Source organism: Diorhabda carinulata, chromosome 1 (assembly GCF_026250575.1).
Source record: "Diorhabda carinulata isolate Delta chromosome 1, icDioCari1.1, whole genome shotgun sequence".
NCBI lineage: Eukaryota > Metazoa > Arthropoda > Insecta > Coleoptera > Chrysomelidae > Diorhabda > Diorhabda carinulata.
The window spans coordinates 19,869,021-20,331,711 of NC_079460.1; the positions used below are offsets into that span (position 1 = coordinate 19,869,021).

Below are 462,691 nucleotides of genomic sequence, written 5' to 3' on the forward strand. Positions count from 1 at the left end.
TTTTTTTGAAGATTGAGTATAATTTCTTCTCTATTTCCTATAAATGGAAGATTTTCTATGAAATCTGAAGAAAATCCTAACTCCACTAACCTCTCTTGAAATTCATTATCACTACTTTGCAAAAATGTTTTTAATAATATTATATAAATCCCCAAGACTTCATAGATATCTTCTCTAGCAATTCCAGTATCTCTTGAGAAATTATCAATAGATTTTGAGCGATCTTGGGTTGTAGGAAGATATGTAGAAAATGCCACTAGAAGGAACAATCACCAATAAACCATATTAAGGAATAATAGTGACATACCTACATTTCAAAATTCTATTTCTATACTCATTTGGAAATTCAGTAGCTAGACTTGTATTCAATTTAGTCAACTCCTGTATGCTCATCTTGATTGAAAATGACAATAATTTTTAAAAAAATATTTTTTTATCATAAAAATATTTTATGTTGACAAAAACATAACCTGCAATATTAACGTCAAATATTAAGGGGTACGTTCCACAACCGATTACAAGACTTTTTCGTAAATTATGATTTTGACTTAATCGTGATCGAAATGTTACGATCCAGATTATATTCACCGTATATCATATATAAAGATTATATATGATATAAACTGCACTGAAGCAGTTGACAACAAAAATGCTGCTTATTGCAAATAGCGCTGAAATCCTAGTGCCAAAAATCGTGTAATGTTTGTTGTCTTGAGTAATACTTGCAAGCACACCATACATGCTTGTAAGGAACCAATCAATTGGTAACCAATTTTAGATCGCTGTAACTGGTATGCTTGCTTATACACCCATTCAGAACTTGAAAATTACGCATGTGATTGCTCCCTTAAATTATTTGAAATCAGATCTGCGAACAAAGCAATTAATTCCTCTTTCAATGTATATTATTAAGCACTCACAACCACGCTATTTCCCATTCCACTTACATTTGATTGTAAACTTTCCGGTCTAAATAACTGGATCATTAGCTTCATACTATTTATTTCAGCTTAGGTTATATGATTTTAGTTCATGGTTTTATTCTATTATATGAAAATCCTCACGTTTATTATGCACAGATCTCTAGATTCCTATTTGCAAATAATTTACTACACATTCATGGGGAAGGAAGGATCATCTGTTAATCAACTCTTCGAGGCATTACTTGATTATTTATTTTTGAGCATAGTGCCATACTAGCAGCAGAATCTGTAGAATATGACCTAGAGCTGAGCTAAGAGCCACAGAACAACAGCATACCTGATATAAGTAATTTGATGACTTCTTCACTCGAACTTTCAATCTTACAGAATTAAAAAAAATAAAGGTTGTAGAAGCTTTAAAAGATCATTGTTAATGGGAAAAGGAGCGAAAAGGAAAATATGGCGACCACAGAAAAAATGGATAGAAGCAGGTAGAGAAGATTTAGAAAGAATAGGAATAGAGAACTGGCGTGAAGCAGCCATGAACAAAAATAAATGGAGGAAAGCAGTAGAGCGACTCCAAGCCTTGAGCCTATAAGGCCTGTGTTGAGTTGTTTATATATATATATACAACTGTAATGAAGAAACTGAAGTAAACCGAAACCTAGTCGATTATAGCAGTAATAATTTCTTCAATTTTGTGCAAGAGAAATTGAATATTATAATTATTTATACATGTATAGAGTCTATTAATGTCTCCACAGGTTTGCAATTTCAGTGTAGATTTTTGTGGTTTTAGTAAACAAAATCAGCCTTATCTTGTACTTATTTATTGAGTTAAAATATATTATGTAACCTATAAGTTTTGTACAAATAAATTAACCTTAAATCTTCAATAGTAAACAGTAAGAAGATAAACACATAATTTGTCTAACTTTAACCTGAGCTTCATAAATTTTGTAAACAGTTCAGATGAAAATACCTTTATTAATATGCAAGATAGTCCAAACTTAATACATAAATTTACGTAACTGACAGTAGTTATAGTATGTCCAAAATAAAGGTTTTTTTTTATGTGAACTTACTAAAACTGGAAAGTTAGGAGTGAATTGGGAAATTACATTTTTATCTGAAATAAATATTTTGGCATTTATTATAAGACATAAGGATAATTAACTTCATCACACTATCTACTGGAGAGTAAACGCGTTGCATCACATTGTAGATTACAGTAAAGTATATGTTTACCTGCGAGTTTAAATACATTAAAAAGGTGTTAAATATTGAATCATGTCAAGAGTATGTGATGCTCTTCAAAACTCTAAATCAGTCATGTCAAAGATACGGCCGGCGCCTGGGCCGTATCAATAAGGCCCGTGATCGCAATGTGTCACAGAAAAAAGAATCATGTTTTTTAGAGCTTGTAGACTTCGATTCGATTACTCTATGGATGTTTTCAATACTTGTACTCTCAAGTCTACGGATGTTTATAAGTAATTTCAAGGGCAGAAAGACAGTATCACAATCTCTCAGTAGCAAGCAAGTTGTAATAAATCAGTTAATTTTTTTTATTTTCAATCTGGTCCACCTACCAATTCAAAATTTAATATATAGCTCTCGCAAAATTGAATTTGACACCTCTGTTCTAAATATAAATTGTACAATTAAATATGTTTGGCAAATCTTTGAAGAAAAAGGCTATAAATTCACTCTTATAAAGATTTTCATTTCCCTCATCATTAATTTGTAGAAAAAAGTGTACAAGCGTGGTCTAATATAGACGTGAGCAAAATCCCATCACGAGGTTTCCTTTTCTTTAGTTTCTAAAATCTATTTAATAAATTTGGCTTACCAAACATGCTTTGATACGACATGCCCACTTATGGTAGTGAAAAAATATGTATGAGGGGTGGGAGATTATTAAAAAGCATATAGATTGGAGAAAAGGTTTTAATTTATAACTTGAGTGATTTAATTTTTTACAAAAGTAATGTTTTTTGGCTTCTTACTTCATTAAAGCCCTCTAATAAAAATTTGTAAAATCTGCTTCGAACGAAAGTATTGCTAAACCAGATAGTCGGTTCTGCTTCATATTGTTTCATAAGTAGTTTTCAATAATTTTTAACTTGGAAAAACTTCTTTCTGTGGAAACTGTACTTACAGGCATAGTCAACATAATTCTAATGGCAATCTAAACATTAGGATAGATATTTTTCAGTTTATTTGTAATAATGTATTGAATCATCTGATTGGCGTTTTTAATGGAGTTTGGTGAATAAGGAACTAAAAGTTCATAAGATTGTGCTTCAGAAGCTCGATATTTGTGTATAATATTCAGTGAGTGCAGAAAATTTTGTGTTGTCTTGTATCACGGCGTCAACCTTGGTAATAAAAAAATCTACAGCTCTACATAATTAAACCTTTTTTTGTGAAGCCTTTTCTCCTTACGAGTCATTGGAATCTTACAACTGCTATTTTTTACGAATTCGTAGGGTTTTGTAGTGCATTCATTAAAGGCTGTTTCCAGAAATTTGTGCATCCAATTTCGCAAATTGGCAATAGCGATTTTAATGGCATCGCATTTAAAGAGGTCTCGCAGGGCCCTTTTTAAGTGCGATATTGCTGGCGAAGGCACGCTACGCCACTGCAAGAAGGAACATTGTTTTTGGACATACTATTAACTTTAGAACTCAATATAGATGATTCTGAACCACCCATATAATGGGACATATTAAAACAAACTTATAAATTGTTGATAATACTTATCTTGGTGGTTTTGTATATTTGCTATATATTTAGTATTAAATATAAATTATATAAATATGCATGAACAGAATAATAATTATATAAAGTTCAGGTAACAATTTCTAGTTATATGACCGATTTATTTTGTTTTTAGATTCTGACATGTCTAGAGTCCCCAGTAAATTGTCAATCAAAGTAAATTGGAATAAATTAAAATATTTTTTCAATGATAATAGTGACAACTTTGGTTTTATTTTTGAACTAATTTCACACTGTATACTATACAGATTTTTTGATATAGTAGCGGTCCATACAATATAAATTGAATGAAAATGATAGATAATAGTATTTCTGTCTCAATTTCTATAAAAATGTATATTTGAAATGATATTGAACACATTATATGCAAACCGGTTTTAAACAAAAATTTCAATACTAATATAGTATTTTTATAACATTATAGAAGACATCATATCAAAGTCGTTGTTAAATAGATTTCAAGAGATTTTACCAATTTGCATTCAATAGCTCTATAACACTAAATTCATAATTAGAAATTGAAAGTGTCATATAATGTGTTGGAAAAAATCTATGGAAATCCTCTGTACCATTATCTTTGTATGAAGTCTTTTGCGACATTAATTTGCAAATAATGTTAACACAAAATTAAATAAATATTTTAGTTAATTCATTCACACTTAATATAAGTTATTTTTAAACACCAATATACATTATAGAATATTCAAATATAAAAATATACTTTTCCAAAGCAGAACGCTGTGTTTGGTAAATCTTATACACAAAAACAATGTCGAATGTTAATCTGATGTCTGTCAAATATAGGGGCACTTATAATAATCTTATACAATAAATTAGGTTTTTAATTAAATATGTAAAATTTATTTTATGATGGGATAATCCTTTTTGTATTAAATTTTAGGGGATTACACAACTGTCATTATTCTCCAGTATGTAAATAAGGTAATAGACTAATCTATATATGTAATACTCCTATATGGACAGTGGAGGTATGGAAAAAAAACGTCCCTACGTCACGGTGTCGACAATAGTCATTTTCTCTCTCGTTCGAGACACTTTATCTGTACTGCGCATGCATGAGAATGCGCAAAACTGAGCTGGAACTTCGGAGGATAGAGAAATCGTTGCTATTCTGTCTTCCTTAGTCGGAACACTTATAGAAACTGTACATGTAGAAGTATTACATATATGAGTTCAACACAATTTTTTGATGATTGGTAACACTGTCATGTTGTATGGACTTAATATATATATATATATATATATATATATATATATATATATATATAATTTGTTTTGGATTTCTAAATGTCAGACGTTTTTTCACATAATTTTCACAAACATTTAACATTAATTTAGAATTACAACTTAGCTTCGTTCGCGGTATATAATGTGAACACATTCCGAATGTATTCTTCATATCTTTTGAACGTGTCAAATGCGCATGCTTTGTTCAGAAATAGTTCTGAACATACATTCCTCCACGAACGATTTATAAACATCTAAAATTATAATTTGAATTCAAAACTAGCTAGGAAAATAAAATGTATATAATTAACAGGCCGAAGGTTTATTTTTGATATTTGTACATAAGCCTTACCCATGTACGAGGATGCACTGGACGTATTCAGAACACGTTCGGAATTAGAAATATGTGCTCCACGAACACAGAATGTGTTTTATTAGCACCGCGAACGCACAATTTCGATCCATGCCAAAGCATGTTCAGGATATCTACCGCGAACAAAACTACAACTTGATCAGAAATTCTGAATAATTATTAGAGTGTTCAAAAACTAACCCACTGTTGCCGATGGAAATAAAAAAATTTTACTCGAGAATGATGGCAACGTTGATAAGACACTACTACAAAAAATATTTGCATTACTAGTAGAGTAAAATCAAAATGAAAGTTCATACGAAAATGGACGGACTAACTTCATTTATACCAAATGTTAAATACTGGCAATTGAAATTTCGACAAAGAATTTTCAATTGGATTTTTATTGCTCTTATTATTTTCAATTATTGATAAAATTAAAAGAATTAACTTAAATTTTTGCTCTATTGGATATTTAACAATTCATTGACGAAACAATATATGAACATTGATTTTGACTCATTTCAAAATATATTTTCCAATAATTAAATACCAATTAATGTGTCAAACTCTCAAGATATTTAGAGCCATTGCCTCAGCCTATTAGTTTCAATTTAATCCACACATATTAGTTAATTCACCATTAAAAAGTAAATTAATGTCAAAATAAATTTTGGTCCAAGCGAATCAAATTATAATGATTTTGCAATCGAAAGATACTACAGTGACTAATCCACACTTCAAAACACTGTTCAAGTGCCTTTTCAGAGGTTTCCTCAAGTATTCGTCTCAAATTTTCTTTGTTTCTTCACCAAACTGTAAACTTTTGACTTTTACTATATATTCTTTTAAATGATTATGTTATGTGGAGACTGGATAATTTCACAAGCGACCTGGAACAGGCAGAAGGCGATTTACAACCGCTCGTGACGATCGCTTTATTGTGTCAACAACATTAAGAAATAGTCAATTGTCACGACAGTTCCGTGTGATACGAGGAGTGACTATTAGTCAGTGGACAGACAGTAAGACGAAGATTGCAGAAAAAGAACCTGATCCCTAAAACACCTGAGATTGGTCCAAAACTGCGTTTTACAAAGGTTCATCTGAATTGGATGTTGGAACAATGAGGATCTGTGCTGTTCTCAGATGTGACCAGAATATGCCTCCATGGTAACCAATGAAGAAGAAAAGTTTATCGAAGACCAAAAGACCAATTTACAGATTGCTGCTTTGAAGAGTGGAGTGCTTACGAAGGTGGTTGCTGTTTGATCTCGGATACAATTTCTATAGGAGCACTAACCGACCCTGTGTTCATTCATAGGGGCGACTGTGTTCACGGAAGAAGGCTGATAGATATCTCGAGGAGATTTTAGCAATTCACATTCACACAAAAATTTTTTATTTATACGTAACTAATAAATAAAAACTGTATTATAACAGTACACCCATTGCTGGCAAAGATAACCTCATGATAATCAAGCAGATAACTGCTCAATGTTTTTATTAAACCTAAGATATCAAAACTGAAAACCAATGAGAAAATTTTTGGAATTTCAATTGAATATTTAGATCTTACTTTTTTACTTTTGATTAAATACTTTACTTTCTGACATTATTTCATATCAAGACCTTTTAAGATAAACAAAGAAATAAATACTTTTTAAAAAATTCAAGTACCTATTAAAAAATATACTAATAGAACTTTAACTACTGAGGCAGTAAGAGTTACTAGTTATTCAAAATTATTTATTAATAATAAGTTTATTATTTAGATGGAATTATCAATATTATTGGTATGTTTTCTTCCAATCATCTGGAACGATTTTTGAATCTAATAAAAATAATTAACTCATTGATACAATATATCAACTTAAATATACCCTTGTAAAAATTTGTCAATTTTCTGTTTAATATTTTTTTTTTAGGAAAACGACCATAAAATAGTAAAATACAAAGACATTATTATAGTTTCTTCTACTAATGTGAGGCCCAACAATATTTGATATTATTTCGAAGAAGCTTTTCCTTACCTAATGATTATTTATTACATACAAAAGTATGATAGTCATTTGCATGTAAATATACGATATATACACTTTTAACCTATCTGCAACTTCATAAATTATTCAGTTCCAGGTAAATGTAGATTCACTACAACGAAGAAAATGTTCAATGTGCTACTTAAATCGCGTTTTTTATATATTTAAGGAGATTGTCAGCTACATAGTACATTGCTCAAGTTTGTGCTGTTCGACAAGAGAAACAATTGGTACAATCAAAAATTAAAATATTTCCAAATTTTTTGGAGCAGTAACTCTAAGTAGTAAGTTTTTCTACAAAGAACTAATCCAACAAACTAAATCCTTTTACGAGATTTTTCAATTTATTTTATCATCATTTTAAAACTTCAAAGAAATTTATCGAATCGAATTTCATTAATATTTTTTAATCTGTTTAAATATCTATTGGGATCTCTAGCACTCAGGTGCGCCATCTAGTGGAGATATTTAATACCAGAGTAGGTAGGTCGAACCAATAACAGCTGATTGCGAGTATACAAATATTTATGTGGAAATAATTATATTTTTAATTTTATTGCTTGATTGTATATTATTTAAAGTGATAATTATTAACAATTAGTATCTAAAAATTGAAAAAGTGTTGTTATAGAATTGCCAGCAAAAAAAAAAATAAAAATGTGTTGATGTGTACTTGGTTGTAAAAGCAAAGCTTGCCGTTTCCACATTCTAATAAACATTTTGTCTAAAGAATAAACAAATTTGGTGAGAAAGAAATTATTGATATACGTATAGCTTGGATAAGAGCGGTGCAAATTGGAAAAATGTAACTCCCAGTATGAAAGTCTGTTCGCTCCATTTTGTAAGTATGATTTTTTACAATCACATAAGTATTTTCAACAATTATTTTTTCTGGTAATTATGAATTGTTCGTTCAATCAATAAATTTATTTATTACATATGTAGTTTTTATCAGTACAAGTGATCATTTGCAAGCATTGAAATCATTTTTTTGAACATAAAAACCACTGATAGTAAATAAACTGTTGGAGTAAATCACAATAGGTTATGCAAGTGACAAAAAACATCTAACCGGTTATAATAGAGCAGTAATTCACTACCACTGGTTCGCGAACCCCTGGGAGTTCGCAGTGTTTGCAGAGACGGTTTGCGAAAATAAATATTGTAATGGTGGATTTTTCAAAACGCAGAAAAAACAAAACAAAAACTAAATAGCACACCAACTGTAAAATAGATTGTTCGATGCCTGTTTGTAAAGAAATCTATAATTATTTAATATTTTTATTTCTATTTTCCTTATTTGTTTTTCAAAATTAATTTATCGATATCAAATTATGTATTTCTTTAATTTCTTATTTCTTAGACCTCTTGATATGATTATGTTTCTAAATTTTCTTGATTTTAGGTGTCTTCTGTTTTAAAATTAGTTTTTTTTTAATAATTTTTAAAAGAAAGATAAATTTTGACATTTCGACTAATTTTAAGTCTTTCTCAAAATATTTTGATAATTTATTCCTCTTATTCAAGTAATCAAATACTATTCTCTTTTTATTACAAACATTTATTTATGTTCTGTTTTATATTTAAATCATTGCAGCAGTTTTTCCTTCTAGGTAATATTAATGTTACAATAAATATTAAATTAAGGCCGTTTACTACAGATTTTATCACTTATAAAGCTTGAGTGATAGTGATACTGTGATTGTCAAATATTAATTCAATTATTATTATCATATTTTTGCCGCTGGGGGATTTTTTTAAGCCACGCTTCTGCCAGAGATACCAATATTAATATATTCAATTATAAAACTAATGTGAATTATATGGGGTTAAATCGTGTTTTGAATTAGAAAGTAAACATAGAAAATTGGAAAATATTTGGATAGAACATTCCTGATTAAATGCTAATATTGTTAGGAACTGTGAAATATAAGAAAATTGTTGAACTATGACGTCCAAAAAAGATTATCAAATCTTCAAAATTATCAAGTAAAATACAGTAGTTTAAATCTCATTACACTAAACTTGAATATTTTCCACCACATATTACAGAAAAGAGTCTCAAGTCTGTTGTATTTTTCTCTTTTGTAGTTAATGACTAACTATAAGTATAAAAAGAACAAATTTTTTTATAAATAAAAGTGTGTCAGGAAAATTATTTCATCTTTTTAGGGTATGTATTGAAAAACTATCATAATAGGAGCTTACGTTTGTCAATATTTGATTTGTTAGTATAATTTCTTCTATCCCTTCAGAAATCTATTTAAACATATACGAAAACATTCGTAAAATTTGTTTGGGCGCTTTAACAGATTTTGAAGTAACATGAGTTCCACCTTTCATTAATTAAAGTGTTTTAATTTGTTCGTTAAATATGGTAGATATTTATGAAAATACAACACAAACACTCACGATTACATTGTCCGGTGCGTGTTTCGATAACTTGGTATCGAAACACGCGTGAGTGTCGATGTAAATAGTGTGTTCAGTATGAATACCATCAACGGTTCTAACTTAACACATTTACATGTACAAAAATTGTGCTGTCAGTCATGTCGTATATTTAAAATTGAGAAATAAAGCAGAGAACAACATTTATATGGAAGAGCCACTATTGCAAACTATAGAGAATACATTTTGAATCCTTTAAAAACAATTATTTTTTGTTTTATTATAAATGTCAAAGATATATGATTATGTTTCAATATTAGAGTAAGGTTAAACTGATTTCGTAGGTATTTCCATACAAAATTGTGAATTTGTGGAATCAATAATTTTCTAAATTTTCAAGTTCAAAAGTTCAACAGATTTCTTATAGCACCATAATAATTTCCAAAACTGAATAATGCTATAACTATTCAATCTACCACTCTGAAAGTTTTTGCAATGACATTTGTTAATTACATAATACCAGTAATAGTCATGTAAGTTTTTTGATATTTTAATGAGGTAGTCTTATAAATAATATAAAAATATAGTCCATATTATAATTTTTAAGCATAAGGAATTAAATTAAATATCGATAATATAAGAAACAGATGACAAGTGGGTAGTGAAAATTTGGTGTCATTTTTCAAAAGTAAAAACCATTCATCAAATTATTAATCATGTTATACTTCAACGAAATATGAAAAGAATTAATAATTTCATAATTATTTGGGAAATTAATATTTCATATTTCTCGTTATAATAGAAAATTCTCAACTTTGTACTGTAGCCAATCTAAAATAAGATTTAATGAATGATTTTAACCCCTCAATTGACACGTGGGGTTCAGTGGACCCCATACTATATACAATCTTATGTATTTAAATGATCCCTAAAAATATGGTTTGTCGCGCCCTCTACCTTTAGTTCAGATGTTAGACCACCTGTTACTTTTAAGGAGTCAGTTGTACGCAGCATTAGCTCAAAGCAGTGTCGAAATTGAGGTGGGGTCCATTGTACCAGCATGTGTAAACTATTTTTGAGTTCAAAATTTAAAAAAAATGGTTGTAATATTCAATTTTTTGGATGTTTATACTAAGCTATATGTTTTTTATTTTCAATTTAATTTGGATGATTTTTAGACGGCGTATAATTTGCGACCACGAGCTGTTCGAGAGATGCTCTTTGCTGAGGATGACAATGTCGAGCCAATTGGCCAAGCGTCTTCCGACGAGGAAGATCATGTCTCCGAAGATGACAATTCTTCTTCGAAAGACAACATCTCTGGCGAAAGTTCCATGGAAGTGGAGGAAGATGAAGAAAACGACCTCCGTCTATTAGACGCTAGAGAGCGTACCCGACGTCGTGGCACGTGGCTCGTTACAAATGGTCAACACAATATCAATTCTAAAGAACACTTAACAAGCAGAGATTGCCAACAAAAATTAGCAAGGTACTTAATTAAACCATTCTTGGAAAATCGGCACAAGAACCTAACCTTGTGTGCAGACCTTAGACTGGGCATTGTAGGTATTTTAAGTATACAAGCAGAGTCTATTAGAGAGGAGGAGGATTAGCATAGAGATGCGCGTTATGCAAATGGTCAGATGATTGCAAAACAAATTGCAATGCCCGTTGTGCGTGAGGCATATGCGCCATTTGCATCGTACATATATATGCACTTATTGTGCTGGTGATGATTAGAATTTTATTTTTGTTTATGTTTATTTGTTGCTAATAGTTACGTGTTTTTGTAACACATTTTTTTATGTAAAAAATTTATTTCACACTTTATATTGCAAAATAAATACCTTTGTACTATACCTCGAAACTTTTTTTTTAAATATTAAAAATTGTAAAAATGCGGCTCATTTTTGTGAAAAATTTTTCACTTTTTCGGATACTTTATTTTTTTCAGCACTTAAAAATTGAAATTCAAACATTACTATGCATTCGATCTCTAAATAATACATTGAAATATCTTAAAAAATGTTTTAAATGAAAATATTAAAAACTTTAGGAATAATAAACTTTTTTCGGCGTGGGGTTTAATAGATCCCATGTGGCAATAAGTGTGTAAAGTAAGGGTTGAAAGGCATTACTAATAACGTTAAAATTCATGTTTAGGCTTACATAAGAAAAATAAAATGAAAGGCAAAGAGAAAATGGGATTATACAGAAGCACTTAAGTAAAATCAAGTCAAAGCGAGTATATCTTGGCATTAACAATTGACTGTTTGATATGGAAATGTAGCAAGGCATATCCAAGGAAGCTTCGCCCTTCATGACATGTAGCCAATACAATGTAAGAATGAAAACCTCCACATAGTTTGATGCAAAATAAATTTAAAAAATATTCCACGGTTTTTTTAATGACCAAAATGAGAAGTTTATATTGTCTTCATATAATGTTTTTATCTCATTTTAATGAGTTACGTGATTTGTACAAGTAGACGCACTTTATAAAACGTTACTCTCGACATCACTAGATGGGACCCTTAATAAATACTTGTAATAACAATATTATGAAGAGCATAAAACAAATCATAAAATTAAATTGTCCGATAAATACACACAACAATGTTTAAAATAAATCAATTTTATGAAACATTAACTCACTGAATGGAAAAAATTTAGAACTAATAACATGTAAAATTGAAAATAACTCATATACTTTCAATCAATAACATTATTAAGTGATGTACTGAATTGGATACAGATTTTATAGCTATAATTTGGTTCATTCTGTGTAACCAATAACTGTATAAAAGAGATCAAGCATCCGGTGATGCCTTCCCATTTCCACCACTGCAAGGCACATTAGGAGAAGAGCTTCTATCCCGACTATCTTGGTCTTCTAGAAACCTGTCCATGAAATCAGTTAGTCCTGGATGAAGCGCATATTTTTTCTTTTCTAACCTAGCTTTGTTTGCGAAAATGTCATGTCTTTCTGACTTTTTCCAGAGGTAGTAGAATTGAACAAGCTCTCCTACAGACCTTGTTCGCACCTGCAAGTTATGTGAAAAAAATCATACAGTGTTATAAGTGCAGTTTAAATTTTATAAAAAAAAAAATAAGTGAAATTCAATACAAAATGTTTTTGGATGGAATTTCATTATTATTTATAAAAGCATTTTGTTTGTTATTATCTAAGTGACTATACCAAACATATCTTATACTGCCACTACATTAATATCAGACGGAAGTTAAATAGTGGTAGATATTGTGATCAAAAATCAATTATCGAACTGGGTTTAAAGCCCGTAAGAATTTTTATCCACTGGAAGTGAAATGCTGTGAAATCCAACTATACAAACATGTGCCTCAGTTGAGGACCTCATCAAAAGTGTCAAACTGATCAATTTTTTTAACTTGTCTATTGCGAATACAGACAAATACTGAGGCACTGTATGTTTTTCTATGAATGTTAATATGAACTTTAGTTTTGTAGTTCAAAACTATCTGGTCCTGATGAACGAGAGTCTTTAGTACTGTTATAGTAATAGTGTAAAATGTAGTCCGTGTATATTATCATCGATAATTCGAGAACTTGCAACAAATTACTATGTTAATTACGTGTTTAATGATACAATATACAAGCAATTATATTATTTGTTGAGTAACATTTTCAATTTTTATCAAAGTTTATCAATAAAACTTTTTATGCTACAATGTGATTCATAAATACTCACGGATTTATATTATACTGTTAACCAAGTATTTTTTTCCAATATGCCCAAAGTACTGTTTAAAGAAAAACGAGACTACAAGTAATTCCATTTCTTCACAATTTTTTATTTTTTCAATAAGTTGCTTTTGTCAGAATTTCTTGATAAAAAGAGTTAGTAGAACATGCACTGAATTGTTAAATTACTCAACCAAATTATTAGTTCCTATTTTACCATGCTATTTTAAATCAAAATTAAATAAAACTGAAATTATTACTCTTGTTGTTGTCGGTATTTTAATTTTCGATTAATTCTTTACACCCTACTTCAGAACCTCTCAAAAATTTTTAATTAACATTAATTTTACTATCGTTTTTTAATAAAAGCCAATGGTAAATTTAACCTTAATTTAAAATACCGACTCATATTTAGAGTTATTTAATGTGATAAACTACACTTACACCACCCCAAAGCAAAATAATTCAAAGCGACACAAGGTAAAGGAGAGAGGCTTGTTAATAATACAAAGGTTTTACAGTTATGGGATTTTGATACAAGGTTTGATTTAAACAGTATCGATACCATTAAAAACAAATAACTTATGCTGTATTAATTTGAGGAACTTTTGGAAAGTTTCAAGCAAATGTGAATAGTTATCGATATGTCCACCTCTTGAACATATTAATTAATATGGTAGTCTTCTTCAAGAAAATTTTAGAGTTATACCAGTTCATGGTACCGCTACTGTGTTTATTAAAGCCTATAATCAATTCTTAATAACAAAGGAATTAATAAAAATTGAAGATAAAAATAGATGAACACAACAATTAACTTAAATGTTAACTGTGATCAGACAATCAAGCATTTAAGAATTTTTTACCTCAAACAAACACAAGTTATATACAGAATTGTAGTTGTTTAATATTAACTTTGAGCTCAAGTGCAAACTTTGTGCCATTACCCACTATCTTCAATTTATTACATTTAAATAATTATAAACACTAGCGTTATAAATAATCAATTACTATTAGAGTGTAGCTCAATTTACAAAATTCTAAAACATATTAAATCAATTTTTTTCAATATTATAAATGTATCATATTGAAATACACCACTCCAAAAGAAATTGTCATTAACTAGAAACAAATAACTCCCTATGCAGGTTGATATGGAGCAAGATAACCTGAAAGGTCAAAATATTGCATGATGAATCTTCCAAGTTGTTCAACACTATACAAGGTACTTGCCAAGTCTGCCACTTACTAAACCTAACCCTTCTCTTCTGCTATTTACTTTCTGCAGAGGTATACATCCCTGGCCACAATAAAAGAAAACAAAAGAAAAAGTTAATAGTAAATGTCGATAAACTTGTGTCTCAATCAAAAGCACTTATAGATAAAGCTCAGCAAGTCGTCAGAAAAAGTAAGCAGCAACTATTAACCAAATAATCTATAGAAAAGGGATAGTTTTGGTTAATATCAGCCATAACTCAATGAAACCTTGCACAATGTCAAAAAATGTGAAAGATTCATTGTATGCAATTTTTTGATCTTGCATGGGGTTTCTTGCAGGTTCTCTTACTTCTTATCAAGTCTTCATTATGTAGCATACATATAATAAAAATAGCCATAGAAACCTAACGGATTTGAAAGTTAAAAATGTACTTTTGTAGTTCAACATGGAGGTAGCACAAAACTAGCCTTGTTTTTAAAGACTTTTAGTAAAAGTTGTGGAAGACATTACAAAAACTAGTGCTATGAAAACATAATTATATGACACTAGATAGCAAATATATTGAAAAATCAGCTATAATTAGATAAAAGCACGTTTATGGGAGACATTTATTATTTATGCTCAGAAGACATATTTATAAAGCAATGACAAATTGCCATAAAACGTGTAAAGATGAGATAATTTTGAATTGATGTAGAGCAAACATATTTTATAGTAGCATAAATGATTAATGACAGCCATTTTGTTTAAATGAATATTTGAATAAAAAGCAAAGCTTATTAACAAGTGTTTTTAATATGCCCCAAATAAGAACTCCATCATTGAATACAAATACATTTAAGAACAAACATTTTTCAAGCCCTTCCAATAAAATTATTTCACAACCTGCAATACATGCAAAATTTTTAACAGTGAAAACATTTTATTTCTCACAATTTGAGTCATTCACCTTATCTTGTTGTATTTTATGGAAGTTTTTTCCATAACATCTTATACCGGATTCAAAATTTCGACATTCTTCTTCAGACCAAAGACTTTCATTCATAGTCTCTGCTGAATTAGCAGGTATTGTCATTCTCAACCTACGCAATGCTTCATCGATGTTGTGACCACATTGTTGTAACATATATAAAGCTTGCTCGTCATCTCTCAACTGTGTACCTAAAATATTTATTATATAATAATGGATATGTAGTGAGAAATATGGTCAATTTTATAGTAATGAATAATGTCCTTATAGCACAAAAAACAATTTCACAGTGAATTAGAATACTTAGAAAATAGATGATGTCTACTGACTTTGAAAATAAATAAACTCTCCAGCAATATAACACAGAATATCGATTTTTTAATGTTAAAAAAAGTGCAATGAATTTGAGTAAAAATTACTATATGGAAGAAGAATTAACACTTAATATGTTTTCTAATTTTAATCACATAAATACAGATTAAACAAATGTACAAAATCTTTAAAAAACGATGAAAGGATCTATATTAATAGCTTGATAGCATTTGGACATGCTCCAATTCTCATTTGGATCAAAAGCATTCTATACAATCAATTACATGGCAAAGAGGTAATTAGCTGGCTATATCAATGCTTGTATTTTGATCTCTTCTAGGTAATTTATCTGAATCTGAATACTTATGTATGCGGCATTATGCTAACCCTTGGAATACGATGATCACTGTCATATAGACAAAATCTGAAATAAACTGGAAGTATTGCATTCAAGCACTGATGATGCTCTTTCTAATCTAATTGTCTCTAATAAACTGTAGTTGATCTTATTCATCACATTATTGTATCATTAGTAATTTCTTTTAATAGGACCACAAAAATCTTGGTACTTGAAGTAGAAAAAAATCAATACTGATTTGCATCAGCCCTGACTATTGTTGTTTTCCCGACTCTTCAAACTTCCTTAGTTCACTATACATTGACCATTCATATGGTTTTCTATAGACGATAAGATTAATTAAAGATTATTAAGAACAAAATGGACCCTATTTGTTTACAATTTATACAATTGTCAATCATAATATATGTCGAAAGTGCTATGTAAAATCAGATGTGATTTAAACAATCAGAAATCTATAGAATTGTCAACTCAAATTGAAATCAGTCCTAATTTAAAAACAGGGTATAGTTTATAGTTCATTATTTCAATATTTTAAATTTTGAACATTTTTCGGCATTTTTTTAAATCAAAATGAGAAATACGAATTCAGTTTAAAATATCAACCATCATCATAATTCCAAAATTGGAAGCAAAGTGAAATTATTGATAATTTGAAACTTTTGATAGTGCATTCTACTAAGCCTTCAAAGCATCTAAAATACTCTTTTGGGCCACTACGATAGTTGTGGTCGCACATCATAACTAACGTTCACGGCCACCCTTGTCAAGCGGTGGGTCAAAGTAAGCGTTGCAAAAATTAGCGAAATTTTAAAAACTCAAGCAACACAGATTGAAACTTTGAGAATCGATTTCATTATGTGATGCGGTATGGGACATTATAAGTACTTTTGAAGCATTCTTGTGACTTACAATCAAATATTTTACTATCACTGCAAGAGATATTTTAATTTTTTTTAATGTAAATCAGTTAAGTACTCCGCTATATTGGTTTTTTGTTATTTTATTTTGGGTTCCATTCTATTTTATACAACTCACACTATTTTTGTATTTAATAACATATTTGATTTTTCTACTCTAAAAAGGCGGTTACTTGTCTCCTTTTTTTAGACTATTATCTCTATTCTCAACACACTAAAAAATTCAATAGCTAACAAATTATAAGATAACCTTTTGAAGCTTTGCTATATTTTTTCTGTTTTGCCATTTGTTAAATATTTATCTCAACGTTCAAAACGCCCCATAAGCCATTCCACTTGGGTTTATGATTACAATGCTTTGGACTAAGTGGAACAGGAAATACCGTGGTAATGAACATGATTGTCGTGAGTGCTTAGTGGAATGCACCTAAGACAATAATTATTTTGCTCATTAACAAACATAGTCCATATATTCTCTCCAAATTTGTTTGAGTAAGATGTACATAATTAATTATACTAATTTTTGAAAAACAATAATTACTTTGATTAGAAAAAAGATACCTTTTGGTTTTTTATTACCTAAGGGTATGGGAGGTTTAGTTATGGCAGACGCTTTCATCAAAAACTCTTCTACATCAATTCCAGGTACAGAAGGGTCCCAAATTAACTTATCTTCATTTTCATATGGAAGGGCATCATCATAATGGCACAAACCTTCGGGAATTTGTGCTTGATAATCACTACCAACCATAATAGTCTGAAAATAATTGTGAAAACAATTAAATAGAAATTTGCAGTAGTGTCATCCTACAAATGTAACCTAATAATTAATTAAATAATTATTAAGTTACATTAATTATAAATAATTAACATGAATTAATAGCTATGTTATGGTATATTTAATCATACTAAAAGACAATAGCATTGAAATGATGAATGGAAAAGACAATAGCATTAAATTAATAATTGAAGAATTCTCTTCACAGAAGTGGAAATTAACATGAAGGTACTGAAAGCCACAATGTATAAAGTGAAATGGTTTTCAAATATTAAAAATTAGCTAAGAACATGCAAACAAATATGAATGATGAAAATTGTAATAACCTTATTAACCTTTCGCCAATCTTCTTCATCTGGGCTATAATCATAGTCCTCTTCTTCTTCTTCACTCACTCTAGACACAGCTAAAATAAAATCAAAAGTAGAATTATATATTTCTCATCCTGGGTGGGTATTTATTGATTAATTAAATATTGTGTGTACTTACAGCGTAACAAACGTGACTCATCATGGTCATTCTCAGGTATAGGTTCATAAAGTTCTTTCAATCTTGAAGGTTCCTCTGGAGGAGAAGGTAAACTCTCTTGTTCATCCATTTGGCGTGACGTTCCAGGGCTACAATCATTGGGTTCGTCCTCTTCTTTTTCCTCTACAGGACTTTCGTTTTCCTGATTTTCACCTCTATAACCATACAAAGCTAATAATTCTTCAAGGGGCATATTACTCTCCTACAAAAAATCCTTATTACAAGCATATAATGAAAAATAGTATTCTTCCACTTCAAACTGCATTCTCAGCTATATTTGCTTACACAAATCCCCCATTAGTTAAAGTAATTTTTTATATTAGTTAGTGCAAACAGATACAGCGAACTGCGCCAATTATACAATTTGCTATAATAATAGGGTTTTAAACTATTGAAATGTCTAGTCAGCATAAAAATAAAATATTGTGTCCTAAAAGAGAGGTTGGCCATAAATAGAATATGTGTACAAAAGGGAATATATGCCAAAGAAGCATTAATATTGCATGGTAGTTAAACATGTAAAAGAAGAAATAAGAATATTCACACTCTAAGGTAGAATATGAAAAATAGTATGTACGATAAGAAGAAACATTCACCTTTTGTAAACTAGACAATTCAGCATCTGGATCTTGAAACTCTCCAGCAGCTAAAGCTTCTTCCTCTTCTAATGTACGTTCATCATCAAAATCATTCACTAGCATATCAATTGAAGGGTCAAATATTTTATCTTTTGTTGGGGAATCGATGTCTTTTCCATTTCTCTGCGAAGAAATAAATTGTTCCATGTTATTAAACTGCTTTCACGTATTTGTCTGACTAACTCAGTTCAAATATATACTATAGCACTGCCACTGCATTTAATCACTATTGTCATAAAACAATAATAACGCGAAAATATTTACAAACAGTTAATGATCAAAACACTGGCTGATTGAGGTTAGGAATCACTGGAAAATAGGCGCGCATCACATATTGATGTCTCATATCAATTTCCCATGAAAGTTTCATCGTAAGTTTATGATTTACAGCTATCAAATATGATATAGTAAGAAATATTTTTTGTTTTAAAGATATTCATTAGTTTTTTTTACAAAATCGAACGAAATTAAATGCTGTCAAATAAACAACATGGAGGAATTTCATCACAAAGACCAATATTTGTCAAATGTGCACAAATTTCTCCATATAATTGTATAACCCGTTTTAACACCATGTTCTATTTAAATTAAAATTAATACCAAGAAAAAATGAAATTACTTTTAAGACTAAATTGTTTTGCTTCAACTTGTAATTTGTAATGTCAACGTCAAACTTATTTCTAACTTTAGGTGCGTTAAACGTTGTATCCAATTAGTGCAAAATATTAGAAAATGTTTGATATATGTCGATGAAAAAGTGCCTTGAAGAAGCATATCAAGGCCCGAATTAACAAAGAGGCTCGTCGATTTTAACACCAAAGTTGTATTCTATTATTATAAATGTAACTGTTGAATTTGTACAGCCTGAATACACAAAAACATTAATACATTTGGAATATATCTTCGGCTTATTTATAATTCCTCATAAATTTATTGTATATTCCAAATAAAATTTTTTGATAGCTTGAGGTATTTTTATGCACAAATGTTCACATTGCACCAATCGAAAACGATAAACAAAAAGTATCTATTTAAGTACAAACAATTTATTGAAATAGTCGTTTCGATCTACAATAACGACCAGTGTTGAGCGGTTTCCACAAATCTAATGCGATTCCGTATAATATTTTTAATATAAACCTGATATAATTTCATATATTATTTTTGTACGTATTTATATCCAATTAAGCAAGATATTTCATTACATTTAGAAACATTCTATTCAAAGCTATTAAATTCTTGAGCAATTATTATTTCTATGGTAATTTATAAACTCCCATTTGTTATCAACTTTGTCTATGTTAAACACAACTAACCTAAAATAATTAATCAAATTAAATGAGATTAACTATCTTTTTGAAAGTAATAAAATGATATATAAAATTACACGATTTGGATAATAAATTTTATCTTTTTATTTCCCTACATGAATAATTGTTATATTCCGAACATAAACAAATGTAAACATAAACCATGCTATCTATCGAGTAAAAGATGAAGTAATAGTATGAAGTTAACTGTATACAGATATTTAAAGTGTGTCTTTTATCTTTTTTTTGGTTGGTAAAAATTTTTCATAGAATGCGCTGTTGAAAAAGCGACGTCGAGCGTCGAAGTAAGCGACGCTGGCGGAGACACCGACAATGAGCTCCAGAGCAAAGTTCCACAAAAATACAGGCCGATAACATCCTATTGATTTTTCAAAACGTTCGTTGAACCAATCAGAGAGATAGAACTATTTTTAAAGGGTGAGGTTGTTGTTAGCTTTTTTACAAAGTTAGTGCGGAAATAAACGTATAATGTGTGTGTAGTTAGAATATTTGGAACGAGCGCGAGCTCGTTTAATATCCTCTAATGCAGGTGGCAACTCTTTTTCGCGAGTCCTCCACGTTATTGGGAGCGACAATGGAATCGGGCGGAAGCAGTGGTGGCCAGGATTCAGGTGTTTCTAGCCTTGTTCCTGGACCATTGTCCTACGATTCCTATAACCATCCGGTGACCTTCTCGAATAAGTACAAGCTGTAAGTAGTTTCCGCGACCCTGTATGCTTGGCTTATTTCCCGCACGCGCCGCATGTAAACATTTTTATTTACTCCTTCATCAATGATTATTGTGTACCTTCAGTACTTGTTTAATATATTTTTTTTCAAAATTTTAGTCAAAATTATTGCTGGTCATACTATTATTTCCAAACTTTTTTTTTCTAATTTGACTGTCACTGTTAGACATAACGATTTATTTTACGCTCGATATATTCTCTCAACAGCCTTGTAACTATTTTCGTTTTATTTTATGTTTAGTTAACAGTTTGATGACCACTGTATTATGTTTACACAACACCAGTTTGCCTTCAGTGTTTACGTGTTGCCTAATTTCTAAAAAAAGAGTACATAGCAGAATACATCCCTTCAGGCCTTGAATCCATCCTGCCTCCTGTACAGTCTGCCTGCATGATGTTTTCACAATTCATTTGAAACACGCCCTCAAAAGTACGTAAGTTCAAATTGCAAAGTGATACTTCTGAAAACGTTCATATCATGTTAATTTATCATTACCTCCTTTTTATTTAGAAATATGAAACTCGAACCCCATGATGATGGTTATGAAACTAGTGCTGATTTGATGTTAAATCCCAGCAGTGTTACACATAATCATGAAGTTAAATGTGAAAAATTGGAGGACCCATATAGTTTCATTGATGATGATCCTATTCCAATGCTTCCTGCGGCTCCAGGGCCCCCTCATCTCATGCATCCAATGCCCCCAGTTAATAACCAACTTATTCCTGGACCAAAAAAGAGAGGAAGGAAAAAGAAAATTAAACCTGAGTGAGTAGTTTTATACAAATTTCAAATATGTTTCACATATTATTTCCTAACCTCAATATCAATTACAGTACATGAAATTGGCTTTTAAATTGCTAAATCATTCAAGTCCTTGGTACAATTTTATATATTCTTTAGAACTCATGTTGAAACACAACCCTATCCAATAGAATGATTCCAAATCATATACTATTTAAGTATTGTCTATGTTAGTTTCTAATTAGATTACTCTGAAATAATTTTTTGCTGTTATGGTTATGAAGATATATCAATGTAATTTAAATATTCTTGTTATAATTTTGTTTACCAAATAATAAGATGTGATCCAGAATCATGTCATTATCAAAATAAAGTAGGTAATATTTCATTATACCATATGAAATAATAAAGTAGACAGACATAATTCCATTCAAGCCAATAAAAGATTCAAATACAGGTATTTATTCTAAACTGAAAGTGTAGTAATTGTGAAGATTGTAGTTATTAGACAATTATCTTAAAATAATGAACTTGAAATCCAAACAGGTTCAATGTTAAATTGTATATATGCTATTTATTTTATAAAAGTCACTTCCGAGGGGCTAATTATCAACATTTCCCTTATTTTGAAAGTATAAGAACAAGAGAAGATCAAATAGTTACATATGCACACAGCATAGTCATAATTGTAAAACAAAGAATTTTGTAGTGATATACTTGATAAAAAGGAAATAACAATGGGTGTGAAGAAAAAATTGAATATTATGTTATTAGTTAGCTAATAAATATAGAATTATACAAATGAAATCAGGAGTCAAAATACAAGGAAGGTGCAATAGAAAAGAAAGCAGAGTATAGAGCAATGTAAAGAATAAGAGGGGAGTATGTAAAAATGTACAAAGTTGATTCCATAAAAATTGTTAAGAAGCAGTATGTGACAAAATATCTATTGATTTTCTGAATAAAAAGTGTAAATGTTCATTTTTAGCATGATTGAGAAGCTAGTGATCTCTAATTTCAATTCGGAAATGATTAACTAATATAAGCTGATAATTAAAAAAAACAGTATTTCAACCATTCAGTATTTGAAATTCATTAAAATATAACTGAGTTGGAGTTTTATTTTTAGTATGATTAAAAAGCTAGAGTTCTCTAATTTCAATTTGGAAATGATTAACTAAAATCAGCTGTTGATTAAAAAAAAACAGAATTTGAACCATTACGTGTTTAAAATTCACTGAAACATAACTGAGTTGAACTTTCATTTCTAACATGATTAAAAAGCTAGCATTCTCTAATTTCAAATTTGAAATGATTAACTAAAATTAGCTGTTGGTAAAAAGAATCAGAATTTGAACCATTCCGTGTTTAAAATTCACTGAAACATAACTGAGTTGAACTTTCATTTCTAACATGATTAAAAAGCTAGCATTCTCTAATTTCAATTTTGAAATGATTAACTAAAATTAGCTGTTGGTAAAAAGAAACAGAATTTGAACCATTCAGTGTTTAACATTCACTGAAACATAACTTGAGTTGGAGTTTCATTTTTAGCATGATTAAAAAGCTAGGGTTATCTAATTCCAATTTGGAAATGATGCTAAAATTAGCTGTTGATGAAAAACAGAATTTTGAATTTGAAAAAGGAGATATGGTAGACCTTTTGAATATCATCTGTTAAAAAGTTAAAGAAGTTTGAATGTACAAATTTTCATAAAAAAAGAACCATAATTTTTTTATAAGTGTTTTAAGGGTATATAAATTTAGAGAAACGAGATGGACCTCATAATAGTTTAAAGTGCTGATCAATAGGTTTCAATCTGCACACCAGGGACTAAAGTAGGTGATCTGAGGCGCGCCTGTGATTAGTTCTTTACAGTAACTTAATTGAAGTTGATTTTTTATGGCCTCAAAAATATATTGATATTAAAATCTATTTATCATTTTATTGTTTCATTCCACCTTACCTTCTTTTAAAACTTGTTTCAACGAAAATTACGACTAACATTCAAGTAATAATATGTATTTTCAATCTATTTTCCTCCCAAAATCAATTTTATACGTTTTATCTTTGTTACATTTACAATAAGAAAGGCATTTAGAATCTTTACATGTGCAGTATTTTGTATTACATTTCATGCAATAAAAATTCGATAGTGATTCATGAGCTGGTGGGTACAGAGAAGCTGCTTTTTTTGGAACTAAAATAGTTTCATCTATCTCAAATCCAAAATCTTTTGGGCTTAATTTATTACGTTGTAATTTTAAAATATTAATTTGCTCGTAAGTAGCATAGAAAGCTTTGGTATGGTATCTAATAGAATTTGAAGTAGGTGGCAATTCCATATAGTTTTACTTTCAAAAAATTATTGCTAACGTTTACAATTGGAAATATTTCAACATTTTACTCAGTATAAGAATTAATATATTTCATAATATAAAGATTATATGTAAAAATCAAGTTGTAAATTAAAATATATCATTATCTAAAATAATACTCGCAAGAATTATTCTGATACAACAAACAATTAAAATTATTAAATTTATTAGCTTGTTCATAAATTAAAAAATAGATATTTGTGAAGTGCAATGAAACAATGAAATGACAAATATATTTTAATATTAATTTATTTTTAATACCATAAAAAATTAACTTCAATTGAGTTACTGTAAAAAACTAATCGCAGACGCACCACAGATCAATATAATTAGAAGTGATTAAAATGTTGGTATTTATAAACACTTTAATCTACTATAAGGTGCATCTTTTTTTTTTAATTTATATACCATTAAACACTTATAAACAAATTACGGTTATTTTTTTCATGAAAATTTGTACATTCAAACATACAAAAAATATTGTAACGTTTTAGCAGACACTATATAAAAGTTCTACCACATCTCATTTTGAAGCTTAAACTTTAATGTTTAAAATGAGCTGTTTTAAATATTTGTACATCATGTAGGACCAAGTAATGACTGTTAAAGTGAGAAAGACGTCAATCTTGCAATAATTATGCATTATATTGACGAAAACTTTTTAAATATGGATTTTTTTCAAAAAACTTTTTTGTAGATATTTTTAAAACACTTTAAAGCACTTTTGGAAAAATGTTTCTACAGATTAAAAAATGCTCTAAAACTGCCTTACTTACACTCATATCAAAAATCTTGATAGTTCCATTATAGATATAAGTTTAATTGATAGATAAGATGCAAAAAAGAATTCAGTATTGTTTTTATTTAGATAATATATTTTTGACGAGTCAATAATTTAATTGTAAATATTATGAATAATAATATATGTGCCATAGTCACATTTTTTTACATATAAGGTTCATTCAATATATTTCCGATCTGACAAGATCCAAAATAATTACACGTAAAAAATTTTGTTTTCCTTTGCTTACGAAAAAATTATTTCAATTTAATTATTACTAGGAATATTAAAAAATAATAATTATTAGTTCTATAACACATTGGTTTTCATAGTTTGCTACAATAAATGTTATTCTATGAATTGTTAACTATTTAATATTATTTTGATTAAATCCCAATTAGTTTTTTAAAAATTAGATTACATTTTTAGCACAAAGTACCTGAAAGAAAAAAAGAATTTTTGGATAAATATTATTTGATAGTACTGAAACTCGTATTCTAATAATAGACAAGTAATTATTTGTATTAATTGTACTGAAATAATGAGAAATTGACAAACAACCTTTAAAATAATATTTTAAATATTTCTATTGGATATGAAATAAACAAAAAATATTTAATTCACTTATTGTGTTCTATTTGTAACCTTTTTTCAACTTTTATTATTAATAAATATGAACTAAATAGAAGAAGAAATAAAATCAACCTGGTACATACATGTATATCTGCAAATTATGAAAGAATTCAATATCATCTTTTCAAATAATAGAGGTAGAGAAAAAGATTAGGTATATACTTTAAAAGTGAATTTTCAACTATTATATTTCAAGTTCCATTATTAGTGTCGAAACCTCTTTTAGGCAAAAATACTTGCAATTGAAAGTTACTTGGAGGGGAAAGTATAAAGAAACTATCAGAAATGTAACACGTCTGATCATTCTTGTAGTCAGTTATTAAAGCATTAAGCTTCCATTCAATAGATTCACAGTTGATATGGGATAGCCAAAGAAAACTTGACGAACTGAGAAAGAATAAGAGAGTCTCTCTAGTCACACAGGAATTGAAGGAAATGGAGAGGCTAATACATTTATCAGATAAAGAGCAAGCCGTTCTGCTTCGAAGTACTACCTCATAAGAATAAGTCTAGCCTAAACTGACGACTGCAGATTCTCTGGGGTGGAGAAAGAAACTCCAGATCACCTGTATATAGAATGAATTGCCATTGCGATCCGAAACAAACAACTCCTAGGACAAGTAACTTTTGGGGGTTGTAGATATACTTCTTTGAAGCTATCAAAGTTACTAGAGTTTTTATAACTCTGATACTGTATGTACGTCCAAAGGATCTATTCTGTCCCCCTTTCTTCTTGCGATATTGGGGAACCCAATGTTTACAGCTGATCCATTAATCCCACTCCTTTTAGTAAATCTGTAGCTGCCGTCTTCTATTTCACACGCTCCTAGGTGTAGTGCTCTGGAGTTTCTTAGTGTTCCATACTTCGAGAGAATATGGATATAGGTTTCGTCCTCTGTGTAACAAAACCTGCACGCCATATTATCAGCTAAGTCTAGCATTTTTAGTTGAGTCTATTTAGACGACAGTGCCCCGATAGAACTCCCATTAGTATTCGTGGATTGTTCTTACCTAGGTTGATACATTCAGCAGATCTTCTCTGGTTATAGCTTCCCATAAAAGTCTTTGCCTGTCACAACTCTTGTAGGTTGTCCCAATCAAGGGTTTTGCTTCTATTTATCTTCTTTTCCAATACTTTTCTATTTTTCAGTTCAGATCCCATAAAGGGTTCGTCTGCTCCAGCTGTTTCATTGCCATTCATTCCAATGAGTCCTGGAATCCATTGTACGAAATGAGTTATCAATTTATAATATCGGAGCTTAAAACTCTAATGGCTGCTTGGCTATGGGACAGGATGGTGATGGTTGCAATAGTTCCTTTTTAGATTGAATAGGACACATTTTTCAATCGCAAATTGTTTGAATTTCTACTTGGAAAATGCTTGGTGTGTTGCCCAGGCTTTCAGAGTGTTTGGTTTTAGACCCGTACACTCTTAATCCAGTTTTTCCCGTCTGCCGCGTTAGATCCGTCCATTTCAATAACCAAGTTATCGTCTTCAGAGGCTGAAGTAAACTCAGTTCCTTCAGTGTCTGAAGACGATAACTTAGTTATCGAAACGCACGTCAGACAGTGTAATTGTGTGTTAGTGTAATGGTGGTTTAAACAGTGTGTTCGGTATGCACATCGCTAACGGTTCCAAAAATTCCAAATTAATTGATGGTTATTAATTTTTTGTATGCATTAAATTCGTTGATGGATTTTTTTATAAAAATATTTGAATGAAACTTTTTGAGAAACTTGATTTTATTTACAATAATTTTAGGGTAACTTTTGATTGTATTTTTGGTATAATTGGATTATATTTTAAAATTACAAAGAAATGTTTGTTTTAAATAATTATTCGATTATCCAAAAATATATTTAAAATAACTTCGTAAGAAAAAAATTGTTCCAATTTAATAATTGAAATTTTTGAAGATTTTCGAAATTTAATGTTGATTAAATGATATAAAATACACTTACTTTTTTTATGCAAAGCCACTTTTTTTTATCTGATTCCTCTTCATCGGATGATGATGTACGATCTAACGACGTGGTTTTTTCGGACCACATTTTTTATTTTGAAATTGAAAAAAAAACCGAAAAACCAACTTTTTTCACCGAACTATACACCAGTAACGTTAAACTGATTGAAGAATAAACCAACCGCAGGAGTCATTCGGTATCTTCCGTTGTAATAATGTTCCCTACGATCCATTACCGAATGATTACAAATTGAATTCCTTTGCAATTGTATTGGTATTGATTTTTTTAGCTATGAAGTGATTAAAATCCTACCTATATCTTATATAATTTAAATCAAAACTTATTAGAAAACTTGAAGAAAAATAATTTTATGCCGGGGACGGTAATAGTTAATTGACGATTTTTATATTTGATCATTTTTTTTAATTGATAAAATCACAAATCTGTATTCAATCGGGCCGTTTTAGGTATTTTCAGACCCATTAAAATAAGATAACATCTCTTTTTAATTAAAAATTGTTAAATAAATCAAACCGTTCAATATATTTAACTATTTCAAATATAGGTGTCATAAAATGATAATAAAAATCAAGAGCGGTTCGAGGTTTTTCAATTCCCAGTTGCAAAATTAAAATTAGTTGCCCCTCAATAACTAGAAAAAATCTACCCGGAACCAAAAAATGGTGAATATTTGTGTCTAGTAGGCTTTAAAAACTGAAAATATATAATTTTAAAGTGAACTTTCAAAAACGCAGTTGGACGTTATGGGGTTTGAGGTGACGTCACATAACCTTTCACATGACAATATTTTTATCAAGTTTTGCTATCAAATTAACGTATAGTTTGTCCAATTTCAATTACAGATTATAAAAACCCTTGCCGACAATTTGGTTTGATCTACCATAGGCGTAGATAACTCATTCTATAAATTTATTATTATTAGAAATACTTTAAAAAAATGTATATTTCATGCGAGAAAGGTTTTGTTAAAAGGCAATCGAATCATTATAAATTGAATGGCATTATACGCTGTCATTTAGACATATGAACTTAATTGTAGTCCTACTTGGAACTTAGAAAAAAGTTATTATTAACTTGATACAACTGAATATTATAAAACGTAAATAGACGAGTAAAATGTACTTGTACGGGAGGTTTAAACAGGATACCAGACGTGAACTATACCACTTTTTGTACCCCATTCGTCTATTAGAACTTCGGTCGTCTTTTATCTGACGCAAATAATCTTTTCGCCATCGAATTATCCTTGACGATTCGGTTATTGCCATCCGTTTATGTTTAAAACCACATGCTAACAAAAATTGACGCAATGTTTCTAAGCTGGTTTATTTTTATTCTGGATATTTGCTACCTTTTGCTGTATTATTTCTAAAGTCGCAACTCTGTTTATTACTAAATTCATAACTGTCTTTATTCTCATTACACTGTGCAATTTCATTGTATATGAATAAAATAAATCTCACCAAGTCACTCCACTGCTTATCGCAGACTGTCTAGCAAGAATATTTCAAAGAAATGGTGTATATATGCCCTCCGACAGCTTCGGCCAATAGAAATGTATTTATGTTTACGATTCGATGTTTTCATTGGTAAACTGTGGAGATGATGAGTCCACGTGGACTGACGGTTTGTTAGATTTTTACCGAATTTTATACGGGGAGTAAACATTATTTTTCATTCCTTAATTTGGTATGAATTCCGTGCGTATCTATGAAATATTGATTGTTCCTCGCATAACTGTCTTCTGCAATCGATATTGGAAGAGGTATACATGTTTTCAGTTTTCCTTTTATGTTGATAGGTTCGTTCTTTCAATTCTCATTGTATGGACATTTATAACGTTCTTCAACGCTCATTATGTCCTAGAGAAAACGTTCTTCTAGTCCTTGTGAATACGCTCCCTTGTTTTTTTTTCTTTATCTAAATGAGTATGCAGAGTAAGTATTTTAATGATATTCTGCAGATTATGGCCTTGACGTATTTTTAGCATATCCTTTAAAACTATTCCAACTCGCTTTTTGAGCACGATTCAGCAACGCTGGAAATTTTTTATCGGCGAAAATCTGTCTAATTTGTGGACGAACAAAGATTACAGCTTTTATTTTTTTCCGTTTTAAAAATTTCACGTTTTGTTTTAAGACCCAGATTTCTGTTCTTACAGACTATGAACGTTGAATAAAGTGCTTGGCATTTGCTCTACTATACTAGAAGCATAGAAAACGCGCATACTTTTTATATCTACTAGGATATATTGAAATATTCTTAGCCTACTATAGAACCAAACAAAATTTCGGTGTCAAAAAATTTTATTACTCAACATTTTCTCCTCTTAATTGGATACATTTATTATAGCAAACCTGCAACGTCTCTAGACCTTTCAAAAAAAATGTTTCTTCTTGCTCTGCAAACTAGACCTCCACACCTTTTGTTACTTCCTCGCAGGAAGAAAATTTGCGACCTTTTTAACTTTTTTTCAGTTAAGGAAAGAGATGATAGTCGGATGGAGCCAAATCTAGTGAATAAGGGGGGTGCTCTAGTTCAAACCCTAAATCACGAATTTTTTGAATGGCAACATGAGATTTGTGTGCAGGGTCGTTGTCCTGTAAAAACAAAACACCTTTGGATAGCTTTCCGCGTATTTTCTCTTCAATTTTTTCCCGTAGAGTGGTCAGTAATGTCGAATAGTAATCTCCAGTTATTGTTCTACCCTTATCCAAAAAATCGATCATGATTACTCCGAGGTAATCCCAAAAAACTGAAGCAAGAACTTTTCCAGCAGATTTTTGGACACGAAACTTCTTGGGTCTTGGAGAACCAGAGTATCGGAATTTCATCGATTGTTGCTTTGCTTCTGGATCGTAGAAATGTACCCAAGTCTCATCCATAGTAACAATTCGGTTTAAGAAGTCGTTTTCAAATCGAGCACAGATCGAACGCGATGCTTCTACCCTTGCACGCTTTTGGTCAACATTCAAATATTTGGGGATCCATTTTGCAGCAATTTTTCTCATATCCAAAATGACGTGAACTATACGATGAACCTCTTCGGTCGGTTAACATGTTCAATGGAAAATTTAACTCTTTTGAAGCTTAAAGTCCAATTTTTCACGGTCGCATACGAAGGACATTGATCACCAAAGGTATTAAGCATATCTTAGTAAATCTGCTTACCTCTTAATCCTTTTAAATACAGGCACTTGATGATGGCTCGATACTCCAATTTTTCGATTTTCACAATTTCGGTGGACATCTTTTTCTTTTAATTATTGCGTAACTGTAATTTACTTTTTTGACGTTAAACTTTACACTGACACTTCTAATAAGTTATTGTTCGTTGCTATGGTAACGTAATATTTTGTTTATTTATGTAACTGGTATAGGCTAACTAGATATTAATACATCCTTGTATGGTCCCATTAAAAATCATTTTTAAAATCTCTCATCAGCTGCTAGTTATACTCGCGATACTCCACAAATTTAAGCAAGATTTTAATAGTACCATGGTTTTCTTTAAAATGTACTTAGTGAGTGAAAGGAAGAGGTAGAATTTATTTCCGTTGTGTAATAAAACAGCTTTTAAGCTTTTTGATGAGATATCAAAGAATAAACGCCATTCGCTAGAACTCATTTTCTTCGAACATACCTTTTATGTCATTGCAAAAACAAAGCTCATCTTCTTTTGAAAATCCTTGAGAATGTTTTATACCTAGTCCGCTAACAACAAACAAATTCCAACAACCTTAAAGCTTTGCTTTTATTTTTAGTAAATTTAAATAAATCTCTTATAAGATGTTGTGTTGATTGGTCTGATAGATCAGGCACTGGTTGCTTGCATTCCAAAGATATTTTGCAATAATTACAAGCTACAAGTAGAGCCAATGGCTTGTTTTGATGCTGAACAAGTCAGTTAAAATATGCTTCAGAGGCTTCACTTAGAAGGTGACATGTCTTTCGTTGTTATTTTACATCTAAATCTTTACTATATTAATATCAGAATCATATTTACATTTTAGTGACGATATTTAGTTTTTCTAAACTTATACAAAAAAAACCTAATCGTTGTTTAGCACTTGAATGCCAACTAACGACATTATGTGAACGTTAAAACTCCCAATCTGATCGCGAGGTATTTTTGAATGTATTATAATTAAATGGAATGGATGATTTGAGCGTTGAGGATTGGCATTTTGGTCTTAAAGAGGGTTCCAAGTTCCCCGCTCCAGAATTTTTTCAAGATCGGTACTGATTGTGGTGATCTGTTTGAACAACACCAGTGTGCTATCGTCGGCAAAGCTATAGATCGAGTAGATCGTTGATGTACAGGAGATAGAGAATAGGTAACGCATGGGGAACACCTCTTGATTCTCTCTTGATCTCAAACCTTTCTGAGTTATATCCATCGATAGCGATCTGGATGGATCGATCTTTGAGAAAGCTACTAAGCCCATCGATAAGTGAAGACGATCTTATTTAGATGATTGGCATGCTAAACTCTGCCAAAAGCGCGATTGCTCAGGATTTTCTATATTTCTCCATAGCTTCAGTCCATACGTTAATGACATAGGCCAGGAGATTCCCGGTTGAACTATGTTTATGATAGCAGTTAATCATGTTTGCAGGCTCAAGATTACTGGTAAGCGACTTTCTCCATGGCCTTGGCAATGACTGGGACTAAAGCAATCGAACGGAACCATCTTTTTTTCTTTGTTTTTCTGGTATGGGTTGAACCCGAGCAAATTTCTACTACCTAGAGACAATTCTTTGACAAAAGAATACAAACGGCTGCCATCTATGATAATATAATAGAAAAAGAACAACCAGATGTTATATCACCATAGTTTCTGGTTGGACGGAGATGGCAGAAGATAGCGATTTAGTGGCTAGGCTACGGACGTCCCTCATCAGCACTCCTGGTGGAATCCGGTACCTGAAAAACTTGAAATTATTAAAAAAATTTAAAATATACTTAAGAACTCGATTATAAAGAATCACAAAGTAATCGATCATAATACAGAGTGAGTTTTATGTATGGATCGCATCAATTAACTCGGAAACGGCTTGTACGATTTTTATAAACTTTTGTGCGCAAGGGTCTGAAAAGAGAGAGAGATTCGTTGGTTAAAGTTTGGTAGGATAAGGAGGATTTTGTAAGGAATGTGGTTTGATTGAGTAGGCCCTGATATAGGAATAGCTCCTCTGCAGGGCTGGGGTTGTGGTGGTTTCGTTGGGATTGCAAGTTAAAATAGCCCTTCACGACTTGTTTTTTTTATTTTTGGATTTTTTAAAATTTTTTTGTTTTTCTTGTTTATTTTAATTTAATTTGGGGTGGGCGGGTACAGCTGCGGCTGTATTATTCCCTATCTTCGGCCATTTGGCTGGAGAACCGGTTCACCAGGTTGCAGGGGCGCAAGGATGTTGTGATACGGCCGGTATTATGGTGGTATCTACATTGTTGTCAGATCTTTCCTTTTTCCATAGATCTCGATTATTGAATATTTAAGAATAGAACATGGTACATAATTAATTCAACTTTTTAAATTGAAGATTGAAATTATATTCTAATTTAATTTATAGAACTATTTTATTATTTTATGAATACCTGAATGAATATCTTTCTAATGCATTTTGACCTAAATCAAATAATCTATCGAGCATGAAGTGACGCTAGGGATCGACGAAGATTTTATTTTTTTTATCCGCGGAGCTCTAATGCCTTGCGCCCCTAGCTCGTACTTTGTATAATTCATATGCAGCAAGTTGCTCAAATAATCGGTATCAACCATGAAGTGATTCGAAATAGAAATATAATTAAAAATTCTGATAGAACACGAATTATTTGACAAATTTTTGTTTGAATAGCATCTACTCATATAAATTTATAAAGTTTGTGTGATGTATTAGGACCCTATTAATGGAGTTACTATAATAAGTTATGAGCATTTTTTTGATTTTTCATTATCGGATTCAAATTTTGATGTTCATTGTACTATGTAGGTGAGTTCCTAAGGGATAACAGCAGTTGACTACGCGTGGACCAAAATTCGTCGACCAAAATACTAAAATTGTGATTCTAAAATACCATTAAAGGCATTTTGAACAAGAATAAATTTGAATTTGTTTGAAAAACTTTGAAAAATACAGTAAATAAACAAGTGGATAACAAAATTTTCATTTTATTGGGTCCCGTAATTTCATCTTCAACTACAGTTGCGTTGCTAACTGCCAATAACTACATATTATGACATACAAGGAAGTTACTAGATCGTTTAAAGTGTTAACGTTAGAATATGTGTAAAATTCAAAATGACAGTGCATTTATTTCCCTAAGGTATTTAGAAATTTACAACGTTGGAAAATGTGCTCAGATTATAGATATTGTTATTTTATAATTAAGGAAACTTACCTTTAAATATTGTCTTCAATACAGTGTAGCTCGTTTTGGTACGACTTCGCATCTAACAAATAACTGTATTAGTTTAATGGCCGATTCATGAACTTGACTTTCCGTTTGTAAAATTAAAAAATTGAAATCCATAAGACCATTCATAGTTGCCGTTAGATGTCGCTGATGCTGATCATCGGTCTGTATTTTATCTTTTCACGTCGTTTGAGTTGTCATTTTTGTCCCAATATAAGAAACTCTTCCATGATATCGTCCATAAATAGTGGATTACAAACAAAAACACAAAAATATGACGGAAACAAAAAATAGTACATACGCCAAAAAGAATTACAAAATATTTAGGCAGCAACGTCAAGTTTATGAATAGGGTGTAGAATTTGCTACAAACTGCAAACGTCACCAGCAAATGCAAACGGAAAGTCAAGTAATAACCTAAGGACATTGATTAGATTGCGATGAGTCTTCTCGTCCCGTGATCTTTCAGAACTTTCATCATCTTTTTTTCTATTGATTGAATCAGTTGAGTTGGAAATCTATAAACATCGAAAGCATTTATCAACTTTCGTAATGATAGAAAGTAACAATTGGATGGAAATCGGACAGCAGAAGAATTGGCGGTGATTTAAAAGGATTGGGTTGTAAACATGAAAAGAAAATATGGAACATAGTTTAAAGAAACTACGGCGAAAACTATGTGGAACCTCACAAGTAATCTGTTACAAAAAAAATATTGTAAAGAAATGAAAGATATTATTGACCCATTCAAAAGTGTTGTATTTCAACAAGCGCAAGTTGTCTGCATTTCTATATGACGAAAATTGCAATCAGATCCCTGTAAAAAGAAACAAAGAATAACGAAAATGATAAATTTATTATATTCTATTTGGAAAGAGCGTGGAGTAATGAATGCTCGTCATAAAGGCAAAACCCCAAAATTTTTTATACGGTACTTTACGTAACTGGACAGAGATATATTTTCCCCATAATTGACCGTACTAAAATGTAAGCGGTTACCTGGATGATCCGAATGGCCATACTTTATTTCTCTCTCTATTTTAATACTTTCACACCAACCTCTGAATCTCCCCAAAAGTAAGAAGATCCTTACCATCATAGTCGTTGCAATGAGTTTTTCGTAATTCATAAAATATTATTATTGGTTTTTAATATATGCAGTTTTCAAATTGACCTGTCTGTTATAGGTATATACTATAAAGGGCGTGAAATATTTACCTGTCAACATCATTCCTTTCTTAAAATACCCCAAAGGAATTGTTTTGGCCGATAAGTAAACATTGATGGAAATTTGAACTTGATGCAATAAATTTCTTAGAAAATAAGTGTTGGATTCATTTGCTAAGGTTTGATAAAATAATAAATTGTTCTTAAATGTGACTACGGCTATGGTGGCCAGGAGAAGGATTGATTTATTACTCTACACTCTTTTCGAATGGAAAATACCCCTGAAGAACTGCAACGGAAATTCTATCACATAGAAGCGATAGAATTAGCTTGGAGATGTGGGGAACCTACTGCTTGCCTGAGTCACTTTTTTTGTATCGAATCAAACAACGATGGCTCTGTAACAAATAGAGTTGAATATAATCCTGTATCCCAAGTGTACTGAAAGCAAATTTTCAATAGAAAACAACAACAGCAACGTTTGTCCTATCAGATTATTTAAAAAACTTGATGTCAAAAAGCGGCCCAATTATTAAAATCAACAGATTATTCTTCTCTAATTGCTCTTTTGTTATTTACACCTTTAAATAAATTGATTTTGCCTTTATTTGTTTTATAATTAACAAAACATTTTCTATCCGAGTAACCCTTGAACATTGCTAAATGCTCAAAAATTTTACAACAGATTTCGGAAGCTTGTTGCTTGGAAACAGATCAACAGAGACGCTCAACGAGTAAAGCGAAACAAATTGTATTAGAATAACAGACAACAATTACAGAGATGTAGAAAAATCACATGAACGCGAGATCAATATTGAAATGCTGTTTATAGATTTCCAACTCAATTGATTCAATCAATAGGAAAAAAGATGATGAAGGCTCTGAAAGATCATGGCTGGAAGAAGTTGCACTATTTGTAATCTATCGCTAGACCACGTACTAGGAAATATAAATAAAGAAAACTTAATAAACGGCGGTGGTCAAGTAGTAGCATACGCAGACGATGTAGTGTACAAAAAAGAAAAACATAGTGGAAAGTATGTTGAAGAAAGAAAATTTTGAGGTATGGTAAGCAATTCATAAAGGCAAGAATAAAAATAGGAGATTATGCATTTGAAAAAGTTACAAAACTTCAATTATCTGGAATAATGATTAACAGTAATGGAGAAGGAAGATGAGAAATATAATTAGCAACTAATAGAGCTAATCATGCAAGTAAGAATATGTTTAAAATCATAATACTAACTAAGAAGTCCAAAATTAATATCAACAATACATTGACAAACCGATATTATGTACGGCACAGAAACAATGACATAAAGAAAAAAAGAAGGGTTGAGAATAGCTGGAAGAAAGATAATAAGACCAATCTTAGGACCAATCAAGATAATTAAACACGGATACAGATAACGTTTGAATTATGAAATAAAGGATGAAATTTAGGGCGAAGTTATTGTTAAAATAATGGAAACCAAAAAGTAATATAGCTAGGACATCTGTAGAGAGCAAGCAAAGACACAATAACTTTGTCAATGGGATTCTGGAGGTAGAAAAAGGGGGAATGTCTAGATTAAAGAGGTTAAAAGAAGTAGAAGAGGACTTGAGTAGAATGAGAATCAAGTGATGTAAAGTCAAAACTTATATATTTTGATAGAACATTTAGATGCATTAATATATCAAAAGGTCTAAGAAATAAGAAATTAAAGAAATTTATATATTTATATAGGGGGTGTTTTCTTATTGGGAATGTGGCAATGAAACACCAAAGTAGACTATCTTTAATATACGAAGATGTATTGATATCTAGTTAGCCTAGACCAGTTCCATGCATAAACAAAATATTGCGTTACCATAACAACGAACAATAACTTATTAGAAGTGTCAGTGTAAAGTTTGACGTCAAAAAAGTAAACCAGAGTTACACAATAAATTTAAAGAAAAAAGATGTCCACCGAAATTGTGAAAATCGAAAAATTGGAGTATCGAGCCATCATCAAGTGCCTGTATTTAAAAGGGTAAAGAGGTAAGCAGATTTACGAAGAAATGCTTAATACTCTTGGTGATCAATTTCCTTCGTATGCGACCGTGAAAAATTGGACTTTAAGCTTCAAAAGAGTTAAATTTTCCATTGAACATGTTAACCGATCGGGAAAGCCAGTTTTTGTGTCAGTCCCCAAAAATATCGATGCAGTTCATGACATGATTGTATCAGACCGTCGAATTGGGCTAAAACGGATCTGGTCTGAAGCACTGAATATTTCATAGAAACGCGTTCATCATATAGTTCACGTCAATGTGGACATGAGAAAAATTGCTGCAAAATGGATCCCCAAATATTTGAATGTTGACCAAAAGCGTGCAAGGGTAGAAGCATCGCGTTCGATCTGTGCTCGATTTGAAAACGATGTAGACTTCTTAAACCGAATTGTTACTATGGATGAGAGTTGGGTATATTTGTACGATCCAGAAACAAAGCAACAATCGATGAAATGCCGATACTCTGGTTCTCCAAGACCCAAGAAGTTTCGTGTCCAAAAATCTGCTGGAAAAGTTCTTGCTTCAGTTTTTTGGGATTTCCACGGAGTAGTCATGATCGATTTTTTGGATAAGGGTAGAACAATAACTGGATATAACTATTCGACATTACTGACCACTCTACGGGAAAAAATTAAAGAAAAAAGATGCGGAAAGCTATCCAAAGGTATTTTGTTTTTCCAGGACAACGCCCCTGCACACATATCTCATGTTGCCATGTGAAAAATTCGTGATTTAGGGTTTGAATTACTAGAACACCCCCCTTATTCACCAGATTTGGCTCCGTCCGTCCAACTCTCATCTCTTTCCTCAACTGAAAAAAAGTTGATAAGGTCGTAGATTTTCTTCCAACAAGGAGGTAATAAAAGCTGTGGAGGTCTGGTTTGCAGAGCATGAAGAAACATTTTTTTTGAAAGGTCTAGAGACGTTGCAGGTTCACTATAATAAAGGTATCTAATTAAGAGGAGAATATGTTGAGTAATAAAATATTTTGACACCGAAATTTTGTTTGGTTCTATAGTAGGCTAAGAATTTTTCAAGATATCCTAGTATATTCCGAGCTTTTGTATTTTGTATTATGTATAAATTTATAAATAAAATTTACATACAATAATTAATTATTTAGATTGGCGGTGGTTTTAAATTTTGTTAATTCTTGTAAAAATCTTTGTTTCAAAATATATTTATGCTTCTAAATGTTCTTGATTTCAGCTCTCTTCTGATTTAAAATTATTTTCTGTTATAATTTTTAAAAGACACATCAAAATATTTTGATAAAGACTAAAAGAAGTCTAACGGAGAGACGTAATCAAGCACATTTAGAAGCATAAACTTATCAGAGGAAATATACATATCACAAAAATTATCGCATCACTGGTATTTTAGGATATTTTTAATTCTTAATTTTAGTTTTTTGAGACAATCTGTATATGTATCAACTTAAAACATAATTCTGGTTTCTTATCATCGGCAAAAAAATATCACAATTTCTTCCAAATTTTTTTGAAAGCAAAAATGCTCGAGTAAATAATTTCTGTCTTGGAGAATGCATTGAGGTCGAGAACTTTTTAAGCAGATTGTGTTATTGTATAGTGAACATTTAAATTTATTTTGTTAATAATGGATGTACCTCAACGTTTAACAAGACATGTGACGAATGAAGAAGCCGCTAGAATCATCGCGCTCATACAAGATGGCCAAAGTCAAAGATACGTCGCCGGGGTAATTTGAGTTCAACAAAGCACCATATCCAGAGTTTTTATTCGCTTCCAAGAAACAGGGCAGCTAACCAGAAGACCCGGACAAGGCCATGGAAGGGTAACGATAGTAGATGATCGTTATTTGAGGTTAACGGCGTTAAGAATTAGGCATACCACCGCTCGAAGGCTGCAAACAGATATGTTGGCCTCTTGTAATGTCCGAATAAGTCTACAAGCAGTTCCAAATAGGTTGAGAGAAGCAGGTATACGAGCCATAGTGCCAGCTAGAGGTCCACATATTACCAAATTGGAATATTCAAGATTGGCCCAATATTTTATTCACGGATGAATCAAGATTATGTCTGTACACATTAGATAAGCGTGTACCAGTATATAGGCGACGAGGTGAACGGCACGGCAGGATCAGGTTAATTTTTGTCAAACTGAAAGCTTTGGTGTTAGTTCTATCATGGTTTGGGGAGGAATTTCTTTCAAGGATCGCACAGAGTTAGTACCAGTGAATGATGGAAGACTTAATGCTGACAGGTACATAACCAATATCCTAGAACCCCATGTAATGCCCTATATACCTCATATCGGTGACAACTCTGTGCTAATGCACGATAATGCTCATCCGCACGCTGCTAGAGATCGAGATACCCACCCTGAATTGGCCTGCACGTAGCCCGGACCTTAACCCAATAGAGCATGTCTGGAACCATCTAGGATGGCAAATTTAGCAACAGCCGGCACCAATAAGAACACTAGATGGTCTCCAAAATGTTCGTTTTAAATTCTGGAACAACATGCCGCAAGGATACGTCCAGAACCTGTTTAGAAGCCTTCCAAGACGAATGGAAGCTGTAATTAGAGCGAGGGGCGGCAACACACGCTATTAGAAATTCATTGGTTGCTTTTAGTTTAAGCACCGTTCATTTTTTTGTATAGATGTTTTGTACAATTTTCTTGATGTTTTGATAAATCAAACTTTTTGTCCTCTGTAGATTAAACTGATATAAAATAAATGTTGCAAAAGACGTATCTATTCGTAATAATACATTTAAAATATTTAAAAAATAATGAGTAATGCGATAATTTTTGTGGGGTGTATATATGAACATAGCTGATGCTGAACGTCTGGCATTCTTATTTACTAATCCAGAATGGGTTACTAAAAAATACGAACCCCTTTACTTTCGCGACATAGTTAATGCTAATAAGATCATGGCCACAGTATTTCGTGAATCCAATAATTACTGAATATTTAGAAAGACAAAAAACAATAACTGGCTAATATTATGCTGATTTACGAACACTTTTTGACCCGAAATGTAAAAAATACTGCATTTATTAAAAAAAAAAATAATTTTGTTCATAACAAGTAACAAAAATTAGCCGAATCGCAATAATACTTATTTCCTCAACTGCCATATTCACCTTAAATGGCTCCCTCCGATTACTTTATGTTGCCAAACTTTAAAAAATGGCTGGCGGAATGCGATTTTAAACAAATGGAGAGGAAATGGCAGAGACAAATGCGTATTTTAGCAGAGATGCTTTGAAAAAATTGGAAACTCATTGGAGAGTTAAAAGGAGGCAAGGAGGCTATGTTGAAAAATAAGATATTTTTTCACAGTTTAGTAGCTTTTTCATTAAGTCGCCCGTCCGTCAAACCGCCCCAGTATCATTCCGGTTACATTGACTGACCGTTTTTAAAGGCGGAATGTTATATAAAATTGTTCGGTTACATCGACAAGCATTGACGTAGATAATAACACGTGCACCTCCCTTATTTGGACGTCTAATTGCAGGTGATGAGTATGTTTACAAATACAAAATATCACAATATCCGCAATGAAGAAAAATAAATAAAGCATAGAACCTTTGCTTAATGCGAATGCTTTAGGATCTAGGCCCAGAAGGGTGTCATCTCAACAACAAATTGTTAACTTTACCAAAAGTTTATGCTGCTACGAAATCGGGGTATGCCCATAATTTGGTATTCTTCAATATCATTTTTTTTTAAATTTTTGTAGAAAACTTTCTCAATTTTGACTATTCGGGGATTAAAGACTTAATATAGTTTCCGGAAACACTGTAAACTTGAACAGAGAGCTGCGATCGAATGATAAATCTAATTTACGTCCAAAATTTGTAAATTCGAATATTGTTTGAAACGTATCTGACTTTATCCTGAAGATGTCAGCACCTATCAATCTAAGCTGGAAAATATATTTAGAGGAGTTAGACACTGTGTAAAATTTTGAGCAGCGGAATTCAACTTGACTGACGACGCGCATTCAGAAAGACCGTCAGATTAACATCACAGAGATAGAAGAGGTTATCGACATATCAGAAGAAGGCACTTGCCATATACCGTATGCGCAAGCTATCCTCGCGTTGGGTACCGTATTTCTTCATTTTGAACCATGAGGAGGATAATAAGGCCTTAGTATTGCAGTTTACTCAATTCATAACTGTAAACGAAACCAGGATCCACCAATACACTCCTGGAACAACCACCAGGGGTCCACAGGAGACTCGACGGGGTTCTACGTTGGGGTCCACAATAGTAAGCGGAAGCCATGAAATTCATTTGGTTTCAGTAGTTAAGAACTAAAACGTTGACTTGACTTCTCCTTTTAATATAGGCAGTTAAGAAGCTCAACGACTGTTACTTGTAAAAACTTGCATATTCCATATTCAGCACAACGCGTCCAGACTTGCTGGTTGCTGCGCTAACCGCCCTCCCGTCCGCAACTTTTGTTCAGACGTGCAAATTAATACGACTTGTGGTGTATGTGCTTGTAATCTTGCATAAACTTGTTTGATTCTTCACAAATATAAATAAGAATGTCAAGGATAAACGTCACTTATTTGTTTTCGGAATTTCATAATGAAATGTACGATCAAAGAAGATCCGACATGTATCTATCAAGCGTTTGAGGCAACTCTCAACATTTGTAATTAACAGACCAACGTACATTTACAGCAAACTGGCACACCACAAAATGTTTACCTGCAGCTTTTGAGTCAGTCAATATTTGATGCAAGTTAATGTTGCATCATGATAATGCATCGTCACAAACTGCAAGCAGTTGAATTTTTACGTGAGAATAATGTAACTCACTAAACATCCGCCCTATTCGCATGATTTGTCCATGTGTGATTTCTAGTTATTCTCTAACTCAAAAAAAATTATATGGTCGATGTTTCACGACGTAGGATGAGATAGTTAAAGGAATTTATTAATTTTTTGAAAGCATTCCAAATGATGGGCTTTAAGCTTCTAAGTTTGTCGATTACAAATTGTTATAAGATTAATGATGAAACTATTATTTGAACCTAGAGTTGACATAACTGCACTTAATATTAATTTGGAGTTTAGACGTCCGTAATTTATTGTGTTCTCATTGAATGACTCATTTTGTCAGTTCAGTTTAAATGTGTTTCACAAAAAATAAAAATTATCGAACACAGTTACAATTTTAACGAAAATATGCGGTATATCATTGGTAAAAATTCTTTAAAATTGATTGAGATGTTGTGGACGATATGATACGATCTTGCCGGCCATCAACGTCTTCAAATAAACAAATAATCGAAGTTTAGGTATAGATCTGTTTTTTGCATCTCTTTTTATTTGCTAACCTCTAATTACCATTTCGAGACATTTCTTTCAGTTGATAGAATTCACGAAAGAGAATTCGCGATTAGTACTGAAGTTGTTTTTCCTAGAATGTTTTGAAAAAAATTTCTGATGAACCAACAAGTGTATTGATAATATACAATGAATAACTATGTATAATACTTCGAGGATGGTCCTAGAAGTACTTAACCCGAGATGGCGGTATTTGCTAGAAAAATATGAAAAGTACACTATCTATACAGCATATATTTCAATTTTGAAGACGCCATGTTGCTTAGCATTTCTTTGGCAGCCATCAATAGTAAACGTTCATATTGAATTGTAAACATGTAAAAAATTGGTCATCGTTATATGATACAATACTTTTATTTGGAAAGCCTTCGCCCAACCAATATAAAAGCTGAACTAGATTCTACTCTAAGTGAGACTGATCTAAATTATTGGGTAGCAGAGTTTAATCGATGCCGAACGACTTGCAAAGACCAGCATCACAGTAGTTGACCAAATGAAGTAACAACTACTACAGAAATGTTGAAGAAAACCCACAAAACCGTACTGGATGATCGTCGACTGAAAGTGCGCGAGCTAGCAGACGTAGTAGACAATTCAAAAATTGCGGTGCATCGCATATTAACTGAAAATTTAAACATGAGAAAGCTGTGAAGATGTTTCCGTCGAGTGTTAGGCATAACTATTGATGAAACATAGGACCATCACTTCACATTCAAAACAAATGAACAATCAGAACATTGGATTGAAAAGGGAGAACCGGCTCCAAAGAAGGGAAAGACCATTCCATCTGCAGGCAAGGTCGTGGCGTCGTTTTTTTCGGATGGAGTATTATGCGAACTTATTGCAACGTTAGAGCGAAGAAATTAAGCAAAAACGACCGCAATTGGTTAAGAAGAAAGAGTACAACTACATCCTCAATAAAGGTCCTTTCCTCATTGCATCTCTCGATGTAGTATCTAAAAATAGTAACTATTCATTATTTTCCACTTGGTGACATTTATAGATGGATATTTTGAATTCAATTCCGAAATGGCTTTTTCGTGTTGAATATGGCGAAAATATCATCCACATATCTGTACCATAATCTGGGAAAATACTGACTAGTTTGCTTTTCAAAATGACTAAAGCACAGTTCAACCATAAACTGTAATAAGCAGTTGACCATTGCTGTTCCTTCGTCTTGTTTGTAGAATTCATTTGCTCCATACATATTTTTGTTAACTGTGAATATTCTTCGATTACATCAGATCCCAAACTATTAAATCTCAGAAGTCCTCTAAGTACTCCAAGGTCTGCAGAATCGGTATGCTGTGTATTATTGAACTTACATCAAAGGATATTAAAATTTCACCACCTTCAATTTCTGTGGTTTTCACTTTGTGAAAATAGTTGTAGTATAAACAGTGTGTTCAGTATGAATATCACCGACGGTTCCAGAAATTCCAACTTAAACTCTCCAGTGTGGGCTATTACCGATTAGACGTGCATCTGGTTTCATCGAAATATTGAATATGATGTTATGTAGCACGCTAACGCTCTTAACCTATTCACTGCTAGTAAGACTTTATCGATCATTTCTGAAATCCATTAGAATGGGTTTACGGGACTATTTTAATCAGTTGTTGAAAATCTCGCGCCCGACTTTAGGGATGGTCCGCAAGCACAGAATATTCGTCTGGACCTACTAAAATGGGGCAAAGCAGGGAAAAAACTTCACTAGCCCGACTATAGAAGGGCGTCGCAGTGAAAAGGTTAAAGGTCACGATCATTAAAAAATTCTACATTGAAATGTTGAAAAGATTTTGACTATTTCATGTCGGACTTTGTGCAGCAAGATTTAACACAACACTAAGTTTTGGAGCTTGGCTCTTCCCCAGATTATGCTACACAAAAAACATCGAATCGATGATAAAGAGGCGGTTTGATCAGGAGTCGAATGAACTAATCTCTAGGACCGCTTCAGGAAGTGGAACCATCGTTGGGTACGCATTATTTGATCAATTTAAAGAAAAGCAGATACAAAAATATCAAGAAACTTCAAGTTTTCTCCAAGTTATATCTAAAAGAAGAATCAGTGAAGGAGAATATTTAGAATGTTAGTATTTAGTTATAATACAGTTGTTTATTCATTGTAGAATCTTTAATTAATTTGAAATCAAGTAATGTTTTATGCGAGTTCGATTTCGTTCGAAAAGATTCTAGAAAACAACAAAAAAGGATTCACCAATAATCTTCAACTCATAAAAATCTACAGATGAAATTTGTTGTCATTTATTTGGAATAAAATGTATTGATGTGATTTTAATTTAGTTTGAATAACAATTAGAAAATAAAAAAAATTAATCATTAATATTTTCTCTATTTAAAAATAAATCTACTGAAACAAAATTTGGTTCGAAGTATCAATTCAAAATGAAATATTCTGATTATAAATTTTGTTGTCGAGTTATTTTATTACATCTCAATTAAAATGTTAGCGATAGTCAGTATAACTACATAGTCGCCAAATTTTTATTGAATTATTTAATCGTGTAATTCTTGTTTTATAATCGGGAAGTTTGAGTAAATATGAAATTATATAATAAATTTAATTGAGTGTTATCTCTCGATAATTTTGCGTATTTTTATCTTATACAAAACCGGACATTCAAGAAATTAATTACTGTCATTTGAATATTATACATGATAGTGAAGTTAAAGTTGGCTCCTTATTGAGAGGTATGTCAATATTTATTCATTAAAATTTGATAATATACTCGAAATATTGATGAAGAATACATAATACTTTTATGTTGGCTGGTATTTTCAATTTCGATTAATTTCCAAAACCTAACAGGCCTAGTATAATTGTTTGAGTATGAGAAAGAGTACGAGTATGAAAAATCTGTAAAAATGAGCTAATTTTCAGTAAAATGCTAACCTCAAATAACCATTTCGAGAAATTCATTTTCAGTTGATAGAATTCATGAAAGAAAATTCGCGATTAGTACTAAAGTTAGTTTTCCTGGAATGTTTTTGAAAAAATGTCAAGTAGAGTACAAAACATACCTTGAAACTTCTGGAAATTCCGTAGACAAAGCAGTAATGGTGAATTTGCGGTTGTCTTCAACCATTCTATCAACTCGTTGAACCAGGTCATCAGAAATGACAAATTTGCATCCTTAGCCCCCTTCATCATGCACATCATTACGGCCATCTTTAAACTTTCGACACCATATACACATGAAGTTTTCTCCATACACACGACTCATTCTCCGATGAATTTCTGCAGCACTATGGCATTCAACCTGTAGAAAACGAATCACATTTCGCAATTCACACTTGGCGGAAGCATCAATAACGACGGACATGTTTACGTGGCTGTAGCACAACGCCGATTGACGCCTGAATGTCAATAAAGGCGGAGTATATAGTGCGAGAGCTTCGCAGTCTCCTACAGCGTATGGCCGCTTTTTTCTGCCCGCGTAGCGTCGGCACGGAGCGATCGGAGTTTGAAAAAAAAAGGCACTCGTATTGGGTTTAAACGAGGCCGTACGACCTGCGAAGACCAGCATTGCAGAGGTCGACTAAATGAGGTGACTATTCATTGGAGAAATGTTGACAAAAATCCACGATTTACTGGATGATCGTCAACTGAAAGTGCGGGAGCCAGCAGATATCGTAGGCATTTCAAAAAGTGCGATACATCGCATATTAACTTCTATGTTGGCTAGTATTTCCAATTTCGATTAATTTCCAAAACCTTTTTTGATAAAGATCCATCTAGTGCGGCTCATGAGTTCAATATATTTCCGTTTTATTTCCACATACTTCTCAGAATGTATGACTAAAGTTACTTCTATGTCACTTTAAAAAATAATACATCTCTATATATCTCTAATGGGACCAGATCAGCATAATATGATGGGTGCTCAATTTCTGTGCAGCCACATTCATGTACAGTAGCTTTGGGAAGCGAAGCAGTATGGACTGGAGCAACTGCACATCTCGCCAAGCCTTGCTCGATATTTTTTCATACAACTGTTATAGTAAATCAGGATAATGTACCGCATTTATAGAAGTATGCTATTTCTCATAGTCAATCAAAAGGATGCCCTCTTAGTCCCAAAATATTATAGCCATTACTTTTTTGTGGTGCTTTTCGTGACCTATGGCTCTCCTTTCTGATACCACTCCATGGAATCTATTTTGGATGTCAGATTATAGTAGAGGCCATAGTTTCATCACCTGTTTTTTCGGATTATACTTTCTTGGTACTTGCGGCAAATTTTAGGAGAAAAATAAAAATTTTGGGTGAGGAAATTTTGTTAGAGGAAAGATCCATCTTAATTAATTACGAGCAATCATCTCCTGAATTTGGTCGTATGAATTTAGGAACACCCTGTATATTAGTTTTTATATCTTGACTAATTAATAACTTAAAGACAGATACATCTTATGATCCTCATATGAATAACTAGGTCCACCTACAGTCGATCGTATTTTCATCTACAACATTTTCTGTTTCGTATGATAAACTTCTTAACGTGATCTGTGTACTTTTCTTTATTTTCAAAGGTCAAGGAATCATTGCATAATCATATTCCTCTGTTGTCATATTTGATTTTATATTTGTGTTTATCTAAATATTTTTACCAATTTCATTAATTTAGATATATCGCTAGTAGTTTAGGGATAAAATTAAAACCTATTTGTTATTATGAATGTTAGTCAGTATATTTTAAAATTTTCTAATTACTAATCTAAATTCAATTAAAAAAAAACAAAAGAAGTCAGAATACAATGCAATGTGTAAAGTTCTTTGATATTTTCTGATATATCTAAAAGAAATTTGAAATTAGAGTCTTATATACATAGAAATATGAAATAAACACAAACCAATTAAAAACCTTAGAAAAGGTTAAAGTTAATCTCGGGAAGTTTAAAGTGGAAACGTTTAAAACATAACTTTCCTTATCAAATACATGGACAAAATGTCAAACATTAATACAAATTAACTAAATTTTAAAATACGGTTTGGACAAAATTCACAGAACAATATAAACACTTACCTTGAATCTCCCTCAAATCTTATTCCACTCTTTACGTACCCCACTTATTAGAATCGAAGACGATAGGTATCAAAACAAAAGCTGGAAGATATACGTCAAATCCAAAAGAATACATATCTTTTCTCACAGAACTAGATGGAATTTAATATTCTTTGAATTTAGCCGATTCTGTAAATATTTTCTTAACCACTTGTTTTCATGCGATTTTTCTCGAGTGTTGACTTGCATTATCCATTACTATGTTTGCTCCTTTCTTCTTCGCCACGCAAAAGCTTGAAAATACGAAGCAATAGCTGGTTGCCAAATGCCTTCCTCCGTCGTTTCTTATTTATCACCTCACGTAGTTTTCGGGCATCCCAAAATACGGTTAGCATGGCTATTTACACTCACGATACCATCCTATTAGTATGTCACTGCAGATTTCTCTAATGTATCCTATATCTTTGTAAATTTGCGTTGAGGTCAATTATTTTGAACGCAATTGATTAATCACGACACGATGCTCGACACGATCCATGCTCAGTGGCGAAACAGTGCGAACAGCTCTCATAATTAGATGAAATGTCTGGGTAAGTAGGACGAGAAGAAATGTAATTAATACGATTCAATAGCGAGACCTTATTCAGAAATCTTAGCAAATTTAATAGCAAAAATATTGAGAAATTCAGAAATAATTTTTGACGTATGACATTCCAAGTATAATACTAAATTATTAGATTATCAACGACATAAGAACTACTGTATAGAAGAAAAAAAAGTTTTAATAATGTTCAAATTTTACGAATTGTAAATCAAGCAACTTACTTTTTTTGTAGGCCGTTTTAATGATTATTTTCGTTTGAATCTAACCTAACCTGTTTCAGGGTAAACCTATTGTACTTAAATAGTATGTAAAATTCCAAATAAATAAACAAACAAACTTTCTGAATACCTCTGGTATTTGTTTACTGATGAGTAATGGGTTGAAATTAATAAATGCAGAGTATAAACTAGAATTTGGCTAAAAATAAAAACAGGATCAGAAAATTGAAATCAGATGGGAGTAATAATGAATGAATAAGGGGTCAAAATGGATAAATGAGATGTGAAAATAAATGAAGATGAGTAAAATAAATAAATGCGGCATAAAAATGAGAATTCTGCTAAAATAAATGAACAAGAAATAGATGAAAGAGAATCAAAACGAATCAATAAAGAGTGAAGATTAATAATAAATATGGGGTAAAATAAATGAATAAAAGATATAAATTAAAAATTGAATAGAAATTTAGAAAAATGATCGGAAAAGTATAATGAGACGGGAGTAAAAATGAATGATGAAGGGGAAAAAATATATAAATGAGTTAAGAAAATGGATGAATAAGGATAAAATAATGAATTGTGACATAAAAATGAAGAAATGTGACGTAGAAATGAATTAAATCAACAATAAGTTGAGATGAATCAATAGACTGTTGTAATAAAGGAAAGAAAATCAATAAAAGGTGAACATTGATAAATAAGGGGTTAAAATGAATGAATAAAGATATCTTAATTAGAAAATTGGCTGATTATAAAAAAATTACAGGAAAATTGAAATGAGAAGGGAGAAAAAATGAATGGGCGAGGGGTAAAAATATAAAAATGAGTTGAGAAAATTAATTAATAAGGATAAAATCAATAAATGTGGCATAAAAATGAAAAATCGGATAAAATGAATAAACACAATTTCAAAATGAGAAGTAGAATTAATCAATGAGATGTTGAAATAAAGAAAAGAGAATCAAAAATGAATCAATAAAGGGTTAAAATGAATGAATAGAGAATATAAATTAGAAATTGGCTAAAAATAGAAAAGATCTGAAAATTCTAATGAGAAGTAAGTAAAAATTATTGAATAGGGGGTCAAAATATATAAATGAGAAGTCGGCTAAAATAAATGAACAAGATTTTAAAGAGAGGAAAAAGAATCAAAACGAATCAATAGAGTGAAGTTGAATAAATATGGGGTTAAAAATGAGTGAATAAAATATATAAATTAGAAATTGAACAAAGATTTTAAAAAATGATCGGAAAACTATAATGAGAAGGGAGTAAATACGAGTGAATAAGGGGTAAAAATATATAAATGAGTTGAGAAAATGAATGAATAAGGGTTAAATATAGAAATGTGGCATAAAAATGAAAAATCGGCTAGAATAAATGAACAAGATGTTGAAATAGAGAAATAAGAATTAGAATGAATCAATAGGATGTTAAAATAAAGGATACAATCAAAAATGAATCAATAAGGGGTGAATATTGCTAAATAAGGGGTTAGAATGAATGAATAAAGGATATGATAAGGAAATTGGCTAAAAATGAGAAATGATATATTATTCAGTAAAATTTCATACCCAAAACGTGGTTTATGGCTGGCTATAATTACCACTTCTACAATTATTCGTCGTGGTCATATAAAAGACCTCTAGCTACTTATATGATGTTGCAGGAATTGTATATTCATAAAAACATTATTATTATTTTTGTGATCACATTCAATAAGTTATTACCAGTATCCGTATATAAAATTAAATATACTTCTATTAAGTTCAAGTATTAAAATCTAAGATATTAATTACCTAATCTCACTAAACATTTATTACGAATGCATCTAATCAGATGGAATAAAGTTCTGTAAATATTTGTATCTTGATACTATTAAATCCTTCGTACTACGTAATGAAGACTTAGATAGATCCGAAGGATTATTCTTTTCATTTTCTTCAATCCGCATGTCAATATAATAACTCGTCAAAATTTGAGAATTGAAAGAGTTTTTATCATTGATAAGATCGTGTATCATGTTAGTTATCACGTTGATAAGACTGATAACACAACATCATTCACCGGAATCGCTTCATGAAGTAAAATATGATATCTACAAAATTAGACCCCTAATAAATGGGTCATAATTCATATCATAAATTATAATGTAGTCTCTTAAAATGTGATGTGATTTTTTCATTATGTAACATTTTTTAAATAACTTGATGAAAAGTTACTATTTTAATTTTATTTATGATTTTTTGATTAAATTCTTGTTAATATTTCATTACTTTTATTTAAATATCGTGTGTTGTTTTTAAGTTTTGTTAGTTGTGTTTATATTTACAGCTTTAGTGAATTTATAAAAAAATATGAATTTTAATAGGCCTGAATTTACCCAAGATATGAACGGGGGAGTACCACGGCCTATAAAAGAACGAAAAAAACATGATCGTTTTAATGGAATGCCAGAGGAAGAAGTATCCAAAAGGACATTACCAGATCATCTAACTGAAAATTTAGATATAATTATAGTAAGTATTATTTATTTACTGTCGTCATTTCGTAAACTGTTTAAATTTGAAAAGTAACTCAATTATTTTACTAACTTTTGTGTATATAACTCATTCAAATTTACAATAAATTCTCCTCCTAGTTCACAAAGGCTTAATATTTAACACGTTCGAGTATAAACAACCAAACTATCTTTAGACAAGTAGCCCCCCTTTATTCTATTGTTAAAAAGAAATTTGGGAATAGTTTCAGTAATTGCCGCGACTTTTTTTCTCATTTGAAGAAATATTTATATCATTTCCAAATTTATTATTTTGTAACACCAGTAAATAGTATAATGAACCTATAGCTCGAATATACGAAGATGGTCCTAGAAGTACCTAGCCCAACAAAGAAAAACCGAAAAATTTTGGAAAAAAATATATATTTTTCAGTGTAATCTCATTTTAGCTTAATACACTTTTCCCAGCGATGCACAATAAGTTCGATACACATTTTATTATAAGAATCGTCAAGTTCATCAAAATAACCATTAATTGCCGACATCACCTCTTCATTGTTGGAAAATCTTTGTCCACCGAGCCATTTTTTCAAGTTTGTATACAGAAAAAAATCCGAGGGTGGTAAATTTAGCGAGTGCATGAGGTAGCAATTCAAACTTTAATTCATTAATTTTGGCTATTGCAATAACGGATGTGTCAGCTAGTGCATTATCACTTTCTCCTTAGCCGAAATTATCCCACGTGCATCTCAAAAAACTGACGACATGACCTGCAGATGGAACGGTCTTTGGTCTCCCTTTTTAGTTATCCCGTTATATTGGTCATCATTTTTAATTCCAATGTTTTGAATTCAAAGAAACTCTTATTTTTCACTGAAAATTCATTTTTATAATATAAATTTTCATTTTTAGATTGGGATAAATCCTGGACTTTTTGCGGCCTATAAAGGTCACCACTATGCTGGACCAGGCAACCATTTTTGGAAATGTTTGTACCTCTCTGGTTTAACACCTCAACAAATGTCTGCAGATGAAGACTATAAGTTACTTCAAGTAGGCATAGGTTTCACAAATATGGTACAACGTGCCACAAAGGGTAGTGCTGATCTAACTCGTAAAGAAATTAAAGAGGGTAGTCAAATTTTGTTAGAAAAATTAAAAAAGTTTAGACCTAAGATAGCTGTATTTAATGGAAAACTTATTTATGAAGTGTTTTCGGGGAAAAAGGATTTCAAGTTTGGAAGGCAGCCGGATCTAGTTGAAGGTACCACTACGGTAAGTAACATTACGTCAATGCAATTTTGGATTGTGAAATAAAGGGATGGCAAAATAGTACTCAAAAAATAACTTCCTTGTCAATTATTTAACTATATTACTGCATTTCCTTGATTAATTTTATAGCAGTATATTATTCCTAGTACATTATTTACTATTAAATATCCGTTTTTCTCATTTATTATGTTTAAATCTAGTATTGGTATATTATAAACCGTTAATTTACACGTACATATATGTCTCTCTATCTTAATTGGTACAAATATATTCCTTATAATAAAGATATAATTAATTAATAGCCACGAACAATCCTAGCCTTTTATTGGTTTTCTTTAAAGTTCATCTCCAAATAAGTTTATGATCTTAGATTACCAGCAGTAATTAAGATGACCAAATTTTTTTATTTCAAATCCGTGACGGGAACTTGTAGCGGGAGGGAAGAAATTATTTTTTTAATAAAAATTATACATAACAAATACTATTTAAAGATATAATAAAAATCAGATTTTTTTTTTTTAATCAGAATTACTGAGTACAAAACTTTTTCACTAGATCTTTGTATATAAAATTCTGTACAATTTTCTTCATAATTAACTTTAGTAAGTGATATCGCTTTTAGTGTATCTATTTCAAATCGAGTCTTGTCACTTATCCAAAAGCAATTCATTAAAAAAATATTCTTTTCGTAGAAGCATTTGTGCTAGGCAGGTAGAAAAAGAACTCTGCTAATTTTCGTAAATTTGAAAATGGAAGTTTACGATTATTAAAGTGAGAGACAATTTCAACCCACCTTTGGTTGGATGGGACAAAAAGCCAGAATCCAGGATAAATATTGCTTCTAGAAAAATCTGGAACCTATAGTCACCAAAGCAGTAATACTATATATAAAACAACAAAGCAGTCCTTATGGCTTGAAGTCTCTCTACTGCTTTTCTTCAACTCCTTTTATTGACGGCGGCATTGTGTCAGTTCGCTATCCCTAAGTCTTCCTTATACGCATCTAGCTATTTCCCAAATGGACGTCCCCTTCTTATTTTTCCGCCTTCTCCACTTGTTAAGGCTCTTTCACTCACCTGTTTTCTTCCATTCTTGTTATATGCCCCAACCAAAGCAATCTTTTTGCACTTACTATATAGCCGATCTCTGCCTGACCATATAACCTTTCAATCTCTGCATTCGTTTTTGTTCTCCATTCATCTTCTTTCACTCGTATCCCTACAAAAATTTTTCTCAACACTCCTATTTCCCATGCATTTAGCCTGTTTTCCTCTTTCTCATTCTCATTTACTATCTTATAACACCTTAGGTTGTATAACTGCCCTGTAAATTCTTAGCTTCGCTACCCTCGAAATATCTTTGGACCTTGATAGGTTTCCTAGAGCTACAACTGTATTATTGCCTTTTGTCAATCTTTCTTCGATTTCTTCAATTTCGTCTCATTCATTTGTTACAGTTACTCCCAGGTATTCAAACTTCAAACCGGAACTCTTTGTTTTGCTCTGTTGTGATCTTTAATTGGTTGTCACTTCAAAAGTCGTTGCCCACTTCCATATACTTGGTCTTGTTCGTTGACACGTAGGCCATATCTTTTTGCTATCTTTTCAAATAGTAAAAACATTTTCTGTAGTTCCTGTTTTGTTCTGGTTATGAGCACTGCGTCATTTTCATATGCCAGGACTTGCCTTTTTTAATATTATCAATTTCCGTTATAATTTCTGGTAAAATTATGTGATGGCACTTCCAGGGTTATGTTGTCATGTTTAAAATTTATTTAAAATCTATTGGAGGAATTACTAAATGTAGAAGTGCAGAATAATTGATGTTAATAGTAGATAATAACAGTCTGAGTTCGTCGAGTTATCCCTTATGTAGAAAATATATTGAGCAATATGATTGAGAAAAAACTATTAATTCTCTCGAAATACCGTTAAAATACCTACAATAAAGTTTAATTATTACTAACTATTATGTTAATCAAAGCTAGTTCACTGATACAAATTATTCTAGTTCAATAATTATGGTAACTTCAATTTTTTTTCAAATAAAATGCTTTCATTTGATGTAATTAGAGTAAATATTTTTACAGCACATGTGGGTGATGCCATCTTCAAGTGCAAGGTGTGCCCAACTGCCAAGAGCTGCTGACAAGGTTCCTTTTTATGCGGCATTGAAAAAATTCCGTGATTATTTGAACGGTTTGATAACGGAAATCGATGAAAACGAAATGGTATTTTCTGAACCAAGTTTAAAGTCGTGCTACGAAGCAGAACCAAAGCCAGATCCATTTTCTCCAGAGCTCACTGACATAAGTAATGCTGTGATCCAAAATGAAGATGGTACAATTATACCGTGTAAAAAGAAGAGAGGTAGACCGAAAAAAATAAAAGTAGAAGGTGAAGAATCTCCTCCAAAACCAGTAGTTCGGAAACCTCCCTCTACTCAGAATAATAACTGTGATTTTCCAAAGAAAAAAAGAGGCCGGCCTAAAAAGGTTAAGGTTGAAAATATGGACTTAAATCCACCAGATAATACATCGACCAATTTATCTCAGTGTTATTCAAACCCATCTCCAATCCAGTCTCCCAACAATTTCTATCAAATGGGCCCAGCTATGACTCCACCCAATGGGTCTGGAAACCTTTATGCTCCTCAACCCCCACAAGCATACACTCAATCGCCCCGACCTCCTTATAGTCAGTCACCTAGACCTCCCTATACAAATTCTCCAAGACCACAATATAGTCAGTCTCCTAGACCTCAGTATAGTCAGTCACCACGACCACAATATAGTCAGTCCCCCAGACCACAGTATAGTCAGTCTCCTCGTCCCACATATAGCCAGTCCCCTCGACCCCCTTACAGTCAATCCCCAAGACCTCATTCCCAACCCTTCACTCATTCTGACTTAAGCTCAGAAATAAGTGCGGCAATTAGTTCTGAACAATTGGGATCGCCCGCTTCCCCTATTGGTCCTCCAGATTTTGAACCTCCTACAAGCATGGCAGAAGAAGCTGAATGTCGTTTGGGGAGTCCAGCTCCTTCGACAAATAGTGAGCAAGCTCATTATCATTACCAATCGTATAATATGGATCCCCCTCATCAACCAGAACAATATCCATCTCCAAGACAAACACAAGATATTGCTACTAAAAGTTTATCGGGTTTGGAATCTTTAGTAGATCAAATACCAAGTATAACTGAAGGTGATGCTCCATTAAGTGAAGCACCTGACCAATATGCCGGCCAGTTCAATAATTATAATGTATCATCCTCATCTAGGGCTAGTCCTATTCCATATAATTATCCCCCAAGTTCAGGGTACCCCCTGTATCCTACTCCAACGTGGAGTGGTCACTATGAACCAATGCCCATTGGTTACCCACAAATACCGTATGCTCAGAGCTATGCACCAGGTTTGCATGTTCCAAGTCCAAACTATCCATATTATAGTTACCCCCAAGCTACACCGACTCATCCGCCAGGCTACCCACCCTATTTGGGAGGATTCTGATTGGTTTACGTCAGTGTGTTTTCATGTTGTGTACCTGTACCATATGTTCAGCTAGTACCTAGCAAGTCTGTCCGCTTGAGTACAGTTGGTCACTTGCATTTGACAACAACAGAGACTTGCACAGGGTAAATGGTGATATTTTTTTGTCATAAGTATTTTTCTCTAAACTTTGAATGTTAGATAGGCCAACAAGGGTTTTGTGCATTATTCTACATTCAGATCTCGGTCTCGATTGAGTGTGTGTGTCAATCTGAGTGTGAGGTTCATCGTTATAGTTGTAGCCCATGTCATTCATTTAAAATAAACATTTGTTATAGCTCTTCAGGTCGTCTTTTCTTGTCCCTTGCCCTTATTCCCACATATCACTGCATTCAAAATGGGTCATCACTAAACAATCTGTAGGTGTTGACTCAAAGAAAAAATAAAAAAAAAAAGAAAAATACTTTTATATAGTAACAGAACTGATATTATTTATTTAATAATTATTACCTATTCAATGTGTTATTACAAAAAAGTGACTTTTTTTATATCTAATGTTATATTTAATACTCGTACTAGTTTCACATTTTTAAGAAACTTCTATCCTCAATTTTTGTACTTTAAGCAGTATTAGAATTTACGAAAAAAAAATGATCAAATAAATTTTGTTTAGTTCTTCTATTGTATTTTATTTGAAAAACATTATTTATACAATAAACATATATATCCATTAAAATCATAGATCTTCTCCTTTCTATTCCATAAGTGCTGACGGTTATATAGGTAAGCAAGAGTCGTGAGTCAATTAGTTATCACATACCTTGATTGATCATTAGTTATGCAAAACTGTATCCTTTTATCAACCCTTTGAGTACATTTGACGAGTGAGACTCGTCATCCGTTTACTTGGGTGAAGTTATGGTGGACGAGTCTGACTTGTCATCTGAATTAGAGAAGCAGGCGTTGATTTTTTTTAAGTACTCCAACCATTTGGCGTTGATCGCAAACAATTTCCTGTCGTTGGTTTTTGACATTTTACAGTTGCAAATAAAGTTAATTCCACTTATTATTATTTTATCCCTGTTTTTTTTATACTAACGATAACTGAAAATATACCAGTACGTCAAAAACGTACGCTGCTTTAATCGAGCGATAGTGAATCATCTATCGAACAATTGCAAGAACAATGGATTTGGGACGAAAAAGAAAATCTTGCTGAAATAAAATAATTTCAAGAAATAGCTAGAATCAATGTTTTGTACCTGCGTAGATTAGGTGATAATCCTACACCATTGAAAGGGTTCGACCAAGTTATTTTTTTGGAAAATGACAGTAGAAGAAACGAATAGATATATCAGACAAATAATTGTGAAACAATGTGCAAATAAACGAAACCTAAAGTAGTTTCCAGTAATGAAAGGATATATTGCATTATGTATTCTTATATATCAAATAAAAAAATCTAAATTGAGTTCATATTGGTCGAAAAGAACTATAATAAATACTCCAATTTTTCTCAGCCACTATGCCAGAGGATACGTTTTTCGATATCATACGATTCCTTTACAGACAAGGAAAAGTTGAGTAAAAATGATCATAACAGAAATTTAGTTGATTATCTGAAAACTACATACGACAATTTTTATACTTTAGAAAGCGCAGAATCTCTTAGATGAATCTCTTGTCAAATTCAAAGGACGTTTGAGTTCTATTCAGTCCAATCAATTGAAACGAGCGCGATTTGGAATAAAAATTTATAAACTTTGCGAGTCTTTATCAGATTATTGTATTCGTTTTAAAATCTATGTTGGCACAGACAAAATACCGGCAACTGATATACCGGCGCCTGAGAGTGTTGTCCTAGAAGTGGCACAACCAATTTTTAAGAAAAAAAACATAATACAGGTATGGAAGGCGTTTATAAACAGGACCAATTGCTAATGTGCTTTCCTTTTTATGAGAAAATTCACATGATCTACATAATAAAGTCAATAGTGGAACCAAAACAGACCTTGTCCAATTTCGTTTAAAAATCGCTGAAGAATTATTGGCGCAAGTGGTCCTGCCAAATTATAATACCCGTGGGCGTTCTTCAAGTATCGATGCGCCAAAAATTGGGTAAATTTTCCGGCAACAGAATAAAAGAAACACCCTACAAAACGGTGCCGCGTATATTATAAACATAGAATAAGAAAAGAAACCACTTGGCAGTGCAAACAGTACCATATACCTCTGTATTTACCGACAGCTAGTTCTTGTTCTTTATAAATATTTTTATTTTGTGCCATTTATACACTTATTCCACATTTTGTTATTGGAATGTTTTTTGAAAAATATATTTATATCACCAATATAAGTATTTATTATCATTAAATCCGTTATATATGCATGAAAGTCTTCAAATAATTCAGTACTCAAAGGATTAGAAAAAACCAAAAGGAGAAACGATTTAATATGTGCCAAATAATTTATACTTTTAATAAATATTACCGTAGTGGTGTGGTGCTTACTAGTCTGGACGATGAACGGAAGTTATTTAAAAAATCCAAAATTATATGACATCTCGAAATATATAAGGCACTATAAAAATGTTTGATTTTTGGATTGAAAACAGTATATGTGGTTTATAGTACTTCATGAATAAATATCTTGAACTGGAAACGTTTTCAATTCCTTATATCACGATCATAATAGATGTTTATAGTAAAACTCATTTCGAAATTCCAATAATCTACTTCATTTCATTTTTGGACTATTTTCTTCAAAAAATTTTATTCCAAAGTTATTCAATATCGAGAATAGCATGACGTTTTTCATAAAACAATTTTCAAATCGTGTATTTCCGAATGATTATTATCGTAGTATATTTATATAATACGAGTTCTGGCAAAAGACCTAGTAACAAAGAGACAAATTCAACTATACTTTTATACAAAATAATGCTAATTTAATCAATTTTAGCAGCATACATTAGGTGAGGCACAAATTGGGATACGTATAACACGTGTGAGGTAGCGTGACACGAGAGACAGGACTCGTACATGCTACACGTGCTGCGTGGTGATCCTCATATTGAGACATGCGTTTTCAAATAGGAAACGAAGGGGTTTGGATTTGATTGGTAGTTCGCGACTAGCAGGCATCAAAAGATGTCTGACATTTTTGACAATCGAATAAACAATTGCTGTTATTGTACTTAAGTTCTGAATCAGAATCGGATAATGCTGAGGAGGAAATGTTGTTTTATTCCTTCATTAAGAAGAAATTTATTCTATCGAAGAGAAAAACCAGTGGACAATTTACAATTACAACTAAAATGAGTGATATTGATTGCGCAAATTGGGATACGTATAGCACGTGTCAGTTAGCGTGACAAGACTCGTGCTGTGCTGCGTCACCTCACACGTGTCCCAATTTGCTCCTTGTCTAGAATTGTATAATTTTAATCTGCCAATATTGCAATAAAAACATCAGTCATTCAATAATTAAAAAATGTGAGTGATCAAATAAGCTTCATTGAAATATAAATATCTCGTCAAGTGAAAACGATTATATATTATCACTGAAATCCGAACAGAGGCCCCAAATAAACCTTTTTAATGAAGTAGATAACGACACGTAACAAGAGTTGCAAATTACGCACTTGGTGGTTTCTCTCTTTATTTTTTCCACTCTAACTGCTTATAACTATTTTTACCAAATATACTATTATTGGATGTGCTGTGTGACATAATATACATAAAAGTATTTTTATAACAACCTAAAAAACGTATTACTTTTCTTGCAATTTCAAAAAGACTGATCAAATATTACCTATCGACAATCAATCTATTATATCTGCATAGGTACATTATAAGGATAATATTATTGATATATTCAAAATTATTATATAATATTGAATATTATGTCAAATTTACTATACAGTTTGAACTGGCTGGAACCCGTCACCCAAGCATTCTTTGTGGAAGAATCCTTGCACAGAACATATACTACGATTTGGAGTCCCTGCCCGTCACCATCTTATTAGGAACATAAAGATCAGTTCAATGTTTATGTCGACTGAATTCTATGGTTCACAAACAACAGTGCATTCCACTAAGCACTCACAACAATCACGTTCACGACCACGATCTTTCTCGTTCGCCTTAGTCCAGTATAATCGTAAACTCAAGTGAAATGGCTTAAGAGGTGTTTTAAGTATTGAGATAAATATTAACGATTGGCAAAACAGAAAAAATAAAGCATAAGTTTTAAGAATGCTTCAAAAGTACTTCGGATATTCGATAACGCATCAAATAATGAGATAGATTCTCATGGTTGCAATTTGCGTTGCTCGAATTTTGAAAATTCCACTAATTCTTGCAACGCTAACTTCGACCTATCTCTTGACGAGAGTCGTCGTTAACGTTATTCATTACGTCATGAATGACGTTTTAGCTGCGACCACAACGATCGTAGTCGCAATGTGGAGCGCTCTAAAGAGTATTTCAGGCTAAGATTATATACTCGATGATTTCAAGTGTGAATGTTGATAGTGGAATGCACCATTAGTATCTTTTTATCAAATTGAGTTTTAACTCATGAAATTTTTAACTCCTGCAAACGATTTGTTTTGTTTCTTTGAGAGAAATGTTCATAAGGATCGTGCTTTATCAATGTTCAAAACGTAAATTAATCAATCCATTAAATCTTTTGTACATTATATATGTAAGTTAGTAATTATGTCGGATTCTGAAGATGATTATATGTCGTTTAAAGTTTTGGTGGATAGGTAAGCTATGAAGATAAAACAATATAAATTTTTTACATTCTAATTTCAGCAAAGATGACGTACGTCCAAGTCTTTTATTTAATAGAGAAAAACGTAAAATGGATGTGTTTAAAAAGAAAATTGAAGCCTCAAATAAACGACAAAAATCCTTAGTAGAACTTGAAAGAGAAAACCGAGAAATGGGCTTAAATACTGCCATATCTGACGAAAATAAAGGATTCAAATTACTGGAAAAAATGGGTTTTAAACATGGAGAAAGTCTTGGAAAAAATAAAAGTGGCATAAAGGAACCTATTGATATTGTTATAAAACAAGGAACATCAGGTATTGGTCGTGAATCTCATCTAAAGGAAGTGTTAAATAAAAAACAGCAAAGGAAAATAAGTTATTTAAGGCATTATGAAACTCAGTTCCACTTAGCCAATAAAGAAAGAAAGAACTTAGCACAAATGAGAAAAGATTTCTTTAAAGCACAGAAAATATGTGAAGAATTAGATTTTCGAGCTGTAAGTATACATCTATTTTTAATAACCAACTGCAGTATAGGATTATGAAATCAAATCGGTTTTGAATTATTGTGTATTGTTGAGGAATATTTAATACAATTAACACATTGAAAGATAGAATTATTAATTTAAATTAGTTTGAAGTTAATCAACATCAGGAGTCAAATTGTACTCAGTTGAAATTGACAAAAACTTTTCGTATAACTTATATTTGAAGTTAATTATCTTCGCTCCTTTTCTTTGATACTTTTTTACTGTTAAAATTGCCTCAGCAACATTTCTAGTCATCACAAAATATACAAATTTATTAAAACTGAAACAGTGGAAAGGATACTGTATTTTATTTTTTAAATGTGGCTATAAATACATTCAAATATTTTTATGTATTTATTACATTACCTTTATAATTTTTATTTTATATATTTGTCTGATAAATTGAGGATAATGAATTTACATTATAGATACTTGCATATTTTATTAAAAATATAATTCTACACAAGACAGTAAGGAAATTGTTTGAAAAAAACTATGGTGATATAAATACATATCTCCATACATATGCCATTTCTTTGTATAAATTTGATACAAACATTGTTTTCAGAAAGTCAAAGATCCTATTGAAGATTTCTTTTGGACTAGAGACACTATCAAAAAAAGAAAGAAATTGGAGAGAGATGAGATTTATGAAGATACAGACAGTAGTAGTGACGATGAGGAATTTGAGACAAATATCAGTGAAGAGAATTTGTTCACATTAATAGACTATCTCAGAAAGAAACACTTATACTGTATTTATTGTGTAATTACGGGTATTGATATCAAAGACCTCGAGGAAAATTGTCCTGGTCCCTACAGAATTGATCATGATGATGAGTAATATACAGAAACATTATTAGATTGTTTTTATTTTAACTTTTTTCAAGAGACTTATAGTTATTTATTTGTAACTGTTATTATATAAATTGAGATTTTGAGTTTTGTTTTTTCTTTTATTCTTAATAAAGAAGTAACTTCTTTTTTTGTAAAGTCATAAAAATACATAAGAGTGCATAGCAAAATATCAACTTTTAATGGTTGGAATTTAAATTCAAATTTACATCAATATTATTTTACTGAAATATCAATTCATTGGTACCATTCTTTTATGGTAATTTAATGCGATACTCCTGTTGTTGACTTGAACAAAGTACATTCTTTGAAATTTCTTACTTTTTGAAACACTAGATTTAACTTCATTTCCTGGAAGTCAACATAAACACAAGCAGTAATAACTTGAATAATTTTGTGCTAACTTCATATTTTAAAATTTTTTTAAATAAAAACACATGTTATGGAAAGAATTTAATAATAAACAAAATAAATATAATCCAAAAAGAACCTGTAACAAAATTTTTTTAAATTTTAAAGTAATTAGTCTTTTTATTAACCAATAAGAACTATACAAATAAAAATAATCATGTTGGAGAGAACTTAATGTTTCATTTAATGAAAAAGGCCATTTATATTGTTATAAATCTACTATGCCAACTGGCATGTTCAAAAGCACTTTACAAGAAATACTTAACAGCTATGTTAGACATTAGACTACTGAGAACCAGTTGATAATAATGCCAACAATGCTGATGTGATTCCAATGGAAAGAGTGTAATTTACAGCTGGAGTGAATGACTGAAGTAAGTAGAAACTAGCCAGAATCACAATAGCCAAAAATAATGCATTGTTATAGAAGATGGAGAAAGTGGTCGCTTCAAAGTCTGCTACTTCATTCTTCTTCCATAGTATTCTTTCGTCTTTCTCTTTTTTGCTCATTTTCTTATCATCTGCTAGCTTTTTGGTCAAATCTCTAGTAACGGCTTCTTCTCTTTTAACGGCAATTTTATGTTTTAAAGTAAATTTTGTGTTTCTGTAAGCCATCGCTAATAAATATGTGGATATTGCTGTGACCATAGCAAATACTATTAATGATGAATACAAATCAATCATATGTATCCTCCAAAATAACCATATTGGAACCGCAGATACAATTAGGGCATTGCCGTAAAACAATGCTGAAGATTTTGTTGAAACATTTCTACTGAAATCTTGTAATAATAATTCTTCTTCTTTCGTGAAGCCTTTATTTTGTGATTTGGACATATTTGTAATTCGCTTCTGTTACACTTTAGCACAAATAATTATTTTTATAACGAACACTTCACTCTACAGAATACAATTTGTGAATGTGGTGATTTGGTTAGATGAAGTGACAAGTGTTCTATTTCATTTTCATAACACGTCTTATCGCCACGCAACGTCATTCCACGTTGTTTCTAGCCATATTTTCGCAACCAACTTCTTCGATTTTAGGAATGACGTCAAAATAAATTAGAATGTAGACTACCTTCTTGTGTGAGCATGACTAAATGTCATAAAGTTAACTACCAAAGAATGATTTGGTATTTTCCAGACATAAACAACATGTTGGATATATATTTTCTCATTATGGTGAGAACTTGACGTTTCATTTATCTATGGCCGCTATTGACATAATTCATAGCATCATCCATAAAGTTGAATACTGACAAACATTTACTTTTTTCATTTATTTTATTGGATATTTTATCAATAAAAAACTAATTTACACCAATAAAAAATTGAAAAATAACACAAACCCAAAAGAGTATTAATATACTTTATTCAATCCAAATCGATACTTCAAGATCGAATAACTAGAATCGAAACACCATGTAACAATTTTTCCATATTTTTCCATCAAATTAGTAAACAATATGTGGAACTAGGAAGTGAGATGCCAGAAAGTTTTGTTGTTTTATTCTTGTTATTAGTTAGTGGCATATTTGATTATAAATAAATTTCTTATGTTTATGGTTTTTCTATGGCGATGCAGAAAGATCACATATCCGTCAAATAATCGAATGAAATAGAGATTGTTAATCGAGTTCGAGTGGAAGGAGACCACTCGATGTTTTATTGTTGTCAGCCTATCTATTTGTAATACGCTCAGAGCGGAGGCAAGAGAAACACTGTGTACAAATAGCGCAGGATTACCGGGTCCGTTCCATCTCACTCGTGGTGACAGTTCCCGCGTCCCCCAAATCTCGGGGATAAGCGGTCGGGCGAAGCAACAGGCCAAAAACAATTAGTCCCAGCATAATCGTTGTCGCGGATTCACGGTAGAAATTTTGAAAGTTAGAAGGTAGTGTTTTGTAGTGGTGTTTTATGTCAGTGAGAACTGGGTGATTTTTTCAAATAAACACTGTGTTCAGTGGCCAAGTAGTGCCTTATTATAACAATGGCACTAAATCAAGACGAAGCTAAACAAGTTGTAAGAGTTGATCAAGACTCTGAAACGGACTTACAAGCACTATTTGACAGCGTTTTAAAACCAGATTCAAAAAGACCTTTACAGGTGCCATGGAGTATGCGAAAACTCCCGGATTCGTTTTTTAACCCGCCATCCACGGGATCAAAATCTATAAATCACTCTCGCGAAAATTCAGTGGATTCCGCATTTGGAGGTGGCGCTACAGGTGCCACCTCCGTGAATTCCGTACCATTACAAACTGCACATCATAGGGCACATAGTTCTCCAGCATCTCTTCAACAAACGTATGCCGTAGGGCAGCAACAGGCACCCGTTCATCATATAAAACAAAGATCTTACGACGTGGCTAGTAAAACAGAAGATAATACCCCCTTGCCTCCCGGATGGGAACAAGCTCGCACCCCAGAAGGACAGGTGTATTATTTAAAGTGAGTAGGTACCTGTTAAAGAATCTAGTACAGGTTATCCAGGTCAAATTGGCCGCTCCAGGGACGGCCTTGCTATATAGTGCTTATTGAAAACGTGAACAAAACTCATTTTTATATATTTTTTGATGATTTGTCGAAGTTTATGTAAAAAACAACGCGCAAGGAAGGTCTGCCAGCTATTGTATGTACACAATTTAGAAGTAGGTATTTTATTTCTATCAACATAACCTCCTTAACTATCAAGTAGGATGTTTGTGAAATTCAGTAGTTATTTTAAAAAGCTTGGTTCAGTAGGTATTACATATTCATTTTTATATGTAAACAACATTGTTGACAAGTATTACAGAGTGGTTTTCATTACTAATCGTTTTTATATCAGTTTGCATTATTTAAAAGATAGTTTTAATTGTTTCAGTATATCCTCCAATAATTAGTTCTTTTACTTATTGAACCACACCTACCTCTAAAATGTAGATTTTTGTTATATATACCTGTAAATATTTATTGCAGTTCAGCTATTGGACAATTAGTGAAAATTAGTAAAAATCTCTTTAAATTTTTGATAGTTAATCAATTTTTGATACGTCATTATTTTATTAAGGTCTTGTTTATAATAGTTTTTTAGATTTAATGCAGGTATAATTAGGAAATTACTTTATTTTGTTTTTTATATGTTTTAGTTTCAGTAATGTTTTATCATTCTCTTAAGTAGATAATGTTATTTAATTACATATTAATGTGTATTTGTCTTATGTAAAAAGAAGTATGTTTACGTTAGTTATTGTTGTTTTTCTACCATTTTGTTCTACTGTTGTCCTAAAAACCTACCTGACCAAACTTTTTAACCTTCAAAAATTACAATAAATAAACAATGACAGTTATTTAACTGTATATCTACTTTTTTTCATTTTAAGCTAGGTATAAATAAACTGACAGGCTATTATTAAATAATTATTAAACTACTAATCACAAAATGTAGTGCAAATGTCATTAATTCGACAATTTTTGTAAAATTTTCTTGATGTTTAAGTATGTCCACAACATTTTTTGTGGAAATACAAATATAGTTCTTGTAATTTATAGTGTTTCATAAAAAGCTGGTTGGGTCTATCAATTTTCCAAAAACTTGCAGCATATTTATCCAAGTAGACTATGGGATCCCAACGAATTGTTTATTTTGGTGGCATCTTAAGATATCCAATTTCTAATTGGAGAGAATCCAATTTTGTATTAATTGATATCTATTTTTAACATATTAAGATTGTTGACCCAGTATTCATATGAGAATATAAGAAATTATGTGTAGGTGATCATAATAAAAATCTGATATTTTAACGCTTTTAAAAATGTTTTTCCTATAATTATTAATTTCATGTGGCTACACGTAGCAGTCATTTTGTATATAAGGGCCCATACAACAACAACGGTTGTTTCAACTTGAAATTTCTCTTGAAAGTTATCTTTTTATTAAATATACCTTTTTCAATAAAAAAAATATTTGATATAATTGAACTGTGTAAAACAAACAATACATTGGGTTGTAAAATCGGTACCAAAATTTTAGAATCTATTTTTTTAAATTCAAAGAATATAAAAATCATATAGTATTTCGTTTTTTTTTTAATTTCATATTTTGATTGCATCAAATTAACCATACTGTTTATGTTTATTGCTTTACATTTGTATTAGAAAGCAGCCTCCAGTTAATCCTTAAAAAGTAAGTAAAATGAGGTATTTTTTTGAAACCGAAATAATTTCAACATTTTAAAAACACTTTCCAATGCTGTTTAAACGTTGAAAGAGTTCAACAAAATTAAAAAACTGGCATGTAAATTAACACAGTTTAATTTGGAGTAAAATATAGCAAGGCCGGACCTGTTTTCGGGTGTCTCTTAACCTTTCGTGATGGCGAAGAAACTCAATGCCCTTGCTTTTCTGCTATTGGAATATAAAACATTCCAAGTTCTCAGACCTGTTGAGATGTATTTTAAAAATAAAAATTAGAAATGGATGTAGGTTGTTTTTACGAGCGAATTCGGGTGTTGAATTCCACCTACCTTCTTTACACAATAAATTACGTTGATTAGAATTTAATTAGTAATTACAATTATGGTATTTATAATTAGTTATTTTATTTGGCTTCATGGAAAACATTACCGAAAAATTAGCTGAGAAAAAAAACATAGCTTAGAGTATTATAATGTACCATTCCGTGTAGATACAGAATATGCTTCTTAAAATATAGGGGATAAATTTCAAAAAATTTATTTTTTAATTATTCTAAGGTTTGGTTTGTGTGCGAGGGAAAAAATTATGGTTGAAAATAATTGATTATTTCGAATGAGCTGAATGGCCATTTATGAACTATAATATAAATTTTTTCTAGCTGTATTGTTTTTACTATATTTATTCAATGCTGAGCTCTGCAGGAATTCCATTATTTGTAATAAATCATATTTTTCACAAATTCGTGACTATTGAATAAAAATTGATAAACGCATATGTCAGATCAATTTAAATACTTGGCGATAACGTTAATGTATTTAAAACATCACGAGGAGAGAGAATTTTCAATTTCATCATCAAAATAGTTTTCATATGAAGTACTATTTTCACGTATAACGATATTATGTACACGACTTATTATTCACAAAATAATTGCTGAGCAAATATTTGACCATACGTTGATGACAATGAGTCTAATAAATAACTTTTTGAAATTAAATATGGTTTCTGTTATGCAGACTTGAGCGCGAAAGCCAAATATTTCTGTTCAATCACAAAATCATTTTCTCCTTTTCTACTTATAAATTTTGTAACCTTTTTTAGTGAACACGTGTCTTCAGATTACCCAATATACATAAAATAATATTTTCAAGTTAATTAGGTAGTTTTACTGTTATAAATTTCACATTTGAAAACTTATGTTTGTTTGTCTTTCATTTCTGAAAATAAATTTTTATGTTTTTATGTACTTAATTTCGAAATGATATATTAATTAATTAATATTAAAGTTTAGAACCAAAACACTGAAATGGAGAACATATTATTCAATAAAAACTAAAAGGCATAAGATAATGCTAAAATTAAAGCTTAAGTGTACATCTAACACTTTCTAAATTTAGTAAAGATTGGGATAAAGAAATAATTCTAGAAAAATAAAAAACAGCTTCAATATTTGAAAATGAGATTGGAACTAACACCATCTGGCTCTTATAGATTTAGAAAAATATTGATAGAAAAAAAAACTGTTCTTTCGTCTTATTAGATGGATAAGGGCAAGTGTCGGCTGAATTATACAATGTGGATGTCGAGATTGCCTGCAGGGCGGAGTATTGTCTCCAACTCTGTGGTATTTAGTTGTTGACGACTTGATTGCTAATCTAAATAAGGCAGGTTTGTATATATAGACTTACGCTGATGATTAAGTTATTTGTGGCCTGCGGTTGGTGAAAAGGTGGTGCCAGTCCGAAAGGCCAAAGATTAACCCAAGGAAAACGGAGCTCTTCATTTTCACTAGGAGGTGCAACATGGAACGTTCCCAAATATAACGTAGAGACTTTCACGTACTCTAGAACTGTAAAATATCTGGGAGTAACTCTGGGTACAAAACTGCTCTAGTACGAACACGTGGATAACAAAATAAAAAATGCCAACTGCGGCTTCTGGGTATGCAGAAGGTTGTACATGGCACGCTATGAATTGTTTGTGGCAGTTTTATTTCATTTCAAGAGATGTTGAAACAAGCGAATTGTGTTATCATGATGACAATTTTCGCTCTAATTCAGAACCTAATCTTGAACGACACAGTATTCATATTTATATTAAATACGAATGCAAAGTAGTTTCCAGGGAACTATTTATTGAGACTAGCAGTAGAAAATTTTCTTACTGCAATGGCCAAAATAACGCTAGAAAAAATTTTACTAAGTTATTTTTGAAGATTTGATTTGAATAATTTTGTCAGACACTTTTATTGAAATCATTGAGAATACGCAATTAAATGAGTTGGGTTTCTCGTTAATTTACTCTTATGTACTTTAGCAAATGATATAATTACTTTATTTAACAGATAGTTGACAGATTTTATGGAAACATGTTGATTTAATTTCTAGTTTTTAGGACGAACACGTGTGAACCATTAAATCAGATACATTTTACTACAAGTCAATTAGGTTTCCCACGAATTTTTTGTACGCCATTGCAAATTAAAATGATGTTCTTAGAAATATTTCCAAAAATAAAATTAATATTATTATCTAGAATTATTATTGTTCATAGAAATTTATGTAAAACAATTTTTAAACGCCACTAAAAAATCACATTCCTCACTTTCTAGGTGTTAGACATTAGTAAAACTTTGATTAGTCCCTTCTCTAAGTAATAGAGGTCACCACAAATCACATTGAAATAGTAACGTTGAAACGATAGCTGTCAAATTTCGAGCTTACTCATATCAATAGTTTGTTGGAATTATGGCGACTCTTCTTAAGAATAATCAACCATTATTCGCTGAACACCAAAGATGCTCAACGATCAGGACGACCAAAAAGTCCTGAAAATCGTTATGGAAAACCGCAAAGACGTCACGAAATTTCTAAAAGGATTTTATTACAAAAACAACTAATCGATGATTCAAAGCGTTGTTTAGAAAGGTTTTTGATATCGATCTCTGAACATTTAAGAAACTTGGATTCACTACTATCAGAAATACGAAGCGACTAAAAACCGCAATAATCGGCTAACAAGGTTATGGTGTCTGTATTTAGAGATACACACGGTACATCGTTCATTGATTATTTGAAACAAAAATAAATGTGACTATTATTAGACGGATTGAACAACGAAATCAAAAAGATACGGCCCCATGTGCATAAAAAAGTCTATTTCTCCATGACAGTATATCATGTCAAAAATCGTTACAAACCATGACCAACTTCAACGTCTATCCTATTTTCCAGATCTGGTTATCAGCGACTACTGGTTGTTTTTAGATTTGAGACAATGCTCCTACAAGAAAGTTTATTTCCATTAATTGAAGAAATAACCAACCAAATTTTATAAGTAGCTTTCTGACCAAGCAGACTTTGTACTGCTTCAATCGATAAATGAAAGACCTAAACTTTTGTATAAAATAAACTTAAAACAAACAAAAAAATCCTTTTTTAAATTGATACAGTCTGTTAATCAATTTGAAGTTTTCTGATAGACTATAATTTTTTTTTGTTTTGTAAATTGTAAACGTTTAAAATCGAATGGTGAATCCGTTATTAATCACTTTTCTCAAAGCCAGTCTTGTTCCATTGCACAGTTAAGGTTGATGAATGTTACGCAGCATGATGACAACTGATCCTACTTTTAACTGCAAATTATGAGGTGGTAATCCAGACAATTCCAGTGAATTTACAAACTCCGTGGTTTAATTGACTACATCCTGGTTCATAACGGTGTCGACTGATTTGAAGGAAACCAAATGTCCCGGAAGAAAATTCTGAATGTTCGTATTGAGATCCTCGACATCTTCATTTTTCGCCGCCAATATTGCTCGTTCACCCAGCCAATTATGGTTATTATGAATGAATTATGAACTGTTGCGCTAAATTTGGGAAAACACGCTGAATAAGCTTCTCTTTTGAGTCTGTGTTGTGACAGAAATCTGTGGGTAATGTGATGAATCCAGTTGAGGTGTCCACTGCGACTTTATTATTCCCAAAGTTTCATCTTGTTGCAAAAATACTCACATGTTAGCAGTAAAGTGTCACTATCACAAAAAATCAATAAAAAAGAGCACATAACTTGAAATGTCACCAACACAAATTATCACCGAAGTTAACAAAGTTCTAGCGCACGTAGCGTCATAGAAGTATGCACTCTTTGTCTGAGGTATCGATCGACATAGAGGATGGATCGACATATTAGTTGGTTGTCAAACGTCAAATATTATGGTTGCGTTCAGAAATTTAATTTGTAACAAAACATCAAGGAATTACAAAACTGTTGTTTTTATTTAATTTCGAACATTTTCATATTTATTTACCAGAGGTGTCAAACTCAATTTTGCAGAGGGCCATATATAAAATGTTGAATTCCTAGGTGGGCCAGATTAAAAATAAAGAAAATGAACTGAATTATTATAACGTTTTATTTATTAAATTATATAAGTGTATAATATACGCTTGTTAAAAATCATATTAAAGTTATAAAAGATGGTAGGTAATTATGTTGAGCTCGAGGATCCAGAAACCTGACTTCTCTTGTTTTTGACAAGTTCATTGATGTCAAGTATCATATTCGTTGTAGTTATTTTAAGAATTTATTGGAGGTGTTCATTCGTAAGTCTTGTGCGATGTTTGTTCTTATTGACGAAAAACATCTGCTCATATAAATAGGTGCTACCAAACATGCAGAGAATGCGTGCTGCATGCTTTTTTAATTCCGGGTAATTATCCAAAATCTTGGAATATTGTGTATAAAATGTAAGAGCGTTAATATCATTCAATTTTTCTTTCGAAATACTTCCGATTGAAGATCTATCGACTCCAGTTGCAAATGAACCGGTGCATGTGAAGCTTCAAAATGGATTGTTGAAAATTGGGAATTCCATTTTGTGAAAGTTTTCAAAACCATTGCTGAATTCCGTAATCAAATTTTGCAGAAGTTGAAAATAATCATCCAATTTTTTTGGTTCACTGTGCCAAATGATTTTAAATGAGGGAAATGGTCCAAAGTTTGATTTTTTACCTGATTTTCCCTCAACTCAACTCAACTTTGTTCCAAAGGCTGGAATATTTGAATACATTTGAGCGACAATCAGATTTTACCCTGTAACTTTATATTCAGATCAATCAAGTGTTTATTCATGTCTACCAAAAAGGCACAATCAATCCATCAGTCATTGCAATAATCAATTGGTTTGCCTTTTTCTAACATGAAAGCTTGAATAGGGTCACCTAATGCAAACAATCTTTCTAAAACTACTCCTTCACTGAGCCAACGAACTTTGGTGAAATAAAATGAGAAGGTGAGAAAAAATATATGCGGTTTCCCATTTATACTGAAAAACTCTGCACTCACTATGGGGCCGTTCATAAAATACGTCACGCTAAATTCAGTTTTTTCTGACCCCCTCTCCCCATTGTCACGCTTTCTGTGACCCCCCTATAAATATCGTCACAAACTAACTAACCCCCCCCCCCTGGTAAATTTCAATTGATAGTACACAACTTTTGAAAATTTAAATATTTATTTAGTTTTTATAATAAAATATAATAAATATCTTTCATAACAAATAAATAATTAATATTTTTATTAATCAGAAGTCCAAGGGCTCTGTAAATGCGCCGAAATATCTATAATCGGTATTGCAGCATCTTCTTCTTCTTCATTTATTTCAAAACTATCCTCCACTTCATCGTCATCTATCCATTCTGCATTTTCCGTGCCATTTTTTTCATCGCCTAATACGCATAATAGTTCTAGAGCTCGTCGAGCTGCGATGCGAGTTGGTTGTATGCGTCGAACTACTTCATCTTTTCTTTTTCGTTTTGGGTGTAAATTTTTTAAATGCTGTAGTATAGTTTTATTAGATGTGTGATATAAACTACATTCTTTGCATGTTCTGCTTGCTAATTTATCGTAAATTGACGGACAAAACCAATCGTAAGGAATTTGTTGAAAATCTTCAGCTTCAGGCTGAAGTTTCACTGCAAGACGAGCAAATAAATTAAGATATTTACCATCTTCAGAATTCACTTGCGATACCTTTAATCCGTTTAGAGTTTGTTGTAATTTAATTGGTGGAGGCAAAAATTCGTTTGGAAGTAAACTTCTCAAACTACTTCTAGTTTGGCCACAGCAGTCTTTGTCTGAACATTTCAAAATTTGTAATAAGTATTGTATCATTAATTAATATTTGTGCATCATCACTATTATCTTCTTTTGGTGCAATATACTCTGCATCTACATCATAACTATCGATTTTTAATGACTAGCTAAAGTTGTCCCTGCATATTCAAAGTTTTTTTTCTCCAAATCATTAGTCTACAGTTTTACTGTAAGTATCTAAATGCGACCCATAATGCTCGTAAGGCAAAATCAAGCCAGCGAGCTCATGACTTAATGGAGCCATTCTCCTTTCCACACGATTGTAAGCACTCCTGCCTGGTGCATTTGTAACAACAAATAAAGCATCTAAATTAAAATCACGAAAATGCTGGATAGCATAGAATATTACTTTTTCATAGCGAGGATTTTCGTCAGGACCCCCATCAGCAGAAATGATTACTACAGGTTTTGGCGATCCAATGTTGTTATAGGCCAAACTTTTAAATGACTCCAGTTCAAAATTTTTTTTTAAATCATTAGCATGTGTCTTGGCTGTCGAACTAGAATGTTTGCCACTTCGAATAGCTATAAATGTTGGTCCTGAATAAGTTTCTTTTGAAGAATTTCCAAAACCATTCGGTTCAATAACAATACCCTCGTATACAGATGGTATCAATTTATGTACAGCAGCCACTACCCAGTCATGGTCTGGAAGAGAAACCCTATATTGCATATGCATCAATAATGGTGCTTGCTTTGAAGCTGCTGTAAGTCCGATCGGAACTCGGGCTTTATCATCCTGAGAAAAAAAAATACTTCATTAGGTCCAAGAAAAGAAGCAAGACTCTCTAAATATCTAATTGAAGCTGTGGCAAACTCGGTGTCAATATGTATTTCTTCAAGTCATTTTGAGCACGAATTAATTTCACAGGAACCGTAGAGACATGTCTCTTTCCTTGACGAGAAATTGAATTTCGTGGTAAAAGTCGTAAGTACGTAGCACTTCTACTCACTTGAAAACCTAAAGTTTTTAATTGTTCGTGTAACTGATCTAAATTTTTACAGCTTCTTACTGTCTCAGTTCTACGTCTTTCGTCAGCAGAGCTACCAAAGATGGCAATTTTCATGATCGTTTGCGCAATAAAGCTGGTTGATCCTCTCCTAAGCTCGGCCGAACTGGATTGCTTCTTATTTTTAATTTTTTAAGAGACAAGACAAACATCCTCAAGCTTTCTTTTTTTTTATTGCACGGGATTTCGATGATCTTTGTTGAGCTAATTGTTCACGCTTGAGAGATTTTTTTTCAGTTTATATTTTGTCTTTTAGTTTTTTTATTTCTTTATCAAGTCCAGCTGTAGACAATCCAGAATCTCTTTGCAAAAGTAATGAATTTAAACTTCTATAACTGAAATTTTTTTTTGCTCTCATCTTGGGCGGGTGTAACTGTTTTTGAACTGCACATTTGTTCTTGACAAGTCAAGATATTTTCAGAAGAGACTGTTTTTTGTGATGGAAGATCTTATTTACTCGTTGACGCTTGAGGTCCATCTTTGACTGTATTTTGTGGCTAAAGAAACAAAAATTGATTATAAATATGGATTAATAAAATTGATTAAATAAAATAGAGGTTTTTACATGCTAGTTTACACTATAAATTTACATATATAGAAATTATTCAGGATAATGAAATAATATATATCGCGAATAATATTGATATAACCCCGATAACAGTAAATATATAAACTAGGTACAAAAAAAAGTTTTTGACTTACCTCAAGATTTGTGAAAAATCTTTATCTTTTGATTTAAAGATTCAATGATATTTTGAATATTCACTTCAAATTGCTTGCCATCACTTTTGTATTCTTGTTTCAGATCATTCCAAATCTTCTTAACATTTTCTTGAACGATCAATGATTTTTTATCCGCTTTTTATAAGTGTTAAATAATTTTTGATAAAGTTCACTTCTTTCGATGTCATTTTTTTTTCTAATATATATACATATATATAAATATTTCGACCATTGAATTCAAGAGTTATAAATTTTGGAAAAGTAGTTCACGTAATAAAAAGTATTAAATTGAGAAATATAAAAAAAGCGTACGAATTAGTTCACCACTAAATGACGAATGTAGAAATTATATAATAATAAAACCATGAGAAACAGTATTTTCATTTGTTACTACGGTGAGAGCGCAGAGTGCGTGGAAACGTTACTCTTACAAGTATCGGAAAAACAAAGAAACCAATTGTGACCGATCGCAATGCCGCTAGAGCCAAGTCAAAAGGCTAAACCCGCGCCACAGAGCCAGCTCTCATGTCGAAAAATAAACAAAAATAAATATATTAAGTTACAATTTATAATAATAAAACTGGATACGTTTGAAAGTCGATATATTTACTATAAAATAGAAAATAAATGACTTTTTGTCATGATTAAAATTTAAAAATAAAAACAGTCAAAAAAAATACTTATTGAAAATATTTTAATGAACAGCGAACGTCACATTGTCATACACCCCCCGTCCCTCCTTGTTACTTTTTGTCACACTCAGCAAGAGCCCTCCCCCCCCTTAAGTGCGAACGTATTTTATGAACGGCCCCTATCAACTTTACGTTTTTGTGACATTATGTCAAAATCGTAACAATTATGAAACTCGACACAACAATTATGGATATCGCACGTGCACGACACAAACAAATGCACAATACCTTCACAATCTCTACTTAGCAGTACAATTAAAATCCTTCTCTATATCGCTCGATTACTCTACTCAACTGACTCACGTCGCGCCGGCGCACTCGTTTTATACGGTTAAGGAAGGTTTTAGTCTAGACTTGAAGAGCATGGAAGATTCTATCATTCTCTACAAAAATAATAGGATATTTCCGCTTGCTGCGGTGGTGATACTGTCTTCCTCTCTCGCTTGACTATGCACGCGCTGCCCTTGAAATTATAACAATCCGTAGATTTGAGTATTTAAAACCGATGAGAAATCGAATGAAATCTGAAAGCTCTAAAAAACATAATTCTTCTGTTTGTGACACATTACGATCATGGGCCGTATCTTTGACATGACATTGTTTTAAACCTTCTCTGGGCTTCCACAAATAATTCAAGATCAAAATTAACCACATTGGTCCAGCCGTTCTCGAGTTTTAGCAAGACTAACGAACAGCAATTCATTTTCATGTTATATAGATAAAGTATTTCTAAAACTAGACGTGACAGACAGAATTCTTTTTGGCGTATTACGTAAATAAACAATAATTGATAACTTCCAGTTTGGATATAAAAACCGTGTAAACTATTATAATAATGAGTTCAGGGTTTGTTAATTAAGAATTTCGGAGACCGACAATAAAACGTTTACTTCTAGAAAAACAAAAAATTCCTTCTCTATGAATTATACAATCAATCATAAGTGAATTTAGGTAATACTTCTTGCGTAGTCCATCTGTGAATACTTAGGGTCATCTCTTTCAATTTAATACATATAAAAACATTCAGTCGTAGAAGTCATTGAAAAATTTTATTATGGCTCTATACGAGATTCGAATCTCTTACGTCTTGTGTTTACTTTCTATTCAGGAAATGGCCTTCCTTTATCTTCTGCATTACATATAGATACATTTATAAATAAAAGTAACATTCTCTGTTACTATGTGAAGGCAGTAATGTTGAAACGCTTGTTTTTTTAACTTGTTTATTGAATTTAAATTGTACCTAGATATACTTCGGAAAAGTTTTAAATGGAAACAGTTTACAATCGCTTATTGCTATCTATAAGCCGACAAGAAATTTATTTGAGGATTAATAACATGTCAAATCACTCAGCACATCCGATTAATTTTTTTAATTATCTCATATTACTTTTGCATACTAATATGTTTTCTTGTACTATAAGAGGTTATAATTGCAAAATAATTGATATTGTATTTAATAATAATTGTAAGTAGAATGAGTATATAATTTTAATCGATGCAAGCAAATCTGGTATACTTTATACGTTCTTACTTAGGGAGGATTTAACAAGATGAATGAACGCAGACAATCAAGATGAAGGCTATACATTTTATTAAGAAGCCTCTCAAAATGAGCTTTTTTGACCCTGTATTTTTGTGAATAGTCAGCACAAATTTTATCCCTATTTAAATAAAGCTTATCATATATTTTTGAAGTATCGATTATTGTTCTCCATTTCTTTTTGTCCTGCGTCTGTTAGTTCCAGTCATGTACTCTGTATATCTTGTACAATTTGATCTTCCTATCTATGGTTTGGTCTACCAGGCAACCTTTTCTGGTTCGATCTCCATGGAATTTTCCTTGTACCTTACCGTTTTTCCATTATCTTAATGTGTACAAGATCCATTTTGCAGCAATTTTTCTCATGTCCAAATTGACGTAAACTATATGATGAACGCGTTCGTATGAAATATTCAGTGCTTCAGATATCAGTTTTAGCCCAATTTGATGGTCTGATAAAATCATTTCATGAACTGCATCGATATTTTCGGGGACTGACACAGAAACTGGCCTTCCCGATTGGTCATCATCTTTAATGGAAAGCTTACCTCTTTTGAATCTTGCAGTCCAATTTTTTACGGTCGCATACGAAGGACATTGATCACCAAGGGTATTAAGCATATCTTCGTAAATATGCTTACCTCTTAACCCTTTTAAATACAGGTACTTGATGTTGGCTCGATTTTCACAATTTCGGCGGACATCTTTTTTCTTTTAATTTATTGCGTAACTCTGGTTTACTTTTTTGACGTCAAACTTTACACTGACACTTCTTCAATAAGTTATTGTTCGTTGCTATGGTAACGCAATATTTTGTTTATGCATGGAACTAGTCTAGGCTAACTAGATATCAATACATCCTCGTATATACTCTTAATTTGGTTGTTCGGCTTTTTTTCTTGCTCTGCATTATAATTTTGTAACTTATATTCCGCAAGCATTCTTTGTCTTCTCTTATTTTTGGCGCTTGTCATTGTTCCTAAGTACTTAAAGATGTCCACTGAGGTCATTTTTCTTTACTATTTCTTGTTTGTGAACTTCCTTCTTTCTTTTAACTTCCATATATTTTGTTTTTTCCTAATTTATTTTCAATCTTGTTTTTCCTACCTCTTTTACAATTTTTTCCTAATGTGCTCTCAAGACTTTTTCGGTCCCTTGCTAATAGAGTTAAATCATCAGCATATGCTATTACTTGAATTGATTTATTAATTATACTTTCATCGATATTACATTCCTTTATTATGCCTTCAACTGCAATGTTAGACAATACCGCTGAGAGCCCGTCACCCTGCCTTACTCCAGCATTTATTTCAAATTCCTCCCAAAATATACCCTACAATTTAGCATAGTCATTTTCACCAATCGTATGAACTTTTGGGGTACTTCTAGTTTTCCCATGCCCTTTATAATTATCCTCCTTTTGAAGATATTGTCTTTATACCTTCAAATGTGCGCTCGATGCACCCTCTTATATAATCTGTGCGCTCGATGCACGCATTCTTCTTTTTAGACTGTCGAATGCTTGTTTGAAATCGATTAAAAGCATTTGCTTATTAATTTTTTACTCATAGCTTTTTTCGATCACTTATTTTATAGTATATATAGCACCTACTTTTGATTTTCCTTGTCTAAAACCTTTTTGATATTCCCCTATTTTTGTTTCCATTACTATTTTCAGTCTTTCATTTATTAATGTTGCTAGTATTGTGTATACAGTATTAACCAAAATAATACCTCTATAATTGCTACATATATTGGGATTTCCTCCCTTCATACTTTGTATAATCCAGTAGATCACTCTCTCAGCATTGCTTCTGTTTCCTACAGTCTTTCTTCATTTTCTTAGGAGTGCCGTATCAAGTCCCCTTGACGTTGGCGATCAGCATGGCAAAACTCTCTCTATTGACCAGATTGTAATATCCTAAATGTCTGTATGAGTGATTAATTTGAAAAAAAAACTTAATAAATTAGTCACGATTCATTACTGAGAACGTCTTCGATTCTTTTTTGTATCTTCTGTAAATCGTGCGTAATTAAAAATCGAATTAATTACATTGGCTATACCAGTACATCTTTAGTAGCCGCCGTGGTAACGGAATCAAGTTCTGTGTACTTCCAGAGGCAATCCGAGATCAAACCCAAATACAGATAACATTCAAATATGAAAATTCGACCCGTCACTTGTCGGAAGACACTGGGAAACTATTGATATTATTTTTTTTTATAGGGCTTTAAGACGTTGACTGTAGAAGTGAGGCATTATTAGATAAACGACAGATGAGAAGAGATATCTTCAATATAAGAATTTTTTCAATTTTTTAATTACTATTACAAGATCGGAAAAAGACAAAAAAAATTGGTATTGAACTCAACATAATTGAAATCAATGGCTGTTAACTGCAAAATTAATGAAGTTGTCAGTAATTTGACAGATTTATATAAACGGCAATAATTTTTTACGATTTAAAAGACGAGTACTATAAACACTTAATTACAACGGCCAAGTAACATGAAGAAAACAAATAATCGTTTGGTTTCTATAATTACCGAATATAATCGAATTTATTGCTTTATTTTGAAAACTTTTGCAATTATTGTGCTTCAAAACATAAAATACTTGAATTTATGACAGGTACATCTTCTGCCGTTTACAACCTTACAATAAAACCGAAAAGTCATCTGGTTCGTCGGGCAATTATAACAAATTTTATCGAAAACGATAAATTTAAATTTTTTTTGTTATAAACTTTATTAAAAAACCAATTCAAAACGAGATTTACGTCATCCCTTGCCATTCCTTTCTCATCCTCGAATAAAGAAAAAACCAATATTTAATAAATCTTTTTAAATCTAAATGCAGTCAATAATTAAACAATATTGTCTACCATCTTTAACTAGCGTCTGCACAGAAGAAGAAGAAAAAAAATGCAATCCTCTAACCTCTAAATTCCATATTCCCTGATGACAAACAATCAGCTATACTCACATATTTTTCATTAGACAAATATATCCCTTACATCCTATTATCCAGGATAATAGCGACTCCGTTGACCGTCTTGCAAACTCTGGTTTTGGAGCTACGTTAATTTGAGGGCCATCTTACTCCGAAACACTTGGGAAGGAACTTCGACAGCTAACCTCTACAACGATACATGACAATGACCTAAATTGGTCACGTCACACATTGTGATGCTAGCAAAATGACCTGTTTGGTCTTGATTCTTATGTGGATAGTATCTTCTAACCATTCCATTGCTAGCAGCAATGTAACTGTCTCTTCGGAATCCTCTTGCCTCATTCCACTTTTTGCAAGTCTATCTTCGTTATAGTTCCATAGTTATAGTTCATAGTGTCCAGGTAACCGGCAGAGACGAATCTAGGAGAGTGCATTGCGACAACTCATTACCACTTTGTACGAGGGCCGTTTTTTTTCAACCTCCGATAGGCTATAAATAAAAGACAAGATATATAAAACAATAATTTTATTACCAAAAGATTGGTACAGTACAGTCACTGTTATTTTTCGACATATTCACCGAAGAGATTGAGATATTTGTCATATCTGTGGACAAGCTTTTCAAAGAGAGTACAAAACAGATCTTGAAAATTCTGGAAATTCCGTAGACAAATCAGTAATGGTGAATCTGTGACAGATTTGCGTCTTTAGCCTTCTTCATCATGCACATCATTACGGCCATCTTTAAACTTTTGACACCATTCACGCACAACACCATCACTCATGAAGTTTTCCCCATACATACGACTCATTCTGCGATTTCTGCAGCGCTATGGTCTTCAGCCTGTAGAAAACGAATCACACTTCGCAATTCACACTTGGCGGGAGCATCAATAATGGCGGACATGTTTACTTGGCTGTAGCACAACGCCGACTGACGCATGAATGGCAACAATTGCGAAGCGTGTAGTGCGAGAGCTTCGCAGTCGCCTACATCGCTTTATTCTGCCCGCGTAGCGTTTGTGCGGAGCGATCGGAGATTGAAAAAAAACGGCCCGCTTATTTTGTTGTTTTGATGCTATCATTTTTAAGGCTTCCTCTCTATCTATATAGATTGTAGTGTTTCTGCTTTATTCACCACTTTACTTTAACAGTCTTGTGTAAATTTCTATGTCTACTTGAGGGATATTACATCCATTTTTCGTACGACTCCTGTTTTTGTTACTGAGCCATCTGTAAATATTCAAATATCTTGTTTCTTTATGATGAATTCCTCTTTTTATTCTTCTCTTGTAATAAAATCTCTTTCGCAAGCTCTATATAATTACAATCAAATCAATGGTTGTCTCTAAACCCTTGTTCGATGTAATAGGAAAATGTAGGCAAACATCACTGTCCCATAATGACCCAACTACTATAGTTGAAAAAAAATGTATCATTCTTATTTTTATATGTATTTATTGGGATGAATTGAAAGATAAGAAACAAAATTTTATTTTTTAACATTGTTTAAAAAGTTGACGAGACTCCTTAAGCCGTTTGCGTACATTTTCAAAAACTTTTTGAGAAGTGGTCGAGGAATATCCTGATCTTCAATATCGTTTCTTGAATATGTCAAATTTCGTGATTATTCTCGTAGACCAAGCTCTCAATATAACTTCACAAGAAAAAATTACGTGGGGTCAAGTCCGAGCTCCAAGGTGGTCATTCAATATCACCTGTTCGTGAAATCACCTTTTCTGGGAACAACTCGTGCAATACAGCTAAAGAGTAGTTACTGGTGTGCGATGTGGCCCCATCCTGTTGAAACCATGTCAGCCCGTTTTAATGCTTACGTTGATGCAGGTGAATCTCGAAAAAATTACGTTGCATGTTAACATAGCGTGCAGAAGTAACAGTCACTGCATTTCTCTGCTAACTTCATAAAAGTCTTTCTTCTTTCTTCTCCTCAAAAAAGACAATTTTAGCGATTTACGTATTAATCCAAATGAAAATGTGCCTCTTCGCAGAAGAACATGTTGAAATTGTTAAATCTCTCTAACACTGCATTCACAAAATTCAATCTTATAACGTAATCATGTAGAGCTTACACAATCTGAATTTTATAGGCCTTTAGGTGTAAATCAGATCGCATTAAGCGGTGAATTGTCTCTCTTGATAATCCCAGTTGAGACGCTTCCTGATGCTGAGTCGACGCTGTCGGCTTACAGAATCTGCTACTGACTGAATGTTTCCAGGAGTTCTTCCTGTCCTTGGGCGGCCGTAATGAATTTCGCCAATAGTGTTTCCAGTAGTATTGAATCTCTGGATCCACGCTGAAATTGTTGCATCGCTTGGAGCATCCGCAATGTTGGGCACTCGGTAATGTAACCGATACAACCGTCGAACTCGAATAAGTGATCGATTGTTTTCGAAATACGAGCGCACGCATAACGGGCGTTGCTCTCCCGTGTACTACATGATGGCAACTAAACGCGCTAGTAAATGACCACCACGCCGCCCCTCCCCTTCGCCTTATTTGCTTCTCACTCACTCCTGAAATAGTTAGATCGTTTCTAGATACCCTGTATAAAACTTAAAAGAAATAGTTGAATTGGTATGGACGTATAATGAGAATTATGGGGTTAGGTAAATGAAACTACGTACCAGAGACAAAAAATTACGAATATGTGGAAGAGAACACCTAAAATGACATAAGGATGTAAATGAAGATTTAAGTTTTTGATAAACTCAATCATCCCCTGGAATTTGATGTCGTTTTCTTCTACTCCTTGCATTTTTACATGAAGCAATATTTGAATAAAGCCATGAAAATTAACCTGTTTTTTAAAATTTTCCTAAATATACTTGTCGATGAATAACTAACAGTATATTTGATTCTTTATTAGATTAAATTTAAAGTTTTGTTGTGTTTTCATAAATTATTGCATAGATATTTTGGTTTTTAGATAAGGAATACGTGTAGGTAGATAAAGTCATAAAATTTTAATAAATTCCGTATATCGATGTATTCTATATATTAAGTGGTATTTTACAAACATTTTAAACACCACATATTTAATCGTAGATCCTCATTTAATAGAGATATAAAAACATGTGAAGATAACCTTCGTTAAATATTTCTTATAACTGTAAAACATGATGCGAAAATCATTTACTTTCTATATCGTTAAACGTATTGGATTCCATAAAAAACTTGTCCACAGATGCAAAGAAAAAAATATTCTTAATATTCAAGTCCATTTTATTTCTCTTTTCGTGTGTATTATCGTAATACATTGAGGTTCAATAATTTATTGAGAAATCAAGGCTACAACGGAGATTAAGGATTGTAAAATTTCATACTTGGATGGTATTTATTTATAGTTATTAATAATCCCAGTGCAATTATATCTCATATTATATACTTTCCTTGACTTTTCCGGCAATAAATTTAATGAGGCAACTTCAGCAGCTTCTCTAATTTCTAGTGGTGTTTAAGAAAAGTCACTTCCATTTTCTATATCCATTTTCAGTTGGTTTTTCAACACACAATTTAACTCAAAATATCAAAACACTGACAAATCTACTCATACAAACAATAATATTGATAGGATGATTTCAAAACTATCTACAGCTCCCAAAAAGTAGGCTTAAATATAAACATTGCCAAGACCCAATTTATAACAAATTTGATGCCCAGTCGTAACCTAATGCAAACAAATCGAGTACGTAACACCCTACATATATCTGGGACTGTAGATCTGAATAGACAGTGACAATAAAACCTGCGAAATAAACAGAAGGATATGACTGACATGGGCTGCATTTGGCAAGCTAAAACATGTAATCAAGTCAGATATACCGACAATTTTCAAACGAAAGGTGTTTGACCAAGGCTCGGAAACACTAACATTGTCAATGAGACATGAAGAAGTCCACGTTAGGAGTGATATTGCTATTGAAAGAGTCACACATTTGAAAAGAAACATGTCACCAAATTGTCAGATAGTAGATGGACGAAAAGAATACTAGAATGGGTCCCAGGGATGAAGCATACAGAAATAGTTGACGAAAACCAACGCGATGGACGGAAGATTTGAAAAGGATATCTTCCAACTGGATCCAAGATGCCCAAGATAGATCAAAATGGTCTTGGTTAAAAGACGCTTACGTCCAGCAGTAGACGAAATATGCTTCTAAATTATGAAGATGATGTATCTACTTCGAGAGTTCAAAGCTTCAATGACATGAAATTCAAACTGGTTTGGGAGTACGTGGATAGGCTAAATGAGCTTGGCAAGAAGAATAAAGTTATCCTCCGATGAATTTTGGAACACATTGTGTTGAAGGGAAACGAAATATCTGACAGACTTGCTAAAGTAGGGGCGAACAAACCTTTCACAGGAACTTAATCCTTTTGTGGTATCACTTATATAACAATAGAGGAAGCATTGTAAAAGAAGGTAGATAGGAGTGGAACAAATTACTAGAACAATCTACAGGGGTTGAGACAAACTTTATCCACTAAGATCTGTTAAATGTATGAGATGTCTTGTCCTCTTACTGTCACCTCAATAGACATATGAAGATGCTGAGGTTACCAAAGAGTGCAACGTGCAGATGTTGTCACGTAGAGGAAGAAATCTCTATCCAAATTTTCACGAAATGTGAGTGACTAAAGTACTCTAGACCAAATTTTCACGAAATGTGAGTGACTAAAGTACTCTAGAGCTTGACGCCTTGGAGCGTATGAATTAGAAGTTGAAAATCTCTGGTACTCTGGAATTTCTAAGGGGAATGGAATTTATAGATCAGTTGTAAACCCTTCGCGGAAAAATGAGCACTTTCCGGGTTATATGCCGCCCCCTGTTTACCTATAAATTCCTATACTCATAATATAATTCGAAGTGAAATATTTGTAACGTTTCGTATTGATTGTATAAGTTGTCAACATTATCTAAAAAATAATGTTTTTCATGATTTAATTCATGTATTTATTTTTAGTTTGATTTGATAGTTTGATATTCGAAATCGAATCGTTACTTTTGAAATTAACTTATTATAAATACCACACATTCAATTATGACAGAATCATATTAACATCGAAAATATAAGCAAAAACAATCCCGAAAGCCAATTTAAATACAAAGTCATCTGTATTTATTAAGTTGTTTCTTCACAACGCAAACAAATTTTCCGAATAATGAAACGAATTCCAGGTATTTTAATTATAATCTACAATCGCTGTATCGGGCGGGGAGTCGAATTTTTATGTAAATCGATACAGTTATACGACCAAAATTACGTCGAAAATAATTTACAAACTCTTTATAAAAAAAGCGTGTGTTCGATAGAAAAGCTGGATTTAAAATATGTGAAAGGGAATTAAAGTTTTCTACAAATTAATTCCAATTCATGTGATGAAAATCTACCGGAAGTATCTGGTGAAGTAATCTAATGCCATATGGTTTCGATTCCCATTAATAACATTTAACAGAAAATTTAATTATTTTATGTTTTCAAACAATGAACCGAATACATGATCCGCGATATCGTTCAATGTAATTTTATAATGTGTTAATTGCTGCTCTAGCTTCTTGATTTTATAATGATTTTTAGTATGATTTAACAGTATCGTCATCTTTATTCTGGTTAACCATGTCAATGATTTCGGCGTCAGTTAATGTACCAATAGTAGCTAGACTGTCATCACCAGTAACATAATCTTCAAATTCAAGTTTATTTCAGTCAGTTTCTAAACCCGTGATTCCCAAAGTGGTCCAGAAAAACCACCAGGGAGACTCGATCGTAACTCGAAATTTTATTTGGTTTCGATAGTAAAGAACTAAAATGATGTCTTGACTTCTCCTATCAATATACCCAGCGACTGTTACTTGTAGAAACTTGCATGTTTAATACAACGCGTCGAGACTTGGTTGTGCCGTCCTGTCCGCAACGCTTGTTTAGACGTGCAACTTAATACGACTTGTGGTGCATGTGCGTTAACTTGTTTGATTCTTCACAAGATATTCTGTCGATAGAAATACCACCATGAATCATGAATCTATTAGATGAAACAAAAGTGGAGCTAAGCACTAATAAGGAGCTGATAGTGATATTTAAAAGAGGGTATCAAAAATTTTGGATGCCGGTAGAAATAGCCATAAATATCCTGAACTGTGGGAAACTGTGCAAAAGTTTCTGATCGTGTTTCCTTCTTCATATCTTGTAGAAAAAAGCTTTAATGCCATTTCAAACTTATTTACAATAAAAACAGCAGATTGAATATCACACAACGGGGAGATTTGTGGATATTCCTTACAAAACTCAAGCCAACTATTGACAATTTGCCGTCAATCCATCAAGTACATCCCTCTCATTAAAATTATATTTTTTTTGTTATTACCATTGTAGAAGTAATCATTTATATATTTGAATAAATACCTACAACACAAAAACATATCCTTTATTGCTTTCTACTATTTCGAATTATAAATTTTCTAAATAAAATTTGTGAGAATTGATTGGCTGTAGATTTCAAAAAAGAAAAATTGGATGGAGTCGCTTTTTCGATTGGTCTACCTTGCTTTTTTGATATTCACTCACAGCACAATCAATTAAAATTCAATCGAAAATTTGTTTAGTTGATTTTATTATCAAATAATTAACCCTATCAAGCAATCAATTCTAACTTTTTTTTTTTCGAAAACTGTTAATTCGTCGTTGAAACTGAACCAAAACACAAGTTTCCCTGGATAGATCTAATCTTCACTCTGATTTCGTAGTTGGTGGTAATGATGGGGGTCCACTGGATCCAGCCAAATTTTGAAAGTGGTGGTCTATGAAACAATAGTTGAAACAATATTGAAACAAAAGTTTGGGAACCAATGCTCTAAACCCTTGTTTTGGGCAAGAGGTTTTTTCGATGGTTCTTCCTGTTACTTCGAATATTTGATGTTGTACTTGTAGGTACGGTTCTCCAAGCCCTGTCTCTCATCTTAATTGCATTGATGCATTGAATTATGAAGCAGACTGTTACTGTAGAAGGATTTGAAGTTTTTTATTATTCCTCCATATGTAGCTTAGATGTTGTATTGGATAGAAGAGATTTGGTTTTTACAGCTTTCAATAGCGGAATAACGTACAGTTGTCAATGAAAAGCAATTTTTTTATTTCTTTGAATATTTTGGCCGTTATCTTGGCTTTCTTATATTCAAGTGACCTGACCCAATGTAGAGTGCCAAGTAATAAAGATAATAAGCTAGAACCTTCGTAGTGTAATGGCCGAACCTCACCATTCAAAGTTGGCACCAAAATGAAAGGAAAAATCATCAGATTGGGGATAGAGAGGAAAACAATATTTTTTATACAGATGTTCACAAAAATGAAACAAATTTATCTCTAATTATATTTGATGTGAAGCCCCTTTGGAATTGAATTGGAATACTTCCGGCAGATTTTAAGTTCTCGTATGACATTTTTTATCGAATATATAGAGGGTGTCTCATAAATCGGTTTCCAATGTTCACTTATTTATTAAATAAACATACAAAAAGAGAACCTTAGTATTTGAAGTATGGCCAATCGTATTTTATTGTTTTAACCCAACGTGCAGCAAGCTCTTAATACCACTAAGTTGTTCGATCTTAATCCGCTTAACCTGGATATTTTTCTGATAAAACCTTATACATTCGCATCAGCTATCCGCTATATACCTCGCCATCGGAAGCTCGACCATCTGGAACGATTTTGAAGTACACTAAAACTTCATAATTCCACCAGACACAGAAAAAGATTTTTCTTCGAGACGAGTTCTGGTAATTGTCCTTCATCTAACCACTATTTTTCCATGTTTCCATTCCATTTTCCAAATCTATTTTTTGGGCTAGGCAAGACGCTGTTTCCAAATTTCTACTCGATGTTTCGCTTAAATATTGGTTAATTCGTATGTCACTATTAGACAGTTTTTATAAATCTTACGTAATGATTTTAAATGGCCCTAGGGAGTTCGGTCTTTTTACTAAGATGTTATCGAAACATTTTCTATTTCCTTCATATGGCTTTCAAATTGCCGGTTCTCGGACTGTTTTAATTATTGGCACACCGGTAATTTATGACGTTTTTATATTTCTTACTTGTGCTTTAGGGATAACTAAAATATTCAGTTCAAAATAATTTGACCTACTTTATACCGCAGAAAACTGAAGTTGTTTGATTTACAAAGCAAATTGCTGAAAAACGTGTAGGTAAGAAATAAATCGAAATTCCCCATGTATCACTTTACATAATTCATTGCAGCGCCCAGTCTCTTTAACGACAAAGAACAAAATTTCCATGCAGTACAATATATGGAAAATAACAATACAAACAAAAATAACTGAGTCATAAAGTTCATTGATTGAGTTGATCGCGTGTATAGTATCGTTATTACAATACTGGGGTTAAAAACCCTGTAAATTGGGGCAGAAAATTACTTCCTAATGGTTTTAGGCACACAATTTCACCCTCTACATAAAATATGACATTAAAATCGTACTTTTTTCGATAAGAAGAAAAGACGTTAGTATGAATTTCAAAAATATTGAAACAATTGGAATTATTTATTTATATTGTACTTTGGTAATTAATTTTCATTGAATTTAAACAGTTTCCATTGATTATTATCATTAATAAATAAAATCTTATATTGAGAATACAAACATGCTGGTCAAAGATTTAAAATTATCAATATAATAATGGGAAATTGGAAACCGTCGGTAATATTATCACAATACGAGGGTTATCTGAAAATTTTCTATATTTCAACATACTATAACGTTTATACACTTTTCCAGCAATGCTTCAATCTTTTTAACCCTTTTAGATAATAATTGCTAACTTTCTTATCAGATAAGGTGTTTACGTTTGCAACAATGTTCTTGTCTGATAAAAATATTTCTTCCGCAAGCTGAGGACCAGATCTGGTGAATATGGTGTGAGGTCAAGCAATTCAAAGTGCAATGAAACTATAAAAACATATTTGTCTTAGCTTAAACTGTGTCAGAAGGCCTGGGAAATGTTCATTCGAATGCGCTTTTGTTTTCTATCTCTCTAACCTTAATCTGATGGTCGTCCAGTACCATTTGGTGAATTTTTCGATGGTTATCGCAGTTTTTAGCTGTACCGGCTACGTTTGATTTTTTAAGCTCGTAAATGATGGTGAAGAGTCTTCGGACACAGCGTTTTCCTTTTTCATTAGCGTAGGCGTATTGCCTTCTAAGAACTAATATTCACAACGACTTATTATACGATTATCAAACAGAATCTAAATGTGCAAAATGGCTGAGTACCTCTCAACGGACGCACACTGGGACAAAAAGGTCCTGTATCTGGCAATAAATCAGGAACTCTATTACTTATTACTACAAATAAAACACATAGCTAACATTTTGAATTTAATTTTAATTCAAAAAGACATTATCGTAAGATATGAATATTTTCTTCTAGTTATTTATTTACGTGATTACATATCCATACAAAAAAATGTACAGCTATTACATTCCATCATCTTGAGAATCAAAAGATCTATTCTTGTAATCGCTTTCACTATCATCGTTGGCGTCATTAATGTTGTCAAAACCACAGTGTTCCAGAAGTCCCGGTTTTAATAAATCCCTTGTTTGTTTAGGAAGGCACTCAATTTTTTTTTTAATTTTTTACTGATTATTAAGGGGTAGGAACTCAGTAAAAATTAATTAAAACTATCCTCGTTTGTCCAGTAGCTCTTACACTCATTTGAGTGGCATGATTTAGTACATTTATTGATGTAGACTTTCTCAACTGTTTTGTTTTTTTTTGTAGTCTCGTTTGCTCGGAACTAGATTCAAATGGACCTTTTTCCTTTTAGGAGTCTCTACATCTTCTCTTATTGTAAATGATGTTACAAGCCACTCAGCATTTTTTTTTTGAGAAACCTTTTTTCTATCCTGAACGTTTTCATCCAGCGCCATTTAAACTGTGATTTGAAATATGATAAAGTTTTATTTAAGCGCTTTAAAAGCTCTTCACATTCACATTTCGTTCGCTTCATTATTTCATCTTTTAAATAATCAAATTGTTCATCAATTTCATTTTTATTCGAAATTCTGAGAATATTAAAAAGTTCTCTCTTTGAAATAAACATGGTGTTTGATTTCGTTCCTGAAATAAAATAATGATAAAATTAAAACATTATTCTTACACTACCTCATTTCAACAGTGCACAGACAAAAATTTTTTTTTAAAGAAAAGTGCAAATAAGTGCAAGAAAACTAAACAATCTTGATAAGCTAAAATAATAACAATTATAAAAAAAATTATTTGAAAACTTGTACTATATTGGAACCCAACTAAAAGCTTACATATATTTTGGAAAATGTTAAAATAATATTGTTTTATTTTAAATAATATTAACTATATATATAAACTTTTCTGATGATATAATTTTATTAAAATGTTGTTACATACCTGAAGTCGAAGGTTCAATGTTGAAATTCAAATAGAAACTGTGAAAATAAAGCTTTAAATCCACAAAAAAATTCAAAATTCAAATCTACATCAGTACACGTACACTATCCGTAGAAAACTGACTTTATTACAGGGATGGGTAGTAAACGCTTGGGATTAATGATAACATTTACCTGTGTTATAATGAAGGAGATATTGTTTTTTCAAAAAATTATGAAAAGTAGGCTTTCTTTGCTAATTACTTTTTCGATTTATTGACAGGTATAGGACCTTTCTGCCCCAGGTGGGACGCGCAAATTATCTCCCAATTTATAAGTTGTGGCCGGTTGAATGCAGGTTGAAGATGGAAATTTTCAGAAAACTCTCGTATACTTACACTTTTTCTTTATTTCTAAGCTTTGTTCACGCGTGTCAACAGTCGTAGCTGGTACCATTGATAAATAGAACGCCGTAAAGTAAACAGTGTTTACTCTACGACTAAACGTAGAGTAAACATTGTTTAATCTACGTTTAGTCGCTTAGCGTAAAATTTTGATTGCACAAATCGTGAAATGGTGCATGATATATTTAAATGTACGTCATTGGAGGCACAATTTCGTGTTAATTACTTTCGCAAAAATTTTCGAAAGAGGGAAGTTGCATCATTGAATACCAAACATAATAAATGTAAAAAGTTGAAAAAGTAAATATTGATGATGGCGCTTTGCAAAAAAATATTCAAAATTAGTATGTGCAAGCAAAAAACCGCGTGTACTTTTAGACGCTTACAGCAAAATGTTGAGACTGGGTGAGAAGGCTTGATTGCAATCTTTAAGCATTCTCAGATACACATGTCAATCAATATTTCAAGATCCTACATTTAATAAAATCATGTGTAGATCAGTTTCTTTATTACAGATGAAAATTATATGCTTTACGGTCACTTACAGTGTGGTCTCAATACTTTGTTTGCGCATCTGACAGTCGAAATAAAATTGGAGAAGTTGTATGTCTTTCCAATGTAGTCATGAGCGAGACTAGTCTTGGTCTTAGTCTTGCAAAAAATGCAAGAGCAAGAGCAGCAAAGGCTTGCAAGATCAAGACCGAGTTGTGCATGATTCTTGCAGTCTTGCTTTTTTTCATTTATTCAATAACATTCCAAATTAATTCTTAAAAAATGTGTGTTTTTAGATCATGAAAGATGAATAAATTTTGAATAAGTATAGCTAATTTAAATAAAAATATGTTTGTTGAACAAATTATTTCACTTACAATATTACCTGTGATATTACGTGCTAAAACAAGGATCTTGTATACCCACTTAAAATGAAAGGTTGCCGTTTGATTGATGGGGGGAATGAAATTAAATAATTTGTTTACGTCTTCTCTTTCAATATATCTTTTTATTTTTCATATTTCTATTTTCCAAGTTTATGCTTTATACTACGACATGGTTTTTGGTTAATAAAAAATTGTCGCGTTGTGTTTTTTTTTAATATCTACCTAGTTATGTCGATAACAGGATTTTGTGGTATGTCATAAAAAATTAAAATATGGTAACTACAAGGTAAATTTTATTATCGTAGTGTATTTATGGGACAGAAATACGAACAGACGTCATTTTTTCAAATGGATAAACGGAACTTTCTGAATATTTGATTTTATTATATTAAAGATACCTACATTACAGATTTACTACAAAATAGCTAACTAGTAGAACTTAACTTAATTGTTTGAACAATGGTTAATACCTATTATTTTCAATAATAAATCAGAAACTAATTTGACCATAGATTTCATCGAGATTTGACCATGAATAAAAATCGTTTGATTTTCATTTCAACAACAATTTTTATTTTAAGAAAAATCGGTTATCCACCATGCCAAAAATACACATTCCACATCCCGTACTGGACCCCATTGGTGTAGAAAATATTTTCTCATTCTTAGATTTTGATATACTTCAAATTGCTTTCATGCGATGGTTTAGTACACTTATACTCTTTAGGATCATTCGTAAAATGCAAGAAATGTAAGACTTTTGCAGCAAGACCAAGACCACGCATGTAAGACCAAGACTCAGCCGGTCTGATCGGATTTGTTTTTACAGATTTCATTTTAACCAACGGCTGCAGAACTCAAACGATTTTGATCCATAATTAGTCATACAAATTGTTTTAACCTTTATTTCATTTTATTTATTACTGTAACAAGCATATTTTTATATTATTAAGGTGAAAAACCTTGCATCTCAAGAAATTATTTAGCTTACAATTGAAGTGGTTGCGTTTTTTAGTTTCCAAAAGAAACATAGAAAAGCCGTTTGCCGTTGCCGATCGCGGCGGTTCTACAGCCTACAACTTGAAGTTGCTGCCGTTAACCTAAAAATTTTGTTATTGTTTTTGACGTATGTACTGCTTTTTGTTTTCGGAATATTTTTGTGCAAAACAAGCAAAGCCAGCAAACAAAAAGAGAAATAACCCCAGCATCACGCTCTAAAGTCATACGTCAAAATCACGAGACAAACGCAAACGGATGTGATTTATAAATGTTAATTTAAGTGAGTATTGAAACTTTGAGATGCTTTTATTAGTGCATTATGATAATTTTCAATAGAGTTAATATTGTCGGTGCTATTTTCAAGAAAGTCATATTTTATGTTTTCACTACTGTCCATCAAGAATTCCTGAAAGAGATCGGAAACTAAACATACTGCTAGTGTCCATCTTGGTGAGAGGAAGAAGATGCGGCCTAACATTCTTTTCTATTGAGTGCAGAGAGTGTATTCTCACATAAAAGGGTGGGATTTACCCTTGATATAATTATCAGATAGGTGAAAAAGGAGATCTGACCTTCCTGATCGTATTCAAAGAGAAGAAAGTCGACAGAAAATGGAAAGGAAAAGATTAGTTAGTTGTGAAGACAATGTTGTGAAACAAAACTCAACAAAGAAGTCTATGAAACAAGAACACAACTAAAGTAAAATAGCGAGGAAAGAAAAAGGTCTGTCCAGAATTAATACTTGAATAGATGTTCCGGGTGGCTTCCAATGACTAAATGAGGCTAGGATTTCAGTTGGTAGGCCTAGTATTATAGTATGCATCAGCTTAATACTATTGTGAGTGACACTTACCAGTTTGTGAGCAATTCCTTCTAAGAGTAATAATATATGGAAAAACCACCTATAAGCGCAATGTTGCCGTTGCTGTTAGCTAGGGCTAGTAGCAAAAAGGACGATTAAAGAAAAAAAAATTTTCGTATTTTACAGTTTGTGTGCAGATTTTGAATTGAGTTCGATTGTGATCCAGGTGATAATATAATTCGTAAATGATATGATCACTTTGAAAATAAAGTTTAATTGTAAAGAGTACGGAAAAATGCAAAAAACTTTGAGCGATTACGAGAGTCATTCACTAGTTGATGAAGAAACCCGTTCGGAAAGACTAGTAGTGAATTATCAATTTCTGAAACGACTGTTACAATTACACAATAGTGGACATGTGAACACTAATAATGTGGCATTCATCTTCAAAGCTTTTCCGATGGGCTTTTCTATGTGGTGAAGCACTTATAACTGGTACTTTTTATATTCAATATAATAACTTTAGTGTGAAGGCGATGAAGCAGTTCTTAACGATAGCATTATGAAGTACTCCATTGCCTGTAAGGGACCTTCCATGATCACCTTATATGATACCGTTTGATTTCTATCTATGTGGATTTATAAAAGATCGTTTGTATGTGCCCGAATAAAAAAAATATCATTAAGCAATTGTTGCAACCATTAATCAAGATACACTGATCAGAGCTTTTGGGAAGAACAAGCATTTCATCTTGACGTGTGCTCTTTCGTTCGATATACTATTTATAGCAGTCCATGTAGTGTTTGACGGAATAAATAATTCTACACTACTATCTGAAGGCCAGGGGTGGCTCATGCCCAATGGTTAGAAATCCGTAACTTTTACTTTCAATTTTTTCCTGAATCATAAATTTTATCGAGATAAACAAAGAGTATATTTTTGTTAAAACATCTATTGAAAAATTCATTTTTGCTATCTTTAGAGTGTACATGTTGTCCCTGTTAAAGTTACGCATTGTTAATAATTGGGATTGACCCACCCCTGGCTCAGAAACGAGGGGTTCTATGAGAAATTTTTTTTATGTCATAACATTATTTTCACGTCATCTACTCACTCCCGAATTTTTGCATAAAGTGCCGGAACAGCCTGTATATTATGAAGCATTGAAACCTGGCTACTCATTTTAGTTCTTGTTATATAGGTATAATTGAAGTTATTGAAATGTGGTTTTTACCGTATTTATACTTGAAACGACCTAATTATTTGATTTATAAGTGTTGATTTTACACAAATCAAATTTTTCCGTTACTTTCGGTTAAAGTTATATTCACTAGTCTAATAAAACATATTCTTGGACTATTTTTGTCACAAAATTCGGTTAAATTCAAGTTACCTCGTATATTCAAATATATTCCAGTAATTATCTAACTAGACTAGTTTCTAAAGAACACTCGTCCAGCTTCAAACCTTGAGTTACAAATAATATATTTTGGCAGTAAGGCCTTCTATTCCGTTTAACTTGTAATTAGTCGACGAGACTGTGTATTTTTAGATTTTAAAATTCTAGGCGCCTAAGTCGGACATCGAACCTTTTGCCGAATACACAAACGCAAAATAATGTACTTATTTACATGCTTACGGCCTTATTTATATGTTTTATTGCTTTAGTACAGTTTGTCTCAAATTCCCTTACAGATAAGAGGACTTATACCTTGAATAATCATTTTCAAAATCTCAGTTTTGGTTGTATGATGAAGTTGATCATCAACAATGATATATTTTTATTGCGAATACGCAGTCACAGGTTGGTAAACTATTAAATTGACAATTTCGTGAAAGAGAACAAACTCCAGTCTGCAAATCAATTGAATATTCCTAAATAACATTAGTCAACTAGTTTTCTTCCAAAATCTGTACATCTTTTATTATGACTTTCACTTTCAGTTGACCCATGTTTAATCTAACTTTTACTGATCAACTGAATTTTTTGTGCAAGTCCAAGAATATCCAATAGCAATTCAAACTTTAATTAATTTTGTCCATTGCATAATATATGTGTGAGCTGGTGCATTATCTTGAAACAACACTTTCTTCTTAGTCAAATGCGTCCGTTTTAGCTGGATTCGCTAACGCGACTCTCATGTCCAATTTTTCAGTTAATATGTGATGTACCGCATTTTTTGAAATGCCTACTATGTCTAACAGTCTCACCCAGAGTAGAATCTAGTTCAGCATTTATATTGGTTGGGTTAAGGCCTTTCAAACTGAAAACGTTCACTATTGATGCTGCCAAACAAATACTAAACAACGTGGAGTCTTCATACTTGAAACATATGCTGTATATATACTTTCTAATACAGTGGTATTTTTGAAGCAACTACTGCCATCTCTAGGTCAGGCCAGGTACTTCTGGGACCATCCTCATATCAGACTTTCGTTAGCAAAACAATAGACTAAAGGCTCGTTCAGACAATCACATTTTATGTCGTGGCACCTAATGCCGTGACGTGAATGCCGCAACAACGTATTGTCTGAACAGTTGAATGTCTCGACGTCAAGGTGTCGTGACGCTAGTGCCGCATATCAAAAATTTTTGATATACGACATCGCGACAACGGCGATGTCGCGACAGTGACATCAAATGTTTCGCTTGTTTCATCGTTTGAACATCGGCAACGGTAACAGTACTGAGAGTGCGATACTACAATACCTATTTTTTGACGCGATTCTGCTGTTTCTCATTCGATCATGTATTCGTACTTACATTTCTGGAATGTTACCAGCAATGCATTTGTCTATGGGATAAGTCAATTTCAACATTTAAGGATAGAAATAAACGGGATGAAGCGGAAGAAGCGCTTTTGAACATTATTAAATTAAAAAATGTGACAGCATTGAGGGCAAAAATTATATCAATTCGAGGAACATACAACAAAAAATTTCGAAAGGTGAAAAAAATCAATGACAACTGGTTCTGGTATTGATGAAATTTATAAGTCCCACTGGTATAATTTTGTTCACGCCTTTTTTTCCAACAACGAAGAATTTGGACTGCAAATTGCAAAAAGACTTGGGATCCTCTAATTGCATTTCCCTAAGCAGTGTTCTTGATGCACCTAATGTGTTCCTACGTCTAATCCACTTTCTCACCCACACTCGTCTTTTTATTTTTTGCCTCAACTTGGAATTAATTTGTTCCTCTAATACATCCGCTACTGCAGTTACGAGTTCCGCCATTTCTGATAATAGTATGTCGCAACACAAATTTCAATTTATAGAAGAAGTATGACGCTTGTAAAAACATTCTACCAACTGAAATTGTTCACTAATTTTGTCCTTAACATATATGACTTCTTTAATTAACTAATTTTGGTTAGAAACCTAAAATTTCCTCTTTAGATATAGTTGACAATGTACAGCACTAGATAGTATTGGAAGATCTTCTTAATGTGGCACTGCTTTCCTAACAAACGATATATCTTTATATTTAACTGTTTTCTTCAAAATTCATATTAGAGACCCAAAAGTAGCATTTTTTGGCCTTCCAAACAATACCGTCATTTTGTACAACTGGTGAGATAATAGATAAGTTTTAGATAACATTTCACAATCATTGTTGTAATCATGTTTTTTAACTTTTTTGTGTGTAACAAAACCTGGCACAAACTTATTCAATCTTTAAGATAACCCACCGATATTAGGTTTTGTCGTCGCTTGGAAGCATAAAGTAAAGGGTAGATGATATCACTAAAAATGTATTTGTATTTATAAAGAATTTTTCTCATTCCCCATAAATAAAATAATCAAGAAAGTATGAGATTATATTTTTTACCATGAATATACACACGATATATATTTATATTTGGGAAAAGATTGGGTAGTCATTACTAAACTTAAATGACAAGGAGTTCCTTCCAAAATAAGTCTGGAAAATTTATGATCAATTGTTCAAAGCAATATAAAATGTTAATTAAAATTTTTACACAATTTGCAAGTATACAGCTCAACACTAATGACATATGATTCAACTGGCATTAATGTAGGTTTTATGAAATAATAGTGGGATGTTATTGGTTGATTTCCAAGAAAACAACTAAAGTGAAAAAGTAATTTTTAGCATCAATCCCGCTATTCTATAGTTACACTTCGTAAATTTGTTTATTTCCATTTTACCGTACGACTTTGACCTTTTTCTTATAATCGATATTTAAAATTTTAGATTCGTATCAATAATTTCATAATTTACTTATAAATTAATTTATTAATAATCTATTTTAATTTGAAAATTGATATCTAATCAGATTATCAAATCATTAAAAAAACATGAATATATTGTACTTTTTTATTCACCTGATATACACACTATTCAAATTCGATAGATCTAAAGGATAAATATATTTAAGATAACAACCCTTACTATTCTCCGCTATTGAACTCTTTTTTTTTATTTTTTAGACATTCTCTTGAGGTGTCAATTTTTTTCCATTGATATTTTATTGTTTAGTGACAGTACATTCAAAAGTTTAAATTTTGTATTGATAGATAGTATTTTTTGAATAATGTGCTATATTTGGACTGAATCAAATCAAAATGAGAAATAAAAAAATATATATTTTATTACTATCAACTCTATTTTAGGTATATTTCATAACACATTCTATGTACACTCCAGTTGATAATCATTACATTTCTCCAAGGGAATTTCTACACAAAGCACTTCTGGAAAATGTTTTTCGCGGTAGCAGCATTCTAAATATTAACAAACAATTTTATTATAAACTTCTAATGTATTGGGTAATGTGGTAGATGTTGCACGAAGTATTTTCAAAGAGTACACTGAAAAAATAGTTAAATATTTTCTTTACTCAGAAAATTGAATGAAAAACAGAAATTATAATATTTATAAATACCGCATATTCATAAGAAATACAGGGAAATACTTGATAATTGGGAAACCTAGTGAGGTAGATCATTATTATACAGGATTATTTATTACTATTGAGATATAGGCCAAGGGGAAATTACTGCGACCAAAATATGATTATAGAACCAAATATTTTTTGATACAATCCACACAGAAGCATAGCTCTATACAATCCATTTTCAATGTAATAATTCACATTTTGGCCCAGGAGATGTGTATGATTCCCGATGATGAATTTAGGTGCCAGCTTTTTTCACGAAAATTTTTAGTGATTTTTATACACAGAAAAACATAATTTAACAGTTAATAGAGAATAGAAATAACGTTAAATTTCTATTCTAAAACGATAAAGCAGATAGTGATGAGTAAATGTAAAATTAAAACAAAGATCAGGTTAGTCTTGGCCTGGATCTTGCATATGTGGTCTAGGTCTTGCACCAAGACTCTTGCAAGTCTTTCACTTCTATAGTAGTTTTTCATTGGAAGCAATTTTTTTTTAAATTTGAAAATGAATAGTTTTTCAAGTGATTCGAAGTAATAAAGGATTGAGAAATAGAGAATCTATTTTATTATAAAAAGTTTAGAAATGTAAAGTACCTTAAAGGCAGATGCAAATAAACTCCTTCATATACGATTCTAGAGGTTTTTTTTGAATCTGTGAAAATATTTTCGGTCACTTTTCTATAGATTTTAGAAATTTTTAACAGTAGATAGTGAATAATTCAAGTGTTATAGGGTTATTTGTAAGCTTTCAAATGAACTTTTCGAATTACATTATCTTTCATTAGGTCTCTGTAAAGAGGAGAAAACTACTCTTAGAGTACTCAATTTGACAACCTGATGAAAATTTTTAAAACGGGAGCCTTAAGTCCAAAAACCTTTTTAGGTACATATTTTGATGATTAAAAACGAAACTAGTTCAATTGGACAAGATAAGGGTGATTGTTGAACTCTTCACTATTTTATAGGTACAAACAAAATTTGATGATTATATAAACCGTTACGAGTCTGTAACTTAACAAAAGTTCAGTAATTCAAACAACACTAAATGGGTAAGGTGAGGAGTCAATAAGAAAGAAGCGGCGATTAACGTCGCTTCAAGTCGTTAAAATGCTCAATACATATTTCATACAACACAATTTATCCTGAAAAAATTGTAAATTACTTATTCAAGAAAAGAATAAAGAGAAACTGAAGATTAAAACGTAAAACATTATTTCTTACCGTATGTACAAGGACTTCTAACAACTATCGAATTATTTAAATAAAGATACTATTAGTATAAGTCATAAAAGACACAAAACATTATTTAAATTAAAATCTAAAACATCCATATCAAATAAGTACATTGTAATGATTGTGACAATGTTTACATAGGAAAGACATCTCAGTATTTAGAAAATAGACTAAAACGTCATCAATACCTTGAAAAAAATAAATGTAACAACTGAAGAAACATTTTTCTGGTTAAAAAACACATTATTTTGATATTCATGTAGTAAGTGATCTATTTATTAATATAATGCAAATTGTCAATGTGGAGTCCTACTTTGATAAAGACCGAAATAGGTTGAAATGTCTATTTTTACCTGTTATTTTAAACTGATAAGACACCTAAAATATCTATTTGATTATAGGTCTATATTAATAAGTAACTTATTTTTTATAGAAAAAGTTTTGTTGAATTTTCTATACGTCAAAAAACATCTATTAAAATATCTTTATTAATGTAGTTTTAAAAACAATATCATTCATTCTTTGAAATATATATAAAATCGTCTGAGAATTGAGAAATTGGAGAAATTTATATAGATTTATTTTATATTTTCGTTGGAAGTAATGAAATTTTAATTCAAACGGATACATTTATTCAATGACTAAAACGATTTACAACATCACAAATTTTTGGCCCAAATATTAAGTGGAAATATAGCATCTTCCGAAATATCATACTTTATCAATTAATCTGAAAATTCACCTGATTTTGAATCATTTGGCATCTCATCAAATATCTTCAAAGCAAAACAATCACCCATTTCGTGGGACTGAGAGTCGTTCTCATCATTTTCGGGTTTCATTTTTTTTTGTTGACATTTTTCACTAAATCCGTTGAAATTTACGTATACACTGAGGTTGATGTTACTCTTTAAATATCCTTTTAAATACGTTAAATATATTTCTCATAAATTAAATACTTTCAATGCATTAATACTGCAAAGACAGTAGTTGGCCAAAATGTGTATTTTCTGATTGAAATTATTTTTTTAAGCAAACAATATGGCACTTAATTAGCACTCAGTTTTGAGCTTATTGTTCTGCTCTGCTCTGCTCTGCTCTCTTTAGTGACATTAAATAGAGAACGTACCCGGACGCGTAGAAAGTATGATTGTACCAGAGGCTGCGGCACTAAATATCAGCAATAATTTTTTAATTTCTGTGTTGATCTTACGAAAAATGTTGTTTTTAAAATCCTAATAATAATTTTTTATAAATTAAATTTACATGATCTGTAACCGATTATTCCTCCAGCGAAACTAAACTAAATAGAAAAATCTGAGTCTTGTCTAAATAATTTGACCACCTACTTTAATATGTGCTTGGATCTTTTTTTTTTAGCTTAACATAATTAGGTGCTTTTTTAAAATGTATATATTCCTGTGGAAAATACAAGTCAATCAATCATGTCCATTTTGGGCTAAAATTGAATTCAGGTGCTATTTCCATTAAATGAAGGTTGGCGACAATTTCGGCATACTTATTTCGGTCCTGAGTGGTGCGAATTAAAATGATGTGTTCATACCAGTCCAATCGCGTTTGTTTTTCAACCATGAATGTTGTCTGCGACCAGGTCCATGCATTCCTTCGATTTTTCCTTCTATTATTAATTTCAATATATCATACTTGTTGTTACAGTATATGTGACCCAGATAATCGGCCTTTCTTCTCTTTCCTTTCCCATACATCTAAGCACTTTATCGTTAGGTATATGTTGAGTCCATGATATTTTTAGTAGTCTACGGAAGATCCATATTTTAAAAGCCTCGAGTCTGTTCATGGTACCCACTTTTAATGTCCATGCTTCTGCTCCATACAAAAGAACTGTGTGTAGGTACGCCTTTACAAAACGTTATCTTAAGCTTAAGATTAAGGTTGCGTTACGTAATAGGTTTTTCACCTTTAGGAATACGGCTCTAGCTTGTTCTATACGTGATTTTACTTCGACGTCAGGGTCTACATTTGTTGTTCGCAGCTGACAAGATATTTGAATGTCTCTATTGCGGTGTCATAGATGTTTATGTTCAGTTGTCGAAGTCTTATTATGGCCATTACTTTTTGTTACATTAATTTTCATGCCTACAACTTTGTTGATTAGGCGTTGAAGGGCTTTTGAATGGTCAGCAATGATAACCGTGTCGTTTGTATGTTGTTTAAATGTTTTTTGTTTAAATTGAAATAGTCTTATTAAACTGTTGGTGATGGATAGAGCGATTAAATATTTTTCTAGTTTCAATACTTAATAAAAATGTAGGCTCAGTTGAAATGAAAAATTTTTGTAGTGGACTCAAGAACCAAACTTTTCACTTGAAAAAACTGGAAACTGGTTTACCAGAGACTCCAAAAATAAGTGTCTGCCCGCAAAAATGTGTATCTATATCAACAAAATTAGTTTTTGTGAATATTATACAAACATTTGTGACTAGCCAACGATGTGAATGACGTTGAACTGTGTCGATGAAAAAAAATTTTAGAAAATTTCGTTTTACCTTTTATTTCATACTTGTTTATAATTTTTTAAAGTATCAAAATAAATGTAAATATTTAGTAGAATGAGCTTACACAATCCCTGTAGAAACATACACAAAAATTTAAAAAATCATGCTGCTAAATTATGTTTTAAGTTTAGTTTTTTGGATATATGAGATGTTTCGCAAATGACGGATTCAAGTTATTTACCTAACAGATTTTCTCAGTGTAGTGTAAATTTTTACACATACTATAGGTACGTTTATTAGTAACATCTGGTATTATAAAGATAATTAGTAAATAGGCATGCTTAAGATGCACATCAGTAGCGTGCTTAGATTTTTAAATTAGAAATAACGGGTCAAGTAAGGGTAATTGGACGATGTCTGAATAGTTAATTCGATGTGTTGTTATTCAAAATGAGTGAATGAATTTTACTAGAAAATATAGACATTCAAGTATCCGCTCTCACACTTATTGCGGTAAGACACAGAATGAGTAATAAATGTAAATTGCTTCATTTGTATTTTTTTATTTAATGTGAAAAGCAAGCATAAAAGGAATTACGCTAGATAGCTCGGAAAAGCATCCGCCGTTGTACTCGTAGTACAACAGCGACCGTTCTAAGCTTATAAGTGAAATTGCTATCTTATGTATTAAGCCAAGCTCCAAATATGCGAGCAATACTCCAAAGATTGACGAATCTGAGCTATTATGGAGTATATAGCTTTTTGGTCTTAAAGAGTTTTTGTGAGGCTGCCTTAGCTAATTTCGCCACGTGACGATGACAGGAAATATTGCTCCCAACCTCAACATTCAAAAAGCAAATTTGGGTGATGATGATATTTTATGTCCAGACAGAACCAAATCCTGATCCTCGGTGCCAGCATTTTTTGTAAAAACAGCAACTTGGATATTTACTGTAGCAAACTCAATTAGATTGCTTTCACCACACTCCAGAATATTTTCAAGATCGGTATTTATGGAGGTGATATGTTGCTGCCAACGGATTTTTCTATAACTTCAGTCTATACGCTGGTGACATAGACCAGGAGATCCTCGGTTGATCTATGTTTACGAAAGTCGTATTGATGGTCGCTGATATCCCAAGATTGCTGGTTAATGACTTTTTCCATGACATTATCAATAGCTGGGACTGAAGTAATCGGACCTCTTTTATATTATAGAGAAAAGAATATAGAGGACTTGTTAGTTCAGTTGCGAATTTCTTCAATAGGATTGGTGGTAGTCCATCTGGGCCAATAGCTCTATTGATGTCCAAGCCTTTGAGAAGTTTTACCACATCTCGATATCGAAATTCTATTTCTGGTATCGATTAACCAATTCCAGGCAGGCTCGGTGGTAGTTTTCCTCGAGAATCATGAGTTGAATTTTTAGCAAACATGCAACCCAACAAGTCCGCCTTCTCTTTTCATTGTTGAAAAATCTTTGACCCCCAAGCCATTTTTCCAAATTTCCAAACAGAAAATAATCAGAGGGAGCTAAATCTGGTAAATAGGATGCATGAGGTAGCAATTCAAACTTTAATTCATTAATTTCGGCCATTACAATAATTAATGTGTAAGCTGGAGCATTGACTTGATGAAACAATACTTTTTGTGGCCTTTTCTCTTGGCTCAAACGTTGCAATGATTTCGCATAATACTCGCCGTTGATAATTTTTCCTTTTTCAAGATAGTCAATGAAAATTATCCCACTCGCATCCCAAAAAATCGACGGTCTTTGCCTTATTTAAAACCAGTTCTCCCTTTTCAATCCATTGTTTTGATTGTTTCATCCATGGTTATAAAACGGCGCAAAATTTGGCTTTATTTCTGTGAAATATTTCCAAACACTCGATGGAAGCATCTTCAAGACGCTGTTTTTATTCCATTGTGAGCAAACGCGATACTCACAGCTTTCTCATTTCAAATTTTCAGTTAATATACGATGAACCGCAGTTATTGAAATGTCTACTATGTCTACTAGCTCGCACACTTTCAGTCGACGATCATCCAGATCTTCAACATCACCTCGTCACCTCAATGTTCACAAATTCATTGAAGATGTTCACTATTGATGGCTGCCATACAAATACTAAACAACGTGGCGTCATCATACTTGAAACATATGCTGTATATATTGTGTACTTTTTAAGCACACACATTTTTAAATGCTGTTTCAAATTGTCTGGGTAGAGTTATAAAAGGAGTATTGTCTCTTCAAGAAGCAGTTATAAATAGAACAAACTACATTTCGAATTAAGAATGAAACATAAAAAACAAGACAATTCGTTCAATTAATTACAATATGTCGTTAATTTTTAACTACTATGCCGGGTGTAATGAGTCACTACACTTACATAAGAATGTTTTCTGGGATAAAAATAACTTATCCCAATTCAAGAGTTCATAAATATACTTTTAAGTCGTACATGGTAGTACTATTAAACAATAGAGAGGAGTTCGATAAATTATAGTTAAATTATATATGTTGAAAAATATGACCTTTCATAAAATGCTTAGTCAACAGTGATTACTTATATAATAGATACTAGACTACACTTAATAAAATGTTTACTTATTGTATCCACGACTGTTGTATAATGTACCCATTGTATGTTTGCTGGATCGACCTTAATAATACCCAATAATCACAGCACTGATTAATGGATCATTAATCACTGCTGTCAGATGCTTTCTGGATTTACTATGATACACTACTAAATATTTTCTACTTAGTACTGTACACATGAAAAAATGTCCCTATGCCAAATTCGAACCTGGTACCTGCAGTTTAAAGGCACGGAGTATTAACACTGAGCTATGAGCGGCATTGAATGTGTTTGTCGTATATCCGTTTTTCAACGTACAAAACAATTTTTAAATTGCAGTACCTTTTGAAACAATTTGAATTTGACTCAATTATGTTTAAAAAACAACTAAAAAGAATATAGAAAATGAAATTGACTTTTTTTAACGCCACCAGAAATTAGAGAAGCTGCTGAAGTTGCCTCATTAACTTTAATGCCGGAAAAGTCAAGGAAATTATATAATAAGACATGAATTTTAAACTGGCAAAAAGGATTTTTAATAACTGCAAATAAATACCATCCTTTCGTAACATTAGATATCCAGTATAATGAATAATATATTATACGTAACAAAAAAACTTCCACATAAATATTTTGTAGCCTTGGATGAAGTATAGTATTCTACTCGCGTATAATGAGTTATTATTCAATCGGTAATTTATACCTCTCGCTAGCGCTCGTGGCAGTAAACTTCACCTCGTGAATAGAAACCTTCATTACACACTCGTGAATAATATATGATTATAGCGTATAATATCTTATTAGATTATCTTGCATAGTTCAACTAAAATAAAACCAACACATCATGTAGATATTTTTAAAATTTTTCATCACTTTCAATGGAAATTTGTTCCTATATTTATCACTGCATATTTTTTAAATCATCATATTTATTAATTTTTTTATTTGATGCCACGTCAGGGTTAACAATTAATGCTTTGAATACAATACCCCCAGGTTTTTCTGTGCCCATGATATATCAATTAGAAGTAGCAATAAAATTTTATTGTGGTAATAACATGAAATCTTTAATAATTGGTTGATAATCACCTATATTTATGTTTTTTAAAGATAAAAGTCAGAAAAAAGCAAGTTAGCATAATTTGATATTCAGAAATGATAAATTTGAAATTCGTGTGTTGTTAACACATTATTAGCAACAAAAGTGGTAGAAAATTTAACTCTCGAATATCGTTGGCGCTCAGGTAGTCTACCTGCGTGGGATATTGAGGTTACAAGACAAGCAGTAGAAAACCAATTTAGTACCAGCACTCGTCGATTATCGGAATCCCTTGGACCTTCTAAAAATATCATTCATCCCCATTTAAAAGCATTAGGTAAGATCTGTAAAAGTTGTCCTTGACGGGGTATACCGAATTAAGTCAGTCCACATGAGAGTTCGTCTACTACTAAGATCCACATATGTGGGGATGCGACTCCCCCATGTGGACATCCCCTGTTTGCAATAATTTAAATGGTGTCTGTCTGCCCTTATTCCATTTCTGCTAGACGCATTGTTCCTTGTGATGAAAAATGTATTTATTTAACCAATCTGACATGGAAAATCAGTCATAGGACAATAATCAGAACCTATCGTGAAAAGAAAAACTCTATAAGATGTTTGGTGGGATAATGAAGGTTTAATGTACTTCGAAACCATTTCAGAGGGTCGAGCTATCAATGCTGAGGTATATAGTGGACAGCTAATGCGAATGTATGAATTTTCATAGGAAAAATATCCAGGTTTGTTTAACCAGAAGCGAGTTTCTTACTACAAGCAAGATAATTGTAAACCACTTACTCCAAAGTTACGCGAAATAAATCGGAGAACTTGGTGGTATTGAACTCCTACCACATCCAGCATTTAGTCTGGATCTTGCAGCGTCAAATTAATATTTATCTAGATCTATGGGGAAAACTTTGAATCCAAAAGAGATGTTGAAAATGCAGCGCGGTCTAAGTCCAATGAATGGTTTTAGTTAGATCTCACGTTGGATTATTTGGCGATCCTGTAGCTGAACACATTCTTGTGTTCTAATAGGCATCGACAAAAGGAGGTAGTCGATTTCTTCGTGGGTTAACTGCTCCAAATTCTGTGGAGTTAGAAAGTTGCCTCTCCATTATACCCTACATATATTCGATAATATTTTGATACAATAATTGGAGAAACATACTTCTACGTTTAATCTGTCCAATTGTAGCGAACATTTTAAATTTGAATATAGAAAAAACGGGCATCGTGAGTACCTATGTTCACATTGTCATGGCTGTATGCCGACTGGAATACCACGCACGCAGGCACCAAATTATAGGTGATTAACGTATACTTAGCGGCGTGAAGGAGACGTTCATTACTTTCTGAATAGCCCTTGTATATGTTAATACAAAATAAGATCGCACTTGATAAGATTATGTTCTACTCATTGTAATATAATAAATTAATCTTTCTTTTTTTTTTATATTTATCAATGAAATGTTTTGACTTCAATTTATATGTCTCCAAATAACCCAGTTGTACAAAAAATTATTTCGGCTCTCGTTATTAATTGTTATCTTTCAAAATAATTCTAAACACCCAGTTTAATAAAGAGGTCGTTTTATTTACTAAAAATACAACTTCAATAAAAACATCCATTTATCCTAAGAAGTTTCATTAATATGGTTTATATGGAAAACACTGAAAATATATTTAAATAAATGCAACGGACCGAACCCTAATAATAACTTATTGTGAAAACCGATTAAAACAGAACTGAAGAGACGTTTGCATCTTTGTAGAGAATCATCGCTGCATTTTTATTTATAACCTTAAGCTGTAGACAGTCTCCAGAGTTATACCAAAATAGACAGTCTAGTGTTTGCTTTTCAATGTGTGGCATATCACATTTGACAATCATAACAAATAAAAGATGATTTTTATCAAGTTTTTTATTTTAATACTAATAGTCCAAGATAATGAATCCCCAAATGCTAATTCATAAATTTTCAATATAATTTGCTTTGAAGTGTCAGAACCAGATTTCTCAAAAATTTTTTGGAAAAATGGTAACAGCAGGAAAACAAAGGTTCTGATCAAATTTGTAGATCTTTCAATTTCACAAAAAAATGATCTCTCGCTGTTACTGATATTTATCAAGTTGAAATTACCAGAGCCTTAAGTTATGATAATTATAGCTGCAAAAAATCATAACTAGATAAAAATCCGTATTTTTTCAAAGATTTTAGAGAAATTGTCTATCACAAAATTTTCTTTTTAACCACCGCCCAATAAAATTTTTCTATTTTCTGAATTGAGCAGCTGAATGTTTAAAAGTACATGAAAAATTTTCTTTCCATTTATCGTAGTGGCTCAAATTTTATTATATTTTGTTATAAACAATTAGAAAAAAAATTATAGTATATAGTTTTTTAAGTATGTTCGAACTTTGTTAAAAAAATTTTCAAACCTGTAATTATCATTTCGTATGCTTTTTCACCCCTACCCTGAAAAAAGTCTTGACAAATCTATTTCGGATACTTCGAAGAGACTCATACTGAAAATTTAGAACATGAGGGGCCGAATCTATTTTCAAGGGGGGCAATTGGAAAATTGAGTCGAAACGAGTTTACCTCTTTCGCTTCGGGTCATTTAAATGCAATGCTAGATTTCGGTGCCAAATTTAATCATTAGGTATAATCGGACTTGACGAGACCAAAATATCAACTAGGTGTCTGGCGTCGTCAAGTAAATTTCTCGCTATAGTATTTCTCAGCTTACAGTTGGTGTGAAATGAAAATAAGTGTCCGTAAAAACTTTATTCATTAAATATATACACTGTATTGATATAGTTTGTACTTGATTTTATTTCTTTGTCTTTAAAAAAATAAATATATTAAATCTAGGAACAAATAAAACTCTTGTCGATGCCAAAGCAAAAATATTTGGTTTCATCTCCTTGAGACTGAAGCTAACCAACTTGGAAACTAATATAACAATTACCTAATGATTTCTTCCTAGAACCTAATTAAATTTATGTATCCTTAGTAAACAATTAAATTCTGTATGTTTGTTAAATAGGAGGGGCATTTGCATTTGAGAACTCACTGTCTTGTTCTATACATGTATTCAAAATTAAAAAAATCTTGTCATTTAAAGGTTTTACAGCAATGAAAAATTATTAAAAAGTGATAAGGTATTGCTAAATGTGAGGAATAATGAAACTTGACATAAATTTCATTAGTTTGAATCACTTTTGATAAAAACGTGAAGCATGAAGTGTTAAAATTATCTATCAAAAAATATAGAAGTTCTCATCTAGAACTGGAGCCGATGAACTTATGTCGGTGGCAGAAAGTTCAAAAAATCGCTGCCCACAACACGCTCTTGTGATTGTAACATTTATTGAATACAAAGATTTCGAAGAACTTATCCAACCCGGTTGCCGGCTGTAGACTCTTCCTTAGGAAGTGGCTTTTTTACTGATACTAATAAAGTGAAAAAATAATATTAAATTGGACACATTAATCTGAATACCATTCATATACAAGGATTGTCCCTGGCATGACCGATAGATGGCGGTAGTTGCTTAAAAAATACCACAGTATTAGAAAGTACACAATCTATACATCATATATTGTAAGTTTGAAGACGCCACGTTGTTTAGTATTTATTTAGCAGCCATCAATAGTGAACGTTTTCAGTGAATTTGTAAACAAGGAAAATATGCAAACATTTGGAAGGCATTAATTAGCACAACCAATATAAAAGCTGAACTAATCTCTGGGTGAGACTGCTTCGTTATCAACAATAAAATATTGGGTAGCGGAGTTTAAACGAGACCGAACGACCTGCAAAGATCAGCATCGCAGTGGTCGACCAAACGAGGTGACGACTCCAGAAATATTGAAGAAAATTGACAAAGCGGTATTGGATGATCGTCGACTAAAAGTGCGCGAGCTAGCAGATTTAGTAGGCATTTAAAAAAGTGCGGTAGATCTCATATTAACTGAAACTTTGGACATGAGAGAGCTGTGAGCAAGATAGGTGTCGCGTTTGCTCACAATGGAACAAAAACAGCGACGTGAAGATGTTTTCATCGAGTGCTTGGAAATAAAGCTGAATTTTTACGCCGTTTTGTAACCATGGTTGAAAAGTGGTTCCATCACTTCACACTCAAAACAAAAAAACAATCAATGTAATGAAAAGGGAGAATCGGCTCCAAAGAAGGCAAATACCGTTCCATCTGCAGGCGTCGGTTTTTTGGGATCAACTTTGGATAATTTTCATTGACCATCTTGAAAAAGGAAAAACTATCAGCAGCTAGTATTATGCAAACTTATTGCAACGTTTAAGCGAAGAAATCAAGCAAAAACTGCCACAGAAAGTGTTATTTCATCAAGACAATGCTCCAGCTTACACATCCGTTATTGCAGTGGCCAAAATTAATGAATTAAAGTTTGAATTGCTACCTCATGCACTCTATTCGCCAGATTTAACTCTCTCGCAATATTTTCTGTTCCGAGATTTGGAAAAATGGCTTGTGGTGGTCAAAGACCTTGACGATTCTAATTCTAAAAAGGGTTTCGAACTTGATGAACATTGCTGGGAAAGGAAAAATTTCCTGCGGAAAAGTTACCAGACGGTTACAAATTTCAGGCCCATTTTTCATAACTATATTCTTAGGTGATATTCTATAATATATTTTAGAACATGGAAATGTCATTTTACACAATAAAGATGAAACCTAAGTCAGTAAAATTAATCGCTATAAATATAGATAGAAATGTTGCCGCTAACAATTAAAACTTGAAACGGATTGTTTGTGACAAAAATTTGAAAGACATTTCCACAGGTGGAAATTATGATATCGTCACGAATTATTAAATTGTAAATCAAAGAAAAAACATTCTGCGAAGTTCAGAGACGCAGATACATTAATGAGCACAAAAATTCTTGAATTCGAATGTTTTATATGCCGATAATAAAGCTGATAATTTCATGTTTAGTTAGAAACTATGTATTCCAAAACAAACCCCAAGAACAGTTATTTGTTTATAATTAAATTACATAAGAAAATGCTGTAATGAACATATACCACCAATTTTGTGGGTAATTTCCTCATGATTTAAAGCCAAGAATATTATCCGTTTTGAAAAAATGTCTCGTGAGACTACAAACATAAATTTGTTTTAAGTTATTTTCGAAATAATTGTTTCACCATTTTTTCAACTTTGGCCATAACGTAGTTTCTTCATCAATAATTGGCATTTCTTGGCAGTGCCTTACCAAATGCGAGATTGGGTATTGAATTACACAGACTAAGTCTAAGATATATTTGTGGGAACGAAACTCGATAAGTGATCCGTTTGTACGTGACTTTGTTACCGAAGATTACTTTTTTGTCCTGGGAAATAAAGAAAAGTGCAAACAAGCATAAAATGTAATTTTATTTTCAATTATAATATATTCTTTAATAATAAAAGACACAAGTGTAAATCACTTTGCTGACATCTGTTTAAAGTCAAAGATTTTACATTTATCACGTTTATATACCTACAATGCGTGGTAATGAAGTTCTGGGAGTTTATCAAGAAAAAACAAGAAAACGAAATTTCATTTAAAAATTCTTTTATCTTATCTATCGTCACAGTAGTCGCCTTTTAAATCCACACAACGAAGGGGGGGTCATTATTGTTAGGACGAGTCCTCCCCTAAAGGCATGGTATTTTAAGCCTTTTAAGCCTTTCACCCACAAAATATAAGTTAATAACGTTGTTTCTGACAGCATAATGACGAATTTTACGCAATTTTGACTTTAAACCTCAATTCCTCATCGACTGTAACAAAAAACCAAGTTAATTAATCAGGATTTGGGAGGGGTGTCATGACCCCCATGACCCCCCTCTGGATCCGCGCTTGTTCCAACTGTTATCAGTCCATTAAAATGTTAGAATTTTAGTACCCTTACCTTGCGTTTTTCTGAAGACGCAATTTTATTTTACCAAATTGTGGGGGGGGGGGCTCAAGGAAAACTTAACTACAAGTTTTTGGGGTTCTAGCCCTTATCCCTCGACCGCCATCTTAAATAAAGGGGTGGGAAGCTATTTTTGATGATATCTTGCGAACTATTGTCTCTACAAAAAATTCGTGAAGACATAAATTGTGGCAAATCGCCTTGCCTAAAATTTTGTCTATGGCACTTTTATGAGCAAAAATGTGCAACAAGTCAACAATTTCTTTTTTCGCTCAATAACTTTTTATTTTTTGATTTTTCAATAAAATTACCTAAGAACAATCTTTTAGATTGTTCTTTGAGAATTAATTTTATATGTGAGTTTATTGAATTACACTAATTCTTGTGGCTCATAGCCACATTGTGCCAAAAACAAAATATAATATATATATATATATATATATATATATATATATATATATATTTGGACAATGAACTCTTCTTACAAAATGTTTCTGAAGTTACTGTACATACTCCGTGTTACCATTAGGCTGGATCCACACTATAAGGTCGATTACGGTTCGTTCGCGGTCCGATCTTGGTCTGGTGAAATATTATTAGATGCAAAACAATGTTTACATTCATTATATCCGTAAAAGTCAAGTTCCAGTCGAATCCAGTTCCAATCGCGATCAGAAATTTTGTCTGAGCGACATCGAACTTGTCACATTGCGTTGATATTATTTTTTTCATCAAGATTAAAAGATATATCACCTAATATTTCAATAGAAATGTTCAATGATATTCTTCGGCCGCGTATATCAAATACTTTAAGTTCTTATTTCTTATACCTTTTGATATATTATTGCTTCTAAATGTTCTTGGTTTTAGGTCTCTTCTTTATTAAAATTAGTTTTTTCTAATAACTTTTGAGAGATTCATAAAAAATATTAAGAAAAACTAATTCTAAAACAGAAGAGACCTAAAACCAAGAACATTTTGAAGCATTAATGATTATTGACGGTTCAAAACTAAATCGTGAAGTCGAATTGTCGAATGTGACTGGAATTCACCAGACCGAGATCGGATCGCGAACGAACTGTAATCGACCATATAGTGTGGATCCAGCCTTATTATTGCGATAGTCGAACGGATCATACTGTGCGTCGTCTCAGCATTAGTAGCGTCGTCGCCAGTGTCTGGAATTTCTTTTTGATTTTTCAAGCAATTGCTTCATTTGCGGCAAAGCATTCCAAGATCAAAGTCATTTGCGTCAAAGCCTATACAGGATTATATGTGAAGTACTTCTAGAAGGAACGAGAAGAAATATTTTGAACTTGGTTTTAAAACGTTCTGACGATAAAGCAAAGGCCATTGTTATCATTGGTATCATAAAGATTGCAGTAAATAATTGTACTCTATAAAATGATGGGGAGAACAGAAAACTAGTGAATGTAAAAATAATATCGACAATGCTATGATAGAGCTTTACGTGCTGTTTGAAACTCGCCACATTTCTCTTTGATAATTCTGTAAATCGTAGATTTCCCAACACCAAGCGTACTACTAACTAATTTCATTGCATCATCAACATTTTTTATGTAAACGGTCGATGATTTAAAACAATTTAATATTCTTTCTTGTGAGCAACACAACGTAAACTTCCTACGTCTCAGTTCAGGGTAATCCTTATCATTTTGAATCGTGACAAGAACTTCGTCTACTGTCGGAAAGTTTTTTCTAAAGAAGACCGCATGTACTGTCCTTCCCAGGCTTATTTTCAAATAATTTTCCGTTCGAAACTTTGGTTTTCCTAGAGCTACACGGTGCTATTTGAAACTCGCCACATTTCCCAACACCAACTACAAACTAATCCCACTGCGTCTTCAACATTTTTAAATAAACAGTTGTCGGTAAATGATTTAAAACAATTTATTATTCATTGATATATTATATCCTCAATTAATCCTTAAAAAATATTAATATTCATCGATAAAGTTTAATGTAAGTATTAAACGTTTAAAAAGATAAGCTTGCCTTAAGATAGGTATCCCCAAATTGTACCTCCTATCTTCACAGAATCTAACGGTTAGGTAGCGGTATCTAATTGTTGATATTTCATCTATTGCTCTTCGATATTTTATAAATTCATTCAGTATATTTTATTTACTCTATTCCCCATAATGTTGTCTATTACAGTTTATTTGAATAAGAGTTACTTTCTAAATATCTGCATTTTTTTCAAAAGTGCCTTCCCACGGCATTCAAAAGTTGATGATTCACTGAAACAATAAATACATTTCCAAATGATTTACAATTAATATTGGTAGATTTAGTTTGATATCTTATTTTAAATCGTACCAGGCAACTCTATATTTTGTACAATTTTCCAGGATTTATTATTTTTTAGTTGTTTGGCAAATGGCATCAACAAATCATTTATTTTTAGGATGTTTAATGAACCTTATATTTTAAGAAAAATCAAACAATTCATGATATTTTTGTTCATAAATAACATACGTTGTTTCCTACGATATAATACAGTTGAAAAAAGGAAATAAAACTTATTTTAATTACACATATGTACAGGGCTTTTCCACATGTCTACAATTTCTACCAAAGAGATTTCTAAAAACACTTTTTCTACCACACTTTTATTAAACTAATTTTGTTAGCTTTTCTGTCCAATATTTAAATTCAATTGAAAATCTTGGTGTTGTAAATATAATGTTCCAAAAGTATCGTCCATACGCAGTTATTCTTGTGGGTACTTACATATTAGAAGAATCAAAAAAAGAGCAGGTCAAAAGTTTTAAATATATCTTGACATAAAATTAAGATAAAATGAAAAATACAAACGAAATGACCGAAATATTATTCAACGCAATCAAGCCACCGTTTCCAGCCAAGAAAGGAATAGCAAAACAAACAAACAAATAAAAATAGAAATATATAAAAAAGTAGCCATACCCATATTTTGGATTTTGAAAATTTATATCAGAAACGTGGAGACTTACACGAAACCAAAAAGCAAAATGCACAATACAAGAAAAATAAAGACAGAATACGACAAAATAATGAGTAACATCATAAAAATAATGTGATTTTGAACAAATTCAAAACAAAATCGCGAAAGTACAACTAATTTGCTTTGCTTTGCTTTAAGAATGGAAGAAAAATGATTGATATGGAAGATATATGGAGAACGAACTTACAAAAACAAGAAAGGAAGACCAAGGAGGAGCTGGACAGAAGAAAGATAACAGAAAAAGAACGAGGAATAAGATAATGAAAATAGAACAAAAGCTACAAGTTAGGAAAAATTGGGAACAGATGTGGAAAAAGGAGTCCATGCAATGAGTTAACTCCAACAAGCGTTCCACCTAAAAAGATAGAAAGGAATCAGAATTAAGCTAAGCTGCATACCCCATGCGGGTTTTCGAGTTGCTGTACACATTGTATTGCACTCCGCCCCAAAAAATTTGCTAGAGTAGTATTCCATGTTCTTGAGAAAACAGCTTTTAATATTACTCCATAGTCAGTAATCTTTATGGACGACGCATTGTATCATTCGGTAACTTCTTAATATACTAAATAGTAATTAAAAAAATCGGGGTACAAAAGTGTACAAAAAGGGCTCAGTTCGCGTCTGGTGCCCTTTTTAGATAGAACACCCTTGCATCGTAATTTATTGGCAGTTCTGTTTTAGTTTACATAGAAGGTCTTTGACTTTGTCCAGCAATATTGCTTGTTAAATTATAGAGTGTTGCTGTTTGAATCCAAATTGATGTGATGGTATTAATTTCTTGTTTTCTAGTAGAGTTTGCTGATTATCAACTTCTTGAAAACCTTGGATACCAAAACTAATGGGTCAATAGGAATTTACGATTTCAGGTGCATATAAAATTCTTTTCATAATGCGGGACTGTTTTTTATTCAAATCATAAAAAATGTAGATATATAATTTTATACCTAAACTATCCATAAAGGAAACTAAATACATCATAGGTTAATGCAATCTACATTATGTTTTTTCCAATTTACTTGAATTTAATTACATAGTAATGGTCTAAACTTAATGTATTTCAAGACAAAAGCGAAAATTGGCTATACGAAATAAATTTGAATTTAATTGTTTTGTTATGAAAAATGATTTAATAATGTCTTGGATTTAACTGTTTTCTGGCTAGAAAAACGATTTCTCTCTTTTTTCAAATATTTTTCATTGATTTTATAAAGTATATGTAATATTTTAAAACCCAATACATCGTTATTTGTTGTTAATCCATTTTTTCAATTACGCGTTAGCTTCTCTGCTATGTTCAATCGAAACATCTTCCTTTATGTTAAGTGTAACATGCCACCAAGTTTCAACTTCATTCATTTGAAGTACATGTTCTTTCTTAAACATATTGAATAAGTAGATCGTTCCGAAAAATCTGATTATTAGTATTTTTTTCCTTCTAACCTGCAATTCCTAAAAGAAATGTCTCCTCTACTAATCTCTTGGTTTAACTTGAATATTGGAAAACGAGGAAGATACACTACATCCATATTTTCAATATCCTAATTATTCTTCTGAGTACGAAAACAACGAAAAGTATTGTACATATTTACTAGACACTGTTTTCATTCGAATTTCATGTTTCTTTGTCTCATTCTTCCACATTGTAAATGTCTTGCATGGATTGAAGCAAGGATTCCCAAAGTGGTCAATACTACTGAATTGTTATAATTGATTTAAATTTTCATGCTTTATTAATTCTTTGTCATTAATAACCAGCTTTCGTAGATCCACTGCATGTTTCCAGTCTGGTTTTTATTGAAATTCTTCTCAATTCTGTTTTAAAAATCCGACAATTTTATCTCTTCAATAAAATTATGGTTGTTTCTTTCTCTGTATATTCTATATAAGTAACACTGGATGATCCATTCTTTTTTAAAGTTTCTAATCTTCTCTCAACGTTTCTAAAACTAAAGTTTTATCATATCAAAATACATTTCAGCCTTTTTTATTAAATAACACTACCATTGAAGTCGTTGAATCTGTAAAATTCTTAGAGCTTGTTGTGGACAACTTGAAATGAGTTGTTAAATATTTACTCGGACTAAACAGCAGGGCTCACAGCAGGGACATCTTAAAAATCCTGTTCCTCCATTCCTTATTCACATTTGAATCCGTTTGTCTAATTGGTAAGCACGCTTTTCTAATTTTAGGAAGATCTTTGTACGGTTATCCACTTAGGAACGCGTAGATCGACCTTTTCCTACCTACTTCACGTTCAGAATTAGTTATGGGGTTAATATTTTACAATGCAAAAAAAATACACAATCACTCGCCAATTGAAATCAAATCGATATCATATTTTCCGGCATTCCGCAATAATTTGAGGGCATATTCACTGGAAAGAGCCTTCTACTCTGTAAACGACTTCAATTCTAATAATAATATTTAATGGACTTATATACTAATTATTGTGGAACTGGCAAGAAAAAACGAAAGATAGACGAGCCTGGCAGGATATGTGCCACAAGATATAAACAGAAGAGAATGGGGACTGATCTACCCCGAAACAAAAAAAAAAAAGATCTAGAAAGCTCGTAAGAGCGGCGTTACCCCATCTGGGGTGTTTAGCGCCACCATATATATATATATATATATATATATATATATATATATATATATATATATATATATATATATATACTAATTATTACCTATTACTATAATCTACAATTTTGTTACTCATTGTGGTTTTCTTCTGTATATTAAAATTTTATTTTATTTGTATCTTTATTTAATGTTTGTATTTTAGTTTTTACAAGCTTTTGTCTACAAATTGTAACCATTTTTTTGTAAAAAAGCATTTCTCTCTTTCATTAATTTTGGAAAGACAGTTTCTTGCCCATTATATTTTGGGGATACCTGTTATATGCTAAAATCCAATCTTGATGTCTTTGTCTTCATTTGAACTATGTACAAAGACACTTTAATTGTTTGACTTTTCGTCATATTGCTTATGTCATCACCTCTTAAAATTTTATGATATGAGTATTTTGTGGAACTGGATATAAGAGTGTTTTCAACTTTGAGTATATTTTTTCATTGAAAAGTTATTCTCCAGTCCAAACGCCTTCGTATACGTCGATCCAGAAACTTCTTATTTTTATTTTTGATGAAGAAGTTTAACAGTGTAAACACGTAGAATATTTATTGGTCTTCTAAATATGTCAACGTTGTCTGGTCTATAATTTCAAGCTATAAATAGAGCGAGTGTAGTATCCCAATAAAATTAGAACATTTCCACATTTACTGACGGTGAAGTTTTAATGAATAAAACGTATCGTGCAAAACACATATGCGTAGAAATAGTAATCCTATAATGTGAATTATGAATCTATATTTGGAAGCATTCATAGTTTACCATCAATTGTAGAATGAGACACAACCAAAAATAAGTTAAATGGAAAATTTATTTTTAATCATGTGAAGATTGTTAATTCTGTTTTCTTTATGTCGAGGAATATTTCATTCAATAGAATGAATCATGAAAATACTTGATATTTTCAGTACAACTTAAACGACTTCTTTCATCTATTTTGTAATACATACGATTTTCGTTTGAAAAACTAGTCTCTTGAGCAGCTTGAGTTAAGATATCTGTAACGTTAATTTTATTTTTAATAACTTTTTAAAAGTTGTGTACGAAATTTTTCATCTAACACCTTTTGTAGTTTGAGTAGTTACCTAGAGCTTGAAATTATTAGATTTCGTTAATTTCATCGAAATTAAAAATAAAAAGCCACTATGAACATATCTAGTTTACCGAGTAATTTGCATAATCATCTAACATTTATTTTTAGAACTTATTTTCACACAAACGAAATAAAAATAATAATTAGAAGATAATTTTTGAGGTGCTAATAATTTATTTGCTGTCATCCTGTCGTAAATTTATATTGATGAGACAGTTTTTGAAAATAGCAAAGTCATATTTCAAAATATTGGTAATAACTTATCGTCTAATTTCTAAAGTAAACTTGAAATGCTAATTACATTTAATTAACAACATTTGAATATCTTAATTCATCTTTAGTGAAATTTAAATACCACAATATATTTTTTTTCAGTTCCTCGACAGCGCTGGTCATTGGCACACAAAAACAATCATATGACCCATAAGTTAAAAAAGGGCTGTTACAAAATCAATTACATAAATACATATATTAATAATATTTTCTCATACATCTTGGTGGCTTTAAGAAAGTCTTCATATCTGTCGGGCAGTTGAGTGTCTCCTTGTTGTTGGTTTTCATATCAAACTACTGGTATGCGGTATAGTATTCTCTGCAGTCAGTGCGGATGTGCTTAACAGACACAGGAACTTGACAACTTTGGCAGACAGGACGACTTTCTGACGACATCAAATAGCCGTGACTAAGTTTTGTGTGGTTGATGCGGAGTCTTCTTATTGTCACAGCTTCTCTCCTATTCAAAAAGTTTAGGGAAATGTGACAAGTAGCTGGGTGGATGTTATGTAATGCTGTAGTACTCTTGCTCCATATATCGCGCCAAGATCTTTGAAAAAGGTTTTTGAAGTTAGTTTTCAGATCATTGGTAAGCTAAACTGGAATTTCGGGATGATTCTTTGTGGCCTATTTGGCATGGCGATCTGCAGATTCGTTTCCAGCGATTCCAGTGTGCGATGGAAGCCAGATGTGTTATATCAAGAGCAATAAGAGTTTGGTAGATGTCGTGAATGTTTTGGACTATTTGACTATTGGATGGTCGGTGAATATAGTTGTAATAAACTGTATGGATGAAAGTACCAGTATTACCAGTACAATGCGCAACAAACCGATAAAATCTAGATCTCCCACTACACTCCTGAAACTAAAAAACAGTCAAAAGGCAAACCTGCTTCGAAAAAGACGGTTTCAGCGGCCGGAAAAGTGATGGCGACCGATTTGTGGGATAGTCATGGGATTGTGCTCATTGACCATCAATAGAACCACATCATGTGGTATTGAAAATGATTAAGAAGAGAGAAAGTACTGACCGAAGCATTGAAATGTCTATTTTTGTTTGTTTGCAGAATAAATCTTGGCACTCAATTGATCAATTGACATGATGGATAATTACCTCAGATTTCAATGAAATTTTAGTATATTATAGAGAAAATCATACTAAAAAATTTGATATATATAGGGCGCGGAAATCATCCCTTCACATAGTTTTTCAACTTCAAATAATTTATACATCATAGTTTAGCTTCATTTCCTACTGATGGTATCTTGTATCATAAAATTTGCAGAGAATTTAGTATAGTTTGTTTACATACGACTATCGTTAGTTATATATATATATATATATATATATATATATATATATATATATATATATATATGCATAATTTTCTCTATAACATACTGAAATTTTAACGAAATCGAAGGGGTGTAACCTAATCTAGATAATTACGAAATGATGATTTTATCATAAATAATTTTATAAATTAAATAAAATTGTGGGTTGAGAATAATTTCCTAATGATTTTTCTTGAATTTTAATTATTATACGAGTTATCTTATTAATTACCTTTTTTGGAAAGTGAATTTGTTAATAAAAGCGTGGCTCCATGCTTCATTAAATACACCGACGAATTTTTAATTTAATTAAGTTATTCACTAGAGCAATGGATAAATTAATAAATTATTATATAGATTATTACTTTAAACACTAATTGATTATGCTCTATTTATTTATTTTTTTTCTTTTGAAATTTTTAATACCGTTGGAAAATCAAAGAAATCATATCAACCTGGTGCAGGCTCTTCAACATGAGGCCCGTTCTGTTAATTGTATAAAATATATATATACGAAATAATATAAAAGGCCGTAGCCTCAAATAAACGAGATTCTAGACCGGTGTTTCCCAACGTGGAACCCACCCACACGGGGGGGAGCTGTGATTGTAAAGAAGGGCAATTCGAAAATGGGCTCGACATGAGTTTAACGCTTTTGCTCTGGGCCATTTAAATGCGATGCTATGCCAAAATTTAAGGAATATGCAAATTTTGATATATTTCGTTTGACTAGACCAAAATATCAACCAGGCTTTTGAAGTTGTCAATTTAACTTCACTGCGGCAGACTCCTAGTGGAACCCTAGTCACTTTAAAATCTCACTAAACAACGCAGTTGTTCGTATATAATCGAAGCAGTAGGTAAACTGAGGCGATTCGTAAAGAATCTGTGGTCCGATGATGCCTATAAAAAGAGAAGATCGTAGGGACGTGCAGCCAATATTAGTGGATTTGTCTGATATACAAATATGCGGTATCAAGAAGAACTCGCAGAAATGCAAAATGAAGGGTCAGTTAAAACTTTATTCAATATAAAATGAGGCTTTTTGAGGAACTATACAATGCGGACAATATATATGGAATAAATTCAATTTTAACGTTGTTATGTGAAAAAAACCTAATTGATAATTTACAGTATGACGGACTTCTAGAGATTGAGGAAAATCCTCATAAGACAACTCGAAAACTTGCCGCTGACAATGATGTAAGTAAATCATCTGTTTTGAGAGTTTTGCACAAAGAAAAATAGCACCCTTACAAAGTTCAGTTGGTTAAGGAGTTAAATTAAAATGATCCTGATAGAAGGTAAGAATTCTGTGAATTGATGATGGATAGAATGAACGCAGATTTGCAGTTCATGAACAAAATAGTTTTTCTGATGAGGCAACGTTTCATTCAAACGGAATGGTTAACAAATAGAAATGTAGATATTTGAGCATAGAAAATCCTCACTGAATGTGTGAGACTCACACTCAATATCCTGATAAAGTGAACTATTGACCATTAACAATAAAATTATTGGTCGTTATTTATTTAAGGATACAGTTAATGGTGATGTTTATCTAGATTTTTTTATCAACTTCTTAGTGTCTACATTACAAAGACTTTTTCCTGATGTTTATCATCCAAATGAGATAGATCGATCTATTTACTACCAATAAGACGGAGCTCCTCCGCATTTGGCACGTACAGTTAGAAATTTTTTAAACGAGGCTTTTCCCAATAGGTGGATTGGAAGACGTGGAACGATCGAATGACCGGCTAGATTTGACTCTTCTATGGGGGTTACTTAAAATCTGAAGTATATTTTAATAGACCAGTCAATATTGCTGATTGAAAAGTTAGGGTAACGGAAGAAATTAACAAAATAACCCCTGAGGTCATACAAATCATTTCCAAAATCGCCTCGGTTATTGTCAAGAAGTGAATGGTGGTCATTTTGAACATTTAATTGTAAAGTACATTGAAAAATACATTTTAAATATTATGTGACGTTATTATCTTCATTCTACGTCAAGTTTTGTGATAAAAATTGTCATGTAAGTGTTACTAATGAGAGCATAAGAATTTTAGAAGGGCTTGGGCAATACTGTTCTAGATGTATGTAAATGAGAAGGTTAAATAAAGCTCGTTCGGGAAAAGTTAGCTAATAATTTTGGATATTTACCAATTGTGAAGCATTTTTAAGTGAAAAAAAATATATAACGGCCTTTAGGAATCGATCTATCAGTCTTAAACAACAATGACATACTTCAGTACATGGTTTTTGTAAAAGTTCTATCGTTTCCGAAAGAATACAATCGACATCACAGTAAGTTACTCAAGAATCCGTTTCAGCAATAAACATGTATCAATGAAGGCTATAATTACGGATTATGAGAAAAAACTAAAACATCAGCATTTTCTTAAAAACCTGACACTGAAGTGCAGTATTGCGGCTTCTTATGGAGCTAATTTCTCAAGAATATTTAATTATTATTAACATACTACATAATTGGATTTCTAATATTTATTTCTTTTGTTACAGGTATGTATGGAGAGTTTTTACACCGGCTAGAAATTCTTTAGTGAGTTTTTAACCGCTTAATGTGGTAAAATTTTCAGTTATATTGGATTGTGAGAGGTAAAATTAACCAATAATAAGGTTTAAGTTTTACTCTACATCGTAAAGTAACCACAAAACAATTAATTTTCAGATTACATATTTTTTAAAAATAACTTCAAATCTTTTGTATGATTTAATAACCATGACATAGTAACAAACAGATAAACCGAATAGAAATCCGTACAAATTGTCACTTCCGGTACATAAGGAACTGCGTTTGAAATCTAACAAATGAATTTTATCAGTTTCTGTTACTCTTTTATAATGTGAGTATTGATGGAACAAAATCTATGTTTAGTGTTTTCAAGTCATAAGAATCAATTTCCTTTTAAGTAAAATGACATTGCCTTCACTAAGACCGCTTGACAACGTACATTGCAAAGCAAGACAAAATATTCCTTGATGAAAAGTATACGCAGATGAAGTTCAGCTGATTGTTTCATGCAAGATCTCGCACTTAGAACATTATCGGTTTGGTGCCATTTTTATTGCGTGCAAGTTGTAATTCTATAGCTGAATTTATGTTTTCCCTTATTTTATTTGACCAGGGCTTAGCCCACCATCGCCTAGGTGTTCTTTTCTGCCCATTAGATTCCAAAAGCAAGGCTGCAGCCTATAAACTTACCACAAAGTATAAAATGAAAGTTGCGGTTAGGAAATTGTTTACTTTTTCCCATGGAATTTTGATTAGTGGCATCCTTGATACCATGGGAAGAGACTTGCGTACTGTTAAGCAGCGTGCAATATTCGTTAATGCAATATTTTCATTTTCCAAGAAATTACATGCAATTTTCTGTGTCTAATGTCATTCTCATATACTGCCAATAGCGTTGCTCATCTTGCTTCAAAGTCGAGAAGAGATGATGATATTTTCCATATACTGCTCGGTTTTGATTCACTGGATGTATTTTTATGCCTGCCTCTTTGTATTCGTAACTACACATTTTCCAGTAGCACAAACTCTTCATCTGACGATGAACTCGACATCCTGACTTCATGAAATCTCACTGGTAGGCAATCAGAGTATTTTGTGCTTGCACCAGCAGAAATCCTGCGCCGGTTTTCAGCTCCTACAGTAGGCGCTGGATAATCTGCTTTTTTGTGTACGACCTAGGTTAAGAAAAGCCCTCTTACCCTCCTAACTTTCATGGCAAATCTATTTGTTTTTAGTATTACATAATTGTAATCTAATCAATTATAATTATCTGTTAACCTCATTGTGATATTTTTCTTACATAAATGACAATTATTTTCCACGATAAAAATATGAATACTATAAAAACCTTTATTGTTGAAATAGAAATGAGTAAAACAATACAATGCAGGAACAATGGGGTGCAATAATTACCGAATAGAATCGAATTTATAACTCTATTTTGTAAATTATTGCAACTCTAGCGTGTTAAAAAATAATAATAAAATATAATAAGCGTAAAATACATTTATGATACTTCAGCCACATGCTTTTATACTCATGGAGTCAAAATGAAAACAGTTTGTTTTACAATCGTACAAATCTTCACAATTTTTAGAATTTTCTTCACTTAATGATTAATTAATAAAAATCTAATTATTATATTCTATTCAATATATATTTATATATAGTAAATCATGATGATATGATAAATCGAATAAGCAAATATTGAGTAGAGCAAAGATTGCGTACAGTTTGAGGCAGCGAAATGTCGCAGGCAAAGAAAGCGTAAACCACCAAGCACCTCACCGAGGTATTTTGCTTTATGTTAGTCTTTTTGGACTGTTTTTATACTACATAACCTAAAAATCATTGATTCTAATATCTGTTTTTTTTTTCATGTTATTTACTATTTCATCCATAGCAAATATATGAAAGTGAAAGACTTTTATTATGCACAGCGCGCTTATTCACATCCCACTCACATCTCCTCCATGTGAAACTTATGATCCAACCGCGTAACCTCATGTTTTACTTTTTCAAACAAGGAAGGTTTAAGTCTATTCAACTTTTTTATTTGATCCATAATCCATTTATAACAATAATACTTGAGAAAATGCCTATGATTTTTAAAAGAAAACAAGGTTCCAGTCATGGTGATTGGGCGGATGAGCAGCTTAAAGATGTCGTAATTGAAGTTCAGAATAGAATGAGCGACAAAGCACCCTCAAAAGAGTTTGGTGTTCCATGGTCAACGCTGAAAAGAAGAAACGGATGCTCAACAAAAAAGCTTCAGGTAGACTGCCTGTTTTAACACAAAAATGAGACAAGAAGATGATAGATAGCTGAACAGATAGCTGAATGCCACAAAGAACGACTCCATAACCGTATACACAATGAAATGTTGGAATTTCTCAATATTTAGGACATAGTCCACAGGTTCAAAGGCAGCAAGTCTTGAGGGGCATTGTTTCTGTCATATAAATTCCCTTAGATGAATCTACCAACCTTTATTTCTAGTATGATGCTTATGTGGGGTGTCTAGGAGCCTTGAAAACCAGTAAAGATGGGAATTTCGCAGAGCCGGGAAAAATCGAAGATTTCACGAGAATTTCGAGTGAACCAACCAGACATAGCAAGTTGGTGTTGCTATAACTCAAAACCCTTCCGACTGATCTCGAAAATCGTATCATCCAATCGAAACAACAAGGTGAACATCCCTCGTAACCGCACTCTTACGGGCTTACGTACCTAGGATTGCCTAACTTGAGAGCATGTTATAATTTATTCAAAGACAGTCCTTCCAGTCTAGGAATGTTCTTATCCATGTTGTTGCTCTGAGTTCCCTCCGAATTTCTATGCAGTACGATAGCCAGAAAACATACCTGTTTCTCAAAAAAATCGGTGCCTATATCCGCTATATCCACTTGAAAAAATTCATATTTTCTCTGCAAAGCACGAATTACAAACCATCATGTGAAAGTTGTAAAATCATGGAAAAGTTTTTGGATAATTAATTACTATTGGCGCAACCAGCATTCTTCAGTCTTATCCAAAGGATTAGAACCATTCCTTAGTGATTGGCCTGATTAGCACCCAACTCTTGTTTATGAAGATCTGATTTCGATAACTTAATGAGGCGGTGATAGGGTGCAGCACCTAATTGTTTGAGTCAATAACTTCATATACAAAGAACACTAAGATCTTTGAACGTTTGTTGCAATGTTGCAATAGAATCATTATCAAACACTTCAATAATATACTTTTCCAATGGCCGAATCGTCCAATTTCATGATGTGCTCGAGAATTCGTTCCACCATTTTGTGAGAAGCAACCCAGACAAATTTTTACAAAACTTTGATAGAGAATTATTGATCGGATGAGACTGAAAAATATATTTATGGATAGAGCACATCATGCTGAAGAAATTTGTTGTTCCAGGATTACCACAAGCGCTGCAATGTAATCAGTCTCATTTACTTAATTGTCAGATGTCGTATCATTACTCATCAAATTTAATTTAACTCTTTTTAAGTAAGCCCCGAATTAATACCCACAACTGGAAAATTACACAGCAGTTGAGGAATTTTTAAAATTCGTCCAAGTAGGATTTAGGGATTATGTTTTTCTAAGTGTATTATTTGTACGTCTGTTTTCTTTCTCTAAATTACCTTATGTTTAAACCTCACATATTGCCACATGTCATTATTTATTCAGATCAACTTCTATAGGGTTTGTCTTAACTTACAGCTATAAAAATTACACAATTAAAATACCAAGTCTCTCAATAAACTGTGATATTATTCAGGTTAATTGAATTCAAGTAAAATTAATTTTACGTTCATTTGTTCACAGATTGCATTCGTACATTCTATGTATGATTGAACAGAGGTAATTTATTAATCTTGAAAGAGGCGATGAAAACGTAACAAAATATTTATTCCTACAAGTTAACAGGTCAATTTTTTAGTTAAATAAATCGTAGACCTTGTTGGCAGTCGTGGGAATGTATTTATTTTCGTAAAAAGGGTGATTCATTAAGAATTCTCGATCTCTGAACTGTATAAGCTAGAACCCAAAATTTTATGATCTAGCTCAACATTCCTTATACAAATATTGTGAAGTTCTGAGATACTGGGTGTTTAAAGTTTAGATACACATTTTAATATTCGCAATAACTCTTTTATCTTCCACAATTTTTATTGGCAAATTGACAATTATACGTTTTTTTAATACGAGAACCGCCAAATTAGCGTGGCTAATAGAGGTCACTAGTTACTCTTAAACGGGCTTAATAAATAAATTTCTTTCGACTGAACTATGAGTGAAATACCGATGTCAAAAGTTACTGTTCTTTGATATATATGTAACTTGATTAGTTATCGAATTATTTGCTTATGAAACATTTCACTATACATCCCTACACTGCTCACTTCCTGACAGTAAGAGCTTTCAATAAACCTCACTACCTTTCTGATCCATTATTTGATCCGGCCTAAATGTGTAGTAGCCTTTTCCTATGGACAACTCTACAATTGCAAAGCAAACATTCTTCTCAAATGTATCTTTCTAAGTCTCTGTAAATGTACACTACTCGTCCTAACCAATTATTGGCAATCCTCTATCACCGCTAATCGAATCAATCATAATGTTAAAACAGATTCGTGGATCTATTAACCAAATTAAAGACTGGAAGAGTATAATTGTAATTAAAAAGCAAATATGCGTGTCAAGGTATGTATATTTGCGGAAAAAACATCACTCAGATATTCAGAGAAGGAATCAATAAGGATAAATTGTCCTCAAAAAATAATCAAATGTAGAATACGTCTCAGGACTAAATATCGAAAAAGTTTAGCTTTGAGAAAAAATTTACCTCAAAAATAAGCTGAAGAAGCAAATAGATCAAAGCAGCATACAAGAAATGAATAGAAATACCATCAAATGGTATACAGCTCCAAAATGCAATTGAAAAATGTGTCCTGTTCAATCTATATAGGAACTATCCCAAACAGAAGATCATCATCCTGTCCGATAGTCAAGAAGCCATTAGAGCTCTAATATCATAGAATATAAACCAGCTAGTGAATGCCTGGACAAGATAAATGAGTTAGGTTAAAAGAATAAAGTAACCCTTCAAGGGTTTCCGGGACACGAAAGGTAAAAATGATAGGAAATAGTCACAATCGATTAAGGACTAAGAAAATATACCTAGGATCGTGTGCAAGCGTGGAACACGTGAATCAAAAATTCTGTCAAAAAAGGCCTACCTAACCTGACCGAATCGATAGTATTAGTAATAGTATAGTAATATAGTAATAGTATAGTAATAGTAATAATAAACAATAGTAATAAATGAAAAGCAATTTTATTCCACAAAAATTTTCACTTTCCTCATCCTCTTCCATTGGAGGTCGATCATCCTTTCCAGGATACAAAAATTTTATATCTACAATGATTGATCGAATGGATCCACATTTTTTCGCCGGACTCGCCGTCTCCAGAGAAATTCACAAAGATGCAGGTCCAAGTTACTTCTAATTCCCCCCTCGATATTCTTCTTCTCATGTGCCTCCAGCTGGATTCAATATTTTGGTTGTAGGCCCCCGAAGTGCCCTTGATGGTTGGATATTTCTGCTCCTACTTACCTGCGCACGAAATGACCGCGATTTTCGACCTTGCGAGTTCGCGGAATTTCAAAAATATCGTCGTCACCTGTAAAATTTCATTGGAGTTGTTAAGAAGTTCGGAAGATTTAATTTGCAGTTTCGTATGGAAATAAATTTAGCGAATATTAAAAATTCTAATTATTTTGACAATCAAAGGTGTGAGCATTTGACGTTCATTGGAACATTACGATTTCATAACTGTTACATAACAACATATTTTCTGTAAGCACCCCAGATAAGAATATTACATACTGCGTCGCTGGTGGTCAATTATTCCAAGTACTTCACGGCGCACATCAAAGTATCGGCCATGACGGACGAGACCGAATGTCGAGGAGCATTATATACGATATAAGAATATAACTCGCCACAATGGTCGCATTCAGCGGACGAAACCATTCAGCAACAGTTATAAAACTCTATTGTAATCATTGGGTGGCACATGCGTTAAAAATCAACACGTTCTGAAGCAGACGCCATGTTTCGAAGCGCTTTTAATTTGTGCTAGGTAGCGATAGCGGAAGTGAAACGTGAACAAAAACTGGGACAGAACCAGAGCAGAAATTTGTCAAGTTAACTGTGTTCTATGATCAGTTAAGTAGTCGCTTTACTTAGAAGAAAAATGATCGATTTCGTTTATGAGGATGAAGAAAGTTAATTGGAGTAACTTCCATAATTATAATTACGTTTTAGAAAAATAATTTCATTTGTATAAACTGGACAAAACAAAAAGTAACCAAAAGAAGTCTACATTAAGAATACTCCTGTCAAAAACTAACAATTTATTGAAAACAAAAACAACTTGAAAGCGAACTTTCACCACGTTTCTGATGACTATTGGTATCGTTATATCTGCAACTTTCCGAACTATGTTAATCAATACTTTAAGTTATAATTGTAATTATGATTTAATACATCGCAAAAAGTAGGTCTAGTATTTAAGAGAATTAGAGCAATTTTTAGCAGTCCACCTGTAAGACTAGATACAACAGCCTACATAATTTTCCAATCTTTTTCCAAAATAGATCGATTCATATCAGCAATCAATTTTCAATCATTTATATTTGTCTTAAAAATTATACAACACTATAACTTCCCGACTTTGGCAATTTTTTAAAATTACGAAAGCGTTTTATTTTGGCGGCTTCACAAGTTTTTTCTTATCAAGCGTGATGGTTTCGTCAAATTAAACTAATTATTTAAAACATGTATCGAAACATTAATAAAAAGAAGTACAAAATAAATTTATTCAATGTCACCGTCATTATCGTCCCAGGTGTCACCCTCAACAAAGTTAATAATATTTTTATTTCAAGGCCAGGACATTTTTAATACAGATCCGAGGTTTTTTACGTGTTCAATGTAGTTTTGAACAAAGATTTCTGTTTTTCCATACCTGCCAAAGATTTATAAAAAAAATGAACCAAAATTGATGAGTAGTGTCGATTCTCGTTTATGTAAATTATTACACTTTAATTTAAAAAGATCGTAACCTGTTGAGACTAATCCCTAATTATTTGAATAGTAGATTTGCCTCATTTTTTTTTTTTAATAATTATCTCTGTGTTTATCGCCGCCGCAGTACGTTTTTATAATAAATAGTATTGAGTGTGATAAATACGAAATACATATAATGTTAAGGCATTAATGGAAACCTAAGTTTAGATCAGCCGTGGCAGCAAAGAAAATATGTGAAATGGAAGACATAGTTAATGAGCGACCAGCGAAGCTTTGGAATAATCGCTTCAATAGTGGAAATTTGATGCTTGAAGATCGTTCGCGCTTAAGTCGTCCACCTGCGAGGTATATTGTGGTTTCATCGGACTCTCTTAGACCTTCTAAAGATTTAATAGATCCCCATTTATAATCATTAGGTAATATGTATAAAAGTTATCGAATAGCGAGATTCAAGCGAAACGTCGAATAGAATGTGGAAACAGCTCCTTGCTCTGCTTAAAGGTGATCGTTGTATTAGACTCATTGTTACTTGCGATGAGAAATGGATTTATCCAAATAATCCGCACATGAAAAATCAGTGGTTAGAGAAAGGACAATTACTAGAACTCGTCGAAACGAGAAGCCGATTCGATCGGAAAGTCTTGTTGTATGTCGGGTGGAATAATGAAGCTTTCAGTTATAGAAAGTATAAAATTGCCTTAAAGTGCCAAGTATTTACATGGTACTTCAATTATGGTTAAAAATGAAACTTGAAAAGGGGTACTTAAAGATGAGCGCCAAATAATTAAGGCAAAAACAATGTTTGATAAAATATCGTTAAGCAAAATATAAAAAAATTACTTCAGTTGAAAAGTGATGGCGAGAAAATTTTACGAAAAAAATGTTATTAAACAATTTTTCGTAGGAAAAATATTTTCCAAGCTAGCGCTACACTACACAGTTTTGAAAAATAATAATTATATCTGTTAGCGTACTTTTGATTGCTTATGGCGATAAATTTTTTGTATCCAACTTGCTGGTTTATATTAATACTATTATAATTCTAAGTATAATAATTAACAAAGCTACTAAAATTGAATAAATAAATAAAATACAATTTTTTCTTGTAAACATGTAAAATATAGACGCTATAAGTGATGAAATTCTTGTGTATGACATAATTTTAATAAAAAAATAAGTAAAGTTCTCAAAGAGGTTGCCTAACGTTGAGTTAAAACCTTAGAATACGATCGTTTGAATGCAAAAACAAGGAATATTCACTGTTTCAACAAGACAACACACCGATTCACAAGTCGATGGTAACTATGATTAAATTGAACGAATCACACTTTAAATTGCTTCCTTATCCACCGTGTAGATAAGATCTGGCCTACAGTGACTACTGGCTATTCGTTGATCTTAAAAAATACTCCATGGTAAGAAATTTAGCTCAAATGAAGAAGCAATTGCTGTAACTGAAGCCTATTTTGAGGCAAAAGACAAATCCTTGTACAAGCACGGCACCAAGAAGTTATGAAGAAAAATGATTGTATTGCTCTTGAAGAGATTATAGAGATGAATAAAATCGATTTTTGGCAAACATATGTTTTCCTTAGTAGTCACACGACTTATCGAGTGATGTTATATGTACTTAATATTAATATAAAGATGCAAAATAATTTATCACGTTAAAACATTCCATGCGAGTGTGGCACATACATACTAAGGTTATATATTAAATCTAGACTTGTCTTGAGTCTATATTTCAACTTGCAGCTGGGAATGTATAAAATTTACACTTTTGTGACTGTAATTTTGCAATTTACAACTCAACAACTATAATTATTTTATTTGTTAAATGTTTACTTAGTTATATGTTATATGACAATGATTTCATTAGATTTTCTCCACAACGAGCGCAGATTTAATCGTCTCTATATATTTCGCTTCCGACGAAATTAAGTGATAATAGAAATTTGACATTTTGTAAATTTCGTGCAATCGCGAAGGTCCAAACATCGTCATTTTATTAACTTTTCTGATATATGATAAGGTGATGAAATCAAGTCTTGCTTATTTATTATCAAAATTGAAAATTCCACTTATCACCTCGTATACCTCACAAGAGAGTGGACTGAAGAAGTACCAATCATAATGTTATACGAAAATACCCTGTCTATATAAGAACGGTTATTATTGATAAAGATTAACCTTATTTTCATTGCTTTCACTTAGGTAAAATAACAATCTCTTAGTATATCAACAGAATCTTGTCTTTTGATTGAAACATCAGCTTAATTCAATAATTGACTTACTGTCGCAATATCCACTATCATCCCGTACTTTCTAGATCTGTCACAATTGGTGATGTCGTTGCTCCCTACATATTTTTGGTGAATTCTTTTCTATTTCAGTATAGTGATATATTTCCCTCAGAATATCCCAAAATAAATTATGTTGTTTTCTACTACGTTGACTTTTTACAACAATAAATGCATTTCGTTGGCTAAATCTGACTATTGCAACGTTGGAGTTTTGAAATATAAAAATAATTCAAAAAAAGAACAAATAAACACGACGAATAGTTTGGTGTTAAAAAGTTTCAACTGAATATATCCTGTACAAAAATTATTGTGCATGACACAAGATTGTACGTGTGAGGGATGTTTTTGATTTTACAATAAATCTTTTGACCATGCATCAATCTCAAATTTGTGGTCTATTGTCCTATTTCTAGAAAACTCTCACGTGTACTAATACTGCTTATGCTCAACTTTCCTATTGTTGTTCATCTACCTGTTCTCTTATCTGTGGAATTTGTTGTTCCCTTCATTTCCGGCAATAAGAATATGTCTCGTCGCTAGAAAATCGTTTGTTATACAGCTTCAAGTCTCTTATATGAAGACATTTTTTATATTCTTGTCTTGTTTGTTTATGAGTGAATCCTCCATCTCGAGACACAATGTTGAGTTAATTGAACGCATCGAATCTTTTCAAACTTAAAATACCTGATTAAATCGATTTATTTTTAGTTCCTATTTTATTTTTATTAGAAAAACTCACTCTAGCCACAATAATTAATTAAAATAGTCTGATGTAGCTACCAGATGACTTTGGCTAGAGTGAGCCGTCTGTATTTGCCAGACCCTCGTTTGCCACACTCTCTTGTTCATAAAACTCCAAGGTCTACTACTGTGCGAATAAAAACCTGACAAACAAAAGGATGGCCTCGCAGTCCCAAAATACGAGGATATATTGAAAAATTCTTAGCCTATTATAGAACCAAACAAAATTTCAATGTCAAAATATTTTATTACTCAACATATTCTCCTCAAAATTGGATACATTCATTACAGCGAACCTGCAACGTGTCTAGACCTTTCAAAAAAATGTTTTTTCTTGCTCTGCAACCAGACCTCCACAGCTTTTATTACCTCCTCGCTGGAAAAAAATTTACGACCTTTTAAACTTTTTTTCAGTTGAGGAAAGAATAGTCAGATGGAGCCAAATCTGTTGTCCTGCAAAAACAAAACACCTTTGGATAGCTTTCCGCGTCTTTTCTCTTTAATTTTTTCCCGTAGAGTGGTCAGTAACGTCAATTAATAATCTCGTTATTGTTCTACCCTTATCCAAAAAATCGATCATGATTACTCCGAGGTAATACCAAAAAACTGAAGCAAGAACTTTTCCAGCAGATTTTTGAACACGAAACTTCTTAGGTCTTGGAGAAACAGAGTGGCGCCATTCCATCGATTGTTACTTTGTTTCTATGTCGTACAATGTATCCAAGTCTCATCCATAGTAACAATTCGGTTTAAGAAGTTTACATCGTTTTCAAATCGAGCACTGATCGAACGCGATGCTTCTATCCTTGCACGCTTTTGGTCAACATTCAAACATTTGGGGATCCATTTTGCAGCAATTTTTCTCATATCCAAAATGACGTGAACTATACGATGAACCTCTTCGTATGAAATATTCAGTGCTTCAGATCAGATCCGTTTTAGCCCAATTCGACGGTCTGATTAAATCATGTCATGAATTGCATCGATATTTTCGGGGACTGACACAGAAACTGGCCTTCCCGATCGGTCCTCATCTTCAATGGAAAATTTACCTCTTTTGAAGCTTGCAATCCAATTTTTCATGGTCGCATACGAAGGATATTGATACTTTTTCGATTTTCACAATGTTTAACTCTGGTTTACTTTTTTGACGTCAATCTTTACACTGACATATAAGTTATTGTTCGTTGCTTTGGTGACGCAATATTTTGTTTATGCATGGAACTGGTCTAGACTAACTAGATATCAATACATCCTCGTATTGTAGATATAAGTTTTTTATCGTTTGCTAACACACTGTATCTACTATATTAGGCCATGAACTCATGGACAATTTGAATGTCCAAAATATTTTTCGTACGAGCAAAAATTAAATCGTATGAGTCTCAAATCTTAGGTGCCATAAGGTGTGCAAGCTTCAGAGAATTTATCGAAAAATACTGGAAAATGATTGGAAGTCGTTTTATTTGCAATTAGGGACCTATGATTCCATCTCTGAAAAAATTGATGAGGTTCACTTTTCGACCTTAGTTTCCTGGACTATTTACTTCTTGTTCTATATGTTAAAGACATTTTACTTTAGAACTCATTTGTATAAGAGCTGGGTGGATACTTTATATGTGTTTTAAAGATTTTATAGAAGTTGAGGAATCCTTCTATCAATAGCCAGAGAGATGAATCTTCACTATTGATCTTAACATTTTCATTGAAGTAGAGTGTGATATATGTACATATATTCAGTAATACAAGAACATTCCGATAGTTTCTCCTCTTCAACATAATTATTTTCCACTTTTAAATCACTCATACCACATATAAACCGTCTTTAAGTCATTACGTTATCATTACCGTTGGCGATATTCATACTGAAGACTGAAGGTTAATAGTCTGTGATCACGATGATTTGGTGTAATCGTAGTGTTAGTGTAGTGGTGGTATAAAAAGTGTATCCAGTCTCGACCAACTGTAGGCACAAGTCTAGAATGATATTCTGGATCCAAGTTTTGTGTCGACTCCAAGCCATATTTCGTTGTAAGTATTGGGAAATTGTTTGCTGTCAACAACAGAACTATTTAATTGTTACAAATTAGTCATGCGTGATAATCGATTGTTTGTAGACTTTATACTAGACGATTTTTTCCATCACTTTTAAGATTAAGGACAAACTATTATATCAATGGATTCCTGAAGCTCTCTATTTATCTGTTTCCAATAACTGTGTCACTACATTTAATGTTACCTAACACATTTAGTTTATGTAAAGCCATGCAACGCAGTTTATCATTCAAGAGTGTTCTGGTTCTCACTTCACAATTGTGTGACTTGACGTTGCATCATCTAGACGTTCATTATTATTTTCATTCTCAACCACATCCCTTAGATAGCCAATTCTAGTTTCCGTTTCAGCGTCATCTCTTTGTTCAGTAGTAGCATTAGTAAACGTATATGGTAATAACAGTTTCCTTTTTGTTTTTGGTGGCACGATCGTTTGGTTGATGCAACTCGATGGACGAAACAAAAAAATTGAGACAAACGAAACATTTTAATTACATTATAAGAAAAGACAAAATAAATACATGTTTAGATTTCATTTGATGCCATGTGTGGTGCTCTGGAGTTTCATAGTGTCTCACACTTTGAGAGAGTGTGGATAGAGATTTCTTTCTCTGTACAAAAGAATCTACAGGTTGCATTATCTGCTGAGTCTCCAACAACAACACCCTTTACTAACAATAAACCTTCATCATCTTTATTTTAAACACAAAGGGCTGAGATATTTTTTCCATAAAACATAAGTACAACTCTAATATAAATAATCAATTCAATATAATATAGAAATATAGAAAATATCACTACGTTTTAAATATCTGATCACAATTTGACACATAACTATTTTCCACATCCATTTCAGCTATGAAAATATCTCTGTACGGGGATAAAATGAAAACACTGTACGACTGAACACGTGCTAAAATGAGATTATCAAGTTGTTGTTGTTAGGCATCCACCCCAGATCAACTGCGCATTCACTATTTTATGTCAATGCTATTCTGTGAATGGGTTCACATCATAGCCTCTATTATTATCTACCGTCAAATCTATAAACGTATTAGTTGTGCTATTGAACCAACAGAGTGAGCTATGTTTCATTTTCCCCTTCCGTACTAGCGAGTTTCCATACCCTGGGCTCCACAATTACTGCGTTATTCAATATCCATGTTTCACAATAGAAATTGCAAAGACAATCTGTCTTAAAACGTTTATAGACCGAAATAGCGGAACAGTTGTTTGACTTGTCATATGAGAATATGAAAAATTCTAGTTAAAGTAGATGTGATTGCTTTTTAAAAAATTAATTTATTGTATTTTAGATCAAACCTCTTATATTTTATCAGTTGGAATTATTTGATCTGGTTATGTACATATGTTAACTTTCGCGGTGAAGGTATGTTAAATACGGAAATATTATACAATACAAAATTGACTTTCCAAGGATTCTACTTTGATAGATAATTTTAAAAACATTCGAAATTCAACACATATGTCCGTAGATAATATATTATCCAGTCATTCTTTCTTGATATCTATTAAATCTTTCACGTACTGTATAATTTAAATATATTAGTATTGTTAATGTAACATTGTTTTTAAAAACCACTCCTAAAGGATTTCTTTAATATCTTCTCTGCAATCACAATTCATGGGTGGGTAAGTAATATTCATTTAATAATAAATGATCTTTAGTAGATACAGTTTGATTTATTATTCTCTAAATAATTTCGATAGTCTATTTAATCTCATTTATTGCGGAAGTCATTTTTGATTCAATAGTTTTTGTAGTAGTTTCATTATCTTTCCATCATTCAATTTTCCATATATTTATATTTTATTAGTACCGTGTTTATTGCTGATTTTTGGCAAGTTCTTTCACCTCAACTTCAACCTTCGAATTCACAAAAATGAGAATTTTTAGCGATATTGAAATAAGACTCCTAGTGAGAAAAGAAGCGTTAGGAAAATAAAATTCAAATAATATAAATTTTCTTTAATTTATTATTATACCATAGTTAATGAAATTCCTTGTTGAAAGAGGTCACTCAGCAATCGGATAACCTCTCACAAAAGTGACAGCAAATTGTACTCCGAGAGATGCTCGCTTGCTTCACAGGTTTTCTATGTTGATCATTCTATGGATTATGAATCTGCCTAAGTTTTGACAACTGAAAACAAGTACATAAACGCCTTTGTTTGGAAACAACATACATTGGTCAAAATGATAAGTGTATTAATAAAAAAAACTGATTTCAATAAACTTAGTGTAATCTATGCATATATTTTATATTTTGAGAAAACTAATTATATAAAAAATTCAATGTCATTAGTAACCAATTAACCTCACTTAATATATAAAATTCAACTTCCTTCATAATGATCTAACCTAATCAATAAATATTTAATGTCATTCATAATCTAACCTATGAGGATTCAATTTCATTGATGGTTTAACCAATGAAGATTCACTCTCATTCATAGCAACGGGAATCAACAAAACTCCATATTTATGTAACGTGTCAATTTGAATATTAAGCTTTGTTGATTCCCTTTGCTATGAATGAGAGTGAATCTTCGTTGGTTAAACCATCAATGAAATTGAATCCTCATAGGTTAGATTATGAATGACATTAAATATTTATTGATAATATTTGATAGTTTTTAAAAGAGAAGTTTTCAGAACCCCACGATTCGCTATCAATTAATGTAAAAAAAATTGATACCCTTATACTTATACTATACGGAATACATATAAAAAAAATCTTTGCTGTTTGATTTGCTATATCCCACAACTGAAAAGTTTATAAACTAGGCGGCAAAGACTCCGTTCCAATATATAATATTTGGAATATTTTATCGCCATATATGCATTCATCAGTATTATTTTGGATATTTCAAATTTTATTCTCGATGTTTTTCGTTTATTTTTGGATAAAAAATGAAATTAGATTAAAGCATTTGTTATTTTTTGTCAATAAAATTCATTATTTAACAGTATCCCTCGTATACACAAATACAGTACAGTATTTTTAGTTTGAGTGATATAATATTTGCGTTTTAAAAACTTAGACATCATTATCTGCAGTTTACATTTACATGCATACTTATCTCATCAGGATCTTACCTTGTTCTAATTTTGACTTTTGGATTAGTCACTTTGTTTTTCTCTTGGGAGTGTATTTTCCTCCTAACTACCTGGATCGTTCGTGGTATATTAAGGCTGGTTATTCAACTCGCCATAACACCAACGTTAATGAGTGAATGAATAACGAATCTTTATTTGCCAGATACATTCAAAACAATTTATTTTTAATCTTTTAAGTAGTGACACCAAACTTAGTAGGACTAGTCATATAATTTCGTCAAATATGAAAAAAACATACGTTAATACATAAATGCTGTTTTTCCAAAATACACTGTTCATATAAATTTTTCGGTTCTGGCATTTTGCTCTTCATTTTTCTATATTGAGTACTCCTCCTCTATTTTTCTCTAACTTTTTATCGGCCTGCTCCTTCTCCTTGGCCACAATGAGATCCATTGCGTTATTCTTTTGATCATTTCAATTGGTTTTCTTCTCATTATGTGTCCGGCCCAGTTTAGCCTTTGTGCTTTTATGATTAGTGGACACCGGTGGATATATAATTCAACTAGTACGGTGGGTGGAAATCCAACATCGTTGCGGAGGGTTACGTAGACGACTCAATAAAAAACAAAATTAATTTCGCAGTGAAAATTTTAACGAGAACAACTAGTTCGACTCCAAGTAAACATTCACGATCCTACCAACAATCCAATAAGTGCTAATACAAATAATATAGACGATGTTATTTCTTTGAACTCGTTAAATGTTGCCAATTCAAACACCAATAGTAATGTAACTTCTTCACTTAAAATTAATAATGCTCACAGTTATACTTCCAATATTACTATTACAAAATAAAAATTGATAGAAAGTTTTGTCGAATTTTTCAAAGTCTACGGAGGTAGAAAAAATTTCATATGAAACTCGCGAGTAAAGTAAACTTTTTTCACTCGCAGGAAACAGTCAAATCGTCCTAATTTTGAAAAAAAAGTATTACTTTACTTACTTGTTGCATAAATAACTATTAAAGAATTGAAATCTAGTATTGAAATACCAAGTTTGTAATTTTTCTATATATCCTAATCATTTTTAAGATGTATCAGTACACTAGGCCTCAAATTATAAACCGTGAGAAGCTAGGGAATTTAACAAAAAAGCCACAACTTTGTTGTGCAATAACCTTGTATCAAATGTCCTTAAGGGAGCGTTCTCAACGGAGAAAGTAATATTTAGTGATGTATTGGCGTCCGTGGGATTGCATAATAACATTGGCGTAGGTATTCAGACTTTCTAACAAGCATTATATTAATATTAATATAATAGAATTTTAAATAACGGTTGAAGATTGACAACTAAAATAGACGTAATGTTGGAAGCGAATAAAACAAATGATGTTATTTGAATAATATCGGAATTACAAATAATCTTCTTCAATTGTATTTTTTTTTTATTTTTTATTTATTTATTTAATGTGGCATCAACTACAAGGTTATTAGCGACATGTCAGTTGTTCACAATTTATGATACAGTTGAGTGTCTTTTAGATATTTGATTAAGTCTGCAGTATTACAATTATTGTTTAGCAGAGCGACCATGGTGTTTGGGAAGTTGTTAGTTAGTCTTTCGTTTTTGTACCTTTGACAGTTCAACAATAAGTGTTTCACGTTTAGATTCTCGTTACAAGTTTCACGTATTGGTGGGTGGTCTCGTTTAAATAAATAGGAGTGTGTCACCTTGGTGTGTCCCAACCTTAAACGATCGATTTTTAAAGTCCGTACGATTTTTGAAGTTGTTTTTCCATGGTTGGACGGATGGTTTTATTTTGATTGTCCCTTTATAGTCGTTTGCTATCATTTCCCGTAGAATTGATGCTTCGTTGTTATCTGCTGCTTCTTTGGCACATTTGTCCGCTTTTTCGTTTCCTGGGAAGCCTGTGTTTGATGGGACCCAAATTATTGATAATTGGTTTGGTGGATAAGGTGTAATTGGGTTTTAATAAGGATACCTATAGGGTGTTTCGGAAAGAGTTGTTGAATGGTTTTTATCGAGCTTATGGAGTATGTAATTATGGCTATTCTATTGTATTGATTTCTTCTAGCGATGATTAGTGTCTGTAATATGGCATTTCTCTATTACTACTGCAGCTCCTAGGCCATTAGGTGTTTTGGAAACGTCGGTGTACAGAAAATAGTATTCTTTGAAGCTTTTATCCTTAAGAGTAAATTGTAAATTCGTTTAGCAATAATTACAGGTTACAAACCGAATATTAGTACATATTGATCATATAAAGAGCTCGTATAAAAATAAACATTAGAGACAAGAATAAACCTTTAACACAATTGCGAACGTATGTAATATTTTGGTTACATATGAAAAAGCTACCTGCAACGTAGCACATTCGCAAATTTTTACATATTTTCAATCAGAATCCAAGTTAATTTATTAGATATTCCATAGGAGATGAAAATTTTTACTAGAACCAGGTTATGTTGGAAAACAAATTATTTTCTTGAACAATAAAGTACTTTTGACGGCCCACGTAAAGAATAAGTTTTCTTTTAGACATTATTTATTTTGAATTAGTCAGTCGGTTACGACCGTACTCTTAACGATACGAAATCTTCCATTTTATTATATCGAAAAACTCTTCTGAGGATTTGACAAGTTAAAAAACTCAAATTTGAAATAACACTACAGGAAATCAAAATCAATTATTATGAAAAACTAGGAAAAAGAGGAATCAACGACGAAAACATAATCAAATAGAACAAAATCTGAAGATGGAATGATGAACGAAAAAAATTGTTTGCATAGGACTATATACTGTATAAAAATATGTTTGTTTGTATGTATGAAAAGAAATAGAAGAAATTAACCAGAACAAAACAAAGAAGGAAACTTGTAACTGAACACGCCTAGAAGAAAGAACTCGAAAAGGTCAATCGAGGCCACTTACAAGAATGATAAAACTGATAAAAGTAACACGAACATCTGAAACATATGAGAATAAAAAAGAAGATTCAGAATAATAATATTTGATGATTCATTAATGAGGAGACATAATCAGGTAAAAAACTGCATCAAATATTCTACACCTACATGAGTACAGGATTCAGTAAATCTACCAAAAGGTTTTTCTCAATAATATAATTGGTATTAATGTATGAAGTTTTTTTTGTATAAAAAATAAAATAATCTATAAGACTTTGTTATTAATTGATCTACCACTGATTCATATACAAAGCCCACGTTTCACGTTATAGCTGATCTGTTCTTGTCGTTTCACCTATGTTCTCATAATAAATCATTTTCGTTCCAATAAACAAATCCGAATGCCGGTAAATTGTTTGATCGGTCTGTTGTGTACCAAGAATCTATCGGATTATACAATAAGTATCCTAAGTAACTGGTTTCATTTTCAGGAAGTTAAATACTAGAAAAATAATATAGGCGTTGTGGTTGCAGATTCACGCAATAAATGAAAAAGGTAGTTGCAATCGAAACCTAACATTTGTTACGTATTTTTTTGCTGAAGGGCATCGTCCAATTAGCCATTAGCCACCGCAATGTTAAAAGTATCACCTGTTGTCACTATCACATTGGATGGGTTAAGGCTATATGTTTCACACCCAGGGGTCGTTCAGGGTGAATAATGATATTTAATGATAGGTAGACCACAGTGCAGGTGGGAACAGGTCTCTTTGGTTGAGTAACAGAGGAGACCAAACTAAGTAGGCTATAATTTTAACTTGCAATCTCTAATAAATGTTAATAGAATACGCAATATCGCAAAATTTGGAATCTACTATATTTATTTTATAAAGGTGTAACTCATACTTATGCCAGTATTGACTGGGAATTTCTGGACGTAAGTGTTTATCTTTCTATCCATGTTTCGTAATCAAATTATTGAGAATAAATTTAAACAAATATAATGCGTCTCAGGAGAGAAAAAATGGACTGTCCAAATATAACTTCTGGTATTAAAGCGAGTGTTAGCTAATAAAATAGATAGAATCAATGCCTAATCTGTAAATGAGAATTCGAGAAATCATAAAAAAGAATACGACTTACCGATGATGCGGGTTTCCCGTTTTAATACGTTGTGCCCCGGTTCATAGGCCCGCAACTGAACTCTCCCCACAGCCCAGAGCGGCGGTCCTCTGGACCGCACGACGTATTTTATTCCAAACGTACTCCACGGCCCAAGGGACCGTATTTAAATGTTTTTTACAGTTTGATTAGATCGTCCTGGGTCCTTGAAACTTTATCCTGTACTTGGTCCATTTGATTTTGTTTTTCATGATCTTCAACTCCATTGTAAAATAGAAAACCTTACTTTTCACATTTTGTTTTGGTTTCCTCAACATAATTCAAGTAATATTTGATTACAATTTTTGATTTGCGCTATCTTTACAGTACCTTCCTTGATTTCATTTGATATTTTTCAAAACACAATATAGTACATTTTTGTACACTTCACATAAAAGTATAAATCATCGTTGAAAGTATAAAAAAGCAAAGAAAATTTTCTTTTTCCATTCTGCAAGTAGGGTATATCTTCAAAACAATATATTGAAAAAATTTATTTTGAATAAAAAGTGCAGAAATGATTTTCTGTTGACCTCCCTGGCCCTGGACGAAGTTTTAGCGCTAAACTTTACCTCTGGTCCAGAGGGACCTTATGGACCGTTAGTTACACAATGGACTGTACACAAAGAACATCATTTTCTTTCAACTGATTTTTTCCTTGGATCCACACCCCATATGAAGTGTAAAAACACAAACACATTTTTGGGCCCAGGGGAAAGTTTCTCAATTTTAGTTGGGGCTCAACGTGTTAAAGGGTCCCTTTTTGAGTAACGTATTCACGTTCGTTTATGGCACAATTAACACAAAAAGATTGTAACCACTACTTCATTGTTTGAAAACCCAATTGCGTAAATATACCAGTGACAAAGATTTGGCCAAAAATACAAGGTTTTTTAATAAAACAATAGCGAATTACAGCTGTTAAAAAAATTTCTTGATGCAATATTAGTACCAAAAGTGCTTCCAACCTTCTCTCAACTTAATCTTTGTTTGATTTATACCTTCTTCCACTTGGTTCGGTTCACCATAGGCAGATGAAACATAATCTACAAAAGGCTATTGAAAAAGTAATAAGACTATTGAGAGGGAGGGGAGGAACATTATATGAACATTTTTTATAAAGAATCGTGTGAACCGATGTGGGAAAACAAGGCATCTCTCACTTTTACGAGTATGATGGAAAATTTTCATAATTAACATAATTAATCTATTTCATATCTAATTTGGAGATCTCAGAGTGGGCCTTCTCCATAAACAAGGAATCATCTAAGAAAAACTAGTCAAGTCCATTAAAATATTATATTTTTCTTTTGACCTGACTTCCTCTTATATAAATTTGCTTGAAGGTAAATGTGATGAAGAGCAATTCCATCAATTTTGATAGAATACTTTGAAAGATATTTCATTTCTGTACTTTCTAAATTGACTTATACATTTTTTTGCCAAAAATCGATTTTATTTATCTCTATAATCTCTTGTAGTAGGATTTGTTTTTTGCCTCAAAGTAGGCTTCAGTTTCAGCAATTGCTTCTTCATTTGACCTGAATTTCTTCCGGTCCGGAGAGAATTTTTTTTAGATCAAGGAATAGCCAGTAGACATTCGATGCTAGATTTTATCTATACGGTGAATGAGGAAGCAATTCAAATTGTATTTAACCATCGTTGCCATCAACTTGTGAATCGGTGCATTGTCTTGTTGAAACAGTAAATATTCCTTGATTTTTGCACTCAAACGATTCAACAACTCTATGTTCTATTCGGTATTGATTCTCTCTCCCTTTTGTAGAGAGTTTATGAACAATAATCCATGCGTATCCCAAAATACTGAAGCCACAACCTGCCCAGCTGACTGTTGTGCATTTGGAACCTTCGTACGTGGTTCATCGGCTGCAGTCTACTGAGATTTTTTTGAATCCGGAGTGAAGTGATGGATCCATTGTCCCATTTTTACGTGTAAACATGGCCAAACACTGCTCTAAATCATCAACACGTTGTTTTTGATCAACTGTGAATAAACGCGGCACCCACTTTGAAAAAAGCTTTCTCATCGTCAAATGTTCATGCATAACTGTGAATACACTGCCTTCTGATATCTTTACGACCTTAGTTATCTCACGGAATTCCAATTTAAGATTAGATATAACCACTTTGTGTACTATTTTGATGTTTTATGAAGTAATCACCTCAATTGGACCATCATCGGTTCTTTTCCATTGAGCAGAGTCCGGATAACACTTTTGAGGTCATTGCTGAGCTTGTACAGTATTTTTTCACCAATAAGCAATGATAGATTTACACACGAAATTGTGGTTGTCATTTTTTTCTGAATAATCGAAATGTTTTTTGAAAGTTGGTACTATGGATTTGACACTGGCTGCGCCATTTGTGTGTTAATCACAAAACTTATTGAGTGATGTAATATAACAAGTAAGATTTGAATATTTAATATTTTATTATATACTTACTCATCCGTAGCCTCTTCTACCAAAGCTGGACAGATAATATTTCTTCTCTATTTGACTTTATCCCTTGCTTTGTATTCAACCCGTCTCCAGTTCAGTCCTTTTTTCCCAGGTTCTCTGCTATTTACATTTTACATTTCTTTCTTGGTCTGTATATTCCCTTTTTTTGTTTTTTTCGGCTTCCCATATCAGCTTAACTGATTTCGGAAATTTCAAAGTAACTTCTGTTAAAAATTCCGATACTCCTGAATTCGCATTTGACGACCCATTTTATCGTACCAATAAGTAATAGCTCTCCAATTCATTACCCTAACAGTCCATCAAATCAAACGTTGAGAGGGTAATCTCCAAACCATTGTTCAGCTATTTAACTCTGATATTAGGGCTTTCTTTAGCAGATTTCTTCAGAAAAAATTAGGAAATTTGTTTTTATGAATATGGTAAAAAATAACGTCACGAAATTATTCCTTCTGGGTATGAATGCCACTGAGTATATATAAATAAAAACGGTTATTAACATGTTGATTAACCAAAGCGGATATCATATTTATGAAGTATATTTCTATCACATTTATAAATATTTATAAATATTATTTACCGCTTACTGAATATTCAGTTTCTCAAAAAGTATTTTTTGTGATATAAAATCATCTATGCACCTGCTAGAAATAAATATGAAATTTATAACTTTAATTTGTAATCAAAATTAACATAACTTCCAGATCAAACTGTGTGCTAGAACCAACAATATATTACATATATTTTTGATACATCCCTTGATAAACTATGGAGAAGTCTATGTTATATTTTTCTACTTGAAAGAACTATTGTGTCCCCACTTTCTTAAAGCTCGAGTGGTCACGGTTTTGGAAATCTACGTCCTCCATTTTCGATCCAGGTTAATCCAAATACATGTGGTCTGCTGTAAAAAGTGCGTGCGGCTGTGTACCCCTGATCTTTACAAAACTGCAGTCGCTTGTTTTTTTCATTTGTATTCTCTCAAGTGTTCATTTAAATGACAGTGCCAGTATTTATTAGATCTTTCGCGGTCATAGTCTCGAGTATCTAAAATCCTATTCGAGTACTCGATTGTGATATTTTATTTAGTACTGATTTTAAGTTGCTTCTCAACGGAAAACAGAACGGCTCTGGTCTGGTAAGAGGAGTCTCGTGGACTATCCGCGTCTTCGTTTCTATGTATACCTCTGTTTTGGACACCCAACATTTTTTCCTAAGCCTAGGTCATCCGTGATTAACTTGGTTTGATTATTTGTGAATCAATCGCTTTTATAGCTACTCGACTATCGGAGAGGATATCTATATCTATTTTCCGGTAGTTCTTGTCCAAGTGGAATTGTGCATACCTTCTAATGGCTAGAACTTTCACTTGGAATGTGCTAGAATGGGTTCTTATTGATTCGGAATATATTGTTAGTGTGTTAGTGTTTCATTCCTTCTTTTCAATCAACAATTCCTAAAACTCCTCGAAATCTGTGATATAGACACACGCCAGTCTATTTACCTTGTTAAGATACCGCCTCGTCGACTGTTGCTCATGGTATACATCTAATGCAGTATGCGGACGCTACATTCCCGCCGTTTGTCTTATCATGATGGTCGTTGTAGCTTTCTTGCTGATTTATTTTATCTAAGAGCATATAGATTGAGTTATCAACCAGATGAAGTGGCGTAATAAAGAGGCTCAATGGAAACTGGGTGTTAGCTTCGGTAAAAGCATAATTTAGAGAGGCTTTTATCAACATTTTATGAAATTATGATAATTAAGGGGGCCATATCTATTATCATTTCTGTTAAAGCTGGTTAATATCATGGAAAAATGCGTTCTGGATTCCATATTTATTATTTTTCTGTTTTAGTCACTTTGGAGGTGTCGTGTTTTTAAGTTTCTTTCCACAAAGAACCACTTTGAGATAGAATAAGAGAATAAATAGTTCTAATATGACAATAAGTATTGTCATAGAGGAGTCAATATGTGAGATAGTGAATTATTTACCTATTTAGATTGTAGATATAAGAAATAAGTAAAAAAATAGCGGTAGGTTTGAATGAACATTAATATAATTGAACCTTTTAAATTTTATAACAAGATATAAGAACACTATCTTGTCTGTAAACCAGAAGTACCTGGCCCAATAAAGAAAACACAAAAATTTTGGTAAAAAGATGTTTATTTTTTTTTTTCATCGTAATCTCTTTTTAGCTCCACACACTTTTCCCAACGATGTTCAATAAGTTTGATATTCTATTTATAATAAGTATCGTCAAGGTCCTCAAAATAGCCATTAACTGTTGATATCACCTCTTCATTCTAGGAAAATCTTCAACCACAGAGCTATGTTTTCAAGTTTGGGAACAGAAAATAATCCGAAGGCGTTAAAACTGGCGAATACGGTGCATGGGGTAGCAACCCAAACTTTAATTCATTAATTTTGGCCACTGCAATAACGGATGTGTGAGCTGGTGTATTGTCTTGATGAAACAACACTCTTAGCCAAATGCTTATTTTCTGATAAATAAAAAAAATATCTGGATACTTGATACAATTGATCGAAAAGGTTTGTCAGGTTAGGGCCAGATTTTTTCGGGGGTATAATATTATGAATGAATTGCTTTGCACTTGTTGGTGAAAAAAAACGAAATCGTAGTGTCCTTTTTATTTTTTGTTGTTAGTTAGATTTTTATTGTTCATTCTTTGATTCAGTTTCAGAATTATTAGTAACATTACAAATTCTTTCCATTTTTTTTTCATTCTGTAGACTGTTTCTGTATTGGATATTGTATAAAATATTTGATTTTATTTTCTTCGGGCATTGCAATCAACCTTTCACGTAAATTTTCTTTGACATTGATGACTTTCAGAAGTTATAAACTATCCAACTGGTCTTTAATATCGTTTCCATTTTTCTCTTAATTTTTATCAACGTTTTTATATTTTTTCTTATACGGTCCTGTTTCAAGCTTTCACTGTTCTTAATGTCCTTTCTAGAGGTTTACAGTAGATCCTGTATGTTACACACTTAGTATCGTTTCACACAATAACAAGTTTTCACAATTGGTAACTGAAGTTTTAGTTTAAACATTGTTTCATTCACAAAAAAAATAGATTGATTCAGAGAGTTTCCTGCATATATTTTTCCATGTACATAAATATTATTCACCTGCTCTGTTTCTCCACTACAAGCTAGATAAATATTTTTTATTGATTCATTTTATCTTTTTTTTTTCGATATCAGGCATGACTTTTCGACTCTTATCTTCACGTTTAGTGTTGTCATAACTTATCTTGTTTTGTTTTCAAAGTTTCATAGTTGAACTGAACCTTATTTATAGAAATATGTCGAATTGAAGTTAAATAATCACAAAGTTTAAAGTTTAATAGTTCTTCTAATATCAATTGCAGAAGACAGTTATGCGAGGAACAATCAATATTTCATAAATACGCACGGCACTCTAACAAACCGTCAGTCCACGTGGAAAACATCGAATCGTAAACATAAATGCATTTCTATTGGCTGAAGCTTCGGAAGGCGTATGTACACAATTTCTTTGAAATATTCCTGCTAGACAGTCTGCGATAAACAGTGGCGTGGCTCGGCTAGATTTATTTAATTCATAAATTTTTTTAAATAAATAGAAATATGGCCTTCTTGAAATTGCACAGTGTAGTGAGAATAAAGACAGGTATGAGTTTAATAATAAAGATATAGATATACAAACACAGCAAGTTATTTTAAATATATTCGAAAGGAAAATATTCAGCAATCTGATGATGCAATCATAATAAGAATTGATGAATTAATTAGAGTAAATAAATTTTCCATATATCGAGTAGTCACGAAAGGGGTTGCTGTGGATCATTCACAGAACCGAAAAACATGTAAAGAAAAACTGAAATCAGTTGACAAAGCTACTCAATGTTTTATACGTAAGACAATTTATAGTTTATATAAGAAGAACAGGGCTGCGACATTAGAAGTAATGTAGCAAAAGGTAGCAAAGTATCAGATAAGAGATTACTGAAGTTCTAATAGACGGAATGGGGTACAAAAAGGACCCAGTTCACGTCCGGTACCCTGTTTAAACCAAATTGCCTTACATGCAGGTACATTTTACTCGTCTATTTACGTTTTATAATTTAATATTCAGTGGTAGCAAGTTAATGAGGTTTATTAATGATTTTTTCCAAATTCCGAGTATGACTACAATTAAGTGCATCTGTCTAAATGACAGCGTATAATGCCATCCAATTAACAATGATTCGATAGCCTTTTAACGAAACCTTTCTCGCATGAAATATACATTTTTTCAAAAGTATTTATCAAAATAATAAATTTATAAAATGAGGTATCTACGCCTATGGTAGATTAAATAAACTTGACAGCAAGGGTTTTAATAATCTGCAATTGATATTGATAAAACTATACCAGGTAATTTTGAGTTGCTACGTTATGAAATACGTTCTAATTTTATTTAATGTGTAATTTTTGAATATTTCAGGAAATTGAAAACGTTACTTCGATCAGTGTATACAAGTAACTCACTTGTTTATATAAAATTATAACTATACATACACAATAACATTTTTATATACACAATAAACTTGATTTATAGACATTTTTTATGTTTTAATTGTCTTTTGTTATTTTTTCTTGATTTACGTCTATGTATTTTTGCATTGTTGTTCGTAAACAAAAAAAATAGTTATACAATTAATGCTTTAACCTTAGTGGTCAAAAATTATTATTGCTATAAAAACAGAAAATTCTCCCACCAAATGCCATACGGATTAATACATGGAAGTGAAACGACTGTAAAATACGATACTATTCCAGAATACGGAGCATCCAATATGAAAAAAATCAATTTAAAATAAATAAAACAAAATTAGAGAAATGAAGAATCAACTTTACCACTGAAAATTTAAACATTCATCCACTACCCCAAAATTTTGGTGGCTTATCTTTTATTACTACCATTTTATAGAGTCTCTTTCTTCTTCGTCTTTCAATAGGACCAGGTTCCGTCCTGAACATTTGGTCTTCTTCCTGGATCTTCCTGAGAAGCTGAACTACAGCTCTCGTACCACCTCTTTGGTGGTCTGCGTGTGTTCGGTCTCTGAGTTTTAGCCCACTTTGCCCATCTGTCTTCTGGCATTCTTTATACGTGTTTCCTCCAGAATCTTTTTGGTGCCCTGACCCATCTCACCACATCCTGTACGCCCAATTCTTTTCTTATGTCATCACACCTTATTCGGTCCCTGAGGGTGACTCCCTTAATGGTTCGCAGTATTTTCATCTCTGTGGCTCTCATTATTCTTTTTGTTGTTGATGTCTCGGCTCTGGTTTCTGAGGCATATGTGAGAATAAGTCTCATACAAGATTTATAGATTATATCTCTCAGACAGCCGCTGACTTTTGATGCTTTCATCGCTTATGTTCGTGCCTCCTCTGTCAGGTTTCTTTCACTAGATATATTCAATCCCAGGTAATTGAATCTTGATACCTGTTGTATTATTCCGCTATCGACTGCCAATTTGCATCTAATAGAATTTTTCGATTTTTTTTTCTTTTACAGAGTCTTATGAGTAATGTCTTATAAGTAATATCGCCTCAATGTAAACTAACTTGTTAAGACTAGTCTCCAATTCTATGAAAAGTACAATTACTTTACATTTTTCAATCATTTTCTTTTTGTTTATTGATGACGCGTAGAATTATGTATTCAAACAAATACACTACAGGGACATACGTAATCATTGAGAAATTTTTTTTATGTCACAGCATTATTTTCACGTTATCTACTCACTTTCGAATATTTTGCATAAATTCCCGGAGCGCTCTGTATAGTATGATGTCAGCAACCTTGAATTATTTTGGAAAACAGTTTCTAGGGACCCTAGAAGTACCAAAATCCGTAGTCAGGAACCATTGTTTCATTTCCTCTTTGTTGAATTCTACTTTCATTGTTATTTGTCAAAAATTATAGAACGCTAATTATACCTAAATATCTGAATAAAAACTTCGATGATTTAATAATAATGAAATTTTATTAGCAAGACATATGTCTATACAAGAATGAGAAATTAGATTATTTATTATTTTAGAAAGTTATCAGATAGTAATCGTACCAGGTACATTCTACTATATAACGAGAAATGCTACATGATTTGCACAAAGCCAGTAGTTTTATGTAAGACGTTATTAAAAAAAATAACTACTTGCCTACCCACACACGTTAAAAATGACACTTAAGAAATCAGATTAACTGCTTGTTTAAATTATGACATTCTACAATAAAATGTGTTAACAACCAAAAACACTTTATCCGTACCGTGAAATAAAATCGTGAGAAGTGCCACTTAAATCAAAAATATTGCTATTTTCATGGATCAATTAAGATAAACAACCAAATATTTGAGATTATTCTATTTGTATCGACATCAATAATCTATTTAGTTTATAAATTTTTCAGTGTTTATTTCTAACTTGCTTGTTTAAACAAAATTTACTTGACATGAAAAGTCTGTTTTTGCGCAGAAGCTTTAATACAAGCCTTAGGAGGTTTTCAGAAATTACATTCGGTTTAACCATCTTGTTGATTAAAAAATAAAAGAGTATGATATGGTATCAATTGGTCGCAGTGGAAGATATTTTCTCAAAATTCACCTGAAACGATAAACAATGAAAATGTCTTATTTTGACGACAGTTAGATTGTCAAAATAATTTTATTTATAATTCTCGACTTGATAATTAGTAATTCATATTATTGACTTAATCATATGCTAATTTGAACAAATCTGGTTCGCTTTTAGTCAAAATTCAGCAATTTTCGAAATACCGACAAAAATGTAGTTGGCCAATAAACTGTTTACATTTCAAAATTCTATGACGTACTAACATAGACAAGAAAATACCTTTTTTTTGACCACAATAATAATCAATATCAAAATAACTAATGGTGTAAAATCTTACATGAAACACCGAACAAAGAAGCACACCCCAGGTCGCACTGGATGTGCTGCTGAATCTGAAACCACTGGATCTGCACGGACGGGTGACGACCATCCGAAGGATCGTAGCAGTGATTACCAGTCACTGCACAGTAGGTTCTAGACTCAGGAAAATGAGTATCCGAACCGACGATCTCTGTGCAGAATGCAGTGAAGAGACAATAGAACACCTAATGTGTCACTGCACAGCATTGGCGTCGAAACGACTACAATGCTGTCTGGAAGAAGCAGCGGAGCTGGGTGTTAAGGATGAAAAAACGTGCCGTTCATCATTGTGAATCACCTTATTAACAAAAAGAAAGCTAAACAAAGGAGACGTTGTTTGATGAAGAATCAATATGTAAATAGTAATTAATATGGTGGAAACCATTTACTAAATACGAGGATATATTGAAAAATTCTTAGCCTAATATAGAACCAAACAAAATTTCAATGTCAAAATGTTTTATTACTCAACATATTCTCCTCTTAATTGGATACATTTACTACAGCGAACCTGCAACGTCTCTAGACCTTATAAAAAAAATGTTTTTTCTTGCTCTGCAAACCAGACCTCCACAGCTTTTATTACCTCCTCGTTGGAAGAAAATCTACGACTTTTTCAACTTTTTTTCAGTTGAGGAAAGAGACAAATCTGGTGAATAAGGGGGTGTTCTAGGAATTCAAACCCTAAATCACGATTTTGTTGCATGGCAACATGAGATTTGTATGCAGGGTCGTTATTGTTCTACCCTTATCCAAAAAATCAAACATGATTACTCCATGGCAATCCCAAAAAACTGAAGCAAGAACTTGAATACTCGACAAATATCCAGGGAACTTGATATTTCGCAATCATCCGTAATTAAAATTTTACGTAATGTAGCTATAACTATAGAGAAATTATGCCATTCAGGTATAGAAAATATTACATGAAAAATAATCAGTATTTCTAAAAACACAAAATATATAGGGTGATCCATTATTTTTCCGAAAAAAGGAAAGATCTGACAACAATGTAGATACCACCATAATACCGCCCGTATTACAAGACACTTGCGCACAAAAATTTATAAAAATTGTACAAGCCGTTTCCGAGATAATTGAGACGTTCCATACATAAAACTCACTCTCTATATCTACTTGTATATATTGATTTTTAGTGAAAAAATATATTGAAAATAGATCAGAAAATACTTTATAAATGACCCTATATTTTATACTTGATTTCATGCTAATGGCTGTAGCTCTTGGTTCACGTTAATTTGAATGAAATAAATCCTTTTATTTCCTAAATTTAAATTTTGAAACAAATAAATATTTATTATATGGATATATATTTATTATCACATTTTCAAGGTTGAAAATTATTCTAATGTTATCCTCACCTTAAGTAATAGAAATATCGCTATTTTCCAAGTTTTTATAATGATGAACAAACGTTTTAAATAAATATAGAAGCGTGTTTACAATGAGATTCAGAATGAATTATTATCAATTGAAGTGTATGCGTGAATGGATTAAACAAATTAAACATGTTTCATAATATCATATTTTTTGTTATCGGTCTATCTTCGTAGAAAGCACTCATTTAACTGTTTTTTCATACTATTCAATTAAACGTGGAATAATGTAACGTTTTTCTTATTTATTTACATTCTTTCAATTCGTGGGGTGAATTTATAAACACTGTCTCTTACTTATTTAATTTATTTAAACATTTACATACAAACATTTAACTATATAATTATTAACTTATCACTACTTGTATAATTACTTTTCCAATTTATTTAAATCAACTGATTACTCTTGTATTTCTTTCTTTTCACTATGACTATTTATTATAACTCTGCTAAACGAACTCGTTTATACACCCAAAATGAATTTCCTCAAAGATTCTAGAAAAAAAAAACAAAACAGTACAAACAAATAAAAAGACCTTCCTAGAAATTAGTTCTAAAAAAACAAATCGCCGCTATTATTAGACTTTCATTATAACCGGACATGGCCACCTTCACGGCCCATGTTGGGGACGAGTTCGTAACAATAGGAACAATTGTTTCTTTTACTTTTTTTATATTATTATTTTATAATGAATCGTAGGAATATATTTAGGAAAAAAGTTGTGTCCCTTTCTTTTTTCTCCTCAGTGGGCAGTAAATAAAGAACATTTTTTTACTGCCCTCTGCCCACAATTATTCCTTTATTACTATATTTTATTCTACTCGCACTGTATGTTGGTACAAATTTTTGTAATCAATATTTAACTGACTTCCTGTTAACCAAACAACTTGAAATTTTGCATGTATACATCCTCGTAGTCAAACTGGTTTCTAATTCTAAGCTTTCCAAACATGTATTACTCAATGGCAATAAATATTTTTTTGGAATTTGATTTGAGAAGTAAACAGTTAATAGAACATGGGAGGTTTTTGAAATGTTAATTACAAAATTTTACTAATACAATTACAAGTAAAAATTATTTATTACGAAAAACTATCCTTATAAAGGTTTCAAAGTATACTAAAAAGTAAATAATACGGACAGGATAGGGTTAGGGGTCGTGGCGGACAAGGTTGGTATGTATGACGTCAGAAGTTGGTAATAATAAAGTCGAAAAAAAATTAACAATTTATTATAACAATACCAAAAGTATGGGCTCTTAAATTTTATATAAATTTTATCTTTTATCCTTATCCTTATCCTTTATAAAAAGTGGTTTTCAAAAAAAGCCTTTTTTGATAGATTATATAACCTTAAATGTATAAATAACATGTTAAAGATAGTGTTGTTTTATAGCAAAATTTTAATAAATTTTCATTTTTAAAAGTAAATTTGAAAAGCAGAACGCTTAACTGGGTAGAAGAATATTTTTTCTCTCTATGTTTTATTCTGATAAATTCTATTTAAATTTTGGTTATTCCTTTAAAAGTTATTATGATTATCGATACGATAGCCAAAGATGTCATCTTTAAATAAGTAGTTAACATCCTGCTTGGCAAATGAAATAACATCAAATGTCCCTTGAGAAATCATTTATATTTATTTTTCCATTGAACTAGATGCCAATTTTTTCTTAGAAGTAAGAGGTACAACTAACGACTAAACTGAGTCACAATATTCTACTTGTTACCTGTTTTCAATGAAACCAAACTAACGGCCTTTAAGGTCAACCGATATGATCATACCGGAAGTGACTCGTCGATGCATTTTTATACAGCAACTACTGGTATAAATAAAACTGTTTCGTGTTGGAGTAGAAAAGGAGTTGGTATACTTAAGTGATTTATTTATAGTATAATTTCTGTCGCAATTGTATTAAACAGTGGGAAGCTAAATTTACAATAAATTAACGTAATATACTTTAACATAACTATGAATAAAAAATTTTTCGCCGATCGGTTCATTAGTTGTATGTTCAATTTTGAAACATATTTAGAAGATGTATATTCCTGTGGAAAATTCCCACGGGATGATTTTATAACAATATTTTCCTATGTTTTTCTTCATACCAGAACCAATGTAAATCATATGATTAATTTTGTCTTTTTCTCATACCATCGATAATGAAAATTGTTCACAGTTTGTTATACAATTGAGTACATTTTAGATACCAGCAGCTTTCGAATTGAGACAACGTTTTCGCACGTTTCTCCGTTGCAGTTGTGGCATAAGACGAAACGTTTTGCATTTACATGATATAATTTTCAACAAAAATTCTGGTGCTGGATCGGCGATTGTAGCGATAGATTCCAATCCACGATTAGTTATTGTAGGTGTAGAAAATTTAATTTTAAACAACTTTATTTTACAATTTTTCGCGTAAAATTGTAAATAAACGAGTTATTCGATAACCAAAAATTCACCCCCTCTTTTCGAGTATAAATCGAAGAAAATCGATCCTAGGAAAAAACTGATGGGAACCAAAATTGTGGGAAATTTAATTTTAAACAACTTTTGTAAAATTAATAATAAACGAATTATTCAAGAGATAAAAAATAATCCTTTAAATCAAGATGGCGATGCAGCAACAAGTCTGGTACCTCTACTTTTTGAATTTAGACTACCAATAACCCCCCTCCCACAACGAATTTCGAAGAAAATTTGCTGCTTAGAATTTTCGTGAATCTAATTGACTAATCCGATTGGGCTACTAGTATTACGTAGCTAACGGTCCTCAGCTTGAGTTGTAGTATCTTGTCGCCCTCCACAATGAACATATATGGCTGCACCATTTGTGACTAAAAGGTTTCCCGCGAGACTTATGCAACTTGATGTAGGATTCAAACATTGAGCATTGATCCACTATATAATTTGATGCATGTGAGCGGACTCTGTACATATTATACAATGAGAACTATCACATGAACTGAATCAAAACCAATGTAATAGAAAAATATAGCATCAACTTTTTGCTGAAGGTGATAAAAACAAGCAAAAAGACATTTTATTTATCATCAATAAACAATTTAATTTAGTTAATGAAACTTGTTATTCTAACATGAATTTATACTACATTTTCATTCTCTTTTAAGTATGTTTCTATGTGAGGAAATCTTTAAAATCGATTTTCAGGAACATAAAAACGTCGGATTAATTTGAAATTTTCCAAATTTATTAATTTCGGATGACAATATAATAGTTTCATAAATTGGTATTATTATCCAGGCCAGGATACCAATAACTTGATTTTAAGCCTCTTCTTGGCTAATACCATTTTAAATTCTACTTTTTTTATACTTTTTAGGAAATTATAAAAATATAATTTCAAAAATTCGTAACGTTATCCTTGTTAGGTATATCATATAACTGGAGTTTAGGGCTCCAATAACATTTTAAACGATCAGATGAATTCTAAATTTTATACTCATACATACTTATATATTAAAGGCTTTATCATACTAGCGGATTGCGAGCGTCTTCAAAGCGGAGCGGGCGCGCAACTATCAAGCCGTGCACGCGCTGCGAATTCGAAGGAGATCGCTGCGAATAACAGCGTGGACGCCATTTTGTACTGTCGCGTACAAACTCGTATCATCATGGCATCATCGGGAGATTCGGATATCGATACAGAGTTATTTATAATTGAAATTCAAAATTATTTCGTAATATAGAATCAAAAAAGCAAAGAATTTAGTGAAGAAAAAGGATAAAATGATTACAAAGTTAATGCAATAGATGGACGAGAGGATGAATAAAGACAGAAAAAGTGAAAGTGAACCCGAATACAACTTTACGTTTTCTCTGGTTGAAGGTTTAAAATTAATCCGTGGGACTCTAAAATGGATACCAAAATGAAGATCATGGGAGTTTTGAAAAAAACAACCATATGTCTAACAACTATGCTCCAAACTATCCAGGATATTTTACAAGTCCAGAGCCACCCCGGAATAATTCATTGCTATTAATTCTTTAACGAGTGTTTATGACGAAAAGACAAAGGCTGAAGATACAATTTACAATGAATGTTTTTCTGAATAGTAATTTCCTAAATCCTGGTACTTCCCACTTTTTATCAATTTTGTTAATGAGTGTATTGTGTGTTACAAACACGCAACGAAAACGTTGCATTTCTGCCACGTGTTCGCGACGCATGATACAACTGTAATTCAATGATTTTGTTGTGCTGTCCTTATATCAGATTTATAGGAATTCATTGTTCTTCTAGAAACGCGATAAATGGTAACTTAATATATATTATGAATAAATTCTCGTGTCCATTTAGCGTTTAACATCGACATTCCACAAGGTTGATGATGCCTTCGTTTATCTAGGGTCTCGGCTGTTTGCTGCTATACAAGTTCAAGTTACTTAGCCATTATGAACATCCTGCTTTTATTAATTTCCAATTTAAGTCAAACAACTTTCATCAAAACCATCCATATTACTATCAATAATGTAAACGTCTATTGCCTTTTCTTTTTCAACATAAAATCTCATAAGCTAAACAATTTGGTTTACTACCCGCACTTTTCGATTATTGATTACTTATTCTATAATAAATTTGTATTACATTAAGTTTGTTGGCATTTTATTTGTTTAAATGACATAGTCTATTTGGAAAGAGCATAGAGTAATAAATGCAAAATCCTGAAATTTTTAGTACGGTTCTTTACGTCCAAAATTTGGAATATTTAAATATGCCAATCATAAATAAATAACTGGATAGAGATATATTTTCCCCATAATTGACCGTACTAAAATGTAAGCGGTTACCTAGATAATCCGTATGGCCATATATACAACAGTCTACAAATATTTCCTGTAACATATTTAAAATATGTACCTACATATTTGCAATATATGTATATTATTCCGAAGAACTAGTGGATGAATTGTTCAAATTAATTATGAGAGTTTCTACAGTTTGATCAATAATGTTGTCTAATTCCCACATTTTTTTCCTCTTTGACAACATGCTGAATGCATTTTTGCCAGTTTTCAGCAGTAACGTTTTTTAAAGTTTCGCTTAGTAATATTCTAACGTCCTTTAATTTAAATGTTGTATTTTTCTGAGCTACTTCGCCTTTTAGGGCCCATATCAATTCGATCGGATTCGCGATTTCTTGCCACTTTATTAATATTGTATTTCTTGTGGCGATTTTTATCTATTTTGACAATTGACAAAAGTTCGTTTTTCACCAAGTCATTGTTGAATGTAATATTTTTTTGTATTAACCAGTTAATAATGTCGTTATTTTCTCCATGACGTCGTAGGTAGACTTTCAACTTGTCTCGAGTGGTAACTTAAATATGAGTTTTTACGTTATTTTTCCCAACAAAAATATAGTTCATGTAGAACCTGCCAAAGCTTATTTCTGCTGATTGGTGGCCATCCGTGTTCCAAAAAGGACGCCAAAATTTTATCAATGGTAGGAATTTTCTCTTTAAAGTAAAATGAGTGGACGGATGGCATATTTGTAATCTTCATCGATGTAACCCTTTGACCTTCCTGACCGAGACTTTTGGACCACTTAAACATCCACTTGTTTTCCTTTTCTTAAGAAGTTTGTAGAACTTACTATAGAATAAAATGAAAAAATCGAAACAAAGAAAGTTTAGAAGTTTTCAATAGTAGTTTACGTAACAAGTCCCGAAAGTGGTCTTTTTACTTACAACCACTTTTGGGACGTATTACGTACAATATTTTTTTTTAAACGGGCATTGTTGTACCATAAACACAATCGAATGCATCATTTTGAACATCCATTTTATAATAAATGTCACGTTTTCAACTAAACGTCAAAATATGTCAAGTTATTTTATAGTTTTAAATAATACAAAACTCGGTTACTATAGAAACCTATTGACCACTATCTTAGACTAACTATTTTATTATTTTTTTCATTAAAGATAGGCCGGAAAGTAAATAAAAATGAGTCCGGTAAAAGCTTTTATTGGACTATCACAATAATTTTCTGGCTCGGTCCGACAGAATGAGATTTTCTGACCTAGAAATAAACCGGAAAGTACTAATTTCTAGCCCGTTTAAAAAAAAAATATTTATGATACATAGCAATTGTTGAGTATTGTAATACTATCTGCTAATTTTTCTTTGTTCTTTAGTGTGTCATATTTAGCTGCTGTTGTCTTGAATGTAAAAAAAATCTTTACCGATATTAAATGATACTAATTACGATGCTATAACTGGAAAATGTTATATTAGAAAATAGATTGAACAAAAAATTTGTTTTTACTATGAATCTCAATAAATTATTGAAAGTAATATACTTTAGAATTATCAGCATGGGCGCCAAAACTTTTAAGTCGAGTTCTGTTGCTTGTCGTAGTGTTCCAAAACTATATTTATGTCTATACTCCTAAAAACCATTCAAAATAACTGATACTATGCATTAAAAAAGCCTACATTTTAAATTTAGTTCAAACTAAAATCCAAGTCGGATTAAGCGCCTGCTACACTACCGAATTTTACCTGACCTTCACATCTGGTATAATCTCAATTTATGATACGTTTGCTATTGCTGCAATTGAAATTCGTATTCAACTCATGTTTCTAAACTCTGGCACTTATTTTTACTGAAATATAAAATTGGAAGACTATGAATATATTTCAAAATGATAGTACGTTGATGTCATTATCAAGGTTACAAAAAACGGTAAATTTAGTTAATGTTCCTTTAACCACAAAAAATTAAATATATTTTGAGAAAACTCAAACTTAGAACATTTAAATTTTGCGGTCCGTAACTCTGGAATTTTTATTTTAATTTACCCTACGTTTAAATAAATATTTATTATTTAACTTCTAACAGCAAATAGTAATAAACCTGTATATCATACTGAACACACTGTTTACACTACCACTACACGAACACTCATAATCACATCGTCTGACGTGCGTTTCGATAACCAATTTATCGTCTTCAGATACTGAAGGTAAACTGTTTACCTTCAGTGAGATTCATCTAGGATATTACCTTATGTGAAAACACTGAAACGAAAACTAACGTTACAAAATATGTGCTGTCTAATTTTGCTACCACTTATACTCAATGTAAATTTTCATATCATAAGTATTAACTTAACTAATTGGTTTCTGATTAAACAATTTAAATAACGAAGCGGCGACGAGGAGTAGTTAGAAATAACATAGAAGCATTTTATAATGGTTTTCTTTTTTGACTGTATTCAATTGATAAAAATCATAGATATATACGTTGAAGAAGGCTATCCAGGTCCATTTCTACTTAATGATTATTTGTGACCGCCACAAAATTGCAAGAGAATGACTAAAGAAACCTACAGACTGTATGGAACGTGATAGTATTGAATAAGTAAGCTCCTAAAAATATCTGGAACACGAAATCTACATTGGCGATAACTAGGTATGTTTAATCATGTCTTCAAATACGAAATCCTTGTTTGCTTGAAGACAAAGATGTTCGAACAATGCATTCTACCGATACGGTGTTCAAGTTCTAACCTCAACAAAAGGTACCATAAACAAAATCCAGGTAACGCAGCGAAGAATGAAACGAGGTCTATCTCTTACTGAAAAAGACAGGTTCAACGGACGTGGTAGTGAAAATAATTGGATGGAAACTGAGGCGGGTCATGTGACCAGAAAAACAAACAATAGGTTTTAAATCAGAACAATCATTCAAAATCACATTGTAACATATTGGTATCAAAATGGAAGTGAACATACAAAAATGTTCAAAAAGTCCATGTACAGGGTCCTCCACGACGAGCTAAAAATATTAGACCTGACTTAAACTTAGAAATATTATTTTTTTAGTGGAGAGCTGCATGTGTCCAAAAATTTCGAAAATGTGAAATAAATAAAAATTGGTGGACTTTAGGCATACGATGCCTTATATAAAGTTTTATTAAAATTTTGCGTAGATTCCAAAAATTTAATAAAAACCATAGCATTCCGTTTAAAATAACGAAGTTTGGGTCCACTTCCGTTATAACCGGGAAACTGAAATTATTCTAGCTAAAACGAGCATTTTGAAAAACCCATGCAAGCAAATTTGCAGAACACTAGTCGCAGTACTTTCCTATATACATATCGATTCAGCTCGTCGTGAAGGACCCTGTATATATGTATGATTAAGATTGTCCTATACAATGCGGCTCAAAAGATCTATTTCTTGCTGTAGTACTAGGTGCACTGTTTATGACTGATCCTAGATGTGGGATTTTTATTGTTTATTTCATAGGCAACCAGGTGTACTGCTATCACACTTTGGACAGAATGTGGATAGAGGTTTCGTCCTATAGGAATGTTATAGAATTTGCACAATATGCTCAACGAAACATCTTCAGGTATCCACTGAGTTCGAAATGTCACGACAAGGTTTCTGTTGATATTCATATATTGTTTTTTTTTTACGATTGATACATTCTATATATGCTCTTTGGTTATAAGCTCCCAAGAATATCTTTGCCTGTCTGAAATACTGTAGATTAATCTAGTAACTGAACTTATTTTGTTCTGATGTCGATTTCACAGAACGGCTTAGATCCTACGGATTTTTGCCCTTCTACTTGTGTAAGTCTGTCTGCTATTTCATTTTCCTTCATTCCAATGTGTCCTGACACCATAAAAAAACTCATGATATCGGTTTGCACAATCAGCGTGTGACTAGTAGACAAATAATTAAACAAGAAGAAATTATCTGTATAATGGGTACTGCGAATGTTAACATTTGCCGACGTTTTTTAATGCAGACTATAATCACTATAATGTAGAGACCAAAGAATCCAAGATGCGACCTTCAAGAGCATGTTACCCGTATTTTTTGGATGCTGAAATTGTAATTTTAGTTTATTACTAAATGCAAAAGGTGTTTGTTATGCCACAATTCACCATCCAAAATACTGGGATGCTTATCCAGATATGATATATGGTAATACAGTTGGTACAGAGAAATATCTTGCCGGTTGAATACACCAATACTTTATTTGCATCTCATTGGAGTGTAGTGTGTGTGTTCTAAAATAAAACATAGGTAGTTATGACTATGAATGAATGAAGGACAGCACTACGCTTTACGTCACAAAAAAGGAATGACGTCGTATATACAGTAGGTCCCATAGTGGCATTTCGCCGTATATTAATTAGAAAGAGGTTGTGTTAGAACAAAAAATAGTTTTAATATTATTCGCGAGAATTAATCCACCACTTGCATTGAAATCATACTGTGTTCTATTTTTGAAAACGAATTCAGTTTACTACCATTGCCAATGATGTTTCCGAAACTAAACGATTGGAATGATTGTCTGTGTTTATTCCTTCAAAAATTAAATCGTTTAAAATTGCTCAGAAATGTAATCGATAGTTAACCTGAAAATATTCTATATCAGATAAAAGTCTTTTCAAATAAATTTTTCCAAATTTATTATCTATCTAACTATTATCTTTCATTGAAGTGTATTCTGTGTGTCCTTGAACATGGAAAATAATTTGGACACGCACAAAAATCCACTTTCATAGGTTAATTTTTTGGATAGTTTCAGCTTCATTAGTTTTTAGAAGATTTTTTTACTTAATAGTTTATTTTTACTACCAAGACATTTAACTAATTACGGTGGTGATCTTCTTCGTGGCCTTCTTCAGTAAGATATTCATATAAACACAAAACTTATTTTATTACTCATAAACTTATGTAAGATTTTATTTTTTATAGTGTTGTCAATAACATTAGCTGTAGCTAATGTCAGGTTCCATATATTTTGTCTACATATAAAGGTTTTTTATATATTGAATAGATGTATTATTTATTTATAAATTCCGTCTTGACTTGCTTGACACTAATCCCTGTAAGTTTCCAAATTCTAGGTTTCAATTTTTAGATTGTCCAACTTTACAGTATTTTATTAAAAGCCCAATATAATTCTTCTCTATTCTCTATTTAATAGTGTTATCAGCTAGTAGAAGACGGACTTCTCACCTTCCTAGAGTACAATTAAATAAAAGTTATATGCTTTTTGAAAACCGTATGTATTTTTTCTCAAAAAGATCTGACGGATTTCAAATGAAGGCTTATTTTAAAAAGTGACTATTGACATTCAGGCCTACGTTTACCTGAATAAATTACAGATAACTATATATTTAACCATGCGAATTTGTTTAAAACAATCGCAAATTCTGTAAAACTAAAAGTTAAAGCGTATTTTTGCCTCTATGGTTGACAATCTTTTGTTTAGAAATGGTTTCTGATATCAATAAAATTGGCATTTTCTATCTATACAAATATAACAGATTGAAAATGTAGAACCGGCCTTTGTAAAAATAAATTTGTAAACTATGATAATGAGACGGTCATACCACTTGTTACAGTCCGCACGCAGGTAAATTTAAGGTCAAAACTCAGGTAAGACGGCTGATCATCACCAGCAGTACATTGACCAAACGACACTATATACAGGGTCGAGATGCCGCAACGATACTTCAACATCGTGATCGTATCGAACAGAAAATATTCTGTTGACGGCGATTATATCTTTTCTGTCGGTACAATTGCTTCTCCATATATTGTTTAAAAATTTCAACTGGATTCAATACAAATTTTTCAATGATAGTTGTGATATCAATTTGAACACATAAACATAGGCAAAGATGATTGTTCATTGACCTCTAATTACAACCAAAAAATGATTTTGCTTTACTGCAAATCAAGACAAGAAAACCATATAGCACTTCAGAATAAAAAAGAAATAAAGGATTGGTTGTGAGCTGTGATAAAAGATTTTCAAGAATGATCTACGAGGATATATTGAAAAATTCTTAGCCTACTATAGAACCAAACAAAGTTTCAATGTCAAAATATTTTATGACTCAACATATTCTCCTCTTAATTGGATACATTTATTACAGCGAACCTGCAACGTCTCTAGACCTTTCAAAAAAAAATGTTCTTGTTCTGCAAACCAGACCTCCACAGCTTTTATTACCTCCTCGTTAGAAGAAAATTTACGACCTTTTAAACTTTATTTAGGTGAGGAAAGAGATGATGGTCGGACGAAGCCAAATCTGGTGAATAAGGGGGGTGTTTTTTGCTTGGCAACATGAGATTTGTGTGCAAGGGCGTTGTCCTGCAAAAACAAAACACCTTTGGATAGCTTTCCGCGTCTTTTCTCTTTAATTTTTTCCCGTAGAGTGGTCAGTAACGTCAATTAGTAATCTCCAGTTATTGTTCTACCCTTATCCAAAAAATCGATCATGATTACTCCGAGGTAATCCCAAAAAACTGAAGCAAGAACTTTTCCAGCAGATTTTTGGACACGAAACTTCTTAGGAGTTGGAGAACCAGAGTGTCGCCATTCCATCGATTGTTGCTTTGTTTCTTGATCGTAGAAATGTACCCAAGTCTCATCCATAGTAACAATTCGTTTTCAAATCAAGCACAGATCGAATGCGATTCTTCTACCCTTGCACGCTTTCGGTCAACATTCAAACATTTGGGGATCCATTTTGCAGCAATTTTTCTCATGTCCAAATTGACGTAAACTATATGATGAACGCGTTCGTATGAAATATTCAGTGCTTCAGATATACGTTTCAGCCCAATTCGACGGTCTGATAAAATCATGTCATGAACTGCGGGGACTGACACAGAAACTGACCTTCCCGATCGGTCATCATCTTCAATTGTACGTGTGAGGGATGTTTTTGATTTTACAATAAATCTTTTGACCATGCATCAATCTCAAATTTGTGGTCTATTGTCCTATTTCTAGAAAACTCTCACGTGTACTAATACTGCTTATGCTCAACTTTCCTATTGTTGTTCATCTACCTGTTCTCTTATCTGTGGAATTTGTTGTTCCCTTCATTTCCGGCAATAAGAATATGTCTCGTCGCTAGAAAATCGTTTGTTATACAGCTTCAAGTCTCTTATATGAAGACATTTTTTATATTCTTGTCTTGTTTGTTTATGAGTGAATCCTCCATCTCGAGACACAATGTTGAGTTAATTGAACGCATCGAATCTTTTCAAACTTAAAATACCTGATTAAATCGATTTATTTTTAGTTCCTATTTTATTTTTATTAGAAAAACTCACTCTAGCCACAATAATTAATTAAAATAGTCTGATGTAGCTACCAGATGACTTTGGCTAGAGTGAGCCGTCTGTATTTGCCAGACCCTCGTTTGCCACACTCTCTTGTTCATAAAACTCCAAGGTCTACTACTGTGCGAATAAAAACCTGACAAACAAAAGGATGGCCTCGCAGTCCCAAAATACGAGGATATATTGAAAAATTCTTAGCCTATTATAGAACCAAACAAAATTTCAATGTCAAAATATTTTATTACTCAACATATTCTCCTCAAAATTGGATACATTCATTACAGCGAACCTGCAACGTGTCTAGACCTTTCAAAAAAATGTTTTTTCTTGCTCTGCAACCAGACCTCCACAGCTTTTATTACCTCCTCGCTGGAAAAAAATTTACGACCTTTTAAACTTTTTTTCAGTTGAGGAAAGAATAGTCAGATGGAGCCAAATCTGTTGTCCTGCAAAAACAAAACACCTTTGGATAGCTTTCCGCGTCTTTTCTCTTTAATTTTTTCCCGTAGAGTGGTCAGTAACGTCAATTAATAATCTCGTTATTGTTCTACCCTTATCCAAAAAATCGATCATGATTACTCCGAGGTAATACCAAAAAACTGAAGCAAGAACTTTTCCAGCAGATTTTTGAACACGAAACTTCTTAGGTCTTGGAGAAACAGAGTGGCGCCATTCCATCGATTGTTACTTTGTTTCTATGTCGTACAATGTATCCAAGTCTCATCCATAGTAACAATTCGGTTTAAGAAGTTTACATCGTTTTCAAATCGAGCACTGATCGAACGCGATGCTTCTATCCTTGCACGCTTTTGGTCAACATTCAAACATTTGGGGATCCATTTTGCAGCAATTTTTCTCATATCCAAAATGACGTGAACTATACGATGAACCTCTTCGTATGAAATATTCAGTGCTTCAGATCAGATCCGTTTTAGCCCAATTCGACGGTCTGATTAAATCATGTCATGAATTGCATCGATATTTTCGGGGACTGACACAGAAACTGGCCTTCCCGATCGGTCCTCATCTTCAATGGAAAATTTACCTCTTTTGAATTTTGAAGTCCAATTTTTCACGGTCCCATACGAAGGACATCGATCACCAAGGGTATTACGCATATTTTCGTAAATCTGCTTACCTCTTAACCCTTTTAAATACAGGTACTTGATGATGGCTCGATACTCCAATTTTTCGATTTTCACAATTTCTGTGAACATCTTTTTTCTTTTAATTAATTGCGTAACTCTGGTTTACTTTTTTGCAGTCCAACTTTATACATTTGCAAGTTCAAATCAATTTAAATGAGAAATAAGAGATACCCCATATTATATAAAATATATAATCGAAATATTTTTTGAAATGTTCTTAAAAATGTAGTTTAATCAAAAATGCATAATGACACAGTTTGTACGGTGAAAATCTATGTGAAACAGAAAAAAAAGTAAATATCGATACCTCGTCGAGAATCAACGATACTTTGAAAATGGTAATAACGATAGAAAACAATATAACACAAAATCTTATCATAATAAATCTCAAATATTTCACATCATTTTGTTAAAAAAAATCATTTGGATATAAATCTGGTGGCTTAGGAGACTTCATCGCACTAAGGGCAGAAATAATTCTACCATTAGAAGTACTTTCTGAATAATTTTGTTTATTGTGTGCAGGTGTTGCTGGTACCTATACTCCTTAAAGTTATCAAGAATTGATGGATCTGTAGACATAATTTGATTTTTTAGTTCCATATACTTAATTCCACTAAACCAAAAGGGGGCTTATAATGTAGTCTTATTCCAACATTAATGTTTTGGGAATATTCATACATGAATGCTCAGTATCCTGAGTCTAATACTATAGGTAAATTATGTTTACATATATTTATTCGTCCAATATACGTTTTTTGGAAAAAATTCGTTTTTTTTTGATGTTTTCCATAACAGTTTCACAAAATTCTATCTGTTGTCATCAGGAAACCCCAAAATAACTTCGTTTTTTGTTTTGATACATCGATTTTAATACTAATAAATAAGGTACTCAAAGAATTGAGTTTATTATTGCAACGTTCTATTGACAGTTACACTAGATTAGAATTGAATAGACAAAGATTTCATATTGATAGTCCCAATACTGTACATAGTACAGTATTCTAATCTATACGTACATAGATTCAGCGTTGTGAATAGTCAAACTGGGAACCCAAGAACTTCACAACATTGATTTCTAAATTGGTCCGCATAAACACCCAGTGGTCCATAGGAGATTTGATAGAGGTTTGGACAAATTTGCAACATTGCAACCTTTTTTATTGAACAACCCCACCATAGATGTCGTTTAGTCTGTAAAATTCTTAGAGCTTGTTATGGACAATTCCTTGAAATGGGAGTTACATATTGCCGCCTTATCTAAAAATTTGATTCCTCCTGTTTTTTGATGAGATCAGTTTCCAAAGAACTGAACTTATCCATCTCCTTAACAGTCTAATATGTCCTTATTGAGTCACATCTCCGATATGCACTTCCTTCTGGGGTACGTATGGTGCGACTCTTTAAAATATAAAAATTCTGACTCCTCCTTGGTTATACATCTTTGAATCTGTTTGCCTAATTCGTAAACACGCTTCTCCAATTTCAGAAAGATCGGTGCACGGCTATCCACTTAGGAACGCGGAGCACGATCTTTACATACCCTACTCCACGTTCAGAATTAGTTAAGGGCTCAATATTTTTCAATGCAAAAAATGCACAATCACTTGCCAATTGAAATTAAATCGATATAGTCTTTTCCCGCATTCCGCAATAATTTGAGGGCATATTTACTGGAAAGTGCCTTCTATTCTAATCATATTTAATTCCGGGCATGCTAATTGTAACAATTTTTTGACATTAAAGTATTTCTCTTTCTCTCTCTTTATCTCAACGTGCAGCAAGCCCTTGGAACCTAGTAAAACCATTCTTAGATGCAAACTTGCCGCAGGGCATTTTTAACATTTTTGGATTCAAATTTTTTTTTATGGAAGAATTTCGCCATAGATCAGAATGAATAGTGCAAGGCCTATGAAAAATCATACAGTCGTATCACCTGACCACTATTTACCTAAAATCACCAACATCTTTTCCTAGTGGCTGAAATGTGAAAATAAAATTTTTAATGGGAAAAAGTTTTCTTTTGAGAAAAATGTCAGTAGCAGCAGAGGAAATTCAAATCCCAATCTTAATAATGAGGTAACGATAATAATTTAGTTTGTAAGAGAAATCCTATTTCTTTACTTCCGTATTCGATATTGACACTGCCAATGTTATCTTGTATTGAAGTATATAGAGGATTTTCGAAAAATTAGCGTTTTCAGAAACATTTCTAAAACCTTTTAGTATAAAAATAAATTTTATTTTCAATTTTTATATTTTTTTAAGAATGGTTTTGACAGTTTTATGCTTAATAATTTGTAGGACACACTATTTTTCATCAATCCACTTCCTGAGTATATTTCATCTTTCACGATTCAGTTGTTACAGACTTCACATAATTTCATTCCATTCATAGATTCGAGTTACACCATTGTTTAAGGTTAATATACAGGGAGATACAGAATAATATTTCTGACTATTACTGAATTACCTAAATACTTTTTATTCTCTCCAAACAAACAATGAAAATAAGACGAAATGTTAGCTCTAGCTACCTCAGAATTTTGTATAAACTAAAATACGAGGCATATTTTTTAAGTAAGTACCTTTTTACGATTCCGTCGCCACAACCCCAAGGTCGCCGATTGTGAAGTTGTGAAGAATATTATACGATTTCTTAGTGCTAAAGGCGTAAAACCGATCGATATTCATCGTGCGATCTGTGAAGTTTACGGACAAAACATTATGAGTGATCATAACCCAAAAAAGTGCAGTTTAAGCAAACAATTTCTGCCCGGAAAATCATGTGCACAGTTTTTTGGGACAGAAAAGGAGTTTTGCTAGTGGAGTCTCGGCCTTGTAATGAGACAATCCATGCAGCGTCTTATTGTGAGACATTGAACAGTCTGCGTCGTGCAATCCAGAACAAAAGACGACTACTAGAATCACCTGGGCGGTCAGCGTCTTCAAGACGATAACGAAGTCAAAACAGTTGTGATACAGTGGTTAACAAGTCAGGCGGCAGAATTTTATGATGAGGGTATTCAGAAACTGGTGCCACGTTATGACAAGTGCCTCAATATTCACGGAAATTATGTAGAAAAGTAGATTAAGGTGCAGGCTTTCATGTAAAAATAAAATTATTGCGATACCTTTGCACTTCTTTTTTTAATTCCAAAATGGTACTTACTTAAAAAATATGCCTCGTATATATAAATGTATTTTTTAAAAAAATAATTTAAACTTTATTATATAAATTTTGGTATTTTGATCATTTTTATACTGAATTTCTACGCCATCACTGCAATCTGAAAATTGTAGAGAAGAGAAGTTTTTCCAATTGTACCTATTTTAGCAATGATACTAATTGCTCTGAAAAGCGATCTCTTTTTAATATAAACAGTATTAAAAAATACTAGCGCCAATATTGTGCATCAAATTCTAATCACAACATAAGAATAACTTCGAAACAATCAATACAAAAAAACCAAGTTTCGAATCTGGAACAAAAAGTAGATCAAACAAATTGTAACAGACTCTATTCATTCTCAAGTCCACATTTATTGAAATGTCAAATAAAAGATACCTCAGATATCAGTAGAGTACTGGCGATTGCGTATTCACCCCACTTCAATCAAAAAAATATATAAATGCAATATTTTTTGGAATGTTTTTGCACTCAATAAGTATAGTTTATTAGAAAATCATTAATGGCATAGTTTTTATGGTGAAGGTCAATATGGAGGATTGTAGAGCAGAAGAAAATAAATATCGATACCTTCTTCTTTGATTTTCATTAATCTCAGCATGAACACTTTAAAAATTTCATATAAAATACATTATAAATTCTAAATGAGCAAACCCTGAGGATTAACCAATATCTATACTTCGGTCACAAGTAACAATAAATTACTCTTAATATTAAGTAACCACATTTATTTAAAAAAAAAATAATATAATTGATATTGGGTTAGGTAATTTTTTCAAAAATGTTTAAGTCGATCGTCTCACAAACGAAATCTTATTCATGTGTCTCTTGTACTTCACAAAACTTCGTCTCCATTAATGTTTTAAATCCAATGGTATTTTTATAAATTTATTTTTGGAACATGCTGAACATTAATTTAAAAAAATATCCACCACTAATTTATGATGTTATATTGAGGTTTAATTTGGTATCATGACAACTTTGTATTCGCTCATTGTCAAATGAGCTACAGTATTTTAATATTTTCCAATACCAAAATATTTGTATCTGAATAATTTCTCCAAACTTTTAACTATACTGAACTTTTAGTTGCATATTAACAAAATGCGGTGATAAACACAATTTTCGAATAAATCTTTTTTACGAGCAATAATAAAAATGTAAGAGGGGTTGGGATGGTTTGAGGTTTACTTTTACTCAAACAATATTTGGTACTAATGCATCTCCTCTAGACACCTTTTGGATTCGTCGCCACTGGCCCTAGGTAATTTATAGTAAATATCAATTCATGCAGAAAAGTATGGAATCCAAATTTCATTATTCTTCTTAATTTCAATCCCCAACAACCACATATAAAATCGAGTTCTCATTTCATTTGATAACATACCCATTCACTTTTTCAAATACGTAGGTTTTTAAATTTCTTAATATTGACTTACATCTTGTTTGTTTTATACAAGAAGACGGTTCGCATGCACTGAGCAGTTTGCTTTGTGGGAACAAGCCTTGCAGACTTGGAATATTTGTTTTTATTCAACCATGTTGCCAAATTGCCTAAAGTTTTACCATAGAAATTTCAACCAAACGATATTATACAGTATTAGTAACTTGGCTTTTCTAAATCATATGTCTATGTTATTTTTGGTTTAAACACGAAATACAGTATATAACATTTTTTTGTATAATACGCTATAGTTTGATCATATTATATTATTATTGAAGTGCCAAAATGACTTCCTCAAACGATAGCTTTGAAAAGTGAATTTGGAACATTCCAAGTCAGAAACGCTACCGAGAAAGTATAACATTTTGAATGTTTCTAAACGCATCTTGACATGATGCAATTCAACGTTCAATGCCCTGCAAGGCGCAATAATTTTTGATAAAAAGTTCAGCTGATTGTTTCATGCAAGATCTAGCACTTGCAACACCATCGGTTCTGTGCCATTTTTATTGCGTACAAGCTGCAATTCTAGGGAAAAATCGAGTTACTTTTGGCTTAAAAACCAACCTATCCATCAGGCTCCAAAACCAAGGCAGCAGTAAATATAATTATTGACAGTGATCCATCCACTGACCACTTTTTCACTTCGTTACTTACTTACCGAGTTTTGTTATCATCATGCAATGACAAGAGACACGACGTGCAATTTTCATCTATGCAATATTTTGACCTTGCATGTCAAGCTGCCTTAATCCTAATTAATTTGCCCATGTCATCAGGTTACGTATTTTGAATATGTACTAAATGATATAAGACAGATTAAAATATTTATTAGATAGAATTTCTAGGAAGATACTTTCTACCAAAAAAAGCATGCCGATAATTATGTATTTTGGTGCAATATGTTGTGAAGAGCTGCATAGTACCTAAGGGAACGTCCATAAATCACGTAGCTCGGCCAAGATGACAGGGATAAGTTCAAATACTACACTGAGCCACTTGACGGGGGAGGGAAGAGGTGAGAGCAGAGCAGAGCACTTTTTTCCAAATAAAATTTTGTTAAAGAAAATAATTTTATTTGGCACATAAATGCTAATATTTCGGGAAAAATCATGAGTACATTGTTTAAAAAATAATAAACTAGATAAATAAATTAATTCATTAAATATTAACAGTTAAATATTTATTAGTAGCTAACAAATATTAATTGAAAGATATACATTGTAATTTTTTGTAAGATTTATCATTATTACTAAATATTCATTAAGTTCTACGATACATCAGAAAATTGTTCATCAGGCGTAATATTTTAAAACAAAATCACGTAGCATCGGGCAGAGGGGAGGGGTCATGGAAAAAGCTACGTGCAAGAAGAAAGGAGTCCCAAAAGGACTATAATATGACCACGTGTTTTATGGACGCTCCCTAGATTAAAAAGACGAGAAAAGATTCAACAGCTTATCTCACGTAAGTCTAGTTTGTTCTCTATGAAAATAGCTGCAAGGATACAAGGAAGTGTATTAGATTTAGTCGGGAATAGAATCGAAAAGGCAGTAAGCCGAGAGCTAGGGATAGAAGACGTGTCAGAAGAACTATTCCACTTCAACATCGTCCACTATGTCAATTGCAAATTAGTGCTTAGCATTCTTATTATAATGCGAAGTGTGTATCTCCAAATCAAAAGTTTTGAACTTGTATGTATGTATGTATGGATTTGGGGTCTCGAGTATACTGCGACCCAAAGGATCCAATGTGTCCCCCTTTTTAGCTGCGATACTGGAGAACCCAGTTTTTACAGCTGATCAATCTCACTCCTCTTAAAAAGTCTAGAATGTAGGATGGCTGTAGCTGCCAAAGATCTTCGTCTTCTATTTCATACACATCCAGGTGTAGGGCTCTGGAGTTCCTTAGTGTTTCACACTTTGAGAGAATGTGGATAGAGGTTTCGTTTTGAACTTACTTCATTTTGTTCTCAGTTGGTCTTACCTACCATTCCTTGGTAATGAATCTGTGCGATACATCTAGGTGGAATCATGCCTGACGTATATTACATTGAAGTTGAGTTTTTCTACAATTTTCATCGATTAATTACCTAACGCTAAGAAATGCGTAATCGAAAAAAATTGCAATGAACTCGTTGATATGGGTGTTTTTTTATGTCAATTAATATATGTTACGGCGTAATTTCGTTTGATAATTAAACTAAGAACAAAAAGTTTGTTTGTAAAAAATGTAAATTTATTTTTATTCATTCAAAATGTTGTGCAATTCACAGATAAACCATCCCAGCAATAATGTGTACGAATGAGGGTCTATTTACATTTAATTGATTTGTTGTAAAAAAATGATAAATAAGTTCTTCTAATTTTTTGACTTTTATTTATTGTTTTTAACTCTACAAATATTTTATATATGTTTTGGCACATAAAGAGGTTTTTTTTGGCTGTCATAATTTGTTTACATCTCGTTCTGGTACGTACGCCTTTTAATTTATGCTTTTTGTTGAATAATATCTATTTTTTTTTTCAAATTAATCTCATAACTAACATAATAATTTCTACAAAAATCTCCTTTCTGTTAGAAACACGATGTGTTTCAACAGAAAATTGACTTCTCTGTAAATCATTAGATTCGTGGACATATTAGGCTTAATGACAACACTGCTGATCATGATTGTCTTACTATAAACTTTGCGTAGTTGGGAACATTGAATAAAGGTGGCGACTCATACTTGATAGATTTGAACTCTGCTTCTCGTAGTCCAAAGTCCGCATAACAAATTTAAAGGATTTGCTTGAAGTTACGGACGAGGTCGGTATTGTACGGGGGCAGTTATAAAGCTAGAAATTGAATGTAACTCATAATTAAAGTCTATTTATGTGCAATTTATGAGGGTAAAAGGGAACAATAATTTTTTTATGTGTAGTAATAATGTTTATCTTAGCTCAATTAACTGATGCGAAAGCTCATAGCTCATTCAACAATTTTTTCATGCAGTAAATCGACCAAAAAAGCATTGATTTTTTATTTTTATTAAATATTCATTATATGATTTTCCTTACAGTCACACGACACGCACAACGACGTGGGAAGACCCTAGAAAATCACTAGCTGCACAAGCTGCTGCTCAACAACACCAAAGTGCCGAGCAACTATTAACTGCACATCAGATGTCACATCCACAATCGCCTAATTCTAATACTAGTAAGTCTGTATTATACCCCATAAATTTGTAGTTTTGTTGTTGTTACGAAGGTTTATGAGATTTGTAAGTAATTTGGCATTTTGTTATTAGAAATATTTCGGGAATACTAAAGGTAGAATTTAGTAACCTTGTACTACTAAATTATAAATTGAACAGATACTTCTTCTATTTTGACTCCTAATAGTTTTATATATTATCACACTACCGTCCAAAACTCTAGAAAATAGATCATTTTAATTGATTGGTATTGATATGAATTTAATTAAATTGAATGGAGCACAACCTGAAAAAAAATATTTTTCTTTTTTTAGCTTTATTTCATTATCAAAGTTTTATTTTAATACTTCGTATATTCTAGTCTTTTTGTTAATTAATTTATTAAAATCAATTTCATTTATCTTATAACATTCATTTTCTGATAGTTTATTGGGACTTCCAGACATTTTCTCTCAATTTCTTTAGCAATTTGTCAGTTTTAATGCGACAAACTTATTTTGTTAATTTTCTGCGTACAATCAGAAATTAAAAAGCAGATGTGCTTCACACTTTTGGACAGTAGTGTATATTTCATTTGATTTTAGTTAGAATTATATTAGTTGTATTAAAAAAAATTGTATTCATAATAAAACAGAATTTAATAATACGCCTGATAATCCAGCTCGTATTTTATGAAACATTCATGAATTTATTATATTATCATTAGTCTTTAAAAGTTCGTATATTTTCAATATTTTAGTGGGTGAAAATCGTGTCCTAAGATTCCGTTACAAATAGGTAAAGCGTTTTTTAAGCTACGGTCACTTATTAAATTAGCAAAAAAGGAAAAAACCATAAATCTATAACTCAGTTTTCTTCTTCTGTAGTATCTGCGATTGGTTAGAAAATAAAATCTTTTCTGTTTTCAAACCTTTAATAAAGTTTTTTTTCAATTCGATAATAATGTTTCCATAAAATTCTAATCGTCAAGTTGATCAATCTATTGCCTGATAAATTCGTTTTTCCATAACCTCACCAAGTAAGTAAAATTTCGATTTATTTCTAAGGGAATTTTGTTTTTGAAGTAGCTAAGCAACACTGTGTATAGTTCCAGTTAAAAATATAGATCTTAATGACAAGTTTATTTTCTATTTAAAGACTAAAAAAATTTTGTAAAAAACAAAACTTATTTACTATACTTAGAAACTCAATGAAATCGATTGACCTTGATTTCGTAAGATGCTAGACAGAAAATTCTTCTACACGTTTTTAGGTTGTTCAGCTGATAAATAAGATTTGAATAATAATCATTTAAATTGTGGTATATAAATTTTGAAATTTATGTACCAAACTCTTTACACACTAGTCAGTAATAAATGAACATCTAAAACATTGCATGACAAAAAAGAAAATTCTTCTTTAGAATAATTGGTATGAGTAGATATTTTTCCTTGTCGGTTTAGTATTTTTTAACGCTTGGTTTAGATATTGCTAACACAGACCGAAATAAAAATGTTAAAACCATCAAAAATAACCCTTCAAAGTTGAAATGTATAATAAACTTTTGTATTGAAACCATCCTTAAATGATGAAATTCCATCGTTTTTTAAACTTTCTGTTACGCATTTCGTTGGAATAGAAATAAAATACCTTGAACAGGAAAATGCTATAAACAATTTTTACGGTTGGTGAACATTGAGTGAAATAAGATTTTACATACAGGGTGCTCTGGGAGTGGGTAAAAAACGTGTAACTAATGCCGTGACATTTAAGAAATTTTCTCATACGACCCCTCGTTTCTGGGTTATAGGCCTCTAAAGTTGCGAAATCAAAACCTTATACATTCAAATTCTTAATTCTTAATAGATGATTACGTATTTCCAGGTAGTGTGTTTGACGAAATAAATAATTCTAAATCTGTATAATCTAAAGATAGCAAAAATTAATAAATATAATATAATATAATAAAGAGACATTCCGAAGAAAATTTTCGGAAACTGAAACGAGAGGTCATAAGAGAACTTTTTTTGTCATAGCATTATTTTCAAGTCCCCTACTCCCTAATTTTTCGTATCAAGTCCCGGAACACCCTGTATATCTTTAGAGAATTTTTAGATTTTTCAAAATAAACTGCTGTTTTATCAAAGCAGTTTTTGCTAGTTTTATAAATAGTATGACAGTGTATGGAAGCAATAAAGTGTCATTAACATTAATACCTACAGATAAGTTTCTATACCTAGGCTTGACAGCAAGATATTTATAATAATGGTAGATAGCAGCTGCTTTTAAAACATAAATCGATACTGATTCTTATGGAAAATTTGAGAACTGTTAAATACGACGGCTAGTGCCTTTGTTTTGCTCCTGACCTATTCATAAATCAAAATAATTATTATTACGTAATATTGTAATCTATTATGTATAAGTTCATGCAAAAAAAGTGATAATTCTGAATCTATCTAAACAGTAAAAATCCGATTTCAAAGAAGTTTCATCCCAATAACAAAATGGATCATTTCGAGCAATCCGCGGCGATTAAATACTTGCATTTGAAAGAGTTGTCTCTAACGCAAAATCACTAAGATTTGGCCAGTATAGTAAGGAAACTGTAGTACCATATGACCTAGTGAAAAAGGTGGTGTAAAGAGTATAACTGTGGTAGATTATCGTGTACAAAACATACAGGTGGAGCGCCACTACCATATAAAAAAATGTTGAAAAAGACCGTGATATAGTGTTGCAATATTTACAAATAATTGACCATACCTTGTGTTGCATAACAGACTTACTGACGGGTTGAACGCGAAAAATTGTGTCAACGAATGTTGAAAGATTCAAACAAGCAAACTGGAATATACGTTTATGGACGTTTTAATGCACTATAGACAAGGAAGACTAGTCACAATGGGTGAGCCAGGGATTTATCACATGTAAAGATTAAAATGAAGAGTAAGGAGTGAACATCGCCGAAAAATTTCAAGATGGAAAGGTGATCTAAAATATATTTTTGAGGAGTAACTTTAGTAGATGTACACAAGGGAGCCACAATTGTAGGTTCTGATTATGGCCATTTAGTTCTCAAATAACGGGAGGAGATGGAAGACAAATGCCCAGGTAAATTTCTGTATTCTCTTGCATCAGGTTAACGCATTCCATCACAGGTCCGTAATAGCTCAGGCAAAATTTTTTATTGTAAATAGGGCAAGGACGGAGCAAGGGATCAACCCTCGTATTTACAGTATATAGCAATAAAATCGAAGGCCTAGTTTGTGGTAGTCAATAAACTTTTGGATGAAACTGTGATTTGTTTAGGTTTGTGACTCGGTTATGTATAGTAATGGTTGAAACTAACAATACTGTTGTACTTAGTTGGTAACCTGATATATTGTTTGTTGACATTTTTTGTCAGGTGAAGAGTATTATCTTTATAGACTTTTGTTTTGTTTTAATTGTTTTGGAACTCTATAGGTTCAATTATCATTTATACTATATTATGAAGATAAATAAACGATGAAAGTCAAAATATTACTGCTTTGATATAATAAATTATAAGTGAATCTGTATGGAAAGCGGAGAAAATTATTAAAACCTAATAAAACATTCTAGTTGAACTTTCACAGATTTATCATTAGAAAATATTCAATGGTTAATGGCAGACTGCATCTTCAACAACGTATGAAACGAAAACAAAATCAAGAATTACAGTAATTTGTGAACTGATGTGATGAAATTTTATGTACTCGTACAATCTTCTAAAAACAGTTCTTTCCAACGATATGCGTACCCAACTATACAGTTACTTTTCTCCAATTCAAGCTCTCTTCAAAACTGCTTTTTGTTCAATTTTTCGTACTACCACACTATGCTTCTATGTTCTTCCACGTCACAGCTGTTCCTTTCCAATTCCGAATATTATTGTTTTTTGGGTCTTCCAATACTCACTTATATCATCTATTCCTTGGTCTCCTCCTTGTCTTTTTGCCTATTGGTTTCTTCTGTTGTACCATTTTTAGCATCGATCCTCACATAGTCTCTCAAAATCCACAGCCATCTAAACTCTCGCTCCATAATAAGCATGCTTCATCTCCAATTCGTTTTTCCCATCTGTCTTACATGTCTTCATCTGCCTTGTACAGGACTTTTTCTTTGTGTGCAAGATTTAGAAACCCTTCGAACTTAAATTTCCTGTTTATTGTTAACATAAAGGATATATTCTGATTATCTGCTTCTTTCCGAATATTCCTGATAACCACATAATTAGCTATAAGAATTATGTCATCTGCAGAGGACTTTTACATTCGTAATATGCCCTATCATCATATAATTGGAAGTTTCGGATCACGACCTCTAGAATTCTAGAATTAAATATTAGTTGACAGCTAACTTTTTGTCGGAATTCCTAGTCTGCTAAGTACTCCATATAAGCTTGTCCTATTCAATTTCTCATTTGCCTGTTGGAAGTCTATAAACAATGTATGAAAAGTTATATTGCATACATAAGAAGTGGTTTTTAATTTTGCGAGGGAATAAACTGGTCCGTCACTGACTAATTAGTTCTAAAACCTGCTTTATATTACCCTAGCACATTCTCTGCATACTTATCTATTTTGTTCTTTATTTTTGTTAGCACTTTATAGAGGGTATACAAATTTAAAACAATCTACTTTTAACCGCTTTGGCTCGTTCCCTAAAAAGTTGTTCAGTACTTCCGTCTGACATGCTTCAACTTCCTCTAATAATAGTCCGGTCAAATTAGACCAAAAAATAAGAGTGAAGCTACATAAATTCCCTTCAAGCTGAAAATCAATTAAATTGTTTAAAATATAATTAAAAATAAAATTTTAAAGTTCTACATCATTCCCTTGTGTGAAAAAAATGTTATCCAAGGTCTAAGTTCAAAAAAATGAGCTTTTCGTGATTTTCAGCAAAACGGTGAGTTTTATCAAAAAAAAACCTCAGACACAGATCATAAAATTATCTACAAAAAACATATCAATACTTTTTTTCCTACGAGTCATCGTTTCTGAGATATAACGATTCGAAAAATTGTAATCGTCAATAAATGCAACTCAACATCAATCAGAAATCTATTCATCAAAATAATTCGACAAGAAGTTATTACCAACGGCATTCGCTTTCTTATTTCTATGTACGGAGCTCCTAAAAAAACTTCCTGCTTAGATAAGTATCGATATGCATGTTTAGTTAAAAATACAAAAAGTAAAAAACAAGTTCAATTAGTTTGTCTTCCACCAACCCCAGTTGCTGCTCATCAACATCTTTTTCGGGTATATTAACAAGTTCAAGTGTGGCTTAGTTATCAGCTAGATACCCTACAGACTGGGGTTGGAGTTAGTCAACAATACGCTAGAACCCGTTCATACTTTACTTCCACCACACACAATTTTTTGTATCTGCATAAGGGATGTAGTGCTAAATGTGGCTGCAAAAAGTCTGACTGTTTTGTTCTCTGGCATGTACACCTTGTCTAGGCTCTAATATTGAATCACCAACAGTGGAGGATCCGTTTGATTCTAACGAGGCGAGGTTTAATTTAAATCGCTTTTATCTTTTCAATCTCTGCTAATTTCCATTATTTTGCAATAGTTTCAAATTAAACATGATCGCAACAGACCCGTGTAATAGGCCTTCTGGAGAAACCACGTTAAAAAAACGCGCTAACTATTACAGCTTTTACAACTTTTTGAATCATTATATCTCAGAAACAGTAGAAAAAAAGTATAAATGCGTTTTTTTTAAAAACTAATTTTTTTACCTTTGATCTTGAATAAAATTTTTTTCACACAGGGGAATGATGGGGAACCTTGAAATTTTAGTTTTAATTATATTTTAAACAATTTCACTGGTTTTCAGCTTGATGGGAATATAATAAATGTAACGAATGTCTAAATAGACCGGACTATAAGTTAAAATTTCGATTTTAAATGGTGGCTTTCATCGTTTAAATATATATATATATATATATATATATATATATATATATATATATATATATATGTATATAATTGTAAACAATCCAACAAGCCATGGTACAATCAAAAATAAAAATATATTACGTGGTGTATCCATTTTGTATTATGTGGCATAAAAATATTTTCACATGTAGATATAACAAAAACATTGGAGATAAAATACTGGATCAAATTCATCAAATCTCTGGAATTTAGATACGTAACATTTTATAAAAATTAGCGAAATTAACTACACCGTCCAAATTGTAACCAAAGTACGTATTTTATACAGCAGTAGTAGGTGTTGGAATGACCTAAAAAATTATTCAACGGAATTTAAAAAATTCCGACCCTGCTTCTGATTTTTTCCTTGCGCATTATTTTGATATAATCTGTAAACACAGACATTTTTAACGTCCATTGGTTTTTGTTCCAAATTTCTTACATTTATTGAATTAATTTATCAACCACCAGCTTAATCTGTTTGGAATGTTGTATTTTTATTGTTTTGTTTATTTTAATTTAATAGTCTCATGAACTTTTCTTATTTTATTACTTCTGTACAAATAAAATTCTTAGATCTAGCCCTGGCTGTAAAAGAGAAGCAAACAAATCATTTAAACTTATCCAAATAATCTAACAGTTGTCTTGTCTTCAAAAGTTAACGTATCATCGTCTGGATGAGAACACAATATTTAAAATGCACAAAATGAATACTACTTGTAATTGGTAGGCTTTATTGGAACACGAAAATTTGAAACGGCTCGGTATGATATTTTCAACAAGGTTTTTACTTCGCTATAAACGCCATTTTGAAACAAACTCAAAATTAAAGTAAAACTTCGGTTGAAAGTTACTACATAATCTTTTCATATTTTTTTATACCCAACTTGTACATTATAGTGCCACAGTTCTTTAAATTAAACAAAAAACTGCATGGTAAAAGTGAACGGATTGAAAATTGATATTTCATCGAAGAAATATTATTTCCCCTTTCTGGAACGCTCCGTACATGCGACAATAGCTTCACATTAAATATTACCATTTTCACTTAGTGGGCACTGAAAGGATACACTTCTTAATAAAAATAGATTGAGGGAAAAATAATTTCGATTCTTTTTAACAGTTTTATACCTCTAGTAATGCTTATTCAATGAAGCCATGCCATAGAAGATTTAGTGGCTTACAGTCTATAGTAGAAAGTCATGTCATTCGTTTGTTGCTTCAACATTGGAGATTTCCGTAGGCCACTTCGTCACATTTTGCTGCAGCACAGGCTCGTCGAAAATAGGTGCTAGTGTTAAAAACAGTTTTCTTGTCTTTGCAGGCCAACCATTGATGGACCACCGACATATTTCATGTCATGACATCGCGACGAAACTAAGTATCGACTATACAACAAAAGGAGCTCGATCCATCGACAACTACGTATTAAAGTCCATGAATTATTGACCTTATACAGTGAATAGATCGTATTCGCAGAAATATTTATGCACGCGTCAGTCTCAAAGTTTAAACTCGCTGCTTCGATCTATTTTATTATAGTAGAGCTCGACCATTTAGTCAACTTGTTTTGAAAATTTTCTAAAATTGAGTTTCGCGCTGTTATAAAACATAAAAACCAAAATGGAGGCCTGTGCTCATCAGTCAAAAATGAAAAATTAGTTGTTTCGCTGAGGACGATAATCATTAGAAGATGACCCACGTGCGGGTGGTCCTATACCAGAAAATATTAAATTAGTGGATGAATTCTACTCGGGCATTTAAATTTGAGTGTCGAGTAGAATGTTGTGGGCGATTTTTAGAGTTTTGCCGAGAGAACCAAAGAAGTGTAATCCAATCAATTGTGTCGGGTAATTAAATCATGGTCATTTACTATGATCCAACATCCAAAAGAGATTCCATCGGAGGCATCGGAAAGGAGAACTCGATGCCACTATAGCAAAAATCACGAAAAACACCAAAAAAGTATGGCTACAGTATTTTGGAACTGCGAGGGTATTCTACACGGAATCAAATACAACCGCGAACGCGACATATTACTCTGACTTACTAAGGCTGTTGCGTCATAAGATTATCGAAAAAGGCGGGACAAAATCAGCCGAGATGTGCGATGGCTTCATGACAATGCTCCAGTCCATACTGGTTCGCTTTCCTACTGTACACGAATGTGGCTCAAAGAGGCTGTACACCCACGATAAAGACCTGAACTGGCCCCGTTTGATCATTTTTTGTTCGCAAAGTTAAAGGCCGAGTTAAGGGGGAAAGGATGACGATGAAATTAAATAGGAAATGAATAATATTTTTATAGTGGCATAGAAGCTTTAGTCAGATCTTCTGAAAACTGTGTGGTAATAAAGGGGAAAAATTTGAAAAATTATCACAATTTTTTTTATCTATAACCTTTCTTTTAGTGTTAAGTGCTAAGATTTTATGGACCGTACTACGTAGTATAGAGAATCCATTTTGTGTCTATTTACTGAAATGAAGTGAGATCGATCTATTTTTAAAACAACTGATTACGAACAATACGAATTGAATCACTTATCACTTATTGATGCGATTGTTGCTTACTGTTTGGTAGACGTAAAAGAAAACTGTTTATCATGAGCTGCTCGAGATTTATTAATCTGCTATCAACAACTGATGCGAATTGAAAGGGTTGTTAAAAAATAGCGAAAACTGATTAATATTGATATTGGAATAATTTGGAATGTTTTGATGCATCCACTCTTCCCTATCAAACTATACTATCATTTAACCTGCTCTTTTTGCAAAATTCTGTTAATAACCTAAACCTGACTTCATAAGAGGCTTGCTAAAATCACTTGGTTCAGTTTTTAACACAGAAACCTCACAAGTCCTACGGTGTCGAAAGGTCATAGATCAGATCGAAACATTGATTGATGTTTAAAAAGTTTAATAATAAATTATCTTTGAAAATCTAGTAGAAACTGAAATTAATTTTCCCTTAACCATATAATAATGTATTATTTGATTGCACCAAAGCTTTTGCCTGTAAACTCTATTATTTTGTCGCTTGAAGCTAATACCCTATCCTTCAAATGTAATAATAGCTCTTGCAATTTTTTTGTTAGGCAGTAGTTTCATTCTATTATTCTATTTGTTGAAAAACAGAATGATTCTAATTGGAATTATTTTTCCACAGCTGCCAAAGTAAATACAGATGTAGATTTAGGGCCGTTACCTGAAGGATGGGAGCAGGCACAAACTCCCGAAGGGGAAGTTTATTTCATAAACCATCAAACACGTACAACTTCGTGGTTCGATCCTAGAATTCGTAAGTTTTAACTTTCGATTTTTTTTATTAGCTATGGGGGAAATCGAACTGTGTGCCTCATATGAATAGTTCATAAACTATTCCTACAAAAATATTGGAAGTTTTTGAAAAGAAACTGTTTAGAATAATCATTTTATAATAATATTCGATGATTTAACGTTTATGGAATTTGAAGACTGAATTATTCTTGTTTTTAATTTCCAGCTGCTAAATTAACTAGTAGTTTTTTCTTTAAAAATTGCTCAAAACTTAATTTTCAAAATGTTTAGTTATTTATTTTCTTCTTGATATTAATGACTGTTATACTTATCACACTTCATGATATTTTGTAAAATGCAATGTAACGTACAGTCAAAATAATTTGCAATTTGTTGCTTGACTAGTTGGCCTAATTGAAAAGAAGAACAAGAAACTTTTGATTCGAATTACTTACCTAGAAAGAAAATGCTAACATCTATTTTGCTTATAAAATTCTCGGGACATAATTGGCTGGAAAAATTGAGGTTTGATCGGTTGTCTAAAGGCACGTCCCCATTTGCAAAGAAACCACGAACCAAACGCCGTAGCCGCGATCATATTTTCTAATAATTCATTATTGAGTTTCATTATTTTTTTCTGTTGAGCTGACACGGAATGTACAGTAGAAGCCAGAAAATATTTTAGTCCTTGTATGTATGTATGTATACATTAGGGGTCTCGTATACACTGCGTCTCAAAGGATCTATTGTGTCCCCCTTTCTTGCTGCCATAATAGAGAACCCAGTAATTACAGCTGATCTGTATCTCTCTTTAGAATGTAGGATGGCTTTAATTGCCAGAGATCTTCATCTTCTATTTTAGTCCTTGCATCGTGTTTTAAAATTTGATTATAATATCTATTTTCTGCATCTGCATTCCACAAAAGTTATTTTCTCCTATACAGCTCAGTAAGCTGTTAAGTTGCCTCTTATGTCCTGTCCATTTCCAAATCAAGTACAAAAAATCGAATATAACAAAATACCAAACTGTGTTCTTTGCACAAAGTACAAGCCAAACTATTTATTCTTCTAAAACGAAAAGATAAAATTGCTAAAACAATCATAAACTGTTTATACATTCCTTTCGAAGGTATAGTTCTTCCAGTATCAATTGCAGATTATAAAAACTTATATAAAAACCCTTGCCAACAGTTCTGTTTGATCTACCATAGGCGTAGATACCTCATTTTATAAATTTATTATTTTTATAAATACTTTTAAAAAGTCAATCGAATCATTATTAATTGGACGGCATTATTCGCCGTTATTTAGACAGACGTACTTCATCGTAGTCATACTTGGAACTTGGAAAAAAATCATTATTATATCTCGTTAACTTAGAGACGATTAAAATGTACTTGCTTCTAAGGGAGTTTGGTTTAAACAGGGTACTAGTCGTGAACTGAGGCCTTTTTGTACCACATTCGTTTTTATTTTTCTGGAAAACGTAATTTCAAAGCAAAAACAATGAAGGAAAATAAATTCTTTGCAAACTAAACAAACGGCAAAAAACATTTCAGTTCTAAAGTATTAATAATCATTGTACTCAGAATCGTCTGAACTAGAGTCATCATTTGTTCAACACAGTTTTTCCAAAGCTTTTGGCGGTCTGCTGCTAGAACTTTTTTCACAAGTTCTACAATCTCTATACTCAGTTTTGGAGACTGATTTCATTTTCGTAATTCTGATTTTACGTTTGCCCATATTAAGCCCATAGGGGTAAATATATACAATATAACTTTGTACAACTTGTTAATATAATAAACTTTAGACCTTTAATTCTTTGTTTGTTGGTTAGAAGTTTGCCGCGAGTGGTAAGATGCGTTGTTCATAAAAATTACTGATTGTGGTGAAATGTTAAGTAAAATAATTCTGCTGTCATATCTTCATGATAATCATGCACAGTTTTTAATTTTTTTAGTAGATATTAATACAGCTTTAGTCAAGAAACCGTCTTTGCTTCCAGCGTGTACGATTATAATGCGTTTCCCTTTAGAATATGGTCCATTCAAACAGCAATTTTTATTATTGTCAACCCAACCGAAATTAACTACATCGTGACTATAAAACCATATTTCATTTAGATAAATTATGTGTCTATTAGAACTTCTGGTAGGAATATTTTGAAGAAATTGTGTACATACGCCTTCCCACAGCTTCTGCCAATAGAAATGCATTTATGTTTACGATTCGATGTCTTCATTGGTAAACAGTGGAGATGATGAGTCCACGTGGACTGACGGTTTGTTAGATATTCAACGAATTCTTCTGCAATTGATATTGGAAGAACTATAACGTGACGGTTCAATCTTGCGATGTATACCACGTTGTTACGTTGTGGAAAGAATTTTCATGGCAACACAAAAACGCGATGTTGTTCATGGTAGCGTTCTTCTCGCGGTTTTGTTGCAATTGGGAACGCGCCTTAAAAAACTTTTCCTAATTTCTAACCTATTATTTTTGGGTAACGAACCCAAAATAAGAAACAAAAAACTATGAATTTAGTGACAAACGAAAAATATTTTTGTGGTACATTCATCATACCATTAAAAGTTTTTTGTTTCTTGTTTTCATTATTTTTAATGAGATAGCCATACACTATAAATAGTATACAGGGGACCAGATACAGGTAAATTGTTAAAATAATTTTCATAAATACTTCCACAACTTTCTTCAACTATTTTTGTCCAAAAAATGTAAATGGACAACATGCATTCTGTAAACGTAATATCTAGCTTAATTATAAAAAAAAATGTGATAGTGAGGTAAAAATGCTTCACACAACAGGAATTATTTTTTTATAAAAAATCTCGATACGTGTACTTAAAATTCATCGATATATTTCTTTACCAATTACAATTGGCAGTACATTTAATTATTATATTTCTAATAGATGTTTTTATGGAATTATCTTCTTTCATCCTCAATATAATCAAATATGAAGAAATTAGTTTTGTTTGTATTGTTTCTACACATCAAATAGTCTAGTACAGAAAAATAGATGAAATCAAATTTCACGTTTTTTGTAAAAAAGTGGTTGGAAAGGATTTTTGGTTCAGGTTCAGGATTTTGCATATATTTAAACATTTGACGGATCTAAAAGTATTGATTAAATGTACAATATAGATAGTAGTCATGTGAATATTGCAAAATTTGAATTATTTTTAAAGTTCCTGTCATGTAAAAGTGATAAAACAGAATTTCACAGAGACTAATTAACTTTAAAACGTTATTACAAGAAATTTTACACACCATATTTGTCAATATAATGCGGTAAAATGCTACTAAACCAATATGTGTGCATGGCAGTGTAATAAAAAAATTGCAACCTTCGTAGAATAATGGTCTAGCGGCACTATTAAATGGTATAAACAATTGTTTATTAGTTCAAATTAATAAATTTAATATCTGAGGAAAGAAAAATTTTCCTTTTAATCATTTTTCATTATTATATGCCGAAGCTCACGAAGAAATTAGATAATTAAATTCACTGCTAATTCTAATTGGTGATTAGTCTTATAGGTTAGATAAAGTTGGTAGTTTTTTATATATTAACTTATAAATTTTTCCATCGAATCCACTAATTTTTACGAAGATTTAGATAAGAAAGTTTTGAATTCCGTGATCACTTCTATCTTATAAAAGCTGGCGTTCATCAGGGAAGTGTCCTGGGACCACTACTCTTCCTGATATACTCTTTTTAGATATATCGAAAAGCAACTACATCGAAATAGCCACATTTGCTTAGTGACGATCCAATAGAAGCCTTTGAATATCTGCAAAATCAACTTGATTCACTCAAAGAATGGTATATCAACACAGCGAACACAGATCAACATCAAATTAGTGCAAGTCAACTTTACCACGACGAATTACATTCGCTACGGAAACGAAATATCTAGGCTCCATCTTGACCAGAAATTTACATAAAAAGACATAGATACTGAAAGAAGACAAGTAGACATCAAGTTTCGTCTAATAGTACGAATTACGAAAGATATCCTAGAAGTTATATGGTTATATGGAATTTATCTTTGAGAATGTGCCAAATCAACTTAAGTTAACATAAATCAAATGTTTCTTTTAACCCAACGCACTAAGAACTTAAGCAAATGTCCCTGGTTTGTCATATCCCCCACCAATAATAATAATAATATGTTCGTATCTATTTTTTTTAGGTTCGTAGATTATAAACTGAAAAAATTGACTTATCTTATTGGGTAAAAACTATTAACTTTAACCAAAATGAAAATACCAAATTTATTAAATATATTACTTAATTTTACTAATTTTGCCTTACCTATATTTTATGGTTTTGGAACAGTAAATATTTATATAATCTATACTAATGCTCGCAACAAAAGATTATCTCCACCATACACAATAACGAGTTATTTTTAAATCTCATTTTAATTGAAAATCTTGTTGGTATATGAGATAAACTCTAGATGTTTTCTCCAACACTTAACATTTTAGAATGTATGTTGTCTGAGTTTTGGATTTACGTGGAATTAATTGGAATAAAAAATCCTTCTGATGCCCGTATTGAATGTTTAGGGCTCTGGTTAATATACTCAAAAACGCCACATCACCAAACAGGACCAAACTATCTCAGAATACTTCTAAAACTTACTATTTAAAACTAAAAAACACCATCTCTATTAAAGGTTTTATTCAAAATTCTAGTTGATGTTGAAACAAATCCATTATATTAATTGTAGACGTTGAGGGTTGTTTCTCATATGGTGCAGTTTCTATCTCCATTTCAATATAGAGTTTGACTCGTTTTTCACTTGATGATGATTTTATTAGCAATTATTTTAATTGATTTCCCGACGTATTATTAAAATTTCTACTGTATGTAACATTTACATACATAACAACTGTTATGACCACAACAAGTTATTATCGATTTTTGTTAATATATCTTTTATATATAAGCAATATTTGGTTTTGAAATTAAGTGAGCCATAAAAAATATTTCAAATTTACAAATCTAAGATATGAAGAAAAAGCTTCATAACCTCTAGGAGCTGGAATCAACTAAAATTAAATCAATTATTTTCTTTGTTCAAGTTTTTATTTTCAAATTTTGTTCAAATACTATTTCGATTTTTCAAAAAAAGATATAATAATTTATTTGATTTATTATTAAAACCAGAAAGGAATAAAAGACTGGAATATAGAAAATTTTGATTATATCTATTTTGGGATACGTAGGTTTTATGTTAACATTTGCAATGTTGCCAGGTATACCGTTTTTGTCAAGTTAATGGTCACTTTTCTACGGTGTGCTATTAGTGGAATCTCATTTTAAATACAAGCTCGGCTTAATTTTATTTATTTAAGGCCTAAATACATAAAATAAATCTCAAATATTAGACATGGTTGAACTCGTGTTGATACAACATACGGGGTATTAAAAAGTGACTAGTAACAAAATAAAAATGATATCTACAACATTACAAATTTATATAATCTTAAGAAGTGACAAGTTTGAACGGCGTTCTAACTTGTCAAGTTGCTACTACATCCACATCATGAGATCGTGTTTGAAAAGAAATGGATCAGCTAAGAGCGTGGAATGGAATGAAAATGTGCAAAAAGTTGAACAAACCTTTTCATTTATACAGGCAATTGAGGTACGTTTGCGAAAAACGATCTGCCAATAAAGAGACCTTACAAAATGGCACTCTCATAACAACACCACGTGCTGCATGTCACTTTTGATTCGCCAGTTTTTAACAAGTTCCAGATCATCAGATTTAACCATAGCTTTTCGCAAAAATATTCCAAATCGAATCTTTCACAAATGTCATAAATTCCACATTTTCTGTCACTTTTGTATTTTGTTTCTGATTAAACAATTCACCGTGTTTTTCGATTAAACCTCGTATAATCAGTTGTTATATTATAAATTCATTATATTACAGTAGTTCTTTCGAACTATATACACATTTGAAATACATGGATTAATAAGTTTTCAATTTAAATTAATGAAAACTTTTATTTTCAGCAACACATTTACAGCAACGTACATCGGGTGGTAACATTATTGGTACGTCGTGGCACACTCCAACACTATCTTCTTCACCTGCAAAAGCTCAACAAATTCGGTTACAGCAGCTACAAATGGAAAGAGAACGTTTGAAACAAAGGCAACAGGAAATTAGGCGGCAACAAGAAATCATGATGAGAAGTTCTAGCGATTTACCAGTAATGGACCCTTTCCTATCCAGTCTGACTGATCACTCACGCCAGGAGTCCGGCGATAGTGGACTTGGTAAGTAAAACTTGAAACTATAGAAAGTGAGGTTGCGTTCAGAAATTTATTTTGTGACAAAACATAAGATTTATCAATCTATATATAGTTGGTTGTCAAATATTATGGTTTCGTTTAAAAATTTAAGTTGTGACGAAACATCAAGGAAAAACAAAATTGTTGTTTTCATTTAATTCCGAGCATTTTCATATTTATTCATGCCTATAAAAATTTAGTTTTAAATAACTCAAATAAAAAAACATAAGGGTATAAACCTGAAGATCACTTCACGAGGAAAAAATAATTCTATTGTTAAAAGTATTTTTTAATTATTATTAACTCTCGCGTTATTTATAAGCAGCGCACCCGACTTGCTGGAACCAAGTTCACAAGAAGTTCCAATTATTTATCTTCAAAAGGGACCTACGATGTAGTTCTAAACATGCGCCTGTCAACTCTTGGTTTGATAATGATCAATTTCGATTATAATAAATAATAGGGTGGACATCTAGTGGAACAGTTGAGTTGAAATTTACACTGGTAGATATAAAGTTCATTGAAATATCCGTTTTTGGGAGTTTTTAGGATTTTAAGGAATGTCGTTTGGTCATTAATTTTTTAGGGAATTGGTGTTTATGATGTAAATTATTTAATTTTACAAAGCAAATGATATAATGTGACTGGTATGTTCAATTTAGTTGTGAAGAAATGTAGATTTTTAAAATTAGATTTTCACAATTGCCATATGACGTCAGCTAGAGGATATTTCTCATTGGGCCATCTGGCTGTCGTTATTTAAATTAGTTATTGTGGCTAAATCTTATCGTTTACTGTAATTCTTATACAGTAAAAATTTCAATTATTGTGGTTCACATTACCATCAACTTGATGCAAAAAATTCGTGAATGAGTAGATGATAATAAAAATAATTTTCTCATACGACTCCTCGTTTCTGAGTTATAGGCCTTTAAAGTTGCGAAATCAGAACTTATATTCAAGTTTCTAAATTATACATTCGAACATTATGAATTTTTAATAGATGCTTACGTAGTGTGAAAAGACGAAATAAATAATTCTACACTACTATCTAAAAGCCAGCGGAGACTCATACTAATGGTTAACAATCCGTAACTTTTAGAGAGACAACCTGTACAATCTAAAGATAGCAAAAATGAATTTTTAAATCGATATTTTTACAAAAAAGTACTTTTTGTTTAACTCGATAATATTTATAATTTACAAGATATGTAGATTTTTAGATCGTTCTACATACCAAGAAAACTGTTCGCCATAAAGAGAAATTCTGATGAAAATTATCAGAAATTGTAATTATTTATTGAAAAACTCACAGGAGGTATTAAAACACAATTAAACATTGAACTGCATACTGTCGAACATCGTGTTACACAAGGAAAAAATTTAAATGTGGAAAAAAAATTATAATAAATGGTGGAATTAGGCACTTTGCATAATATTTTTTTGCACTTGGAAGAGCGTTCGAAAATTCTACCTTATAGCGTCACAATGGAAGTTTATTCTATCAATCAATTCGTATATAACTAACCTAACCTTATCTAACTCAACCTAACCTAACTGCGTCAAACATAAAGTTCAATGCAATTCACAATGCCATAATTCCTCATACAAAAACAAATAGGTGGATATGCAGCGAAGATTGATTTTAGTAATATACTTTTTTACATTAAAACGACTGTTAATCATTTATATTAACTATTGACTATATGGATATAAAACATATGTAAAAAAGTTGTCATTAAACATTTATTCAAATACTGAGTGTTGTAGTATTTTGTTACCAAATGATTATTTCATTCGGGTTCTGGCTATATCAGGACAGCCACTAGTCGTTTTCGGTCTTTGAGCGTAGCACATATACCTTTTGAGATACCCCTAAAAGATTATTCCATTGTATTTAATTCCAGGGAACGTGGTGGTCATGCAAATTTTTTTCTGACGACAGTGATATGATCTTTGAAAGGATGTAGTACAAACGTTTATTTATTTATTCATTAGTTCTCATAGAAATGTTTGTTGTGTTTTGGAAGATTTTGTGTTAATGTGTGGACAGGAATAGTGGGTTATAATTTAGTTATATCATATTTTTTTGATAATAACCTGAATGGTCAGCGATTTCCCACCCATGTTATGCGATATTCCTCTAAACATTCGCAGAGAGAGGTGGTTCATGTACGACGGAGCCCCTTCCCATTTCCTAAATGATGTAAAAAATCATATTAATAACATTTTTCCTAATAGGTGCATTGGTCGGGAAATCCCATTTGTATGGCCACCACGTTCCCCTGATTTGAATAGAATGGATTCATTTTTTGGGGATATCTTAAAAGCTTTACGTCATCTCCTCACTTCCGAATTTTTTGCATGCTGGAACACCCTGTATATCTATACACTTTCACTCTTGTTAATGTGTTATTGTTTTATAAGTTTTATATATTCAAAGTGACTAAACGAACTTTAATTGTCTCAATAGATACAGATTTAAGTATGAAGCTCGATTCTGATTAGGCTATAAACAATAAACAGTTTCATAGCCACTGGGTCAATCTCATTGACAATGTTTTGTAAATCCAAGCATAAATTTAAAAAAACAATGGACTGTTAACAATATTATAATACTCCGCGATGCACTAGAAAAATTGAAAACTTTATTTTTATTATAAGAAGATATCTGGAAAAGATATTCAAATGTGCACTGGTCGATAACACAACAGAAATTATAAGAATATCATTAGATATAGTTTTTATTTACCTTATCACACCTGAAAATTCATCAAAGTGTCGTATTTTGATTGAAATTAAAATAAAACAAAGAAAATCGTTTTAATAATAGGGAATTGCATTTTTTGTTGTCAATAGTATTCACATAAATAAAGTTTTTTGCTAAATATATTTATATTTATATATATATATATATATAAATATATATATATATATATATATATATATATATATTTATTCATATCTATTTTTTTTTGGAGAGCGAATGATGCCTACCAGTATTTGGAATATTCTCTGAGTCCATTTTCAAATTAGTCCTGACAAGAACTGTTTTTATATTTTATTAAAAGAGTACTAAGAACGCAAGATACCCTATGTGTAAAACTCAAGCTCAGCAAAAGTGCTGTGTAAAACCGGCTGCGATTTGATCAATCAGGAATCTACAAAAATGTCAACTTAAACTTAAATCAGTCCTCCCAGTTTAAAAACACGGTGTATAAATATTTCCAAGGTATATTAATTTTAAAATTAAACATAGATGAGAAGTTTGGTTTGACTATTTATTAGGAGGATTTAAAAAGTGATAAATAAGTAAACTTACAATAGAAATTTGTTGTTTCTCTCTTTTTTTTGTAAATAAAATAAATAAATAATCTTGTAAATCTTGCTCTTGTAAATAGTTGAATGTTGTTAATTAATTAGTAATTTTGTGAAATAGGTATGGGGACAACATATTCTATGCCACATACACCGGAAGACTTTCTAGCCAATATGGATGACACTATGGACGTAGGTAGTGAAAGTCATACTATGGACACTCCAGACATATCCACGTTAAGTGATAATGTCGACTCCACAGATGATTTAGTGCCTACCCTTCAACTTGGAGAAGAAGAATTCCCAATGTTAGATGATATGCAGTCTTTGATAAATCCACCAACTACAAGACCTGACAACGTACTCATTTGGTTGTAATTTAAGTGCCTAAAACCTGCTCACGACTTTCTGCAGTTTATATTGTTAGACCAATCTCATGGTTCGCTTAGGTAAATTGTTCATTAATATTTTTTATAAACTGCTGTACACATGAAACAATTCTGTTCTAGAACTTCCTCTAAATTTAATATGTTTCATAATGAACGATAATAGCAGGCATACATCATAATATCTTTCCTATATTCTTATTTTGCACTATATACACATTGATACTATAATATATATTAAGTATATTTTGAACAACAAACATTTCAATTGAAACAAAGTTGGTTTTTTCAAAATATTGATTTTATGTAGGAGTGCGTACTATATTATTATGTTTAAAACAAAGTTGAATTACACAATTTATTAGTGTAAATATTTATATAAATTGACTTTCTTTCTTTTTGAAACCATTCAAATAGTTTTCAACTCAATCCTAAAACAATTAACTTGTTTTTTAAATAAAAACAACAAAGTGTATCAATACTGTTATGACTAAACAAAAATGTAAATGTTCATTTTGATTTGGTATATTATGCATTAAAAATTTTGGAATTATGAATTTAAATACTAATGTAAATAGGGGTGGACAAAATTCCATTGCGAGGAAATTGCATTTCGCTGAAATGATTCAAGGTACATGGCAAATAGAAACGTACTTAATTGTTTTTTATATCACAAAATATGCCTCTAATAACTTGATACTATTCACAAAATTCCAAAAATAAACTGAAACTTTTCTTATTTATTTATATTCTTTGTACTGAAATAATGAAAATTAAATTTAAATCGCATAATTTGAATTAAAAAGTCATTGAATAGTTTAAAAAGCAGCTGTATGTTACAAAGAAATATGTACCACCCTGTATATAAGTTTTCTGATACATAAAGAAACGATTCAAAACCTAAGTTCATTTCTGAAGAATGATTACGTAAATATAAGTTAAATTTTGAGGAAAAACTATCTAGACAGAACACATTTGTTTTGGCAATATATCATGTAACAAAGGGCAATAATATTTTGTTATTTTATAAAAATGTTAAGTATGAAGTTTTAGCATTTGTAATATTGTAGTTTTGTCACAGTTTATGGGAGCGTTATTTTACTGTTGGGTATGTTTTTCATACGTATATATTTTTTAAATATCAAGTAAGCTAGTTGTTAACTTATCATTAATTGGTCTACTTACACTTGATCAAAAAATAATTTTAAAAACGTGTTTGTCTATTTTGTAGTTTTTTGGGCAAATCATATTTGCTTGAAAAATAGCCCAGACAAAATTTGTAGCTAACATTATTTGAAATAGAGAAAATTTCATAATAGGTCATAAAATAATTATGTAAGAAACCTGAGGAGAGTTTTGAAGTCTTATATGCTCATCTTTGGGAGAAAGTATTTAATAAGTTGAAATTAAATATTAGATAGCCTAATTCTATTTCAGATGCAGAATCATGTACTTCATTCTATAATGTACCCTTTCATTAATCTTCTTATTTTACAAAGTTTTATTTTTTATTGAAATTCCAAAATTCATTTTCATGTTTTTTTAATAGAAAAAATATCATACCGTAAAATTCTGAGTTGTGGTGTAATGTAATTACATAAGAACTGACAGGGTGTCTTAAAATTTTACGTACCCTTACATGGAGGTTAGGCAAGGACTTCAATAACACCCAAAACCATGTTTACATAATTATTGAATGGTCTCTTACATGTTTTCAAAATAACTTAATTTTTAAATTTAATTTCTTCATTATCTTTAATATTCAAATGAAAAGTAGGAAAGCTTCTAATCACTTTATATATTGTTAATTTAAACGAAAAATACTTTTTCATTGTAAAAGTGTTTTTTTTTTAATTGTGAGTTCTTTTTCTTTGATGTTGAATATTTGACCCCATATTGACTGTAAACTTTTTTTTTATTCCAATTCTTTATAAGAAGCTGTAGTATTTAGTTAGACTGTTTTTGTTTTACAAATTTAGCTACACTTTGGATTTTATATTTTTATTCCACTACTTTGTAACTTATTTCTGTGAAATTGATAATTGTCTGGCATGCTATTATGAGTTTGTATGTTGTTTCAAACAGAATGCTGTAATAATTTGAAAAACTACAGATAATAACAACATATAAACAAGAAATTGATTATATTCAGATAATTAGCAACGAAAAAATTATAAAAAAGATTTTGAAGACCCTTGAAATGCGGAAAATACTACTTGCAATAACATGTTTGTATTTTTAAGAGGGTATTAAAACTACGTTCACTAATAAAATCATTGAAAAATAATTTGAGTACTTCATATTGTATTGAGACAAAACTAATTTTGGAGATTCTATTTTGAATAAAAAAATAATTTTATGTGAACGCTACGACTTATTAAATGTTTGGGTATTATTAAAAATTTTTGTCTTTTATTGATATCAATTCTTTTTGTTCAATTCGGGAAAGTTTTAAGACATTCATTTTATACCCTCTACCACAAAAATGCACTTTAGAATTTGATGGCCCAACTGTGAAATAAAAGTTGTGGGTGGACCTAATTTATCTTGCAGATTGCTAAATTTTTTTAATATTTATTTATTGTTGTGTATTAGCATATAATTAGGTTCGATGACAATTTTATACAATTATAATTTTATACACAAATTTTATAACAAAATCCGCACTCAGTTTAGGTATTACTGTTAATATAAAATACAGAGTGAAAACAAATATGGGTAATAGTTTTCTTAAAATCTTGGAAGTGAAAGTGACAGTGCAATATTTTTTATAGTTGAAGAGGTGGTTATGCGTTTCTATTTATATAAAATTATATATTTCATGTTGAATTATATTTTTTGTCTATAAAAGCTGTTTTTAGAAATGTACATGTTTTTTTCTGAAGCTTATTAAGGATAACGCAAGTTTTTCTATATTTTGTTCCACTTTATGTAAAAATTCCTTTTGCATTTCAAGATGTTCCCTGTTTTGTTTGTTTTCCGTACTGCAGTGACATTTACAACTACAATTGATTAATTTTTTTAAGCCAATATATACAGGATGTCTAAATGAGCAATTAATTCAGTATATTAAAAGTTTGGATTAAGGTAGAAAATCTAGTCTTTGACTGTATACCAGTAATTATCAGGCGAATTTTGAATTAACAAAAAGTGTGCATTTTTGTTATCAAAACTAACAGAAATTCCAAAAGAAGTTTAATGAAAACTAGGATGTTAAGATGTAAGATTGACGAGGTTCAATCGCCTAACTCTGTAATCAATCATTATTTCATTACTTTTAGTTTTTATTTATACTATAACAATGTCAGTGACTATATTTTCTACTTTATAACAGTTAAATTCTAAAACTTTAACGAAAATGATTTATAAATATGTGTTTATAACATTATTGGGATATGTTCATTAACTGTACAGTTAATTTTTCAATTTATGTAATGGTTAGACCAATTCAGTTGCTTATTAAATAAAAAATTTCAATTAGTTAAATTATTATTAGACCTTACTATTCAAACTTCATTCGAACAACCTGTATAGATATATTCATGTTTAAATGTTATTTTATAGTAAACTTGTACTGACTGTTCATATTGTGAACAGATCCTAGTGCAAATTAATTGACTACTGTTTCTGATAACTTAGAACGTTATCAAGAAAACATGATGCTCATTATATATTTATATGATTACAAATCCATCCATTTTGGTGCCTTCTATTAATATTTGTATATATATATCGACAATCGTTTCTAAATGTAAGTTATGTACTTGTATACAAACACAGTTTGCCTAACATACAATTTATTATTGAAAATTTTCCTAAAAAAATCTTGACATATATTTTATCTGTTCAAAGAGTGAGTAATGGCACATGCATACATAGAATAATTAATTAAACTTCAACCTGTAATATCATTTGTATTTGCTTCTTTCTCTCCTTTATTATCTGCTGTTGTTGTAATCCATATTAATACCACTTGTCAATTAATGATATCATTAAAAAAATATCGACAGGTATCAACAATAAATTATTGAATATAAAGGGGTCCTTCACGGTAACCTTATAATATCCATACTTTAGGGTCGAAATAAATTCTCCAACTATTGGTCTCGTTCCGTTCATTCTTTATCAACTTTCACATTATATTTTTCATAAGTTTATTTGATATTTCATTGGGAAAATGTTTTAGGTGCAGTGTGTACCTTTTTCCATATACTTATAGCTAGGCAAGGCTCAAAGGTTTTGGAAAATTTTCAATAAATGTGAATTGATATATATTTCGAGTGCCTTCTTAATAGACAACTGTGTTAAGAGTTTAAGCTTATCAATTTATACCTTTATAGAAGCTTGATTTACTTATGTAGTTTAAACAAAATACCAAGTCATCACTGATGGTGGTATACTTTTGCTGGCAAAATGTACCATAATTATTATCAATCTTTTTTTTTTTGTTTTAACGTGAAAAAACGTACAAACTGTAATTATTAATAATGATATATCGTTGATATTAACCTATTATTGTTAGACATGTTTGCAACTTTATAGCCCATATATGAGAGTACAAATATATTTAATCATTATTGGATCGAGCATATTGTGAAGCAATTAATGACAAACTTTATTACAACGTAAATAGAGAGTTGCAAATGAATAGCTGAAAAAATACAGAATACCTAACAGTCAAATAAGAAATCTTGGTAACGTTCAGAATACTGAACAATGTGGAAGGCAAGAGTGGTCCTAGCTCGTTAATAGAATGAGTTTCTGAGAGACTTTTCCCAATAGAGAAGGATGTCGAACCAAAAGAAAAAATTGCACTTTAAAATATGGCGAAACAGCTGACAATATTTTAGAATAGAAGAAGGGGGACTTGGGCTGATATATACTCTACACACAATGAAATAATTTGAGTCTGCCTTCATTATTGTTACCTTTTATAAGATATAAATACTAATTTTGAATAATGTGTATAAGTACTAATAATATTTTTTCAGATGTAATCAATGGAGAGAGATTAGGCTCCTAGCCATAAAATAGCATATAAATATATATCTTTGTATTTATATTATATAGATGTTTACTGTACTTTCCATGAGGATATTATATATATATATATATATATATATATATATATATATATATATATATATACGATATAAATATATGGGACTCTCAGCCATAATTATTTCTAACATCTAATAATATACAAATGAAATTAATCAAATTTATTTCTTACATTTAATACCAAGTAAGGGGTTTGTTTCTCATAGTCACTTTTTTATCCTGGGATTTTTAAAGTTGCAAAAATTAATTTTTTGATTTGGTTCTTTTCCAACAATTTATAAAGTAAATTCCATACTAGTTATTTTATTGAAACTAATAACTAATAAATAACAGGTTAATATAAATATATTTAGCTTATTATCGTAAATACTTCTAACAAAATCGTTTAATTTCGGTATAATATTTTCTAGTAGTATAGTTTTTTATGTGACAGCAAGCTTAATAATTAATACCTTTCTTTCCTCAGTTTTAAGCACGATTAAAGTTATTTCTCGATTTTAGTTGTCTCGTACGCAACAATTTTATGGATTATTTGTTGACAGCAAAAAGTAATAATCTAGTACCAATTTCTTTATGTCTTGCTATTTGGTTTCTCCTTCATGTTATCCACGAAACACTTTCTTTTACATAATTAATTTTATGTATTTCTTGGAAAAGCTTGAGATCTTTCAAGGTTTAAAGACTGGAGCTGATAAATTATAAATTCTATTAAAGATATTACTCAAATTCAACAATTTCGGTAGAAAAATTAACTCCTTTTATTTAATTATAAACTTGCTGTTTTTGACTGTATAATTATTGGTAACTAATATGTCTACCAGTTTATATTCTGGTAGTATTTTTTTTCACTTGTCTTCATTTCTTATTTTGAAGGTTAAAATTTTTAGCATGTTTAAAAGGGTATGAAATTAATCATTTAGAATATAAACAAATAAAAACAATAAATTAGAAGGTATAGCTAAAGTTCTTCTTTGTATTCTTCGAGTATAATTGAAATAATGTGCCCACACTAAGTATATATTGCTAAGATGTCACAAATGAATTAGAAAAGTCCACACATGCTGAAGATTTTTTCACTTTGATTACTCATTGTGTTTCGTTTAAATGCTGTATATTTAATGTAACAATTTTATAACCACATCAAATTTTGTATGTTTTTCCAATAAACACAGTAAGATTGGTATTGTAACTTGTTTTTTGTGAATTGTATTAGACTTATCAGTTGTAAATATATCAAGAAAACATTCTAATAGTATTTTCATTTTTTGAGAATTATACTCTAGAGAAGATAGAAGTTGTTTGACTAATTTGAAAATAGGAATTTAGCTCGTTTGCAGAAGTAAAATTACTATCCATCCACTTGTCTTTCATCTACAACTCTCTAACTCGTTCAACCTGTCTAAAGTAAACTAAGTTAAGTGTATATCTCATAACTAAAATGGTTTCTTCCTTTTACTCATAGTTGGGTGATTGAAGCACACAAATGGTTTTTCATGTTAATTTTATTCAGGATGATCAAAAAATATGAATACAATCCTAATTCAATCTAAAACTACTTAGATCTACTAAAGGCACAGCAAGCGTACTTATCGTACAAAGGTTAAATCTAAAGTTACAATTGTAGTGTGAGAAGTCTGTACAAATAATGTTGGGGAAAGTCGATAAAAACTAATAAATTTTCCAAATATAAATAATGTGTATCAGAACCCCTGCAAAAATTAAATCTTGAAACAATGCACATCAAGTTGTCATGATACAGGTGTGAAAATATTGTAAAAAATAAAATTAGCAGTTTTTTAGTATATACAATAAAAAACCTATAAATATTGTGTATACAAGTTGGCCAAACGAAAATTAAAATTAGATTTTTGAATATCAAATATTATCTTTGAAAAAATATTTAACTTGGCACAAATTAATAGAAACTTTTCTGTAATTATTTTTTAATCCAATGAGGCCCTTGCTACCAAGCAGTTTTTATTTTTCAAATTCAAAATGTTTTATAATAACTATCGATTCCATTGATACTAAAATATCGCCCAAAACAAAATATCAGATATGTATGAAGTAAAATAGACCTTATCAACAAAAACAACATGGATTATAAATAAATAACTAGGTTAATACAAGATAATCAGTCTCAAGACAATAATTTATATTGTTTAATAGCTTTATTTTCAATTCCGAAACACCCAAATTTATTAGAGGAGCTTGAATATCACAGAAAATTGTAAATTCTCATTCTTAATACTGGATATTCTTATCAATATAAATATTCATAAAAGTAATGTGCTTGAATTTCGGGAACCCAACTCCCAACAGTAAATTTATACTTTTATTATATGGTGCAAATTGAATCAATGAGTATTATTTGCCAACAAAACATTAATATTTTCGGTGATGCGTTTGTTTTTGTTTATAAACTGAAATTTACACATTTTTGCAAAGGGTCAGATACGATATCTGATAAAGAAGAAATCACGTTTACAATAGAATAAATATCGCGTGTCCCATTTAATGGACATGGCGCAATTAAACTTTAACCAAATTATTAAGTACAACATATATAGAAAATAACAAATATTTATAATGCGTAACTAATAAAATCGGCTAATTGGACATATATTGCATGAAGTAAAGCAATTTGTAACGAATTTTTCGTAGTAGATAAAGAAAATGAACATTTTTCTCAATTTTAACATAATATACTTTAGGATGGTCGTTAATAATAACATTATTGCAACGCCTTCTAAAAAGCTTCTTTTTGATGAAAAAACACTGGAAATTTTTTGTTCATTGAAAATAACACATACCTAACACGATCTAAGTTAATTAAACGTGAGACTAATGCAAGAGTACAAAGATTTTTTTTACAAAAGATGAAGGAAAAACAATTCCTCATTCAAATCTTACATGATTATAGTAGAAACTTCTCGAGGCTTTGAGTGAAGAAATATAAATATTAAAATGAAGTTTATATAAATGTAAATTTAAAATCAAAATATCAATTTGAATATCTTTCATTTTTTTATTTAACCCTGCGGTGGTAAGGCTGGGTCTGTGGAACCCCCAAGACCGCTTTTGTCAAGTATGTTTGGTTTTCAAGAAGATACTACTCTTGTGTCGTATGTGACAGAACAAAATAAAAATGTCTTATTAGCATCCAGTCTACTCCACAACGACATGATTGATAAAGATTTCGTGCATCAATATAAACCAGAAATTGTCACCTTTTATAATATGACAAATAGTGGAGTTGATACACTGGACCAACTTTTTTCGTTGTACAATGTGGCACGTAATACCAGGAGGTGGCCCACTTGGTAATTTTCTATTTAACTATGAACGTAGCAGGTGTAAATACACAAATCATATACAATTTTAACAATAATGATCAAACTATTAAACGCAGACAGTTTTTGATAACCATTGCCTTATCATTATTAGACGAAAACTTGAAAAGAAGATCAGCAGCTCAAAATGTACCACTGGAAGTAAGAAATAGACGTCAAGAAGCAACAAATATTATAATTGCAGAAAAGTTGCCAAATGGGTCTACTGCTACGGTGTTAAGTGTAAAAATGACAATAAATCAAAATACTATTGTAAAAAGTTTCATACATTTTTATGCCTGAAACACGTTAATATTTATTGTGATAAATGTTTAAATTAATTATTTTTTCTATCATTCTTAGTTTGTTTTAGCATTAATTTTTGTTCCGTTTAATAGAATGCATATTTCATTGGTTGTTAAATAAATATTTTTAAGAATAAAAATGATTTTTTTGCATCAAAATGTAGGGTTGAATAATTAGAATATATTATCGAAGTTATTCACATATATGTATATATAAGATATTCGAATAGTAATTACAAGGAAAATATTTTTGAATATCTATAAAAATACATATTTACTTATCGGATCTGGTGAACCCAGCGCTATCAAATTTGTATTTAAAAGAGGCGCTACCACCGCTGGGTTAAACACTAAAACAGTTGAAAAAATTTTTAAATTTAGATTTTTGTTTATTGTTATTTTGATCAAATATTGTTATTTTTATTGATTTTAGTTCCGCAATTTTTTATACTTCCCAAAAATCACAAAAAAGATGATTACATCAAAAAATTAACTTAGATAGTATAGAGGCAAGTGTTCTTTTTAAATAAAAAAATCTTTGTTTTATTTTCATGAACTAGGTTTTTAGGGGGCGTCGTAAAAAATGAACTTTTAACGACCACCCTAATATAGATATTATCGAGTGACTAGATACATACAGGGATGACTAACATAAGGAAAAGAACACAACATATTTATAGAAAAGACAAAAACTCATCACAAAAACCTTAATAGTTTTTTTACTTTTTAACATCTCATCATGTCACAACTCAATTGAATGTCACAAAATAAGGATACACTAAAAGTCATATATGTAATACTTCTATATGGACAGTTTGTATGGGAATAAACGTGACTACGTTACAGTGTCGATAATATCCATTTTCTCTCTAATTCCAGACACTTTATCTATACTGCGCATGCTCGAGAATGCGTAGAACCGAGCTGGAACCTCGGAGGATAGAGAAATCGGTTTTATCATGTTTTAAATCAGAGGGATCTCTGTTAAATAAAGAAAAAGGTTATGGAAAGAATAAAGAAAATTAAATGTCATATCAGTTAAATTAGAATTTCTGGAACTATTGGTAATATTCATACTGAACACACTGTTTACTATTTCTACAAAGTCTAGGTCCACGAGTGATTGTTTCCAGTATGGAAAATCATATCAAAGTATCAACACAAACTTTCCTAAGTGGAATGTGGAAAGTTAATAGATAACCGGACTTTTCTCTCTTTCTTTTCCCAAACAAAATGTAGTTGGTGGATTGATAGATCTAAAGGGGAATATCTCAATTACATCTGAAGATTGTACAAAGTTGAATAATACAAAGTGTGGGGTGTGTGTTTTCTTACCAAGGCTAACAAATTAGGAAATCGTCAGTTCTATTGGATAGTAATAAGGTAACAGAAGATATTCCAAAAGTAAAATTCTGGTTGATAATCCAGAAAGAATATGTAATGTTGTGAACTATCATAACAAACCTGCCTTTAACTCTCACATATTCTTAACGATTTTTAAAGAAAGTTAGTTTGATAGTTAGTAAATGAAAGGGTTGTACTTAATTGTGACAGTTGGTTTTCCGATTGTGTTAATAAGTCATCTAAAAACTTCAAATTAAAGTACAAACCTAATAAGGCAGTCTAAGATAACCTTTACTAAAATTTGTTACATATCGCTAAGATATTTACCGAATGTAAGATTAATATGGCATTAATGTACGGGGTAGACAAGGAATCGATTATCAATACCAGGGGTATCCAAACTTTCGGGCCAGTATAATTTTTTCGGTATGTTCCAAGGGCCAAAACAATGCCCCCCTAAGTAAACCTAGTCTTTTTAGCATTTTAATTACTACTGTATATTGTGACACGTAATGACATCTAGTGGCGAATAGAGATACCATGTACTTCTGGCTAGGTCAATGCCGATGAAGAAAAAATCTGCCTATTGTGAAATGAAGTAACACCTGTCCATAAGAGTATTTTTGATAGACTTGTTTTTATATGTGATTTATTAGTATGGGAAAGAAGCGAAAAATAGACAGTGAATGTAGAGGAATGATGAATGGAACTTTGAGTATTTTGTGATTGAGTGCAATAATACAGCGCCATGTCTAATTTGTAATGAAACTATAGCTGTTCTCAAATAATATAACATTAAACGTCACTATGAATCGAAACATCATTAAAATTACTTTAAATATATAGGACGTTTGCGGACAGAAAAATTTGAGGCTTTGAAGCGCGGACTGAAATCGCAGCAATCTTTGTTTTCCAAAGCAAATACTGAGCAAGAGACTGCAACTCGCGCCAGTTGAAAGGTGTCAGTTTGTCAGCAAACACCGTGGCTTGGAGGGTGCAAGAAAATATCTCAAATGTCTGACAAAAATGGACATCTTGAATGGTTTTCTCTGGCCTGGATGAGTCCACGGATATGTCAGATACTGTCAGATACTGCTCAGGTGTTGATTTCGACTCGTGGAGTAGATATAAGCTTTGAAGTGTATTAAGAGCTTCTTTATATTGATAGTATTCCCGGCACGACAATTGAGGCAGATATTTTTAAGGAAGTTGAAAATGCCATTATTAAAAAGAACCTTCAATGGAAAAACTTGATATCTATCACCATCAATGGAAGCAAAAATATGTGTGGCGAAAATAAAGAAATGGTCGCATTTGTGTCAAAGGTTGTAGAAAATGATGGTGGTTCGAAACCATTAGTCAGATCTGACCCACAGGCTGTAGTTTGGAGACCCCTGGTCTATACAATTAAGTAGGGATTTCTGGAAAAGTTGATAATATTCATATTGCCACTGCTTCAACAATCATATTCATACTATCGAGTTCCAAAATATCTAAGTGTGAATATGAGTGTTGGTATTGTGGTATAAATTAGTATTTGGGGCTGAACTTCTAGGGGGAGCGTTTATTCGGGCAGCAACAATGTTAATTGCAATTAATGCATGTGGGATCTAGCCTTATAATACACAAATTTTTACCGAAGACGATTTCATTGCTAGAGGCCACCGAAGTCATTTGAACGCTGAGAAGGAACCTGAAGTTAATACAACTCAGTTCCACTTATAGTAATATCGTCAGCTCCTGATACACAAACGGCCTCCGGCATTGCCTTAAATTCTTCAACAAACACTCTACCTCAACCAACTGAAACAGTTGATGTCTTATACACGAATTGTCGAAAAAAGACTAAGGCAAGTTCGAAGAAGAGGAGAAATAGCTATTATCACTGCTTCTTCATATAAAACAGAATTAGAAGAAAGACAAAACAGTATGAAATCGATACCAAAGGCAACAAACAAAAATAAAATGAAAAATACAAACAAGAGATCTAAAAAAACAAAGAAAGCTGACGATGGAGCTCAGACATCAGATAACGAAGATACATAATGTCTGACTGCCACGGCTTGTATTCTGAGTCTTCTGAAGGATGGATCACCTGCCAGATTTGCGGTAAGTCTTGCTGTGCAGGAGTGGAAGATAATAATGACGAAACTGTCCATATTTGCCCGATTTGTGAAGAGAACGACGCTATAGGTGGGGTAAGTTATTTTATTAAAGTTGATATTTCTAAGAGAATACTAATTTTTTTTGTTTTGACTTATTATAATTATAGGAAGAAAGACTCATGATTTTCTGAATAAAAGTTCCTACATTGTGCAATTAAAGACAGAGAGTTTTATTTATGAAATACCTTACCCCACCTTCCCCTAATATTAAATACAAATGAAGTAATATTTTATTTTCTAAAATTTATTCAGAAAAAGGTGATAATGTTATATCAAGTATTTTATGTTTGATTTGAAATATTGTCATAATTTGTTAATACTACATATTAATTAAATAGAAAATTTGATATTTTTATGTCTAGAAAATTTCGATTCCTTGATTTACCTGTATATAGAATGATTTAGAATTATCCACAGTCCATCTCGGAGAAGTTATACAAAAGAAACACACGAATCAAAAATTAATAAAGCATTGAATAAAATTCGAAACGTTTTGAAATATTCTACTTCTGTCATTTACAAACTATATTTTTGAAAAAAATTTAGGTCTTTTTTATGTGCTTATTGTAGAACATTTCAATGCACCAAACAAAAACATATCTAAGAATACAGTTTCAACAATATGCAAGTTGATCTGTTAAAAAAATACACTAATTGTATGTATGTACAAAAGTAAGAGAAAATAAATAATTTGAATGGTTTTTACGTTTTCATTTTATGAATTTTTGATACTAAATTAACTCGAAACATCAAGCCTTGTTAATTAACCCTTTTAGTGCCAAAGATTGCTGTAGCGCTCCTCTCGTTAGTTGTGAAAAATGCCAGCGTCGCTTAGTGCTCCTTTTGCCAGTTCACTTTTGGCACGCGCAGGTAACGACGTGTTACCGTGTTCGTATTTGTATTCATTATATTGCATCCTAACTATCTTCGATCGCATATTTTTTATAACATTGGGGTTATCATTTTTTTGATAATTCTAATTTTGATTTCAAAATATCGGACACAAGTGAATTTTCAGATACAGACGTTGAAGCGAAAGAACATTTTGAAAATTGCCTTAGTGATTATGAGAGCGATTGCGCAAGTGATATTGTGGTTCCTGTCAAGATTTTTCACAAAGTTTTTGTATAACAAAACGGTTATCGAAACTACAACACAACCAAATACGCAATTTGTGGAACTATCATCAAATGCCACGTTTACAAAACCAACTCAGCATGCATTTCTTGAAATATGTTGACCTCAAGATGACGCAGCCACACCGGAGTATTTTAATTTATTTTTCACAGAGTTTTTGTATAACAAAATGGTTATCGAAACCAATCGGTATACTTTTAATATTTTTTGCACACACAAGACCAGAGATGGAAGCATTTGTGGCAGAAATCCTGGAAAGGGTTATCACAAGAGCGCACAAGAATATGAATTCACGTCATAATCCGTTGTTTTCTAAAATGTTTTCAAGGAACAGATTTTGATTACTTTTGGAGAAAGTGACATACATAACTGGCACTATAAGGCGCAATAGAAAGCTTATACCCAAAGAAATACAAATAACGAAAGTTGGTGAGTCTAAATATTTTAGTAATGGAGGAATTCTAATGTGTTCTCAAAGCGATAAACAGCCCATAAAAAATCCATTCATCCTTGTTACCACTGATAGCAATGTTGGAAATATAACAGTAAAAAAGAAAAGTGGAAATTTTGAAACCATCTACAATCAATTCATGGGTTGTGTGGATGAATCTGATAAAATGCTATATTCATACTTAGATGAAAAAAAAGATAGTGAAGTTTTGGAAAAAAGTAGTGTTCAATATTTATGGAATAATAGCTCTAAGCTCATTAACAGACTATATAATAACTGTGTGTGTCTGTCAATATCAAATTGAAACCTTATAAATAGCCAATTATTCAGGAAAACTGTTTTGTAAGTAAACAACATCATGTGTAATTAATCGAAAATAATAATAAAACTTCATTCATACCGAGCATTTTTTTTAATTTGTTTTAATTTAAAAAAAAGGATTCCTTTTGTTTGTTTTAACTTTATTTTATAAAAAAAGTTTAGGTCTTTTATTTATCGATTGAGGCAGTACGAAGTCTGCCGGCTCAGCTAGTTATCTATGAAAATGCACTTTTTTACTGGCATTTTTAGCACATATTGGTGAAATATGTATGGCACTAAAAGGGTTAGTAAGAAACTGAATGAGTACGAGGCAAATCCTCTCAAATCATATTCTTTTATGTGATTCGTCATACCAATTTATATCTGCGGTTTTGGGTGTATTTTAACTTTTTTGGAAAACTATATAATTCCCAATAGGAATTTCAGATTTTAGTTCACCCTGTAAAATAGGTTTAAAACAACTTTTTGAGCACCCAAAAGTAATTATTAGAAAGTTCATATTTTTTTTTTCATTAAAAGTTTTGGGTTCTTTTACGTTTTGTATCCATTGCATCTAGAATAGGTTGTCTCTTGATTTCATATCTCTTACGAAGTTCGTCTATCTCTCTCTCCATGTCTAAATCCAAAGTGTTCATCCTCTGTTGTAATTCTTCATAACTTAAATATTTTAACTTGAACAAAAAAATTAAGTGAAAAATAAGGAATTTAATTTACAAACATTTATATTCGTAAAATAAGTTCCTTTTCCATTACTCGCCACGGCAGCGCTGCGACTGTAGTTCAGCATATACGCGGAACCACTTTGTATCAAGCAGAACCAAAAGAAATTTCAAGAGTGATGTTGGCAATGATTAGAGAATGGGGTAGACAGTTCAAATAAGGGCATGATTATTTTTAAAGAACGTTTTTGACCAGCCTCAGTACAATCCAGAACTCGCTCCTGAACACATTTAAATTTTTCGGCATCTGAAAAATCACCTTGATGGTCACAGGTACAAACTGAAAGAACATGTTACCTCCTGGTTCAACGCACAGGTGGCAGAGTAGAAAAATTGAGAAAAATGACTTGAAAATCATAGAAGCTGTTTCGAAAAATAGTGTAAGAATGTTGCTATACATTCAATTGCTGTCTCTGTACTGATTCTTTTTTATTTCAAAGTAGAACTTACTTTACGAATATATTTTTGATATAATTAAATCCTGATTTTCATAAAAAATTCATTCATATTCACTGTGACACTCATGCCATTTGCAAAATACGATTTTAATAGGTTTTTATTTACCTAGGTCAAGTATTGTCCTGCAAAAAATTGTGCTAGTTATTTGATTAGAAAACAAGTTATCATATGGAGGACTTTGACATCTTCATTTATTTAGTTTACAGGAAGCTTAATAATGACCATGTACAAATGTAAAAAGAAAAAGGTTATAAATAAAATGAAAAAAATAGAAGAAATTTCCGCATATTGAGAAAAAGTTGAAATAGAAACTTGTAGAGTACAATATATGACAAAAATGTGTTGAAAGGAACAAAGATTCCCGAATTTTGCTAAACTCTTTTCTAAAATTTGATTGGTACTTACAAATTCGAAATCTCCTTCATTGAAAGGTTGATATGGAGGTTTTTGTTCTGTGGGTTGAGCCTGCTGCTGAGCTGGAGCTGGTTCTGTTAATTTTACTTGAAAATTACTTTGGAAATTTTGTTGTTCAGTGGTACTATCAGGAACATCTAATGTTATAGGACTAGCAACTCCATTACCCTGAAATTGAGCCCATTTTATTAGATCCTTTAATATCTATGTGATAAATACTTTCAGATAAAACTATATAAGAGTTATACACATTTGAAAAAAAATTATTACCTTCACTTCGGCATCTTTTTTATCAAAATGATCTAAAAACATTGGCCTATACTTTTTACCACCCTGAGAATTCGTATCATGACCTACAACAAAATTATGTTTAGATAATAAGAGGTTTGCATAACTTTTACATCACATAACAAATTATTAATAAAAAATGTTACTTACGTTTCATAGTTTGATCATCCACATCATTATTTATAACCATAGTTCCTAACTCAGACTCGAGTTCTACCAAAGTGCCACTTGGCGACATGGATAATAAAGTACCACCTTTACCAGGAACTAATGTACCACCATCAGTGCATGAAACCATGGTTTGATTTACTAAGGCAACGTCTTCGTCCTAAAATTAATTTATATTATTAAATAAGAGATGAACAATGTTTGTTTCATAAAACTCTACATTTACTCTCTATTCTATTTGTAATAGAAACCTGTTAACAAGGTGATTCAAAATTATGGAAATTAATTGCTAAAGCTGATTATACATTTTTTCTGAAATTGAATAATTACTTAGATACAACCCTTAAACCTAATTTTTGCAAATATCTGGACAGTTTTGAATAAGATTCTAAAAATTTGTTTCCTTATCTTATCTACATAAAAGATCATCCTTGTAAAAATCCTACAGATCTCTCCATTTTATATTTATTCAAACTCAAAAACTACCTGGTATTTATATGGGATAGGGTCAATTGTGACATTAAATTGAATATCTCAATATATTAAGTATGAAATATATAAAAATATGAAATTTGAAATCAAAACAGTTAGGGTAATGAAGTAGGTAATGAGTTTTTCGAAGTATCCATTTAAATAGTTTTACCTTCCTTATTATTCAGTTAAGCAAAAAACGAAGCAGTACCCTTTCCAGTTCTGTAAATTTATGTACATAAATATGTTATAATTTAGCGAAATATAAAAATAAAATAATTATTTATACTCACAGATTCATCGTTTATACTTTTATTCAGTCCTTGCACATTTGCAGCCGTGTGTATATTTTTGTAACTTTGATTCTCTCTGATTTCATGAGCTTCTTGTATCATATTATTCAAAATATTCGGGGGTTTGGCATTTTCTATAAATAATTCATAAATTAAACCAACACTCAAAATATTTATTTTATGGGTAAACTATCAATTGGCAATGTTTTTACAACATGTCTCCTTTTTTTTAATAAATTGTATAAATACTAAATTTTGATAAATGTCCTACTAATTTTATCTAATAGTACAGATTACAGCTATTTAATTACTGATGGCCACATCAAGGTAAGGTTAACAATGGTTCAAGTTTTAACACTGGCCTAATTCTGTTTTTTGAATTGCACAGTAAAACTAAGTCTAAACGTCATTAAATTAAACCCCCGAAATCGGGGGCTTAAACTGATTTAATCTCTAGTTAAACAGTTTCTAACCTATAATTTAGGTAATTTTGTGTTGGAAAAACACAGCAGAAACAATAATTATCACTATAGGTATTACACAGTATTATTGTCTTTGCTCTCATAAGTAACAAGTCATTCCTAATGACTTGGAAATGTGTATTAGATATATTTATCGTCAAAAACATATATTAGAGAGGATTATCTTGGGTTTATACAGCAAAATATAGAATAAAATAACAAAAATAAAAAAGAGATAATCATAATTGCATTTTCTAATTAGCTAGTTTCCAATTATCCAATTTCTAATAATTTGCTGCTGCCTACATTATGTGGGTTCTTAGTTTTTCCTTTTATGTTGGGGGAGTTACCTCTGCCATGGTATATAGATATCAAATGTTTAAAAAGTGAGGTCTACCATGCCAAGTGGTTTTTTTGATTTGTATGTTTGTTCGTTTTTTTGTTTTCAATATCGTTTTTGAATTTGTCGATGATATTAATTAGTTGTATTTTTTCATCAGAAGAAAAATTTGATGATCTTACGCATTTTGCATTTATCATATTACATGAAATTCACAAGAAACTCTTAAAATAGAAAAAAAAATACGAAATAAGTGTTTGTGTTAATTCATTTAATCACTTCACATCGGTGATATAACTTCAACTTAAACCACATAAAGGTGCAAGTGATTATGATTTAAACTGCTATTTGAATTGTAACAGCCTGTTATTTCAAACAGTGGATTAGAGATTATGATATAACTGGGCATTAGTAGCTTAGATTCAACCTATTCTAAAGTATAGATTATAATTTATTGATAGTTTGTTTTTGTTACTGGGTCTCTAATTGGATTTAACCAGATTGGACATATATCACTTATTTTAGAATTATTCAACTTACTAATAAATTCGTGAGTTAAAAGGTCACTGGCAGAGGCACGTTCCTCGGGATTTTTTATTAAACAAATACTAACAAAGTCGATAAATTCAGCACTCCACTTATCAGGTTCCCTAAATGAAGGCGGAGGTTTTGTTGGTATCATGAATATAGCCCTCATGGGGTGAATATCTCCATAAGGTGGTTTGCCTTCGGCCATTTCTAAGGCAGTTATTCCGAGACTCCATATGTCTGCCACACAATCATAACCTATTTCTTGAATCACTTCAGGTGCCATCCAAAATGGGGTCCCTAAATAGATTAAATAAGTTTCATTTATTTTATTTATAATTATATATTTTAATTAACCCAAAACATAATCTCAAAAAGATGTTATAGAGAAGATTATACAGAATTATGAACTTATCAAATAAAATATATTTTGGGGATAATTGAATGGAAGATAAATATAAAATTATATAAAAATTATTATTTTCATTTTCCACTGTGTATGAAAGTTTCAATTTGAAATATATTATCTACTAGGTGCATCCTGTATGCTAGAAATTATCAGTTTGTTTACTAAGGTCATGTATGAAGGAATGAATGATAAGATTTCTGTTTGGAATATAATAATTACTTTGCATTGAAATTCCATTTAATTGTTGCTATAAAACATTCCATTATTGAGATAAGTTAACAATCAAGTCAAGTCAATATTTCCATAAAATATTCTATATAAATAGTAAATTAATAAATTAACTGTTATTTTGATTTAATTTTCAACTTCAGTGATAGAAGGTTCTAAACCTTTGAGAATATACATACAAAACTCATGCATATATTGATTTTTGTTGAACTTTTCTGATCTAGGTCAATTTTAACTCATTATCTTATAATTTAATAGACAGAAGAAGTTTTAAAATGATCACACAATCAAACATTTATGTATGTTTCAATTATAAGTTGTTAAGTAATTCACTCACCTCCATAGCCCCTTTCTGATATTAATATTTAAAGTCTACCAGATTAATTAGTTTACTAACAAATATTACCATTTTAAATATCTCTAGATAAGAGGAAAGTAATGGAGAATCTGGTCCTTACTTATAATGAGGCAAATTAGGACAACACAATGAATTCAATTAATATAATCGTTTTCTTTATGTGTCTACTACTATTCTATTGGAAATTGAAACAGCATTTTGAATCATTTTCCAGTTTTAACTTCTCTTACTTCTTTAATTGCAGGAAGGCAGTTATTCAAGTATTATGTTGGAAGTGATCTTGATATCAAATTAATTTTTAGCATATTCTATGTACTACCTATGAAATTGATATTCTGGCTGTTTATATACTATTAATTCAAGCATTCAATGTAACAAGACTAAAATATTTGATTCTCGGGGAGACTTTATTATTGTAATGGCTTTTTCCCTTTTTTTGAAGTACTTCGCATTATTGGCATTTATTGTTTATTTGTTTTTTTTTATAAAATTTGATAAGAAAACATTTAAATATACTAGTTTCGTAAAAAGAAAGTGTTTTTGTAAACTTTTAATGGTATATTTGTAAAGTTGTTTGATCAACAATACAAAATATATGTCAAGCTAAAAACTGGTTGCAATGAAAGAAAAAATTGACATAAAGCCATTTTCGTTAAAAAGTAGTTACAGATCTATGAACTTCAATGAAATAATTTTCTCAAGTACTCTACCAAAAATGTTGACCAATATAATACAAATATGTATTTTCATCACCAACTTTCCTTTTCTACAGCATAGATAAGTTGCATTAAGCAGATATCACTATAAACATATACTTACCAATCACAGTATTTCTTTTAGCCATAGTGTCAGTCAGTTGTCCAGCCACACCAAAATCTGCTAATTTGGCATGCCCTTCAGAATTTAATAAAATATTACCAGCTTTAATGTCTCTGTGAATTTTTCTTCTCAAATGTAAATACTCTAGACCCTTCAGAGTATCAGACAAAATTGTAGCAATTTCATCTTCAACCAAAGTCTTTTTCCGTAATCTCATTATATCTGATACTGAACCAGCCCCACAATACTCCATTACAATCCACAGATCAGTATTTTTGAAGTAACTGCCATAGTATTTTACAACATATGTACTATCACATTGCTGCATAATTGAGATTTCTTTTATAATTTCTTGAAGATCAGTATCTACAGGTACTTGCTTTATTGCTAACACTTGACCAGACTCTTTGTGAAGCGCTTTGTATACACTTCCATATGATCCCTCTCCTAGTTTGCATATTATATCAAACACTTCTTCAGGTTGACGAGTCAAACTTTCTTCAGATAACTTTTTCAATTCACTGAAACGACATTAGAATTATACAATTTTTACCTTGATTTTTCTAAACAATTATCTTTTAGCAGCTGACTAATTGTTCCTACTTTTTTCTTCTAATTTAATTATAGACCAAAAGTTTATAATACATATTTATTTATAACAAATCAAAATGCACAAATATATATTTTTCAACTCCCTGATAGATGTCAATGTTGGGTGCTGTGTTATACAGAGCTAAATAATTATAAGCAAACATAACTGGGTAATCAGGTAGTGTAAGAATCAAATTCTTAGATATTTAATAAAAATTTAACCCAATCTGATCACAATAATATCAATAATTCAAAATGATAATTAAATATCCTATTGTAAAATTGGTGAAATTTTCACAGAATTTGAGATTATTTTCTTCTAAATAAATGTATGTAGTGTATTAACTCTCCACTTTTAATATTCAAATAAAAATAATCAGATAACTGTTGTCGGTTAAGGTCTTCGTAATGTTTTATCAGGTATCCTTATAAAATAAAAAGATATAATCTAAATTTACACTGCCTTCAGTAACCTCAAATCTTACGAATGAAACGTGATTTCTGAACTGAAAATAAATTTTTCTCTTTGATGTTATAATTTACTTCTGTTCAAAATACTGAGAAACAAAAAATAAAAATAGGTTATTTTCATTTCAATTCAAGAACATCCTGACACTAGACATCGCTATATTAGTGTTACTAACCTTTTGGAAGACATTTTATGTTAATAAGTTAATACGATTTTTAGAAGATGAACTAATAAACAAGCATATCATGTTTAACAATAAACTTATAATAAATCTTTTTGTTATTATTTTCTTACAACTCCATGTTGACTTGATTTGCAACTACCATCACTAGTTTTGACTTTGACTTTGACATACTAATTTAAACTTCTGTCAATGTCGGCAGTTTTACACACAGACATCTAGATATTTTAAAAGTTTTACTACAATATATGCAACATGAATAACAAGAATGTGATTTACTAGTTGCCATCCAGTTGAAAAGCATATAGAGTTTTGGAGATAAATTTTTGTTATTTTTTAAAACTTTAAGCTGAAATGTGTTAGTAATAACTATCGCCCCTATTAGCCTCACACCAATCATCTGTAAGCTTATGGAATCTATAATTTCAGAATATGTCAGTGAATTTGTTTTGATCGAAAAAATAATACCTGAACAACAACATGGATTTGTAAAAGGACGTTCAACAATGACGAATATACTTTGGTGTGTTAATGAATGGATAAAATCTTTAGACAAGAAAATCCCGACGGACTTCATATAACTAGATTTTGCGAAAGCGTTCGACCGAGTGCTAAAATGAAGATTACTGTATAAATTGGAACATATTGGCATACGAGGTGATCTACTGGAGTGGATTGACTCATTCTTAACAAATAGAAAGTTCTGTGTGAAAGTGGTAAATTGTTTTTCAGCTGAGAAGCCCGAATTAAGCGGTGTTCCGCAGGGATCGGTACTGGGTCCTCTCTTATTTATAATATACGCAAGTGACCTCCAATTTCATATTCAATGCAACAAAGTTTTCTATGCCGACGATACGAAAATATGCGCTGATTCATCTCTTCATATGAATCTTCAAGAGGACTTGGGGATTCGATCTCTAAGTGGTGCTTAGACTGGATGTTGCCTCTTGATGTAGATAAGTGTGTAGCTCTTTACTTAGGCAAAACATACTTCTTAAACAGTTATGCCTTAAATGAAGTGAATTCTTATAACGATCTCGGTGTTACAATTACTACGGATTTGAGTTGGTACAAGACCTAATTATACAGAAAGACTATAATATCCATATAATGGATTTACCGACCTTTGAACAACGTCGTCTTCGTGGGGATATGATAATCACCTATAGCATTCTAAATTTCAATTATGGTAACTTAAGAAACATATTTAATGTGGACACTAATAATCGGCTTCGAGGACACAGATGGAAATTGAAAAAAGAAATATTCACTTCTCGGACAAGGCAACATTTTTTGTGTAATCGTGTTTTTTCAACATGGAATCATCTACCTGAGGATATTGTAACGGCACCGTCTGTCAATATTTTTAAGAATAAACTGGACGCTTTTCTATTTTCTAGTTAAATCTTTTTTTTTCTCTTGTAATTTTTAATTTTCTATCTAGGTACTTTAATTACTTCAATTTTTGTAATATATATAGTATATTTCAGGGCTTATCGATCTTAGGGTCCCTGCCCGTACCTTATTGTAATAATAATAATAATAATAATAATAAACGATGAAAGTTGTCCTAAAGAAAATTGTTATTTGTAGTATAGAAGAAACTTTGGATTTTTCTCATTAGTGTTATTGCGATTTTACAGAGTCAATTTTTGACTAATTTAAATACAATAAAACATACACGGATTTTTGCCAATAATATCCATTTTAAGGGTATATACCATGACTCTGGGACAGGAGTTTTAAGTATGCTGTAACGTAAATAAGAAATGTATAAAATAATGCTTTATCATTCAATGATATAGTGTCGCAAACGGTTTACGTTGTATGTATTAAAATATTTCAATAAATTCAAATGAAAAATTCTATTATACAAAATAATTAACTGTAATTGATAGTTATTCACTCAATAAAAATTGAGCACCTGTAAAATATGTGGTATGGTGAATTAGAGAGAATAGAAACGGGGATGTTTCTAATCCAGACGTCAATGTCTATTTAAATCTGTCATAGCCAAATATAAATTAGTCATTGCTTGCCAAAAATATTTCATATTGTGTACCAAAGAATATTCCGAATCACTTCGGACGTCGATGAAAATACGCAAAAAAACAGTCAAACATATAATTTTAGACCTTTAAAATTACGAACCAGTTCACCGCATTTTGGTAGATTATTATTAGCTCAAGAGGTCGGTATTTTAATTTTGATAAATTTTAATATCCCATAAACTGACAAGGAATTATTATTTTTATTTATTTTGATATAATTATGTTTTCGAAAACCTGTAGCTACTTTTGTAACTCCCTGGTAAAACTCCCTTCACATTGTGCTGGAATGTATTGTTAACACACGTGTATTTTTGAAAGAAACATAGAATACTGCTTAAATTCTGTTGTTCGTGCTACGGAGATTTACTAAAAGATGGAGCTGGATACATAAATTAGAGTAGCAGGAAGTAGGTCCGCCAAAATAGGCGCTATTATTTAAATAAATATCAAATGTGTATTATGGGTGTGTATTTTTTTTAAATCAATATGTAATCAGTGGTGGATTCACCAGCAGACTGAGTAGGCTGTGGCCTAGTGCGGCAGATTTCAAAGGTCGGCAAATTGTGTCCAACAATTCTTTATTTCTATTCATAAAATTGAAAAAAATATATTCTTCACCCTAACGAATTGGACAAATTCGATGAAACACCTCATGAAGATATTAGGATGGTAGCGAATGATTACTTTAGAGCTAACCCGTTTCTAGTTGTCTAAAATCCGCATTAGTAAAACGGCAAGAGGCCTTTAACGGATTTAACTTGAAATGTTCATTTTCTACAAATTGAGTGAGATGCTACAACCGATTCTAACAGAAAATATAGTTTTCTAGAAAAATTGTCTATACAAGAAATGTTCTATAAACAGAATTAGTTCAGGAATGCGTACACTTTCAAAGCTACCTTTCACTTTTTACTTCATATTTCTCTGTGTACACCAGCGTAAAATTGTTCAGGTGAGAAAAGATTTTCTTGCTTGAAAATATTGAAGAATTATTAAAACCAAGAAATGCTTAACGCTTTAGTTCTTTTATAAAGTCAGAACTAATGAACAAGTTTTCGTACGACCATATAATTAATGATTTTGTTATTAAACTGCGAGTGTAATAAAAAATATGTATCAGCGATTCTCGTTGTATAAGTTTTATTCTTATTATATAAGTCTTGAATAGTTTTAAAACATTCTTTACTTTACTAAAGTAGTACATGATTCACCATTGGTTAAAATAATGTCTTTTAACAGTTCTTTGCTGTGAAAAAAAATCAATTATCCTATATGAACCCTTGGTTTCCAAATTAGAATGTTGAAATTTGAATAATTATGAACCAAAATCCACCACTGTGTTTAATAGTGGTAAATGAAAAGTGATAACGGTATATATTGGTTACAATAACTTTTACTATTATTTATAAACTATGTTCAACTCAACTAAAAAAAAGATTGCAAAAATATAGTAAAAGTAAAATTTTAAGGAAAGCTTTTCCAAACTAATAAAGCGGTCACAGAAATATGTCCTTGATCAATATTTTTCAGGCAATTTAGCTGGTGAGGAAAATATTAATACAATGAAAATAGCTCATAACATCACCCTTTTCTATATTTTAACATCACCCTTTTCTATATTTAATTCGTTTCAGGACCAGATGTATGATTTGGAAATATTCGTAAATATCAATATACTTTTATAAAGCTACTTCAAATTAGGAGTCCATCTTTAGAATACCTTTAATTTGCTGTATCGGTTAGATATCTTGAATTAGAAATCGATAAATTTACTATTACTCAAGGGCGTCGCCAGCTTATGACTAAAGGGGGGCAATGGGGCAATATTATGGAGGATAAAAAATGTGAACGCCTGGTACAGTCGAGAGTATGAAGTGTTACAGTTCAGAAGTCTTTGCCTCGATGACGATTGTACTAAGAACGGTTCTAATATCAATATCAATGTATAAAACTTCACAAGCCCTCGACAGCATAATCACTAAATCAAACTTTTGAACACAGTTATAATTATTTATTTTAACAAAAATAATATTTAATTCCAACATAACCTGAGGGGATTTTTTGCAAAACTTTTAATCACTTTATCATTAAAATTATTTAGGTTTTTATTTACTATAGCTCTGTGTACACTCATCATGGCCAGACCATTAAGGCAATCTTCTGTCATGGTGCTTCTTAGCTATGTTTTTAGTCTTCTGAGGTTGCTGAAGGTGGAGGTGGAGCATGGTAAAGCGATCAAAATTTTTAATGCTTTTTCCGTTTCGGGAAAGAAGGAATTTGTTTCTTTTAGGACATCAATAACTGTTATATTTGTTAGATTAAGCCTATCGTGCCACAATTGCTGCCAAAGTTCGATTTAATTCTTTATGTTTGGTAAATCATAAAACTTTGCAATAAATTCACAAGTTTGTTTAAAAGTTTCAGTTGTCATCTTCTACATCTGCGCCGGATGTAACTTAGATAATGCGAATGATGGCGTGTTTTCTTCAGCAAACCGTACTTTAAGAGAGGTGATAGTTGAATCCAAGTATGGTAATACTAAAGACCTCTTCCAGTATTCTGAAGGGCTTTCTGCTGGATGATTGCTTCTATGATATCGTTTCCCCGTAATACGCGGCATTGATGTAATGTCCTCCTCCAGTCCTACTTTCTCTGCAACAACAGCAGTTTCCTTTATAATTTCGTCTGTCACTTTTTCCGGATTTTCAAGGTGGTTTTTAATTAAAAGTAAAATCATTTTAACGTGTTCCGAGGCTTTCACCATGTCCAAATCTACAGATTGGACACAAATTATACAAAACTATCGTGAATGCTGGTGAACGGCTGTCGTAGAAAGAAATGCAATGCGCACACATATATTTTTACACTGTTTAATGACGTTGCGTTTTTGCAAATCTTTCTACAATATACATTGAACCTGCGATGCGGAATTTATTAATATGTAAGGATGTCAATTGCTCGCTCGGCCTTAGGACTTTGGTTGCTTCTCGGCTAGCTACATTTAATCTCTAGGGGAGGAGCAACTGTCCCCCCTTGGCAACGCCCTTGCTATTACTATTATTATACTTTAACGTATTCATACACTACAAAGTATTATTATACTCCACTGTAGCTCAGTAAAAAACAGTTTAACCCACAAGTTATCGTTACTCTAAATTGTCTGCGTTTACTATTTCTGTCAGTTTTATAGATTCAACTTCAACACCATTAAGGTATCGTCTTCAATTATTTATTATTTAATTATTAATGTGACTATAATGAATCATAAATATATTTATCTTATTTTATAATTATTATTGTATAAGATAGGAGCTAATATATAAAGAAGCCTGTGAAACTAATACTGGGCTCATTAAATTTGATATTTGTTTAGTACGCCAGTCAGATTAGTGTAACCACTATGTATGTAGAGTAACTTTAAATTATTAAATCCTCAGTTTGCTAAATGAATTGTTTTTAAAATGCAAGTTGGTGAATTGAGTTACTTAATTCTATTAATGGATGACTTAAATAAGATTACTCTTTGTACATTTGATGTCACCTGTATTTACAATTTTTTTAATCAGAATGTATTTCCCGTGACGTTGATTGGTTCTGTATCTCTTTATAAAATGTAGTATATTCAAGCAAATCGATACACACTAGAAATGATTTTTGTAAAATTCATCAAAAATATTCTGTTAATCATCATAATTATTATAAAACGTAGCGAACGCTGAAATGAAAACACCGTTGAAAATGGTCGATTTACGTGCACCGACGATTCCATTCGGGTTTAAAAGTGAAAAGGTAAAGAAATGCTTTGTGATCCGTATAGTTTGGGTGTGCTCCATTTAGGTCATACAGAGCAAGTAAAGTACGCGGACAATGACCAAGCGCTGTAATAACAGGTTTGCTCTAGTGCGGGTGGATGCTGATGCTGCATAACTATGGACCTCGGTAAAATGAAATGCGCCTGCCGCGCTTTCTTATAGTGATGGGAACAACATGGTTTGTTGATAATAGTTATTTTAGTTACACCAATAAATATAACTTTTTCAAATTTGTTTCTAAAATAAATACTATTTTTTTATGAAAAATTGTTACCAATGCTTTAAAATGATTATTAAGTAATTTATTACAAAATGTACTATACTATGAAAATACAGTCGTTTATTATCATAAAAACTGAGTTTACGTGTCAAAATTTACAGCTAGAAATATTTCTTCAGATGACTAAAATTTTTATTTCGGTAGCAAAAAATAAGTATGATAAAATATCTTTTTAGTACTTCGAAATAATTTTTTATTATTATATTTCACTTCTACGTTCGTAACTGGTAACAATCATTTTTGTTTTTTAACTAACAATGATAGAGGTATCTGAATATTGTCTTCTAAATATCATCAAATGAAGTATCCAAAAGCTGAAGTCTGTATATTAAAAATTCTATAACTTATGGCCTTCTAAACACTTTAATAGAAGATGCAAAAAACTTGATTGGAGGCTGAGTGTAGTTGAGCTGATTTTTTAGTTTTATTAGTAAATTTAACTATTTTATGTAGAAAGTTGATATTAATTTATAAAAAATGTAATTTTGTGTTTTTAGTTATTACCTTTATTACAAAATGAAAAATACTGCACACTCCACATTATACAGAGTGAGTTTTATGTATGGAACGCCTCAATTAACTCGGAAACGGCTTGTACGATTTTTAAAAATTTTTATGTACATAGGGCATCTACATTGTTGTCAGATTTATTCTTTTTTCCGGAAAAATGATGAACTTTGTTATTTGAAATAGATTAGAGATTCTGACTTCCTTACTCATCTTTGAATTCGAAGCACGCTTCTTCAATTTAAGGAAGGAATTCAAACCCTAAATCACAAATTTTTTGCATGGCAACATGAGATTTGTGTGCAGAGACGTTGTCCTGCAAAAATAGAACATATTTGGATAGCTTTCCGTGTCTTCTCTTTAATTTTTTCCCGTAGAGTGGTTAGTGATGTTGAATAGTAATCTCCAGTTATTATTCTACCCTTATCCAAAAAATCGATCATGATTACTCCGTGATAATCCCAAAAAACTGAAGCAAGAACTTTTCCAGCAGATTTTTGGACACGAAACTTCTTAGGAGTTGGAGAACCAGAGTGTCGCCATTCCATCGATTGTTGCTTTGTATCTGGATCGTAGAAATGTACCCAAGTCTCATCCATAGTAACAATTCGGTTTAAGAAGTCTAGATCGTTTTCAAATCGAGCACAGATCGAACGCGTTGATTCTACCCTTACAAGCTTTTGGTCAACATTCAAATATTTGGGCATCCATTTTGCAGCAATTTTTCGTATGTCCAAATTGACGTGAACTATATGATGAACGCGTTCGTATGAAATATTCAGTGCTTCAGATCAGATCCGTTTTAGCCCAATTTGACGGTCTGATAAAATCATGTCATGAACTGCGGAGACTGACACAGAAACTGACCTTCCCGATCGGTCATCATCTTCAATGGAAAATTTACCTCTTTTGAAGCCTGCAGTCCAATTTTTCACGCTTGCATACGAAGGACATTGATGACCAAGAGTATTAAGCATATCTTCGTAAATCTGCTTACCTCTTAACCCATTTAAATATAGGTACTTGGTGATGGCTCGATACTCCAATTCGAATCGATTTTCACAATTTCAGTGGACATCTTTTTTCTTTCAATTTATTGCGTTACTCTGGTTTACTTTTTTGACGTCAAACTTTACACTGGCACTTCTAATAAGTTATTGTTCGTTGCTATGGTAACGCCATATTTTGTTTATTCATGGAACTGGTCTAGGCTAACTATATGTCAATACATCCTTTTATTAACATTTCGTTTCTCGTATTCATAAGCTGTATAAAAATTATTAGTTAAGTTGTTACTATTTCAAATATTTGTATTGAATTCAGTATATACGGACGTACGGTTTGGTTTTAAATTTGCTTGCCAATTTTACTATAAATATTTTGAGATTGATTTTTTTTGTCAGTAACTAGGTAGTCTAGTAAATGTAACTATATTTTAAATAATGGATCATGAAAAAACCGTTCCTAAGCATTGTATAAACATGAATACACCTCTACTTTCTTGTGTCCGAGGAATAGCGACGGACGGACGCTACAATGCTGCGCTTCGAAACTATTTTTTCTTGTAATTATATACAGGGTTAAAAATATTTCAACCCACTAGCAAGTTGTTATTTTAAGATGAATTTAATAATATTATAGTTTCTTTATGTATTCATGGGTATTTTTAATAAATTACTGACACTATAATTATTAAAAACGTCATGTATATATATACCTATGACTTTTTGTTAAAATCGCGTGATATTTTTAGTCTTGCAAAGCTATTTTTAAATGGTTCATCATTGATATGGTGATTTTTCTTATTTCCTTTTTCGAAATTGCAATTGAGATTATTAAAAATGAATAGATAGTATACTGCAATTGGAAACAATAGAAAACTGTGTGACATTTGAGTGTTGAAAAAACTTGTCAGATAAAATCAACGATTTAACATTGAAATAGTAAATTTTCTTTATTAGAGTTCGTTAAGGAGCACGAATCTTTCTTCAATGTCTGCCTTTGAATTTAAAGTAATAAGTTTTATGGACAATATGTGATTCTGATAGGTGATCAGATATAATAAAGATTAGATAACACTGAATGTCTATTAAGCATCAAATTGAATTATTTCTTGTGACAAACTATAAAATCCTTTGTTAAATAAGTTCTATATTTCTTGTGAAGAATGCTTATCACTCATTTATGATAATGGTAACATTTATATTAAATATTTTTGACAAAGTATAGAAATAGAAAAGAGATATTTCAGTTAAAATGGACACAGGAAGTCGAGGAAGATATACTAAACATAACAAAATGATAATTATTGGGATTCAACAATTAGACAAAGTATCAATGACGAATTCGTTTTTTGGAAAGTAAATACTGAAATAAGATTAACTGCATCTGAAGAATGCTAAATATAAGATGTAATGTATTCATGCACAACCAACAAATAATCCATTTATCAAAGTATTTTTAAAAAGCAACTGAACTACATTAGATAATGATTGATGACTTGACTAGATTAGTCAGACATTCGTTCGACGTAATGGTCAATGAAATAGCATCGTAGTGTTGAATCCCTGTTTACGACAAAAATATTTTCAAATTCACATCTGTCACTTCTTATGACTTAATTGAAGTCATTGTTGGGCTGCAATAAATTCCAAAATTTTCTTATCAATTGGCATTAATAAGAAAATCTTGGAATTTATACTATTGATATGCACGTGTTTCTGTTTTTTTAAACAGCTCAAAGCCACTTGAGCTGAATGTATAGAAGGTACATAATTATAAAGAAGTTACGACGGTTTTTTGGCACATATTTTGAGTCACATCAAATCTGTAAGAAGAAAAATGAAAATGATATACTGGTGGATAAATAACTTTTTTACTATAGTGTAGATAATCATTTCCGTAGTAGAATCATTGTCATTGATACTTCAGTGAATAAATTAAAGTGCTTCTTAAAAGTTTATAAATTATGAAAGTGTGTTTTATCAAATTACGATTTTTAGTCATTTTCTGTTTATATTTTGAATGTTTTTCATATACGAGGTCTGGCTATTAAATAACGAGACTGCGCGCCTAGAGGGTGCCTTAGATGGACGAGTACTGCCTTGGGTATCTATATATTTTGTCTATGCACTTCCCAAAACACGTTTTCGTCACTATTATAGTATTTGTGCAATAGCGGTTTGAAATGAACGTGTTTTTTTCTCGTGACGAAAACCATGTGTGACGAAAAACAGGAGCAACGTATCAATCTCAAATTTCTCGTTAAATTGAAAAAAAAAACTCCGACTGAGTGCTATATTTTGTTGCAAGAGGCCTATGGAGACAATTCTCTATCTCGTGCGCGTGTTTTTGAGTAGTGTAAGCGCTTTAGTGACGGCCGAGAGAGCACTGAAGATGACCAGCGCCCAGGTCACCCTGTGACTGTTTCAACTCCGGGAACAGTGACCAAAATGTGCGTGCAGATCGTCGAATGAGCATCCGGATAATTGCCGAGGCTATAAACACCGATAAAGAGATATTACCTAATATTTTTTCACATGAATTCGCCGTAAAAATGAAGATTTTTTCAAAAAATTCATCGAAATCAGATCATTTTTCGATTTTCTAGAGCGTTTATGATAACATTTAAAATCAGAAAACCATATAAAATCTTTAAGTGAGATAAAAAATGGATAAACAAACATCAATTGTTTTTCTAAAATGTTTTGTGTAGATTAACAAAAAAAATATATGAACTGCGTTTGATACTTTGTAAAGAAGTTATGAACGATTATATATGAAGAAGAAGAAGAATATATGTGCGTTTATGATCACATTTAAAGTCATAAAACTATATGAAAACTCCAGGTGAGATATTTCCCATATTTTTTTTCATAAATCCGCCGTAAAAACCAAGATTTAAAAGAAAATTTATCAAAATTGGATGATTTTTCGATTTTCTAGAGCCAAGAAACGAGGGGACCGCGAAAGTATAAAATTACCAAATAAATAATTTACATGAGGTTGTATTTAAACGTTGTCACATAACATACACTGTATAATTAAAAAAAATTGTCCAATTGAAAACTAAAGATTATCGATTATTTTTCTAAATGATAAAAAGAATAATTTCCTAGATAATTTTAATATATTCAACCCTAAAATTCAATTCACAATAGAAATAGAAAACAATAACTGAATCGACAATAAACAAGAACAAATTTCAATAAAGAAATATTGAGGTATGATTATCTATGAGCGTTTTCGCAAAGAGAATGTGGCATTCTTTCTATCAAGCGTCAATTTGAATATTGATTTTTGAAATCTATGAATTTGATGTTTTTTAAAAGAAATAACAAATTATGATATCGCAGCAAATCTAGACGATGAATACATAAGTATTCGAAAGAAATATTAAAGTTAGTACTCTTTGGTATTTAATATCGCCACATTCCCACATATATATATGTATATATATATATATATGTATATATATATATATATATATATATATATATATATAAAACATAATATCTATTTAAATCTATTTTTTCGAATTTCCTGATTCGAAATATTAGCTTGCCGTTCTTGAAAGGTGAAAACAACTACTTTCCTGGTTAATACCACGCTTGCAATTATAAGGAGAGGGTCGTAACCACTGACTAGTTTAGAAGCTGTTGCGTCTCTACAGAATGGCGTAACGACCTCTCGTTTGGAGTCTCTAATCCGAATTGAAGACACACACATACTCACACACAGGTTTTATATTAATGACGACATTTTTAACTAATCAGATATCTAATGTTAAGTAAAATCCTATGAAATAGTTTTTATGTAAAATGGTTGAGTGCACTTTGTACAGAAATGTTATATTAAATCGCGATAAATGTATACTTTTGAAACACTTAACATGATTGATGTTGAGAATACATTATCTTCCCAAGCCCATAGTAAAAAACCGTAAGGTTGTCATCTGTCTGTTAAAATAAAATGTAGTTGTCACATTTTTAAAGCAAAGTTCACAAAATCGAACAATCTACATCAACCATGTCACTTATATATTCAATGAGTGTACCGAAACGAAGAAAAAACGGATACTAAATTAGAAAAGTCTAAGCGAGGTATCAGCCGGGAGTAAAGTATTTTTCAATTAATTTAAATTGCCACATATGATGGTTTCATGACGATTGAATTTGTTTTTAAATAGCCTTATTAACATTTTCTTCTACAGATTTGATAATAAATTTCTTATTAGACTTCCTTAGGAAAACATATAGTTCAAAGAAATGAAATAATTTATGAAATATGATTCAATGTGGAAGACAGTGCCAACCTTGCAGTAAAATAGTGATAATATTTACAGTATCGGCATAAATATCAAAAAAAGGAAAAATTCATAGCTTTTGTGAGTTTAAGACATGGTATATCGTTTTCAGAGACTTGAGGTAAACTGACATTTATTAACTTGACCTACCTATTCATACTAAATTTTCCCACCAGTGAACTTCTTTTCGCAAAAAACAATTCGAGCGAAAACAACTTCAACGGGAAATTTCACATTCATTCCAACTACTAAACTGTAGAGTGAGCTGTAAGGAAAAGGCCCTTTTATTCCTTTTTGAACTTTCCTCACATTATATCTCAATGCTTTTAAATATATCCAACAATCCATTGCTCAATAATTTTGAATTATTTATATCTAATCCATGATTATGACTGACAGTGTGCTCGGTAATACTCGATTTTTTGGTATGTCCATATTTTAAAAGAGCTATGTGCTCTTTAAACCGGACATTAACAAACAATTTTCATGGAAATCCATAATACTATTTTTTATTAAAAAAACAAAACAGCTCCAGGAATTGGTGGTATAGGAGTTAGAGAAGGCTTACAGGACAAAAACAAGTGACTCATGGTCGCAATCGATGTTCAAAAAGCCTTTGACTCCGAATGGATCGAGGATTTAATTTATAAACTGATAAATTTTAATATGCCTAACTATTTAATAAACATTCTACATTCCTAATTAATAAATGAAAAATTTTACGTTAAAAATAACGAAAACATGGCGGGACCATACCCCATCAATGCTGGAGTACCGGAAGGGTCAGTTTAATCCCTTTGTTATATTCCCTTTTACATATGACCTACCCACTTCACAACAGATCCTATGTACGCTGAAGACACTTGGCATGAAGACATAGGCGAAACATACCGATCCTGCATTGAAAAATATTCAAACACACTTAAACACCAGATTTTACCATACTTCAAAAACAATAAACTATCAATAGATGCCTCAAAAACAAAGTGATTGTAGTTAGAAAAAACAGCTCGTGTCCATTGCAGTTTTACATCAACCGTCCAGTACTTAGGGTACATTGTGCAAGGAATACAAACAAAATTTTACCATACAAACAAATATTAAGACCAATTTTAACATATGCAGCCACAGTCTATTACACAGGTACCAAACATAATTTCTACCCCCTGCAGGTGGTACAAAACAAGTGCCTCCGTATGGTGATTAAAAATTTATGCTGTCCACAACTTCCAAGAACCTCATGGTTATATGACATAGACGACATACACACTGTCAAAAAATAGAAATCTCAACAAACTTCCGTAATTATTGTCTGCAAAAAGGTCTTAGTGAAAAACTCAAAGCCGCAAATCGAGTATCCACAACAGTCGGCTTAGGGTTCTGGATGGTTCGCTAATCCCATAGTTTGGTTATGAAATTCCAAATTTAATACCAAAATCACAAACAAATATGAAGCAACGTCAGCCATGTTGCTTTCTCGAAAACTACAACCCCGATCGATTTTTGAAACCCTGTTTTAGATTCTGGGAGTCACAACTATATACCGGATGTTGTACAGACATTGCATTTTTGGCTAATGCCTCGCATGCAAGGAGCCTCAACAACACTCCCAGACATACACAAATCATCTAAGAATCGCCAGAACACCGGCCAAACTATTTTAGATATATCTTTTAGATGATTTGTAATTAAGGAGCAAAACAGTAAATAAAGGCATTTTTAATAACAGACCTGACATCGTGGTGGTTAATAGAAGAGTCAATCCAGTCGATGTAGCTATATCGAACACTCACAACGTCCTCAACAAACACCAGGAGAAACTGGCCAAATACGCGGATTTTGCAATTGAGATTAAACAGATGTGGTACAGTGAAAATGTGGAAATAGTCCCAGTTATTATGTCAGTAATTGGAGTCGTGCATAAGACCCTGCACGATAGCATCGCCAACCTGGGATTACAAAAAACACCTTCGCCGACATCCAGAAGGCTGTAATATTGAACACCTGCCACACAGTGCGCAAGTTCATTATGTGAACCGAGCCTAATCCTTTTGATACTTTGTATCCGTGATAGGTAAATAATACCGGCTCTAAGCTGAGTAGTGCATAAGTCTTTCGCATAATAATAATAACAGTACGAAGAATTATATATAATAAATTAAAATTTCTTTTATTTCTTGAACCTTTTGATATATTAATGTATCTAAATGATCTTGATTTTAGGTGTCTTCTGTTTTAAAATAGTTTTTTTGATAATTTTCAAAAGTAGGATAAATTTTGACGTTTCGACTTTTCTTAAAGAAAGAACAGTTCTAAAATCAAGAACATTTAGATGCATTAATTAATAAATAAAAATTAGATGGAACAAGCAAATTTAGGATTAAACAATTTAATGAAATCCGATTCTTCTAATTGGCATATAAAATAAAACAAAATGCGGAATGAAGAAGTCGCTTCTTACTGTATATACTACTGTTGTAATTGTCATGTACAGATACGTCAAAAATGCATAATCACTTGAAAATTAATTTTGATATATCATCGAGAAATTATTGATAAAATATTTGTGAAAATCGTGCAACAGACAAGATTATGTACGTAAGTTCGTGATTTCTAAAATATGCTAAGAACATAATTGCAATATTTTTCTGTTTTATATCTATTTTATCAAATTTAATTACTCTAACGAATTTTAACAGCATTTCCTTGATAAAAATTCATGCGAATATTAGACATCGCGTAAAACAAAATTTATTTAACATAATTGTTGTTTACAATATGAGGAGAACAGAAATGAACTGGATAACCTCCCAAATATGTAAGTCTCAATATGATAAAAAACTGGACGTTATGGAGATCTAAAGTTGAAAAGATCAAATCTGTCGTAACTTTCATTCAATTATATTCCCATGATATTAAAATATCATATGAGTATAATTTTAATAATTGAAAAACAAAACATAGAATACTATTTTTTATTATATAAAAATTCTTTTGACTTTGAAGTTGATTGTTCCATACTTTCAAATTCAAATTTGAAACAGGAGAACGCACCAAAGAGCTGGGTTGTGTTTAAGAATTCTATTTTGTATAAAAGTTGTAACTTTACGATTTGTAAATTCTTTAATTTGATATAGTGATGCAAAATACAATAGAAGTTTTCCTTTACTCAGATACTAATAGATTCAAAACTCATTAGAATTTCACGTAACCAATCTACTCTTCCACATCTCATGAGAGTCAATTCTACAGAAGCAACGAGTGTAGATTATATGATAAAGGCTCCAGTTCATCTAGTTCTAGAATGCCCTGAAATTACAAACATACGAAAGCCGTTTCTCCGATCGCTAGGCGGGCAGAAGAACGCGGGCAACGCTTATTGTCATTCAAGTGTCAGTCAGCGTTGTGCTACAGCCACGTAAACATGTCTGCCATTATTGATGCTCCCGCCAATTGCTTATTGTGGATTGCGAAGTGTGATTCCTTTTCTACAGGCTGAAGGCCATAGCGCTGCAGAAATCTATCGGAGAATGAGTCGTGTGTATGGGGAAAACTTCATGAGTGATGGTGTTGAAAGTGTGCATGATGAAGAGGGCCAAGGACGCAAATCTGTCGTTTCAGATGACCTGGTTCAACGAGTCGACAGAATGTTTAAAAAACCGCAGATTCACTATTAATGCTTCGTCTATGGAATTTCCAGAAGTTTCAAGGTCTGTTTTGTACTCTACTCGAATTCATTGGCGGCAACTTTCTTTGAAGAGGGTATTGAAAAGCTTGTCCACCGATATGACAATTGTCTAAATCTCTTCGGGGATTATGTCGAAATTTAACCGCAAGTGTACCAATCTTTTGGTAATAAAATTATTGTTTTATATGAATATATACTGAAGCAATCTCAAGTAATTATTTATAATAAAAGATTCTTTATACTGAAAATATAGTTTGAGTGAGCTTACAAAAATCAGTTTTATTTTGTATGATCGATTTCCAAACAAAATACCAGAATTACAATCACAAATTTATTAATATTAATGATCGAAGGAACTAAAAAGGGGTGATAGAGATGTTTGACAACATTTGAAAGGAGTTTTTTTTATATTTATATTTTTGTTATAAGAATTTCGCTAGGCTGGTGACATAGGTGAATTACATAGAGATTCTTTAGATAAGAAGAGGTTAGTATAAATTGAAATTTTTGCTGAAGCTCATTAGGAGGTAGAGGGCGGTTTTTGGAAGATACTGTCAGAAAGTAGAAAAGTCAAAGATGCGTAGAATATACAGTAGTTTTACTTAAGGGAAAGTCATTAATTAAACTACACTGATTGATACTAATTTGCTTTTAAGTTACAAAATAAATTATTTTTCACGCTCCAAATAAAAAACAACGAAATTTTTGCATCAACACAAAACTGTTCACAATTCAATAATGATTATGGGAACAAAAAAGTTTATTTTCAGTGTTTGAGGTGTGAGTCCAAAAGTATATTATTCCAGACTACCTCGATTCATTTAATTAATTTAGATAAAAATCGTTAAATTATCCATTATTTCGCAAGTAAATCGTTTTATTGGCTGATTTGCGGAGTCGTGATGTGGGCGTAGATATTACCAAAAAATATTCCAATTTAATGCATTTCAGTTCATCTTTATATTATAATATAGCACAGAGAGTAAGAGAGTACCTATATTGTATCATTATTATAGAGGATAGAAGGGGTCTACCACGAACCAAGAGGAAGGGCACTCCAACGTTAGTTGCCGTGCATCTCTCGAAGAATCGGTAACTTCAACTACGCAACAATTTCTTGTGCTTAAAAACTCACGTGTGAAGCGTGTTTGGTAAAGATCGCGCGCATCTCATACTGTTTTTTATTTTATTTTTTGACAATGTGTGTGAAGTATTGTGAATTGATCTAAGTGAATTTTTTTTTTCCTGCAAGATGTTCACGCGGTATGTCGAATTTTAATTGAAATTTTACCTTTTTACTCTATGTTGATTTTTCTCTATTTAAAAATTAATCTTTTAAGCGACTTATTTTTGACAAATTGTAAAGCATTACAAATAATATTGATAGCAATGCTTGAACTATTGTCGAATTATATTTATTGAAATATGTCTCTTATAATCTTTATTTGAATTGTTCATTAAAGAAAATTATACTCGTATTCAATTATCCATTGAAATGCTTGGATTTCAACGACGTAATTGTATTCAACAAATAATTTTTTATTCTGCAACCAGTTATTACCTTCTTCAGAATCTATTTAAACTTGAAATCAAAGTTCTGAAAATGATTATTAATGACTAGCGCTCAGTTACTTTATCTGATTTCATGCTTAATCATTGGTGCAGATATATACACTCATATGTAAAATCAGCCAATTATCAAAGTAATACTAATTTTGTAAAAACTCATGCACCAGCTTTAAAATACTTTTCACTGATATTATTTCATTCCATAATTATAATACTTTATGTATTGAAATAAAAAACCTTTCCTCTGGCCTAACAATTTCTAAATTTTTTTCACATTTTACCAATATATCCAAATATTAATAAAAATTATAATCCTTTTTGGTTGGAAAATAATTTTCGTTTTTTTGCCTTATGTTTATACCTTTTGGGTTTCGAATGAAGATTATTCTAATTGGGTAAAAATTAAACAACTTAAATAATTGCAATATCAATTCGCTTCAACTATATCATTAAGAGTTTCCAAATTATCGTATTGGTATTGTAAAGTTCAAGCTCTAATTAATTTTTTGCATTTTCTAATGTAAAACATTATATAGAATCTTTTTCAATTACTTCTCAGAATTCACTTTATTATCATCACTAAATATGAGGTTCCAATCAATTGAAAATCATTGATGCCAAAATATCAACAATAATGTACTAAAGCTGGACGCAACACATAGTATTAAGGAATATTCAATTCTTTACTATTTAGGTCTTTCATTCACTTCATTCTATAATTGTTTTATTGTGAAAAGGTCAGTTAAAGAGGGATTCCAAGGAAACTAACTGTCAAGTTTGCAACAAAGTGCATTACATCCCGCGGAAACAAATATCATGTTACATCAAACGATCTCTTTATTTTAACCAATCCATGAATTACTACGGTTTCTATTTAACAACAAAAAAGATCAAAAATTCATAATTTATCTAATTGCATCTACAATCAACTTAATTTTTGATCAATGTCATCGAATTATTATAATTATTATGTGTGGTTATAATGATAATATAGCAATCACTTCAACTAAATGTGTATCTGCAAAAACTGGGTTGTGGAGCAGGAACTATTCAGCAATTCATGCGATTGTGGTTTAAATTCAAAAGGATATGGATAGATTTTGAGAAATTGAAGACATTCATATCTATAAAAAGAAGAGGAAGTATGTGAGCAACACTTCAAAACTATATTACTGGAAATGAAGAGGTTTTAATACGCATAAAGAACAAATAACTTCTTAACGAAACATGACCGATTATCATTAGAACCTCAGTTGAAAAGATATCCGGAGTTTTCTGACCAAGACAAATCAATCACAGATGAATACATTCAGCTGGAAAAGTTTGTTTTGCCCTTCATATATTGTGATTAAAACTCCAAGTGACACAATTAGAATAAGTGTCAAGTACAGACGGTTAAATAAACGATTTACTTGAAGTAGGACCTGCTATTTAAAATGATCGTTTATCTTACGTTTCGTATTCTTCAATATTTTGTTACTCGAAATATTAAGGAAACTTTTAATAAAAATAGAAGATAAGTTCATCAACTTTGTGAAGATAAACAATAAAGTTATCCAAAAGTAGCGGCTAGCTGATGAAGTTGATTATTATGAAGAGGCAATGCAGCTAAAACATTTCCCTTTTAAGATATGGTGGATTCATTCTCAGGCACCTCAGGTATTACAACGATAACATGACTGTAGTATAAGCAAATAACAGGAGAAAACCGACACGATGCTCAAAACATTAGGCATGCATTGGGATTTTAAACAGGATGAAATATACCATATAAAAACATATTATAAACTATTGGATTTGAATAGAAAATTTGAACAATTCAATGTTATTCTTCGTCGTTTGCGGAGGGGTGAACTCATCGACAATTTTGAAAGTGTGCATGCGATCGGTCCCTAAACTGATTGGGAACTTGACCCGCGAATAAAGTTTTTGAAATGTTGGTGGAAAAGATTATGAGCTTTACATACAAGATTAACTAATAAAAAAATCTTTGCTTAGTGCAAAATAAAGAGTTGCTCCTATTAAAATCGTAGAAACTATTTCGAAATTCAAATTATGTGCGGCTTTATTATGTGATAATTTATTCTCCAACAACAGTCTACACTTTCAAATGAAAGAGAAGGATCAATGGATCTGTAGAAATGTATTGATTAAATTAAAGCAGATCGTTGTTTGTTTTATTGATGATTGAAGTGGCTTAGCATATTCTTTAGCTTCAAAATTAAATTCTTCTAGGACAATGTATTCAATGTATATATATTCTTGCAAAAATTTAATAATTGTTTCCAAATTGTTCAACTAAAACTATTTGCTAGTAAATTTTTTAACTTTTTGATAGTTTTTAGAATAATTCAGCTTATAATTTATTCAGTTAGAGATTTTCAAAATAGAAGCTTCGATTTGAATAATTGCAATATCGTTTTTAAAGTTTCGCTTGTTGACACCAACGATTTCTAGTTTACTGATTTTAGTAATTGAGGAAAGAGCAAGAATAATACATTATCCACTAAACAATAGAATAATAAATAGTTAATGTAAATATAAATAAACGTTAAATGGCGAAAACATGCGTTAAACAATATTAGCTTAACACTAATAATAAACAATGCGTCTTATATGGTGTCAGGAATTAATGAAGGTAAACTAATTTGATGTTGTTTTAAGCAGGTTGGAGTGCTCTATAATGAATCAATTTTGCTTTGATGATCAAATAAATACTCAATATTTGAATATAGATGACTGGTCCCATTAACAGCTAGCAGCATTTTTAGTATAGTTCTCACATAATTATTCATAATTAATATTTGTATTAATATAACTAACTCTTCCATCCATAAACACGTCTACAAAAAGATTATTTATTATGAATGGATTCGTTCACCGACAAATACGGAAGAGTTAAATTAAAAACCGACAATGTTGATTTTATTTTTGTGAAGCGAAAGCGAATTATATTTCAGATTGGTTACTTACTCTTAACCAAATTTATAAGAAACTGGGATGATGTTCGGTGTAATTGATGAGCTTACTGCTTACCTGCTATATATTTTATTCAACTCCAAATTAGTTAGAGGAGGAATGAAATTAGAGTAAAAATCAAATCACGAATATTTACAGCCTCTCAGAATTATCTGACGCCGCCTATTTTTGTTCCAACGTCTAAGCAATATTTTCACATATATTGACATCTCACTGTACATATAAAAAAGATTTAATAAAAGAAAATAATAAAAATTGGTACATTATTGGATGAATCCAATCCTAAAAAATAGAGGAGTACTACCGTCCGTCGGCAACTTAAGCATTATTGTTTTCTCAACCAAAATTTTTTTTCAATAGATATCTTCCATTGCCTTTTTTGTGATAAAAATTATTCAGTGATTGTACCAGGGTTTTTAGAATCTCTAAAAGTTTTATGAGAAATAGCGTAGCGTCTTAGGGAATGGAATTAAATAGTTCTAAAAATTGTTTTATTTCGAAGATAAAGTTAGTATAATTAATTTTGAGAGCTGAGAGTATCACGAATATGAAATATGTTCAACGAGTCATAGAAGAAGACCCAGCTTAAGCCATACAAATTACTACCAGCACATCACATTACAGAAGACCAAAAGTAAAAACGTCGAGAATTCATTCAACATATATTACAAAGACTGAATTCAGTTAATTTCATTATGTATTAGAATGAATAATCGTTTTACATAGTAAAAATATTTATTAAAGAAAGTAAATAATTTCGAGGATCAAAAAATTACATTTTTTGAATAAATGTTACCGGGAAAAACATATTTTGAAAAGATATTGTCAAATTTGACAGTTAGTTTTTGAAGCAATTAATTTGGTGACAAAATGGAGTTTTGGAAGTGAAAACATTGTAACCACCGTCGGACACATTTTTGAGAACGTTTTCGGAGGATAATATTCACTTTAATGATAATGAAAGTAACGAAATTACTAAAATTAATATTAGACCATTTATTTATGATCTAAAGTAGGACTATGATAATGCAATTCCAAATAGTTTCAGCATCTTAAAACTTGAGAAAGCAATAAAAAATACCACCATAGATACTTAGATTGTTTTTAGTTATTTTTGAGAGGTACAAATTGAAAAAAGGTAAAATAAAGTACAAATATAGAAATTGTCGAAAAATTTCTACACACTTTTTGTTTCTCCAATTTCCTCTACAAATTACAGAATAGATTTTGTGATATCGTTTAAAAAAATTAAACAATTTTATTTATTTGTATTTGTTATTTTTATTACTTGTTATTTATAATAAAAAACTAGGTACAAAAATCTGATAACTCCTCACCTTTCTATTACTTGAAGTATTTGATTCTTCCACCTTATTATTGATTTTTCTATCGTTAACTTCATCTGAACTGTTCAATTTCTTTTGTTATTCTTTGACTACCATCATTTACAACTACTTTGTATCTTCTCGTTTATGTCGCATTTTACTCAGAAGTATTATTTCTACGTTTGTTTTCGCTTATGTTATGTCTTGTTAACATCCACGGTCGAGTGTCATACTTTATTCTGTCTCTTCTTTCACTGCGTCAATATAGTTGAAACTTGTGATGATTTCTTTTCATGTCTTTAGTTGATTTTGCTATATCTTCCATATGTTTTCCTAGAAATTCATCTGATTCTTGTTCTGGAAATGGAATTTTATTAAGGTTCAGTGTACAAAATGAATGTTGCAAGTAATTGCCCAGACGACGCGTCAGTATGATTGATCAGTCTGTCATTTGTTTGATTGTTTCAAAGGCTGAATGTGTATTGAAATATTTTCATGAGCTTTTCGATTATTTTTACACATTTTTTGTTTTTCTAATTTCCTTTAAAAAGTACAGAAATACTGATATTAAAAACAACGTAGATGATTTTGTGAAACTTGTCTAAAACATATTAATTTATCTTTATATGTTAGAGGGGAAATCGATTTAAAATGAAAATTATTTTATATATTCGAAGATGCTGGGAATGAAATTTGAACAAGATCTAAAACAGACGTTATGAAATGTTCAAAATTCGATTGGTGGTAAAGGTCCTTCAGGCAACTTGGATTTGGACGCGATAAAATGTTTTTCTAAATTGAAAACTTTAATATCTTATAGAATCATGATTAAATTGATTATAAATTTTTTTAAGTCTTCAGTGACACATTGTTGTCTACTTCATACTACCATTGTTAAGTTATAATTCCTAGTAAAAATTGCGTCACTATCTAGAAGTTAACCGCATGAGACACCTGGTTCAGAAATACATTGGCGGAGCATAATGTACAGCAGCTTCATTAAAAATGGGTAATTTAAATGAAACAAGGAAGTAAATAAATCATTTTGCAAGGGATAATCATCTATTTGTCTATTTTTGATCTTGACAATCATGTAATAGGGATTGTAGAATGGAAAACGAAATTGGATTTGGTTGTAACTGCTCCAATCGAAAATATATCAAATTAAATTGATTAATATCTGATCTATAGTCATTATATTTTTGAAAAATTCCTAATAATTCACAACTTTCACTACTTTTATTACTGTTTAATACAAACAGCTTATATACCTTTGAATTTTGTGAAAATTGCGGTACTGGATATACTTTGAGTAAATTATATAAAAACAGTTTGTAGTTGGTATTGAAAATCGATTGTAGCATGTACCTGATGGCAAAGTACGAAACAATTGTATTCAATGATGACCCAAAATAATTACTAGTCTATTTCTGCGCTTACCAGAAGTAATTCAAAAATCGCAGGCCATTGGATCATTATTTATTATTAACCCAGAGCATAAGCGTTTCAGTAAGAGTATTTTGAATATGTTTTATATGTGAAAATTCCCAAAGTCTCTTTTTAAACATGCTTTTGAGACTAGTATCTGATTCTATGAAAAAACAATTGCAATTTCTTTTAATAATTCTCTCTTGACGAAGCAGTACGTTTTTAGAATAAATAGTATGAAATTCATTATTGGAAACAAAAGTTAAAAGCAGCCGTGGAAGCCAGACAAATATGCGAAATTGAAGGAAAAGATCCAGATGTAAAATCTGTGGTCAGAGGCGGCCTTACCCATTGCGAGGCTCCGGGCGGCAGGTCTTTGCGAGGCCCTTTATCCTTCGTGAAAAATATATGATGCGAAAGTAGGTCTGGTTGTTTGGTTTAGGTATTTGTCATGTTTAAGGAGAAATGCTAAAATTATACAGATAAATCAAATTTATCTGTATAAAGATTTACAAAATTAACAAATACAGAGATGATAAATTTTAAAATTGATGTTTGTGGCTTTTCCTAAAACTAATTTTAGCACCGAGATAATGTTATCGTTTCCTTCATACACACGGATGAACATATTCAGTTCTTCGTACAATTCATATCCATCAATACCACATGATTCTCTTACTGTCATAGATATTTGCAAGTCACTGCATTGCTTTAAAAGTTCAGTATCATTAATTTCCTTCAATTTTTTTATATTGTACATGAAACTAAATATGCTTTCATGATGTTTAAGAGCCTTAAACCTAGGATAATAGCTTGCGCGCACATTGTCGACAATGACATAAAAATAGTTTTTTTTTTGAAAATTTCTTCCTCTTTGAATTCATGAGCTTCATCCCCCCCTTCATAATCAAAATGTTTTTTTTACATCATCTTCTGACTTCTTTAAACTGTCTGTCAATATATTATTATATAAAAAAATAGTTAAAAAATATCAAGTTTTTTAAAATTTGCTTGGGTTGTTGCGCGAGGGCCCTGTAAGAGCGAGGCCCCTGGGCGATTGCCCTGTTCGCCACCCCCTAAGGCCGCCACTGTCTGTGGTAACACTAGTTCGGATTCGTACGACATTTGATAAGTGCGTACCACGCGATTGACGCGGCGTGCTTAAGGAGCTCTGCAGCTCTAAGTTAAGGCTGCAACCTGCAGCGATAGTATCCACACTTTGGAAGCACGATATTTTCAAAGAATACCTTTCTCTCCATGCGTACAGAGGTGTTGCAATGTACTCTTAATGCTCTTACGTTAGTTTGTGTTAATTTTTGCATTGTTTATGTGAGCTCCAATGAGGGCTAAAATCAAAATCAAAGCCATAGAATGCGGTGAGATATAATTCGAATATTAATGCTTTGTTTTTGTATGATTATTTAATTAACAAAGTGAACATTGGAAACATTATTTATGAGACGCCCTCTATATTTCAAATGAAAAGATCTGACTAAGTAAAATAATGCCAAGTAAATTTATCCTAAAACGCTAAATTCATCTCTGAATGGAGGATTTTCTGTTTGTTATGAACTTCTCGATAAATGGGAGTAAATTTGCAATTTTATTGTGTGTAATTATTTCTGATAAAACGATGATTGCACAATACTCAGTAACTTTTCTGTAAATTGTATGATTATACAAAATTTTTTTCTAATTGAATGATATTGCTGCAATGCGATTTAGATAAAAGAATTTGTAGAACATAACAATCTAATAGGAGTTGTTTATGTACGAACAGATGGACACTTTAGCTTTCAAATGAATATTTTTATTAAATAGATAATAATTTAAAAATGTTCAAATTTATTTTGATACTTTTTATATAAGGTTGGCAACTACGTACTAAAGTTTATAGTGCTTAACAGGTGCACGTGTCAGAATTGATGTAAAAAATTTATATTTTTACAATTTTTTTCAGGCCTGCCACAGGCTTATTCAAGCACAAAACTCTTTATATTATGATTAATTTACATTTACATACTAATTATGATATATATAATTATTATATCTGTTATAATATCCTTTATTTTTGCAATGAATTCGACAGTCGGCTCAAGTTCGAGAAAAAATGTAAAAAGACAAAGAGGTGAACGCAAAAAAGTAACAGTACATACGACAAAATAATATATAGTTTGCTTACTTTTTGCTGGATACTTCATTCATTCTCTATCACAATAATAAAAATTTTGGAAACAAATAACAGCAAGAATAAAATCGAACTAAGGTTAGATTTACCAAGAGGCCGAAATGATTAGTTTTACGGGCAGCTGATCTGAGACTGAAATTTGGTTGGCTGTTAAGCCAAAAATAACTAGATTTCTTCCTAGAATTGCAGCTTGCACGCAGTAAAAATGGCACAAAACCGAAGTGGTAGATCTTGTATGAAACAATCAGCGGATGTTTTCATCTGCGCATACTTTAACAAGAAATAATGCGTCTTGCATTGAATTACACGTTGTATTGCATCATTTCAAGCGGCTTTTAAGTCTGTGTTCAAGTTATCTTCTATAATCCATTTTCTAAGGTTTCCTGAAGAAGCATTAATTTTATCGCAACGTTCTGGTGGGTCTACTGAAGTTGATAATAACCAAATCAAAGTCATAATTGAAGAGGATCGTCAAATAACTGTTCGATTGCGAAGAGGTTACATGTGTCGCACACAATAATTGAAAAATACTTAAAATGTCTTGGGCTATTTAAGAAGCTTGATATTTGGGTACTTCACGAATTATAAGGAATTCATTTAACACAAAAAATCAACATTTGCGATTTAACCCTTAATCGAATGAAACCGACTCTTTCTTGAAAAGAATAATCACTGGTGATGAAAAATCGGTCCGTTAGAGTAACATACTTCGAAAACGATCATGGAGCAAGCACGTTAAACCAGCAAAAACCACATCGAAAGCTGAAAAACATCAAAATAAACTCATGCTGTCAGTTTGGTGCGGTTACAAAGGTGTTATGTTTTTGAGCTGTTTCCAAGGAACCAAATGATCCATTCTAATGTTTACAGTCAACAATTAATGAAACTGGATGAAGCAATCAAATAAAAACAGCCAGAATTGTCAAATCGGAAAGGTTTAGTGTTCCACCATGTTAATACAAGCCCTCACATATCTTTGGCAACTCGTGGAAAGCTATTGGAGCTTGGATGGGAAGTGATGCTACATCTCCCATACTACAGCCCTGATCTGGTACCATCTGATTACCGTTTATTTCGAAGTTTGCAGAATTCTTTGAATAGTCAAACTTCGGACATTTTATGAGCGCGGAATCATGAAGGTCAAAGAAAGATGGCAAAGGGTCATTTAACACAATGGAAAATATATAATTGAATAAAAACTATTTTTTTTTGAAAAAAAGTTTCATATTTTATACTACAAAACCGATATTACTTTATCGCCAACCAATAATAATAATTAATACATCCTCACATGGTTTCTCTTCCATAAATTTTACTAAAAATCCCTTCTTCAATTATTTAATTTGGCACTCTAATATTTTCCTAAAACGAGCAACCAAGCTATCTGGGTATCAATTTTGTAGGAAATTCCTTTTGTCAGTTTTCTGTAATATTTCATTTCTTTCATCTGCAATAATTTTTCTGCACTCTGGTTTCGAAAAGTACTATTTGCATTATGTTTGTATGAAGCATTCGAACCGCGTTGCAAGTTTCTATACAAAAACATTCGCTGTGTTGCTAGACAATTTACATATTTACTTCTACTAGTAAAGCTTGATTAACCTTTTATTGGTTGATTAATTTACCATCTCTTGGATAATAATCTTAGAGACCCAGTTGTGACAGGAAGGTTTATTCAGTGTTAGGCCATACGAGTAGGTACGACTTCAGTGTCAACGATTCTTTTATCAATATTACTATATATTCTGTTTGTTCACGTTTTTTCTCTCTCTTTTCTGTTTCTTCACGTATATGATCCTTCCACCTTATTATTGGTTTTACAATCCTTAATTTCATATGATTTCTACTTCAATTTCTTTTGTTAGTCTTTGAATACAATCCAAATTACTTAACTGTTTTCTTTCTGTAGTTCCTTCAGCTACACCTTTGGTTCTGTTATCATAATCTCATTGTTCACTTTGTTTCCTTTCGTATTTTACTCAGAAGTATTATTTCTACGTCTTTTTTGGTTTCTTTAAATATTCGTTGAATTATGCAATTTTATTGAGATTCAGTGTAGAAAATGAATATTGCAAGTAATTAAAATGAAAAAAGATTAAATAGAAACAATCTTTTCAATGCACTCCTTTGTTTTGCCCAGACCTCGATATGATTGATCAGCCTATCAATTGTTTGATTATTTTAAAGGCTAGATGTGTATTGAAATATTTTCACGTACTTTTCATGAATAATTATACAATAGTAGATTTAAAAATCATTGGGTTTTTTCTTCTTTCCATTTTAGTATCAGTTGAAGAATATCACATCGTTCAAGGCCTTGAGCATCCATATATTTATCCTCATATTATGGAGATGAACAAAGTATTTATTAACATTTCATAATTATAGTATACACTATTTATCTTATACATCTTATAATTTACGTTTTGTAATTACCTAGTTATTTTCTTATTTCAAAGAATGTCTTGTTCTTCACAGTTTTATATTGAAATGAAAATAAGTTTGTTTTGAATTGATAATGATTATGAATTGATTGAAAAGTCCATCGACATTCTTCTAAATACTAATTCCCCTCATTCGTTTAGCATAAACGTACCATCTGTCATTTCTCCACGAACTGGTACAGAGATCAATAATTAGATGGTGATTAATTCGTAGTCAAAGTTGGTACAACAAAGTAAGTCTGTGGGGTACGTGTAAATTAATTTGATGTCAGTTCACATAAAACTGAATTGATCTTCATTCCACAAAAATCACGTACTACAAATTTGAACTAATCTATTCATGAATGTATATTGCCACATTTATTGACGTGTCGTATGGTTACCTTCACAACAAAACTATGTCGCGTCATATGTTATTATGATAATTTCAGTTCGTCATTTTTTTGTTTAAATTTCCCGAAATTTTTGTGGCTGTCGTTTTTTATATTCTGAACACGTTATAAAATATATATTTCACAAAATTTTACCAAGCTTTTCAGTGGGAGTTGCCTTCATTGTCTTCCTGAATGGAACAATGTGATAAATGAAAAAGAGCTGATATGACGACAATTATGTTTTCAGTTGTATAAAGACAAGAATTTATTACTTTGCAGTAAATGGATTTTAATATTTGATGAGAATACGGCGAATTAGGAGAATTAGACTACACTTTTTGTAATTTTAGTAACACGAAATTATTTTATCTCGTAGGAAGATTAAAAATTGATTTTTATACTGATTTAGATACAAAAGAACTACTACTTATCAATTTACAAGCAATAGAAGCAACAGAAGATAAAGATAATTCTTAGAGAAACAGGAGGAATATAGGTACAAAGAAGTAGTAAGAGTGGGTTCAAAATTGAAGTAAAACGACTTTCAAACCAAACAATAAGTATCTGAAATTTAAAAATCTACTTTTTAATCATTAAGAAGTGTTATGTGGAAAGAGATAATTTGTTTGTGAATTTTTGAGAGGAATATCTATTTTATTAAGTAAGATGAAGTTGGCATTCATCTAATTTTATCAAAAAAGGAAATAGATTTTTTGTGTATATATATTAAGAGCCCTAGGTCCGTCCTTGTGCGGTTATACACAATAATATAAAAAGAGGGATGTAACAACTCTACTGAAGAGAAAGAAGATTCACCCCAACATAATAAAAGTAATCTTCGAAAACCATATTTCGAAAAATTACACATATATCAGAATGGATAATAAACTGAGAAATAGAATATCTATGACGGCCGGTATCAGAGAAGGAGACAGAAAGGAAGTTTAAAGAGAATACTGGATGGGAAACGAAGAAATATAAATAGTATGTGATGTTGATGACGCAGTGATCATCTCAGAAGACGAAGATAACTCACAAAGGCTACTGATCTAATTTGGAGGACACCAGAGCCACACACCATAAGTAAATAGGTTATAAGAGCTACTAAAATGCGGGACACACATTATTTGACCACAAGAAAAATTATGAATTAAAGGAGATATGTGACATCCAGGATATAGTGAGATGGGCAAGAAATCGGCGAAGGGAATGGAGAGATCACGTAGAAAGAATGTCGGATGACAGATTTGTAAAGATTGCAAAGGAATAAAAACCGAATAAATCCCGACCACCAGGTAGACCACCTACAAGATGGTATGAAAGCAGGTCTACATCATCCCAGCTGCAGCTAGACAACCATTGATGCAAACACAGTACTAAGTCCTAATGTACGATGAAGAAGAAGAAAAAGAAAAAACTTGGATATTGAACAAAAAGACATAGAGTAGAATCGTTGTAGCAGAGATGAAACAACTGAGAAGAATGAAAGGGAAAACAATGATAGACAGAATAAGAAATGAGGTAAGTATAGAAAAGGTCATATAGGAACCAATAGGAAACAAAATAGTTAAAAGTTTAAAATGGTACGGACACATAAAGAAATGAACAGAATGACAGAAGTGAAGAGATATAAGGAAAAAATAAGAGGAAGACCAAGGAAATATTTGTTACAAGTTGCATAGGAACTGAATGAAGTAGCAGAGAATTCGAAAGAATGGAAAAAATGAATAAATAGAAAATGCAATCTAAAATCCCAATACTCTGACGCTCGAAAGGGTATAGACATATACAAAGGGTATAGAGAAGAAGAAATATAGATTCAAAAGTGCAATAAAAGGTAAAAAATGGGGAGGATAGAAATCATGATGTACAAGGTTGGTAATTAATAACAATACTTCAAAATGAACGCTTGAATTTTGTCACTTATTCATGAATAGTGTGTTTTTGTGTTATAATACACACACGTAAATGAAATTAGTAAACTAATTACTACTAATTAACTAGTGAATCAGATCAGTGAATTCCTTAATTGATTCATGTATTGCCATCAGGAGTAAATGAGAATGCAAAATGTCTATACAGGTGGTGAAATAGATATAGATATAGAAATAGAAATATTGTGATCAAATTGGAAGCACTATTCAATACCATACCAAACTAAAAACCAGAAAATATTTTTTTAACATTTCAAAGAATGGTGGAGTGATTAATAGAAGATATAATTTTATGGTGAAAAGTGTCGGGTGCTTGATGTGATGTGATAAAAGTAGCATCATTAGTTCCAAAAATTATCTTAGAAAGCACCACAAGCTTCTTTACATTAAATAGAAATCTTTCTCAATTTACAAAAAATGCTTTAATTATATATGAATTGGAAAATAATATTTCTAGCTTTTCAAATAAAGGTGAAGTAATTTCTCTTAACAATAGTTTTGTTAATATGGTTTATGTAAAAGTAAAATAAGTATTTAACGGAAAATAATTATACGATTATTGAAAAGCACTATAAAAAAGGTTGAAATGTCATAAACTTATTTTATTGCGAATACACATTTGATTTTATCAATTTTCATAATTTATTATCAGTACTTTTATTCATTATCAGTAGGTAACTTCACATAAAAACTTATCGAAACTTAAAAGTATTAATTCTATGTAACCTACAATAAACCGTATAGTCAACCACTGTCGGATCTTTAGAAGAGGTGAAGCCCTCCAAAACCTCCAAAAAATGTTTTATTAGAGTAGAAATTTTAAATAAAAGATTCATTTCATTTGTATTACAGTTGCTCTACAGTGACATGTTGAATTACTATTTAACATTAAATGAACGAAGCTCTTGAAAATAAATCATTTTCCCGTTTCCAATCTGCCTCCAATCAACTTTATCATATTTCATTGGCGAGCTTATGAGACAGAATTCTTAATGTGAAAGTTTTGATTCCATAAAAGAACGTTTCATAACTTGCGCCTGAATAAAATCCGTAAGTTTGCTTTATAAATAACTTTTTAAGTCCGAGTTGATCCATTGAAGAAGGATTTTGGATACCTTACCTATTTTGCGACTTACTACATATGGTAACAATAAACAGTTAATATAAATTCAATCGGATTTATAAGTTGAAAATATTTGAATACATTTAGAACCATTCGCTATGATGAAATAAAATCGTGTCTCACTTTATTTTAGATAAATTAACTATACGATAAAGCTCGAGTGAATTTTTCATTTTTTGCATCTAAGTTGTCACCTCACAAACAATATATTTCAATTTAATATCCAAAATCATATGCCTTCTTATTTAGGTACCAAACCAAATAAAGAAATTTAGAAGTACCAGTTTTGAGATATTCTTTTGTCTTGACTGGTTTCAAAAAATTTATATTCGTCACGCCATGATTATTAATTTATCTATTGTCGGAATATAATTACAATTTGTAAGAGTAATAAAACTTCTCTTAACGCATATAACTAATTCTATTACGTAAGTGTGAATCGCATCATTCACATCTGCTACCAGCCCAAAGATAGTGCAAATGGTTACCATCTTCGAAAGTAAATACGTATTTACGTAGTATCAATGAAAAACTTTCAGAAATCGTCATTTTTAAATGTACATTCTTGGTTACCATTCTGGCTAATTACCTTCAAGAATACATGCACTTTTACAAATATATTATTACATGGATCCCTTTGTTTACCCTCAATATATTTTACACTTAAGAATAAACATTCCACATAGTCAAAGTCAAACTCGTTCATCTGTATTTGTCACCTTTTGCTCTTCGTCCATATTTTTATTGAGAAACTAGCAGATTTTATATTGCCTCAATCGATAAAGAAAAGGCATAAACTTTTGTGTGAAATAAACTTAATAAAAAATGCTTGTTATGAATGAAGTTCTATTATTATTTTCGATTAATTATATACTGGCTATTTATAAGGCTTCAATTTGATATTGAAAGGCACACACAGTTATGATACAGTATGTTAATCAATTCAAAGCTTTCTGTTTTGTTCATGCTCGAAACAGGGAACCTTCAAGTTGATTCCCCAAACTTCCAACGACTGACCTTGCGATTTATTTATGGTCATCGTACAAGCCAGACGTACCGGAAACTGTAAGCGTTAAAATCGAATGGTAAATCCATTGTAATCATCGGTACACGTGGGATCAAGACATCCTCTCCTTTATATTTTCCCTTTATGATTGTTCGCAATTCTAACATAGCAATAGGACTATTTTCTTGATCTGTCTCTCTCTGGTTATCAGTGCGGTTAGCTCTTCGCATATTTGATTGACTGCGACGACCTAGGTTAGGTCGTCTTCTCATCGGCATCGTAAATTGTAATTATTCAAAGTGAGAAAAGTTCTCGCCCACATAGCAGATAAGTGTCACTATCACAAAAGATCAACAAAAAATGATCACTGAAGTTAAGAATCGTCACTCATAAATATAGAAGGATGCATTGTCTGAGGTATCGATCTACATAGAGGATGGATCGACATGTTAGTTGGTTGTCAAATGTCAAATATTGTGGTTGCGTTCAGAAATTTACTTTGTGACAAAACTTAAGATTTATCAATTTACATAATATAGTTGGTTGTCAAATGTCAAAAACAAAATTGTTGTTTTATTTAATTCCGAACATTATCACATTCATTCACCTTTTAAATTTTCTCTGGACTTACACAAATAACTAACAAAAATGAGCCAATGCTCTATAAATGGCATATTTTAATCCGTATTATCAATTTATTATTATAGTATTTGCTAATATTTGTAGAAGGTCGCAACAGTAAATTCCATCAACATAGTGATTTTGTTTAAATGAAAATATTTTGGACGATATTATAGGTATGATTTTGCAGTATGTTGTTAAAGAAGAATGAACGGTGTCGGTACCCATCATAGTGCTACTTCAAGTGTTAAATGTTCAATTAGTATTTCTAATTTCGCGATTAATCGAAGTAAAATACAATAAAACTTCTGATATTTCGGTTATTACTTTCCGCATCACTAGGAAATTACTACGGCATGATAATCTGAACAATACGTCCTATTAGCTTTTGTGAGTGGCTTGGTACATACCGTCACTAATAAGTTTTATCTTTCTTCTTGCATTTTTTAATATAAATTAAGTAACACGAGTATGTCTCTTTTATTCCAATAATATTTCGTTAACCGATTTGTTATTATTTGTTCCTGTTTTTTCATCAATCCGATTTTGTTCTTCTGTAATATAGTAACAGTAAAATTGAAGAAACTACAGTTTTTGCAAAAGAATTAATTTTATTGTATGTTTTTTAACGTTTTCTAATGAAATTTATCTAGCGATTGCAAGATTGCGATGCAATTATAAAACCTCTTTAACAAGTAATCACATCAATTACTCATCTAAATGGCGTTACAATAAAATATAGGAGAAAACCAACTATACGTCAGGCTAACAAATGAATTCGCTAATACAGTAAACGTATCCATTATAATTAAATAAAATTATCCAGCTATTAAATTGTCTGAGAGGCATTTTGTTATTATTTATACTAGTTAAACAATTGAGTCTTGTAGTTTGGAATAAATTCAATAGCATTTATTTTTTTTTTAAATTCTCCGATTCGATGATAGGTATTTCCAATTCCGATTGTTTACATACATAAATAAAGCATATAGAGTGTCCCAATTTAGAAATTGGATGGTTCTTTTATAGAATAGTATTTATTCATAATTCCAAAATACCAAACTTTCATTCCTCACTCATTACAAAAAATATTGAATTTGTTAATGTTGTCCATTGATAATTGAACAACTTGTATACAGGGTGTTCCGAGACTTGATGCAAAAAATTCGGGAGTGAGTAGATAACGTGTAGCTTTTAAGATATCTCCAAGAAAATGAATCCATTGTATTCAATTCAGGGCAATGTGTGGGCAAGGCAAATGGACCTTCCGGACCAAACCATCTATTAGGAAAAATGTTTAAGATGATTTTTTACATCATTTAGGAAGTGGGGAGGGGCTCCATCGTTCATGAACCACCTGTCTCTGCGAATGTTTAGAGGAATATCACATCATATGGGTAGATATATATGGGTAGAAAATCATTTTTTAGGCAATTGAAAAATCGTTGACCATTCAAGTTGTTACAGTCCGAACATTCTATAATCCGAATTCTTCAGTAGTCCAAACAAGCGTTTTCAATACATTGGATAATCTCTAATCCAAATTTCATAGTAAGGTGCATTTACACGTGCGAGTTTTTCACTATCGAGAGTAGCCTATTTACTCTCGAGAGTAAAACTCGCAAGTGTAAAGGTTCCTGAGAGTTCTCGCCGGAAATAGAAAGGGAACTCTCCGAGAGCTCCCCCTTTTGTGTCACAGTAACAGGTGTAAACGCTTCTGAGAGTTACTCTCAGAAATTCAATTCTAGTTTGACTTTCTGAGAGTACTCTCAAGAATGTTTCCACCAAACTGGTCGAGTTGTGTGATTTTGTACATTAATAACATTTTATTTTAATCAAATTCTTTTTTATTTATAAATATTTTAAGCTTCTTCTTCTAAACAGATATTGCTTCTCTTTAAAAATTAATGGGCTCACTAATTGTACTAATACAATACTAATACAAAAATTTCGAAGCTGCTGGGCGTTTTCTAGTTCCAATTCACGGGTCAATGTGTGGTAAGCGACTAAATCATTCTGTGTTTGGACCCAAGACTTGACCTTTTTTTTTCTTCCTCGATTCGTTTTTCTTCGACATACACAAAATCAACAAAGCCGCTGCTATTTCTCGTTTCCTTGAAGACATCTTGAATAATGTATATGTTGAATTGAAACTCTAGAACTGATAGCACTGAGAACACATCACGAGATGTTTACAGTAAAAAGTTGACATTTTTTTAATACCAATAGATCAAACTTACATTGAAATGGTTTTAACAAACATATACTGGACGGCCAGAGGTTTGACGGTTGCATAATCCCTTCTTATAGCTTGACACCATTGTTTTCGTCGCTTTTCCTCTCGAGGGACTTGCACGAAAACATTATTTGGTGTTTTTATACTAGTGTTTGTACATTCTGGTACAATGCACCAACAAAGTTCCATATACCAAACCGAGAAATGTTGAGAAGTTAGAATCAAAAACAACAAATTAATGTAAATGAATTTCTCCTCAAATCATTACAACTAATATGGATCGCGCTTAAGATATTATGAAATAAAATAAAAAGAAATATTTGATTTGACAGTTATTTAATGCTTTATTACACTTTATAAATATAGCTATCGAGATGATAAATTTAACAAAATCAACGACGACATTATATCAAATCAAACACCCTATATACATTATTATTGTATGTAAAAAATCGCTATTTGAAAACTATTTGATGGATCTAAGCATTTAAAAAAAATAATAGTTAAACTATTGGATTTATTCCAAATTACAGACTCTCCCGGTATATTCCGTAACCTACATATTTTTTGGATTCTATCTGAAAAAATCTATTTTAGGTTTCTACGTAGATTTAGATAAGGTAGATATTCAAAGATTTGGTGCATACACAAAAGTCAAGTTTTTTTCGATAAATGTAGTCATCAATTACTTTTAAATATATATTATATATATCATCGCTTTCATTTCACACTTCTACGTATAAATTTCAAGATAACCCAATGAAAAATGGCGGATGAGATAAGTGAAGCAATAAATTTCAAATAAGATCACCACTAACAGATGATATCTAAAATGTTCCGTAGAATTACCCTGTGTATATTACGTATGCTTCTTTAATTGCTAAGAGTAGATTACTTCTGAGTCCAAGCTAGCCTGTAGATATGAGAAAAAATTGCTAATAAATCATATAAAGAGGAATTGAGTTTCACGTTTTTATCCAAAATGATCTTAAATTCTCATTTTCATTCTCATTAGTTTATTTACCAGAGGGGCCGTTCACTTTATAATAACAGTATTCTACTCAATTTATACAGAGTGGGAACTAAAATAAAAAACTGCGTAACTAGATTTGATTCAATTGATTGGTGTTGCATTCAATATTACATAAGATATTTGTCAGGTAAATATTTACCACTAGAAATATTTTGTGCAAAATTGGGACACTTCATCTTGTATGACAGTATCAGTTAAATTCTCGATCCATTTTGATTTTATTTCATTTTTTATTTTTAGCAATAGGTTGTTGTTTTAATATTAGGTTATCAATTTTCTTAATATTTCTCTCTTTGCATTTATTAAAAAGTGTTTCTTGACATGTTTCATCAAATTTTTTTAAAATATCAATAAGAATTACTTTATTTATTTTAATTATTATGTTTTTTAATTCAATTTTTAATTTTCTTATTAGAGTAGTTGATTCGGTAATAGATAATATGATTTGGAATATAAAATTAGATAAAACGTGATTTTGATATCCATGTTGCAGGCGACTATTTTTAAATTTTATATGACATAATTTTAAATTTAGATAAAAAATAAAACTGCGTTCGAATCATGAAATGTCAAAAAAACATAAATTCGATTATAAAGATTCAAAAACTCTTGGAACGGAATCTAATACACGAAAAAGAGAATGTTTAGAAATGGTTCACATCTATAAAAACGAAAAAGCAATAAATGATAAAAAAGATCTAAATAATTTAAGTAAAATTCATAATTCTATTTTGTAAATTCTAATAAAACTACAAATAATTTGATTGATAAAGTACTGCTATATATTTGAGGTGTGAGGACTAAGGAAAAATTGATTTTTCTTATTAGAACATTTTCTATTTTGTTGTGTGCGGAAACGTTATCTTCACATAGTTTTTTAGGTTGAAAAATGTAAAAATTAAATAGTGTGTTACTTATACTCTATAAATGTCTGATGAAAAAGGAAGTTGTAAGTAGAGGCGGGAGGGGGGATGTGTTGAAAAGTTCAATAAGCATAATTGCATAATTAAAATGCATAATTACCTAAAAGTCTTCTTCACACTAGTTAAAATTGTCAGGTGTAAGGTACAGGGTATTTCTTAATTCAAGCGACAAAATTCAGGAGGTGATAGCTCGTGTGAAATAAAGATGGGTCCATCCTATAACAAAATTTCCTCATACCACCCTTTTCCGAGATATCACTTTTAAAAGGTGGTGACTAAAATTGAATATTGTTTTTTTTTTTAAATTTCACTAAACATATAAACTTGAAATGCTGTAATTTTCGTGTATTCGTAAAAGACTAACCATGAGTATCTTTTCAATATTTCTGTCACATTATACGGGGGTGAAATTACCCTTACTTCATTTCATATCAAAACTTTTTCAAAGATAAAGTTTTATGGAACAAAACTGAAAATTAAAATAGTTGTTCTATTAAAAAATATTTTTGATTCTTAATTTTTTTTCCAAACCAATAGCTGCAGAGACAAAAAAATAAGCAGCATAATTTATAATAAATTATTTGGAAAACAGTACAGATATAAAATGTAATCCATAATAAATGCTGGAAACAACTACCTCTACTTTGTTTTTAATTACAAAGTTTTAGAATAGAAGGGCTTTTGTCACTTCGACAAATCATTCACTTAATGTTTAATCAAATTCCACTCAATTTATTTAAGAAATTATAAATTATAGTATTTAGTTTTGTTTCTATGCAGCTATTGGTTTTTAGAAAAAATTTGAAGAATAAAGACTATTTTTAAATAAAATAAGGATTTTGATTTATAATTTTATTTTATAAAATTTTGATATGAAATAAAGTGAGTCTTGTTAATTTCACCCCCGTACGTAACAAAAATATTGAAAAAATATCCGCGACTTTACTTCAAGTCATTTTATTCACCACATTTTAAGGGTAATATCTCGGAAAAAGGTGGTCTGATGAAATTTTGTTATAGGAACCGTTGGGGATATTTATACCGTATACACTGTTTTCACTAACACTCACAATTACACTAGCTGACGTGCGTTTCGATAACTAATTTATCGTCTTCAGAGACTGAAGGTGGTGATGGTAAAAACAGTGTATTCAATAGGAAACACCCATCTTGATTTCATACGAGCAATCACCTCCTGAATTTTGTCGTATGAATTTAGAAATACACTGTATATAATATGGAATTTCACTTTTTCCCGTGTTCGTTATAATTCTCCAACAAATGCCTAGAAAACAATAATGATCGATTTTATCTTTTAACTAAAGACATGAAGATATTATATAATTTCTTTCTTGGTACATTAATTGTGTTCAGTTTGACTTATAGACAGTACAACTGTCTTCGATAGAACTACACTCTGCTTAGCTTTGATTTATTATATATCTCTTTATATTGACATTCAGTATCTCAAATATGCCACTAAATATTTCAAACGTATCTGAGAAGCGCACAAGCTCATATGCATTAGACAGGTCCGTGGTACGTTAAATTTAACTATTTGTATTATTGCATAACAAAAATCATGAGACCCAATATCACTTTAAAAGTTGAAATATTTTTTTCATTACATATGATATTTTGCTAGTAGATCTTTTAGTAATGGATTCCGGGACACACTGGAGCGAAGGGAAATAGATGATACGCTAGCTAAAGCGGAGACAGATACGCCCTTCAAGGTACCCGAATCCTTCTGTGGTATCAGCTAAAGAACAATGGAAAAACCACTAGAAAAGAAGGTAGATAGGAGCGAACCAATTATTGGGACAACCGACAAGGGCTGAGACAGGCAAATACTCTTCTGTGAAACTATACAAGGTGTCCCACGACGAGTTAAAACTATCTGTATATGGCAAAATACTTACAGTAAATTCAAGAAAATTTCTACGTTTCCGTATACGATATTTTTAACTAAAATATTTTCAAAGATGGCCAACTTCTGGTTCTACCGGAATGTAACTTTGTTATTTAAAAAAAAACACCTCATATATTAATACATTTTTGAAATTTTTTTACGAGAATACCCTTGAAGATATGAAAATGATTTCTATTTGGTTGCTTTTAACAAAGTCAAACTTATTTGAATCTATATAGAAAAATTTTTCATTTTATACAGGGTGTGTATAAAAAGTGTTCAAACTTTACCTTCATAAATATCGAATTTCTTTATTTTTTTAAATAGAAACACCCAGTTTTTTCTATTTTATAGAAGATTTCTGGCAATGGAAGTCATCCCACATTCTAGATTTGTTAAGAAGAGTGGGATTGATGGATCAGCTGCACACTGGGTTTTCCAGTATCGCAGCAAATCCATACATATATACGTAGTAAATTCAGATACATTTCGAATGCGTAATTAAGTTGATGTAGTTTGAAACTTTGATTAGTGTTCTCACCAGTAACAACTTTATACCAGCATCGATCCACATAAATTTAATTTTGGCGATATATGATTAGATAATGAAATTTTAATTTATATGTGTTCTATAAAATGAAGATTTTCTCACAGAACTAGACAGTTTGGAAGTTTTTGTAAGAAATTATAATGCGGTAAACAGTACATTATGTAGATTATATATAAAGTTACAATCCGACCTCTAAGGGCTACAGTACCTCCCAACATAGATTCTATTGCCGCTGGAACGTCTACAGCTTCTCCTGCAATTTAAAGTTCTACGAGAAGAAGATCTCTGGCAGTTAGGTTAGGTTAGTTAGTTGGCCATTCCAAATCCTGAACTTTCCAAGAGGAGTTAAACTAATAGATTAGCTGTAACACTATGCATCCTCAGAGCAGCAGGATACATCATTTGTGTCACAGTTTATATAATACCCTAATCATACGTACACATAAAAGTGTCAAAATATGGAAAAATAAAGTTTACTATAAAAATGTTTTTGTTTCTGTAAGAGACAATCCCTTATGATAAATGTGATATAATTTATGAAGGTGAGTTTTTCTACAACAAAGTCAAAGATAATTATTAATTCATGAAGCTTCAATTTTTCTATGTTTAAGAGGTTTCAAATTTTTGGATAGATGGCGGTAGCTACGCCGTTTGCATTAATGCTTGGGACAATATCACTTCAGCCTCTTATTTTCAAAAATTAAAACTGAAATATTAAACATAACACATCATTCTTGAATCCTCAACTCAAAGCATATTAGCTGGTTGGGGAAAGATAGTTTGTTTTGGAGGATTTTCTTTTTCCACACCTTATTATCTGGTATATAATTTTATTATGTGCTGCATGGGACAACAGTGCCACGTAAGTAGTCTTATTGTTATCACATGAGCCATTTAGTTTTATTTGGTACTTCTAGATCAGCTTTGAATTAATGACCTAAGAGCTCAATGCTTTGATACCGGTCTGATCATCAGAATGGATCGCAATGTAGTATTTTTTGTTTTTACTTCCCGAGTTCATTTCGATAAGTTTCAATAGTACATCCGCAGAATCCTAGTTGTCGTAGCTTTTGATACAATTACTCCAGTTCTTGTTATTGTGATCGTTTTTCATCCCCATTTTCAAAACCGTAGTAGAAGCCCTTTCGATGCTTATTTTTTTGCTTATTACGTAACTAATAAGATTAACTGATGTGTCACTCTATATAGATCAAAAAATTTCATGTTAATAACATATCTGCTTATCCCGCAATTAGCTAAAATTAAATAATAAGAATCTTTTTCATTTCTTTAATTAACCTTTTTTTTCTCTTCATGAACACAGCTCTTGACAATAAGAAATTTTGTATTGGTTCCCGCTTCTAAGTCTCCTTGTTTTAATGCATGGATTTCAGTTTTAATTTACTATACGAACTCTACGATCCGCTATACACTATTTTGTCCTTGTAAATTCCTTTCATTTGATACACATATTCTCTTATTGAGTAGGTTGTATGTACGATCTGGAATTTTGCGGCTGCGTTAATATTGAACTTAGTTTTTTTCCGATAGTTCACTACATTATACAGGGTATTTCTATATTTGACCTACAACGCTCTACCACTGTATTTGACATGATTTTCCAAAATATGTGTTGTATACCGACGAGGCTAGATTTACTAAAGAAGGAATTTTTAACTCTAGAAATAGTCACGTTTGGGATGAAGAAAATCCGCACTTGGTTCGTGAAAGGGGATTTCAGCATAAATATTCGGTTAATGTGTGGGTGTGTATCGTTGGATATTGCTTAATCGGGCTTTACATTTTACCAAATAAATTAAATGGAGCAATTTATACGCTTTTTCTGGAAGAAATGTTAGATGAATGGTTGGAGAATGTACCGTTAAATATAAGACAACACATATGGTTTTTCTCACGATGGGACATTTGTTCATTTTGCTGCAGCGGCAAGAAATTACTTAAACAGACGTTTTGAAGAAAAATGGATGGGTCGGGGTAGACCCTATTGTTGGCCTCCAAGATCACATGACTTGAATCCTATCGATTTTTTTTGTATGGGGCTATATGAAGTCCTTAGTGTACGAAACAATCATCGATTCTGAACAAGATATTATAGCTAGATTTCAAGCTGCGGATCAAAATCATTCAATCCCATCCAGATTTATTCTCAAAGACACGTTTTTCAATGGCAAAACGGCGTAATAAGTATATTGAAGTATGCAGCAAACATTTTGAAAAACTACTGTAACTTTGTTGATTTTGTTATTGCTGCAATACAGTGTTGTTAAATTTAATTTGCTATTCTAACTTTTATTTTAATTTGCCAATTTTGTTATTATTGTAGGAGACTTTTGTTTAGAGGCAAATTTCTACAAAACCGTTCATTTTACCTCCATAAAATGTTAGTTTTCCAATTAAAAATAATCAGGCAATTTAAAACAAAATTAAAAAAAGAATTTGCTTCAGTGGCGTAAAAAATAGGGAGATAATAGTGGTGATTAACCCTGACATCGCGCCACTGGTTAAATTTCTCCAAAATTTGTTTATATCGAAATATTACTTTATTAAGGAGCATATTGGTGACCAAATTTGAAAAAAAAAATTTAAAATCGTTCTTGATTTATGGCAAATTTTTTATTTTGATTCAAAATTTTGAACACCCTATATCTCAGTAGCTAGGGCTCGTAAAGGTTCGTATTCCCATATCAAAATGAATCATTTATTGAGAGCGTTGTCGGTAGAATATAGAAACACCCTGTATAAGTTGAGATAATTCAATTAATATCTATATTCATTTTAAGAAAACTACGAAATCTGCGATTTTCTAGCAGAAGATTTTTTTCCTTGCGTAGTATATTGTACTTCTATTTAATACATTTCTTGTCTGGTGGTGAAATAAAATACGAAATTCATCATTTTGTGGTAACGACCATCTTGAATTTACAATGAAACTAAATATATGAAATTGTATTGTATTCGAAATTGGAGAAATTGAATAAATTTCGGATTAATCTGATACTACCAAGGGCGCAAAATCGTTCGATTAATAGAATATAAAAAAACAGAATAAAACTGTTTAATTATAATGCACTTATTCCCATAACTTATGAGTAATAAAAATTCTTAATAACAGTAATATTTATGAATAATTTTGAAATCTTTGTAGATTAAGTACTAGGTTTTATTGTAAAAGAAATAAATGATTTTCAATGGAAATATCTGAAGAACAAGGAACTCTTCACCTCAATTTTATATAATCAACTTGTCAATCTCCTAAGTAGGTACGTTAATTTTAGACCTTCATTCATCGTGCGGTCCTGCACAAAATATGATGAGGCATTTTTTAGAATTTCACAGATTACGACAAAGATCAGATAAAGACTAATCAATGAAATAACAGTAATCTTTTCAGCACAACTATCAATTTCCTTGTATTTGTCTATTTGATATTTTACTTAATCATTTTTTGCAATCAATGAAGTTTTTAGATCTATAAACAAGTGAAATTACGCCATAAAATTATGTTAGTTTAGTTTCTGAGCAAAATTGTCTTAAGAAATGAAGCAACAATGGTAATCAAATTTGAAAACTTCTATTTACCATACTTAAGTAGTTCAAATATTATTACAAATCGTCCACCTGAAAATTGATAAGTATATACTCGTAGTTTATATATAACAAGTTTTCAGAAATTGTAACTCTGATGTGAATATGTCAAATCTGACAGTGCCATCCTAAACTTTAACATTTTTAATGATGAACGTACTCAGAACGTATTATCATACGAGGGCTATTTGAGTTGTTCATAGCTACTGGAAACATTCATCTTAGCCATAAATAAGATCGCGAACATTCTCGTGCGATGTCTTTCGATGTGGATTTAACCAAAAGTAGTGGGCTAATCAAATTGCTTCGACTTTTGGTGATGAAGCACCATCTCGAGCAACCGTGTTTCACTGGTTTTCCTAATGTAATCGGCTGTCGTGCTAGAAAACATCAACGCTGTGCGTAAACTGAGATTGCAAGATCGTCATGTGACATACCGTCAGATTGAGGCATTAGGCATTAGTTTCACTCGCACATATAGAATATAGCATGAAAATTTGGCTGTCACAAAGATTAATTCGCATAACTTGACAATCCTTCAAAAAAAGGTCGTGTTGATTGGTGCAAGGAAATTCTGTGCTTAAAAAGACATCTATAAGATCGTAAACAGACAACGAATCATAGATCTATCATATGAACCACGAAACTAAACAATAAGCGAGCTTTGGAGCCAAATTCAACAAAAGTTGTTGGCGCACGAAGCACTTCGAAGCAAATGGTCGCTTGTTTTTCCGGAATAATTAGATATGTCGCCACTGTTTCATTAGAGCAATCTAGAACGGTCAATTCTGAATGCTGCAACAGTATTTGTTTATCAGATATGTTCGAAAAAATCAGGGAAACCAATCGCAGAAGAGGAATTATTCTCCACCACGACAATGCGAGCTCTCACATATCAGTACAAACAAAAACGTTTTTGAAGAGTGAAAACATCGAATTTATAGATCACCCGCTGTACAGTCATTGATTGGGAACTTATTTCCGCAGATCAAAAATTAGTTACGAGGTCAAGGTTTTTCTACACCTCAAAAAGCGGTTGATACGTTCAAATCACATGTTTTGGAGGTAACTGAATCAGATTGTTTTGATCTTTGGTTGAAATGCATGAAAAAATGTAGTGATCTCAATGGAGAGTATTTTGAAAAACAATGAAGGCATACCTAATCATAAATATTTGTTCTTATTTGTCTATCTTTAAACTTGATTAGCAACCCTCGTATTATTACAAATTACCTTTTTTTTAATTTTCAATGAAGCTATTACTTCTTTTGTTAATATATCTGTGGGTTTCCTTGAAATTTGATTTCAATTTCCTAGATTTATTTGGATATCTAAGGTAGCTATTTTATGTATAAAATTTGACCCTTTCTGTTTTCCTTCAATAATTATTATTACGTAGAAAATGGATTATGTTAATTTAGAGCGTCTCTACCTATCAATGTTGCCCGTGTGACTATGAAGTTTTTCTAAATTATGTTCCATAATGTACACATTGAAATAAGATACACATTTTTAATAAATCTAAAATGTTTGGTATGCACAATAATGGAACTTCAACAATCTCGGTAGAATGCTTTTGTTCGTGAACAGATCTTTATTATCTAATGGAGTAGCTGTTGTCCGTGTCTTCGCCCGCACAGTTTTTATAATTCTCATAGGCAATAACAAAAATTATACTCATAGGTATTCCTAAGGTAATTTTATACTTTCGCGCCTGCCTTCATTTTTGGCTCTAGAAAATCGAAAAATCATCCGATTTTGATGAATTTTCTTTTAAACTTTAGTTTTTACGGCGGATTTATGAAAAAAAATATGGGAAATATCTCACTTTGAAATTTCATAAAGTTGTATGACTTTAAATGTGATCATAAATGCACTTCTTCGCATATAATCGTTAATAACTTTTTTAAAAAGCAGTTCATATATTTTTCAGTTAATCTACACAAAAACCGAACATTTTGGAAAAATTTATTCATTTTTTATTTCTATAATCAACCTTTTTTAATGGTAAAAATTTTCTATTTTTCAAAGTTAACTTTAATATTGTACACTTGATTACAATAAGTGATTTTAACAATGTTTTTATTCATATTTGTTCGTTTTTTGTATGGATTATGAAAAAATATATATGAAAATATAACAACCTCATTTGATTATTTGGAAAAAAGTTTTCAACAATTATACGTGAATGAGTGCATTTTCATGAACATTTAAAGCCCTGAAACCAATATGAGTTTTCATTTTTTTATTCCCATAATTTTTTTCGTAACCCCGCCGTAAAAATGAAAATTTAAAAAAAATCATCGAAATCGGATGATTTTTCGATTTTCTAGAGCCAAAAAACGAGGGGACCGCGAAAGTATAAAATTACCATTCCTAAACATTATTAAAATATTTATTATAGTTAAAAAGATAGGTGTTTAATTCAACATTCAATTTACTACCCATCATCATATTCAACTTGGGTTTCTGTTCTCACTGAAAATTGGTATCTCTGAGTAATATATTCAATTTTCAGAGGGATGCTATGCTGTAAGCAATTCAGTATTCTACTTAGCGTAGAAAACAAATAAATCGGACAAGTTATTTTAACAATTCTATATACAGGGTGTTTCTGAATTCATGCGACAAAAGTCGGGAGTTGATTGCTCGTAATTAATTAAGATGGTTATTTTCTATAACAAAATTTCCAAAGCCAACTCCTTGCCGAGATATTATCACCCTTAAAACCCCTTTTTGAGATACCACCCTTAAAAGGTGGTGAATAAAATTGAAGTTACAATTTTATTTGATGGAAATTAATTTTCGAAATAAAATGAAGTAAGGATGATAATTTCACTCCTGTATAATGTAACAGAAATATTGAGAAGTTTTCTGTAGTTAATCCTTTGGGAGTGCACGAATATTTCAGAATTTTAAGTTTCTAACATTACTTAAAGTTTAGATAAAAAAAAATAAATAAAAACTCAATTTTAGTTACCACCCTTTAAGGTTAATATCTCGGAAAGGAATAGGCTGTGGAAATTTTGTTATATGAAATACCCATCTTAATTTCATATGAACAATTATTTCTTGAATTTTTGTCGCATGAATTTCGAAACACCCTCGCGCCTGTCTTATAGAATACAATCGCGAACAGTCGATGTATTCTAAAAAATTGACTTGATTATTGAAATGATTTTACCATATAAATTCGGGACGTCTGAGGAGTTTAATGTGAACATTCAGAGCTTGCAATGAAATTAAATTAGTATTTAGTGAATAGTGCGTTTAAAAATAGTAGAGTAGTAAAATGAATTAAAGCATCGTGTGTTTGAATTTATCTGCCGAATCAGATAAATTAAGTAAGTGAGGAAAAAATTCATAGAATTCATATTCGGTACTATATTAAAATGTACATATTTCGTGGAAATGTTCTTAATTGAAATTATTAAAGCTTCATAATAATACTGAAATTGAGATATATATATATATATATATATATATATATTTATATATATAAATATATATATAAATATGTAGCGACTGTCTATAACGTTGGGTCATTTGAATTGTAACTAAAATAGACGGAACGAGATGTTATAAAAGTAGTATTATTTACTGTTCCAAAAAAAAAACGACGGGCTTATACAGAACAGCCACTCTAAAATAATAATTATAAGCTTTGTGAGGATTAAATCAACTGTAATCTTAAATTATAGATACCGTTAATGTCAGATAAAAAAACGAATAAATTCATAATTATTTTCAACTCTGTTTATACTGAAATAGAATTTTTAATAGATAGTTTCAGACTATAGTTCAAATTAAATTAGGTATGCAGTGAATACAAAATCTATGAATAACATTTGGAAACTCATAAACTAAACATAGAATAATCCCATAGCAGAATTAATAATTGAGAAGATGCATAAACGATTCCGGTGAATTCCTGTGGAAATATTAGTCAGAGATTTCCTTTTTTTATATAAAAAAACTAAGCGCATGACTGAGGACCATTCAAGAATAAGGATATTAACACCTAACAAACTATAGATGTAGTATGTCATCATTCTTTCAAATTAAACGTAAATAATATCTTCTTAACTGATTTGACCAGAGGTAATGCATTATAAGAAAGCGTAGGAATGAAATTACACTCTGAACGTTTCATAGATATTCCTCTGTAGATTTAAATCAGCCGAGAATAGGATGATCCTTGGAGTGTTTCTTTAAGATCATCAGTTCTTCTGTTGCATTTTCTTGAGTGTGTGGTATGGTCAATTTTAAGTGTCCCTCAGAAAAAGACTCGCCAAAAATGAGTCCAAATATTGGAAGGCGTGTGTACAGAATGAATACAAGGCAAACAGGCTGAAAAAGAAATGGAGAGAAGAGGTGATATCAGGTTTGAGACGAGTGTGAATAACTGAGCGGGGAGAAAGCATAAGGGACAGTATGGTGAAGAGGGTAGAGGAAAAAGAATAAAACAGAGGTAAAAACATTGAAACTGGCATATATAATGAATTATGGGTATCTATGTTTACCTATTTTTCATGTATTATTTATAAATAAACAGAATTATCTAAATTGGAAGACATAATAAGAATATTTAACAATTAATTAATTTTACTCCCTTAATAGACATATGATAATGTTTTATCATAAATTTTAAGAGTCAAATGTTAAATATAACCTTAAAAATCAAAAGTATCATAATGGTCTTGTCCTATCGTAAAAAACAGTCGGGGTTTTGACAGAATGTGTTATATAAAAAATACATCGATTTCAGAGAAAATTAAAAAAATAAAAATTTTTTCGAAATAATTCATGTTTAATGTAGAAATTTTTGAATAAGAAGGATTTCATAGTTATTAGTATTAATATATGCAAATATCATCAATTATAAAATTTTAAAATATGTCTAAAATATTAACAAAGTATATAATGGTATAATAGACAAGACAGGGAATGAAAGGATTCGTGATTTGTTTTAAAACTGTATTGTTAGTGTCAATATCTGTGGTTTCGATTTGATATCACGATCCATCTCGTTGACTGACGAATCCAGTCGACCATCTGAAATCAATTTTTTGAGACAAAAAATGATTCGAAATAGTTACAATAAATCCCAAATATCTAGGCGCATCCACAAATTTTTATCTCCAGCTCCTCCTCCTCCACTGAGTTGCATCAGAGGTGCAACAGACAAATTTTCAGAATTTTCAATCTCCACGGTATTCGCATAATCTTCGACCCCAATCAGAAACTCTGCCACCTAATCAGATCAGATCAGATGGATTGTAAGAAATCCACTGCTCAGATTGCCTTTGTTCCTATATTGGCCAGACAAATCGACGTATTTCCATCAGAGCCAAGGAACACTTGTTGTCTGTCACTAATTCCGATATTTTCTCCACCCTTGCCCAACAATGTGTCCATATTGGCACACAATCGATTTCAATAGAACCAAAACTATCGCCCCACTCCGCTTCTTTAAGTTCACGATTATTCGAGAAGCTATCGAAATAGAGAAACGTCCAAACTGTCTGAATACAAGGGAAGATAGTCAGAGACTGCCGGCAACTTGGAAACACCTTTTTCATCCACTTCGCTCCAATACCACTCCGGCCAACAACAACATTCCTTCTTAAACCCCGAAAGAAGCCGATCCCCACACATGTATTACCCCTCCCGCCAATAATATCCCACGCGCACCAAAAACCCAAAACTCGCCAATTTTATTTTATAATTTAATTATTACTACGGTTATTTCTATTTTATGTAATTCGATGGAATGAGATTCTGTTTTTCTTTAAGTTCCAGCGTTTATTGGATATAAATTGATTATATTTGCTAAATAATTTTGTATTATATTTACAAGAAAAATGATTGATTAAGTTTTAATAAATGTTATTTAAACATAACTAATTTTGAGTAAGTTATTTAAATATGAAGAGATAGATAATATGAATTAACTCAACTATATAGTGCTAAACGTAATGAAAAAAATTTCATTTGAACATAACAGGGTGAATTATTTTAATCTAATTTGAATGTAATATAAACATCTGGACACACATGTAAAATTGTGTTTTGATTGGTACCAATAATAAATAATATTCACTGACCTCCTGTACTGACCTGAAGAGGAGTTGGAAGTGAAGATGACATCCGTCAGCGTTAACTGGCGAATGTTTAACTACATGAACCAAATAGCGATGCTCTTTGACGTTGTCTTCAGTTCGGATTTCAAGCTCGAACGACAGTTTGTTATACCACTTTGATGAGAGGTAATAACGTCGAAACTAATATGTGATTGAAAACCTCACCTTGCAATTATGAGCCATTGAGGATGTGAATATCGACAAAAAGGTCGAGTGACATCACGCTCTTCATAGGAAATGTAATTCAATAACCGATGAGGCATTAGCCAGGAAAGTTGTTTTGAGAAGGGCAGACTACATTTGTATATATATAATATAAGAAAACGCTTATATATATATGTATATATAAGAGTGGTTTCCTATTGGGAACGTGGCAATGAAACACCAAAGTGGACTAACTTTAACATATTTTCCGAGCTTTCGAATACTTGTATGTATGTATTCATCGTCTGGGAAACAATTAATTGAGATTTTTGGTGGTTTTGAATTGTATAAATTCTTGGATAAATTTTAAAATCACAGGATTCAAAATTCAATATTCAAAGTGGTTGATAGAAATATTTTATGAATGAGTTTATAGCCTTTGAAAAAACATGAGTTATATTTGCTCCACTATGTGTGATTGAGAATTTCCATTTTCATTTTCCAATTTATACATTTTCGAAGCTTATCTGAGCTCTTAGTGATAGTATTGTTCTAGTTGTTTTTTTTATAGACATACAAGTATAAAATTCATCGCCGAGGATTTCCGTGAACTATAATTATGAAATTCTCTTTAGAGTGAAGTAATGTTCGATACTTATGTGTAAACAAAATTATAATTCTTGATGCATAGAGTTATGTCGATTTGCTACATCTGAGCAATCCATCTTTGATTTTTGCGTGATTGAAGATCTAGTGGATCTTCTTGCCAATTACAAGTCAAAGAGAAGACTAATAAGAATGTTGTGTAGCCGGCCACTTCAATTTCATACTCGTTTAAATATGGATTTCGCGATTATACACTATAATTACTACAATTATGTAATGAACTATGTTGGCAAGAACTCATTTTTGTTTGGGTAAAAGGGCATACGTACATGTGGGAAACTTCAATTATACAGTGTGTCTCGCTGTCAAAAGGAATTCAATTTTTGTTGTACGTTCTAGTGTGTATAAGTTGATTATATAGTAGAAATGCTATAATTACATCGTAAACCATGAGAATGAAATTATTTTCAGTGGAAACTTTGACGTATACGTTTATATAAAGGGATCAATATGAATAACAGATCACTGGGATCGAAATATTTCGCTAATCACTGATATTTTCAAAATAATTTGGGTATTCCTGCTGGTACTGATACTACACCAAGCCAAGAAATCAAATTTGGATCTTGTCTTGGTCTGGCTATATCATTTTTCAATTTAGCATCAAGTTTCTTGTCACAGTAAGTTAGATGGGATCATGTTATGCCAAATTTACGTAGCATGAGTGAGTGTAGGTACGAATCAGTGAAATGCAAAAAGAGAATAACAGTGATCATGAAGAAATTCAAGAATCGCTAAAAAAATTGGACAGAAAAATGAGATCAAATCTATTGAGAGCAAAAACTATTGAAAATAATTGAAGGACTAAAAGCAATAATTTGCAATACTAGAAATTTTGACTAATTTGGGACATATATGACTTTCAGAAAACATTCTTCATAAAATTGTTAACATTTGTATCTAAAGTATTAACTATAATTATTCATCTACGTTTTTAGTGATCTCATGAATATTTCAACATGTTTTGAAATTATAAACGATAATTTGGTCATACAATGAACTTTGATAAAGTTTCCTTTTAGAAACGAAATGTCAGTGTCGAAAAACATACAGTTTTAATTATTTATAATTAATAGCCATATTTCGTAAAGAGCCATTAAACATTTTTGACACTGTGGGAATGTACCAGTCTATAAATAAATAAATAATTCTGGATTGACTAAACAATATTTAAGCTCAAATATAAGGAACTATTGTGTTATTTTTCAGGTTCTGTTCAACAACTCATTCAAGATGATGATTTTACCTGATACCCGATAATTTCGTGCCGAAATGGGTTACGCCCTCTAATTTTACAACTCGCTAAATATTCTATCACACATTACAGAAAATAATCATTAAAATATTACAAAATTAATTATTTCTATATTTGGAAGCGACAGTCGCATCTTAAGATTTTCAAATTTTCATATTTCGATTTGTTTTAATACGTTTACGCAAATATCACCTCAAAATTGTTACTTAACCAACAAATGGGCTAAAAACATTATTTACACGTTGAGCCTCAACCAAACTTAATAAACTTTCCCCTAGGTCCAAAAATTTTTTTTGTGTTTTTACACTATATATGGGGTGTGGATCTAAGGAAAAATTCATCTGAAATAAGTTTATCGCTAAAACTGTCCCCAGGGCCCCATCATATTTCGCATTTTTCTCTGGAAATAAATATTTTCATTATATTTTTTTGAAGGTACAACATACTTGTAGTATGGAAAAATAATTTTTTTCGCTATTTTATCTTTTTAACGATGATTTATGCTTTTATATAAAGTGTACAAAAATTTGTGATGTGTTATAAAAAATATTATATGAGATTAAGGTAACGTGAAGGTGACACAAATGAAAAATTTTAGAAAAATATTATCTGAATTATGTTGAAGAAAACAACATGAAGAGTAATTGTTTTACAATGGAGTTAAAGATCATGCAAAAAAATAAAATGGTTCAAGTGTAGGGTAATGTTTCAAGTACCCAGGACGATCCAACCAAACTGTTAAACATATTTAACTACAGTCCCTTGGACCTTGGAAAAGGTTTGAAATAAAAAACGTCGTGCAGTCCGAGGGATCACTCTGGACTGAGGGGAAAGGTCTGTTGCGGACCGCATTGGGGGTCAAAGTGATGAAGAAACTATAAACTAAATTAGCGAGAAGATGTTATTGATGCGGTGAAAATATGTGAAAATATTTCAAGGATAAATCCGTACTAAATTGATAACAATCTATAGCTAGTCATCAATGTATAGTTACTTAAATGAACAGAAATAAGTAATATATGGTCTTTCATATAAACTATGATATCAAATTATGAGGTTATATAATAATTTTAAACAACAATACGAGAATATCAGTATAAAAATTTTATAATAATAGTAAATTAACTAGTATATATAGTAAAAATACAGAAGAATAATTCCTTATTGACTATTCACGAAAAAAATTGAATACTTATACAACTGGCATTAAAAAATCAAAATACGTATCTTATTATATGGATAAATGATAAAAATATTACCATAGATACAGTATTGTTTGGATAAAAAAACAGGAAGTGATTTCAGTCTCAATTGAAGGACCTTAAAAACAAAAAGCCTTTATTAGCCGTTTATTATAAATTGAAAGTTATGTCAATGTAATAAACTTTCCTTATTTTATCCATCTATATAGCTTGTTAACCATTACATTTTTATTTTAAAATGCTTTCTCAGCTTTTGTTTAGCGATATTTATAACTATAATTTATGCAGCGGTCACCCCATAATAGATTTTCTCATTTCAATCAGAAGATTTCTCATTGGTTCAATATCGGAATGGAACAACGATTATCGTAGTTATTAGGTTGCCTTGAAAATCGAATTGTAACAATCTCGGCAAAAGGTATGTACATTAACGACTAATATCCATGTATTTATCTTAATAAGAGTTTTTTAAGTATAAGTCTCAAACGCCATGGGTGTTCCAAGTATTCATTTATCTAGTTGCAGAATCACCAGGTCTGACTAATATCTGCGCCAATTCTACGTTACGATTTTAATAAATCCAACTTGTTTAACTGATTAACATTAATAACGTTTTACAGCTGAAGTGATTTTTTATGAAAGCTGGTTGTATTTCAATACGTATTCCCATGTAGATATACGATAAGATAAGCATTTTCAAAAATCATAGAAAAAAGTATATGTAAATATATCGAAAAATAGGGTAGATTTATGACTTACTAAGACCTTTTAGAAATATTGTTTAAGTAAGTAAATGTGTATGCGAAGATTTCTATTTATTGTTAAAAATATACGAAGAAAAAAATGCTTTTACGTGCACCTATGACATCTCTGAGAAATGCGTTTTAGAAGGCAGAATTATAAAATACTTCGTTAGCATTTTGGAGGACTAACTTATTAACTACTGGGAAACTGACAAATTATTATCTTCCTTATTTATATATAAAAACAACAATTTTATTTTTCCTTGATGTTTTGTCACAAATTAAATTTCTGAGCCCAACTATGATATTTGACACTTGACAACCAACTAATATGTCGATCCATCCTCTATGTCGGTCGATACCTCAGACCAACAGTGCTTCCTTCTATCTAAGTGACGATTAACTTAACTTCGGTGATCCTTTGATGAATAATGTCATTGAGTCAACAATCGTAAAGGGAAAAAACAAAGGAGAGGATGTCTTAATCCCGTGTGTACTGATGATTCCAAAGGATTTACCATTCGATTTTAAACGTTTACTATATCCGGTACGTCTGTCTTTTGCGATGGCCATACATAAATCGCAAGGGCAGTCGTTGGAAGTTTGCGGAATCAACTTTTTTAAAACTCTGTTTTATAATGAAGCAACACCATTTGTAATTTATCAAAAATAATAGTAAAACTTCATTTATACCGAGCTATTTTTATTTGTTTTAGTAAAAAAATGATTCCTTTTGTTTGTTTCAAGTTTAGATCTTTCATTTATCGATTGAGGGAGTACCTGTCGGGTTAGCTAGTGTGATATAATATTGTTAACTCTTTGTATAAATTGGATCATGCAGAAATTGTAATGGGTAATGGGTGGAGCTTGCGATTGGAGGGTAGAGTGGATGTTTACTGGAGTATTTGCTACTTAGCCTTAATATTTTGTTAAGAATTCAAAGTTTATATAATAGTCGTATTTTCATGCTTCTAAATTAATTTTATATTTTTTAATTTATTATTAGGTACATTTTATTACTGCTTGGAATATTTTCTCTATAAAATACATTAACAATTTTCTTATTTTGCGTTGGTTCTTTCTAAAAATCTGTACATTCCTACTTTGATCTATTAGACTTCCATGTGCTTGATTAACTTGCCTTTCTCCCTCAATTTTTTTCAATTTTCCTTATGGAAGTATCTTTCATACAGTTTTTATAATGAGTCTTAGTAGAAAGTTATTTGTTTAATATTTATTGCATTTAAAAATAGGTACTGTAATCAAAATAATTGACATTTAAAAATATATTCCTAGTAGTAATTAGTTTATTCCTTCAAGATCACTGAATAATAATAATATGCAATCTTCCAAATAATTATTTTTTACGATATAGTTAATTAGTATTTACTTAAGAGATAATATCACCTTTTGTAATTGAAGCCTAGTGAAGTAATCAACAGTCGCAACTTAATAGATAGACATACCGATTCTTGATTAGTATGTTCGAAAAGTTCAAGATTTTTCTTGTGTTCTATACGACTCAACATCGTTAAGAAAAAACAAGACTCGCAATTAAAAAGAAAACGATATTAGTTGAGAAGTATGTACATCTATTTTAAAGTATATTCAGGACCGTTATTTTGTTTTACTATTAAACACTAATTTAATTGTTCATCAGATTACAGGTTAAGTGTTATAAAAATTGTATGAAACCGAAATATTTATTACTCTCTTGAATGTGCACCACGACCTCTTACCATTTGACCTTTTAGCTTTCTTAGACTATTAACTTAGATAAACGCTTTGTTTCTCTGAATTCCAATGTATACTTATATTCAAATATATACCAAATACAATCCGCTGGCATTTCTTCACTATACACTACACGTATTTATCTTGAAGATATAGTTATATTTTCTCCAGTTATTAGAAAATATTTTACAGAATTTTCTATTGAGTCTTGATTTATTTATTTCCAGTTACTGAGACTAATATTTAGTTATTTCTCTAAGTATGATATGATATGAGACCTACGCGCCTTTTTCAATAATGATTAAGAAAATATCAAATTTGAAATTTAGTTATTGGAATTGATGTATTTTGAATTTGGAATATTTGGATTATTTAATATGAAGATCCTTATTCAATATCAGATATTAGTTTGGAGATTTTAAATCGATTAAATGCGGTTCAGAGCATGCGTGGTAGAAGTTGAACGATCTGGGAGCATCGGCTTTCGCTTATTTAAGGACAATAGGGTAAAATGCAACCGCAGGTATACCCGCCCGCCCCCCATTAAAATTAAGGAAAAATCCAAAAAATGAGAAGAGCCGTTTTTACTAACACCAAAGCTCTTCTGGCTAATGCTCGTTCGCTTTTCCTATTTTCTAGCCAGGACTGCAAGCACAACCTCCGTCCTGCAAAGGGCCAACGCTAACAAACCTTTCTTCTATGGAAAATTTCCTTCCTAAAAGTTATCGAACTTATCTCTCTCCCTCTCTCTCTCCCTCTCTCTCTCTCTCTCTCTCTTTATTTTATATTATATATATTTAAGGACAGTGCAGGAAACATTGAAAAAAATTATTGAGATTGCAGTACTGATATTGATATAAAAAACAATGAACAAATAATTTTATTGATTCATTGCAGTGGACTAAAAAGAATAATAAACCATTATTTAGTCAGTTATTGATGAAATTGATCGTATGTCCCGGAATAAGCAGCTACGAAGATGGTACTTGAAGTAACTGGCGTGACCAAGAAATAGAGGAATTTTGCAGCTAAATCTAGAATGTCTTATGCCGAAAAAACCTACAGCTAACTGAACTAGACATGGCTGTAGTTGCATGAAAACTACCACTGTATTAGAAATTACCAAGTCTATGAAGTATATGTTTGACAGCCAATAAATTGGTCATCGTTATGTGATACAGTACTTGAAAGGCATTAGTCGAACCAGTATAAAAGCCGAACTAGATTCTACTCTAGATGAGCCAACTCCTTCGTTATCACCAGTAAAATATTGGATAGCAGAGTTTAAACGAGGCCGTACGACATGCGAAGAACAGCATCGGAGTGGTCGACCAAATTAGGACGATTCCAGAAATGTATAGAATCCACAAAGCGATACTGGATGATCGTCGACTAAAAGTTAGCGGACATAGTAGTCATTTCAAAAAGTACAGTATATCGCATATTAACTAAAAATTTGAACACGAGAAAGCTGATCGTAAGATGGGTGCCGCGTTTGTTCAGACTGGAACAAAAATAGCGTTGTGAAGATGTTTTCATCGAGTGTTTGGCAATGTTTCATAACCATAGATGAAACGTGGGTCCATCTTTTTACACCCGAAACAGAAGAACAATCAATACAATGGACTGAAGAGGGAGAATCGTGTTCTAAAGAAGACAAAGATCATTCCATTTGCAGGCAAGGTCATGGCGTTGGTTTTTTAGGATGCACGCGGGTTAATTTTTATTAACTATCTTGAAAAAAGAAAAACTATCAACGGCGAGTATTATACGAACTTATTGCAATGTTTGAGCGAAAAAATCAAGCAAAAAAGCAAAAATGGCTGCATTTGGCTAAGAAGAAAGTTTTGTTTAATCAAGACAATGCACCAGCTCGTACATCTATTAGCAATGTTCAAAATCAATTATGTAAATTTTGAATTGCTACCCATCCACCCTATTGGCAAGATCTAACCCAATCGGATTATTTTCTGTCCCCAGACTTGAAACAATGGTTATTTTGAGGAGTTTGTCGATGGCCTATATCATACATATATTTATTTTTACATTTCTTACTGTAACTAAGTTAACTCGTATAATCGACGGTGGTGATATGATTTCACCTAATCCACATATTTTAATGTAACAACAGACTATGTATTCTCATGAAAACTGATTTTAAAGCATTGTTGCCTGATTTTTTATTTTACGTGAATAAAAACTTCTCAATGCTGCTGTATACTATGTGAGATGTAGTAAAGTTACGTATCCATTTCACTTTTGTTAATTAATAAAATACGATATGAATTACAATGTATTAATAACTATTTTTAATATTAACAAACATATTAGTATTCATAATTTTTTATAGAAACTAATAAAAAATTGAGTTATGTTCTTTTATCAACATTTGCATGCAAATTTTTTATGATATAGAATGGATTTAATAAATGAAATACTTATTTAATTATTTTTTGAACATTCTATATTTGTAGTTACAGTATACTATGCATAGAGGTGTGTCTTCTTAGACCGCCATATATGTAAAGAGAGATGACTATAAGTAAATGGTATTCCCGTTAGACTAAGGTAAATTTATTAGTTGAAGCAAAAGTCTTAGGTAGAAACTTCAAATTAAAATGCCAATACATGAATTTCTCAAAAATCATGAGTTATTACACGTTCGTCTAACAAAATATACTCAATTAAATTTGTTTGATTGTTATCGACAAAGAGAAAACAAAGAAGGAAGTATTCGTATAATTTTCGTCTACTATATAGATTATTATGTACAATTAAATTCTCGATAGTGGGATTTCCATAACTGTCATGCACGATATTTGGATATAGATATTCAAAATAGCTTATAAAATTCTATGTCATTCAAATACTTGAAGCTATTAAATGATCAAAAACAAACGTCGAAAGTAACTAACAGATTAGAAAGATATACTATTTGTAGCCTCAACATCAAAGAAAAAATAGCCCCAAAACATGCAATCGGATATTCAAAATTATCAGATTAGAAACAAGAGGCATTGTGAAGTTGAGATTCAAATCAGCTTAAAATCGCAAAAATTTAGTACTTCTATTTAATTGAAATTTCATCAATAAAATTCTTGAGGCTATTAAGTAACTAGAAACCAACGTCAGAAGTAATAACTGTTCAGTATTGCTAATATTATAACCTCAAAGACAAAGATAAAAAAATTTAAAAGAAACAAATTTTTTTAAAAACATGCTCTTATTATTTGTTAACTAAACTAAAAAATTGAAAATAAACAATTTCTAATAAGAAATATAACACTTTATAAGTTTATTGTAACTTTTAACGATAGTCAAGCTTCTTCTTGTACGACAAAATAATTCCATATCGTACATAATTTGTAACACTAAAATTTCATATTTTTATTATTAAATCTTCCCGTTTTTATCCTAGCCCAAATTGTATGGACAAAAACTTATCACATTTGAGACTATTATAAAAACAGGATGATTTAATTATTAAGGTGAAAAGTTTCAGAGTCGAAATATATAATTATGTGCGATATGGCATTATTTTTTCATAGAAGACGAAGTTTAATTATCGTCCCAAGTCCAATAAAGTGTTATATTACTTATTAGAATTAGGTTGTTTATTCCTAATTTTTCAAATCATTTTATTAACGAATAATAAAAGCTTTTTAATTTGATTTCGTATTCGTAGCCAAGAACCTAGCAAGAGTTTTTCTTGTAATTCATTTTTCTTCTCTCTTGTGTATGTGATCTATCGGTATCTTGCCTATTTTTGCGTTGTTCTAACGATCCGTTTTCTCTATGTTTAGCTACTTCTAAACATATTTTTTCTAATCGTTGCCGCTTGTGGACATCGCTTTCATTAGCAATCTTTTCCTTTCACTTCAATTTCGCCTTCTCTAAAAGGGTTTTCTTTGTGTTGTAGTTTCTTTTTTGCTCGTGTTGTTTCCACGAGTGTAGGACGAAAACGATCCATCTCCCCAGAGGTCGATTGTACAGGTTGTAGGACTTCAGTACAACAGAATTCGTCCTGGTATCCTGAGGCGCAATGTTAGCGACATGAAATGTTTATACACCCTCATACCAATCAGCCCTCGACATTGGGTCATCCATCTAATCAATCAGATATAATCGATCGTTACAAACGAAACGAACTTTTTTTCCCAATTGTGCTGGAGTTGCATATTGCCAACCAAGACAAATCAAACGAGCTCCAACTCGATGTGGATGAAATTGAACTTACAAGATTTGATTACAGACAACGGGTCAGGTGAAACTAAATAGAAGCTTTCAATTAATAATAAAGGCTTTTAAAAAAAGCTCCACATTATACTTCGAGAAAATCATTAGGACAAAAAATAGGAAAACATGTAACCAGATGTTTAAAATTGTCAGATTTCAAACAAGGTGACCTATTAAATGCATTTTAAATTATTATGAAAAAATAAACTCTAATATCGTTACTGCAAATATATAGAGATTCAAACCAGCTTAGTATCGCAAAAAATTAGCGATTCTATTTCATTAAAACTTAATGTATAAAGTAAGGCTATTCAGAAAGCAATGCAATAGTACAAACTCAAAGAAAAGATAGAGAATAGCTCCAGACCATACTTTAAGAAAATTATCAAGACCAATAGTAGAAATGTTCATTGCTTTTATTTGTTTTGTTTATTTTCTATCAACTTTCTAACTGTAATCTTGAATCTAGCCTCAATCTAGAGCTAGCTTTATAGTTGTAGTACCCCTACTAGCTTCAAGAGGTTAAATCTTTGCTCTCGCAGGTTTTTTGTCAAAATCTTTTTTTGTCTACACTTGCTATTTTATTTGCTTCAGTTACCTGGTGACGTCACCCATGACTATTGCGTCATCTATAACCACTAGTAGAGAAGCTCACAACAGTTCATTTTCCTGCTCCAAATTTCCTCAGCTTAAAAGAAAAGAGGAAGGAGGGGACTTTTGAGAAGCAGTGTATAATTATTTAGTTTGTTTTCTGCCTTGTTGTCGCTAATTATTTTCGAAATTATTTTTTAAATTCATGGGATGAGGAAGGTTCATTGGAGTTGGCCCTGATATAGGAGCTGCTTCTCTACAGGACTCATAATTTTTGTTGGTGTTTGCACTGCTCCAGGCCATAAAAAGAAATAAAAGTGAACGACCATTCGAGGTTTTTTGAAGAAAAGAAAAAACTTATTCCAAAAAAATGGCTCTTTCCCGTTTGGAGATATATTTTTTATTTTTTTTTTGTTTTTCTTGTTATTTTTTGTTTGCGTTTTTCGTTTTTTGTTAGTAGGACAATGAATAATTGGAAGGCGGGCGGGTAAATTTTATTAAATAACACCATCATTGACGTCGTTGAATCTGTAAAATTCTTAGTGCTTGTTGTGGACAATTCCTTAAAATGGGAGTTACATATTGTCGCCTAATCTATAAAATTAATTTCCTCCTGTTTTGCGCTGAGATTTGTTTCCAAAGAACTGAACTTAACATCTATTATGCCGTTATTGAGTCGCATCTTCGATATGCCCTTTCCTTCTGGGTTACGTGTCGTGCTACTCAATTTTAACGAATTTTCAAACTACAAAAGAGAGCTGTTAGATATTTACTCGGACTAAACAGCAGGGCTCACTGTAGGGACTTCCTTAAAAGATAAAAAATTCTTTGAATCCGTTTATCCAATTCTTAAGCACGCTTCTCCAATTTCAGAAAGGTCATTGCACGGCTATCCTCTTAGGAACGCGGAGCACGACTTTTATTTACTTACTTTACGTTCAGAATTAGTAAAGGGCTCAATATTTTACAATGCTAAAAAAATGCACAATCACTTGCCAATTGAAATCAAATCGATATAATCTTTTTCCGCATTCCGCAATAATTTGAAGGCATATTTACTGGAAAGTGCCTTCTACTTTGTAAACGACGATAATAATAATTAACTCCGGGCATGCTCTATACTGGTTCAATATTTGCTTATATTCGACTTATATACGACATATATACTAATTATTACCTATTGCTATTACCTATGATTTTGTTATTTTCTTCTGTATATTGAAATTTTATTCTATTTGTATCTTTATTTAATGTTTGTTTTTTAATTTTTACAAGCTTTTGTCTACAAATTGTAACAATTTTTTGACAATAAAGCCTTTTCTCTCAATTTCTCTCACATCTGCTGTTTGCATTATTTCCTTCCGTCGGTAAATCGGTTCACAAGGCTACAGGAAAACCACAGAAAACCTGCAGCACCGACGATCTATGGATAGGAAAGAAATATCGTTAAAGCTATCACGAGGACGCCCACCAAATCCACTATAATCGAACTATGTTTTATATATATATATATATATATATATATATATATATATATATATATATATATATATATATATATATATATATAGTTACCATTCATCAAAACCTATACTTTGCTTTGTCGAAAATCCAATTTTACACTTACCAGTATTGATAGTTGAGAAGCTGAGGAATAAAGAAAAATATCTATATTTATATCTAGGTACTCTTTAGTCTAAAGGAGTATTTGAATGTAGTTTGATCCTTTTCCATTATTTATTAGTCTGTTGTGGTATATAATATATATAAAAACTATTCGGAAATAATAGTATATTATACAACGAGAAGATAATGATGGCTAATTATTAAAGAAGGTGTGTTTATGTCACAGGCCGAAGGCGAGTGACATAAATCACTTGGGTTAATAATAGCCATTATGTGCGAGTAGAACACTAGATATGTAATCTAATCATTCATTCATTTTTTATTATACAACAATATAACGTTTTAAATATATAACGATCAAAGTTTGACTTTGTTTACTATAATATTCAAATAATTTCTCACACCGTAATTATGTTTGGAAAAAAACTATCAACTAATATAAAATGTCGATTCGCCAATCGCAATTCTCGTTTTTATCTCAAGATCGTCAGTAGTGCTAAAATAAAATCTTCATATGGTTTGCAAATAAACGAATTTTAATGTATGACGTTAGTTGCTTCACCTCGTGAATAATGATCATTAATCACATCATTTAATTATTGCAGAATATCATTATTTTTGATGACGTATAGAGTATATATTATGTAATAGTAGTTGATAAAGACATTCCAATCAGATGATTAGACAAGAATCTGTTCATTTGTGTTTAAACCCTCAACACGATTTTTTTATTTTAATAATTCATGTTTATAGCACAAAATATTTATTGCTAATTCAGTTTGACGGTCAAAACAAATATTCAAATAGATATTATTTATTGATTATTGCAAAATAATTGTCCCAATAGTATTGGAGAGTGGGTCGTATGTGTCCCAACAGTATTCTATGATAGTAAAATAGTGCAGCATATATTTTATATGCTGCACTTTAAAGAAAACCGCTACTGTGATTTACCATTTATTTTTTATTGCATATATACAAGGTAAACAAGAAGCAAAACAAACATTGTAGACTGCTACTGTATACATTTGACAAGTGATATTTGTTCTTTTCTCATTTTTGAAACCATCACTCGATGTATTTCGAATATATCTTTCAGATGTTGTTTCTACAATTTCTAATCGTTGATTATCAGCAATCAATATAAATAAGCTTTTAGAAAATAATTACATAGTAGAATTGTTTGTTGTTATCTATATCATTATCATCACATTATCATCACTGTATTGGAACGAGTTTAATTCTTCTTCAAAATCAATATTATCCACTATATCTTTGAGCTCTTTATATGGCAAAGGTTTACCTATTTTAAAACGATTTTGAATATATAGGTTATTCAATACTGATGGGATGTAATCTCCCAAAAATTAACACTTTTGGGACATATAAGTCCCATTTTTATTCTTGGAAATAAAAGCTATTGTTGGACAGTAAATAAGTAAAATAAAATTATAAATAGAAAAGAAGAAAAATAAAAAGAAAGAGCAAACAGCAACAAAGCCGGCAGGTTTGAGCTTGTTCATAAGCCTTTCACCGTACAGAACTTAAATCCCAAACATTTGAATTATTTTATTACTTATTAGAAATTATTTGGAACAATTTGTCCTATAGTATTGAAATGGATAAGTCGAACGTCTATTGAACTGAAATGTGAGTTAACCTGTTGACCATTCAAATATCTACCTTGATCATGACTGTCTACCACACCTATTAACGTCATCCATAATTTTCATTTTCGAAATATTTCATTGATTGGAAAAATGTTTGCTCTTGACGATTCCCAATATCAGATAATGTAATTGTATTCTCCTAAATCCTATTAAATCGACTATGAGATGCAAGCATATTTTAAATTGCTTTATAATAATAGGTACCCGATCTCGTCCACCTTTAACTCAATCCGATGAAATTTCAGTGAACGTATATTCCAAAGCATTTCGCATCGCTTGAAAGAATTCGTAATAAAAGAGGTGGAGCCTAATGTTTACGATACGAGCGAAATAATTGCGTAAAGAGTTAATTATAATACGCATCGGTAACGCAAAGCCGAAGCCATAAGCTTACGAATGCACTTCTCGATCGCTTCTAATGGTAATTGAAATGAAAGCATAGTAGTGGGCGCACGTAGTGACCTAGTGTGCGCAGTGCGCTATGCGCTGTTACGGATCTTAGAAGCGGGGGAGTAACAAAGCGGTGAACAATCGGGCATGTGCTGCACCATCATCGGCTCCACGTCGGCTCGCCGGCTCGGCCTCCTGCCTTGCGGCTGCTAATGTCGTATGGTTACGCTGAAAAGTTATGTACAGGACAGCACTCACTTTTATTTTCAAGGATCTTAACAATACATATTTCAAATTGGATTACAACTTGCAAAAACATGCCAAATAGAAAATAACTGTAAAATATGTTGCGATGTTTAACAAAAATACGCTACGCATCGATAGGAATGTGGGGAAAGTATACCCTCTATCAAATGAGAAAGAAGCTTCAAAATAAAGCTTTTTTTTAGTATATATATTTTAATTACTCCTAGTACACATATCAGGTATACAGAATGTCGCGAGTGAAATTTGCATTCCTATTTTATCGGGTAACTTCTTTTATAACGTGTTCGAACTTATTTGCCTTTTTTAGCACTCTAGCGCCACAAAACATCTCTTGAAAACCTCAAATGACAAGGGGTTTTAAGTTAAGTAACATGTTAGAGCCGTTTGCATTCTTTGAAAAAAATGCTTAGATTAGAACAGTTGTTACTAACTATTCGTAACAATTATGGAATTTGGTCATGAATCTTGAAGAAATTTAGATGATAAACTTCAGACTTCAAGTAGCATCACAATTCTACAGGAATTCAGTCGGGTGACCTAACTGGCCATTCGATAGAACTTTCACGGCTATACATTGTCTAGGAAAACGATTAGCTCCATCCTGTTGAGAAAAAATTTTTATGTTTCTTTGTTTGGACTAATTAGTGTCAATAGCTTTAGAGTAATTAATCTGTAACTACAAATATTTTTATAGTAAGTGCAGATGACAGCAAATTTATTATTACAAATAGTAATAAAATATGTGTCGTTTTAAAAGTTTTGTACATAGTAAATCATCCTCTGTTAGCTCATCTAATGATCATAAATTTGTCAATAGAATTCTATCTACACCAACATCATACACCAGTCGTGAAAATTTCATTTTAGGTTTATAGTTGGATGTTGAAAATCATCATTTTTTCGTCAGTGCTTGCTGAAGGGTAGGTATCTTTTAGAGCTAAATGAACTAACCCAGAAATTGAATGATAATAGTTATTTACATTCATCCTCAGAGATAGTATACAGACATATTATAAATGATCAAGCCCAAATTTGTCTACAAATTAGTTTAACAAAATTGATAACACTAATTGTATTATTTATTATAGAACGATCTTTCCTGAAATTTATTGATAAATGTATGTATACGCACAATCACAACAACAATATAGCTAATGGGATACCTTCTAGAAATTTTCTATAATCCGACATTTACTTACTGTGATTAAATCTTATTCACATTCACAATTTTGACACTTATATTTTAATGAAACAAATTGTGCCATATCGTAATATTCTGATACTGGGAATCTTTCATTTCAATTTCAACCATTATTGGAGAATCTCTCACAGAGTTTCAGTTCAATTTATAACGATACCAAGGTACAATCACAACAGTAACTCTATAGAAAAATAAAATTTTGAGAGATATCAATATTTGATCGAAGCAGTAACCTCCCTATGTTCAATGGTATTTAATTATGAGTTTTAATGTTGGAACCCATTAGTAACATGCCACGCCACGCCACCCCAGGCCATGCGATGTCGATTCGTGGGGAACATTGTTGTGTACACATTTGTAACACGTCATGTGACGAAAGACTAAGTTTATTCTTTAATTTTGAACAGAAAAATTTTCAGAAGTTTGTAGCACGCTATAGAGAGCACTAGTATTTAGTCTAGTGACCTAGAGTATTTAGAAGAATCAATATAAACCCAATGCGATAAAACTTTTCCATACACTGGCGTGGCGTGGAGTGTTGAGATGTGTGGTGCGCTGAGTGTGTAGGCAGACAATTAAATTAAATGGAAATGTGGCGAGTCGTGTTGCTAGTGAGTTTCGGTCTTTAATCAAATGATATACAGCGTATTAACGATATTCCTATTGATAAATTAGGTTTTAATAGTATTTATCCTAAATTATGAAAGGGTGGGGTTTAAACCGAGCAAATCCTTTCTAATTATTGCCGATAGATGAGAGTAGCAGCCTTGTAATCAATTCTACCGTTATAATAATAAGTTTGGAGAAGTGAAACAGACAAAAAATGTTGAAAGCTTGAGAATTAAATAGCTAATTGAAATCTAGGGGTTACATCATTGTAAAACATGCTACTTAGTATATAATCTTCAGAATAATAATTGGTATATTGTCGAAAATTCATCAACAATCGTTAATCACTTGTATAAATTGAGTTTGGAAGTAGTGTGTATTTATAACTACTGGTAAAGCAGAGCAAAATAAACATCAATACTACTAATAAGAATGATGTCTATAATGAATAATGGGCAACAATAAGGAATTGAGGATCAAGGAAATTACGTGTTGTGTCTATATTAATATATTAACGTTACAGATAACGCCTTGAGAGGAGACCTGATCGGAAAGAATAGCTTAAATACAACGAATTGCTTAAAACTTTCTAAAATAACAATTTAACAGAAAAATTGCATTATCAACATAGTCAAAATGTTCGCTATAATAAGCAGGAAGAAATATCAATATGATAAAATTATAATATATAATATAAATAAAAAAGTAGGCTGAATTGTCAATTGGAGTGTTAAATTTGAAATATGCATCGAAAGAAACAGTTGAAGGTTCGAAAGCAATACCTTTCTTCAGTAACAACTATTCGACATATTTCAGGTCCGGTCCTGCGGTTTGGGTCCATACCGTCGTGGATGCTGATCTGAGCACTGAACGGTGACTCGCTTACGCTATTTCCTTACTTAGTTTGCATTCAAGATGCTTGAAATGATATTTATATCAAGAATTCGCACTGTTGGTTTCTCATACAAACTTCAGTTAAGCGCCACATATTCATTAAATGCAAAAAAATTGAATAAAGAACAAAATCTATTGTCTGACATCACTAATCGTTGATGTATACACCTACATTGCGCATTGCCTTCATTGGGAATTGGATTAATGTGATTTCTTTATTATATAACATTGAATTGACTTAGAAACTTTCGAATGGATAAATACTTTATTCATAAATAATATAATAATATACTCAGTCGACAAGAATTATTTTTCGGCCAACACAATATAACACCTCGGTTACTTTTTCAAAATATTATATAATTTTTCAAGTAGTTGCTATATTTAAAATTATGAATGTATTGGATAATGTTACCAATACACCAGTCATCTCTCAAATCTTTTAAAGAAATTAATTGGAGTGGTAGTGGCTTTATATTTTTTGAAACAGCCTCAGACATTCATATGAAATTAGTAAAGTTTCTTATATATCAACTTCATACAAAATGTATGATGATATTTGCTCTAAATCGTATGGAATGACAAAGAGATCCTGGAACCAAATATGGACAGAAAAAGGAATGAAAATCAACAAAAATTGAAATCAGGGTTGAAGAGGAACTCATAGAACAAGTTAGAAGCATCCAATACCTAGGAATTATGTTGGAAGAAACAGGAAGACAGGATTAGAACTAAACAATATAATAAAGAAAGCCAATTGGGTTAACTATGCATTAAGTAAGAGGCTCATAAACAAAAAAACGTTTATAGAAATAAAAATCAAAATCTTCAAAGCAATTTATATTCAGTGGCAGTCAAGAAAATTTTGAAAAGTTAAATACCAGGAAAAAGGGAACCCCACGAATAACATGGCTGGGAAGAATTTTAAAAAAGAAGGGAAGATCATGGGTCCAAGCGAAAAATTTGGTTTGAGATTGCAAACTTTTTATAAGAAATTAACTAAGTAGTATAATTAACACCCCTATACCTTAGAGGGTATAAAAATGTGTTGGATAATGTTTATAATATACCAGTCGACTCTCAAATATTTTAAAGAAATTAATTGGATTGGCAGAGGATTCATATATTTGGTAGCAGCCTCAGATGAAATTCATATCAAATTAGTAAATAGAGATCCGGAAACTTGAAATTTTTTGAATTACAATGGATCCCCAAATGATAGAATGTTAACTAAAAGCGTGCAAGCATCGCGTTCGATCTCTGCTCGATTTGAAAACGATGTAGACTTCTTAGACCGAATTGTTACTATTGATGAGACTTGGGTACATTTCTACGATCCAGAAACAGAGCAACAATCGATGGAATGGCGACATTCTGGTTCTCCAAGACCTAAGAAGTTTGTTGTCATGCAAAAAATTCATGATTTAGGAATTGAATTACTTGAACACCCCCTTATTCACCAAATTTGGCTCGATCCGACTATCATCCTTTTCCTCAACTGAAAAAAAGTTTAAAAGGTCGTAATTTTTTTTCCAACGAGGAGGTAATAAAAGCTGTGGAGGTCTGGTTTGCAGAGTAAGAAGAAACATTTTTTTCAAAAGTCTAGAGACGTTGCAGGTTCGCTGTAATAAATGTATCCAATCCATCCATCGAATATAGAGTCAAGTGGCAAATTGCTGATCGAGATCTAAGCAATCGGTACTTTTAGCTCTAATCTATCCTGATTAACTCAAAGGATTAATAAGAACTCACTGAAGTAAACCAATTTAGTTGATAGGAGTGTTTACATATTTCTTACGAATTTTTGAGACATCTTACGAATTGAAATAAATAATCACAAGGAAGCTCATACCAACGTGCTTATTTTCTTGATTATACCATACTTCATACATCATTTTTCATGAGAAACATGATTTTTGATTAATCATTTCTTAGTCACACTTAATATTGTACAATTAAAAATCTAAGAACTAAGAATAATTTATATGTTTGTTTGTATGCAAATAAATATATTCACTAATAGTATTAATTCGTAGATGTTTCTTACTAAGAAGTGCAGTTTCCCACAATGTCTATTTAAAGAATTATACGTCATAAGTCCTGATGACCGTCGCAGAAGGCGGTATTTCAATTCATTATCTAAGAATCTTATTGTTTCTAGTTAATTTATATTGTTCATAACTAATAATCATATTAGATAGATATATTAAAAGATAGATAGATCGTAGATATATTAAAAGTAAAAGTGTGAAATTAAATTGGAAAGTTTATTGATAATAGTTAGCGATTCATAATTTTAATATTAAATGGTTATTAATACAAAGTATTTTGTCAGTTTAAACCAAAACTCTGTGTATAATCAGCTTACAACTGGTTGTGCAGCAGCATAAATAATATCTACTCGTTTCCAATAGCAAGCAATAGTTATTATATATTCTTTTCTTCTGGTTCATATTCATTTTTAAGCAACAAATTTTGTTACAAACCAAATATTGCGTCCCTCTTCTTATTTTTAATATCCTCGGAGAATAATGAATATGTCCACGGCACAGTGAATATCTCTTTAGCTAGAAATTCATATAAACGATTAAGTGAAATCATCTTTAAACAATTTATGTGAAAATTTCGATTAATTTTGGTGTGATAACAATTAATCTTCAGAAAAACCGTGAATAATTTCGTATTGAAACGGTTTAAAAGGGGTAATTGCGGTACACCACAAGAAGTACCGCCGGTAAATTGACATTCATATTAACAACATTTTATGAGTATTTTCTTGTTCGACTCAGTGTAGTATTAGCCCAACGGTGACGGTCTAGCGATAAATCAAATTTATAAATTAAAAAGGTCTTAATGAATTTGAATGCGATGTATTTTCAGTAATAAAAACTATCATATAATATTTTGTTAGGATTTATAATAGTAAATGTTAATTTCATTTAGGTATTCAAAATTCTGGATATTACACTTTTTGCCATGTACTTGCCCTTGTCTTGTCTTGATTGTTGAAATTTTGAACAGGCGGTTGGAATTTGATAGTCGTTTGTGTCACGTTTTGGTGATTCACTTTTTGTGATTTAATAACTATGAGTAAGCATAGTCTGGCCTATTCGTTACCTAGTTAGTTTAACTTGGAGTGATTGACTGTGACCAGGGTTTCACTTCAGAAATTCGCAATAAGTAGTTTTGATTGCTTTTACACAATTTTCGCACTTTTGATTTGATTAGCTGTTGTCTATCGTTATACATCCCAGTCTGTATATCACTCATGTTTTCACTAATTGCTGTTTGTCGCGCGTTGTGGTCAGCTTCTTCATTTGCTAGTAGATCAGTATGAAGATGAACCCAAAGTAAAAGTATAGTTTTGAATGGTTTTATTCAGCTTAGTTGTTCATTTGTTTGGGTCAAAATAAGTAATTGTAATTTCACTCTTCTTGTTGACATTTATTCACTGCTCACCCCAGTTCTGCTGACCATTCATTTTAATATATACAGTATTATAAATTTAATATGACCACCAAACTTCATGACTTCAAATTTTTTTCTCATAACTTCCATAGTACCTTTAGTACATAAATTCAACCTCGACACCTATGGACATTTGGTAGATTAAGAAATAGAGAATATTGCAGCTAACTCTAGAATACTAAAAAATCTATAACTGACTTTTTTTTCTATGCTGTGTAAAATATAATATATTTCTAATATAATCTGTAAGTAATATGTATGAAAATAAAGCTGCATTTTTGCGACATTTCATAACCATGGATGAAACTTGGGTCCATCACAAAGAAGGCATAGACTGGTCCATCTGCAGGCGTCGGTTTTTTGAGATACTCGTGGGATAATTTTGATCTAAAAATAATCTATGTTAATAAAGTAAAAATTATTAACGACGAGTATTATGCGAACTTATTGCAATACTTGAGCAAAGAAATCAATACTTGAGCAAAAAAACGGCCGCATTTGGCTAAGAAGTTTTTGTTTCATGAAGACTGTCCACCAGCTCACAAATCCGTTATTGTAATGGCCAAAATCAATGAATTATAGTTTGAATTGCTACCTCATTCAACCTATTCGCCAAATTTAGCCCCTGCTTCGAGACTTAAACAAAAAGCTCGCTGGTCAGAGATTTCCCAACAATGAAAAGGTGATGTTGGTAATTAATGGCTATTTTGAGGAGTCTGACGAGTCTAATTATAAAAAGGGTATTGAACTCATTCAACATCTCAGGGAAAAGTGTATAAAAGTAAATATATTTTTATCCAAAATTTTTGTTGGGCAGGTACTTCTAGGACCATCCTCGTATATTCTGATATATTTCTCGCGTTCCGACCATAAGGGGAGAAGTTAAATTAAATGAAGGGATTTGAAGAAATGAGAGAAAGTTGTTAATGGAAAAGTTTATCATTAACTCATGCTAGAAAGAAGAAATAGAAAATATAAAAATAAATACGCAAAACTAGTTTGTGTTTAAGAGCAAAGTTTTACTTTGTTTCAAATTTGGAAATACCTTTTTTATGGTTTGAGCTTATTTTCAAGTATTTAGTCCTGACCAGAACAAGTCACAAATGTTATACGAACGACTTCAGTGTAAAAGTTATAACCAAGAATTATGCTCATTCAAACATATGCCGACAATCACACTTTTTATGCTGTTATTTCAATTCATACAATATGCATAACTATGTAAACACTTTAAGCTAATAATAGTGAAAACACAAATCTTGTTTCTAATTTTTTTTGTGGCAAATAAATGGAAAAGTTTGTTGACAGAATTACTATAATTGACTGTATTGAATTTTTATTCCGAATAGGCAGATTATGATGAGTTTGAAGTATTATACAGGGTGTTTCAATATTCGACCGATAACGCTCTACCACAGAGAGATCTCAATAAATGATTCATTTTGATATAGGAATACGAACCCTTATGGGACCTAGTTGCTGAGATATAGAAATTTTAAATCAATATCAAAAATTGGACATAAATCAAGAACACCTTTAAAATTTTTTATCAAATTTGATGACCAATGTGCTCCTTAATAAAGTAATATTTTGATATAAACAAACTTTGGAAACATTTAACCAGTGGCGCGCTGTCAGGGTTAGTTGCCACTTTTATCCCCCTATTTTTTACGCCACTGAAGCAAATTCTTTTTTTAATTTTGTTCTAAATTGCCTACTTGTTTTTAGTTAAAATACTTCTATGAAGCTAAAATGAACGGTTATGTAGAAAATTTGCCTCTAAACAAAAGTCTGCAGGTATTTAAAAACTACTCAATATTTCTAAATTTTTCATTTGACGAGTTGACCGATATGTTTACGGGGAAGCTCGAAAAAATGATAGAATAGTAGCCGACATGCTGATTATAGTCTCAACTATAGGGATATCCAAAGTATAATAAACTTGAGGCAAACAAAAAACGACTAGAAATTTATCAGAAAATCATTCAGATCACTTTACAAAAATGAGAATCGCAGAAGTACAAGAAACTTATTATTCAATACAAGCTTGTCAGCTTAGTTGATGGAGTTAAATATTTAAAAGAAACTGAAATGAGAAACATTGATAAAGATATTTTAGAGGACACTGCCAGATATACTAGAATGGTAATAATTGAATCCAGCTATAAACTATGTTTAGGTGTACATTTGAAACAGTTTTTTCTCTAATTTATGGTATCAAACGGTTTGGTTTGCAACTTAAGAATCAAAGACATTTTATTAATAACAAATTTTATATTTATATTTTGTACAGACCATAATTATTTTATTAGCATTCGTAAGCATTTTCGTAACCTAATTTTCACTCACTATCATTATCGGTGTCCTATATGTTAAAATATATCTCCATCAAATATCCTGTGAATAAACATTTTCAATTATTTTGTCGGTGTGAATTGTATAATTTCTCCGTTTTCTCAGTAAGTTGATTTTCGACAACAATTGAATCTCTAGAGTTACAAATTCCTCGAAAGAAACATGGTCTGCTATCAATGATTCTTTCCTCGTTGTTTCTAATAGAATCAATGAAAATCAGCTACGTTTTGAATTTTCCAGAAGTGATGATTAACGTTTTATGTTCTCTAATGCTGAACTGTTAACGACGAATGTGCATTGCCATGGTAAAGAACCCACCCGCGTTGTAGCTCTATCAGCACACAGTCTCTTGAAAACGTTCTCGTAGAAGGCACCAGTCACTGTTTGACCTTATTGGGGTTTGTTTTGGTTTTTGTGTATTGCACCCTGAATATCAAAGAAGCAAATGACCATCCTTCTCATCTGTGATCGCGACATTCTGGTTTTTTTAGAGGCCTTACACACTTTCCTCAACCCACTGCTTACTTTATCAACAAGTTTTTGAGTTTGAGAGATCCACCTTTCATTCTAACAAAACAAATTCCATACGAAAAGGCCGCATTAAGCTTAGTTAAGTCATTGGGGTACTGAACACACTGTTTATACTACTACTAGATCAACACTCTCGATTAATTACACTGTCTGACGCGCGTTTCGATAACCAAGTTATCGTCTTCAGTTTACCTTCAGTCTCTAAAGATGATTATGGTTAACTAAACGTGCGTCGAAAGTGTAATGTGAGTGTTGGTGTAGTGGTACTCTAAACAGTGTGTTCATTATGAATATCAATAATGGTTCTAGAAATTCCAATTAAGTCATTGGGGTGTAGAAAAATTTTGATCTCACGTGTAGTTCAATGCTTTAAACTAAAAATCTAAACTTATTTGAGTCCAACAGCTTTAGTCTAACATAGGTTTATAGTTGACTAGTTATAAAAATTTATTTTGAAAAGTCCTTTAGTGCAGTGCTACTAAATATAAGCTTTGTCTGAATTGTTGCAATAGTATTTTATGAGTTAGAATAAACATTACTGAGTGTTCAAAATATTATGGAGATCTATTGAATTGATTTATAAGGGATTATTTGCAGAGATGGATTTAATTTCCAATCAAATTTGATTAAATTGAGTATCCGACAAAAAAGACTGCCTAAAAGTCATATGAATTAATCATCCAGAAGCAAAATAAGAAAAGTGATTCATAAAACATTTATACGATTTCAAATTAGGAGTGGATTATCTTTGATGAGCAGTGTACATAATAATAATTTATTGTCGCATCACTCCTTTTTAAGATCAACCAGCCGTCGTACCGACAAAGAACAGAGTTTAGTTATTTTAGGGGGGTCTTACAATAAATTTAATTGTTTTCCGTTGCTAAATACAGAATAGCTTCATTAGTCACCCGTAAAATACGAGAAAAAAATATTGATAGTCGGCTATCGATATTGATTTATGTGTTGAAATCTATCCAATCACAATAGTAATAAATCAAGGCAAAAAACTTAAAATAATTTCTCACTCTAATTTATTATCTAAAGAAAGCATTCGATATTCCAGCCATCATGAGAAGATTAAGCTAAAGCACAGAGAAAAAATGTTCACAAATTATTTTCAAATTCATTTATTATTATTAATTTTATTTCAATTTTGATATAGCACCTTAAACCTTGTATTGAGAAAAATTGGAAATTCTCAAATATCCTTTAATATCATAATCCTCCAATCCAATTTTATTATTACAATAAGGTATGGGCCGGGACCCTAAGATCCATAAGCCCTGAAATATATTATATATATATATATATATATATATATATATATATATATATATATATATATATTACATAAATTGAAGTAATTAAAGTACCTAGTTAGACAATAAAAAAGGGAAAAAAGATTTAACTAGAAAATAAAAAAGCGTCCAGTTTATTCTTAAAAATATTGACAGACGGTGCCGTTACAATATCCTCAGATAGATGATCCCATGTTGAAAAAATACGATTACACAACAGATGTTGCCTTGTCCAACAAGTGAATATTTCTTTTTTCAATTTCCATCTGTGTCCTCGAAGCCGATTATCAGTGTCCACATTAAATATGTTTCTTAAGTTATAGTCATAATTGAAATTTACAATGCGATAGGTGATTATAATATCCCCACGAAGAAGACGTTGTTCAAAGGTCGGTAAATCCATTATATTTAGTTTTTCTGTATAATTAGGTCTTGTACGCGCGAGGGATAATCTGGTTGATCGACGCTGAACTTTTTCGAGAAGATCTTTATCCCGCACTAGTTCCGGACACCACACAGTTCCACAATACTCCATTTTCCAATTTAAATGAGGCCTTTCTAGTTTCTAGAATATAGTGTATATAAACCATTATATAAACAAAAACAAATTAAAACGATTTGAATTTACGTAGTCATAATATCAGTAAAAGTCCCCCAAGAAAATCTTGATGAGAAATGGCAGATTTTGCTCTGCCTCCACATAAATGAGTGTCTGACTATTTTCGACTGTCATCGAGATTTCCGGTATAATCAGTCACATAACCTCAATCACGACATTTCGTCATTTGGGTGCGATTAGTGTTGTACATACATTATATAGCGTTGAAGTTCCATTCTAAAGTACAGTGAAAAATTGTTATAATGAATTCCAACGTGGCCGATCTAGATGAAGTACGTGAATGTCGACAAAAATCTGACGTTGCGCCCGATGATATCTATGCTTTGATAAGAAGATCGATGTGATACAGCATAAGATAAAGACATCTAGTATAACCAGTTTCTACAGAGCTCTACATGATCATTTGGATTAATAAATCTGATAAATTTGATTCTATTTGATACTGCATAACCTAATCAATGCTCAGAAGAAGGATCGCGTCAACTGATAGACTGAAATGTTTAAAAAATTACTGAACGTATAATGGATTTATACGCACGAACTTTAAACAAAACAGTAAACCATTGTGTGAATGTTTCATAATGAATTAAATCAAAAGTTGTTCAGAGGTAGAACAAATATTGCCGTTAGTTGTATTAGAGCAAAATAAGACACGATGGATTAGTCTTCATCATAACAAAGCAAGTTCTCACAGCGGTGCTCAAATTAGTGAATTTTGAATCAGCTGGATCGAGTTTATGGGCCATCTCCCATGCAGCTCTAGTTTGGTACCCAACGATTTCTTTATATTCCCGTATATTGAAAACAAATTGTGTGATAAATGATTTTCAACATTAAAAGAAGACGAGTAAAAATAAAAATAGAATATATCAATATTGATGGAGAATAATTTCAAAACAATCGAAACTGTTATCGATAAATAATTTTTTTTATTGCAAGGTAAGAAATAGGAATAACAGCCTTCGTATTCATAGAGGTCTTCAGTGACAGTGGAGGAGAGTGAAAATAGACATAAATCGTAGTAAACGAATCATCCTCCGTACCGCTCCATTTTTGCCAGTATTGATAGAAGATTAAGAGAAACAGGAAAAATAACACCGGACGACCTCGAACTACCCGTACAGTTAATTATGACAAAAACGTTTTGAATGATATAGAGAATCAACCATTTTTAAGTATGAGATCCCTCAATTACTCTGTATGGAGAGTTGCAATTTAATACTTATTGCATCCTTATAAATTAACAGGTAAGGTACAAGGTAAGGTAACAACGTACAAGATATTTTAGAAAAAAATTTTGCGCCTCGCATATTGATAATGATGAATTTTCTTAATGAATATTATTTACCCATGAGGCAGTGTTTACTAGAGAAGGCATGTTTACTTCCCGAAACATTCGTGTATGGAAGGATGAAAACCCTTATTCAGGGGTGGAAAAAGAGTTCTTGATCCCCGCTGCACGCCTCTGGGAAAAACTAGAAATCATTTATTCATGTTGTCAAGTAGTTCATCAACCCTATAATCGTCAAGAAGTTTTGATAACAATCGATCACACAATTTGAAATTTATCGACAAAAAATCGTTTTATTTTTAAAACTTTCACCCTCTGTATCTTTGAAAGGATGCGTTTTTGGTCAGTTCCCTATCCCTATAGGCATAATTTGACCCAAGAAATTTCCCCTAGAGCGTTGGCAGTCGAAGTTAGGACACTCTGTATGTACATAAAATATAATTACAACTAGGGCCGTCATCTGTTGGAGATACTAAAAAGACCTTTGATGAAGGGTTACAAAAATGTTTAAAGAGATTAAAGATAGACTAGGAGAGTCAGTCCTCCGACTGTACCTCAATTAGAAAGAGAAAGAGAATTGCATTATCCTATCCTGTCTTCTTTCTACTTCAACATTCATTTTAGATCACAATGACCTTGTATTGGATCAGGAACTATTATTATACGATCATCGACAACAGGTCATTTATTCGATTGTTCAAAATTATTCTAATAAACGTATGAAGCATAAAAAATTAAGCGACTGAAATTATAGAACCAGTTATTGTAATGAGGTTGTAAGCCATCGTTTACATACTAAACATTCATATTGTAACAAGGACAAAGTTGCATGCCATCTGACGGGTCAGTCATGAGTTAATGTTGTGGAAACTATAAAAAGATGGAGAGTGGCTATTAGATAACCGTTGAACTATGTTTAGGATGTTTCTGGAAAAAATTTTGATATTACCATATACAGAAAGGTTCTATCATGTTCGGGAATATCGCAAATGCTCACAGCAGTAAGACCTGTCAAATCTGGTCGATATATTTTCCAAGAGATTGTTACCAAATGGTTAGTAGTATGATAATTGTAGATTAATGATGTCAGACTTTAAAAATCTAAGTAGAGCCACGAGTTTTCTGCAGTTTTCTGTTTTTAATATTTCCCAAGGAGCAGCGGAATATTCAATTCGGTTTTTCACACACTTTGTATATCAGGATTGAGTGGATATAATGGATTCTGTTGTCTTCGTTAAAACACATATGACACTTTCTGGTTTGCACTACCAACATCATACCATCTTTAACTACTCAATTTTGGGTCCTTTAAATACACTTACATCAGCAGGTTGTATTATCAGAAACATTCTGTTCTATTAAATATCCTTCAAGGTCACGGAACCATTTTCATAAGTATTCTTCTGTTTCATACTTCTTGATGTTCTTAAGCCCTCATCTTCTTTGAAAGACAACTCTAGATGTCTCTTCAAAAACAACCTATTCCATTTTTCTCCAGGACGTTCTTCATTGAATGGCGTGTTTCTATCTTGTTTAAATACAGTTTTTTGAACATTATTGAAAAGATCATTTTTTTTTGCAAGAGAAGCCACATTTTGCTAAATCATTAATCTAGTTAACTGGTTTTAGCACTGTAGCTGGACCCATTTTTTTAGGCCCTTTTTTTATCCAACCGTGAAGACGATCTAGCAGAGTTCCTCTTGGTACGTCATATATTCGTCTTGCTTCTCTCATAGTCATTTGTTTTTCACGTATGGATTTCCAGGGTACTGGTGTGTTAGTCTTTTCTTAGGTGCCATTCTGTGGAAAGTACAGAGGCTGACTACTGAATCCTGTAAATCCACTGATTAGCCAGTTTCCATGTAGGAGCCCCCAGACAGATTTTATTAAAAATAAATTGAAAATCTATTTTTACAAGCAACCAGCCTGGCCCACGGCTGTAGACCAGTCTTGGGTTTATCTAGGCAACCAGGTCTGGTTCAGGCTTGCAAAACTGGGACATTGCACTGGGACATTACACACATTGGGACATCTCAGATTGCCACCAAGTCTGGGCTAATAACGGTTTCCAAGCTAGGGCCAGATTTGTACATACTTGGCCCAAGTCTGGGTCTATACGAGGCCCATCGTAAAGTCCTATATGGGTTAGCATAAAAGGCGGTTCACTATTGGTTATACCTACACGGAACACAGTTTTAAGAGTAAAATTATTATCCAGAATTATCCAGAACGAACATGGTAAATATAGACCTAAATTCTAGTAACATTTGTTTAGTTCCCAGTACTACAGAGTATAGAATTTGTTATGTGAAAAATGATATCAGAGTACACATGGCAATAACTATTTCAATTTATATCAAAGATATGTGCGAGGGGGGAGAGAGTAGAGTTCGAGGTAAGAACAGAGTGCATATGCAATCAATTGCAATCATGTATTTTTAATACATGGTTTTATTTTTTTCAATTGTTTTTTTTTAATTTAAATATAATAGAAGGGTTTTTCATTTTTATATTCAGTGAGTTGAGAGCTCTGGGTTGCAAAAAAGGAAGTGGCGCTGACTTTTCGTTTTTTAGGAAAGGTTGGTCCTAGCAGCTAGATTTTATTTTTGTCTAGTAGAATATCTATGTTCAAGAAAATTCAATTGATGTCTGTGCTGGAATAACGTGATGACGATATTGTAAAAAATAATTGTTCAAGATCGAGGCATCCAGACTTGTTGTTATGTCGGGTATATAAGTTTTTTTTTGGATATGATTTTCAAAAATGTTTTCTATAGAACAGTGAGCTTTTTAGTTAACTTTTGGCCACACCATCCCATCCACATATTCCATATGTTGGTAAAAATTCAATAAGCGTATGATATAGAGTTTTTAGACTGCGTCGGTCGTGGTTCACTGGCTGCAGTTCACTCAGAAGATGATCGTTTGGATTTCGGAATGAAGCGATGGATCCATGCTTCATCCATTGTCACATATCGATGCAAAAAATCTGATTTATTACGTGTAAACATTCTCAAACACTGCTCTGAATCATCAACACGTTGTTGTTTTTGATCGACTGAGAGTAAACGCGGCACCCACTTTGAAAAAAGCTTTCTCATGTTCAAATATTTATGCATAATTGTAAACACACTGCCTTCTGATATCTTTACGACCTAACCAATTTGTGGACTGTTTTCTGGAGTAACCACCTCAATTGGATGACCAGTACGTTCATCATTATACGACTACGTTTAAATTCAGCAATCCAATAATAAATGGTTCCTTCGATGGAACAGAGTCCGGATAACACTTTTGAAGCAATTTTTGAGCTTGTACAGTATTTTTTTTCTTTGAGAAGCAATGATAATTTAACACACGAAATTCGAAATTGTTTTGACAATAACAAAAGTAGCTTCACTCAAATGGCCGTCACTTTTTTCTGACTAATCGAAATGTCATTAAATTTTACACATAGTCTGTCGAAAGTTGGTACTCCATAAACGTCGTATGGATTTAACAATGGCAGCGCCATATGTGTGTCAATCACACGACTTATTGAGTGATGTAATATAACTGATACGGTAGCTTACATTTTTTGACTAATTGACTAAATTAAAATAAAATAAATAAAATTAAAATCTAGTCAAAAGTAGTTTTTGACTAAATTGATCATTTTTCTAGTTCCAAATTATTTGATATTAATTTTTTCAGTTGCGGTTTTTCGAAATTACATATCTTCGCTAATAAGCGTTGACACTCTAAATGAACAAGAAATAAAGGTGTTTTATAATCTATAAAATAAAAGCACTGTCATGATTTTATCTCAACCATTTGTTATTCCCATGAAGGTACATTATTTGTAAGACGTAGGCGATATAAAATACTCGATATGCTTAAATTGACATCCAATTTTAACAATGTTGTTACTAAACGTGCAGCGTAAAAAGAGGCATGCTGAAATTTTCAAAGAAGATGAGATAAAGAATTTGCAAACAAACGAGATGAACGCAATATCTAGTTATAGATTCCTAATGAAGTAGCGGCGAGATTAAATTTCGCATTTTAAAGCAGATAATCATTGGAGATATTCATTTTGATTAATGGTTGTTGTGCATATGTTTCAAAATCATTTTTCAATATTCTTGACAAATAATGACTACTATATGAAAAGTGAATTTAAATTGTTCTTTTTGTAAAATAAATAAGGAATAAGTTTTATATTTGTAGGATATACATGGACGTTGAAACAAATATCTAGATATCGATATTGATTACATTCGTTTCTTCACTTTGTTTCGTTGTTTGTTTGTGAGTCAGGACACAACTTTGATTCGATATTTTAGGTACTTGAGCACCTCAAGTTCTATTTATACTTAGAACACTCATTTGAAATGGATCTTCCTTATATTCTATTCTGATTAACATAGCTTACTTCAACCACAATAATAAATACAAAATAAGTTTTGTTTATTTTCGACCCATAGCCTTAACAACTTGTTGTCTGCCTTCATGACAGAAGTGATCAGTGTCAGAACTATTGTCGTTTAAGTCAATTCTCAAAATTGCTACTATTAGTCAAATGAGAATCCTCACTGAAAATGGATCATACGCAATTTATTTTTAGTTAATTTCTTATTTATGACAACTTGAATATAGAGATAAATATTTAAAACTGCTCAAAAATTATGTCGAATCAACTCCTGATCTAGCAAACTCATGTTAATATGACGCGAGATATATCAGACATATTTTCGTGGGTATATGTCAAAAGTATTATATACAAAACTAAACTCTTCAAGTAAGATGATTTGAAAACACGAATCACGCTTCGAATTACATCAGTCACGCCTGAGATGTTGATTAATGTCATTTTTATATAGCATGTTGCCAAGACGTTCGCGGCGAGCATTTTGAACATCTCCTACATTGATATTATTGTAATGACTTTAAGAAATGATCAGTATTACTTATTAGTTTTCAGTGTAAAGTAGCAAATTTTTCAATGTTAATTTTTGTAATAAATTGGAGAGAACACTATTTAGGAAGCAGTGTCCAAGCGTTAAGCGTTTTCCATTTGGCTGTTCCACAGCACAGCATATTATAGGTGGTGGTAGCTTAGGAATATTCTTATTTTAAGGTAAATTTAATTTATTTGACTGAAGTATTAAAATGAATAATTAAAAAATTAGAAAAATCAATATTTATATGACGTTATTTTAGTACTGATCGAATTCAATTTTAGTTAGATTGTATTATTATAATTTTAATGCATACTTTAGCTTCACATTCTTCGACATCAGCTTCTCTTAACTTTAGTTTGTTACGCAATTCTAGTTATATGTTGATAAGAGGATGGTCCGAGAAGTACCTGGCCCAACAAATAAAACACAAATATTTTGGAAAAAAATATATTTATTTTTCAACGTAATCTCCTCATAACTATATACACATTTTTCATCGATGTTCAATAAGTTCGATACACTTTTTATAATAAGAATCGTCACGCTTCTCGAAATAACCATTAACTGCCGACATCACCTTTCCATTGTTAGAAAATCTTTGACCACCGAGCCATTTTTTCAAGTCTGTATACAGAAAAAAATCCAAGTTTGGCAAATCTGGCGAATAGGGTGCATGAGGTAGCAATTTCAGCTTTAATTCATTAATTTAGGCCATTGCAATAACGGATGTGTGAGCTGGCGCATTGTCTTGATGAAACAACACTTTCTTCTTAGCCAAATGCGGCCGTTTTTGCTTGGTTTCTTAGCCCAAACGTTGCAATTAGTTCGCATAATACTCACCGTTGATAGTTTCTCCTTTTTAAAGATATTAAATGGAAATTATCCCACGCCCTTCCCAAAAAACGGACGTCATGACCATGTCTAAAGATGGAACGGTCTTTGCCTTCTTTGCAGTTGGCTCTCTCTTTTCAGTTCATTGTTTTGATTATTCTTGTGTGTGTGTGTGTGTGTGTGTGTGTGTGTGTGTGTGTGTGTGTGTGTGTGTGTGTGTGTGTTCATCCATAGTTACGAAACGTTTAAAAAATTTGGCTTTATTTTTGTGAAAAATTGTCATACATCTTCATGATGCTGTTTTTGTTCCATTGTGAGCAAACGCGGCACACATCTTGTGCACAGCTGTCTGCTAGCTCGCACACTTCCAGTCGAAGATCATCCAGTACCGCTTTGTGAATTTTATTCAACACTTCTGGAGTCGCCACCTCATTTGGTCGACCACTACGATCCTGGTTTTCGCAGGTCCTATGGCCTAGCTTAAACTGTGCCACCCAATATTTTACTGTTGATAACAAAGGAAAAGTCCCGTCCAGAGTAGAATCTAGTTCACATTTATATTGGTTGGGCTAATGCCTTTCAAATGTTTGCATATTTTCCTTGGTTACAGATTAACTGAAAACGTTCATTATTGATGGCTGCCAAACAAATACTAAACAACGTGACGATTTTAAACTTGAGACATATGCTCTAAAGATTGTGTACTTTCTAATACAGTGGTATTTTTCAAGCAACTACCGCCATCTATAGGTCAGGCCAGATATTTCTGGGACCATCCTCGTATGTTTCTATATCAATCATTAATAATATTACGAGCTCGGAAACTATGTAACAGCTGATCTTGGCTGGTTAGCAGCTTATGAACAAAAAATTCTTCCATAACCGGTTTTGACTATTAATTGTTCTATAACCACAAAAGTTATTAGCCCAATAGTTATCAAATTTTGTCAAACAAATTATCTCATCTCAGCTGAAATATTAAAGGTAATTGAAATAGAAAAAAGTTATTTATCTGTTATTAATGGTAGACATAAATATCTCAGAACCTCGGCTCTGAAAAACTAAATGGAAGGTAAAGAATATGTAAATATGTTTATGATAATGTATCAATTTATTGAGTAGAAAATTACATGTGAATAAACACTTCTACGAGGATGTATTGATATTTAGTTAACCTAGATCAGTTCCATGCATAAACAAAATATTGCGTTACCATAGCAACGAACAAGAACTTATGATATGCTTAATACCCTTGGTGATCAATGTCCTTCATATGCGACCGTGAAAAATTGGACTGCAAGCTTCAAAAGAGATAAATTTTCCATTAAAGATGATGACCGATCGGGAAGAACAGTTTCTGTGTCAGTCCCCGAAAATATCGATGCAGTTCATAACATGATTTCATCAGACGGTCGAATTGGGCTAAGACGGATATCTGGAGCACTGAATATTTCATAGGAACGCGTTCATCATATAGTTCACGTCAATTTGGACATGAGAAAAATTGCTGCAAAATGGATCCCCAAATGTTTGAATGTTGACCAAAAGCGTGCAAGGGTAGAAGTATCGCGTTCGATCTGTGCTCGATTTGAAAACGATCTAGACTTCTTAAACCGAATTTTTAGTATGGATGAGACTTGGGTACATTTCTATGATCCAGAAACAAAGCAACAATCGATGCAATGGCGACACTCTGGTTCTTCAAGACCACTTTTTTATTCAAAATTCAACTTATTAAACCAAATTTTGGAGCACAAGTTATAATATATTATTACTAGAAAATCTTTTGTGAGCAACGGATTAAATTTGTTCTCAAAGAAAGAAATATACGGTTAAATCTGATGATCTGGGAAACCATCAAATCGTTTTCTTTAGGAAAAAAATGTCCGTTGTACAAGAACAAAATAATGAAGTAATGAGGTAGAGCATTTATCTGTTAAAAATAGTACATACATTCAGTTTATAGTTATGAGTCATGAGTTACATATCAAGATATAAATTGGTGGTTCAGGTTTTTTCAAATAAAGGACCAGTTATGGCATTTCCAAGAGTACCGATGAAGATATTTTCTTTGCGAGAGTTATGTTTTTCGACAGATCGAAGAAAAAACTATATACAATATTTGGATATACATCCAAGACATGACTCTGACAACAGAATTGTTTCATGTTTGAAGTTCAAAAATTGCAGGTTCCCAATTCTTTTGTAACTGATTTGCGATTGATCATTAGATTCTCAGGAATTACATGGTTTAGCCATACTAATACAACACGATTAAACTTAAACATCAAGGACTTGGTGAAAATGACAGCCGCGTGACTAGGACCTTTTAGGGCTGATGTTATATCGTCAATGATCAATTGATCTGTAGAGGGTGTTGCCCCACTATACCCTTTACACTTTAAAATGGACTTTTTTGTATCTATATAATGTGGTTCTGGTAGAAGTCAAACTTCAGATTCTTATGAAGAGAGGAATAAAAACACGCTATCTCATTACTTTTCTATTCGACATAGCTTTGAGACATATTTTTCCAACAATCACATTTCATAATAAATAAATGATGTGCTACTGATCTAGTCAATTATGCTAATCTTATTAGGTGTTAGTTATCTCTTATTTATTTTCCGAATAACATATTTTGACAGATGAATATCTACTGGAATTAGTAAGTTGAAGCCCCAGCTAAATTATACCCACCAGGCGATAGAACAGTTGTATCATAAATAAAATTGGTGTGACAATCACGTCGTGGATAAAGGTAGCTAGTGGTCTTGTAAAGTTGGTACCCAGTACAGGAAAGTCTGTATCATAATTAATCAAGTTGGCTGAAGAAGTGAAGAAGTGATAACTAGAAAACCGGGTGGGTAGTTTACATTTACATATAACGATACATAAGTAGTATTCTACAAATAAATAAACGTTGCCGGGATACAGATAAAACTATATACAGGGACGGATTTTATCAATATCAATTATTTCAATTTGTGCTTTTGTGCGTCTTCTAAATCTATTATATTCTATTTATAAAAATTATTATACATATATGAACAATGGATAACTAATATAGATAAACTATTGAATGCCAGAAATCATATATATATATATATATATATGTGTGTGTGTGTGTGTGTGTGTGTGTGTGTGTGTGTGTGTGTGTGTGTGTGTGTGTGTGTGTGTGTGTGTGTGTGTGTGTGTGTGTGTGTGTGTGTGTGTGTGTGTGTGTGTGTGTGTGTGTGTGTGTGTGTGTGTGTGTGTGTGTGTGTGTGTGTGTGTGTGTGTGTGTGTGTGTGTGTGTGTGTGTGTGTGTGTGTGTGTGTGTGTGTGTGTGTGTGTGTGTGTGTGTGTGTGTGTGTGTGTGTGTGTGTGTGTGTGTGTGTGTGTGTGTGTGTGTGTGTGTGTGTGTGTGTGTGTGTGTGTGTGTGTGTGTGTGTGTGTGTGTGTGTGTGTGTGTGTGTGTGTGTGTGTGTGTGTGTGTGTGTGTGTGTGTGTGTGTGTGTGTGTGTGTGTGTGTGTGTGTGTGTGTGTGTGTGTGTGTGTGTGTGTGTGTGTGTGTGTGTGTGTGTGTGTGTGTGTGTGTGTGTGTGTGTGTGTGTGTGTGTGTGTGTGTGTGTGTGTGTGTGTGTGTGTGTGTGTGTGTGTGTGTGTGTGTGTGTGTGTGTGTGTGTGTGTGTGTGTGTGTGTGTGTGTGTGTGTGTGTGTGTGTGTGTGTGTGTGTGTGTGTGTGTGTGTGTGTGTGTGTGTGTGTGTGTGTGTGTGTGTGTGTGTGTGTGTGTGTGTGTGTGTGTGTGTGTGTGTGTGTGTGTGTGTGTGTGTGTGTGTGTGTGTGTGTGTGTGTGTGTGTGTGTGTGTGTGTGTGTGTGTGTGTGTGTGTGTGTGTGTGTGTGTGTGTGTGTGTGTGTGTGTGTGTGTGTGTGTGTGTGTGTGTGTGTGTGTGTGTGTATAGGAAGTAATAAATAGATATTTGGTAAAAATAGGTAACATTATTTTCTTTTAATATTAATATGATATAACCTTTGATAAGAATTCTAAACAGAAATGAAAAGTATTAATTTAATTGAAATATTGCGATATATATTCAAATGATAAAATAAAAAAGAACAAATATAATGTGACTTCAAAATGTGTAGAGAAGAAAAATTGGAGAATAACTTCAATAACAAAATAACTTAGAAAGGAAAGTAAAGAAAGTGAGGAAGTCGTTCCAACCCAACTTCGGTACTTTGGTACAACCACTCTTTGGGCATATATGCAAAAATTATCCTACTGCATTCCATCTGACACACAATAATACTGTTCTTTGGAATCAACCTCACTTTGCGACGAGATTTATCCAAAAAATTAAGTTCCTCCTGTTTTGAGCTTATATCAGTTTCCAAAGAACTGAACTTAACAGTTTATTATGCCCTTATTGAGTCGCATCTTCGATATGCCCTTCCCTTTTGAGGTACGTGTGGTGCGACCCAATTTGAACAAATATTCGAACTTCAAAAGAGAGCTGTTAGATATTTACTCGGACTAAACAGCAGGGCTCACTGCAGGGACTTTAAAATATTAAAAATTCTGACTCTTCCTTCTTTACTCATCTTTGAATCCGTTTGCCTAATTCGTAAGCACGTTTCTTCAATTTCAGAAAGATCGTTGCACGGCTATCCACTTAGGAACGCGGAGTACGACCTTTACCTACCTACTCCACGTTCAGAATTAGTTGAGGACTCATTATTTTACAATGCAACTAAGTGCACTATCACTTGCCAATTGAAATCAAATCGATATCATCTTTTCCTGCATTCAGCAATAATTGAGGACATACTCGTATTTACTGGAAAGAATTTTCAATATTTTAAAGTCCCTGCAGTGAGCCTTGCTGTTTAGTCCGAGTAAATATCTAACAGCTCTCTTTTGAAGTTCGAAGATTCGTTCAAATTGAGTCCCGCCACACTTTCCCCAGATGGGAAGGGCAAATTGGAGATGGGCATAATAAACTGTTAAGGTGGATAAGTTCAGTTCTTTGGAAACTGATCTCATCGAAAAACAGGAGGAACTTAATTTTTTATATAAGGCGGTGGTGAATAGGGGGGGGGGGCGCTGTGAGAATTCTTACTTTTATTCACAGATTTTCAAGATACTATACTGAGATGTGTGAGAAATGATTTTTTTCTTTTGTGAACCAGATTAGTTGATCCAAAAGTTTAGAATAATACTTGAAATTTATTGCTGTACAAGTGTGGTGGTAATGACGATTGACGATTTCTGGACTCACTCTGGACTGAAGTAACCAGTTCTAGCTTTGAAGTTGAAAAAGGCAATAAGCTTTATTTTTTCTAAAAACTACCAAGTTTTTCGTTACCTAGTAATTTTTTTGTTTCTTTTGATTATTTTGATATATCTATATCTATAAAAGAGGATGTCCTGACTAACGGACTGACTGACTGATTCATTCACTCATCAACGCCTAACCAAGATAGAGACAAGTTTTTAGAGTATGTTTGTATCGGTGTGTAGAGATGCGCTAAGATAGGATTTTGCAAAATTTCGATTTTAAAGGGGTAAAACGTGGAACCATATATTTAGCAATTCTTCATGACGAAATGAGATATCAAAGCGATTCTTTTTTAGAAATGGGTCCTGTGTCAATATCTGTTTTCTCCGTTTTATCACAAGGTCAATCTTTGAAAGTGGCAGGAATCGATTTGAGAGAGAACTGTTTCTCCCATGGTTAATTTTATGTAGCCTGTTCACGAGTAAGTTCTCTGTCAAGTTTAGTTATTTTAGCAAAAGGTGGCAAAACAACTAATGTGGTTTACAGAGAAGTATTGACATAAATTATATATGATACAATATTTTGTTTTGCGTTTTTGTAATCATTGTTACTTTAATAATAAATCATTTATTTAATATCTTTATGTTAATGAAATATATGTATGTATTTATTATATTGTTTATCGTATAAATAATAAATGTGTACAATTTTTAAATGATAATGTGTCTTTTCTTAATAACACTTCCAAATTGAATTAATTCATAGAATACATAAGTCATTTCTCATTGAATTATCCCTATATTATGCGAGGTTCAATAAACCGCGGGCAAAGCCGCGTCGGGTATTGCTGGTTTATATATAGAGTGACGAAAACAAATTTTGTGGATGATTAATAGTTTTGTTTTTAGAATATGTGAATTACTGACTTGTTATCCACTTCCTCCAAGTCCTTTAATTATGAAATAAACCTTTTCATTCTTTAACGTCTAAATATTATTGAGAAAGTTGCATACGAGTGCGTTTTGTTTTGCTGTTGGTGGATGTGACATTGTACAGATGTCTCTGCAACTGTAGACTTTAGACGAAATATTTCATTAATAAAATCCTAAATTTTTCATCATCATATCCTGTATTTTTGTTTTCTTCTAGCGATCAGCTAGATCCTTCACGTATTGTTCCAATAATGAGTAATGAATTCTTATATAATTTTAACTATGATTCGGGAATTTGTTTGGGAGATACTTTTTTCCAAACAGGCTGTTATTTAATGCTGTTTTCTAAATGTGAAAAAACATTACTTCTACTTCCATTAAAAGACGTGTATTGAAAGGTGCGATCCGTCCCTGATAATGTGTTTATTTAAAGAAGTAAAAACATATTGCTATTGTGGCTTTTCGTGACTGGGTAGCCCGTTAAGTTGGGTGTTCGTATTTGTAACGGTAGGCTGTGTTTGTGTTGGTGAACATGTGGCCAATCCTTAATAAATCCCCTTGTTAATTACTGAAACCGTGTATCTTAACTTAACATGTAGGTAATTATGTTCTACCTATACCATGATGTCCCTAGCTTTCAGTTTTAAGGACGATACTGTTTGCGGCCGACGGAGACCGTAAAAAACCACCGCAGAACACGTTTTTCACAACCTATCTCAGTTTCAAGCTCTAAGTGACCTATAAATTTACTTTACATTATACATTAACCGGCTCAGAGTGCACCACTTGTCTTCGATTTTATACTTTTTACTTTCATTCTCCTGAGGTCCTTGAAGCACTGATCGGACACACCAACAAGGAAGGAACATTTTAATTACAGTATGTTCTCGATTTTATAAACACTTGCAGCGTCACGATTTTTACTCCAAATAAGATGTTAAAATTATCAAATTGTGAAATAATTTCATAGTAAAGAATGTTTTATTATTTATATTAACCCTAATTAAATATCAGAACATGACTTCAAAATAGTATTAGAAATACATGTGTCAATTATAGAAATTCAGAAAGAGAGATAGAGAGAGAAAGAGAGAGTGAGAGAGAGATGCTTTATTGTCAAACAATTGTTACAACTTGTAGACAAAAGCTTGTAAAAACTAAAAAACATAACTAAAATAACTAAATAAAGATAATATGATATCGGTTTGATTTCAAGTGGCAAGTGATTGTGCATTTTTTGCATTGTAAAATATTGAGCACTTAACTAATTCTGAACGTGATAGGTAAAGGTCGTGCTCCGCGTTCCTAAGTGGATAGCCGTGCAACGACCTTTCTGAAATTGGATAAGCCTGCTTAGAATTAGGCAAAAGGATTCAAAGATGATTAAGAAAGGAATCCCTGCAGTGAGCCTTGCTGTTTAGTCCGAGTATATATCTAACAGCTCTCTTTTGTAGTTTGAGGATTCGCTCAAATTGAGTTCCACCGCACGTTCCGCAGAAGGGAAGGGCATATCGAAGATACGACTCAATAAGGGCATAATAGACTGTTAAGGAGATGGATAAGTTCAGTTCTTTGGAAATTGATCTCAGCGCAAAGCAGGAGGAACTTAAATTTTTAGAAAAGGCCGCTATATGTAACTCCCATTTCAAGTAATTGTCCACAAAAAGCACTTAGAATTTTATCTATTCAACGATATCAATGGTGGTCTTATTTAATAAAAAAGACTACAATGTTTTTTTTATATAATAAAACTTTAGTTTTAGAAACGTTGAGGCAGAGAAGATTAGAATCGCACCATGATTTTAGGGTGATTAGGTAACTAGATATGGTCCTATGAAGTGACGAGAGATCAGGATTGTAATAGACATATTTTACCACTGATATCTAGATAGGCAATGCCATTTATAAACAGAAGAAATAGAATAGGACCTAGTACTGAGCCAGTACGTCCACTTTGTTTTATTAGAAGTACTGTTTATTTATTTCGAAACCTTACCAAAATTTGCCTTATTTATCCAATATTCAATATAACGAGCGTCGAAATTTCTACTTTACTATTTAGTCACAGAACAACTTAAGCCGCTTATCAAAACGGTGTACAAATATCATAGAATACTGCTGTCTGTGACCTTAATATCTCTGTGATAAGCTCCTACAGTTTGTCATCGTCGAAGCGCTATGTTGCTACTCAGTCCTTTGGAAAACAAGCGAAAATCAATCATCAGGCATAAGATCAGAATTATAGGACGGATGAGTGAAAACTTCACGTTTGAATGAATCAAGACTCTTGTTAATTTGAAAAAATTCACAATGGTACCCCGTTCGACAAAATCAAGCGAAACCATACCTTAGCTATCTCAAAAGTCAATCGCTATAATGTTTTTGGTGACAAGATTTATAATCATTTGTTTTTTTGAACAGGAGGTAGACTGAATTTTGTTCCTACACTTCTTCTCAGTGAACTATAGTTTTTGTCTTGCAATTGTTCGATTCAGTAATCAATCACCAAGTCTGTTGTACACGTTCAGAAATAATGATGCTGCCCTTTTTGCTCATATGTATCGTGATCTGTGACTCATCTTGCACAAAATTTGTAGTAGCTCAGCTTTTGGTAAACAATTCTAAACCAAAAAGTCGTTTAAACTTATGGAAAACTATGTGAAGCTCCGTTATCGTGGAATAACGGTTTCAAGAATCCTTTCATCCATTTCGGCGACTAGTTGCTGGAGCGTCCAGGTCAGTTATTTTTAAACTGAATACCAGAATAAAAATTAATAAAAAGAATTCTTTAAATTGAGTCCAGTTAAAATTTATTTAATAATATCCATAAATTATGATTTTCAATATATCAAGGAAAATATCAACTAATCATGTTACCTAATTAATTTTTAATGAAAACATTAATTGTATATTCAAATTACTAAATTACTGAGACTAATATGCTTCAAATTTATTCAATTTTATAGGTTCATAATTTATCTTAACTCCTAGTTGGTCATTACGTTATATTGCCAGTTGCATTATTTGTGAGAACAGTGGGAGAACATCTGAACTGGTTTTATCTTGCCGAACATAATAAATTAATAAAACTCATATTAGTACATGATTATTTATGATAAATTACCACTTCGTCTTTACCTCGAACCCTGGTAACTGATATGAAATCCATAATTTTGATTGTATATAGTCACGATATACTGATTTCCTCAATGCGTTTAGTGAATCTTTGTATAATGATGGTTTTTCGTGCTACACAGTGAAATAGACTACAAAATATATGAGTATATATATATATATATATATATATATATATATATATATATATATATATATATATATATATATATAGGGCGATCTATAATACGCATCATGCCAATCCTTAGAATTTTAAATAAAAAAAAATATTAAAATCTTTTCGATAAAATTTCTTCTGATTAGTGATAATTCTGATTATAAGTATATTCACACCATACAAATAACGTAATTTTTATTTTAAATAAATTACTGATTAACTTAAGTATATACCCACAACCTGAATATAAAAATAAAAATCAATTTTAATAAAAAATAGGTTGATAGATTTCAAAAATATGTAGCGGCCATCAATTATAATTAAGAAAATAAAATCAAACTAATAATTTCACTCAATTCTATCAATTAATATAATTATACAAATTTTCAATGCCAAGTTATACTTGATAAGTGACGAAATAGGTCTATCAAAAGAGACATAAAATCAAGATTATAAGCGTTTTCGTAGTGGCAAAATTAAACACCAAAGTGTGATAACTCTAATAAATTTCGGACTTTCGAATACTCATGTATTCATCGTCTGGAAATTATGGTCAAGTACAATATAAAAATAAGTATAAAAGTATAACAATAATAAAATTTACTAACAGTAATTAGTTGATATTTGCGGCAGTGTTATTTCTTGTAAAAAATCTTAAATTCATCGATTTCAAAATTCAATATAGGATATAATTTGCTACCGCTTTTGTGAGAGGTTATCCGATTGGTGAGTGATCTCTTCAAATGACCGATGTACCTCTCGTCAAAATTTAAACAAAAAATTTCATATAGTGTTTTATCTTTTATTTTAGTAAAAATAGATTCAATACTAAGGGTTTCACTGTACGCTATCTTAATACGTGAGATACAAATGTCGTAATTGACGTTTGAGGGTGATATCGGTAAGATGTCAAAGTCAGTGTCAGATGTATTGTACAAAAGATATGAAGGATATGTGGTCTTTGAAATATTGTAATCTCTCCATATCTTTTAGATTTTTAGAAAACAAATTTTATGAAAGAAACTCAACGCCATCGACAATCAATTAACCTCACCTAATCTATGAAATTCAGCTTCACTCATAATGACCTTACCAATTACTCTCTGAAATCTATTGTTTTTACAAGAATTAACGAAATTCTACTTATTAATGTAAGTAATTTTTATTATTGTTATACTTTTATACATATTTTTATATTGTACTTGACCACATTTCGGTCCCAGACGATAAATATATAAGTATTCGAAAGCTCGGGAATATATTAGGATTTGTATACTCTCATAATCTAGCTGGCAAAGACTCCGTTTCAATTCGTCATAATTTTTACCTTCATTACAGATTTCTTGTCTCTATAAAATAAAACAATCTTTCAATCATGGTGAAGCAGTCATGAAAACAAATTACATGGATTTAAAAATTTGAACTCTTTTTTTTATACCAAACTCCCGGAAGATTTTGAATCCATTTTCAAGGTTTTGAAAAATACCAATGAAACTGGTTCAAATAATAGTACATAATAGTGAAAATTTCACAATTTTCTTATACTTGAGACGGTAAGTCGAAATTCATATATGTAAATTTATTTGTTGAATTTGAGAGACTTCATAAAAACTTACATTTTCTATTTATTTCTATTGGTTGCCACATATTTACATCGATATGAAAACTGGTATTCAAAACTGGTATAAAGGGGGATGACGAAATGAGTGAACAGTCAGCGAATATTGGAACCTCTCACAAACAGGATTCCCATCTGTGAAACCATCATGATTGGAAAGAAACAAATATGCAAAATCCAGCAACTGGTTCTTAGGATATTCAAATGGTCTGGCATTGGTTTCTACTGTGGGTATCTGATTAACAAGTTACAAAACGAAAACGAATTTAATCTCTTATTTTGCATTCTGACCGTCTGGAGATCATCACCTGGGTTATGAAATTTATTATGACATATCATCGGATCTACATACATATACCACATAGTGGTGTGTTTAAATTTACGTGCCAAATAATAATTTTTGATAATTGCTGTTAGTTTTTCTTCTCTACATGTTGTGTCTCTTTTCTCAAGTATAGTATCAATTACTTCGTCCCATATCGCTTAAGGTCTTCCTCCTCTTACAGCCTAATTTTGCTTTTCATGCTCTCTTCCCTGGTCTTAAATTTTCGATTCTTTGCTAATGACCCCACTACTTTGCCCAATATATTTTATGAGTGACATATTAGTCTATTGACTATTAGTCAGAGTTTCACAGCCGTGAATCAATATTTGTCTATAAGTTTCTTCATAAATATTTAGTTTCGTATTACTTTTTTTATTTATAAGGCAGTTGTTTATGCTGTAATGTGTATTTATGACGTTTTCAATTATCTTGATAATCTCCGCGTCTCCAAGGTATTTATATTTCATCGCTTCAATCCCATGTCCTTCTATTTCTAAGTTTATTGTATGTTGTTTGAATGCCATGAGTGCAGTATTTGCTATATATCTTTTTATATCCAACTCCTCAGTGTTTCGTTCCAGATATCAAAGTTTTCCTGTAGATCTTGGATGTTCTCTGCCTCATCACGATTCGCTCCTTTGGATATTTTCACTATTAGTAAGTTATTTGACTGTCATATTATTACTTCAGATTTTATTGGCTTGAATACTAATTTTTTTATTGGAATATTCATTCGATTTGCTCGTTAATTTTTTTTTGTTGTATTCAAGAGCTTCGTTTACATATTTTATCTTCACAAAAAGAAATATATGATTTTCTTTCTGACTTATTCAACACACCTTATCCGGTCAATTTAGACATTCAAAGTTACATAAATTCCCATCAAGCTGAAAACCAGTAAAATTGTTTAAAATACAATTGAACATAAAATTTGAATATTCCCCATCATTTCCGTGTATGGAAAAAAATTATCCAAAAACAAAAAAATGAGTTTTTCGCAGTTTTCAGCAAAACGGTGAGTTTTATCATTAAAATACCCTCGACAAAAAATGTAAATCATAAAATTATCTACGTTTCTGAGATATAATGATTCAAAAAATTGTAAAAGTTGTCGTTGGTTTTACCAATATATTTTCAGTAGTAAATTTTTCTTACAACATTGAAATGAACCGAGACTTGATGTTAGTATTAGTAAGAAATTTCTGTTGACTGTCATAAGTTCATCAAATAAATTATCAATTGACGAAGATGTTGCTAAACTGACGATGTTGTTCTGCAGCTTTTTTATTTTTCGTGAAATCGTTATAGCCATTAAATTCGACAGTAAATTTGAAATATTATAACTTTTACATTTATTTGAATCGTTATATCTCAAAAACGAAAATTTTTGTCTAAAATATTTTCAGTATAAAACTTACCATTTTGCTGAAAATCGCGAAAAACTCATTTTTCTGACCTTTGACCTTTAATAAAGTTTTTCCATACACGGAAATTATGGGGAACTTTTAAATTTTATTTTCAATTGTATTTTAAACAATTTTACTAATGATTTCAGCTTGAAGAGAATTTATATAGCTTCACTCTTTTTTAGGTCAACTCGACCGAACTATTATCAGAAACCAAATAATCCCTGCTAAGCCCCATTTTTAGCAGAATTCGCGAAAACTAAAGTCCTTTGATATTTTGATGTATGGATCATTGGCTTACGTGTACTATTTTAGTCGAAATATATTTATTTTGGAAGCCATACAATCATATAATGAGTATAATGTGTTTTGGAATCCTTTTCTCGATTTCGTGAGGATGTTTTTTTTAAATTGCGCACAAAAATATCATTTTACAGATATATTTCAATTATAGGAATGAAATAAGCAAAATTGTATCCAATTTCAAATTCGAAATGGAGATGGAAAGAAAAAATAACAGAATTATGTATTAATATTTCTTTTGTGGAAAAGATTGCCATAAATTGAATATTGATACGTAACGAATTGTCATGAACTTTAGATAAATAAGTAAATTGTCTTTTACTGAAAATTGACCATAACATATTACTATTCCTTTTCTTTTCAATTTTCTCTTCAGATACAACTATTTATCAGCTCACCACAAAGTCATAACCGATACATCATGACTTTCAGAAATATTACATTTTTTTAGTCTATATCAAATTATTAGCGAATATCAGATTTTAAAAACCTATCCTCATCCTATTGTAAATTTTGAAGGACAATTCCTTTCATTGTTACAGATTTAAAAAACATCAATTCTTTGAATGCTTTTTTGTTATAAGCACAATGCTACTTCAGCCATCTAGTATTTTTAATACCATTTTTTACTTACCTCTAGAAGATTATCCAAATTCATATAAGTTTTTTAATTTTTTCATTTGTGACAATCTCATTCTAGTAATTGTGCATGTACTATTATGAGATTTTCATAGGAAAAAGAGTTTTTAGGTTTTTATTTTGATACAAGGCGTGATGATCTCAGCTCTTACAAAATTAATTTGACATGCGAAATGATTCGAGTAGGATTTATATCTGAAAACAAAAAAATCAAATCAGCCTCTAGCAATGCATACTTAGTCTCAGCGGTTGAGTCTGACATAATGAGGATAATTGTGTTTGTCGTTTTACGCTTTGAACTGCATTTTCTTGTTGTAGGAAATGCTTCGGATAAGGGGCATATATATTCCTGCGGCTTATAATTTTGTGATGTATGGTGTTGCTTTCTATGTAAACTCTTCTCTTTTTGACCATTACTCGTTGTTGCTGGTAATAAACAATGAATCAAGGAAATTTATTATGTTTGCAAGTGTGCATTGTTTCGTACCAATACAAGATTTGTATACTTATCGAAATCGGTCAATACCAATATGAAAGTGAATAAAATTTCTTTATACTTAATAGAAATGCTAACTTGACTTTTGCATATATAAAGCAAGAATTTATGGGGTCAATTATGTTCTATACGAGCCCCTGCCATTCCAGTCGACTTTCCTATTAAGGAGATTCGCATTACAAGATTAAAAATATATATACTGCATGACCTTTCAAATTTTTAAAATTGAATGATATCATTTGAGTACAAAAATACCCAGAAAAAATATCAACCCCATCAATTAACAACAAATAAAGATAAATTTAACAAATAGATGGAATTAAACAAAAAGCAATTTCAGTTTACTATTCAGTGACGTCACTATTATTTTATATAACAGTGACGATTCATTGCGGCATGGTATCAACTAAGTATTTTGGTTTAAATAATTCCCATATATTATGAAGTTTTGTTTCAAAATTACGAGGAAGGTCCCAGAAGTACCTGGCCGGACCAAGAGAAGTAGTTGTTTGAAAAATACCACTATATTAAAAAGTGAACAATCTATAAAGCATATGATTCAAGTTTTAACGTTGTTTAGTATTTCTTTGGCAACCATCATTAGTGAACGTTTTCAGTGAATTCTTTTATTTGCAATGCCTTTGTACAACCAATATAAAAGCTTAACTAGATTCTAGTTTGGGTTAGACTGCTCCTTCGTTATCAACAGTAAAATATTGGATAGCAGAGGTTAAACGAGGCCATACGACCTGAGAAGATCAGCATCGTAGTGATCGACCAAATGATGTAACGACCCCAGAAATATTGAAACAAATCCACAAAGCGGTACTGGATGATCGTTGACTGAAAGTGAGCGATATAACAGACATAGTAGACGTTTCAAAAAGAGCGGCATAATATCGCATATTACCTAAAGATTTGGACTGTGTGCAAGATAGATACCGGGTTTGCTCACAATGGAACAAAAACAGCGTTGTGAAGATATTCCCATCGAGTGTTTGGTAATGTTTGAGTCGTTTCATAAGCATGGATGAAACGTGGATCCTTCACTTCACACCTGAATCGAAAGAACAATCAAAACAATGGACCCAAAAGGGTAAATCGGCTCGAAAGAGAGCAAAGACGCGATTTATCGGCAAATATGCTATTTCTCCGAACAAAATGCTATTAAGACGTGATCAAGTGCACAATGAAGAACGATGTGGCTCTTTGGTTACTGATGAACTGTTTAACTCCATTGATTAAAACGAAACCGTAAGTTTACAATTAGTTCTGTTGCTTCGCAACTTCCACAAATAAAGCGATTACTAATTTATGAAATTATTATTGAAACTGACACGCTATAGTGAAGATAGTAATGATTTTCTTCCTCATATAGTCACGAGGGATGAAACTTGGTTATCCTACGACACATCACAAACTAAATAGCGATTAATAGGACGGAGGAAGACTCCATCCTCAAGGAAAATTTAGCCTAAGTAAAACTTAACACCTCGAGTAGTCATGTGTACTGTTTATTGGGACAAAAAGAATTTTGCAGATTGATTTCTTACCATGAGGCCAGACAACGAATGTATAAGTTGGTGGTCAACACTTCAACGATGATGACGAGCTAAAAGAACATGTTACCACATGGTTAAAACACAGCTGGCAAAGACGCATACGAAAACTTGTGCCCCTACAAAATTTCGCTAACTATATAGAAAATTAGTTATATTTTAGTTAAAATAGTTTTATATTTTTGTACAATAAATATTTTCTCGATATTTGTATACGTTATTTTTATATAAGCAAATAGGTTAAAAATCGGTTTCCAATGAATATTTGTGCAGGTATTAGTTATCAGAGACGTAATATGGGGTTTATTTTGGCAAATTAACTAATAAAGAGGGTAAATTATGAGACAATTAATAGAAGAAATTTCATATGATTTCTGATTTGGTTCACGTAAGCTCAACTTGATAAAAATAAGTTGAGTTTATTTGGTTTTGCTACCGCTTCTCAACTTTTGAAGTAATTTAGTATATTCAAATGATTGAATTTATAAATACTGAATTCATAGAGGCGATATGTGTTATTTATGAATTAACCAAGAAAATATCAAACAGCCCCTGTAAAGACATTCTTCGGTAAATTCGTTATCCACGACAATCTTCAGGCTTGATCAAAATCAATTAAGTTGTCAGTAGAATCAACAGATATTATTACGGTTAGAGTGTCGATTGGTCTTTTCGTTTTACCGCGATATAAAATTTTAGGCGAAAAATTGAACTGAATTAAAAGAATACTGTTGATCCAAAAAATGGGTAGTTTTTTGAATGATTAATTTTTGAGCATTCATGCCGAGAATAATCAGATTAACTTTAATTGATGTTCTCAAGTTGAAGAAGTTGATGTGTTCAATAGAACGTTTCAGGTCACTGTTTTTGTTAAAAATGACTGAGTAATTATCATGAGAAAGTAATTTCAAAGCTAACAGATATTATACCTTGTTCAAGAATGATTTCATGAATTAACTATCAATGAAAATATTATATAAGACAAGTAATATATTAAATCGTTGAAGATGCCGCATAACGTCACTTTTATTGGATATGCTGATGATCTTGCAGTGGTGGTCACTGGAGCATCAGAAAAATTACTGGTTTTTCTGATATATATTGCAGAACATACTCATGGTATAAAATACAGGTGTCGCAACTAACCCAGAAATAAGGTACCTTGGAGTCTGCATAGACCACGGAACTTGAAAAGACATATTTTGAATACCTACCAAAAAATTAGTAGGTATTCTGCGATGGTGTTGGACCAGCTCCATGTTGGTCTCATGCACTCAGATTCCAAAAGTACTGCAACATGCTTGAATAAAATTCAAAAAACTAGCCATTAGAATCTATAACGCCTTTCAAACAGTATAAACGGAAGCAGTAGTTCTACTGGCTGATTTGATATGTATACATCTACTGGTGAGGGAAAAAAGCTTGACATATGGTGCAGATAATGTAACGAAAGTAAAGTAAAAAAAGATATCCGTGGAAATCTATCAAATTGGACAATATGGCAGACAAAGGTAGCTGAACAAAAATACACGAATGTGTAAATAATCATGTGACACAGACTCACCAATTTATCCTTATTGTCCTGAATAGGAAGAGAATGCGGATCATATCTATTTGCTTGTCAAATATGGCAGGAAGAACATAAAGCAACAATACATGCTTATTTTCACCACAAAATATTGTTCATGATAACTAGCGTCTGGAAAATGGTGACAAAAATAATGAATCAAAAACAGAAAGGTTTAGTAAAAAGAATAAAATAAGCCCAAACAGAATGATGAAGTAATACCTTTTAGCGGTTCCGTTATAATGTCTGTTGAGAAGCATGGAGGAGGGGATTTTAATGGGTGAAAATCCCATATATCCTCGTAATTACAGCAGCTATGATGTCTGTTATGACATAAATGACAAAAAAGACTAAGTTATCATGAAAATCTCGAAACAAATATTCAACATAAAGAATCAATTTCCCCCTAAAATCTATACCAACTTTTCTTGGTCTAGTTATATTGGAATATTGAATTCTTTGAATTATTGTTCATGGCAGTGACTAGATGTTATTGTTCTAAAAACTGTTCTACCGTATCCTGGGTAAATATATAGCCAACGTTGTTAATGGGCTTGTCAAGACATAGTTAGTTCTAAGACTAAACAAAATGAAGCAAAATGGAAAAGAAATACTCATTGAGAATCTAGTTACAACTTACTGTTGATCAAAATAGTGTTAATTTGAAAATAGGAATTAGATTAAAAATAAAGGAGATACGTAAACTTTGGGTCAATTTATTTTATAACGTAGACCTTAAACCTCATAACTTATTAATATCTAGTGATATTTTATTAATTTATGAAATTATTACATTAACCGATTCAATATTATCTTATAAAAAAGATCACTGTAAATTGATTTCTGAAGACAATACAAAAAATTAGTCAAGGCACATTGGCTGTTAAGATTAGGTCGCGGTAGGTTAACTTTTGTCTTCGGTGTGGTCTTCCATCCTCTAATCAAGCAACACTATTATCAAATTAGTTCGATAAAATCAAAACCCTGCTATTTTAGAATTCCTCTAATCATTGTTCCGTCGTGACTATGCGAATTGTTGGTAATAACTATTGTGATGGCTGATAATACTTTCTAAGCAATGAAATATATTTAGGTGAATTTCCTATTTTGGCAATAGAAAATATACTTGCAAAGTATGTAATTCTGATTAATCATTCAAATCCTTAGTGAGCATTAAGCTCATTGATTCAAAATACAATGTCACGAATACGTAACGCAAATACATTAAGAAAAATAAAGGCGTCAGTAAAAATGAAACTTCATATGGGATGGATAATTATGAAAGATATAATTTGATGTATTAATAATAATTTCTCTGTTTCGGTATTAAATCAAGATTAATCTTGCACGCATTTTCGAGTATGAATAGACTCCATTCTTAAAAGGTTTTTGGTAATTTTTTGTAGTAAGTTGGTGCTCCTGTATAACAGTTGTTTCTATTTTACAGCTGACAAGGCGGTGTGAGATTATTATTATTTACATTAAATTATAATGAGTTTATAGACATAGAAACTGTAGTTATGAAATATGGACTAAACATAAAAATCTACAGTGAAGAAATTTCTTGTAGCGACCTAACCTAACTTAAACCAACTTGTTAGCTTGGTTTATGCAGTCAAAATTTAACTAACAAATTAAATTACTAATAAAAAGATACTGAAATGGTACTTGTAGTTCATGCAGACAATTAAGATTTTAAGTTTAAAGAACCCATACAGGGTATTCCTAATGGTTCACCAGTATATTATAATTATCCTCAATTTACTGCCCAAACAAAAAAAAATACCTCCAAGATAGTTTAGTTTGATGTTGATTTTAATTTAGTTTTAATTTTGGCCGCTTAGACCAAACAATGTTTCCAAATTGAACTGTCAAACATGAAACAGTACTACCAACCAACCACCTACGTTATATAATTTCCCTAATGTATATTTTTAACTACTTTTCTATAAATTAATAATGTGAATACAGAGCCGATACGGAGAAATTAGTATGAAACATTCGTAACAGAAGACAATTCCAGCATTCGTTCTTTCGGGTTTGGAACTCTTGCTGGAATGAAAAGTCTCCTGTTGGTTTTATTTTAATATACTATTAACACATAAAGAAACATGACAACTATAATTTTTTCCAACATTGTCTATATTACAATAGATCCGTGAAATGCAATAATGACATTCCTACTCAAAAAAAATCAACTAATGTTTTACAAAGCGGTGTATCTTTTCAACTATTATGAATGGAATTTTTCTATTCACATTTTTGGTTTTTTTGTTATTGAAAAAGCTTATAATTTCTCTGCACGAGCCAATAAACTCTTACTTATTTTATTTATTTCCTGTAGAAAATTTCAAAGCCACGGGTAATGTAGAAGCCAGAAACTTCATCATACAGAGCATTATACCATGAAAGTGGTTATTACATTAAAAAACCGAAGTATTTACAATGCCTAAATCGAATTATATGGCCTTATATAAAATAAATTAACTACATAAATTTTTCTTAGTGATCGGTTACTTAGTTACCATTCATATTTATTGTGAACCGTTATGGACACCGACACGATTCAACTAAAAAAAGCTTTGTTTCTCGGTATAATTCAGTAGATTTATAAAATTATTAAAATTTTATTGTGAGAAATAATTTTCGATTACAACTAGATAACTAAAAAATATGTATCTTTTTGGTTTTTTGAATAATATACTCAAATATTGTTTTAATTTAATGCTTTCCAAATAAGATAAAGATACGCATTATAATCTTTTTTCATGGACACAATTTGAATCACACCAGAGCAAAACTTTCAGTGGCCTTCAACATGTTTATATCACTGTCAACTAAGTATTCCCTCTAACAATCACTAAATCAGATAATAGTCGATTAATATACCATATATGATTGATATTTACTCTTGGTAATAATCATTATCATGAAGATATGTCTATTGGATCTATTGAGCCGGTACCATACGATGCGTGCGTTGGATGCTGGTATGATTGGACTCATAGTGAGGTCGTAGTGTGTTTGTCATCTAATGACATTGGAACGTTCACCATGGAAAGTCGGTTTTTTTGACCCGCGTCAAAGTAGTACCCAACATTGAAACGAAGTAGGAACCAACACTTGTGATACAACTACACACACTTCTTGTCCGCGTGAATGCTACGTGTTTTGTCACACATTCATTTCTTCAGGTAAGCTTAGGTAAAGCCGGTACTACAAGATGCGTCGAACGTTTACGCCAACATTCGTGTTTCAACGTACGGCTTAACATTGGAAGGAGGAAGACTGGATCCAGTTCTGCGGCTACACGATGCGTCCAACGTTTGCGCCAACATTCACTATACACACAACGTTGACAGAACATTGGACGAAGGCTGGAACCTAAACATACCTAAAGAAATGAAATGACAAAAAAGTGATAACAGCATACAACAGATATAAATTGTTTTATAATTAACTTGATGATACTGGAAGCTTTTGGTTTTTTTATACCAAACACGTAGCATTCACGCTTCTTGGACGCGGGTCAAACAAAACGACTTTTCATGGCCAACGTTGGAAGCAAAACATTCGTCGAATGACATGCGCACTACTTCCACGCGAAGCGTCCAATTATAACAGCGTTAAACGTTGATGCACTATATCTAGTCCTCATCCTAATGTTCAGCCATACGTTGGAACGCGAATGTTGGTAACAAACGTTGGACGCATCGTATAGTACCGACTTTAGTCGATTGACGTTTAAATCGTTAAATCAGCTATAATTCATATATTAAGTTGAAAATTTATGCCTATATATCCATATAATACAAAATTGAGGTCAATGGCAATAATTAAGACATTTTTCAAATCGATATCTCTTCTAATTCTTTTATGAAATAAACTTTCTAATTTCTGACTGGACCCAACAAATCTTGTACCTCACTAAAAATGTTCAGATCAATTGTTTTTTCTTTAAACAACATTAATAATGAAATAAATCACAAATACAGATTAATGGTTATGTAATATAAAATAGGTCTGCCTATTGTTTGAAATAAGAAAGCTTTGCATGAAACATTACGACATAGTTTAATAAAGAACCAATGAGAAATTATCAATTTCTCCTTCCTCGATTCCTTACATCTTTTTGTATTTATTTACTTGAAAAAATGTTTTTAATTTTTATTCTATTTGAATAGATAGGGTGTTTTTTTTATAATCGAGATAATGAACATAAAAAATGATGCACGTTTATTTTGTATAATCTCGAACGGTTCAGATTAGTCCGTTTATAATATTTTTTGTATTAGTCAAATCATTGTTATGTTAAATTTAATAATTTCTATATAATTTCAGAGTTTATATGAAATAACAGTTATTAAACGAAAAAATCTCATTAAATATTACACAGTTCGAATTTGTTTACCTATTAGTACCTTGGTTGATCTGAATGAAGATCTATGAGTCACAGCTGGCAGTTAATAATTAGATTCATGAGTTGGATATTTTGTTCACGTTATCACGACGTTGTCAAATTGTTGTTTTTAATAATTTCCGCTCCCAACACATTCAATTGTGTCTCAATTTTTATCAAAAAAAAAACTGTTTGTTGAGAATATTGACAATAATTATTATTTGCAAATATACCAGACCAACGGAATCATTAGTTCACTAGATTGAGCGAGAATGTGATAATAATAATTATAATAATTACTACCAAAATATTCTTGATAATACCCACTCTTTCATATCCCTCTATTGTATTTTATGCATTTAAAAAAATTTGTGTAAAAGCTCCACAAACAGCTCATCAAATGAAAGATATTTTTATATTGTTCCATATTTTCTTAATTAACATACTAAAATATGGATAAAATATAAAATAATATAAATATAAAATTGGCGGATAACTGCATATTTTATCATATATATGACTCATTCATCTATATACACAATGTGGTCCATATGTATGGAATAAATTCAATTTTACCTTTATTATGTATTATGTGAAAAAAACCTGAAATAGGTCGAATTTTATTCTTAAATTCACAATTCACAATATGAAAATATTATCTTCCTCCAGTGCTCCCTCTGAATTCTAAGCACCCCCTTGAAAATTTTAAATAAGAAAGGGGGACGTGTGGCAACTTGTTGGAAACGGGCCTCTGCTCAGCAATATAAAGTTTTTTAAATTTGGTGCAACCATAACCGAGAAAATTAATTTTTCAGATGTATAATGTCTCTATCACAAAACTTCAGGTAGAATGAAGATTATAACGTCGCATAATATTTAGAATGTATGTTCAAAATGACCACCATTCACTTCTTGACAATAATCGAGGCGATTTTGGACCTCAGGGGTTATTTTGTTAATTTCTTCCGTTATCCAACTTTTAAAAGAGCAATATTGTCTACTCTATTAAAATATCCTTTATATTTTAAATAACACCATAAAAGTAATCGAGAGGAGTCAAATCGGAGTATCTAGCCTATTAGGAAAAACCTCGTTAAAATAATTTCCAACTGTTCGTGTAAAATGCGGTGGAGCTCCGTCTTGTTGATAGTAAATAGATCGATCTATCTCATTTGGATGATTAACACCAGGAAAAAGTCTTTGTAATGTAGACACTAAGAAGTTTATAAAAAAATCTAGATAAACATCACCATTAACTGTATCCTTAAACAAATAACGACCAATAATTTTATTGTTAATGATACCAGCTCAATAGTTCACTTTTTCAGGATATTGAATGTGACCCTCACAGATTCAGTGAGGATTTTCTGTGCTCAAATATCTACATTTCTGTTTGTTAACCATTCCGTTTGAATAAAACTTTGCCTCATCAGAAAAACTATTTTGTTCATGAACTGCAAGTCTGTGTTCATTCTATCCATCATCAATTCACAGAATTCTTGCCTTCTATCAGGATCATTTTAATTTAAGTCCTTAACCAACGGAACTTTATAAGGGTGCTATTTTTCTTTGTGCAAAACTCTCTAAACAGATGATTTACTTACATCATTGTCAACGGCAAGTTTTCGAGTTGTCTTATGAGGATTTTGCTCAATCTCTATAAGTCCGTCTAATTTTTTTTAATCAGTAAATTGAACATTTCTAGTTTCACAAAATTCTTTTTCAATTTTGCTAACTGTACACTGCTAAACGTGTTGAGCCATAATTAAATTTAATACGCGCATAAATATTATACCGACATCTTTTGGTAACTTTAAATACCTAAATGAAAGCAGCCTACTAGATTCATATCAATTGTTTATTTGGCGTTTTCACTAATATTTTAGTATTTTCGATGGAATGCTTTATAATTCAGAGGGGATGCTGGAGGGGGATAATATTTTCATAATGTGAATTGTCAATTTAATAAAGAGAATCGACTTGTCTCAGGTTTTTTTCACATAGTACACAATAAGGCTAAAATTGAATGTATTCCATACATATGGACCGCATTGTATAATATGAAGTTGTTTTTTATATATGTTTCATGTTCTTTAAGACTTAATTAAATTTAATAACTGTTTAGAAAAGTTTTCCTGGAAGAATGTACAAATACAGCCCACATTTTAATAAACGATATTAGTAATCAAATTTGGAAAACGTAATTCCGGTATATCTATATAAGTAAAAATGATCTATTGGAATACGTTCTACAAAATAAAAGAATGTTTTTATTTTTCAATACTTACGTCAGTAGATTCTTAGAAAAATGCGGCGGGCAATGGTGAATATCCATTTACAATTCTAATGAAAATCGACTATTGTAAGTCTCAGTACCTCCTATCACAATTTAGAATCTTTCTAATTAAGATTTACAATAGGAAAGAGACACTTATTTAGCTTGAGAAAGTACACAGTTTAAAATAAGTAACGATGCGGCTCCAGGTTTTAAATCTTAATCTTATATTTTTGGAGACAAAATAATTCTTTTTTTGCATTAAATTTAGAAAAATACTTGTGATACTATCTTTTTAGGAAAAGTCGCAGATGAAAGATCACTCGTCTATCAAAAATGCTCCAATTTTGTAAGTTTTCTTGCAATGAATGGTCAAAATTAATTGGGTATTGATGTACTCAAATAGACAAATGTACTCGATGGTCCTCGATGTTTTTATCAAACGATAATCGATAAAAAGGCATTAACAACATGCAAGTGTAAGAAAGTTCATTGAAGAACTATTGCAATGGAATGGAAAATTTCGAAACAAAAATCTAGTAATATTAAGGTCGTCAAAAATTCATTATAATGATAATTTTAGTTCGTGAAACAAGATTGAAAAAACATATGGTCACTAATCTAAAAGGTCAATTATTAAAACAAACATTGTATGCCAATAGTTTTGCCGTATAATACAAAAGTACATCTAGCACTCATAATTTGCATGTATTACAAATACTTCTCAACAAATTAATAATTTTATATTATTTCTCCTCAGATTCGATGCCAATAAATCAACAAAAGGAGCAAGCAAGTTGAGAAGGGATCTAATTAATGCAGAAATAGCAAATTTACGTGAATTATTACCATTACCTCCATCCACGAGGCAAAGACTTTCTCAGCTACAGCTTATGGCACTTGTGTGTGTTTACGTCAGAAAAGCTAATTATTTTCAACAAGGTACGTATAGTTTATACGCTTCAGTGATGGAACTATATAGGATTTTCTTACTTTACATCTTTTCATAAATTTAAAAGTTTTTGGATTTATTGAAGAATGGTATATTCATACAGTGTGATCAACTTTCAAATTGGAAAGTTCGTTTTTTAAATATAAATTTGGATATACACAGAGTTAATTTTTTTAAGAATCCTAGAATATTTTTGAAAGTTTCTTAGCAAACATATATGCAGTCAATTATAAATATAAATAAATAATTTCCTAATTAACGTTTAAATAGTTATAATTTCTTTGAAATTATCTTAATACGGTACAAATTTCTAAAGTATGAGTATTAAAAGTTTTTGAACTAAATGATACCTGATATGATTATACTCGTTATGGAAATTCTTTGAATCAAGTTAAGTTGACATGGCAGGCATATTTAATCAGAGGTATTCTCAAGTATTTTTTAAGGTAGTATGTATGAAATTCATGCCTAATTCAGAGATTATGGAACTGACAAACTATTAAAAATAAACCCACTTGGTTGAATATATATTAACTGTCGACGAAAAGCCAACGTTAAGTTTGTGTCAAATTGCCTGTCTAAGTAATTTGAATTGTAGATCTCCTTAAAATGAAAATTTAAAACTATTATTTGACTTTTGTACAGAAGCTAATAGAAAATCATTTTGATGGTAGCATGAAATAGCTCCAGGTTTGATTCTATTTTATGATGAATCAAAACTCACATTGAACAGGAAAGTAATTCATGAGAACCATGGAGTAGATGTGTGAAAAGGTGAATGTTTGGTTAGGTATCATAGGTACCATATTTATAGTTATTCTAATGCTAGCCAATCTATAGATAGATAGATAGATAAAATTGACGTTTCGACTTTTCCTTAAGTCTTTAGCAAAATATGATATTGACATTCACAACATGCGTATTTATAGATCACCTTCATCACGAATTTCAAAATAAGAACTATGTTTTAATACGAAAAATTAATTTTTCCCTAGTCCTTACATCTCAAATATATTGCAGTAATCAATTAAATTATTTGTAGTTTTATTAGAATGTACAAAATTAATTATTTAGGTCTTTTTTATCATTTGAAGCTTTTTTGTTCTTATTAATATGAATCATTCCATTTTTCGTGTATTAGATTCCGTTTCAAGAATTTTCGAATCTTTATAGTTAATTTTATATTTTTTTGATATTTCATGGTTCGTTAATGCAGCTCTATTTTTTTATCGTATTGATAACCTCTTTGTCTATTTTCTAAATACTGAGATGTCTGCCCCATCAAGGTGACCTATTGATCAATATAAATACGCAAATTGTCAGTGTCAATATCATATCCATAACTGCTGGACCGATTTGACTAATTTTGGTCTTGAATTATTTGAGGAAATCCAGAGAAGGTTTGGAAGCTCAATAAAAATGAAAATACTCGGGATTAAATACAAACAACAATTTTGTTTTTCCTTGATGTTTTGTCACAAATTAAATTTCTGAACCCAACTATAATATTTGACATTTGACAACCAACTAATATGTCGATCCATCCTCTATCGATCCTCGATCGATACCTCAGACAAAGAGTGCATCCTTCTATGACGCTACGTGCGCAAGAACTTTTTTAACTTCAGTGATAATTTGTGTCAGTGACATTTCAATTTATGTGTTTTTTTGTTGATTTTTTGTGATAGCAACACTTTATTGCTAAGTGCGTAAGAACTTTTCTCACTTTGGTCAGTTACAATTTACTAGACCTAGGAGAAGACTTAGATCGTCGCAGTCAATCAAATGTGCGAAAAGCTACCTCACGTGCTAACCGCACTGACGACCAGATCAAGAAAATAGTCGAATGGCTATGTCAGAATTGCGAGCAATCATAAAGTGACAATACCAAGGAGAGTATGTCTTGATTCCGCGTATACCGATGATTCCAACGGATTTACCATTAGATTGTAAGCGTTTACAATTTCCAGTACGTCTGGATTTTGCGATAATCATAAATAAATCGCAAGGCCTGTCGTTGGAAGTTTGCAGAATAAATTTGGAGTTTCCCTGTTTCGCGCTTGGACAATTATACGTCGCATGTTCGCGCGTCGAAAACTCATCATATTTTGTATTTACGCACAACAAAACATAATAAAAAATTTATCAGAAAGCTTCGAATTGGTTAACAGACTGTAACATAACACTGTGTCTGTCAATATCAAATTGAAACCTTTTAAATGGCTAGTATTTCAGGAAAACTGTGCTTTGTAAGTAAGCGATTATTATGTGTAATTAATTGAAAGTAATAATAAAACTTCATTTATACTGCGCATTTTGTTTATTTGTTTTAATAAAAAAATGATTCCTTTTGTTTGTTTTACTTTTATTTTATAAAAAACGTTACGTCTTTTATTTATCGATTGAGACAGAAGTCTGACTAGCTAATAAACATTTATATTTTTCGTGGGTTCAAAACTATAAAAAACATTTTTCACCTCCTTTCCTTGCGAGACGCCAAAAATCCTCTTAGTGTGTAATAGAGAATCTGGTGAAAATTTGTATCCAATCGGTGTGTTCCCGTTTTCGGAGTCGAAACGACATAACAATTCTTATTATTTACAATATTGTGAAGGTTTGATAAGAATTTAAAAATTTTTAATTTGCCCCTTGTACCTATGATAACCTGAATAATTTTGGTGAGCCACTGATAATAATTATCAGTAGTAAATCTTTACATTTCCATGCTGCGTATATACCCATGTGTATAATCAACAATATATACCAACTATTTTCCATTTATTGTTAAGTTATTCACGTTATAACTGCATAAATCTAGATAATATTCAATTTATCCATAAAACCTGTTTATAATCTTCGTCGAACAAAGTGTCGTGAAATGAGCTTGAGTAATTATTATTTAGATAAGATTTATTGGCGAACTTGAGTGTCCTAGTAAGATATTATTATTTGATTGGATTCTCTTTCAAATGATAATACACTTTCAAATTTTTGGAATTCTGGAACTAATATTTTTTCATATTTATGAAAAACACAAGCTCTATGCGCTTTAAGTGATGGTTAAATCAATTAATTGAGTCGATAAATACATAAGAAACAAATAAAACTGATAATATTAAACAAAACTTATAACATTCCATTTATATAACAAATTATATCGGATGGGGTCTTAGCTAACTCAAGCAGATTCTAAAACAAAAATATTGAAATATTATTACAGTTTGTTAGAGTGAACAAATTATTTCTAATTTCGTTAAATCATCTAAGTGAAAGAACTTTCGATGCCGAGTCATCAATATTTTTTTTATAATTTCACCAAACCAAAATCATATATCTCAATATGACTTCAGTTTTAGTTTCGTTATATAGTGTAATATTGTTCCTTGTATATACTGTTGAATCTCTTGTAAAAATCGTAGTTAATAAAAGTGAATTTTCAAGAGACGATTCATACTTCGTGATTCAGAAAATTTCAAATGTAAACAAATAATTAAAAAGTTTAAAGATGCAACTTTATAATTATTTGAATTAGAAGACGTAAATAGGAATAACATCCGTTGAAACCAAAAAAATAAACAAACGTAATGTCAGTAATATTTGAATAAAAATAAAATATTTCAAAACATAAAGTAGTTCATTGATTTAATATATTCATAAAGTTGTTTATACAGTTCTAGTTTGCCAGTGTAATTGTGACGGTTGGTGTAGAGGTAGTGTAAACAGTGTATTTAGTTTTAATATCGCCAACGGTTCCAGAAATTCCAATTCAATCAAAAAATAAAAACAACGACAACGGTGTTAAAATTATACCAAAAAAAATTCTATTCAATCCATAGTTTTGACATATCATTTGTTGTACAGTCATTCAATGGACCTATTATAGTAAATATCATAGATACAAGAATAAATATTGCAGAAATTCGGGACTATTTGCAGAGAAATCAAAATGATGTATTTCTCAACTAATAGCAATTGATCTGAAAGTTTGACTTTATAAAAAATATCGAAGTCTATCTCGTCTATTTCTAATTTTTCTATACTGAAATAAACCTTTTTTTTTCATATCACGTAGAAAAATTTTTCATTGAGTTGTTGATCCAGTTTAATTAAATGTGATTTTCATTTAAGGGGCGCCAATACCTGCTATTAAATCTGTCGATTTAATTTCTTAGACCACCTTAGTCAAACGACAGGAGCGTGCTACTGATTGAGCATATAATGCCGTTAAAACAACAATAACAATAAAAAAGACCAGAAAATGTTCGAAAAACGAATATAAATTAGCCAATTTAAACTGTTGAATAATTGACTAAAGAGCATTCTCTATTCAAGAATTTTAAAAAAGTGGAATAGACACAAACCGACTAATATGGTAATTGATTTAATTAGGAATTGATTTTTAATTCAAGTAAAGCGTAATAAATATAACCAGAAGCATCAATAGTTTTCTCACGATGCGTTAAACGGTACAGAATGTCAGAGAAAACAGGACACGTTTTTTGTGAACAATCGAAGAATGTATGACAATGAATAGCATTAAATCACGCATATATTCGGATGGCGGATTCAAAGTCCTGAAATTACCCATTGTTTATTGAAATTGAACCTTAGAATATTAAGTCAATCAATGTCGTTTTCGAGTCTAGTGACAAAATCCCCCATTGATTGGCCTGTCAATTAACTCTCCAGTCGACATGTATACGTGCCTGCAAACGCTTCTTATCTGATCCGTCCGTCACTGTTAAAGACGGTGAAAAGTTTATGGATTCCTGAAGAATATGTCTAGCTGACGTCATCTATCCGCAATTTTCAATTGCCCTTTTTTTCAACTCCCCTTTGCATTTAAATTGAATGTCCATTTCAGGCTCTTTCGCCTTCTCGTTATTGTACTCTTCACTTCGTTCACAGCGTAATTATTAAACAACTGACATATTTTCAACACAGATTAAGAAATCGTTTTAAAAATGTTTAGGAATACATTGAAAAGCCGCACAACAGTTAATTGGGTACAAGCAATATCAGAAAAGCAAAATAAGAAAATAGTCTCAAATGGAATGGGATGATTAAATAGACGAACTAGATTTGAAAGTAGACGAGATATTTGCACTATGACAATAGTACTGACAAATCAACTGAGTGACAGTACTGACAAGTACTGACATCGAACTTTGTTTTATATCTTAATAAACCGTATTAATCAACAAATCTGAGAAATCTACAACAAGCAGAAACATTACGAAAAAAAAAACAATTTATTTAAGATAATTTTCAATGTATTTTTCAAAATATTTCAAACTGTATGTTATAGTGAAAAATATCCATTGATTTTTTTTACATTACATAACTTTTGAAAGTTGATAAAAAACTGTACTGCTCCAAACGAATAGTTCGGGAGTGGTCATTGCTGCCGTGTACAATAATAGGGTCAAGAATAAATCAGTGGAAATCTTATACGTATTTTGAGCCGCTTAATCTAAATATACCCGCCGTTTTTTCGAAAAACTGGTACGTTTTGTTTGAATCGTAATTGTTTAAACAAATTATGAACAAATGGTTTTTTCGGTTCGGAAAATTTTTTTTGAACCTTACTGTACAAATTAATACTCCAATAATAGTACAGGTCCGGCTTTTGGTACTTATCGCGATTGACAATACGCGCTTTCTCAACGTTGCAGCGCCTGGCGGCAAGCCTCTTTCACCGCGCGCCGAATGCAGGTGGCTATGTTCTGGCGCGCATTTTATGTCGCTAATTTAGTATTAAAAAATGACATGGGAATTATTACGCAGCTGAAAAACGGTGAATCGGGCAGATATTAGCCATCGAGTTCGATGTTGATAAATCAACGATTCAAACACCAGGCACGCACATAATCTTGAAAGTGAGGCGAGCAGTTCAAATCGTGAAACTATAACTTTTTCCTAAAACGGTCTTCTGGGCCAATTTTGTGTAAAGAAGCATTGGAATTTGAAACATGAAGCTCGGTCGTAACCCAACCTTTATCGTAAGCTCTGGTTGGTTGAAAAAGTTTAAATTACGACATGGTATATTGAAATTCACGGTGAAAAATTAGGTGCTGACGCTCCAGTGTCAGTTTTTTTTCCGAGAACATGTTACACGGTTCGTACCAAGTAGTATTGAATATAAATTTTATTAAGCAAATTTTCAATTGAACTTAAATATCATTTTATTTTACTCAAAAAGATCAAACTTGATACTGGGTACTGATTTCGACATATTTTGAAAATTATGATATAATAACCGATGCTAGGATAAAGTATTGATTATTATTAATTAGTAAGCATTATGTGAATTGAAAATTTTTTGTCGCTTAAATAAGATCCAATCGATAAAACGGATACATTTGGAACTGAGAGCTTTCGTTTCTTGTAACGTTTCACAAAAATCCAGTATAATCAGTATAGGATCTTATTGAGTATGAGCACTTAGCTATTGGAGGCTTTAGAACAACAATTTAATGATCATGTATTGCGGTTCTGGGATTCAAACTATTGTTTGTTTCATACTAAGGCCCGCAATAGCTAAGTACCTATAATTATTTAATTTTGAATTTTACACAGCAATAGCATATTTTCTTCATTAATTGATAGTTATGAGGTTGCGTCAATAATAATTACATTTCTGGAACCTTCTTATCTGTGAAATTATATTTCGTTAATCAAAATGTATTCAGTACTCAAATTTTGAATACATGACATGTTATTAACCTTAGGCGAGTGTTTAAGAAACTCTAGTGAAGCTGTTACGCGTTATACAGAAAAGTTTCCTCGATGAAACTTGCCAAGTAAAATACATTAGAGTCAGTCAACGACGTTGTCAGGAAATTAGGAATGTGAGACCTAAAAAAAATAAAGAAGACAAAGACAAACAAATACGTCTTCTTGAAGTGCTTGGAGGATACTTAAAGAGCAACAGCTACATCCTTATCATTACAGAATAGTTTAATAGCTCTTGCCAGAGGATCTAGCGGTTAGAGTGAATTTTTGTCAAACATTACAAGAAAGGACAGCCCTTAATCCAAATTTTTTAACATGTATTCTTTTTACGAACAAGGCTACTTTTATGCGACAAGGTATGTTTATTCTCATAATGCACACTACTGGTGTGATGAAAATCCACATGTCAAAAGGGTATCACATCAACAACACTTATTTAAAGTTAATGTTTGGGCAACTTTAGGTAACAAATTAATATATTCAAAAAAAAATTATTTTACATTCGAATGCTCCCCTTCAAAATACTCCCCCCTTCTCGTCACACACCTTTCCATGCGTTTTTTCCATTGATCGAAGCGGTGTTGGAAGTCTTTTTTGGTGAGTGCCTTTGGAATCTCTGCCGTTTTTTACTTTACCGCTTCCATCGACTCAAATCGGGTCCCTTTCTTTCTTTCTTTTCCTAATCTTACAAGGAAATCTGAGCAGACCCTTTAACGCAAGAGCTTTTGGTCAGGATTTTTTGGCACCAACTTCGTACAGTCTTTTGTTATCCGTAATTCTGTAGTAATTTGTAATATCTGTAATAATTTTTCTAACCGTTTTTTTATCGGCGCTTACAGCCTCGGCAATCATCCGGATTCTCATTCGACGATCTGCACGCATATTTTTGTTGATTTTTTTTACAGTTTCCGGAGTTGAAACAGTCACAGGGCGACCTGGGTGCTGATAATCTTTAGTACTCTCTCGGCCCTCACTAAAGCGTTTACACCACTCAAAAACACGCGCACGAGATAGAGAATTGTCTTACAGGCCTCTTGCAACAACTTATAGCACTCAGTCGGAATTTTTTCCAATTTAACGAGAAATTTGAGATTAATACGTTGTATACCTCCTCGTATACCTAGATTTTTTAATCACTTATTCGAGATATTAGAAGATTTAATGCTAAACGAGCGAAGATCTCCATTTTTCATGCACGATGAAGCTTCACCACACTTTGATAAAATGTGTCGTGATTTGTATAAAAATTCAATACAATGTTGCCAGTAGTTGCGGCAAAATAAAAAAATATGTATTATTTTTGTTCCTTCAATACCCTTTATCTTGAAATGGATGGTGTTACTGAATTTTTTTACTGAGCAAACCCCAAATATTTCTTCTTTCTAATTATAAAGATAAGAATTATTTGCGGAAAAGCTTCAGAATTATTATCTACAATAACGTACATCATCAATAAGTTTAAGGGATTTAGCAAACCTGAAATTTTTCTTCGTCCTTCTCTACGTCCTCAGCTACTTTCCAGATAAATTTTAATCTACAGTGGAAAATTATGGTACAATACAATATAATTATTTCAATCATATAAAGGAATGACAGAGTTATTTAAACAGAATAGTCAAGAATATCGTTTTTCAACTGAATACTTTGTTGCAGAGTCTTATTTAATTCGAATTTATTTATAAAGTTATTTTCTTGTTTAGAGAACTAATTAACCACTAATTCTTCCGCTAGCTGCATTCAAGTTTTTATTATCTATTACTGATAAGAATTTAAATCATCATTCAAACACATAATTGGAACATATTTTTTGTCTCAGATTCATGTTAAATTAAGTGCAAAAATGCATGAAATGTCGGACTGGATTAAATGCAGTGAGACAACTTAATTACTAACATTACTTGAAATTTTCTTGCGTGCCATGCTTTATAATTATGGTTATTAAGAGATGAATAATATGATATCTTAATGACAGGCCTAAGTTAGTATTTGAACGATTGTAGTACACAGTGATTCAATTGGAAATATAACGGAATAAAGAATAATAAAAACGAATATTATGTAATAGATATTGAGGATAGTAGTCGAAAAGAGAGTAGGAAATTTACTATATACTAATAGGGCGAAAAATTATAATATAATTATGAAGGCTATGCTACATCAGCTGTGGGCGTAATGGTTTGTTAAACAGTCGAAGTATTGCCACCCTGTTGGTGACAAATTTTTGTGTGAATGGGATGTTCAATAACATACCGTGACTTGAGTATATACAGTTGCGCGCTTCTTAAACGCAAGTAGTTTATTTTGAAATAATAAAAATCTGTTAGCCAGTGTAATTATTACTTTAAATGAGATATGGTTATTAGTTACTAATGATTATTATAGTACCTATAATCTGCACTCTCTAGCGTTACATAATATAAATTTTCCATTAATGAGTAATAGATAAGGTCGAAGATGAATGTTCCACTCGATGAAAAACTGTCGGCCTCGTGAGAAATATTCTCAGAGTATGTACGTTCTAAGACTTAATAATTAATTTTGTTGTATTTATACTCTACGATCTCTACGCGAAATCTATTATATATATATATATATATATATATATATATATATATATATATATATATATACACCCTACATAATATCTAGCGTTTTAGCAGAATGCATTTTAACATATTAAACATATCTTTTCTCTTATCTTTTCTTAATTTAAACAACGTAGAAACAACTTCTTTACTAACTTGTTAGCAGTGATTAGTAATCATTCTAGCACCGTATTCAATTACAATAAATCGAGAAAACTCGAAAAGTAGTCTTTGTTAAACAGAGGTGAAAGTTTTATGACGTTAATTGTTGCAGCCTGTTAAGATAGCTCCCGAATGATGTTACTAAATATTAACAAAATCTCTAGTCACCATACATACAGGGTCTTTCAAAACGTTCCCATGCGAGTTATATCACTGCATTAAGCGAAAAGCATCGATTAAAAATCACCAAACAATCACATTAATCGCAAATTAACAATAAGGTTTAGCTTGTGGAACGTGGAACGAGCGGTCGACAGAGCCCTAAAAGTATTTAGCTGCTGCCGCATTTTTGAACTTTGCGTTATAGACATGTGATTGTTTGGTGGTTTTCAATCGATTTTTTTCGCTTAACGTGATATAACTCGCATGGAAACGTTTTGAAAGACCCCGTGTACTAGCAGCGAAACCCGGCGTATTTGGGCTTAAAATTCCATGTTTAAGGGGGTATCCTTGTATAGATGGTGAAAAATTGACGGAAACTTTGGGAATTTTTTTCTAAAAAACTATTTAATATTTTTATTTGAAATTTGGACACATGCTCATTTATTATTCAAAAAAATTAAAAAAAAAATTCTTACAAATAATATAAATAATTAAAAAATTAAAACTACTTTAAAACCATCATTTTTTTCGTCTTGATTTGCATAAACCTAAAAATCAAATTGTTATGTTATTGTCACATCAATCTCATCCATTATTATTGCAAAAAATAGTTAAGCAATTTTTTTTCGCAAAATCCTCTTAGTTCATGTATTAGATAATTAAGTTTCCTTTAAAATGCTTTTTTTACGACCAAAACTCGCTGAATGCTTCGTGGCGTAAAATGGGAAAATTAAAAAAAACTTTTTTCGAGAAATACGCGTTTAAAGTTTGCGGTACATGAAAATAAGCTTCAGTCTATACTTACGTATCACATATTTTTTTTTTCAGTTAGTTGGCTATTCCTGGAGCATAAAGGATCCCTTCTGCTTATTCAAAAGCTTCATTTTCTTCAGCTAACTTTCTTCTTTTCGCAGTCCGAGCCTCCGTGCAATTTTCGGTCCGATCATCCTGCCGCTTTACGCGCACTTTTTCTACGATCTCGGAGTAAGCAAACGTTGTTTGTCTGATGAGGGTCCTGGAATTTCCAATTCCAGGACCCTCATCAGAATTCCTTTGAAATCCTCACTCGGGATGTAAGCGGCAATTTCAACAGTTTTTGGGCCACTGTGCAGATGCTTCGGAGCCAAACGGAGTTGAAACTCTCATCCTTTGACAGATCTTTATATACGGGGAGCAAATGTTTTTGCAGACCCTACTTGACGGGGGTCTTTTGTGTCGGAGCGCGCACCTGCCTACCTGTTCGGCGCTCCGAGCAACCTTTACAAAAGTAGCGATAAAATCAATACCGCTCTGAATTTCACTCTGAAATTTTAACAGCATATTTTTTAAACGTTATTCTTTCGATTTATGTACAAAAAAATCGACTTTTTGAACTATCTATACCAGGATACCCCCTTAATGGTATGGAAAATATATAAGTATACATTTTGCATCTTTCGATTTATATACCATCAGACATCGAAATCTCGAGTACCAGAACACCTTAGAATATTTATATATACATCACTTTGATTTCGTTTTTTAGATCAATAATAATACTCGTACACATTTTGGTACTTTCCAGATTAATCCAAAAATTTCTAGAACTTCCTCGAACATTTTAAATCGCTTATAATAAATTGTACTCAATTTAGAATTTTTTAGATCAATCTAGAAATTTCTAGAACCTTCTCGATCATTCTAAATCGATCATAATAAAAAGCAGTCATTTTAAAACTTTCCAGATCATTTGGATAAATTAAAGAGCATTCTAAATCGATTACAATAGCCTGCACTCATGTTAGAACTTTCCAGGTCATTATGGAAATTTATAGAACTTTCTAGAGCATTCTAAATTGATTACAATAGTTTGAATTCATTTAAGAACTTTCTAGACCATTTTAGAAGTTTTGAGATCTTTTCGGAAGTCCTCATGCGTTAGAAAAAGACAGAAATATATGTTTTCCAATTTTTGCCACCAACAACCATCTTACTATGACCTGGAGGCCAAGGGGTATTTACCATCCCAAAGGAAAGTTGACTGGGTTTGGTGATGATAGAGAAAACGTGTTTTTACAAAAAACAAAGCATTGTGTATATAGAATAGATTATAGATTATTTAACGAGGATAAAAAAGTTTCAAATATTCCCAACTTTTCATGAGACTTGACATGAGATTATTATTAGGAAACAGTGTTTTTTTCAAATAAACGTTTTACGTGTCGAAGCAACAGAGAGTATTTCATAAGTAATGTTGGTTTTCATATATGAAAATTCCTACACCTCAATTTTAACATTCCTAAACTTGCCTAAAAGACTAGTTTCCAATTCTATGACTTACATTCTAAGCAACCCGAACATAGAAAATCACTGGTTAAATGAAGGACAATTACCAGAACCCGTCACTTTGTGAGAGGTCGATTCGAGCGGAAAGTCTTAGTGTGTGTTAGATGTTATTATTGAGATTCAGTATTCGAAATCCTCATAGATGGTCGAGCTATCAATGCCGAAATATTTAGTGGATAATGGTTTTACCAAGGTCTTAAAGAGCTTGCTGAACGTTTGGTTAAAACCAAGGGCTATACTTGTGAGTATTGGAAACAGACATCATTTAAAAGTGTTGGCTTTCCACTGAATCACATCAACGCTCTAGAGGAAACAAATGTTTAAAATCTCACATTGAAATAGGGATTTCTATGCAGTGATCAAGTCTCACTAAGATTTCTAAAAAATTCTACCTGGTTGTTATATGTAGCTGAAGCTTCTCTTCAAATCATCCAAATCAAAAGGATGTGTTCCATAAACGATCGATTTTACATATCTCCTCAGTTGTTTATACGAGGGCCGTTTTTTTTTCAACCTCCGCTCGCTCCGTGCAGACGCTTTGCGAAGCTCTCGCACTACACACTCCGGCATTTTTGACATTCAGGCGTTAATCGGCGTTGTGCTACAGTCAAGTAAACATGTCCGACATTATTGATGCTGTCGCCAAGTGTGAATTGCGAAGTGTGATTTGTTTTCTACAAGCTGAAGGCAATAGCGCTGCAGAAATCGGAAAATGAGTCGTATGTATGGGGAAAACTTCATGAGTGATGGTGTTGTCCGTGAATGTTGTCGAATGTTTAAAGATGGCCATGAGGAAGGGGGCCAAGAACACAAATCTGTCATTTCAGATGACCTGGTTCAACAAGTTGACAGAATGGTTAAAGAAAACTGCAGATTTACCATTACTACTTTGTCTACGGAATATCCGGGAGTGTCGAGGTCTGTTTTGTACTCTACTTGAAGTCATTGGCGTCGACTTTCTTTGAGACCATAGGAAGTTGAAAAAAATGCCATTGTATATTTTTTCTGTCTATTTTCAATACATTAGTCACTGACATTATAAAAAATATATCTAAATCAATATATTCCTCAATCTTTTCTTGTATTGAGCCGTATCAAATTATATTTGCCAACAGTTTTATCATTTATCACTTTCTTTCATATTTATTAAGCTGGTATCTTTTATATGTATTGTTTCTGTAAAATTAAGAGATCATAATCGAATCAAGAATTCATTTTGTATTTTTATGTTTGTATTCGCCCAGTACGTTAGGCATTATACCGTGTAATAATAATGACCAGGATAATTACATACTACCTATGCATATTATATAGCTACGGCAGTTATTTAAATATAAGCTAGCATTTTAAGTGACACTTCTTAGTTCAAGTAGACAAAAACTTGTTTCCGGGAAAGAATGTATGATTTTATATTAAACGATGTGTTCTCTAATTTTAATAATATTGTGTGATCACTGCACAATGTTATATGATACATAAATTTTTTAAAACGATTATATTAGTTTTTAACTCTTCTTTGGACTAAGGGCCAATTTAACAACCTAGGGTAAAACCGGTCATTAAACTAAAGTTTAAACCATGGTTTGAACTCTAGTTTTAACCAAGAATAAACAAGATTGCTCCATTTTATAGGTCACAGTTAAACAGACATTTTCACAAATATAATCAAAATTTTTCCGATGTGATACGGTAACTTAAGAGGAAAACAAAACAAAATTAGGAGGAGTTGGCAAGAGAATTTGATGATGAAAATAATAAAAACGGTTATGTTTTCGATGGAACCACAACAAATTGGAAAAATGTGGAATAATTTGAAGATTCGCTCTAGAACTAAGAACTTTTTCTTTTCTCAGCGCGTCTACAATGTTGATAATCTTTTCATCATCATCGTTGAGTGCGAATGCCAATCATTCTATCAAAACCCTTCAAATATTGTTAAAATTAAAAAGTTAGGTTCGTATCCTCCATTTCATGTTAAACTGGAGTTTAAACTACCCCCAGACTACCGGTAACGTTTAAAGCGAAGTTTGTCAGTAAACGCTACCTATAAAACGTGAAAAAAAATAGTTTAAATCGACGTTAGAGGTTTTAATTTCACTTGCAAAATTGAATATTTAATAAGAATTTCGTTCGTTACAGTTCGAAACAAGTTTAAAAAAATGTAGGTATCTAAGCAACAAAGCTATTAAGGGGATATTAATTAATTACTAACTAAAATAAGTAGTGTGAAAAAATCAAAAAACACGCTTTCATCGCATATGAAAATAAATATAGTTTTAAAAAACCAAAAAATTCGCTTTTGAGGCACATTAAAGTAAAAAGTTGAAAATAATTTTAAAATAAGCTTAAAACAATAATGAATGAAAAATACTAGTATTATTGTGAGAAAAACGTGGAGCGCTTTGTTCCATATTTCTCCTACATCGAGCGCCCGACGCTTTTTTCACAATATTTCTAGTATTTTTCATTCATTATTACAAACTGAACACACTGTTCAGTGTGTACTGTGTACCACTACACCAACACCCACAATTACACTGTCTGATGTGGGTTTCGATAACCAATTAATCGTCTTCAGAAACTGAGCTTCATTATTGTTTATTATAGAAACTATTTTTAACTTTCTAGTTTGATGTGCTTTAAAGCGCGTTTCTTAGTTTCTTAAACTAAATTAAATATCTGTAAACGTTGAAAATTCTAAAGTTATTATACAACGAACCATTTTATCAAAGTTGTATTTTCTAGTTCTTCGGCAGCCATAACGAACAATTTTTCATTCGATTTCCCGTTCCGAGATTTTTGCCACATACCTAATGAAAAATGAATAATCAATATTTATGATCCAATAAAGTAAACATTTATTTCCATTTACCACCTATATTTAGTTCAGGGTTTTTACTTTCGTATGAATAAGGTGCATCTAGCATTAATATGTTAATTCATATTCCTAAGGCAGTAAAGGTAATGTTTAATGCACATTTAATGTAAAATATTTCTTTCTAATTATACAGGTTATAAATGATTTTATTTTGTTGTAGCTTTCAAATGCCATGATGTAGGATTACACCAAACGCCAACACCTAATATCGGATTCTCTAAGGTATGTCGACTTTGTAATTCTCACATGATATCACATCCTACATTTACACTTATCACAATAAACAAGAAACAGTTGAGCAATACAATTATTTTAATTATTTTCTTATACAGAGTGAGTTTTATGTATGGAACGCCTCAATTATCTCGGAACTTTGTTATTTCAAATGAATCACCCTGTATATTTTGTGTTTTTAGAAATCCTTAAGAAATACTTATTATGTTTCATGTATTGTTTCCTATACCTAAATGGCATAATTTCTAGCTACATTTGCTTATCTCCGCCGAAATAAAACTGCTACAATAACAAATTTGACGTTTCAATAAATTATTATTGTTGAGGTTTATTGAAAGTTACAATGGATCATTTATCTAAAAAAGAACGAATTGATATTTTAATGATATTAGAATATGGTGATAGGCGTAGAAGTCAACAAGAAACGTGTAATAATTTTAATAATTTATATCCTAAGCGAAATCCCATAATAATATCTACTGTCAGTAAATTAGTAAAAAAGTTTAACGAAACTGGTTCAGTGGAGGATTTATCCAAATCAGAGCGCAGAAAAACTGCAGCAACTGAAACCAAATCTTTAGATGTTTGTGTCTTGTTAGAAGACGATCCATACTTGAGTACTAGACAAATATCCAGTAACGTTGGTTCAAGAATTGTCAGACGACGATTTTGATTGACGTGAAGAGTTTGCAGACATAATGATGGAAAATGTTACAATCAAAACGATCCCAATATTTTAAGAAATATTATGTTTTGCGATAAGGCCATTTTTTGTATCAATGGAAACGTAAATAGGCATAATAGTAGATACTGGTCACGTAACAATCCTCATAATAGGCGACAAAATAATTGGTCCCTTTTTTATTGAAGGATTTATTGGAAAATAGTATTATACCTTAGTTGGCTCGGGTATTTCCAAATCCAGGTAGGTATTTTCAATGACAATTAAAGAAAAACTTCATTATTAGACATTTTCAGACAATAACAATATGCCAAACGACAATATTTGGTTACAACAAGATGGTGGCCCACCTCACTATACGTAATTATATATTTTAAAAACACTGTAAACACCCTTTCATAGTTAATCAAATTGAAACGTAAAAAAACCTAAGACTAAATTGATTGACAAAAATATTAATACCATTGTTATTAAAGTGTCATGCTTTGTACACTTTTCCATGTTTTAGAATGAATCTACTAAAAAATTATAACGATTAATATTTAACTTCGAACGCTTTTAAAACAGTGACATTAATTTTAGCATCAATAATTTTACTGTTATTTTCATAATTATTTTCTCTAGTTTTTTTTACTTGAATATAAAAGCGTTTTCCAAACGTATTATAAACTAATTCATTTGTTAAATCAAATAAGGACATGAGTCATTTCGTGCTTCATAATTACATGAGACTATTATTCATAAACTGTACGCGGTACAAACATAGTTTAGAAATAACTAAATTCAAAGACAGATCTATGGGGCATTACAGGGACTATGTAAACATAGAGGTTGTGCTAAACCTGTTATCCCTTCACCTTAAAGTTTAAATAGAAAATATTTAGCGGCATACGTCAGGATAATCCACATAGAAACATTGAAATCAGGGAATCTGACATCTAACTTAAGTACTCTGGAATTGGTAAAGCTTGACAAATTGATGGACCAAAGACAGACATCCCATTGATAATCAATAACCTCCAATCATGAGAAAAGAAAAATATCCTGCAAGCTTGAAATATATCCCTCTGCTATACAGATGATTTCAGTTGTCCAAAGAGTTGGTTTGGGCATTTTTGGACCAATATGCAAGCTTTACATACCACTAGAAAAATCCTTCAATTTTCATCAGGGAAAGTTGCTAGCAATAAACATATGTCTTCAGTGATGCTTGAATAAAAACCTCGCTAGAAAGCATATTTACATCTTCGAAGGAGAAAAGCTTTGAGGCTATTGAGTGCACGTCCAAGCTAACTAGAAATGTAATGAAACTCTGAAAATATTAGTCAACAGTAATCAGAAAGCAACTCCATATTTTGGTTCAGAACCCTACTGTGGCCTGGAATATATGGTTGAAGGATCAGATGGAGTCTTACTGGAGAAACACTCAAAGCCAAAGACAATCCAAAAAATTCCTAGCCATATCAGCTTAGAAGTCCGATGAGCTACTGCAAATGTCCAGAAACGACATCAAACTGGTAGTTGGTCTTCCGAACGGTCACTGCCCCGTTAATATTACTTTAAAACTATACGAAGGCAACTGCGAGGAAGCCATAGAGAAGGAGTGGTGTTTGGAAAGTGGGACAAAAACTTTCAGAAAAATTTCGTCCAGTCTACATGTTCTGAAGTCGGAACAATGAGATGTAGGATCACGCACAAAATATCTTTTCAGAGCGACTGGTAAGCCGAAACGGCTCCTCCAAAAATGTACCCTACTTGTAAACTTATTCAGTACGCTGAAAATCGGTCCTCAGTAAGTCTACAAACTTTCCAAATACTTTTGAAGTGCTTGAAAGAAAAAGGAAATGTTTGTATTAAAACTACACACGACGATGATCTTTAGGAAACCAGAGTATTAAAAAATCAAATTATGTAATCATCAATGTGTTGTACGTATTATGAAATCAATAAATATAGAAAACAAAAGCTTCTATTGTTGTTAGTAGAAAAACAAGTTGTTATAATCTGAACAATAAACTAATTAAAATAAACTACATCCTCATAAAATATGTTCAATTGGCTATTAGCTAAATATATCAATTAATATGCAATCAAATGTCCTTTAGTTTCCTTTGGAAAATTGTCGATATAAGTAATATAAAGAAGGAGGTAGCCAATAGCAAAAACTCAAATCTCTCAATTGGTAATTTTTTTGCTGAGCTGGTTCTAATAATTTATCACAAATTAATACGCAAAAAAAGCAGAGGTTAGTTTAGTCCCATGGAGTAAGATAAGGGGTTACTCCAATATTCCTATTCTTCTGATTCATCGATTGAGAAAACTGTGATGGCCACATTGCAATATGGATATCAGGAAAAAAACTGAATCAAATCAAAAATTGATTTCCAAGAACTAATATATATATATATATATATATATATATATATATATATATATATATATATATATATATATATATATTGATTGATTGGGATTCTTGAGTTTGAATTTAGATGAAACCATTTTCGGGTAACAAATGCTGAAAAATATTCTTTATAATATTATTTTCATCTCAATGCTGAAAAATGAAGACTTATACATAATCAATGATCAATGGCATAATATAATATCTAGCAATAGGTTGGTTAAAGCTCATAAAACGTGATTGTGATAATAAAACTAAATTACAATGTTATGAGATTATCGGTGTGAATCTATATCAAATAAAACGTTTAGCGTTTACAGAGTGTTTCGAAATTTATTTGTTAATTAACAACGAAATGGTGAGCTTTGGACCGGCAATTTTTGAAATAAAGTTCATTGCAGATGTTTCTTTATTTCTTGGTATGACCTTTGGAATAATTATGTCAAAGAAATCTAGTTTTGGAAGAGATATATATTTCAAAATTCACAATAAGTAATTAAGTTACATATATAACTTCAGTACTTTTGTGTACAATACAAGGTCTGGCTATTAAATAACGAGACTGCGCGCCTAGAGGGCGCCCTAGACGGGTAGGGTAAAAAACAAGTAGTGCGTAGTATCTAGATATCTTGTCTATGCAAGTCCCAATTTCAAATTTCTAATTAAATTGAAAAAAGCTCCGACTGAGTACTATAAATTGTTGCAAGAGGCTGATGGCGACAATTCTCTATCTCGTGCGTGTGTTTTTGAGTGGTGTAAGCGCTTTAGTAAGGAATGAGAGAGCACTGAAGATGACCAGCGCCCAGGTCCCCTGTCACTGCTTCAACTCCGGAAACAGTGAAAAAAATCAAACAAATTGTGTGTGCAGATTGTCAAATGAGCATCCGGATGATTGCCGAGGCTGTAAACACCGATAAAGAAACGGTTAAAAAAATTTTACACGAGGAATTACACATGACAAAAGTCTGTGCGAAGTTAGTGCCAAAAATCAAGTATTTGGCCAGTAAGCGCACTCCAGTGCTCCAAACACCCACCGTACTCACTAGATTTGGCAGATTGTGCGACTTTTTTTTGTTTCCGAAAATAAAATCTGCTTTGAAAGAGACCCGATTTGAGTCGATGGAAGCGGTAAAGCAAAAAACGGCAGAGCTCCAGCACTGCTTCGATCAATTCTGATTGCTACAGTGATTATATTGTTAGTTTCCGCTATGTTTCCTATGTCATCTATCAAAATTTAATTAAACCTGACAGATAGATTAGTTTTTAATACTAATATTGAAAAAATTGCTTTCGTTACTGAATATGCATTGAAAAAAGGAACTTTGTATGTTTATTATACATTATTTTCTATGTCGAAAAATAATTGGAGACACCTAGAGAATGATTCTAAAGTAGTTTCTGCTCTTCAAAGTTACGAAATAGTTCATAAAATTCGCCTCCTTGGCAATTATCGAATGAAAATGCGTGAGATAGCTGATGGAGTAAACAACTTAACCTAACCAAATGGATATGCAATATTTTGCATCAAAAGTGACATATGAATAAGCTATCTGCAAGATGGGTGCCGCAATTGCTTAATGTGGATAAAAAGCTCGCTAGTATTCCTTCAAACGTAGTCCAAGTGAGTTTTACCGTCGATATGTCACAATAACTGCAGCTTGGGTACTTCATTGTGACCTAGAAACATAAATACTTCGACTTACATACGATACCAAGTTCGTGGCTACAGTATTTTTTATTACAAAGGATAGCTAATTATGTAAAGTTCAAACAAAAGAGGAAGGTATCTGAAAAGGCAAATATAGTTGCATACAAATCCCTGTATGCAACGATTTTGGCTTTTAGTTGTGAAAGCTGGATACTGATGGAGAGGGCAAAAAGCAAAATACAGGCAGTGGAAATGAAGTCCTCAGAGTCGAGAAAGACCGTTCCATCGGCAGGCAAGGTCATGGCGTAGGTTTTATGGGATGCGCGTGGAATAATTTTCATTGACTAATCGTAAAAAAAGGTGCTAAGGTGAGTACTATGTGAACTTATTGCAACGTTTGGGCTAAGAAACCAAGCAAAAACGATCGCACTTGGCTAAGTAAAAGTGTTATTTCATCAAGAAAATGCACCAGCTCACACATCCATAATTGCAACGGCCAAAATTAATGAATTAAAGTTGGAATTGCTACCTCATGCACTCTATTTGCCAGATTTACCCCCCTTGAATTATTTTCTGTTCCTACACTTTAAAAAATGGCTCGGTGGTGGAAGATTTTCCAACAATGAAGAGGTAATTTCGGCAGTTAATGTCTATTGTGAGGAGCTTGATGATTCTTATTATAAAAAAGGTATCGAACTTATTGAACATCGCTGGGAAAATTATATGGAGCTAAAAAGTAATGACAATGAAAAATAAATATATTTTTTTCCGAAATTTTTGTGTTTTTTTGGTTGGGCCAGGTACTTCTTGGATCATATTCGTATTACATTACGTTATGTGTTGATTGGGAAACACAATTTGAATTGAATGCAGATAGAGACCTATTAGAATATTGGAAAAAATCAAGTAATGTAATTAAGACTGCAATCCAAGACTTAACTCAGATGTATCATATAATACTAGTGGTTATTACATTGTGGCGAGACGTGATGAACATCGATTTAGTATCTAAAGTTGGAATTTTACAACTAATATTTATTATATCTACACCATAGTTCGAGGAGAAAGTAGACGTAAATTACAGTTCCACAGGTTGACATTATAAGTCGCAACAACGATTTTGTTTTCTCCTCAATTTTTTTCAACTTCTTTTGGTGTTATACGTTTTATAAGTACAACTAGAAAAGTATGAATGAACAAACAAATAATCTATCAAATATAGGATTATCTTTTTCAGATACAATTTTTCAACAACAAAACGACTGCAGATAATTATGTTTTTGGGAAATATCTGTTTTTAGTTTTGAGCATATAACATTTTCAATCGTTTGTTTTTGATTCTAGTCACCAAGATCACTAGTGAAAGCCTGTAACTTCACCTTATCTACAATCAATATGATTACTCATTTTATATATTATATAATCATCAGTTCGCTATTTCCAAATTTTTTTTATCTAGATCCCATAAATTGATGTATGAGTGTTAAATAACGTTTTGAATTGAAATTTTAAAATCACTTGTATGTTGATTACTAATCATTCACGATTTCAATTAAAACATTTGTCCATCAGAGAATATAATACGAGCTATTAGAGTTATAACAGTAATTTTTGAATTTGGCTAGTACAGGTTAAATATCATCCTTATTTGGAAAGCAATAAGATCATTAATTATGCCTAATAACCCTGATTTTCCACGTCACCTTCAACAAATGACTAGCATGCATCAGTTTGTAAATGATGAAGAGTTGGGCGCCGCTACTTTGATTCTTGTTTGTGCGATAAGTAGTTAACCGTTCTCAATACTATCGAGTTAACTTTAATGTACTTCTGTTATAACCAAGTTTGGATCCAGCAAATATGCGTAGTATTCCTTCAGAAGTCTAAGAAAATATTTCAAATGTTCAAACGCCTGCTTTAATCTACGTTTGAACTTACACAATAAATGTGTGCAATAATATTTCAGCAATTTTTTGAATAGTGTAATTTTTTTGTTTCTATTTTATTTACTTTTCTTTTTCTCTGATTTATTCATACAACAAACTCAAACTTCACTGTTACCTAATTTATATTTTGAGCACAGCGTTCCTTTCCTTTCAAACTTTATTTTTACTCTATTAACACATCATTACACCATCGATCGTAAATATTCAAGGTTAATCGAGAATTTTCTTCCACTAAAATGTGAGCTTTCCGAATATTATTTGCACTTCGACCCATATGTTTCATACTTATTTTAGTTTATTCGTTATCTTTTCCACTCTACTCTGGTTTCACATTTTAATTGTTAGTTTATCGTTTTTATTCCCTTTGTTATTCTATTAAATATTTTTATCTTCTAAACATTTCTGTAATTTTATTGATGATTTTCTGATGTTTTTTCTTATTATTTGTCCCGTCGCTTATAATATTTGTGCTTTTGTAAATTCCTTCTCATTCCATTATCTATTTTTTTTTACATTTGCGTTTTACTATTCTGTCTCGTCGGTTTCCAGAATTATTCTTATTTTCCACTCTTTTTTTACTTATAGAGTATACTTACTTTTAAATTTTACTCGATTCCGATCATAGGATTGATTCTCCTTTATCATACCTTTTACTCTTTTACTTCTCTTTCAATTGTCTTCATTGAATAATCAAAGTGAGCGATAACCTTAAATCTATGCTTTTCTGTTCCAAGACAGTTTTTAATTTATTATCAAATTTGCCCTGTACTTAATTAAATATTACAGGACATAAAGGATCTTGATCCCTCTATTTATTACAAATAGACGTGTTGTTATAAAATTTTGCCATTACCACTAGTATTTCTTTGATTCATTCAGGTATTAATAAGTGTTAATATGTTTTTGGGACCTTCATTATTTCTATTTGATTTGCTATTTGCTTTCTAGTCTATTTATCGAATAAAAACGGTAAACCAAAACAATGATCAGTGCGTGATCAGCACGTGAAAATACTGGGTGGAACGCGGCGCGGCATCGTTATTGGTAAAAATTAGTGGCACCATAATATACCACAAATAAAAAGCGCGTGGGGAGGGCAAGCGCAGTGCTTGCCCTCCCCACGCGCTATGCAGTATAGCTGAAGAACCCGTTAGATCAGGTGTAGTACAGCATCGTACTAGTGAGATTATTTATAGTTGTGTTGCATAATTTTCTTGTCTGACACGGAGACAGATTATGAAGTTGTTGACATTAGCTATACTCCGCCTAAGAAAAGAAATAAAAAGCTTTATTATAAAGCTAGCAATAAACAAATGATTGTGAATTCTTATGAAAACGAAATGCAAGAAAATGATGAGAAAACGGCAAATTTTTCGGGAGTATCTTCTTTAAATGTCTACCGATATAAAACATTCAAATAATTAAAAATAAAAATATTTTTCATTAAGTTATATATTAAGGATTACACTTCATCAGTGGCAAAAGTTTATTCAATATGTCCAGGAAAAGGTTGACACCAAAATATGGAATATAGTCATTTATTTGCAAGCTCAGCCTCTTATTATAAATAAGATAATAAGAAAAAGTGTTCATTAAGATAGAAAATGAAGACTTTATTTCAATGTTTCAATATACATATTTTTTTCGGTTTCTGTATTCACTTCACGCTAACATTGTATATTTTTGTAATAATAATTGTGCATAATTATTTATAATTTATATTATTAATCTGCTGTATGAAACCGCAAATTATTTCTTAAATGCGAAGTGCGGTCCTGTTACATGTTCACGTGGAAATGTTTTGGTTTACTATTTTTCTTCGATAAGTAGATACATTTAAAATCTATGAAGGCCGAATATGAATTTCTATGTTTTTTTGCAGAATATTTGTTCTAGGGTATTTATGGCATGAACGACATTCCTGGCCTTAAGGCTGAAGCCGTTTTGATGGTTTTTTTTCTTGCGTGTATTTTCATTTGCTCATGGCATGTGTCTAAAACAAAACAAATGCAATAGAATAAAGTCTGGAGACCACCGTTACGATTTACTACAATTTGGTCGAGATAATGGACTAATTTTGAATAATATTAAGGTAGTATTGAACTACCTTAGCTGTAAATTATTTTTATGGTTGATTATATTAATCACGCATAAATTAGTCAGTGAAAGGAATTAGGAATAAAAAGTAGTAACATCTATAAGAACATCTACTTATGTTTCATTTTACAAACAAACAAACAGAAAAATTTTCTGTACGTCAAATTCAGAACAAAAAATTTTTAAGCTCTTCCCCATCTCTGAATTAATGTAAATGAAAAGTAAAGTTTTTATGCACTGTAAAATATTACGATCAACGTTCACTGTAATCTACTGACAGCATAAAAATGCTAGCGCATATATCTACTTTTCTGACAGCTGTCAGAATGAATAACTATTTTTTTCATGAGGCTTTATGTGTGAAATACATATTTGATATCGATTGGTAATTGAATCACCGAATTTACGGGAGAAATTTTCAGTTTCAGCATGAGCTCATTGGCAAATTATAGGATGTCAAAATTTTGATTGATTGATTTTAGATACTTAAAAGGAAAATGGCCTAATGAGTTATGTATTGATCATCGATGTTAAAATAAAACCAATTGGAAACTTCAATCTGGGAGATTTTGGAAATATTTTAAGAGCAATAGCAGTTGCGAATTCAAGAATTGAAATGCTAAATCTAAGTTTGTTTGTCTAGATCAGTATTAATTTTTCATGATATATCTGACAAATCCACTAACTTTGCCTATCATTTTAATAGATCAATTTGTCTTAAATGAAAAAATTTTTCTTTTAAATCAGCAGAAAGTATAATTGAATGATTGAAAATGATAAATAAAACGGTATGATTTTTAGAGCCAAGAAACTGTTAAATTCAATAAAGGTAATGAAACCAAATATCTTCGCGTTTCCATAACAAAAATTATTTATTCCCTCATTCAATATATTTAGTTTTTAAGAAACACTAGCTAAATAACTCACAAATGCTTCACCATCGATTTTTAAAAGGTTCCCTAATCATCTTTCTTCAGATTGAAATATAAATCTCACATAGTCTTCGTTTATTACTTCAAAAAATAGCTTGAAGCGAAGCTCACGTTTAGTATAAGCTCTAAAAGATGAACACACTATATTACTAAATTTAGTATTCCATTCAGAACAGGCGAGTCTAGCGAATCGCATCTCTAATCAATTTTAAACCACCATTTTTGTTTTTCATCATATTAGTAACACGGTTTCACTATATTCTTTGCTATAGTACGATTTTTTTCTGGTTTTAGCGATGAATAGAGGAATTTGATAAGTAGCCTTAAAAACACGATCATTAGTTGAAGCACGAATAGTAAATACAGACTTTGACGTTGCTCTCTTTTCAAAGTTTTAGAATATATCAAATCAAACTTAATATGAGCACTTTTCATCTTCAAATGCGCCTCAAGATGACCTCGTATCATTGACTCGTTGGTCAAGCATTACTGACACAGAAGACTAAAAAGAATCCGCTCATCGTGGACAATGAGTATGGACCCAAATATGCATCCGAATATTGACGAGAGTTTTTTTGCTTGCACCACTTAATTGATTATCGGCTGAAATAAATCATTCAATTGACATAATTGAAATAATTAAAATAATTAAAATAATTGAAATAATTAAAATAATTGAAATAATTGAAATAATTGAAATAATTGAAATAATTGAAATAATTGAAATAATTGAAATAATTGAAATAATTGAAATAATTGAAATAATTGAAATAATTGAAATAATTGAAATAATTGAAATAATTGAAATAATTGAAATAATTGAAATAATTGAAATAATTGAAATAATTGAAATAATTGAAATAATTGAAATAATTGAAATAATTGAAATAATTGAAATAATTGAAATAATTGAAATAATTGAAATAATTGAAATAATTGAAATAATTGAAATAATTGAAATAATTGAAATAATTGAAATAATTGAAATAATTGAAATAATTGAAATAATTGAAATAATTGAAATAATTGAAATAATTGGAATAATTGGAATAATTGAAATAATTGAAATAATTGAAATAATTGAAATAATTGAAATAATTGAAATAATTGAAATAATTGAAATAATTGAAATAATTGAAATAATTGAAATAATTGAAATAATTGAAATAATTGAAATAATTGAAATAATTGAAATAATTGAAATAATTGAAATAATTGAAATAATTGAAATAATTGAAATAATTGAAATAATTGAAATAATTGAAATAATTGAAATAATTGAAATAATTGAAATAATTGAAATAATTGAAATAATTGAAATAATTGAAATAATTGAAATAATTGAAATAATTGAAATAATTGAAATAATTGAAATAATTGAAATAATTGAAATAATTGAAATAATTGAAATAATTGAAATAATTGAAATAATTGAAATAATTGAAATAATTGAAATAATTGAAATAATTGAAATAAAATCAAGTAGTTTCCCGCGGAGCCTGTTGTCTGCCACAGACTTAACGACACCATAGACCCAGTTGATATTTTGATCTAGTCAACCTAATAATTAAATTTGGCACCGAAATCTAGCATGGCAATTTTCGAATTGCCCCCCTTAACAATCAAATTACCTCCCTGTGGGGCGTGGGCCCTACGTTGGGAAACACTGGTCTAGATCATTAATTGTTTATTTTCAATAATCAAATAACAAACAATGTTATTATTGATAATAGTTAAAGAAATAATGAACAAAATTATTGATTTGTACAAAAAATGTTAATCTCTCGTATGAAGTTCTCCTATTTCTAATTGTTCATAGTATTATAATTGATTCGGTAACTAATGACTAGAAAATCAGTTTATATTCATATTTCGTTATAATAAGCTACATATTTTCGGACTATTTATGAACGCATGCTTCCCATTGAGCAATTCTCTTCAATTTGATTTTCTTAAAAAGCTATCCGTGATTTTTTTTATCGTAATTATTTAGCGTATTGAATAAACGCTTCCTTGGGAAAGAAACCACAAGCAATGTTCGAAGACTTTACCTCCAATATCGAATATTGGCGATGCATGCTTACAATCTAGGCTAATGGTAGTGATTAGCGGCATTATAAAACGAAAGGTAAGTATGCAAATTTAAGTAAGTACTCGCGTGTGAAAAAATCGGTTGGTTTTCCTAAAAAGTGGGTACAGGGTCAAAAAGAGTTCTTTTGTAAATGAGAGAATGAGAATATGTATTTTTACCTTATTCATGATTCACGTTTATTTAACCTTGCGGGTTGGTACGTTTTGTGAAACTGCTTTCTAATCGCATCCAGCAGAGAAGTGAACAACTAATACAACGAAAAAAATTTATAACTAGTATTCATTGTTGATATTTCTTAGGTTTGGTATTGTTTGAAATTAACTAGCTGTTTCATGTTATACACGTTGATTAATATGTTTGGATCACCACATTAAGAAATTTAGAACTGTATGTTCGAAATTATATTGTTGAATCATTTATTATAAATCAAAGAATGTTAGTGAAACTGATGTAATAGAAGTGTTTATATCAGACATTTGATTTCACTCCTATATATGATTTTATGTTTAATTATACTTATGTAACGCAAATTAACACTGACCAATTACAACGAGTTTTCATTTGGGTAAATGCGTGGGGTTCACCATATTTTTAATCATAAAAAATAGAAAAATTAATTATTTTTTCAATAACTTTTATTTTAAATTTTTTTGGTCCATTTGAGATCAAAATGAGGCCTAACTTTGAAAATTAGAATTCACCAACAAAAAATCCAAAAATTGTAAATTCCTTCATTTGTTTCAGAAAACTGTACTTAAATATTTTTTTATGAAGCATAAAGTATTTCTTGAAAAGGACATACAAAAAGGGCCAATTTTAAATAAAATCTAACCTAATCTTATTTGGTAGTGGAGTCCACCATTTTTTTGGTCATAAAAATAAAAAAAATTAATATTTTCAATAATTTTTTTTTATTTTCTTCATTTTTTGGTGCGTTTGAGATAAAAATGAGACATACGTTTGAAAACGAAAACACTTTTTGACCAATGAAAAATCCAAAAACTATGTTTAGAATTTTTTTTCGAGAATGTATTTTTTTTAAAAAAGTGCATATAAAACGAATAATATGAAAAAAACGAACGTTGTTTTTGGTCATAAAAAATTCTCAAAATTAATATTTTTTAAGTGATATTAGATTCGGTTTTGTAGCTACTTTCCGAATTATGTACGACAATATTTGGAAAACACTTTTCGGAATCAAATCGAAAAATTTCTGGTTTTTGTATTTTTTGATCTCATTTTGATCTTAACCGCAACGAAAAAAGGAAGAAAAAGAAAAAAAAATTAGAGCATCAATATTCCTATTTTTTTGTATAAAAAATAGGGTGAGCCACTTTAATTCATTTTCCCAATTCTCCCGTGCTTTAAATGCAATATATGATTACATATATACCAGAATGGATTCTTAAAAACATTTCAATGAATGAGGAAAATAAAAAAAATCAATTATATATTCTATTTCCTAACAAAATCACGATTCAATCTTAAATACTTACTCTAGCGAGTTTCCAATTTATTGTTTCAAAGTTTCAAATACTGTAACATATTGACTGAAAAATTCACATGTATAGTCAAGCATTTGTTGAATTTGTAATGCATGCGAGATTTTGATAAGCATTAATCAATCGCAGTACCCACCGTACAGAGAGCTTTAGTATGTAACTTCTCATGGAAAATATTCCATATGTTCTGCCATTAGATACAAGCGCAGTGTGAAATTGTCCACTCGAGATGCAAATAAAGTATGTTCTACATTTGAAATTCTTTATTTTTGAGCACACATCTCCAATTCCGAACGTGTTATAAATACGTCTAATGTATCCTCGGATCTGGGTAAGGGCGTGCGCATTCGTCCTACTTACCATTTTTGTGATATTTACCACGAAATAACCTTTAACCTATGTGATTTTCTACGTTCTTGTAATTAAAAATACGTGGTATTTGACATTGTACTTATCAAGAATAAATCTCCGGCTAGTTAATCGTTCATTCTATTCTCCTAGCTAGTTTTAAATCCAGATTAGAATTTTAGATGTCCGATCACTTTGAATCTAGTAACGAAGATTCAGATAAAAGCAAACTATCAACAATAGATTATCTTGAGATACAAAATATCACAGAAAGTTTATATATGCCATTGAGAAAAGAATGTCAAACTAGATGTTCATAAATCGTTTGTGGATGTATGCACATGCGCATTTGAAACGTTGAGAAAATATTCAAAATGTATTAGGAATGTGTTCAAATTAACTACCGCGAGCAAAGCTATTAACTTGTGTAAGTATCATATGTACTTTTATTTAAAGATCGCAAAGTACAAAGGAACATATTTCATCAATCATTTCAAAAGTAGTTAGAATTAATGAAGGTACAAGACCTTCAGGATCAACTGTGTTAATGTTGTCGCTATTAGAAATAGAGAATCACTAACACTCATTCCATGAGTGGGAACAAGTTTGCTCAATTGCTTCATTTGTTTTTTTTTACGTAAAAATAACGATACCAGAAACATGACGAAAACCACAGAATAAACAATAAGAAGAAATGCAAACTTAATTTTTATTCAGTGGAAACAGCATGGCGGATTTTCGATGCTAGTGCCCTCGATGATACGTGGCAGAACTAATATATTTGCGCGATTCACTTGAATTTACGACACAGAATTCTTTATTATTCATTTTAACCCAGTTCTGATTTTGCAGTTTCCTTGACTCATAGTAAAGAAAAACACCTCAGAGTTTATTTACAACATGATATTTGTATATAGTTTCAACTAAACTAAAGGAAATAAGTAGAAATTGTCACAATACCAATTTTGATATGAGAACTGATAAAATACAGATTTGTCTAACAAAGTAAAAAGTAATATGTGAATAAATACTAACCAGAAATAAAATAGTAAATCAGTTGAACAGATTGCATATCATTACAATGATATAGTTCTATAATTTAAATTTTCTCACTGGTTCCAGCTACAGTCAAAAAATCCGTTTTTGGTTTGTCAAAACTACTCATGTCTTCTGTAGCAATGGAATCTGAAAATTCAGTTTAAAGCTCCAATGACTCTTCTAAAGGTAAATTGCCGGACTATCATCTTGATGCTCTTCTACTATATCTGGGTGTACAGCATATGAATGTTCTTGGTTGACTATACATTAGCGCCACGATTGGTAAATGGCAGAACTAAATTTGTGTTGCCGAAATTTACATGCACAAGTTGACTTTCTCATTGGGTATGTTTTGTGGCGGATTTTAACAATATGTCAACATCTGAGACGCGCCTCAATATATAAGCATTTTTCTCTGAAAATTTGAGTTACATTGTATCGAGTAAAATAATTAGCTGCATCATATAACTTGATATATACCAGAAATATTGATTTATATATAGTTCGTATTTAGTTGACTGATTGAAAATTGATTCAGTTATGAAAGTATAAAAAATTTATTAAGGTGGAGTTAACTCATCATCTGTCATTCATTTGATTGACAATGTTGTATTTCATTAGTAAGTTTTAATTGCACTTTGCGATTCTCATAATGGATCGAACATTGAATTTAATATTGCATCATATAATTCATTCTATTGAATTGAGTGCGTAAAAAAGGAAATATTTGACTTTAGAACCACTAAAATATCTTTAGATATTTCCTCATTTTAATTGTAGAATCATATTTCGCTTGACTGATTGGTTGGAGGTTGGGCGTTTTCTAAACGCCGACCAATAAACCAAGTGTGTAAATATTCATTATATTCATAACAACTAGTTAATACTAATTATTATGATTTCCGCTGAGAAGTAAGGTAAGACGGACAATCCTTTTTAAATGGTTTTTAGTATACCTACTACGTAAGAAGAATTCGATTATAATGCAATAAAAGATTATAAGATACTGAGGATTGTCTAAAAAGTTTCCGCCCTTAACCTGGTTATAAGTATGGGGGTGGAGCGGAGGAGGAGTATCTATCTCATATAGGAAAAAGTTGTGTGGCTGTGAATAATATTTGGCGCTTCCTTTAAAATTCACCACGATGCTGATATCGTGCTATACATTTTGACGGACACTTTTTCTTACACACCGATAGTTCTCCTTCTCTCTACCCTCCATAAATATAAGATGAGAAATATATTAGCGCATACTTTTAGTGATTCGTTTCCGTTTGACAATCGAAGACCAAGACTTTTCACCATCATTTACGACTGTGACATTTTGGCAGTAGAATTCGCATGTAGCGAATATCTAGACCGACGACGAACGTATAAGACGGCCAAAAACTACTACCAAAGTTACGCAATGAATTAAAAGAAAAAAGATATCCACCGAAATTGTGACAATCGAAAAATTGGAGTTTCTAGCCATCATCAAGTACCTGTATTTAAAAGGGTTAAGAGGTAAGCAGATTTACGAAGGTATGCTTAATACCCTTGGTGATCAATGTCCTTCGTATGCGACCACGAAAAATTGGACTGCAAGCTTCGAAAGAGGTAAATTTTCCATTGAAGATGATGCCCGATCGGGAAGGCCAGTTTCTGTGTCAGTCCCCGAAAATATCGATGCAGTTCATGACATAATTTTATCAGACCGTCGAATTGGGATAAAACGGATATCTGAAGCACTGAATATTTCATACGAACGCGTTCTTCATATAGTTCACGTCAATTTGGACGTGAGAAAAATTGCTGCAAAATGGATCCCCAAATGTTTGAATGTTGACCAAAAGCGTGTAAGGGTAGAATCATCGCATTAAATTTATACTCGATTTGAAAACGAATTATTAGTATGGATGAGACTTGAGTAAATTTCTACGATCCAGAAACACAGCAACAAACGATGGAATGGCGACACTCTGGTTCTCCAAGACCTAAGAAGTTTCGTGTCCAAAAATCTGCTGGAAAAGTTCTTGCTTCAGTTTTTTGGGATTGCTATGGAATAATAGTGATTGATTTTTTGGATAAGTATAGAACAATAACTTGAGATTACTATTCGACATTACTGACAACTCTACGGGAAAAAATTAAAGAGAAAAGACACGGAAAGCTATCCAAAGGTGTTTTCGCAGGACAACGCCCCTGCATACAAATCTCTGCCATGCAAAAAATTCGTGATTTAGGGTTTGAATTATTAGAACACCCCCTTATTTACCAGATTTGTCTCCGTCCGACCATCAACTTTCCTCAATTAAAAAAAGTTTAATAGGTCGTAAATTTTCTTCCAACGAGGAGGTAATAAAAGCTGTGGAGGGTTTGGTTTGCAGAGCAAGAAGAAACATTTTTTTGAAAGGTCTAGAGACATTGCAGATTTGCTGTAATAAATGTATCCAATTAAGAGGAGAATATGTTGAGAAAAAAATATTTTAACACGGAAATTTCGTTTAGTTCTATAGTAGGCTAAGAATTTTTCAATATATCCTCGTAAACTCTATTTAGAATGAGCATTTTTTTAATATGACTTTTGGACAGCAACAAATTAAAATCAAACTTATAGTCTGAATTCAACACATTGTCAATAATACATGACAATACTTACCACACATATTCAAAAGAAATTTTCTTTTTGAAATTGAACAACTAAACTGTAAAAGCGCTCTGTATATTATATATTTTTTCGGGGCAAAAAAGCAATTTTGAAATAAACGTTATAAAAAATAGGTAATCAACACCAACTTAGCTGGAAACTAGATAAAATATTTTTTTTGTGTGATGTAAGATAAAGACAAAATTAGTTTTACTTAAAAGCCACTTTCGTTCTATACGAAATAAAAAACACATAAGTCACTGTTCCAAATTATTTTAATAGTAGTTGGAGCCCGTTAAACTGCAGCAATAAATTTGAAAAAAACAAGTAGGTATATAACTCTACTGAAAATGTATTCCGTCTAATGTGATAATGATGATGTGATAATAATGTGTTGACTCCCAAACAAGCCTTCCTCGTTGAACTTAACTATTCAAAGCCGATGGAATAAGTGAAAGTTTTTGACTTATAGAAGATTAGTAATCCTTGATATTTCTGATAATTTCGAGTGCTGATGTTAACTTATACTTTAACCAAATAGTTTGGATTTGTTATATATGTCCCCAGAGGCGTTTGAGATATACTTATAATTTTTAATGGAATATTTACTAGCAGCTTGTTATAAATTTATTTCCAGAGGATAATAAAGTACAGAATTTGAGTTATTTCAATATTTTAGCGTATAAATAATGTCAAGTATTGACACAATCTTGTAATATATGTCGTTTTAAACGACAGTAATTTATATTTAAACAGGAATGAAAAAACCCTTGACCAATCTTTCTATGATTTTAGATAACCTGAGAAGGAGTGTAATTGGGCGATAATTCGATGCTTAATTTTTATCTCTTCCTTTATGCAGAGGGATAATTATAGCCTAGTTAAGGCAATTGGGAAAAGTGCCATTTTGAAATGAAACGTTAATTAAAGTGATAAAGTGATTTAATGTGCAATAGGGCAGACTAAAAACATTTTTGATGCAAGTTCATCAATTCCAGATGAGTATATATTTTTGATGTCATTAATACATTCACAAAGTAATTATTAAGGTTATCAGGTGAAATAGAGATTATGCTTGATGAAGAAACCTTATTTCTTAGATCATTCACAATGGACCATGTTTCTTTAGAAACATTACGAGAATTGGCGAGTCCCAAATTATAATAAATATCTTTGGCAGCTTTGATTGTCTTATGATGAAGTTTTTTGTACAGTTTCACGTAATTTTTGCAAATATATGGAAACCTTTAATGAACCTGGGTTTATTTTGCTTATTTTTAATACGCCTGAGGGGAAAAGAATTAGATGCCAGAATATTTAGTATTTTTACGAATCTAAATAATTCGAAGTCCATATCACCAGAGAGCATGTTCCAGTTAATTGTTTGACAACTGTGCTTGAAGTTTTGAAAATTTTTTTCTGAAAAGATTCGGCATAATTTCCAAAAAGCATTTTTAGTATTGCATTTTACCGAAAATCACTGCTTTATGATCGGAGAGAACTGCATTAAAAATAGTCGGTGGATTCTGGATAATACGATGAAACGACATAGTCCTTGAGGAAACTGTCTTAAGTAAAATTGATACAAATATTTCATTTTTTTTCCGTTATGTAGATGATTGCATTAGTACAGTACCGAAAAATCAATTCTTATTAGAAGAAACTTCAATTCACATTCTATACCAAACAAAATGATAAAATTAATTGATATCACATTATATAAATTAAGACAATGGTATATATAAAGTCAACTTGGTCCTCAAGATATTTGAACTTCAATTCATGTCACCCTATGTCATAAGAAAGATCAGTTATAATAATTTTCGCTTATAGATCTATCCAACTATCAAATCCTGAATTTAGATGCTTAGCTATCCAAAAAGCGAAAACTATTTGGAAAAAATGATTAACAGCATATTCAAGAAAAGGAAAGATAAATACTATAATCAATAAAGAAACAAAACAGAGACTAAACATAAAAATTTTTCTTTACCATATGTACAAGAGCTTTCCCAACAACTATCGAATTCCAATAAATATGATATTAGTATAAGGCATATTATACATTATCCAAATATATCACTAAACTTAAATCTAAAACACTTGAAAACAAAAGAAGTGATTATATCAAGTATATTGAAATCATTTACATAGGGAAGATATCTCAGTATTTAAAAAATATATTGAAAGGGGCATGAAGAAACCTTGATATATGAAAAAACATACACTCCATTTACAAAAGTTCTTGAAACGGTATCAAATACACAAAAAGAGAGATTTTTAGAAATGGTTCATAGACATAGGAACTTAAGTAAAATTAAAAGTTCTATTTTATAAATTTTGATGCAACTATGAATAATTGAATTGATGACTGCTACATATTTTCAGAAACCTAAAATCCAGACATTACGAAATATATATAAAAAGTTCTTAAAAATGATAAGTCAAATAAAATTAGGAAACATATTGAAATTATTCTTAATTATAGGAAAACATGTGTGGCATAGGTTAGTCAACTGAAAATAATTGAAAAAGTTGCCTCTTTTTAATCCAATGAATTAAATATGAGAAGAACGTAGTAATGTTGCTTAATTTTCCGACTGGTTCTAGTAGCAGCATCATTATTTCGGAGTACCTAAATGGTAATTCGTTCTCGATATGCAAATTTTGTATTAACCCGTGTGAAAAAACCAGATGAATAAGTTCTTCCTAAAAAATGAATATATGAAAGGGTATATAGAAAAATAAAAACAAATACCATGCAAGAATGGTTCAATAATGTGTTGCAAACACGCAACTAGGTAATTGTTTCATTTAAGAACCGAACCCATGAATTTCCCACGATGGGCTTTAGACGCATTGCGGCGGACAAACAGCAATTACTCTAACCGCTGAATACATAATTCAAGTAGAAGGAGGCAATAACAATTTACGTTAAGACATAACATATTCTATTAACTCCTAGCTGAGTCATCTATCGATTACAAACTATTTTCTGGTAAATTAATACAGGTTTTATATAGAGAAAAAGTGTATAGCTGGTTATTCAACAGACAATTCACTAGGAAGTAAGATCTTAAATTCACGGACATAGAATCTTGTAGGCTTCTGATTTACGGTCAATGGAACGAGAATCAAATATGTTGATGAAGTAAATGCTATATAAAAACGTATTACAAATGAGAAATCAACAATTTACTACTCCAAATTGAAATATACAAATATCTAAACGATGAAAATGGAAATACAACCATCAGTTGATAAGGAAACTTCCAAATTGTCCAAAAAGGTAAATTATTAAATTCAATCAGACAAGTTCCCATCCTATTACCATAGAAATAAAAAAAAGGTGATTCAACTACAGAATCACAAATAAATGTCAAATTCGTGTAGCTCCTTTCTCACAATGAGGTAATGAAGAAGGTAAACAAGTGGCAAAAGAAGTAGCAGAAAATGATAGTGCGATTTTGGACCACCTTTAGTGATATGAATCTTTTCAACAAAGAGACAACGGCAAGTGGTTTTATTCCAAATCGAAACCACTCGAAGTGAAACTACTGAAAAAGCTGATTATAGACGATGCTAAATTGATTTAATCAAGTTACAGTTAAGCTTGTTTGGCTTTGTGCCTAATCCCCAACATAATTGTTGATACTGTAGAAATGAATGCAATAATTGTTGTGCTTTGTGAAAATAATTTAAGAATAACAATAACATATCCATGTATCCATGAATCTATAGAGGTTTTCTGTAAAAATACAAAGTCACCAGTTATATGATAAAAGATCAGAATCAAATAAAAGCTAAATGTGAACAAGGAAAATAAATGTGATCTGTTTAATTATCTACACATTATGAGTTACTAAGAGCTACGTTCAAACAAATCGTGGAATAAATTTCAGAAGACTTTCATAAGAATATAGTCACAGCCATAATACTGTGACAAATTCTGAAAACTAAGACTTGATGTTTATGTTTTATTATTTCAAATAGCCACATACAGAAAACAAAATATATTTATATCTTCTACCGGCTCTTACCGTGTATTCATAAATTGTATTCCATGTTCTGTGTGAACTACTGCATATTAAATCTTGATATTGGATTCAAATTACATGCACATACATGCATTTACTGTGAATTCTTGTTATTATTGTAGCAGAAGCACGGTCAGGATTTACTGAAAAACTTTCCAGCTTGTTTTATTGACCGATGTGGACATTATGTTATAGGTATCATGTAGAATATCTATTTAAACTAGTTGTTTTTGTTAATCGAACAATAAGAATAGTTAAAATATAAGAACTTCATAATAGAAGTCGATTAAATAGCATAATACCTATTTTGTGAGAAAGCCTTGCGTTATATTTGAGTATGTTTGGACAGAACGTGAATATTAATCGTAAAAGGGTAAAGCCCCGAGCAGCAATACAACCCATAAAATTAACATTTTAAAGGGTAATGTGTGTGATTTGTGATGAAAAGTATAGATGTACAATTTCCATCGAAGAAACTGAGAACTAGGGTTCGCAAACGAAGTAGGACGATACAAAACAAAATTTAACGAGAGTGTCATAAAACAGATCGAACTATTATTCGAACGCATCCTGACAAATCTTCAACTTCAACCTTTATCGCTAGCCTTCCGGCTCAAAAAAATATTCTATGCGTCAAAACATGAAAAATGTTAAATAGCAAACTAGAAAAGTTTCCAATTACCTTCACATTAACAGTGGAGATTCAAAGTCTTCCAAAAAAATCGGAGTAGCTGTAGCGACAACAACCTCGACTCTTGTTTAAGCTTTCATCAACTACCTCTACCTACTCAGCAGAACTGTAATCATGACTAAATCCTCAAAAGTACATCTAGTTCAGTGCCCTGAAAGCCATACAAACCACATACCGAGACCATCCTACTATTTCCAAAATCAGACAAGAACTCTATTTTGCCGAACAAAACTACAAGACTGTTTCTTTCATATGGATACCATTTCATATATAAATCTACGAGGATATATTGAAAAATTCTTAGCCTACTATCGAACCAAACAAAATTTCAATGTCAAAATATTTTATTACTCAACATATTCTCCTCTTAATTGGATACATTTATTACAGCGAACCTGCAACGTCTCTAGACCTTCCAAAAAAATGTTTCTCTTGCTCTGCAAACCTGACCTCCATAGCTTTTATTACTTCCTCGTTGGAAGAAAATTTATGACCTTTTAAACTTTTTTGCAGTCAGGAGAGAGATGATAGTCGGAAGGAGCCAAATCTGGTGACTAAGGGGGGTGTTCTAGTAATTCAAACCCTAAATCACGAATTTTTTGCTTGGCAACTTGAGATTTGTGTGCAGGAACGTTGTCCTACAAAAACAAAACTCCTTTGGATAGCTTTCCGCGTCTTTCGTAGAGTGGTCAATAATATCGAATAGTAATCTTATCAAAAAAATCAATCATTATTATTCCATAGCAATCCCAAAAACTGAAGCAAGAACTTTTCCAGCAGATTTTTGGACACGAAACTTCTTATGTCTTGGAGAACCAGAGTGTCGCCTTTCCATCGATTGTTGCTTTGTTTCAGGATCGTAGAAATGTACCCAAGTCTCATCCATAGTAACAATTCGATTTAAGAAGTCTACATCGTTTTCAAATCGAGCACAGATCGAACGCGATGCTTCTACCCTTGCACGCTTTTGGTCAACATTCAAACATTTGGGGATCCATTTTGCAGCAGTTTTTCTCATGTCCAAATTGACGTGAACTATATGATGAACGCGTTCGTATGAAATATTCAGTGCTTCAGATATCCGTTTTAGCCCAAGTCTGATAAAATCATGTCATGAACTGCATCGATATTTTCGGGGACTGATACAGAAACTGGCCTTCCCGATCGGTCATTATCTTCAATGGAAAATTTACCTACTTTGAAGCTTCTAGTCTAATTTTTCACGGTCGCATACGAAGGACATTGATCACCAAGGGTATCAAGCATATCTTCGTAAATCTTCTTATCTCTTAACCCTTTTAAATACAGGACATCTTTTTTCTTTCAATTTATTGCGTAACTCTGGTTCACTTTTTTGACCTCAAACTTTACACTTACACTTCTAATAAGTTATTATTCGTTACTATGGTAACGCAATATTTTGTTTATGCATGGAACTGGTCTAGGCTAACTAGATATCAATACATCCTGGTATGGTAAGGAAAAAGCAGATAAATCCGTTAATGAAACCGCATAAAGTGACAACGGAAACTATTACATCATTAGTGAAAGCGGATATAAAGTTCAAAATACTTAGTGCTTGGAAAAACCAGGGGAAAATTGTGACAACTGAATTAAATAAAGTGAATATGTCAGAAAGCCCTAAAAAAGTAGTGCTAACTCGACTACGCCTTCTCCACACCCGGCTAACACACGGCGATCTGATCAGCAAGGATTCTAAACCAAGCGATAACAGACGCAATTTTCCTGTGGCAACCCTGTATCAGACCCTCTATGATCCTCATGTAATGTGCAAAATTTAGAAGAATTTTTTAATCAATTGAAGTTATGCAAATTATATAAACTTAAATTAATTAATATATAAAACAATATTTGTAAACCTTAATGACGCTAATGACCCAGGCGGTGGATGTGTATTATCAAATAAAAAATAATAATATTTAAAATTACATAGCTCTTTAATTAAAACCTTTTTTTTGCCTTGGATATCATCGCAAATTTTTATGTTTTCAAGTGCCCAGATAACGAAATATTCATGAATGTTCTCAATGTGCTCGTAATTTCATTTTTTTCATGATTTTTGCATATCTTATATTTTGAATAATTATCGGCTTGCTCAAAATAACATTTAATTTTCCATTCATGATTAGGCTTCTGCTCAACTTTTTCACGCGTACAAACATCACGTGATCCCCACTCTCAGACCACCACAGGACATGAGATCTCAGATATTTGACAATATTGAAGGATTTACATGTGAATCTGGATAAAAGTTATCATGGATTAATATTTGTTTTCAATTAGTGAATGACTATTCTAAAATATTTGTCTCGTCTTCTAAAATAAGAATTAGTCGTGATGATATTGTAAATATTTTAGTAATTAATTTTGTTACATTTGCGATGTTTATTTACCAAAAAAACAAAAAAAAATTCACATCATTGATTAAAGAGGCTTATGTTGAATATTTCGGTTTCAAAATGGACAAACCATGGGTTCCTAATAAAGTTTGTAAGCGCTGCGTTGTTTTTACAGTTATGCTAAAAAAAGAAAACGTTCTGGATTAGACTTTAGTATTCCTGATCTGGATGGAGCCTACGAATTATAAGAGATTCTTATTTTTGCCTAGTAGATATTAAAGGTTTTAATAGAAAATAAATGTGGATATACCCAGACTTACAGTCTACGAAATGTCCGGTTCTACACATGAAAGTCTTCCTCCGCTTATTCACGAATCAAAAGTAATTCGCATGTCCTTAGAAACAAATATGTTGCCAAATTCACAGTAATCGGAACCGTCTACTAGTGGAAGTGAATGGGAATGTAAAAGATCTACGCCAAACTTATTTTTCAAATGAACTCAGTGATTTGATACGTGATCTCAATTTATCAAAACAAGGATGAGAACCATTAGTCTCAAGATTGAAAGAAAAGAATGTATTGGCACCAACAGTAACAATTACAACATACAGAAAGCGAGAAAAAGAGTTATTAGATTGAGGCAAAAGAAGGCGTTTTGTTGCACTCCAATTGCCCATTTAAATTCCAATTGCCCATTCAACCAAACTTAAAGAAAAATATGAAAATGTAAAATTGATTATTCGGAGCATCAATGGCGGATCTGTGTGGATCTGAAAATGGTTAATTTTTCACTTGGCCAACAATGTGGTTATAGGAAATTATAGTGAGGAACAGGGAAAGCGGTTCTACCAAGATCTAAAAGTGGTATCAGGGTCGATAGGATTGTCACATGACGGCAGATTACTGCTGGTCTTATAAAAAAAATTATAAAATGAAAGCTCATAAAATGCGTTTTATGGAAATATGAAATATATTTTCGACATTTTCCTCTTTATTTACACATATCTGACATATAAATATATCTGTTATTTTGTTTCCAGTTCTTTGATTTTTGAAATGTAAATTGAAAATAAAGATTTAAAAAAAATCAGAGCAAATCTTACAAAATCATTGATAGCTTCATGAATTGTGTTCATGAATAGAACCAAAATCATTGACGTGGTAAGTAAATTTTTAATACTTTGACAATGTCTTGAAGGTTTTCCTAAGCAAATGGATCAAAGAAGAAAATGCGGTACTGTACAATGTTTATATATGATATATCGAACTTGTTTTCTTAAATATGCGTTAATCATTAATCATTATACAGTTTAGGTTTTTTAACATCGTATTGTAATTTATATTCTGAGCAGTAAGAATTGCATTTCAATATGTGCCAGTATAATTACTGACAATTATGTAGCTAAAACGTATTTCCATTAACACCATTTGTTTTGAAAATATTGGTTATATATACAGGAGAATATTAATTACACAACATGCAGAAAAACATCTTGACTTTAGGTTTCGTTTGACAGAAAATTAGTTTCAAAACAACACGGAAAAATTGACATTACAACTTATTTCGATCTTCATCGAAATATAATTCAATAGTAATTCAATAGATCACTCAAAATAAAAATACCTTCTATCCACAATAAACACTTTTTTCTAGGTTCTTACATACATTATGCAGCAGTCATCAATTAAATTATTTGAGGAAGTTTTATAGAACTTTTCTTATATTTAATTTCGTTTCCAGAATTTCTCATTTTCTATAATTGAACTTATGTTTTTAACGTATTGATGACGTGTTAATCTATTTTCTAAATACTAATATGTCTGTCCTATGTAAACATCGTCATAATCATTATAAGGTATTGATCATATTATATTACCCCTTTTGGTTTTAGAGTTTTTCAGATTTTAGTATGACTTATACTAATATCTTTGAAATAATTAGATAATTGTTGAGAAAGTCCTTGTACATATGATAAACAAGAATGTTTTAGGTTTATATGTCAAGTTTTTGTTCTGTTTCTAAATTGATTATAATATTTATTTATTCTTTTCTTGAATGTGTTATTTATCATTTTATTGGGATGATTATTTTGTATCATTGCAATTTTTGTTTTTTAATCTAATCTAAATTCAGTTTCGGATAGTTGGATAGTCAAAGATATTCACAAAAAGCTGGAAAGTTTGGAGAACGTTGAAGATTTACGAATCGCAAGAATTGCAAATACTAGACCTAACCAGAATGAGTAGAGAGAAAACACCAATGAAGTGAACAGAATAAAAAAACTATACAACTACGCAAGAATTTCAAATATTATAACTATATATTATAATATATTACAAACGCTTCTAAAAGGAAAAATAGTAAAAAAGTGTCGGAAGACAGGGAAAAGTCATTGCGGAAATTGGTCGAATTTTAATGGTTTCAACAGCCATTTGAGAAGAATCTTTTGGTGGCTTTCTATTAATATATAATAACTATCTGCTTGATTTATCATAAATTTAAATAAAATTATTAAAATTATCGAAATTATAATGATATTTATGTATAATAATTATTCAACATTTACACATGGAGATCAATCTAAGGTACTATTAAATTTTTGTGAGTTTTTATTGATATTTGTATCTTTTTCTAGCTTTTAAAATGCTGAGTGACCTCTTCTTTGGACTATCTTTAATATAAAGATTATCATCCAATTAAAATCTCTTTCGGTATATTCATATCATTCAAGATAGTCATAAGGATCCACCTAGACTCACTGGCTCTGTATTAAGTACCTTTTTGTGGCCATACTATCGGATCATAGATGAGATTTCCACTCCCAATTAATTAACATAATTATACATCACGTTAGATCAGAGATCGGACTTGTTATGGGCTATAATATTGAAGTTCCAAGCAGTGGCGGGCTTATATTTTATAAAATTATTACACCGGGAACAGATTGTTTTATCCCCCACAGAAACAAATTTTAAGAAAAAGTAGATTATTTAATACGTGCAAAAACTTGATGTAAGATGGCGACTATGAATACATTTCATGATAATTATAACAAGAAATCACGAAAATATGTTGTTTGGTAATTTATTTTGGACCCATCTCAAGATATGCATGATTATTTAGACGTTACTGTCATCATAGATGATTGAATACCAATTAGTCTGTCGATATCTTATAAATGGAAGAGTAAATTGAAATGCCCAGAATTTTACAGATATTTCACCAAACATCTAACAGGTATTTTTTATTAATTTTATAATAATCAATATTCAGTTATGATTAAGAAACATAACCAGAAACTCGAATTACTGTACTAGATTGATGTATTCATTAATGCCAAACCTTCTTCAAAATGAGAAGATGATTTTTTTTCTAATTTAGTGTCAATATAAAAGGAAAGTTATGAATATTAAAAAAAACTGTGTACATTTACCTAGTTAAAACCAAATGATTGATTATTTCCAAACCGATTTAGGTATTTCAATGTTTTCTCACTAATGCAGATATTTATATTAACTAGGTAATCTGTAAATTTTCCTGATATCATCCATTGAAATTCAAAATTTGAATTGAACAAATTTGTATTTGCACTTTACGAGGATGGTTCCAGTAGCAGTGGTAGCTGCTTGAAAAATGCCACTATATCAACATCAATTACGGACCACTACATAACGTTGTTACAAATTGTACTGAATGAAACTGAAAACAATTCAATAACCAAAAAAAGTAGACGAACAATTATTACAAAAAACAATTAATAGTTTAAGTTGGAAAAATGAATTGTACCCAATGCATGATATCGAATCGACAACAGAAAAATTCATCAACATCATAAACACATGTGTAGAAAAATCAACTCAATACTTCCGGTTAAAAAATAGTCAACGTAAAAGAAAAAATTGGATAACAAAATCATTGATAAAACACATCAACCAAAAAAATCATTCATTTTTATTATGGAAAAAAAATCCAAATAATGTAAACTTGAAAAATGATTATCTAACGAAGAAAAAAGAAACGGGAAAGAAAATAAAGACTGCCAAAGAAAATTATTATAAAAAATTAGTTGAAAAAGAACAAAATGCAAGTAAAAAACTCTGGAATACTGTTAATGAAATTTTGAATATCAAGACAGGAAAAATAATAAATAATATTAGGAATGAAAAAAATGAGATCGTCACAGATCCAAAAGATGCTGCTGATATATTTAACAATTTCTTCGCGAATGTGGGGGAAACTTTGGCAAAGAACATACGACAAAATCCCAATTACAATAGTAAAAAATATATAAATAAAAATTCACTTTTTCTTACACCGACGAATACTACTGAGGTTGAAAATACAATAATTAGCTTGAAAAACAAAAAGGCTCCCGGGCTTGATGGAATGAAAGCTGAAACTCTAAAGATTATTACAAAATTCATATGTGAACCTTTGACGGACATCATAAATAAATCCTTCGAATCAGGCATATTTCCTTCGATTATAAAGAAATCTCTTATAACTCCTATAATTTTCAAAAATGGGTATACAGAAAATATTTCAAACTATAGGCCTATTTCACTTCTATCTTCAATAAGCAAAGTCTTTGAAAAAATTATAAAAACAAGACTTACGACATACCTATCAAATTTTAATCTGCTGTCGACATCCCAATATGGCTTTAGAGAAAAAAAATCTACCAATGATGCAATCCATTCCTTGACAAAAACCATCTACGAATCCTTGGATTCAAGCACTCCATCTATTGGGTTTTTTTTGGATCTAAAAAAGGCCTTCGATACTGTCGACCACTCCATGCTTTTAGATACACTAGAAGATATGGGTGTAAGGGGTTTAGCTCATAATTTATTCAAAAGTTATCTAACAAACAGAACACAAAAAACTAAATTCAAAAATCATGTGAGTGAAGAGATCAACATTAAATGTGGTGTACCTCAAGGAACAGTATTGGGGCCGGTGCTTTTCGTAATTTACTTAAATAATCTATTTGAACAGGAAACAATTGGAAAAATAATCAGCTTCGCGGACGATACTGTGATTTACTACAAACATGATGAGTGGTATAATCTCAAAATAAATATTGAGAGTGATATTGGAAAACTCAAAGACTGGTTCGACAGCAGATTACTCTCAATAAACTTTGACAAAACTGTATATTTACCCTTCAGTAGTCATGAAACGTCTCTGCCAAAATACAATCTTAATATCCAACAAGATTTTAAAATAAAACCTGCAAAAAAAATTAAATATTTGGGCATTTACATTGACAATCACTTACGATGGAACCATCATATGGAATATTTAACTAAAAAACTTCGGAGTATCCTATTTCGATTTAAGCAAGTAAGCCAATTTTTGAGCTTTAAATGTAAAAAAATACTGTATCACAGTTTGGTTGAGTCACACCTCAATTATGGCATTATTGGCTGGGGAGGAGTTTCAAGGAGCTATCTAAATGCCCTCGAAGTGACTCAAAAGCGATTCCTCCGAATGATTCTCAACAAACCAACAAGGTATTCAAGCTCACTACTCTATACTGAAACGCAAATATTGGATGTTAGACAACTATACATTATTCAGATAGGATGCCATCAATATAAAAATAAATACGAACTTACCACTCACAATCATAGATACGCGACAAGATCGAATAATCAATACTGTATACCAACAGCACTTAAAACAATAGGTCAAAAAGGTTACTCCTACTTGACACCTAAATTATTCAAGCAACTACCACAAAGAATTATCGATGAAACTTCTTTTAAACGCTTCAAAACCCAACTAGTAACATTTGTTAAAGAAACAGACAAAACAAAAATACACAAAATGATAGAATGCTGAAACAAAAACAGAGAAGAGTAAACTCATGTACGAAATGTATGTTTGAAACACAATCATGTAAAAATGTATTTATAATGTTTTAATTTTGGCACACCAGCCTATATTCACCACATACAAGTATGTACAATACTTCTGTGGATGTCTAGATGTTTATTCAATTTTATTCAATTTTAATTGTATTTTATTACTGTATTTGTTAAATTTATGAATAAACGTTATTATTATTATTATTATTATTATTAATTTACTTCTTTGGTTCTTATGACGTCTTCTCCATTGCCAATTTAGACACCGTCAGTAATGAACACTGGAAGAGATTTCATAGGAAAGATATCAAAATAGATGGAATCTTAATATGGGGACAAATTAGGACGTTTTTCAAGGTTAATCAAAAGTTGTTACGTTTTCATAAATATTGTTCAAATTCATAGTTCTAACGTGAGTGCAATAGATGTAAATACAAATATTGTTTAGTGGATCTAGATACTTTTGTTATTTTCACAACAATGGATACAAAACAATTTCGTGTAATAATTTATCATTACTTTTTGATGAAAAAAAATACTGTACAAACTCAACAATGGCTTCAAAAGTGTTATCCGGAACCATTTGTTGTTGGTTTGCTGAATTTAAACGTAGTCGTAAGACACCGATGGTGGTGAACGTTCTCGTCGTCCAATGGTTACTCCAGAAAACATCAAAAAGTCCACAAATTGGTTATATCTAATCGTAAATTGAAATTGCGTTGTTCTGTAGCTGATACCAGAGAAGGGTTGGGGTCGCATGTAGGGCTTGTCTGCGCCCGCTTTAGCGAGCTTATCAGCTATTTCATTTCCTGTTGTTCCGGTGTGTCCCGGAATCCATTGTAGGGTAATTTTATTTTTCTTGCCTAGCTCGTGAGTTTGGATTTTATGATATTAGAGCTTAGAGGTCTAATGGTTGCTTGATTATCGAACAGAATGATGATTTCCTATTCGCGATAGTTCCTCTCCAGATTTAACTGAACACGTTTTCCAATGGATTTCTGCTTGAAATGCTTGGTGCGCTGTCCAGGCTTTCAGTGTGTTTGGTTCTGGGCCCGTACATTCCTATTTCAGTTCCGTCTGCTGTTTTCGATCCATCCGTATGTCATTTAATGGCATTTCTGTTAATTTCTTGTTTGTTATTTTGATCCCACTTTCTCAAAGCTAAACTTTTTTGATGATGAACATTATTTCTGAACGGGTTTTCTTTGATGATTCCGTCTCTGAACATTCTAAGTGATGTTTTCTCTGTCACACTTTCCAGTAGTATGTGAAAAGGTAGGAGATTTAAAATAACTTTTAGTGCAGCTGTTGGGGAAAAATTTTATGGCCCCAGCTGCACATAAAAAAGACAGTCTTTGTACCTTTGAGAGATTGTTCCTCGTGGTATTCAAACTAGTTCTAGTATCCCAAAGTATAATTTTTAACTAATTTATGAAGTATAAACAACTATATCTTGAGTATGATATTGCCAATTTTTTACGTATATTCTCAAGACCTAACACCAAGTTCAGTAATTAACAACAAATGTAGCGTAAAATGTAATTATGCTAATAACTCGTGTAAATCTCATTTTTGATCCATTCCACGAAACGTTTAATGTAGAGTAGAGGTCATTAATTGCGTGATCTGTGATCTGAGTTGTGTGCGGTTAATTTATTTGATATTACCTGCCACAAAGCAAGGGATTCGAAGGGAAAATATACAATTACAGTGAATAGTGGACACCATGAGTAAGAAGTTAAAGGCTTTCAGGACACAATTGATTAATTTTTATATATATCTTAATAGAATGTCGAGAAGCAAATATGTAGGTATGGATATTAATAAAAACATATACATTGTGTAAATATAGTTCCTCAGCCTCAAAATCTGGTCAGAAGTTACTTAATGTATTTTTTAGATGAAATATAGGATATTGTATAATAATTAGTTTGAGTAATCATTCATAGTAATATCCAGATACTTGATATCTCCATTTGTAAATATTGTAGTTAATGAAAACAATACTTCATAATAGCTCTTGTGTATTCTTAAACATATCGATGAATTGTCTGACGGAAATACCCCGAGATGATTCAAATCAATAATTATATGAAAAAAAAATTAATATATTTAGTATAGCCAATCGTATCCTCAAATTATAAACCAACTTTCATCCATCTCTTTGAGATCATGGTTCTTTGAACTAAGATGAAAAACGTTGTCGCACTGCATTTTCAGCATCTTTTTTGGATTCAATTTTTTTCCCACCATTTCCAATTTCACCATGGATTTTAATAAATGCTAATCTAACGATGCAAGGTCCGGATTAAAGGCAGGATATCGTAGGAGTTCAATACCACGCATCAGCTGTCAACTATATAGCTCGGCAGTGATAGTGCAACCATCTGGAATGACTTCGAAGTACACTAAGCCTTCACACTTCCACCTGGTACTCTAAAATACCTTCCGTTCTAATCGACCTCTCTTTTTTGCGACGTTTTGTCTAACCACTGATTTTCCATGTTCGGGTTGTCTAGATAAATCCATCCTTATAGGAAGTTTCGTTTGAATCTCTGTTAATTTATGTGGCACCATTCGACAACTTTTAGATCTTACTCAATCATTTCAAATGGCGATGTATGTATGTATCTTCATAAAGTCCATTGAGACTGATAATCGGCGAGTGCTGGTACTAAGTTAGTTTCCTTTGTAACTTTGATATCCCACGCAGGTGAACGATCTGAGCGTGAACGATCTTCAAACGTCAAATCTCTATTAATAAATTGATTAAACCGACGTTATGCCGTTCGGCCATAAACCCTGTCATAAAATTAGGAATAAGTCTTAACAAGTTACGACATGTTTAAATTGAGACGTAAGCACTTTCACATAAGAAGTCCGATACCCCTGTAATTTGTTTGGTATAGTTTTTACAATGAATTGAGTAATTGTTTACGACTGAGAGGAAGTATTTAAGAAGCCAGTTCAAGCTCAAAGATATCCAAAATTTGGAAAGTTGGAAAACGGCAGAGTGAAGTTGGGAAGGGAAAGTAGAGTATTGTATGTTTTGACACCAGTTCACATGTATACCTTTCAAAATGAGTACCGCGTTTTCTCTCTATAAAACAAGGACAACAACACATTGATTCTTCAAATGCTATTTGGAAGTGTAAAAGCAAAGGAATTTTTCAACTTGGACAAAAAATTTGGTTAAGAAATCGTTAAGCATTGTGTCTATCTCAAATAAAACTATCTTGAGAAACAAAATGAAATTTAGCTGAAAACCTAAGCCAGGTACTATAGATAATATGAGAATAGAGCATATAATTTATTTGCAACTCTTACAACACTTTGTTTGTTGATAGAATTATCGTGGAGAATGTGTACCATACGATTCTCAAAAATGTAGATGTTACGGCCGTTATAGAAAAATTGGGATATAATTCAATATTATCTCTAATAATATATTTTGAATTATAGTTTGTTTTAACATAAAACATTCATATACAGCTGTTATACTGCAAAGGGTGTTCAAATATAGTACAAAGTAAAAATTTAATATCACTCTCATAAGTGAAAACAGTTAATAAGCACAAATATTATTTCCGTTCTCTGTAGCAGATGGTAGTTAACAAATGTTATATAAAAATAATGAGATGTTATGAAAAAATTATATATTTATTAAATTATACACAATTTCCTCTACAAAATGCTGATTTTAGAACTTTTTAGGTAGGCAATTGTCTACAGTGAGTTTTCAGTTGTTAACATAGTTCAAGGTTCAATAAATTACCAATATTTTCATAGGATATGGTGAATGTACGAGGCCTGGCCTATAGATGGCGGTAGTTGCTTGAAAAATACCACTGTATTAGAAATTACACAATCTTTAGAGCATATGTTTCAAGTTTGAAGACGCCACGTTATTTAGTATTTATTTGGCAGTCAACAATAATGAACGTTTCAGTAAATCTGTAAGCATGAAAAAATTGGCCATCGTTATGTGATACAAAACTTTTATTTGAAATGCAGTAACACAACCAATATAAAAGCTGAACTAGATTCTATTCTGGGTGAGACTGCTTGTTCGTTATCACCAGTAAAATATTGGATAGCAGAGTATAGCAGACTGAATGTATACGAGCTAGTAGACATAGAATGCATTTCAAAAAGTATGGTACATCGCATATTAACTAACAATTTCGACATGAGAAAGCTGTGCGCAAAATAGGTGCCGCGATTGCTCACATTGGAACAAGAACAGCATCAAGAAGATGTTAGGCAATTATTCACAAAAATAAAGCCGAATTTTTACGAAGTTTAATAATTATGGATGAAACGTGAGTTCATAACTTTACACCGGAAAGAAAAGAATAATCAAAAAATGAGCTGAAAAGGGAGAACCGGCTCGAAAGAAGGCAAAGACCATTCCATATGCAGGCAAGGTTATGGTATCGGTTTTTTGGGCTGCGCATGGGATAATTTTCATTGACTATCTTGAAAAAGAAAAAACTATGAATGAACTTATTGTGGAAACGGAAACTAAGAAGAAAAGTATTGTTTCATTAAGACAATTAACCAGCTCAAACATCCGTTATTGCAATGGCCTAAATTAATGAATTAAAGTTGAAATTGCTACCTCATGCACCCTATTCGCCAGATTTACCACATTCGGATTTTTTTCTATATACAGACCTGAATAATTGGCTCGGTGGTCAAAGATATTCTAACAATGATGAGGTAATGTCGGCAGTTAATGGTTATTTTGAGGAGCTTGACGATTCTTATTATAAAAAGGGTATCGAGCTTATTGAACATCACTGGAAGATTACGTTGAAAAATAAATACATTTTTTTCCAAAACTTTTCTGTTTTTTTTGTTGGGCCAGGTACTTCTGTGACCACCCTCGTAGAGGAACATTTGTTGGTTCATAATATACATTTCTTATATATTACATATATTTTACACAGATAAAATGGTACTTTAATAGGATAGAAAATGGTCGATAGAAATTTTTAGGAAAAAATGATTTGAGAAAATCTTTGATTTATTGATGTACACAAAAAAAAACAAGAACAAATCTAGATTAAAAGCCTGTGGTACCCTGAAATATGGGGCTGATCGGAGTTTAAATCATCAATATAATGCGACTTCCCGCTAAGTATCATGTGACAATATTCAGATTAATGCTTCTTAAGCACACTTTGATTAACTCACTAATGTTCCCAATGAATCTTGGAAGGTTTATTTTGTTTTCAATTTCCTAAATTTTCTCATTATTTTATTGGAAATTGCGGAATTAAAAAAAAAACATTAGTTGAAGTCCTATATATAGCAACATTTGGTTTACCCCGTATTTATATAATGAACCAATATAAGAATGTACTTCATACATCCTCCGCAAGGAAACATTTATGCGAATAAAGGATAACAGTGTTCATATGAAAATGTTAATCACCATCAAAAGCGATACAGTTGTTCATGTATCTGGAGTGGCTTAGCACCACACATTGCCATATTTAATGACAGGCTAGAGTCAGATGAAGAAAGGTAGATATAGCGGGCGGGTCCGTGGGAAAGTAGCTGTGTACCCCTCGTCTTGAGGTCACGCGTTGACCCCGCTGAAGCGCCCCCTACCTCGCGCCATTCACGATACAGATCCACCCATATGCCCTGAACTAGCACTCTCTGGGCTCTCTGTAGAGGTGGCGATAACTTCATTTACTCTAAACTGACTATTAAAAAATAAAATGAATTGGTACATTTGTTTTTTGGAGGACATGCAATTTAGTTAAAATAAAATTTTGACGATTTAAATCATAATATTCCGGTTACTAACATTAAATTTATTTACTTATCACGCTACGAGAATGATAAGAGTAGTGGTTCTGAGTTATTATACTTTTTTCATTGTAAATGTTTATTTCGTTCATTGCTTACGAGGGTTGCTACTTAAGTTTTGAGATAGACAAATGATAACAAATATTTATAATTGTATATGGCTTTATTGTTTTCAAAATATTCTCTATTAATTTTAATACACTTTTCCATGTATTCCAAACAATTGTCGAAGCATTTTTTCCATTCCTATTGAGGTACCTCCAGAACAAGGGATTTGAACGCATCAATCACTTCTTCAGATGTAGAGAAACGTTAACTCATGCCCAAGTATGCCTCAATCTCACGTTATGTCACAAGACGATCTTGCATTGTCAGTTTAGCAGCAGCGCAACGCAGTTTTCTAGCACAACAGCATATTTTGGACGACCTTTACGAAATTCATCCTGCAGCGAGGTGCGACCACGATTGAATTCAGGAAACCAGCGAAATATGGTGGATCGAGATGGTGCTTCATTATCAAAAGTCGAAGCGAGTTGATCGGCACCCTGCTGTTGGTTTAATGCACGTCGAAAGTCATAGAAACTCATCGCGACTCAATTCCATTCTTCGACTACGTAATATTAATGTTTCAAGTATCTGTAAACAACTTAAATAGCACTCGTATGACAACACGTTCTGAATACTTTAACCATAAAAAATGTCAAACTTTATGATGACAATGTCAGATTTGACATATTCACATCAGTGTTACCATATCTTAACTCTCGTAATTGAATTGATGTAATATCAAGAATAATAAGTTATTAAAACGGTATTTTCCGATTTTCGTAGCAGTTGATGGTTATATACCAAGAATATCTAGTCTGTTTTCATGCGCAACGTGATACATATTACACAGGAGGCATTTAAGGTTACATTTCTGTAAAGAAAGTTTCGCTGGTCTAAACTGAAAGTTATAAAAGATTGAAAGTGGAGAAATTTATGTTGTTAATGCTTCGATGGACCTCTCACCTAAAAAGCCAATGAAATTTTGAGCTTATTGAGTTGGATCGGTATGTGACCTGTCAAGCATCACTGACTGGATATTTGAGTGCCTCATGAGATATCTGCATGAAATTTAATTAACCGTATCAGAATATTCAATACATTATTAAAAAGCAATGGAATTGACGCATTTCTTAAGATCTTAATAAAGAGCAGAGGATAGCAGATGGTTTCAATGTATCTTTTCATTTTTATTCATACCTTTTAAACGATTATACTTCATTTTTCTTCGCTGGTTACTAATAGTTATTTCATAAAATTATTTTTTGGACTCGAACGATGGAAATAGAATCACTGCCAAAAGGTTTTAACATTCATGTACTGTTTTTTCATCTTCCAATACTGTTCACTTGTTCAAAAAGTTTCTACTCTTATCTTCAAAATTCAAAATATACATCAGCTATATTTAATTTATGATACATATCAATTTTACCTCAAATGACAAATATTGAAAACTATTATAAAGTAACGTCCGACTTTTTAATGGCCATCTCTATTATTTGTAAATTCTGATTCTCGAGATGCCCAGTGCTCTGTGCACTAGTCCAACGCCAATGTTCTTTGATAAAGATGGTCCAGCAATTTACTTGACCTCTGCTCAGGGACGGACTGTTGTCGTGATTTTCGCCGGAATTCACCGGAAATAGTCGTTAAATGTTATGAATCGTATATATACCATTCTTGTGCACGTTTTAGTTCAGAAAACAGTTAGTTCTAAAAATAGTCGAATAAACTAGTTAGGAAATATCATGTTTAATCATGCCAAAATTAGAAAATCCGAAAATATAAAATAGTCAACGACTAACGTAATGACATTAATTTGCTGATTTTTTAATTCATTTCAATAGAGTATATATAGGATATATTAATGTTTGATGAAACATAATCAAAGCAAAGTAAATGATTTCAGATGCATCAAAATACTCAAAAAAAAATTGGTCTGACTCCCGACGCATATTCAGTGTTGTGACTCTCTTGTCATTATTGTAAAAAAAGATTTACAAAAAGTTATTAATTATATAACTTCTCCGGAAACTCTTATTCGTTTATTTTCTCGCAATTAAATATGTTTCATAAGAACCTTAAATAAGGTAGAATGATAAGCAGGGACAGAACTATCAGAATAGAACTGAAAATCTTTCAGGTAAACTTGGAACTAGCAATAAGGAAAACAGCAGAAGAGGTGGAATATGCAACACAACTACCAACAAAAAATTGACACCATGTCGAACGACCCAGATAAAGGAATAAATAAAATAGAAAAGAGACATATAGAAGTGATATATAGCAAGCGGATCAATAGAAAACTATGAAAAATACAAAGAAAAATTTTATATTTCCATACAGCAAGTAGGGCGTACCTACAAAGACATGTAGTGAAAAGATTTGTTTAAAATAAACAGTGCTAAAAAATGACGTTTTTTAAATATGGTCCATAGGACCGCTCTGGGCACTGGGGAAAGTTTTGGCTCAGAGTTGGTCCATGGACCGCTTACAAAAACATCAATTTTCGCACTTTTTCATTTTAAATTAAAATTTTAAATTTTCTTTTCTTTTTCCTTGAACCCACACGCTATATGGAGTGTAGTAAACACAAAAAATATTTTTGGGCCCTGGGGAAAGTTTATCAAGTTTGGTTGGAGCTCAACGCATTAAGAAAGATTGAGATTGAGAACAAGATATATATATAAAAAATGGAAATTGTGGAATCTCAACAGAAGATGCATAAATAATGAAAAAATGGAAATTGTAATTTAAGCAACAGGGAACAGAAGATAAAAATGATCAAAATAAAGACGAAGAAAGAATAACGAAGGAAGGGGTTATAGAAGCGATCGTTATAGCAGGAATCATCCAACATATACAAAAACTTCGACATCTGAAACATTATACTAAAGCCGTTAAATGAATAATAATAAATAAATAATCATTATAATGGTGAGCACTTTTAAATAATTAAACTGAAATAGTTAATACAAGCAATGAAAACGCAGAGATTACCAATATAACGCTTTAAATACATATTACAGCATAAACAACTTTCTGATCTATTTGAAAAAAGTGTCAAGAAATATGAAATTTACAAAAATTTTTGGTGGCGACGCATAGCACACGTGATTGAATACGTTGATCGCGTTTTATTTTATCAATACTATTTGTAATGTGATTTCAAGCACTCGAAAAAAATACTACGTCTCTATCTTACATTAGCTATATTAAATTTCTGGTTAGGTATTTGTTTATCTAGCTCGAGTCGGAGACTCTAATAATGAGTGTAATTTCAAGATTTTTAGGAAAAGTAGTTCTCATGCAACCAAATGAAATTAGAGCGAAGTTGTCATTAACCTTTTTTGCCATTCATATATCTAGTAAATGATTAGTGTATTTAATTTTAGTTGAATAAAAGATTCGATTCATATCTCAATAACAAATCAAACTAAGAAGAAGTAATTGTAGAATTTATTGTACGAATCGAAATATCTTCAACTAATCTTATTAGGATATTCCAGGTTTCTCAATTGCTCTTATATTTTGACGAAGGCACATTCTATACACTGTAATTTACTTACGAAAAAATATGAAAAAATTTATACAGAAAGATGTATTAAACTGAAACAAATCGTTGCTCAAGATGTCAATAAAACAAAACTTTAAATATTCTCAAGAAAAAATTTCCAATTCCAATTTAATCTGTAATTTAATTTATAATTAAGAATTGCTACGAAGATGGTCCAAAAAGTACCCGATCCAACAAAGAAAGCACAAAAATTTTGGAAAAAATTATATTTATTTTCAACGTAATCTCTTTATGGCTCCATACACTTTTCCAAAGCGATATTCAATGAGTTCGATACCCTGATTATAATAAGAATCGTCAAACTCCATTACCTGCCGATATCACCTCTTCATTTTTGGATCGCGTCTCAAAAAACCCACGCTATGACCTTGTCTTCAGATGAAACGATCTTTCCCTGCTTTGGAGTATGTTATCCCTTTTCAGTCCATTGTTTTGATTGTTCTTTTGTTTCGGATATAAAGTGATGGACCTACGTTTAATCGATGGTTATTAAACGGCGCAAAAATTGGCTTTATTTCTGTGAAACAACGTCAAACACTTCACGACGCAGTTTTAGTTCCATTGTGAGCAAACGCGGCCACCCATCTTTGCGCACAGCTTTCTCATGTCCAAATTCAGTGCGATGTACCACACTTTTTGAAATGCCTACTATGTCTACTAGCTCGCACATACTTTCAATCAATTATCATCTAGTAGCGTTTTGTGGTTTTTGTTCAACATTTCTGGAGTCGTCACCTCATTTCTTAGTCGACCATTACGATGCTGGTCATCGCAGGTCGTACGGCCTCGTTTAAACTCTGCTACCCAATATTTTACTGTTGATAACGAAGGAGCAGTCTCAGTCAGTGAAGAACATTTATATTAGTTGGGCTAATGCCTTTGAAATAGTAGTATTATATCACATAATGGTTACCAAGTTTTTCCATGTTTAAAAATTCTCTGAAAACTTTCACTCTTGATGGCTGCCAAACAAATACTATACAATGTGGCGTCTTCAAACTTGAAGAATTTGCTGTGTAGATTGTGTACTTTCTAAAACAGTGGTATTTTTCAAGCAACTACCGCCATCTCTAGGCCAGGCCAGGTACTTCTGGGACTATTCTCATAATATTGATTCCAATTTACAAAGTTGCCTAGGAGCATCAATTGCAAATGCTATGAACTTCACATTATTTCTTTAGTTTGATAGACGATGCCTTCATTTGTTGTTACATAACTTGATATCAATAACGAAGGTTTATGTAGACAATTATAGTTTTCACATATTATCTTGAAATATTAAATTGTCGGTTATAAGATTACTGGCTATTGTCGGAGGTTATTTAAATTTATTTGGTTCTCCAAATATTTTCTGTTTGGTCATCTTGTATAAAGAAATAGACAATTATACATTAGATCAGACAATCAAGAAATAATACTTTAAAGTATTGAATTACATTACTACTAAATAAATCCCTTCTCTATATAGTTTATTTTATATTACATAGTATCTCTCTCGTGTGAATCTTAAATATATCAATTCGAAAGATCTGAAAATAATCCAGTTAATTAGGAGGATAAAGAGAACCCATGAACACAATAAGATTTCAAAACAGTAGCCTAACATGAGCTCACACATGTCTGTTTTAATGAAACCGTTCATCTCGGCTTTTAACCATTTCCTCACGACTTACGAATTACATTAGGAAGAGAATCAATCTACCCTGAAGCATCCTCAACAATTTTACAAAGTACAGGATGAGTTGCGAAATCAGATAGTTCGATTTTATGAGATATCATGGGCTGATACAAAAAGCCACTTTTTGTATCAAGAGAATAAATTATTTGCTGAACATTTTGCTTTCAATAAATTTTTCATGTAATCTAAAGTTAGGTTAGTTATAGTTAGTTATAAATATTTAATCCTAGAGAACGAACTGGCTATGGAAATTGCAAAAACATACAATATAAGTATAATCCACCACAATGAAATATTAAATTTATTCAAATGTACATCTTATACATATTCTGCTTCTATAATGTCTTGGTGAGGTTTGTATCCAGTGATGTAACCTCTAATACCTCATACCAGGTCTATTGGCAAATTTTTTCTCAGTCTTATTGTGTTCCTTCCTATAGTAGTAGATTTGGGTTGATTTCTATAGTTTCGTGATGTTTTATAATCCTTCTTCGGATAACTTCTTATGCAATGGACACTCCCAGGTCCAAGTGAATAATATATACCATGGAGCCTCTATTAGTTGACAGAATATTTTCGATTGTGAATAATGTTGGAAATAGATTTGGAAGCGCAACTCCATAGCTCAATTCTATATGTCCATATATACTACCAGTTAAGTTTTTTGTCTATATGGATTCCTAAGTATTGGCACTGTGGTATTTCTGTATTATTCAACTTAATCGGAGGACATGTACCCTCACGCGGTGTGAATGTTACATTTGTTGATTTGCATTTTTTGTTGCTGTTTCAGGTTCTTGATTAGTAGTCCAATTTTGAATAAATGATACTTTCGATGTTTCGAGATATTGCAACATCGACGTGAATATGTCAAATCTGAATCTGAATTGTAATGATGAACGTACTCAGAGCGTGTTATCATGTGATTGCTATTTGATTTGTTTACAAAAAATTGAACATTTTCGAGCGATGATTCTCTATAAGTATTGACGTGGATTAAACCAACAGCACTTTGCTAAAGGATGAATTTCGTGAAGGTCGTCCAAACTCGGGTATTGTTCCAAAAAACTGTAAACTGATTATGCATATTTGGACATTAGTTCCACTCGCATACATTCAATATTGCATGAACATTTGGCTGTCCAAAAGATTTGCTCCATTAAAAATAAATTGCGAGGTCAACATTTTTCTACACCTGGAGAAGCGTTTCATGCGTGTTCAAATCACATCGATCGGAATGTGAAAAATTATTCGACAATTGGTTCAAACGCATACAAAAGTGTGTTGATCTGAATAGAGAATATCTGAAAAACAATACAGCTATATCCAGTTATAACTAGTTGTTTTTATTTGTCTATCTCAAAGCTTAAGTAACAACCCTCGTATATAATCAAACGAAATTGATCTAGATTGTCCATTCTGTTATAAATTCCATTTATTCCATGGCTTATAGATAATAAAAGTAAAATTATTTTAAAAATCTTAGCTTTTACAATAATGTGATTTAGAAGCTCATAATTTTGATGTATGTTTCAGCTATTATGGCTAATAACGTATGCGTCAGTTTAGCAATTAATATCGTCGTAACTGTTGAAATAATAATTTATTTTGTTATTTATATAAATACAAACGTGCTGAGAAATTCTGGGCCGCTTTATAGGCGTGATCAGTTTAATTATAGTTATACTACGGCAGTGGCGGAAACTATAGGCGTACACGAATAGAAACGGAAAATTTTTTAAAGTATTAGAGTCACCAACAGATATCCGTGTTCTGTACAAGAACTATGTAGTGAACAATAACCAAATTTAGATACTCAAACAATTATAAAAATTTTTCGACTGGAGCCTGAAAAGCTATATGATGATATCTTCTTGGTACTTTCCTATTGGTTCGCATTTAATGAATTATATTTTAACAGTTTGCTAATTTCTAAATGTTATAATTAGGCTAATAATGAATATATTCATCGAAACAAATTATTTCCCATTAGATTATAAACCTTTCTAGAATCATGTTCGTGCTAAAACACTATATTAAACATAACATTATCCAAGCACTTGACAGCAGTGTGGATTGAAAATCACATATAGGAGACTACTATGCCTCTACTAAAAAAAATTGGAAAAAATATCTAACTTAATGCTCAAAAATTCTAAATAACTTCCATATATTGACATGGTGTCTTCTACTGGTTTCAAAAATGCTTAATTTCACGTTTGCTCAATTTTCAATTCTATCCTAGATCTACTTCTATTTTTCCACAAACTCTTATCATAACTTGTTTAGTTGTTTATTGATCTGATTTTCTTTTTCTCCAATTTAAGATTGGTCATATATCGTCTCGATTAAAGGTCTGTTTTTATAGAAAATTTCAAATTCATAGGAGACAAAATTCAATATTCAAAGTGACGTTGATAGAAATATTGATGAATTGAAATTATATAATCATATTCATGTTCTACACAAATTTTTACAAGAATTTATACAACTCAAAGCCACCACAAATCTCAATCATTTATTTTCCAGACGATGAATACATAAGTATTCGAAAGCTCGGAAATATATTAGAATTAGTACACTTTGGTGTTCAATTTTGCTACAATCCTACTACAAAAAACACTCATAAACTAGTTGGCAAAGATTCAGCTCCTATTCATTTCAAAACAAACCTAAAATAAAGAAGATTTATCAAGAAAAACATATAAAAAAGTCTAAGACGAAAAAAATATTTTAGTATAGACTATCCTCAATTTTCCTATATAATCTCTTCTTTATATTGCTAGAGCTAATTATTGATAACATTATAGGGAACAGACCTTATATTTTTCATTATCTTTTCCATCTTTGATTATTGTTACTGTAAATTATTGGACTAATTTTCCGTGATTTTCAATTTTATCATAATTGAAATTCATTATTTCAATCAAGAAAAGCTCTACTGTATATAACTTAAAAAAGACATTTTTTGATTTATTAGTACTTAAAGTTGCAATTAATTTCATGCCTGATTGTAAACACGTGTAGAGTCATGAGTAATGAAGTATTCTTTTAGAATTAATCTCATTCGTTGATAAGTTGATTTATTTTTATTATCGCGTTGTTTTTAATTATACAATTTTACCATTAATTATTATTAATACCTTATTGACATCTCTTATTTTTAGAAAATTTGATATGATATGCTAAATTCTTTCAATAGTATAACATTGGTAGAAAATGTGAATGAAATATGTTGAATTTTTTCAAATTCTAAATTGATCACGAATCATAGTTAATTTTATATAAAATATATATATATATATTGTTTCAATTTCAAATTTATTTTGTTAATTATCAATGTGCATCAACATTTAACAAGACATGTGATGAATGAAAAGCCGTTAGGATCATCGCGCAGTCAAAGCTACGTCGCCGGGGTAATTGGAGTTCAGCATAGCACCATATCCAGAGTTGTTATTCGCTACCAAGAAACAGAACAGCTCACCAGAAGACCCGGAGAAGGCCGCGGAAGGGTAACTTTGGTAGTAGATGATCGTTATTTGAGGTTAACGGTTTTAAGAATTAGGCATACCACCGCTCGAAGGCTACAAACAGATCTGTTTGCTGCTCGTCATGTCCGTATAGCCTACAAACAGTTCGAAATAGGCTGAGAGAAGCAGGTATATGAGCCAGAGTGCCAGCTAGAGGTCCACGTCTTACCAGAGAACATCGAGTAGCAAGATTGGAATTTGCTCGAGAACACGCAAATTGGAATATTCAAGATTGGTCCAATATTTTATTCACGAATGAATCAAGATTTTGTCTGCATTCATTAGATAGCTGTGTACCAAAATATAGGAATTTCTTTCGAGGATCGCACCAGTGAATAATGGAAGACTAAATGCTAACAGGTACATAACCTAGAGCCCCATGTAATGCCCTATATACTTCATATCGGTGACAACTCTGTGCTAATGCACCATAATGCTCGTCCACACGGTGCTAGAGTGGTTTGGCAGTACTTAGAAGAGGTCGAGATACCCACCCTGAATTGGCTTGCACGTAGCCCGGACCTTAACCCAATAGAGCATGTCTGAGAGCATCTAGGATGACAAATTCAGCAACATCCGGCACCAATAAGAGCACTAGATGATCTTCAAAAAGTTCTTTTTAACTTCTGGGAAAACATACCGCAAGGATACGTCCAGAACCTGTTTAGAAGCCTTCCAAGATGAATGGAATCTGTGATTAGAGCGAGAGGCGGCAACACACGATATTAGAAATTCATTGGCTGGTTTTAGTTTAACCACCGTTTATTTTTTTATCGATGTTTTGTACAATTTTTTTGATATTTTCTATGTTTTGGTAAATCAAACTTTTTGTCCTCTGTAGATTAAACTGATATAAAATAAATGTTGCAAAAGGCGTATCTATTGGCGTTTTAATTCGTAATAATAATAAAATTCGAAAACAGGCAACACAATTAAAATATTTAAAAAATAATGATGCGATAATTTTTGTGGGGTGTATATATGGTAAATTTAAATACATTGAGTTGTAATAATTACTTGAATAAATAACCACAGGAATTATCTGTATAATAGTTTGTGCGTAGTGGGACATTTCATTAAATAAAAACTAAATAAATATATAAAAGCAATTAAGTACTTATTTCTTAACTTACCAAAGTTAACTATTACATATAAGATATGAAGCAAAACAAAAAAGTGAAGTAAAAAAGTTTTTTCATATAAAATCATTATTGTATAAATATGGCATCACAATCCAAGTACGTTTTCAGTTTCTTTTAGATCAAGAACTGTTAATTAATTCATGTATATCATTCCGTTTTTGTAATTTATCTCTGTTTTAGTTGATGTGTAAATAATACATTTGACAGATATCTAATACTTCATCTACGATGAAAAATTTATCAGTTTTATACCTGTTATTCTTGTTCAGAAGTAATTTCAAAAATTGATTTTGCGAAATTTCTAGTGCATTATAGTGTGTTTTTGAATTACCTCCCTAGCCTATGATTATATAACTCAAATGTGTTTCCAGTAAACAATGATAAACCATAATTTTTTTTATAAAGGATGCTCCTTATTTTTTTTTTGTTCACGTGAGTTTTCTATCGGAAATTACGATCTAACATTATTCCCAAATATTTTACTTTGAAAGAATTTTGTATTGTTATATCAAATTTTGGAAGAGCTGTCTTGAGAATGTCCATTGGTAAACAAACTTCACTGATAATAATTTATAGTACAACCAAGTTTTAATTTTCACAAAATTTCTTTCAATTTTTAATTTCAAATTGTACCAGTTTGTGTCCTCATATATAACCACAGTACCATCAGCTTTGCTGATGATATGCCCCATTTTCTCCAATAAAGAGAAATTATTCATGTAAATAGTGAATAACAACGGGCCCAAGACCGTTCCTTGAGGCACTCAACATGTCACTTCTTTTGTTATGCTTATTTTATCTTTTATTTTGACCTGTTATTTTCGATTTTTCAGATAACTTTCAAATGCTGGACCTCTTATTCTTCATCTTGATTTTTCGGTTCACACATTTTTTCCGATTTATTCTCAATTTGCTATAAAAATTTCCCAGTTAACAAATCCATATGATTCAATTTCAGTCTTAATTCAACAATCTCAGTAGTTGTACTCACATTATACTCTCATTAAACCATGTAAGTCGTGAGGAAAGATATTATTAACCGTGAAAAACTAATTCTTGTTCATTGATTCCATTAAACAAATTCATGAATGAAGGCAATATCAAATTCGTGATTTCATGTGGATATTGTAGTAAACCTTCGAGTCCGTTCAACTTTGGAAACTTTACCTGAGAAAAGAATGTTTTATAATTAGATACGTTTTTTTGAATGATGGGATGATAGTTTCGTATATTTTTGCCTACAGGTGGAAATATAATATATCATACCCACTATGAAAAACAAATAATCTTAAAATCTTTTCTCGTATAGTAATTTAGTTCTCTAACTATGGTAGTTTTAGCATTGCTTTTATTATTGATTGACGGTTAGTCAGCAGAAATAATACATTAAAATCAGTATACAAGAAAATTGTAAAAGCATTCCAATAAAATACGTGCTAGTGCTAAAACGCAGAAAATATGGATGTTTCTGATATCTGTTCGGAGAAGAAAGTGACCAGAAATTACATCATTTCGGAACATTAAATACCATCTGAACTGTATCTAGTTATAGTTAATTGGGCTAAGTTCACCTCTATTTTCCCAGTAAAATAAATTAGAAAGTTTATCACAAAAACACCAATAATCAATTCGTCTGAAAATATTCAAGTAGAAAAATGAAGGAAGGTGAGAAAAAAAGATAACATAACTTAAAGAGAATCAAGAATTAGTGCAACCCTAATAAAATCTTCTAATAGGGTTTCATAAAGAAGAAGTTGGTTGTGTATTTTCACTAATTATCTAATGCCGACAGCGGCTACATACAAGACTTATCTTCAAAATTTTGTAATTATCCGGATCATATGTAGATCAAAAACTATGATAAATTCAATAATAAAAAAGGGAAAAGATGGGGAATAGAGAAGTTAGTTAACAATTGATGAACATAGCTAAGAATATATATAAGACATATATATAATACAAGGGCTGTTTTTTTCAACCTCCGATCGCTCCGTGCAGACGTGCGGACAGAAGAAAGCGGACATGCGCTATAGGCGACTGCTAAGCTCTCGTGGTACACACTCCGCCATTATTGACATTCAGGCGTCAGTCGGCGTTGTGCTACAGCCACGTAAACATGTCCGCTATTATAGATTCTCTCACCAAGTGTGAATTGCGAAGTGTGATTCGTTTTCTATGGGCTGAAGGCCTTAATCCTGCAGAAATCCATCGGATAATGAGCCGTGTGTATGGGAAAAACTTTATGAGTGATGGTGTCGAAAGTGTGCATGATGAAGGGAGCCAAGGACCCAAATCTGTCGTTTCAAATGACCTCGTTCAACGAGTTGACAGAATGGTTAAAGAAAACCGCAGATTCACTATTAATACTTTGTCTATGGAATTTCCAGAAGTGTCAAGGTCTGTTTTCTACTCTACTCGAATTCATTGGCACCAATTATCTTTAAAGAGGGTATTGAAAAGCTTGTCCACAGGTATGACAAATGTCTCAATCTCTTCGGTGATAAGTGTACCAAGCTTTTCTTTCATTTATAGCCTATCGGAGGTTGAAACAAAAAACGGCCCTCGTAGATAATATGGTACGAGCTAGCATTATTAGGAAAGCCAATAAGTAGTTGTGTAAATGACGATCTATCAATATTCGCTTATACAAGTGTTTCAAAATAAAATAGAGAAGTTGAGCGATAAAATTAGACAATAGATAAATGAGCAAAAGACAGAAGTAATGAAAATATGGAACGTACCAGAAAAAATAAATGTGCAAATACAAGAACAGGAAAATAATAGCGTTAACAAAAGTATCCAGGAACAATTGTTAGACCAGATGAGAAAATTGCAGAAAAGATAGCCAGTAAGTTAAATAAAACACCATCCACATACGTAGTATATAGTATTTTTCAATAAAAAAGATAACAAAGGGTACAAATACGAAACTCTACCAGTCCATGTTGATCTATGGTTGCGAATCTTGGGTTCTAAGCAACAAATTTGAGCAGAACATAACAGCGTGTGGAATGAAAGTACTGAGAAAGATAGCGGGAATGAAAAACCTATTTAAGATTAAGAACAATATGAATGGGATACAATGTCACAATTAAACAGAGGTAGAAAAAATTTGGAGAAACATTTTGCATGCCAACTATAATATCTGATTAAAAGAAGTTTCATCAAATTACACATAATTGTTTTAAGAGTTTATACTTAGATCAATATGAATTCGATTCAATTTTCAAAACCAATTCCAAGTTCATAAATTTGTATTTGAAGTTATATAATTTTTTTTTGGTTTCCTAATATATCCGACGTATCTCATGTCATATCTTCTATATGCTATTTGCGATACAATGTAATTAATCAGAAACATACTCCTTGATTTATTTCACCTTAAAATAGAAAATACAAGGACGCTATAATTATAGTGTAATGAATGGTCGTGTATATAATACAGACATTACTTTCGCAATACTTGAGTATACAGTATGCTACAGAATCTCTCTATTTTCTATAAACAATTATTACGCAAATTACAAGTAATTCGTTCTTGAAATCGTCAGTTCCTTCCATTCATTTTATATACATTCCCTTAGAAGTTATACAGCGCGCTTTAAATGTGAAAACTACAAAATAATAAATGTTGTATCATTGGAATTTAATATTATCATTATCATCGAAAACTGTGGACATAATAAATGGAAATTTAATTAGGTGTTAATATTAGGCAGTGTTAAGCTTTAGAGATGATTTTGACGAGGCTGACTTCTGCACTTTTTATCTGTAACATATTGAGAAATGAAGACTCAGTTAGTTTAGAATATTGATCTCAGAATAATTTTTCAGTTCCATCAAATTTAAGAGAGACAGAGCTAGATGACCACGTTAACATGTCAGCAAGTACGAGGGTTGCTACTTAACTTTTGAGATAGACAAATGTAAACAAATGTTTGTCTTTTGCGATTTGTTTTTCTGTTTTTTCGAACAAATGCAGGTGTAATATTTAGAATTAACCGTTTTACGTTGCTCTAATGGAATTCTGGCGACATATCCAATTATTATACTGTTGCAAGAAAGCTAAACTGTAAATATATTTGAGTTAATTGAAATTTCAACTGACTATCGCTTTTGACGCTTCAAATTCTCATATAGATCGTTCTTTTCTGTTCTGTTAATGACATGATGCGGATATGAGTATTTGCAATAATTTCCTGGGGCAAAAATGTAATTTATGTAAATTTGAATGAGACTTGTAATTTTCTTCAAATCCTCGTAATTCAAAATGTTATCTCTTCGTAAAAAATATAAATAGTTTATGAAAAACCAATAATAGTTATTAAATCAATAAACTAAAAATAGCATGTGAGAAACTTAACTTGATTCAACATCATTCTATTGAAAATAAAATCATGGAAATTGTTTGATTACTATGAGATTACTATAAATGATATTTTTCAACATATATTCATGTATAAAATAGAGAGTTGAAGTGCTTGATAATGATAATGAAGAGTTACAACATTGATCTACGTAATACCGTTAGAATAAATATTTTATAATCACGAATCGTAATGAAAATGCAGTTGTAGTAATTTTGAAAACAAACTATTAGATTGAAAGTAATACGCATCAAATTTGTCAGCATAATTGTATCTATAACATATCGAAATCGGAGGAGTGTAATCTAATCTCGATAATCACCAAATTTTTTAATTTTTTATTACGAATCTCAGTAGACTACGGATATATGACATTATGATCACGTGATTTTGAATTTTATGCCTTTATATTGTGATTTAAGCTTAAGCTTTCCTTTTCATTTTTTATCCTAATTAAGCAGTATTATTTATTGATGGTGTATGCTGGCATTACACTATAAGAACAATTTATAAACAACAAATTCGAAAATAAATTTTAGAAGTCATTAGAAAGAAGTTTAAAATGAAATGTAGCCAGAACACAATCACTTTAATATTTAATAAAATTATTTCAAATAGTTTGCAGTATCTACACATTTTGATATAATTTCATAAACTTTGTTATTGATAAAGAAATGAGAACAGATAAGTTTACAAATTAGTTTATTCAAATACAATTTTTGGTGATTGAAAATAAGTAAATTTCGTTATTCTCATATAATGTAATCAATATTTGAAATAATTATAGCATGATAGAATCAGCACTTAAGTACAAAGAAGTTTATATTTTTATTAACGTTTACCCAAGTAGAAAATCTATTAGAAAAGTCTGTCAAACGATTGTTTTATGCAAATATTAACAGTTCTGAATTCACTTACTCTTTACAGAACCCTGTTAACGATACATATGTCACGTGGGACCCTTATCAGATAAAACTTCGTGATGCATCGTCTGGCAGCGATACTGATCGGTTTCTAACACGAATTTAACCGACATTTAAATGAAATGCTGGAAGATGTACAAATACAAATAAAAAGACAAGATTAATTGATGAAATCCCACTCCGAAAATTGTAATTGTAAAATCCAACTTTCTATTTTTAGTAAAAATAAAGACAGCACAATGTATCGTGCAACTTGATGTAAAGATTTTCAGTATTATGATTATAATCTTAATATTCAGAAAAGTGAAAAAGATCAAGAAAAAACCTCAAAAAAGTGGAGCTAATAATATAGAAGGTATCTCATAGGTAATTTCGATTCAATGAGCAAATGGCAGCGTTGGTTTAACCGTTTTAGTAGTGAAGATTTGACCCTTGAAGATCGTTCGCGCTCAGCTGTGAGGAATATTGATGTTACAAAGGAAGCAATAGTACCAGCACTCGTCGATTATCAGACTACCTTGGACCTTCTGAAAATACCATAAATCGACATATGGAATCATTAGGTAAGATCTATAAAAGTTGTCGAATAGTGCCACACGATTTAACTAAGATTCAAGTGAGTAGATGTGTAAACAACTCCTTGTCCTGCTGAAAGATAATTTTATTGGAATTATTGTTATTTGCAATGAAAAATGGATTAATCTAAGTAAAACGAACAAGGAAAATAAGTGGTTAGACAAAGAACAATTACTAGAACCCATCGCAAAGAGAAGCCGACAATTTTTTGCATCTAAGCCCAAAGAATGGTTTTACCAAAGTCTCAAATAACCTTCTGAGCATTGGGATAGAATAGAGTACGATGGGCAATATTTCAAATATCAAGACTTTTTTGTATTTAATGAAATTATTTATGACTCTATATACTACGACGGTAGACATGTATTTCTGGATGTGAAAGTAGTGTAAAACAGCTGAAACGAAATAGAAGATAAGTGATAAGCTGGCAACAATAAAGTTGAAATAACATGGAAAGCGATGAAAGTGAAATTAAAGAAGACTAGGCATCGTAACAATCTAGAATACCTGTTAGATATAACTATCATTTTCATATATGATAAATGTATGATTGAATATTTAAAAATATTAATAAACTTTAAAGAAAAATCCTGAAAACCTTCATTTTTTATTTTTGAACGAGCTATTCGTAAGATTTTTTTTTGACGTCATCTATGTGAGCAAGATGATGTCATCGCTAGAATTTTTAAATGGAAATGTAAGTGTTGTAATACGATGATGGTCACAGAAGTAACTGTCATCGAATTTTAAGATATTAAAACATATACCGTCCATGCCGATAAAAAACATCTACTTCTCATTTTATAATAATCACCTAAATATCTTTCTAGACTTGCAATGTGTATTAAAACAACAATTTGTCATTTTCCGCGGCACTGTGTAAAGACGTAATGATTCTCATTTGATTATAACTTCAGTTGAGAACCCCATTGATGAGTGCATTATACGTTCAAGAGTAAGCTCGTTATGTGATTTTGACATATAAATATAGTGTGTAAAACATTCTGAGTGCGCGATAGGCGTTACCGAAATGAACGCCCACAATGTTTTAAGATAACAGTTCTTCCCTGTTTTTAGTAAAGCATTCCATCAACGATCGTACATGGAGTACGCCTCTCTTAACTTATATATACACTGAACAAAAGGACCTCTAAACAGGTTATTAACTGATGGTCATAAATCTAGAAAATGTTAATTAAGCAATGAATTAACCCGCAAGTATAAAGAGAATAGAACGATAAATCGTCACACTTGCTACGCTGTTGGTCTAATTCCACGTACTTAACACTATAACAAAATAACTGTTAGGATTCGACTATTATGATAACGGATAGAATGATGGGCTTATGTTGTTTACGTTAATTGTAATGGAATTTCATATCGATGGAAGAAATTAACAGTAAAATGGATGTAGTTGAAATTATGATACAGCCTATTATAGCTTAGATTATTGAGAAGCATTATCATCCGATTAAGAGGAGAAGCATAATTCATGGTCGGTAGATTTGTCTTCCTTCTATTGGACGCATTTCCTTGAAATCTTGTGGCAGTTTTCGTTTTTAGTTCTTCTATATGTTCCTTACTATCTTTCTTCACATATTCTTGTCCTTCTTTCTAAATTATTCTTAACTCACTATCTTTCACTTCAGTGGAATTTCATATTGGAAAGTTAGGTTCTTGAAAACGTTTTTACGCTTCTGGAAGAAGGATCTCATTTATTCGATTGAGATATTCACTATATTTTTAGCTAACAATAACACTACAAAACACATGGATTGGAACTTTCAATAATTATAATGGATTTCAAAATTGAATGCAGTATTAATGCAGTAATAAATTTATATAATATATGATTCTCTATCTATTATTTTTTTCATTTATTTCCAAATAATACCTCAAATTTTCCACTCACCAATCACTATAACATCTAAATCCGTTCTATCTTTTCTTTAATATCATTATATTCTTTCATGTTCTCATTACTGTTTATTCTAAAACATTGGAATCGATAGTTCTCAGTTCCATTCCTTAGTACAGTTGATACCTTTCTTATTTCCAAAAATTTTCATGCTGCTTTTATTAAAAAAAAACACTAGAGCTACCCTGTATGTAGTAATCATACCGGTTAATAACATTTATAATAGAAAATTACAGTATGAATGCAAGGAATTTAATTGATTCATTGTGAATATACATATTTAATTTTATAAAAATAGGCATAGCGAATTTTTAACAGTAATCATTTCATTTGGCACCATATGAATAACTGCCAGGTTTTGAAGAATCGTTTGGTGTCAAGGGCATTTTTTTAATATGTAACCATTCGTTATACCGAAGCCTCAAATGTTCTCATTCAAATATTGCACATATCATTCATTTACTTGAATTGAAAGAATTTGCTTCGCCTGTCTTTTGAACAAAGAGGAAGAAGAAAACATAATTCAAAAACTTTTTGAGGTCACTGAATACTAAAAAATAGACTTTCACTAATATAAAAAGCTTTTTATCTGTTACATACCATAAAATTTCTTTGTTCGAATACAAATAAAGGAGATATCGTTGTAAAATAATCAAATTTCGAGTGCTCTAAGCCAGGGCTCCGCAAAGTAAGTACCTTGGCGCACTGGTGTACTTTGGTCGTTAATTGGTGTGCCTCGGAAAATAAGGTTGTCTCATAAACTTATAAGTAAGGGTATGAAAAATACTTAGTATTTTGATATGTGGGTACCTAGGTATTTTTCTTACCGTTACTTATTGTTGTACTCCCGTCAAATCAGTACGTGTGCGATGTTTAAAGTCACCGCACGCTTTTATTTCGTTGCTTATTATTATAAGCGTGAAATAAAATTTATAATAAATGAATGAATTCATTAAACGTAGTGTAAGTTTTTCAAGTGACTGTAATAAAGAAGAAAAAGCGTTAACGAAAATATGAAAGCTACATGAGTTACGGTTTTACATATTGCGGAGACTAATCTTCTCCTACCCCAAAATTCTTATGTGTGGAGAAATTTCAGGTAATAATTCGATGGTGCCCAGTAAACTAATACGATATTTAACCACTAAACACCCATCAGTAGCCCAAAAAGACAAACGTATTTTCAACCTTTGAAGGACCAATCGAGAAAGCAGGTAATCTCATGAATTCGTCTTTCAAAAGCTCGTAGAAAGCACAAAAAGCAAGTACGTGATCGTTAACATGTTAATCAAAGCAAAAAAACTACACTCTCTTACTGAAACTTTAGATTTACCTGTCTGCGAAGAAATTGTCAATATAATTATTAACCAAGAAGCTGCTAAAGAAAATGAAAAAATATCTGCATCGCCAGGAACTATTTCTCGTGGAATTAATCTAACGATATTAAATCGATGTTGATTGAAAAATTGAAATTAAGTGGAGTTTTTGCGCTAAAAGTTGATGAGTCCACCGATATCAGTAGTCATGCGCATCTCAAATGTTTAAACATTGATGGATGTGATTTGAAAGAGTATTTTTTATTTTTTTTGCCACTGCTTAACCATACAAATGGTGAAGAAATATTTAAAGTAACGGACGACTATTTCAATGAACATAATTTGGAATAGGGCAACTGTATAAGTGTTTGCTCAAATGGGGCAGCAGCTATGACAGGAAAGGTTAAAGGCTTTATAACTTAGGTTGCTGAAAACACCCTAATAGTGAGAAACAGCTTTGTTGTTTACACAGCGAAGCTCTCCAAGAAATTTTCAAAATCGTAAATTACATCGAGTCGCGACCGCTGAACTATCGTCTTTTTAATAAAGTAAGAGGTCTGGCTGTTAAATAACAATACTGGTTACGAAAAAGGATTTTATTATAAAAATTATTCTACATTCGAATGCTTCCCTTCAATATACATCCTTCCTCTCGCCACACACCTTTCCATAAGGTTCCATTGGTAAGGGCTCTGTCGTTTTTTGCTTTACCGTTCCCGTCGACTCAAATCGGGTCCCTTTCAAAGCAGATATTTTTCTAAACTTTCAAAGAAATCTGAGCGTACCCGTTAACGCAATAGCTTTTGGACAGGATCAGATTTTTGGCACCAGCTTCGCACAGACTTTGTCATGTGTAATTCCTCGTGTAAATTTTTTCTAACCGTTTCTTTATTGGCGTTTACAGCCTCGGCAATCATCCAGATGCTCATCGACGATGTGCACGCACAATTTGGTTAATTTTGGTCACTGTTTTTGGAACTGAAACAGAATCAAGAAATGGGGCAGCTCATTTTTGTTGGGGCAGGTCAGTTTTGTTTCATACAAAAATATGATGGATTTCTCGTCGGAAAATACTTTCTCGAATTTATGAGTTAAAAAATGAGACTGAGTGGTTTTTGCAGTCCCAGGGCAGGATGGCTTGCAAAACTTTGCATATCTGGAGGATATATTTGGTCACTTAAATGAACTCAATAAAAAAATGCAAGGCAGAAATTCCAATATGTTAACATCGTTCTATAAAATGGAAGCTTTTGCGCTAAATTGAAACTATGGATCAGTCTCGCTACCAATGGTAATATTGAAACGCTCCCGAATATCATTACAGCTGATTCGGAAAAAAGAGTTCAGGCTTTGATTGTCAAATACTTGAAAGTTCTTCTATTTCTATTTCCCTAAGATTGAGTTGCAACCTATGGACTGGGTACGAAATCCATTCTCTTGATACTTACCAATAAATGAGCAGGAAGAACTGATGGAAATTAAAACGTATCGCACTTTTAAATTAAAGTTTTCAGTAACAGATTTAGAACATTTTTGCAATACCTTTGCCATTTGCAACGACCTATTTATGTGAATTAAGATTCTCGACTCTTATATAATAAAAACCAAAAAAAAAATAGAACGTTTCAAGAGATGAGAGCAACTTTGTCAACTATTACTTCAAATCCAGACCGTCTATACTCGATGTTTCGCATCAAATACATTCTTTACAATTTACGTTTCTGTTCATAAATAATAAATATTGTTTAGATGATTAATAAATAAATTTTTATTACTTGAAAAGTGTTTTTTTATATTTGTGGTGAACTTTTAAAAATTTACCTTTTCCTAGGTGTACCTTGAACACAAGAAGTTTGCGGAGCACTGCTCTAAGCTGTGCTTGCTTGTATATAATGCTGCAATTCTGATTCAATTTGTAATGAAAGAATTTAACTATGACTCCCATAAGAGCTTATGTTAAAGAAGCGAAATTTGAACTTAAATTTCTTTAGATATAAATTACACTGTCTGAAGTGCGTTTCTATAACCAAATTATCATCTTCAGACGACATAAAGATACCGAAATTGTATATGAATAAATCAGCCAATTCAAAAAAATATAAGCCATTATAACAAGAAAAACGCCAAATTAGTTTTTCGAGAAACAAATATATTCAGCGAAGCTTTTGGACCAAATATTTTCTCCTAAAGAATTGGAGAAATAATTTGGCAAGAAAGTCACCGCAAACGAGTTTTGGATTAATGTGACCAATTCGATTTTATTTTTATTTAAATAGTTGGTAATGGTGCAATAATTATTCCCTGCTATTTGAAACGGAGTTGAAAGTTGATATATTTACCACTGCGAAATATTCCACTATTGAGATTGGAATGAATACATTTGACCTCTAAGACATATACAGTTTATAATAACATCTTATTTCTTAAACATTTTTACTACTATATGTACAATACATCAAAACGATTCTTATAGTTTACGTGAGAGTCTTAAAGAAGCTACTTAAAATGTTCTGAAGAAACTTTTACTGATTTTAATGATAAGTGTAGTTAAACTGACTGTATCAGCACAAGCTTTCTTCATGTAAACTCGAAATTATGTAGTACCATCTAATTGGCCTTTGAAACTTGTCATACTAAAATTATAATCGTCTGACCTATATACACAAAAAATGAATATCATTCTTGGAGTTAATGATTTCTTCTGTTTCTACAAATATTCATATATATGATTATTTTATTGGTTAGTGAATTTAGAGATTTCCGATGATAATAATAAATTATATATTGGAAAAGCTTTGAAAATACTAATATCTACTTTTTCGTTTTTACATTTCAATCAATCATACTGTTGATTCCCAATTTTTGACGGCGAGTTCAGTCAGATAACGAAATTCATTCAAACAAGAAAAACTCCAAATTCATTCTGTAATGAATTTTTCCAAAAAAAAACTTATTTAGAAACAGTACTGCGAAGCTTTTGGACCAAATACTCTCTCTTGAAGAATTGGAGAAAATAATATGGCAAGAAAGTTACCGCAAGCAAGTTTTGGATGTTTAAGAACCTTAATGTGACCAATTTGGTTTTTGATTCGTTATAGTGCAAGAATTATTAATAACTATTTGAAATAAAGTTAAAGGAGGGTCGATTCATCTATAATCAATAAAAACAACAAGTAAATATTATGCTACGGCTTATATATATTTTTTCATTCTTCAAGAATATCTTTTTTTACTTAAATATGTAGAAATTTTTTCAGTAATTTGATATAAAACCAAGAAACATATTACTCGGTAACTTAAAGGACCCTAAGAATTTATCAAGACTTCCTGAATACTAATTGGACTGAAATATATCGAGAAAAAATCATATAGTATGTCATGAAACCAAATGAAGTGCATTTCAATCAGTCATACTGTCGATTCCTAACTTTTGACGGCGAGTTTGGTTAAATTACGCTAACTTCTTGACTAAACATAAAATTATAATAGCAAAAATCATATCTATATAAACTGAGTCGTTGCCCTCCTAGATTAAACAGGGGATTTTTTTAAAAAGAATTGATGATCATAAAATCAACTTAAAATCAGCCATCGGGATGATTTCCTTTGAGTTTTGACGCTATCTTGATATACAAAAAAAGATTTTTTGATGAATTCCAAGCCAATTGAAAATGTGTACCCGAGGCCGCTCCACGACGCTGACACATATAACTCTACCAACCGTTGGCGGACTTAAACATATTCAGGATAAACAATGTCGTAGATATAGAAAAATTGCATCCAGTTTCGTCTTGGACATATTTGGTTTGTTGGATGTTTCTGGGTCTGGGTCTCATTCTAAGTCATTAGCTAACTCATCCAGTATATGTCGTTGTTTTGAATGTATCCTAATTCATTTCTATTAACTTTTGACACCATCTCCGCGCTAATTTTCCTCATAGCTGCATCCTCGTGTGAGATCTTAAGTACATTTCCGAGGGTTTTTCCCAGATTTCATAAGAAATTTAATCACGACACGTTGCTTATAATGATAGTCACTTATTCCCACGAAACTAATTGAACAGTTTCTTCAGAAAAATACTCACAAAACACAAACAAAGGTGTTAAACATAAAATTGAGAGAGAAAGCCCATTTGCTAGGCAGATGTGAATGAAGTGTTTATCTAAGCTCCGAAACTTATTTTCCACAATCCGTATAATAAAAAAATAAATGTAACTAATTTACGTCAGCTTTTAGTAATTAGTATTTAATATCTTTGTTTATCTGAACACAAACATTTTTTGGAGATATTTGTTAACGTTCCAATATCGAAACAAAGACCCACCACATTCAAAATATTTGTAATTATCTCTGACATTGTTTTCGTAACATGGTACTTTGCTTTCTGAAAATCAACAAAAAAGCTTCTCTATTTACCGCTAGTCAGTGGGATGCTGAGATAAATTGAGATCAACTACAAGAAGTTCTCGCTCGTTGTTAAACTGAATTCCAAATAAATTAAGATTGATGGTGATCGACTATATTTAAAAACGAAAACCATGTACAGTGAATGTTTGTTCCGGGTAAGACAACCTCAGAGCATTGAACAAGGCTTGTAGAAAGGTTACGTTATCTTAGAAGGAGATATAAATACCTCGACATTCATCAAATTCTAAAATATTTATTTAATATGCTAATTTCGATGTTTCTCTGAATGAAATCTTAATTATTGATTATAGTTGCTTGCCGCCTCCGCTTCTATTGTAATATTAATGTTGTGAATAAAAAAGTTTTTTATGTTATGGTTTATATGGAACTATTAGTCGCTAGAAACACCAGTTTGTAAACAGTTTGGTGTTATTAATTCGCTGTTGCACTATGTGTGGTAACAATGTAATGAAAAATGAATGATTATTATCTGTTTATAGAAACAATAGGCGGCTATTAAATTGTAATAACTTATTTATAATCAGATAGGAGAAGTTGCAGAAAACTAAAATGATAAATTTTTCCTAAACTTGTAATTCCCCACTCACATATGCTAGTTATTACTCTGTAAGATATCGATAAAAATATTGGTGTATTTGAGTTCTACACATATTTAAAGTACCAATACAAAGCAAGATATCCATGTGTGTGCAGCCAGTATCTATTTTTCTATTATTTTCTATTCATTGTCGTCTCTATCACTAATTTTCCTGCTTTTTTATCAATAATATTTTGCCTGAATACAATTAGATTTTGGAATTTCTATAATAACCGGTGATATTCATTCTGGACATACTATTTACCACTAACACTCCATCAACACTCAAATTTACACTTTCTGACATGCGTTTCGATAAACAAGTAATCGTTTTAAGAGACTGAAGAATTTGGTTTATTGGTAACAACGTCTAAAAATTTCGTACAAAAATTGTATCGAATATATATTTTTGAATTTTTTTTTTCACTGAAACAGAATATTCAATTTTGCTTCATTTTTATTTTGGTGAAGTTAATTAGGGTTATGAAATTTTTGGTGAAATTAGTCGCGCTCTCACCAAAATTTCAAAAAAATATATGCAATGAAAAAGCAAAAAATCTAAAGTGAAATTGAACTGTATCCGCGTTCACAGCTAATGGGAAACCATTACACTCCCCACCTTTTCTCTTTAATTCTGTTATTTAATGTTTCCGTCATTTTTTTGCACTTCAATTTACCGTTTAATTATCACGCGTTATATATAATAAATGAAGCTCCATTTCAGCCTTGTTATAAGTAATTCTGATCTCAATCGTAACATAAAATTTTTCATTGTACATTATTTATTTTTGTTTCAGTAAAGTTCGATGTGCAGATAAAATAGAGCAATTTTTTCCAAGTAGTGTTCCAAAATTCATTTCTCAAATCCTGTCCACGATAATCTAATGTTTCATTTAATTTACTCTCCTTGTGATTTACATTTTCACCTACATATTCAATATTTGTCTATCTTTTTTGAGTGGAAAAAGCAGAGGTTTTTTTATTTTTTTCTAGTTGTATCATTATATGTGGATGGTCCCAGAAGTACCTGGCCTGACCTAGAAATAGCGGTACTTGCTTGAAAAATACGACTATATTATAAAGTACATAATTTATATTTTTATTTGAAAGGCAATAGCCCAACCAATTTAAAAGCTGAACTAAACTCTACTCTGGATGAGACTGCTCCACTGTTATCAATAGTAAAATATTGGCAAGCAGAGTTTAAACGAGTCCGTACGACCTGCATCCCATCGGTCGACCAAATGAGCTGACGACTCCAAAAATGTTGAACAAAAACCACAAAACGCTACTGAATTATCGTAAATTGAAAGCGCGAGCTAGCAGACATAGTACATACATTAATGCCGTACATCGTATATTAATTAAAAATTTTGACTCGACAAGCTATGCGTAAGGTGGGTGCCGCGTTTGCTCAAAAAAAACAGAAACAGTGTGAAGATGTTTCCATCGAGTGTTTGGCAATGTTTCATAGAAATAAAGCCTAATTTTTGCACCGTTTCATAACTGTGGATGAAACGGGGCTCTATCACTTCATACCTGAAAGAAAAAAAACAATCAAAACAATGGATTGAGAGGGGAAAACCGGCCCCAAAGAAGGCGAAGACTGCTCCATCTGCAGAAAAGGTCATGACGCCGGTTTTTTAGGATGCGCGTGGGATAATTTTCATTGACTATCTTGGAAAACTATCAACAGCGAACTTATTGCTACATTTGACCCAAGAAGCCAAGCAAAAACGGTCACATTTGATTAAAAAGAAAGCGTTATTTCAACAGGACAATCTACCAGCTCACATATCGGCTATTGCAATGACCAAAATTAACGAATTAAAGTTTGAATTGCTACCCTATTCGCCTCGGATCTTTTTCTGTTCACATACTTGAAAAAATATGGCTCTGTGGTCAAAGATATTTCAATAATGGAGAGGTGATGTCGGTAATTAATGGCTATTTTGAGGAGCTTAACGGTTGTTAGTATAAAAAGGGTATCGAACTTATTGAACAGGGGAAAAGCTAAGAGGAGATTACGTTGAAAATAAATATATTTTTTCCCAAAATTTTTATGTTTTATTTATTAAACAAGGTACTTCTGGGACTATCCTCGTAATCACCATCTCATAGATATAACGGCCTAAAACTTTTTTGATCTACTGCCTTATTTCCACAAACAAATTAGATTGATATGTGCATTGTGATTTCATACATTTCGTAAAATGGTGAAAGTAGATGTTAACTAGAAACTTTGGACTTTGAATTTATACTTTTATTGAACTAAGAGAAAAAAATATGAAATTAAAAAAAAAATAATAACATTTGAAATCATTATGGTATCTTAAGAAAGTCTAATGGAGTTCGATAATCGACAAGTGCGGGTACTGGGTTGGTTTTTTACTGTTTCCCTTGTAACCCTAATATTCAAAGTGAAGATCTGAGGGTGAACGATCTTTAAGCGTCAAATCTCCACTATTAAAACGATTTAACCAACTCGTTAATGACGTTCACTTACTAACTGTGTCTTCATTCTCAATTTCACATGTTTTCCTTGCTGCCACTAGCTGCTTCCATCAATTCTCTGTAATTCTACTTGAAAAAAGTATGTTATTTATCAAAATATTTATCATCCATTATTGGTTTGATTACATATTGTAAATTATTTTGTGGGCATGTATCTGAATCGTGAATTAATTCAATTATTCGGTTATTTTAACTCAACTAATGTTTCAATATTATCTATTATTAATTATATATAGTATATAATAATAGTGGAAGATTTTCGAAATATATAAAACGCATCTGTAACCATCATTGCCTCATATATTGCAGCTCCGCCTACCAGGGAAGGTGGTGCCGATTACAGTAATCTTTTAAAGATAAACTTACTTATTGTCGACATTACAAAACGACCGCTAGATTTTTATTAAGTTGTCCCCGATGTCCTCTGATAAAACTTAGATATTATGCCAGAATAAAATCAACATGTCAACCTCACTATGATATTTCTCTCAACAACAGGGACATCTTTTGCGAATATCAATATGCATGTTTGGAGCCTACAGTCCGTTTTGAAATTTTGCTTTACGAGGATTTATTGATATCTAGTGAGCCTAGACCAGTTCTATACATAAACCAAATATTGTATTACTATAGCAACGAACAATAACTTATTAGAAGTGTAAGTGTAAAGAGGTAAATTTTCCATTGAAGATGATGACCGATCGGGAAGAACAGTTTCTGTGTCAGTCCCCGAAAATATCGATGCAGTTCATGACATGACTTTATCAGACCGTCGAATTGGGCTAAAACGGGTGATATCTGAAGCAATGAATAATTTATATGAAAGCGCTCATCATATAGTTCACGTCAATTTGGATATGAGAAAAATTGCTGCAAAATGGATCCCCAAATGTTTAAATGTTGACCAAAAGCGTGCAAGGATAGAAGCATCGCGTTCGATCTGTGATCGATTTGAAAACGATGTAGACTTTTTAAACCGAATTGTTACTATGGATGAGACTTGGGTACATTTCTACGATCCAGATACAAAGCAACAATCGATGGAATGGCGACATTCTGGTTCTCCAAGACCTAAGAAGATTCGTTTCCAAAAATCTGCTGGAAAAGTTCTTGCTTCAGCTTTTTGGGATTGCCATGAAGTAATCATGATTGATTTTTTAGATAAGGGCAGAACAATAACTGGAGATTACTAATTGATATTACTGACCACTCTAGGGGAAAAAATTAAAGAGAAAAGATGCGGAAAGCTATCCAAAGGAGTTTTGTTTTTTCAGGACAACGCCCCTGCACACAAATCTCATGTTGCCAAGCAAACGTGATTTAGGATTTGAATTACTAGAACACCCCTCTTATTCACCAAATTTGTCTCCGTCCGACCATCATCTCTTTCCTCAACTGAAAAAAAGATTAAAAGATCGTAAATTTTCTTCCAACAAGGAGGTAATAAAAGCTGTGGAGGTCTGGTTTGCAGAGCAAGAAGAAACATTTTTTTGAAACGTCTAGAGACGTTGCAAGTTCGCTGTAATAAATGTATCCAATTAATAGGAGAATGTGTTGAACAATAAAATATTTTGACATTGAAATTTTGTTTGGTTCGATAGTAGGCTAAGAATTCTTCAATATAACCTCGTATTTATGATTTTTAATTGAAATTTAAAAAACATCATTACTCAAAATTTTTGTTGGTTTGGCTCGTCTTGAAAGAACCTTGCAGTCGATTGCTATTATTTTCGGGTTCACATTATTGAATTTTTTCAGCGTCAATCGATACGAGCTTTTTTCGAGCGATTGTCAAATTACGCGGTATACAAAAAGCGAAATGTTCATTCGATATTGAATGCATACGAGTGTAACTTTGCCTAAGTATGCCTCAATACCACGGCATGTCACATAACGATCTTGCACAAGCAGTTTACGCATAGTATTGTTGTTTTCTGGCACTACAGCCGATATTGGACGACCTTCACGAAATTCATCCTGTAGCGGGATGGTGCCAAAAGCCCAAGCGAGTTGATCGGCATACTGCTGTTGGTTTAATCTATGTCGAAAGTCGCACTCGTATAACAACACATTCTGAATACGTTCACCATTTCAAATCCGATATTGCCATCATAAAGTTTGACATTTTCAGATCAGGGTTGCCATATCTCAAAATTCACCAATAACAGTTTCTTAGTGTATGTACACTATTAATTTTTTGCCGTATGTGCTTGTAATTATTCGCCTTACACTTGCATTTTCAAGCTTGAATAGAATAAAATTTACCCATTTTTTGTACCCGCAATCAGAAAATTATCCACTTAAAAATATATTCAACAATACTTCACACATTTGATTGATGTACAAGGTGGATTCGATTCATACATTGTGAGAGGTAATAGGTATAAATTAAATGAGGATTTGTTACGATAAATGCTTTAATCAGTCACGCTAGTAGTCTTCACAAACGATTTTAGCTATCATCCTTTTTCTATATTCAAATTACTATCGAAAGATAATCGATTTCACTAAAATAACTCCAGTTTTTGTTAGAAGATAACTAAGAAGTTCATTACAATTCGTCGAGGTACCGACCAGAACCAGACTATCCTTATCTTTATGTTCTATCCGTAGTAATCTTAATAGTTAATGGAATCGAAATCGAAAGATATAACCGAAGCCTCTTCAAACTGGAAAAGTTTTATTGCCCTTGACTAGTCAAAATCGACACACCCCGTATACGCCCAATCCGACAGTTTCATTTTTAAGCAAGCTAACTTTTTAATTTATTATTTATCTTATAAAAAAATTAAAGGTTCTCTCCACTCTTAAGATCGCTGAGTCCGATAGAAGATCATTAAAGAATATATTACATGCTGAGAGTGTACTTTACAACGAACGCGATGCTCGAGAAAAGTGCTTCACTAGTAATACACAAGCGTATCACTACTATTTTTAACAAGTTAAACAAAATATAGAGCGACCCAAATTCATTTTGCCTTTTACCATTGTTATACCATGCAAAATATCACTGATCGACAAACACAAATAGTAACACAAGAATTAATAGCATATTGTGATAAAATGGACCTATACAATTACGGAAATATTAAAAAAATATTTGTAACACTTAAGGTTTTTAAGTTACATTTATATTTATATTCATTGGTAAAATATTTAATATTTATTAAGAAAATAATTTCACGTTTTTTAAACCGTATATATTAACAATATTTATATATCTAATAAACAAGCCTCACATCTATTAAAAACAAAAACTTGAAAAAAAATCACTTTAAATATCAATTAGCTCTACTATTTCCTTTTATGAAGGGTTACACTTTCTCTTTTCAAAAACCAACAGTAATCACCCATTATGGCCGCATCCCATCGTCCTTGATACCGAATTTCCATTGTTCCAATATCTTGGTGGAACCTTTCACCATGCTCAGAATTGACAGCTCCCAAATTTCCGGGAAAAATGTCAAATGGAAATGGAGGCACTGAATTTTCAATGACATTGCCCAAAAATCTTCTCACTACACTAACAGATGCCTTCCATGCTCTAAGTTCCTGTCCGGTGAGCTTTTTTGCAAAATTGTCATCGTCTAACAATTTTCTCATTTGTGGCCCAATAAAAAACTTTCTTTTAATTTGGCATCAGTGGCATCACTCAACTTGGGAAAGACTTTTCTAAGGTATTTGAATCCATCACCCTCTTTATCCATAGTCTTTACAAAATTTTTCATCAATCCAAGTTAGTTTAATGTGAAGGAGGGCAGATGGACATTTTTGGGATCTACAAGGGGTATAAAATTAACATTTTGAAATCCCGGTTGAAACTCACTTCTTGCTTGCCAATTTTTTTACATAGTTTTGATCTACTTCTAGACTGACCCATAAACAAAGAAAACATCAATGTTTCGCAAACCCTCCCTGAATTCCCGTTAAAATTCCAATCACCTTTAGGTCCTCACATATCTGCCACTTATACTTGTTGTAGTTAATTTTGTCTAAAAGCAAGCGAATATTTTCATAATTCTTTCTCCTTCACAGAAGAAGGAACTGGTATAGACGCTTTTGAATTTCAATTATGTAATTACACTGCTTTTAAATTGTATTTAGACGAGTCAATAAATAGGCGCCACTCACTGGGATTATGCTCAAAATCAAGTTTCTTCATTAGATCATCAATATCCGTACACGCACACAACGAATTTTCCATACTGTAGAATGCAGAAAATGTAGCATTTCTTTTACTAAAGGTCGTAATTTTTGTCTCTTTGGCTAACAAGTTCCACCTTAAGGCGGGAAGCAATAAGCTCAGACTGTTGCTTTGATAACCCTAAATCACGTGCTAAATCATTCAACTCACTTTGAACTATCAAATGTGGCTCGCTGGAACTGGTACTTAGAGTAAAAATAGGGTCGGTGCATTGTTCTTCGGAGCTTCCTGATGATACGTTGTCTCCAGTATCTTCTAAAACAATATTTTATTGATCTAAAGGCGCAATCGGCACTGGTAAATCTGGATACTCGATCTTGTGCTTTCCTTTTTTAGAATTACCTTCAATCTTTGTTAGACAAAAATAGCAGTCGTTAAAAAAGTTAGTAGGTTCCCGCCATACCATTGGAATTGCAAGAGGCCTGCTTTTTTCATCCTATTCATCCACTGCACCAATGACATGCTACAACTAATATAGCATGCGTGGAGGCCCACTGTCTTGGTCTCCAATTAAAGTACCAGAATGTTTGAAATTCTTGCACATTTTCGGAAAATGTCCTGGCTTGCGATTTCACCATAAATTCTCCACAAATATATCAAAATTTATCAAGAGAGGTTTTGGAACTGCGGCGTATTTGACTCGAAATTTTCGTCTTTATAACTATTAACAGAGAACCACTTGTTATAAAACTCAACAGAATACTAATTTTTAATGTTATTCTTATGTTTATTATTCTCAATAATACAGTTCAGCTATTTTTTCGGCCATAAAATTTACAGATATTAACCAGCCCTTTATAAAATTACCTACCAGCTAATGTAAACAGGGCTTGAATGTACGTGTTAGGGCTTAATAAATATTTTTTCTATTATTGGAGGGGTATTTCCATTTTAAAAATAAAGGTCTCGCATTTGTTACAAAAATCTTGTAGGGCCAGTGATATTAGCATTTTTCCATGAATCGTTTTCACTTTAGAAAAAGCCTCTAGCAGGGTGTGGGAAAAATAGAATTAAGAAGGATGAATCAATTTCACTTAATTGAATTATTAATGCATCTCTTACGAATCATCGTTAATACAAGACAAGAACTTCTGGCAGTAGCTGAGAACTCAATAAGCTGAGAACAGATAATTGTTTTTCAAAAAATACACTCCTTTATACTGATATAGACTGATGGAAAATTCCTCTGTACTAGATGACTGCTCACGTTTAACGTTAATTAAAAATTTTCAGTTATAATTCGTAACTGTTTTAATCAAGAATTTTCCTCTCTCAGTGTAAAGCCATTAATCTTTCTTATGTCAAATTTATATTATTTTCTTGCTTCGCTTCAATTGCTTCCTTCGCCTCTGTAAATTTATAACTTCTTTAAAATTAAATTTATCTTGTGAAAATTTGCTAAAAAAGTTTCTCAGACGTACGGCATTGATGTACCTCAGATTGAACTCCAAAGTAAACCGAAGTGAGGCTCTTTTCTCTCGTACCTAATACTAAATTAAGATTTCCAATCAGTTTTTTGAATTATATATTGTATTTATTTTATATTTTATTAGTTCAAGGAATTATTTATGTGTTTGAAATCATATCTTGAGCAGTACAGTGCTTAAATTACTCTTTACACAGATAAGGCATATTAGTATACAAATTCTTGAAAACCTTAACATGCAATATTTAATATTGATTAAAATTAACCATTTACAGATTACCTCCATTGGAATATGATTTCGTCATAAGTGTATTGTTAATAATAATTCACAGATGTGAAAAACAAAAAGAAATATTAAGGTGATATTGAGGAACCTGGCATTAAATGATTTGAAAAATATACGTAAAATAAAAAAGAAAAAATTCTGTTGTACACAAAAACAATACTAGAATATATAATGAATTCTTCCAAATAACTATCACAAAACTTCACAAAAAGAATATTAATTAATGAAAAATCGAAAACTTCTCAAGCTAACTGAAATAAAAGAATACCCTGTATCCAAACATGTCCATAGAAAATGTGTTTCATTTAGTAGTTCTAAATATATATTAACCAAAATTGGTATTTTTTTATTTTAGTTTAATGCGAATCCACAGCACTGGAGGTTTGGTATAGAAAATAGTTATTTATGTAACAAGTGTGTAAAGTACCCCTTTTTCAACAAATGTGACAGTCACATGAGACGAAATAAGGCCTTTACATACGAATTGCATACAATATTTCTTCTGATAGCGAAAATTTTATCAAAATACAGTTTAATGGTAATATCATTTAAAAATAATTATTACTACATAAGTAGAAAAATAAAAAATGGCTTGAATCTGGGACTTCCCTTATGTGAGCCACTACACTACGGAGACCTTAATAATACATTTTTTCACGCACTTCTGCTTAAAGGTTCTTTACGCACTAGTGCATAAAGTGGAGTTTAACGCACTCGAAAGTGTGTCTAAAGTACGTACTTTACGCACGGTAGCAGAAAAAAAAAACATATAAAAGTTTAAGGACTATTACAAAATCTCTCACAATACACGTGTGAGTTTTTGGCCTCATATAGTGAATAGAGTGCGTGCGCTAAAATTTTTTCGCACGCGTTGTCTCAACAGGCTGTTATAATAAATAAGGATTAACATCACGCCAAATCAAAATAAAGGCTGGTTACGGTGACCGGTGTCCATTATATCAAATATCACTGGAGACGAGAACCATTAGAAGATAACCCGCGTGTAGGAGGTCCAATGACGATGGCTACTCCAGGAAATATTAGGGGAAAAAAGCGACAGGCGCCTAAAAATAAAAGAAATTGCACCACAGACCTGCAACAATCAAAATATTTTGATATAGACTGAAAGTAGTCGTAATGTCAAAATATTTTGATATAGACTGAAAATAGTCGAAACGTCAAAATTTTTATCTATCTTTCTAAATTTATTAAAAAAACTAATTTTATAACAGAACATTCACTAATTGTTTTATGAATGGTAAAAAGTGCAATATTCTGCTTTCCAAATATATTCACTATGTCAGTTTTTTTAGATATCTATTTTGAACGCCTTAACATAGTTAAAATTTGACAAAAATTGAAATGACAAATGAGAATTGAAACATTCTAAAATATGTTTTTTAAAGCAACTAGATTGTAGGTTAAATTGAAGGCAACGAATTTTTTCTAAAAATTTTTCTTCTTTGTTGTTGTTGTTGTTGTTTTATAACAGAAGGACCTAAAATCAAGACGATTCAAAACATGAATGTAAGTTAAGTAGGTAGAAGCGTCACACTACAGATATAATAAAGCTGAAATGATATACATACTCGTATTAACAAACTTCGATAACCACGTTAATTTATCTATTGCCATGAATAGAAGAGAAGAGAAAAATACTAAAAAGTATTTTTGGTGGAAAGCATACAGAGAAGATCAAACCATGAAATTTACACACTTACAATGGCTAAGTCACTTAGAACGACTGGACGAAAACATACTCTTGAAACGAATTACATGGAAGATACCAGAGGCGAAGAGAAAAAGAGTTAGAGCAAGAAAACGGGATGGAGGGAAGTAGTGGAAGAAGACCTTAGAGAGAAAAAACATACAGAACTGGAGAAAAAAAGCAAAGGACTAAAAAAGAGAGACGATTGCAGCTCTATTGGTCTCCAGAGGAGTTAGTTTTAGAAAACGCATATGGTGTTCAGACTTTTGGTATCGGAGGGAACGCAATGCGCATTACATAATTAAAGCAAGAAGGCAGTATTTGAAAAAAATGAATGCGTGACGTGTCATACGAGCTAGGAATAATCTAAACGTTAAATCAGCGTGTTCAAAAATTCTGTTAATATTTATTGATGACCTTCCTCCAAACAAAGGATTACTGATTGACTAGATAATTAGTTTGGTGAAATATGGTTTGGGAAAGTGAGTGTGACATGGTACATCCCCAGCCCTTCCAAAAAACAAATATTTTATTAAGGACTCATTCCGAATGAGAAAGAACAGGCAGTTCCTGCCCAATTCTTGAAACAAATTGGGCAGATATAGGAAGAGATTAGTGGAGCCTAACATTTAATCTTGAGGGTTGTTTTTTTTCATCCTCCGTTCACACATTATGATGATCAGTAATACGGCAAGTGACACATATTTCATAGTAAAAACTATATTGTCTCAAACTTACCTAATTTTATCAATCCAATAATACATCTTCACCGAATGAAAGTTAACAAAAGATTTCGTGTACAATCTGAGCATTGGTATTACATATCACCACTTCGATCCAGTAATCAAAATACAAATGGAATATGCAAGGACCTGAAACGTACAACCTCGTCACTATTAACATTGCCAAGAAACAAATTCGTGACCCTAATCATTCCATGCTCCTACCAGTTACAACTATGTTTCTGTCGGAAACAACAACAGAATATTTCATGACACTGTCACCTTCAGCAATATACCTGTAGAGTAAAATTTAAACAGGGTTATATAGGATGAATAAATTCATAAACGAAAAATTCTATTCATGCAGTGATGAAAATAAAATAAGTGTATAAAAATCTAGAGCTTCACTTATTTTGTGTTAAGAATCCTCGCTCGTGTAGGTAGCATTAAATATTCTTGTAAACGCATTAAAGTCAGATTAAAGATGAACAAAATTTATTGATGCGATGAAATCTATTGTGTAGTAAGTCTAAACGAGAACAAAAACTGTAATGTTTTCTCATTGGAATAAAAGGGAATTATGTTAAAATAAACAAGAGGTAGTGGTATAAAGTAAGTAACGGCTTATCAAATATCGAAATAAGCATTGTAGAGAACACGATTCTTAGGATCGGAGCGTGCTATGGTTTAACCTAGAAAATAGATTTGTGTTTGATTGCAAATATTGTGAAATAAGCTAAAGCAAACATTTTCAGAAGATTAACATAATTTACAACCGTGGTATCTAGTAAATTGTGAGACCCCGAGAACAGATATGTCTTATTTGCTTCAAGTATAGTTTTAAAACATTGTTAGTGAAATTGATCAATACATCGAAGCTCAATAATGATTTATACAATGCATTAAACTGATTTGTTCTATAGTTAATAACGATAAAAATTGTACGAGATACGTTTGATGGAGAAGTGACTTCTCAATAAAAAAGTTACATTAGTGTGAAAAAATTTCATATTTAATAAATTTTTAATAAATACTTATTTGTTTCTACCATCATCCCTTTCCCCTGAAATTGCTTTACACCAAGCCGTTGTTTATATTTGGGAACAGAAATTAATCGGGGGGAACCAGATCAGGTGAATATGACAAACTAGAGAGAGAGAAATGCTTTATTGTCAAAAAATTGTTACAATTTGCAAACAAAAGCCTATAAAAACTAAAAACAAACATAAAAATAACTAAATAAAGATACAAATAAAATAGAATATCGATTTGATTTCAATTGGCAAGTGATTGTGCATTTTTGCATTGTAAAATATTGAGCTCTTAACTAAATCTGAACGTGGAGTAGGTATGTAAAGGTCCTTTCTGAAATTAGAACACCGAGCCTACGAATTAGGCAAATGGATTCAAAGATGAATAAGTAAGGAAGAGTCAGAATTTTTAATCTTTTAAATAAGTCCCTGCAGTGAGTCCTGCTGTTTAGTACGAGTAAATATCTACAGCTCTCTTTTGTGATCTGAAGATGCTCTCAAATTGAATCGCACCACACGTACCCCAGATGTGAAGGATATATAGGAGATGCGACTCAATAAGGGCATAATAAACTGTTAAGGAGAAGGATAAGTTCAGTTCTTTGGAAACTGATCCCAGCGCAAAACATTTCGAGGAATTGTCCACAATAAACCCTAAGAATTTTACAGATTCAACGACGTCAATGGAAGTGTTATTTAATAAAAAAGACTGCAATGTATTTTTATACGATAAAACTTTGGTTTTAGAAATTTTGAGACAGAGCACCATGATTTAAGGGTGATTAGGTCACTAGATATGGTCCTATGAAGTGCCCTGAGATCAGGTCTGCTCCAAAAGAAACTAGTATCGTCTGCAAATAGATATATTTTACCACTGATGTCTAGATAGGCGATATCGTTTATAAACAGAAGAAACAAAATCGGGTCTTGGGGCACTCCACATTCTATTGGCTTGCAAGAAGATATCGTTGTATCAACCTTTACAATCTGACTTCTGTTGGTAAGGTATGACTTGAACCATGCGAGAGGTGTTTCCCTGAAACCGTAGTACTGCAATTTGTTGATTAAAATATTATGCTTAACACAATCAAAAACCTCAGAAAAATCACAAAAAGTGTAACGCAGTGCGGGAACAATAGCGAGCGAATGGATAGGCGCATTGTATACTTTTCTTCAACAAATTTTAATTATAATTATAATTTACCTTTTTCGCATTTAGAATTCCAAGGCTAAGAACTTATTTACCAGCTTAGAAGTGCGTTCCTCTAGATGAGATCCATTGTTTTGATCCTGTATTCTTTCTCATGGGATATAATAATATATAAAAGTTTAATCGTTAAGAGATATTCAAACAAATATTTGAAATTTTAAATACAAGCGAGCTTTTGAAAAGCATTACGAATTTGCGCAACCTGCCTTATAGATGGCTTCTTCATATGTTCATATGTAACATTTCACATTACAATCGCTCGGTTAAAATATTTAGGTCATTAGATACTTTGTGTACTTAAATTTTACAATAACGAAGCAAAAGAACAAGGTTTTTTTTGGAGTAGTAAATTGCGATCCCCTACATCCCTCTACATCTAAAAACAGATAAAATTTCTATAGGAAATATTTTTCCCATATTCATCCAACAACGAAAACAGTTTTCTTTACATGAGCATTAAAACTAATATATTGTTAATGAGATAGTCCAATCGAACAAATTCATTTCCAGTAAAGAGTACCTACTTTAAATTTCAACGGACTTCACTTAAAATTTTGGCTCAATTTATAAACAACGTTTGCATGAATAGAGTAAAAACTTCAGAACAAAAAATTACTGATCTATTTTTTGAAAATAAGGAATGAAATCATTAAAGAAGCTGCAAAATTGCTGGTATTTACCAGAAAAAAACAGTATAAAATCAAGTTATTTTATTCTTAGTAATAAAAACATTCCTTTCTTCTTGATCAACAATCAGAACGTAACAACAAGCAATTTTGTTTAATGTGAACAAAAGCAAACACATTTTAACATAAATTTAAGCTGGCCGTGTCATTATATAAAACTAGAACGGTTTTTAAATGACCTTTAACGGAACTATGAGATAAACACCATCTAGAGCTGAATGGATATTATGATCAAAAGATAATTTCCGTTTGTAGATTTCGCGCGGGGACATTTAGTATTCGTGGGAAATAGAACTGAATGAATAACGATGAGAATGAAGAGTGAGGTTAAAGGGTATATTTATGTGTATATTGTCAAACAAAACAAACGAGTTATAAGAGAATCAATGATCAATAAATAATTAATCGTCAAAGAGTTCCACTTGATTGAAAATAGATTTTCAACGCATTCGTTCGGCCTATTGTGAATCTAAGAATACATCGGTAAATTTCTCTTTGCTTTATTCTAGGACTAAATACGCTCAAAATTGCGGAAATTGGTTTCTTTATGTTCTTAAATAGATATATCCTCACACCTTTGTGTTGAGTAGCTACTAAAATTAAATAAATCATAATCATTGTTGTATAATTTTGCAATGCTTGTAGGTAATGTGGTGTAAATCAAGAATCATCTAAATCCGAGATGATTTATGTTGTATATATTACTATAATTTTCTCCTTGTTAGATATTCCTTGGCGCACAAGTTGAATGTATACTAAATTTTCTAAATATCATGCTAAGTGCTCAGTGACCGATACTATTATGTATTTATTCATAATTTGTTTATGTATGGAAGGCTCGATATATTTATAGTTACTTCAGAATATTTTGATCTTATGCAGGATGATTAACAACTATTAGGATATAGGTATTTAAACATTTGGAATAAAATATGGCAGGAGGACCAAATATTTCCAAATAAAATATTGTTGTGGAATACGGTTTAGTTGAAATTATTCCTTTTCTATTTCTGATGGAGTCACTGTATATCATAATTTTTAAGAATAAAAGTTTTTGAGGATGTGGTCGTTGGAAATATTTCAACATAAAATGTCTTAAAAAACCATGCATAATAATTCTGTACAGATTTCATAATTTCAAAAAAAACCACCCAAAACAAAGTTTCACAAGGCATAGATTTAAATTGTTTTTTTGAGTTTGTGGAGCTCAATTTTACTTTTTGTGCAGCGAATAAGTCACGTATTTATTTCCATATTTTAAATTGTTCGTTATTCTTATATTTTCCTACTGATCATACGCCATTTCTCTTAAAATCAATACAAAAGTACATTCATTTCACTCAAAACTGTGTTAAACGTATCAGGACTATTACAAACAGGGCGATATATGTTCCCAAACATTAAAGGTCTTCTTGGTAGCCATTCAAAACCTCTTTGCTAGATTCAACCTGTAGCCGCTCAAATTAAAGTCTTTTGTCCCTGTATTTCATGAGAGATCAGTCTACATTTCATCACTGATTATTAACCTGTTCTTACAGTGCTTAAAATTTTTCTCTATTTCTTATCTTGTACTCATATCCCGTATAATCTGATCATCCCATCTACTTTTTGGTCTACCTGGCAATTTTTTCCCGATCGGTCTCCATTCTGTGATTTTCTTTATCCTCGTTTTTCCATTCTTTCGATATGTCCGTACCATTGTGATCTTTTTAGTTTAACTATATTTACGTTACCCTCATCTTTTTATATATTCTTAATTATATAGTTCATAAATCCTCAAATATTCATTATTTAATATAATTTTATCCCCTTGTCCAACTTCATGTTTGAATATAATTTCTGTCATCAGTATGGTAGTTGAAAATGCGCCAGCAGAACTTTAATCATCATGGAAGACCTTTTAGAAGAGGAGTTAAGTGATAAGAAGAATTTTTTCTCTTTTTATCAACTTTAATAATACACGTTTGATTTACTCCTATTATTGGTGACAGTTTATTAATTGAACCGAACCGTCTTGCTGATTAATTACGTTTTGTATCTGTACCAATATTACTTTATACTCGTAATTTCTAATCGAAAGTACTAGAAAATTTCGCAAAAAGCGCAAATTATCAATTTCATCATCGGAAATGTATCGGAAATATATCACGTAGGACCCTCTTCAACCAAATAGAGAGTAATATTTCTTATCCAAAGTTATGCTTTGATTTTGATAAAAACAATTGATAAATGTACAGTAAAATTAAAAACCAAAAAAAAATAAGTCTTATGCAACAGAAATATTATCTTGGAATATGTTTAGCCTTATTTATTTATTTTTGCCCAAACAACCTGCCCTTATCCTGATAGTGAATCGACCTATACATATCGCACCTCCGCTCAAATAGTGTCATAAGTCAAAAAGTTTGAAAATATCTTTTGTTGTACTATTGGAGCTGGAAAACTCAAAATTCTCGTCTTAAATAATGTCGTTTAAATAGTTACTATTGTGGTAGTATTAACTTTTTCAGCGTTATAGCTATCATCCGAAAAGTAAAGAATATACTTAGGCCCGGTTTCTTCACTTCCTAATAAAGTCCCTACTAACTATTATTTACCAAATAACCAAAAATTCGGTGTCTTCACCTTCTAATAAACTAAACGTCCGAGTAAATCGATTTATTTGCCAAATAAGTTATTAGGCAGTCACAAGTGTCAAATAAAGGGTTTAGTAGAAACTTATCGTAAAATATTTTACATCAAAAGTGGTTTGTTTGTTTATTATACCTGTTTGTTTATTACTGATTAGATTATTTTTGAAAAAATTCGTCATACAAAAAATTAAATATTTAATATGAATGCTTTTCAAGATTTAGAAGATTTGTTTGATGAAAAATTGATTGAGGAAATATAGGAAATTTCAGAATAAGCTTATTCCGTTCGTCATAAAATTGATCATTACAATTTTGAGCGTTTTCTTTTTCCTTTCCTAACAATTATTTTCAATATAAACTATAATTTTCAGACCAACACATATTTCTCCAACTAGCGACTACTTCAACATAACCTTAACAAAACACGTGTGAATATAATTATCCACAGATAGTTGTCACAAACACAGATCATAGGAAACCGTTTTTTCGCTTATTTTTTTCCTTTTTCAATACATGGACGATTGCTATATAGGCATCTTTCATAATGTTACCAACAATATTTGTTGAGTACTTAATAAAGTGACAAATACTTATTAGTTAGTTCGGATTTAAACCAATTAAAAGTTCGTACTAAAGTTATGTGGCTATTAATTATATTACTTATTTTCTTAATTAGTATCTTTGTAATGAAATCGAATCAGAAATTTTTGTGAAAGTGAAATTTCAACACATCGAGTAATAATTGTATATTGAAATATCTTTTCAGATAGAACAAAATTATCTTGATTTCTATTAAGTTTACTTTGAACGCATATTCTAATAATGAGAACTGAACGGTAATGCAATGCCAAAGCAAATTACTGGTATGATTTATTTTAATCATTTCTTAAACCAGCTGTACTATGAAATTTTATATTACCAGACTTGTATAACTATTATTAAGGTATCATCACACTATTTAGAATAATAATTTGACAGCATCAAAAGAAACGATTAGAGTCATATGAATTGCTATATTGTTCCAAATTTATTTGGAGCCAAGTTTTACTGATGGAGAATCTGGGCATTGTAAATGAATATTATACAGAGTGAGTTTTATGTATGAAACGCCTCAAACGGCTTGTACGATTTTTATAAATTTTTGTGTACATGGGGCTTGTGATACGGCCGGTATTATGGTGATATCTACATTGATGTCAGATCTGTCTTTATTCCGGGAAAATAATGAACTTTGTTATTTAAAATGGATCACCCTATATATTTTGTATTTCTAGAAATCCTTCAGAAATACTGATTATTTTATATACTTAAATGCCATAATCTCAGAGTTATAGCTACATTTACAATAGATACTAAAGTTACAACGAATATTGTGTATTTAGATGCCTACATTCGAATAAACTCGTTCAATTTGAATATTCTTCAATAATTTATGTGCTAATACAAATCTCTTAACAATAAGTAATGTCAATAAGTTAGTAAAAAGTTTAACGAAACTGGTGCAATAAAATACTTATCCAAATCATGGTGCTGAAAAACCTATAACAACTACAAAGACAAATATTTACATTTTTGTGTCATTTTAGAAGTAGATCCACATTTTTGAAGTAGCAAAATTACAAATTTTGTAAAGGCGATTACAGCAAAAGCTCGAAATGTTGTCCATTTACTTTATTACCAGAAGCCATGCGATTTTTAAAACTTTGCAATACATTTTGCAGCATCCCTGACTGTTCAATTCTTCTTATTTCTGTGGTAATCCAATATTTCAATTCCAGAATATTGGCAAGTTTTGTTTTATTAACGATGTTTTTCAAGTGACCCTAAAGGATTCATGTTAGGTGATCGCGAGGGCCATTCGATAAAACCCTTCTTTCCATTCCATCTTCTGGGAAACACACACGCAGATTGAGGTGGAGCACCATCCTTTGGGATGTTAGTGTCTGAAAATTTCTAATAATGATTTGGATAAATCTTATAGTGAACCAGCTTCGTTAAACTTTTTCACTGATTTACTAACAGAAGATTTATTGAGCATTAATTGAATGGAATTTTCATAATATAAACAGATCAATACACCTTTGCAAAGTTGTTTAAAGTCGTCTATAAGTTACTTCGAATTTATAGAAAATAGTTTGATAGAAATTATGTACTAGCTGTTGGCTTTTTCACCGTTACGCCATTGGAAAAGGAATATTATTTAAAGAAGACAAACTGCTACAATCACTTCTATTGTTTGTATAATTCAAAGTTTAACAACTAACTTTATCTGTTTTACTACCATAAATGTTGAAATATTGATAAGTTTTCATGAATATGTAATAGTTTTTCTACTTTCAAGGTAGCGATAAATTTTAATAACTAAATCCAATAAAATAATTCACATTGCAGAACATGTTCATAGAAACAGGGTAATATACGCAATGGTCTTTATACTCGTACATGAATTATTTAATGTTTACAAACCAGGATGTATCACCGCGATGATGTATAAAGAAAATACATAATTGACTTCAATTGAAATTATAAGATGATGAATAGTAATTAAAAGATTATTTATAAAGCTGAGAAATAATTTCTTAAAGGAAATATATCAAATTGTTTTTCAAACTTCTCCTACTATGTTTCTAAACACGTTTTTTTTATAATTTTTTTAAGATACTCAAACACCTCAAATTCTTTCCATACTTTAAATACTAGAAATAAATGTATTCATTGTACTTAATATTCTATTTTGATAAAAAAATCTCAATATAGCAAAAATAATTTTCACGTGAAAATGAACATTTTCATACGTCCATACTTTTGTTGCTTGATATTAAGCCTTTTACATTCAACAATCAAAATACATCATATGGTTAGGATAGATTGAATCAGGATACTGTTTTATTTCTATTTGGCTACGAGAAAAAATAAATCACAATAAATAATAACATATAATGAAGCTTTCTCATATCTGAAAGCCTGAATTGCTGTCCGTTTTTGGATCATCAATAAATTCAAATTCAGTTTATAACAGATAAAATTTTGACGTTGCGACTTCTTAGTCTTTATCAAAATATGATTTTGAATCATTATAATTGAATTTATATTTTCATGACATTTCGAGGTTCGTTAATGCAGTTTTATTTTTTTATCGTATTGATGACCTTTTATGCTATTTTCTAAAGACTGAGATTTCTGCCCTATTTAAACAGCGTCACAATTAGAACAAGGTACTTGATATATAATTTAACACTTTGGCAACAACAGAAATGAATGTGAAATAGCCACGCTCGTCAATTCGCGTTACTAGATGATGGTAGTAGGGATTAGTACGGTCCCTCAAGCAGTTATACTTGACTACTATTGACAGTTCTATTTTTTCTGTTAGATAGTGAAGAGCACTGCGTGGGTACCTAGTTTCATTGTTTTTACTGGATACCGAGATAGAATATATATTTTATTCTGGGGTACAGAATTTAGTACTTTGATAATTTACCATACTAATTCACCAAGCACATATTACCCTCTTTGTCATCCGAATACTTTCACATTTGAAGTTCGTGCCTATCGTACGTTTGTCGACATTCACTCCTGTATTTGCCAAACTGTACTTCATATGTTATTTGATGTTTTGGATTTTAATTTAGTGAAATATTTTGACATTGTATTCGGAAAGTCCTGGTAAGGAGAAATGTTTTATGTTCTGATGTTCCGTTTCTGTTTTATTTTTTAATTGGTTGTAGTATCTGTTTATCCTTTTCTTGAATATGTTGTTTATCATTTTTTTTCTTTTAATGCAGTTTTCGCTTTTTGGATAGTCAAACATCTAAATTCAGGATATGATAGTTGGATAGATCTATCAGCCAAACTTATTATCACTGATCTTTTCTGTGAGATAAGATGATATGAATTGAAAATATTTGAACAATGAAGGTACTGGACTCTTTAGCTAGATGCTTTCGCAGTCGTCAATAAAGAAGCAGTTGTACTTAATTGTTTGCTTATTCCACAGTACATGGACATCCATTAAAAATTCGTAATGTTCGAATGTATAATTTAGAATAATAGTTTACATAACAAGTCCCGAAAGTGGTCTTTTATTGGACGAATGGGCAAATTGCAGGGCGAGCCGCAGGCGAGTCCTGCAAGCCTGTGAGTCCAGTAAAAAACCACTTTCAGGACGTATTACGTACAATATTTTTTTTTAAACGGGTATAGTTGTAACATAAACACAATCAAATCACGTTTTCAACTAAACGTCAAAATATGTCAAGTTAGTTTATAGTTCTAAATAATACAAAACTCGGTTACTATAGAAACCTATTGACCACTATCTTAGACCAACTATTTTATAATTTTTTTCGTTAAGGATAATTTTCTGGCTCAAGCCGACAAAATGAAATTTTCTGACCTAAAGATAAACCGGAAAATACTAATTTCTAGCTAGTTTTAAAAAAAATCTATTTAAATATATACTATAACTCAGAAACGAGGGGTGCTATAAGACATTTTTTTTATGTCACAGCATTATTTTCAAGTCATTTTCTCACATCCGAATTTCATGCATCAACTCCTGGAACACCCTGTATAAATAGCCCCAATTTCTTCAACACTTGTTCAAATCTTCTAGACATTGTTTTTAACTGCTTTCTTATCTTATTAGGACCACCACATTACCTTATACACTAGTTTCAAGATGGTACATTGATCCGGTGTTTTGGATTTCTCTTATTTTTTTGTACTAGTAAGTAAACTTGTATCTGCTAGGAATTGGCTATAAGTTCATCCTGTAGATGAACACAGATTTATATTCTTTATATTCAGCAATGAGAATCAACACTTAATGAGATGAAAAGGTTATAAGATCATGATATTGGAATAATTGGGTATAATCGTTGAGTTGAATACTTTTGACATAACACCTGTAGTCTAATTTATATTTCATTTCATCTAATATTATGAAGCTTGAATCTGTCTAAAATATTACGATCATAATCATTCAACATATTGTTGTCTATTTAATTTGTTTTTTCTCATCCAATTTAATTTAGTGTCAAGTCTTGACAATCATAAAATAAATTTTTTCGTAGATGTTTTCCGAGATGTATTTCGTTTTATAAATGTTTTAACATCCACGTTTAATTTGATTCATTAATAATGAAATATAATCGAGTGTATATATCTTGAAATCTTTTTGTTTGACCCGGTATAATCAGATTAAGATCATTGCGGCCATTTATGTTGAATTATTTAGCGTTTTGACGAAATATCACGAGAGTAGATGAAATTCAGGATAAAAATAACTGTAAAAGATTACCATAATACCATTGGGCATCTCAAGAAAATGTGAACATTAATAACATTTCAAACCAGTCAGTTTGACGGTTCTTTTATATTCAAATTTCTTTATATCAGAAGATTAACCAGAACATAATAGGTAAATGCGCCCGAAGAGATAAAATCATGGATAACAATACAGGAAATAGGCTATGTTGACACTTTTAACTCAGACCAATTTGAAAATCAACAGCCATAGGCGGACTTTGCGTTTACAATTAGTTGCTAATCTGTATTTATAATAGATACATTAAAATAATATCAATAATCAAAATGTTTAAGTAACTATTCTACAAGAAAATGTTGGGACCTACATATTTAGTGGAATATATATATTAGAACATATATTTATTAATGAATGGAGAAATTACGATTACCATCCAAAAATTCATCTTTCGGAAGTTCTGCGAAATAAGAGTTTTTCCCTGCTATCCTGCAAACTATTTTCTTAAGATTGGGAACAGAATGTAATCTGAGGGACCCAGATCAGGTGAATATGGTAGATGAGGCAATAAATCGTAACACAGTTTGGCTGATTTTTCTACAAATGTAATCATTTTTTCTTAAATTCGGCATCAAAACATGTCAAGAAATCAGCAAAATATTCAGTGCAGTGGTAAACTGCACAAAAGTGGCAATTAATTATAGAAGCGTGAAAATTGGTGTTGGGCAATGATGCCAAAAGAAAATTTTAGAGATCGGGTGCCCCTCGGAATTCTCCATAGGAAGGGCATGGGGTCGATTTTTGAGGTTCCATCCCCCAGTGAAAAAGTGGGGTGAGTAATTTCGACGTTTTAATTTCCCCATTTTCCGATTTTTGTTAAAAAAATGTCAAAATTGCGGTTTTTCTTCAATAGACCAATTATATTTTTCAGGATCGAATTTTCCATACGATATTCGAGTAGTAGAAGTCAAATATGACATTTTGACATATATATGAGCTCGATATGTCGAGGGGGGGGGGAAGCTGGAGATACCGCAAGTTATTCAGTTTCGAGAATTTTCAATGTTTTTTATACGTTTTTTGAATAATTTCTTTTCTGTATAAAATGAGAGGAATTTTGAAGCATTACAAATAGTAAATATGGTGACTAGAGACCTCGAACAATGAGCCTATTTGTTATTGAGCCTGTTACTACATTTTGTTTAGCACTTAAGGAGCTAAAATTTTTATTTTTTTTAGAGCATATTCAACTAATCTTCAGTATTGGGATCGATTTCAAAATTTTGATCGTAATAACATGTTCTTAAAACAATAATTCATTATGGAGGTGTAGTATTATACTGAAGCGAAATCCTTTTGACACTACGAAAACTGATCTATGAGTCAGATCTATATAAAATTCTGATAGATACTATTACCAGAAACTAATAGTATAATTACCGAACTGACAGTTTAATCAGCAAAAGTTAATCTTCTACCAAACGACCTGCGTCCAATATACATAGTTTGGTTAGAATCATCCTATTGTTGAAAATAATTCTTCGAAGATATTGAAAGATGTAAATTTTGAAAACAAGAGTGGAAATTGACATAGTTGTACCTCAAGTATAGAGTTATATTTAACAATAATTACAATTCTTATTCTAAAGATGTAAATTTCATAAGGATATTCCCAAAGGTGATAAAACCTTTTAATATTTTGTTAGTTACGGCTAAGGTAATAACAGGTTTCTTATTTATTACCTTGTCTCTTTTTAAATACTTCTCGATAGTGAAAGAGTGACTTAATTTTTATCAAAACATTAGAATCAATATTTCCAAGATTACACATTTTTTTGCATTCTTCCGCGCTCCCAAGTTTAATTGATCTAATTTAATGCAGCAGCTCAAGCTGCTCACACACTGTTAACTACCATGCCGTTGTTTTTGTATACACGTTATAACAATAGTCTATAAATTAAATACACTTTTCATCCAAAGAATAATAAAAACTAACCAATAGAAATTATATTGGAACAAACACCAGGAAGGTTATTTAAATACACAAATCAGGACATGTAAACGTCCTTTTTAGATCATTTTGAAAGAATATACTTCTTAGTTCATTCAAAAACCAAGTATATAGGGTGGACGACAAAGAAATTTCGGTTTTGTAGTATAAAATCATCTGTGAATCTTTGACCATTCAAAGAATTCTGCAAACTTCGAAATAAATGGTAATCAGATGGTACCATATTGGATGTATGGGGGATGTGACATCACTCCCCAGCCAAGCTCCAATAGTTTTCCACAAGTTGCCAAAGATGTGTGAGGCCTTGCATTACCATGGTGGAAAACTAAACCTTTCCGATATGACAATTCTGGCCGTGTTTCTTTGATTGTATCATCCAGTTTCGTTAATCGTTGATAGTAAACATCAGAATTGATCGTTTGGTTCCTTGGAAGCAGCTCAAAAAACACCTTTGTAATCATACCAAAATGACAGCATGAGCGTTTTTGTTGTTTTTCAGTTTTCGATGTGGTTTGTGCTGGTTCATCGTGTTTGCTCCATGATCGTTTTCGACAGAACCCATTTTTCATCACCAGTAATAATTCTTCTCAAGAAAGGGTCGGTTTCATTTCGTTTAGGGTGCATATCGCAAATGTTGTTTCTTTATGTTAAACAAATTTTTTTCAATTCGTGAGGTACCCAAAAATCAAGCTTCTCAACTAACCCAGACATTTTAAATATTTTTCAATTGTTGTCTGCGATTGTGGTAGCCTCTTCGCAATAGTTATGTGACGATCCTCTTCAATTATGACTTTAATTTTGTCATCGTCAATTTCAGTAGGCCGACCAGAACGGTACTCATGTTTGAGGGAAAAATCTCCAGAACGGAATTTTGTATACCAATTCTGACATATGCGCTTTGTTAAACAATCAGCACCATAAACTTCACATATTTCTTTGTGAACCTCAGCAGCTTTCTTTCCTTTACGAAAATAAAAAAGTAAAATATGCCGAAAATGTTCGATTCTGTACTCCATTTAAAGTTAACCCACAACTTATACCTTCAATAAAAATCACGCACTACTTAACACTACTAGCATTAACATAAGTTATTAAAAAAATCAAGCAACGCTTTCTATCATTAAAAAGATTAATAAGGAAGAAAGAGTCAGGAATTGTCCACAACAAGCCTTAAGAGTTTTACAGATTCAACGACTTCAATGGTGGTCTTATTTAATAATAGGCTGCAATGTATTTTGATATGATAAAACTTTAGTTTTAAAAACGTTGAGAGAAGATTAGAATTGCACCATGAGTTAAGGGTGATTTGGTCACTAGATATGGTCCTATGAAGTGCCGTGAGATCAGGGCTGCTTCAAGAGAAACTAGTGTCGTCTGCAAATAGACATATTTTACCACTGATGTCTAGATAGTACTGCAATTTGTTAATTAAAATATTATGATTAACACAATCGAAAGTCTTAGGAAAATCACAAAAAATTGTTGCAGTGGAGTGATGGCTGTTTAGGATTGAGTATACATTATCTAGGAGGGAAAATATAGCATCATTTGTGCATTTGTTACTTTAAAACCCATATTAATGGGTAAGTAGATAGTAGAAATCTCTGTAAACAAGTCATAACCAACTTTAATTATTGGTTAATCGAAAATCAGTGCACATAATTGGTGTATGTTACTTCATACTGGTTTTTCATCCCTCCTGTAAAATGATTCAAAACTGACTTGAAAAGTTTTGAAAGTAAGTCGACGCTATGTACATTATGGATATAATAAACTCATACCAACTTCTTCATACTGACACGTTTATGAATTACTCAATTTAAACAATTTCAATTAATTCATTGTGTGTGTTCACTGTATTTTATGTTTCAAATTGCAAACAGCCATTTAATATTACCTTATAATTATTCATATAATGAAAGTTTCCTTTTTTCATGTTTCATGGTATTTTTGTTTCAGGCGTTAAGCGGTTTTCTAATGATGATGACACAAAATGGAAAATTATTGTATATATCGGATAATGCTGCAGAGTACCTGGGCCATTCCATGGTGAGTGTTTTACAGGTGAGCGAACTTTTTGAGCTTTCTAAGCTTAAGAGTGAGCTTAATTTATCAAAATCATATTTTATTATCTCTAATTTATTAATGGAATTTTTTTTATACCTTCGACTAAATGGGTTCATTATAAGAGGTAAGGTAGGCAATAAATCATTGTAGGAATGACTCTCTGAAAATCTGCGTACGGGGTGAATCGTTAATTAATTTAAACATGATGTAACGATAGAATTATTTTAATAAATCACATAAGAATGATTAACAATTCAAATTTAACTTTTTTATTATAAAAATTGCAGGTTTCACTCTCCATCTGAATATTTCAACGTAGTATTTGGATTCCTCTTCCTCTTTATTTGTAGTTGCAATAATTACCAGATAAAAAATTTTTACTAAACACTGGTTAAAAAAAATTTCTAGTTTGCCTTTATAGCAACCAATAAAAAAATCGAAAGTTCAATTTGTTAATGAGTATAGGGCTATTTGATAATGTAATTCACAAAGAATATATGCAGTATCATGGTTCATTAACGAATTTATTAAAAACAACTGTACCAATGAACATTTACACTTCGCTGTCAATTTCGTCTCCGTCTCCGTAAGTTGCGCTGGTATTTCACACAAATTATTTTGTAAATTTGTTACAAGTATACGTAAAATTACCAAAAGCTTTACTAAAAACAGGTAAACGTAAAATTACCAAATGCGAACTATTCTCGATACAAAGTGTCTAAATAATACCCTAGCAGGGTAAATACAAATGGTTTTGCTTCTATTGCCTCGTACCGATGCTAAATGCAACACAACACTTTTATTCAACTCAATCAATAGTTGCAAATTTTTGTGCTTTGAAGACGTTCAAAGCTGGAAAGTTTGTTGTGAACAATCTGTTTGTAAATATGATTAAGATCTCTAAGAAGTACAGGAATCTTATGATTCAGATGCTGTTGGAAAAAACCAAACTAATTTGAATATTGATCATGAAATTATTGATAATAAAGAAGGAGCTTTCCATTATTTTTCTGGTGACACCACTCGTACTGTTTTCCGTACCTTGCACAAGATTTATCCGGCAACGAATTAAGAACGGCCGCATTACTTTCTTCGGTGAGATCAGGTGGCGTGGACTCGAGTAACTCTTCATCGCTGAAGTTTTCTTTTTCATCATCATTCAATGTTATTCATTAATTTAGACAAAACTTCGGATAAAACAAATAATTTCAGAAAATTATAAATTTAAGGTTATGCAAAATCATCGAAGTGAAACTGTCAACTGTCAACAATGAAGTTGCTAGAGTCATATTTAAGGAAGTTAAAATTGTCTACTCCAGAGCGTCCCAAAAGTGTTTTACAGTCACTTTCACTACATGAAACATTCAAACGCAACTTTCGGTATGTAAATGAATAGAGAACGAACAACTTTCAGATGGCGTCGTCTCTAAAAATATATTTTTAATAGATGAATTTGAAGCGAGTGAATCTGTACAAATTGCTATCTGATTATAAGGAGGAGTGATGAAATTGATGGCTTGTAGAATACTAAATAGTTCACCTATATGAACACAGCAAATTGGTGGAACTAGAGATAATTCAATTGGAAATTGTGTAAGTACGCAGCCCCTCTTGTTCCATTCTTCGAAGTATCCGTATATAAAATCAGATTATAGTTGCTACTAGTTATTTCTTTGAAAGAATTATAGCTTTCTTGTTTGGGTGGTGAGTGTTTGTCGTATCTCGTAAGGGATGTATTGAATTTAGGAAGATCAATGCTCCATGGTTGTTTGTGAGTAGTCAGTGCCATCGAGAAGCTCTGATAAAATCAGAATTGTGGACGAAAATATAATAGTGATTATATTTGTTGAGTAATTGAAAAAAATAGTTTTTGTGTATAAATTAATGCAAATTAGTCATGACAATTTGAGATTCGCGTCAGTTTCTACTAAAAACATTGCAATTTCAAAACCATATTTGGGTTCAGTTGACCTTCGAGAGATTTAGCTTTATTTTTACACTACTGTATATAAAGGAGTGGTGATCATTTTGTGTACTCACAAGAGGCATAAAAATAATTTCACTATCGAACAAATAACTTCATTTAATTATTATCTTCACGGAATATGGGATCCTGCTGTGTATGCTTAGGGGTGTAAGAGATAAGGCTACTCATTCTAATGCTCACATTTATACCATCAGGGGTGCGAGTAAACTTATTGTACCATTGCCGCTTCAAACTTGACGTAAGACTTATATCAAGTTTCTAGATTTGTATACAGATAAGAACACAAAAATTATAATCTAGAGTCGCTTCTATGAACTTTCAAAGCAATTTTTAGGGCAAAATTGTTTTAATGCAGTTGAAAACTACATATCATTCAATTTTGTCTTGCTTATTTCATTCTTATATACATATCACGTCAGAAATCTAATTTGATGAAAATTGATTTCGCTTTGTTTGAATTTTTTACTTCAGGATGCTCATTTATTTACTAGTGGGTCTACACGAATACTTATTGTATTCATATTTATCAATAAATCGTATAGTATCGAATTGAGCAACGGATTTCGACTTATTTGAATCTTAACTGAAAACGAAGAAATTGTAATATGCTTCGGTTTGCGAAGCAACCCATGTATCATATTTTATGTATCCCGAAATTTTTACTTTGCTAGTATTATGAATAATCCCCAAAAACCATTTTCGAAATTTCCATAATGAAGTCACATAAATTCTATGGCCGAAAAAAGAATTTAGGAAATCATTCTGTAATAATGGTTTTCATGAAATAAACAAATAATCATAGTCATAAATTATTTTAACATTACAATCATATAGAAATAGACTTCTTAATAACAATTTTTCTACTAATTATTTGAATGATTTTCATAATCCACTATTTACTTTTTATAACAAAGAAAAACAAATCATAAGCTCATTATGTTATCTCAGCTAAATATAATGGATAAACAAACATTCGTAACAAAAATGTCAAGAGCTGTGTATGAAGGAAATTATAGATTTAATCAAAATTTGACGTTCGTTCATTCTACTTATGTCTGGTTCAATGCAGATATATAATCTCATAATTTGATTGCCCTGTATAAAACATCTCTTGTCGGTAGGGAACCTTATGGTCTAACCGACAAGCGATGTTCCGGATTTAAATCTGTGACTGTATAACTTTAAGACCGGCCGATTCTATGTCATCAACATGAGTGACGGAGCATTTTTCGTCTTATAAATACGTCCAGCATGCCACCATCCATATTCCCAACGAAATGATATATATTTCAAGTTTAATTCTTCGTAATTAAGACGTTTAAAAAAACATTGTTATTAAACAACTGCTATAAATTATCTTGATAACTGACTCAAATGATATGATATTAATATGGTAATCACGTCTATATGGTTGAAAATTTTAGCAAGAAATTTTTTGCGTTGGTGTTTTTATTTCAGTTAAATAGTGTTGTTATAAGATATTAGACATTTTAAGTAATAAATTATTAAAATAAAGACTAGAATCGAAGTAATGTAGTTCATAAAATAATATATTAGAACGAACGAACTTTTCGATATGAATTATGAACAAAGTTTTACCATAAATTCATTTTATATAACGTTTATATTGTTATTTATAATAATAACAAATTCTAAAATGGGGTCATTTCAAAATTGTTTTGTGTTACGATAATACGTTAATGCACCAAAAGGAAGTATTTCTAATTTCTTTTTCAGTATTTATACTTTTTTTAATTCCACTTTTTTCCCCTAAACAGTTCTTTATTTAGTTTGATTCCTTCATATTAATACCAGTAATATAACTTCATTCTATTGATTTTTAAAAAAACTAAATCTTCCCCATTCTATATTTTGCCTAAAAAGTTTCCGATCTCAAACTGAAGATGTCAGCAATTATCGATATTAGGACGGGATATATTTACTCATACGCTGAGAGATTCTTACTAGCATTTAGCCATTTTGGACGCTTAATTGCTGTTTGACTATCGAGTATGTGAGTCATTGTGAATGATTTTTCTGAAAGTGTTCTGTTTTTAAAAGTCTGTGGCCATACGCAAAGAGGAGTTAGACACTGTGTACGGAGACTCAACTTCATCATTTACTATCGTAAAGTTTTGAGTAGGTGAATTTAAACTTCGCTGTATTAGCTTGACTGACAACAAACATTCGGAACGGCCTAGGACTGCAACATCATTAAAAAAGTTCAACAAATGATACTGAAAGACCTTCTAATTAAACTCAAAAATATAGAAGAGGCTAATGACATATTAAAAGAACGCGTTTGTCATATACTGACTGATACTGATAATTACGCATGCGTAAACTATCTGCGCGCTAGGTGCCACATTTGCACACAGCGCATTCAAATGAACATTTCTCAAACTTTATTGACGAGTTTCAAGCGAAATGAGTTGCTAAATGAGATGAAACCTGGATCCACCACTACACTCCTGAAATGAAAAAAACAGTCAAGACATTGGATTATAAAGGGAAAACTTTCTTCGTCAGAGATAAAGGCGGTTTCAAGGACCGGAAAAGTGATGGCGACCGTTTTTTTTTGCGATAGTCATGGGATTGAGTTCATCGTCTGTCTTCAAAATGAAAAATAATAATAGGAGATTGTTAAACATCATTGGTTGATAAGGTTAGGTTAGGTTTTACCTATTACCAAAAGCGACTGTATTGGAAGAAAAATGGATTGCTTTTCCTTCAGGATAAGGCACTTTCTTACACTTCGGTGATCACTATGACTATAGTTCACAAATTGCACTTCTAATTGGTCGACCACCCACTGTATTTACCAGATCTAGCTTCCAGCAACTTTTTTCTGTTCCCCAGCATTAAAGTAAAGTAACAGAACCAGCTTCTTCTGACAATGATATACCATAAAGTCGCACTTTGAAATTAAATACAGTCAAGTACATTAAATTTTATCACTGATGAGTTGTTATTCACTGGTTTGCACCATTTAATATTTTATTATTATTAAGTTCAACTGACTTTATAAAACTTGTTTTGACATAAGCGTTCAGTTAATGTCTTCTTCAAACACTTACTGCACGTGTAACATGCCGTTAGGCTTGTTACCTTTTTTTCAAACATTTTGAATATTACTTTGTTCACGTATTGTGGTATAGTAGTCACTTCGGATTTAATTATTCTAACATTCAAGTTTTTTAAGAAATTAATTTGTTATGGACTTTCTTCTGCAATCGAGAAATGCAATAAAACCTCGAAATTGCATCGAATCTTCTTCTACCTATCTACACTTCGAATCAAAGTAAATTTCAGTAAATTTGTGATGGCGCCTAATTTAATATTAATTGTTCACCCCATCTGAGTATCAGTTATTTATATGTTCAACTGAGGCCGAATATCAGTTCCTGAGGAAGAGTCTCCTGCCGGGGTATATAAGATTATGAAATTGGCGACGAACTTGGGGCTGTAGAACTGCGGGAAAAACAGATGGAAATTACGGAAGAAGAAACAAATAGAAAGAACAGATTTGATCAAAAGGATCTTATGCTTTATATTTTTCAAAATATAACCAAACAGGAATCTGCTCTATTCTATCCGTTCTGTTCCCCAAATAAATAGAAAATATGAATTTATATGGAAACTATCATACAGAATTTGCTTAAAATAAAAGAAAATCCATACTGATAATTGAAATTTTTGTGAGTACAATGATAAAAAAACAAGGAAAAACTTACCAGCGAATATAAAGAATAAAATCCCCACAAATTTTACTAAAATTTACTTTAGATAGGTAGAGGAAGAGTTCGATTCAGTTTAGAGGTTTTATTAAATTTCTAAAATAACAAATTAATTTCTTCAAAAGCTCGAATCAATAAATCCGAAGTGACTACTGTGCCATAGGACTGTTGATAAAATATCGATATATCCAAATATCGATATTATTATTTCGAAATATATTATGGGATCGACATGAAGAAATGCTCTTGAAAAATATGGCCAATGCCAATGAAGTTTCTGGCAGAAGTTTTGGTACAATGCCTGCTGAATTAAAGCAGTATTTAGATCAGTCAAATATTTCAAAGTCATCAAACGCCCTGAAATTTTGGATTGATAGTAGGCATTTTACTCCCATCCTATCAGAAATAGCACTCAAATATTTACTTTCTTCTGCTACATCTGTAGCATCTGAACGAGTTGCTTCTACAATCAATCTTTTAGTGCCTAACAATCGTAGTAGCCAAACAACTGAACATATAAAACAAAGAGTATTTTTAAAAACTCTTACTGAAAAATATTGGTATGCATAATTGTCTTATTTATATTTGAAATATAATTACTAAGAACTATAACCTAATACATAATTTAATTTGTTTAATAAATCTACTGGACTATAAATTGTGTAATCATTTTTGAGCTGACTTTTTTTTTAAATAAAACCGATATATGGAAATATCGATATTTTTTTTTCAATATATCTAACTCCGATAATGATATATTTAAAAATATCGACATATCAAAAATCCGATATTTTAAAAAATATCAACAGTCCTACTGTGCCATGATACGTGAGCAAAGGAATAATCAAAATATTTGAAGAAAAAAAAAGCCGAATGGCATGCTACTTTCTACTAAAGAATTACTTTCAGTGTTTAAATGTTAAAAATTAAAAGCTAAAATTACTCTACGGTTTCTGTTTTATAAAAAATTAAAATATGGAAGCAAAGAAAAAAAATTGTAAGAAGTAGTAACTCCTTTCAAAATCATATAGCACTACACCACTGATATAGAATCTGTAAAGTAAGAAAAAAAACCAATAACGATTAGTCAACAATCAAAGTTTATGCTTATTTATGAGTCATATTTGGATACTATTAGAATATCGGCCCAAATATAAAAAACCAATAAGCAATTATTAATGTTACCGGTTATTATTATTTAATGACAGAAAAGGTTATAGAAAATTTACTATCGACATAGTGAGTGTGTTTATTATTATGCAATGAAATATATTTTCGTCAAGAATCAGTCACGATAAAAATGAATTCGAAACATAATCGATTTCAAACTGTTGAGAATAAACAGTCCGTTGTTTAGTTAGTACAGAAGAAAAGCTATAGATTTACGAGGATGGTCCCATCATCAGAAAATACAAAAATTTAAAAAAAAATATATTTATTTTTCAACGTAATCTCCTCTATACTTTTCCCAGCGAAGTTCAATAAGATCGATTCTCTCTTTATAATAAGAATTATCAAGCTCGTTAAAAAAGCCATTAACTGCCAATATCACCATTATTGGAAAATATTTGATCACTGTGCCATTTTTTTAAGTTTGGGAGAAAATAATCCGAGGGGGCTAAACCTGGCAAATAGGGTACATGAGGTAGCAATTCAAACTTTAATTAATTAATTTTGGCAATTGCAATATCGGATGTGTGAGCTTGTGCATTGTCTTGATGAAACAACATTTTCTTTTCAGCTAATGCGGCAGTTTTTGGTTGCTTTCTTCACTCAAATGTGCAAAAATTTCGAATTATATTCGCTGTTGATAGCTTTTCCTTTTTAAAGATAGTCACTGAAAATTATTCCTCACGCATCCCAAAAAAATCGACGCCATGAGCTTGCATGCAGCTAGAACGGTCCTTGCCTTATTTGGAGCCATCAGTTCCCTCTTGGATGAACTGATGGACCCACGTTTCATCCATGGCTCAAAAATTCGGCTTTATTTGCCAATCACTCGATAGAAGCATCTTCACGACGCTGTTTTTGTTGTATTATGAGCAAACGCTTAACCTATCTTGCGCACAGCTTTCTCATGTCCAAATTTTCAGTTAATATGCGATGTGCCAAACTTTTTGAAATGTCTACTATATCTGCTAGCTCGCATACTTCCAGTCGACGATCATCCAGTTAAACTCTGCTACCCAACAGTTCAGCTTTTATATTGGTTGGGCTAAATTCCTTTTAAATAAAAGTATTGTATCACATAACGATAACCAAAGTTTTCCATGTGTACAAATTCACTGAAAACATTCACTGTTAATCACCGCGAAACTAAACAATATGTCATCATGCAAATTGAAGCATATGCTGTATAGATTATATATTTTTTAATACAGTGGTATATTTCAAGCACCATCTCTAGGTCAGGCTTGGTACTTCTGGGATTATCCTTGTATGTACACAGATTCGTTGTAGTTTGGAGTGACTGTTTGGAAGGCTATTGCTTACGGAGTTTCTCCAAGAAACTAGCGATAATGTTTTACCGTGGCGTTCCCTGTCGCCATATTTAAATCTCATTAAATATATGTGGGAGAATACTATCCAATTCATGCCATTCTCCACAGATTCTGGCGCAGTAAATCTACGAAGTCAAAGTTGCTTGGAACGAGGTACTAGAAGTAGACATCGACCACCTACTTTTGTCGACGTCTAGATGTGTTTAGAATAGTATTTATACAATTATCAGTCTTGATTAAAAAAAGGGCTCTCAATGTTTAACTCATTAGAGATTTCCGTGGAGTCTTAACATTTATGTCAATCATATTGGAATATGCTAGGTCATATGTTTGATGTATGTATAATGAAAAAAATATTTTATATGATAAACTTAACTAAGCTCTTAATCAAGTTCTCTGTTAGTCCTTAATTTTTCTAAATTCGCATTAAACTTACAAAAAATTCGGAGTGTCTAGCAGATTGGTAAAAACGTATAATCAGTATGCCTAATTATATTATTTATTTCAGGAGGACCTTTTAATTCATGGAGATAGTGTGTATGATATAATTGATAAGCAAGATCACCAAGCAATCCAATGTGAATTGGGACGGCCAGTAAATACAGGATCCAACAATAATCCTAGTGATGAAATTCGGCTGTTTTTATGTAGAATGAATGTTTCTAGGAATGCTAGGCGACAAATGAGATTTGGAGACCAAAAGGTAAGTATGAGAAAAATCACTTATCCCCGATGATACTAGCTGCTAGTAATCAATATTCGATAACAATCGACTGACGAATTCAGATGATTCTATTTACTTTCACAAAAATTATTCAGCTCTTATTTTCGAGATTAAGAGATCGAAAATAACAATTTTTACTAATCATGATTTCATGATATCATTTTCTTTCGAAGGCTATGCAGATTCCCTTTAGAGCAACACAATTTGTTACAATTTTTATTGTTGTTGAAATCCAAATATTACCTCACTATTAATAACTGCCTGAAGAGTAAAAGCAAAATATAGATGTGGGTGTGCTTTTATTAACACACAAAAATTATTGCCTAACATAATTAATTTAATTCACAGCAGTACCAATGTCTCGTGCCGCTTGTCTTCGCGATAAACAAGATTTTACATTAAATTGATCAGCAATAAAGGAACTTTCGCCTTACTCCGTATGGTATAAATAACCGATGGACCTTGTGTATAAGCGGCTGATCCGGATCTGCCTTTCACTCTGCAGTATTGTAATTTTGGCCCACCTAGTACAACCAGTAGTGTTCCCACCCACACCTCAGAATAGTTACCTTAGACGATATCTTTCAGAATTGTTGGCAGTGGTGTTACATATTTTGTAACAAAAACAAAACTAATACTTTCGTTAACCAACATATCCAATGAAAAAGCACTAGAAGTGAAATATTCAATTGACGTAACAGTTTTCGTGATTATAATAATTTAGTTGTGAATAAATAATTTGTATCGTTTGTGGAATTAAATCTATTTTAATAATTTTTTCACGTGTTTTTTGTCCAAAAATCTAATCAAATTATTTCAAAATCATTTTTGTTATAAGGTTAATATAAATAAATCTTTTTTTATTCTAATGAACAAAAATGTAGCATTTCTTTGTTCATATTAGAGAACTACAAGGGCTGATCCCGTTGCTTCAGCCCAGGTCCATTTATGAGTCAAACATGGTCGGAATTCGAGAGAGTCACATCTCAGTATCAAAATGGATTCTGTCATTTACCGTTATTAAATATATGTGTCGGTTTCGAGTTACCGAACCAGGCGTTCTACAGAACAGAACATTTTAGGCGAAAGAACCGCAGCTGTTAAACTACTACTACTCGCCTGGAATTCCAGGCGTTCTGCAAAACGCTTGGCTTTCTCAGGCGAGTTACCGAACGGCTTGTCGAGTATTGTGGTTACGCAGCTCGCCTGGAATGTCAGGCGTTTTGCAGAACGCCGGAAATGACAAGCAATATGATTAATGATGATGAGTGAGGAATAATAAAAACTATTAGGATTTATGTGTAAAATTATCTATTCAATTACATTTGTCGCGGTTTTGTCGTTGTTATATACAAAAAATTTATAAAAATCACGCCATAACAACTATTTGTCGAGTTAATTGTATAATACTATTTATTTTTGCAAGGCCCCGATTGGTGATAGCGACTGTTGCATTTGGCATTTGCTTTTAGGCAAGAGCAAACTTTTGTAGAACACCTAGGTTAGGTTAGATTAGGTTAGATGGCGTGACAGACGATTTCATAGCACGACTGATACGTTGTCGCATATACGAGAAGCAAAATTCACCGGCAGTTTGTCTTATTATTTACTTCTGGCAAACAGAGAGAACTGGAAAAATCGACGCATCGAATTTTCGAGTTTACGTATGAAATCAAGTGAAATTACGTGTTACGTGTGAAATGCCGCATGATAAGATAGAGTAATAAATTTTTTGTCAATAACTGCGACTAGATTTTAGTATTCCTCAACAAAAAAATTAGGTACACGGGTTGAACCTCGTTGGAATTTTAAAAATTCTCGACGTTTCGACTCTATTATCATGAGAAGGGTGAGCATAGGGTGGTTATTCGTTCATTGGTAAGAAGTGATTTCAATCCACACAACAAATCACCCCTTTTCTTGGTTGATTCCAAGGCTACAATCTGCCTAGTAAGCCTTGTTGTCTGACTAACTCTTTCTAACCTTCTTGTATGTATAACTCGGCACTTGCTTATGAACTGCGAAGTTACCGTGTCCTGGAGTGTCCTCTAGTGGGTTCACCTATGATCATGGAAAAATATTTTTTTGTTTTCTGTTTTATTGTGTTTTTATATTTTTTATAAATGTTATACTAATTTAGCCTAATGATCTTGTTGTCTCCCGTTTTACTTTACCTGTTGTTCAATGAGTATCTGCATATTCTGCAGTGTACTCAATACCTCAGGCGTTACTTGTTCTGCCGAAGCTGGCGTTTTATTAGCAGCTAGTACGTAGCTGCCTTCTGGTTGAATGATGGTCGTGTAATCCTATGTAGTTCACCAAGTGCTCACCTCTGCAGTTTTTGTGCAGATTCTCTGTTCTGCTGAGGTTGTATTCCGCCACCCTGTACGCTCCCGCGCATCTTACGCAGTGCTCGTTCATGTTGCACGTGCTTTGTCCGTTGTGGTACCTGTAGCATTGTACAGGTCCTTCGTGATTTTTCAACTGTTCAACCACATTTATCTTTGTGTGGCACATTTATCTGCGGGCTCTATTACTACCCTAAATATCGGTAGTTGCCATACTTTTTTGGGTTTTAGTCATTTTCCCTCAGCTCCTTGCTTTATCTTAGTTTAGTAAATACGTATACCACTCGATCTCTTTATACTCGCTAAGGAGCATTTTCATTTTGTTGAAATCCTGTTTTGTTGCTGTGGTTATTTTCCCTGTGTGTGGAGTGGATACCCATTTTGCGCTAGGCATCGATTTTCCTCAGCACTAGCTACTTCCGTATTGCTGTCCACTTGAGTGGGGAATTCGTACATGCAGATACCGAAATATATGTAATCAGCGCCTGTTTAAATGCCTCTTCTAACAGTATTGCACTCCGCGTTGATGCTAGAAATCGGTAGTTGATTGTCGATTACTGATATTAAACTGATGGGATGGGAAAGGAGCAAATTTTCAATGGATAGTAAGGATACTTACTAGCAGTCTACTACCAGAAGACAAATTGTTGTTTTATTTTATTTCCAGCTGTAAGAAATGGATATTTAAAAAAGTCAATCTGAAAGACGGCTTGTACTTTTCATCCTCATTCAGTACATACATAAATAAGTGAACCAAGCTATATTTAATGATCAATGATGATAATAAACTTCGTTGTACTCGCTTTTAATAGACATATCTATATGTATTCATAATTTTGTCAAATATATCGCTTATATCACAATTATAACTGAAGCAATAAACCATTCGAGCTACACTATCATTAATTTTTCATCTGCAGACATATATAGAAATATATTTTATGGAACAATTAATGCTTGTTTATAATTAACGGTATTGCCATTTTGTACTTATATAATAAATATCGGCGACATTAACAGTTGATCATAATGTGTAAATGACACCGTTTGTATCTTGATTAAACTGCCTCGGAATTAATACGAATGTTTTCAACACATATTTGCATCTACGTGTTGCGTTGGAAATTGCTTACATCGGCATATTGTTGATAATGTATCAAAAATTCATTATTCAATTATTTTATCCTACTATTTCAACTAGACAACACTTTTATTTTTGGATACGTTTGTTTGCTTTATCAATTAAACATTGAGTTTATATTGGAAATTTTTATTAGGAAACAACAAAAAATGATCATCTCTTATTTATGAGCAAAATTGAAGAACTACTGAACCACTTATTCAGTAAAAATTTTGTAATGAAGTAATATGTGGTCTACAATTCGTATATGTCTACTAGGGTTGATTTTTTCCGAATCTCGCCCTTTCAAATGTTTCCATTTGATATAAAAGAATTCTTACAAAACATGAGCTCTATACTGAATACACTGTTTACACCACCACCATACCAACACTCACAATTACACTGTCTGACGCGCGTTTCGATGACCAAGTTATCGTCTTCAGAGACTGAAGACAGTTTACCTTCAGACAGTGTATCGTGAGTGTTGGTATAAAAGTAGTGTAAACAGTGTGTTCAGTATGAATATCACCAACGGTTCCAGAAATTCTAGCTTAGATGAGCTCTATAGCTCAGCTCTAAGGGGTCGCTTTTTATTTAAGTTAGGTAGATCATTATGAAGATCAATGAACAATTTTGTTCTATCCTAAATTACTATAAATGTCTGTATTCTAAGTCTTACTCAGTAGAAGCCCCTTCAATTATTATAGCTACAATTATTATTATTTACACTAACACTAATATGTAACATTCCTCACTTTGCCCTGCTTTTACACTAAGTACTTAGATGATTAACTCAGAGGGCTTCGTCCTCTTCAGTCTCCTCTCTAAGCTGGTGTTGTCGAGAAGCAGGATTACCTCGATATTCATGACTGTTTTCAAATTTAGTGGATACCTACCTTACAGTGTCTATCTACAGTTCCCATGCAGATCGTTATTTCGAAAGTAACTATCTAAGAAAAGCACATTTTCTGCCAAAAATTAATTTTATTCATCAATGCAATTTCCTTTAAGAGCAATACAATCATTCCAACGCTTCTCTAACTTCTCGATGTCGTGCTTGTAGAAAGATTTTTCTTTTGCCTCAAAATAGGCTTCACGTTTCAGTAATTGCGTCTTCATGAGCTGAATTTCTTACCGACGAGCATTTTTTGAGATCAGGGAATAACCAGTAGTCACTAGTGGCCAGATATGGACTATACGGTAGATAAAGAAGCAATTCGAAGTGTAATTAGTACAATTTAACTATAGTTGCCATCGACTTGTGAATCGGTGCATTGTCTTGAGAAACAGTGATTTTTTCTTCGAAGTATGAAGTCGTTTATTCTTGATTTTTGCATTAAAACTATCCAACAACTCTATGTAGTAATCGCTATTGATTATGTCTTCCTTTTGGAGGTATTACATGAACAATATTTCATGTGCATCCCAAAATACTAAAGCCATGTTCTTCCCAGCTGACTGTTGTGCCTTTGGACGCTTCGGACGTGGTTTACGGGCTGCAGTCCACTGAGATGATGATCTTTTTGATTCCAGAGTGAAGTTCTGGATCCATGTTTCATCCACTGCCACATATCGACGCAAAAAATCTTATTAAGTGTAAACATAACCGAACACTTCTCTAAATCATCAACAACGTTATTGTTTTTGATCGACCGTGAATAAACGCGGCACCCACTTTGAAAAAATCTTTCTCGTGATCAAATGTTCATAAATAATTGTAAACACACTGCCTTCTGGTATCTTTACGGCCTCAACTATCTTACGCAATTTCAATTTACGATTAAATATAACTAATTTGTGGACTTTTTGATGTTTTCGGAAGTAACCACCTCAAGTGGAAGACCAGAACGTTCACCAGCATCGATAACCAATAACAAATGTTTTGAATCCATTGTTTTAAATATAATAAAAGTAGCTTTACAGAAATGGCCGTCACTTTTTTCTGACTAATCAAAATGTCATGAAATTTTAAACATAATCTTTGGAAAGCTGGTACTTCATAAACGTTATATGAATTTGCCAATGGCAGCGCCATCTGTGTGTCAGTCACACGAGTTATTGAGTCATGGTATAAATTTGGAGTGAGCTAAGTCTGTTGAATTTAGTGATTGGGAATTTTTTTATTTCTTGTAGTATTGCATATAATTCTGCAGTATATGAAAAAGTTTGAAATTAAATTTTAATAATGTATTTGTGTTGCTCCTACAATTGGGAAGAGTCAGTGAATATCATATACCTGGTGGTTTCGGTAGTTTTTCATTTATTTAACAAAAAAAGACTGTTACTTGAAGTTTCCATTTTTTTCATCATATTAAGGTTGGTATTTGTTTAGTATAGCAATCATCTGAAGTACAGCAACTCATGATAACTTATACATTCTATAATATAATTAAACCAAATCATTTCCTTTCAGTCTCATAGGTTAGCAGCTATATATATATATATATATATATATATATATATATATATATATATATATATATATAAATTTCCGTTGTATTCAATGCGCATCGATACAAATAATCACAGGTAAACATTGTTTCTTATTACTATTTATCAATTACTTTCAACAATTACATAATACAATATTTCATTTTCAACTGAACTACGAACATGACTAGACACAGTTTTACAATAGACTTTAATATAGCTGTTGTTATTTATAAGAAGAAGCCACCACATACGGTTGTTTCTACGAAAGTTAGTGCATACATTAAAGCTTTTGACACGCAGTACTACCTGGAAGATCCAATGTATTTAGGCGACAATGTGCGACGAGCACTATCTCTATAAGATGGTTATAAACATAAATTTAAATAAATCAGTTGACTATGTTAGGATATAGCATTAATTAATACGACCAAAACATTTGGCTGGAATTCCAACATTGAACCATAGCTACATATTTAAATCAATCCATACAACAATTTTTACTGTTTTCGCTACCCTGTATATATCTCCAGTGAAATGGACTAAAAGATCATGAAATTAAGGAAGCAAATCTTACTCCATACAATAATGACAACAATAATAACTTTTGTTTCGGCTCAAAATATACTTTTGTTTCACTGATAAAAGTCTCTAGGGGTCTGATGTAGGACAGAAGTAATTCGAAGTTCAATTCATTTAGTTTGACCACCGTTTCCATCGACTTGTTAGGCGATGTATTGTCTTGGTGAAAGAGAATTTTTTTCTTCCGCATATGGGTCCGTTCCTTCGAAATTTTCTCATTCAAATAGCCGTGTGAACACGGTTCTGAAACATCAGTTATCCTTCCTTCTTTATGAGAAACCGCGGCAGTTATTTAGAGAATAGCATTTATGCCCAAATTTTTCTACTATCTCTCTCAATTTTATCACCAGACTTGCAAGAATGCAAGAACTATGGATGCATTACACTATCAAACTATAGTGACTAAAAATCAAAATATCATACACACTACACACTATTAAACAACAGACAGATATGGCAATTACACGAAAAAGAGAAGAAAAAGAGAAGAAGAGGCTGGAATAAATGAAAGTGTTAAATAAGGGGACTGACTGTCAGCTATGCTGTCAAAACTGGCTCTTGAATTCCTTCTATGAAAAATAAAAGTAAGAAAATCTTGAAGTCATATAATCAGCAGAAAATAGGAAAATCATAAAAAAAATGAAGAAGAAGGGCTTCAAATAGTATTACGAAGAAATGCGAAGAAAACTGAGATAATGAGATTTGAAAAAAGAGGGCAAAATCGAAAAATGAAAATGGGAAACAAAAAATTCGGGGAGTATACAAAATTAAATTCGTGGGCGTGATAATAAGCAATAGAAGACAAAGATTGAAGATACATAAATGGCAAGAAACCAGCAAAATAAGGACTAAACAAAATTAACAATAATAAGACTCCTATCAATGTATCTTCAGGAACCATCACAATAACGAAAATAGAAGAAGAGATGTTATGGATAAACGAACTTAAAATAATAAGAACAATTCTGGGTCCAGGAAACGGCGAAGAACGAATAAAAAAATATTAGAAAAAGTAAGTGAATGGGGAAGATGTAGATGTAGATGTCTTTGGTCAATGGGCAAGTTGGGATTTTATCTAATATCCCAGGATGATAGGCAGTTAGCTGATAACGCGGCACGCATGCCTTTTCTCCCGGAGTATTAGCTAAATGCCGGACAATAGATTATTCGTCGAAAAATGACCAAGCGTTTGTCTACTCTCCTGAGACGTTAGCTAAAATTCGGATAATAGACTATTATATTTACGGAATGATATAAAAAAAATAGGATAAAAAAGTCTTATTTATTTATTTTTTCATGTCAATCAATCATTAATTGCAGCACGTGGAGGCTTGGTGACATTGTGATTTACATTTTATTTTATTTTTAAAAGAATAACATCGATTTGTTCCACATTGTTTACTAGAAATATCAGAAAAGGCTACAATGGCAACCGATGGGAAGAATTTTTGAAAAGCCATACTGAAATTTTTAGTGGAATCAGAAGAGGATTTACAAGAGGAAAGGAGAAAACAAATGTTAAATCTATCAAATTACATTAACGTATAAAAATAGGCCTGTATATTAATTGCATATAAATCATTATTTAAAATGGAGCTAAATAACAATAAAACGCGATAGTGTTGAAACAGAAAATTCAATTAAAATTATACAATGCATGACTAAGTAGAGATATTGTTCTCTAAAAATCAACCGTTACTCAATATATTTCTAAATCTCTGTATTAAATATAACATGTTTCAAAGTTTGAAATACGCACTAATTGCAGCTTTGGCCCTCGTTTATTATTTCTTCAATAACAAATTTCAGATCTTTGTTTAGATTATATTTTCAAATCTATCGGGTTTGTTGTTGATGTAGATATTAATTAAATTAACAATTTCATCTCATAGCTAGCAACACATTTTGGATTATCACAATTTTAAATCTACGTTATCACAGACCAGTGATCATATCAAAATCAGAATAATATTTCGATTATATTTATAAAACTCATGTTTTTACTACTAAAATACGTGTTTTTCTTTACAATAATCAATTTCTTATTTAAACGTTCATATATACGAATTTGCATTCTTTTATATGCAATGTACAATTTCGAATTAGGAAACTAGTACAGTAATTTAGTACGAGTTAGTACTTATTTTGGCTTCGTTCGAATTTGATTGAGCTATTTCACACGATTTATTCCTAGAATTCTGTTAATACCGGGAAAAGAAAATAATAATTACATTTTAAATATCATTGAATGAATTCATCCCTTGATCTTACCATAAATGATGATGATTTCATTTTTGCTTTGTATATATATAATATATAAGTTGCACTTGCAGTGGTAACCTTAAGGCCGCTTGACATGATGCAAGACAACGTGAAATGCATTGCAAGAAGCACTATTTATTGATCAAAAACATGCGCAGAAGTTCAGCTGATTGTTCCATGCAATTTCTTACATTTGCAACTTGGTTTGATGTCATTTTATTGCGTGCAATTTGCAATTCCAGGGAGAAATCTAGTTACTTTTGGCTCTGACTTTCGTACAATGAAATTTGAGGTTAGGATTTTGATTAATAGTCTTTTTTGACTATCAGAGTCCAAAAGCAAAGTAGTAGAAGTTATAATTATTGCCACTTTCTTCTCGTTTATTTTACCTAGTTTTGTTATTTTCATCTTTAAACCGCACACAAATATTAAATAAAATGCAATATTCATCTATGCAATATATTGACCTTGCAATAAATTGCATGCAATTATTTGCACGTTATCTTGCATCATGTCAAGCGGCCTTTAGCTTTACTAAAAATTATTCTTTTAGTATTTGAAATAATATTTTACCTATCTCAATAATATTTGTTTTGAAAAGATATCCTTCGGAACATGATTATATTAGAAAGTATACCTTCTAAATATAAGACATTGCAGGTATTATATCAAATAACTAATACTGAATATTTATTATCATACTTAGGGGAGTTGTGGAATGTGTACATCAAGATTGATGATCTAAAACACTGAATAAAGGTATATTGATTGTCTGTTAAGATAAGCTTATTTAATATGTTTAATTATAGCTGCAGATTATTAAATAGCAAATAACCAGATGTTAGAACATCTCAAATAAAAAATATATTTAAAAACTGTTTATTAAACTGAGATGTTTATTAACTTTGATATCCGGGTTCATAACAATAAATCTAGTTAAATTGAAATATACAGTACATTTAGATTGGTTTAAATCGAAGTAGATTCTACCACAATCGAGTAAGATTGTGAGTGAGATGTTTTGATTTTTCAACAATGGGCTATTCTGTCAATTTTTGATAATACAAACTATTACCAATAGAAATATAACAGGATACTGTTTTTGTTTTTTTTTTTATTTTGAAGAAAAATATTAATAACGGGTGTCTGGTGGCAGAATTTGAATTTAGAATTTCTTCGATACCATTGAGAAATGGAGCGGGGAGGGGGCAGCGTTGGTATCGTCATTCGTGCGGATTATTTAGTCGCGATGTCGCAGTAGACGGGTGAACAACGTGTGTTTGCAATCGAAGCATATTTCAAAGGAAATGACTCATCTGCAATTGCTCGTCGAAGATTCGACGGTTACGTGACGCCCCAAGTGAAGATTTGATTCGATCATGGATGCGAAGGAACAACCCACGACCGGGACGTCAAGAACAATGAAAACATTGAACTCGTCGCAGGAAGTTTGCGCGATAATTCGCGTCAGTCCGTTCGCAAGAAAGCGGCTGCTTTGGGGCTTCCAAAAAATAGTGCACGAAATGTTGAAGAAGAATCTCAAATTTCATCCTTTCAAAATTCAAGTTGTGCAAGCGCTTAAGCCTAATGATCACAATATGCGTAAAAATTTATGTGAGACAACGATTTCGCACGGTGAACACTATCTTTTGAGTGATGAAGCCTATTTTCAATTGTAATGGAAGTGTAAACAAGCAAAATTGTGTTATTGATTCCCCAAAAGACAAAACCTCCGCTCAAAACATCAACAGCCACTTCACAATCCCAAAGTGACGGTTTGGTGTGCGTTGTCAATTGGACCCTATTTTTTTGAAAATTGTTAAGAGCAGACGGTGTTGCTTATAGGCGATCGCTTAACGATTATTTCTTTCCAACATTGAGAGAACATCCTGCCTTCATTTCACAGACATGGTTTCAGCAAGATGGCGCCACGCCACACACTGCTACGGATACCATGGCGCTGCTTCGTTATTTCTTCCCTAGCAAATTAATAAGCCGTTTCGGTGACATCCCTTGACCATCCACGTCCCCGGGTCTTACCCCCATGGACTTTTATCTATGGGGGTATCTCAAAAGTAAAGTGTACGAAAGAAGCCTGGCGACAATCTTTGGCAAGAAATATCGGAGCCTGGTTCCAAGAATGTGTCCGACGTAACGGCAAACATTTGGACTATGTAATTTTAAAAAAATAAAACCCGCATTTGTCTACCTTATATTGATTAAAACTAGAAATTCACACGTTCTGTAGTTTTTTTGTTATATAGATTTTTTAGAAAAGATTTTTTACAAATTTTGAAAAGCTCTTAACTTTCAAATATTTGTAAAGCATGAAATTTATGTTGAAAATAGATTCTACTCTTGAAAATCTTTTCAGGTAGTCTTTATTGTTATCTGAATTTAAATTATTGACAGACAGAAATTTATATAAAATTAATGTATAGATGTTAGTTAGAAAAACTCAGAAATAGAAAAATATAGTAAATGATTTTAAAACTAAATAAATCAAAGTCTGTCCTCCAAGTAATTTTGGTTCACATTATCCCACTAAGTCATTAACACCTCTTACAGTAGTTGAAAGATAGCTGATATCTAAGTCTCACCTTTCTTCTAATATTGGTTAAGTCCAAGCTGCGTACAGGTTAGTCCCAAAACTAAAATATTCACCTCTTGAAGGTACTGGTATACTTGGCGACATGAGGACGTGCGTTATCCTGCATTAACACAAAGTCGTTGCCTATAAAAGGGACATAGGAAATAACATGTGGATCCAAAATCTCTGTAATTTACCTAAGAGCAGTTAATCGTCATTTATCCAATAGTAGCCCTTAAAGATATTCTACCCCATAACTACTCTTGTTGAACTGTGTTGCTGTTTCAAGTTTGGTTCATAAAACTTGCAGTCACCAAAATCAGTACAGTACTACCATGCCCTTAAGGCCCATGACTCATTTTTCTTTTCTCATGGCTCTTCAACTGATTTTACAATTCTTTTGCACTCCAATTCGGCTCTACATCGCTAATATCCTTCAAAACTACATCCAACCATATTTTGTGGTCTCCCCCTCTTCCTTGTACCTCCTTTCCCTTCTCTTTTTACAAATCTTTTTCCCAACCATCTTGTTCTTTGAGCTTCTATGTCTCTTGTTATTCATGAGCATTCTTACAAATCCTTTAGTTCTTTTTCTCCATAGTCTTTCACTTGTTTTTATTCCCCCAAAAATTTTCCTCTTTTTCCATCTAACCAGTTTTGTTTCTTCGGCATTTTTTTGAACCAATGTTTTTATTTCACTAACATATGTAACTGGTGGTCGTATTATTGTTCGGTGTATTCTAATTTTGACTGCTCTTACTTAATTATTCCATGGCCATACTCCCTTTGGCTATTCTTCTTATTTCTGCCCGCTCTTCATTTTGATTTGACATTGTTACTCATAAGTATTCGAATCCACAAACTTTTTTTACCTTATATTTTTTGTTTTTTCCGCTTTCATCTTTTTTTTACCAATTTCATTTGGTATTAGCACCATATACTATGTTTTTTCTAGGTTTATTCTTAATCCATAATTTTTTGCAGCCTCTTCGACTTTACAGAATGTTATTTCCATTTCTTTTTTCACACTCCTCTGTAGTCAATATTAATTTATAAATGTCCAATAAAACACAAACTGTGTACTCTTAATCTGTGGTAAACAAAAACAGTTAATAAGATGAATAAAATAACTCTTGTGTCATTTTTCGTATTCTTGTTAGTTTGTGGTAGTGTACAATAATAAAATTCCACTGATTTTGTAAGCAATGTTGTGTATAAATAAAAAAAACTGCAAATATATATATATATAAACGCCTTTAATAATAAACACTCCTTACAAATTGATGACACTATACACATAAACGACCCTATTCAAACGATTAAACCCATACACACCATTTCGAAGTGACTACTGACCCATTTCCACAACCATTTATTGTTTAGTTTATGGTTAGCGCTGATAAATGGTACTGGGTGGTCTATTTATACATTCCTCGAGAATACACCGTTGAACAAGATCTTTTAGAATGAGATGAAACTGGAACGGCCATTAGTTGTAGTAACTTAACATCATCTACGTTTGGTTCGGTTTAGACCGTGGGATCTACTACAAGTTAATGAAATGTAAAAGTAAAACATTGTGAGGTTATAGGTATTCAAATTAATTATAAAATGAAGATAGTAACGTTTATATTCCGTGTAGTACTTATAAGAAAATGTCAACCAAATATAGCAAGCCGACGTCAGATTGCACGAATTATTAAAGTATACGAGGCTTACATTTTTCAACGAATAAATTGAAGAGAATTTACTCATATTGTATGAAACAAGTTTGCTTGTCCTATACATCACACTTGGATGTTCATGCGAGTTTTACTTACTTATACTTACATGAATATTTATTACCGAATGGTAGTATACATACATATAAATTCACACCAAATAATTAGAATATGGAAAACAAACAGATGAATTCCAATTAATTGAGGAGATAATAAAAAAATAATTATATATGCTACAATTAAAAAGTCTAAATAAAAAACCTCGCAATTTCAAGCCACCATTTTGTTTGAAACTAATCGAACTCCGTATTAATTTACTTGCACTGTTTTTCTTCAGTTATTTTTCCGAAATTTTATATCTGGTCACTATTTCAATCCTAAAAACAGGTCAAGTCTTCATTCACTTTTTTATCGTTAAGTTTTTTGTGTTTACTGTAAAATTTGATGCTAAGGAGCTACGAGATTTGCGACTTAGACCGACTATATATAGAGTGTAGTCATAAAGTGAGGTAACTTACTAATTTCAATTTATGCTAGGCTTACAAAAAAATATGTTGAATATAAGTTCAATTTTACGAATAACCATACGCATAAGTCGATTAGAAATATACGGGGTGCATCGTTCCTTCAAAATAACCTATTTGAAATAAACCCTGTATAAATTTTTAGTTTTCCATAGAATATTGAATTGAAATTTTAGATGCAAAAACCACATAATTGTAGCTTGATTTATTATAAAAATATGGGAAAAAACAAATCACGAGAATTTCTTCTTCTTTTCTCCTTCTGTCTCTTCAGATATAGGAGAAAGAATCAGATTCCTATTGTACCCAATGTCGTCTATCTTCTTTATTTGGCCTCTCCTGCTTCTGTCACTTTTCTTTATAAATCTGATCTTATTTTAAGAATATTTTCACACCAATTTAGCTTGTTTCTCTTTATTTTTCTTACAATTTATATTTGAACAGGAATAAATAACCATAATCTTATTTTTTTCTTAAAGTTTAACGTGTCTCGACAGCGTTGGTAATTGGCACAAAAAAACAATCAAAAGATCATAAGTTACATAAAGAGGTTTTTCAATGTTTGCACTTCTTCATTCTTTAATGCTGTATACGTTTTTCATTATATAAAAATTAGTTTAATCGAAACCATTCTTCGAAATTTACACTGTATAGTTTTTCGCTGAGATTATTTTCACTATCTGCGACACTATGGTTAAACATTAGCGTTGTTGGCATTCCAATGAGAGAATAATTTCCATAACCTTGTCGCCAGTGCGGATTCTGCATTCCCTATTGCTTATGCCTATTCGATTCCCGGTCTATTGCTGTTTATTATCCAGCCAGTAGGCGTCATAACATACACTACTAGTGGTACTACCACGATTGCGCCTCCACTTACTTTACATATCACGTATGTCATGATATACCGGGTGGTAACATTCAAGATTAAGAGTTGGAGAACCAACAGATACTTAAAACATATTAACTATGCGTGAAGAGAACAAAATACTGATAAGAGTGAATAGGGAATTATCAGAACGGAGATTTAAATGAAGTTGACTTTATTTGTGAAATATTGGACTGGTACGCACGCGCACGTGGCGTCATCAATAGAGTGTTTTCAATAAATCGCCATCTTTTAATAAAGGAAGGCATTAATTTTATTAAAAGTGGCTCTATAGTTCTTTTTTTTCTTTACTCAATGGCTAGTTCTATATATAACTCCTGCGTTTTCAGAAATGGTGACAAAAGAATATTGGATGCAATACATAATCAAACTCCCGGTGCTTGCTTATACATGATATCCCACGACGAGTTAAACAATCTAAATATGGCAAAATACTTTTTAACTAAAATATTTTCAAAGATGACCGACTGTAATAAAACACCCTCGTGCAAAAATTTATGTCTGCAACAGTCAAATTTTTTCCAAAAAAATTAATATCTCAAAAAGTATAACAAAAGTATACTTAAATTTTACATAGATTTCAGGTAGAACCGGAAGTTGGCCATCTTTGAAAATATTTTAGTTAAAAATATCGTATCCGAAAACCTAAACGTAGAATTTTCATGATTTTACTATAAGTATTTTGCCATATACAGATAGTTTTAACTCGTCGTGGACATACTGTATATTTTTTCATTTATTATTTGCACACGGTGTCCGAATTCAAAAGATTTTGTTTTCCCTACGAGGACAATATTGTGTTTTTAAAAAAAATCGTGTCTAATCACCCTATGGTTAACCCCCATAAAAAAGGGAGAATTTCGGGTTACAAATGATGAGGATACCAATACCTCCAGCACTATATTAGTTCGTACCCATAATGTAGAACAAAAACGGAGTCGTTGCAATGAAACAAAACATTTATTTCTTAGCTATCTTATGAAGAAACATATCCTAACTAAGTAAATAGAAGAAAAACATAAATTTTAGGTTTAAAATTCCATAAATTGTGATATCTTTCGAAACAATTACCCATATGTATGCGGTTTACCGAGGCAAGTATCACAATATTACGAAGTTTCGCTTCTTTGTCTTTTTTCCTGTCAATCTCTTTTCTTGCCTTTTCGCAATATCTGCAGTCATTTGTCCAGTCTTGTTTCATGTGTGGAAGGTCTTGATCTATCTTCGCGGAACTCACCTAAGAGTTCATCAATTAATCTCTTGACGAACTTCAAATGGAACAGTGGTTTTTTGTACTTGCTTTTTTCACACACGTATATAAAATTTATGCATTCATGACAGAAATCTCCAATCCCAAATAGGAACATTTTCCTACACCACCCATTGAAGTCGTGTAGTTAACAACAATTTTTGACTTTTCCACATTTTGTTATTCACCTCCTAATACCAATTATGTTTTTGTAATGAATCCAGCGCTATCACTGGTGCCTAACAGAGTAACCACCCTTTTATCTGTCCAGGACTATATCATCGTTTCTCCCTTTTTATAAGTGATTGATTCATTTTTACTGGATTTTGGTTTCTTGATGTGATCAGGTATATCCTTACGAATGATTTTTATTGTATACAGTTTCTGAGTCAGCCAAAACTTCTATGCTTATGCCTCATTTTGTAGACTTATTCGGGTTTTAGGTTATAAAACTTATTTTATTTTTTAATTAAATATAAGAGTCAGACATAAAAACAAATATATTGGATTTATCAGCTTCCAAAACATATTCGTATAAAATTTCATTCCAGTGTTGCTAGTAGTTATGGAAAAATCGTGAAAAACGTGTGTACGAGTACGTTACAAAAATTTTTTTCTGAGCAAACCGTTTTCTATCTATCCTAGGACGAGATCACCTTTTTTGAAGCACCCTGTAGAAAGAAAAAAACGTCAGCTTTGACAATATCGTGATAATACAGTTGTTCGATAAAAATTGTTTGGTTTTGACCATATTTTCGTCCACACTGAAGATTTTATAAAATTGTTCTTTAGCCAAATGTTGAAATAATTCTTAGTAAAATTCACATTAGTAATACAAAGGAATTTCAGTCAATATAATTTGTTAACACTAGTCTTAGAACTTCTCCTCATAATTATTAAAAAAATCATTAGAGATGCGTTTCTTTATTATCATTTAAAAATTATTATTATTAGCAAAAAGAATGATTTGTTTTTATTAATGTTTCAGGTAGTATTAGTTCAAGGAAGGTATCTTTCCTTTCTACCACTATGTAGCCGCAACGAACCAGTATTTTTAGCTACGTGTACCCCAGTTGCAATGCCTGAAACCAGAGAGTGTGTCGTTCAGGGTGCCACCAACGTATTTACATCCATTCATTCCATGGACATGCGGTTTATCCATATCGATACCAAGTAAGTCATTTATCTATATATGTAAGCATATCGGCTGATCGGAGTTCCGTATTTCCTTTTTTCATCTATTGTTTTAAACCACCAGTGCCGTAGAAATTCTTCACTTAAAAATATTCATACATAAACTTTTTCTACAAGAAAAATATTTAGTTGAAATTACGATTATCTGCTGACGAGTAACTCTTAAAAAAATAAAGTAATAAGAAAATTGCGTTGCGTCAATAGTTTTGAAACAGGATTGATCACTAGTTGCAGACTACATATCGTGGGCTTACTTCAAAAAGCCGTTAAGACCAGTTATATTAAATTTTCAACTAAAAATACAATTAATTTTGAATGTTCTGAAAAAACCATTTAATTCCATAAAATTGTTTAATGCTGTGATCATAGCATACCGTATCCTTTAAGTCCAAAAGGCAATATTTTTAAACACTGAAAATACTCTTAAGTATTTTTACCGGTTCTTACACATCCAATGATAAAATATTTTAAAGGATTTTGCTTGTGAATATCAAATTGCGGATATATGCAGCAATAGAACTTAATCTTTTTGGTATAATAACTGAACACTGTAAGGTATCTTACCAAGTTTTGACTGTATAAAATGTGGCTAGTAGCCACTACAAATTAAACAGCAAAAATCGTTTTAAGTCATTAAAGCGAAGTAAGAGCCAATCGCCTAAGAAACAAAAAGAGTTCTGCTGATAAAGTTTTCCAATTGCTATTTTCCAGATTCTAGAGATTTGACAGATTTATCCCAAAATATAATGAAGAATAGAAATAGAATACTGAAGGAGAAACAATCAATTGGTTAAAAGCGAAATGTTTTAGGTACGAAAAAAACAGGCCAGGAGTAATGCAATATAAGTACGAACATTCTGCAGATTTTAAAGACATTTATGTTTTTGGCGTCCAAAGGATTATCAAGAAATAAATCTCAAAAATACCTATAACGCAGAAGAAAAAAAAATAATTCATTGCGGATGTGCAAAAAAGGAGACATTCTTCTTTGCAATTTTACTGACTTTTTATTCTGCTAAAAACCTTTCCTGTCCATTTAATGCTTTGTTTTGTTATTTTTGTTTCTATATTATCATGTTTTTCTATTCATATTAATATGAACCATAGTAAAAGTATAACCATATTTCAAATTCCAAATAGAAAGTTTTTGAATTCATTTACCAGTTTTTCAGAGTGAATGGAAACTTTAAAACTCAATTATCTAAATGCTATAAATGTTGTAAATAACGGGTTATTGCAGTAAGCCCACGATATATGTTGTTTTGAACAAAAAAATTAGATAGTTCTAGTTTGTGAATTTCAACTATATAGGAATAAAAATGTATTTACTAAGAAAACTGTTAAGGAAACTAATCATTCAATTCTGAATAATTTCATTTTAATCGTCATCTCTGATGCGTAGACTTGTGAAAATGATATTTCAGACACCAATAGTAAGACATCATATTCGCATCTCAGAAACCCTCGTCGGTGTTGCAGGTTTTCTGCGGTTTCTTTGCTACCTAGCCGAAGAAAGGGAATAACGCAGCCGCAGCTGTACCCGCCCGTCCCCTTTTAAATTTAAAATAAACAAAAAATTTTTCAAAAAATCGTTTTCAGTTGCAAGCTCTCTTTTCGTTTTCTTCTCTCCGAAAATCCTAAATCTTCGCTTTTCCTCCTCCAGAACAATTAGCTAACACAACCCCACGCAACCAGCACAACCCCAGCCCTGCAGGGGAGTAATTCCCATATCAGGACCCCAACAAACCCTCCTCCTATAAAAATGTTCCTCATCCTACCAAATTCTATCAAACAAATCTCTATCTTTTTCTATCTCTTCCAGAAACCTTAGTAGTGCTCTTCTATGTACTCCACGTTCAACAAAACTAGTATTTGGATATATCATTCAACTCGAAATTTAATGTTTAAACCGTTTACGTTCACAAAAATAACAGTCCTCTAAATGATTTCGTGGCTCTCGTCAAATAGTTGAAGTTCCACATTTAAAGGCACTTCTTTTACCACTTTTCCTTAATATATGTGCTACTGTTACCAAATTTGATATAACTTTTCTACAATCTTCAAACACAAGTTTTTTATGCGTATTGAATTTTTTTGAAATTATTGTTGTTACATGGTGCAAAAATTGAGAATGTCAACCAGTTACTTTTCAATAGAGAAGACAAATGTTATTTCAAGAATTCCAAAACCAACCGGAAAAGTTTTCGAGTGTTTCAGGATGTAAATAATTATGTAAACTACCAAACAAAATAAAAAATTGTTCTTACTGGTATTGTTGAGTGGCAACTTTCTGCCTTTTTTGCCAAGCAATATCTCTGTTAGATAGTTTCCGTATTTCTTGACGCAGAAACACCTGTTTTTGATTCAAGACTTATCAATTTATCCTTACCATTATTGAAGTAATCGAATCACTCCAAATTCACTCACGAAAACACCCAAAACAAACGTGGGTTGCACGAAAAAATCAAATTTGTCGTTCAAATAATTCTGAGGTGGAGGTCGCCAGAGAAAGCACTTTTATTGAAAAACGGGCATTTGTTTGTTCGGAAGAATTTGCCAAACCACATTTTCATTCAAACTAACCATACTAAGACTTTTTTATCCTTATTTGTCATATTACAAAAAATATACCCTCAATCCAATTTTTTTCACAGTAACACCGAAATCTATTTTTCAAGGAAATTCATAATTCTGTTTTAGAAATTTCATTGTAACTGTAAATTTTCTCCTCTTTTCTTTGTTGTTTATTTGTGAGAGAATATGCAATCTTGCCAAACTATTTTTTGGTACTGAAGACCAAATTTTGTTCATTTTCAATATCCTATTTTGATTAAAAAAGCTCACAATAATTAGTTGAAATAATCACTATAATTTCAATGTTGAAATTAATATATTTTGAACAAATACATCTTTTGAGGCTTGATTTTGAGCCTTTTCCATTTGTCAGTTAATAGTCATATTTGTAGAATTAATATACCTTTCTTTTCCATGAAATTTAATTAATTTTCTTGCCTGTGGAAACGAAATGAAGCAAACTAATAATTTTCATATAGAATACGTAATTTAGTTGTGTGTAATTGCATACTTATTACATGGTATTTTAGTTTAGATGGGAGATTAATTCCTTGAACTATGACCAGAATTATCTTGTTTAATAATACATCTATAATAATCTATAATAAAGGTTAATTTAATCTATTTAACTGAGGTATTGAAAGAGAAAAATATTTTAAAAATTCCATTTTTAGTATTGTTAAAACAGAGTTTTCTATATTTATGCGATAAGTGATCTATTGATTGACATAATAATACAAGTTGTCAATGTCACAACATATTTTGATAAAAACCGAAATTAGGTCGAAACGTCACGGGTAGTATATGTTAAAAAAGCAATGAATAATTAAGAGAGCCTTAAAATCAAACCATATATCAGCAAAATTCATTAGTTTTAACTCAGTGTGAAAAGAAAGTGCTACTATGCAGTTGTACGGCACTGGTAGGTGCGCTATGAGGTAGACTCCGGTGTGCTATGGGGCTTTGTTCGCTCGTGCTATAAATCAAAGTCTGCTCGTGATGGCGGGGCGGTGCAGGTCATGGGGTCGCGGGAGAGCCGGTGACATCCAATGCCGTAAATCACGACAACTGTTACACTTGTGTTTCAGCGGCGAATTCTACCTGGGCTTTCCGCGCTCTGATCTGCAGGGGGTGTCCTGGTACCGGCTGCTGCACTGGGAATGCACGCGTGAGGCCCAAACCAAACATCGACTCAGTAAGTATTTTTAAAATCGTATAAATGCCCCCACTTCACTTGGGAGGTATGTATTTTGTAATTGTATGTAGAAGTGGAGAGTAGTTGCTTGTTTTAGTCTCTCGTTTTTATGTTTTGTAATAACCGTTGATAAGAATTTATAGACCGTATGGAAATATATTGGAACGGTTAATTTTTCAAACTAAATATTCGTTTTTTCTTTCAACGTCATTCAATATTGTATTGAGCTATATACTGGAAGGTTTCTAATCATCTTTTGGAGGGACCAGCTCTCTCAAAAACAAATTATTCTGTTGGTTTTGTTAGGTAACCTGATCATTATTGATCTTATTTGATTGATACTAAATAATGTTGATAAATCAATATATTACAGCTTCGAAACCAAATTGCAATTTATACTATTTCCGAAATCAATTTATTTATTCCAATAAATAGTAAGAACCATTCGCTGGAGATGCTGGTTCAATCCGTCTCCTAACTATCCATTTTTATTGTTTTTTTTTTTTTATTTGGGGATTGAGTAGATGACATTTTTATTGAACGTTCAAATGTTTTTGATTTTCAAAGAAGTTGGCAACTTTGCTTTGAGCAGATCTATTATATTTGAGACGATTTATAAAAAACATTTTGTAAATTTCATAAAAAAAACACTTGTTATGTTATCGTTATATTCATCTTAGGCAGCAGAATATTTAATTTTTTTTAAACTTTTATACAAAGTTTCGAAAAAAAAATTATTTCGATCTGTGCATTTATTTCACATCTATCAAATCGATTTCCCTATAGAAAGATTGAACCCTTGTATGTATTCTTAAAACGAAATTTCAGAAGCAGAAACCAATATCGATAAATAATTCTGTGTTAGATAGAAACACAAAGATAAAACCAATAGTACGATGCTTACCACCAAATAAATGGACTCATAATATTTGTCAGAATTGAATTTAGGGCCTATTGTATGCTCGGCGTATATTCAGAAAATCACGAGCACGCTGAGTAGTACAGGGCTATTCAAATTCTATCAATACAATCTCGAAAATTGTCACAATAAACTGGGAATGATAGCTTGCCTGACAGTATTGATGTTAGTGGTGAGATATCTTGTTTTAAATAAGAAAAAATAAATACTCACATCAACTGTTTCATTTTAAATAATTATATAAAAGATAATTTAGTTAAAACATGATAAAAAGGTGTGTATTGAATAATATTAACTTCATATTGATGAGAAACTTACAGTTTGTGAATATACAGAGTGAGTTTTATGTATGGAACGCCACAATTATCGCAGAAACGGCTTTCACGATTTTTATAAATTTTTGTGTACAAGGGTCTTGTGATATTTTTATCTTCTCGAAATCCTTCAGAACTACTTATTATTTTTCATCTAATGTTTTATTTAGGTAGATATAACTGCTATGAAAACAAATTTGACGTTTCAATAAATTATGATTGTTGAAGTTTATTGAAAGTCACAATGGATCGTTTATCTGAAAAAGAACGAATTGATCACCATATTAGGATATGGTGATAGGGTAGAAGTCAACATGAAACGTGTAATATCTTTAATAATTTATATCCTTACCGAAATCCCATAACAAGATCTACTGTCAGAAAATTAGTAAAAAAGTTTAAAGAAACTGGTTCAGTAAAAGTTTTATTCAAATCGCATTTTTTCGCGGCTCCCCGAAAATTGTCGATTTCTGTCCCGCGATAAAGGACTCGCAGGAATGAAGCACACGACAAGAATCCACATTCGCGGGTTGCTCAGTCGCTCAATAGCAATTGCCACGGACGATGTAACTATGAATTGTCAAAGCGCAAAGTAGTAAAGTACCTGCTGTAGTGTTTTCACTGTCCATACTTACTACAAATAAACTTTGATTGAGAAAATTACAAGACGTGCTTACTGTGAGCCAGGAGCTAACCTGCGATTCGCGTGCGAGTGTGGATCGGCCATAAGAGACGCCTCCATCTGTTTATAATGATATGTCGATCTTCTTTAATCATGTTGTGCAAGCATCGATGTTTCACGGAAGTACAACCGATTTTGGCCAACCTTGTCGACATTTATCTTTGACGTACTCACGACCATGACGAAATTCTGCAAACCATTTGTAAACAGTCTTCTCTGATTGCACAAAGCGATTCTATACATGATTTTTGAGTAAAGCCTTTTTCATAATCATAAATAATCTTCCAACTTAAGCCTTCACGGGTGATTTCTATTTTTGCTTCTTTTAAACGTTCACTATCAACAACTCAGTCAATTTTTAAATTGCCAATTGCTTCACATTCGCAATAACAAACGTCAATGTTCACTGATACAGTGCTACCACAAGTCATTAACACCATCTATTTTTCGATTGCAACAACTTAAAAGGCAACCTTCGTATAAAGACATAAGTAAAACATATCAACCTTCATTGAAATCCAATATATCAGAATAATTTCCATTTTAATATACTCAAAATAAAGGTAATATTAACTTGATGTATATGATTCCTGGAATTGAAATACGACCAATTACATGTTCAAAGACACATTTTGAGTTGTAAAGGTTCTAATTACTCAATTTCGAATGATAGAGAAAAAAATGAGTTCACTTTATAAACGCCTTCAAATAGAATAATTACCCTGGAAACTCGCATGATCACAAAGCACGCACATACATGTAATAAAAAATAACGATTCAAAATCGGTTCTCTGATTTTTTTAATTACGGTATAAACTGGAATTCTAAATAGTGTACAATGTAGGCAAGATAATAAATCACGTGAAAATATGACTTGCAAACTTCATATTGGTTTTATCCTGATAATTCTAGACAGAATATTTATGGCACAGATATAACATCAAAAAATTTCAATACGTTGCGATATATAATAATGTATTGAGGTTTTAAGTGAAACTTTATATTATTTTGATCTGTTTGTTTAGTTTGAACAAAGTTTTCTATTTGTGTCACGTGATTGTTCTCTTTTACATCTTCTTTAGATTAGTCTCTCATTTTAATAGATCTGCAAATAGTCTAACTATTTCTCTTAATATCAATTATTCAAAACATAAAAAAGTCTTCAATAAATCTTATTTAATCTAAATATTTTTTCGGCTATCATTATAATATATTAATTATAGTTACCCAATCGGAACAAGAACGTTCTTGCATCTTACTGGCCCAGTTCCAAAGACGCACAGGCGAATGGATTTGGATGCACTGCGTCCTACAAGTTAAGGACAGCTCTGAAAGTAATCAGCAACCCGTAATTGTATGTACTAACCAAGTACTTAGTGAAGCGGAAGCAGCTGTTATGAAAACGAATAGTTGGCTTTATCATTATTACTCAGTACAGAATAAACTGCAATATGGTCTCACTTACGACGTAGGTCCATCTTCACGTTTGCTGTACTATCCTGAGCATACACCAACTCCTGAATATGCCACAGCACATGACACGACTGGCTATACGCATATAACCGCAATGCCTAATACGTTACAAACGCATTTAACGCATCATCCGGCAGCCACGCATGCACATCACAACCAACACCATCACCATCATCGACGGGCTGATTCAGAACCAGTAGATTATTCGTACAGTAAAAGAAAACCCAAAGAATTACGGAATTTACAATTAGAAGTTGCAGATCATGAGATTACAGACAACGAGGGGGGTAGTAGTGGCCTTTTAGTGATATCACATTTGACAGAAAGGCCAAGAACCCTGCTTAAAGTCGACCCTAGTGAATTAATGGATCAATGGAATCCTAGTCCACCTTGGTCCGATACCTTACAAAAAGTTCCAGATTTATGTCACCAAGAACTAAGTCCATACATAGGTAGTACTCCACCAACTCCTACAGCTACTCCAAGTACCCAAGCTAGTGCTTTTTCTTTTGACTGGATGCCAGAACAATACGTACCATCAATGGCATCAGTAGCATCGTTAGAAGACGGGGATAGGCCAATATATTGGCCGAGTGAACATAGACTCTTCCCTCTTCAGCCTCCACCAAAGAGGAGCCACGGTCCAGGAAGGTCAGAGTCCGGTGATAGGAACACGCCTTAACCTTGTGATAAATAGTAAAATTTTGCTTCGTGCAATACAATTTAGGTTTATTTTATTTATTGTTAGACTAGTTGAATTTTAAATTTTGTTTTTAATGTATACAAATGATAATTGTCCTGTTCCGTCCACTATTTGGTAGTACTTACTAATGTTTAAGTACAAAGAATTAACAGGATCTCAATAGTATAAGCATACAATGTGTCAATCGAATTAGCCTTACAAATATTTTTTTTTAATTAATAACAGGAATAAAAACGATTATTTACTAGTTAAAATGTTATATGATTATTTCTAAATTAGAGCTGAGCTGAGCATTTCAAAACTTCCACTATTAACCTGGCCAGTGGTAATGATGCCATAGATTAATTATTTGTTCCAAAATATTTTACTTCATATATCGGCGCCATATTCGAAATAACTGTCATGTTTTTTCACTAGTAGTTCCATGGGTATTAAGTTTAGAACTACAATCTAAATAAAGCGTGGAGATGTTAGCTACTACAACAATAAATCGTGTCAGTTTTGAAACAAAGATTCTGATTATTCTAATTATAACCAGTTCACTCCCTATATAAACGTTATCTATGTTTTTTTACGTCAAACTTTTCTGAGCAGTACCACATGGCGTTGAATCATGACTCATTACCATTACCACTGGCAATGGTACTGGTGTATATTACGGAATACGAGTATTAACTGGATATTTGATGCACTATGTATACATAAACCTGCAGTATGTACAATAAAATGTTAAGGAATGACAGGGTAATAAATATATCTGTTTGAAATACCATCCCTGTATAAAAAAAGTAAAATAGATATATTTCACTTAATTGTATTAATTATTATTATTTGTATATTAAACTTTTATTGTAATGTGAGACGTGAAATGACAAAATATACGTCCAAAACTCGAATTTTTTCACAGGGTATTTCGAAAATAAGACTGCTATTTATTCATAATTATATCAGAATAAACGTCTTTGGTATTCTCAATGGACTTTTCCAAAACACAGATATAAAAACAAACTGTAAATATCCGATATCGAGACATTATCTAGAAGTAACCCAATTTGGTTAAAAATGAATGCTCAACACACTGTTTACTTCCAAATGTCATACTCACGCTATTTGACGCGCGTTTCGATAGCAAAGTTATCGTCCTCAGAGAACAAAGGTCAATTATTTGGTTATCGAAAAGTGTAATGCTACTGTGAAGTAAGTATCAAAGTCTAATAACATCCTGGGCGAAGCGCGACGCGGCATTGTTATTGGTCCAAGTCAGTGGTACCATAATATACCACAAATAAAAAGTGGAACCTCAATGTCATCTGATAAGGAATAAGAAAATGTGTTTATTGTAGAAAATGGTAAATTTATTTCAATGTTTCAATACATATTATCTTTCGATTTCTGTATTCGGTGCTAGCAATAAAAGGCTATATATAATCATCGAAACAATTCGAAAATTATTAATATCTGTTTTTTAAATGAACGTGTTCCATATTTTAGCTGTTCACTTTATATCTATTTGAAACTTCACGTTTACATTGTATTATACATAATTCATATTATCAATCTGTTGTGTGAATCCGCAAACTATTTCTGCCGAGTACGGTTCTATTACATGCTCGACTTTGGCGTTTTCAACACTGATCACGTGCACTATGCGTGAATATGTTTTAGTTTACTAGTTTTCTTCGATAAAAATACTTTAATCTAACCAACGGTTACAAAAATTCCAATTTAGTAAACAAGGTATGTACAGAAGAAATAGTATTAAAATATATTGGCGCCAAACAGTAACTAAAGTGGGTTTATATCAAAGACATCCACTAATAGGAAAATCTGGATCTGAAATCATTATAAACAACAAGCAACAACTAGTCAATGTTGTCAGATTGTGTCTAATATATTTAGATCTAATAATTATCAACATTTTTTATTGGGAGTTTAGAAATGGTAAAACATTAAAAATATAGGTTTATTTAGAGATAGGTATAGAGTTCATCAAAACAAAAATTCGGAAAATGTAAATCGTGCAATGTTGCGTGCTCCGCGTAGAGAAAACGTACGCTGAAATCCTTAATAATTGTAAACGTCATTACCAAGTGAAGACATTCGAGTTCTATAGGAGAATTATCGATTTTTGTTAAAGTAAAGCAACTTATTAATTTAAATGAAAGACAAAGACATCAAATCAAGGTTATAGTGAGGCATTGTTGCCATTTTAAAACATCGTAAGTTTTATAACAAATGAATTGATATGTCTATTTTCGTTGGGTGTCTTTGGTTTATACGTTCAAATAAAAATAGAAACCAAAGTTGACATCATCGGTAACAGTGTATCTGTAAATAATAATTGAGAAGATTATAAACTTTTATTTTTATCCGCATAGCGGATTATTTACAACCACCATAGATACTTAAACATACAGTGGAATTGTACTATTGCAAGAGAAAGAGAATGGGTTTTCCACGCTATTAAAATCAAAACTTGTTTTATCTCCTCCTTTGCCATTTTCACCACAGGACACTTAGACGTCATGGCGATCTAATCAGAATAGAGTAGATAGAGATAGAGTGGTGTAGCGATGTTCTTTCTCTCTCTCTCTCTCTCTCTCTTTCTCTCTATCAGCTCTCCCTATCTTTAAAATATTAATTCTATGCTCATAATACATGTTTTGGACATTCATTACTTAGTGAAAAACAATTATCCAGTAAAACCACGACCCTATAGAAAATTCCTAGGTTTTTATTAAACAAGAAAATTAGATTAACAACTGAAAACAACGATGAACAGTTCCTACCTTCAAGTGACAATTTAATGATGTTGCAATATCAGCTTTTATTTATATCTTTATTTGTATTAACCCACTCTTTAGTTTTTGCAAACTAATTTCTATTTCAGATATATGAAACACCTTTGAGTTTATATAATATTGTAATATTGTGTATAAGTAAATCAAATTCTAATAAATAGCACGCTAGTAATAGAATAAATAAATAAAAATGACCCCCGTTTCAAGTCGATTTTATGTTTCTAAGAATACGAATATTATTTGGACATGCGGTATACAAAATAACGAATATAATTCCATTATTCCACTCTGTACATTCTATTACTTCTCTACGTATTCTACAATTACCGCATATCTGAACTATAGGTCAAAAGTAAACCACACCTGTATTATTTCATTAATGTATTCCTATAGAGTTGCAGAAGGTCAGCCGATGATAACAATAAAAAAATTGAAAGGACTAAAGCTAAGTATTGTGTCAAATTGTGTACTTTAAATTACAATTGTTACATGTATAAACGTCGTCCATAAAACAATATTATAATGTAATCTGCTATTCCATGTTATACAATTACCTTTTACGAGGGAAGATAAATATTTGTCTGCTGCCATCTAGTTGAAGAAATAGTGAAACGCGTTCATTTGGAAATATGACAAAACTAAAAATAATGAGATTGGGAGGCCAGTACATAAACAACTGCACAATCGTAAACAGTGGAAACTCGATTAACCGGACTAATTGTTGTCATTAGGGATTCGGATAAGTCCGGATAATCGAATGTATGAAGAAAAGCGGGTTTTGTGAAATAAAATAAGTCTAATAATAATAATAATAATATTTATTAATAAATAATAATATTATTAATCAAAAATAATAATAATTCAATAATAAGTTTAATTTGGTTTAAAATATTTGGTAATTGACATTTGACGTAAGCTACTTTTTCTCTTCATTCGTTTCAGCTGTAGTAAACTCACAGTATCACTCTCTGTTTGTTTTTCAAACCATTTGAGAGCTGTTTCCAGAGCCTGAAGTGTTTCATCATGAGATGGTCCATCATCATTTTCCACTTCTAGATTTTCTTCTGTTTCATCTTCTTGCATTTCCTGCTGTTCATTTATCTGCAATATGTTTTCTACGATTTCGACATCCGACATAATCTGAAAGCCTCGATCTTTACTGTCACAAGCGACCCACTCTTTGATATCATCATCATCATAATCCTGGTATATTTGTATCTTTAAAATTAGCTCATTCATATCCTCCAAAATAAAATTATCTATATTGGTTAATGAATTTTCATTCTGGCGATTAAGTACTCTATTCCCAGCCTTGTTTGAAGTTTTCCTTTCAATCAAATCCTACGCATCTACAACCATGTAACAACACTCCTTTAAATTCCATTAGAAAATGATAAAACGATTCCTACATCATCTTCATCAACAGATAACAACCTACGTAAAAGTTGTTTTCTATAAAGTCGTTCTAATGTTTCAATAATACTTTGATCCATTGGTTGTAGCAAGGATGTCACATTAGAAGTTAAAAATTTTAATTTAAACTTTCCATTTTCTCCCAACAATTCAACCTTGCTAACCAATTTCGTTTTGTTTTTTGTTTACTTCAGGGATAAAAGTGTTGTCATACTATACCAATAATTATTTCAGAGCTCGTCCATGCGCTTTTTTGATTTTTATAAATTAAGGGCACCCTGATATTTTTAATCATATGGGTTTGTTTGATTTTCCGATGAATAGAAATGGTATTTAATGGGTCCCGGTAGCGTTAGCGCAGACTAATATAGTTACTCGCTCTTCGCTAGTTTTATATCCTGGAGCTGAATTAAATCGCCCAGAAACTAAACATTCTGAAGGTAATGATTTCCAGTTTTATCCGGTTTCATCAGCATTATAAACAAAATCCATGTCATAGATATCGGTTGCCCAGTTGATCGTTTTTGTAAATACGAAGCGCCTTCTAAAAGTTCTTTTACCGGTTTCTTCATCATTTTCCGATGTTTACTCTCGTCTTCAATATCAAATTTGCAAGTGTACAACAAAATTGAATTGGCATTCTTCTTATCATTTATCGTGGATGTACCTACACCATACTCATCAGCTAACCTACGACCGGTTTCTTCTTTTTTTAATGAATCAATAATATTTATTTTGTCTTCAAGTGATAACAACACTCTCTTATGGTGGGTCCACACGATACAGACTTTTGTTCGTACAGATATCTGTACAGACTATGAAGTCAGACTAAAACATTTGAATAGAATGTCTGTTCAGACTTTTCATTACTTTTAGTTCGAAAATACAATTCAAATTTTTTTAACTACGATAAATACGCAGACTTACATGCATACTCCGACTTTTGGATCGCACCGACATTCTTCTGTACTGTCTAGTTTCTACAGACATAATTCTATGGAATTTTATGGAAGTCTGTATTATGTGGACCCACCATCACGATTTGACATTTTCAGATATTTAGATACCACACGCACATCAGACTAACTAAAACAATAACGAAACGCATGGGGCAGCGATCCCGTGGGGCGCAGGCTGAGTAATGCCAGTTCCGACTCGTTTGTGCTTACATAAATTCGATTTTTACTACATATATTAAAAATTTTGTAATTTGGCACAATATTCCTTAATTATTTAATTGGTCGCAGTTGATAGTCCGGATAGTCCGGATAATCGCGAATCCGTATAACTAATTGCTGGATAATCGAGTTTCTACTGCAATTAAAAAAACGTCGTACTACTGGATTCCACCACCACAAATCTAACGTATTGATATTATTTTGTTTAATTTTTCCGGGTTTCAGAATTCATTAAGGGGCCCCATCATTATTTAAGACCCGGGCCTTATAAATCTTAACCCGGCCCTGGTGCGAAGAGTAATTTGAATCTCATAAAATATATTTGATTTTGATATATTTGGATTACATTGTTAGGCATTGGGACCATATATAATTCGACCCTGTTAGGGAGATGTATAAATATAAGGGTAAAGTCTATTCTATCGATAGGGAATAATGCACCCGCCCCCCTATTACCTAATTCCTATCAAATAATAAACAAAAAACAACAACAAAAATCTCAAAAATGTATCAGTAAACCTGGAAAGAACCGGTTGGTCGTCCGTTTTTTTTCTTTTTTCAGCTTGAAGCAGCGCAATCACAAACTTACCACTACAACCCCAGTCCTGCAGAGGAGCTACTTCTATATCAGTGAATCCTTTCCTGAAAATTTCCTCATCTATATGGCTTAGAGTTTTATAGGTTTTTATAAGTATATTCGTTTATATATTTATTTTTGTGAGATAAATATTTGGTTTTATTTTTATTAAAAACCATAATTCCTAAATTTGATAAATAACCAATTTTCTATCCATCTTCCCCTATTTCTATCCATCTTCCCCTAACCCCATTATTTATATATTAAGGAGAATCGTCTTGCATGGGGGATTAGTTGAAAGTGTTCACCTTTAAACAACAAATTATAATACGAAGACTCGCCAAAATAGCGCAAGTGGAAAGGATATGAATTTAGTGATTATATATTTTATGTACAATTTTCGAATGAATTTGTATATTTGTATAATAGTTAAGACTTTCGAAAAAGATTTTAATTTACTATCCCACTCTAATAGTTTGTGGCGCTCTTTTTAAAATTCTTCCACTTGCTACTATAGCGCCACCTTAATTTGCTTTCTTTCAACAGACACTTTTCGATACACCTAGATGATTCTCCTTACCTCTACCCTCAATAATATTAAGATAGCCTCGTTTAGCGCTGTTTCACATTACGCTCTACATTGATGGAACGTATTCTCCCCATTACGCAGGATCTTAATGTATCTGCAAAGTTCATATGTTGGGGGAACTTATGACATTTTAGGATGAATGATTTTATATCATCATCTACTCCATAATTACTACACATTATTCATGTGAGATAGGGTAGGGTGTAATATGAAATCAATTATCCTAATATTTTTATAGTGACTCAAAATAAAAACTTTTTTTGAGTTCATACCTTGACATACTATCATCTAAAGAAATTGATGTACATAATTCTGGACTACCTTGGCTACATCTAAGTTGATGTACTGAAACAGTCAGGAAATTTTAACATTATAGAAAGTAATTATGGTTGAATTAGATTTTGTGGTGAACGTGGTCCTCGAGACAGGAAATTGAAAAATTCATTACTGTAAACATAAATGTGAT

At 31.6% G+C, this 462,691-nt stretch overlaps 8 protein-coding genes across 18 annotated transcripts in view; 4 read left to right on the forward strand and 4 right to left on the reverse strand.

Annotated features, from left to right (window-relative positions):
• Positions 1-484, reverse strand: part of LOC130904252 (uncharacterized) — a 2,059-nt gene extending 1,575 nt beyond the window's left edge. The window contains exons 1-2 of the mRNA XM_057816917.1: positions 312-484; positions 1-256 (exon numbers count right to left, since the gene is read on the reverse strand). The exon at positions 1-256 is cut by the window's left edge and continues 66 nt beyond it. Coding sequence (XP_057672900.1) covers positions 1-256; positions 312-393 — 338 coding nt within the window. The 5' untranslated portion in view covers positions 394-484. The remainder of the gene's footprint in view (positions 257-311) is intronic.
• A 4,507-nt stretch (positions 485-4,991) lies between these two features.
• LOC130890876 (mesoderm induction early response protein 1-like) lies at positions 4,992-27,973 on the reverse strand. Of its 8 annotated transcripts, none has more exons than XM_057796448.1 (7): positions 27,741-27,973; positions 19,140-19,304; positions 18,505-18,745; positions 18,351-18,421; positions 17,799-17,994; positions 15,627-15,838; positions 4,992-12,784 (listed from the first exon to the last, which is right to left on the reverse strand). In XM_057796448.1, the coding sequence occupies exons 1-7, from the start codon at positions 27,828-27,830 to the stop codon at positions 12,551-12,553; spliced, it is 1,209 nt and encodes a 402-aa protein (XP_057652431.1). In that variant the 5' UTR covers positions 27,831-27,973; the 3' UTR covers positions 4,992-12,550. The 8 variants fall into 8 exon arrangements, with proteins under 8 accessions (XP_057652431.1, XP_057651649.1, XP_057654040.1 ...); XM_057795666.1 differs by having other exon boundaries at positions 18,342-18,421; XM_057798057.1 differs by having other exon boundaries at positions 17,817-17,994; positions 27,741-27,971.
• On the forward strand, positions 20,770-56,540 carry LOC130897887 (uncharacterized). Of its 3 annotated transcripts, none has more exons than XM_057816536.1 (6): positions 20,813-21,202; positions 21,482-21,674; positions 21,752-22,009; positions 50,968-51,115; positions 52,009-52,371; positions 54,458-56,540. In XM_057816536.1, exons 3-6 carry the CDS (start codon positions 21,756-21,758, stop codon positions 55,880-55,882), a joined length of 2,190 nt encoding a protein of 729 aa, XP_057672519.1. In that variant the 5' UTR covers positions 20,813-21,202; positions 21,482-21,674; positions 21,752-21,755; the 3' UTR covers positions 55,883-56,540. The 3 variants fall into 3 exon arrangements, with proteins under 3 accessions (XP_057666790.1, XP_057672519.1, XP_057671723.1); XM_057815740.1 differs by having other exon boundaries at positions 20,814-21,202; positions 21,482-21,670; XM_057810807.1 differs by lacking the exon at positions 21,482-21,674 and having other exon boundaries at positions 20,770-21,202.
• A 3,842-nt stretch (positions 56,541-60,382) lies between these two features.
• LOC130897984 (G patch domain-containing protein 11) lies at positions 60,383-62,112 on the forward strand. Its single transcript, XM_057806993.1, has 3 exons — positions 60,383-60,632; positions 60,682-61,138; positions 61,740-62,112. Exons 1-3 carry the CDS (start codon positions 60,583-60,585, stop codon positions 62,013-62,015), a joined length of 783 nt encoding a protein of 260 aa, XP_057662976.1. The 5' UTR covers positions 60,383-60,582; the 3' UTR covers positions 62,016-62,112.
• Positions 62,113-62,597: 485 nt separating this feature from the next.
• Positions 62,598-63,402, reverse strand: LOC130897991 (translocon-associated protein subunit gamma). Its single transcript, XM_057807005.1, has one exon. The coding sequence runs from the start codon at positions 63,272-63,274 to the stop codon at positions 62,723-62,725; it is 552 nt and encodes a 183-aa protein (XP_057662988.1). The 5' UTR covers positions 63,275-63,402; the 3' UTR covers positions 62,598-62,722.
• A 668-nt stretch (positions 63,403-64,070) lies between these two features.
• LOC130897101 (transcriptional coactivator YAP1-A) lies at positions 64,071-199,285 on the forward strand. 2 transcript variants are annotated; one of them, XM_057806113.1, is made up of 5 exons: positions 64,071-64,891; positions 173,566-173,705; positions 182,824-182,955; positions 188,989-189,255; positions 192,710-199,285. In XM_057806113.1, exons 1-5 carry the CDS (start codon positions 64,431-64,433, stop codon positions 192,964-192,966), a joined length of 1,257 nt encoding a protein of 418 aa, XP_057662096.1. In that variant the 5' UTR covers positions 64,071-64,430; the 3' UTR covers positions 192,967-199,285. The 2 variants fall into 2 exon arrangements, with proteins under 2 accessions (XP_057662096.1, XP_057662814.1); XM_057806831.1 differs by lacking the exon at positions 182,824-182,955.
• Positions 199,286-199,519: 234 nt separating this feature from the next.
• Positions 199,520-214,474, reverse strand: LOC130896405 (serine/threonine-protein kinase 3-like). Its single transcript, XM_057804862.1, has 8 exons — positions 214,281-214,474; positions 213,046-213,566; positions 211,244-211,531; positions 209,903-210,036; positions 209,121-209,298; positions 208,953-209,035; positions 208,674-208,850; positions 199,520-207,761 (listed from the first exon to the last, which is right to left on the reverse strand). The coding sequence occupies exons 1-8, from the start codon at positions 214,292-214,294 to the stop codon at positions 207,603-207,605; spliced, it is 1,554 nt and encodes a 517-aa protein (XP_057660845.1). The 5' UTR covers positions 214,295-214,474; the 3' UTR covers positions 199,520-207,602.
• A 16,541-nt stretch (positions 214,475-231,015) lies between these two features.
• Positions 231,016-456,059, forward strand: LOC130891582 (PAS domain-containing protein cky-1). Its single transcript, XM_057796413.1, has 8 exons — positions 231,016-231,192; positions 320,725-320,906; positions 335,924-335,985; positions 421,839-421,928; positions 430,680-430,874; positions 447,602-447,786; positions 451,470-451,576; positions 454,715-456,059. The coding sequence occupies exons 1-8, from the start codon at positions 231,182-231,184 to the stop codon at positions 455,644-455,646; spliced, it is 1,764 nt and encodes a 587-aa protein (XP_057652396.1). The 5' UTR covers positions 231,016-231,181; the 3' UTR covers positions 455,647-456,059.
• The last annotated feature ends 6,632 nt before the right edge of the window (positions 456,060-462,691 follow it).

Bases quoted from the DNA above. Each gene is read 5' to 3' on its own strand.
- LOC130896405 (XM_057804862.1), bottom strand. The intron at 211,532-213,045 runs GTAAGTATATGT...TAATCTATTTAG, and splicing joins TAAAAGAAATACTGTGATTG to GGACCCCATTTTGGATGGCA. The intron at 209,299-209,902 runs GTGAGTATAAAT...AATTAATTTTAG, and splicing joins AAAGTATAAACGATGAATCT to GACGAAGACGTTGCCTTAGT.
- LOC130897101 (XM_057806113.1), top strand. From the start codon at position 64,431: ATGGCACTAAATCAAGACGAAGCTAAACAAGTTGTAAGAGTTGATCAA. The intron at 64,892-173,565 runs GTGAGTAGGTAC...TTTTCCTTACAG, and splicing joins GGACAGGTGTATTATTTAAA to TCACACGACACGCACAACGA. The intron at 173,706-182,823 runs GTAAGTCTGTAT...ATTTTTCCACAG, and splicing joins ATCGCCTAATTCTAATACTA to CTGCCAAAGTAAATACAGAT.
- LOC130897887 (XM_057810807.1), top strand. From the start codon at position 21,036: ATGCAGGTGGCAACTCTTTTTCGCGAGTCCTCCACGTTATTGGGAGCG. The intron at 51,116-52,008 runs GTAAGTATTATT...TTTCATTTTTAG, and splicing joins AAAATTTAGATATAATTATA to ATTGGGATAAATCCTGGACT. The intron at 52,372-54,457 runs GTAAGTAACATT...ATATTTTTACAG, and splicing joins TAGTTGAAGGTACCACTACG to CACATGTGGGTGATGCCATC.
- LOC130890876 (XM_057795666.1), bottom strand. From the start codon at position 27,830: ATGTGGTCCGAAAAAACCACGTCGTTAGATCGTACATCATCATCCGAT. The intron at 19,305-27,740 runs GTAAGTGTATTT...ATTTCTTCGCAG, and splicing joins AGTGGCTTTGCATAAAAAAA to AGAAATGGAAAAGACATCGA. The intron at 17,995-18,341 runs GTTATTACAATT...AATTATTTTCAG, and splicing joins ATTGGCGAAAGGTTAATAAG to ACTATTATGGTTGGTAGTGA.
- LOC130891582 (XM_057796413.1), top strand. The intron at 335,986-421,838 runs GTATGTCGACTT...TTTTTGTTTCAG, and splicing joins CTAATATCGGATTCTCTAAG to GCGTTAAGCGGTTTTCTAAT. The intron at 430,875-447,601 runs GTAAGTATGAGA...TTAATGTTTCAG, and splicing joins TGAGATTTGGAGACCAAAAG to GTAGTATTAGTTCAAGGAAG.
- LOC130897991 (XM_057807005.1), bottom strand. From the start codon at position 63,274: ATGTCCAAATCACAAAATAAAGGCTTCACGAAAGAAGAAGAATTATTA.
- LOC130897984 (XM_057806993.1), top strand. From the start codon at position 60,583: ATGTCGGATTCTGAAGATGATTATATGTCGTTTAAAGTTTTGGTGGAT. The intron at 60,633-60,681 runs GTAAGCTATGAA...TTCTAATTTCAG, and splicing joins TTTAAAGTTTTGGTGGATAG to CAAAGATGACGTACGTCCAA. The intron at 61,139-61,739 runs GTAAGTATACAT...CATTGTTTTCAG, and splicing joins AAGAATTAGATTTTCGAGCT to AAAGTCAAAGATCCTATTGA.